General features: G+C 43.2%; 1 protein-coding gene across 2 annotated transcripts; it reads left to right on the forward strand.

The window, feature by feature from the left end:
• The first annotated feature begins 93862 nt into the window (after positions 1–93862).
• On the forward strand, positions 93863–459099 carry LTBP1 (latent transforming growth factor beta binding protein 1). Of its 2 annotated transcripts, XM_044292462.1 has the most exons (34): positions 93863–94426; positions 121129–121199; positions 163016–163307; positions 235531–235709; positions 287315–287482; positions 325491–325709; positions 335739–336007; positions 349904–350006; positions 354782–354853; positions 364953–365075; positions 370440–370607; positions 378001–378192; positions 379546–379568; positions 380168–380240; positions 383500–383598; positions 385270–385395; positions 386218–386343; positions 390556–390678; positions 392621–392740; positions 394448–394573; positions 397464–397586; positions 401295–401417; positions 409063–409188; positions 410680–410805; positions 425253–425375; positions 430053–430196; positions 440599–440763; positions 440968–441054; positions 441254–441382; positions 444440–444580; positions 447752–447922; positions 451143–451259; positions 456893–457045; positions 458094–459099. In XM_044292462.1, exons 1-34 carry the CDS (start codon positions 94059–94061, stop codon positions 458264–458266), a joined length of 4941 nt encoding a protein of 1646 aa, XP_044148397.1. In that variant the 5' UTR covers positions 93863–94058; the 3' UTR covers positions 458267–459099. The 2 variants fall into 2 exon arrangements, with proteins under 2 accessions (XP_044148397.1, XP_044148399.1); XM_044292464.1 differs by lacking the exon at positions 287315–287482 and having other exon boundaries at positions 93865–94426.
• Positions 459100–492806: the final 33707 nt, after the last annotated feature.

Here is a 492806-nt window from a genome sequence, read left to right on the forward strand (position 1 = left end):
GCTGGCAATATCCGGAGTGCTTGCAGCAGCAGAACACAGGTCCAGAGAACTAGTAGCTAAAGGAGTGAAGATACTCAAGGCAGAGCTACAACTGAAAGGAGAAATATAATCCACGCCCTGCAATAGGAGGAGGGGTGATTTAAAGGCAGAGAAATCAAACGCAGGAGAGACAGCTGAGAGTAAGACCTCATCACAGGGGCGGAGAAATAGAACAGTGAGAAAACCTCCAACCCTAAGTGACATCATCACAGGGGTGGAGACACAGAGCTTTGAGAACGTCTCAAAGCTCTGGTAGTGACAGTTTCTCTATGACTTAGTTGTGGCAGAAACCAACCGCTACGCCACACAGTATATAATCGCCAGTCCGGAAAGCTTCTTTGCCCAGCCTTTCAGGTGAAAACCAGTCACAGTTTCCTAATTTAAAATATTTTTGGGCCTTATCCTCAGCATGGGTCTAACTATTTTATTTTTTTATTGCGGTCCTATTGGTCTAAAGACCCAATACATTACATGCCCATGTTCTCTGCTGCTATGTCCAGGGCACGTTTTGAGGGCATCATGCGCTTTATGCATTTTATTGTGGCCCTCTTTCGGCACTTACATCTAGTCGGAATTCAATGCTGTGGCACCGCGCGACCTAGTCGCTGGGGCTTCCCCCAACGGCTCGTTAATACCCGACTTGCACGGGAGGAGAGGGCTGCCTTGTGTGACCAAGAACTGCTCGCGGTGAAGTGGAGGATCAAGAGGGACGTTTACCTTCTGTCCACCATTCACGCAGACACGACAGTACAAATTGAAAGGGCAACTGGAGTCATTGAGAAACCCATCTGTGTCCACAACTATAACCTTCACATGGGAGGGGTGGACTTCAATGACCAGATGTTGGCTCCCTATTTAGTGTCCCGCCGCACCAGACGCTGGTATAGGAAGGTGTCTGTTTATTTAATTCAATTGGCTGTCTATAATAGTTTTGTTCTCTACAGTAAGGCTGGGAGAATGGGATCCTTCCTAAAATTCCAGGAAGAGATCATTTCGGAACTCCTGTATCCAGGAGGGTCCGTGCCCGAAGTTACTGATGTAGTTAGCCGGCTACATGACAGACACTTCCCGAGTGTCTATCCTGGTACCCCAACTCACCGCTCCCCAAGAAAAAGATGTGTCTGTAGCAGGGCTGGAATGAGGCGTGACACCACCGTTTTTTGTCTTGACTGTTCTGACCAGCCTGCCCTATGCATAGGGGAGTGTTTCCGCAAGTAACACACACACAGGTACACTATTAGTGTAGGGATCACGTGACACAGGACAGGCACACAGGGGTCTTAGGGCCCTTTCACACAGAGCTGCTACAAACCTCTCCTTTCACCTGGGACAAAGTGCATAATGTACTTCGCCACATCTCTAGGCGATTTGCGCTTAGCACATTGTCCCATGGGGAAATAGAGGTTTGTCCTCTAAAGGTAAAAAAAAACGGTTGTGTGCATGCGCCCTAACTCTGTGTGCATGCGCCCTCAAGGGACGTAACGGCATGACGTAGGACGTGCCGTGCTCCTGCTCCCTCCCCCCCCCGCCTCATGGGTCGCAGTGGTGCAGCGGTGCACGTCCATGTGTGCGAGCGCTGCGGACGCTGAGTGCCTGAGCTCCTGAGTGCCTGAGTGCCGGTACCTGCTGCCTGCTGCCTGCTGCCTGTTATTAGTGGCTTGATGGCCTGTTGTAAGTCCGCGGTGAGCTGAGATTTCCGTGTCTCTTCTGATGACCGTTGGTGTGCTCTGGAGCTGCGGCTGCTACAGGGGGGTGTGACTGCCCTCTCTGATCAGGGCGATTCGGGTATAGCAGCGTTCCATCAAAGGAAGAAAACGGAGTCGGATGTGAGAAGTGGCAAGTCCTCCTATCACCTTACTGCATCCTAGATCTGGACTCCTTGTAAGGAAAGAAGGTACCGGAGTTTTTTTCCTCTCTCCATGTCCTGCGTCAGTTGATGTGTTGATGCACTGACTACTTGTGGATGAACCGGTCACAGAGGGGACGCACTGCTATTTTTGGGGATCGATTTACTTTGTGCGAGATGGTGCGAGCTGGTGCGTTGATATACTGAATATCCGAACTGGTCAGAGAGGATATGTACTGTTACCTTAAGGGTAAAAAGGAGGTCTGAGACCTGCAAGTGTGAGACTTTACCTGGGAGGAGTTGTCTCCGCTCTCAAACCCATTCTCCCTGGTGTTATCGGATTGGATGGAATATACGTTTCTGCAGGTGCTTGAGATGTACATTTGATTGGATGAAGGGGATCGTTCTTCTGCTGGACATAAATTACTTTTGTATCCCCCTCTGTGGATAAATCCTAAAAACTGCTGACCCCTTTAGTAATTGATAGCTAAATTATTAGCCAATTGCTGTGTACTGACCTGTTTTTGTTCCCTTTTTTTCTCTCCCTCTCCCCCCCCCCCCCCCCGTTTCATTCCCCTCCCTGCAACCGTTGTAACCGCTTGTCTACATTTTTGGCTTTTGGCTTTTGGGGGTTTCGGGGGCCTAAAACATGCCGCCAAAGGGGATAAATCGACGATCCGCTGGCACGGCTGGTTCCTCCTCGCCAGGGGGTGGGAAGGGGAGTACCACCACAACCAGTTTGGAGAAATATCTTAGATCCCCCCCCAGAACTAAGAGTTCCCTGCGTGGGAACAGGGAAATACAAAAGGATAGTAGTGAAGCGGCCCCCTTGGAGGAATATGGGAGGATGGGGACGGGTCAAGGAGAGGGGATGGAGGAGAGAATCAACCGGGTAGACGATAGGCTGATGGAAATCCTGGGCGCAGTGCAAAAAACTAATCACAGCCTGGAGGATCTGACAGCCAAAATTGCTTCGGTACAGGTTGATCTCTCCTTCATAAAGGAGGATATGAATAAAGTGAGGGAGAAGGTGAAGGAGTTACAGATAGCATCTGGAAGTATGAAAATTGTGGAAGGAATGGAAGAGGGAAAGAAGACTCTTTTAGAGAGAGTTACAATAATGGAAGATCTGTCCAGGAGATCAAATATTAGAATGGTCGGATTTCCTGAGGGAGCGGAAGGTGAGGATACAGCAGGGTTTATACAACTGTGGCTGCAGGATAGCTTTAAAGATAAGGGCCTAACCAACATGTTTTCAGTGGAAAGAGCTTATAGAATACCAGGGAGAACCCCAATAAAAGGGGCTCCCCCGAGGGCTATACTAGTTAAAATACAAAATGCTAAAGACAGGGACACTTTAATGAGAACGAAAAGAACGTTGCAGACATTTGAGTTCAATGGAAATAATATAGCGATTTATCCGGATTACTCAAGAGCCACCCAGACTAAAAGGCGTGAGTTTAAAGAAGTGAAGAAGAGACTAGCTGACGCCCAGATACAATATTCTCTGCTGTATCCTACTAAGTTACGTATAATACTAAGTTACGTATAATACATTGTAAACAGGTTAGGTTTTTTGGCTCTCCACAGGAGGTGGTGGAGTGGCTTGACGCTAAGGGAATAGGAACATGAAGGCGCCAGGCCGACGCATGGGGGGGGGGGGGGGTTGGGGGGCGGGAAGGGGTCGTGTGTAAGAGGTGGGGGAAATTTTCGATTTCTGCCGACCAGTTGGAGGGGGGGGGAGAGGGAGGGATGAGTGGGAGGATTAGGGTGGGAATGGTTGTCTTGGGAGACCTAATAGGGTCTAAGGTGAAGAAAAAAATCAATGACCAATCCAGATGAGTAGTATGAACAGTATTATAACATGGAATGTAAGGGGCCTAGGAGATAGGGTTAAAAGGGTAATGGTCTTTGACACTGTCTCTAAACATCTCCCTGCGATTGTAGGATTAATGGAGACACATAGTATAAAGGATAAAATAAACCAGCTACAGAAGAAGTGGGCCCGGTATCAATACCACTCATGTTTCTCTACGTACTCATCTGGAGTTAGTGTATACGTTCACTATAAAGTAGATTACCGCCCAATTGACGACGAAATAGATGACAGGGGTAGATATGTATTCCTTCACTGTCAATGGAATGGCACTGTATGTATTCTGGCTTTAGTGTACATACCCCCCCCATTCTCCCTAACGGTCATTCATAGATTATTGTAGTATGTAGATTCAAGAGGTAAATGCCCCATAGTAATTATGGGAGACCTAAATAATGTTATGAATGACGAGTTAGATAGATATTCTGTGACCCCAAAGGTTAAACAGACGACAGGGCGACAATCAGCGCTGTGGAAAATATCGCAGGAACTATGCTTAATAGACGTGTGGAGTAGGGATGAGCGAACTCGAACTGTATAGTTCGGGTTCGTACCGAATTTTGGGGTGTCCGTGACACGGATCCGAACCCGGACATTTTCGTAAAAGTCCGGGTTCGGGTTCGGTGTTCGTCGCTTTCTTCGCGCTTTTGTGACGCTTTCTTGGCGCTTTTTGAAAGGCTGCAAAGCAGCCAATCAACAAGCGTCATACTACTTGCCCCAAGAGGCCATCACAGCCATGCCTACTATTGGCATGGCTGTGATTGGCCAGAGCACCATGTGACCCAGCCTCTATTTAAGCTGGAGTCACATAGCGCCGCCCGTCACTCTGCTCTGATTAGCGTAGGGAGAGGTTGCGGCTGCGACAGTAGGGCGAGATTAGGCAGATTAACTCCTCCAAAGGACTTGATTAACTGATCGATCTGCAGCTGTGGATCATTGAGCTGCTGATCCTCAATTGCTCACTGTTTTTAGGCTGCCCAGACCGTTTGTCAGTCACATTTTTCTGGGGTGATCGGCGGCCATTTTGTGTCTTGTGGTGCGCCAGCACAAGCTGCGACCAAGTGCATTTAACCCTCAATGGTGTGGTTGTTTTTTGGCTAAAGCCTACATCAGGGTGAAGCTGTCACACCAAGTGCATTTAACCAGCAATAGTCTGTTTATTTTTTGGCCATATACTACATCAGGGGCAAGCTGCGCCTGTCACCAAGTGCATTTAACCCTCAATGGTGCGTTTGTTTTTTGGCTAAAGCCTACATCAGGGTGAAGCTGTCACACCAAGTGCATTTAACCAGCAATAGTCTGTTTATTTTTTGGCCATATACTACATCAGGGGCAAGCTGCGCCCGTCACCAAGTGCATTTAACCCTCAGTAGTGTGGTTGGTCAAGCTATCACACCAAGTGCATTTAACCAGCAATAGTCTGTTCATTTTTTGGCCATATACTAAATCAGGGGCAAGCTGCGCCCGTCACCAAGTGCATTTAACCAGCAATAGTCTGTTCATTTTTTGGCCATATACTACATCAGGGGCAAGCTGCGCCCGTCACCAAGTGCATTTAACCCTCAGTAGTGTGGTTGGTCAAGCTATCACACCAAGTGCATTTAACCCTCAGTAGTGTGGTTGGTCAAGCTATCACACCAAGTGCATTTAACCAGCAATAGTCTGTTCATTTTTTGGCCATATACTAAATCAGGGGGCAAGCTGCGCCCGTCACCAAGTGCATTTAACCAGCAATAGTCTGTTCATTTTTTGGCCATATACTACATCAGGGGCAAGCTGCGCCCGTCACCAAGTGCATTTAACCCTCAGTAGTGTGGTTGGTCAAGCTATCACACCAAGTGCATTTAACCAGCAATAGTCTGTTCATTTTTTGGCCATATACTAAATCAGGGGCAAGCTGCGCCCGTCACCAAGTGCATTTAACCAGCAATAGTCTGTTTATTTTTTGGCCATATACTACATCAGGGGCAAGCTGCGCCCGTCACCAAGTGCATTTAACCCTCAGTAGTGTGGTTGGTCAAGCTATCACACCAAGTGCATTTAACCAGCAATAGTCTGTTCATTTTTTGGCCATATACTAAATCAGGGGCAAGCTGCGCCCGTCACCAAGTGCATTTAACCCTCAGTAGTGTGGTTGGTCAAGCTATCACACCAAGTGCATTTAACCCTCAGTAGTGTGGTTGGTCAAGCTATCACACCAAGTGCATTTAACCAGCAATAGTCTGTTCATTTTTTGGCCATATACTAAATCAGGGGCAAGCTGCGCCCGTCACCAAGTGCATTTAACCAGCAATAGTCTGTTCATTTTTTGGCCATATACTACATCAGGGGCAAGCTGCGCCCGTCACCAAGTGCATTTAACCCTCAGTAGTGTGGTTGGTCAAGCTATCACACCAAGTGCATTTAACCAGCAATAGTCTGTTCATTTTTTGGCCATATACTAAATCAGGGGCAAGCTGCGCCCGTCACCAAGTGCATTTAACCAGCAATAGTCTGTTCATTTTTTGGCCATATACTACATCAGGGGCAAGCTGCGCCCGTCACCAAGTGCATTTAACCCTCAGTAGTGTGGTTGGTCAAGCTGTGACACCAAGTGCATTTAACCAGCAATAGTCTGTTCATTTTTTGGCCATATACTACATCAGGGGCAAGCTGCGCCCGTCACCAAGTGCATTTAACCAGCAATAGTGTGGTTATTTTTTGGCCATATCCCAGTCTAATTCTGTCACTAAATCCATACCGGTCACCCAGCGCCTAAATACTAGGCCTCAAATTTATATCCCGCTAAATCTCTCGTTACCGCTGTCCTGTTGTAGCTGGGAAAGTTATTTAGTGTCCGTCAAAGCACATTTTTTGTTCTGGGTTGAAGTACAATTCCCAATTTAGCAATTTCATAATTTAGTGGTTTCTGCTATATCAGAGCTATTTGAAATCTATCCCTAAAAGGGTATATAATATTCAAGGTGCACATTGGGTCATTCAGAATAACTTCACACACACCCGCTACTGTGTATTTCCAAGTCTAATTCTGGCACTAAACTCATACCTGTCACCCAGCGCCTAAATACTAGGCCTCAAATTTATATCCCGCTAAATCTGTCCTTAGTGCTGTAGCTGGGCGAGTTATTTAGTGTCCGTTCAAGCACATTTCTTGTTCTGGGTTGAAATACAATTCCCAATTTAGCAATTTCATAATTTAGTGGTTTCTGCTATATCAGAGCTATTTGAAATCTATCCCTAAAAGGGTATATAATATTCAAGGTGCACATTGGGTCATTCAGAATAACTTCACACACACCCGCTACTGTGTATTTCCAAGTCTAATTCTGGCACTAAACCCATACCTGTCACCCAGCGCCTAAATACTAGGCCTCAAATTTATATCCCGCTAAATCTGTCCTTAGTGCTGTAGCTGGGCGAGTTATTTAGTGTCCGTTCAAGCACATTTCTTGTTCTGGGTTGAAATACAATTCCCAATTTAGCAATTTCATAATTTAGTGGTTTCTGCTATATCAGAGCTATTTGAAATCTATCCCTAAAAGGGTATATAATATTCAAGGTGCACATAGGGTCATTCAGAATAACTTCACACACACGCTTCTGTGCATTTCCAAGTCTAATTCTGTCACTAAATCCATACCGGTCACCCAGCGCCTAAATACTAGGCCTCAAATTTATATCCAGCTAAATCTGTCCCTAGTGCTGTAGCTGGGCGAGTTATTTAGTGTCCGTTCAAGCACATTTCTTGTTCTGGGTTGAAATACAATTCCCAATTTAGCAATTTCATAATTTAGTGGTTTCTGCTATATCAGAGCTATTTGAAATCTATCCCTAAAAGGGTATATAATATTCAAGGTGCACATAGGGTCATTCAGAATAACTTCACACACCCGCTACTGTGCATTTCCAAATCTAATTCTGTCACTAAACCCATACCTGTCACCCAGCGCCTAAATACTAGGCCTCAAATTTATATCCCGCTAAATCTCTCGTTACCGCTGTCCTGTTGTGGCTGGGAAAGTTATTTAGTGTCCGTCAAAGCACATTTTTTGTTCTGGGTTGAAATACAATTCCCAATTTAGCAATTTCATAATTTAGTCGTTTCTGCTATATCAGAGCTATTTGAAATCTATCCCTAAAAGGGTAGATCATATTGAAGGTGCACATAGGGTCATTCAGAATAACTTCACACACACGCTTCTGTGCATTTCCAAGTCTAATTCTGTCACTAAATCCATACCGGTCACCCAGCGCCTAAATACTAGGCCTCAAATTTATATCCCGCTGAATTTGAATACAATACATTGGGCCAAATAATATATTTGTTGTTGTGGTGAACCATAACAATGAGAAAAACATCTAGTAAGGGACGCGGACGTGGACATGGTCGTGGTGGTGTTAGTGGACCCTCTGGTGCTGGGAGAGGACGTGGCCGTTCTGCCACATCCACACGTCCTAGTGTACCAACTACCTCAGGTCCCAGTAGCCGCCAGAATTTACAGCGATATATGGTGGGGCCCAATGCCGTTCTAAGGATGGTAAGGCCTGAGCAGGTACAGGCATTAGTCAATTGGGTGGCCGACAGTGGATCCAGCACGTTCACATTATCTCCCACCCAGTCTTCTGCAGAAAGCGCACAGATGGCGCCTGAAAACCAACCCCATCAGTCTGTCACATCACCCCCATGCATACCAGGGAAACTGTCTCAGCCTCAAGTTATGCAGCAGTCTCTTATGCTGTTTGAAGACTCCGCTGGCAGGGTTTCCCAAGGGCATCCACCTAGCCCTTCCCCAGCGGTGAAAGACATAGAATGCACTGACGCACAACCACTTATGTTTCCTGATGATGAGGACATGGGAATACCACCTCAGCATGTCTCTGATGATGACGAAACACAGGTGCCAACTGCTGCGTCTTTCTGCAGTGTGCAGACTGAACAGGAGGTCAGGGATCAAGACTGGGTGGAAGACGATGCAGGGGACGATGAGGTCCTAGACCCCACATGGAATGAAGGTCGTGCCACTGACTTTCACAGTTCGGAGGAAGAGGCAGTGGTGAGACCGAGCCAACAGCGTAGCAAAAGAGGGAGCAGTGGGCAAAAGCAGAACACCCGCCGCCAAGAGACTCCGCCTGCTACTGACCGCCGCCATCTGGGACCGAGCACCCCAAAGGCAGCTTCAAGGAGTTCCCTGGCATGGCACTTCTTCAAACAATGTGCTGACGACAAGACCCGAGTGGTTTGCACGCTGTGCCATCAGAGCCTGAAGCGAGGCATTAACGTTCTGAACCTGAGCACAACCTGCATGACCAGGCACCTGCATGCAAAGCATGAACTGCAGTGGAGTAAACACCTTAAAACCAAGGAAGTCACTCAGGCTCCCCCTGCTACCTCTTCTGCTGCTGCCGCCTCGGCCTATTCTGCTGCTGCCGCCTCGGCCTCTTCCTCCGCCTCTGGAGGAACGTTGGCACCTGCCGCCCAGCAAACAGGGGATGTACCACCAACACCACCACCACCACCTCCGTCACCAAGCGTCTCAACCATGTCACACGCCAGCGTTCAGCTCTCCATCTCACAAACATTTGATAGAAAGCGTAAATTCCCACCTAGCCACCCTCGATCCCTGGCCCTGAATGCCAGCATTTCTAAACTACTGGCCTATGAAATGCTGTCATTTAGGCTGGTGGACACAGACAGCTTCAAACAGCTCATGTCGCTTGCTGTCCCACAGTATGTTGTTCCCAGCCGGCACTACTTCTCCAAGAGAGCCGTGCCTTCCCTGCACAACCAAGTATCCGATAAAATCAAGTGTGCACTGCGCAACGCCATCTGTGGCAAGGTCCACCTAACCACAGATACGTGGACCAGTAAGCACGGCCAGGGACGCTATATCTCCCTAACTGCACACTGGGTAAATGTAGTGGCAGCTGGGCCCCAGGCGGAGAGCTGTTTGGCGCACGTCCTTCCGCCGCCAAGGATCGCAGGGCAACATTCTTTGCCTCCTGTTGCCACCTCCTCCTTCTCGGCTTCCTCCTCCTCTTCTTCCACCTGCTCATCCAGTCAGCCACACACCTTCACCACCAACTTCAGCACAGCCCGGGGTAAACGTCAGCAGGCCATTCTGAAACTCATATGTTTGGGGGACAGGCCCCACACCGCACAGGAGTTGTGGCGGGGTATAGAACAACAGACCGACGAGTGGTTGCTGCCGGTGAGCCTCAAGCCCGGCCTGGTGGTGTGTGATAATGGGCGAAATCTCGTTGCAGCTCTGGGACTAGCCAATTTGACGCACATCCCTTGCTTGGCGCATGTGCTGAATTTGGTGGTGCAGAAGTTCATTCACAACTACCCCGACATGTCAGAGCTGCTGCATAAAGTGCGGGCCGTCTGTTCGCGCTTCCGGCGTTCACATCCTGCTGCTGCTCGCCTGTCTGCGCTACAGCGTAACTTCGGCCTTCCCGCTCACCGCCTCATATGCGACGTGCCCACCAGGTGGAACTCCACCTTGCACATGCTGGACAGACTGTGCGAGCAGCAGCAGGCCATAGTGGAGTTTCAGCTGCAGCACGCACGGGTCAGTCGCACTACAGAACAGCACCACTTCACCACCAATGACTGGGCCTCCATGCGAGACCTGTGTGCCCTGTTGCGCTGTTTCGAGTACTCCACCAACATGGCCAGTGGCGATGACACCGTTATCAGCGTTACAATACCACTTCTATGTCTCCTTGAGAAAACACTTAGGGCGATGATGGAAGAGGAGGTGGCCCAGGAGGAGGAGGAGGAGGAGGAGGAAGAGGGGTCATTTTTAGCACTTTCAGGCCAGTCTCTTCGAAGTGACTCAGAGGGAGGTTTTTGGCAACAGCAGAGGCCAGGTACAAATGTGGCCAGCCAGGGCCCACTACTGGAGGACGAGGAGGACGAGGATGAGGAGGAGGTGGAGGAGGATGAGGATGAAGCATGGTCACAGCGGGGTGGCACCCAACGCAGCTCGGGTCCATCACTGGTGCGTGGCTGGGGGGAAAGGCAGGACGATGACGATACGCCTCCCACAGAGGACAGCTTGTCCTTATCCCTGGGCAGCCTGGCACACATGAGCGACTACATGCTGCAGTGCCTGCGCAACGACAGCAGAGTTGCCCACATTTTAACCTGTGCGGACTACTGGGTTGCCACCCTGCTGGATCCACGCTACAAAGACAATGTGCCCACCTTACTTCCTGCACTGGAGCGTGATAGGAAGATGCGCGAGTACAAGCGCACGTTGGTAGACGCGCTACTGAGAGCATTCCCAAATGTCACAGGGGAACAAGTGGAAGCCCAAGGCCAAGGCAGAGGAGGAGCAAGAGGTCGCCAAGGCAGCTGTGTCACGGCCAGCTCCTCTGAGGGCAGGGTTAGCATGGCAGAGATGTGGAAAACTTTTGTCAACACGCCACAGCTAACTGCACCACCACCTGATACGCAACGTGTTAGCAGGAGGCAACATTTCACTAACATGGTGGAACAGTACGTGTGCACACCCCTCCACGTACTGACTGATGGTTCGGCCCCATTCAACTTCTGGGTCTCTAAATTGTCCACGTGGCCAGAGCTAGCCTTTTATGCCTTGGAGGTGCTGGCCTGCCCGGCAGCCAGCGTTTTGTCTGAACGTGTATTCAGCACGGCAGGGGGCGTCATTACAGACAAACGCAGCCGCCTGTCTACAGCCAATGTGGACAAGCTGACGTTCATAAAAATGAACCAGGCATGGATCCCACAGGACCTGTCCGTCCCTTGTCCAGATTAGACATTAACTACCTCCCCATAACCATATATTATTGGACTCCAGGGCACTTCCTCATTCAATCCTATTTTTATTTTCATTTTACCATTATATTGCGATGCTACCCAAAGTTGAATGAACCTCTCCTCTGCCTGTGTGCTAGGCCTAAATATATGCCAATGGACTGTTGCAGTGGTGGCTGACATGAAGCCTGATTCTCTGCTATGACATGCAGACTAATTCTCTGCTGACATGAAGCCAGATTGTCTGTTACGGGACCTCTCTCCTCTGCCTGGGTGCTGGGCCTAAATTTATGACAATGGACTGTTGCAGTGGTGGCTGACGTGAAGCCTCATTCTCTGCTATGACATGCAGACTGATTCTCTGCTGACATGAAGCCAGATTGTCTGTTACGGGACCTCTCTCCTCTGCCTGTGTGCTAGGCCTAAATATATGCCAATGGACTGTTGCAGTGGTGGCTGACGTGAAGCCTGATTCTCTGCTATGACATGCAGACTGATTCTCTGCTGTCATGAAGCCAGATTGTCTGTTACGGGACCTCTCTGCTCTGCCTGTGTGCTAGGCCTAAATATATGCCAATGGACTGTTGCAGTGGTGGGTGACGTGAAGCCTGATTCTCTGCTATGATATGAAGACTGATTCTCTGCTGACATGAAGCCAGATTGTCTGTTACGGGACCTTTCTCCTCTGCCTGGGTTCTGGGCCTAAATTTATGAAAATTGACTCTTACAGTGGTGGGTGACGTGAAGCCTGATTCTCTGCTATGATATGAAGACTGATTCTCTGCTGACATGAAGCCAGATTGTCTGTTACGGGACCTTTCTCCTCTGCCTGGGTTCTGGGCCTAAATTTATGAAAATTGACTCTTACAGTGGTGGGTGACGTGAAGCCTGATTCTCTGCTATGATATGAAGACTGATTCTCTGCTGACATGAAGCCAGATTCTCTGTTACGGGACCTCTCTCCTCTGCCTGGGTGCTGGGCCTAAATTTATGACAATGGACTGTTGCAGTGGTGGCTGACGTGAAGCCTGATTCTCTGCTATGACATGCAGACTGATTCTCTGCTGACATGAAGCCAGATCCTCTGTTACGGGACCTCTCTCCTCTGCCTGTGTGTGTGCTGGGCCTAAATATATGCCAATGGACTGTTGCAGTGGTGGCTGACGTGAAGCCTCATTCTCTGCTATGACATGCAGACTAATTCTCTGCTGACATGAAGACAGATTCTCTGTTACGGGACCTCCCTCCTCTGCCTGGGTGCTGGGCCTAAATATATGCCAATGGACTGTTGCAGTGGTGGCTGACGTGAAGCCTCATTCTCTGCTATGACATGCAGACTAATTCTCTGCTGACATGAAGACAGATTCTCTGTTACGGGACCTCCCTCCTCTGCCTGGGTGCTGGGCCTAAATTTATGCCAATGGACTGTTGCAGTGGTGGCTGACGTGAAGCCTGATTCTCTGCTATGACATGCAGACTGATTCTCTGCTGACATGAAGCCAGATCGTCTGTTACGGGACCTCTCTGCTCTGCCTGTGTGCTAGGCCTAAATATATGCCAATGGACTGTTGCAGTGGTGGGTGACGTGAAGCCTCATTCTCTGCTATGACATGCAGACTGATTCTCTGCTGTCATGAAGCCAGATTGTCTGTTACGGGACCTCTCTGCTCTGCCTGTGTGCTAGGCCTAAATATATGCCAATGGACTGTTGCAGTGGTGGCTGACGTGAAGCCTCATTCTCTGCTATGACATGCAGACTGATTCTCTGCTGACATGAAGCCAGATTGTCTGTTACGGGACCTCTCTCCTCTGCCTGTGTGCTAGGCCTAAATATATGCCAATGGACTGTTGCAGTGGTGGCTGACGTGAAGCCTCATTCTCTGCTATGACATGCAGACTAATTCTCTGCTGACATGAAGCCAGATTGTCTGTTACGGGACCTCTCTCCTCTGCCTGGGTGCTGGGCCTAAATTTATGACAATGGACTGTTGCAGTGGTGGCTGACGTGAAGCCTGATTCTCTGCTATGACATGCAGACTGATTCTCTGCTGACATGAAGCCAGATCCTCTGTTACGGGACCTCTCTCCTCTGCCTGTGTGTGTGCTGGGCCTAAATATATGCCAATGGACTGTTGCAGTGGTGGCTGACGTGAAGCCTCATTCTCTGCTATGACATGCAGACTGATTCTCTGCTGACATGAAGCCAGATTCTCTGTTACGGGACCTCTCTCCTCTGCCTGTGTGTGTGCTGGGCCTAAATATATGCCAATGGACTGTTGCAGTGGTGGCTGACGTGAAGCCTCATTCTCTGCTATGACATGCAGACTAATTCTCTGCTGACATGAAGACAGATTCTCTGTTACGGGACCTCTCTCCTCTGCCTGGGTGCCGGGGCCTAAATATCTGAGAATGGACTGTTCCAGTGGTGGGTGACGGGAAGCCAGATTCTCTGCTATGGAACCTCTCTCCAATTGATTTTGGTTAATTTTTATTTATTTAATTTTTATTTTAATTCATTTCCCTATCCACATTTGTTTGCAGGGGATTTACCTACATGTTGCTGCCTTTTGCAGCCCTCTAGCTCTTTCCTGGGCTGTTTTACAGCCTTTTTAGTGCCGAAAAGTTCGGGTCCCCATTGACTTCAATGGGGTTCGGGTTCGGGACGAAGTTCGGATCGGGTTCGGATCCCGAACCCGAACATTTCCGGGATGTTCGGCCGAACTTCTCGAACCCGAACATCCAGGTGTTCGCTCAACTCTAGTGTGGAGACATCTTTATGATGATAAGCCAGGGTTCTCCTGTTTTAGCCGGGGAAATAAAATAATGTCCAGGATAGATTTGGCACTGGTTAGCTCAGAATTAGTACATAAAATTTCCAGTATGAAGTATGAAGTGAATAGTATCTCGGACCATTCCCCTGTTTGTCTGCGGTTTAAAACAAATTTAAAACCAATAACTCGCGAGTTTCGGCTGAATCCTCACTGGCTGAATTTAATTAAGGAGGAAGATGATATCGGAGTGAATATAGATGAATTTTGGAAACATAATTTAGGGTCCACAGGCTCAGGGTACGTCTGGGATGCCTTTAAGGCATTTCTACGAGGTATCTTGATAAGTAAAATTAAGAGCCTGAAAAGGGGTTTTGCGGAACAGGAGAGAAATCTGACAGATAGGATAAAAGAAATAGAAGGGGAACTTATGACCAAGAAAAACCCTGAATTTATAAGTCAACTGGATCAGTCTAAAAGTACATTGAGGAATTACCTGAATGATAAGGCACAACAAAAGGTTTTTTTTGAGGGGGAACGATATTTCAGAGAATCTGGAAAATCTGGAAAATTGCTCTCTACACTTGTGCGGAATCAGAGGGGCGGTAATAGGATTGACGGTGTTGAGGGGAGAGATGGGGGGATGGTATCCAGCCAAGGAGAGATAGAGCGTGAATTTATGGAATATTATGGGAGCCTCTACTCCTCGGAGGGGGGGGGGGGGGCCTGAAGAAATTAGAATATTTATGGAGGGAGTCCCCATCCCCAGACTCTCGGAGGAGGAAAGGGATTGGCTGAATGGCCCTATTGAAGTTGAGGAATTACGAGATACACTGAAAACTATTCGGGGGAATACTAGCCCTGGGTTGGATGGCCTACCGTTTGAGATATATAGAAGGTATGGAGAGGCCATTCTTCCAGTGTTGGTACAGGTTCTGAATGAATCATTGGATGGTGGTGAACTCCCGCCCTCTCTCTCCGAGGCGGTAATAAGTTTGATACTCAAAAAAGGGAAGGACGGGAGAAAGGTGGAGTCGTATCGCCCCATCTCTCTCCTCAACACCGACTTTAAAATATGCACTAAGTTGTTGGCAAATCGTTTAAGAAAAACTATTGGGAAATTAATACATCCGGATCAGACTGGGTTTGTGCCGAAACGTCAGGCGCAGACGAATATTAGACGGACTTTGTTGAATATGCAGATGGCTGGGGAGGGTGCCCACTCCATCCTGTCGCTGGACGCCGAAAAGGCGTTTGACAGGGTGGAGTGGGCATACCTCTGGAAGATTATGCATGAGTTCAATCTGGGGGAGAAATTTATTAAATGGGTACAGCTTTTATATAATAACTCGAAAGTGAGGGTCAGGGTTAATGGAGTAATAACAGAGGCAATACCTTTGCAGAGGGGAACCCGTCAGGGGTGTCCCCTCTCACCATTATTGTTTGCTATATTTGTTGAGCCATTGGCTTGTAAGATCCGAGCAGACGGAAAGATAAGGGGATTTGGGGGAGATGGTGCATTGGACAAGATATGCCTATATGCTGATGATGTTTTGTTTTTTGTGGATGGAGGAATACCAATGGTACAGCACCTGATGGAGGTAGTTAACCAATTTGGCCGTGTTTCTGGTTTTAAGGTGAACTGGACGAAGTCGGTGCTGCTCCCAATTGGCCATGAAATTGGACCGGAGGAAATTAACATTAAGGTTTTAAAACCTACGGAATCGTTTGAATATCTGGGAATAAAAGTCAGCTCCAGGATACAGGAATATTTAGAACTTAATATTGACCCTCTATTAAAAAGGGTTAGGGAAAAAACTAGGGTTTGGCAAAAGCTGTTGATCCGACAAACGGACCGAATAGCAATAATAAAGATGGTTCTACTGCCACAGATTCTGTATGTTGTTTCCTCCTGCCCAATTTGGATAGGGGACCACTTCTTTAATGCGCTAGAAGGAGCAATAAATGATCTTATTTGGGGGAGGAAAAGGGTCAGGCTGAAACAAAAATATCTATGGCTAGGTGAGGAAGATGGAGGTTTGTCCGTCCCATGTTTTAGGGGGTACTATTTTGCAGCCCAGCTCCAGTGGTTAATGATGGAGGATGATAGACTGCGTCGTTTTTTGGAAGGGGAGTTGGGAGCTCTCCAATATAATATTATCAGCACATTGGAAGCAGGAATGATAAAAATTAGAGGGAGGTATTGCCCAATTAGTAAGATGGTACATCTAGTTTGGGTTAATATTAAAAAATTATTAGGAATAAAGTATACACTAAAGGTTTCACCTATTTGGGGAAATATAAATCTAAAATAATTTTTGAAGCTTGAGGATTATTTGTTTTGGGATAAAAAGGGTATTAGATTTGTGCCCCAGATAGTAGAGGAAGGAAGGTTGAAGACACCAGAGGAAATGGGTTTAAGTATAGATAAAGATTACCTCACATGGTTTAGATATAGTAGATTGAAACACGCTTTTGATAAAACGAAGAATAAAGAATATTTTACTACAAAGCACTCAGAATTTGTTAATTTCTGTGTTCAGGAAATAGGGAGTAAAGTTTCAATTTCACAGATTTATAAAAGGATAAAGAAGGGTTTGGGAGGGGTGATTAGGTTTAACAGTGAAAAGAAATGGGCACAGGAGGTGGCACCTTTAACTTTGGATTGGAGAAACATATATAAAAATGTTAAAAGGAGTACAATTTCCAGCAGCTTCCGATTGACGCAGTTCTTTATCCTTCATCGGACCTATGTTACCCCAAGGGTCATGAGCAAGATGTATAAAGCAAGAGAAGCAAAATGTTGGAAATGCGGAGAGGAGAGGGCCGACTTTGTCCATCTGATCTGGTTATGCCCGATTGTACAAGGGTACTGGTCTCATGTTTTCCAGCACCTTGAGGTAGAGACAAAGAAACCGGCCCCTTTTGAGATCAGTATAGCAGTCCTGGGAGATACTGGAAGAATTGGAGTAGATAGAAAAAGTGAAGGAAAATGGGAAAAAGGATTGATGCTGGCACGGGTTGTTCTGGCCAGAGGATGGGGAGCGGCTAGCCCACCAAACGTGGTAGACTGGAAAAATCTATGTGAAAGGGTGACAAGATATGAGAAAGCCAGGCAGGTGAAGCCAATGAATAAATAAATTCGGAGTAAAAAAAGGGGGGAACTACAAGATTTCGAAATGAGGTTACTGAAAGAAAAGGCCATTGGGACACTCCCAAGACAACCAAATAGGGTGGAGGGGAGGGAGGAGGTGAAGGGGGGTTGGGATGGGAGGGGGGGGGGGAAACTTATCCGTGTTAAAAATGAAGGAGATAAACTGTTATGACATGACTTTCTATAATGGTGTATATTTGTGTTGCTATGATACTCTTCTGTAATTTATTATGGTATATATATGTATTTTTGTAATGACCAGCTTTCACATATGTCATGTTTTATTGAGAAGAAGAAAAATGATAAATAAATATAAATTTAAAAAAAAGGTAAAAAAAAATAATAATAAATTACAGGTAAGCAAAAAAGTTAATGTTCTGTTTCAAATGTTATATAAAGTTTATAAAAGTTGATGTTAATACATTTATTGCATTGCTGCCTGTTTTTTTTTAGCTTCTAGGTGGACCAAGCGATCAACCAGCTGCAGCACTGATGTGCATTCTGACAGAAGCATTGCGCTGCTGTCAGATTACACAAAGTCGATGTATGCGGCGCTGCAAGACGAGATTTCTCCTCTGCAGTAAAAAAGATACGTTTGCCGAGGCTTATGAGCTGAGGGGCGGTGTTCATATGCTTTGGCAAACATTTTTTATAAAAAATAAATAAAAATTCTGGCAATTATTTATTCATCCACATCGATTGATGTGAATGGATAAATTGGGTTTGCCAGGGCATACGAGCTGAGTGGGTTTGGATGTTGGGCGGAGCTCCTATGTCCTGAAAGACGCCTTTCCCCTCTTTTTTTTTTGCACATTTTTTTGCAGAGATTTTTTCATCCACATTGATCGATGTGAATGAAGAAATCTGTGCCGTTCATTTTTCTTTCAGCCCAGAGGCTGAACGGAAAAAAAAATCTCACTACCCATATGCTCAATATAAGGAGAATAGCATAAACTCCTAATGCTGGCCATACATGTAATGATTGTGGAGACCCTCAAATGCCAGGGCAGTACAAACACCCCACAAATGACCCCATTTTGGAAAGAAGACAGCCCAAGGTATTCGCTGAGGGCCATATTGAGTCCATGAATGATTGAACTTTTTGTCCTAAGTTAGCGGAAAGGGAGACTTTGTGATAGAAAACAAAAAAAATCTATTTTCGCTAACTTGTGCCAAAAAAAAAAAATCTTCTTACCAAAATGTGGTCACATGTGGGGTATTTATACTGCCCTGGCATTTTAGGGGCCCTAAAGCATGAGAAGAAGTCTGGAATCCAAATGTCTAAAAATACCCTCCTAAAAGGTACTCATTGGAATTTGGGCCCCTTTGCGCACCTAGGCTGCAAAAAAGTGTCACACATGTGGTATCGCCGTACTCAGGAGAAGTAGGGAAATATGTTTTGGGGTGTCTTTTCACACATACCCATCCTGTGTGTGAGAAATATCTCTGTAAATGACAACTTTTTAATATTTTTTATACAAAGTTGTCAATTTACTGAGATATTTCTCTCACCCAGCATGGGTATATGTAACAATACACCCCAAAACACATTGCCCTACTTCTCTTGAGTACAGCGATACCACATGTGTGACACTTTTTTGCAGCCTAGGTGCGTAAAGGGGCCGGAAGTCCAACGAGTACCTTTAGGCTTTACAGGGTTGCTCACAATTTAGCCCCGCCCAAAATGCCAGAACAGTAAACACACCCCACAAATGACCCCATTTCTGAAAGTAGACACCACAAGGTATTCACTGAGGGGCATAGTGAGTCCGTGGGAGATTTTATTATTTTTTGCCAGAAGTTAGCAGAAATGGAAACTTTATTTCTATTTTTTTTCCTCAGAAAGTGTCATTTTCGCTAACTTGTGAAAAAAAATTAAATCATACATAAACTCACCATGCCCCTCGCGAATACTTTGGGGTGTCTTCTTTCTAAAATTGGGTCATTTGGGGGGTATTTATTCTATCCTGGCATTCTAGCACCTCAAGAAACATGACAGGTGCTCAGAAAGTCAGAGCTGCTTAAAAATGCGGAAATTCACATTTTTGTACCATAGTTTGTAAACGCTATAACTTTTGCGCAAACCAATAAATATACACTTATTTGATTTTTTTTTTATCAAAGACATGTAGCACAATAAATTCTGACACAAACTTGTATAGAAATGTAATTATATTTGAACAATTTAACCAGAGAAAGTTAAAAATACACTTTTTTTGGAGAAAATTGCAGCAATCAAATACCACCAAAAGAAAGCTGTAGTTGTGAGAAGAAAAGGAGGTAAAATTCATTTGGGTGCCAAGTTGCATGACCGAGCAATAAACCGTTGTGAAGTGCCGATTTGTAAAAAAGGGCCTGGGCACTAGGGGGGTATAAACCTGTGGTCCTTAAGTGGTTAAGTAGCAGCAGCAGTATAAAGATGAACTGAACAATTTTGCAGTAAATCCACTTATCACTTATTAGGAGTAATATCAGCATTTCTGTGCATCAGTGCCTCGCTCTCTTAGACTTTTATGGACAGCAGGTGTAACCTGATCTATTAGTGAAGCTGCAAATCCACCTGTATTCCTCCAGATGGAATTTAGCTGTGAATTTAGAGTGGGTGAATGAGAAGAGTAGTCTGATATGTGGTGAAGATATACTACATAGGTATTTAGCTTCAATTGTAGCATCAATTTATGTTTGAAACAACAGTGCCCATTTAATGCAGGCCATTTAAAGGGTTGTCTGGGTTCAGACATATCTCTGTTTTCACCCAGGTAGGCCCCCTGATATGAGTATAGGAGGATTTCATGCTCCAATGATCTCCCTTGCCCTGCACTCGCACAGGGGAAGGGCTTTTTTGTTTATATTTCTACACTGCTAGATGGAGGCTTCCGCCTAGCAGTGCTCCTGGTGATGTCACCAGCTTTGATGGGCAGGCTTTAGCGCTGCCCTAGCCCTTTGACAGCCCTTTTAAAGTTTTTGTGCCACTACATTCCAAGTCCCATTAACAGTTTTATTTTTCTGACAGCAGAACTTTGTGAGGGTTTTTTTTTTTTTGCGGGCCAATTTGTAGTTTTTATTGGTACCATGTTTGATTATTCTGGTATTGTTTTATAATTTTTTGCTGTGTTTTCTGTAACCTATAAATGTATTATGTTTAAAGTATAAAGTAGTGTCATTACAGATGCAGCATATCTAGGGTTGCCACCTTTCCCAACAAAAAATACAGAACCACAAAAAGGTGCATGTGATTTCAGAGATGTAGCTTAAGGGTATATTCACATCACCGTTTAGCTTTCTGTTCTTCTGATCTGTTAGAAGAAGAGAGAGGAAAAAAAACAGTGTCCTATGTGGGGATTCGCTCTGGTAGACAGGACAAGCGGGTGCAGTATAAAGGCAAAGACACATTTGTAACTCAAAAACGGCAGTGTTTATTCACACTAGTTGCAGGTTCACAGTATGACAGTCCATTTTCAGTATTGGTGTTAGTTCACACCCAAAACAGTTAATTAAAAAAAAAAAATTCACCTTTGATCCTGGGTGTTTAATCCACACCCAGCTGAATGCTCAGCCTCAGAAAGTCCACCTGCAGGCTTTAGGCGGCCTTCTTGCCCGACACACTGTCTTCAGCTTTCACCCCACACACATGCCTCAGATCTCAGCAGAGTTTCACACAGCTCCAGTTTCAGAGAGGAATAAACCATCCACCTGACACTGCTGGCTGTTTTTTATAGGCCTGTCAAAACCCAGCCTGGACCGTGGGGAGTAGTCACCCACCCAGCACTTTGACTACTCCCAGTAAGAGCCGTCCTGGAACAGCTATTTACAACCATACTAGATAGCAAGGTGTCACATAGCAACTGCTGCTGACACATGAACACTGGCTCTTACTCCACCGCCTCCACCGCCTAACCCTGAGGGGGTTAACACACGCCAGACAGTGCACTTGGGACAGGGCATCCGCGTTACTCTGCAAGCGGCCTGCCCTATGTTCTACGGAGAACTTAAAGTTCTGTAAGGACAGGAGCCACCTGGTGACTCGGGCATTTCTCTCTTTGGCCTGGCTCATACACTTCTGAGGGGAGTGGTCAGCCATCAGGCGGAACTTTCTCCCCAACAAATAGTAGCGGAGAGACTTGAGTGCCCACTTGATAGCCAGGCACTCTCTCTCCACTATACTGTACCTGGTTTCAGCTGGGGTAAGCTTGCAGCTTAGGAAGACAATGGGATGCTCCTCCCCGTTAACTTCCTGAGACAGTACAGCACCGAGGCCTACTTCGGAGGTGTCCGTCTGTACTATAAATTCCTGCTTGAAGTCAGGCGTCACCAAAACCGGGCACCCACACAGGGCTGACTTCAAAGCGGATAACGCCTCTTCTGCCTGATCATCCCAGCGGACCATCACCGACCTGCATCCCTGTCAATGGCACGGCCACTGCAGCAAAGTGGGGAACAAACCTCATATAATAGCCCACCATTCCCAGGAATTACTTTACTTGCCTAGTGGTGAAAGGTCGGGGCCAAATTCGAATCTCCTCTAATTTGTTCACTTGAGGTTTGATAACTCTGCGCTCAATGACATACCTCAGGTACTTAGTCTCCTCTAACCCTATTGCACATTTTTGGGGGGGTTAGCGGTTAGCCCAGCCTTCCTAAGGGAGTCCACTACAGCCTGTACTTTGAGTAGGTGACTTTCCCAGTCGGTACTGTGGATGACGATATTGTCCAGGTACGCCGAAGTGTACCAACGATGTGGACAAAGTACAATATCCATTAGCCTTTGAAAGGTGGCAGGGGTGCCCTGCAAACCAAAGGTTAACACCTTGTACTGATATAGCCCCTTCGGTGTGATGAAGGCAGTTTTCTCTTTAGAAGCCTCTGTTAAGGGCACCTGCCAATACCGTTTCGTGAGGTCCAAAACTGAACAATATCGGGCTTGTCCTAACCTTTCAATTAGCTCGTCGACTCAGGTATATGCATCAAACTTAGAAATCTCGTTCAATTTTCTAAAGTCGTTACAAAACCATAACGTTCCGTCCGGTTTGAGTTTCAATACTATAGGGCTGGCCTACTCACTTTTAGACTCCTCTATGACGTGTAGTTGCAGCATTAGTTGCACTTCCTCCGAGATGGCTTGTCGCCGAGCCTCGGGTACCCGGTATGGTTTTAACCGGCCTTCGTCTGAGGCTCAGTGACAATGTCATGCCGAATTGTGGAAGTGCGTCCAGGGAGGTCCGAGAACACATCCGTGTTCCGGCTAATAAACTCCCTGGCCTCCTGAGCCTGTTTAGAGGAGAGGCGGTCAGCAATTCTTACTGTGGCAGCCGCTTTCCTTGCTTCAGACAGAGGGGCCAAAACCGCTTCACCTAGAAAACCTGGCAGCATTCTTGTGTTTTATTTGTAAAAACATTTCTTCCTGTCATTTATAAAATAAAAAGCAGCGAAAAATGAGAAGCAAATAACTATAAAGCCAGGACAAATACCCTACACCTATTTCAGTGCTGTCCCCTGTTCCATGCAGCCCTATGCAGAAGCCCAGCTTACCCTAGTTTGCAAAACAATAATTTCTTGTCCACAGTAAGTGAGAAAGAATCTTTTCTGACTATTAGAAATATGAAAAGAAATGTATTAGATTCCTCTGCAGTGATAATTGTTATCGCTATTACTGTAGCGTGTATCAGGTATCTTTAAAGAAGATTTCTGTATATTGAATGGACAGAATAGGGGCAGAGTAAAATGTAAACTCTATTGAGGTTTGTGTGTCTGGGATGCAATTGGTAGGTGTGACTTATATGACGCTGGTAAACATAGGGCTGTCACGATATCAAAATTTCAATACCATAAAAAAGTATTGCGATATCCGATACTATGCAAAAAGAAAAATAAAACACCAAAAAGCCGCATGCATTTTGCATTTTATGGAAAGTCTGGCCCATAATAGAACAGCCCTATCCTATTTTTGGGGACAAAATGACAAAAAAAAATGGTGAATGACATGTTTTTATTTTTATTTTCAGTTATGGCGTTCACAGCATAGAAGATATATTTTAATATTTTAATAGTTCAGACTTTTTCGGCCATGGAAATTGGTAATAGGTTTATTTTTGTTTTGTTTATACTGTATATTTTATATTATATATTGTATTTTTTATTTAATAACTATTAGCCACCTACCCCTTGGCAAGGGAGATTGCCGCAAGGGGGTGCTCCAGAGAACAGTTGCGGGCCTGTTTGGTGTGGTCCACTTTGTCCCTTTTGCCACTTCACTGCCTCTTCCAGCCTGTTGCGGTGCTGCGGATCCCTCCCCCTCTGTACTGCTGTCCTCACTCGGCTTGTAACCTTCCCAGGTTGGGTCAGTGATTTCATCGTCCACCTCCTCCTCTTCCACTTCCTCAATCTGGTCATCCTCCTGACTTGTTGACCTAAGAAGAACCTCACTTATTGACAACCGTGTCTTATCCTCATCATCAACCTCTTGAGACACTAATTGCCGTTGACTTATTGGCAACTGTGTCTCATCATCATCCACTTGGTGAAACACTAATTGCCGTTCCCCACCATCATCTTCTTCTGACTGTGGATGATCTAGAGTTTGGGAATCAGGGCACAAGATCTCCTCATGTCCCTCTTCAAGCGAGCTTGGCGAGAGGCCCAAATCAAGGAATGGCGCTGAAAAGAGCTCCTCGGAATATCCGAGTGTGGGATCACTTGTTTGCCAAGACTCTCCATCCATGGTAGGAGGAAGGAGGATCAGGGTGAAGATTCTGTTGACCAGACTCTTGGCTACTGAGACTGGACCTTGTGGAAAACAGACAGGGTGGTGTTTAACTGACTGGAAGCATTATCTGCTGCAATCCAACCAACCACCTGGTTGCACTGGTGTGACTTTGAGAGTGGTGTCCTGTGCCGCCCTGCAAACTGGGCTCTGCGTGCACCATCAGCAGCACGGCCACTTCCCCGTCCCTTACTGCTCGCTTTAAGCATATTATGTGGTATATATGCTTGCAAGTATGTCACACGTACAGTAGCGCAGGTTTTGTAAGTGCATGCACAAATAAATAACACTGAATGTCACAGATATTTAGGATGCGCAAATGTTATACAGGAGATGTAGCGCAGGTAATGTTGCTGTCACCAGCGGCTAAGAAAAAATTACACTGAATGTCACAGATATTTAGGATGTGTAAAAGTTTACAGGAAATGTAGCACACGTAATGTCGCTGTCAGCAGCGGCCAAACAATTGCGCTGAATGTCACAGATATTTAGCACCCGATGACGCGTTTCGGCCAGCCAATCACTGTAATGCCAGTAACCAACATGGCTACAGCATTACAATGAGTACCAGTACTTCCCCGCACGTTTATTGGCTTTATTGGCGGGAGAACATTTTTTTAGGACTTTTCTCTCCACTATTTTCTACAAATTCTGTGATGGAAGCCCCAAACGTATCCTTCGAAGCAGAGGTGAACATGCTCTATATACAAAGAATTACATTATATGGAACATTCTGCAATGCAGCTGCATACAGTTTTCCAAGATGTGGTTTCTTATAAAATCTATTTGACATTTTGGTTACATTTTGATTAAACATGTTTTATTCCATTAGCTATGTCATTGTTCCCTTGGATGGGGAAGAAACATTTTAATAGGAAAAATAAAATTGAAATTGAGTATTTAGACCGTGCAATAAATTTCAGTGGACCAAGCGCTATTTGGCAGTTCGAGTCATTTTAAATGTTTTGTTAATGTCTTATTAATGTTTAGAGAACTGAGGTAAAGCTCTGCATTTGCAGTAGGTGGTTAAAGACCCTTTGACAAAGATCTCTTGAACTGTTCTCCTGTATATCCAGATGTCAAGATGAAAACTTTTTAACTGGATTTTACCGAACTGCAGCAGTTTTTTCCAAAAATTAAAATAAATGAAATTAAAAGAGGTAGGAAAATACAACCTAGCCCAGATAATTAGTCCCATTAGACAGGTATATACAGTATATGGCTCTGTGCCCAGATAAGTAGTACCGTATGGTACACGGTCAACACCACACAATGCCTTGATGAACAGTTTCATACAGTGTCCAGAGAAATAATGGTATCTATCAAATGCCTTTTACCCATATAGAAGACATGATAACTTGAAGGTCCTGGGTCCAAATGCAAGGGACTTTGAGGTCCCTCAAGCCCCAGGGTCTGGGTGCAACTGGCTGATCTACCCAGTTGGGCTCTGTCCATGTTGTTTTGTAGGAATCAAGGAGATAGTATTGGCATAAAACATTGACATAAGGTTGACGATGTGACTAACTGACAAACAAATGTAATTAGATTTATCTTCCTAGAGCACCAATATGAAAAATATAATGCCATTTTAGTATTTCCGGCTACTAATGACAATCATTATGAAGGCTCCATCAGCATCAGAGTATAAGAAGTGTTCTCATAAAAAAAATGAAATCCAGCACCATGTAGATCTTTTCGGTCCAGTCTTTATTTCACCAAAGTCCAGTCTTATTTCTCCCACTCACACACGATTTACGTGTTTCGAACACTTCTGTTCTTAATCATAATCAAATGTGTCTGACTCGCCCTAGACTTAAATAGGTTCCACCCCTCTCCGACCCAGAGGGAGGGGGAGCGGACCTGATCATTGGAGTAACAAACTAAAATTTCTGTATGTGTTGAATTATGGAATTCTTTTGCAGGACATGCCACCTTGCATGTTTTGCAAGGATGACCACCACATTTTGCAAATCCTGTATATTTTAACCAGGTTGTTGAAGTCTGATTTTTAGTCGATGTGTACATGGATGGTGATAATGTCGTACCCAAAGTATTAGATCTTCTGGACACAATCCGACTTGTATAAGATGGGAAGGCACTTATTAATAACCTTTTGTACTGCAGAAAATGAGCGACTATATGTCAGTACAAGAGTGGGTTTCAACTCCCATCTTGCTTTGTGGTAAGTGTATTACATTTTTTATATGTTTTTTCGTTTGTGTCTTTGTTAGTATTTTTATTTTTATTCTTATTACTGCTTGAATTGTGGTTGAAGATCTGATCTCTATTTATTTCTGGCAATATTAAAACCTCAGGAAAGCATCCAATGAGGGTATCCCCTCATCTCCAGATGTCTCCAAATTATTTCAGATTCTCTGCTGCAATTTCTGCGAGCACATATAAATTCCCCCACTGGTATTCCTTTAATTGTGTGGGTAGGATGATGGCTTATAGCCTTGAGAATCGTATTGCCAGATATTTCTTTGCGACCGGTTTCTGAATTTATGATATGGTCCGGCTCCCCTATCAACTTTAGATATAGAAAGTTGATGGTATGTACATTTTGTGCATGAACAAATCTCAAATTATATGCACATGATTTGAAAATGACTAATAATAAATATTATCCCATAAATTTCCGTACACCCAGTATGGATGTATTTCAAGGTCATTGAAAAATAATTATTGTTAATACACAATTCTGAACATACAATGAAGGGACATAATTTAAACAAAAACAACAGGTTGCATTAAAAGAATTAGAAAATAAAACAGATCTCATATTCAAGATGGCTGACAAAGGGGGCTTGGTGGTGGTACTAGACAAGGCTTCTTAACATCAACAGATGTTAGAGGTCCTGTCGGATGACACCACGTACCAGATTTTAAAACTTAATCCCCTCCCCAAATACAGAAAAAATTAGTTTTCATTTTGGACAAAGGGAAAGAGAGGGGGTTTATCAACCATTTTGATGTTGACTCACCAGTTACGCCAATCATACACGCTCTTCCGAAAGTACATAAAGACATTAGCCCTCCGCGATTACGGCCCATAGTAACGGGTATTGGATCCCTAACGGAAAGAATGAGTGAATGGTTGGATTCAGTGTTATAGCCACTTGTTAAAATAATTCCTGGGTATATCAAGGACACCACGGATGTACTCAAAAACATGTGTGATTTAAAATGGCAAAAGGAATACAAATGGTTAACATTAGATGTGGTTTCGCTGTATCCACTGTATGCCCTTTTAGCACTTGAATGCCATCTACATAAGTACAGTAAACATCCTAATATGTTTATAGGTTATATTTTGGAAGTGACATCATATTTATTAACGCACAATTATTTTTTATTCGATGGTGTGTTTTATGTCCAAATTGCAGGAGTATCGATGGGAGCCAAATTTTCCCCTTCTTTAGCCGACCTCACTATGGCCTACTAGGAAGAAAGATACATATTTTCTGTAGGCAATCCTTTCTCAGAGTTTTTTGTCTGGTATGGCAGATACATCGATGACCTGCTCCTCACTTGGAGGGGAGATGTGTCTGCCATACCAGACTTCATAACATATGTCAACGCATATAATTTGAGATTCGTTCATGCACAAGATGTACATACCATCAACTTTCTAGATCTAAAGTTGATAGGGGACCCGGACCATATAATAAATCCAGAAACCTATAGCAAAGAAATATCTGGCAATACAATTCTCAAGGCTATAAGCCATCATCCTACCCACACAATTAAAGGAATACTAGTGGATGAATTTATACGTGCTTGCAGAAATTGCAGCACAGATTCTGCATTTTTCAGAGAATCTGAAATAATTTGGAGACATCTGGAGATGAGGGGATACCCTCATTGGATGCTTTCCTGAGGTTTTAATATTGCCAGAAATAAATTGCGATCAGATCTTCTGAATAAAACGTTCAACCACAATACAAACAGTAATAAGAATAACAATAAAAATACTAATACTAACAAAGACACAAACGAAAAAATATATAAAAAATGTAATACACTTACCACAAAGCAAGATGGGGAGTTCAAACCCACATATAGTCGTACATTTTACAAAAGGTTATTAATAAGTGCCTTCCCATCTTAAACGAAGATGATATATATTTCAGGAAGTATTGTAAAATGGGTGTCGGATTGTGTCCAGAAGATCTAATACTTTGGGTAGGACATTATCACCATCCATGTACATATCGACTAAAAATCAGACTTCAACAACCTGGTTAAAATATACAGGATTTGCAAAATGTGGTGGTCATCCTTGCAAAACATGCAAGTGTCACGCTGGCTAGGATACAAGATACAATATACAATAAACACACAGAAAACCACAAAAAAACACAAAACAAGCGTCTAGGCCAGAAGCTGGGGATAAAGGTCACCTCCTGACAAATCCCTACCAGCTCTCCCTGGACTTCTGTGCCCACGTTCAGACCCCAAAGGTGGGAATCAGCGTGCCCCCGTGCCTAAGGCTGAAGATTCCCTAAAGTCCCTAAGATGGTGGAAAGGGGGAAAAAGGCAGCCTGCTTCCTCAGGACCTGGAGGAGGCAGGTGTCTCTCTAACAGCCTAGACAGAACACAAAAAATAAACCAAAGCCAACTTATCTTGTAGCTTAGCAGAAACAGCAACTCCTCCTTTCCTCAGAGCAAGCTAGAAGCTATAACCCGCACAGGACACTGGGAAGGGGCATATTTAATCTCATACAAACGACCCCACCCAGTGCACCCGAAGGGAGGCGGATACAGCTCAACTCCAAACCCAAAACAAAAAACGACACACGTGCTGCTAACCTTGCAGACCTCCGCACATAACATGAGCAGGGCATGACAGCAAGGTGCAAAGAATTCCATAATTCAACACATACAGAAATTTTCCCTATAAAAATGTATATCAATTGTAATACTACGGGAGTGATCTATGTCATCAAATGTACTTTTTGCGATCTTATGTACATAGGCAGCACCAGTAGGAAATATAAGGATAGATTACAGGAACACATGAATTATATTTCTAATCCCACAGCCACTGCAGCCAATCACTTCATAAATGTGCATAACGGCAGTCTTAATGGTTTTTGTACTTTTGCAATTGAAAGAGTAACAGTTCCGTTCAGAGGAGGTGATATTAAACAAAAGATCCTTCTACGTGAAGCCTTTGGGATCTTCAGATTGAACACTCAACATCCATATGGTCTGAACATGAAAAAGGAACTAATGTATTTATATTAAACTTATATAATAGATAATAGAAGTCATTTGTTTTTATACTTGTTTTTACAACTATTTTATTATGATATGTATTCGGGGTTTTCATGCACTATATCCTATTTATGGAATGGATTTGGTCTTTGAGAATTTTTTTTTTTAAATATATTTCTTGGACCTTGTAAATACCTTGCGTTTATGGATAATATGCGGTTGGCCTGCAAATCTTACTGCAGTGGTATCGGGAACCGAATATAGCCGTGAATGTGCTCATTTGCAGACGTATACCGCATACAGCTAATGTCATAAGTGCAGATACCCATCTATTTATGTTTTCAATTTATTATTGGTTTTATGTATCACGGGTGTATACGTGTCTGAACAGGTGTTTGTCACGCCAATGATCAGGTCTGCCCCCTCCCTCTGGGTCGGAGAGAGGGGTGCAACCTATTTAAGTCTAGGGCGAGACAGACACATTTGATTATGATTAAGAACAGAAGTGTTCGAAACGCGTAAATCATGTGTAAGTGGGAGAAGGTGCCACTGGATGTGTTCATGTTACTTTAGTGAAATAAAGATTGGACCGAAAAGATCTACATGGTGCTGGATTTCAGTTTTTTTTATGAGAATACATAAGGACTTACTTGGGTCATTCCGTGCACCTATTACAGGACAACTACGGGTGAGCTGGATATATTTATTTTTCTATAAGAAGAAGTGAGAAATAAAGACTGAGTAGTGCTTGCTTTCTGCTTTGCACAGACACTACTAAGTCAGCTTGACGAGCATGACTGACACCGCCCTATGGCTCTTTGGACTGTCAGTAAGATAGTGAGGTTGCGGACAGCTTGAGTCTTAAAGTTAGGGTATTCTGCAAAGTTTGCTTGGTATTGCCACAACTTTGAGGTTCCAAAATGTTTATGTCATTGCATAGCAGCCATAGACTAAGATAAAATATCTTTGCAAATTGTATTGAGAAGTAATTTGACTGCAGGCAAGGCATGGATATAAAGTTCCATGATCAATTTTTTTTTTATAAAATGTTATTTTTGCCTGCTGAAATGTATACCCCATTGGGTCTAGGAACTTGCTTAAAGGAATTGTCTTGACATTTATATTGATGACCTTTCATCAACATAGGTCATCAATATCAGATCCGAGGGGGGTCCAACACCGGCACCCCTGCCGATTCGCTCTTTGAAGAGGAGGTGGCGCTGCTTCTTCTTTATTACACTATGCATCGTCTCCCTTGCAGTGGTAGTGTAGTGCATCTCCAAGTACTTGCTCCATTCAAGTGAATGGAGAGAGTATCCAAAAAAAAGGAGTGAAACCTAGATCGCACATCCACATGCTATGCTTTGATCTAATAACTGCTTCTCAGCATAATTAACATTGCTTATCAGCGTAATAACTAGTATACAGCCCCCTATGTTGCATGCTATACATGAGGCATTAGTATACATTTTGATCAAAAAGCATAAGCCCACTCACCACGCCAAGGTTGTCTCTTCAAGTAGGAACCTATTTTAAATTTGGCATGGCACTGCGTGGTGACCACAGACGCCGCAGCACCGCACCAGCAGACGGCAGTCAAACAACACCCCTGCTGCAGGGGTCCGACGCCCTGCACCCCGCCAATCAGCTGTTTGAAGCCCCCCGTCTCCAAAGTTTCGGTGGTACAGTGTAATGATAAGTACTCTCTCCATTCATGCTGTGGTGCTGTGTTGGTGGGTTAGTGGTGTCCAGTGCCTGGGCATTGTCAGGCAGCAGAAGTGCTGTTTGACTGCTGTGTCCTGCTGCCTGCTGGTGCGGTGCTGCAGCATCGGTGGTTGCCATGCAGTGCCGTGCAAAATTTATAGTAGGTTCCCACTTAAGGAGACAACCTTGGCGTGGTGAGTGGGCTAATGCTTTTTGATCAGATATTGATGATCTATCGTGACAATAGGTCATCAATATAAATGGCAGGACAACTTCATTAACACTTTAAGGACCAGAATATGTTTTATCTTAAAGGGGTTCAGTAAATGGCATTTATCATGTAGATTAAGTTAATACAAGTCACTTAATGTAAAGGTAAAAGAGGAGAGAATATTTAAAAGAAGAAAAACTGCTACAAGAGGACATAGTTTTTTAAGTAGAGGGGCAAAGGTTTAAAAGTAATATCAGGAAGTATTAATTTACTGAGAGAGTAGTGGATGCATGGAATAGCCTTCCTGCAGAAGTGGTAGCTGCAAACACAGTGGAGGAGTTTAAGCATGCATGGGATAGGCATAAGGCCATCCTTCATATAAGATAGGGCCAGGGGCTATCCATAGTATTTAGTATATTGGGCAGACTAGATGGGCCAAATGGTTCTTATCTGCCGACACATTCTATGTTTCTATGTTTCTATATATGTTTGTGATTGTCCATATTGCTTCCTTGATTCACTTTTCCATCACATAATACCTTGCTTGTATCCAACCACCAGAGAGCCCAGCGCCTTTTATTATAGTGTGTAAGCACGACCACTGCTGCTGGATTGCAGGGTGGTCATAACCCCAATAAACAAGCAGTGTATAATGTGGGGGAAAAAGGAATCAAGCCGGCAAAGGAGGCAATATCGACAATCATAATACATTAGTAAGTGCCTGTATTAAACTATTGACTTCTTAAACAGCTGATCTGCAGGGGTCCCAGGTGTCGGACCCCCACCGATCACATACTGATGACCTATCCAAATGATAGGTCATCAGTTATAAAATTCTGGAAAAACATTTTAATTAATGCTGGGAGCATCAGGTACTTATGCACCTGGCCAATGGCCGCAGGTGCCCTCCTGAACTCAACTGTATTACCTTCCTCAGGAAAGTGATACAGTTGAAAATTATGGTGAGGACGGCAGTAATTAATGCTGCACTGTGGTATTTGGTCCTGTTAAAGCAGTATTTTGTGCTGCATTATGACACACTACTTGTGTTTCCCTGTCTTCTGTCAACTTGGACCCACCTACAATATCAGGGCAACATCTAAAAGATCATCAAGGGAAATGGGAAGTGTCACAGAAAACATCTGATCTGAATACTTATATCCATGCTAAATTTTAGTTTCCCATTTTTTATAAATTTTCTAAAGTTTCTACAATTCTGTTGTCATTTTCTCTTTATGGGGTATTGAGTGCAGAATGGTTGGGGAAGACTTTTTTTTTTTTTAGCACAGGGCAACATAACAAAATGGGAAAAAAAGACTTTCTGAATGCAGATGAATATTCTACAGCATGTATTCTTATGACTCAATGCTGTGTTATTACTCTATTATTCTTACTAGAAATTAATGAATAAATGTACAACCAGGTTTTACCAGATTGGGGAGGGAGAGGTGTCGCTGGCAGGATTGACTGGACATTGCCAGACTATACAGGGTCACAATCCTAACTGATAACACTCAGTTGTACATGTATTCATGAATTTAGCAGGAATAATATAGGGGTGGCACATGACAGAGTTATAAGAAAAGATGCTTGAGAGTTGTTATTGCATGGTAGTGGTTAAACAGAAAATGTATGGGTCAGGTCGGATGCCTACTGTACAGCAAAGGAGACTAGAGTAATTTGGAATGGGCCTTTTTTGGACTGGGACCCTGACAGCATTCTCATCTTTACTTCCATGATAACAGCCCACAGAGCTTGATAATTAATCATCATAGTGGCACTCTAGCTACTGGACTTATATATATATATATATATATATATATATATATTTCAACTCATGAGTCTTAATTAAAAACTAATATTATTCTTATTTTACCAATAAAGCTCCTTACCTTGTGACCAGAGCCACACATTGCACGCATTAGCTTTTTTTTTCATCAGTAGACATCTTGAGAAATTTGACTTCTCTCCAGTCCAGTGGAATCCATTAAACTTCTGTTCTGGTATACCAGAGAATAGGTACAGTGGAGGAGGTTTGCCGTCTCCGCACTTGTCCTATAGGTGTACCTATGTAATTTGTGGATGAGTCATGACAATTTATAAGCACCAGTGGGATAATGAACTCCACACATTGTTTTCTAGGAGATGATCTACAGTTATGGAGCACAAAATAAGGAATAAAGGAAAACAAATCCATTGAAGCAGTGACATCTGGATGACATACTTGTTCAGTTTCTAATTTGCCTTCATGTAGTTGCTTATCTAATAGGAAACAATTACTTTCAAAACTGAGAACTTGATTTTAAACATGTCATGAGCATCTTCTTTGCATCAAGTGAACAAGCACATATTATAACAATGTTTTAAATATAAAAAACAATAACGTCATACTTGATTAATCCTTATCAGCCTATGTAATTTAACCGCTTTCCATCATTGCACTGCCATTTCACATCCTAATGGACATACCACTCTCCATAAGGATATGAAAAGGCAGTGTAGCTGTCCCGCAGGATAGCAGTGCCATGGTTTCCCCTCTCTCACCCCACTAACTACTCACTGCAAGTACTTACATGGCAGTGGGTAGTGAGTCAGGTAGAAGTGATTGATGTTCTTAAACCCATAAAACCCGTGGTTAATAGCTAATGGGGCATCCACTGGGGGTTTGATAGTTGTACTGTCACTCCTATAGCCCCATTAGAATGTGAGAGCTGAGTGCTTAGGCCCCATTCACAAGACTGTATTTTTCTCCACATCCGATGCACATTTTTTGTGGATTGGATGTGGACCAATTCATTTCAATGGGAACTCAAAAAAATGCTTAAAAATATATTAACAATAATAAACATAAAAATACAATTCTCGCCATTAAAATGCTGCATGTGAAAAAAAAGAAAAAAGTAAACAAATTTGTTATTGCCATCTCCGTAACAACCCTAACTGTAAAATTGCAAACATACAATGCAATACCACTCTGCAAACATTTTATATCTGCATTATACATATAGTGACATGCAAAACTTTGGGCACCCCGTGGCAAAATTACTGTTACTGTGAACAGCTAAGCAAGTTGAAGATGAAATGATCTCCAAAAGGCACATTCCCTTTGTATTTTAAGCTAAAAAAAAAATATTTTTATCTTTAACTTTTTCAAAAATACAAAAAAGGAAAAGGACCTGAAGCAAAACATTAGACATCAGGCATGGTATCTAGTAGCACCCCCTTAGGGCTCTTTCACACTTGCGTTGTTCTTTTCCGGCATAGAGTTCCGTCGTCGGGGCTCTATGCTGGAAAAATCCTGATCAGGATTATCCCAATGCATTCTGAATGGAGAGAAATCCGTTCAGGATGCATCAGGATGTCTTCAGTTCAGGACTGGAACGTTTTTTGGCTAGAGAAAATACTGCAGCATGCTGTGCTTTTTGCTCCGGCCAAAAATCCTGAACACTTGCCGCATGGCCGGATCCGGAATTAATGCCCATTGAAAGGCATTAATCCGGATCCGACCTTAAAGGGCTTCTGTCACCCCATTAAACCGTTTTTTTTTTTTCTCTACTAATAATCCCTACACTGCGATCTCATCATACATAAGCTAATTAATGATTTTCGTTCAGTAGAATTTGTTAAAAATCGATTTTTGAAATATGTAAATTACCTTGCTACCAGCAAGTAGGGCGGCTACTTGCTGGTAGCAGCCGCATCCTCCGATGGTAATGACGCCCCCTCTGCTTGTTGATTGACAGGGCCAGCGGACGGGATCTTTCTCTGCTGGCCCTGCCTGTTTTGATTCAATATCAGTATGCAGCCGTACCTCTCTTCAATCTGCGCAGGCGCTCTGAGAGGCGGCCACTCGCTCGGCCGCTCCATCCTCAATGCGCCTGCGCCGATGACGTCACATCTACACCCGGCGCAGGCGCATTGAGGAGCGAGCGGCCGCGGCGCAGGCGCCAGATATTGAATCAAAACAGGCAGGGCCAGCAGAGAAAGATCCCGTCCGCTGGCCCTGTCAATCAACAAGCAGAGGGGGCGTTATTACCATCGGAGGATGCGGCTGCTACCAGCAAGTAGCCGCCCTACTTGCTGGTAGCAAGGTAATTTACATATTTAAAAAATCGATTTTTAACAAATTCTACTGAACGAAAATCATTAATTAGCTTATGTATGATGAGATCGCAGTGTAGGGATTATTAGTAAAGAAAAAAAAAAAATGGTTTAATGGGGTGACAGAAGCCCTTTAAGCTAAACGTCGTTTCAGCGCATTACCGGATCCGACGTTTAGCTTTTTCTGAATGGTTACCATGGCTGCCAGGACGCTAAAGTCCTGTTTGCCATGGTAAAGTGTAGTGGGGAGCGGGGGAGCAGTATACTTACCGTCCGTGCGGCTCCCGGAGTGCTTCAAAATGACATCAGGGCGCCCCATGCGCATGGATGACGTGATCGCATGGATCACGTCATCCATGCGCATGGGGCGCTCTGATGTCATTCTAGAGCGCCCCGGGAGCCGCACGGATGGTAAGTATACTGCTCCCCCGCTCCCCACTACTACTATGGCAACCAGGACTTTAATAGCGTCCTGGCTGCCATAGTAACACTGAACGCATTTTGAAGACGGATCAGTCTTCAAATGCTTTCAGTTTACTTGCGGTGTTACGGATCCGGCGGGCACTTCCGGCAAACGGAGTACACGACGGATCCGGACAACGCAAATGTGAAAGAGCCCTTAGACAAGTATCAGAGCCAAGAGTCTTTCAATTCTTGTTTGAGGGATTTTCATCTATTCTTCCTTGCAAAAGTCTTCAATTCTGGGCCGTCTTGCATGCACTTCTTTTGAGGTCTATCCATAGATCTTCAATGATGTTCAGATCATGGGACTGTGAGGGCCATGATAAAACCTTCAGTTTGCACCTTTTGAGGTAGTCTATTTTGGATTTTAAGGCTTGCTTCGCATCATTATACATATGCAGAAGCCATCCTGTTTTAAACTTCAGCTTTTTTTTTTTACAGTTGGTGTTATGTTTGCTTCCAGAATTTGCTGGAATTTCATTGAATCTATTGTTCCTCCTACCTGTGAAATGTTTCCCGTGGCACTGGCTGCAACACAACCCCAAAGCATGATTGATCCATCCCCATGCTTAATGGTTGGAGAGGTGTTCTTTTCATGAAATTCTGTGCCCTTTTTCTCTACAAACATACATTTGCTCACTGTGGCCAAAGAGTTCTCTTTTAACCTCAACAGTCCACAGTTTACAAAGTGCATCAGGCTTGTTTCGATGTTCTTTTACAAACTTCTGATGCTGAATTTTGTGGTGAGGTTGGAAGAGAGGTTTTCTTCTGATGACTCTTCCATGAAAGCCATATTTGTGCAGTTATCGCTGAACAGTAGAACAATGTACCACAACTCCAGTCTAAATCTTCCTAAAGTTCTTTTGCAATCAAGTGAGGGTTTAGATATGACTTTCTAGCAATCTACAAGCAGCTGTCTCTGGAATCTATCTAGTCTTCCAGACCTTCTCTTGACCTCTGCTGATCCTGTAAATGGGGTTTTCCGGGTTCAGAGCTGAACAGAGACATATCCCCGTTTTCAGCCAGGCAGTCCCTCGGACATGAGCATCGCAGCATTTCATGCAACAGACCGGGATCCTAGGGGCAATGTGTGAGTGTGGTGGCCTGATGGGTGAGGCAGTTGGTTCTCACATTTCTGCAGTTCCCTGGGCCGGCGTGCAGTGATAGGAAGGAAGGCACCGGATTCCTTCGGGGCACAATTTGGTGTTGAGGGATCTCCTGCCAGATGTTGGTTGAAGTGCCCTTGATGGTATAGGGTTTAAGATGCAGGGAAGGCAGGGTCCCTGATGTTGTGATGCCAAGTCCCTTGGGTGCAAATTAGGTGGTGAAATAAAGAGGAGTTTGTTTGAATAAAGAACATTCACCGATAATCATTTGTCTTGAGGTAGATGTGCAGATTATTGCAATGCAAAGCGGTAGTCGTAATCCATTCAGAGGACATCACAAGTTAGTTGTATCTGTAATCCTAATAACAGGCTCTTGGTGAGGTATTGACTTTGGTCACACTTAGGCTATTGCAACTTCTGGCTGATCGTATATCTTCCAGGTGTGGAGTATACATCAATAAACGTCTCTGTTTCACACATCCGGTACATATATCTTGCCTTCCTGGCTTACTTACAATTTCCAATAACACATCCACAATGTTCATAGAGGAATGCAACTCCAAATACAGCTTGTACTTCACTGCAGAATGTGAACAGGCACCCGTAGGCTAACTCCTGTCTCATCCGAATGTCTCACATTGGGTGCTAATGGAGTCTATAGGCTGAAGTAACACTCTCATCTCCACTCGTCTCTCTTTATACTCTCTTAACACTCTGGGTTTTTGTTATTGCTCTCTTGAGTTCTCTTGGGTTCAGCAGGTCCAGCCCTAGCTTTGGTTAGTCGACTCTTTTTATCTGACTCTACAGTCTGGCTGAGGTGTCTGACTTTTGTGTCTGACTCTGGAGTTAGCTTTCATTGGCTTCAGAGTAAACATATGCTGACCTGACTGCACTGCACTTCTCTCAGCTGCTGCACTTCACCGACTCACTCCTCTCACTTCCTCCAACTCATCTTCTTACTGCTTACTGCCTTGCACCTCCTATATACAGTGCTGCCCATAATTTATCATACCCCTGGAACATTTTGACTTAAAGTTACATTTATTCAACCAGCAAGTCATTTTTTGACGGGAAATGACATAGGTGTCTCCCAAAAGATAATAATACTATGTACAAAAGGCAATATTGTGGGGGAAAAAATTCTCAGCATTTATTTACATTTGAGCAAAAAATACAAGATGTTCCGCACTGTGGAAAATCTCAGAGGACATGGTCGGAAGCCAAAAGTGACACCTGTGCTGGCCAGGAGGATAGTTAGGTGAAAAAGAATCCAAGGATCACCATCAATGCCATCCTGGTGAATCTGGGCTCTGCTGGTGGCAATGTCTCAAGGCAGACAATCCAACGGACACTGCACAAGGCAGACCAAGAAGCACGCCACTTCTCCAAATAAGGCGCACAAAAGCTCACTTGGCCTTTGCAAAAGCTCATCTGGACAAAGAAGAAGACTTCTGGTCTTCTGTGTTATGGTCAGATAAAAAAATGAAAAAAAAATGTATTGTTTGGTCACAATGATGTTTCCTTCATTTGGCGTAAAAAAGGAGAAGCCTTCAACCCAAAGAACACCATCCCCACTGTCAAACATGGTGTTGGGAACCTAATGCTTTGGGGGTGTTTTTCAGCCAATGGATGTCACCGCCAGATCTCTGAGAAATTCTGATAGACGTTCTTCAGTACCTCCTTTCGCTTTGACATCTCTCCTCCCTCTCCCAGCTGTCATCTATTAGCAGTGATTGCCTCCCTATATATCTCCTCCCATACTGCCTCACTTTGCGGTTTATATTACTTCCTGGATTGTGTTCTCTGCTTGAAGTTGCTACAGCTGGTTCTTCAGATAAGTCTATTTCTGTATTTGTTGTTTTCCTGTTGGCTTGATTCTAGGTGACCCTGACTCCCTCCGTATTAAGTGCAGGGAGCCGGTGGTCGTGTCCCCTCACTGTTCTAGGTTTTTCAGGTGTCACTCAGTCTAGGTACGTGGACATGCAACTTTCTATCACTGAGATCTTTGCATGGGCTGAGAAGACAGGGAGAGCTTCAGGGATTTAATAGGGCTCACCCTTTTGTTCCTTAGTTTTGGCTCAAGCCAGTCGGATCCATATTTGTACTTCTTGTTTTCTGCTACACCATCCGTGACAATGGACCAGGGAACCTAATCACAGTAAACGACACCATGAAAAGAGAGCAATACATGAGGATTCTCAACGACAACATCAGGCAGTCTGCAGAGAAACTTGGCCTTGGGCACCAGTGGACATTTCAGCATGACAATGACTCAAAACACACAGCAAAAATGGTGAAGAAATGTTTAGCAGACAACATTAAGATTTTGGAGTGGCCTAGCCAGAGTCCAGACTTGAATCCAATTTAGAATCTGTGGAGGGAGCTAAAGATCAGGGTGATGGCAAGAAGACCCTCCAACCTGAAAAATTTGGCGCTCATTGCTAAAGATGAATGGGCAAAAATACCTGTGGAGACATGCAAAAAGCTGGTCTGCAATTATAGGAAGCGTTTGATTGCTGTAATAGCGAATAAAGGCTTTTCTATTGATTATTGAGAAGGGTATGAATAATTTTGGACTGGACACTTTTTGCTCAAATGTAAATAAAAGCTGAGAAATGTTTTTTCCCCACAATAATGCCTCTTGTACATTGTCTTATTATCTTTTGGAAGACACCTATGTCATTCCCCATCCAAAAAATTACTTGCTGGTTGAATAAAAGTAACTTTAAATCAAAATTTGCCTGGGGTATGAATAATTATGGGCAGCACTGTATATGTACATATTTATAGTGCCAGCACCACCTAGGGGTGACTGGGTGTATAAACATGCAAGGTGTAAACAGCCTGTTAGAAGGAATTACAACAATATGCATACATCTTATAAAATGACATTCTGAAAATAGCCTTATATATATTATAGGGCCTTACTACTATTATGGAGTGAGACACTGCATTTTTGCCATCTTCCACCCAGAAACAGGTAATAAAAGTGAATCAGTAAGTTATGTGTACTCCAAAATGGCACCATTAAAAACTACAACTTGGCCCACAAAAAAACAAGTCCTTATATGGATACATAGATGGAAAAATAAAAAAGTTATAGCTCTTGGAATGTGACAATGAAAAAAAAATCCAAAAAATTCACATCATTAAGATCCAAAACAGACTGGCCACTAAAGGGTTAGAGATGGCATCCGGTCAGGATGACAGAGTGGCAGAGCCTGTGAACTGACACAACTCTAAACACAGAATTTTAACCCCTCAGATATAGTGATCAATTGCACCCACAGTATCGGAGAAGTTATTTGCTGGGAGCAGGGTGCTCCCTGTGACTGAACAGCCTCTCCATGACTAGATCTCAGGAGTCGTTTAATGGCTATGGCAAACTTGGGCCTTCTGAAGAGTCTGAGGCCTTGGGACATTAGGCATAGCTGCACACAACCCGTGAGCAGGGATAGTGCTGTTTTAAGAAGAAAGCAGCCATGTTTTTCTAATCCTGAACAGCTCCATTAATGGGAACACTGATTTTCTCATATAATTCAATGAAAAGCCATTACAGTCTATGGTATAAGTGATCTAATGATCACATTTTGAAGCCCCATGGGGGACTGAAAATAAACAAAAATCAGTAAAGCTAATTTCAACCCCTTACTGCCAAGGCAAGTTTTAGCTTCTATATTATTTAATATTTTATTACAATTTTTAGACCTTTGTGACTTTTGTACACTATAACAACCCGCCTTACAATAAGACATATGAAGATTTTTCTTTGAAGGATAAGCGATTTACAGCAATTTTACATACATTGAGCCTGTAAGAGCCATACCCTTTCACAGAACAACAAAAATAACGGAAGTATGGGATCCGGCACCTAACTTAAACAACCGGCTTTGTCCCGTCTTTTTGACCGAACTGAGCCTCCAGTGCAGAAGTGAATCTGCCCTTAGTGAACATACTTGCCTTATAAGATCGAGTGTTTGCTGTCACCCAATGGCATCTCCCCTTGCTTTGTGAACAGTCACTGCTGTGTCAACCTCAGTGCCATCATAAATGAGGTATTTATTTGTCACAGTAGTGTTAATAGCAGGCCAAATGATCACACTGTGTCAAATCACTGGCCCCACAGGAGTAGTTTACGTGCTGTACTTATTGAAATACCAATATTGAATTCTTCTTGTGATAAGTGATTACAATGCTGTGAAATGTCACGATGAATAATCTGAGAGAAAAACATCTGTTCCCATTACATTTGCCAAACTACATACAGCACATACAGTATGTCTGTTAGGGATTGTTCACACCTGCGTTGATTTTTACATTATTCTGTTCTTTCAGAGGAACAGAAAAATGGGAAAATGTATCAATTTCAATAGCAATTTTGTTAAAAGGGTTGCTTTTCAGTCAGTTTCTGCTCAATTTGGTTTCTGGTATTTTTGGCAGAAGAAAAATTATCTGCAGGAATTTTATTTCTGCCAAAAATTATGGATACATGATGAAATTGGGCTTCCCATTTTTATATTTTTTATATTATAGTCAATAAACAAATAGAAACGGGAGGTGTTTATCTTTATCCTTTGTTCAATTCATTTAGTGGATCTGTTTTTCTGTTGTATACGTGTCTCAATCATGTTTTATTATTATTATTTATTATTAAAGCACCATTCATTCCATAGCGCTGTACATTTGATAAGGGGTGCACATACATAATATAGACAATTGCACTAATCATAAACAAGACAAGTTACAAACTGGTACAGAAAGAGAGAGGGCCCTGCACGTGAGGGCTTACAATCTACATGGTATGGGAGGAGGATACAGTAGGTGCGGGTTAAGTTGGTCATGGCGGTATAGAGGCAGCAGGGTCACTAGTTATAGGCTTGTCTGAAGAGGTGGGTTTTCAGGTTTCTTTTGAAAGATTCCACTGTAGGTGAGAGTCTGATATGTTGGGGCAGCGATTTCCAGAGTGTGGGGGATGCACGGGAGAAATCTTGGAGTCGATTGTGGGAAGAGGCAATAAGAGGAGAGGAGAGAAGGAGGTCTTGTGAGGATCAGAGAGTGCGTGTGGGGGTGTATTGGGAAAGTAGCTCAGAGATGTAGGGAGGGGACAGGTTATGGACGGCCTTGTATGTATTTGTTAGTAGTTTGAAGTAAATTCGTTGGGCAATGGGGAGCCAGTGAAGGGATTGGCAGAGGGGAGAGGCAAAGGAGTAATAGGGTGAGAGGTGAATTAGTCGGGCAGCAGAGGATAGATTGGAGGGGTGCGAGAGTGCTAGATGGAAGGCCACAGAGGAGAATGTTGCAGTAGTCTAGGCGGGAGATAATGAGGGCATGTACAAGCATTTTCGCAGATTCAAAGTTAAGGAAAGCACAGATGTGGGAGATATTTTTAAGTTGGAGGCGGCAGGTGGTGGAAAGGGCTTGGATGTGCAGTCGGAAGGAAAGGGCAGAATTCAAGGTCACTCCAAGGCAGCGGGCTTTGTTGCCTGGGGAGAGTGTGCAGCCATTGATTATGATAGATAGGTCTGTTGGGGGGGTTGAACAAGATGAGGGAAAGATTATGAATTCTGCCTTATCCATGTTAAGTTTTAGAAAGTGAGAGGCAAAGAAGGATGATATAGAAGATATACATTGTGGGATACTTGATAGCAAGGTGGTGATGTCTGGACCAGAGAGGTAGATTTGTGTGTCGTCAGCGTAGGAGTGATACTGAAAGCCATGGGACTCTATGAGCTGTCCCAGGCCAAAAGTGTAGATAGAGAAGAGCAGGGGTCCTAGGACAGAGCCTTGTGCGACACAAATAGAGAGGGAATGAGACGAGGAGGTGGTGCGAGAGTGGGAGACGCTAAACGTCCGGTCTGTGAGGTATGATGTGATCCAGGAGAGGGCCAGGTCAGTGATGCCAAGAGATGAGAGAGTCTGCAACAGAAGGGAGTGGTCCACAGTGTCAAAGGCAGAGGACAGGTCAAGGAGAAGGAGGACAGAGTATTGTTTCTTGGTTTTGGCTGTCAGTAGGTCATTGGTGACTTTGGTAAGGGCAGTCTCGGTCGAGTGGTGGGATCGGAAGCCAGATTGTAGGCGGTCAAAGAGGGAGCAGGAGGAGAGGTTGGAGGACAGTTCTGAATGGACATGTTGTTCAAGTAGCTTTGAGGCATATTGAAGAAGTGATATGGGGCGATAACTGGACAAGGAAGATGGGTCAAGTGAAGGCTTTTTGAGGATGGGTGTAATGGTAGCATGTTTAAAAGCAGAGGGGAAGACACCAGAGTTTAGTGATAGGTTGAAGAGATGAGTTAGGGCTAGGATAAACACTGTGGTGAGGTTAGGGATGAGGTGGGATGGGATTGGGTCAAGTACACAGGTGGTCAGATGAGATTTGGAGAGTAGAGTGGAGAGTTTTTCTTCTGTAATGGCGGAGAAGAGGGTTTGGGGAGAAGAGGACTGAGCGACAGAGTGTAGAGGGTCTGTGGGGACTGTGTAGTAAAGCTTTCTCTGATGTTGACTATATTTTGTTTGAAATATTTGGCAAAGTCCTCAGCTGAGAAGAGAGGAGAGAGTGGGGGCGCTGGAGGACGGAGAAGGGAGTTAAAAGTGCTAAAAAGTTGTTTAGGGCTGTGACAGGGAAGATATGAGAAGTAGGCCTGTTTTGCATCAGCGAATGAGGATTTGAATATGAGAAGGGATTGCTTGCATGCGGTGAAATGATCTTTAGAATGGGATTTCTTCCATCGCTGCTCAGCAGACCTGGAAGCTTGTCTGAGTTTTTTGGTCAGGTTGGTGTGCCAGGGTTGTCTGTTAATCTTTCGGGTTTTGTTGTGTGTGAGGGGGCAACAGTGTCCAGAGTTGTACTTATTGTGGTGTTATATAGGGTGGTAGCAGCGTCTTGGAGGGAACAGATGGTAGAGAGTGGGAGAAGAGAGTCAGAAAGCAAGCAAAAGTCAAGATGTTTGAGGTTCCTGCGGGGGTGTGCTAGTGTGTGGACCGGGGGAGCTGCAGAAGAGACCAGTGAAAGGAAGGTGAGTAGGTTGTGGTCGGATAGGGGGAGAGGCGAATTAGAAAGGTTAGATAGGGAGCAGAGGCGGGTAAAGATAAGATCCAGAGTGTGACCATCTCTGTGGGTGGGAGCTGAAGACCACTGTGATAGGCCGAAGAAGGAAGAGAGTGATAGGAGTTTAGAGGCGGCCGAGTGACACTTGTCAATAGGGATGTCACCCATGATGATAGTGGGGATGTCAGCAGAAAGAAAGTGTTGTCGCCAGGTGTTAAAGTGGTCAAGAAGGATGGTGGCTGGGCTTGGAGGGTGGTAAATGATGGCTACTTGAAGGTTGGAGGGAGAGTAGATGCGAACAGAGTGTACTTCAAATGAGGTGAGCGTAATGAAGGGTGGCAGTGGAGTTGGGCTGTAGGAGCAGGTATCTGATAGGAGAAGACCAACTCCTCCACCATGTTTGCAGCCGGGGTGGGGGGGGGGGGGTGAGTGAATTGAAATCCACTATAAGAGAGTGCAGCATGGGAGGAGGTGTCAGAGGGTGTCAGCCATGTTTCTGTGAGATCCAGAAAGGAAAGGTTTTGAGAGATGAAAAGTTCATGAATGTACGACAGTTTGTTACATACAGAGCGCGCGTTCCATAATGCTCCTGCAAGAGGAACCAAAGGAGCAGGGGTCAGAGGAATGGTTATTAGGTTTAAGGGGTTGCAGAAATTTATAGAAGGAAATTTGTAGTGGGACATGGAGGTGATAGTGGGGATTTGCTGAGGGGGTCGTGGATTTGGAGAGATATCACCAGCAGTAAGGAATAGCAGAGAAAATGTTAATAGATGAGAATAAGAGAGGGCATGATGTGTGTTTGGGAAGGAAGTGTTTTATGTTGGCAAACAGGTTTGTGCAAGCGGTCAGATGAGAAGGTAAGATGTAGGAAGAGATGAATAGTTCCTTGCTATGTGAATGGATGTGGGGGTATTTCAGGAGGTTGTGGAGAAGTGGGAAGAGTAAGAGGAAAAATGTAAACATTGTTAGCATTGACTATGTCTGTAGTTACCTGTGGTCCCCTTCTGGTCAAATTCTAGTATAATTCAGTCTTTACACTTAAGAGTTGCACTTGAGAGATGTTGCATTTGGAAAGACCAAGGTTTGCAACATACCCATGATTTCTATATTCCAGATGTATGCCACAAGCCTCTCTTTTTGGTCAGTTGCATTGCTCCAGACAAAAAAAAAATGACCAGGAGCCATTGGCTCCTAAACTAAAAAATTTAGGAGCCAAATTACATTTTTTTGTCGCCAAATTTAAAATGCATATAATAAAAAAAAAAAGGACTTTGAGAAGATGAGACGCAGGTCACAGTAGTGAGCCAGCACTACATATAGGAGAAAACAGCACCACATACCTCTCACATCCAGGGACATCTTCTGGGGGACAAGGTGACTAAAAATGGTGAATTGCGTGGTTTAGAGTTTTTTTTTCTGTTACGGCCTTCACCGAGCACAAATGTTTTTTAATATTTGAATAGCTCACACTTTTTGGGACGTGGCGATATGTAATATGTTTATTCTTTATTGTTTGTAAATTTTATATGTAAAACTGGGAAGGGGGCCATTTAAACTTTTAGTATTTTGGTGTTTTTTTTGTTTTTTGTTTTACTTTTTACTTAATAACCATTTCTTCCCTCAGGGACTAGAACCTGGATCTTTTCATCCCTTGTGCTATTCACCCTGATAGAGATCTATCAGGGTGAATAGGATCTCACACATCTCCCTGCTGCCCTGTGCTTTGTGCACACAGCAGCAGGGCACTGAACATGGCAGCCAGGGCTTCAGTAGCGTCCTGGCTGCCATGGTAACGATCTGAGCCCCAGCAGTGTAATCTGCCACTGCCACCAATGGAGGGGATGGGACCCTGTGGCCACCATATAACAATGAGGGGGGGGGACTTGTGGCCAGTGATAATGGGGGGGATGAGGCTTTGGGGGGGCGCACTGCACCACCAATGAATGTAATTAAAGAGGACCTTTCGTGGGTCCAAAGAATATGAACTTAGTAGCAGGCTGCATAGAGTGGTGCCCAGGGATCTAAGTGCACTTACTATTATTTCTGGGCGCCGCTCCGTTCACCCGCTGTGGCCCCTGGTATTTTCAACATTGAGAGCAAGGAGGAGGAGATGCCAGTGTCTCTCCTTCTCCCTGACAGCAGCACTGTCCAATCAGAGCGCACAGCTCAGAGTCACGAAGAAAAAAATAAACTCCCTCACTCTGAGCTCTGATTGGACAGCGCTGCTGTCATGGAGACGGAGAGACACTGGCGTCTCCTCCTACTTGCTCTGAATGTTGAAAATACCGGGGGCCACAGCGGGTGAACGGAGCGGCGCCCAGGAATAATAGTAAGTGCACTTAGATCCCTGGGTGCCGCTCTATGCAGCCTACTACTAAGTTCATATTCTTTGGACCCATGAAAGGTCCGCTTTAACTCCTTTATACAATTGTCTGCAGCGGTATCACAGACCCGGCACCCGGCCTCAATAACAGGGCATGCGATCTGTGGCAATTAACCCCTCAGATGTGGCACCTGAGGGGTTAATTGCCGCTCATCGCATGCCCTGTTATTGGGGCCGGGTGCCGGGTCTGTGATACCGCTGCCTATACTTATGTTTTACATCCATTGGTGGCGCAGTGGCGACAGTCTTGTCGCCATCTGCAAATTTTAAGGTGCATTGGCGACCGTTTTGGTCGCCATCTGGAGCCCTGAGTTGGCTGGTTTGCATATGAATATTTTAAGGGTACCGATAATTTTCACAGGCTTCTGGCGAGTCATAATGACATTTCAGAAGTTTTACCTGGAGTGGTCCTGGTGCTGAGAGAGTCACCGTTTTCTTACACGAAATAGCAGAGCGTTTTTTTCATATCTCCTCAAGGTGCCAAGCGTCCAGTGAATGGATTCATGGAAATCGCACGGCTGTTCTATGAATCTGTACACCACGCACTGGACTGTCTGAGGAGAGTCAAGCAAAAATAATCAGAATCGGAGTGGCACAGCGCTCAGTTGAGTGCTTCTGCACCTTTATTTAACTTTAAGGACCAGTCAAATTTAAATTTTTGCGTTTTTCCTCCTCGCCTTTCAAGACTCTTTTACTTTTAAGTTCACACTGCTTTACGAGGGCTTAGTTTTTTAAATGGCACCATTAAATTTAATATATCTTGTACTGATAAATATGGGGGAAAATTCTTAGTCAAGTAAAATAAGATATATATTAGTAATAGAAGATATATACAAGGGGGTATCAAATAAATCACCTAGCAAAAAAACTAGAGAGGAGTGACATTTGATTCAGCAGCTTCGCTGAAGTTCACCAAGTAAAGGAATCACAGTACTCGGATTTGTAATGCAGATAAGAGAAGACATTTAATTGCATCCAATTGTTATCATTGTTGGTGGCCAACGTTTCGGTCCATCCCGGATCTTGTTCACGGCCTATGAAATATACAGTGGATACAGTAATGAGTCCAATTTGGACGTCATATATTACATAAACATAAAGACAAATTGAAAGCAAAATTTGAAAAGATGGACATAAAGGTAAGTACAAGATGGAAAGTCTTACAGGGTGAGGGCATTCTGTTGTCCTTTGCTTGGAGCCATCTAAAAAGGGGGGTCATCATATTAAAGTTGTATATAGGTAAATACAGTAGCATAGTTGGTATCTCCAATTCATCAATAGTGGTCACATAGGTAATACACTTATATCTGTATCACAACATAGATTTAATTAACAAGGATTAAAGGGGTTGGTCACTATATAAGTACTTTCCACTATATAGTGGGAGGTAGGGTAAAAAAACGAGTTCCCTAATATACTTTATTAAAAAAATTCTGAATGGTAATGTTTTTATAATGAGCCTCGTCCCCTCAGCCCCGCTCTGTGTGCAGCCAATTCGTCCATGGCTGCACGCGACATGGAGGAGCTTTAGAGAAAGCTCGTCCATGGCTTTATTCTAACTGCAAATGCGCTGCTTTTCCTAATAAGAGAAGCGCATGCCCAGTCTGCCCCTGCCACTGGCACTCTCCCCGCTCTGACTCTGTCTCTACAACTGGCTTATTCCTGTCAGAGTTCGGAGCGGGAAGAAAAGTAAGAGCGCGTCTGATCCACGACTTATGTAGTGGCCAACCCCTTTAAGCATATAGGAAAAACAAAGTCAAAGTATATGAGCTGAGCTCAGCACTAGGAGTACACCTCATGTCATAAGATATAGTATTGGGTAATGTAGTGAGAATAGGACCACAGATCAAATACGGAGTGCACAGTTCTAAGGGTAATATTATGAGAGAGCAGCCTCGCTGTACATACCGTTTGCAGGCAGAAGTATGGAGCTGGATGGCGTCTAGCTGGATGAAGTGCGCATGCCCCACTATTTGTATACTGAGAGCAGCGGCAGTGGCCCCATGACAGAGTGGGGAGAGGGCAGCAGCAGTGACAGTAACAGTGACAATAGTCTATGTGAGGAATATGGAATAATATTTACTGTCAGCCATGTCCTCATACCCATTATTTGCTGAAAGATGCAGAGGAAATCAAGCTCCACAGGGGGGCCCTGCTTCAAAGCCGAAGCCAGTTAGTAGAAAACTCCTAGCAGGCCACCTTTTGTTACATTTAACACCTCCAGTCAGACAGCCCGGATCCTGCAGGAAAACCCCCCAGCAGGAGGTATCAGCCCTTGCCAGGATCAATGCTACCTCCCAGTCATGTTGGCACCTACATTTCATAGGGAATTATGAATCGCCCGGCCATCGCAGGTGCAAACTGGATACATATTTGTGTCCCAGGGGCCACGATGAACGTGTCCATGGTCTTGGTTTAATGATGGGTTTAATGGTGGGATGCCAAGGAATGGAGATATACATATCTCCCCACAGAAACCAACTAACGGTACCATGTTAGTTGTAGCTGGAACCCAGGCGGATCCGTTGGTCCCAGAACCATCTGCCTGTGACCTTCTGGACTGGAGCTATGAACCCTAAAGAGTTTTGTGGGTCATTTGCAGCCAGTCCAGCAGAGGGGGGGGTGGACCCCTCCCAAAGTCCAGGAGGGGAGGGGCCGGCAACAGGTTAAATGGCTTGTGCCAGCAAGCGGGGGTGTCTTTATCTGAAGAAGGGTAACATCGTGTAATGTGTTTAGGGGGACCCAGGAACTAGCTGAGATCACTGCCCTTCATGTGACTACAGCAAAGAACACACCACAACCGAAAGGAACTTTCATCTTACCCGGTAACTGACTTTTTCTCTGCTTAACCCTGTTGTACCCATATAACCTGTATCTGTAACCTCAGACCACTGTATATATTCTCTGTGTATAGTGTTATATCTAGTTTTTCCTTTAAGGCCATTGAATATATAATTTAATCCTGTGCTATCTTGTATCTCGATCACGAATCCCCAGGTCCGTGTTTTGGCCTAGTTATAAGCTACCGCGGGTTGGTTTCTCACCCTATATAATCCCGTTAGCGGACCAGACTTATATCAAACGAGAAGCTGGTGGCAGATACCAGGGCTGAGACAGCGCTGTTTTAACTGGGGCAGTGAAAAGGCTCTCTCAGCTTGTTGCCTCTCTGTGCCCGCGTGGACAGGAGGTATGTATGCAAACTGTAAGAAGCTGACCTTATCTGCTCCTCTGGAGGGCGTAACATCATGTTTTTGGTAACCCGTGACCATACCGTGTCTCGTAAGCTCGACGAGGCACGAGGTCTGGTATTCCTCACATATTGGTGGCAGCAAAGTGGGATCGAGATACTAGTGTGTGTGAATGTGAGACCCATAGTCCCAGACACTAAAGACGACTAGCAGTAGCTTTTGCCGCTGGAGTCTTAAGATCAGCTCAACACTAGACAGTCTGAGTACAAATACAATAAGGTGTGTGTACATCAGGCTGCAGTCTGTGTCAGTGACCATCCGTGGCCAGTTACACATGGAGCAAAGCTAAGGAGATGACCGATGCTTTGAATGGTGGTGGGGAGGACGCAGTCCAGATAATGGGCCCAGAGGAGGTAGAAGGCGAGGGGGAGAACAGCCAAAACTCCCCACGAAGCCAGTTGCCGGAGGTGAGGTCCGCGGTGGGCCTCACTCCTCCTGCCCATTCCCCCAGCCAAGCTGGCTCAGTTGCTCTCCTACAAGCTGCCATTGACCGTCTCCAGGCCAGAGACCAGGCAGACTCTGAGCTTCTCCTGGCGGCTGCAGAGCGTCGCGAGCGAGCAGAGGCTGCAGAACGACAAGAGCAAGCACAGGCCGAGCATGAGCACCAGCTACAAATGCTCCAGCTGAAGCTCCAATTCCAGCAGCCCTCCCCAGCCCGATGTGAGTCTCCAGAGGTCCAGATTCCCAAACTGAGGGCGGAGAACTTTCCCCTACTGGACAAGGATGGGGAACTGAACACCTTTTTGTTGGCATTTGAGACGGCCTGCCATCAGTACCAGCTGCCAGAGGACCAGTGGGTCAGATTCCTCACGCTTGTTGCCTCTCTGTGCCCGCGTGGACAGGAGGTGTGTGTGTAAACCGTACCAAGCTGACCTTACCTGCTCCTGTAACGTCACGTTTTTGGTAACCTGTGACGATACAGTGTCTTGTGAGCTCGACGTAGGCGACGTCAAGGAGGCACGAGGTCTGGTATTCGTCACAGTCTCCCTATGACAGAGTGGGGAGGGGGGCAGCAGCAGTGGCACAAAGCACAAGATGGTGGCAGATCGCAGTAGTGGCAGAACCCAACAACAGCAGTGAGATAGCAAGAGCTAGTAGTATGCATATCCTTGTAAAACTGTAACATGTATATATCAGTAGGTCAAGAAGCCCCTTTGTAGGAATGATAGTAGAGGCAGCAGGCGAGTGGCAGCATCAGAATGGTGGCAGTAGCACATGGCCAGAAGTAATGGCCATTTTGCACAATATTCAAGTGTGCCAGCACACTACAGTATGATCAGTCGTAGCAGGCACCGATGTCCGGAAGTCCTGGTTGATCCATGCCGGATTCATCTTTATGAGGGTTAATCTATCACCATTTTGGGAGGAAAGGTGAGTTCTCTTAGAGGGAACTATGACCCCTGCCACACTGAACACCCGCTCTGTCACACTACTGGTGTCATGCCCTGCTCTGACTATGTGTGGAGGTCGGCCAGATTAGCAGCACGTGTTTAGTTTTTTGTTTTGTTTTAGAGTCATACTAGACCCACCTCCCTTCAGGTGCACTGGGTGGGGTCATTGGTTTAAATTATACTCAATCCCAGTGTTCCGTGTGGGTTATAGAAATCAGTCTGGCCTTGGAAGCAAGGAAGGAAGGATTGTCTGTTCTGGCTCAGATAAGATAAGTTTGGTTTCTGTTTTTTTGTGGTTTGCTGTCTAGGCTGTTTGTGTGACGTCTGTCCCCTCCAGGTTCTGAGGGAGCAGGCTGCCCCTATTCCCCTTTCACCATCTCAGGGATTCTAGGGTATTTTCAGCCCAGGCACGAGGACACATTATTCCCATCTTTAGGGTCTGAATGTGGGCTTAGCAGTATAGGGAGAGCTGTTAGGGATTTGCTAGGAGGTGACCTTATCCCCAGCTTCTCGCCTAGAAACTTGTTTGTTGGTTTATCTGTGTATCTGAGATCCTGTCCGCCGTGACAACTGGCTGGGCAGGAAAGTATGCCCATGGCAAACTCAGCCAGTTGCGTCCACACTTCAAGTTCGCATGCCCAGTAGTGCGTGGGATCTTGGATCATGAGTGACAGGGTGCAGTCTAAGTATGCCACCACCTGCTGGTTGAGGTTCTGCTGCATGTACCACTGCTGCTGCTGGGTGGTTTCTTTAGAAGGTGGCTAAAGAAAACTGCTCACCAGAGACTCCAGACTGTAGTTGCTGCTTATGGAGATGGTGCTGCTCCTGCCCCTTCCTCCCACCAGTCATGGTAGTAAAGCATAGGCACAGAGGTTCCCCCCGGTCAGTTGTTCCTGAGGATGGGCGATGACGCTCGTAGGCAGTGACCCACCATCTACACAGCATGTCTCTATAGTAGACCAATTTTACATCCCTCTCAGAAGGTCTAAAAAAACACTCCCATCATTGATCATTAGTGAGGGTCTCACAATGTGGATAGCCAGAAGTCATCCATCTGCCGATTCCTGACAATGCGGCTATCATTACACAAACAAGAAAGCACGCATCTAGCCATTTGCAAAAGGGACTCAGAGTGCCTACCTGCCTCCATCTCCACTGCATACTGCCATGGTCTGTCGAGGTCATCTGCTTTGACAGCCTTCAGCTCCTCATGGTCCTCCTGCTCCTCTCCTGTCGCTTGGGCAGATAAATCACCTATAAAATTCCTGGGTGTTTATGTCCTCCTCCTTGTCCTCGTCCTCCTTAGCCTCTTCATCCTCCTCAGGGCTCAGATGGCCATGAGATGTTGGCTTCACTTCTTCTGTCCCCTCGCCATTCATATTTCTCAGCATCCCCTTCAGGGATATGAGGGAGTGGCATGACATCATTCATCCCATAGTTCTGCCAAGTGACAAATATAGTTAGATTCTGCCTTAGAGCCTTCCGAACCCTCTGTATTTCATGGGTACTAATTATCCTTTTATAATCAGATCTGGTTCCCTCTAAAGAGAAGCAATATCTAGGAAGCAACTTCCCAACCCTTATCTTGTACCCCCCTTTCAATTTTTTGGAGGGGTATTACCAGCTTTGCCCATCACTTGGATGAGGGAGATATGCCCCTTGTGCTTTATATAGGGATTATGCCCTACTTCTTATTGTGGAGTGCACACCTAATGCAGATAAAATTATTGACATTAATCATTCTCATAAAAACAAGCTGACATTTACACTGTGGGGTGGTATAAAATTGTGGCTGTGACATGTGCGTTCGAATGTGCAACTAATGCGACAGAATGTGGTCTACTCACCATGCTATGATGTCAGCGCGAGGTGAAGAGGAAATTTGATGACTTTGACGCGTGCGTGCAGCGATCATTTGCAGCACTATTCACTTGTCCCTTGGACTATCTTTAGAGGACAAAGCCATACCCACTGAGGGGAGGATGATGTCCTATATAGGGTGCCTTGTTATATTGTATCTACTTGTGTACTTGATTTTGGAGTGTCTTCCACAGTGGAACAGATGTGAACAGGAAGTAGGAGTCTCTAACCAGGCAGGAAGGGTATAAAGGAAGCGCGGCTTATTCAAGCCAGTTGTGCTTCCACATTGTATGCAGCACCTGTATCTTGTGTGCCATTGTTCACCGAAGTGACATATTTGTTTTACATTTTTGCCTTTTGGTCCCCTGATGAACTGGCTCTTGGTCAAGGAAATGTGTCGGGAGTGTAGGGAGCAGTTGAGGGTTTAGCCACCAAGAGATGGGGTTGCCCCTTTTGGGGTGGATGCTCTCCCTGCACACAGGGATAGTGCAAGGGGTGCCTTAGGGAGACTCTTGGTTTTCCAAGTCAGTGGAATTGATACCTGTTTTCCACCATTTTGTTGCATCATGTGAATCCACTGGGCAACCTCCACCATGTCTATAAGTAAAATTGACCATGTATACATTGGCCCTGACTACCATGAGTCAAATATCTCCTTTGTTCCTACCTAAGAATATCATTATATTATCATTTACGTGTATTTTGTTTTGGGGCATTCACTATGTGCTAGAAATAACATGGCAATCTAAAGCTACGGCCACTCAGAGTTTTTTGGATGAGGTTTTGAGGCAGACGTGCCAGTAGGATTTTTTTGCCAAAGTCAGAAGTGGTTTGAAAGGAATCGGAAATATAAAGGAAATATTTATACTTATCCTTCCTGGTGGATCCACTTCTGGATTTGGCTGAAAATCCCGCAGGCAGATCTGCCTTATCCAAAAAACTCCATGTGAACCTACCCTTATTCTGCAGGTCAGTATAAATACAGCAATGCCAGATTTATATAGTTTTTATTTAGTTTTACTACTTTTACACTGTAAAAAAATCTAAACCTTTTGAAAACAAAAAAAAAATTTGCACTGACATATTCTACACTTATTTATTATATACTATCAACTGTTTTCGTCTAGAGCAGGGATCAGCAACCTTCGGCACTCCAGCTGCTGTAAAACTACAACTCCCAGCATGCAAATGCTCAGCTGTTCTTCTAACTTCCACAAAAAGTGAATTAAGTATTCTGGGAGTCATAGTTTCTGAAGAGCTGGTCTAGAGAGCTGTGTGAGGGCTTTTTATTGGTACTATTTTCGGGTACAGATGACTGATCACTTTTTATTAAAAAAAATTGGGAGCAGCAAAATGACCAAAAAATGGTGATCCACTCTTTATTTTCTATTACGTAAAAAATGTACTTGATATTCAAACTACAGACCATAGAACAATACGGGCTTAACGAATCTCTGGAAAGCAATTGCTGCTAACAATATCAAATCCGGTCTGAACATTACCATCTAATAGCAGTCCCCTATGTCCTCCGAGGGAACATAAACCACTGCCCATCTAAAATGAGCCATTCATCCATCCTCACAGGACCACCCCTCCCAATTCATCCTTTCCAAAAATCAATATATGACCACCCTGTTGCCACTAACAACCCTACACCAATCATTTATAAACAACCCCTTCCATCTCATCATCCCCTTCATATACTCTCTCACAATAACATCACCACCTCATCAGCCCTCTCCATTCCTACAGCTACATGGTCCATCAATTACTGTCCCCCACCACCCCCATTCCCCCTTCAGTCATGTTTATCTAGTATCTATTACATTCACCAATCTTCCTCCCCTAATCATTCACCCCCCATCCCCCTCCACATGCTACTTTCATCCCATTTCAACTCCCTATCCATTACCATACATTCACTATGTTCACTATCTCCAAGCCATCATCCATCTACATCAAATTAGTCTTCCTTTCCCTCACTCATCCCTCATCTCTCCCATTAGCATCCATGTCTGCTATTTTCATATCCCACATCCATTATGATTAACCTATCCACATATTATTCTAGATAAATACAGTCCCCATCCTTCCCTAACATCTATCATCAGCCACTCTCCACACCAGTTACATTCCTCCTCTCCCCTCCAGCATACTACCCTATACCTCTAGCCAACTTTGGGTGCCAGCGCTCGGACTTTGTGCTGTACCCTGACATTCTCCCTGTCAGCGCTGTATCCTCATTTCACTTCAGCATAGCGCTCGATACCCCCTAACCAGCGCAGTGTGTTTAGGCACCCCGGCACTGCGCATCTTCTTCTCTCCCCCCAGCACTAAATACATACAGTGCCGATCCGGCACACGACCCCTGCCTGTCAGCGCTGTGTGTGTTCTTCACCCTGCACACACACTATTATAAAAGCGACCATCATAATATTACAATGACATAATACACGAAACCTACAGTGTTACAAAATTCCTATACATAAATAAAACATGATTACATAAATTACATAAATAACAATTAATTCCTCAATAATGTGAAATGTATGAAGATATATATCAATATAAAAATATATAAATATATAAAAATATATCAATAAATAAAATGTATATGCAAAGTGAATGAAACAAAGAAGAGCATGCACTAAAGAAAAAATAAACCAATAATGCTTAAAAACTGCAAAGTGCAAAAGTGCAAGAAGAGTGCCCAGTGCAAAAAAGTGCTATATGAGTGCAACAAGAAATTGACACAATTAGAGACCAAACACTAATTAGGCATAATTAATACCATAATATATGAATCAAATACATCACATGATATACAAATATATACAATATCCCATACAGAAACCAATACTTTAAAAACAGGAAAAAAGTAAGGGGAGGGGCCAGATCAAAGTATAAAAACCCAATTTGTCAAAGTGTCCTTCAAATGTAAACATCATCAACCAATTAAGACACTTGTAATGGTCATGATCACTCGGCAGATAGAATTTCAAAAGGCTGACAATAGGATCAAAAAGGAGGGAAAAGAAACAGATAGGTAAGTATATGACAACCACCAGTACAATTGAGATGAATGGAACAAACCAACTGTTAAAAAGGTTAAAGTCCATTTACATTAAAAATTAATTAAAAACTTACCAAGTGATCATCAAGATCCAGGTCAGGGGAGCACCGAGGAGCCTACAAAAAGGGAACAAAACTATTATAATCATTCAAACCAAGTCTTCAGAACGTAAATACACCGTGTTTCACCTGGATTTTCGGGTTCGACGGGTTCGGCCGAACTTTGGAAAAAAGTTCGAGTTCGGGACCCGAACTTGACCCCGAACCCCATTGAAGTCAATGGGACCCGAACTTTTGAGCACTAAAATGGCTATAAAAATGTAATGGAAAGCGCTTGAGGGCTGCAAATGGCGTCAAAATATAGTTAAGAGCATGGCAAGTGCTCTGCAAACAAATGTGGATAGGGAAATGACTTAAAATAACATAAAATAGGAAAAAGCTATTGAGGCGGAAATGTGGGACAAAGTATTGAAGCTTAAAAGTGGTACAACTTGTTTAAGTTTAAGCATTGAATCAAAGGAGGTGGCGCGCATCAATTAAAGAAGCATTTCAGAAATGTTATTCCCTGTCACCTATGCAGAGCAGGGGTTTATTCACATCTAAGATTGTATAATGTCAACCCAAGAATGTAACAGAAAAATTACAGAAATTAATTAACCGGTCTACTTGGTAGAACAGGGGTCTATGACAGAAAACAATTGTTTATTGTTACCCGAAAATGTAAAAGAAAAATTATTGAAATTTATTAAGCTGTCAACAAGGTAGAGGAGGGGTATATTACACCCAAAAACTGGTGAATTTGACCCTAAAATGTAACTGACAAATGTAAATTATTTTTTTTACTGGTCTAATAGGTATATCAGTGGTACATCACACCAAAGAATTGCTGATTTTCACCAGAAACTGCCATTTATTTTTTATTTTATTTTTTACCGGTCTACTAGGTATAGCAGTGGTACTTCACACCCAAAAATTGTTGAATTTCAACTGAAAATGTAACTGACAATTTTTTTTTTTTACCGGCCTACTAGGTATAACAGTGGTGCTATACACCCAAAAAATGCTAATTTTCACCCGAAAATGTAAATGACAATTGTGGTTGGGCATCGGTGCACTCTATCTCTTCCACTTCCGGGGCAGGGCTAGGTGGATGGCCCTCGGAAACCCTGCTAACAGAGTCATCAAAAAGCAGAAGAGACTGCTGCATGACTTGGGGCTCAGACTGTTTGGCCGATTTGCAAGGGGGTGAGGTGAAAGACTGATGGACATCGGCTGCAGGTGCCAACTGTGGTCTTTCAGCAGGAGACTTGGTGGGAGACAATGTGAAGGAACTGGATCCACTGTCAGCAACCCAATCTACTATCGCCTTTACTAGTTCAGGCCTCACCATTCGTAGAGCCGCATTAGGCCTGACCAAATACTGCTGCAGGTTCTGTCACCTACTCGCACCTGAGGAAGGAGTTTCACTTGTGTGTGTAGCTGGCACAGATCAACCACGTCCTCTCCCTGCAACAGGAGCTCCACCAGCAGCACCACGACCTGGGCCACGTCCCTTATTTCACGCTCTCCTCATATTTTTTCGAATTTAGGATCTTGCCCTAAATGGGTGTTTAATTAATAGTAGAACGACAGTATGTAAAGGGTGTATCTCACACGACCTGAACCAGACTAGGCCTCAATTAAACATTTCTTTGCCCAAAATGGCTGTATTTCAAAGGCCTGAATCAACTCCATGTATGTAAAGGGTGTATCTCACACGGCCTGACCCACTGTAGGCCTCAAATAAAGATTTATTTGCCCAAAATAGCTGTATTTTAAATGTAAATAGCATATATGAAAAGAGTGACTTTTTAAAATTACCTTTATTTAATATTTAAGCGGGGGCTTTGTGTATATAATTAATTGTTCTTTTGGTTTAAGAGAGTAATGGTGACATTCATCCATTAGGATTACCAGTCACTCTCCACCGTATCATCGTTTAGTATCTTCCTGTCTTGGGATTTCTAGGGACCGGGTAGCATTAGGTTTGGGGACAGGGAACTTCCACCATCAGGCGGTCGCCCTGGGCTTAGCAGTCCTCTAGGGCCTCTAGGGTAAGTTTTTTCCTTCAAACCCTGTAATCCTTTTCGGGTTAGAACTTACTTCCCTTTTGTAAGGAAATTATGTCTGTATCCACACATACATGTATATATATATTCAGCCTTATATGCTTGTATTAATGTATACAGAGTTCCTCTTTAAAGGAAATATTTTATATTCTTATAACAACAAGTCTAGTAACACAAGCTAGCAGGAAGTGGCTGTCTGAAGCTCAAAACCGCATGGCTAGAAAGAGATATGCATGCTTTGCAAAAGAATGCCACATTTATGATGAAGGTATCTGGAGAGAGAATTGCTGAATGCATGACATCATAGCTGCAGAAACATATACTGTATATGCATATATACATATATACCTTTTTACACTTATATCTAATATGTGCATTAGACATATATTTTACATTTGCTATAATACTGGTTATATAAGCATCTTGTATATTGACGTTCATCTTTGGTTTAGATAAGTGAAGGATGTTTTATCAGATAAATGTTGGTACGAAATAAACCAAGATAATTCCGCGAAATATTTGAACAAAGCGAAGGGCGACAAAGATGGTGATAAGATATCTAAATTCTAAGAATAATAAGTGCGTCACATATGTACCTTGTTTCTAAGAAATTACCATGACTTTTTTTACTATGTTTGAATAAAGATGTCCTTGGAAATTCGCTACCTGATTGGATGTAACGTAGGGCAGGTCTATATTAATTTGCGGTTTGAAGCTATAAATTGTCTACGATGTCTAAATAAAGCAGCAACCATTTTATACCTATCAACGTGTATTGGTCTTCAGTGGTTGTCCGGCCGGTGATTCACCCACAGACAAACCAGGGGCCCTTTCAATTGGTAGCAGAGGATGGTTCACTGACTATCCAGGTGAGTAATAATTTCTGCCACTATTTATGTTGGTTGGAATGTTTCTCTCCTGGATACGGTGGATATCTGATGTATACTGGATGGCAGGTTAGTTGATGGCAGGTTAGTTTAGTGTTCATATGACTGTGGGACAGACACGAGGCAGCACTCAGTGTTCTGCGTATCCTGATAGGAGCGGCGTCTCCTATAGGCACAGTGGTTGGCAGGGGATGTTGTTCCAGGAACATACATCATATTGATGGCAGGGAATTTTCCGAATGTAGAACTAGTCTCTTCGGACGTTGGCAGGGATTTTTCAAGTGGGAATTAGTCTCACTTGACGGTTTATTGAGTTACAGGATAACTCCGGATATATGTGAATGAGTTAAAGGATAACTCTGGATTTATGTGAAACAAGGAAACAAGGTACCAGGAATATATGTAAAGGAATACATATGATACAAAGGAAACAGTGAGGGAAACGCATACATCTCAATGCAGATGTTGGTTTCTAACTCACTAGGATTGTCTGTGGAGTGAATTGTTTAAAGAACATAACTGTACGGTTATAACTTGGAAGGTGACATTGATTACTGCAGTGTATTAAATCCATAAATGGTGTTGCCCATATTAGATATTTTACACGTGTTATAAGAATATTGTACTGGTGGAAAATCTGATTGTGCTGGCTTAATTGATCCTCAACATAACAGTACTAACACAATTACTTGCTGCTATTTCTACGCTGCTATTTCCACCTCACTGTTTGCTGCTCAAATATATATATATATAGTTTATTGTCGATTGCATTAAACATTATGGGTAACAGCGTGGGAAAGGATCTGGATGGTGAGCCAGAGACCAGACCCACACCGTTACATTTTGTATCAGGCACCTGTGGGATTAGTGTAACTGATCCATTTTGGGTAAATATCTGTGACCGCAGTCAGCAACTGTGTATTACGCAGATCAGCGATGTAGGTCCTCGCAATGAAGGGGACTGGGAGGAGGTTAAAAAAATGGTGGGACTTCACCCGAAATATAACTATCCAGCCGGTGCCTGGGATGAAAATTATATGAAAACATGTTTTAAGAAATGGGAGAAAGCATTAAAAGAGTATAGAAAGAGATTTCCACCAACCCATCACATATACTTAAAACAGGATAAGGGGACAGTGAGTAAAGAGGAAGAAGTTCCATGGTCAGAAATTCTGCCCTCCTTACCAGATAAACCACCGGCATATGATGTGACGGTATTAGAACCAGAAAAGGCAACACTCCCAGCTGTCTCTACGGAGGACATGCTACAAGACCCTTATGATAAGGTCCCCTGTCCAAAACAAGCAACCGCACCAGAATTATTATTATTTTCTGGTGAGAACCAAAAGAGAACCGGACTGTACCCGGATTTGGGGGATAGAGATTCCCTTGTGAATACTGCAGTTATAGTGGCAGCAGCACTTAGGGAACAAAAAAATGTGACTCCACAAGTCAAACAGGCTCAGGAAAGGAGAAAGGAATATAGAAAAAGTATGAACATTTATGTACAGGAGCTGACCCAACTGAGGGATAAACTAAGGACAGACATAGCCTACATTAAACAACTTCCCCTTCAGAATGTCTTTCCCGTTATATATGATCACGAGAACCCCGATAATACTGACCTCCCTAGTGAGGAACAGATGGATGAATTGAAGGGCATTCTGGGAGGAGAATGTGGGAAAACCAGAGCTGTAACTTACAAAAAGGACCAGCTGCTGACCGAGATAGAAAAACTAAGACAAGAGTACAGGAGGGTGAGGAAGGACTGGGAAACCAGAGCTCAGGAAGAATACAGTAGGAGAACTGAAACACAGATAGGGGCAGACAGTTTAGAACATGGTAGGCCCCTGGCAACCTCCACCCCTAGAGTACCTGGAATAATGCAACCCCTGACAGACATATTTTCCAAACTCGCTCTAACACCTGAGGAAGGGGATAATAGAGGCACAAAACTACAGCTCCCCATGATCACTGTAGGTGACACTGAAGTCCATATCCCTCTTCCTTTAGGATTAATGAAAGAACTGAAGGATATGTGTCCCAATCCAAAAAAGGACCCTAGAGCAGCAGCAATGTTTCTGCAGAAGTATACTGCAGGGAGCCAATTAACAATGGAGGATATTCAGATAATACTCTCAGCCATAGACCCAGACACTGGCTCCCAAATCAATACAGAGGTGGTCTGAGCATGAACACCCGTCCCCACGGGGGAACAATCACTATTAGGGGTGCCCAGAACGAGTCCCGTCCTTCATTATGCATTTTGTTCCAACTGATTGGCAAGTTTTACCACAAGTAATACTGCAAATTGATGGTATTACAGTTAATTTATTGCTTGACACCGGAGCAACGACTTCAAGCGTAAACAAAATAGACTTCATTAACGACAAATGCACCGAAGGAAGTTCTATGGGTATCAATGGGACGACAGTGATACATAAGGTGACAGCACCGCTCCCGGTTTGTACTCTTACGGGAGAACTAGTGACGCACATGTCTTTTGCAGTCCTGCTAGAATGCCCTGTTTGCCTATTAGGAAGGGATCTAATGGCAGCATTACAGATTTCATTAGTTTTTGACAAAAAGGGAAGACTGACAGCAACCTCAATGAAATGTGACCTGACAAACCCAAAAAGACGTGACATGAATGGGTTCTTTTTAAGCATACCAATGTCCCTGGAAAATCATCCAATTTGGGCAAAATGTAAAGACTCAGTAGGAACGATTAACTGTGAGCCCTACCGGCCCTGTTTGAAGGAGGGGGTTATGCCAACCTTTCAGAAACAATACCCATTGAGTGAGGAAAAGTTAGAGGGTATAAGGCCGCAAATTGAGAAATACTTGCAGATGGGAATTCTTAGGAAAATTGTCAGTCCCTGGAATACACCGATAAATCCCGTAAAAAAAAATAATGGCACATGGAGATTTGTACAGGATCTAAGGAAGGTAAATAAGGCAATTATCCCACTTCCCCCCTTGGTGGCAGACCTTACAGCTGTGTTTGGGGCCATTCCTGCGGGATCCAAATACTACACTGTAGTTGACCTCAGTAATGCGTTCTTTTCCATACCAGTGGCTTGGGATGCACAAAATCTTTTTGCTTTTCAGTGGGCTGATGATGGTCAGGTGACTTGGACCCGTCTCCCACAAGGTTTTGGGGATAGTCCACCAGCCTTTTCTATTGTATTAAAGGCTACATTGGAAGATTGGGAACCAAAGAGGGGATCCACCTTAATACAGTACACAGATGACCTTTTACTCTCCAATTCGGAGTTAGAAGCCTGCGAAATAGATTCACGGAGTTTATTAGACCACTTGGCAAGCAAAGGACACCTGGCCTCGAAGAAGAAAATCCAATATGCAAGTACCCAGGTAGAGTATCTGGGGTGCATAATAGAGGCAGGAGAGAGAAAGATCTCACCCGCTAGAGTCAAGGCAGTGACCTCCCTAAGCAGGCCAGGGGACAAAGCTACAATGCTGTCCTTTCTAGGGTCAATAGTGTATTGTAGGCAGTGGATTCCTGATTGCTCCCATTGGGATTCAATCCTAAGGAAAACTACACTCACAGAAGCACCAAAGGTAGTGGAGTGGACAGAGGACAGAGTAGAAGCCTTTGAGAGATTGATTCGGTCCCTGACCCAAGCCCCAGCCTTGTCCCTGGCAGATTATGGAAAGCCATTCCAATTATACTGTGTAGTATCGGGAGAAACCTATGCAGCGGTTTTGACACAGACACATGGGGGAAGAAACAGGCCAGTTTCATACCTATCGAGAAAATTACCTCCTGTAGTTCTTGGAATGCCTCACTGTCTCCAAGCATTAGCAGCCGCGGCCATGTCAGTAAAAGATGTTACTAAGATAGTCCATGGAAATGTAATGGAACTTTTCACCACTCATACAGTTTTGTCCCTCCTTCAAAACATGACCACACAACACATGACAGCTCAGAGACTGTCCGGATATGAGACCATATTACTCAGTACGGCAAACCTGGTGATAAAGACATGTCCAGACACCTCACCAGTGATAAGATTTTTGCATACACTTTTGAGACTTAAGTGTGAAGGTTCTGACGAACAAGTAGACCCAACACCTGAACACAGATGTGATGAAGTGATCTTGTCATGCACAACACCTAGGAAAGATTTAAAGGACACGCCACAGACTGACAGTATAGATGTTTTTGTGGATGGATCATGCACAAGACCAGATGACAGGACATATCAAACAGGTTACGCAGTGGTCATGCTCCCAAATCAAGTGATAGAAGCTGAACCAATTGTCACAACTTCGGCACAACAAGCTGAGCTGGTAGCGCTCACAAGAGCCTGTGAAATATTCGCAGGACACAAAGTGAATATTTATACTGACAGTAGCTATGCATTTGGAACAGTGCATGATTATGCATTAATATGGAAAAATAGGGGATATATCTCAGCAGATGGGAAGCAGATAGCGAATCAAAAATACATAGATCACCTGCTACGTGCAATTCAACTGCCAGAAGCTATAAGTGTGATAAAAGTGAAAGGACACTCTGCAAAAGGAGATTATCAAGCTATGGGAAACAATTTAGCAGACAGAGCAGCGAAAATGGCAGCCAAGAGAGACACAAGAAGGGAAAGTAAGTTATTATTCATGACAGATTTTGAAAGTGAAAACTGGGTGTCAGTAGTATATCAACTACAGAAGCAGTCTACCAGTGAGGATATCAAGTACTGGAAATCTCAGGGACTGCAGACACAGGTACAGGTATATGGACAAAAGATCGGATATTGGGGGTTCCCACTGCATCAGCACCGCTCCTAATATCCTATCTTCATGGTCCTGGACATTTGGGAAAACAATACATATCAGAACATTACAAGTCACTGTTCTGTACACACCAATTGCAGAGATTGATAGACGATCTGGTCGACTCATGCATGACTTGTGCACAGAATAATGTTCAAGGAAAAGCACACGGAAGACATGGGAATCTACCACCCCCTACAGGCCCTCTGCAAGATTTGCAGATGGATTACACACACATGCCAAAGCAACCCGGGAATATAAGATATCTCCTTGTAATAGTCTGTAGGTTCTCCGGATGGTGTGTAGCCGTACCTACTTCAGGAGAAACAGCTGGTGTGACAGCTAGGGCATTGATAAATCAATGGATTTCAGTGTATGGACTCCCTCGGGTAATTCATTCAGATCAGGGACCTGCTTTCCAGTCCAAACTAATACAAGAACTGACGAAGAGTCTGGGTTTCCAGTGGAAGCTCAATATAGTCTATCACCCACAAAGTGCAGGAGTCGTGGAAAGAATGAACCGAACCATTAAGGATAGGTTAAAAAAGGCTACTTCGGGAACATTGAAGGATTGGCTGAAATTTCTACCCGCCATTCTCTACCAAATAAGAACGACACCAAATAAACAGACAGGGTTGTCACCTTATGAAGTGTTATTCGGTAGACCCCCTAATACCCGTGAGGAACCAGATATTGACAGTAACGTTTTTGCCTTGCAGGAGCAGTACGTGAAACATTTGGTAGGTATACTCTCGGAAAATCATGATAAGGTTGCTGTCACCTTTCCTCCTCTTTCCACAGACCCAACTCATCCATTCTTGCCCGGAGACAAGGTTCTGGTGAAACAACTGGCTGTCCGCCACAAGACTGGTCCAATATATCAAGGTCCATTTGAGGTTCTGAGAGTTGCTCGAACGGCTGTCCTTACCGACCAGAGTCCACAGTGGATACACGCCAGCCGGCTCAAGAAGACACCGGAAGGAGTCCTGAAGGAATTCCCCGGACAAGCATGAGTCTTTTGGACAAGATGCCTTCAAAGGAAATGACTTTGATCATACCCCCAAGCCTGCAAAGTAGATATGAGCAATGGCTAAGAGGCTATCCTAAACCACTTTGTCCAGAGGATCCAAAGACTATGCAGGACTTGTATGAGGAAGAATTCATGTTCAGGGAATATACCAATGAACTAGAGACTGAGGACTTGAAAGATCAAAACTTTCCTGAACCATTTAGTAAGCAGATGATTCAGAGAATGAAAATGGTGTGTGGTATAAGGAGTGATCATATGGAATGGGAATTCCATATGATCAAAGAGGGGATTGTAAGGAAATTATGTCTGTATCCACACATACATGTATATATATATTCAGCCTTATATGCTTGTATTAATGTATACAGAGTTCCTCTTTAAAGGAAATATTTTATATTCTTATAACAACAAGTCTAGTAACACAAGCTAGCAGGAAGTGGCTGTCTGAAGCTCAAAACCGCATGGCTAGAAAGAGATATGCATGCTTTGCAAAAGAATGCCACATTTATGATGAAGGTATCTGGAGAGAGAATTGCTGAATGCATGACATCATAGCTGCAGAAACATATATATGCATATATACATATATACCTTTTTACACTTATATCTAATATGTGCATTAGACATATATTTTACATTTGCTATAATACTGGTTATATAAGCATCTTGTATATTGACGTTCATCTTTGGTTTAGATAAGTGAAGGATGTTTTATCAGATAAATGTTGGTACGAAATAAACCAAGATAATTCCGCGAAATATTTGAACAAAGCGAAGGGCGACAAAGATGGTGATAAGATATCTAAATTCTAAGAATAATAAGTGCGTCACATATGTACCTTGTTTCTAAGAAATTACCATGACTTTTTTTTACTATGTTTGAATAAAGATGTCCTTGGAAATTCGCTACCTGATTGGATGTAACGTAGGGCAGGTCTATATTAATTTGCGGTTTGAAGCTATAAATTGTCTACGATGTCTAAATAAAGCAGCAACCATTTTATACCTATCAACGTGTATTGGTCTTCAGTGGTTGTCCGGCCGGTGATTCACCCACAGACAAACCAGGGGCCCTTTCACCTTTACCTGTATCCGAGTGTCTACCCCATCACCATGTTTGTTTTTCTTTTTGGGGGTCACTACTCCCCCACTGATTAATTTTGGTAAATGTAGTACACCACTGTTGGTATATACATACCTATACCCGCTTAAATATTAAATAAAGGTAATTTTAAAAAGTCACTCTTTTCATATATGCTTTTCACTTCTAAAACGATTGTGACAAAGTATCTTCTAAGAAAACTTTAATGTTGATAGTAATTCTGTATTTCAAATGCCTGAATCAAACCCCTGTATGTAAAGGGTGTATCTCACACGGCCTGAACCAGACTAGGCCTCAATTAAAGATTTATTTGCCCAAAATGGCTGATGTCAAATGCCTGAATCAAACCCCTGTATGTAAAGGGTGTATCTCACACGGCCTGACCCACTGTAGGCCTCAATTAAAGATTTCTTTGCCCAAAATGGCTGTACTTCAATTGCCTGAATCAAACCCCTGTATGTAAAGGTTGTATCTCACACGGCCTGACCCACTGTAGGCCTGAATTAAATATTGGTGCACCAAATGGCAAATCTCTGAATCTAACCCAATATGTCACAATGACATATGCAGCAAAATCTGCCAAAGAAACTTTTTTTGCCCAAACGGTTGTTTGTTTAATAACTAAATATGGCGGCAGTAGATAACCCAGGAATTTCAAACATGCTTATACTGCAAGGCTTGAAATATTGTGCATTTTGACCCAAAAAGGGTGTTTTATTAATGAAAGAATATAAGCCCTGTATATACAGGGTGTATCTCACACGGCCTGGCCCACAGTAGGCCTGAATTAAAGATTGGTGCACCAAATGGCGGTATTTCAAATCTCTGAATCTAACCCAAATGTATTAAGGGTGTATCTCACAATGACATCTGCATCAAAGGCTGCCAACAATTTTTTTTTTTGCCCAAACGAGTGCTTGTTTAACAACTGAATTTGACAGCAGGATATAAGCCTGTAATTTCACACGTGCCGATGCTGTAAGGCGCCTGAAAATAGTGGTTTTTGGCAAACAAGTGTGTTTTTAAAACCACAGAAAACGATAGGTGTATTTCTACCTTAAATTGTACACTGACTAATGCAGATGTTGTATAGTGCCAAAAAAGTGTTTTTTTGGTAACAGAATATGAAAGCTGTATATATTAAACTTGAATTTAACACTTGCAGATCAGGAAAATAGTGTTTTTTGGCTAAAAAGTGTGTTTTTAAAACCCCTGAAAATTATGGCTGTACTTCTCGCTTAAATTGCACACTGACTAATATAGATATTGTATATTGCCCAAACAATTGGGATTTTTAATGTCCCAAAAGCTCAGATGCAGTGCTGGTGCACTGAGCTTGCATAAAATTGCTGCCGCCCACCTAACTGACTTATAAAAGTTATTTTTTTCGGTCACTGGGCTCAGGGCAGGATAAACAAAATGGTGCCCGCCCTGCACCCACAAAACACAATGTATGTAGATCGCTGAGTTAGATTCAGATTTTGAGCAAAGAGTCTCTCCTATTCTCTCCCTGAAATCACCAGCAGCATCCTCTCCCTACACTAAGCACAGCAGAGTGACGTGCAGCGCTACGTGACTCCAGCTTATATAGAGGCTGGGTCACATGCTACACTGGCCAATAACAGCCATGCATTAGTATGCATGGCTGTGATGGCTTCTAAGGTCAGACAGTTTACCACTTGTTGATTGGCTGCTCTGCAGCCTTTCAAAATACGCCAAGAAAGCGCCGAACACGGAACCCAAACCCAAACTTTTACTGAAATGTTCAGGTTCGGGGTCCAAAAATCCTAAAGTTCAGTACGAACCCGAACTTTACAGTTTGGGTTCGCTCAACCCTACTTATCACCCATGATTTTATGATTATCATTGATATTACCATGGTATACATTTAATTCTATCACGCTCCATTCTATTTACTACCGAACATTAACTCATCTCTATTAATACGACTATGGCTATTTTCACACTCACGTTTGGTGCGGATCCGTCATGGATCTGCACAAACGTATCCGTTCAGATAATATAACCGTCTTCATCCCTTCTGAACGGATCTGTTTATATTATCTTTAACATAGCCAAGACGGATCCGTCTTGAACACCATTGAAAGTCAATAGGGGACGGATCCGTTTTCTATTGTGCCAGATTGTGACAGTTTGGCTCAGTTTTGTCAGACGGACACCAAAACTCTGCAAGCAGCGTTTTGGTGTCTGCCTCCAAAGCGGAATGGAGACTGAACGGAGGCAAGCTGATGCATTCTGAGGGGATCCTTATCCATTCAGAATGCATTAGGGCAAAACTGATCCGTTTTTAACCGCTTTTGATAGCGCTGAACGGATCTCACAAACTGAAACCAAAATGCCAGTATGAAAGTAGCCTATATATGTGAGTGTATGTATAATCAATGACCACCATTCTGAACAAACCAGACGACAACATTAATATTTTACAAACATGATTTTCCTTTATTGATTTTTTATTGATATACCGCTTGACACCACCAAATGTTTTATCCAATCATATCATAATATTTTAGGCATTATATTACCAAATATGAATTTTATCGCAATTAATATATATGTATATACATATAAGGTCATTTCTATATTTTCATGTACCGGTATATATATCTTTTCTATTCTTTTATATACCGTATTTTCCGGCATATAAGACGACTGGGCGCGTAAGACGACCACCAACTTTTCCATTTAAAATATAGGGTTTGGGCTATACTCACCGTATAAGACTACCCCTGCCTGCCCAGCCCTCTCTGTCTCCAAGAAGATCTTCTCCAGTCCATGGCAGCCAGGGCTTCAGTAGCGTCCTGGCTGCCATGGTAACCTATCTTTTTCTTTTCACATTCCCAGTTTTACACATAGGAACTACTAGAGGAAGGGAAAAGTTGGTGGGTCTATTGCCATGGGGGATCTGTGGATGGCACTGTTATAGAGGAGATCTGTGGATGGCACTGTTATTGGGGGGGGGGATCTGTGGATGGCACTGTTATGGGGAGGGGGATCAGTGGATGGCACTGCTATGGGGGGGGGATCTATGGATGGCACTATATAGCATCTTATGCTATATGTGTCATCCACAGATCCACCCAATTACCGTGTCATCCACAGATCCCCCTCCCCATAACAGTGCCATCCACAGATCCCCCTCCCCGCCGCTCACAGGGGTATACATTTATTAACTGTAATCTGTATCCTGCAGTCACTTTAACTTTAAATCAGAGCTCATCTCTTTACTACCGTACCTTACACTCAGCTCCGGTAACAGGCAGTGCGGGCGGCAGCGCTCACTCACTGACGTCACGAGTCTGCGCTGCCTAGTGGGAGGAGCAGGCGCGTGACGTCAGTGAGTGAGCACCGCCCGCCCTGCCTGTTACCGGAATTTAGTGTAAGATAGTAAAGAGATGAGCGCTGATTTAAATTTAAAGTTACTGCAGGATACGGATTCCAGTTTATAAATGTATACTCCTGTGAGCTTGTAACCCCCAGGCAAGCGTCCCCGTCACCATGGGAACACCTGGGGGTTAGAATATACCATCGGATCTTATAGCCGGCGTATAAGACGACCCCCGACTTTTGAAAATAATTAGAAAGTTGTCTTATATGCTGGAAAATACAGTACTATATATTGTATTCTGTCCCTGGCCTGCCATATATATTCCCAGTATTTAATCCACCCATGCACTTTATTTTATGCTTTTTTTTTATGGAACTTGACTATTTTTTAAACTTGAAAAAAGAGTGTCTTCAACTCCGAAATTCGTTGTCACCTCTATATACAAACAATAAAGGATTTATTCATAACCTCCTAAAGTCGTGTCTTTGCGCCAAGAAGAACCGGAAAACAGTGGACCATAACCACTTCACACATAATCATCAGCAGATGGGCGAGGAGAGCAGGAGATTATGAATGACCATGAATCTTCTCAGGTAGATTTGACTCTTTTCCAGGCCTGGGCTGCAATAATTATGATGCTGGTTCTCGGCAACCACTTACTTTTAGCTGATGTGTGACACACCGCTGACATCAGCATTTCTGTCACTACTTTATACTGCCTTCAGTACGGTCAGCATAAAGTTGATGACAGGTTCCGTTTAAGGGGGCTCTGTCACCTGTTTCAAGTATACCATGCTAGATATATGGGGATGTAGGGCTCCAAACGCTGATCACAAACATACCTTTATTTCTCTTATTTCAGGTCCAATTATACTTTAAAATCCACTTTAAAAAATATGCTAATGAGCAAACGGAGCACTCGGAGGCGTGCTTATTGCTTCTGAGCACCGCATCTCCAACGCCCTCCTGCCTCTTAGTACCACCCTGCATATTTTTTAAAGTGGATTTTACAGTGTGATCGGACCTGAAATAAGGGAAATAAAGGTACGTTTGTGATCAGCGTTTGGAGCCCTACCTCACTATATATCTAGCATGGTATACTTGAAACAGGTGACAGAGCCTCTTTAAGTGCAATAGAAGTGAGGTTGCACTGTGAAGTGCTCTCTGCATTGAGATGATTTACAGCCCTCCCTTTCATATGAATGGCAGTTGTATCACACAACCAGGAGACTACTACAGCTGTCACTCAGAGCAGAGGGGAGGGGCTGTGAAACAGCTCAATGCAGAGAGCAGTTCACAGTAAAGCTTTGCCTCTAGTTCACTTAAAGGAGAATTCCGTTTGTAACTCATTACATATAAATGTAGTACAGTGAAGCTTCATCCATCCCTATGGGACAGCCACAGGTAGCTGAGTACAAGGTTTTGGCTATTTCTTGCTGCTTCACAGAGATAAATGGAGTACTTATGCTTGACTAGCTGCTCCATTCACTTGGGGGGCCCCTTTCTTATGAGAGGCTGAGGTCTAGCAGTTGAAGCCCTCCAATCTAATAGTTATCCCCTATTCTGTGAATAGGGGATACCTTGTGTATTATAAATAAGTTAAAAATAGACTTAACTTAGGTGCAAAAAGAGAGTTGACAAAAGACGAACTATGACAAAACTATGACAAAAGATATATACAAAAATATAGCAGTCAACAAGAGTCGTCAACAAATGGGCCAGCTCCATCAACCAGTGCCCAACATGGCCGATGCCCATATGATACAAAGAGAGGTGATGGTAGCAAGACATCTTACCCTGATGATATCTTCAATGGTGCAGATTGTGGTGCAAAGGCTATTTGCACCACAATCTGCGACTTTTTCTTGTTTACAAAAGGTTAAAAAAAGTGGGTGTGGAGTGGGCGGGGAAGGGCCTTCAGGTCCATTTCATTCATCATTTTCTACTCCTGTTTTAGGCATACAAAATGGTCTAAATATAAGCCAGCAAGAAAGCTGGCTTACATTTAGACTGCCGCTGGATGCGCTAAAGTTATGTAGAGGCCTGCGCCTCTTCATAACTTTGGCAGATCCCCCGCCAGCTATAGGGGTTATTAACAACTGTGTCTAAAATGCGGCCTTAATAAATGACCCCCTAAGTTTTCTACTCCCCTGTCCCCTCCTAGCCCCACCTAAAGGTCAGTACGCCTCATACTGCAGAAATGCTGCCAGGTATTAGACATCTCTAACCATTTTCATGAAGTTAAAGGGGAAGAACCAATTAAAAACCCTTGCTTTATACCTTGTTACAACCTGAATACCCTTTTTAGGAGCAGATTCTGGCAGAATAAAATGTCATATTCTCACAGCTCTGGATAATAAAAGCTCCACAAAAGGTATATTTGTATTGCTCTTCCCAGGTCCCAACTTCTAACATATCCCCTTTAAAGGGAATATGTCGCCATGATCTTGGAGTTTTATCTGCTGTAATAAATGGTTAGTATTAAGATGTCCAGTTTGCTATTTTTTTGCCTACTGTCCTCCCATGCTCCTGCTGTCAGCACTAAAATACTTTGTTGGGACAGCTGTGTCTGGGAATAGGAGTCCTCTCCATGATGTTAGCATGGCATAGCAGTCCAGACTATATATTTCAGTGCAGCTTTGTGTGCTGTCAGACCTGGAATGAGGGCCAGTAGGAAAATAAGAAATGCTCAGAATTAGAAATACAAGGTTGCTCTCTTTCAAAAACAGCGCCACATATGTCCATAGGTTGTGGGCGGTATTACTCAGGCCCATTCACTTAAACAGAGGTGAGATGTAATACCAGACTTCACAACTGTATCTCAAATTTTGGAAGAAAGCGGTCATGTTTTTCAAGCGTAACATTGTAATACCAGTCACAACCCATTGATGGGCACGCAGCTGTTTGTAGATCCCTTTTTCTAATCCTAGACAGCCTTTTATAATTTACTAATCAAATCCAAGCAGTTCATAAAGAAATCTTGTCTGGATTTTAGTGTGTCTAATACAAGTCCTGAAGAGAAACATGAAAGACTGATATCAAATTACAGCAACGGCTTGAAAGTATTAGGCCTCTTGCAGACGAGCGTGTCCGGATTAGGTCCGGATGCATTGGGTCTGCGATCAGGGAAAATAGTGCGAGTGCGTACGCAATTTCAGTCAGTTTTGGCTGCGATTGCCTTGCTCAGTTTTGCATGTGCGTGAGAAAAAACTGATTGTGGTACCCAGACCCGAACCCGGACTTCTTCACTGAAGTTTGGCTTTGGGTTAGGTGTTCTGTAGATTTTATTATTTTCCCTTATAATGGTTATTGGGAAAATAATAGCATTCTTAATACAGAATGCTTACTAAAATGTGGCTTTAGGGGTTAAAAAATAAAAATTAACCCACCTCATCCACTTGTTCGCACAGCTGGCATCTTCATCTTTCTTCTTCTTTCAGGACCTGCCAAAGGACCTTTGATGATGTAATCGCGCTCACCACGTGGTGACATCAGCGCAGGTTCTGCTGAATGAAGATAGAAAGAAGAAGAAAGACGACCAAGCGGATAAGGTGAGTTAATTTTTTATTTATTTTTTAACCCCTCAAGTCACATTTTAGTAAGCATTCTGTATTAAGAATGCTATTATTTTCCCATATAACCATGTTATGGAATTCTCGCCTGTGTGAAAGGGGCCTTATTGCTGCTAAAGGTGATGCTTTAAATCAGGGATGCTGAACTCTCGGCCCTCCAGCTGTTCCAAAACTACAACTCCCAGTATGCCCTAATAGCTGTAGGGTGCTCAGGCATGCTAGGAGATGTAGTTTTGCAACAGCTGGAGGGCCACAGGTTGGGCATCCCTGCTTTCCATGATGAGCATGCCAACATGCTATGGGGGCATCATTTTATAGGGCCGGACACAGGGAGCACAAGCGAATACATTACTTTTAATGTATTACGTTACTATGTAGTGGAGGCTTGTGAGGGTGTTTTCACACCATTTTAAAAAGAAAAAAATATCTGTGTTTTCTGCTGACTTTTTTTTTTATAAAAAAAACTCTGCGGCCAAATGCTATGTTGACCAACTTACACAGGGTTTATTTACTACTGCAAATTATTTATATTGTTTATAGACTAGTCATTAGTACTAGGTGGGATAAAGATACATTTCAATGGCAGTCAGTAATAGTAATAGCAACAAAGGCAGGTGGACTGTTGTAAAAAAGAAATATCCTCTGACAAGAGAGAATGTAACACATGGCATGCACCCAGAACTGCAGTTGTTACAAATATGAAATTATTTTTATTACATCTACATTCTACTGACGCAGCTGACCTGACTATTTGTAGATGTCCATATCTACTATCCAGACTCTCATCACTACTAGAATATAAACAGTTCTGTTTGCATTGAAGGATAGCAAAAGACCAACCTCCAATGACTCATAATGCAAAATGCATGTAACAACAATAATAATAATAATATTTATATAGCGCCACATTCTGCAGCGCTTTACAATTCAGAAGTTACATGTACAAATCAAAATAGACATCACAAGCTACTGTACAATCGAAACACTAAGGGCCGTTTCACACGAGCGAGTATTCCGCGCGGGTGCGATGCGTGAGTTGAACGCATTGCATCCGCACTGAATCCTGACCCACTAATTTCTATGGGGCTGTTCACATGAGCGGTGATTTTCAGGCATCACTTATGCGTTGCGTGAAAATCGCAGCATGCTCCTCTTTGTGCGTTGCGGTGCGATAATCCACGCAACGCAGGCCCCATAGAAGTGAATGGGGTTGCGTGAAAATCGCAAGCATCCGCAAGCAAGTGCGGATGCGGTGCGATTTTCACGCATGGGTTCTAGGTGACAGTCTATTCACTGTATTATTTTCCCTTATAACATGGTTATAAGGGAAAATAATAGCATTCTGACTACAGAATGCTTAGTATAATAGTGCTGGAGGGGTTAAAAAAATAAAAAAAGTTAACTCACCTTATCCTCTTGTTCGCGTAGTTCGTTCCCGGTCTGTTCTTTGCTAGCTGTGGGCTTGGGCTAAAGGACTTGTGGTGATGTCAGGTCACATGCTCCATCACCATGGTGATGGACCATGTGATTGGAGCATGTGATCTGACGTCACCACAGGTCATTCAGCCCAAGCCCACAGCTAGCAAAGAACAGACCGGGAACGAACTACGCAAACAAGAGGATAAGGTGAGTTAACTTTTTTATTTTTTTAACCCTTCCAGCACTATTATACTAAGCATTCTGTAGTCAGAATGCTATTATTTTCCCTTAAAACCATGTTATAAGGGAAAATAATACAATCTTCAGAACATCAATCCCAAGCCCGAACTTCTGTGAAGAAGTTCGGGTTTGGGTACCAAACATGCGCGATTTTTCTCACGCGAGTGCAAAACGCATGACAATGTTTTGCACTCGCGCGGAAAAATCGCGCATTTTCCCGCAACGCACCCGCCTCTTATCCGGGCAAAAAACATGACGCCCGTGTGAAAGAGGCCTAAGGCCCCTTTCACATGGGCGAGAATTCCATCCGGGTGCAATGCGCGAGGTGAACGCATTGCACCCGCACTGAATCCCATTCACTTCAATCGGGCTGTTCAGATGAGTGGTGATTTTCACGCATCACTTGTGCGTTGTGTGAAAATCGCAGCATGTTCCATATTCTGCGTTTTTCACGCAACGCAGGCCCCATAGAAATGAATGGGTCTGCGTGTAAATCGCAAGCATCCGCAAGCAAGTGCGGATGCGGTGCGATTATCACGCATGGTTGCTCGGAGATGATCGTGATGAGCAACCCCGGACCCCATTAAAGTAAATTCACTATATTATTTTCCCTTATAACATGGTTATAAGGGAAATGAATAGCATTCTTAATACAGAATGCTTACTAAGATGTCGATTGAGGGGTTAAAATTTTCACCTCATCCACTTGATCGCACAGCCGGCATCATCTTCTTTCAGGACCTGCAAAAGGACCTTTGATGACGTACAGTCAGGTCCAAAAATATTGGGACACGGACACAATTCTAACATTTTTGGCTGTATACACCACCACAAATCAGGTGAAAGTTGTAGGAATTACAACAGTTTGCATATGTGCCTCCCACTTGTTAAGGGACCAAAAGTAATGAGACAATTGGCTTCTCAGCTGTTCCATGGCCAGGTGTGTGTTATTCCCTCATTATCCCAATTACAATGAGCAGATAAAAGGTCCAGAGTTCAAGTTAAGTGTGCTATTTGCATTTGGAATCTGTTGCTGTCAACTCTCAAGATGAGATCCAAAGAGCTGTCACTATCAGTGAAGCAAGCCATCATTAGGCTGAAAAAACAAAACAAACCCATCAGAGCGATAGCAAAAACATTAGGCATGGCCAAAACAACTGTTTGGAACATTCTTAAAAAGAAGGAACGCACCGGTGAGCTCAGCAACACCAAAAGACCCCGAAGACCACGGAAAACAACTGTGGTGGATGACCGAATAATTTTTTCCCTGGTGAAGAAAACACCCTTAACAACAGTTGGCCAGATCAAGAACACTCTCCAGGAGGTAGGTGTATGTGTTTGAAAGTCAACCATCAAGAGAATACTTCACCAGAGTGAATACAGAGGGTTCACCACAAGATGTAAACCATTGTTGAGCATCAAAAACAGGAAGGCCAGATTAGAGTTTGCCAAACGACATCTAAAAAATCCTTCACAGTTCTGGAACAACATCCTATGGACAGATGAGACCAAGATCAACTTGTACCAGAGTGATGGGAAGAGAAGAGTATGGAGAAGGAAAGGAACTGCTCATGATCCTAAGCATACCACCTCATCAGTGAAGCATGGTGGTGGTAGTGTCATGGCGTGGGCATGTATGGCTCTCCAATGGAACTGGTTCTCTTGTATTTATTGATGATGTGACTGCTGACAAAAGCAGCAGGATGAATTCCGAAGTGATTCGGGCAATATTATCTGCTCATATTCAGCCAAATGCTTCAGAACTCATTGGACGGTGCTTCACAGTGCAGATGGACAATGACCCAAAGCATACTGCAAAAGCAACCAAAGAGTTTAAGGGAAAGAAGTGAAATGTTATGCAATGGCCAAGTCAATCGCCTGACCTGAATCCAATTGAGCATGCATTTCACTTGCTGAAGATAAAAAAGAAGGGAAAATGTCCCAAGAACAAGCAGGAACTGAAGACAGTAGAGGCCTGGCAGAGCATCACCAGGGATGAAACCCAGCGTCTGGTGATGTCTATGCGTTCCAGACTTCAGGCTGTAATTGACTGCAAAGGATTTGCAACCAAGTATTAAAAAGTAAAAGAGTGATTTATGATTATTTTTCAGTTCCATTACTTTTGGTCCCTTAACAAGTGCGAGGTGCAGTACGCAGACCTGCAGGGTATTGCGATGTGAGGTCACGGTTAATAGGCATACGAGGGTTGCTGTGGGTTACTCACAGTTTGTAGGGGGACTCTGGGCAGGCGTACAGCAGTGATGGAGAGGCTGGCACAGGGGTCCTCTGGGGCACTGTCTGTATGTAGCGACCAGGCCTGATGTTGGGTATGGTGCCCTGGATGTTGCAGGTGTTTAATGTGCCTGGGGCAAGGTCCCTTTAAGATTCGTGACGCCAGTGCCTGTAATGGTGGCACACTGATTGATAGTGGTAATAATTGAGGAACACTTTGCTGTTGTGAACCAAAACTTCCTTTACTGGAAACAGTTAACTTTGTATAGTCTTTTGTAAATTTCCATATCATAGCAGCAGATATAAGCAGGCTTTCACAACAATGGCAGGTACAATGTTTTTTGCAAGACACTCAGAGGGTAAAAACAACACTTACAGACCAGGCTGCACTTTTCCTCAGAAATCCTGTGCACTATTCCTCAGAACTCCTGGCTGTCTTAATCCCAAGGCCCGTATGCCCTAATGCTGGCTTTATCCTTGATAGAAAACTTCCTCAGGTATGTATATCCTTGCTTTGGGTGAACCCTTCTGCCCTTCAGCTCCTTTGTCTAGCTGGAATACTGCCTCTGCTCTGCTTATGGGAACTTGGTTTCTCTCAGGAGGCAAACCCCTCTCCTGGTGTAAATCTTCTGAGCTAACTATGGCTCAGGAACCTCAGGCTGGCTAGTCTGCACTTACTAGTCTCCTGGACTACACTACTCTTTCCTGTCTGGGCCTAACTATATATATTAGGGGTTCCCCAGCTCCCTCTACTGCCTAGGAGGAGGAACTACACCCTAACAGGCCTGATACACAAATACACAGGGAAATGCACATAAATAACATATCAATTACAACGATCATATTAACCCTTGTGTAGTGCCCACATTTACCTAGTGGGACACTACAGAGGCACATATGCAAACTGTTGTAATTCCTACACCGTTCACCTGATTTGGATGTAAATACCCTCAAATTAAAGCTGACAGTCTGCAGTTAAAGCACATCTTGTTCATTTCATTTCAAATCCATTGTGGTGGTGTATAGAGCCCAAAATGTTAGAATTGTGTCGATGTCCCAATATTTATGGACCTGACTAACTGCGCTTACCACATCAGCGCAGGTGCTGCTAAATGAAGATGCGCGATCAAATGGATGAGGTTATTTAATTTTTTATTTTTTTTAACCCCTCAATCAACATTTTAGTAAGCATTCTGTATTAAGAATGCTATTATTTTTCTTTATAACCACGTTACAAGGGAAAATAATAAAATCTACAGAACACCTAACCCAAATCCGAACTTCAGTGAAGAAGTCCGGGTTCGGGTCTGGGTACCACAGTCAGTTTTATATCATGTGCGTGCAAAACGTAATGCACGTGTGACGCATCTGGAGCAAATCCGGGACGCTCATGTGAAAGAGGCTTAAGAGTGAAGGTCCAGTTTGCAAGAGCTTACAATGTATGTACTGAATAAACACAGTAACACCTATAATGGTGGCCATACTTTTTTCTGCCAAAGGCCGCCACTAAGAGGAGCTTGATGCAGAGAGAGTTTTAAAGCTTCCATTAAATAGCCTCTGACAGCATGATCAACACTATTAAACCAGATTTGCCTATATTGCCCTGTCTAATGGTGCCTGAGTGGTGGCTCACTTATTTATTGATGGCCCTGCGTTATTTGGGTGTAAAACCAATCCTAGTGGAAGGCATCGTTTATCTAAAATACTCTGACACCAATGACTGTTTTGAACCATAAATAATACTGGACCACCAATGACTTTGTGAGCCACAGCGCAGGGGCCATTAGGCATGGCTGTTTAGCCCTGTCAATCAAAGGGGTGGGGGAAGTGCACACAGCACTAAGGAGTATAGCAGTAGTGATGCTGCAAGAGCTACGGCAGGCCCTCGGTGCCCGAAATAGGTATTTTCCATAAATATAAAAACTAATACAGGTCCTTCTAAAAAAATTTGCATATTGTGATAAAGTTCATTATTTTCTGTAATGTACTGATAAACATTAGACTTTCATATATTTTCGATTCATTACACACCAACTGAAGTAGTTCAAGCCTTTTAATGTTTTAATATTGATGATTTTGGCATACAGCTCATGAAAACCCCAAATTCCTATCTAAAAAAATTAGCATATCATGAAAAGGTTCTCGAAACGAGCTATTAACCTAATCATCTGAATCAACTAATTAACTCTAAACACCTGCAAAAGATTCCTGAGACTCTTAAAAACTCCCAGCCTGGTTCATTACTCAAAACCGCAATCATGAGTAAGACTGCCGACCTGACTGCTGTCCAGAAGGCCATCATTGACACCCTCAAGCAAGAGGGTAAGACACAGAAAGAAATTTCTGAACAAATAGGCTGTTCCCAGAGTGCTGTATCAGGGCACCTCAGTGGGAAGTCTGTGGGAAGAAATAAAAGTGTGGCAGAAAACGCTGCACAACGAGAAGAGGTGACCGGACCCTGAGGAAGATTGTGGAGAAGGACCAATTCCAGACCTTGGGGGACCTGCGGAAGCAGTGGACTGAGTCTGGAGTAGAAACATCCAGAGCCACCGTGTACAGGCGTGTGCAGGAAATGGGCTACAGGTGCCGCATTCCCCAGGTCAAGCCACTTTTGAACCAGAAACAGCGGCAGAAGCGCCTGACCTGGACTACAGAGAAGCAGCACTGGACTGTTGCATGTCATTCGGAAATCAAGGTGCCAGAGTCTGAGGAAGACTGGGGAGAGGGAAATGCCAAAATGCCTGAAGTCCAGTGTCAAGTACCCACAGTCAGTGATGGTCTGGGGTGCCATGTCAGCTGCTGGTGTTGGTCCACTGTGTTTTATCAAGGGCAGGGTCAATGCAGCTAGCTATCAGGAGATTTTGGAGCACTTCATGCTTCCATCTGCTGAAAAGCTTTATGGAGATGAAGATTTCATTTTTCAGCACGACCTGGCACCTGCTCACAGTGCCAAAACCACTGGTAAATGGTTTACTGACCATGGTATTACTGTGCTCAATTGGCCTGCCAACTCTCCTGACCTGAACCCCATAGAGAATCTGTGGGATATTGGGAAGAGAAAGTTGAGAGATGCAAGACCCAACACTCTGGATGAGCTTAAGGCCGCTATCGAAGCATCCTGGACCTCCATAACACCTCAGCAGTGCCACAGGCTGATTGCCTCCATGCCACGCCGCATTGAAGCAGTCATTTCTGCAAAAGGATTCCCAACCAAGTATTGAGTGCATAACTGAACATAATTATTTGAAGGTTGACTTTTTTTGTATTAAAAACACTTTTCTTTTATTGGTCGGATGAAATGTGCAATTTTTTTTAGATAGGAATTTTGGGTTTTCATGAGCTGTATGCCAAAATCATCAATATTAAAACAATAAAAGGCAAGAACTACTTCAGTTGTGTGTAATGAATCTAAAATATATGAAAGTCTAATGTTTATCAGTACATTACAGAAAATAATGAACTTTATCACAATATGCTAATTTTTTTAGAAGGACCTGTATATCTCAGCTGATGCTATAGCCAAAACACAGATAGCAATTTTCTCAGCATGATCAACCCTGTCGGCAATATGCCTGGTTTACTACGGCTGATGCAGACAGAGGCTCTTTAGGTTCAGTGGTAACTGTATAAATTCCTCTATACTGAACTCCATCTAGTAATGGCTGAAGGCAACCAGTTGTATCATGTATACGGCATACATATTAGGACATCCTTAGACATCATCCACAACTCCCTCCTCCGTCAACCCAAACTCCTTCCTACCTCAGACGTCAGCCAAAACTCCCTCCTCCATCATCCAAAACTCCCTCCTCTTTCAGACATCAGACAAAAATCCCTCCCCCCTAACTCAAAACTTAGGGGGGAGGGATTTTTGGCTGACGTCTGAAGGAGGAGGGAGTTTTGGATGAGGGAGGAGGACGTTTTGGCTGACGTCTGAGGTAGGAGGGAGTTTGGGCTGACGGAGAAGGGAGTTTAGCCTGACAGAGGAGGGAGTTTGGTCTGAGGGAGGAGGACTGATGGAGTTTTGCCTGACGGAGGAGGGAGTTGTGGATGATGTCTGAGGATGTCCTAATATGTATTCCGTACATGTACAATATGAAAAGATCAGAGGCATTAGAGCTGTATGGAGCATTTAGCCAGTTGTTTGGTGTATATATTCTGGCGCTCTATGAAATCTGTGTATGGCTCTGGCCACATCTTGTTCACTTTTCTTTAGAAATAGGAGATTCTTTAGAATTGAATTTTTAGTTGAGCAATGTCAGTGAATTACGGATGACACGCGGATGGTAAAAAAGGACGCACAGACCAACCAGAGATCCTTCACGGAGATCTTCATGGATAAAACAGCTACGCTTTTTTCACGGATGTGTCACTGACACGGAAATGTGACGAGGCCTTAATGTGGCAGCAAAAACCATCATCTGCCAGCAACACATAGCCCCACATAAACAGGAGATGTGCTGGCAACAAATGAGAACTCTATGGGGATTACTGATCGTTAGTCCCCATACTAAAGATAATTGCTGCATGTAAATGCAGATAACAAGCACCGATCACCGTAATGTTATCGCCAATTGCTGCCTGTGATCGTGCTGAATATCTGCCTGTATAAAATACAGTGCACACAATGGTATAGTATGGCATATATAGCATTATTATGGTTATTTACAACACAACAAACAAATCAGGAAGGCTGTGCAGGAGCCCTTACCTCATGTATATGGCCGGGAGGAAATAATACATCAATGCATTGCCAGTCTGCTTGTGTAAAAAAAAAAAATGAAAAAGAAAAGGGACACAAAACTGGTTAGACCCTGATATTCACGGTGGCTTTCTGTCATAGTTAATACAAACCTTTTGTTATATGATATTGCAGGATAATTGAGTAAAAGTCCCAAATTTTAGCTACAGCTACAGACAGATGAATGTCTACATACCATAAAACCTAAATAGCCTAAACAAGTCTACGTTAGGAAAAACAGAACACATTTGGTATCTATTAAAATAAAAGTGTCAAAATTCTCAGCAGTATATAGTGCGAAGGCGCTTATAGAAAATGTGTGAAAAAGAATGTTAATGGATGCCTGCCCCATGTATTGGAGGTCCAGATGATAATGTGCAAGGAGAAAATGTTATTCACAGCTTAGGGTACTTTTACACTTGCGTTTTTCTTTTCCGGCATAGAGTTCCGTTACAGGGGCTCTATACCGGAAAAGAACTGATCAGTTTTATCCCCATGCATTCTGAATGGAAAGTAATCCGTTCAGTTTGCATCAGGATGTCTTCAGTTCAGTCGTTTTGCTACGGTTTTCTCTCCGGCGAAAAAAACTGAAGACATGCCTGAACGCCGGATCCGGCATTTTTCCCCATAGGAATGTATTAGCGCCGGATCCGGCATTCAGAATACCAGAATGTATCAGTCGTTCCGCCATGCACATGCGCAGATCGGTAAAAATGTGAAAAAATGTACAAGACGGATCCGTCGGTCCGCATGACAAGCGGAGAGACGGATCCGTCCTTGCAATGCATTTGTGAGACGGATCCGCATCCGGATCCGTCTCACAAATGCTTTCAGTCAGTGGCAGATCGGCGGATCCGGCGGCCAGTTCCAACGACGGAACTGCCCGCCGGATCACACTGCCGCAAGTGTGAAAGTAGCCTTAGTGAATCAGCAGTAAATCATATACAAAACAGTAAAAAATAAATAAAATACTCCATATAGGCCAGGCCTAACTGTACAGCAAGAACTCATCACAAAAAAATATCAAGAGCTAAGACCCCCAACAATCACCAGAACGAGGAGATATTGCGCTCTCTCTCTCTCTCTCCCATAGACTTGCAATGAGCCCATCCCCTGTAGTAAGGAGAGCGATGTGTGAGCACTTCTCTCTCCTTGTTCTAGCACTCAGCCCCTACCGATCAAAACTTTTTATGTGTCTCAATGACATATCAAATGTTTTTTGAAAACTCTGTGACCCATTAAACTGTATATGTCATAATTTACCTATATAATATACACAGGTTATAACATACAGTATTCAAAATGACCCAAAGGGGAAATACCTCACTCTCCATCTTAGCTATTGCAAAGCTGTAACCTGAAGCTCCTGAGTTCAATACTAATTCTATATTAATACCGCCCCCGTACATACCATGTGCCATTTATAAAACAGTAATAACAGTGTCTTAGTATGTGGCAGGGATAAGCCGCTGTATTCCCTTCCCATAGGTAAACGGGTTATGGCTGTTATCTTTGAGCCCTATTTATATAGACTCCTGATCTCTGATGCCAGATGGTGAAAATCAAATAGTTGTTATCCTGTCCTTTTCGGGGTATAATAACCTAAAGGAGTTATCTAAAGTCTAAAATTCCCCCCTTCCCCCAATGCCCAAGCCCCTTGTATACATTATCAAGGGGTGTGGAAATCGTATCGGCCAACGCCCGGGACATGCAGTTCCAGGTGCAGGGCAGGTAGTTTGCTCAGTAGCTTAGCCCTGCTGCGGGCACGGGGCAAGTAGCAGGGCTGAGATGGCTTTATTTACCGGAGCAGTGGACGCAGTGGATCGGCGACGAGCTGGGGGCATGGAGCGGCAGTGACCGAGCAGTGGGCATAGAGCAGTGAGGCAGCCGCGGTGATAGAGCAGGGGGGTTTTGGTGTAGTGACAGTGTGGGGGAAGAAGAAATGACAGAGCTGGAGGGGTGTAGCACTTAAAGGTTCTGTCACGTCTCCGGCTCGGGGGAGGAGCAGTGACAGAGCCGTTACAGAGCCAGGGGCATTGATAGAACTCTCAACTCTGCCAGCATCCCTCAGAGGACCCCCTTTCTGCAGGTGTTGTCAAACTGGCAAGGTGAGGGGGGTCCATTCCATGCATCATTAGCAGCCAGGCTCGGACTGGCCCACAGGGGTACAGGGGAATCCCCCGGTGGGCCCCTGAGCAAGGTGGGCCCCTAGTCTCCCACCCCCTGCACAAGTGGCACTTACTGCACTACAGATATATATATATATATATATATATATATATGCTATGTACAGCACCTCAACCAGCCTATGTTCATATAAAAAAACTTGTTAGATTATTTATTGTATTTGAATGTGCCCGTACGGTGGGCCCAGGGCCGTTTGAAGGAATTTGGGGGCCCCAAGCAAAATAGACATGGAGCCCCCCCCCCTCCACGCCCTCCCCACCTTACGCACGCAAAGCCTACAGGAACCACAGTATAGCCATACAGTTTAAGATCACCCACACTTTATACAAATAAAAAAGGAGGTTTACAGTGCAAATACTGCTGTTGCATTTAATGTGCATGAAATTTGAACATTTTCAACAAATGAACATTTGCAAAAAACACCACTGTACCATACAATCCAATATACATTAAAAAAGTGCACAATAACTAAATCCAACATACTTAAAACACACACATTAACATTTTTCAGTTCTTACAAACATGTGCAAATGATCTAAAACTGCTGTTTGCGAACCTTGTTTTCTGCAAAGGCAATCACAATGTCCTCCATGTCCAAAGACTGGCGAACATCACGCTCAATTGATGTAAGTGCCAGTCCTGTGAGCCTTTCTTGGCCCATGGTGGACCTCATGTAATTTTTTATCAGCTTCAAAGCTGAAAAGCTCCTCTCACCAGAGGCCACTGACACAGGGAGAGTCAGGAGTAGACGCAAAGCAATGCTTAAATTACTGTACAAATCCAGTAGCTTCTCACTGCATATGTAATTAAGCATGTCAAATGGGGAAGTGGCTACATGGTCTGGAAATGTGTAGAGAGATGAATTGATCTCAAGTGCCAAGTCATCAGCATCAATGTCATGGAGGGTTTGTCCTTCTTACCCCCCCTCCCTGTGTCCTTCTTATTCCCCTCCCCGTGTGCTTCTTACTCCCCCCTCCCTTCTTATTCCACTACCCCATGTCCTTCTTAGTCCCCCATCCCCCTCCCTGTGTCCTTTTCTACCTCCTCTACCTCCTGGCTGTCACTCAGTCCGGCCGGGAACCGCGTGGTACAGGTCAGGAGATTCAGTTTCCTGTTCCCGGCCGTGGCCGGACTAAAAGGAAGTGAGCACTCACTCAGTGTACACTTCCTGTCAGTCCGGCCGGGAACAGGAAACTGATTTCCCTGTTCCTGTACCGCGCGGTACCCGGCCGGACTGAGTGACAGCCAGGAGGTAGAGGAGGAGAGCTCGGCCACGCGACAGAGCAGCAGTCAGCAGAGGAGGAACTCGGGAGGTAACCAGGAGTGCTGCAGCCGTCTGAGGCTCTCTATAGAGCGCTCAGTCGGCTGCAGCCTTAAAGGAAGCAAAACAAGCACCGGCTCTGCTTGGGGCCCCGGGCCAGCTCGGGGCCCCAAGCAATTACTTGTTTTGCCTGTCTGTTAGCGACGGGCCTGGGTGGGCCCCCAAAATACATTTTACTGGTGGGCCCTAGGTACCCCAGTCCAACACTGTTAGCAGCTAATTTGCCTAAACCACTTAGAGATACGGGTAGTAATGTGCACTAAACTAATTGCTGTGATCACATTAAGGCCTCGTTCACACCGGGCAGTGCGTTCCGGCCTGATACTGCACTGCATTGCAGCCGGCTAATTATATTGTGGAGCAGGAGGGGGCATAGTGGTCTGTTGAAGTGATTGGCACCATAATCATGCCCAGCAGCATTGTGACCGGACCTCAGGCATAATTGTGCCTTGTGATCCTGTGCATCCGATCGCCTGCGGCTGTGGCTACGGTGCCATTAACTTCAATGGATCATCATGCCCCCTCCTGCCTCACAACATATTGAGCCGGCCGCGATGTAGTGCATTCTGGACAGAATCATCTGGTGTGAACAAGAACTAAATTTAGAGTCATTTCACACCACAAAGACTGGAACGCAAGCCAGCCACCTCCCTGCATAAGGAAGCGTGGCGGTGCATTGAAATAGGTTTTTGATTTAAAATAATTTTTTGTATCAGGACAAGTAGATTGTCATGAGAGACAAGTAGATCGAGCCCCCGCTTTAGTCCTTCGACAAGTAGTTTAAAAAAAAAAAAAATCCACCCCCCTGATTATACTTACCTGCTCCCCAGCAGCCGCGTCACTCTAGGTCCCTGCACGGCCACCGCTGCATCTCCTAGCTCCTAGGGAGGCTCGTTCCCGTCACAGCTTGCAATTTGCTGCTCCCCCCCATTGACAGATGTTTTGATCCGCGCGACGGGGAGATGCAGCCGCGGCTGTGCAGGGAACCAGAGCGATGCGGGTCCTTGGGTGCAGGTATGTATAATGTATACGAGGGGCCCGGGCATGAAGGGGGGGGGGACTTTTAGACTTTGAATAACCCCTTTAAGATGGGCATACACATTAGATAGCAGTCGGCCAAATGCTCATATATTCTGGATGGGGAGAGGGAAGAAAGCCACTGCTAGATCCTTCTGGCAGCAGCTTATCGCCCAGAGAACAAAAGGATTATGCAGTTGGATTTTTGGCTTTATCTGATCTTCGTATCTTTTGAAAATCTGCCATAGTGCTCATGCACACAAACGTATTTTTTTTCCGCTTCCGTTCTTTTTGCGGACCGTATGTGGAACCATTCACTTCAATGGGTCCACTAAAACAACAGAAGGTACTCCGTGTACATTCCGTTTCTGTATTTCCGTTCTGCAAAAAAGTAGTGCATGTCCTATTATTGTCCGCAAATCACAGTCCGAGGCCCCATTTAAGTCAATGGGTCTCCAAAAAATACGGAACACATCCGTAAGTCATCCATATTTTGTGGATCCATACTGTAGAAATGCTATGCTCAGCCCATATTGCTCATGCGTTGATATGGTGATTGATAAGTTTTACTTTACTGTTTCCGTTCCGCAAAAAACACATCGCATACGGAAACCATACGGATATGTTTTGTGGAATAACGGAACGGAAGAGGACTTAAATCAGAGAAAATAAAACCTCAGATACGGAACAACGGATCCGTGAAAAACAAACCGCAAAACAACAACGGTCGTGTGCATGAGCCCATAGAAGGAGAGTTGGGATTCCTCCATAAACATTAGATTGTCAGCGGGTTCAACTGACATTTATCTAATGCGTATACGGTATATTCACACATAGAATTTTTTTCCATCTGAATGGGGCTTGCAGGATTCCATGTGTGGTAATCTTGTGGATCACAGTTAAAAGAGTTAATGTACTGCTAAAAGAATTAATATCTACCATTTGATTGTGATTCAAAGAGCTGAAAGTGAGAAAACAGCTTAGTTAGTGTGCCCCACTCAGCAGGGGGACAGCTGGGCCTGTTCTGCACCTGCCCTGCCAACCGTAGACCATCAAGGGCACCCCAACTATCACCAGGTGGGAGTTCCCACAGACCTAGGGTGTGCCCTGAAGGAAGAAAGGATGCACCTTCCATTCACTGCATGGCCCCAGTGTCATAACTACCACTCCTATCCACCTCACGCTTATCCCCCTGCAGGTTGCTGCAGATGCACATGCTGTAGGTACAACCCTATTAAAAGCTGTGCCAAGATTCTGACAGCGAATTCAGCCATGTGAATGAGCCCATAGGGCCTCTTTCACACGAGCGTGTCCGGATAAGGTCCAGATGCATTGCCGCAAACCCGCGCGAGTAGGTACGCAATTACAGTCAGTTTTGACTGCGATTGCGTTCCATTGCTCAGTTTTTAAATGCAATGCGTTTTGCACACACGTGATAAAAAACTGAATGTGGTACCCAGATTTGAACTTCTGGTTTGGGTTCAAGGTTGTGTAGATTGTATTATTTCCCCTTATAACATGGTTATAAGGGAAAATAATAGCATTCTGAATACAGAATGCATAGTACAATAGGGCTGGAGGGGTTAAAAATTTATAAAAAAAAATAATTAAATAAATAAATAAAATGTAACTCACTTTAATTGTTTGCGCAGCCGGCATCTCTTCTGTCTTCATTTGTGAGGAATAGGACCTTTGACGTCACTGCGTTCATCACATAGTCCATCACATGATCCATCACCATGGTGATGGACCATGTGATGAGCGTAGTGATGTCATCAAAGGTCCTATTCCTCACAGATGAAGACAGAACAGATGGATTAAGGTGGATTAAGGTGAGTTAAATTATTTTTTTAACCCCTCCAGCCCTATTTTACTTATTCAGAATGCTATTATTTTCCCTTATAACCATGTTATAAGGGAAAATAATTATGATCGGGTCCCCATCCCGATCGTCTCCTAGCAACCGTGCGTGAAAATTGCACCGCATCCGCACTTGCTTCTATGGGGCCTGTGTTGCGTGAAAAACGCACAATATAGAGCATGCTGCAATTTTCACGCAAAGCACAAGTGATGGGTGAAAATCATCGCTCATGTGAACAGCCCCAAAGAAATGAATGGGTCCAGATTCAGTGCGGGTGCAATGCGTTCAAAAAACTCGCCTGTGGAAAACTCGCCTGTGTGAAAGGGGCCTAAGGCTTTTACAGCATTTTATTAGCGGTGCTTTTTCCTAAATGACTGTGAACACCATTTTTTTCCTATACAGAAGGAAGAAAGGCCAGAAGCTTTGGCATGCTGCACTTTTCAAAGAGACCCCAAAAAACACACCTAATTTACAAAAACACCAGCAACAAAAAATGCTTGTGTGTCCTGAATTTTGTATTTTGCACAGACTTTTAGATGATATCTGAAGCTCCAAAAAATGCAGGTTAAAAAAAAAAAGGCCACTACAAAAGTTCAGAAAAATTCACTACAAATGCAAAAGGGCACAAAAAAACGCCATTATAGAAAAAGTAACCTATGTGTGGACTCACTCTTACATGTCTGGAACTTTTTTAAGTGGCGGGAGGTGGATGGAAAAAAATCTGCCACGGTGTCATAAAACATCACTGATCCTGAATGAGATGCTGTGACACAAGAATGATCCTCCACCTGAAAGTGAATCTGAAGGAGACAGACAGTTCCTAAATGTCCTAGTACCCTGAGGACATAGGGATTGTTCTGCCGTACTGGAGATTAGGTCACTGGTGAAAGCATTGTGTAATCTCGCACTGCGCGGTATGTGGTGAAAGGCATGTGCACAGTGGGAATGTCTCCTAGGAAATCCACTGTGCAAACAAGCCTGGAGCACAATGAAGGGTCTTATAAACCATAGTGTTAAAGTACACCAAGACAGGCAGCCTGTGAGGAATCTTCAGGACAGCGTACTACACCCAGGAATATACACCATGAATAGCTCTAGATGCCTACTGCATACCATTCTAAACCAGGGCTAATGAAAACATACTAAAAATGCACCGCTCACACATCAGATGTCACTTTTATTTTGTGCACTTATATAGCGCTACTATATTCCCCAGCGCTTTACAGACATTATTATCACTCACTGTCCCAAAGGGGCTCACAATCTAAGTTCCCTATCAGTATGGCTTATAAGGGAAAATAATAATGATCGGGTCTCCTTCCCGATTGTCTCCTAGTAACCGTGCATGAAAATCGCACCGCATCTGCACTTGCTTGCGGATGTTTGCGATTTTCACGCAGCCCCATTCACTTCTATGGGGCCTGTGTTGCGTGGAAAACGCACAATATAGAACATGCTGCGATTTTCACGCAACGCACAAGTGATGCGTGAAAATCACCGCTCATCTGCACAGCCCCATTGAAGTGAATGGGTCCGGATTCAGTGCGGGTGCAATGCGTTCACCTCACGCATTGCACCCGTGCGGAAATCTTGCCCGTGTGAAAGAGGCCTTAGGGGGCATGTTTCCCAAGCATGCGGCTCTGAACCCTCCAGCACGGCACAAAGCCTCAGATCCCAAAAACAAAGACATCTCTGCTGAGCCCAGCTGCCTATTTAAGGACAGCCAGGTGCTGCCAAAACCCGGATTTAAAACCTGGCACTTAAAATCTGGTCCGGTATTGGACCTCACCTGGTTTGAAACCAGCCCACCCGCACATGCTGGGAGGAAAATACCTGCCTTGCCAGACACAACCCCTCACTGTGTCACAGCAGTTACCCATAGTCTGCCATTCACTTGAAGTTGGCTACAGAGAGGATATAGTGGATAGAATCTGTGGTGGCGGTCAGGTTTGCAAAGTAAGGGCGAGTTCACATCACCGTTATTTTTCCGTTCTTCTGTATCCTGTAAAAAAAATAAAAAATTATACCTGTACATCAGTTAGGCTACTTTCACACTGGCGTTTTGAATTCTGTTTGTGAGATCCGTTTCAGGGATGTCACAAACGGTTCAAAACGGATCAGTTCAGCCCCAATGCATTCTGAATGATATCAGTATTCTGAGGAGGTAGAGGTGTGGCAGCGGAGGCGTATCGCTGGGCACTGTCAGGGAGCTAGACATTAACATATGCTGCAAAATTCACTTTTCTTCTGAATGAGTCTGGCCTGAGAGGTGCTGGATTATAAAATACTCTGGATTATTGGATCTATGCCTTCCACAGGGCGCTGTGTACAAAATGTACGTGAAGCATTACCGATTATCTGCCAACAACAAAATGGCGCCCCAGTCGCTCCAATATAAACATTCCAGTGCTCAGTGTCTTAAGGGGCACTTATAGATAGTGTCAGCCTTTAAGTGATCGGTAAGGATGTGATTCCAAGACAACATCGGGCTAAATATATCACGCATGTGGTCTACTACAGCGTCTAGAGGAAGAATGGCCGAGCGTGTACCGCACAGTCCAGACAGAAAGACGAGAGTGTCCTCTCAGGTGACAGCTTCTGTCTACAGATCTCAGATGACGCTGTTTACAGTGCTCTAGGGGATGCAGAGACCCCTGACAGCTCGACCCCCACACACATGCATGCTCAGGTGGTGGAGGCTTATTTTCCAGAGAACAACAGGACAGGGCACTTTGCACCCAACATGCCTAAGCAGAGGTGCAGATAGCGGAGCGGTCAGGAGGGGGGTTACTTTACAGTTGGGCCCACTTACATTGTGGCCCCCGCAAGCACCACTCTCCACTGTATCGGCTTCCATAGGCTCCCCGCCCTTCTTCATGCAGGCCCATGTACAGGACTTGCCACCACTACATTCGCACACATTGGGACACCCATTCCTCTGATGGGCGAGGGTCCCAGCAGCTGCCCCCCTAGCGGCCTTATACAAATCTCCTATCCTGTGGATAGGTGATAAAGGTTGTCTGTGGGATAATCCCTTTAGGGTTCGGCTACATGGCGATTTTGCCAGCTGTCGGATGACCAAAGCCCACAGTGTAGAGGGGCTTCCATTGGAATGAATGGGGTTGCAGCATGACTCGCATGTTTGCTGCAATCCCGACACATGAATAGTAAAAAAATTCTAATTGCTGTAATTTTTCGTGATTTGGATGTCATGTTCATAGCCAAAGTGCAAGTCACGCTCCGACCCCGTTCATTCCCATGGCAGCCGTGCTACACTACGATACCCGGACACAAAGCAACTGCCCAAAACCGCCGTGTAGCCATACTTATATCAATAGATTAGCTACTTCCTGTCACTAAATGGGCATTTGTTTTTTAATTTTACACTTATTACAAAATGTAAAAACCCTTCAATCCTATTTCAGATTGTCAGGTTTTTCTTAAAGTGACCCTGCACCTCACAATAGATCCCAAGAAGGAGCACACAAAGGCGATTGTCTGTAGACTTTGCTTTATTCTTATGTAGAATGGCGACATCTGTTCCCTTTGTCCTGTAAAAGTTCTGATCATCAGTTTTTTTTTGCTTGTTTTTGGATAAAAATTCCTGGGTTTCATCTTATGATTCCTCCTTGACTGAGTGCAGACTGCCAAGAAAGTTTTACTGCCCCCATTTACTACATCATAGGTCGATGGAAGTGATCGACCACTGAGGTTACAAAACTAACTTTAAAAGACTATGGCCCTGATTTATCAAAACTGGTGTAAAGGAGAACTGGCTTAGTTGTTCATAGCAACCAATCAGATTCCACCTTTAATTTTCAAAAGGAGCTCTGAACAATGAAAGGTGGAATCTGATTGGTTGCTATGGGCAACTTAGCCAGTTCTACTTTACACCAGTTTTGATAAACCTTCCCTGATTTGTCCCTGAAATTAGAAAAAACCCACCAGTAATATAAGACTCTAAGACCCCTCTGTAAGGTTCCTAATATTTTTGCCACAAATGCTGGGTATCAATCCCCATTAGAGTGTCATATTTTTCCCCAGCTTTTCCCAGACAGTTCAGACATACAGTAAGAGGTTGTACGGTACTAAAGTACCTACATATGGCGGTCATTGCCTATTATACTACGGTTTTGATCTTCCTCATATGGACACACCACATGCAATGTTATGGGCCCCCCAGAGCGTTTAGCTTGGTGGACACATGGGGCAATGGCACCATTATTTTAGTTAGATAGAGTATATATGGTTTTGTCTCCCCTCCCCCTTCTTTTTCTGTTTCTCCCCCCTTTCCCGCCCTTTTATTTCAGATTTTACTTCAATATGAAATATGGTCCAGTTCCAGCTGGTTTGGACAAGATCTTCAAGGCGACTGTAGCTCCACAGCGGATTGGCTGATGCTGTTGCTGTGGGAGAATACTGGGTCCTGATTTGTTGTCCTGCTTTCGGCGGGAAGGATTTCTCCTTCAAATTGAGATATTTGGCGGTGCTTCTGGGACAGTTTGAAGAGGACCGGATCGTCGCCCTCCCTCCCTAATTAATTATTCTTATCTGTCGCTTTGCTTTATTAGAGGGGCTGTATCACTCAGTGTTTCTGAGTGGATTCCGGTATTTAAATAATGGTTTGATGGTTCGTTAAATTATTATGATGGTGGTTTTTAATTATTTAATACATTATTTATTATGGTGTTATCATGCACCATACAGACTTTGCCATGAAGCCTTAGGCTTCATGCGGGTCCCTGCATTGCCTTTTTTCTTTAGCTTTAGGTTTTTCCAACCAATTTTTTCAAAAGGCCTAAGATGCTATAACATAACAAATGGACTAATTTTTACCTTGTCAAAGAGCTGCTGCTCCTGTGAGGATGCTTTCCTGGCCCCCCACTGGGCTCTTTCTACCAGATTCTGGCGATAATGTGGCGGGCACCGCAAGTCACGTGCCATATCGACATCTCATATTGTACCCAAAAACTAAGAATGGCAGGGGACCAAGGAAGGGTCAGCATGGGACCGCCAAGAGATGGGCAGGGTGATCATTACTCCTTTAGTAATTTTATAGCATTGTAAGGGCGCATTCACACAGGAGATTTGTTGCCTTTTCCTTCTTATGCGGATTTGCTATGGTTTTATGGGGGAAATCCGCTGTGGAGATCTGCAGCATGAATTGCGGTGGATTTAAGACACGCAGGGTGGTTTTTGCAATGTGTGGATGTGTACAACGCTGTGGAACTGCTGCAAGAAAATGTAAGATGGGAAATCCGCGGTGAATCTGCTCTTTGGCGAATCTCCATCAATGTCAACATCTGGTTTGACATCATCGCAGCCAATCACTGGTCGCGGCTTGTGTCATGTGACCACCTGTCATGATGTAAGGGGAGCCGGAACCCGCTGTGGTGATGTCAAACCAGATGGCGGCACTCACTGGAGCTAAGCCGTGAACGGGCCTGCGGCACCTCAAGTGAAAAAACGCGTGGCTTGGATTTTGTCAATATCCGCCATGTGAATGGTCGCTTAGGGCACGTTTACACAGGTTTTTAGTGGTGCTTTTGTGCCGTTTTATGTTTTTGTTGGCTATTTTGTACCTGCAGTTTTTCCCTGTATTTTTGTGGTAAAAACACCGGCTCCAGTTATCATCTGAAAGCTAAAGCTTAAAAAAATGCCAGAAAAAATACAATTGACCCAGTTTAGAAAGAAACGCTGCTGAAATCCCCTATAAAAACTGCTTAAGGTCAGGCCCATGGGAGTTGTAACCCAGCTTTCCCAGGGACAGATGAACCTGGTGTCCACTTGACAATAGTCCCAGCAGTGCGGAATGTATTTCTCCAGATGATTTGCTGCCATGAAGCCTCCCTGAGCCCCAGTAACCGCACACTGGCTGCCGCACTCATGTAGACGGCCCCCTCACCCCTCCTCCTCCGTCCCCTGGCCCCGGAGCAGATAGACCCTTTATCCTTCCCCTCTTTCCCTCCACTTCCAGTCTCCACACAAGTGCGCTGCTCCGGCTGAACTTTTCCTGGGACAAGAGGAGTTTCTTTTCTTGGCTTTAGAGCAGCAGCAGCGGAGGAGGAGGAGGAGGAGACGGCTCGGAGAAGAGGACACAGCCAGGAAGGCACAGTACACATAGTGCAGCCGGCTCACCTAGTCCCGAGGACCCCCGGCAGCATACATGGCTGATTCCAACAGGTGGGGAGTTGTGCTGTGCGCCCTGCTCCTGGCATCTGCGGTGCTGGCCAATATAGAGCGAGTGCGGAGGATCACCTATGTGGTGCACCCCGGAGCCCCGGGCATCTACCACCAGCAACCTGTGGCTATGAGCCGGAGCAGCGTCGTGCTGAGCAGCAGCAGTACCCAGGAGGGGAGCCGCAGGATGAGCAGAGCCGGCTCCAGCCCAGCAGTGGTGCACAGACCGCAGCCGCTCACTGGAGAGAAGGCGGCGGCCCCGGCTGTCAGCGGCCAGCGCTCGTTGTCCCGGAGCGGAGGGCAGCAGGACGCCCCGAGGAGCGGCGGACTACAGCACAAGCTGCACATGCAGGGGTGAGACACTGCTACTACTACCTATAGTTACTGTGGGCACTGGGCACTACTGGTACCCACTGAGCAGGGGTGAGACACCGCTACTACTACCTATAGTTACTGTGGGCACTGGGCACTACTGGTACCTACTGAGCAGGGGTGAGACACTGCTACTACTACCTATAGTTACTGTGGGCACTGGGCACTACTGGTACCCACTGAGCAGGGGTGAGACACTGCTACTACTACCTATAGTTACTGTGGGCACTGGGCACTACTGGTACCTACTGAGCAGGGGTGAGACACTGCTACTACTACCTATAGTTACTGTGGGCACTACTGGACCTGGTACCCACTGAGCAGGGGTGAGACACTGCTACTACTACCTATATTTACTGTGGGCACTGGGCACTACTGGTACCTACTGATCAGGGGTGAGATACTACTACCTATAGTTACTGTGGGCACTGGGCACTACTGGTACCCACTGAGCAGGGGTGAGACACCGCTACTACTACCTATAGTTACTGTGGGCACTACTGGTACCCACTGAGCAGGGGTGAGACACTGCTACTACTACCTATAGTTACTGTGGGCACTACTGGTACCTACTGAGCAGGGGTGAGACACTGCTACTACTACCTATAGTTACTGTGGGCACTACTGGTACCTACTGAGCAGGGGTGAGACTCTGCTACTACTACCTATAGTTACTGTGGGCACTACTGGTACCTACTGAGCTGGGTGAGACACTGCTACTACTACCTATAGTTACTCTGGGCACTGCTAGTACCTACTGAGCAGAGGTGAGACACTGCTACTAATACCTATAGTTACTGTGGGCACTACTGGTACCTACTGAGCAGGGGTGAGACTCTGCTACTACTACCTATAGTTACTGTGGGCACTACTGGTACCCACTGAGCAGGGGTGAGACACTGCTACTACTACCTATAGTTACTGTGGGCACTACTGGTACCCACTGAGCAGGGGTGAGACACTGCTACTACTACCTATAGTTACTGTGGGCACTACTGGTACCTACTGAGCAGGGGTGAGACACTGCTACTACTACCTATAGTTACTGTGGGCACTACTGGTACCCACTGAGCAGGGGTGAGACACTGCTACTACTACCTATAGTTACTGTGGGCACTACTGGTACCCACTGAGCAGGGGTGAGACACTGCTACTACTACCTATAGTTACTGTGGGCACTACTGGTACCTACTGAGCAGGGATGAGACACTGCTACTAATACCTATAGTTACTGTGGGCACTACTGGTACCTACTGAGCTGGGTGAGACACTGCTACTAATACCTATCGTTACTGTGGGCACTACTGGTACCTACTGAGCAGGGGTGAGACACTCCTACTAATACTGAGCAGGTGTGAGACACTGCTACTAATACCTATAGTTACTGTGGGCACTGGGCACTACTGGTACCTACTGAGCAGGGGTGAGACACTACTACTACTACTACCTATAGTTACTGTGGGCACTACTGGTACCTACTGAGCAGGGGTGACACACTGCTACTAATACCTATAGTTACTGTGGGCACTACTGGTACCTACTGAGCAGGGGTGACACACTGCTACTAATACCTATAGTTACTGTGGGCACTACTGGTACCTACTGAGCTGGGGTGAGACACTGCTACTAATACCTAGAGTTACTGTGGGCACTGGGCACTACTGGTACCTACTGAGCTGGGTGAGACACTGCTACTACTACCTATAGTTACTGTGGGCACTACTGGTACCTACTGAGCAGGTGTGAGACACTGCTACTACTACCTATAGTTACTATGGGCACTACTGGTACCTACTGAGCAGGGGTGAGACACTGCTACTACTACCTATAGTTACTGTGGGCACTACTGGTACCTACTGAGCAGGGGTGAGACACCGCTACTACCTATAGTTACTCTGGGCACTGGGCACTAGTGGTACCTACTGAGCAGGGGTGAGACACTGCTACTACTACCTATAGTTACTGTGGGTACTGGGCACTACTGGTACCCACTGAGCTGGGTGAGACACTGCTACTACTACCTATAGTTACTGTGGGCAATGGGCACTACTGGTACCCACTGAGCTGGGTGAGACACTGCTACTACTACCTATAGTTACTCTGGGCACTACTGGTACCTACTGAGCTGGGTGAGACACTGCTGCTACTACTACCTATAGTTACTCTGGGCACTGGGCACTACTAGTACCTACTGAGCAGAGGTGAGACACTGCTACTACTACCTATAGTTACTGTGGGCACTACTGGTACCTACTGAGCAGGGGTGAGACTCTGCTACTACTACCTATAGTTACTGTGGGCACTACTGGTACCTACTGAGCTGGGTGAGACACTGCTACTACTACCTATAGTTACTCTGGGCACTGGGCACTACTAGTACCTACTGAGCAGAGGTGAGACACTGCTACTAATACCTATAGTTACTGTGGGCACTACTGGTACCCACTGAGCAGGGGTGAGACTCTGCTACTACTACCTATAGTTACTGTGGGCACTACTGGTACCCACTGAGCAGGGGTGAGACACTGCTACTACTACCTATAGTTACTGTGGGCACTACTGGTACCCACTGAGCAGGGGTGAGACACTGCTACTACTACCTATAGTTACTGTGGGCACTACTGGTACCTACTGAGCAGGGGTGAGACACTGCTACTACTACCTATAGCTACTTTGGGCACTACTGGTACCTACTGAGCAGGGGTGAGACACTGCTACTAATACTGAGCAGATGTGAGACACTGCTACTACTGCCTATAGTTACTGTGGGCCCTGGGCACTACTGGTACTTACTGAGCAGGGATGAGACACTGCTACTAATACCTATAGTTACTGTGGGCACTACTGGTACCTACCTACTGAGCTGGGTGAGACACTGCTACTAATACCTATAGTTACTGTAGGCACTGGGCACTACTGGTACCTACTGAGCAGGGGTGAGACACTGCTATTACTACCTATAGTTACTGTGGGCACTACTGGTATCTACTGAGCTGGGTGAGACACTGCTACTAATACCTATAGTTACTGTGGGCACTACTGGTACCTACTGAGCAGGGGTGAGACACTGCTACTACTACCTATAGTTACTGTGGGCACTACTGGTACCTACTGAGCAGGGGTGAGACACTGCTACTAATACTGAGCAGGTGTGAGACACTGCTACTAATACCTATAGTTACTGTGGGCACTGGGCACTACTGGTACACACTGAGCAGGGGTGAGACACTGCTACTTCTACCTATAGTTTCTGTGGGCACTACTGGTACCTACTGAGCTGGGTGAGACACTGCTACTACTACCTATAGTTACTGTGGGCACTACTGGTACCTACTGAGCAGGGGCGAGACACTGCTACTACTACCTATAGTTACTATGGGCACTACTGGTACCTGCTGAGCAGGGGTGAGACACTGCTATTACTACTACCACCTTCCTATAGTTACTATGGGCACTACTGGTACCTACTGAGCAGGGGTGAGATACTGCTATTACTGCCTATAGTTACTATGGGCACTACTGGTACCTGCTGAGCAGGGGTGAGACACTGCTATTACTACTACCACCTTCCTATAGTTACTATGGGCACTACTGGTACCTACTGAGCAGGGGTGAGATACTGCTATTACTGCCTATAGTTACTATGGGCACTACTGGTATGTACTAAGCAGGGGTAAGATACTACTGCTACTACTACCACCTCCTATAGTTACTATGGGCATTACTAGTACCTACTGAGCAGGGGTGAGACACTACTACTGATACCACTACTACCACTGCCACCAATATCTGCTAGTTACTGTGGGTGCTACTGGTACCTACTGAGCAGAAGTGAGATGCTACTACTACCTATAGTTACTGTGGGCATTCCGGACTGGGCAGGGGTGAGATACTACTACCTATAGTTACTATGGGCACTTCTGGTACCTACTGAGCAGGGGTGAGGCACTACTATTACTGCTACTACCACCAATATCTGCTAGTTACTGTGGGCATTACTGGTACCTACTGAGTAGGAGTGAGACACTACTACTGCTACCTATAGTTACTGTGGTCACTACTGTTACCTACTGAGCAGGGGTAAGATACTACTATTACTACCGATAGTTACTATGGGCACTATTGGTACCTACTGACAAGGAGTGAGGTACTGCTTTTACTACCTATAGTTATTATGGGGACTACTGGTACCTACTGAGCAGGGGTGAGACACTACTACCTCTACTACTACCACCACCAATAGTTACTATGGGCACTACTGGTACCTACTGAGCAGAAGTGAGATACTACTACTGCTACTACCATCTTTAGTTAATATGGGCACTACTGGTACCTACTGAGAAGGGGTGAGTCACTACTACTGCTACTACCACCAATAGTTACTATGGTTACTACTGGTACCTACCAAGCAGGGGTGAGACACTACTACTTCTGCTACTACCTATATCTGCTAGTTACTTTAGTACATACTGAGTAGGGGTGAGACACTACTACTATTACCACTACTATAGGACTCTGATAGTAGATATGGGCACTATGGGACATGACTACACTGCGGGGCAGGGGACATGACTACATTGTGTGATAGGGCGCGAGACACTACTGTGCGAAACACGAGTAATCTATGTGGGAGAGGGTGAAACCTTTTTTGGGGCAGAGTGTGACTCTCTAGTACTGCCTGTAGAGCAGAGGGTTTGCCAATCTCAGGGCAGTAATCACAAGAGACATGCTTAGACTTCTTGGTTATATGGGGGGTATATATCAAATTGGTACGCCAGAACTGGTGCAGAAAAGTCGCAGATTATGCCACAAGTTTCGTTTTCTGCCATTTCACACCCCTACCCACTTTTTAAAAGTGCCATGGTGTAGTGGGCACGGTTCACTGAAGCGAGGGGGGCCTTTTTTATAGAAATCTGGAGTTACATCTTTAGATAAAAGGCTGATGTTTATTATGAGGGTCATTTTTAAAGTCAGTTTTTAATTATTGCCTTCTTTCCACCAAATGTCCCATAGTGTGTCATAACATTTTTAACGCTTGCTACTCCTCTTTGTTTATGCCATCCCTACTGTAACTTAGTAACTTTTTTTACAACTTTTTACAAAATTCACAGTGATAAAACTGATGTGAAACTCATTAACATACCCAGCCATGCCCACTTCCCCACCCACTTTTCAAAAGTGGATGGGGTGGCATAAAACTGCAAAAGTTAACAAATTTTCGCTCAAAACTGCACTTGTGCCAAAACTTGTGATTTTCTGTGCCAGAAAACTGAGTTAAAACTTCCATACATTGCCTCCACAGTGTAAGGGTTTTCTGAGATTTTACTACTGATGACCTATTCTTAGGATAGGTCATCAGTATCTGATCGGTGGGGGTCCGACACCCGGGACCCTCCGATCAGCTGTTTAGGAAGGCACCAGTGCTCCTGTGAGGGGCCTTCTCTGTGCTCACCAAGCCCCGCGCCATACATTGTATAACGGCTGTGCTTGGTATCGCGCTCAGCACCATTTCATGGTCCTGGGTGTTGGACTCTCACCGATCAGATACTGATGGCCTAGGTCATCAGTATAAAAATCGTGAAAAACCCCTTTAAGGGCGTCCATGCACAAGAGGGTTCTTGCTCTTGCTTAGTCCCTCATCGTTACATATGAAAAGTCACCCCAACATTTCCTTCTAGTGTCGTACTGGTGACTGTGTATGCATACAAGATTGTTTCTAACACTGTCTAGGTTGTATGGTCGTGATGACGGGGTTCATGCTGTTTAAGGCCTCGTGCACATGCCCATATATTTGGTCCACAACCGAGCCGCAAAAAAAAGCAGACAGCACCCAAGACCATCCATGTGCGGTCTGCATCCGTTTGTCCGCATATACTTCCTGTAAAAAAAAAGATAGGACATGTCCTATTCTTGTCCATTTTGGAGACATTTTTACAAAAGTGCAGGATGTACACCTCCAGTATCTGGTTTTACGGATCCGCAGTTTACGGCCTTACAGATGATCCATGTATGTAAACTAGGTTTTCCAAAATCCCCGAAGCCAACGCGAGCCATTTCTTACAGCTCAACAAACTGGTGGAGAAAAGTTGCTATAGTTGGTACAGGTGCTGCTTTGGGCAAAATTTGAAACTTTGTGGCTTTTTCTGACACACTCGCCACTTATTCAAAATGTTTCCACCTCCACCTGGAGAACATTACACCAGAAAGTTACTCCAGCTTCTTCTCTCCTGGAGCACAGGCAGCAGAAGATGCGACAGATATATTGAGGATTGCGTTTCTTAATAAGGGCTCCTTCACACTTGCGGCAGGACGGATCCGGCAGGCTGGTCTCCCTGTCGGATCCGTCCTTCCGCTGTTTCGCCGAGCCGCTGGACCGCCGCTCCGTCCCCATTGACTATAATGGGGACGGGGGCTGAGCTCCGGCGCAGCACGGCGGTGCACGGTGAAAGCCGCCGGAATAAAAAGTCCTGCATGTCCGACTTTTTAGTCCGGCGTCTTTCGCCGTGCTGTGCCGGAGCTCAGCCCCCGTCCCCATTGTAGTCAATGGGGACGGAGCGGCGGTCCAGCGATACAGAGGAAGGACGGATCCGACAGGGAGACCAGCCTGCCGGATCCGTCCTGCCGCAAGTGTGAAGGAGCCCTTAGTCAGATCTTCCTTTTACTTAGACCAGCATGTGAAACGTCGGTCCTACCTGATGTGTACACATGGGGGGGATATCACATCCTGCACTTCAGAATTCTGGCTTCAAAAAGTCGCAAAATAGGACGTTGTGGTTTTTTAGGCTTACTTGTGCATGAAGTTTTGACATTTTACATTTGTATATCACTCATTCAAGTTTTGGAAAGAAGGTGGGAAGTGGACATGGTCAGACTGTTGTACTATACCTAGTGTCAACCTTCACAGCGAAAAGCAGTCCAAAATCTGCAAAGATGACAGTGGAAGTGTAGGCTGTTTATGTCTGAGGCATATGGCAGAACCGCCTGCAGGAGGTTGTAGTAAGGCACGCAGATTCCATGTAATTTCTAATAATGGATTGCCGAGTGCTGCTTTATGGTTCTCCATGCCGCTCTGTATCGGCGTAAGTTGCTGGACTTAGTAATTGACCCCCAGTATGTTGAAGCGTTTGGCATTTTTCTTCTGGTGCTTTAACACCTCCTTCTCTATAGGGGATACGCCGTCAATATCTGATCGGTGGGGGTCCCACACCCTTCACACCCGCCAGCTGTTTTGCTGTAGCTCCGGTGCTGGAACTACAAAGCACTATCCACTGTGTAGTGGACGGATCATCTCATCTCCATAGAGAGATGAGTGCTGCATGTAAATGCTGCCCTCACCTCCTCTAAAGAGCAGGCAGGGGGACTGTAGACTATTGAAATCCCTGAACGTACAGAAAATTCAGTCACTACTAATTGTTTAAGTTAACAATTTAATTTTTTCATTAACCACTATGCCTTGTGAGCGAGTGATAAGTACTAACAGACAGGTTGGACGGGTGGAATTTAAAGGGGTTATTCAACCCCTATAAAGCCCCCCAAAATGCCCCTCATACTGGTTATACTTACCTCGCTCTCCAGCACTTGCATCGCTTCTAATGCCTGCACGGCCGTGATGGGGGGCACCCAATAGCAGGCCATAACAGGAACGAGCCTCCCTAGCATCATGGGTGACTCTAGAGATGCAGCGGCGGCTGTGAAGGCATCTGAAGGTTTGCGGATGCAGGAGAGCGGCGTAAGTATAACCAGTATGAGGGGCCCAGGCATTATAGGGGTTGGATAACCCCGTTAATCATGAGGGGAATTTTCAGTCCGTTTTGAAGGAGTCTGTGTTGTCGTCATTTGTACCAACCATATCAGGTGTCACACAAGATTTGCTGAATTTGGTAAAGTCACAGTGATAAATCTGGAGTGAAACTTATTAACGTAGCTAATAACGCTGACTTCAACGCTCACTTTTCAAAACTGGAGTAATTGGGGTAAACATGTTGCAACATTTTTATGCAAATAAGCTCAAAACGTTGCAAGTCCCTATTTTGGGACTTTTTGAAGCCAGAATTGTACAGTGCAGGGCTTGATGGCTTCCCCCAGTGTTTTACCATATCTGCTGAATTTCCACTTTGGTTGGAGGGTAAGCTCTTCAGGGCAGAGGCTGATTGTATAAGAACTTGTTTTCAGTATCTGGAATCTGGAGTCAGTGATACAGACATTGCGGAAGGTCTGAGAGGTAAGATATCGATCTTTCATTTTCTGTATCAGGCTTAAACCGATCCTCATCTGCGCTAGACAGAGAGCTGTCTGCGTGTCTGAGACATCTGGTATCACTTCTAGCATCTTGTAATCCTGGACGGCTAGCTCAACCTCAGGCGGTTTCCCTACAGTCTTTGGGGCTTGATGCGGTTTCTTATGTATTAACCTCTTAAATATTGGAGAATTGAACTCCTTTTCGAGCTGATGCGCATGACACGGCCTCTGAAGGGCACTGTATGTACAGAGATATTCTCCCCTGTGAGGTCATGCTTCTAAGCTAGTATATCTTTTTATATACAGCATCCAACTGAACGTGAGATTTCTAACAAAATCCAACTGAAGTAGCCTCTGTAAGACTGTATGAAATCTGCTGGTGAACCTCTATGGCAGCTCTGGTATATACAAACCAGAGCCCTTACCAGATTTGCTGATCAGTTCTACTAATGTCAAATACTTACCATTAAAAACTGTGTAAGGTGAATGCCCGCCCTTAAACACCATTTTGTTTTTCTTAGGCCTCATGCACACAACCGTATTTTTTCCCCACATCGGATCTGTGTGCTGTCCACATGGCAGTCCATGTTGCAGACAAGACTAGGCATTTTGAAAATAGTGCCCACCAAAATTGTGGGATACATACGTCCGGCATCCTTATTTTGTGGATCTGCGGTTTGTGCATCGCAGAATACATACGGTCGTGTGCATAAGGCCTTAATCTAAATGGATCCAACATTTGCCCTCTGTTTTACTGCGCGATCCCGGGCGGAAGTTTCCGCCCGGCAGTGTGTTATTAAAAACAAAAGAGACCTTGCCCAGCGGGATTTAGCGCAGGGCAAGGGAGTGCATCGGAGCATCAGATGCCCCGATGCCAACATCTGGGGGGCTGCCGGGGTGAAAAGAAGGGTATGTCCGGGTTCAGCTCTGAACCCGAACAACCTCTTTAAATTTAGACCATTTTCTATGCCAAAAACAGGCGTAGAAAATGATAAATAAGAAGAGCCTGCTGGCACTTCCCTGACCACTGATCCCCAGAGTCTTCTCCTCATTTGGAATCCACTCATGGCTTTTGCTTCAAAAACAGCATAACGACCCGGAAACCCAGGCTTACTTTTAGAATATCATTACTTTAATAAAAACGTGTCTGCTAATTGTCCCCATAAAACCATCTAATTATCCAGTTGAATCCAGGATCAAAGTGAGAACGCTGTGATGTATTGGGGGTAAACCTCAGACCCTCTTTGAAGGGGGTAGTTGAAGGTATTGTGGAATGCTTATCAAATGCTAGAACAATATATGGTGACAATCGGCTGGACATGGTGTGAGACCCACTGCCTGCCCCCCTGTTGCTGCGAGCAGTGATTTATGAACCTATCCTTTGCCAGAAGACTGCAGGTGTTAACCTTGTCCAGTAGTAACAGTGTATATTTACTAGTAAAGCTGCTCAATTACATGTATTTTCCCTTCAAACAGCTGCGTGTTAAACCTAATAGAAGTGTTGTGGCTTGAGAAAAGTCCCAGTAACAGGACTGAAACGTTGCATGGGTATAAGGGACACTATTTTTTTACTTTGCTTGGGAGTGCCGTGGAATTATGTATGTGCACCCCTTATCATATGTACAGCGCTATGGAATGAATGGCGCTTTAATAATAAATAATAATAATAATTCCTTTGGCTATTTATTGGAGGTTTGATCATGTCCGCAGCTGCTAGCACACCATTTTTTACTTTTTATGTAGCAGTACCTCTTTCATTTTTCATTTATTTTATTTTTTTTAAGTATGTAATAGAAATGAAGACAGAAGCACTTCTAGCGCTTCTTCACCAAGACGTGCTGTAGATCAGTGCAGGTACCACATTTGGGGTCAGATCGTTTGTCAGCCGTTGTATCAGGAACTGATCAAAAAGGTTAGCTGGATTTCTGTCCTCCTGATGAATAAGGGTTCCAGAAGAGGGACCACCACCTATTAGACAATTATAGCATATCCTGTGAAGAATGTGCGATTGGTCTCTGAAGAGGAGAGCTCTCTCCATAAGTAATATGGGCTATAGGGTTAGAAAAAAAAAGATCTTCACCTCCAAAGTTGTCTTGTCTCCCTCAGGTTTTTTTTAGGGTATTTTGTATTATTATTTGTATTCTTGTTATAAATTTAACGGGATTATCCCATTACGAAGACATCTCTCGTAAGGGGTCTGGCCACTAGGGTGCCATAGATCACAAGAACGCCCTATGTTGAAGCGCTTGGTTATCTACGGCAGTCCAGTAGAGTTAAATGGTGCCATGGACAAGCACACCTATCCCATTCAAACAGAGAGCAAGGCCCCTGATGTCATGATTGCCATGACCCCAGCGGTTGGACATCTGCCAATTGGATACCTATCTTCTATCATATGGACATGGGATAGAGGCAACCCCTTTAAGCAAATTTACAATGCATCATTGTATCCAGTTTCCAGGCGGTTCTCCAAATTCCAGTTTTCTTTTTACCTGAGCAGGTATGTGATTTGGGGTACTTCACGTGCCTACCATGTTAATCCAACCTCACATTTCAAGATTACTTTCTGAGGGTTGTTAGCTTAGGCAAGGTGTTTACTCTCTGTAAAGAGATCATCCCTGTATGGAGTCTTGCTGGAAGTGCTCCATGGTGCTCCACAGTATGGAGACTTATTGGCAATGCTCTATGGCAGTGATGGCTAACCTCCGGCACTCCAGCTGTGGCGAAACTACGACTCCCAGCATGCTCCACTCATTTCTATGAAGTTCTGACAACTTGCGAGTCGTAGTTTTACACGGCTGGAGTGCTGGAGGTTACCATCACAGCTCTATGAGAAACAATATGCAAAGAGGTATCTCCTAAGGAAACAGAACCATCTTGCTAGCACCGCCTTGTGGAAGTGGCTCCGTGCGGTCAAAACCAGAAGTTTTAGAAAGCTTTGGGATATGATAAGAGAAAACAGCCAAGCCAAATATCCACTCGTAGACAGCTGTTTCAAGGTACTTGCCCCTCATCAGTACGGAGTAGGATCCTGGCTGACTGGGTGCAATACCCTTGATGCAGTAGTACTGGGTCTTTTAGGATCAGGTGAATTCCTCACAATAGATTCTTAAAATTTGCAAGCTTATGACTATACAGGCAAATAGGATGTTCTCACAGAACTGGTAAAGCCTTAGGGTACTTTCACATTAGCGACAGGGGAGTCCGGCAGACTGTTTCGGTGGGTGAACAGCCTGTCTGATCCGTCCTGCCGCTAGTTCACGTGTGCCCCTGGACTGCCGCTCCATCCCCATTGACTATAATGGGGGCGAGGGCGGCGTTCCGGCGGCAGCACGGCGAGAGGCAGCTGGACAAAAAGTACGACGTGCGGTACCTTTAGTCCGGCTGCCTCTCGCCGTGCGGTGCTGTGCTGCTGCCGGAACTCCGCCCCCATTATAGTCAATGGGGACGGAGCGTCAGTCCGGGGGCACACGTGAACTAGCGGCAGGACGGATCCGACAGGCTGTTCACCCACCTGAACAGCCTGCCAGACTCCCCTGCCGCTAGTGTGAAACTAGCCTTAGGCCCCTTTTACATGAGCGAGTTTTCCACGTAGGTGTAATGTGTGACATGAACGCATAGCACCCTCACTAAATCCTGACTCATTCATTTGTTTTTCTTGCATCATTTCTGCGTTGCGTGAGAATCGCAGCACGTTCTATATTCTGCGTTTTTCACGCAGTCCTGGCCCCACAGAAGTGAATGGTGCTTCAGTGAAAAACGCATTGCATTTTCACTGATGGTTGCTAGGATATGTTGTGTGATTGAACACAGAGGCATCCAATGAATCTATGGGCGGGGAACGCGCGACAATACGCCCCAAAGAAGCTCCTGTACTTCTTGGGGCGTAGGGCGTTTTACAGCCCGTTCGTACGCGCTGTAAAAGACTCAGGTGAGAACCATGCCCATAGGTAAGCATTGGTTTTTGCCTGTTGAGCGTTTTACAGCGCGTAGGGACGCTCTGTAAAACGCTCAGGTGTGAACCCAGCCTAACACTGTTTCTTGGTTGTGTGCTGGCAGCTCAGTGTTAGGGACAGTGGACCTCATAACAGCTAATCTAGTGCAGGACAAGTGATTGCAGATAGTTCAGCAAGGTCTCCCTACAATGGCACCATAAAATATAGCCTCTGGGAATGGAGAGGTCTTATCCTAGCTAGAAGTTTCCAAAAAGCAGTGTTGAAATCTGAATTTAAAGGCTATGTACACCTTCGGAGGCAATTTTTTTTAGGATTGCATTTTTTTGCTCATTTTGGGCTAAAATTAATTTTTTCAATTGGTCTTTATTAAAATTATTGAACCGTTGTATCACAAAGGGGTAACTGTTTACCCAGCTGTGTAAATTGTACTTTTACTTTCACTTTATGATGGTGCTGGTCATCTGATAACCCTTATCTCTAATTTACTAGGAAGTCATAAACTTTTAAGCCACATTGTTATCAGTAAGATAAGAACTGAGCTATAATAAGTGTTTATAAGGTCAGAGAGCAGAGATAGTGTCTGTCAGATTAGCTGGCAGAAAATTCAGATCCCTCTATTATAGCTTCTCAGCCCTGTACAGAAAAAAAGGTCTCCATATTTGTAATAAAGACCAATTAAAAAAATGATTTTAAGCTCAAATGGAGTACAATGCTATAATAAAAAATTGCCCCAAAGGTGTACATAGCCATTAAAGAGACCAGCCCTGTATGGAGACTCACTTAAAGTGCTCCACTCTTTCCTTTGGGGATACCTTCTTGCATATGGGATATTAGAACTAAAGCCAGCCATCTACTTACTGTACATCAACAATATCTCTTAAAGGGGTATCCCATTTAAAAAAAAAGTACTTGTTTAAATCATACACTTTTCAAACATATATGCAGTTAAAATTTTGCACACATACCGTCCTTGTATCAGGTAGTTGACATCTATATGCACAGTAGAATGGTATAGACCTGTGTAATGTATCCATGGCCTAACTTAAACATTGCATATAGTCAGTCATATCATTGCATCGTCATGACATATATGTGCTAGGCACACAGGACACATCCATAACTAGATAGGACTTGTGGTGGAATAATTATTTTTATTGTGGTTATTACAGTAACTACATCATTGTGTGTATTCAATGTAGAGATGCTGCAAGTAGTAATACAGTATATACTGTATATGTTCTGTTAAAAACCAGGGCAGTTAAAGGGGTTCTCCAGGAATTAAGAAAATGAAAATACCTAAATATTACTTTATTATAAATATATTCCCAAATACCTTTTATTAGTTATAATGGCTCATTAAGTCTAGGGTGCAATCATTAGGAGAAATAAAATGGCCGCTGTCCTATACATACCCACAAAACCTGTCCTAATCACACAGGACAAGTTACTTCAGAGCAATTAGCTAAAGAGCTGCCTCATCCTCCTCTCTGTTCTACTTGCCAGGGATTATCATAATGAAAGCAGGTTAATATGATCTATGTGTGATGAATGTCTGTAGGAACAGAGTTCATGAGGAGACATGAAGTACAGAGAGGACAGACTGTGGTAATATGGGGCTGTGGTAATGGAGACTGCATACAAGTGCTGCATCTCACAGCCACATCCCCTCCTCATCTCTGTACTTTATGTCTCCCATGAACTCTATTCCTACAGAGATTAAGCTGAAGATCATATTAAGGCTACTTTCACACTTGCGTTCAGAGCGGATCCGTCTGGTGTCTGCACAGACGGATCCGCTCCTATAAAGCAGACGATGGGATCTGTTCAGAACGGATCCGTCTGCATTATAGTTTAGAAAAAATTGTAAGTGTGAAAGTTGCTCAGACGGATCCGTCCAGACTTTACATTGAAAGTCAATGGGGGACGGATCCGTTTGAAATTGAGCCATATTGTGTCAACTTCAAACGGATCCGTCCCCATTGACTTACATTCTAAGTCTGGACGGATCCGTTTGCCTCTGCACGGCCAGGCGGACACCCGAACGCTGCAAGCAGCGTTCGGGTGTCCGCCTGCTGAGCGGAGAGGAGGACAAACGGTGCCAGACTGATGCATTCTGAGCGGATCCGCATCCACTCAGAATGCATTGGGGCAGTACGGATGCGTTCGGGCCGCTTGTGAGAGCCTTCAAACGGAACTCGCAAGAGGAGCCCCGAACGCTAGTGTGAAAGTAGCCTTTGCAAGCGGATCAGAGAGGAGGAGTAGGATGAGCCAGCTTTTTAGCTAAGTGTTCTGTAACTTGTGCTGCTGTGTGATTAGGGCAGGTTGTGTGTGCACTAATAGGACAGCGGCCATTTTACTTCTGCTAATAATTGCTTAAGAGACTAATCGAGCCATAATAACTAGTGAAAGGTATTTTGGAATATATTTATAATAAAGTAATATTTTCATTTTCTTAATTCCTGGAGAACCCCGTTAACTGAAAGCCAGATCACATGACACACGTGGGGGTTACGTGACTGACATCATGTTTAGTCCTATTCAGCTTTACTATGTTTGCTTTTTACAAGACTAAAATGAGCCATACACTTTCCTCAGAGAGAGGCTACTGCATGGATATAATAAAGGTCTACAAGCAAAATTTTAAGCAAAATTTTAAATATTTTTCAGCATCCTATTCTCTAAATAAAGAGAGATACTGTATTTTTTGCTTTATAAGACGCACTGGCCGTGCGTCTTATAAAGTGAATACTAGTGAGCGCTTCCATTATGGAAGTGCTCACTAGTATACATTAGGTGCCGGAAGTGGGGAAGAAGCGCAGCAAGCGCTTCCGGCTCTCACCCAGCTTGGTCTTCTTTGATAGAGCCGGTGCTGCACTGTCCAGACCCCGTACAGCATCAGGACGTAGTGCGCGCATTATGGCTTGACACTGCACGCTGTCAGGTGACAGTGCAGCGCGGGCCGAAGAAGACAGGGGAGTGATTTTATTCTGATCTGGCGTCCGATCGGGGTTAATAATAAAGGGCTGATGCGGGCAGCACGGTGGCTCAGTGGTTAGCACTGGTGCCTTGCAGCGCTGGGTTCCTAGGTTTGAATCCGACCAAGGGCAACATCTGCATGGAGTTATGTTCAATTATGTTCTAAGGCCATATTAAAACAAATTGTGGCTGACGCACTGTTATGGGGGATCTGTGGATGACACTGTTATGGGGGATCTGTGGATGGCGCTATTATAGGGGGTGTGAGGAATATGGATGAATATTTACTGTCAGCCATGTCCTCACACCCCCATTTGCTGACAGATAGCAGAGGTAGTGAACTCCACAGGAGGGCCCTGCTTCAAAGCCCCCAGTCCTGTCATTTGATTCACCTCTTGGCATGTTCATCAGTGTACATGCAAAATAAGTTCCCACCCCCAAGCCATCTGGGGGGTGGGAGTGTCAGCTGGCAAGGAAAAAAAATCACCAGGGGTCCAGGCTTCAAGGAGGCCCCAGGTGGAGAAGGTCACACCTCTTGCAGCAGCTAGGAGCCAGGCCAAGGTAACAGGCAGGATCTCTCAGTATGGGGTCCCAACCCTTCCTCAGTTCAATCAGATTAGCAGACATATTGGGACCGGCGAGTTATAAGGGATTTTGAATTGTCCATCCATCCCAGGCATAATTCGGTTATATTTTTGCGATCCTGGGGCAAAGCAAAACATCCACGTAATCCTGGCTTTAGACTAGGGTGCCCGGGAGTGGAGATATCCATATCTCCCCACAGAAACTAAATAACGGTACCAGGTTTGGACTTAACTTGTAGCCGGAACCCAGGCAGGTCCGTTGGTCCCAGAACCATCTCCCTGTGACCCTCTGGTCTGGCGCTATGAACCGTAAAGGGTTTTGTGGGTCATTTGCTGCCAGCCCAGAAGAGGGGGATGGACCCCTCCCTGAGGTTAGAGGGGAGAGGCCGGCTACAGGTTAAAAGGCTTGTTCCAGCAAGTGGGCGGGCCTTCCTTTGAAGAAGGGTCTCATCGTGTGATGTGTTTAGAGGGACCCAGGAACTAGCTGAGATTACGGCCCTTCATGTGGACTCCAGCAAAGAACATCTAACCAAAACGGACTTTTACACTGCTTAACCCTGTTGTACCCATATAATCTGTAACCTCCGACCACTGTATATATTCTCTGTGTGTATTGTGTTAAATCTAGTGTGCCCTTACGGCGATTAAATATATTATTTAATCTTGTGCTATCTTGTATCTTGATCACGAATCCCTACGTCCATGTTTTGACCTAGTTATAAGCTACCGTGGGTTGGTTTCTCATGTTTTTGGTAACCAGGGACAATACCGTGTCTCGTGAGCTTGACGTAGTTGACGTCAAGCGGGCACGAGGTGTGGTATTCGTCACAGTGGGGATCTGTGAATGACGCTGTTATGAAGGATCTGTGGATGGCGCTGTTATGGGGGATCTGTGGATGGCGCTGTTATGGGGAGGGGGATCTGTGGATGGAATGTTATGGAGGGGATCTGTGGAGTGCACTGTTATGGGGAGGGGGATCTTTGGATGACACTGTTATGGGGAGGGGGATCTTTGGATGACACTGTTATGGGGAGGGGGATCTTTGGATGACACTGTTATGGGGAGGGGGATCTTTGGATGACACTGTTATGGGGAGGGGGACCTGTGGATGACACTGTTTTGGAGGGATCTGTGGATGACCATGCTATGGGGGGGATCTATGGATGACACTACATAGCATCTTATGCTATATGTGTCATCCACATATCCCCCCCCCCCCATAACAGCGCCATCCACAGATCCCATAACAGCGCCAATATGTGTTATGTTTTTGCTTTGAGGAGTAATAGGAGATTGTTCGATTCCCACTGTGGCTTTAAGCAGTAAAATGTAAAAGTCTAAGGGTCCATTCACACAACCATAAGTGTTTTGCGGATCTGCAAATTGCGGATCTGCAAAACACTGACACCGGCCATGTGCACATGGCCAGCACTATAATAGAAAATGCCTATTCTTGTCCGCTATTGCGGACAAGAATAGGACATGTTCTATTTTTTTTGGAGAGCCGCGGACCGGAAGTTCGGGGCCGCGCAATGGAAGTGCGGATGCGGACAGCACACTTTTCTGGCCCCATTGAAAATAAATGGGTCTGCACCTGTTCCGCATAATTGAGGAACGGTATCGGACCATTCATACGGACGTCTGAATGGAGCCTTATAGTAAGTAAAATGACCCAGAGATGTATTCACAATTCTGCAGGCCTTGGACCTGAGATCTAGCAGTCCTTGTTGGCTCAGTGTCTGGTGATTTGCCTTGTGGAAAGATTGTCCCACTGCATTATAGCGGTTTAGCTAAGGCGCTGTTCACACTAACTTGTGGGGGGAAGCCTTGCGCTTCGGAATTCAGGCTTCAGAAAGTTGCAGAATAGGACTTTGTGACTTTTGGGGCTTTTTTGCACAACATTTTAAGATTTTGACACTACTCACTCCAGTTTTGAAAAGTCAGTGGGAAAGTAGACGTGGTTAGCCTTTCAAACTGATTAAAGCCAGATTAGCAGTTTAAACTTTTATTAAAAGTCTCAAAAATTGCCTCAAAAAAATCGATGGGGTAGTAACATCTCAAGACAAATGTGCTACACTTAAAGATGTGCCAAACTTCTCAAGCATTGTGCTACATTTGATACATTTGGCCGAAATTATGGCAACACAGACTTCTGCAAAACTGACTTAAAAAATTCCCTTCATGATGAATTCCCCCCTTTTTCTTTGCATTCTTCTGTTCTATCTGTTGCCAGATGTTACCTAAAAGCCAACAGGGAAGTATAAAACATACTGCAAACACTTATATATATTTTTTCGTTCGTGGTGTTTTTTTTCTGCACCTTTGCATCTTTCAGGTCTGCTTTGTTTTATTACAGTACGCAGCATATTTTAGTTGTGACCTTTTTTTTTTTTCTTCAGTTTCCTATAGTTTTCTGTATAGAAGTAGAAAAACTAATGAAAAGAATGGTTGAAAAATGTATAAAAAGTGTATATAAAAAAGAAAAAAAAGACCACCCAAAAATGATTTGAAAAAAACCATGAAATTCATGGCTTTTTTCCCCCAGTTCATGTGTGACGGAAGCCTTGAAAATGAATCATTGAATGAACCACTCTCAGTGGTCCAATGTTGATACTGGGAGCGGTTACATAATGGTTTCCACATTCCTGCTGCGGATCTTCACACATTTGGTGCTCAGGAATGAGGTCTGTTATGGAGGAAGTTTAAAGCACTAAATGATTGCAGTTTTTTTTGGGGGGGGGGGTTGATAATGTCATCCAAGCAGACATGGGCATAGAGTGTTTCCTTATGTGAGGACCTCTGCTGATGGTACATGATGGATGGAGATGACAGCCACAGTATTGCAAGATACAGCTACGTGCCGCTATTTTTCTCCAGTTATAAAATATGCAGAGGAGATTTATAGAGAACAGCCCTTTCTGCGCCAGTCTTGATAGCCCCAGCACTGCCGATGAGTTCGCCTAATTTAAGACAAGGGGCAAGCCTCATCATAAATGAAGCGCATCTTCCAGCAGTCCGTGCGCCTACACAGAAATTGCTGGCTTCATTTGTGCCTGAAAACTGATGTAAATGAATATAAATGTATCTCCCACCGTTACCACGCACCCTTTTGGAAAAATGGCGATGGTGGCGTAAAAAGAGGCGCTTTCGACTTTTTTCCCCCCAAAAAAGTTACAAACGCACAGCTTGAGAACCCCCCCAAAAAAGTGACATGTATTTAACCCCATAATAATCAGGTTTACTGTAAATGATTTCAGCACGTTCGTTGTGCCCCATTTGTGATTTTAGATACAGTGAAATCTCTCCAAACCCCTCTCCATCATGTACGGACCAACTGCTCATTCCCTTTTGAGAGGACCAGTCTATTGAAGATCATTTTTAATGTAATTTAGGCCTCACTCACACGTCCATAACAAGCCGGTCAGTGTTTCATCTATAAAGTAAATATGTCCATTTTTTGCCTCGATCTGTATTAATAAACACAATAATATCAATGGCTATGTGTGCTGTGCGTGATTCACTGATGTGTGCGAGATGTCTGCGGGAAGCACACTGTATTTGAGAGTGTGATTTCCTGGGCTCCTATAACAGGACCTCATGAGTCGATTTATAATTCTGTGTGTTCCTGTCTGACATTGGCTGTAATGAATTGTACTGACGGCATTATGTCAGTACAATACATTACAGCTGATGCGGGGCCAGCTAGCAGACGGATCTCCACCGGATCCCATTAGGCCTCCTGCACACAAATGTGTGCGCCTCGTGGCCGTGCTGCGGCCCGCAAATTGCGAGCCGTAGTGCACAAACACCGACTGTGGGGCATTCACTTTAATGGGTCCGCTATCCGCATGTTCCGTAAAAAGATAGGACACGTTCTATCTTTATGCGGAATGGAAGTACAGGACGATACCCCACGGAAGCACTCTGTAGTGCTTCCGTAGGGTTACGTTACGTGCTTCCTTTCCACACCATTCTGCATCTCCGGATTTGTGGACCCATTCAAGTTAATGGGTCGCATCCATGATGCGGAATGCACACGGAATGGTGCCCGTTTATTGCGGATTTGCATATGTGGTCTGCAATACGGCAACGGGACTCCTACGGTTGTGTGCATTAGGCCTTATAGTAAATGGAGCTGGCGGGCACATGGTAACATCTGGCTATGCCAGAACCAGAGCGCTTCGGCAGGCTGTTGTCTGCCAGAAGAGCCTGGCGGAGAGCTGTAACGCATATGTAAAGGAAGCCTTACGAAAAAGCCATTTCCCTGGACATCCCTATTGATCTCTTAAAAATAGAGGAATTCTGTGATAATGTGAAGCAGTTGGAGGGAGGTTGGAGTTCAGGGCAGGCACTGGGTCAGGGGCTTGGGTAATATTTTAACAAATCAGTTATCCAAAAATTCCTCTGTATTGATTTCCTCTTTCCCATTATATACTCTATACCAATTTTGACCTCTTTTTTTAGAATTTACTGTTTATCTGAAAGCTACTTTTAATAAATTACAAATGCAGCAATCTTTAACTTGACACTTAGCACAATAAAGCCATCAAATGTCAGGTTAAAGTTTGCTGCAATTTTTTATTTAATGTGTTACGAGTGTCAAGTTAACAGTCCTGAAATCTTGTATATACTGCATTTACCATACGTGTATAAGTCCTCATGCGCACGACTTTATCTGCAAATCATACCGGCCGTCTGCACCCAGCATTTTCACCTTTCTCATGTCCCGCCCTAGGTTAGAAATGCCTATTCCTGTCACGTTCAATGTTATTTGTGGGGAGGTGGAACAGACACACGGATGTGGACTTCTCACGGTCTGAGGTCTGCATCTTTTGTGGCCCCATTGAAATTAACGGGTCTGAACCTCAAAAGGTGCGGATTGGATACCGACCAAAAATATGGTTGGCGTGCATGGTGCCTAACTCAGACATCTTCTAACTAAGTAGTCAGAGAGATTCTAAACATTTTTCATAAAGTAAGCTGATACACTCCTCCTGTACGTGTTCTCCAGGTTTGTATATTATTTGATGAAATTCTAAGTCTGTGGACACTGATCCAAGTCTGCAAAGGGGTACTGAGGGGCACATTTATTCAGACTGGCGTTTTAGACGCTGGTCTTAATAAAGCCCTACAGCTGGTGGTGGATCCGCCGGAGTTATGAAGAGATGCCGGCCTCTACATAACATCTGCAGATCCACCGCCGCTCCTAGCTGTTTTAGACCATTTTCTACACCTAAGGCTACTTTCACACTAGCGTTCGGGTGTCCGCTTGTGAGCTCCGTTTGAAGGGGCTCAGGAGCGGACCCGAACGCAGCCGTCCAGCCCTGATGCATTCTGAGTGGACGCGGATCCGCTCAGAATGCATCAGTCTGGTAGCGTTTGGCCTCCGCTCCGCTCAGCAGGCGGACACCTGAACGCTGCTTGCAGCGTTCGGGTGTCCGCCTGGCCGTGCGGAGGCAAGCGGATCCGTCCAGACTTACAATGTAAGTCAATGGGGACGGATCCGTTTGAAGATGACACACTGTGGCTCAATCTTCAAACTGATCCGTCCCCCATTGACTTTCAATGTAAAGTCTGGACGGATCCGTTCAGGCTACTTTCACACTTAGAATTTTTTTTACAATATAATGCAGACGGATCCGTTCTGAACGGAGCCACCGTCTGCATTATATGAGCGGATCCGTCTCAGACGGATCCGCTCTGAACGCAAGTGTGAAAGTAGCCTAAAACAGGAGTAGAAAATGGTAAATGAGATGAGCCTGCCGGCCCGTCCCCTCCCACATCAGGTCTAAAATTGTGGGCAGGGAAGGGGATGTCGCAGATTGTGGCGCAACTAATTGACCAAATTAAATAGCTAAAGATTGACCCATCAGAGCAGTCCTCTGACAGGATTCAGTGTAAAGAGAAAGCAAATGGACGGCTGTACAGGGAAAGATGCTGAAAATGTTTAATAAACACCAGTTAAAAAAAAATTTATTATTAGCCTAAAATGAGTACAGTGCGATAATAGAAAAAATGTCCCCAAAGTGTCAACAGCCTTCGGTGGAGGTGAAGTTCTCTTGTCTTGAGCAAAGGAAGAAATACATGTCTACAAAATAGAAACTGAAAAAAAAGACATGTCAGTATTATATGTGATGACGAGGTAACTATAATAGTTCATGGCCACATTTCTTTTTCCGAAGAACATGGATAAGCCGAGGCACGGACTGTGCAGACGTCTGCTCGTTGCCTTGTCACATCGGTCATTATCCCGTCTTGCGGCAGATTGTTCAGAACCATCTGAAACCGAACAGATCGAAATGTTAAACCACATTTGCAGGCATCGGATTGCTGCTTCAGCCTGGTATGTGTGGATTAATAGCGTCAGCCTAATAATAAAGCCAGTGATATAGGGTTACCTGACCCCTTATTTCTCCCGTCGGTGCAGCTGCAGCGTGTCGGTCTGTCTCCTGGAATGCACCTATAATAGCACATAGCATTGCCTCAGATACTTAATGAACCTGGGGGGAACGTGTTTACACAGGGATTGGCACCGTTTTGGCAAGCTCTCCAGCGAATGTAGATATTAGCACGTTCCAAATCTGTATGTGCTGAAAAGTGGCCAGAAGGAATTGCTTAAAAATGTCCTGTATAGGTTCATGTTGCAAGTCTTAGTTTGTCACATACAGAAATAAAACGGCCTAAGAATAATACCGGAGACGGGGCTGCCGCGCCCGACGCAGGCTTGTAATTGTGAAATCAGGGGTGTGAGGTCCTTGTTTTCCTAGAGCGCCTTCACACACTGCGGATTATGTTGCAGACATTTCCTCGACCGAAAATCAGTTCCATTCATTTGAATGGGGCGACAGGCACGTGGATTTCTGCAAGGTGAATGGAACTGATCACAGGTTGAGAACACGTGCATGCGTGGCTGACCGGCCAGGCAGCGGTGAGAGCGGAGAAGGCCACTGCCGGACACGGTTCTGAGAACAAAGGAATAGACGTGTTGAGATACAAAATGTCTAATCCTTTTTTTCCTCTTAGATCTGTGATCTGCATAATGGGGCGCACACAAATCTCGTAGGGCCCCTTACTATGTCCCCCCAGTTGTGTGACAAATTACAATTTTTATGAGGAGGACATTTTTACTTGACAAAGATTCATTCTGCCCAGAGGGCTTTGTTGTTAGATAGAAGGCGGCTGCTGACAGCTGATTGGTTTTGCAGCCCGCCAAAACTGACCATTCACCGACTACTGTGGAGGGGGACGCGGCACCACCTTCACTACAGTGCCAGTCACTTGTAACAGATGGGCAGTAGGCACTAGTGGATGTTGGGCAGGGTGCCTGCCTGGGGTTGCACAGCAAGCAGTTATAGCCAAGTGAGAAAGTATAGAGAAGTCAGACGCACTATATTGAATTGTGCCACAGTCCAATATATTGTGCATGAGACCGTACTTTATCACTTGGCTATAACTGCCCACTGTGCATTCACCCTAGCCAGTGCCACCCAGGGGCTTATTAACCCTAGCCAGTGCCCCCCACGAGCTTATAACCCTAGCCAGTGCCACCCAGGGGCTTATTAACCTTAGCCAGTGCCACCCAGGAGCTTATTAACCCTAGTCAGTGCCACCTAGGGGCTTATTAGCCCTAGCCAGTGCCATCCAGGGGCTTATTAAACCTAGCCAGTGCCACCCAGGGGCCTAATAAACCTAGCCAGTGCCACCCAGGAGCTCATTAAACCTAGCCAGTGCCACCCAGGCACACCCAGAACACACCTATCCTCAGGATAGGTCATCAGTATCAGATCGGCGGGGGTCTGACACCTGGCATCCCCGCCGATCAGCTGTATAAGAACACAGCGAGTGCAGTGTGCACGTGCCGTCTGCCTTCTCTCTTCCTGCTTGCCATAGACATAGAAGCATCATCAATATTAAAAGCCTGGAGAACCCCTTTAACCCTAGCCAGTGCCCCCTAGGGCCATTAGACCACTTGAGGAGAGCATTCAATGAGGGCTGCAGGGGAAATGTGTGACGTGCAGCTTCTTCCATAGAAAGGGTTGTCCAGTTTAGGCAATATCTTTATGTAAACCAATCTTTATAGGTTCTTTCTATACATTGTGTGCTTTTTGTAAATCACTAACCCCATTCTTTCGGCATAGTGTCAGTTTGGCCCAGAGTAATCAGCAATGAAGGACAGGTCTCTTAGCTCCTTCAGAGGCAGGTCTTTTCCTGTACACGGGCTACTCCAGAGGTCTTTGGCTGTAGCTCTATGATTTAGGCTGGGGTAATACTGCAGCCAGTGTGACATTGCATGCTTTTCTTCATTTATTTCCAAGCACGTTAGCAGCTCGCAGTGCAATTCAGCCATAAGCTAAGAATGCCACGTGGTGTCGCTGTTTCTACATAAAGTCACATATGACAAACCAAGTTCCTTGCAGTTCTCCAGGAAAAAGTGTGCCACTCTCTAGTGACAGATTTTTCATATGGTCACACCGCAGTTTTGTGGTAGATCCTCTGCTGCATGTACCATGAGCAGTAGGTGACTAGACTGGCCCGTTCAACACACCATGACCCCTACAGTTCTTTGTAGATGTGCTACTACAGCATATGTGTCTTATGTCTGTACACACTGAGAGAGTCTGCATCCAAAGTGTAAATCCTATATCAGCCACCATCATCACCATTATTAAAGGGGTTAAAATCAGACATCATATAGTACATGACAATCTCTAACAAAGCTAGAACCAGCCTTGTACCTCACATGGATCCAGAGATCTCCACATTCATTGCTTTGATAGATTTATATCAAGCTGACAGCTGAGGAGTGTCTTTTCTGCTGGAGCTCAGAGGGCGTGTCCATGCTCTCCCTATCACAGCTCAGGAGGCAGATGATGAAACTGAGCATGTGCGTCCTCCTCATTGAGCTGGACAGAGAAATAAGAAAAACAGATGGCGCTATGCAGATACATTTTATTGAATAACTCACTGGCTATACAAAATGTTTAATTACATCCAGGTGCTGGTTTGAAAACTGTAGAATATTTTTAGTGAGACAACCCCTTTTAAGTTTTTGATGGTTATATGTTTATTTTATAGCAGAATACAAAATATATCAGAGTGTGCAGTATCATAATTAGTGATCAGGGTATATGATCTCTCCCTATATATATATATATATATATATATATATATATATATATATATATATATATATATATATCTAGAGAGAGAGGTTTTTGCTGTCTCTATAGTAAGTCTGTGTGTTCAGGGTTCTGCGCGTAAATCCAGACAGGATCCGCTGACATTTTGCCGTATTTTCTACCCCCTTCACATGTTGTAGGAGAAATCTGGGCAGAATAATGAACCTGCTTCATTATTGCAACATATTCCGCACAGAAAAACTGTGATTTAGGTCCTTTAAATTAAAAGTCCATTTGTAGATCTACTGGCAAACCCCAATTAGAGATCTGACATTTCAGTCTTGATTTTCTGCCGAGGATTTTATGTAAATTACACTGCAGATTTGCCTACGGCAAGTACCTGCTGTGTGAACATGGTCTTATAAACATTATTTGATGTTTGTCACCAGGAAATTCACTGGTAAGCCAGGCCTCATGCCCTGTAGAGCTAGTCCATCTGAATATAATGATAGCTTTTACTTAGTGATCTTTTAATCCGTATGCAAATGAGCAGTGAAGTGCACTGAAGGCAGGCCCAAGCTGTTGTGCGCACCTTTGCCCCTCCTGTTTTTGCTGCCAGCTCCTCCCTCTTCCTGTTTGAGAGTGCCATGTTCCTGCATAGTCCTTGCTTGGTCTATCAAAAGGAGGGGCTGACAGAAGAAGCAGAAAGAGTAAATACAGATGGTAAAGCTGTAAATCCCAATTAGCAGGCTCAGTGAGGTGGTGTATGTAGGTTCCAGCTCAACTATATAGGAATGGTGATCTTACTTGTACTTGGTTCCTGATCTTCCTCTGGTTAGTCAGCCTTTCAATAATAGTTTGGATCTTCTGTAAGTTCTATTCTGCAATTCAGCAATATTCAGTGCTTTAGTAATTCAGCAAACCAAGGATGGTCTCCCTCATGGCAGGCAAACTCTCTGCTCCATTCTTTGAAAAGGTTGCACAAGATACAGCAATTATGCTCTTGATCCCCGGAAGGGTCCCTGGAAGGGGTATTACAGTAAAGGATCAATAAGTCCTAGTCTTGGGCTACAAAGTTTGAAGTAGCTTCACTCCCTGGAGTAGGCCCAGGAGGACAGAGCCAAGTCTGGCTCCTCTCCACTCCTAATCTCTCTAACGTCCTGTGTCTGACCTATATAAATGGTGTTAAAGTGACATAGAGGTGGATATGTGTAGTGCATTGAACCAGCCTGACATGGTAATTTAACAGCATTGACAAAGGAAAATATAATAAATAGTGCAAAATTACATAGGATGACACAAACTATTTTGCAGTGTTCCCATCCACCTGGAGTGGAACACTACACTAGCTAGGCTTGTGAGGAGACATGGAGCACATCCATCAGCTCCTGCTTCATAGAACCTTAGGACTAGAATAGTCAATGGGGACGGAGCGGCGGTCCGGCGGCACGGCGAAATAGCCGCAGGACGGATCCGACATGGTGAACAGCCTGTCGGATCCGTCCTGCCGCAACTGTGAAAGTAGCCTTAGGGACAGCGTGATGATAATGTCTGTAAAGCGCTGCGGAATATGTCAGCGCCATATAAGTGAGTAAAATAAATGAAACCAGCACAAATGCCTTCAGCTGCCAAGTGCACATGCAATAGGCCAGCCAGTGTCATAGGTACAAATCTGCTGACAGATGCCCTTTAAAAGTAATCTAGACACATGGGGGAAGATACATTGTAAATCTTGCCTCACAGATATTCATGTTGGATGCAACCATTTACACACTTATTGACTGTATTTTGGTGCCTGTGTTTCTTGCAGAGTTAACATCTGTGGCGGAAAGTGCTGTCATGGCTGGAGCAAGTCTGCTGGATCTGAACGATGCACAAAACGTACGTATTAAAACCCAGAAGACAGACATTCTTTTGTGTATCATTAGTAAAAACTGGTAGAAGATGGATAGTATGCAGCTATTGGGGTTATCCAAAGCAAAACTTTTTTAACAGACCTCTTCTACATTGGGGTTCATACAAACCTGGTCCGCGGATGCCTCTGCAGGTCCCAGGTATCTTGGGATTAACATCTTGTTGATGGGTGCCATGTGACCACCCCAGCCAATCTGACTGCAGTGAACACTTTAGGGGCATTTTTAATTGTTGCATTTTACTTATTTTGGCCTAAAAATATATATTTTTAATTAGTCTTTATTAAACAAATGTCAGCCGTTTTTTGTCATACAGGGTTAAAGGGAACCTGTCACCCAAAAATCGTCTATCAAGCTGTTTACAGTACCTTATAGTGCTGTGTCCTCGTTTCTCGATGCACTTTTTCTTCGTTTTGCCGCATGTCTGCTCATTCAGAAATCGTAGTTATATTCAGCTGCTGCCCCGTGCTGCAAGTCAGGCTTGAAGTCACGGGGGCAGCGGCCTCGGCGTCTTCCATGGCCCTCTCCCCGCCCCCTGCCTCTGTGACTGACACCCGAACATCCGAATCCGGGACCGCGCTCAACGGCCGCATGCGCAGTAAAGGGCGGCAGGAGCGCGGTCCCGGCTGCCGCGCGTACTACGGGCCGTCTTACTTTCGCCGCACTGCGCATGCGCCCGACATCCTGTATCAAACGCGCCCGCGCCCGGCATCTGGGCGCGGGCGCGTTTGATACAGGATGTCGGGCGCATGCGCAGTGCGGCGAAAGTAAGACGGCGCGTAGTACGCGCGGCAGCCGAGACCGCGCTCCTGCCGCCCTTTACTGCGCATGCGGCCGTTGAGCGCGGTCCCGGATTCGGATGTTCGGGTGTCAGTCACAGAGGCAGGGGGCGGGGAGAGGGCCATGGAAGACGCCGAGGCCGCTGCCCCCGTGACTTCAAGCCTGACTTGCAGCACGGGGCAGCAGCTGAATATAACTACGATTTCTGAATGAGCAGACATGCGGCAAAACGAAGAAAAAGTGCATCGAGAAACGAGGACACAGCACTATAAGGTACTGTAAACAGCTTGATAGACGATTTTTGGGTGACAGGTTCCCTTTAAGTTTCAGTCTATTTGCAGAGCCTCTTCCTTTCAGTCTCGCACTGAACCCCTCATGTTCCTGACAGCTCAGACTGATAAGAATATGGCCTGAATGAGTGTTTATGAGCTGTCAGGTGTTCAGAGTAGCAACATGAGGGATCCAGTGTGAATCTAAAAGGAAGATACCTGGGAGTCCCAGGCTATGAGCTGTGCGCTACGATTGGCCAGCGCTGCAGCAAGGGACAGCCCTAATACAAAAACTCCGCCCAGTACAACAGAGGGAGCTGCAGACACCGGAGCCTATACCGGGCGAACGGAGCGGCGCCCAGACATACTAGTAAGTGCAGGCGCTCTGCCCACTGATATAGTTAGTTTTTAGTTTTTAAACTAGTGAAAGGTCCTCTTTAACCCTATATGACAAAAACTGCTGAAAATATTTAATGTAGACTTGTTGAAAAAATAATGATTTTTAACCCAAAACAAGTAATTCTATCATAAAAATTGCCCCAAAGGTGTTTATAGCCTTTTCATGTAGCAGAGGCTTCTATAATGTGAATACTTCAGTATTTAACCGTAATAAGGTTGTTGAAGGTCTCCAGAAAAGCAATAAGATTTGGGCTGAAATGTCGCTGCTTGTGTTCGTGTGCATTAAATTGGGGTCTTAGTATGGAAGTGGTGGGCTGCAAATTCTTCCTACGCATGCTTATGTGAAGCATGGTGTCATTTCTTTTTTGTAGCCCATCGTATTAGATATACCAGTTGATATCGTGTCTCTTGTCTTGGTAATTTGGACTTTTACCTAGTGCTAATCATTGTGACTCATGACAAATGCAGAGTTACTGAAGGTCTTAAAGGGGTTATCCAGTGTAACAAAAGGAGCTGTCAACAGGTTGTATGTGGTATTGCAGCTCAGCCTAAAACACTTCAGCCATGAGTTCCGCTTCTGTCTCGGACACAGTGATAGCCGATAGATTGGTACAGCAGGAAGAGGCCTTCTCAAGAGAATGTCACACCAGTCCTACTCCCAAGATTATAATGTGAGGTGGCATAATGTACTTGGACCCCTCTAGGCTTGGCTTTACATTGATTTTATAGAGGAGCCAATGGTACAGCTATTTCTCCAAAGTGTCCCAGGAACTGTTTTTTTAACAGGACAACACCAGGCTGCATGTTTCTACTGTGAGCAGCCTACGTGGCCTAAAGTTCTACCTTGGCCTGCAGCATCTCCACACGTGTCTCCCATTGAGCATATCTCTGACAGCATTGGTCAGCAATTGCACTGGGAGCTGCCAGCAAGTGATCTTGATGATCTGCGTGCCCAAATGCATTCAACATGAGCATTTATTAAAGGAGTTGGCTACTTTGCATTATTTTTAGTTTACTAAGTGTATTTCTGTCCCTGCAGCTGTTGTCTACATTAACGCTCATTCATATTCTTGTTCTTGTGAATTTCTTTTTTTTTTTTTGGGACTTGCTGTAAATAGGGCCCGTGGATTGTTTTTGCAGCTCTGGATCCTTGATATGACATTACTCAAAATTGCTCCATAGGCTCTCCCGTCATGCCAGCATTGTGCCCTTCTGTTCTGTCTTCTACTGGGCAGATTCCACAGCAAGTGTTCGGCGTCTGCACAGTAGAATCAATTCCTGCTTCCAGTGTCCCGCCCTCGAAGCATAGCTGGCTAGAGAAACAATTACGTGCACTTACAAAGCCTGCTTCAGTGGCTGCTTGTATTTTCAGCCCAAGGCTGGGACACTAAGGCAGGAACTGATGCTATTGCACAGACGCCGAACGCTTGTTATGGAGTCTGCGCAGTAGAAGACAGGAGCGTGAAATGCCAGCAGAATGGGGGAGCCTATGGAGTCATTTTGAGTGATGTCATATATTTTCTTAAATATGCAGCCAAGAAAATGTTGTCATTACTGCAACAGCGTGGCAAAGGGTGAAATTGGGAAGAACACATGCACATTCTTATCACTTTGTGACAAGAATTATATTTCTAAATAAAGGTACCTTTTAGGGCTGCAGTAAACAATTATTTTAGTAAACGAGTATTCTATTGATTATTTTTTAAGATCAATCGAGTATTCTAATAAAAAAAAAAATGAATTAATAGACTGTTTTCCTTTATGAAAACAAATCGGATCTTCTACCATCAGTCCCCAACACCCTTCATTCCCCCCTGTGCGATCAGCCCAAGTGCATCAGCTCCCCCCCCAGTGCCATCAGCTCCACTATCCCCCAGTGCCATCAGCTCCGTTGCCCCAGTGCCTTCTGCTCTCCCCCACCCCAGTGCCTTCAGCTCCACTCCCCCAGAGCCCTCAGCTCTCCCCTGCTCCATACAGGCAAACCTTGCGCCTTCCACTGTATTTTTATTCACACTGTTTACCAATCGCCACAAATAATATGTTCACTATATTGTACGGGTTATTACCACAGATACCCAATATAATATGAAATATCACGGAACAGTATCTGGTGTACCGATAATAAAAAACTGTACAATATTGTGGACATATTTAAGATAAACAAATTTCATATTTTGAAATTCATTCACGCTTCATTTACTGGTAAAAGGTGAATTCCCTTGCATAACGGAGTAAGGATCCGTTATGCAGCCCATAGACTTCTATTATGACGGAATGAATAACGGAATGTCTCTAGAGGCATTCCATTATGCATTCTGTCATAGAATTGCGTTATGATCCGTGATAACAGAATTTATAACGCAATTCACCTTTTAGGCTTCGTTCACATCACCGTTCTGGCTTTCCGTTCTCCTTCTCCGTCTAGGAGCAGGAGAACGGAAAGGACGGAAAAGGCACATAACTGACGCCAAACTGAGTCAAACGGAGCCCTTAGGACCCCATAGATTATAATGGGGTCCGTTATGTTTCCGCTCAGAAGATGATTTTTAAGCGGAGACAAAAGTCCTGCTCCTAGACGGAGATAACATCTTTGGTTGGGTCAGCTTCTTTAAGAATAAAAGTAACTTGTTGGTGCAGTATTTCATTTTCTTTTTTTTTGCATGGAGGTACAGTGTCCTGTAGATGGCAGCATTGTTAATCAGTACACATCCAATCCTCAGCTCCATTACTGTACACATAGAAGACTATGTGCAATGTGTCATAAAGACTATGCCTCATACATGGCTCGATTAATAACTGCTTGTAGCTAGTTTGTGTCTCCGGCTCCAAGTCATCATTGAGGAGCACTTGAGCAGGGATTATAGCTATCTAATCTTAGACCAGCGACCACGGGATAGTGTGGAAACTGTTGCATGAGATGAAAAGTCAGATTTATTGTGCTGCTTAAGAAGATTGCTAAATTCACCTTTCTGACACTACAACGGACGAGAGAACTTTTCTTTATAATGAATTCAATGCAAAGAATATTGTAATTACTAAATGCCATTTAGTGCATCCCTCTAATTTCTATACAGATGTGTCCTTACTAACCTCTAAAAAGCAAAAGAGGGACTGCAGCACTCCGTAATCTTCAATTCAGAAACGGGATTTATTCACCAAACCGACATGCAACGTTTTGACCGTGTTGTTGGTCTTTATCAAGCATCCAGTTGCTTGATAAAGACCAACACGGTCGAAACGTCTCATGCCGGTTTGGTAAATAAATCACATTTATAAATTGAAAATTACGGAGTGCTGCAGTCCCTCTTTTACTTTTTGGCTAACTGGGGGTACTACAGGCCGGTACCCAAGACTGCGAGCACCGTAAACGCTGCTACAAACACCACTTTTCACTTCCTTCCTAACCTCTGCTCTTGGCTCAGTGGCATGAAGAGTGGCACGAAGAGTGGCATGAGGTGACTGCTTTGAAAAAAAAAAAAAAACTTTTGCGCTACTCTCAGTATCCAACATAGTAATGCAAACATTTTTATTATTTTTTTAAACTGTCATTTCACATCATTTATCTCTAGATATCTCGAGCCAAAGGGAAAAGTGAGGAAGGACACATCTACTGTGTTCATTCTGTATGCAGTCCATACCCAGATTGTTTGACGCCTCTTCTGGCCTCTCCTGGCTACTAATTTTGTAACACAATCCTGTAGTGTCTCACAAGGCTTGGATAAAGTGATGTTATAATGTCTTAATACACAGGTTTCAAATCGTTAAAGGGGGTTTCCAGCTTATTAAGCCATATTCCTAAATCATAAAATGGGCCATCAAACAACTTTCTAATGTACTTACTGAGATGATGCAGCTTGTATTCCCAGTCCTCACAGTGGGTCACGTGACGCTCCTGTAAAATTCAGACATCCATGGACATCACATCCATTATCTAGAGTAGGACACTTAGGCTCCTTTCACACGGGCGAGAATGCCACTCGGGTGCAATGCCTGAGGTAAACGCATTGCACCCGCACTGAATCCGGACCCGTTCACTTCAATGGGGCTGTGCAGATGAGCGGAGATTTTCACGCATCACTTGTGCGTTGGGTGAAAATCGCAGCATGCTCTATATTGTGCGTTTTTCAAGCAACGCCGACCCCATAGAAATGAATGGGTCTGCGTGAAAATCGCAAGCATCCGCAAGCAAGTGCGGATGCGGTGCAATCTTCACGCATGGTTGCTAGGTGACGATTGGAATGGGGACCCGATCATTATTATTTTCCCTTATAACATGGTTATAAGGGAAAATAGTAGCATTCTTTATACAGAATGCTAAGTAAAATAGGGATGGAGGGGTTAAAAAATAAAAAAATAAAATTAAACTCACCTCATCCACTTGTTCGCGCAGCCCGGCTTCTCTTCTTTCTTCTTTGATGACCTGGGAGGAAAAGGACCTTCAGTGACGTCATCAAAGGTCCTTGTGCCAGGTCCTGAAGAAAGAAGAGGAGATCCGCTACGCGACCAAGTGGATGGGGTGAGTTAAATTGGTTTATTATTTTTATCCCCTCAATGGACATTTTACTAAGCATTCTGTATTACGAATGCTATTATTTTCCCTTATAACCATGTTATAAGGGAAAATAATAAAATCTACATAACACATAACCCAAGCATGCCGATTTTTCTCACGTGCGTGCAAAACGCATTAAAACGCTTTGCGCTCGCTGGGAAAAATCACGCATTTTCCCACAACGCACCCGCATCTTTTCCCGCACGTCTCCCACAACGCCCGTGTGAACCCAGCCTTACAGAACTTCCTATTTGTGTCTGGCTGTAGACGTGACTGTGATGCTGCTGATCTGACTGCTATGATCTCTGCTGTGATGATGAAATGAACAATGGTGATGTATGGGGTGAGTGAATAGACATAAGTAGTAGACTGGGTTCTAGGGAGCAGAATGGTAGAAACGCACTTTGTGTCCCCACTAGCGGGGTCATGTTTGCACAATCGGCTCTAATAGCCATTGCAGGAATGTACCAGATGTCTGGATGTGGACCAGTGCAGAATTCCAGGAATATCTCCGCTGAGGTGTATTTAGGAAAACAAACTCTCCTTGGCCTAAGTACAGTAGTGATATGGAGCAGTCCTCCGGGGTTATTGAAGCGGAGGAGGCTTTGCTCTGATGCGGTGTCTAGTTTCCTTTCTAACGGTAACATTTATGTGTATTGGGATTTGTTGAAATGGATGTGAACATTTGTACCTGTAAATGGGGATGTATTTGTGGCAAATGTAAGTAATATATTGATTGCTTCTTTTATCATTAGGATATGCCATCACTTTATGATTGGTGGGGGTCTGACATTAAAGGGGTCACAGTGTTGGTTTAGCTGGTTTTCCCTGCACAGAGTTGCCCTGACCACCCACCGTGCAGGGAACCACAGTGTGGCCTGATTCAAGTGAGTCCGACATGGGGCTTCCCGCATTTCCCTGCACAGCTGTTGGTGAGGAGCGCTGCTGTGCAGGTGCACAGAAGGAACTGCTGCACCACACCAGTGCTGTGACACCTTTACTCCAAGATCCTGTTGGACCCAAACCCCCACTGATATGCCATCACTTTGTGTTATACTGACGAATTCTCCTCAGAATCGGGCATCGGTATCTTATCGTGGGGGTCTGACTCCTGGCACAAAGTGCTTTGAAGAGGCCGAAGGGCTTTGGTGATCTTTGCAGCCTCTTCCTATGCCAGTGACGTCACGTTCATCGGTCACATGGCCTACGTGCAGCTCAGTCCCATTCAGGCGAAGGGGCTAAGCTGCGATACCCAGTGCAGCCGCTATCCAATGGACGCACTGTGCTTGGTGAACTGCGAGAAGGCCGCAGTGCTCATTGGAGTGCTGCAGCTTCTTCAAACATCTGATAGGCGGGGGTGCCGGAAATTTGTCCCTTCCAATTACATACTGATGACTTATCCTGAGCATAGGTCGTCAGTATAAAAGACTCGGCAAAGCCCTTCCAATGTTCTCCTGAATATATTTTCATATCGGATTCAGGTACAAATATTAATGTCATTTTTATAGATCGCTGTGCACAAACATATTATGTAAGAGAAATATCCCTTTATGGTGTATCAAAGTGAGGGCTCATGCACACTGCCGTAGCCATTTTTGCGGTCTGCAAATTGCTGATCTGACCGTGTGCGTTCCACTTTCCATATTTGCAGAACGGAACATCTCGCCATCTCTAGACCAGTCCTTTTCTTGTCTGTAAAACGAACAAGTATAGGACATGTTCTATTTTTTGACAGGTCTGAGGGTTGGACATAAAGATGCGGACAGCACACGGTGTGCTGTATGCATCTTTCGCTGCCCCATTCAAGTGAATCCGCATCCGACCCGTAAAAAATGCAGATCAAATGCAGACAAGAAAAACAGTCTTGTATGAGCCCTAAATGTGCAGATTTTCAGGAGCACAAATGCCTTAATTCCCTTTCACATGAGCGAGTTTTCCGTGCAGGTGCAATGCGTGATGCAAAAAGCATTGCGCCCGCACGGAATCCAGACCCATTCATTTAAATGGGGCTGCGCGTTGGTTTTCATGCATCACTTGTGCGTTGCGTGAAAATGGCAGCATGTTCTATATTCTGCGATTTTCATGCAACGCTGGCCCCATAGAAGTGAATGGAGCTGCGTGAAAATCACGGATGGTTGCTAAGAGATGTTTGTATACATTCAGTTTTTTATCACGTGCATTAAAAACGCATCAAAACGCATTGCCCCTGCGCAATAACAACTGAACACGATCGCAAGCAAAATTTAATGACTTTGCCTGCGCATTTTTCACTGAACGCATTCGGACACGCTCATCTGCAAGGGGCCTTAGTAACACCTTACCATAACCCGTAAACTTTATGTGTAGGGCGAAGTCACCTCACAACTTTGTATGATTTTAAAAGGCGTATGTAGCGTAGCAGTATATGGCATTGTAAATGTGGCCCTCAGTTGTCAGAAGCCACCAATAACCTAATATGTGTGGGGCAGAGCTGAAGGCTCATGTTGGGAGAGAGAAGTATGAGGCATGTTGGAGTTCAGCATTTCCAGTTCCTTGATTCTTAGTGGTGACTTGCCAGTTTATCCTCTGAAATAAACTTGAACCCTCTGCTCGAGTCAGGAGAGATGGCCGTCATCCAAATTGGCATATATCGATGAAATGATCCTTCCTCAAGAGACCTCTGAAGAGTTGATCTAGACCTTCAACACGGATTTTGCTCTACCATTTGCTTACATGGGAAGCAGAGCTTGCAATATTACACAACCATCAGCTCTGGCCTCATGTAGGAGGACATCCCACCAGCTTTAGGGTACAGCTACACGATGACATTTGTCGCAGCCATGTTGAGCAACATTTTTTTTTTATGATAGTCAAACAAAAACCCATCCAAGTTGGCTTTTTGTGCGACACCATTGACTATCATTACAAAAATGTTGTGCGACAAGTGTTGTACCAATTTTGTGATGCAACAAATGTCGTTGTGGAGCCGTACCCTTAGGGCTGTTTCACACGAGCGGATGCCGTTCGTGACATCCGCTCCGTGAATGACAGCCAAGACCCGATGCAGACAGGAGAAGCACAGAGCAGTAACATGACTGATAATGCTCGGTGCCTCTCTGTGATCTCTTTACTATGAAATCACGGTGACAACTTTATCTCACTGTGATTTCGTAGTAAAGAGGTCACAGAAAGGCACGAAGCATTATCAGTCATGTTAATGCTCCGTGCTTCTGCTGTCCGCATCGGGTCTTGGCTATCATTAACGCAGCGGATGTCACGCATGGCATCCACTCGTGTGAAACAGCCCTTAAAGTGAACAGTTGGAATAGACATGAATACTTGAATGGGGTCCGCGATCTGCATCTGACGGTGCATACTGCAAAAAAGTAGTGCATGCACTACTTATTCGCGGTGCGGAGGCACGGACAGGAAACCCACGGAAGCACTCCGTGGTGCTTCCGTGGGGTGCCATACCTCTGTTCTGAACCTTCTGGATTGGGAACCCATGAGCAGTGTGCATGAATCCTTTCTTTTTAGAAACCATCTGATGGCTCTATTATTTGAAAATTTTCTATTTTTACCCTTTTAGCTTCTCTTCAATACTTCCAGAACTGGGCAATCATATTTTGCCAGTGTTTTTAAGATGTTGGACGTTGAACTTGCTCTTTAGTATAGTGAAGTATGTGATTTTACGACAGTACATTGGTCGCAGAAACGCTGTTTTATTTACACGGAGTTGATATGTGCTCCCTACTTTAAGGCCCCATGCACACTACCATATGTATTTTGCGGTCTGCAAATTGCTGTCCGCAAAATACGGATGCAGTCCACGTTGTATCCGCATTTTTTGCAGACTCATTGACATCAGTGGGTCTGTGGTCCTCATTTTGTGGCCAAGTATAGGGCAGGTTCTATCTTTTTTGCAGAACATATACAGGTCCTTCTAAAAAAATTAGCATATTGTGATAAAGTTCATTATTTTCTGTAATGTACTGATAAACATTAGACTTTCATATATTTTAGATTCATTACACACCAACTGAAGTAGTTCAAGCCTTTTATTGTTTTAATATTGATGATTTTGGCATACAGCTCATGAAAACCCAAATTTCCTATCTCAAAAAATTAGCATATTTCATCCGACCAATAAAATAAATGTGTTTTTAATACAAAAAAAGTCAACCTTCAAATAATTATGTTCAGTTATGCACTCAATACTTGGTCGGGAATCCTTTTGCAGAAATGACTGCTTCAATGCGGAGTGGCATGGAGGCAATCAGCCTGTGGCACTGCTGAGGTGTTATGGAGGCCCAGGATACTTCAATAGCAGCCTTAAGCTCATCCAGAGTGTTGGGTCTTGCATCTCTCAACTTTCTCTTTCCAATATCCCACAGATTCTCTATGGGGTTCAGGTCAGGAGAGTTGGCAGGCCAATTGAGCACAGTAATACCATGGTCAGTAAACCATTTACCAGTGGTTTTGGCACTGTGAGCAGGTGCCAGGTTGTGCTGAAAAATGAAATCTTCATCTCCATAAAGCTTTTCAGCAGATGGAAGCATGAAGTGCTCCAAAATCTCCTGATAGCTAGCTGCATTGACTCTGCCCTTGATAAAACACAGTGGACCAACACCAGCAGCTGACATGGCACCCCAGACCATCACTGAGTGTGGGTACTTGACACTGGACTTCAGGCATTTTGGCATTTCCCTCTCCCCAGTCTTCCTCCAGACTCTGGCACCTTGATTTCCGAATGACATGCAACAGTCCAGTGCTGCTTCTCTGTAGCCCAGGTCAGGCGCTTCTGCCGCTGTTTCTGGTTCAAAAGTGGCTTGACCTGGGGAATGCGGCACCTGTAGCCCATTTCCTGAATACACACCTGTACACGGTGGCTCGGGATGTTTCTACTCCAGACTCAGTCCACTGCTTCCGCAGGTCCCCCAAGGTCTGGAATCAGTCGTTCTCCACAATCTTCCTCAGGGTCCGGTCACCTCTTCTCGTTGTGCAGCGTTTTCTGCCACACTTTTTCCTTCCCACAGACTTCCCACTGAGGTGCCTTGATACAGCACTCTGGGAACAGCCTATTCGTTCAGAAATTTCTTTCTGTGTCTTACCCTCTTGCTTGAGGGTGTCAATGATGGCCTTCTGGACAGCAGTCAGGTCGGCAGTCTTACCCATGATTGCGGTTTTGAGTAATGAACCAGGCTGGGAGTTTTTAAAAGCCTCAGGAATCTTTTGCAGGTGTTTAGAGTTAATTAGTTGATTCAGATGATTAGGTTAATAGCTCGTTTAGAGAACCTTTTCATGATATGCTAATTTTTTTAGATAGGAATTTTGGGTTTTCATGAGCTGTATGCCAAAATCATCAATATTAAAACAATAAAAGGCTTGAACTACTTCAGTTGGTGTGTAATGAATCTAAAATATATGAAAGTCTAATGTTTATCAGTTACTTACAGAAAATAATGAATTTTATCACAATATGCTAATTTTTTTAGAAGGACCTGTATATGGATGCTGAAACACACGGATGATCTGTGTACTTTCCGTATCCATGCAGACAGCACACAGACCATTTTACAGATCTGCATGAGGCCTAATGAGTTTCCTACTCACTGAAAGCATATAGATGAGGGGATCCCCTGGAAGGCAGTTCTCTATTAGCCTTGCAGCCTTTCTGTTCTCGTCAGTTTGATTTTATTTTTTTTCCTGCGGGCATATCTTTTCCTTAAAAGTCCATATTTTACACGCTGCTAATTCTGCGTAGCATCACTTTTTATCTTCTCATTTTCTTTTTCCCTCTTCTGTTTATACAGCACAACCATTAATCACTTAGATGTCTGTAAGAATACAGAATTTTTAGAACTAGGTCACAGGTTCTGCAATATGTGGGTAGTTACAAAAAAAAAAAAAAATGTTTCCTTTGCTAAAGCCAGAGATAAAACTCTGTAGAAATGCCAAATCTCTTCTGTTATCTGAACATGCAAAAAAAAAAAAAAGCTCTTTCATTTTCCAGAAAAAAGACACATTGATGCGTTTTATCTGTGCCGGGCCACTGATAGATCTTACTCTTTCTGTACTTGCTCCCTCTACTGGAGATCCCATAGTATTACAACCAAAGACAGATTTCCTATTGTGTTTTCATTGTACATTGCTTTAAGGGCTATACTGCGACTTTTTGTACCGCCCCCCCCGTTGATAACCATCGCTCTCCAGTTAACCATTTAATGACCAGGGCTGGAAAGGCCTTGATGAGCAGACACTTTTTCATGATTCAGCTCATGTGTTGGTTTCAGTCCTAACGTTTTTATTTGTTGGCAGTGATGCTCAGTTTGCAGTGTTCGCCAGCAAACACATGCAGGCTGCCATCTTTAGTAAGGTAGACTCACCCGTCCGGCGATGCACAGGTAAGGCCCCCGGTGGCTGTTCTCGGAACTGCCTCCTCCCGGTGACTGCATTTGATTTCAGACCGGCTCCCGGCACAGGCACAGGTAAGGGCTTACCTGTGCATCACCGGACGGCTGAGTCTACCTTACTAAAGATAGCAGCCTGCATGTGTTCGCTGGCAAACACTGCGAACTGACCATCACTGTTTGTTGGACTGTCAAAATAATTTTTGCTGTGTTTTTAGATGATTCCTAGGGCTTTTTTTTTTCCAGAGAGTTTGTATTTGGCAAAACTATGCATAAAAAAATAATATATTTATACTATAGACTTTTTGAAATATGCAAACCGACACCAAAATAAATTATTAAAATGGGTTACCTATTTTGTGTTTTGATATATAATATGTACAGTCAGGTCCATAAATGTTAGGACATTGACACAATTCTAACATTTATGGCTCTATACACCACCACAATGGATTTGAAATGAAACAAACAAGATGTGCTTTAACTGCAGACTGTCAGCTTTAATTTGAGGGTATTTACATCCAAATCAGGTGAACGGTGTAGGAATTACAACAGTTTACATATGTGCCTCCCACTTGTTAAGGGACCAAAAGTAATGGGACAGAATAATACTCATAAATCAAACTTTCACTTTTTAATACTTGGTTGCAAATCCTTTGCAGTCAATTACAGCCTGAAGTCTGGAACGCATAGACATTACTAGACGCTGGGTTTCATCCCTGGTGATGCTCTGCCAGGCCTCTACTGCAACTGTCTTCAGTTCCTGCTTGTTCTTGGGGCATTTTCCCTTCAGTTTTGTCTTCAGCAAGTGAAATGCATGCTCAATCGGATTCAGGTCAGGTGATTGACTTGGCCATTGCATAACATTCCACTTCTTTCCCTTAAAAAACTCTTTGGTTGCTTTTGCAGTATGCTTTGGGTCATTGTCCATCTGCACTGTGAAGCACCGTCCAATGAGTTCTGAAGCATTTGGCTGAATATGAGCAGATAATATTGCCCAAAACACTTTAGAATTTATCCTGCTGCTTTTGTCAGCAGTCACATCATCAATAAATACAAGAGAACCAGTTCCACGGGCAGCCATACATGCCCACACCATGACACTACCACCACCATGCTTCAGTGATGAGGTGGTATGCTTAGGATCATGAGCAGTTCCTTTCCTTCTCCATACTCTTCTCTTCCCATCACTCTGGTACAAGTTGATCTTGGTCTCATCTGTCCATAGGATGTTGTTCCAGAACTGTGAAGGCTTTTTTAGATGTCGTTTGGCAAACGCTAATCTGGCCTTCCTGTTTTTGAGGCTCACCAATGGTGTAGATCTTGTGGTGAACCCTCTGTATTCACTCTGGTGAAGTCTTCTCTTGATTGTTGACTTTGACACACATACACCTACCTCCTGGAGAGTGTTCTTGATCTGGTCAACTGTTGTGAAGGGTGTTTTCGTCACCAGAGATTGATTTGGTCATCCACCACAGTTGTTTTCCGTGGTCTTCCTGGTCTTTTGGTGTTGCTGAGCTCACCGGTGCGTTCCTTCTTTTTAAGAATGTTCCAAACACTTGTTTTGGCCACGCCTAATGTTTTTGGTATCTCTCTGATGGGTTTGTTTAGTTTTTTTCAGCCTAATGATGGCTTGCTTCACTGATAGTGACAGCTCTTTGGATCTCATCTTGAGAGTTGACAGCAACAGATTCCAAATGCAAATAGCACACTTGAAATGAACTCTGGACCTTTTATCTGCTCATTGTAATTGGGATAATGAGGGAATAACACACACCTGGCTATGGAACAGCTGAGAAGCCAATTGTCCCATTATTTTTGGTTCCTTAACAAGTGGGAGCATATTTAAAAGAAGAAAAACTACCACAAGAGGACACAGTTTTAAATTAGAGGGGCAAAGGTTTAAAAGTAATATAAGGAAGTATTACTTTACTGAGAGAGTAGTGGATGCATGGAATAGCCTTCCTGCAGAAGTGGTAGCGGCAAATACAGTGGAGGAGTTTAAGCATGCATGGGATAGGCATAAGGCCATCCTTCATATAAGATAGGGCCAGGGACTATTCATAGGATTCAGATATATTGGGCAGACTAGATGGGCCAAATGGTTCTTATCTGCCGACACATTCTATGTTTCTATGTTTCTATGTTTCTATGGGAGGCACATATGAAAACTGTTGTAATTCCTGCACCGTTCACCTGATTTGGATGTAAATACCCTCAAATTAAAGCTGACAGTCTGCAGTTAAAGAACATCTTGTTCGTTTCATTTCAAATCCATTGATATTTATGGACCTGACTGTATAGTTTTGTGTGAGAGGGGCGATTATGCGATAGTTTGGGTTGGTATGAGCGTTTTCTTTTCTCTTTCGTTTGTAAATTTATATATTTTTGGCATATAGTATGTCCCCCAAGAAGTAATTAAAATATCTATGAGAGACACCAGCACCTTTTTTTTCACTGTAACTGGAGCATCCAAAGGAGCCCAAGTAAAGCCTCATTCACACGTCCATGCTCAAATCTGTGAGCAGATGGTCAGTGAAGCATTTGTAAAGCTGTCCTTGAACGATCCGTGTTGGGTCCGTGTGTCCGTTTTTTGCTGTCTGTGTTGCATCCGTGTTTCACTGACACTGAACAGCTGAAAAATAATTTTCAAAGAATCTCTTCTTAATGATCCGTGAAACACGGATGTAACACGGATGGCATCCTTGGTTTTCATGAACCCATAGATTATAATGGGCGTGATGGATCCATGAACACGGACAAAATAGAGCATGCATCCGTGCTATAAACACAAATCCACGGAGCGTGCTAAAACACCGATGCGGATGCGGACAGCACATTCCGGCCCCATTGAAAATGAATGGATCTGCACCCATTCCGCAAAATTGCGGAACAGATATGGACCCATTTTGCGGATGTGTGAATGGACCCTTAATGATGAGCTGTGTCTGCAATTGTAACACAGCCCCATACACTAAGGCTACTTTCACACTAGCGTTCGGGTTTCCGTTCGTGAGCTCCGTTTGAAGGAGCTCACGAGCGGACCCGAACGCAGCCGTCCAGCCCTGATGCAGTCTGAATGGAGGCGGATCCGCTCAGACTGCATCAGTCTGGCGGCGTTCAGCCTCCGCTCCGCTCGCCTCCGCACGGACAGGCGGACAGCTGAACGCTGCTTGCAGCGTTCGGGTGTCCGCCTGGCCGTTCGGAGGCGTGCGGATCCGTCCAGACTTTCAATGTAAGTCAATGGGGACGGATCCGTTTGAAGATGCCACAATGTGGCTCAATCTTCAAGCGGATCCGTCCCCCATTGACTTTACATTGAAAGTCTGGACGGATCCGTCCCAGGCTATTTTCACACTTAGCTTTTTTTTGCTAATATAATGCAGACGGATCCGTTCTGAACGGAGCCTCCGTCTGCATTATTATGAGCGGATCCGTTCAGAACGGATCCGCCCGAACGCTAGTGTGAAAGTAGCCTTAGATGGGATTCATCTACTTTACCAGACACTGCTCATGGACAGAGGCAGCCCACAGCTTCTGGAAAAAGTAGGTTTCTTTCACTAATCCTGGACAATCCCTTTCTTTATATATTTTTTTTACAATTTGCTTGTCCTGTATTATTTCGGTCTATGGAAGAAAGAACAGAGGTGGAAACGCACAGATCTCTGCTCTGTTTAGTTGCTGTACATTGTAAACCTGAGCAAACAGCTTGGAGTCCTTTGTAAATAGTAGGTCAATCACGGTTGATAACATGTATGTTCTAGGGATTTCCTATTTGCTCAGCTGAGGACAGCTTGTGTGGAGGAGGTTGCTCTTGTGTTTTTGTAAATTTTATACACTGTCAAACTGCAATTTTAGACTTCACTCTAAGGCCCCTTTCACACGAGCAAGTTTTCCGCCCGGGTGCAATGCGTGACGTAAACGCATAGCACCCTCATTGAATCCTGACCCATTAATTTCAATGTGTCTGTGTACATGAGCGTTGTTTTTCACGCATTACTTCTGCGTTGTGTGAAAATCGCAGCATGTTCTATATTCTGCGTTTGTCACGCAGCCCTGGCCCCATAGAAGTGAATGGGGCTGCGTGAAAAACGCATTGCATCCACAAGCAAGTGCGGGTGCGATGTGTTTTTCACTGATGGTTGCTAGGAGATGTTGTTTGTAAACCTTCAGTTTTTTATCACGCGCGGGAAAAACGCATTTCACCCGCGTGGAAAAAACTGAACAACTGAACGCAATCGCATACAAAACTGACTGAACTTGCTTGCGAAATGGTGTGCGTTTCACTGAACGCATCCAGACCTAATTCGTCACGCTCGTGTGAAAGGGGCCTAAGGCTGAGTTCACACGAGCGTGACAGATTTGGTCCGGATGCGTTCAGGGTGCGTTCAGTTAAACTCGCACCATTTTGCAAGCAAGTTCAGTCAGTTTTGGCTGCAATTGCGTTTAGTTGTTCAGTTTTTTCTGCGCGGGTGCAATGCGTTTTGATGCGTTTGATAAAAAACTGAAGGTTTACAAACAACATCTCCTAGCAACCATCAGTGAAAAACGCATTGCATCCGCACTTGCTTGCAGATGCAATGCGTTATTAACGCAGCCCCATTCACTTCTATGGAGCCAGGGCTGCGTGAAAAACGCAGAATATAGAACATGCTGCGATTTTAAAGCATTGCAGAAGTGATGCATGAAAAAAAATGCTCATGTGAACAGCCCCATTGAAATGAATGGGTCAGGATTCAGTGCAGGTGCAATGCGTTCACCTACTGCATTGCACCCGCGCGGAAATCTCGCCCGTGTGAACTCAGCCTAAGGCTACTTTCACACTTGCGTTTGGTGCGGATCCGTTCAGATAATGCAACCATCTGCATCCGTTCAGTCCGTCTTGAACACCATTGAAAATCCATGGGAGGCAGATCAGTTTTCTATTGTGCCAGATTGTGTCATAGAAAACAGATCCGTCCCCATTTACTTACATTATGTGCCAGGACGGATCCGTTTGGCTCAGTTTCGTCAGACGGACACCAAAGCGCTGCAAGCAGCGTTTTGGTGTCCGCCTCCAGAGCGGAATGGAGACGGAACGGAGGCAAACTGATGTATTCTGAGCGGATCCTTATCCATTCAGAATGCATTGGGGCAAAACTGATCCGTTTAACACCGATTGTGAGAGCCCTTAACGGATCTCAGAAACGGAAACCAAAACGCCAGTGTGAAAGTAGACTGATATGACAAATGAATACATGGACTAGTGGTGGCCCAGGGACTATGTGTGATGCTTGGATGTGTAGTGTACAGAATAAAGCACTGCACATAGGACACCCCTGTATACAGTATATAAGGAGAACATTCTGTGCACTATGTGTAATAATATATCTCACCTTCAGATAAATGCATTGATGACAAAATTCTGGTCTTGTATTTTGGGGCATCATCAGCTCTAGAAATAAACACATTAATGACATATGGATAGGGTCTGTAATAATTAGAGTTGAGCGAAGCGAACTTCGGATCAACATCCGAAATCGTTTCGTTCAAAACTTCGGAATAAAACTGTACGGAGATCCGTCACCATACAGTATTAGAATGTATGGGCTCCGATGAGCTGAAGTAAGTTATTTATAGTGTGACTTCGTTGAATAACTTCGGTAGTTGACTTGGAACCGAACTCTGCTTTGTTTCCGATTTAAAAATCAATTACCGAAGTTATTCAACGAAGTCACCCGCGACTTTGCGAATGATTTACTTCGGGTCATCGGAGCCCATACATTCTAATACTGTATGGAGACGGATCTCCGTACAGTATTATTCCAAAGTTTTAAACAAAGCGACTTCTGATGGAGCTTCCGAAGCTAGCGTCGCTCAACTCTAGTAATAATAATTTGATTGTTAGCAGACTCAGGACTCACGCACAAGACCGTTGCCTATTTTGCAGTCAGCAAATTGCAAATCTGCAAAACACGGATACCGGCCGCATACATTCCGCATTTTGTGGAAAGAAATGGTGGGCCCCTAATAGAACAGTCCTATCCTTGTCCGTAATGTGGACAATAATAGGACATGTTCTATTTCCTTTGCAGAACAGCCACGTGGACATACGGAAACGGAATGCACACTGAGTATTTTCAGTTTTTTATGCAGACCTATAGAAGTGAATGGATCCTCATACGGGCTTAAGACAAACAGCATGGAAAGGGGAAAAATAATTGTTCTTGTGCATGAGCCCTTAACCAAGAACTGTGGCCCCATGAAGTCATACGTTGCCAGGTTCCCACCATGACATTTGATCCTAGTACACATTTCGTCTCTAAGGACCAGTTCACATCACTGATTCTGGGGTATAAAATCGGTGCAGAATCCACATGGCTTTTTTCAGTGCATATTTTCGTGCTTTTTTTTACGCGTCTTTTTTTTTTAACCAGTGGGTTCAATACAAAGCTGCATTTTCAGCTTGAGGTTTTTGAAGCAGATGTGTGCCAAAAAAGCACTGAAAATGCCCAAAAATCGCATGGACTTGCATGTAGCTGCTTTTTTCTGCTTCCCATTCATTTCAAGGGGAGATTCAGCGCTGATTCTACCCCAAGATAAGGCATGTCAAATGCAAATGGTGAAAGTGAGCAGAAAGTGAGTGGAGAGCGAGTTACCATCTGACTACTGTAGTCTAGTCTGGTTGTAGATACAGATACATCATACATGTATATATATAATCATGTCTAGAAGTGTTAATGTCACTCACTTTAATTGTAAACCAATACTATGTAGGATCCGGGTTATTGGGTCAAATTCCTTTGTGTCAGCCTAATTCCCTTGCCCAATATGTCTGCAGAACACAGTGAATATTTGCTGAGCATTAAAGGGCCATTTGCTTGTGTTGCCTTTGTTCTCGGACATGTTTCCACCATTAGTTAACCTTTGTCCCTTGGGTCAGTTGTATATGTCAAGTTACTTATTGTAGTTCAATGACAAAAAGAAAGGGTCATTCGTTTAATATGGTGGACACTAAGGCCTCTTTCACACGAGCGTAACGGATTAGGTCCGGATGCGTTCAGTGAAACTCGCACCATTTTACAAACAAGTTCAGTCGGTTTTGTCTGCGATTGCGTTCAGTTGTTCAGTTTTTTCCAAGCGGATGCAATGCGTTTTTCACTGAAGCCCCATTCCCTTCTATGGGGCCAGTGCTGCGTGAAAAACGCAGAATATACAACATGCGATGTGCGTTTTTCACACAACATACAAGTGCATATACAACGCTCATGTACACAAACACATTTGAAACGAATGGGTCCGGATTCAGTGCGGGTGCTATGCGTTCACGTCACGCACTGCACCCGCGCGGAAAACTCGCCCGTGTGAAAGGGGCCTGATACTTCCAGGTATTTATGTCCAGGGCTGTACTGACTGTTCTGTTTTATGTGTATATCTGAGTCCTTGGTGTGGCTCTGCATTATGGTCCTCCAAAATAAGAATAGTTCATTCTGCTGATGCCATTAACCCCTTCAGGACCAGACCTTTTTTTTTCTCTTTTTTTTACTGCTGTAAAACTGATCTGTTCCCTTCATTTTCCAGGTCTGCGCAATTACGGTGATACCACATTTATATGTTTGTTCTTTTGTTTTAAAGGGAACCTGTCACCGGGATTTTGTGCAAAGAGCTGAGGACATGGGTTGCTAGATGGCCGCTAGCACATCTGCAATATCCAGTCCCCATAGCTCTGTGTGCTTCTATTGTGTAAATAAACCGATTTGATACATATGCAAATTAACCTGAGATGAGTCCTGTCCCTGACTCATCTCACATACAGGACTCATCTCAGGTTAATTTGCATATGTATCAAATCGGTTTATTTACACAATAAAAGCACACCGAGCTATGGGGACTGGGTATTGCGGATGTGCTACCGGCCATCTAGCAACCCATGTCCTCAGCTCTATACACAAAATCCCTGTGACAGGTTCCCTTTAAAGGGGTTGTGCTGCCTGTTTATATTGATGACCTATGATAGGTCACCAATATCTGATTGGCGGGGGTCCACACCCAGCACCCCTGGCGATCAGCTATTTGAAGAGGAGGTGGCGCTCCATGCGAGCTCTGCTTCCTCTCCATTACACTATGCGTCATTTCCCCTGTAGCGGTGACGTAGTGTAATTATAAGCACTCTCTCCATTTAAGTGAATACTGCACTTCTGAGATGACGGGCAGTGTAATGAAGAGGATGCAACGCTCACATGGAGATATTCCTTCTCTTCAGATAGCTGATGGGTGAGGATGCTGATCAGATCGGACCCGCTGATCAGATATTGATGAGCTATCCTGTGGACAGGTCATCAATAGAAACAAAAAAAAACTTTGGAAAAAACTTTTTTTTTCTTTTCGTCGTCATGTTTTGATCCCTCCCCCTTAACTTTTTATTTTTACGTCAATGGAGCTGTGTGAGGGTTTATTTTTTGCGGGACGATCTCAAATTTTTATTGATACAATTTTGTATGTATATTGCAATATTTTTTGGGGCAGGTCAAGTGACCAAAAATTGTGAATTTGTGATTTTGATGTTTTTTTTTCCGTTCCACTATTCGACGTATCAGATCATACTTCCCATGTCAGACTGTCAGACCTCAGATCAGGCCCCTATATCGGATCAGACCCCCATGTCCGACCTCAGAATCCTATAAGAAATAAAATAAACCATTTCACTTACCTCTCCTGCTCCGCCACTACTCTCCAGGTCCAGCATTCTCTCCTGCATTTGCGCTCCCTGATCTTCTCTGGGCCCATGCTGCACTGTGACCTGACTGCGTGCAGCTTCTGGTCATAGTGCGCGCACTGACGCTGTGCGCAGTTAGGACAGTGCAGAACCGTGCCCTGAGAAGATCAGAGAGAGGTGAGAATAGGCAGCGTGTCACTCCCCTCAACTCCTGCATACTAGTGAGCACTTCCATAATGAAAGTGCCCACTAGTATTCGCTTTATAAGACGCGCTGCTGTTTCCCCCTAACTTTTTTTGGGGAAAAGTGTGTCTTATAAAGCAGAAGCCCCTGAGGGGGGCTTGCAGAAATCCATGTGCCTGCCACACCATTCAGATGAGTGGAACTGATTTTCAGTAGCGGAAATTTCTGCAACAAGATCTGCAGCGTGTGAGTGCACCCCGATTCTCTGGCCATCAGGAGCAATGTAACCACAGCTGGTGACATGTTCCCTTTAATGGTGTTTTTGTCCACTTTTGAAATTTCTGTGGCATTTTGGTTCATTTTTGCAGTAAAAATACCAGTTCCAGATGTACGGTGAACATCTATAGGAAATATGAAACGCACGACACTAATTATTTTTTCTTTTGGTACTGACATTTTTATTATTGTCATTTGATTTTTTTTTTTTCTGGGTCGCGGGTGTTTTTTTTTTATGCAATATGTTGAAACTTTTGATATTTTTTGGGGGGCTTTTTCATATTTTCTTTTCTATATGGGGAAAAAACGGTAGCAAAAAATATGGTTCACATGTTGTACAGAACAAAATGCAGGTAAAAAAGGTGTAAAAACTGTGAGCTGCTTGTACGGTATTTTTTGGGTGAGCAAAAACGCCAGAACAAATCTGTGAGTGAGTTCTTGTAGTATTATCTTTATGTTCTTTACAAGACAGAAATGGTCTGGATGTTCGCGAGCCTTCTCCATCCAGGTCCTCGCCTAGGGATTGGCTTTACTGTATCTTATAGAACAGGACATAATGAGAGCCGTCTATACAATAATTCCTGCACATCATATTATGCTGCATTCTTTGTAGATAAGCCATTCTGAGAAAATTTATTAACAACAGGACGTCTCTTGCCAAGTTCAGCTAAATTAGAATTACGTGACTCCGATTCTTAGAAAGTCTCCTGAGTAAAAGGTTGAAGTCTGCGCGTTTTACATTTTGCAATCATTATTATTTTGCCCTGGGATTTAGGTTGCAGCCAAGGCGAGGTTGAATTCCCCATTACATCTTAGCTAGACTTTGACTTAGCAAGTTGCCAAAATGATGCATTTGTATATATTAGATATGCAAGTATTTCAAGACTCTAACTTCGACATGTGTAAGCAGACTATAAATGAATGCATGTAGGAATAATGTTCAAAATTTAAAATGCATGTTGAAACTTTTCACTTCTGACTAGATATTTACATCTGGGCCCCAGAGGCTGTACTTGATGTTTACTGGGGCACAGGGGCAGGGTGGTCTTCTACATACAGTCTGCGTGTTGTCCCTGTGATCTCATGGGTTTCCTCAAAAATCCAGAATCATAAAGATCAATAGCCAAATTGATCTTTGTGTAAATGCCTGAGGCACATGTCCCCAGAATAAATATATATGGGGAAAAAAGTGCTGAGAACTTTGGGATTTGACTTTGAGGGTTTATTCACAGGCAACAGATTGTTGCAGAAATTCCTGCGACTCCTCATGTATCTGATTGGATCTTACAGAAATCCATGTGATTGCCTCTGGAACAGTCCCATTCATATAAACGGAGCTGATTTTTGCAGAAATATCTGTAAGAAATCTGCCGCATGCTAATATAACAGCTTAAAGGGAACCTGCCACCGGGATTTTGTGTATAGACCTGAGGACTGCTACTACCATCTTTAGTTATTATTTTCTTCTTTCCGCCAAATGTCCCATAGTGTGTCATAACATTTTAAAGGGACCCTGTCACCGGGATTTTGTGTATAGAGCTGAGGACATGGGTTGCTAGATGGCCGCTAGCACATCCTCAATACCCAGTCCCCATAGCTCTGTGTGCTTTTATTGTGAAGGAGCCCAGCACCTCCCCGCATCCTCAGAATCTCCTCCTTGCTCCCCAACGTCAGAAAGATAGAGCGCCTAAATCTTGCGATGTGTGAGCTAGCGCATGCGCAGTTCGTCCCCTGAGGCTGATACCAGCACAGGGCAGGAACACTATGATGACACTGCGCATGCGCTAGCTCGCACATTGCAGGTTAATTTGCATATGTATCAAATCGTGTGTTTTTTTTTACACAATAAAAGCACACAGAGCTATGGGGACTGGGTATTGCGGATGTGCTAGCGGCCATCTAGCAACCCATGTCCTCAGCTCTATACCCAAAATCCTGGTGACAGGTTCCCTTTAATATTAGACAACGGTAATCAAAGGTCTTATTCCCATGTCATTTGCTAACCTCCAACATAAACACTGAGATCCCTTTAAAGCTGGTTGTCTTGAATGTGTATGTCGTTTCAGGTAACTTTTTAGAGTAAGCCATTGTGTCTATACATTAGAAATAACAATATTTTTGGCATTATATGACATATCCAGTTTTCCTGTCTCTGATTGTCAGGTGTCAGGTCTTTATCTAGACACATACGCAGAAGCATCATGAAAGACATGATACTGAGAAGTGTAGCTGTGAATCCAGCACTGGTGTCACTAAAATGCTTAGGCTAATTTCACTTCTGTGGCACAGCTCTCTGGTAGGCTGTTCCAGCAGAGAAGGCCAGGAATCAGCCTGACAGAAACCGCTGCGTGCAGTAGTTTTTGCCTACCCGAATCCTGGCATATTTGCTGGGGATCTCCACCGGCACCATCCTTACACCTGATGTAAATTTACATTGTGTGGTCGGGAAGGGGTTGCCAGCCTTTGGCTTAGCTAGATTTGGTTACACACATTGGCCCTTTAAGAGCTGGAGGGAGTAAGCACCATATGAAGAAAGGAGGAGAGGCATTGCCGGCAAGCAAGCCATAGCAGACCATTATCAAGAATGAGTGTTCGCTCGAACAGTTGTTGCCAATAAATGTATGAAAGGTCCCCTGATAAGCTTGCTGTATACTGTAAGAAGTGAGATTTGTGTTTTTCCTGTAGATTCAGTTTCTTATTTTCTAGTTTACAGAAAGGCAGACTGGTGCCCAAGGAATGTCCTGAGCTCCCTCTGATGCTGTCTGGTTAAGTTTATGGGGTGTGAGATATATATATATATATATATATATATATATATATATATATATATATATATATATATATATATGTGTGTTTATCTTGTCTGTTTCTAAAAAAGGGCCCACAACTTCCTAACGGCTGAAGGCTATACATGCTCATGGCCTCTGTGGTTACCTTTACACCAGATATTACAACCCCTCAGGAAAGAATGTGAAGCACTCCCCACTTCAGTGAACAGCCGACTTTTATACTTCCTACTCCAGAATAAAAAGAGATTCATTTCCCTTTGAGGAACAAACAGAAAAGCCATTGAGATGATGCAGAGACATGGAATCCATCCAAGACGTCAAGTAATGTTTATGACTTATCTTCCAAGAAAGAAAAGATCCTGGATTTGATTTCACGGTGGGAAGTCTCTGCGGAATAAAACCACAGGACACGTGCTACTGTAATGTCAGCTCCCTTGATGATTATAATGGGTTTTGCTGGTGGCTTAAAGAATCATTGAAAACCACATGGTTCATCCAGATAAAATGTTTGGAAGAAATAGCCAGTTGTGTAAAAACAACAACCAATTATTATGCTGTACAGCCTGTTAGATATGGGTTTTAGACTGAAATGATATTGGACATAATATTAGCTATGTCGTAGCAATAGTATAATATACAAAAACAAGCTCCAATGACAGCAGTAATATATATATCGGAGCAGTCTTACAGCATCACGAGAGGATGAGTGATGGGTGATGGGTGGCCGGGGCAGGGGCACAGCAGCGAATAGATATGGGGGAGCAAGACATAAAGAAAGAAAGCCAATGGAGACAGCAGCCCTGGATAAATGATAAAGTATGACTATAATCAGTCACATCACTTAAAGGGTAACACATCGCTTACGGTGAATTGGATCTGATGAAGGGAGCATTCCACCCTAGAAATGCGTCGTCCCAATAAACTGGTTGGTGAGAACTTATCTACAGTGTAAATTCATCGGCAGCGCGATCCAACTGCACCGGCTCACTTTGCTTCCAATTTTGTTCATCGCTCACTCGGCAGTCTCTTCTGATCTGAGGACCCCGGGATATGCAGCAGCCATTTCAACACTACATGCCCATCGATAGAGTTGTGCCTATCTGCACAACCACCTCAGATGAGCACTTAGTTGTCTACTTGACACCTTGCTCTCCTAACGTACTGCACCAGGGCTGCCATGTTTTGTTTCTCAAGTCAAGGCGTGCAGTTCATTCCAGTCAAGGGACGGATCTCATTCCGTGATAGAAAGTCAAGAGACGCAGTTCATTCCGTGATAGAAAGTCAAGGGACGCAGTTCATTCCGTGATAGAAAGTCAAGGGACGCAGTTCATTCCGTGATAGAAAGTCAAGGGACGCAGTTCATTCCGTGATAGAAAGTCAAGGGACGCATTTCATTCCGTGATAGAAAGTCAAGGGACGCAGTTCATTCCGTGATAGAAAGTCAAGGGATGCGGTTCATTCCGTGATAGAACGTCAATAGATGCAGTTCATTCTGTGATAGAAATTCAATGGATGCAGTTCATTCCGTGATAGAAAGTCAATAGATGCAGTTCATTCTGTGATAGAAAGTCAAGGGACGCATTTCATTCCGTGATAGAAAGTCAAGGGACGCGGTTCATTCCGTGATAGAACGTCAATAGATGCAGTTCATTCTGTGATAGAAATTCAATGGATGCAGTTCATTCCGTGATAGAAAGTCAATAGCTGCAGTTCATTCTGTGATAGAAAGTCAATGGATGCATTTCATTCCGTGATAGAACGTCAAGGGACGCAGTTCATTCCATGATAGAAAGTCAAGGGACGCATTTTATTCTGTGATAGAAATTCAAGGGACGCAGTTAATTCCGTGATAGAAAGTCAAGGAACGCAGTTCATTCCATGATAGAAATTCAAGGGACGCAGTTCATTCCGTGATAGAAAGTCAATGGATGCAATTCATTCTGTGATAGAAAGTCAATGTATGCAGTTCATTCCATGATAGAAAGTCAATGGATGCAATTCATTCTATGATAGAAATTCAAGGGACGCAGTTCATTCCATGATAGAAAGTCAAGGGACGCAGTTCATTCCATGATAGAAAGTCAAGGGACGCATTTCATTCTGTGATAGAAATTCAAAGGACGCAGTTCATTCCGTGATAGAAAGTCAACGGACGCAGTTCATTCCATGATAGAAAGTCCAGGGACGCAGTTCATTCTATGATAGAAAGTCAAGGGACGCAGTTCATTCTATGATAGAAAGTCAAGGGACGCAGTTCATTCTATGATAGAAATTCAAGGGACGCAGTTCATTCCGTGATAGAAAGTCCAGGGACGCAGTTCATTCCATGATAGAAAGTCCAGGGACGCAGTTCATTCTATGATAGAAAGTCAAGGGAAGCAGTTCATTCTATGATAGAAATTCAAGGGACGCAGTTCATTCTATGATAGAAATTCAAGGGACGCAGTTCATTCCGTGATAGAAAGTCAAGGGACGCAGTTCATTCCATCATAGAAAGTCAAGGGATGCAGTTCATTCCTTGAAAGAAAGATGGAAATTTCAGAACAATAGAAGCCCCTGTGTAGCCAGGGCCGTTGTACAAGTTGTATTTTTTTGCTATCAACAACAATATCAATAGGAATATAAAAGCAAAACTAAAAAGGGAAATGAACCTTGGTAAGTAGTAAAGCAGAACGATGAAAAGAGAGGCCAATATATCGGCACACAGCAGACTGTGAGGTGCTGAGGCCATTACTTTTTAGTCTGGCAGACAGAGCAATGTCAGGAGCCAAGTGGAAGTCACTGGACCCATCTTATTATCTATGGTGTGAGATTTATTTCAAGGGGTTGGGGGGGGGGGGGCTTTTTTTTGTCTGTTTAACATTCCCTTTTTACCCTGTGATCCATCCGACAGAAAGGTCAGAGCAGTGATTATTTCCCCAGATGCCTGTGAAGGTTTTGTTCCTGCTGTCACCAAGTGTATGGGGAGCACTAATATTTGTTTTTGAGAAGTAAGCAAGACGCCTTGAAGACAAGAACACATCTGCCTGTTAGGGGAATGGATGGCTGCAAAGTTCATATCGTTCCTACATAGGATTATTTATTGTATGAATGTCTGCCTTCTGAACCTTTCACTGCTGAATTTCCCTGGTCATATGATGGACTCTTCTCGGGCCAAAGGGAACATATACTTTTCTTTTTGACTAGAGGTTTTGTTGTTCGTATGTTTATGCATACATACAAATATCATATACTTACATCAATGATTCTTCCTTTACTGCCTTTTCTAATTACATTTTATTCAGTGATTTATTAGGCTACTTTCACACTCGTGTTTGGTGCGGATCCGTCATGCATCTGCACAGACGGATCCGTTCAGATAATACAACCGTCTGCATCCCTTCAGAACGGATCCGTTTATATTATCTTTAAAATAGCCAAGACGGATCAATTGTGTCATGGAAAATGGATCCGTCCCCATTGACTTACATTGTGTGTCAGAACGGATTCGTTTGGCTCAGTTTCGTCAGACGGACACCAAAACCCTGCAGGTGTCCGCCTCCAAAGCGGAATGGAGACGGAACGGAGGAAAACTGATGCATTCTGAGTGGATCCTTTTCCATTCAGAATGCATTAGGGCAAAACTGATGCGTTTTGGACCGCTTGTGAGAGCCCTGAACGGATCTCACAAACGGAAAGCCAAATCGCGAGTGTGAAAGTAGCCTTAGGCTACATGCACACGACCGTGCCGTTTTTTTGCGGTCCGCAAACCGCGGATCTGCAAAAAACGGAAGCTGCCCGTGTGCCTTCTGCAATTGGGGGAACAGAATGGGCCCATTGTAGACATGCCTATTCTTGTCCGCAAAACGGACAAGAATAGGACATGCTATATTTTTTTTTGTGGGGCCACAGAACGGTGCAACGGATGCGGACAGCCGCGCCCCAACTGTTGCTTCCTAGTGCCGCCCAGCTCATTATTATTTACTGCGCTGGGCGGCTTTTACAGTCCCCGATCTAGGGCTGCAGTAAACAAATATTTTTGTAATCGAGTATTCTATCGATTTATATTTCTCGATTCATCGAGTAATCTAATAAGAAAAAGCTACTTAAAATAACGTACGTAATTAGGCATGTATAAAGTTATTGGTTTGAAGGGGTTAATGGAAACACCTTGGCATTAGGTATGTATAAAGTTATTGGTTTGGAGGGGTTAATGGAAGCACCTTGGCATGTATAAAGTTATTGGTTTGGAGGGGTTAATGGAAGCACCTTGGCATTAGGCATGTATAAAGTTATTGGTTTGAAGGGGTTAATAACTTTATACATGCCTAATGCCAAGGTGCTTCCATTAACCCCTCCAAACCCAATGGGCATGTATAAAGTTATTGGTTTGAAGAGGTTAATGAAAGCACCTTGGAGGTGCCTTCATTAACCCCTCTCTAAACCAATAACTTTATACATGCCAAGGTGGTGCCTGCAGCCTCCATTAACCACTCTCTCTCCATCTGCCTGCCCCCAGCCTCTGATCTGCCTGCCCCCTCTGGTAACGCAAACCGCCCCCCCCTCCCTCCCCAGTATTAATCATTGGTGGCAGTGGCCACAGGGTCCCCCTCCTCCCCCCCATCATTGGTGGCATTTTAAAGCTCCGATCGGTTACCATGGCAGCCAGGAGTCACGCTACTGAAGTCCTGGCTGCCATGGTATGTTAGTGAGCAGAGAGCAGCGCATTATACTCACGTGCGCTGTGGCCGCCGGTCGCTCCTTCTCATAGGTCTGTGCGGCGCATTGCTAATGCTGTAAGCATTAGCAATCCGCCGCACAGACAGAAGAAGGAGCGACCAGCGGCCACAGCGCACGTGAGTATAATGTGCTGCTCTCTGCTCACTAACATACCATGGCAGCCAGGACTTCAGTAGCGTGACTCCTGGCTGCCATGGTAACCGATCGGAGCCCCAGCATTACACTGCTGGGGCTCCGATCGGAACTGCAAACTGCCACCAATGATGGGGGGAGGAGGGGGACCCTGTGGGATATGGCCGGCACATTCATTGGTGGCGCAGTGGCCACAGTCCCTCCCCTCCTCCTCCTACTCTGTCCTCATTGGTGTTCAGCGGCAGCCGCGCACAGTGGGGAGGGAGAGACTCCCTCCTCCCTCCGCTGTGCCGGCCGGCTCAGTCCTGCCTCTCTGGCCTCCGGAGGACACGGAAGCAGTGAGTGAGACGCTTAATTTCACTCCCGCTCCGTGATCATGTGATGTAAACGATTACTCGATGCAGGGAAACTGCATCGATGAATTTTTTGACTCTATTTAATCGAGTTATTCGAATAATCGTTTCAGCCCTACCCCGATCCTTCCGAGCCGGCGCAGGCGCAGCAGGAGACGCTGGCATTGAATAAGGGACGCAGGCGCACTGCGAGTGAGGGTGCCGGGCAAGTTATCCGGCGCACGAGCAGAAGGTACAAATGAGTTCAAGGCCAGCGTTTCCTGCTGCGCCTGCGCCGGCTCGGGAGGATCGGGGACTGTAAAAGCCGCCCAGCGCAGTGAATAATAATGAGCTGGGTGGCGCTAGGAAGCGACAGTTGGGGCGCGGCTGGGCACAAAGGTATGAGTAAAAACGCCCCTTGGGCATGAAGAAATGTGAAGAAAACGCCCCGTGGGCATAAAGGAAGGTGATTGACAGATGATTATAAAGTTGTTTTTACATGGTTTAAAATGCGGACAGGGGGTACTCTTATGTGATTGGAATACACTTTAATAGACCTATGACTGCATAGGAATAACTAAATATGTTTATCGGGCCTGTCAGTGTCCCTTTAAACAAATGCCTCAGACTGATGCCGCTCCCCATAGAGTTCCATCGTAGTATACTTTTTTTTTTACCAGACTGTGAAGGATATAATAACGTGGTGTGCTGTGTTTTTGTATCAAATTTTCCTTAACTTGTGCGTCAAACGGAGGCATAAAACGTGATGTGTAGTCTTTCTGCCCAGTTGACAGTTTAGTTTAAATTCTGTCATCTGACAGTGACACAGTAACATAGGGGGAAAATAGACTGGTGTCACCTGCACTGCCTTGAGGATGCACCTAATAAATTGGGCATATACTCCAGCTGTCTGTGGGCCTAAACGGAAATCTATGCCAGCTAGGAGCTGGCAGAGATTTTAGTCTTCTTTTATGCCAGTCCCCTCGTCACAGTCCTGAGGATAAATAGATGATGGGAGAGATCTCTGTACTGACCCCTGATATATTTATACATAGTTATTAGATCTCCCCTCAGTCGTCTTTTTCTAAAGTGAATAACCCTAATGTTGATAATCTTTCAGGGTACTGTAGTTGCCCCATTCCAGTTATTACTTTAGTTGCCCTCCTCTGGACCCTCTCCAGCTCTGCTATGTCTGTGTCACGGACGGTGTACAGGAAACAAGACAATGCAACATGCATATATGACTCACTGGATCCAAAGCTAAGGAACCAAAAGGGAGACCCCTGCACAAAACCTGGCACTTTCCCTGGCTGCTCAGCCTATGCAAAAATCCCAAAGGTGGATGGTTGCATATCCACGTACCTCGACTATATAACACCTGAACACCCTACAATAGTGAGGGGACACGACCACTGGCTCCCTACACCAGACACGGAGGGAGTCAGGGTCACCTGGGATCCAGCAAACAGAAAATAACAGATAAATGTACAGCACTTAACTTAGTAGCAGACTGGGAAATAGGATCAGCATGCGCACACACACTCCAGGAAGAAGTATAAGCCGCCCAGTAATGCATTATGGGGAGGAATTTAAAGGGAAGCAATCAGTCCAACTACATGACAGCTGAGAGAGGCTAACGAGATGAGGAACTGAACACCAGAACAAAGAAAACTCAAGGAGGAGGTTCTGAAAGGCTTCTGTCAGAGCTTCTCAGCTGTCTGGTTGTGACAGTCTGCCTTGTTCAGTGGAGCCCAGAACTGTACACAGTACTCCATTTGTGGTCTGACTAGTGATTTGTAAAGTAGTAAGACTATGTTCTCATCATGGGCATCTATGCCCCTTTTGATGCAACTCATTATCTTATTGGCCTTGGCACCAGCTGCCTGACATTGGTTTCTGCAGCTTAGTTTGCTGTTCACTAAAATTCCTAGGTCCTTTTCCATGTCAGTATTACCCAGTGTTTTACCATTTAGTATGTACTGGTGTCACGTACATGTCCTTTCCCATGTTTATGACATATATATTCTTTTTCCATGTCAGGCCACAGTCTGTGGAGAACATGGTTGTTCAGTCTAAAACTGAGGTGCTCAGTCACTGAGGTGCTGATTTCTTTATTGTACATGTAACTTTATGAATTTAGAATTTGGCAAACAGAAAATAAGAGCAAGAGCATTTAAAAGGGTGATTCAAGACTACCATATCTTCTGGAGTTCATCTCTTGGTGCCCCCACGATCAGCTGAATGGAAGATCAGCAAGTACCATTCCTGCTCATTTCTTGGTAAGGCCAGCTTCACACATATTGTACTGGCTGTGCCTGATATTGCTGCTCAGTCCCTTTCAATTTAAAGGGACTGAGCTGCTTTTCTTGGCAATACGAGTACAGAGCTGTGTCTGGTAAACATAGGAAATGTGGTGCTCACTGGAACACATTAGCTGATCAGTAGGAGTGCCAGGAGTTGGACCTCACCAGTCTAATGCCAATCTTAATGCCCTGTCCTGAGGATAATACAACAAATTCCCAGCGGACGCTCGTTCTATTCAATTCATATGCTTTTTATAATTCTAATAGGTATATCCAACAAAAGAAAAGGACGCGTTTCAGCCCGTCCAGCCTTCGTCAGCTTCGCCAACCTTCTTTTGTTGGATATACCTATTGGAATAATAAAAAGCATATGAATTGAAAAGAACGAGCGTTCTCACCGAGTCTAATGCTGGGAATTTGTTGTATTGTTCTCTGGAGCTCTCTCCTTCCCGCGCCGGCACGCACCCCAGAGTCGAGTGCCGACCATCTTCCTACTTCACTGTCCTAAGGATAGACCTTCACCATAGTAGACCCTTAAAACCCCTTTGAGACTGTGTTTACTCTTCCACTTTTCTCTTACTGTTAGGGGTTCCTGTATTTTTGATGGGAAAATAACAGTCTGATTAAAACGACTACATTGCATGATAAATGTTAGAAAGGGTCCTATCACGCCTTGAACAGCTGTTTGTTACTGCTATAGGGTTTGTATGTGCATGCTTGACTGTTGCTCCTTTAAAACTTCTCCTTGTGCAGTGATGGTGGAGTTGACAGATGGTGGATTTTATTAGTGGGACATCTACTATTCTAGCATCACTTATGGTATGCAATAGATAGGTAAAAAAAAAAAAATCCCGGAATACCTTTAACCATGGGGAAAAGAGGGCATCATTACATGCAGAAGACATATCTAAGGACACAATTAAACAGGACACATTTCTGTCCGGTTTAGTGGACAATTAAAGGGATTGTCTGTCCATAAGAATGTGTCACCTACCCACAGGGTTTAACTGCTGGGACCCTACTGATCAAAAGTACAGGGTGGAGTGAAAGGAGATACAGATGCAGCAGAGTTACAGGGTGGAGTGAAAGGAGATACAGATGCAGCAGAGTTACAGGGTGGAGTGAAAGGAGGTACAGATGCAGCAGAGTTACAGGGTGGAGTGAAAGGAGATACAGATGTAGCACAGTTACAGGGTGGAGTGAAAGGAGATACAGATGCAGCAGAGTTACAGGGTGGAGTGAAAGGAGATACAGATGTAGCAGAGTTACAGGGTGGAGTGAAAGGAGATACAGATGCAGCAGAGTTACAGGGTGGAGTGAAAGGAGGTACAGATGCAGCAGAGTTACAGGGTGGAGTGAAAGGAGATACAGATGTAGCACAGTTACAGGGTGGAGTGAAAGGAGATACAGATGCAGCAGAGTTACAGGGTGGAGTGAAAGGAGATACAGATGTAGCAGAGTTACAGGGTGGAGTGAAAGGATAAACAGATGTAGAACAGTTATAGGGTGGAGTGAAAGGAGATACAGATGCAGCAGAGTTACAGGGTTGAGTGAAAGGAGGTACAGATGCAGCAAAGTTTACACACACTTGGTGAGTTATCCCATCTAGTTAACGCATTATGACCGTGACTGTAAACTCTGCATTGCCTCTCTGTTCATTTTCTATTGCACTACCAGAACTGGCTGATTACTAGGAGCTTTTCCAGGCTCACAATATTGATGACCTATCCTTAGGACCAGTCATTAATATCCAATCATTGGTGGTCTGACAGTCTGCACGCCCACTGATCAGCTGTTCCCTGTAGCCTGTGAATAGTGAGGGAACCACAGCTCTATTCAAAGCGTAGTGGTCATGCCATGTAACTGCAGCTCAGTTTCCATTGAACTGAATGGTAGCTGAGCTGCAGTAACCCGGCACGACCACTACACTTTGAACAAAGCTTCCTGTTCTATTCACAGTGATAGTTACAGCGCTGTAGTAAGGTTGGGGATGTCTGACCCTCACCGATTGGCTAGTAATGACTTATCCTGAGAATAGGTAATCAATATTAGCAGTCTGGAAAACCCCTTTAATGCACTAATAGCACCAATGCATGACCATGGATACTTATCACCTATCCTGTGTACGGTACAGGTAATATGTTCTACTACGAGGTCCAACCCCTATGACATTCTTTAAATATACTGTCAAGAACCCATAAATTGTGGATCTATGAAGATATGCTGCCAGGTGCAGAAAATGTTTGTCTTTTTTGTCTTCTGAAAATTGAGGAAACTCAATTTCTTTATACATGGAAAAATGTTTGAAATGTGATGTTGTACTTGGATGAAACTTTTTTATCTATTAATAACAAAAAGCGCTCCAAAAACAAGAACAGAGAGGTTTGACTGAGCAACTCCACCCTGGAACTAGCCCAAGAACACAAAAGGAGATGCATAGCTTTCAAACCCAGTTGTTTCGACTAAAGCCTGGTTGCCGCATGATGACCCATAGAGGAGCCTGAAGAAAATTACTTTCAGGGGTCAGGCCTTGGTGGGTTGATAGGAAATATCAACACTTGCTGTATGGTGGAGATACGCGAGACTGAGAGCTGCCATGGGTGATTTATAAGAATGTGATTATAGAAAGCATGCATGTACAAGAGGTGGAAAACCTTCCACCATCATTGGATCTGCTTCAGCAGTACTCTCCCCATCATAGAGATATGAATGGCAAGAGGGCTACATTACCATATTATTTTTTTTATCATTTTATTAGACCTCACATCAGTGGACATTTTCCTTTTAGATATATAAAATATCAATTTTCTGCACTGTAAATATTCAATATACAAGACTCCACAGATGTTTGGTTCTTGAATCTTCAGGAAACGTTCAGTATGTACACACACCACTTCACAAGGAATCTATGAACCTGTTTGTGCCATCCTGATGTTAGTGGTAATATCTCTCCTGCAGTACCAGCTCCTAGAGATATTGCCAGTATAATCAAGGGATCCTATATTGAGCCTCTGTAAAGTTTCAGCAAGCTTTTTACCCAACCCATGGATTGCCAATAAAACCTGAAGGTCTCAACCTTTTTGGGGATTTGCAACTGTAGCTTGAGGCTATGCTGGTGACATCTGTGATGTAAGCCTTGTGCTCGGACTGGAAAGTTTTTGAGGTTTTGAAACAGATGATTTTGGAATTCTCCTTGCATATTGAATGACATCCCCCTAGAGTGAAGGGACTTTATCTAACACCAGTCTTGATCTAATTTGCATACGCCAAATTTATTGTGGTCTCATGCCCCCATTTATTGGGGTCAATTTTGTCTTTCGTCCGGTCTGTTTGCCAGGTGTAACGTGCACCAAAAAAATGGCATAACTAATCTTACATTCGTTAGGCTGCACAGGTCCTGCCCTGGTCTGGTAAATACTGTCCATGTGTTAGCCACATCTCCTGGGCCAACTGCAGCAACTTTGACCCAAACTGACTGCTTCATCGTGTTTTATAATGCAGGCAGTTCTTATCAGATTCCGAGTCTAATGTGCTGTGTACTCACATGATGATGTGAATATAATACAATAGACCCATGATCCGATAAAACACTATGAAGCAGTCTGGGAGACGCGATCGACACATGGACTGTTATTAAACTCTTATGCTTCCTCCTGGGCAGTGATTGTCAGCTCGCAGTGTTCGCCAGTGAACATATGCGGGCTGCTATCTTTAGTATGGTAGACTCAGCCGTCCGGTGATGCACAGGTAAGCCCTTAGTTGTGCCTGTGCCGGGAGCCGGTCTGAAATCAAATGCAGTCACCAGGAGCAGGCAGTTCCGAGAACAGCCACCGGGGGCCTTCATCGGGCTGTTCTCGGAACTGCCTGCTCCCGGTGACTGCATTTGATTTCCGCATCTTTTGCGGCCCCAGTGAAGTGAATGGGTCCGCACCCGAGCCGCAAGCAATGCTCCTCGGATGCAGAACCAAACCACGTTCGTGTGCATATAGGCTAAAGCTGTACTTTAATTTAGCAGTTGCCCCCCCATTATGTTTATTCCTTGCACTCCAGACCAACTTAGTTTATCATGAAAAGAAAAGTGAAAAGAGAGAGTAATATAAATAAAATGATCCATCTCCTGGCTTCCTATATGGTTCATACAGCCCACCATATATTGAGTTTAGCGTACATTTGGAATTGATTAGTCTTTTTATATTTTAACAGCTAATGACTTCTACATGCCATAAACTTTTAAGTGACAGCTTTGTAGAATGATATAATAATAATTTATGCCCTGTGGTTTAGACCACACACTACATCTTGCAGGAAATGATGGTTTTACTTCACTGAATATTGTACCCAAGTGTGAGAAGAGATTTCACACCAGCAATGAGTCGAGTTTTTCTCATGATGTTGTCTCACGTTGCTCCATATTATTCTTTCAAATCACTTCAGAGGAAGGTGCCTGCATGGTTATGTGGCTAACTCAATAGCTCTTCAGTGTAGTGGAACATTGTAATTCTGGGAAGCAGTACAACAACAGGACACCTGCCATGTAGAGAGACTCGTGTTTTTATACCATACTCACATTGGCTCTCAGATAGAAGTTAGGATTGCAAAATCTGTGTTTTTCTGTCTACTACTATGTAAAAGAGTCCTGAGATGAACCTGTCGGTGACGTGCAAAGTGGTGAATGTTGCTGATCGCTGCACTTTTTAGGTCAACTACTCTAAGTAAAATTTAAGCTTTTGGAGGCTTTAGTGGGTTTCTGTGATTGTTTTTATTCCTTATTTGCAGCATCCTTGATGGTGTGGATTTGAAGCATACCTGTCTTTTTTTTTCATAAATCAGTTGTTTATGTGAACAGATGAAATTATACAGTGGCATGTAAAAGTCTGGGAACCCCTGATCAAAATTACTGTTTCTGTGAACAGGTAAGCAAGTTGAAGATGAAATGATCTCCAAAAGGCATATAGCTAAAGATGAAACACACTTTTCAACATTTTAAGCACTATTGGTGTATTATTTTGGTTGTGTACAATTTTAGAGTGAAAAAGGGAAATCAGTACCTTTTTAAAAGTATAGGAACCTAAGGAGATTTGAGCGCTCGGATAACTTTGACCGAGGTCTCAGACCTTAAATAGCCTGTTAGGGTTAAGGTTTGTTCACAATCTTCATTAGGAAAGGCCAGGTGATGTGAATTTCAAAGTTTTATAAATATCCAGACTCCTCTAACCTTGTTCCAAAAAACAGCAGCCAAGGGTTATTCATCTAGCAGCTGCCGAACACTCTGAAAATGAAAATGGTTGAGGCCCACAAAGCAGGAGAAGGCTATAAGAAGATAGCAAAGCGTTTTCTGGTTGCCATTTCCTCAGTTTGAAATTTAATTAAGAAATGGCTGTTAACAGGAACAATGGAGGTCAATAGAAGGTCTGGAAGACCAAGATAAATTTCAGACACAGCTGCTCGTGGATTGCTAGAAAGGCAAATCAGAACACCTGATTGACGGCAAAAGACCTTCAGGAAGATTTAGCAGACTGGAGTTGTGGTACATTTTTCTTCTGTTCAGCAATACCTGCTTAAATATGGCTTCCGTGGAAGAGTCATCAGAAGAAAACCTCTCCTACGTCCTCACCACAAAATTCTGAATCAGAAGTTGGTAAAGCAACATCTAAACAAGCCTGATGCATTTAGTAAACTGTGGACCGACGAGGTTAAGAGAACTCTTTGGCCACAAAGAACAAAATGATGTTTGTAGAAAAAAAAGGGCACAGAATTTCATGAAAAGAACACATCTCCAACCATTGAGAACAGGGGTGGATCAATCATGGTTTGGGGTTGTGTTGCAGCCAATGGCACTGGGAACATTTCACAGGTAGGGACAAGAATGGATTCAATGAAATTCCAGCAAAGTCTGGAAGCAAACATAAAACCAATTGTAAAAAAAGCCGGTTGGAAAAAGGATGGCTTCTACAAATGGATAATGATCTTAATTACACCTAAGAAACCCTAGACCTACCTCAAAAGGCACAATGTGCAGATTTTACCATGGCCCTCACAGTCCTCTGATCTGAACATCATTGAAAATCTGTGGATTTACCTAAAAAGAGCAGTGCACGCAAGACGGCCTGGGAATCTCACAGAATTGGAAGACTTTTGCAAGGAAGAATGGATGAAAATCCTTCAAACAAGAGTTGAAAGACTTTTGGCTGGCTACAAAAAGCATTCACAAGCTGTGATACTTGCCAAAGGGGTGTTACTAGCTATTAAAGGGTTTCTATCACCAGAAATACTGTTATGTAGCTGACTGACATAGAGATGCGCTAATGTTAGCACTACATAACAGTATGTTTCTAACGTTAGTCCCTGCAGCCGTTTTTGTTAAAAAAGCACTTTTATTATATGTTAATGAGCCTCTAGGTGCTATGTGGGCGTAAAATCAGCACCTAGAGGCTCCGTCCACTCACCCTGTATTCCGCCCAGGTCCAGTGTTGTGCCCGCCCCACTCCTCTTGATTGATGCCACTGTTCCCTGCATCGTTGGCGAAATCCCGCGCCTGCGCCGTTCACATCTGTCTTCGGCGCAGGCGCAGTGAGTGAATGATGCGATCCTGGTGCCGGCTTCCTCAGTGCGCCTGCGTCAACTACGTCACAGTGAGGAAGCCGGCATCAGGAGAGCGGCCTTCACTCACTGCGCTTGCGCCGAAGACCGAAGTGAACAGTGCAGGCGCGGGATTTCGCCAACGATGCTGGGAACAGTGGCATCAATCAAGAGGAGAGGGGCGGGCACAACACTGGACCTGGGCGGGATAAATCGTGAGTGGACGGAGCCTCTAGGTGCTGATTATACGCCCACATAGCACCTAGAGGCTACATAACAGTATTTCTGGTGATAGAAACCCTTTACCATGCTGGATGCCCAATGTTTTGCTTAGGCCCTTTTCCTTTTTTGTTACTTTGAAAATGTAAAAGATGAAAATGAAAGCATGTTTTTCTTTAAAATACAAAAGGAATGTTTCATGTTCATGCCTTTTGGAGATCATTTCATCTTTACCTTCACAGTAACAGTAATTTCAGCTAGGGGTCCCTAAACTTTTGCATGCCACTGTTCATCTTATTGAGTGACACGATGGAAGTACAAGGGAAGACAAGAACCTAAAATAGTCAGGTCAGACACAGTGGCATAGCATTGGTGACCTGCCCTAAAGGTTTATCATCAATATCAGATTGGTGGGGGTCCAACTCCCGCCACCCCTGCCGATCAGCTGTTTGAAGGGATCATGGCACTCATGCCAGTGCTGCTTCCTCTTCGCAATTCCTCTTCTGTGCTGTCTCCTTTGTTGCCGCAGTGCAGGGTAATTGCAACTGCTCGTTTCATTTCTCCACTGTAAAGGAGAACGCGCGCAGATAATTTTTAAGATGAACGTGCGCTCGTATGAGTGCCGTGACCCCTTGAAACAGCTGATCGGGGTGCCAGGAGTCTGACTCTCTCCGATCTGATATTGATGACCTATCTTGAGGACAGGTTATCAGTGCTACGCTACTGCACAACCCCTTTTAACACCACATAAAGTTTTAAAATGGCTGAATGTTACAAGGCTGTATCAAAACAACGCCCATCAGTCAGATTCTGAGTTTTGCAGCTATTGACAGAAGGTGCACCTCACCGACTTCTTGCTTTGCCCATCCCCTGCTTAATACTGAGACCCCAAACCCCAAATTTAGCAAGACCAAGTTCAGAAAATTCCCAGTAATGCGTTATCCTCTACACACACAAGCAACAAAGCATCTGTGGTTATATGTCTTTGTAGTTTTCAAGGCACAAGGTGGTCCTCCATAGTAGACAATCATGTTTGGTGGATGCACGCATTACTTGGTATGCCTGCAGGCCCCATGTGAAGGCCTTCTGACTTTTCTCTTATGGAACAGTCGACTTATTACAGATGTGTACAAATGCATTGTATAGTGGCCATGGACTGCTCGGAGTCCTTACTGTACTGATTTTACACACATGGAGGCGTTTTCTTTTTAATTTATATTGTAGTTTATATCACGGTGCATTAGCAATAATGAACCCCATTCTCCAGTCTAAATGTTTTTTTACCACGGTTGTTCATTTTCATTTTGTGCCGTTGTGATGTAGCATGAGATCCCATGTCTGCAAGGCACGGTTGTGCACATAGACTGTGGCGTCATCCTCCCATACTTCAGTATTTTCATTGTTTGTTGTCTTTATGGCTATTGCACAGGTTGAAAGGAGAATGCTACTTATGTCTGTCCACACTTCTGGAAAACACATTCTGATCTTTGACCCTTTGCATATTGTAGACATACTGGGAGAGATTTATCAAAAATGTCGTAAAAAAATGTCCTACATATAGCGGTAGGAGACACACAGACAAAAATTAAGGTAGTAACTGCTCCAAATCATAATACAGATAGCCCCCAATTTACAAAGCACCATCAGCAAGATCAAAGTAAATCTGCTAAGTAAATATTACCTTGCTGCTTTACAAATACATATTTCTTTTTTTATAGGTAAGTAGGGGAGATTTATCAAAACTGGTGTAAAAGAAAACTGGCTTAGTTCCCCATAGAAACCAATCAGATTCCACCTTTTATTTTTCAGAGCTTCTTTGGAAAATAACAGGTGGGATCTGATTGGTTGCTAGGGGCAAATAAGCCAGTTTTCTGTTGCACCAGTTTTGATAAATCTCCCCTACTTACCGATAAAAAAAGAAATATGTATTTGTAAAGCAGCAAGGTAATATTTACTTAGCAGATTTACTTTGATCTTGCTGATGGTGCTTTGTAAATTGGGGGCTATCTGTATTATGATTTGGAGCAGTTACTACCTTAATTTGTGTCTGTGTGTCTCCTACCGCTCTATGTAGGACTAATAGCAATTATGTCAGTTCTTTACTACTAATTTTAAAAGGACTGTCATCAGTTTTGACATTGCAAAACTGCTTACAGCAGTACCTACAGGCTGGCAGAATAGTGGAACTTTTTTTGAATATGTGTGAATATGAACTTTTATTCTGCCATGTTGTGCTCCTTGAGTGCAACGGAGGAGGAGCTTTATTGGGAGTCACTCTCTGCTTTCTGAGTTGCGCTGCATTACAGCTCCTCCCCTGACAGCTGTATCATCCAAACAGGAGACCACTACAAATGTCACTCAGAGCAGATGGGAGGGACTGTGAAGCAGTTCAGTGCACTTAAAGGGGTTGTCCATGTTTTTTATACTGGTGACCTATCCTCAGGATAGATCCAATCAAAGTACAGTCGGCACTCCGTATTCTCGGTGGCGTGGTGCACGTGTCCCGGGTCGGCCTCCCATATACGTTTATGCAAGATAAGACTGGCACTCACTGGATGCAATATCTTTTCTTTATTGGTCACATAAAAAACAGTTGTGACGCGTTTCGGCTCCTGAGGTGACCCTTTCTAAAAAAAAAAAACAGAGAAAGGCTCACCTCACGAGGCGAAACGCGTCACAACAGTTTTTTATCTATCCTCTGGATAGGTCATCAATATCGGATTGACAGGGGGTTGACTCCCAGCACCCTTGCCAATTAGCCAGTTGAAGAGAAAGTGAATAGGATAGAGCAGAGTAGTAATTGCATGAGCTCACCACTGCAGTTGCCCCGACGAGCAGGTAAGCGGTAAAGAGAAGGCAGCGCTTCAGTCTCTTCAAACAGCTGAGCTCCTCGTCGATCTGATATTGATGACCTATCACACTAATCCTGATAATAAATGCTAGGTAGGTATGTTTGTACTGGATAGTCAAAACTGCTGACAGATTGCCTTTATAGGGAGTCTGTCAGCAGTTTTGTTTCTTTTTTTTTTTTTTTTTTTTAAGCTGTAATACTCTTTAAATATATTGCACAGTACATGTCCTGTCATAAAGAATTAGATGTTCCACTTTTAAATAATCTGTTCATCTTTGCGGTTTTCAGTCTCATGATTGTGCACTTTTCTTCTACAGCAAATTGTACTCCGCCATGTCAAAATGGTGGAATGTGCCTTCGTCCACATCTTTGTGTGTGCAAACCTGGAACTAAAGGAAAAGTTTGTGAAGAGAAGGTGACCCAAGACAAATCTTCTACAAGTACAGAGACTCAGGGTGCAGGAGCTCCAGCCCCTCCACTGCGGCCCATTCCTCAACAGGCAGCTCCGCAGTCAACACCAAAGAAGGTACAAGCCTCTCCTGAAGCTACTCAAGGACAAGTGACACTAGCACTGAAGCAGAAGCCACAGATGATCGTGTCTCAGCCTCAGTAAGTTTATAGTTGAGTTTTTCTTTTGCACATATAAGGCTACTTTCACACTAGCGTTTTTTGCGGATGCGTCATGGATCTGCAAAAACACTTCCGTTACAATAATACAACCTCATGCACCCTTTATGAACGGATCCGGTTGTATTATGTCTTATATAGCCAAGACGGATGTGTCAGAGAAAACTGATCCATCCCCATTGACTTACATTGTGTGTTAGGACGGATCCGTCTCGCTCTGCATCCCAGGACAGACAGAAAAATGCTGCAGGTAGCATCTTGGTGTCCGCCTCCAGAGCGTAATGGTGACTGAACGGAGGCAAACTGATGCCTTCTGAGCAGATCCTTTTTTATTAAGAATGCATTAGGGCAAAATTGATCCAGAAAGCCAAAACGCTAGTGTGAAAGTAGCCTAAAAGTCGGAAGCTTCAGGCCAAGTCATGTAAATGCGATGGTCACAACAACCTATGATAAGAACAGGCGTCACTGAGGAGCTTGAGGAGCTCAAACCTAAAACTGCCAAAACTAAAGAGGTGACAAAACCATTGACTAATTATAATAATTGATCTTCCTCAGTAGACACGGGGGCCAGAGGGCTACAGTGAAGTTTGATTGCATGTGAACTGGGGTATGACTGCAACAAACCTTCAATATATCCATATGAGAAGTAAATTATGGGCAACCTTGTAACTATCAGAATATTTATACTGCTCTGATTAACAGTCTATATTATTTATGTAAACAAATTAGGATCTATAATAGAGGAGATTCCAATTTGTTCTCATAAACAACAAGCTCACCAGAGCGATCTGGGTTGAATTGAAGACAAAAAGAACCCAGTTGCAAATAAAATATATATATTTATTAATAATAATTCAGTGCAAAATAATCAATATAATATAAAAATGGGTTACAATCCAATAATATTCAATTATAAAATTGGTAGCAATAAAAAACAACCCTAATGATATGCAACTAAGAAACACCAAATAACCTAAAGAATATGCCTCTAATCAATAATATAATGAGATATCTTACTAATGGCCCAAGGAGACCATTCCTTAACTGAACACTTGATTTCTGCCAGCCACAGATGTATCAGATCTTCATCATATTTCCTTACATAGATGTATAAATATAGATTCAACCATATATGACTAGAACTGAAATCATATATTTGGAGATGATACAACGATATATACATAAAATGTATCTATTTATCTCCCTAGATCAAAATGGCACCATTGAGGCTGCAGGTACAATGATCCCAAATTAATCTAGAGCCTAAACACAGGATATAATTGATGTAATATATAGATATAATTAATTAATTTCCTAAAATCCAGAAGGAAATTTTATACCATACCCAGAATCTGCCTCGAAGAAATCAGGGTCAAGGTTCAGGAATGTAGTATGGTCAGGTCCTATTCCCTCCTCTCTTAGTCTCCTGACTGTGGTGGTTATTCCTTGGATGATCTTATGACGTGACGACCCCCCCCCCCCCCCCCCAATCAGCTTATGCTGCCTTTTTATCCCCCTTGGTCAGGTTAATCAATAATTAGTGACATCAGTTGTGACCCCCTCCCACCTATTTCACAATTCATATCTTACTTTACTCTACCACTAGATGGCACTGGAGGTCTATGAGTAAATTTTGGAATTAATTAGTATTTTTACTGCTCATCTAATTTACCAGTCAGGACTTTGACTGGTCCAAAGGGATACAATAGAATGTTGTCTCTTACCAAACAATTATATGTACACTTATGTTAACTTCACTCTAGTCACACAATTCGAAGTCCTACTCTATTCATTGCATTGTCCATGTCTGCTTGGGAATAAACATACCGTAAGTGTTGCTCAGTCATTGTCCTTTACGACAAGTCTGCTTAATGTGTTAAACCATTGTTCACACCATTAGAGGAGATTTTTTAAAACCATTCACTCATCAGTCTTCCTCACACTAAGACCACATAAACCGATAACCATATTAACCTTACTTTATGCTAAAACATAAGTAAACTCGATGATAATTTTTATGATTACATTTCCATCTTATTTCTATAACCTAAGCATCTACAAGATAACATCTGACATTGTAATGCATATGATTCTTTCTCTATGCATTTAAAGGAAAAAATGACCTTTGGACATTTCCTTGCTTTTAAGTCTATGTATAGTTTTCTGTGGAGCCTGCAAACACCATTTTCTTACTCCTTTGTTTTGACCGAGGCTTGGATAATACCTTTTAATCTCCCTTCTCTTAAGGCCTCATGCACACGGCCGTTGTTTGGGTCCGCATCCGAGCTGCCGTTTTTGCAGCTCAGATGCGGACCCATTCACTTTAATGGGGCCGCAAAAGATGCGGACAGCACTCCGTGTGCTGTCCGCATTCGTTGCACCGTTCTGTGGCCCTGCCAAAAAACTATAGCATTTCCTATTCTTGTCCGTTTTGCGGACAAGAATAGGCAGTTATATCAATGGCTGTCCGTGTCGAACGCCATCCGTGCTTTGTGGATCCGCAATTTGCTGACCACAAACGGTCGTGTGCATGAGGCCTTACAGAGATACCTAACTAGAATTAAGTATTCAGTTCAAGAGACTTGAATTTACCTTCTATCCTCTTTTGAAAACCTGGACACAATGGCTGACATTCAGCACGGATACCAGAATATCAAAACATAACAGGTTTTGGCCTCCTGCACACGACCGTTTTTTTCCACATTTACTGGCCGTTTTTTGCGTTCCGTATATATGTTCTTTATACGGAACCATTCATTTCAATGGTTCTGCAAAAAAAAGGAATGTACTCCGTATGCATTCCGTTTCCGTATTTCCGTTTTTCCGTTCCGTTTTAAGATAGAACATGTCCTATTATTGCCCGCAAATCACGTTCCGTGGCTCCATTCAAGTCATTGGGTCCGCAAAAAAATGGAACACATACGGAAATGCATCCGTATGTCTTCCGTTTCCGTTTCTGTTTTATTCGGAACCATCTATTGAAAATGTTATGCCCAGCCTAATTTTATCTATGTAATTACTGTATATGCTATACGGAAAAACGGAACGGAAACAGAAAACGGAACAATGGATCTGTGAAAAACGGACTGCAAAACACTGAAAAAGCCATACGGTCGTGTGCAGGAGGCATATATATATACATACATATATACACAGATGAAAAACGGACAGCACTCCAGGTAAAAGTAGTGGTGTTTATTCACCCATGTGGATGGCAACGTTTCAGCTCATACAAGTCGTTGCCATCCACATGGGTGAATAAACACCACTACTTTTTACCTGGAGTGCTGTCCGTTTTTCATCTGTATTATATGGGGTAAGCAGCTACATCCCTGGACATAGCACCCACATAGCCTTTTCCGGTGCCGGCATTTGTTTCCTTTTTAATATATATATATATATATATATATATATATATTAGGGCTGCACGATATGGGAATTTTGTGCGATTGCGAGTAGGGCCCTAAAAATTGCGATAACGATATGCGATGCGATATTTTAAAGGAATTGTGCTAGAGGTCTATTTGCTTGGATTTTCCCATATGAGCCGCTGACGTGGCTGGGTATGACATAGTTATGGGGGATCTGTGGATGACTCTGAGTTGTGGGGGATCTGTGGATGACGCTGTGTTGTGGGGGATCTGTGGAGGACGCTGTGTTGTGGGGGATCTGTGGAGGACGCTGTGTTGTGGGGGATCTGTGGAGGACGCTGTGTTGTGGGGGATCTGTGGAGGACGCTGTTATATGGGGGATCTGTGGAGGACACTGTTATATGGGGGATCTGAGGAGGACGCTGTTATATGGGGGATATGTGGAGGACGCTGTTATATGGGGGATCTGTGGAGGACGCTGTTATATGGGGGATCTGTGGAGGACGCTGTTATATGGGGGATCTGTGGAGGACGCTGTTATATGGGGGATCTGTGGAGGATGCTGTTATATGGGGGATCAGTGGAGGATGCTGTTATATGGGGGATCTGTGGAGGACGCTGTTATATGGGGGATCTGTGGAGGACGCTGTTATATGGGGGATCTGTGGAGGACGCTGTTATATGGGGGATCTGTGGAGGACGCTGTTATATGGGGGATCTGTGGAGGACGCTGTTATATGGGGGATCTGTGGAGGATGCTGTTATATGGGGGATCTGTGGAGGACGCTGTTATATGGGGGATCTGTGGAGGGTGCTGTTATATGGAGGATCTGTGGAGGACGCTGTGTTGTGGGGGATCTGTGGAGGGTGCTGTTATATGGGGGGTCTGTGGATGACGCTGTTATATGGGGGATCAGTGGAGGACGCTGTTATATGGGGGATCAGTGGAGGACGCTGTTATATGGGGGATCAGTGGAGGACGCTGTTATATGGGGGATCAGTGGAGGACGCTGTTATATGGGGGATCAGTGGAGGACGCTGTTATATGGGGGATCAGTGGAGGACGCTGTTATATGGGGGATCAGTGGAGGACGCTGTTATATGGGGGATCAGTGGAGGACGCTGTTATATGGGGGATCAGTGGAGGACGCTGTTATATGGGGGATCAGTGGAGGACGCTGTTATATGGGGGATCAGTGGAGGACGCTGTTATATGGGGGATCAGTGGAGGACGCTGTTATATGGGGGATCAGTGGAGGACGCTGTTATATGGGGGATCAGTGGAGGACGCTGTTATATGGGGGATCAGTGGAGGACGCTGTTATATGGGGGATCAGTGGAGGACGCTGTTATATGGGGGATCAGTGGAGGACGCTGTTATATGGGGGATCAGTGGAGGACGCTGTTATATGGGGGATCAGTGGAGGACGCTGTTATATGGGGGATCAGTGGAGGACGCTGTTATATGGGGGATCAGTGGAGGACGCTGTTATATGGGGGATCAGTGGAGGACGCTGTTATATGGGGGATCAGTGGAGGACGCTGTTATATGGGGGATCAGTGGAGGACGCTGTTATATGGGGGATCAGTGGAGGACGCTGTTATATGGGGGATCAGTGGAAGACGCTGTTATATGGGGGATCAGTGGAAGACGCTGTTATATGGGGGATCTGTGGAGGACGCTGTTATATGGGGGATCTGTGGAGGACGCTGTTATATGGGGGATCTGTGGAGGACGCTGTTATATGGGGGATCAGTGGAGGACGCTGTTATATGGGGGATCAGTGGAGGACGCTGTTATATGGGGGATCTGTGGAGGACGCTGTTATATGGGGGATCTGTGGAGGACGCTGTTGTATGGGGGATCTGTGGAGGGCGCTGTTGTATGGGGGATCTGTGGAGGGCGCTGTTGTATGGGGGATCTGTGGAGGGCGCTGTTGTATGGGGGATCTGTGGAGGGCGCTGTTGTATGGGGGATCTGTGGAGGGCGCTGTTATATGGGGGATCTGTGGAGGGCGCTGTTATGGGGGACCTGTGGATGGCACTGTTATAGGGGATGTGTGGAGGACACATAGGGCCATGAGGGGGGCCAGCTTAAGACATATAGCATCTTATGCTGGTCCCCCTCATGTGTCCTAAACTGGGCACATAACTGCCTTTTGCATGTAAAGTGTTTTACTAGTGTGTGTATGGGTGAAACAATCTCTCTCCTAACAGGTCCGGCCTCTGTACTCACTATGAATGCAATGCACTGCAGCGAGCTGGCCTGCCGGCGCGTAACTGACGTCACTTAGTAACGCTCCTGCTTCCTGAAGTGGGAGGAGCGTTACTAAGTGACGTCAGTCACGCGCCGGCCAGCCAGCTCGCTGCCGCACATTGCATTCATAGTGAGTACAGAGGCCGGTGTTCCGAGCGCCCGTAATTTTTGCCTACCCCAACTCTGCTGAGGCTCCCGGCGCATGCGCGATGGGCCATAAATCTAACCTGCACTGGCCGTGAAATTTTGGTACCCAACTCGCGCGTGCGCACTGGTCCATAATTTTTGCCTACACTCTCTGCTTAGGCTCCCGGCTCCCGGCGCATGCGCGTGGGCCATAAATCTAACCTACCGCCCCGTGAAATGTTGGTACCATAGTTAGTTTTGCGCAGGCGCTAACACACCTTTTCAGCCACTGAGGTGGCGAGCTCGGCGACACACCTCCTTCTGAGCCTTCCGATGCCTCTACGTCACTACCGGAAGTGACGAGGGTACCAACTTTTTACAGGTACCAACTTTTCACGGAACACCGGACCTGTTAGGAGAGAGATTGTTTCACCCACACACACACTAGTAAAACACTTTACATGCAAAAGGCAGTTATGTGCGCAGGGCCCCTTTATATATAATCGCGGCATTTTCGGGTCGGCCAAATCGCCATATCGCATTTGCTGATTATCGCGATTCGATTGTTTTTTCGATTTATCGTGCAGCCCTAAAAAAAAATATATATATATATATATATATATATATATATATATATATATATATATATATATATATATATTGTAAGGGACCGCCTCTTATTCGGGGGTCATTCTCAAAATGATCTTCATAACCACTGGGTTTCAGGTCCAAACAGTGCAATTTATTTTACACTCTTCATACACAACATGGCATAAAACAAAAGCCTGCCCATCTGGGCTCTACCTAAACATAATATACATCTTATCCCTAACTCGGCTATATGATAGCGTTCCCACATGGAACCAGGTGCGGCTTACCCCAGACATACAGTCCACCAGCCCTCAGGCTGTAACAAATGCAGTACCTTTGGAGGGGGTTGTGGTCTAGCAGTCCTTCTGACTCTGACCTTTTAATGCTTGTTCCCGGGTGTCGCTGAGTCCCCCAAAGTCCAGGCTATTGCATAGCCTCGTGGCCCCTCAGCCTTGCCTAGCTGAGACCACACTGACAGAGCCTCACCAGGCCTCTGTCTGCACACTCTCCAGAGTGAGACACACCCAGGATCCAGTAGCAGGATTAAATAGGATCCCTGGACATGAGCATGCCCTAAGTCCTGGACTGGAACCTGGGGAAACAACACCTCAATGTTCACATTGCCACAATATATATATATATATATATATATATATATATATATATATATATATATATGTATATATCTATACAGTACAGACCAAAAGTTTGGACACACCTTCTCATTCAAAGAGTTTTCTTTATTTTCATGACTATGAAAATAGTAGATTCACACTGAAGGCATCAAAACTATGAATTAACACATGTGGAATTATATACATAACAAAAAAGTGTGAAACAACTGAAAATGTCATATTCTAGGTTCTTCAAAGTAGCCACCTTTTGCTTTGATTACTGCTTTGCACACTCTTGGCATTCTCTTGATGAGCTTTAAGAGGTAGTCAGCTGAAATGGTTTTCACTTCACAGGTGTGCCCTGTCAGGTTTAATAAGTGGGATTTCTTGCCTTATAAATGGGGTTCGGACCATCAGTTGCGTTGTGGATGTCCTACTGAATAGACTGTTAGAATTTGTATTATGGCAAGAAAAAAGCAGCTAAGTAAAGAAAAATGAGTGGCCATCATTACTTTAAGAAATGAAGGTCAGTCAGTCCGAAAAATTGGGAAAACTTTGAAAGTGTCCCCAAGTGCAGTCACAAAAACCATCAAGCGCTACAAAGAAACTGGCTCACATGCGGACCGTCCCAGGAAAGGAAGACCAAGAGTCACCTCTGCTGCGGAGGATAAGTTCATCCGAGTCTCCAGCCTCAGAAATCGCAGGTTAACAGCAGCTCAGATTAGAGACCAGGTCAATGCCACACAGAGTTCTAGCAGCAGACACATCTCTAGAACAACTGTTAAGAGGAGACTGTGTGAATCAGGCCCTCATGGTAGAATATCTGCTAGGAAACCACTGCTAAGGACAGGCAACAAGCAGAAGAGACTTGTTTGGGCTAAAGAACACAAGGAATGGACATTAGACCAGTGGAAATCTGAGCTTTGGTCTGATGAGTCCAAATTTGAGATCTTTGGTTCCAACCACCGTGTCTTTGTGTGACGCAGAAAAGGTGGAACGGATGGACTCTACATGCCTGGTTCCCACCGTGAAGCATGGAGGAGGAGGTGTGATGGTGTGGTGGTGCTTTGCTGGTGACACTGTTGGGGATTTACTCAAAATTGAAGGCATACTGAACCAGCATGGCTACCACAGCATCTTTCAGCGGCATGCTATTCCATCCGTTTGCGTTTAGTTGGATCATTTATTTTTCAACAGGACAATGACCCCAAACACACCTCCAGGCTGTGTAAGGGCTATTTGACCATGAAGGAGAGTGATGGGGTGCTGCGCCAGATGCCCTGGCCTCCACAGTCACCGGACCTGAACCCAATCGAGATGGTTTGGGGTGAGCTGGACCACAGAGTGAAGGCAAAAGGGCCAACAAGTGCTAAGCATCTCTGGGAACTCCTTTGAGACTGTTGGAGAATGTGCAAAGCAGTAATCAAAGCAAAAGGTGGCTACTTTGAAGCACCTAGAATATGACATATTTTCAGTTTCACACTTTTTTGTTATGTATATAATTCCACATGTGTTAATTCATAGTTTTGATGCCTTCAGTGTGAATCTACAATTTTCATAGTCGTGAAAATAAAGAAAACTCTTTGAATGAGAAGGTGTGTCCAAACTTTTGGTCTGTACTGTGTGTGTGTGTGTGTGTGTGTGTATATATATATATATATATATATATATATATATATGATGGATTCTATTATATTATTTATATATTTATGTATTATATTCTAATATTCAAAAGTTCTGACATAACCATCTCGAACCATCAGATTAGGTCAAACCCTTTGCAGTTTTTGCAAACCATGAGGTTGTTATAGGCAAAAAAGACAGTTTTTCCTTCAGACATTTCCATAAGTCTTCCCTGCTGAGTTTTAGGTATTCTGCAGTATATCGTATTTAGGATTGAGCGAATCGAAAGTATCCGAAGTGGACCTCGAACCGAATTTCAGAGAAAATTTGATTCGCCGTGAAGTCAAATTTCCTTGTGCTTCATGGTAAGGAATCTATTGTTTCTGAAATGGTGTAAAAAAAACAAAAAATTACAAAAACATATGTACTCACCTCATCTGTTTGAGGTCACTGCGGCCATCTTAATTGATAATCCCACGCATAATCTTGTGCGTGCTGACGTATAACATCACCACACACCGCCCAATATTTTGTGCGAGATCTTTAAACAAGATGGCCACGGTGGCCCCTTCGCATTCAAATGGATTAGGTGAGTATTCTTTTTTTTTCCCCACTGGCTAACCCCTAAAAAGCCCTCATTTTTAATATCAGATTCTGCGATCAGTGATGCACGCAGCATCTGAGGGGTTCAATGACAGGGGACGGTGCAATGCGCCATCAATTCGTCACAAAGTGAATTTCTTTGTGAAATTCGGCAAGCAGCTGAATCGAATTTTTACAAACCTTTGCTCAACACTAATCTTATTGTCCAGTGCTTTTTAAAGAGGACCTGTCACCTCTCCTGACATGTCTGTTCTAGTAAATAATTGTATTCCACATGAGATGACATTTATTCTTCTGACTCAATGTTGTGCCGTTTTTTTTCCTCTTATTTCTGTTAGAAGTTTATGAATAAAGGTACATATGGGAGTTACCAGTTGGGGGAGTGTCCCTGCAGAGTCAAGCATTGTCCAATCAGTGCTGCCAGTGCAGGGTCACACCCCCAACTGGTAACACCTTTCTGTACCTTTACTTATAAACTTCGAGCAGTAATAAGAGAAGAGTGGCGTAATATAGTCATAAGAAATGATTCTCCAGAATTGTAATTACATGGGGAACACAAGTAGCGGGAGAGGTGACAGGTCCTCCTGATGATTTGGCATGTCTATTTTTGTAAATCCCTGTATTCCCTGTATGAAATAACAATTCTAGAACATCTTTTCTTATAACTGCCATTTCCTTTGTTATTCCTCTCAGAAGTTTATGACTAAATTTACTGCTGGGTTTTACCAGTTGGGGCACAGCCTGACATTATCCTGTCAGTGCTGACAATGCCAGATTGTGTAGTGATACACCCCTTTAACGTAGGAGATGGTAGCACCTAGTTGTCAATTTATTCATCCATTTGTAGAAGGATTAACAGAGGAATAGCATTACATAGAGTTAGGCCTCTTGCACACGACCGTATGGCTTTGGCCTCTTTCACACGACCGTTTTATTTTTCCATTTACAGGCCGTTTTTTGTTTTTCGTATACGGTCCGCATTCATTTCAATGGTTCCGCAATAAAAACGGAATGTACTCTGTATGCATTCTGTTTCCGTTTTTCCGTTCCGTTGAAAGATAGAACATGCCCAATTATTGCCCGCAAATCATGTTCCGTAGCTCCATTCAAGTCAATGGGTCCGCAAAAAAAAGGAACACATAAGGAAATGCATCCATGTGTCTTCCGTATCCGTTCCGTTTTTGCGGAACCATCTATTGAAAATGTTCTGCCCAGCCCAATTATATCGATGTAATTACTGTATACTGTATATGCCATACGGAAAAACGGAACAGAAACGGACGCAACGGTAACAAAAAATGGAACAACGTATCCGTGAAAAACGAACCGCAAAACACTGAAAAAGCCATACGGTCGTGTTAAAGAGGCCTTTTTCAGTGTTTTAAACGGATCCGTTTCAGTTTTTTGTTTCAGTAGTGTTTCCGTTCCGCTTCCGTTCTGTTTTGCTGTTCCGCTTTTCCATTTGTTTTTCATGGATCGCAAACAGAAACGGAAGCATGGCATATACATTATACAGTAATTACATAGAAAAATTGGGCTGGGCTCAACATTTTCAATAGATGGTTCCGCAAAAACAGAATGGATACGGAAGACATAGGCCTCTTGCACATGACCGTATGGCTTTTTTAGTATTTTACGGTACGCAAAAAACGGATCTGCAAAAAATATGGATGACGTCCGTGTGCATTCAGTTTTTTGCGGAACGGAACAGCTGGCCCCTGATAGAACAGTCCTATCGTTGTCCATTATGCGGACAATAATAGGACATGTTCTATCTCTTAACGGAACGGAAATACGGAAACGGAAGGCATACGGAGTACCTTTTAAATTTTTTTTGAGGATCTATTGAAATGAATGCTTCCACATACGGTCCGTATACGGAACGCACAAAAGGGAACGTAAACGGAAAAAAAGTTTTCTTGTGGAAGAGGCCAGACGGATGCATTCCATATCCGTTCTGTTTGTTTTTTCTGGCCCCATTGAATGGAGCCAAGGAACGTGATTTGCGTGCAATAATAGGACATGTTCTATCTTTGAACGAAACGGAAAATCAGAAATACGGAAACGGAATGCATACAGAGTCTAATACAGGCTTATTTAACACTGGTATTATGGGAAGGACGTAAGGAGAGCAGATAGGTCTCTGATGTTTGGAAGACTAGGGGAGATGTACCAGAGTTCACCCTATGATAAACTGTCAACTTTCCACTGACTAGTAATTCATGTGACCTAATAAACTGCGGTAAATCTCTGTGGAGCTACAGTGTCAAGGCAGGTTTACACTGTCCGAAAAAATTGAGCAGTGCAATCATGGATTAAATCAATTCAGAAGACTGCAAGTAAAAATTTATCAAAATGACATATGGCATTGAAAAATCTGGCGCAATTTGCTAGGCTCATTAGGACATTTTCTTCTTACACCAAAATGGTGTAAAAAGCATACACACAGGCACATACCATGTACCCCACCGTTTTATAGCTAAAGGGTATCAGTCTATGGCTTCATGCACACGACCGTTGTTCTGGTCCGTATCCGAGCCGCAGTTTTTGCGGCTCGGGTACGGACCCATTCACTTCAAAGAGGCCGCAAAAGGGTTTGGACAGCACTCCATGTGTTGTCCGCATCCGTTGCTCTGTTACGTAGCCCCGCAAAAAATAAATAAATGTCCTATTCTTGTCCGTTTTGCAGACAAGAATAGGCATTTCTACAATGGGCCGCCTGTTTCGCAAATTGCGGAAGGCACAAAACGGAAAGGTCGTGTGCATGAGGCCTATATCAGGTCAGATGGTGACGCTGGTGTTACAACGCCAGTTTAGTGTAAAGTCCACTGGTAGAAGCCAATACATTTCGCGCATTTCCAGGCAGTGCGTGCACCAGAGTTTCAAATCTGCACCAGCTAGGACCTGGGGTAGATCAGAACTATCACGTACGCCAGTTTCTAACATAAATAATAGTAAAGCCGTTGGACCATGGGAGCCCCTTCTGCTAAGCCCCGCCCACTTATTTTGTCGAGAGAAATGAGCAGTCGCAAATTATTGCAGAAATATTACATGCACCATAATTTGCGACTTTTTTACACCTCATTAGTGGTGTGCACACTTTGGTAAATGCCCCCCTTGCTTTCAATAACTATGAACTGGGACTAAGTACTTGTGGCTGGGAGATTTTTGAAAGAGGAAATCTATCATGTGTCATGATTTTAATTTGAATCATAATTTCATTTATTTCGGATGGCGTCGTGGTCCTGCTGTAGGTGCCCTAATGGCTCCGCTTATTGTTGGTAAATAGTTTTTATATAGTATATTTGGTGTCATATGGCAAACAACAAGCCAGCTGATGATCTCAACACAAAGCGAAGTGTTAAATACCGTAGTAATGTTATTTTTCAAGAAATGAACTGCAAAGTAAAGGCTGATTACAGTTTGACAAATTTCTAAGCGACCACAAAAACAATAAAAAATTACTGCTTATATTATGTTATTGGGCAGTAGGTGGCAAACTTTAGTTTCCCTGTGCGTTATTGTAGTAGTGAGCACAGACACGTGCCGCATGGTAGACATCCAGAACCTAAGTGTGCAGTGTAGTAGTGACTGATGTGTGTATGTCTGTCTGTCTTGTGTATCTGTCTGCCTAATTGAAATGTTTTACAATGTATTTTATTTCACTGGTTCACTATTCAGGTTACACATTTATTTAACCCCTAGGATATTGGAGCTTTTTTTGTTTTTGCATTTTCATTCTTCTTCCCTATCTTCTTTGAGCCATAACGTTTTTATTTTTCTGTTCACTTAGCTGTATGAGGGCTTATTTTACTTTCTAATGCCACCATTTAATATGGCATACAATGTAGTGGGGGAAAAAAAAATCTAAATGGGGTGGAATTGGGTAAAAAACACAATTAAAGCCTGACCTTCAGCATGCTGCCTGGACGACCTGTAATAATGACCACTATAGTTCCCCCACTAGTATGTACCCTGCATTGAGGAGAGCCCGGGTGGCCTACGGGCATCGCCCCACCGGGAAAATTCTCTGTAGAGTCTATGGCCAGTCCGCCCCTGACCGGCCCTTTGCATTCCACACCTTTCTACTAGAACTGACTATTCTTGTCTGTAAAACGGACAAGAATAGAACATGTTCTATGAGTGGTGGGACGGACAAACGGATGTGGACAGCACGCAGATGACATCTGTATCCTTTTTTTCTTTGTGTATTCATAGAAGTGAATTGGTCCATCATGTATGGTCCACAAAAAGTGTAAGGCTAAGTTAACATCTCGGGTAAGCTGATACAGCAGAGAACAGTGTCCCACAGTTTACTGGGTCTGGCGTTGAAGGATACTGCAGTTCACCGAGGGAGCCCATAGACTATAATGGCATCTGGATGCTTTCCAGCATGAGTGCCCGGTTTCCTGCATTCTCTGCTGGAACAGCCCACCAGATCAGAGCTGTGGACTAGCCTAACCTAAGTGAGATGAATTGCTATGTGATTGCTTTCATTCTCCAGCTGATAGTGGAGCTGCCGGTGGAGCAAGTGATTACTTCATGGTCTTATTCATTGCCTCCTTTCCACACAATGAAAAGCCCCTCTGACTGGTCTAGTGCAAACCTCAATACCAAATACCATAGAGCAAGCAACTAGAAAAACAAAGTTGGATGTGAGATGTCCAGAAGTGAGCTATGACCACCACAGGTGCTGAGGTAGCAGTCGTACCTGGGCCCTGGTTCTTGAGAGTAATCTAAAGGCCCATCTGCCACACAATAGGTGAGGAGCCCTGTTACATATTCTGCATGGAGACCCAGGAGCTTGAAGTCACGCCTGTACTGACTGCTGGTGTTATCTAGGATCCTATTTCTTACAAAGAAGGACCCGCATGGGTCTTTGTATTCCATATTTACAGTGTTGTGCACTTATATTAGTCTGTTATATAGCTGTATGCTGTAGACTGTGTGGTGATTTCACAGTTGATGTTACGGCAAAAACCCTCTTAGACTGCGGAAGAGATAAAAAGGTCATACACACAACCAGGATGCTCTCATCATATATTAGGGTTAGAGTACCGCAGTCCCATGTGGACATCAGAAAGTAAGGTGTATTTTACTGCTCATAAGGTTCAAGGGAAAAAATTATCTTTAATAGTTTACAGCCTGATTGTATAAGGATTAGGAAGGTGGCACACTTACCTCATTTATTTATAAGAGGGCTCAATGTGCATCATTGCATAGCAGTATGAGATATTCATCCATACGTGACCTCAAACATTCTTCAGGTCCATAGATCCGGCATTCCTCTCATTAATGTATTCAGGTTGCACCAGCAGGTATATTGTAGAGAAACCACAGCATCGTTCAGTAGTTTCCACCCAGCATCCAAAGAATATGTGCTCTGGGTGTTGAGGAGCCGGCTCATTTTGTGGACATTAGTCTTCACAGAAAAAAACTCGGATAAAGGCGTTATCCTAGGAAAAGTCCACGTCGCTCTACTGCTCCATACTGCTATGGGTGTCTTGGGATTGTTGGGGCCCCCCAGCAATCTGACATATATCAGTTAATCTGATATACCGTAGGTGATAAATATTTTTAATTGGATGACCCCTTTAAGGGCACTAATGAGGAGTCCTGATCTGTAATTCAGACTGCGTCAGTCATGTTTATATGGCTATCATCAATATGGGCCTCGGACGGTGAGGATAGGCTGCAGTGCAACCCCATTTTCCTGGACAATTTTCAGAGTACTCCACCTGAAGGCTGCATGGAGGATACGAGTGCAATATTATATATATGAGACACATTCCCTAATAGTGCAATATTTCATTTCTCCTGCAGATTAGCAGTTTCTACATGCTTGGATCATAACTGCACGGAATCACACATGCAGTTTCTTGAACCAAAGTCATGAATGGATTCAAAAGGAAAAAGAAAAGCCTGATAGTTTTCTTTCTGCGTCTGATTTTGTCTCCCAAAAATTTAAAAATGCATGTCTGATTCCAGCCATAGGGAAGCGTCTGTCAGCAGGGCCTGTTATAACAATAATTTTTACTCCATAGGGAGTTTTAGCATTGCATTATCCTCAAATAAGACTCTGCAGATCTGTTCGGTTTGGTTTTGTAAATGCCTTGATGAGTCTTGGGCATCTTTTTACACTGGCGTTTTGGTTTCTGTTTGTGAGATCGGTTTCAGGGCTCTCACAGGCGGTCCAAAACGGATCAGTTTTGCCCTAATGCATTGACTCATTGACTTTTAATGGTGTTCAAGACGGATCAGTTTTGGCAATGTTAAAGATAATACAAACAGATCAGTTCTTAAAGGATGCATGCGGTTGTATTATCGGTGCAGATCCGTCTTTGCAGATCCATGACGGATCCACACCAAACACGAGTGTGCAAGTAGCCTAAGTCGTCTACATCTTCAAAAGTACAAAATAATTATATATTTTGCTACTAATAGGCCTCAATATGTATATATTGCTAAAATGCACAGACACTAGTGCCCTCCTGTCTATAATGCATACTAACCAACCTTTAAGTTGGTAAATTTGGGGCATCTAGACCCTCCCCTGTGAATGCCCATCTCCAACCAGGAACACCTACCTTTGGGTGATGTTATTGATCGCCCAGTCCATTTTTGCTCAGGACAGCCCGCATTTGCTGGAACTGTCTCTGAAAATCATGGACAGTTTTGGCAAATTTGGGACAGTTGGCAACTGTGATAATGACTGGGCATCATAACTGGGGCATACTGTAGTTCATAGATGGTCACTTCCATACATGTATGAGACACAGGCTGATCCCGGGTGTAACAGGACCTGAGCTTCCAGGCCACATTTCTTTTCGGTTAATTATTAAAAATGATCTCTTCATGCTTTCTGCTTTATGTGTTGGGACTTGATTGCTGTACATGAGAAATGGCTCTTTATGTAAAGTATACAAAGAAAAGTGGCTCCAGCAGTGACAAATGGTGTCGGGATGCATTTCTCATGTGAAGAAGTCAATAAACTAAGACGACTGGTTCCTTTAAATGTCACGCTTTACTGGCACAATGATGGGTAGCGTGTCTTATGTTCTATGTTTGGGTTAATTATTTTGAAAGGGAAACTTTACACTTGTGGAAATTTCCCAGTTAGGAGCTTGTCTAAGGGCTACCCTCCTTGACCAGCACGCTCCTGATGATAAAAATTCGGCCTGCTGTTGCTTGCCACCATGAGATGTCTGCTACAGGTAGCCCTCAAAATATCTGCAATGTTCTTTTGGGTTGCTTAAAGAGAACGCATGAGCCTTACTGACGTGTCTGTTTTAGTAAATACTTGTATGACTCATTAAAAAACTATTCTGGAGCATCCTGAGAACGCTTTTATTCTTGCTGTTAATATGAAAAACATCAGAATACAGGTGGATAAAGAGCCCTCCCTACACCTAACAAGTTTATATATTTAAAGGGGAGCCATATGTATTCAGCTTGAACTTTTATATTCAGCAAAGATGTACTCAGCGAGAACTTTTATATTGTACAAAAATTTAATTAGATGTATTCAACGTGAACTTTTATATTTTACAAAAACTGGATGTATTCAGCGTGAACTGCTATATCGATACTAATATATTCAGCAAGAACCTGATATATTCAGCAAGAACCTGATGTACCCAGACGATTAGCAGTTTATTATCAACAGGACTTTCTGATTTATAATAATATATTTATAATTTTTTGTTTTTAATCTTATATTTTTTATCTTTTTATCTTTTACGCATTTAGCAATTACTTCATGTACCCAGCTGAAGTTGCTATTTTGCATATGCAATGCTAATGCATTCTGCCCGCACCCCTTTTTCGTGAGTACTGAGCATCATTAACAGTTATACTCTCACAGAACAATTACAGGTCACGGATAGAGATAAAGACATTTACACTATATTTTTGAATTTTTCCTCTCCCTAGGAAGGAACAAGGGGCCGTCATTGATGGTCGGTATGTGTCACCGAGGTTCCTGGCCTCGGTGAGGTAAGAGCTGTTTTTTCTCAAGTGTCATTATTGCAGATTGCAGTCTGACACTTCAGCTGTTTAGTATGGCTGTAAAGCTGATTCGGGCCGGCTTTTATTGGGAGTAGTCAAAAGTGCTGGGTGGGTGGCTACTCCCCACGTTCCAGGCCGGGTCTTGGCAGGCTTATAAAGCAGTCAGCACTATCAGGTGGGGTGGATCCAGCTCCATCTGACAGTGAAGCTGTGGAGTCCTCTGTGCTGAAGGCTGAAGACTGCAAACAGGCGTGCAGGCTGCCTGGAAGCCTGCCAGTGAACTTTTCTGTGGCTAAGCATTCAGCCAGGTGTGAACTGACACCTAGGATTCCAGGTGAACATTGTTTTGTTTTGCTGTGTATGAACAAGCACCAAGACTGTTATGTTTTGCTGAGTGTGAATAAAACACTGAAGTTTGATTTACAACCTGGTTCCTTGCCTCTATACTGCGTCCGCTAACCTGTCTACCAGAGCAAATTCCCACACTATATATTTTTAATATATTTTTTAATGTTCAAATAGTACGGTTATTTTATCTGAATAAATTAATATTTTCCTACTTGATAAAACACCAGATATGAGTGCCTTCCTTTTTATATAATTTATACTTGTTCTTTTCATTGGCGTGGGTGTCACCATTGGATAGTGCACCTGGTCCCTTGGTTATCTGTTGGTGGAGCGACCTACAATATATATTCACCGAATGAAGAGGCAGCACTTCCAGTTTTTGGTGATAGGGTGACGACCCCAAACTTTATTCCCAGCAACGTTTCACCCTTCTCAATGAGGCCTTTGTCAAGCTACAACAGTACTATACTGTGGGGTATATATACCCACAATTCATTACTCTTTTGTAAAACCTTCATAAAAACTTTATGACATCAATCAATAGTGTAGATCAGTGATGGCGAACCTACGGCACGGGTGCCAGAGGCGGCACTCAGAGCCCTCTCTGTGGGCACCCGCACCCTGGAGAAAGTCTATGGTGTACCAATATGCCTTAGAATTTGCCTGCTATTCAATAGTGCAGGACATGCTATGAACAGCACAGGAAGCACATTGAATGTAGGCAGGTTATTATAGCTAAATGATAAAGTACATGGAAGATATATGATATTGGTGTTCAGGTTAAATTGCCCTGTTGGCACTTTGCGATAAATAAGTGGGTTTTGGGTTGCAGTTTGGGCACTCGGTCTCTAAGAGGTTCACCATCACTGGTGTAGATCATACATTCTAAACATTATTCAAATTATACAGAGCGATCCAATATACTGTGTCATTATCCCTTGTATCAAACATCCAATCAAACAAGTGTAGACATAAAAGTGCTCTATACACTAAGGGTTAAAATTACCAATTCATAATGCAGCTGCATCTTATTAAACTTTAAAAACTCATAGATCTAACCGTCATGGATCAGCCAAGTGCGCCCGCGTCAGCGTCTCCCCATCGGCCAAGCGCATGCGCGGCGCCATGCATCCCTCGTCCACCTCCCCACGCAGCCGCGTCAACACGCACGCACCCTGGAACGCAACGCCGCCCAGTGGAGCGCATCGTGAGCGCAGCGGCGGGGGGAGGGAAGGAGAAGACACATGACCGGACCGCACCACCGTGGCATCAAGGGGGCGTGTCAGTGGCCATGGTAACCCAGTGTAATACAATACAAAACAAAAGAGGGGACATCAAGGCAGTCACACATCGCACAACAGACAAACCAACCTGTATCCAGATTTGTTAGTGTACACAGGAGAGCGACCCCCAAAACATCAGTATAAAACCGAAATAGTGTCGCCCCCTAGGTCACTATCCACATCCAGGACAAAGACATCTGTGCAGTTACAATGGGAGGGACCCATCCCATCTCCATGCACTTAAAACTTGGTATACGTGGAGGTGCCATCTGGCATATAGGTACCAGGTATAGAGAGAAAGAAAAAGGCGAGGGTTATTCCAATCTAGTGGAAAACTCCAAGAGACAGGATATAACTAGAGGCGCCAGTGGATGGAGAACAAGAAAAGGTAAAAAGGCAGAGGCAGGAGAAACAAAGAATGTAAAAGGGGAGGCAGCTGGAAGGGGTGTTCACACTGAAAGAATTCGGTGTGTGGGAAAGGATATAAGAAAGTGACTTAATAAGTCATAAAGCTTACACCCCTATGAGAAGCGCAAAAAAAAAACCAGGGTATATTGGAGATAAATTTTGGTATGCAATTAAGGTGTGGTAGGTCATATACCCAGATGAGGGTAACCAGGAGAAAAAGGTAAAATCAGTAGACAGTAGACACACCACTATAGCGTACTGTAGTCAACAATAAGTGAAAGTATTCACATATAATCACATATAGGGTATTCACATAATCTCACCTTGTTTCAGCTTTTTCCCCTCACCCATGACAGCACCCTGTGCGACTCAGGACCTCCCATCAGGACAGGAAACCTGAGAAGATAAAAATGACACACCTCCACCCAACACCAGTTCAGGTTTCCTGTCCTCCGGATGGGAGAGCCTGAGAAGCAGCACTGCTGATGCTGAAGACGTACCTCCAAGACACCGGAGCTGGGGAAGGTCTGTGGCTGTATGCCGTAGGAAGGCCTATCCCTGGGGAGCGGTAGTTCTGTGGCCGTGCCGGAAGCCGCTCCCCATAAGTCTGCCAGCGCCTGCCCTCTCTCCGGCCCTGCGGGGAGCCGCTGTGGCCGTGTTCAGGCAGCTCCCCATGCTCTTCCTCGCTCTCCCCAGTTCCAAGATGGCGCCCGCGCGTCCGTGCGCTTATGCGCATGCGCGGGGCCATCTCCCGAAGATGACGTTGGCGGGGGGGGGGGCGGGCGAGCTTCAGCCCTGCAGGACCCGGAAGTAGAGGCCGGAGCGCGTCTTTTAAAATACAAACACGGCGGCAGGTTCAGGCAGCCAGCTGGGGCACAATTTGGATGTGCCGTGTAGCGATCCTGGTTGCATCATGTCGGAGCCTACAGAAGGACGCGCTGAACCCCAGGAACCCTTGAGGCCTCCAAGTCCGGTATTGGTCTGAGGATGGGGAAAAAGGAAAAAGCTTCAATGGGTGAGAACGTTCCTTTTTATTTCTAATGTGGTGTTTCATATGATTGTCTCCTTTTAGATCCCTAAGCCACCTAAAAAATCGTCTTCCAAGACAAAGCACAGGGAATGTGCGGAATGTAAAACGTCCCTATCTGCATCTTATCAGAAGGCGTTATGCTCAGCGTGTATAGATAAACTGGTAGCAGAGCAATCCCAGACCCTCACTAAGTCCATGAAGTCTATTATCAAGGCATCCTTTAAAGCATTCAGTAAAAGCCGCGCCAGATCCCCAGATAGACCAGGGAGGGATACAGAGTTTGACAGTACTGAGTTGGACTCATCCGACGATGGCGGAGAATCCAGACAACTATTTGCTAGTAATTCGGACTCTTCGGATGAAGATTATTCAGGGAGATCGTTCTTTTCCCCTGAGGATACGCAGCCGTTACTAAAAGCGGTCAGAGCAACCAGGCAGTTGGAAGACGTTAAGAAGACCAGATCAGTTGCGGACCAGGCCTTTCAGGCATTAGGCCCTAAAAAACATAGGGTCTTCCCTATTCATGAAAACATACAAGCGATCATTAATAGGGAATGGAAAAATCCTGATAGAAAATTTTTCTTACCCTCCTCGGTGAAAAGGAAATATCCTTATGAAGAAAAAGTTTCCTCCAGCTGGGATAGGGCCCCTACGGTAGATGCTCCAGTCGCTAAGATAGCTCTTAGCGACTGGAGCATCTACCCTACGGTAGATGCTCCAGTCGCTAAGAGATCTGCCCTCCCCTTTGATGATCTGGGTTGCCTTTCGGACCCGTTAGATAAGAAAGCAGATATTTACCTAAAACGGTCGTGGGAAACTTCCGCTACTTGTCTTAGACCCGCAGTTGCAGCCACTTGGGTATCCCGGTCCTTAAGATTGTGGATTGAACAGCTAGAGGCACATCTTAAAGAGAAGAAGCCTAGGGAGGAAATCTTAGCTTCTCTTCCCACCTTTGCTAAAGCGGCGGATTTTCTAACGGATGCTTCTACGGATGTTATGCGCTTTGCCGCCAAATCCTCAGCTATGACGAATGCGGCAAGAAGAGCTATTTGGCTTAGATCATGGAAGGGTGACCAGGGGTCTAAGGCCAGACTCTGTGCCCTTCCGTGTGAGGGCGATAGATTATTTGGGTCCTCCCTGGATGACATCTTGGAGAAGGCATCCGACAAGAAAAAAGGTTTTCCGGTCCCTCAGAAGACTCCCTTTTTTTCGTAAACCCCAGCAGGGCTTTAGAAAACAGAGGGGTAAGCCATACGATAGGAAGGAAAGGGATAGATTTCCAAGAAAAACTAGCGGCTTCCTTTTTAAAACCCAGGATAGCAAACCAAAGGACAAGCAATGACGCCAGACTCCAGGTTGGGGGAAGACTCTCTGCCTTTCTCCCGGCTTGGGCGAACGTCACCCAGAACAAGTGGGTTTTGGGGGGATAGCGGAGGGATTCAGGTTGGAGTTCCGCTCTTATGCCCAAGTCTTTTTCACCCATACTCCAACTCCAAAGGATCCTCTAAAGTCCACAGTTCTGGAGAGAGAGGTTCAGTTATTGTTGGACAAAGGGGTTGTTTGCCAAGTCCCAAAGAAGGAGGAGGGCAGGGGGTTCTACTCCCCACTCTTTTTAATAAAGAAACCCAACGGTTCTTTTCGGATGATTCTGAACCTAAAACGGCTAAACAAATTCCTGAGATACAAGAAGTTCCGGATGGAAACTATAAAGTCGACTTTAGACCTGTTATACCAAGGTTGCTGGATGGCAAGTATAGACTTAGAGGATGCCTATTATCACATCCCAATTCACTCTTCCTCCCAAAAGTATTTAAGGACGGCTGTTCAAGTAAAGGGCCAACTTCTACACCTGCAATACAGGGCACTTCAGTTTGGGGTCTCTCAAGCCCCGAGAATTTTCACCAAGGTCGTGGCGCAGATGGTGGCATTCCTTCGATCGTCTGGGATAGTAGTAGTACCTTATCTGGACGATTTTTTGTTCGTGGCCCAAACAAGGGAGCAGTTACAAACAGAGCTCGTCCTGGTGTGCTCTCTGTTGAAGGATCTGGGGTGGAAGATGAATCAGGAGAAGTCTTGTCTAACCCCTTCTCAAATTTGCACCTTTTTAGGAATGCAGCTAGATTCCACAGCTCAGAAGACATTCCTCCCTCAGAAGAAAGTGTCCTCAACAATAGAGCATGTGTGGTTCCTTTTCCGGTCCTTCCGATGTTCCATAAGAGAGGCGATGGCAGTACTGGGGCACCTGACGGCTACAATTCTAGCCGTACCATTCGCACAGATCCACACAAGACCGTTACAGTCGGACATCTTGAAGAATTGGAATGGTCTTCCACAAACACCACAGAAGGTACTCCCTTCTGTGGTGGACGTCCGAGAAGAACCTCTCGGTAGGAATGCCTTGGTCCTTCATGGAACCCATGCTGATAACAACGGAAGCCAGTCCGTGGGGTTGGGGAGCTCATTCAGGGGGAAAATACTGGCAGGGAAGATGGGATTTAAGAACCCGGGACTGCACGTCAAATTACAAGGAGCTCAAGGCAGTAGAAAGTGTACTAAAGGTGGCAGTTCCAGATGTCTCCAACAGGAAGTTAGTCTTTTACTCAGACAATTCAACGACAGTGGCCTATGTAAATCATCAGGGCGGAACAAAAGTACCATCCCTAATCTTCCTCTGCCAGGAAATTTTCAAAATAGCGGAAGACAGAAACCTGGCCTTATCCGCAATACATTTGAAAGGGGAAGGGAATACGGTGGCCGACTTTCTAAGCCGAGTAGAGCTCAGTCAGGCAGAGTGGAGTCTGAACGAGGAGATTTTTTCCCAGATTGTAACAAAGTTTGGGACCCCATCTATAGACCTCTTTGCCACCCGGAAAAACAGGAAGACAAAGAGATTCTTCTCCCTAAATTATATAGAGAATCCTACAGCGGTAGACAGTCTGGCTGAGGATTGGAGCCAGGAACTCGGCTATGCCTTCCCACCTATTTCCCTAATTCCGCAGGTTCTGAAGAAAGTGTGGAGGGAGGGAGCCACCATAATCATGGTAGCCCCCAAGTGGCCCAAGAGAGTCTGGTACTCCACCCTCTTAAGTCTAGCCAGAAGCCCTCCCTGGGTGATCCCTCCAAGGGAGGATCTACTCTCCCAGGGGCCCGTATGGCATCCCAATCCGGGGATTCTTCAATTGGCAGTATGGAGATTGACAGGGACATCTGGTTGAAGAGAGGGCTTTCTAGCAAAGTTGTTTCCACCCTTCTAGGTAGTAAAAAAAAAAAAACTTCAACAGCTAGGAAGTATAATAGGGTTTGGAATGTATTTTCTTCCTTTCTAGGTTCTAGCCCTGATCCATTTAGTCCTCCAGAAATCCCTAAGATTTTAGACTTTTTACAAGCGGGCTTAGACAAAGGGCTCAAGGCCTCCACCTTAAAAGTCCAGGTGTCGGCCTTGAGCTACTTTTTTTACTTCCAATTAGCAATCCACCCGTGGGTCAAGCGTTTCCTTTCTGCCGCTGTCAGAATCTGTCTTTCTGTTAGACCTCTTTCCCCTCCTTGGGACCTGAACAGGGTCTTGACGGCCCTAACCGATAGACCCTTTCAGCCCTTATTAGAGGTCCCTATTGACATCTTATCCATTAAAATGGCTTTCCTCCTGGCTATTACCTCTGCTAGGAGGATCTCGGAGATCCAGGCCTTCTCGGCATATCCGCCCTATACGATCATCCAGGATAACCAAATAGTTATCAGGCCCCTGCCTTCTTTCCTTCCCAAGGTTGTCTCCGATTTTCATAGGAGCCAAAACATTGTGTTGCCTTCCTTTTTTCCTAACCCCTCCAATATCTTGGAGGAAAAGTTTCATTGCCTGGACGTTAAGAGATGCTTGTTAGTCTACTTAGATGTTACGGCTCCTTGGAGAAAGGACGAGAACCTCCTGGTCCAGTTTTTAGGAGGAAATAAGGGGAAAAAAGCATCCCGCTGGGTTATTGCTAGATGGGTGAAGAAGGCCATAGCTAGAGCTTATATTTCCCTGGGTCTCCCCCCTCCTTCAGGTTTTGGGGCCCATTCTACTAGGGCAGTGTCTACCTCGTGGGCTGAGAGAGCTGATGTATCTTTAGCCCAGATTTGCAGGGCGGCTACCTGGAGCACCCCGCATACCTTTCTTAAACATTACAGATTGCAGCTCCATTCTGATGCCTTTTTTGGGGAAAAAGTCCTTCAGGCTGTTGCCCCCCCCCCAGGTTCTACTTACAGTTTATCTCGCACAGGGTGCCATCATGGGTGAGGGGAAAACAACATTGCTTACCGGTAATCGTTTTTCTCGATACCCATGACGGCACCCGATATTTCCCTCCCCAGGTAGATATATATATATATATATATATATATATATATAGCATTTTGCCAGGTCTATATGAAGTAATAATAGATATAAGCAAAAAAAAAAAAAGGGGGTCTTTAACTGTTCCGGAGAACAATTTATTTCTTCCACTGGTGTTGGGTGGAGGTGTGTCCTTTTTATCTTCTCAGGTTTCCTGTCCTGATGGGAGGTCCTGAGTCGCACAGGGTGCCGTCATGGGTATCGAGAAAAACGATTACCGGTAAGCAATGTTGTTTTCTCCCTGTTACCTCCCCTTTTAAGTGGGGGAATATGGTCTATCACCCTAAACTTGAGATCCTTTTCCTTGTGCCCAGCTTCCACAAAATGTTAAGGCACCGGGAGGTCCCTCCGTTTCTGGCGGATGGAATATCTGTGATAGTTCATTCTCGTCTTCACGTCACAAGTAGTCTCCCCAACCATATATATATATATATATATATATATATATATATATATATATATATATATATATATATATATATATAAAAAACTCTTTAGAGACAGGCTTGGAATGGACGTAATCAATGTCAATTTATTCATACAGTTCCAGTATTAGAGGAATGGCACCCTCACCAATCCGCTGTTTAAAGAGACTGCAGCGCTCCGGTGAGCTCTCTAGCCTCCTCACAGCTTACCAAGCAGAGTGCCCTACATTGTATAGTGCCTGTGCTTTTTATTGCAGCTCAGACCCATACACTTGAATAGGACTTAGCTGTGCCTAGGCCACGTGACCAATGTATGGTAACATCACTAGCCTACAAAAAGAACATGGTCTCGTCAAACAGCTGATTGGCAGGGGTGCCGGGAATTGGAACTCCAAAAATCATATATTGATGACCTATCCTGAGGATAGGCTATGAATATACAAATCCTTGACAGCACCTATTAAATAATGTTATCATTTTATAGTTCAGGTCACTTTGATTCCAGTTAAGTGTACTTGTCTTTTTTTTCATTTATTTTCCCCCCCACATAATTACTTTTTATTTTACTCCCACTTGAACTTCTGAGAGCTTGATCACTGATAATGCAGTGCAATAGTTTTGTATTGCAGTTTATGTCAGTCAGTGTTACACAGACAGGCTTTCTATAGCTCGGCCCAATAGAGAATCATTATTTCTGAGCAGCAGAATGATGATTTTGTGTCTCCATCAGTGATGCTCCTACCCAGTAAACAAGCATTTGCTCATTCACGGAGTGATCAGGGGCACCTTTACAGAGGACAATTATTGGGAGCGAGTGTTCCTATGAATGCTCCTTTGCATAGTTTCCCCAGTCATGGGCCTTTGTAAGGGGAATTATTACAGCAGAATGGGCACGCAAAAATAAAAAATATAAATCTTTATTGATATATCTTATTTAAAAAGCGGAGGAGGGAATATACTCAACAATTCATTGTATACTATTGGTTAGTACCAGACTAAAGAATACAAATGGAGCCTCAATCAGAGTGCTCCTTTAGTGAAAGTCAACACCCCCCTTGCCTGAGGGCTAATATAGTCTGCACGATCCGTTATCTGCCACAGCATAAACTGGCGGCCGCTTCAACACTGTAACCTGCCCTTTTGTAATCAGTCAGGGATCTTATAATAAAGCTGCCGCTAACTTCTCATGTACATAACTAGATTCCTGGACTATGCTGGCTGCTTTTTGGTATTGGCTCGATGCGTTTCCTGTTAATAAACTTCATCAGGAGCCATGGATCCAGGCAGCATAGTAGCATACAGAGATTTCAGAGCAACAATGCGTTGACTGCCAGTATCTCGAGGCAGCGCTCTGGCACTAGTGCGGCCGCGGCAATCGCGGGTATTTTAACCTATACTCCCTCCCACAGGTAATTATATTAGCACCCAACCAGTGTCACATGATCTGAGCTGACACTCCTCCATGCTAAACTGGCTTAAACAAGTAATATGTAGAGGATACGGTCTGCACTGCTGTAGATGTGGGATTTAATTTGGTGCTGCCCTGATCGAATGTGAGTAGTGGTGGTGCTCAGCATCAAAAAAGGAGAGAAAAGAAAAAAGAATGCGGCACTCAACAAAAAAAACTCTTTGCAGCTTTATTCACATCAAAAGGTCAGCATCATGCAGGCAAAGCACAGCTAGAAGGCAACACCAAGTGAATGGCATGGCAATGGGGAGCCTATGTACCCCCATGTACGCAAATCTCTACTTGGATGGCTGGGAATGTGATGTGGTGTTTGGAGAAGATATGACCGAATTTGCATTATCCATTGTACTATGGTTGAGGTACATTGATGATGTACTAATCCTGTGGAAAGGGGATAAAAACTGTTGGTTTGTCTGGCACCTCAATGATAATGATTGGGGCCTCTATTTTACATCTGTGATCAATGAACACACCATCACGTTCCTTGACCTTACTGTGTACAAAGAATCTTGTGGGCGCATTGGTACTCGGCTTTTTTGCAAAGATACAGCAACCAATAGCCTGCTTGAGTGGCATAGCTGTCATCCGTTAGCCCTAAAACGAGGTATTCCCAATGGGGAATATTTGCGTCTGCGACGTAATTGTGCCAATATGCAGGATTTTCGTATAGCTGCGAATGATCTTAGACAGCGTTTTTTGAATTGTGGTTATCCCCTTTCTGTATTAAATCAGGCATACCAACATGCTGTGGGCTGTGACAGAGAATCCCTTCTGATTCCTCGTAATAAGTCTTTAGAATTAGAACAAATTCGGACTATTGGAGAATTTGATGATGCTCACAATCAAGTGAGGGAGATCCTATCTCGTTATTGGGGTATCTTACAGTCGGACACTGATGTTGGACACCTAGTGGGAGATGCCCCTTCAATTACGTATCGACGAGGTAGGAACATTAAGGATCGACTGATCCATAGCTTTTATGAACCACCCTTCCAAACATCAGATTGGTTAAGAGGCTCACTTCGAGGTACTTATCAATGCAGTAGCTGAATCGCATGTGTTACAATCTAAAAAGGTAGCACCTTCCAGTGTACACGTACTGGTTCAATCTATGATATCAGGACCTTCATCAACTGTAGAACTACAGGTTTGGTCTACTTGGTTACCTGTAGATGCAGTGTACAGTATGTGGGAAAGACTCAGAGGGAATTTAGGAGAAGGACAGGGGAGCACCTCAATGACATCCGGAACAAAGCAAATTTATCCGGACAGCGGTTTTTTGAATTGTGGTTATCCCCTTTCTGTATTAAATCAGGCATACCAACATGCTGTGGGCTGTGACAGAGAATCCCTTCTGATTCCTTGTAATAAGTCTTTAGAATTAGAACAAATTCGGACTATTGGAGAATTTGATGATGCTCACAATCAAGTGAGGGAGATCCTATCTCGTTATTGGGGTATCTTACAGTCGGACACTGATGTTGGACACCTAGTGATGCCCCTTCAATTACGTATCGACGAGGTAGGAACATTAAGGATCGACTGATCCATAGCTTTTATGAACCACCCTTCCAAAAATCAGATTGGTTAAGAGGCTCACTTCGAGGTACTTATCAATGCAGTAGCTGAATTGCATGTATTACAATCTAAAAAGGTAGCACCTTCTAGTGTACACGTACTGGTTCAATCTATGATATCAGGACCTTCATCAACTGTAGAATTACAGGTTTGGTCTACTTGGTTACCTGTAGATGCGGTGTACAGTATGTGGGAAAGACTTGGAGGGAATTTAGGAGAAGGACAGGGGAGCACTTTAATGACGTCCGGAATGAAGCAGATATGTCACAAAGGGGTGTACTTGGTTACCTGTAGATGCGGTGTACAGTATGTGGGAAAGACTCGGAGGGAATTTAGGAGATGGACAGGGGAGCACCTCAATGACCTCCGGAACAAAGCAAATTCGTCTCTAGCCGGTCAGGTTGAATGCCACAAAGTGGACTTGAGGGCAATTAAGTTTCAGGGCATTAAGGTGGTTAGACCATCCCCTAGAGGAGGCGATTTTGATCAAAGTCTCCTCAGAAAAGAAGACCAATGGATTTTTCGGTTAAAAACAGTGCGTCCCAATGGTCTAAATGAGCATATGTCCTTTGCATGTTTTCTGTAAATAGGGTAATGCCATCTGAATTTAGATTTTATAGGGGGGGGGGTCTCCATTAAGATTAATGGATTTAGAGTATGAGTGATTGTACCCACTGTTTCAGCTGTTGTGTAACTTGTTGTGTTATAATTTTTACAGTGTGTTGCATCTTTCATGTCCTATTGATTCTCTGCTGATGATGAGCTCTATGTACATGAGATATATATATATATCACCTTCTCCTTAGGTGCTTGTAAATTTGAGCCATCTTGATCATGATGAATTAGGACATCAATATATGGACACACTATGTGACATCATTTAGGTTAGACTCTTGTACTTATTTGACAGCACCTGTCATGAATGGAAAATATGTTGAACATAACGTCATGTCTACATTACATGTGTATGATGTAACTTCTATGTGCCACTATCAACTATATACATATTTTTGAGCATCAATTGTTTACATCCTCATTATTCTGTCCCTTTAGTTACATTCCTTCATGCCAGTTTCTATAATTCGCCTCTTTGATCCCTAATTAATCTAGGGGATTCGCCCTGTTATGTCCCCCTTGTTTTAGCCAGTTTAGCATGGAGGAGCGTCAGCTCAGATCATGTGACGTTGGTTGGGTGTTGACATACTTACCCGTGGGACAGAGTACAGGTTTAAATACCCGTGATAACCGCAGCTGCCTTACGGCCACACTAGTGCCAGAGCGCTGCCTCGAGATACTGTCAGGTAGCGCGATGTTGCTCTGAAATCTCTGTATGCTACTATGCTGCCTGGATGCATGGCTCTGATGAAGTTTATTAACAGGAAACACATTGAGCCAATACCAAAAAGCAGCCAGCATAGTCCAGGAATCTAGTTAAGTACATGAGAAGTTAGCGGCAGCTTTATTATTGGCCTCATTATTCTGTCCCTTTAGTTACATTCCTTCATGCCAATTTCTATAATTCGCCTCTTTGATCCCTAATTAATCTTGGGGAATCGTCCCCCATTATGTCCCCCTTGTTTTAGCCAGTTTAGCATGTAGGAGAGTCAGCTCAGATCGTGTGACGCTGGTTGAGTGTTGACATATTTACCCGTGGGAGGGTGTATAGGTTTAAATACCCGCTATAGCCGCAGCTGCCTTACGGCTGCACTAGTGCCGGAGCGCTGCCTCGAGATACTGGCAGACAGCGCAATGTTGCTCTGAAATCTCTGTATGCTACTATGCTGCCTGGAGGCATGGCTCCTGAAGGAAACGCGTCAAGCCAATACCAAAAAGCAGTCAGCATAGTCCAGGAATCTAGTTATGTACATGAGCAGTTAGCGGCAACCTTTTTATAGTGTTGAAGCGGCCGCCAGTTTATGCTGTGGCAGATAACGGATGGTGCAGACTATATTAGCCCTCAGGCAAGGGGGGTGTTGACTTTTTTGACTAAAGGAGCGGTCTTATTGAGGCTCCATTTGTATTCTTTAGTCTGGCACTAACCAATAGTATACAATGAATTGTTGAGTATTTTCCCTCATCCCCTTTTTAAATAAGATATACCAATAAAGATTTCTAGTTTTTAGTTTAGCGTCCCATTCTGCTGTAATAATTCAAATTTATAGGTGACGCAAACTTGGTTTGGCAATAGTAGCCTTTTGTGAGCCTGTGAAAGGGGACCTTAAGGATCAGTATAAAATAAGTAACACAATATATGTACAAAGTTACAGAGCTCTTTATTTAGATTGTATCTACTGTTAAAATGATATTCAAATTTGAGCATATCATCTAGGCATTGTATTCCAGTACCTAAACCAGATTATAAAATGTAATCTCCTTTATAGTATGTTGTATTACTTTAGAACATCTGCATACAAAATCATGGAAAAAAGAAAGAAATATAATATTAATGGATTTGAAGGGCCATAATTTCCTTACTTTGTATATTGGTGTCCCATTTATGGTTTCATTTATCTGCCTCACCTCTTTGCTTTCCTCAGAGGGAGCCTTGCGTGCATAGTGTCACGACCTATCGTTGTGCCTGTGGTCAGAAGGTCGCAGCGGGTGGCTACTCATTCGGTTTCAAGAGATCACTCCATAACCTAGTGGTGGGAATGGATTCCGGTCCAGCTTTTCCTGCTTAGGTTTGCGATCCTTTTTTGTCCCTGTTAGGAATCTAGCTGTTCTCTGTCAGCCACTCCCAGCTACTAATATGTTCTCCCTTTCTGCTTCCCTTGTTTGCCAGATTTAGACCTTCCTTTCAGGTTATCTATATTGGCCTCAGGTGGTGTAGCTGTGGAGCCTGCTGGAGCTGTTGGAACCAGTTCAGTTGGATCTCCGGTTCTCTCCAGCTTATTTCCTACAATTTGTTGTCTCCCTTCTGGGATTATATGTTGTGTTTGTATTCTTTGTCCTTTCCCTGTTGTTACCCTAGGTGTTAATGGTGTAGACTAGTGCTCCCACCGCCCTACTCACTACCTAGGGCTTCTTTCAGGGTAAGCCAGGGACGAGGCACGTGATCGGCGTAAGGGGTAAGCAACCCGTCTCAGGGTAACCAGGTGCCAGTGTTAGGGGAGTTAGGGGTCACCACTCCTCCCTCTCCCTTGTGTTAGGGCACCTGGTCTCCCTTCCCTCTGCGCCGCACGTTTGTTATCTGCCATACCAGACGTGATACATAGTGAACATACAAGTAAGGCCGAATGCACATGGCCGTGGAACACGGACGTGAGCGGTCCGTGGAAACCCGGCCTGGCATCCTGCTGACAGCAGGAGCGCATGGCGTCATTGGTTGCTATGACGCCGTGCGCTTCATGCCACCGCTGCACTATAGTAATACACTAGTATAGATCATACGAGGGAATTACTGTAGTGCAGCGCTGTGCACTTCATGCCGCCACTGCACTACAGTAATACACTCGTATAGATCATACGAGTGTATTACTATAGTGCAGCGGCGACATGAAGCTCACGGCGTTATAGCAACCAATGACGCCGTGCACTCCTGCTGTTAGCAGGATGCCAGGCCGGGATACCACAGACCGCTCATGTCCGTGTTCCACGGCCGTGTGCATTCGGCCTAAGTAATATGCCAAAGCAGAATGAAAGCGTTTTTCTTTACAATCACGATAATGGCTGAAGTACATGTAAGAATTGTAGAAATGAAGAAAATACAACGATTTGGAAGGAGAGTGTGTTGCGAGCGAAACTTTAATTTCTCCGTACCCTACTGTACAAGAAATAGAGACGTGAGCAGAGCTGTCCTCAGGCTGCTGGCTCGCAGATGCTATTGATTCCTTAGGCAGTCCCAAGTTTTATGGGCTTGAAAGAGAAAATCTTGAACAGTAAAGGCACCACCTGTTAAATGGACGACGGCCATCAATTAATTTCTGTCAGCGGTGTCAGTGCTGGTGTATGATACATGTTGGCCAAGGTCACAAGTCTTTCCCATTGTCAGATGCTTGTATAATACCAATACCATAATTACCAATACTCTTGTTAAAGGCTCAGCTGTCAATTTACTCAATGGAAACTCATATTTTAAAGCTCTTCTGTGTCACTGAGTTGTGGACAGTTCGAAAACCTCATAATTACCATACACATATAGCTTGCACATTTTCCCAGTGTGTCCTGGTCCAAATAGGAACTGTCTACTGATCTCTCTGAAGTTAGTTCTATTCATTTCTCCACAATCACCAGTAAAGATGGGACATTGGGAGTGATAACAGTTTGTAATTATTTTTTATTAGTGAAATATCTAAAAAGATTCCTCAAAAAACAAATGGGAAGCGGTTATAGGAAACATCTCGATGGAGTAGAGCATGGGTGTCAAACATGCGGCCCGCAATGAATATCTTTGCGGCCCGGCAGTCTAGTATCTCTGAACAGGATCGCGCTGCTATCGGCGCGCTCATGTTCTCTCAGCAGCACAGGGAGAAGGGAGCTGTCCTCCCTCCCCCTGTGCTGCTGCCACCAATGAGAAGAGAGGGGGGGGGGAGGGGCGGGCGCACTGCGCCACCAATGAGGAGAGAGGGTCGGAGGAGGGGCAGGCGCACTGAGCCACCAATGATAGGACTATTCCCATTTCCCACACAGAGCGGCGCCCAGCGATGTCTCAGCACTCACCATTAGTCCTGGGCACCGCTCCGTTCGCCCGCAGTGCCCCATTACTGTCTCTGCTCCACATGCTGCTGATTACTATCTGAGCGATGGGAGGAGACATCAGCTTCACTAGTGGGCGTTCCTTCTCCCTGCGCTGCGATTTGACAGCGCTACAGCCAGGAAGAAGGAACGCCCACTAGTGAAGCTGATGTCTCCTCCCATCGCTCCGATAGTAATCAGCAGCATGTGGAGCAGGAGAGGAGACAGTAATGGAACACTGCAGGTGAATGGAGCGGCGCCCAGGACTAATGGTGAGTGCTGAGACATCGCTGGGCGCCGCTCTGTGTGGCCTGATAGTGAAAGTCAGTCTTTAACACAATACAGGAGGCGGGTGCCGGCAGCAGAATCGCATTGCCGGCACCCTGCCGCTGACAGGGAGCTGCGATCAGAGGCAGTTAACCCCTTAGGTGCCACACCTGAGGGGTTAACTGCTGATCTGCCAGTACCAGCCTCCTGTATAAAGGGGTAATTTATCATTGGTGGTGCAGTGTGCCCCCCCCCTCAACCCCCCATCCTATTAAAATCATTGGTGGCACAGTGCGCCAGCCCCTCTCAACCCCCCCAGTATTAAAATCATTGGTGGCAGTGGCCACAGGGACCTCTCCCCTCCCCCTCATTGGTGGTGCAGTGGCAGCTTCTGATCGGAGCCCCAGCTGTGTAAGCCTGGGGCTCCGATCAGTTACCATGGCAGCCCGGACGCTACAGAAGCCCTGGTTGCCATGGTAACATCCCTGATGCTGTGTGCACAAGGCACAGAGCAGCAGGGACAGTGTGAAGTCCTATTCACCCTGATAGAGCTGAATAGGACAAGGGATGAAAGATCCCAGGTTCTCGCCCCTAAGGCTACTTTCACACTTGCGTTCAGAGCGGATCCGTCTGAGACGGATCCGCTCATATAATGCAGACGGTGGATCCGTTCAGAACAGATCCGTCTGCATTATATTGTAAAAAAAAAATATTTATTTTTTTGATGCGGCCCACATAAACTTAAATTTTGGTTTTTTGGCCCATGTTAGCCTTTGAGTTTGACATGCTTGGAGTAGAGGAAGCCTGTATTATCTAACGTTCCTTCAGCTATCTACTAGTAAAGCATAATGTGTGTCCCATATTAGATTCCTCTATTTCTTCATTAGTGTGGGGTTCAATCAGAGACAGACTGCCTGAGAAGTGGAGCTGAATCGGCTGACCTCATACATATGTACTAGACTTGTTTGACCCTTGGTCAGTTTTGGGATAATGTTCTTGTATATATTTATTCAGTCTTTTACATCCAAGGGTCCTCTTCTCCTTTGGTGTACATTTTTGGTTATGTGGTGGACATCCTGGTGAATGAATATTGCTATAGGGTACATTTTGTTTCAAGCTGAAACATATAGCTGCACACTGGCTTAGTAATGTTATATTTGCTTTCTGGGGTTTTCTGGACAGAATCAACAATATTATCTGCCTGGAACAAGGTGTATAGAAAGCATAAAGTGCTGTTAAAGTTTGAGAAAATTGGGGGCAGTTGAGCGTTTTTCATCGGGGCACTGCCACATTCTTTCATACGTAATCCTTGGTTGAAATTAATGTCTGTGTAGGATTCAGCCTCTTCTTTGTGTGTATTTTACCCATTATGTGATTATATATTCTGTTTGAGGCTCTTGATGTGATATGAGATTTACCCGTTATACTGTGATTGTATGTATAATGCTGTGACTTTACCATGCTGTTTCATTATCTGTATGTGAATGGTGGACCGGGGTTAGGGTGGGGTATTTTTTTATTTTTATTTTTTTTATATTTGTAAACTATAAAAACTTCAAAAAAATTGTATTGTATTATCTGAGAAAGCCATAGGTAGAGGCTGGGGAAGCAGGGAAAACATACCTTTTGTGGAGCTTTATTATTAGTTCTATGAATATGAACTTTTACTCTGCCAGGTTCTACTCCTGGAAGTTAACTGTAGGAGAACTGAAAGGAGTGCTCTATTAAGCTGCTTCAGCTGTTAGATTCAACCAGGCAACCTCTACAGATGTGACTCAGAGCAGAAGGGAGGGTCATGGCAGAGAGCACTTCAGAGTAAAGCTCCGCTTTCAGTATGCTTGCAAAGAACTGCCCAGCAGACTAAAAGCTTATATTCACACTACTCCTGATAATAAAAGCTCTACAAAAGGTATGTTTGTTCTGTTTTCCCCAGCCCCTACCTAGCGCCGTAAGCAGTTTTGCATAGTCAAAACTGCTGACAGACTGCCTTTAAAACGTAAAAATGCGCACACGTTTGCTATCTCCACAATCATAACCCATTAACACGTTATTTAAAGCATGTGTTGAATAGCATAAAAAAACCCAGCAAAATTGCTTTTTTTTCCTACCCCCTGCTATCCCAATAATTAGGCTGATAGTTAATCAACAAATTATGTGTTCCCCAAAATGGCTCTTGGAATGCAACTGTAATAAACGTAACTGTCCAGGCTCCAGCGGTGCAATCCTCAGACTTGGCACGACCACGCCGAGAGAGGTGCGCTGCTGAGCCACGCCTCCTGGTGATGCATCCGTAGTAACAGGATGCAATGTTCTGTTTTTTTGGGCTGATTATTTCAGCTGCTCAACTACTGTGTACTAGTGTTTCTGACTAATGGAGTACCAAGTCATGGACCTGTCAGGTTCTGATCCAGGGGCTTGGCACTCTATTTAAATCCGTTTGCTGGCCATACACCATTGCCAGTCATAGTCTTGTTTGGCTTGCTAGCTGGGGCTGGGTACCTTGTTCCCCGCTCCTGCATTTGTGTACTGATTCTTCTGTGCTTCTGACCCATAGAAAGATAGAAACATAGAATGTGTTGGCATATAATAACCATTTGGCCCATCTAGTCTGCCCAATATTCTAAATACTATGGCTAGCCCCTGGCCCTATCTTATATGAAGGATGGCCTTATGCCTATCCCATGCATGCTTAAACTCCTCCACTTCTGCAGGAAGGCTATTCCACGCATCCACTACTCTCTCAGTAAAGTAATACTTCCTGATATTACTTTTAAATCTTTTCCCCTCTAATTTAAAACTATGTCCTCTTGTAGCAGTTTTTCTTCTTTTAAATATTCTCTCCTCTTTTACCTTGTTGATTCCCTTTATGTATTTAAAAGTTTCTATCATATCCCCTCTGTCTCATCTTTCTTCCAAGCTATACATGTTAAGGTCCTTTAATCTTTCCTGGTAAGTTTTATCCTGCAATCCATGTACCAGTTTAGTAGCTCTTCTCTGAACTCTCTCCAAAGTATCAATATCCTTCTGGAGATATGGTCTCCAGTACTGAGCACAATACTCCAAATGAGGTCTCACTAGTGCTCTGTAGAGCGGCATGAGTACCTCCCTCTTTCTACTGGTAATTCCTCTCCCTATACACCCAAACATTCTGCTAGCATTTCCTGCTGCTCTATGACAATGTCTGCCTACCTTTAAGTCTTCTGAAATAATGATCCCTAAATCCCTTTCCTCAGATACTGAGGTTAGGACTGTATCACCGATTTTATATTCTGCTCTTGGGTTTTTACGTCCCAGGTACATTATCTTGCACTTATCAACATTAAATTTTAGTTGCCAGATTTTTGACCATTCCTCTAGATTTCCTAAGTCCTTTTCCATTTGGTGTATCCCTCTAGTAACATCAACCCTGTTACAAATCTTTGTGTCATCAGCAAAAAGACACACCTTACCATTGAGGCCTTCTGCAATTTCGCTGATAAAGATATTAAACAATATGAGTCCCAGAACAGATCCCTGAGGTACCCCACTGGTAACAAGACCTTGGTCTGAATATACTCCATTGACTACAACCCTCTGTTGCCTGTCCCTCAGCCACTGCCTAATCCATTCAACAATATGGGAGTCCAAGCCCAAAGACTGCACTTTATTGATAAGCCTTCTATGTGGGACAGTATGAAAAGCCTTACTAAAGTCTAGATAAGCGATGTCTACTGCACCTCCTCCATGTATTATTTTAGTCACCCAATCAAAAAAATTAGATTAGTTTGACATGATCTCCCTGAAGTAAACCCATGCTGTTTTTCATCTTTCAATCCATGGGATTTTAGATGTTCCACAATCCTCTCCTCAAGTATGGTTTCCATTAATTTCCCCACTATTGATGTCAGGCTTACTGGCCCGACATCAATAGTTGACTACACTGTAATAGGCATCCCCTCTTTCTGACTGCATAAATGACATATACAAAATGAACACAACACAGCAAGTACAAAAACTCGAGGAGAGTTTCACGTGTTTGGTACTGTGCAGCCCGTCTGTTTCTGATCTTGGCTTGTCTCTCTGTCTCTCGTTTGGTACTGCGTAGTGCATCTGGTTGTTATCCATTGCCATATGACTCTGCTTTTGTGTTTGGTGTCTGTTGGTGTTTGTCTGTTTCTGCACTTATTTAGAGTAGGGAACCAGTTGTGGTTCAGCCAAGTAGGGCTTATACTTCAAGTAGGTCGGGAAAGCAGGCTGGGTTCTAGGTTAGGGCTCTCTATCCTTGTCTGTCCCTACCTACAGGCATTACAGCAACAATGATAAAACTGACAAAATGCCTCAAATAGTCAAACCCTAAAAGAGTTAAAATTATACCAAAAGTCCTGTGAGTTCTTTTTAAGAACTATTAAAACATATGTCCCATCATTTTAGCCTATTATATTCTGTGCTCCATTTGTAGGAGAAGTGAATGCTGCGCTGTTAACCAATGCAGTATTTGGAAATCTCATTCTTTCTTAGTAAATCTGGGTCGTCCAGATTTCATTGAAGCAGTTGAGGTAAGGAACTTCAGGCTTACAGTAAATAGTTGGAATTTAAAAGCTGTCTGCTTAAGTCAGGCTGAGCTTATTTAGTCTAGACAGTTTCTTTCCATGCCAAGAATCGCTAGGTTCAGGCCGCCTGTCAGGGCTGTTTGATAAAGGCAGGCAGAAATGTTTTACTTTAGACGTAGCCGCACTTCTGGAATCCTGGCACGGCTTCACAACTGAGCTGTAGATATCTCAAAGAACATGCATGGAACAGTTCAGGCTTCTCAAACTTTGGGAGGTTGTTGCCATATGGAATCCGATTTGAGCCAATGACAACATGACTGATACGATAGCTCAGTGTAATGTACTGCATTTCCATAGTATGAGATATAAAAGTGGACAGATTGTTAAACGTAAAACATTCAGCTTCCAGTATATACAATATACTTGATTTACTCCTAGGAAATGACGGGGATACAGACTTTGGGGAATTACATATGTGATGCTGAGAACCCCAACAGCAATTATTGACCACTATTCCCAACATGTACCAACTGCAAGCCAGGCATTAAGCTCCAGGCAGCAGTTGACTGTAAATGTCTGACATGCCTTCACCGCTCTTTCTGTTGCTTTCAGTGGTGTTGTCACTGCTCTTGTTTACTTGATCTATGTGTCTGCTTGTTAGGCCTCCTACGTTGATATTCCTTGTTCTTACACAAATCTTTCCTGTGTCAACTCAAAGTCCTCTTATAATCTAATGAATATCTGTCTGGCCTCCAACCTTAGCTCACTTTTTCATGTTTCCTTGTCTTTCTCCTAGAGTTTTTGTACTTGCTGTGTTGTGTTCATTTTGTATATGTCATTTATGCAGTCAGAAAGAGGGGATGCCTATTACAGTGTAGTCAACTGGAAAATACCTTTTTCTAGGGTGGAGGAGTATAACAATGCTTGCCGCCTTCTAGGACTCTTTGACAGTTTTAGTGGCGCTGTCTTTGTTTTAGAAGAAAAGAAACAAATGTATAAGTTACTTTACTGTTGCTAGACACTCTGACAGTTTCTGTATACTGGTATCTGAATTTAAAGGGGTTGTCTAACCTGGAACATTGGGGGAATACCACTAGGATATGCCACCAATGTCAGATGGGTACATGCCCCAGAAGCACCTATCTCTGGAATGGAGCACCCAAAGTTCAGGATAGAGCACCGCGCATGCGCAGACGTCCTCCATTAATTTCTATGGGAGCGGTCAAAATAGCCAAGTGTCGCTATTATAACAGCCAGGGGTTGCTGCTACCAGTGGGAGCTTAGTACTGAGGAGGAGGGGAGGGGCTGTGGCCACTGCGCCACTAATGAATATAATTAACACCTTAATTCAAGTGTAGGCAGTGGGTGCACCTGAGGGGTTAATTGCGGTCATAGAGGGTATGTGATACCGCCGCCAGCATCCGCTGCCTACACTTTAATTAATGGGTTAATTATATTTATTGCTGGTGCAGTGCTCCCCCCCCCAACCCCAGTATTATAAAAGTATAATCATTGGTGGCGCAGTACACCCCCCCAACCCCTCCCAGTATTATAACTATTATAATCATTGGTGGTGCAGCGGCCACAGGGTCCCCTCCCCCTCTTCATTGGTGGTGCAGTTGCAGCTTCTGACCGGTGCCCCAGCAGTTTAATCGCAGGGCTCCCATCGGTTATCATGGCAGCCAGGACGTGTCACGGCCATGGTCATGGTCGTGACTCCTGAACCGCATACTGTTGCCTGCGGTTTGGTTTGGTTGTTCAACCACAGGTGAGGGCCGCTAGTGTGTTGCCTCACTTGTGGTTGCCGCGGGCAATAAGTAGTTTGGTATTGTCGCAGTATAGCAGCCTGAGCTGGTGCTAGGCAGCTTGCGGCAATGTTCATGCGGTTACACCTAGCAACCTCTCTGTTAGGTGTGTGTGTATGTTATGCACTTTGTATGTCTGGTGTGCACGAGGTCTTATATTAGGTGTGCATTGTGACTCTTCCCTTCACTGTGGCTGCCCGTGTCAACATTTGGTTTGGTTGTGTACATGTGGTGGCAGTGTCTCGGCCTTCTGGCTGACTCCCAGGACATGGCACTCCCCACTGGCAATTCCATCTGCCAGTGGGGGCCACCCTTGTGGTCATACTGTCACGGCTGAGGATGGGGAAAACCCTCAGCCGTGCGATGACAGAAGATGGTAGTCATGACTCGGCCAGGAAGACAGAATTACCAGGAGGATGTCTCCAGCAAAGCATGGCTGAAGAACCCCTCAGCTTCTGATCTCCAAAGAGGCTTTATAGCCCAAAGTGGCCACACCCACACAGACACACACAGGAGAGGGAATTAACCCTTCCAACACAAACCAGGGAGTGAAACCACTTAAAGGGGAAGTGTCCAAATGCACATCACACTGCAGCTGTTACCGCAGGCAACGACATGGGTGGCAACCATGTCCTGGGAGTCAGCCAGAAGGCCGAGACACTGCCATCACATGTACACAACCAAACCAAACATTGCCACGGGCAGCCACAGTGAAGGGAAGAGTCACAGTGCACACCTAACATAAGACCTCGTGCACACCAGACATACAAAGTGCATAACATACACACACACCTAACAGAGAGGTTGCTAGGTGTAACTGCATGAACATTGCCGCAAGCTGCCTAGCACCAGCTCAGGCTGCTCTACTGCGACAATACCAAACTACTTGTTGCCCGCGGCAACCACAAGTGAGGCAACACACTAGCGGGCCTCACCTGTGGTTGAACAACCAAACCAAACCGCAGGCAACAGCATGCGGTTCAGGAGTCACGACCATGACCATGGCCGTGACAGAACGCTACTGAAGCCCCTGCTGCTGTGTGTACTATGCACAGGGCAGCAGGGAGAGTGTGAAGTCCTATTTATCCTAATAGATCTCTATTAGGGTGAATAGGACCAGGGTTCTAGCCCCTAAGGGGGCTATTAGTTAGTAAGTAAAAACAAAAACACCAAAATACAAAAAGTTTAAAACACCCCATTTCCCAATTTTACATATAAAATATATAAACAATAAAAAATAAACATATTGCATAACGCCACGCCTGAAAAAGTGTGAACTAATAAAATCTTAAAAAATCTCTCCTATGCGGTGAACGCCGTAACATAATAAAACCCCCAAAAAACAGTGATTCACCATTTTCACCTTGTCTCCCCCCAAAATAGGATAGGACTGTTCTACTATGGGCCGAACTTTAAAATAGCGGAATGCACTCAGCTTTTCTGGTGTTTTATGTTTTTTTGCATGGTTTTGAATGGTATAGAGTATCGCAAAACTTTTTTATGGTATCAAAATCAAATCAAAATTTTGGTATCGTGACAACCCTAGTCAGAACACCTCCATGCTTATTAGGTCAGCTAGTCCAGCTAAAATTGGTGGGTTTGGTGAACATTCATCTATTGCGTATGACCATCTTTTGCAGATTTTGCTTTGGGGTCGTTTAGATTTAGTTTATACCTCTCCTGTTTCTACTGTAGCCCTGAGTTGAGCCTTGAATACTGGGTTACCAAGCTTGATCAGGAGATTTGCAATATGGAACGTGTGGAGCAAAACCTGACTTCATTATGATATTAGCTCTTAGGGCTACGTTATGTCTGTTGACATGCTTGTCTTACACACACACACACACACACACACACACACACATATATATTAGTATATATATATATATATATATATACTGTATAAAATGGTGCTTAATTGTGGACATATGGTTTAGCTTTTAATGTGGAAAAAGTGAAATAAATGTTAAAATGTTGAGTTGTTTTTTCTTTTTTATGTATACTTTAGAGAAAGTTACTCAACCTGTCCTTGTACTAGAAAAATCTCTGTTGCCCCATTGTGTTTGGCTTCAGTGCAGACTTACCTCTAGGGAGGTGTAACACCATGATTTGTCTTTTTTATAGCATTCATTAGTTTGCTTGTATATTCTCTCCATGGCAGAACATTTCTAAAGGATGACGACACCCGTTCAATGAGTTCCAGAATGAATTCATCCGGAGTGGTGATTTATTTGGTGTCTTGGAATAGATGCATTCATAGAGTTTCTCATTGGCTACACAAGAGACAACATGCATGCAAGTGTTCTGACTGTCTAGAATCAATATAATTACCACCACATAAAGAAAGGGTTAAAGTAAATCTGTCCACATCCAAGTCATTAAAAGCCGAGATTCACATCTCAAGAGAAGGATCACTGTAATGATCATTGCATGATGGAATAGACAGGGAGGAGGGTAACCGTGTCCCACCGAGGGTGTCTTCAATTTTGACGGGTTCATCTAGTCATGATTAAGTTTTGTGTTATTTTTCTTGTCTTCGGTTTGGAAACAGAAACTATTGAAAACGTGTTTGTGTTTTAAGACCAACAGAGTATCATATGGGGGCTGAATGATTGGATTATGAGGTAACTGAATCCTGATGGAGATTTAAAATGTTTACAATACAGAATAAAGTAAGTGAAGAAACTCTTGAAATATTGAGCATTCCATCTTTTATTTTAGCCATTAGATCATACTTTTTGACAGTACAAGAATTACTTTTATTTTGTTATCCAGCCTTCTGATAACTTTGCTAGGAAACCTATGAGCTCTAGATACTGATAAAGGATTCATTCCTTCTAGTTGTTCTGTCTTCTTACCTTCTCTTTTTTAATGATGTTAGATTTTAAAGGATTGTCAAATGATGACATCACCGTTATTAATGGGAGCCAGCTGATACCAGCTTCTCTAACCTCCAGTGATCAGCTGCTATCTGGTTATACATTTCTCCTGTAGCACAATCCCTGTCTGTCTATGTAATGCAAGGGCATGCCAGGTCCCCTGAAACAGGAGCTCTATGTTCTGGCAAATCAAAGAAAGTCCCAAGCAATACCCCCCTTCTATGACATAAATGTGGACATGGCTTGTCTTCATGAGACAAACCCTTCAAAGGGGTTGTTCAGGAGTGATGAGGATAGGCAATCACCATCTGATTGGTGTGGGTCTGACACCCTGCACCCCTGCTGATCAGCTGTTCTGCAGTAGCTCTGGTGTCAGACTGGTGTCCACTTTAGTAGTAGAGCGCTGCAGTAATCAGCTCTGTCCACTGCGCAACAAAGAGTTCTGTACTTTCGGCACCGGAGTTACCGCAGAACAGCTGATTGGCGGAGGTGCGGGGTGTCAGACCCACAGGAACACGATCATCAGAGAGGCTATCACTTTTAAAATCCTGAATAGCTCTTTAAGGGGGTCTTATAGAAATTTTCATTGATGCCTATCTATAGAATGTGTGATCCTTGAATGTTCGACCCCAGACCCTCACTGATCAGCAGAATAAATGTCCAACCACCCAGACCCTCAGTGATCAGCAGAATGAATGTACGACCCCCCCAGGCCCTCACTGATCAGCAGAATGAATGTCCGACCACACAGACCCTCCGTGATCAGCAGAATGAATGTCTGACCCCCCTCTTCCCCCAGACCCTCAGTGATCAGCAGAATGAATGTCCAACCCCCAGACCCTCTCTGATCAGTAGCATGAATGTCCAACCACCCAAACCATCACGGATCAGCAGAATGAATGTTTAACCACCCAGATTATCACAGATTGGCCTACCCCCCAGACTCTCAGTGAATAGCAGCATGAATGTCTGACCACCCAGACCATCACTGATCAGTAGAATGAATGTCTGCTAACCCTCCCGACCCTCAATGATGAGCAGAATGAAGGGGTTTACAAACTGCAGCTGTGCTACTGTGTCTAGTACTACAGCTCAGTATCATTTATGTAATGTACTTAATTCTGGTTACTGGTGGTTTCAGAAGTTGGTACATTAGGAAAAGTTCCACATCAGCGAATGTGGTCCAGAAAAACAGTTTGTGTCATGTCATTGCCACTGCTTGGCTGACCTGAACTAATTTCATCATACTGATCTACAGTATGATGCTGTGAGTTCTAGACCATCCATAGATTTACTGTCCTGTACTCACTGAATCGTTTGAATAAAAGACAGTAGACCACAGTCAGGCTAGATCTCACAGCATTATAAATCTCTATGAATCAGTGACTCCGGGTCAGCTGAGCTGTGTTTGTTCCGGGTCACACAAACATTTTTCCTGGGCCACACTCGCCTGTGTGAAATTAAGCTTACCGATCACACGTTGTAAAGTGTCATCAATGGAAATTTCTAGAAGACACCTTTAAATTGAATGATATGTTAGACTAAGGACTCGTACTGTATATGGCTGTATGGTGGCTCCTTACAAGCTCCGAGTTGTAGGGAGCTGTAATATGGCACTCACATAATGTCTGGTTGTAGCATCTTAAAGGAAACCTGTCATCAACTTTAAGCTGCCCATACTAATTGCATCATAAAGTAGAGACACATGTGAGTTAATTTCAGCGTTCTGTCATTTATAAGTTAAAAGTAAGTGGTTGCCGAGAACCAACATCACAATCATTGCAGACTGGGCCTGGAAAAGAGTCACAGCCACCGCTGAGAAGAGTCATGGTTATTTGTGAATTCCTTCTCTCTCTGCCCACCTGCTGATGACTCAGCAGAAGAGGATATTCTGTGGCGCAAAAAAACATCCAATTCCAGAAATGTATTTAGCAGGTGGTACAACGCATTTCAGGGACAACAGTCCCCTTTATCAGGTACAGACTGCTTACATACAACATTACAACTGTTACACACATATACACTGAACAAAAATATAAACGCAACACTTTCGGTTTTGCTCCCATTTTGCATGAACTGAACTCAAAGATCTGAAACATTTTCTACATACACAAAAGACCTATTGCTCTCAAATATTGTTCACAAATCTGTCTAAATCTGTGTTAGTGACTACTTCTCCTTTGCTGAGATAATCCATCCCACCTGACAGGTGTGGCATATCAAGGTGCTGAGCATGAATATTGCACAGGTGTTCCTTAGACTGCCCACAAGAAAAGGCCACTCAATGTGCACAAATGTGCAGCTTGATCACACAGCACAATGCCACAGATGTCGCAACGTTTGAGGGAACGTGCAATTGGCATGCTGACTGCAGGAATGTCTACCAGAGCTGTTGCCCGTGCAATGAATGTTCATTTCTCTACCATAAGCCGTCTCCAAAGGAGTTTTAGAGAATTTGGCAGTATCCAATCGGCCTCATAACCGCAGACCACGTGTAACTACACCAGTCCAGGACCTCCACATCCTGCATGATCGTCTGAGACCAGCAACCCGGACAGCTGCAGCAACAATCGGTTTGCATAACCAAAGACTTTCTGCACAAACTGTCAGAAACCAACTCAGGGAAGCTCATCTGCATGCTCGTCGTCCTCATCGGGGTCTGGACCTGACTGCAGTTCGTCGTCATAATGCTCACATTCGATGGCGTCTGCTATGTTGGAGAGGCGTTCTGTTCACGGATGAGTCCAGGTTTTCACTGTTCAGGGCAGATGGCAGACAGCGTGTCTGGCGTTGTTTTGGTTAGCAGTTTGATGACGTCAACGTTGTGGATCGAGTGGCCATTGGTGGCGGTGGGGTTATGGTATGGGCAGGCGTATGTTATGGACAAGGAATACAGGTGCATTTTATTGATGGCATTTTGAATGCACAGAGATACCGTGACGAGATCCTGAGGCCCCTTGTTGTGCCATTCATTCACAACCATCGTCTCATGTTGCAGCATGATAACGCACGGCCCCATATTGCAAGGATCTGTACACAATTCCTGGAAGCTGAAAACATCCCAGTTCTTGCATGGCCAGCATAGTCACCAGACATGACACCCATTGAGCATGTTTGGGATACTCTGGATCGGCGTATACGACAGTGGGTTCCAGTTCCTGCCAATATTCTGCAATTTCGCACAGCTATTGAAGAGGAGTGAACCAACATTCCACAGGCCACAATCAACAACCTAATCAACTCTATGCGACAGAGATGTGTTGCACTGCTAGAGGCAAATGGTGGCCACACCAGATACTAGGGTTGTTTCGGGTATCGATCTTTCGATACCCAATCGAAACTTTTATGCCAGTATCAATTCGGTATCAGGATGTTCATTTTTTCTATACTAGACCCTCCTCTTATGGCCCTCGGAGCGTGCGCAGACAGTAGAGGAGGAGGGAGGGAGTCCCTTCCTCCTATGATGCGGCCGTGCTGAGCCCAATGAAGTGAGCGGGCTCTGAAGCTGCCCGCACCACTGCCACATATTAATGTGCCACTATTAATTAAAGCCAGAGGCGGGATGGGGGAGGGAATACACTGCTGTGCCGTCTGAGCTAGTGAGCTCGCCGAACGGCAGAGGCAGCAGCCTCTTCCTCCTGAGTGTCCTCCCTAGAGTCAAGCAGCCAGCATAGCAGGTGCCTAGCCACTGTGCCATTAATGATAATTAATCTTTAATACAAATACAGGAGGTGGGTGCAGGCGGTACCCATCTCCTGTATCTGTATTAAAGGTTAATTATCATTGGTGGCACAGTGCGCCCTCCCTCCCCCAGTATTAAAGTCATTGGTGGCGAAGTTCGCCCACCCCCCAGTATTAAAGTCATTAGAGGCGCGGTGCGCCCCCCCAACCCCCCTAGTATTAAAATCATTGGTGGCAGTGGCCACAGGGTCCGCTCTTCATTGGTGGCAGTGGCAGCTTGTGATCGGAGCCCCACCAGTGTAATCCTGGTGCTCGATTGGTTACAATGGCAGCCAGGATGCTTCTGAAGCCCTGGCTGCCATGGTAAGCTCCCTGCTGCTGTGTGCATTATGCACAGGGCAGGAGGGACAGTGTAAAGTCCTAAACCCTAATAGAGATCTATTAGGGTGAATAGGACAAGGGATTAAAAGATCTAGCCCCTAAGGGCTATAGTCATTAAATAAAAAATAAACTTTTTGGTGTTTTATTTTTTTCGAATGGTATCGAGTATCGCAATACCTTTTTATGGTATCGAAACCAAATCAAAATTTTGGTATTGAAACAACCCTACCAGATACTGACTGGTTTTCTGCCCCCCCCCCCTTCCCCCCCAGTAAGGCAAAACTGTGCACATTTCAGAGTCGGCTTTTATTGTGGGCAGTCTAAGGCACACCTGTGCAATATTCATGCTGTCTAATCAGCACCTTGATATGCCACACCTGTGAGGTGGGGTGGATTACCTTGGCAAGGGAGAAGTGCTCACTAACACAGATTTAGGCAGATTTGTGAACAATATTTGAGAGTAATGGGTCTTTTGTGTATGTAGAAAATGTTTCAGATCTTTTAGTTCAGCTCATGTAAAATGGAAGCAAAACTGAAAGTGTTGAGTTTATATTTTTGTTCAGTGTAAAAAAAACGCCAAAAACACTAAAATGGAGGTCAAGGGGTGGGAATGGGCGGTACCAGACCTGTTCTAATGTCACTGGCATGGAAACAACTTATAGTTTTAATTAAAATAATAATATGTCTACATATTTTAAAGGTTAGGGCTAATACTTATTTAGCTTTACTAATACTTTGAAATATGTAGACATATTATTATTTTAATTAAAACTATAAGTTGTTTCCATGCCAGTGACATTAGAGCAGGTCTAGTACTGCCCATCCCCACCCCTTGACCTCCATTTTAGTGTTTTTTAGGGTGTATATATATGTGTGTAACAGTTGTAATGTTGTATGTAAGCAGTCTGTACATGATGAAGGGGACCGTTGTCCCTGAAACGTGTTGTACCACCTGCTAAATACATTTCTGGAATTTTAACCAAACCATTAGTTGTTTTTTTGCGCTGCGGGATATCCTTTTCTGCTGATCTATTTGCCTTCTGAGGGACCCTAGGCATCCCCGACTAGAAGTGCCTGCATCCTTGGCTGCCTACCATCCACTGCAAGGAGAATTCAACACCTCTCGATGAGTCTACACTAGAGTTGTACCTACGTATAGCACAACCCCACAAGGTGAGCCTCTTTTTTGGAGGCAATTTTTATTATAATTGTACGGTATTACCCTATGCCCGCACAACCAATTGACCTGCTGATGACTGACAGGCTTCAACCTAGTTCCCTTTTTCTCTAGGAGAGAACTGTCAATCATCAGTAGGTGAGCAGGGAGAGCAGGAGATTAGGAATAGCCATGACTCTTCTAGGGTAGATTTGACTCTTTTCCAGGCCTGGGCTGCAATGATATGATGCCGGTTCGAAGCAACCACTTACTCTTAGCTCATCAGTGACACACCTCTGAAATCAGCATTTCTGTCACTAATTTATGCTGCCCTCAGTGAGGTTAGCATAAAGTTGATGACAGGTTCCCTTTAAGCAGCAATAACTGAAAGCAAATTACTTCTTTGATTTGATATCAGACTTTTATTTGCTGGTATCACTGTGATATTGACCCCCCCCCCCCCCTATAGATTCTTTATAGACCTCTACTCTATGAAAAGAACATTTCATAGGGGAAAGTATTTTTACTTTGTTACAGGGTCATTTCTTAGATATTCTTTCTTTTTGGAACTGAAACACTTGGAATCTTCTATGGAAATGACTCAATAGTGCAGGGACAGAAAGGGCAGAAAGTCACAAGCCATCCATAATCCTGCCGGTCCGTGCTCAAAACTTCATAGAAAGTGAGGCCCTGGACAGAACTGGGATTCATGGGAGAGCAGCAAGGATATCCAAGAGTAACTCATTGCTCATTAGAAAAATAAAAGCCCTGGATTATTTCCAAGTCATTTTGGATAATTTCGTATGAACTGATGAATCAGAAGTGGAACTTGTTAGAGAACACAGGTCTCATTATGTCTGACATGAGGCAGTACATTATTCATACATCATACCAACAGTCAGGTCTGGTGCACATGATGTGGAGAAGCATTGGTGCCATGGGAATAATTAACCGTGCGCTTACCAGAAAACGGACATTCTTGTGTCTGTAAAGGACCGCTGATATGTGCTGCAATACTAAGATCAAAACACAAAAGCAAGTCTAAACATAAATATGGGTAAGCAGGAAAAAACGTTGTGCGATCAGGACATGATCAGAAAAGGGTTTTAGTTTTTAGATCATGGGTGCGCGACCCGTGGCCCTATGTGATTCTGTGCCAACCATCAGGAAACAGACATGATTGTCTCTATATTTGAGAAAAGACAACAGAGGGGCTTTGTTACATGCCATCAGCATCCTCTCTTCCCTATGCTCATCATAAATATCAGTGCCGGCGAAGATACAGGTAGTGGCAGACGCTGTTATGAGGACCCTCTGTTCTTTACAGTGCTCTATAGGAACTTTGTATGGCTGGTAGGGTTATGAGGGGCACACGTGATGGCGAAGAATTTAAAGAAAACCTGTCAGTCTTTAGAGCCGCCTGTGTTAAAAAATGATTGTATTCCTCATAACAGTTGTAGAGCATCTTTTCTTACAATTCTGCATTGTGCAGTTCCTCTGTTAATCCTACTAAATATTATGAATAAATGGACAACTGAGTGTTATTTCACTTATCCAAGGGGTGTGTCCCTATGTAGTCTGATACTGTCAGCACAATGTCAGAGTCTATAGGGAAAGACCCCCAATTGGTAACACCCAGTGGGCAGTTTATTCATACATTTATTGTTGGAATACACTATGAAAAGATACCCCTGAACTGTTATCTCACGGGGAAGTATTTACTAAAACTGGAATGTCAGTAGAGACGACTGGTCCTCCTTAACCCCTCCCCCAACAGTCACAGTAAAATTGATAAAACCCTCCCTAAAATGTCACTTTTTAGTCTGAAGTAAATAAAATTGGCACACCACTCTGGTGTCTGAAGTGCATTTCAACCCCTTAGTGCAGGCATGTCCAAAGTGCGGCCCTCCAGCTGTTGCAAAACTACAACTCCCAGCATGCCAGGATAGCTTACAGCTATTAGGGCATGCTGGGAGTTGTAGTTTTGCAACAGCTGGAGGGCCGCACTTTGGACATGCCTGCCTTAGTGACATAACTAATTCTAACCTTAAAGGGAACCTGTCACCGGGATTTTGTGTATAGAGCTGAGGACATGGGCTGCTAGATGGCCGCTAGCACATCCGTAATACCCAGTCCCCATAGCCTGACATGCAGTAATTTTAGTCCGGCGGCCTTTCGCCGTGCTGCGCCGGAGCTCCGCTCCCTTCCCCATTATAGGCAATGGGGACGGAGCAGCGGTCCAGCGGCACGGCGAAATAGCCGCAGGACGGATCCGACATGGTGAACAGCATGTCGGATCCGTCCTCCCGCAAGTGTGAAAGTAGCCTTATACTACTTGCATAAGAAAAATGCTTACAAAATAACCTTTTTTTTTGTGTTGCTGTCCAGAACCGAGAGCATTTATATTTTTGGGAAGACATAAGGCTACTTTCACACTCGAGTTTTGGCTTTCCGTTTGTGATATCCGTTCAGGCCTCTCACAATGGATCAGTTTGCATTCTAAGGCTAGTTTCACACTTGCGGCAGGAAGGATCCGGCAGGCTGGTCTCCCTGTCGGATCCGTCCTTCCGCTGTTTTGCCGTATCGTCGGACCGCCTCTCCGTCCCCATTGACTATAATGGGGACGGGGGTGGCGCTCCGGCGCAGTACGCCAGTTCGCGGTCAGAGACCGCTGGACTAAAAAGTCAGACATGCAGGACTTTTAGTCCGGTGGCCTTTCGCCGTGCACTGCCGTACTGCGCCGGAGCGCCGCCCCCGTCCCCATTATAGTCAATGGGGACAGAGCGGCGGTCCGGCGATACGGCGAAACAGCGGAAGGACGGATCCGACAGGGAGACCAGCCGCAAGTGTGAAACTAGCCTAATGTATTCTGAATGGAAAAGGATCCGCTCAGAATGCACCAGTTCAGTCTCCATTCTGCTCTGGAGGCGGACACCAAAATGCTGCCTGCAACATTTTGCTGTCCGCCTGACGAAGCGGAGCCAAACGTTTTCTCTGACACAATCTTGCACAATAAAAAATTGATCCGTCCCCCATCGTCTTTCAATGGTGTTCTGTCCACTACAGGGAGTGCAGAATTATTAGGCAAGTTGTATTTTTGAGGATTAATTTTATTATTGAACAACAACCATGTTCTCAATGAACCCAAAAAACTCATTAATAAATAAAAAACAAATATATACCCATTTCAATTATTTATTTTTACCAGTGAAACCAATATAACATCTCAACATTCACAAATATACATTTCTGACATTCAAAAACAAAACAAAAACAAATCAGTGACCAATATAGCCACCTTTCTTTGCAAGGACACTCAAAAGCCTGCCATCCATGGATTCTGTCAGTGTTTTGATCTGTTCACCATCAACATTGCGTGCAGCAGCAACCACAGCCTCCCAGACACTGTTCAGAGAGGTGTACTGTTTTCCCTCCTTGTAAATCTCACATTTGATGATGGACCACAGGTTCTCAATGGGGTTCAGATCAGGTGAACAAGGAGGCCATGTCATTAGATTTTCTTCTTTTATACCCTTTCTTGCCAGCCACGCTGTGGAGTACTTGGACGCGTGTGATGGAGCATTGTCCTGCATGAAAATCATGTTTTTCTTACCTTGCAGACTTCTTCCTGTACCACTGCTTGAAGAAGGTGTCTTCCAGAAACTGGCAGTAGGACTGGGAGTTGAGCTTGACTCCATCCTCAACCCAAAAAGGCCCCACAAGCTCATCTTTGATGATACCAGCCCAAACCAGTACTCCACCTCCACCTTGCTGGCGTCTGAGTCGGACTGGAGCTCTCTGCCCTTTACCAATCCAGCCATCTGGCCCATCAAGACTCACTCTCATTTCATCAGTCCATAAAACCTTAGAAAAATCAGTCTTGAGATATTTCTTGGCCCAGTCTTGACGTTTCAGCTTGTGTGTCTTGTTCAGTGGTGGTCGTCTTTCAGCCTTTCTTACCTTGGCCATGTCTCTGAGTATTGCACACCTTGTGCTTTTGGGCATTCCAGTGATGTTGCAGCTCTGAAATATGGCCAAACTGGTGGCAAGTGGCATCTTGGCAGCTGCACGCTTGACTTTTCTCAGTTCATGGGCAGTTATTTTGCGCCTTGGTTTTTCCACACGCTTCTTGCGACCCTGTTGACTATTTTGAATGAAACGCTTGATTGTTCGATGATCACGCTTCAGAAGCTTTGCAATTTTAAGAGTGCTGCATCCCTCTGCAAGATATCTCACTATTTTTGACTTTTCTGAGCCTGTCAAGTCCTTCTTTTGACCCATTTTGCCAAAGGAAAGGAAGTTGCCTAATAATTATGCACAGCTGATATAGGGTGTTGATGTCATTAGACCACACCCCTTCTCATTACAGAGATGCACATCACCTAATATGCTTAATTGGTAGTAGGCTTTCGAGCCTATACAGCTTGGAGTAAGACAACATGCATAAAGAGGATGATGTGGTCAAAATACTCATTTGCCTAATAATTCTGCACGTAGTGTATAGCTTACAGGAGTTGTGAAATGTACTGAAAGCAAGGAGAGAGGTTGGAAATGTTAAAAATTTAAACACAAAACATACTACAAACCGGATTCCAAAAAAGTTGGGACACTATACAAATCGTGAATAAAAACTGAATGCAATGATGTGGAGGTGCCAACTTCTAATATTTTATTCAGAATAGAACATAAATCACGGAACAAAAGTTTAAACTGAGAAAATGTACCATTTTAAGGGAAAAATATGTTGAATCAGAATTTCATGGTGTCAACAAATCCCCAAAAAGTTGGGACAAGGCCATTTTCACCGCTGTGTGGCATCTCCCCTTCTTCTTACAACACTCAACAGACGTCTGGGGATCGAGGAGACCAGTTTCTCAAGTTTAGAAATAGGAATGCTCTCCCATTCTTGTCTAATACAGGCCTCTAACTGTTCCATCGTCTTGGGCCTTCTTGGTTGCACCTTCCTCTTTATGATGCGCCAAATGTTCTCTATAGGTGAAAGATCTGGACTGCAGACTGGCCATTTCAGTACCCGGATCCTTCTCCTACGCAGCCATGATGTTGTGATTGATGCAGAATGTGGTCTGGCATTATCTTCCCTGAAAGAGATGACGTCTGGATGGGAGCAGATGTTGTTCTAGAACCTGAATATATTTTTCGGCATTGATGGTGCCTTTCCAGACATGCAAGCTGCCCATGCCACACGCACTCATGCCACCCCATACCATCAGAGATGCAGGCTTCTGAACTGAGCGCTGATAACAACTTGGGTTGTCCTTGTCCTCTTTGGTCCGGATGACATGGCGTCCCAGATTTCCAAAAAGAATTGCGAATCATGACTCGTCTGACCACAGAACAGTCTTCCATTTTGCCACACTGCATGTTAAATGACCCCTGGCCCAGTGAAAACGCCTGAGCTTGTGGATCTTGCTTAGAAATGGCTTCTTCTTTGCGCTGTAGAGTTTCAGCTGGCAACGGCGGATGGCGCGGTGGATTGTGTTCACTGACAATGGTTTCTGGAAGTATTCCTGAGCCCATTCTGTGATTTCCTTTACAGTAGCACTGTTTGTGGTGCAGTGTCGTTTAAGGGCCCGGAGATCACGGGCATCCAGTATGGTTTTACGGCCTTGACCCTTACGCACAGAGATTGTTCCAGATTCTCTGAATCTTCGGATGATGTTATGCACAGTTGATGATGATAGATGCAAAGTCTTTTCAATTTTTCGCTGGGTAACACCTTTCTCATATTGCTCCACTATCTTTCTGCGCAACATTGTGAGAACTGGTGATCCTCTACCCATCTTGGCTTCTGAGAGACACTGCCACTCTGAGAAGCTCTTTTTATACCCAATCATGTTGCCAATTGACCTAATTATTGTTAATTGGTCTTCCAGCTCTTCGTTATGCTCAAATTTACTTTTTCCAGCCTCTTATTGCTACTTGTCCCAACTTTTTGGGGATTTGTTGACACCGTAAAAATTTGAATCAACTTATTTTTCCTTTAAAATGAAACATTTACTCAGATTAAATGTTTGGTCTGTCATTTACGTTCTATTACAAATAACATGTTGACATTTGCCATCTCCACATCATTGCATTCAGTTTTTATTCACAATTTGTTTAGTGTCCCAACTTTTTTGGAATCCGGTTTGTAGAAAATTGAAATACATGTAACTGCATATATTAGGTTTCTTTTACATAAAGCCAGAAAAAACCCTTGTCTGGTTACATTATAGAATTTACCTGCTGCTTGGTAGCCAGTCTGGAACACGTTAAGCTATATTTTACTTTGCTTTTCCATCTTAAATGTTAACATTTTTACATAAACCTTTGTTTGCTGACTGAAAGTGAAGGTTGCTTGTGGATGGGATACAGAAAAGTATTTTTGTATATAAAGACTAAAGAATTGTAACTTTTGGCTGCGACGGTGACATTGTTTTCCTTTTCTCTTCAGTATTGTTACCCTGAGCAGGTCTCCTGATCATAAATTCGCTATCACTCAATGTTGAAAGCATGATGAATGGTCTGATCACCATCTTTTCTTAGTGGCCCCGTGCTGTTTATGCACCAGAGATGTCCCAGGTCTTTTATTGTAATCCACCAATTTCATTCTCTGAAAATGATTAATGATGCTCTGGATGCTCTCTGCTGAAATGTGTCTCATCACTGACCGGTTAGAATAAGGAAAGAAGGAAAAAAAAACAATTTTCTATGCAAGCCATTGGGTTTAGAATCCCTCAATTGCTTTGCTGTCCCATATTTAAAGGGGATTTATCACAAGGGCCATGTAATTGGAGTTTTTTCTCCAGCTTTATACGTTTATTGCATCCACCATAGCTACTTTTTACCAGTTCTGTAAACCTTATCACCATTTCTTTCCTACCCCTTTGCGTTTCATCTACCAGTTTAACTTGTCCTTCTAACTTAGGGTGGATTTAGACGAACCGATAATCTGGCCATCTGAATGTGCCACTGATCACCCGATGAGCAAGCAAAATGCTCATTCATAGGGTGATCTTGATGTTCCTACAGGCACCACCAATCATCGTTTCTGGGCAGCAGATTGTACTGTCTAAACAGGGATCTGCTGCCCATAAACAACAATTCTGTATGAGGTTGAGGGATTGCTGTATGCCATCAGCGCTAGTGAGACCACATCTGGAATACTGTATCCAGTATTCCACGGGTCCAAAAGTGGGCTACAAAAATGTTGGTGGTTCTGAAGCTTGAACTATATCAGGAAAGACTTAAAGAACTTACTGGGTCATTTACTAGCAGATATAAGCCATTTATGTGGCGTATACCTGCGCAGATTCTGTGGCACGCCAGGTTGCTGCAGAATCTGCAACTTCTTCCCCGCTCATGCCAGCTCTAAAAAAAAGGGGAAGGGAGCGGGCGGGCCCGCCTCATTCATCATTTTCTACCCTTGTTTTAGAATTTTTTTTAAATGACGGTAAAACACATCAATCTTACTGTACCACTAATGTGAAGTAGAATGTGTCACAAAAAACTGTCTCCGAATGGCTTGGATAAGTAAAAGCATTCTAAAGTTATTGCCAGATGCAGTGACACATGTCAGATTTGTAAAGGTGAAGGTGTAAACTGTCTGGGTCCTGAAGGGGTTAAATATGTCTATAGATGTTCTTCAGTTTTTATACCCACACCACCTCCTGGAGTTAACTGGAGACATTTGTGTGACTAACCATGGCTACTTTTTAAAACTAGAGTGAGTTGTTTCAAAGTTTAGAATTTTTGTGTACGTGGGCCCAAAACTCTCCTTTGCAACTTTTTTGAAAACAGAATTCCAGAGTGCAAGGATTAATACATTTCCCCTATGTCTGTTAGAAGACTTGACTCTGCAGTCACTGGCAACAGAACTGATGTCATTTAAGTCATGTTTCTTGGCATGTTCTTGGCATGTTAAAGCAAATATCAATGTTGTATGAGGGTAAAAAAAAAAGTCTAAAACTAAAACAGTTTGTTGCCCATTGCAACGAATGAGAGCTCAGCTTTCATTACTTAAACTATTATGAAAGTTGCACTCTGGTTACAACAAAGGCAAATTAATCTGCCCCTTAGAACTCTGCTCCAGGGACAATGTTTCGGTGGTCCCTCTGAGTCTGTGGGGGGATGCCTTAATAGTGGTATAGAAAAGTTGCAAATTATGGTGCATGCCATATTTGTGACTTTCCAAGTCTCAACTTTTGAAAAGTTGCAAGAAAAAAGGCGGGGCTTATAGCGGCCCGGGTACCAGTAACTGGCATGTTATAACTCAAGTCTGCACCAACTCTTAGGTGTTTCTAGCACATGGAGGCCAGAGATGTGCATAATTTATTAAGGGGAAGCTGCCTCTCAAAGAGGTTATCTCATGACAAATGTAAAAATTTAAAATCAGACATTGTATAGTACTTGCCAATCTCTTTCTAACAAAGCTAGGACCAGCCCTGTACCTCACATGGGTCCAGAGATCTCCCCATTCATTTCTCTGCTAGATTTATATCAAGCTGACAGAGAAAGGGGAGTGTCTTTTCTGCTGCACCAAAGGGGGCGTGTCTATGCTCACCCTATCACAACTCAGGAGGCAGTTAAAGGGCTTCTGTCACCCCACTAAAGTGTTTTTTTTTTTTTGGGCTAGTCAAATTAGTTATATTGCGATATATGACAATATAATTGTGTTACTTACTTTGATCCAGCAGTTTCTGCAAAAAACGAAGTTTTAATATATGTAAATTCGGTCTCTACCAGCAAGTAGGGTGGCTACTTGCTGGTAGCTGCTGCAGAAATCCGCCCCCTCGTCGTGTTGATTGACAGGGCCAGCCGGGATCTCCTCCTCCGGCCAGCCCTGTCGGCATTTCAAAAATCGCGCGCCTGTGTGGATTCGGCGCAGGCGCTCTGAGATGAGGAGGCTCGTCTCCTCAGAACTCCCTCAGTGCGCCTGCGCCGATGACATCACCGAAATAGAAGACGTCATCGGCGCAGGCGCACTGAGGGAGTGCTGAGGAGACGAGCCTCCTCATCTCAGAGCGCCTGCGCCGAATCCACACAGGCGCGCGATTTTTGAAATACTGACAGGGCTGGCCGGAGGAGGAGATCCCGGCTGGCCCTGTCAATCAACACGACGAGGGGGCGGATTTCTGCAGCAGCTACCAGCAAGTAGACGCCCTACTTGCTGGTAGAGACCGAATTTACATATTATAAAACTTCGTTTTTTGCAGAAACTGCTGGATCAAAGTAAGTAACACAATTATATTGTCATATATCGCAATATAACTAATTTGACTAGCCCAAAAAAAAAAAAACACTTTAGTGGGGTGACAGAAGCCCTTTAAAGGATGGAACTGAGCATGTGCGGCCATCTTAATAAGCAAGACAAAGAAATAAGGAGAAAAAAAACAGCAGGTGGCGCTATACAAGTATATTTTATTGAATAAGTCAGTGCCTGCGCTAAAATTATAATTTTAATTTAACTTAATTTAATTTAACTTAAAAAAAGAATTCAGATCTAGGTGCTGGTTTAAAAGCTGTAGAATATTTCTGTGTGTTTAATCAATTAGGCACATCTTACTCCAGTGCAGGTAGATGAAGACTGGAGTATGGGAATGCCAGTCTTGATAAATCTCCCACTTTGTTTACATTCTAGGAGCGATGATGGCTGTGATGCCAACAACGACCAGCGGGTCAGCACCACTGGCACAGGAGTGATGGGGAATTTAACTCCTTCCCAACTGTATGTAAATAAATATCCGGCAGCTTGCAGAGAGTCAGCTTCCATAACTGTTCTATGTTTATGGTCTCCTCTCCACGACGATCGTGCGGTTCTTTTTTTGGGGGAAGTTGCCTAAGAAGGCAGATAAGGCTGTATCTAACAGCCATTGGTCTGGTGTGCTGACATTGGGGCCTCACTGGTCCTAATGTGCCTTTCCGTACCACACCATATAAATTAACTGGTCAATGGCACGTCCCTGGGCATGCAGCCCAATATTATGCATGGTGAGTTTGATGGCGCTTCGGCCTCCTGCACGCGATACCGTCAGCAGGTTCCCATACTGTGCTATTAAATGTGGATTCAATGCGTTAACATTTGGGTGGTTGCTAGTAGGGGTGCACCGAAATTCCGGCGGCCGAAAATATCGGCCGAAAATGGGCCTAATCCATTTCGGCCGATATTGGTACATATCGGCAGAAAATATGGTTGGTTATATACATTCGGGCGGCCGGCCTGCGGCGCCCCTCATGCTGTGCCTCCTAAACGCTTGCCGCTCTAAAGAATCTCCGGCTCAGTGCTGCGCAGCCTGCTGTGTCTGCTCTGTGCTACTGCTGTTGTTAGTGTAGCGTGGCCGAGCTCTGTTCGTTCCGCGGTACAGGAGCTTTTGTTTCCTGTACCCGGCCGGACTGACAGGAAGTGCTCACTTAGTGTGCACTTCCTTTCAGTCCGGTCGGGTACAAGAAACAAATGCTCCTGTACCGCGGACCGAACAGAGCTCGGCCACGCTACACAGGCTACACTAGAGGTGACAAGGGAGGGGGAGGGGGTGTGTAAAATGAGAGTGACAAGGGGGTGTGTAAAATGAGAGTGACAAGGGGGGGGGGGTGTAAAATGAGAGTGACAAGGGGGGGTGTGTAAAATGAGAGTGACCAGGGAGGGGGGGTAGAATGAGAGTGACAAGGGAGGGGGGGAGTAGAATGAGAGTGACAAGGGAGGGGGTAGAATGAGAGTGACAAGGGAGGGGGTAGAATGAGAGTGACAAGGGAGGGGGTAGAATGAGAGTGACGAGTGGGGGTAAAATGAGAGTGACAAGGGAGGGGGGGTAGAATAAGAGTGACAAGGGAGGGGGGGAAATGAGAGTGACAAGGGAGGGGGGGGGAAGAGAGTGACAAAGGAGGGAGGGGGAGAGTGACGAGGGAGGGGGAGAGTGACAAGGGAGGGAGGGGGGGGGGAGAGTGACATTTTTTTTAAAATAACCACTTTGGGTGGCATTGTGTGTATAACATCTATGTATCTGTTTAACTTTATATTTTAATTCACTTTCCTTTTTTTTACTTAAAAAAAGTATTTTAAAAGTATTTGGGCAAAAAGGCAGTTTCGGTTTCGGTTTTCGGTCAAGGGCATCCTGAATTTTCGGTTTCGGTTTCGGGCCAGAATTTTCATTTCGGTGCACCCCTAGTTTCTAGAGAACCTTGTGGTCTCAGTAATGATATTGCAGAGATTCCCTTGTTGAGGGAAGGTAGTGGAATGAGAGGAGACGCGATGGAAGGTCTAGTGTGTTACCCTTCTGGTATATAAGATTCAAGAGTACCGTAATTGTTTTGAAGCCTAAATACTGTACAGTAGGTGAACACTGAAATGTTTTATACCAGTAGGCATAATCTGTCATCCATAACTGACATTCACTTTATGTTATATTGTCGACTATTATTTTTGCCTTTCTTCATAAGGATTTGTGCCCCTACAAGTTTTATATATGGTTAAATGCATGACCAGTGAAACTCAGAATATAGGATAATCCTGCACTCATCAGTAGCTGTTTCATTGTAAGACTGAACGATCATTTTAAAAAGTGGTGTCCCTTTTTTCTAAAAAAAAAACTTAAAAAAAGTTCTTGTAATGAATTCTTGTATAGAGGAACATCGTTTGTAAAGCTGGAATTTTTGTTATAAAAACAGATGTCCATCTGCAAGAGTATTTTAATAATTTATTGCTTTCTTGACCCAGTTTAAAATGCCTACAAGCAGGACTGGAACTGGAGACTGGAAAATAAATAAAAAGTGCAGCACGCAAAGTGACATTACTTAGCTTAGGAGATATTGTAGTTTTAAAATTAACTTTTTCATTAAAGTGGTTATGCACTGCTTTTATATTGATGCTCTATCCTCAGGATAGGCAATCAATATCTGATTGGAGGGAGTCCAAAACCTGAACCCATGCCGATCCGCTGAAGTGAATGGTAGCAGTGATGCAGTAACCAGCTCCTCCCACTGCACAAAGGACGGAGCTGTGTATTTCCTGCGCCTAAATCCAGTGTTGGGGCTATTCCTGAGCAGCTGATCAGCGATTGTAATGTTTATTGGCCCTCACCAATTAGATATTGATGGCCTATCCTTCAGTATAAAAGGAGTGGACAACTCCTTTAACATTAATATATTTGCAGACCTAATCTGCATCAGTCACTAGACAGTAATCTTTATTTTTATTTTAGGGCATTTATGGAATTGAAAATAGTGGGTTCACTTACAGCACAGTGGAAGATCACATGAGGGCTCCTGTCCAGCTGCTCTGACTTCTTCAGTTTTAATGCAGTCTGAATAGCCAGATTCCTTAAATGAGCAAATAGGAGGCACTGTGAATGCTAATAGTTTTTTTTTTTTGCATGTGAATTTTCATCCTTTTAATCTTCTATCGACTGCTTACACACACATACATGCTAGCCTAGATTTACTAATGGTAAAACATTTATCACAAGGGCTCAGACCAGATGACAAGTGTGGTGCAGGGATAGACAATTTCCTCTGATTCTATACCAACTATTTGTTGGCTTATTTTGAAACCAATTTTTACGCCAGAATTGCCCAACCCCTTTAACATTTCAAAAAAAGTGTAGAAATCATAGATGCCCCAATTTGCTCTACATTTTGCCACTTTTTTAGGCAGGTTTTTGGCACAGTCAGATTAGTAAATCAGAACTCAGAACATCTCCAGAGAGTCTTGTATATGCCCTTGCATACAAATCCAGTCCTAATCCTTCTTTCCATTCGATCATATTGGCATCACTCTAGATCGTAGAGATGTGGGGTTTCACACTCCTCAACATTGAAATTGTAACACCAAGAAGGAGAAGCTGTAAGCAGGGGCATAGCTATAGGGAAGCAAGGGAAGCAATTGCATTGGGACCTGACACTCACAACGGCCCCCCTCAGGAGGAGGACTAAAAAAAATTATGGTCAGGGCCCCCTCAACAGTATTATACATTACATACATATATTATGACATTACATACAGTGACACTGTAGGAAACGGAAGCTGAAATGGAGCTCTGTCCTCTTTAGTAGTGAATTTCACTTTTGTATCAGACTTAGTGATAGCCAGAGATTGCAGTAGAGACCCTGTAGACAACCCCATGAAGAGGCCTTCACAGGGGAACATCACACTGTCATCACACTTAATATGTCTATTAATCCTGACATTTTCATAATTTCATGACTTTTCCTTCCTGGTGTTGAGATTTCAGTGTTGAGGAGTCCATGTGCAGGCTCCTCTTTTTGGATCTTCACACTGAAGAACTACTTAAAGGGAACCTGTCACATGTAAGCATGTGATGAACAGGATGAGCCGAGCCGATATATAGTTTTGTGGGAAAAGATTCAGTAAAACTCTGCTCTATCTAATCTTAGGGATCCAGTGGGCTGTCCTACTCTGTCAGTGCTCCAGACTAAAAAAAATAAACAGGAGCCATTGGCTCCTAAACTGAAAAATGTAGGAGCCAAATTACATTTTTAGTCGCCAAATTGAAAATATATATACAGTGAGGAACAGAAGTATTTGAACACCCTGTGATTTTGCAAGTTCTCCCACTTACAAATCATGGAGGGATCTAAAATTCACATTGTTGGTGCATTACCACTCTGAGAGACAGCATAAAAAATTTAAATAGGAAATCACATTGTATGATTTTTAAAGAATTTATTTGTCTTGCACTGCTGAACATAAGTATTTGAACACCAATAACACCAACAGGTCTTTGAGAAACAGCAAGAATTCTGGCTCTCAAAGACCTGTTACTGTGCCTTTAAAATGTCCACCTCTACTCCACTCATTAATCTAACTTAGTAGCACCTGTCTGAGCTCTTTAAAGACACCTGTCCACCCCACAGTCAGTCAGGCGCCAACTACTACCATGGGCAAGACCAAAGAGCTGTCAGAAGCCACCAGAGACAAAATTTTGGACCTCCACAATGCTGGAAAGCGCTACGGGCAATTGCCAAGCAGCTTGGTGAAAATAGATCAACTGTTGGAGCAATTGTTAGAAAATGGAAGAGGCTAAAGACGACTGTCAGTCTCCCTCGGACTGGGGCTTCATGCAAGATCTCACCTCGTGGGGTATCACTGATGATAAGAAAGGTGAGGAATCAGCCCAGAACTACAAGGAAGGAGCTGATCAATGACATGTAGAGCTGGGACCACAGTTTCAAAGGTCACTGTCGGTAGAACACTAGCCGTCATGGTTGCAAATCATGCATTGCACGGATGGTTTCCCTGCTCAAGTCATAACATGTCCAGGCCCGTCTGAAGTTTGCCAAGGACCATCTGGATGATCCAGAGGAGGCATGGGAGAAAGTCATGTCGTCAGATGAGACCAAAGTAGAACTTTTTGGTCTAAACTTCACTCGTCGTGTTTGGAGGAAATAGAAGGATGAGTTGCATCCCAAGAACACCATCCCTACTGTGAAGCATGGGGGTGGTAATATCATGCTTTGGGGATGCTTTTCTGTGAAGGGGACATGACGACTGCACTGTAATAAGGAGAGGATGAATGGGGCAATTTATTGTGAGATTGTGAGCAACAACCTCCTTAGTTAGAGCATTGAAGATGGGTCGTGGCTGGGTCTTCATGAACATAACAATGACCTGAAGCAGCCAGCCAGGATAACCAAGGAGTGGCTCTGTAAGAAGCATATCAAGGTTCTGGAGTGGTCTAGCCAGTCTCCAGACCTAAATCCAATAGAACATCTTTGGAGGGAGCTAAAACTCGGTGTTGCTCAGCGACAGCCCTGAAACCTGACAGATCTAGAGGAGATCTGTGTGGAGGAGTGGGCCAAAATCGCTGTTGCAGTATGTGCAAACCTGGTCAAGAACTACAGGAAATGTTTGACCTCTGTAATTGCAAACAAAGGCTTCTGTACCAAATATTAATACTGATTTTCTCAGGTGTTCAAATACTTATCATGTTATATAGAGAGAATCTAAGTCGCACATCCTCATTCCTATACTACTGACATGACAACCCTTAACAATTTGCAGCATTTATTTTGATAAAACATGGCTATACAGCACTAGTATCAATCATTTGCTGTGCACTATTAAGGGGCATTGGTATACAGTTTGATCAAAGAGCATAGGCCCATTTACCGCGACAAGGTTGCCTTATCAAAAGTAATGCTGCAAATTGTTAACGGTTGTCATGTCAGTAGTATAGGAATGAGGATGTGCGACTTAGATTCTCTCTATATAACATGATTTATATATGTTGTATCTTCTTTCTCCCCCCTCTGAATCAGCACTCCTCCCCATTTGGCACCAGTGCTTTTAATTAACAGTAGTCTGCAAAGGGTCATATAATTCCTACCCCATCTCAGTTGGAGTTCCTGAGAAGCTGTGAACAGGTGATCCATTTGCACCAGTTCACATGCGGCGCTGGACGGTGGCCGTCGCTGCTTCTGTGCCGTGCTGGTGGAGTGATGGGATCCGAGGCCTAGGTGGCTCTGCCTCACGGTGGGGCCGCGGTGTGGCTGCCAGATCCCGTTGCCTGCTGGAGCAGTGTGGAGGCGCGGTGGTCGCCGCACAGCGCCGCGCTATGGATAGAGTAGGTCCCCACTTAACAAGAGGCAACTTTGTCGCGGTAAGTGGGCCTATGCTCTTTGATCAAACTATATACTAATGCCTCTTTATAGTGCACAGCAAATGATTGATACTAGTGCTGTATAGCAATGTTTTATCAATGAAATGCTGCAAATTGTTAACGGTTGTCATGTCAGTAGTATAGGAATGAGGATGTGCGACTTAGATTCTCTCTATATAACATGTTCAAATACTTATGTTCAGCAGTGCAAGACAAATACATTCTTTAAAAATCATACAATGTGATTTCCTTTTTTTATTTTTTATTTTATTCTATCTCTTAGAGTGGGAATAAACCTACATGTGACATTCAAACCCCTCCATGACTTCTAAGTGGGAGAACTTGCAAAATCGCAGGGTGTTCAAATACTTCTGGTACTCACTGTAAATATAATAAAAATAAAAACAAGACTTGGAGAAGATGAGACGGAGGTCACAGTAATGAGCCAGCACTACATATAGAAGAATACAGTATCACATACCTCTTACATCCAGTGACATCTCCAGTCAAGTAGACCTTCTCTTTCCTCTTCTCCTCCATTTGACCCAGACCTCCATGACAAAGTCAGCTGCATCTCGTCTCTACAGAGTTTGTTACAGACACATTAGATTTTTCAATTTTTCCATCAACCCCCCATCCTGGTGTCCAAACAATGTCATCCTGCTGCCATTCCCAATATTGTGCCTGTTATGCTCCCTAATACCCAGGCATTATACTGCTGAAAAAATAGTGACCCCCACTAGAAATAATGTCTCTATAGTGTCTACAGCAATTATAAATGCTTATACTCACCTGTGTCCTTTTGCTGGCGCTCACTAGCTGCTGGTACGGCCCAGGATTGTGCGACGCAGACGCGCACACCTCACTGCTGTGCGTCCCGGCACAGGCGGGCCATGGGCATGATGATGTCATCACGCCCGCCTGAGCTGAGATTTCACTACCAAATCCCAGCGCAGGTGGGCGTGATGACATCATCACGCCCGCCTGTGCCGGGACGTACGGCAATGAGGTGTGTAGCCTGTAGCGTAGGTGATCGGCGGCGGGGCAAGGAATTATTGGCTCCCATGCCCCGCCGCAATAGTCAGCTACAGCACAGCAGCCCTGTCGCAAATGGCGACAAGGCTAAAAAGTATTTTTGCCATCTGCAAATTTTAAGGCGCATTGGCGACCATTTTGGTCGCCATCTAGAGCGCTGTCAGTGATACTAGTTTGCCCTGTATGAGCTAGTCACTTAGTAGGACTGCCCACCGGATTCCTTAGGTTAAAAAGAGCTTTATTGAGTCTTTTTCCACAAAACTATATCAATCTGCTCAGCGCCTCCTGCACTTTAGCATACCACCTGCAGTTTACACTCCATATACAATGTGAAAGCTTGCCCCATTAAAGTGTTTTTTTTTTTTTTTTTTTTTGTCCCTGACATATGCACTCACCATGTTATCAATGTGGGGGGGGGGGGGGGGGGGCAACATTCAGAAGCTGAAAAATAAAGGCTGCAGCCACTGGGTGCCAACAATCAAATAGTGAAAGGGTATCCTAATGAGCAGAAAAAACATTCACTCTCATTTCGCAGTGTGTAGGCCTTTGAGATCTATAAAAAAAAATATTAGTATTTAAATGCAGTTAAAAAGTAAAGCAAATAGATGAATGTTGTAAAGTAAGGTACTCCAAATGTGGGAGATATTGTAAGTGCTTATGCTTGTAGGATGTTTAAGGTCTACTGTAGTCCTCCTGATAATAAATAGCATTTTTGAAAACTCCAAACATTTTCACGCAAATACTAAAATTGTGACCAAATGTGTGACCAATGATTCTTTTTTACAAAACCGTTTTGGGTCGATGAAATATGCATTTTACTACCCTCTAAATCTCCATGAAATAAGAGGATTTTTTTTACCAGATGTGTTAATCCTTTTCATTGGTTTGAGCCTGCAACGTATTATAGTAATGTACCCTTCCCTGAGAAATTCACTGCTGGGAATTAAAATGAGACTGCGTTTATGCCTCTTCAGCTGATCATAAGTCATTTGCAAAATTGAGAAAAGCACAACTAAAGGCCATAGCCACTGATTGCCTTGGGTGGTCCCATCTTTACTGTATAGCCACGCTCCGAGTAGGGCAGGGCGTGATCTAGCATCCCCTGACTAAAGCTGGCTATACCTCTCTGTGACTTGGCATACGTCAGGCTTCCTGTTGTAGAAGTGATGTAATGTAACTTCATATTTTAGGCTTTGCCCACACTTTCTTTATTCCATTCATACAGGAGCCATGACAAAGCTAATCTATTTTGGAATGGATCCTGATGGATCACATTGAATGGGTCAGTCAGGGTTTTTTGCTTAATAATACAGTGACCATGTGACACTACTCTGGGTGTCAGCGCAATGAAAACTAAACATAAAACACAAACGGTCATTTTTGGTCAGTTTATTATAAAAATACTGTTGCACGTGCTATAGTATTTGTTATAGGTGGTCACCAGGTATTTATTACATACAGTAGGTTGACTGTTTGGTCAGGACAGGAAGTGGCAGCCATAGTCAACTATTTTTGAGCGTATTGTAAGCAGTATTTGGTTATTGAGTCACTCATCTGCATGAAAATACACTTGGTTCACAAGTCTCCTGTATGTCATTTCTATACTCATAGTCCTTAATCCTTACATGACTACTTAAAAAGGAACTGGAGGTACAATTTAATGCAAACTTTGTTCTTTGGAAATTTCAATACAAAGGGTACAGTAGGGTTAAGGGCCAACTTAGCTTTGGGCAGAGTGGCCTACGTTTAAGGGGAATTTATACAGGGATATTCTCTGACAGATTATTGGGAATGAACGTCCCTGCAATTATTGGGAACGAACAACAGGATCACGCAATGAACGAACGGCACCTTTACAACGGAAGATTGCTGGGAACAAACATTCCTGCAAACGCTCATTCCCAACAATCTGCCCATGTAAAGGTTCTGCTTATACATTGGGTGATCCTGTTGTTCGTTATTTGTGAGCAGCAGATCGTGCTGCCTAAACAGCAATCTGCTGCCCAGAAACAATGGAGCTGTATGAGGAGGATTGATCACAATAGCGACCGCTGGTCCTCATACTATGGAGGTGATCACTGCATGTAAATACAGCTTCACTGAACGAGCAGCCGAATGCTGGGAATATGCTGCTGCTCAGTGCGTGTAAATACTAATACTGTCTAATAGTAATACAGTGTAAACTAAGGCAGTATGAAACTGTGCCAGATTTATTTCATTGGTCGCTACTTGGCACACCTATAGAGAATCTAGTCTAACTTGACACCAAGTATTTGTTGGCTTTCTGTAGTTTAAATAGTTATAATATTAGGTGCACTACTGTAATGGATGCAAACAGTAGCATCTGACTAACCCTCACAATGATGTTAAAAAGGACACACCTGAGCCCGCACACCATGCCAAGGTTTCTCAAGTGGCACAGGACCTAACGCTAAACCTACCTGTACCGTATGGGTAGCACCAGGAGCCAGTGGGCAAATTATAGCCGCGTAAGGTCCGATTCACAGCACAGCTCCCAGTTCCCTCCAGTGTGACTAACCACACATACAACAGGATGAGGGAGGAGGCTTAGAGTCCCACCCATGGCTGGCTGATATGTTGCAGGCCTCACAGGAGCATAAGATTAGGTGCACTACTGTGGTGGATGCAAACAGTAACATCTGACTAACCCTCACACTGATGTTAAAAATGAGACATTAGCCAGTATATCCTTATTTTAAGGACACACCTGAGCCCCCACACCACTGCAAGGTTTCTCAAGTGGTACTTTCTGTAGTTTACTAAAAAAAAAAATCTAACAATTTGGTGTATGCTCCACATTTAAGCCATGCCCCGCTAACCTATGAAACTACAACAATTTTTTGTTAAGCAATGCTCCTTGTTGACCAAATTAGAAAAAAGTTAAAGCTTAGGTTAAATATGTGCTACGAAGCATTACACCAGTTTCATAGGCACAAATTGCACCAGAATTTAGGCACATTTTGATTTAGTAAATCTCCCCCAATGAGTCTGCTACCCCATAAGTAGAAATTACCACTCTTTATCAGCCCTTCTCCTCCTCGATGCAGGAGGCAATGGGGGTGACTGCAGAGCCCCGGCATTGTCACCCACAGCCTAATGCATCACATACTGTAAGTAAGTAGGAATTCTCTTTTTGGGGTTCTTTGACTCCTCGTGGCATGGAATAGCTGTAATGTACTTTCTGCGGTAAGTGCAAATAATTTTTTTTCTTTTTTAAATGTGTTTCTTAAGATGTAGGGTGTAGGTTGTCTAAATCAGTAGGACCGATAGCAGTTGCTGATGGGTTACAGAGAACAAGAATGCTCGTAGTCTGCCATTGACTTCTTGGGAGTAGGGCGTTAATCTCACATGTGATAAGCACTACCTTGCTGCTACCATTTAGTTAACGATTGCGCTGACAGGAGGATTAGGTCAGAGGAGATTGCTCAGCTCGCTGTTTATGCAGCTCCGGCTCCAGCTTTCCATCCGCTAATTAACAACCCAGGAGCCTATTTTGTGTTGACATCTGCATATATATATCACTTTCATAGCTAACAGTCTTCCCACTGACTGCTTATAGTTGAAAACTAACTTCATTAGGGGATCTCTGAAGGTTGCTTTTTATATGGATTTTACAGGCGTTTCACACTGTACACTTGGAACAATTACTGGTAGGCCTTAGGTTTAGGTCATATTTCTAGGAATTCTCTAATAGTTTCCTGTTGTATTCTCTGGACCAACCTACGTTTATAACGGTAAACAGTTCACATGGGAAGTGAAATGACATAAGTGTAGGATTGACCCCTTCATGACTGGGCTAGTTTGGGTACTGTAAGGTTATTACAGTGAGTTTTACATATATTTTTTTTTATGACAGGCCATTTTTATACAATCATTCTTTTTGTAGTCAACTATTTTTATTTGTGTTCCTTCATTATCCCTCGCCTGACCTGACATGGGTTGTCCAGTCTTTGGGACTTTTTTTTAATGGTCCCCAGCAGAGTGTTGTACCTATTGAAAAGCTCATACTCACCTGCTCCCCTCCGCACTTTTCCAGCTTTCTGGCTCTGTTCAGTAATATTCTTAGTCTAAAGTTCTAAACGCAGAATAGTCTGCCATTAGCTGACAAAAACATTCACCCGATGAATCACTGTTTTCCTTGAAACTATCCTTTTTCCTTGAAACTATCCTTATCCAAGTACGATCAACTATCATCGTACTTGGCTGGAATCATGCTGTTTGGAAGAAGCCATCACACAGCCATTGGGTTAAAGAGTATATAGCACTCATGTCAGATAAGGAAGTGATAACTTAATACAGGGATGCTCAACCTGCAGCCCTCCAGCTGTTGTAAACAGGGCCGTCTTTAATATTGATTGGACCCTGGGCAAAAATTTACTTGGGCCCCCTGGATCCCGCCTTCCCACACCTTAGCATGCAATCACGCCCTCCACCACAACACACACACAAAAAATCCACACATCTGGTAGAGTACAGTGAATGACTGTAAATAATTCCAGTTCTGAAGACTCCAGCACTTTTCCAGCTTTCTGGCTCTGTTCAGTAATATTCTGGTCCCCGGCATGTAAACTTCCGGACAGACTGGATCACGATTAATGCTGCAGCCAACTGCCAACCTTAGTGTTGACCAGTCCCCGAGCGGCATGTCACAGGTGGGTCTCATTCTGCTAGGGAACACACCTCTACTGAGGTCAGTCGTTGACTGCAGGAGAGAACGTGTTTGATCCAGTCTCTCCAAAAGTTTACAGGCCAGGAAGCTGGAACAGAGTAGTGGGAAGCAGGTGAGTAGGAGTTTTTCAATAGATACAACACACTGCTGGTGACAACTAAAAAATCCCCAAGGCTGGGCAACCCCTTTTACAGTACTCATACACTTTAGTCTGAAGTTGATTAAAAAGGATAGTTTCAAGGAAAACAGTGATTCATCGGGTGAATGTTTTTGTCAGCTAATGGCAGACTATTCTGCGTTTAGAACTTTAGACTAAGGCTCTTCCTTTGATAGAACATTCTCATGAAGATCATTCTTCCATCAACCACTTTCATCGGACGCGTATGGCCACTAAATGATTGTAACATCCCATATGGACTAAAATGTCTATGGCTCAAATGTCTGCATCTGCAAAATGATTGATCAACTATCATCGTACTTGGCTGGAATCATGCTGTTTGGAAGAAGCCATCACACAGCCATTGGGTTAAAGAGTATATAGCACTCATGTCAGATAAGGAAGTGATAACTTAATACAGGGATGCTCAACCTGCGGCCCTCCAGCTGTTGTAAACAGGGCTGTCTTTAATATTGATTGGACCCTGGGCAAAAATTTACTTGGGCCCCCTAGATCCCGCCTTCCCACACCTTAGCAGGCAATCACACCCTCCACCACAACACACACACAAAAAATCCACACATCTGGTAGAGTCCAGTGAATGACTGTAAATAATTCCAGTTCTGAAGACTCCAGCGGCTCAGGATCAGTGCTCTGGGCAGCTGGGCTCAGGCTGGAAGTGGGCACCGCTCTGCAGGAAGGAGACCAGGGCTCGGCTCACCCTAGCGTTACAGTGCACCCCAGCACCCCACAGTATGCAGTATAGCACCCTATAGTATACAGCACCACACAGTATGCAGTATAGCACCCTATAGTATACAGCAACCCACAGTATGCAGTATAGCACCCTATAGTATACAGCACCACACAGTATGCAGTTTAGCACCCCACAGTATATAGTAGAGCAGTATAGCAGCCCACAGTATACAGCACCTCACGGTATACAACACCTCACTGTATACAGCACCCCAAACTATACACGATACAGCCCCCCACACTATACAGTACAGCAGTATAGCACTCCCCCCCCACTATACAGGCCCCCACACAGTATACAGCCCCCACACAGTATACAGCCCCCACACAGTATACAGCCCCCACACAGTATACAGCCCACCACACAGTATACAGCCCCCCACACAGTATACAGGCCACCCCCCCCCCCCACAGTATACAGCCCACCACACAATATACAGCCCATTACACAATATATAGCCCACCACACAATATACAGCACACCACACAGTATACAGCCCACCACACAGTATACAGCACCCCACTATACAGTAGTTTACAGTATATTAACATAACAGCCCCTGTCACCTTTTTCTGATGTAATCTTTACACAAAAAAGCTCCACAGTTAACTTCTGCAACACTCCACAGGACCTGTGATGACCTCATAGCCATGTGACCAGTAATTGCTAGGTTACTGGTCACATGGTAATGATGTCATTAAGGTCCTAGATCAAAACTCATTAAGGTCCTTGAATTAAGATCATTAACACAGTACGATCATGATGCCTGTGTAGCCGACAGCCTGACACCCGGGGCAGTAGCTAGCAGGGCTCAAGAGGCAGCTGCCTTGGGCCCCCCAGGAGCAACTGGGCCCAGGGCAGCTGCCCCTTTTGCCCCTTGGTAAAGACGGCCCTGGTTGTAAAACTACAACTCCCACCATGCCCTTCTGTAGGCTGTCTGGGAATGATGGAAGTTGTAGTTTTACAACAGCTGGTGGGCCGCATGTTGAGCATACCTGCCTTAATAGGATGGTGGAAGGACCCTAAATGATACATTTCTGTATGTGTGCAGCCAGCATTAAGAGGAGATCTTTACATGATGATTTTATAAATATAAATTATAATAAAACATTTTTATTATTGTGATGAACAGTTTTTATATACACATAGGTGCACATTTATTAAGACCAGCCTTTTACACCCCGGTCTTAATAAAGCCGGCGCCGGCCTCTCCATAACTTCGCATGCAGCACCAGTTCTAAATGTAAGACAGCTTTCTTTCTGTCTTAAATTTCAAACTGTTTCTATGCCTGAGACAGGCGTAGAAAATGGTAAATGAGAAGGGCCTGCTGGCCCGTCCTCTTTCCCTCCCACACCCGCTTATTTAGACCTGGCTTGAGCGGTGAGAAGTCGCAGATTGCGGTACAACTAGCTATTGTGCCGCAATCTGCGCCTGAAATACGTCTAATTTAGGCATATTTAAGAATGATAAATGACCGCCATCATATAAAAACACGTTATAGTCTTTTGAACCGCCCCCCCCCCTTTGTTGTTGACTGTGTAGACTCCGATTCAGCATGAAATATACTCCTCACTCGCATATAATGGGGATTAGGTAGTGATTGCGACACTAGGAATAAATTAATTTCTGCTGTTGTGTGAATGATTTCTGTGAAAGTATATGCATGCCGTCATACTGCAGCCGAATGGAAAAGATGATTTATCCACAGTTCTCAGAGGAAGGCAAAGTAACTGGACCCAACATGCAGAACAAGAAAGTAGAAATCAAAAGTTAAAATTGATAATTGTGCACATTAATCCAACATTTTACAGTAGTTTTGATATGCAATCTTAAAGAGGTTGTCCCATGAAGAATATTGTTTATAGATAAATCCAGTTCCATTTATTGTTTATAGTTAAATCCAGCTCTGTTCATTTAAAACATGCTTATATTCCCAGATATTCCATAATGTTTGAATAGTGCCACTTGCTGTTTCTATCGAACAGCTTTTCTGTGTCCTCCTCTGTAAATATGCTGATGTGGACACACATGCTCAGTGAGGTGTGTGGTCAGCTGGCTGCTTCTGAAGCAACTGTATGGGATATTGCAAACCCCATTTAGATGATAGGAACCATAGCTACAGATTCTGCAATATAACCTTAAGGCTGGGTTCACACTTGAGGTATTTGGTCAGTTATTTCCATCAGTTATTGTGAGCCAAAACCAGTAGTGAAGCCTACTCCGAGATCAAGTGTAATGATTTGACCCGCACCTGGTGTTAGCTCACAATAATTGATCGAAATAACTGAACTGTGAAATAGACTTTTAGGCCCTGTCCAGACAACGACAAAAGGATATAGCACATCCCCACAGTTCTTACAGCGGTAACTCTACCCTTATCAAAATGTATGTCTGTCCAGTAAGAAGGTTCTTGTGTACCTCTGGAAATCATTTCCTTGGAATAAAATGTCATTGAGTAATCTTTGTTTTCTTGAACAGGATGGTACCACCACAGACATTAACCATGAACCTCCAGCATGGGCAGACACAGCAGTTCATGATTAAACCAAAGTACTTCTCTAACTCCAAGAAAGTCCTCCTTGGTGAACAGTCCACAGAAGGATTACTACCTCTAAGAGCAAATGGCCTGGACCATCTGACGTCACAATTACATCATTGTAAGTTTTGTTCTGTAATCGTTTTCTAGTTTCTGCAAATGATGTCTTAACTCTGCAGGGGACCTAGATAATTTGGCACAGTGGGGTGAAAACCTGCAGGTGCACATAGATAAGATTACATTTTACATTTACAGGTAGCCTCAGAAAGTGCTCATCCTTTGTATTTGATCATTGTAGACTACAGTAAATTGCAATACACAATGTCAGTCTGCTGCATATAGAGCTGAGAGACTATTGGCTTACATTCAAGTGACGATGACAGTATTTCAACATTCTATGGGGGAATTCGGCCATAGACCAGCGGTTACCTGGCCTATGACATCCGCTGCACTGCCAGAAGATGCTTCTAATGTATGACGAGGTGCCTTGTCAATTATTAGGCATATTCTCCAGGAGTCTGTGTGCCTAGACTGAAATCTACAGCAGGTCCAAGCTGCCTTATATTTCATTGGTTATTTACACCAGGAAACTGGTGTAAAAGAAGACACATTTGCTGGGTCTGCTGGCCATGCCTACATCCTCACTAAGCCGTCTTCTTAGGAAAGTGCAGATGGTAGCATATTAACGCCACCTGCACTTACATATGGGCGCAATGTCATTTACAAAGATGCGGACAAGAGGTTTGCAACTTTTTACGCCAGAAAACCAACATAGAGGGAAGGATAAATGTCCCTTTTATGTTCCTTTTGTTTATAGACCAATATAGTCCTCAGATCTCTTAGGCTACTTTTACACTTGCGGTAGCATTTTCCGTCAGGCTGTTCCCCCGGGAAAAAACGTCAGCATGCTGTAGTTTTATTTTGGCCACCTCTCAGCATGTTTCCCGTGCTGCGGCCGGACCTCCGGCCTGCCTCCATTATAGTGAATGGATTGGGGCCGGAGTGAACTTGTGGTAGCACGGATCTGGTAGGCTGTTCTACGGCCGAAACAGCCTGCTGTAAAAAAGCTACCGCAAGTGTGAAAGTTGCCTAAGACACCCTAAAAACGTGTTTTTATATTATAGACTCATCAGCTGTTAACTTTTTAATATGCTTTAAGTTAACTTTGCGTTGTATTTTTGACCATATGTCACACATGCGGTGAACACCGCCACCTGCCTTCTAGCACTGAGGTCCTGGGTTTGGATCTGACCAGGAGAATCATCTCCATGGAATTTGCGTGTATTCCCTTTGGCTCAGCTGGATCCTTCCCACGGCCCAAAAAAGATACTGAGAGGTTAATTTTCTTCTTATGAAATTGGCCCTAGATTGTGGGTGTATGAGATGGGGAATGAAAAAGTGAGGACTGGGACTAATGTAAGCGATCACAATCTTTGTGCAGTAAAGCAAATAAATGTCTCTGTACCTTGCAGTCAATTAAAACTAGTTTTATCAGTGGTCCTCTGTGAAAAGGTTAATGTGGCGAAATACTGTAACGAATTTCATCACCAGAACAGACGAAAAAAATAACTCTTCTGTGTATAACTAGTCTCATGCGTTACTTGTATGGAAAAAAAGGATGATTGACAGAGAAACCAATTATGACAAATTTGGATGTGACAGACAAAATGACATTAAAGGGTTTGTCCGGGACTATATATTTTTTTTATAATCATCCCCCCCTCCCAGAAAAGAGCTATACTCAGCTGCTCCCCGCCATTCTGTTCAGGCCCCATGGCTCCCAGGCTGCCTGAGTGGCATCTGTCTCCCATAGGCACCAATGTTAAGAAATAATAGTTTACTGTGCATTTACCGGTCACCTCTGCATGGAGTAGCACGGCCAGGTGCACTCTTCCATGCATATAACAAAATGGAAACTCTGCCCCTGAACAGAGGGTGTAATGGGGGCCTATGGGTCATTTTACGGAGGGTCGGAGAGGTTTCCCTATGCATGCCATACAGTAGGTAAATGGACATAAAATGCACAATATGAAAGCACCTAATAATGCCATTTTTATCCTCTGTGTGGTCGCCAATTGTCCTCCATCTGAGTCCTAGTAAGAGTCACTGGCGTTATGGGTTGGAGGATGAGTGAGCTACCTAGCCTTTCTAGCAGGATAAAATTCAATATAGTTTTAATATACATTCATAAGGTGACTGTCAATCCCCTTCTAAGCTCCTTCCACCAGGTTCAGAACTTAAACAGATGTAGATCAGAGATTGGCAAGTGTGTTTTTTTTGTTGCTATTTTTAATATAAACTTTTTGCCTTTTATATTTTATCCCAAGGACCTGAAGGTCAGATTGGCAAATCTTTTGACAAATAAGGAGGAAGGCTTTTCTGATCAGCCTAATAGCCAGATAGTTGATCTGTACTGTGATTTACATTATGTTGTCTATGGAGGGGCATATGGCAGCGTCAAGCCTGTAAAAAGCCTGTGGTGTGGCAGCTTACGGTCATCTCTGAATTGCATGCTGGATGGCGTGATGAATTGTGGTTTATGTGTGGCATTACGCAGCGTCTGTTGACGTCAGCTTCAACAGCGTTTCCTTTGGCTCAGCGAGAGTCTAGATTGAGTTGATTTTCTGGGTTTATGGAGAAGTGGCAGTGTCTGCATGCTGTATTGTAGATATTTCAGTGACTCAGTGGTCACAATTCATCAGGCTTGTTTACAGCAAAAATACCTCCCATTCACACTTTCCATCCATTCCTTAAAAGTCAAAAGAATGAATATATATCTTGTGGGTAAATTCAATGATAACACTGAGTCACATCGCTTTGTAGGAGTATGGAAACCACCTAAATTATAATAACAGTTTCTTCATGCTAAAAAGATATGTTCCAAGTCACAACAATGTCTGAGCCTTACAAAGTGACCAGATATAAAGGAGGAAAGTCTGCGGTGAGGGTGGTGGTGGTGGTGGTGACATTTATAGACAGGGGCATTGAAGGATATCTTGGTGCCAATAGATTTTGAAGATGCTATGAATGGCTCTAATAGTGCCATCTTGATTTATTTATATTTTGGATGCAAGGAACGTGATGATTCAAAATGCATATATTAAATTTTGAGGTAAACTGGTAAAATAATTTGTTGAATCCCAATCAAAATACTGTTACAAGGTAATGATAATCCTATCTTTTAAAGGTGGCGTCTTAGGGCACGGTCAGGTTTCTTGATGCAGTTTTGGAAGCCAAAACCAGGAGTAAATTCAAAATGCAGAAGTTGTATCTGTCCTTTATACTTTCTCTCCTTTTCTGATCTACTCCTTATTCTGGCTTCCAAAACTGCATGCAGAAACCCTAGGACAGACATGGATGGCACATAACTAACATATACAGTATTATCAGTATCTGATCAACTCCTGTGACCCCACCATTTGGTGCTAGAAATTGCTTTGCCACTTCATCTCAAGTGGGTTCTTCACAGCTGTTGACTATAATGGGCTAACCATGCAGAGTTCGGAATAAAGCCAAGCAGAGCAGTCAGGAGACAAAGTGGCAAGGCACTCCAGAGAGCTGTTCGACTTGTGCCAATCGGACACAGTGGTTTACCATTCATGTATTAAGATACACAGAAGAAAGCTGATACACCCAAAAACTAAGGAACAGGACAGCAATTGTATGATACAAAGATAACAAATTTTATTGAACAAATTGTTTTTAAATGAAATCGCATATATATATTAACAGCATTACATTCACAGGAATAATGCCCACAGGATGATGCATATAAATAACAATTACTCTCATAGGCAAAGGATGTCAGTAAACCTCAGCCATAAATAAAGTGCACAGTGCCACAAGATGAATCAATACATATAGGAGACAATGAAGTAAAATATACAGACCAAAGCAGTCCTGAATCCTGACACGTGTTTCGCAGTCGCTTTCTCAAAAGGAACAAAGTACCACGTGGGTTTATTGGGATACTGCGGTATTAACTTAGCTTTTTACATAGGGAAAATGATCCGCCCCTTGTTTGAAAGGTCCAGAGAACACCTTAACTCTTTAAAAACCGGGAAGGGCTGCACAAGACTCATTGAACACGTTCGCGATTCTAATCCGCGCTGCCTTACCTTTGCCGGAATAGAGTTGGTGCCGAACATGCCTCAGGGCGGCGACAGGCACCGCTCACTCTTACAGAGGGAAGCCAGGTGGATAATAAAAGTTGGCCCGCTAGGTCCCCTGGGACTCAACGATAGGAACGATTTAAGTGTGTTCATTTAGAATTGATCAATTCCAGCGCTCATGTATTTATTTGTTTTATGTTGTTTGTACTTGTGATGTTTGGTGGGAAGTCGTCTAGGTTACTACAGTAACCAGACGCAATGATGATAAAAGCTGCGCGTAGCATCGCGATGAAGTCAGTGGCCAAACGAAGTGCAATCTAGTGCGAAACGGCCGTCGCCGCTTATCCTTGCTGTGAACATTGCAACCATATGCTCCTGCCCTGATATTTTAATAAGACGAATACAGGACTTTTTATACCAGCATTGGTGAGTGCCGCCCTTTCTCTACTCTCCACGTTTTACTATTATTGGCACTTATTCCGGGCTGAGCACCATGTGCACGTGCTGGGAAAAGGGACAGGGGTTAGAGGACCCAGTGCATCAATATATGACACATGGCAGTGCCACCTGCTTTTGTTTTTTTTACACTACTACGGTAGATATATAAGTAGTGTTATAATTTTGTTGGCTTTTCAGAATTATCTTAGCTGACAAAAAAATTGGATATGTCATGTTACTGTTTAGACTGTTTATTATTAATTCAGTCTGATAAAATGTAATATACAGTACTGTACTTATACTGATTATAAACATCTTCCCTGGAACTTCAGAAGCATCGCTGGCCGTCATTCATCATTTTACGACTAGTAACTTCTCTTTACACAACGTAGAATCACTTTGGCTATGTATTCTGCCTGCAGAATGTGACGTGTCTGTCCTGGAATGATAATGGCAATATTGTTTATCACTTTCCTGCTGCTTTTGGTCTTCTGCACCTTTCCTTAGGCTTATTGGACTTATTGGAGATCATGTATGACCAGATGATTTACAGCTCCGAAATAGCTGTGTAAAATTACAGCAGTTTTCCGTGTTAGTTTTGTCGAAAATACCTTTTATCTTGCTACCGGATCCCATGGCAATAGAGATCTATATTGGCATCTGTTATTATGTGGAAATGGTGATCATCCTTTCTTAATTGTTTTAGGGATGTTCTACACCAGGCATTGCCTTTGTGGTACATCATCCTCACCATTTATTAATAAATCTCTTCACAGTATCTATTGCCATTTTCACATATGTTATGCTCTTGTCTTGGGGTTCTCTGAGAACAAGAACTCACATCTCACCAACACTCCAGTTCCAGTGCCAAGCTCCCTTCTCCTGCACTTCCAATCCTTGCTGGACCAGAAGTGTGATGTGCAGTCACTACAGGTAGCTTGGCGCAGGAACCGGAGTGCCAGTGACAGGTGAGTCTTTTTTTTCCTTAACCCCTGCACCCACATGAAAATGGATTCCTGGTCTTGGAGAACCCATTTAAATACTTAAGTTTTCTTAAATTTCTTGTTGCCTCCTTGCAATCTCCAGTCAGGGTTTTTTCAAACCCATTTCTTATAATAAAACAGGGCCAATTTCATAGTAAGCCAAATTACCCACCTTCCTGGACGAGGGAAGTAAACAGAACAACCAGCCAAAACCCATACAGTTGCAAGGAAAACATGCAAGATGTTGACCTGGTAAGATTGGTACCTCAATACTGAAAGGCGACTTTACGAACTACTGAACCACAGTGACACACTGAGAGTAATTTCACAGTTGGTCTTTATAACAGATAGTTCTTTAAGCTACAGTGTGAACCATCCTAAGGGTCCTTTCACACGTCCGTTTTTTCTTTCCTGATCTGTTCCGTTTTTTGCGGAACAGATCAGGACCAGTTCTGGACCCATCCATTTTCAATGGGTCCTGGAAAAAATCGGACAACACAATGTGTGCTGTCCGTTTCTGTTCCGCATGTCTGATTAAATATAAAACTTGTCCTATTCTTTTCCGCAAAAATCGGATCCTGGTACAATACAAAGTCAATGGTTCCGCAAAAAACACTGTTCAGAGAGGTGTACTGTTTTCCCTCCTTGTAAATCTCACATTTGATGATGGACCACAGGTTCTCAATGGGGTTCAGATCAGGTGAACAAGGAGGCCATGTCATTAGATTTTCTTCTTTTATACCCTTTCTTGCCAGCCACGCTGTGGAGTACTTGGACGCGTGTGATGGAGCATTGTCCTGCATGAAAATCATGTTTTTCTTACCTTGCAGACTTCTTCCTGTACCACTGCTTGAAGAGGGTGTCTTCCAGAAACTGGCAGTAGGACTGGGAGTTGAGCTTGACTCCATCCTCAACCCAAAAAGGCCCCACAAGCTCATCTTTGATGATACCAGCCCAAACCAGTACTCCACCTCCACCTTGCTGGCGTCTGAGTCGGACTGGAGCTCTCTGCCCTTTACCAATCCAGCCACGGGCCCATCCATCTGGCCCATCAAGACTCACTCTCATTTCATCAGTCCATAAAACCTTAGAAAAATCAGTCTTGAAATATTTCTTGGCCCAGTCTTGACGTTTCAGCTTGTGTGTCTTGTTTAGTGGTGGTCGTCTTTCAGCCTTTCTTACCATGGCCATGTCTCTGAGTATTGCACACCTTGTGCTTTTGGGCACTCCAGTGATGTTGCAGCTCTGAAATATGGCCAAACTGGTGGCAAGTGGCATCTTGGCAGCTGCACGCTTGACTTTTCTCAGTTCATGGGCAGTTATTTTGCGCCTTGGTTTTTCCACACGCTTCTTGCGACCCTGTTGACTATTTTGAATGAAACGCTTGATTGTTCGATGATCACGCTTCAGAAGCTTTGCAATTTTAAGAGTGCTGCATCCCTCTGCAAGATATCTCACTATTTTTGCCTTTTCTGAGCCTGTCAAGTCCTTCTTTTGACCCATTTTGCCAAAGGAAAGGAAGTTGCCTAATAATTATGCACACCTGATATAGGGTGTTGATGTCATTAGACCACACCCCTTCTCATTACAGAGATGCACATCACCTAATATGCTTAATTGGTAGTAGGCTTTTGAGCCTATACAGCTTGGAGTAAGACAACATGCATAAAGAGGATGATGTGGTCAAAATACTCATTTGCCTAATAATTCTGCACTCCCTGTATATAATTGTGGGCAGCATTCAGTGAAACCCAGACATGTCTCTCAGGTTTAGCTTATAAAGATAATAGACTGATACAGTCACCCACTCTATTTGGACATTTAACAAGGACGTGCAACAAGCATAAAACTTTGCCTTTAAAGAGTTCTATGAATTATTTTAAAACTTCCCCAAAGCTCCTATATGTGTTAAAATAATAAAAGGACATATGCCCCCACTTAATCTTCCACCTTTTCCAGTGAAGCTGCTCTGGTCTATACCTCCGGTATGTGTTTCCAGGCTGCAACAGTGACGTAGCCGTATACAGCGCTGGGAACTTGGGGGGATTAAGTGGTGATTATATGTTCTTTTATTATTTTAACACATGGAAAGTACTTCGATTGTAGAGTGATTTGTGTTAAGATTGCTTATTTGACTAAAAAATGTTAAACATACAAAAAAGGCTGATTACCCCTTTAAAGGTCAGCAGTGAGGTGCAGAAAATGGGAGAGCCCCATTGATGGGTGCCCTGTGAATGACTAAAAAAGGCCCTGTCGGATTTTCTTGAGGGAAAATCAATTTTTTTGTAAAGCAGCTTGTAAATTTGAAAAATTTCACAAATGTCCTGAGTCATTTCGGTTGGCAACATCTTTCATAAACAAGAGTGCATCTGTTTCTCTCATCTCCACATGAGTCTGTCTAGTGTCTGTCTCTCCGAAAGATCTACTTCGAGACCTTTTTTTGACCCCCTTTTCATTGAAGCTTAGAATTAGATCTGAATTAGACAAAATAAAAAGTTCAGTAGCTTTTATTGGCCCTTTTTATGGTTGTATGCACATTTTTATTTAACAGGTTGCTTAAAATACTTATGTATTTTGCTACTCTGCAATTAAGGGAACGCTGCAGCAATCTTCAGCCACTGCAACAAAGTTGAAACAAATAGCAGAAAAGGCTTCCTCCATTTATTTAGTATATTGGTAGAAATTGATCTGTGCTGTGGCAGTGGAGCTGCCAGAGTGGCATATTGGGGTCAATAAAATGATGCATCTCACTCAGAGAAAGCTGGATGAGAGCAAGAAAGTCTGGGAAAACAGGGTTTTCAATCTGTGCAAATATAGACTGTTAATGGGGTGTAATTAGCCAAGGAGCTCAGGGAAATTTGGGCTGCACTTTTTCAGCAGGGCTCCCAGTTTGGGGAAAAATCAGGCTCCGCCAAGGCCTGTGGGAGCCAGGACCCTCTGATCACATCAATGGTGTTTTGAAGAACTGGGTGGTAGACCCAATTCCTGCTAGTGAGGAAAACTATGATGGCCGAGGATTTATTTTGTTACGCTGTGTTTGAAAATACACTGACTGCTATAACTGGTTGTGGACAGTTTGCACCCAGATCTATGGTGATGGAGTGTCTTCTTGAAGTGTTCCAACCGTTTACGCTGAGAAGACGGTGATCCCAAAGAGCAGTGCATTTTCTCAGATTTTTGATTACTATCCCGGTTACAATAAGCTCCTGCTTGGATGCTGCAGATGTCATTCAGAGCAAAGAGAGGGTCTGTGAAGCAACTTAGTTGTGCATTGTCCATTGTGCAGTGGACAGAGGTGGTTGCTACAAGACATAGCTCCATCCAACCCCTTTAAAGATGGACTCCAGTGCTTTTATATTGATAGCCTATCCTCAAAATAAGTCACCAATATCTGATAGGCGGGGGTTTGAGACCCCACACCACTGTCAATCAGCTGTTCTGTAGTAGCTTCAGCTCTACAGACATCCATTTATTGTGTTATAGACAGAGCTGATTCATCAAATGGATTGAAATTGAAAATCTTCCCCCCAAATTTTTTTTACAAATTATGCCTCCATTTTGCATTTATTCTTGTGAAACACCTAAAGTATTAGCAAACTTTCTAAATACCATTTTAAATACTTTGACAGATGCAGTTTTAAAGTAATTTATGGGGGCTGTAATATATAGGCATCTAAAAGCCACTTCAGATCTGAATTGGTCCGTAAAGAAATAGGATTTGGAAATTAGATGTGGAAAATGTTAAAATTTTGCCTATTTTTTTTAGACAAAGCATCAGTTTTTTTTCTCCCAGGCTGTGAGCTGTGCGCTGCGATTGGCCAGAGCTGCAGCCTAGGAGAAGGAGACGCCCACAGGACAAGGGAAGACCCGCCTACTATAACTTACTGAGCGAAGATACCGGAGGACATAACGGGAGAACGGAGCGGCGCCCAGGGATAATAGTAAGTGCAGTGAGATCCCTGGGCGCCGCTGTATATGTCATGATATTTAGTTCACAATGTTTTTCTAGGTAAAAGGTCCTCTTTAAAATATGTATCAAAATGTCATGCACACCCCAAAATGGTATCAATAAAATTAACAGATCACCGCCACCCCCACAAAAAAAAAATAGTTGTGTGGGTCACAAAAACTATTTAATCATACTGACCCATAGAATTAAGATATCAGGGCAGTTTTAATGCATAGGGAATGCCATAAAAATTAAACTGATAAAACTTGGAATTATGTTTTTTTTCCTCCAGTCTCACTCTATTTGAAATTCTTCTTCACTGTCTCCCTACATTATATGCAATCAGAAAGTATAACTTTTCCCACTGAAAAAAACAACCCTCACAAGGCTTCATGCATGGAAAAATAAAATAGTTATGGCTCCTGGAAGCCAGAGAGTAAAAAACTAAAATGGGAAAATCTCCCTGTTCTTAAGGGGTTAAGGCCAAAATAGGATTCATCCTTAAGGGCTCTTTTCCATGCCAATGTGAAGCGTCTAGTGAATGCACAGCATCCAGACTGAATTGTGGCCTATTCATTTCAGTGAGTCTGTGTACACGAGCAACATTTTCCACGCATTATCTCTGTGGGGCTTGCGTAAAAAAACCAAAGGCATCCGGATGCTTTGCTTTTTTCATTGATGGTTGAGATGTAGATTGGTATTGTTTAGCTTTTTCACACTCGTGAAAAACGAATGCCATCTGGATACTTAAGTTGGAAAAACCACACACATCGAACGCATTCGCAGACAAAACTGTAAAACCATTTGTATTGCTTGTGTTAAAGAGCCTTAAGGGGTTAAAGCTTCTCAGTGCCTTTGGTACTTTTGTGGAGCCTCTTCTTTTGAAAGCTCACCCTGTGCCGTAGGCCTTCCTTCTTCCTAATTCACTAGCAGGTGGTTGTTTTATATGTCTGCCATGTTACCGATATAGGAGACGTGAACTCGGTCCCAGTCATTCTGTCTACAAACCTACTACCTAAAGTGTCTTGAAAACGTACTTTATTTATTCATTGCACACTTTCTAGATGACATATTTTGCAAACCATGTATCATTTTATTTTCCCTTCACACATACTTGCTACTTTGTGTTGATCTATCACATAAAATCCCAATAAAATACATTTAAGTTTGTGGATGTAACGTCAAAAAATGTGGAAAAGTTAAAGGGATATGAATACTTTTTCAAGGCACTGTGCATTACACTAATATTGTCTCTCCTCTCACACAGCAGATAGACATAGACTTCTTCCTTGAATCCATGTGATGCTGCTGTGATCTTATCACGTCTGATATGGCAAGTAACAGACGTGTGGCACAGAGGGGAGGGAAGAGGAATACCCTTCCACTAGGGAGAGGGGAGGAGTGGTGACCCCTAACTCACCTAACACTGGCACCTGGCTGCCCTGACATCCCTAGACGGGCTACTAACCTGTATGCCGATCACGTGCCTTGTCCCTGGCTCACCCTTAAAAAAGCTAGGTAGTGAGTAGGGCGGTGGGAGCACTAGTCCTCACCACTGACACCTAGGGTAACAACAGGGAAAGGACAAACAACACAAACACAAACAATCCCAGAAGGGAGACAACCAGGAGAGCACTGACAGCACCAGTTCCAACAGCTCGACAGCAACTCCAACTCGCCCAGAGGTCAGAATATAAGATCTGCAAAGATGGTTTATATCTGGCAACAAGGGAATATATAGTAGCTGGGAGTGGCTGACAGAGAACAGCTGAAAGGAAAAGCTACATATTCCTAAATGGGACAAAAAAGATCACAAACCTAAGCAGGAAAACCTGGACAGGAAACCATTCCCACCACTAGGTCATGGAGTGAACTGTTGAAACCGAGCGAGTAGCCACCCGCTGCAACCTTCTGACCACAGGCACAACAGGGTCAGCGATAGGTTGTGACACCCTCGTGACAGATGTCAGGATTTTTTTTTACCTAGAAAGTTACTTCCATAGTCATACAAACAGTTTGAAATTCTCCACTTGGGTACATTTATACCTGTATCTCCATCATTCTTTATCTGTTTGGCCTTCTATCTTTTTCATCTAGACTATCTGTCATCTGATTTGATTTCATGCCACTTGACTCCTAAGATACTGACTGTGCACCTTTTAGGCCTCCACAGGTCATCCTAGAAGGTTTCTTTAATCACAAATATCTGGGTTTCAGTCATATTTCAATTGCCTGTAACTGCAGAATTATACATGTTTGCTTCACGATGTGAAATGTAAAATAGGTTTACAGCATATACAGTCAGGTCCATAAATATTGGGACATGGACACAATTGTAACATTTTTGGCTCTATACACCACCACAATAGATTTGAAATGAAACAAACAAGATGTGCTTTAACTGCAGACTGTCAGCTTTAATTTGAGGGTATTTAAATCCAAATCAGGTGAACGGTGCAGGAATTACAACAGTTTGCATATGTGCCTCCCACTTGTTAAGGGACCAGAAGTAATGGAACAATTGGCTTCTCAGCTGTTCCATGGCCAGTGTGTGTTATTCCCTCATTATCCCAATTACAATGAGCAGATAGAAGATCCAGAGTTCATTTCAAGTGTGCTATTTGCATTTGGACTCTGTTGCTGTCAACTCTCAAGATGAGATCCAAAGAGCTGTCACTATCAGTGAAGCAAGCCATCATTAGGCTGAAAAAATCGCTCCTCCACACACTATGCATGTAATAGCAACAGTCTCCTCCGCTGGCGAGCAGGTGATTGTCGGGAAGGAACGCTTCGCACCTGACTATCAATTACCTGATCGTGTAATGTAATATACACCTAACAGATCTGTATTGATGCTTGTGGTAATTTGAGTGTCCCTGTAGCCGTGCCTGTTATCATGACATCGCTGCTCCAGCTGATCATAGCATTATATTAGGTGATGGCCAGCTGTCCAGCATATTTTGGAAGATGCTTCCAAAGTAAAGCTTTACACAAAATAATAAAAAAAATGCTGGTTTTGCTTCAGTAGTGTGTTTTATACTATGAACTTTTTTCTTTTATTTGAGCCTTTATATCTTCAGTGGTTTATGTAGTCAAGGGGTTAAAGTAGGATTGAATTAAGATATACTGTAGATGTTGAATCACAGCCAATGCAAACCTCATTTCCGCTCTCTTATATATTATAAATTCTACGAAATAGCTGTCTGGAGATTATAACTCAGTCTAATGTCCAAATTTTACTTTATTGCTCTTTATCATTTCCATCAGACAGCTAGTGCCATTTTCATGTCAAACTCATCACTTGCTCCAGCATATGTAAATTGTAATGGCCCGGCGTGTTAATTTGCATTTTTGTCGGGCTCCAGAATTTTATTTCATCCTAGCCTGGAAACGTGTTTATATGGATCCCTGTGGAATTGTAAAAAAAAAATGAAAAAAACTTCCAATGTGAATTAAATTACATTAACTGAACAATACGTTTCCACTTATAGGCTGGCTGATGCCTTTTGCACACCATGCTCCTAGAAGGTGCCCAGGATCATGTGCTGGTCACTGGTGTGACATCATGAACAAACAAATAATGAACCTGTAGTTCCAAGGTATATCATCTTTTAAAGGGTTTCTGTCACCAGATTTAACCCTTTAACCCATGTTTCCTGCTCCTAGAGGCTCAGTTCTCCCACCTTTGTCGCCTCCCTCCAAGTCCTGATTGACAGGGCCATGCAGTGCTCGCATCCTGTCTAAATTATTTGAAAGAGAACACTATTTTGGCATGCGATAGGTGCATGCCGGCCTATGAATATATTCAGCATATGGGTCAGGAGCATTCCCAGCTCACTTGCCAAACATAGCCTTATTTGAATGCCATTCCCATATTTGCTCATGATTTACTGTAGATTTATATGAACCATAAAGCTATGGTAATCAGCATAAAATACATAGATTCCAAATCTGTCATTTTTATTTCATTACACGCATTCCCCCGCTGTGCTGCATGCTGATGCATAGCGAGGATGCTTAACCTTCCAGGAGATAATAAGGAGGACTCATGCTCAGCATGCAGCGAATGGCTAGTTTGTAGGCACACACTGGGAGAATGCAAGTGAGGAGGAACAACAAATCACAGACTCTGAATCAACATATTTTAATGGGGTTCTCCGGGAATATTCCGTTTTTAGAAAAGGCTAACAGACACTTCTGAAGCCAGTCATTGGCCGCCTCAGAGCATTTGACCATGCCAATCCTGCCCATGATATCAACACTGCAGGGATTGGAACATGGGCACAGACGAGGCAGCGTGGAGAATGGGAGCGGCAGTGAGCAGCCAAGTATGAATCTTCTGTTTAGTGAAGCGGGCACTGGCTAAAAACCGGAGAACGCTCTTTAAGTTTTTCACCGATGACTGTAGTTGGGGGTGGGCGGATGGGGGTTGTTTAGAGGTCAAAGAGTCTCTTGAAAAATCTTCTATAACATTGCAATACCTAGTTTACTGTACATTTGCTTAGAAAAGAAGGAAGTAGGGAAATGCTTTCCTATTTTCATCTCCATCTATCTGATTTTGACGGACGAGGTTACATAGGTAATCCAGTGGCTAAACTTTTTTGTTGAGCCTGAATTAAGTGATCTACCAGGGTATAGAGGATAGGCATATGGTGTATATTGTTTAGCTTATTTCTTCTTTACATGCCACATTTCTCTAAGGTATTTGGGCTCATGCACACAAACATATTTTTTTTTCTGTATCCGCTCCGTCTGTCGGCATGGCCGTTATGCAAAAAAAATAAAAAAAATAGAACATGTCCTATTATTGTCCACATTACGGACAAAGATAGGACTGTTCTATTAGGGGCCAGCTGTTCTGTTCCGCAAAATACAGCATGCTATGGCCAGTGTCCCTGTTTTGCAGTCTGAAATTTGCTGACCTTAAAGGATTTCTACCACCACATTTTGACCTAATTAGCTGTCTGACACTAGCGATCTGCTAGTGTCTGCTGTACCTAACCATGCTATTGTAATACCTTTCTCTGCAGTGGTTACCCTAAAAAACAAACTTTTATTGCTATGCAAATGAGCCTCTAGGTGCTATGGGGGCGTCTTTTCAGCACCTAGAGGCTCCGTCTACTCACCGTGTCTGCCGCCCAGCTCGTCCCTAAAGCCCACCCATCTCCTCTAGATTGACAGCCTCCATCGCGGCCGAATTCTCGAGCCTGCGCCGTTTGTGTCTGTATTCGGCGCAGGTGCAGTGACTGTCGGACCGCTCCCTGCGCCGGCATCTCCACTGCACCTGCTCCGATGATGTCAGAGTGCTCCCAGGAACAGACGACGCCTGGCCTCAAACAGTGGAGATGCGCAGTGAAGATGCCGGTGCAGGGAGCGGTCTGGCATTCACTGCGCCTGAGCCGAATACAGACGCACGCGGCGCAGGCGCAAGAATTCGGCCGCAATGGATGCGATGGAGGCTGTCAATCTAGAGGAGATGGGTGGGCTGGAAGGACGAGCTGGGCGGCAGACATGGTGAGTAGACTGAGCCTCTAGGTGCTGAAAAAACACCCCCATAGCACCTAGAGATTCATTTGCATAGGAATAATTTTTAGGGTAACCGCTGCAGAGAAAAGTATTACAAATGCATGGTTAAGTACAGCAGACACTAGCATGATTATGGGACGGCCATCTTGCCTCAGCTGTTCTTAGCAGCAATTGGAAAGCATTAGGAAAATTGCTTCATGGCAACCCTATGGTCCATACACTACGTGCAGAATTATTAGGCAAATGAGTTTTTTGACCACATCATCCTCTTTATGCATGTTGTCTTACTCCAAGCTGTATAGGCTCGAAAGCCTACTACCAATTAAGCATATTAGGTGATGTGCATCTCTGTAATGAGAAGGGGTGTGGTCTAATGACATCAACACCCTATATCAGGTGTGCATAATTATTAGGCAACTTCCTTTCCTTTGGCAAAATGGGTCAAAAGAAGGACTTGACAGGCTCAGAAAAGGCAAAAATAGTGAGATATCTTGCAGAGGGATGCAGCACTCTTAAAATTGCAAAGCTTCTGAAGCGTGATCATCGAACAATCAAGCGTTTCATTCAAAATAGTCAACAGGGTCGCAAGAAGCGTGTGGAAAAACCAAGGCGCAAAATAACTGCCCATGAACTGAGAAAAGTCAAGCGTGCAGCTGCCAAGATGCCACTTGGCACCAGTTTGGCCATATTTCAGAGCTGCAACATCACTGGATTGCCCAAAAGCACAAGGTGTGCAATACTCAGAGACATGGCCAAGGTAAGAAAGGCTGAAAGACGACCACCACTGAACAAGACACACAAGCTGAAACGTCAAGACTGGGCCAAGAAATATCTCAAGAATATCATGGACTGATGAAATGAGAGTGAGTCTTGATGGGCCAGATGGCTGGATTGGTAAAGGGCAGAGAGCTCCAGTCCGACTCAGACGCCAGCAAGGTGGAGGTGGAGTACTGGTTTGGGCTGGTATCATCAAAGATGAGCTTGTGGGGCCTTTTTGGGTTGAGGATAGAGTCAAGCTCAACTCCCAGTCCTACTGCCAGTTTCTGGAAGACACCCTCTTCAAGCAGTGGTACAGGAAGAAGTCTGCAAGGTAAGAAAAACATGATTTTCATGCAGGACAATGCTCCATCACACGCGTCCAAGTACTCCACAACGTGGCTGGCAAGAAAGGGTATAAAAGAAGAAAATCTAATGACATGGCCTCCTTGTTCACCTTATCTGAACCCCATTGAGAACCTGTCGTCCATCATCAAATGTGAGATTTACAAGGAGGGAAAACAGTACACCTCTCTGAACAGTGTCTGGGAGGCTGTGGTTGCTGCTGCACGCAATGTTGATGGTGAACAGATCAAAACACTGACAGAATCCATGGATGGCAGGCTTTTGAGTGTCCTTGCAAAGAAAGGTGGCTATATTGGTCACTAATTTGTTTTTGTTTTGTTTTTGAATGTCAGAAATGTATATTTGTGAATGTTGAGATGTTATATTGGTTTCACTGGTAAAAATAAATAATTGAAATGGGTATATATTTGTTTTTTTGTTAAGTTGCCTAATAATTATGTACAGTAATAGTCACCTGCACACACAGATATCCCCCTAAAATAGCTAAAACTAAAAACAAACTAAAAACTACTTCTAAAAATATTCAGCTTTGATATTAATGAGTTTTTTGGGTTCATTGAGAACATGGTTGTTGTTCAATAATAAAATTAATCCTCAAAAATACAACTTGCCTAATAATTCTGCACTCCCTGTAGACTGGAGGGGATCTCCTGGACTTCTATTGGAGAGTTTTCTAGGCATGGTCTGTGACCTGTGCAGAGGTCATTGTACAAGAAAAGAATAGATAAGCTTTGACAATCACATATTGTGAATGGTGGATCCTGCCTTATCTGTAGAGGTGATATTGCAGGCAGGATTAGATTGACAGATAAGCAGATAATTGCAGTAAAGCGATCTGTACAGGCCAAGAAGTGGCTGCTATTATTAAAATTAGTGGTCAGTGTGAATAAATGTGTTTTCCCAGAGAATTCACTCAGTGAACAGCCACTCAGACTTGAGAAAGCTCGTTGGAAGAACAAGTGAAATGTTTTCAAGAAATCTACAGTACGTCCAGTTGATTTGATTTATTCTTTACAGATATACCATGACCTGGATGAATGAGAACCTTCACAGACTGATATAAGGCTAGTAAGGCTAGTTTCACACTAGCGGCATGGAACTCCAGGAGGCTGTTCCGGGGGGTGAACAGCCTGTCGGATCCATGCTGCCGCTAGTGCACGTGTGATTGTTATCTTATTTGCAGCTGCCAACCCCTTTAAAGGGGTTATCTCATCTTAGACAATGGGGGCATATCGCTAGGATATGCCCCCATTGTCTGATAGGTGCAGGTCCTACCTCTGGGACCCGCACCTACAAGCAGAACGGAGCAGAGAAACTTGAGGAGGGCGCACTGTGCATGCGCAGCCACCGTCCATTCATTTCTATGGAGCTGCCGGCCCCATAGAAATGAATGTGAGCGGTGGCCGCGCATGCGCGGTGCGCTCCCATTTACTTCAATGGGAGAGGCGGGGAGCTGCTCCTGGTGGTGGACGGAGTCGGGGGTCCTCCAGCCACAGCTCTCCCCGGCTCCATTCTCCTAGCGATATGCCCCCATTGTCTAAGATGGGATAACCCCTTTAACTTAAATGTTTTCATGCTGTGGAAAATGAGTCTCTCTTAGACCTACCACCCACCGCTCTTATTCAATGGTTATCTCAAAGCTGTAGGAAGAAACAGATTGGCCAGAACATTCCAGTTGGTTGCTTATTAACTAATGGAAAACATAAGACTGTGGCCACGTCATCTGTTATCTGGCAGTCGGCAGTGCTTTCAAGAACATTGTACCCATATTCTCCTTCCATGATTTATTGCCTGCAGTTTTACAAAGTATCCCTCACTGATGACTTGTTGAAAAGGCAGTTTATTAGTGAGATAAGCCCTTCATCACCATATCCTTGTGGTCTATTATTTTCTCTGGTACGTGACAAGACATTCAGATGAATAAGTAGACAATTCCTTGAGGATGTAGGATATAGGAATCAATTTTTGGAGATGATGTTATTGCAAACAGGGAGCAAAGGCTTCAAAAGTTACAGATTTAGAGAACTTTAGATAAACTATTTGATGACATTAGATTTTTTTGTGAATACAATTCTCCTCAGGTATATTCCACAGAAAAAGTGAACAGCTAAAATATACCTCCAGTGTGGGCCCTGACTGCACCTCCCACCAGAAGATTACATGCAACACTTAACCTTTAGTCCATAAGAGCTACTTTTATAGGGTATATATGACTGTACAAGAACATTGTACTCGACCTTAAAGGGTCACTATACCCAGAATCCAAACCAAGAAAAAGAACAACCAACAAAATGTAACATATTATGTGTCTTTATTATTTGCTCTTATTTCATCAGATATCACAATTGCAGATCATGAAAAATACTTTAGAAAAGCAGTGCATTGTTCTCTCAGCCTGCAGCCACGTCTACTTCCCCGACCCCCCCCCTCTCCCCCTCTGATGCTAGTGCACGTGAGCCATGAAGTTTAAGCAGGGAGGACTCGGATTAGTCTGGATAAATTTTGTATACACAGTGAGCGTGGTCATTTTGTTGGAAGGAATCTCCTATTTAATAATACTATATACAGTGGGATGCGAAAGTTTGGGCAACCTTGTTAATCGTCATGATTTTCCTGTATAAATCGTTGGTTGTTACGCTAAAAAATGTCAGTTAAATATATCATATAGGAGACGCACACAGTGATATTTGAGAAGTGAAATGAAGTTTATTGGATTTACAGAAAGTGTGCTATATTATTTAAACAAAATTAGGCAGGTGCATAAATTTGGGCACTGTTGTCATTTTATTGATTCCAAAACCTTTAGAACTAATTATTGGAACTCAAATTGGCTTGGTAAGCTCAGTGACCCCTGACCTACATACACAGGTGAATCCAATTATGAGAAAGAGTATTTAAGGGGGTCAATTGTAAGTTTCCCTCCTTTTTTAATTTTCTCTGAAGAGTAGCAACATGGGGGTCTCAAAACAACTCTCAAATGACCTGAAAACAAAGATTGTTCACCATCATGGTTTAGGGGAAGGATACAGAAAGCTGTCTCAGAGATTTCAGCGGTCGGTTTCCACAGTTAGGAACATATTGAGGAAATGGAAGACCACAGGCTCAGTTCAAGTTAAGGCTTGAAGTGGCAGACCTAGAAAAATCTCGATAGACAGAAGCGACGAATGGTGAGAATAGTCAGAGTCAACCCACAGACCAGTACCAAAGACCTACAACATCATCTTGCTGCAATTGGAGTCACTGTGCATCGTTCAACCATTCGGCGCACTTTACACAAGGAGATGCTGTATGCGAGAGTGATGCAGAGGAAGCCTTTTCTCCGCCCACAGCACAAAAAGTGCCGCTTGAGGTGGGCTAAAACACATTTGGACAAGCCAGCTTCATTTTGGAATAAGGTGCTGTGGACTGATGAAACTAAAATTGAGTTATTTGGCCATAACAAGGGGCATTATGCATGGAGGAAAAAGAACACAGCATTCCAAGTAAAATACCTGCTACCTACAGTAAAATATGATGGTGGTTCCATCATGCTGTGGGGCTGTGTGGCCAGTGCTGGGACTGGGAATCTTGTCAAAGTTGAGGGACGCATGGATTCCACTCAGTATCAGCAGATTCTGGAGACCAATGTCCAGGAGTCGGTGACAAAGCTGAAGCTGCGCCGGGGCTGGATCTTTCAACAAGACAACGACCCTAAACACTGCTCAAAATCCACTAAGGCATTTATGCAGAGGAACAAGAACAACGTTCTGGAATCGCCATCTCAGTCCTCAGACCTGAATAAAATTGAAAGGCTGTGGTGTGACTTAAAGAGAGCTGTCCATGCTCGGAAGCCATCAAACCTGAATGAACTGAATGAACTAAAGATGTTTTGTAAAGAGGAATGGTCCAAAATACCTTCAACCAGAATCCAAACTCTCATTGGAACCTACAGGACGCGTTTAGAGGCTGTAATTTCTGCAAAAGGAGGATCTACTAAATATTGATTTCATTTCTTTTTTGTGGTGCCCAAATTTATGCACCTGCCTAATTTTGTTTAAACAATTATAGCACACTTTCTGTAAATGCAATAAACTTAATTTCACTTCTCAAATATCACTGTGTGTGTCTCCTATATGATATATTTAACTGAAATTTTTTATCGTAACAACCAACGATTTATACAGGAAAATCATGACGATTAACAAGGTTGCCCCAAGGTTGCCCAAATACATATATATGAGAAAGTGAAGAAAATGGTCTGGAAAACCCAGTATCTGTTGCCCAGCAGATTGCATTGTCTGTTTGCTGGATGAGACAGACTTGGAAAGCAGGAAAGTGTTAATCTATGTCAAGCATAGCTGCCTTAGACCTTTTTGTAAAGTCCGTCATGGGCCTAGTTTGTATGGAGCGAATGGTAGAATGGCAGTGGGACTCTTCATTTCATCCCAGGTTTTTTCCCTAGCTCACAGCTGTGGGTTATGTGGCTCGTTAGGAGACTGATATATTGTCCTTCACAGAATCAGAGGTGCATTACCCAAGGACCGATGCTGTACCAACCAAGATAACTGTGTGCCACCTCGTTCTGTGGAACCATAATGTGGGTCTGGCAGCCAGGCCCTTGTTTAGAGAGGGATTGTTATTTATTAGTTGAGTTAAAGGGATTATCCAACCCCTATAATGAGCTCCCTAATGCCCGGGTCTCTTTCACGGCCGCCACTGCATCTCCCTGTTGCATGGATCAAAACATTTAATGACAATGGGGGGTGCCAATAGTGGGTCACGACAAGGACGAGCCTCCCTAGCATCACCCATGGTGCTAGTTTAGGGTCCTGGAAAAGCTGAGTGACAACACAGGATTGGTGACAACAGATTAAGTTTCTCTGGTACCATATGATAGATTTACACAGCATATCAGGGCATGTGTATTTTATATAACAGTATGCCCCCATTACCACCCCACAGAGATTGTTACCCAGCTTTCCCAGACCAGCCTGTTTATGAATTGGTAAATCTCCAGTATTGTGTAATACCTAGCTGGATTTGTTAGCTAGAGGCCTGGAGTAGCAGAGTAAGAATATTCGTGACAAATTATCTATTCTGCAGCATAGCTAGATCTGTCATTCAGGATTCCAGGAGAACTTGGTAACAAATTAGTGATGATAATACCGGTAAAGCACTGTGGAATATGTTAGCACTATTAGGTTTGTTGCGGGTATCGAAATTTCGATACCCAATCGATACTTTTGTCCCGGTATCGATACGATACTGGGATTCCCATATTTTTCGATACTGGGCTGCGCTGCTGCGCAGTCCAGTATCTCTGAACATGGGCGCGCTGCTGTCAGCGTGCTCATGTTCCCTCAGCAGCACAGGGGAGAAGGAAGCAGTGTCTCCCTCCCCCTGTGCCGCTGCCACCAATGGGGAGAGAGGGGTGGAGGAGGGGCGGGCGCACTGCGCCAATGATACAACTTTTCCTACACAGAGCGGCGCCCAGCGATGTCCCTGCACTTACCATTATTCCCGGGCGCCGCTCCGTTCGCCTGCTGTGCCCGCATTACTGTCTCCTCTCCTGCTCCGTATGATAATTACTATCAGAGTGATGGGGAGGAGACAGCTGCTTCTCTAGTGGGCATTCCTTCTCCCTGCGCTGCAATTGGACAGCGCTACAGCCAGGGAGAAGAAACACCCACTAGAGAAGCTGATGTCTCCTCCCCATCGCTCCGATAGTAATTAGCATATGGAGCAGGAGAGGTGACAGTAATGGGGCACAGCGAGCGAACGGAGTGGCCCCCAGGAATAATGGTAAGTGCAGTGACATCGCTGGGCACCGCTGTGTGTAGCCTAATACTGAAAGTCTGGACCCAGGAAAAGTAGTCTTTAACACATAATACAGGAGGCGGGTGCTGGTAGCAGAATCGCATTGCCGGCACCCTGCCCCTGACAAGGAGCTGCGAGCAGCGGCAGTTAACCCCTCCCCCCATCAAAATCATTGGTGGCACAGTTCGCCGGCCCCTCTCAACCCCCCCAGTATTAAAATCATTGGTGGCAGTGGCCAGGGGGTCCACTCCCCTCCCCCTCATTGGTGGCAGTGGCAGCTTCTGATCGGAGCCCCAGCAGTGTAATCCTGGGGCTCCGATCGGTTACCATGGCAGCCAGGACGCTACTGAAGCCCTGGCTGCCATGGTAACATCCCTAATGCTGTGTGCACAGAGCACAGGGCAGCAGGGAGAGTGTGAAGTCCTATTCACCCTTATTAAGATCTATCAGGGTGAATAGGACAAGGGATGAAAAAAATCCCAGGTTCTAGCCCCTAAGGGGGAAATAGTTATTAAATAAAAAGTGTAAAAAATAAAAATAAAATATTAAGTATAAATCACCCCCTTTCCCAATTTCACATATAAAATGTATAAATAATAAATAAACATATTACATATCACCATGTCAGAAAAGTCCAAACTATTAAAAAAATTTAAAAATCTATGCGGTGAACGGCGAAACAGAAAAAATTAATAAAAACTGCGCGATTCGCCTTTTTTTAAAATGCGGAATGCACGTGGCTTTTTTGGTTTATTTTTTTCACGTGGTATCGAATGGTATAGAGTATCGCAATACTTTTTCATGGTATCGAAACCGAATCAAAAATTTTGTATCGCAACAACTCTAAGCACTATATAAGTGAGTAATAAATTATATGGACCTATATTATGGGCTGCTAAATAAGGCCACCCAAAAATTTCATTCTCCTGACTCGCAAATACTATACCATAGTCGGGCAGTTTACTTTTCAGAGTCCCAACCATGTGGAACTCTAATATGCTGCAGAATACTAGATCTACCGAGATAAATCCCCCTCCTTGCTCCTAAATAGTGTCATATCTACGCAGATTTACCTTTCGGGGTCCTCGGAAAGCTGTGTTACTTGCACTATGTAAGGGTACAATTATATGGACAGTATGTACATTTCCAAAATCCAGGACTCCACTCTCCAACACTGATGAATGTCATATTTGGCTAGACAGACAGTGAGAAATTCATCCTGACTATTTAGGCAAATTTGACATTCAGACACCTGGGAACGCTGTGTAGCACTTTCTGTAGTGTCAGTGGTCTGTTACTACAAAATTTAGCAATAACACATACAGGGTAGGTTGGGTAAGAAGGGGCTAAAGTTTTTCAGCTTCTCCCTCTTTCACACTGCTCTGAGCCATAGTGGAAGTGAATGCAGTGTTAAGCCCCTGTGAGCTCATGCTAATGCACAGAGCCAGTCTCCAGCCAAAGATGGAAAGGTGGTGAGAAAGCACACACTTCACCCACTGCAGGAATTTTGTTTAACTGCTTTCTGCAGATGTCCATGAAGAAAGGACTACAGATAAACTTGAGTTCTTTTTCTTGTTATACAGGGTTTAGTGAGCCTTCAAACCGCATACAGTATTATGCTTAAATCACCATTTTACAGTTCAAATGTAAATAAGTTCGTATATTAAACATTGAATTTGCATTTTGCTCAGTTCTGGATCTACAGTCCAGAGCTGCATTCAAGATTCTGCCATTTGGGAGGGACTTTTACTAAAGTGTAGTCGAGCACAGTTTAGGTGAGTTAGTTCATTGAACATACAATCATTTCACATAAAGGCCACAGCAACACCCGGCAAAGTTATGAGATAGTTGCCCAATTTTGCCAAACCTGGAGGGTTCAGCCGACAATAATCTAATGTGTATGGAAACTTTAATGTCCAGTTCTAACAGCTACATAAAGTCTGACATTTCATATATTATTATACACTACAGTTGCACCGGGTATCGAACCCTCGATATCCCAATTGATACTTTTACACCCAAATCGATCCAATACCGGGATTTACTATTTTACGATACTACTACTGCACAGCCTAGTATCTGTTAGAGTATATGAAGTGCGCCACTCTCAGCGTGCACCATGTTCTCCTGAGGCAGCACAGTGGAGAAGGAGGGAGTCCCTCCCTCCCGACTGTGAAGCGGCTGCCGCTGGCCGCCAGTGTACAGATAGTACTGAGGAAGAGGGACTGTGGCCACTGCACCACCAATGAATATATTTACCCATTAATACAAATCTAAGCAGTCGGTGCCGGCCGTATCGCACAGCCGGCACCCGGCTTCGATGACAGGGCACACAATCCCTTGAACCCTATCAATTAACCCCTTAGGTGCGGCACCTGAGGGGTTAATTGAGGGGGTTCGGCAGATCAGCGCAACCTGTCATTGAGGCCGGATGCCGGCTGTGTGATACGACCGGCACCCACAGACTACAGTTTAAAATCCTATTCACACTACAGCAGGGACAGTGTAAAATCCTATTCACCCTACTAGAGCTCTAAAAAACAAAACAAAAAAAAAAAAACACCGAAATATTAAGTTTAAATCGCCCCCTTTCCAAAATTTACAGATAAAATATATCAACAATAAAAAAATAAACATATTCCGAAAAAGTCCAAACTATTTAAATATTTAAAAATATCTCCTATGCGGTGAATTCCGTAACAAACAAAATAACAAAACATGCAATTCCCCCCAAAAACAGGATAGGACTGTTCTATTATTGTCCTTGAGATGGTGGACCTGGTGGAACGCTATGAGGCTACCAGGAATCTGGAGGGGGAGGTCAAACCCCGGAAATCTCCACCCCAGGCCCAGTGATTTCCCTACGAACCCAGCTCCGATAGTCTGGCCATGTAAGGGCTGACTGTCCCCATCAGCGTGAGCCCGTGGACATTAACTATGGCTACTGCCTCTCATTATATGCCAGGAAGCTGTGTGCCTCCGGTACCCCAGAGACTATAGACAACAACCACTTGTGCCAGGTGGAAGTAGGAAACACTCTGGCGGTGGCGTTGCTGGACCGTTTGACCGAATAGCTATGGATCTCATAGGCCCAGTACCGAAGTCCGCCAGAGGCCATGAACACATCTTAGTCATCCTAAAAACGGACAGTCTGGTAGAAAGGTTTAACCAAACATAAAAAAATATGTTGAAAAAGGTAGTATCTAAAGATGAGAAGGACTGTTACCTACTTCTGCCCTATCTTATGTTCCCAGTGCCAGAGGTACCCCAGGCCTCTACTAGGTTCTCACCCTTTGAACTGCTATATGGCAGACACCCTCAACAACCCACTCCACATAAAAGTAATATTGAGTACGTTACACAAATGCAGGATCGGATAGACACAGTGTTGCCTGTTGTTAGGGAGCATATGGAGGCATCTTAGCAAGCCCAGAGTCGGGTCTATAATCGGCATGCTCGGGTCCGGATCTTTAACTCAGGTGACCGGGTTTTGGTTATGGTGCCGACCGTGGACAGTTAATTCCTGGCTAGGTGGTCTACGAGGTACTCGAGAAAATTGGAGATGTAAACTAGAAGGTACACCAGCCAGGGCAGCGAAAGCCAGAGCAGGTTTACCATGTGAATTTACTCAAACCATGGAAAGATAGGGAAACCTGTACTCAAGACAGCCCGTGGATGGGTTTTCTAGGAGAAGAGGTTCCGACCCCTCTGTCTGATGCAAGAGAAGCGCTGGCACAGTAAAAATTGCCTCTCCTCTAAACAGACTCAGGAGGCCAGGGAGTTCGTTAGTCGGAACACGGATGTGTTCTCGGACCTCCCTGGATGCACTTCCATAATCCAGCATGACATTGTCACTGAGCCTCAGGCCAAAGTCCGGTTAAAACCATACCAGGTACCCGAAGCTCTGCGATAAGCCATTGAAGAGTCAAAAAGTGAGTGGGCCAGTCATTTATACCCAAGCCGGATGGGATGTTGAGGTTTTGTAACAACTTTCGTAAACTTAGCGATATTTCTAAGTTTGACGCGTATCCCATGCCCCGAGTGGATGAGCTAGTCGAGAAGTTAGGACAAGCACGGTACTTTTCTGTTTTGGACCTCACAAAAGTGTACTGGCAGGTGCCCTTAACGGAGGCTGCCAAAGAGAAAACTGCCTTTGTCACACCTGAGGGGCTGTATCACGATAAGGTGTTACCCTTTGGTCTGCATGGCGCCCCTGCCACTTTTCAGCGACTCATGGACATTGTGCTTCGTCCACATCGTCGGTATGCTTCGGCTTATTGTCATCCACAGTACCGACTGAGAAAGTCACCTACCCAAAGTGCAGGCTGTAGTGGACTCTCTTCGGAAGGCTGGGCTAACCGCTAACCCGAAAAAAATGTGCGATAGGGTTAGAGGAAACTAAATACCTAGGATATGTTATTGGGCGCGGACTCATCAAACCCCAAGTAAACAAAAGCGAGTCGATAAGAAATTAGCCCCGATCTGTCACCAGTAGGCAAATAAAGTAATTCCTGGGAATTGTGAGTTATTACGTGAGGTTTGTTCCGCACTTTGCTACGGTGGCCGTACCATTGACAGAGCTCTTGAAGAGACACAAGTCAGTGATGGTTCGCTGGGATGATTGGGCGGAAGAGGCTTTCTCCGCTTTAAAGTTGGTCCGGTGTGGGTCCCTGGTTTTGGTGATGCCCGACTTCAAAAGGGAGTTTATAGTACAGACCAATGCCTCCAAAGTAGGCCTCAGTGCTGTACTGTCTCAGGAAGTCAACGGGGAGGAGCATCCTGTTGTCTTCCTCAGCTGTAAGCCCACCCAGCCGAGACCAGATATAGTATAATGGAGAGAGAGTGCCTGGCCATTGACAAAGCGGCTTTTAATTAAAGCCTTTAAGATACACTCTGGTGCTCCAAATCAAAGTACCCACCAGGGGTTAATATCCACGCGTGGCTGATAGACTAGACGCTGACACATAGATGGTCAGTGCAATCTCTACTTTATTACAGAAAAGTAAGCGGTATATAGATCTTCAGAAAAGGGCAGTACTTTCTGAGGCCCAGGCATTATTTCATTGGCTCAAAAGGAAGAAGAGATAACACTCTAGCATCTGCGCACTGTGCACTACTTTGGAATGTGAACTAATGTAAACATCTGGTTATCGCCGCCATGTTGTAATGGCGTCTATTCTAACAATAATACTGCACACGTCATATATGACACTTTAAAGAGGTGTTCTTCTATAGGCAGTGAGTAATCTGTGTGTATCATATTCATCCAGCCAAGGGATTGGCTTAGCATCCTTTCACAGTGCACACATCTTCTTCAAAGCATCTGTGGGGAGATAGAAGACAAACCCTGCGCACAGTTCTCTGCCCCCCCACCCCCTTCTTCTCCTCATAGCATTGCATAGACAGAGCTCAACTAACAGCAGAAAGGGGAGGGGGGAGGCTCCTGAGATAAGAAGAAGTTTATAACAATTTAAGATTAACCAGTTACATTCCTAGAGATACAAAAAATATAGAATAAAATTTACACATCTCTAACAGTCTCCCCTTGAATTTTAATTCTCTCCCTAAACCTAAACATCTGTCCCAATGCTCCGCCTCCTCTTCACCAGCTTCCACGACAAGCCATTACTAGTGAACAGCCTCCCATGACACTGGATTTGAGCACGGGGAAGTCAGATGATCTTTCCCTAATTTGCGTTGACATCATATGGGTGAGACTGGAGGTCATCAGTGCTTCTGATTTGTCTGGATCGAAGTTTTCATACAATTTTTCCATATTCTTTTGAGTCATGATCAACAGTCACACAAGGGAAAACCAGTCTCAACACTTCCTTGAAATGAATCCAATTATGCTTTTCTTTGAGCTTCACTGTGCTTGTGGTCAACAACACTCGGAATGGACCATCAAACCAGGGTTTTAGGACTTTTCTAACGTGTTTTTTACTACCACCCAATCTCCAGACACAAGTGGGTGGGTTCCTGGTACTTAATCAAAACCTGGAAGTGAAGCAAAAACTTCGAAAATGTACTTTAGTCAAATGCTTGTACAAAACTGATCACATAATCTGTCAGACAACCATGTTGCATCTGGAGCTGCTGTGGGAAATAAAATCCTATCCTAGGGGCTGACCAAAAAAGGACCTTATAGGGACAAAGGCCTGTCTCATGGTTAGGCATATACTTTACTAAAAGAGGGCAACCAGCAGGCACTCTGTTAAGGCTTTTTGAATCTTTAACTATAGTATCCCGTTCAGTTCCTTTTCCCTACTCTACTGCTACTTTGTGGATGGTACGAAGCATGTAAGGCCTGTCCTACACCCAAAACCTTCATCATCTCCTGCATCACTTCACCTGTGAAGTGAACACCTGTGTCACTTTCAATTATCTAAGGTACCCCATACCTACACACAACTTTGGCCATAATCTTCTTTACTTCTTTGGGTATGGTTTTGGCCATCCTGAACACAAGTCATCACATAGCAATACATACTCATACATGCCCACCTTGGGTACTTGAAGGTAGTCTGCAAACGTTGAAACGGATACAAAAAGCAAGACGTGTTTTTTGGGTACCTTAACCACCTTGCCCAAGTTGTTCTGGGCACAAATCATTTATCCTTTAGTATATCTGACTGTTACAGTGCTGAACCCTGGGGCGTACCATATGCTCTGTACTAAATCACACATAGCAGTTTTTGTCTGGTGCATCACTCCATGGGTTGCTTGTGCCATCGTGGAGTAGAGGGACCTGGGAAGGCAAAGTTTCCCTTGGAACTGTTTTAGGCCCTTCTTTTTTGTAGTCCCCCCTTTTCCATCCACCAGTCCCTTTCCTCCTTCCCCATCTGGTTCTGTAAGGTCTTAAGAACTTTCGGGAGACAGGAGGAGTTATTTCAGGGACCTGAACTGTGGCCACTTAAGGCAGAGTCTGCTTAGGTAATTTGGCAGCCATTTTTGCCGCCTGATCTGCTGTGGCTTTCCCCTTTGCCTCTTCTGCATCTGTTTACAGTGGCCTTCCGTTGTTATCACCACCCCTCAAGTTAGTGACGAGTGCTTCCATCAGAGACCTCACTGCTTCCCCATTTTCGATGCTTTTACCTGAAGCGATCAAGGAGTCTCTGGCTTTCCATATGGGCCCATAATCATGGGCTATCCCAAAAGCACACCTGCAATAAGTGTAAATGTTGGCTTTTTTTTCCATCTGCATATCTGCAAGCCATCTTTTAGAGTCTTTTAGCTCAACTTCTTGAGCAGACATGTGTGGTAGTTCATGTTTAATCACCACTGCCCAACCTGTGTATAGTACCTGCCATCCTGGCCATACCTCGATCCATCCACAAAGAGCACATGATCTAGATTACCTAATGGCTGATTTACCAAATCCCACTACCTCTTGTGACATCATCTGGAAACAGTCAGGACCCTCTTCCTTTGAATCTGGAAGAAAAGTTTAAAGTGCCGTGCCCTAACTCTTCCCTCCCCCTTGGTCCAGAGGCAACAGGGTGGCTGGGTCCAAAGTATTACACCTTTGGAGAGCAACATTGTCAGGCAACAAAATGGAACACTGCAATCCTCAAATAATGGGCAACAAAACAATCATTTGGATTGTACGTTCATGAGGATAGATGTAATATCACCGTCATTTTGTGGTTCTGAACTATCTCAGAGCTTTTATCAAGCATAGCTAGTACAACTACTACAGCTCTGATGCAGAAAGGGGCACCTCTAGCCACGGGATCAAGTCTGACTAAATAATATGCTACGGGGCGTTACCACTGACCAGCAAACTGGCAAGCACATCTTGGTTAGGGGCAAATCTAATACGGATGGTTTCTGTTGAAAGGGGAGTGTACTACTTTCCCATCCATTTCTACCCAAAGACTGGTGTCCTTGGAGAGTAAATCAGGGGAGGCCATGTTTGCTGTGCACAACTGTCTTGGCTGCTTCAGTATCAATCAAAAAACGGGACTACCTCTTTATCACCCAGAGTGAGGGATATCATTGGGCCAGACTGAATCTGCTAAAAATGTTTAAAAGTAGAGCCGATACTGGATTTCCTGTTTCCTAATCTTGATCTAACGTCCCCCCCTCACCCGTCTTTGTGTTCTACTTATGACAAAAACATGGGTGTCTGTGGGGACGGACAGTGATCCAGGCATGGTCAACACAGAATATAATCCTCTCGTGTGGTGTGGACAAGGAGTACCACACACAGCACAACACTCTCTCTTCTGGGATCTGTGTCCCACAGACTCTGAAGGCCCGTCTCCCAGGACCATTATAGGGTGGCAGACTTACTTTTTCCTCACTTCAATGAGGCGTTTGACATCAGGGCTGAAGAAATGCCAAAGGAACTCTACCTATGGTTGGCACCACTGAACCACCAATGCTGCTTGATGTTACTCTGCATTTTGGCTTACAGAAGTATCCACCTTTTCCTAATGCAGAATAAATAGACTGGAAAACAGGACTTCTCATCTTCCATGGGAGTGTCTAATAATTAGGGGATGGGCACAAGGGCTGTCGTTGTCCACCCCTATCCTCCTCCCTCCGCTCTGAGTCATATTAGTCCACCCCTTTCAGTCGGACGCTGTGGTCCTCCTTCTGTCCATCAGTAGTGTCCCAGCTGTCCATGAGAACAGAGCTCTGATGTTAAGCACAACACACAACATGTAACACGTAACTTCAAACATTGAAACAAACAGATCTGACAATACAGACATGAACACACAAAGGGCCCATAAGAAACTTTTCATTGACTTCAATAAAAAAAAAAAATGTACAGCTCAATCAACACTGTTGGCACCAATAAAAACCAAAAATCTTCCAAGAAAAATAAAATAAAATTCTCAATGCGCATATTATATGAAAACAAATATCGTACTCCATACACATTCACATTTTCATGTATTCCTTTTCACAAACAGCTCATAACCACGTCCCTTATACATAAAATATGAATTGCATACACAGCTCTGCTAAAAACATCCATCAGTCTTCACACATATTCGACTCAACTACAACTCAAAGCCACACCCATTCACATTCCACTGAATCATTTATGTCTTCCAACCCAGCCACACAGTTTTCTTTGTTTCATCCAAAAACTTGCAGCACAGACAAACACAGCTTTCCTGGAAACAGATACCCACATCACACCCAGAATTGCTGATTGTCTATGTTGCTGTCGTGCTGTGTTTTCCAATGTCCATGGTCTTCACTCTGTGATTAATCAAATCTTAGAACAAGACAATATACATGTTATAATCATACAGTCATTTTGTTAAAAGTTGGATTCCCACATTACACTGCTTGGGAAAGAAGAAAGAAAATTATTAAACAATTCTTCGTCTTGTACAATGTTATTACACATATAACATCACTTATTCTGCATGATTCCCTCCCCCTTCTTCTTTGCCTGCTTCTTTTATCTTAGGAATGTTTCTCTGTTAAGGCAGGGAAAGTGAATCAGCCTATCACAGGATGTTCAACCGTCTTAAATATTCCTCAAACTTTTACAGATACTGCATTAGACAATACTGGGTCTACTCACACACTGGAAAGTAGAACTAAGAGATACTTCACCAGAGATATCTTTCTAACACCTTCATGTTCTGTGGCTCACACTAGGTACAATACTTATCCATTAACTGACCATCTCTCACTGCTCTAATCTCGAATGCTAGTGCTAGGATCTTCCCTATTTAAACACATATCATTAGGGTAACAAAACTTAACCAGTTTATTTCTGAACATTTAACGCAAGCGCCTTTCTGATTGCAGACACTGGGGCACTTTCTTGCTAGTGCCATCAATTAACATCCTGACACTGCTCTGTTTTCTCACTCATTAGAATTCAATTCTCCATTAATATCACATCCTATAATCTCTCTCTTCCCTCGCTACTAGCTAGGGGCTGTATTTTCTCCTTCATAATACTGGGACTGGCCCATTTCAACAGCAGTATTTCAGACTGACGCACACAAAACAGAGGAGTAAAGAGGCACCTTTAACCCTTTCTTCCACAGCCAAAGGATTCACCCTCCCCTCTGGTTGGCTCAAATCTAGTCAACTGGGAGTCCCCGCACGTCTTTCCCTCTCCGGGGGTCAGGTGACTCCGCACGTGTCTTCCTGGGGTCAGGTGGAGAATATCTCCGCAGTCTTCCCCCTTGGGAGTCAAGCGGCTCCACGTGTCTTCCTGAGGTCAGGTCAGGTGGAGAATATCTCCGCAGTCTTCCCCCTTGAGGGTCAGGCGGACCAACGTGTCTTCCTGCCAGGTTAGCCGGAGTTTACTTTGTCCCACACCTCGGTGCTACAGCGCCCCCTTCCAAACCAGGAGGTTACTGTCCTCTCCCTTTGTCTGTGGTCTTACTGTCCATGCTCAATTCACTCCTTGGACCATACTGACACACATAAACACATATACACACCAGAGTGATCTATCAATTCAGATTATGGTTCTATGGACCCCAGGCTTTCAGCATATTAGCCGACTACTATACTTACATGGGTACCACCTCACAGCAGACTAAGCCAACATGAAGTGATGAACTAAATGGCAGAAAGGCGGGTAAGAGTTTTCTTACCGTTCTATTAAAGCAGGCCATCTCCTCTCTGCCGTTCGTCAAGTCCTGGGGCCTCTTGTGTGTCGGCTGTTGATGCTCCCTTCGCCTTGGGGCCCCACGTTGGGTGCCAATTGACAAAGCGGCTTTTAATTAAAGCCTTTAAGATACACTCTGGTTCTCCAAATCAAGGTACCCCCCAGGGGTTAATATACACGCATGGCTGGGAGACTAGACGCTGGCACATAGATGGTCAATGCAATCTCTACTTTATTACAGAAAGTAAGCGGTATATAGATCTTCAGAAAAGGGCAGTACTTTCTGAGGCCCAGGCATTATTTCATTGGCTCAAAAGGAAGAAGAGATAAGAGAAGAAGAGATAACACTCTAGCATCTGCGCACTGTGCACTACTTTGGAATGTGAACTAATGTAAACATCTGGTTATCGCCGCCATGTTGTAATGGCGTCTATCCTAACAATAATACTGCACACGTCATATATGACACTTTAAAGAGGTGTTCTTCTATAGGCAGTGAGTAATCTGTGTGTATCATATTCATCCAGCCAAGGGATTGGCTTAGCATCCTTTCACAGTGCACACATCTTCTTCAAAGCATCTGTGGGGAGATAGAAGACAAACACTGAGCACAGTTCTCTGCCCCCCCCCTTCCTTCTTCTCCTCATAGCATTGCATAGACAGAGCTCGACTAACAGCAGAAAGGGGAGGGGGAGGCTCCTGAGATAAGAAGTTTGTAGCAACTTAAGATTAACCAGTTACATTCCTAGAGATGCAAAAAATATAGATTAAAATTCACACATCTCTAACACCATCAAGTGGGCACTCGAGTCTCCGTCTCGTGACTGACCACTCCCCTATCAAATAGATGAGCCAGGCCAAGGACAGAAATGCCTACGTCACCTGATGGTTTCTGTCATTACAAAACTTAAAATTTTCAGTGGAACACAGGGCAGGCCGGTTACAGGGAAACGCGGATGCCCTGTCCCGGGTACACTGTCTGATGTGTGTTCACCCCCTCAGGGTTGAACAAAGGGGGGGTGGGGGGTGTATGTGACACAGCGAGAGGTTTTGTCTGGGAAGGCATGTATTTCCCTCCCAACATGTGCGGCTGGGCAGGTTTCCAGTCAGGTGAGGTCAAATGCCGGACATGAGTTTAAGTGCCGGTCCGGGTTTTAGCAGCAACTGGCTGTCCTTAAATAGGCAGCTGGGCTCAGCAGCTGAGTCTCTGTGATGGGATCTGAGGTTTTGTGCCGGACTGGAGGACTGAGACTCATGTGCAGGGGGAACGGGCCCCCTAAAGCCTGCTGTGGACTATTGGAGGCAGAACTGCCAACAAGGTGACTTTTGCAATATGAACTTTCCATTGTGTGTGAATTAACACCAAAGACTGCAGTGACGTGTTTTTTTACGCAACTGCCGCAAGTGTGAATAAACACTGAAGTTTGAGTTAAGAACTTGTATTTTGCCTCTGCACTGCGTCCGCTTACCCTATCTACCAGAGCAAAACCCCACAATAGATATTTGAGGTCCTTTATACAGTATGTCTCAATTGTGGCATATAATTACAAGATCCTCCATCCCATCTTAAAGTGAACCAGCTAATATTGACCTTTGGGAGACTTGTCAGTAGACGGGTAATGCTATGAATGACTTTTACTAATTTCCATCTATTCCTGTGTATGCATTTATTTTTCCTTTACCCTTTGACTGTTTCATCTGTCGAACCGTCATTCCTGTTCTTCATTAATATTCTTTTGCCGAAAAAAACAAAGCTACATTTTAAGAAGTAGTTCTGAAGTGTCCTTCATGCAGTACTTACTCTTGAAATATAGACCTACCCCATTTGTCTTTGGTGCATAGCGCAGACAGCTATCTTTACTGTTTTCACATTTATGACTTTGTGTCTCTCTAGAAGGAATATCAATCATGTGTCTGTCCAACAGGATCTCTGCAGATAAAACATGTAATAGGTTGCCTTCCCATTTCCCTAATTCATACAGTGACTCATCAAGATATTCCACATTACTCTTGTTGAATCATTCAATATGTTATGTAAAACCAACATCCAAGTGGGCATTTGCAGCTCTGTATTGCTAGTGTCAGTGGATAGCCTATAAAAGGAAGACAAATGTAACTTGGCTCCTGACGGTCAAATTAGTGCTTGATAGTATGTATTTTAACCAGTGATAAACTACTCCTCCTGAGGACGCAGCACGGCGAAACGTACGTCGGGGAGATCCAGCGCCTATTTTTGACCCTCATAGGTAGGTTTATATTCTGTCAATGGCCAGCTGTTTGATAACAGTTAATTTACTCAGCAGCATGTGTTTTTCGGTTCAGGAATGGTAATAGTCTCCATATACTTTCACATGGGTGTTTGCATTTAGAATGACAAAGCTAATGCACCCCAGCCTCATAGTTTAAAAGAGCTCACCTTCCCGCTGAGACATACCATTGATGGTCCTCTCCATGTTTATAGTCCTATATAAGTAATAGGTGCTTTAGTTATTAGATTCCTTTATTACAAAGGCTCATTATTAAGTGATATAATTCTATGGTATAATCATGTTTACAATTACGATTGTTCAATAAAGATCATGTATAATTTTTTTTAAAATTCAATGGGTTTATGTGTACTCATTTAGTGAAGTTTATTATTGATATTTTTGAGTATCCCGGTAACAGTGTAGTTACTTATTCTGACCGATTAGGTATTGTTACAGTTGACCTAACAATATGTTACTGACCGGCACACCAATGTAGACTCTCTGCCAAATTTCTTTCTACAGCTCAGAACAAACATAGAGCCTTAGGCCCCCTGCATCCCGGTGCATTGCGGCAAACCTGCACGAGTAGGTATGCAATTGCATTTAAAAAATTATATATTTTTTTACCCCCTCCAGCCCTATTTTACTAAGCATTCTGTATTTAGAATGCTATTACTTTCCCTTATAACCATGTTATAAGGGGAAATAATATTGATCGGGTCCCCATCCCGATCGTCACCTAGCAACCGTGCGTGAAAATCGCATCGCATCCGCACTTGCTTGCGGATGCTTGCGATTTTCACACGACCTCATTAATTTCTATGGGGCCTGCGTTACATCAAAAGCGCGCAAAGAGAAGCATGCTGAGATTTTCACGCAACGCAAAAGTGATGCGTGAAAATCACCACTCGTGTGCACAGCCCCATAGAATTGAATGGGTCAGGATTCAATGCGGGTGCAATGCATTCAACTTGCGAATTGCACCCGCGCTGAATACTCGCCCTTGTGAAAGGGGCCTTTTTCAAGCGTGTGATAAAAAACTGAAGGTTTACAAACAATATGGCCTCTTTCACACGCGTGTCGCGTGTAAGGGCCGGACAAGATGCGGGTGCGTTGCAGGAAAATGCGCAATTTTTCTGCGCGAGTGCAAAGCGTTTTAACGGCATGTTTGGTACCCAGACCCGAACCCGGACTTCTTCACAGAAGTTCGTATTTGGGTTAGGTGTTGTGTAGATTTTATTATTTTCCCTTATAACATGGTTATAAGGGAAAATAATAGCATTCTTAATACAGAATGCTAAGTAAATTAGGGATGGAGGGGTTAAAAAAATAATAAAAAAATTAAACTCACCTCATCCACTTGTTTGCGCAGCCCGGCTTGTCTTCTTTCTTCTTTTTTGAGGACCTAGGAGGAAAAGGACCTTTGGTGACATCACTGCGCTCATCACATGGTCCATCATCAATTTTTTGCGGACCCATTGAAATGAATGGATCCGCATCCTATCCGCAAAAAACAAACAAAAACGGAACAGACACGGAAACAAATATCGTTTGTGTGCATGTACCCTGACTGTAACTTTCATCTTTATGTTATCCTGAATTTTCAGAGAAGCACCCTGATCAATTTCTAAGGGGCCATGCACGCATCCATATTTTTTGTGGATATGTTTGGTTATTTCACAAATTATAGAGCATGTCCTGTTTTTGCCTGTATTGCAGAAGTGAATAGTTCTTTATATCGATATGATTGAGAATGCAGAATGCACACAGTAGGTCCGTGTTTTGTGGATCCCTTTTTTGCAGACCAAAATACACGGTTGCGTGCATGAATCCCTGTCCTGAGAAGTCTATGATCACTTTGGTTAATGGTGTTTTGGCCATACTACTGCTGTCTGCAGAGGATACTATAGCTACAATCTCATTCCTGTGTGACTATGATAAACATGATGGTCCTGATTTATCATGTCTTCACTCCAGAATTCTGGCATCAAAAAGGTCACACATTAGGGCTTGTGCAACTTTTTGCACTCACTTGCGCAAAAAATTTGCGACTTTTTCAGTTTTGCACCAATCACTCCAGTTTTGTTGGGTGGAAAAGTGGGCATGGTTAGCCATGTTAATGAGTTTCACGCCAGATTTATCATTGACACTTTTACAAAATCTCACTCCAGTAGGAGGGTGGAGTAGGAAAACTGGAGTAGCTGTTCTAGACAAAACTGTTAGGTTTAAGGATAAGAGACATTTTTCAAACAACATGTGAAATTTGATAAATGGGTCATAAAGTACTTCAATACAGACAGGCAAAACTGACTTCAAATAGTACTCTTAATTACTCTTCAGATAACCCCCCCCCCCCCCCCCCCATGGCTATTATACCTTGTAATATACAGTTGACACCAGAAGTTTACATATACTATATAAAAAGACACATATGCATGTTTTTCTCAATATCTGACATGGAATCTGAATAAACCTTTCCTGTTTTTGGTCAATTAGGATTACCATAATTATTATTTGCCATATGCCAGAATAATGAGAGAGAGAATGTATTAAGGCATTTATTACTTTCTACAATGTCAAAAGTTTACATACAATAAGTTAACTATGCCTTTAAACAATTCTGGACTGCCTATATGATGATGTCATGTGTTTGGAAGCTTCTGTTAGGTTTGTTGGCAACATCTGAGGTAATTAGAAACACATTTGTGGATGTATTTAAATGCACACCTGAAACATACTGCTTCCTTCTGTAGCATCTTGGGAAAGTCTAAAGAAATCAGCCAAGATCTCAGGAAGAGAATTGTGGACTTGCACAAGTCTGGCTCAACCTTGGGTGCAATTTCAAGATACCTGAAGGTGCCTCGTTCATCTGTGCAAACAATTATACGCAAGTACAAACAAGATGGGAATGTCCAGCCATCATACCGCTCAGGAAGGAGACTGGTTCTGTGTCCCAGAGATAAACGTGCTTTGGTCAAACATGTGCATATCAACCCAAGACCAAAAGCAAAAGACCTTGTGTCAATATCCACAGTGAAACGAGTACTGCATCAACATGGGCTGGAAGGCCACTCTGTCAGGAAGAAGCCACAAACATAAAAAACATAAAAAAAGCCAGATTAATGTTTGCAAATGTACACAGGAACAAAGACCTACATTTTTGGAGACATGTCCTGTGGTCTGATGAAACTAAAATATAATTTTTTAACCATAATGACCATCGTTACGTTTTGAGGGAAAAGGGAGAATCTTGTAAGCCTAAGAACACCATCCCAATTGTGAACCACGGGGATGGCAGCATCATGTTGTGGGGTTGTTTTGCTTCAGGAGGGACTGGTGCACTTCACAAAATATTTGGCATCATGATGAGGAAAGAAGATTATGTGGAAATACTGAAGCAAAATCTCAAGACATCAGCCAGGAAGTGAAAGCTTGGGTGGAAATGGGTCTTCCAAATGGACAATGACCTGATAGCCAAACTGGCTACAAAGTGGCTTAAGGATAACAAAGTCAGTGTTTTGGAGTGGCCATCACAAAGCCATGATCTCAATCTAATAGAAAATTTATGGGCAAAGCTGAAAAAGCAGGTGTAAGCAAGGCGACCAACAAACATGGCTAAGTTACACCAGTTTTGTCAGGAGGAATGGGCTCAAATTCTGACCAACTATTGTGAGAAACTTGTGGAAGGATATCAAAAACATTTGACCCAAGCCATACAGCTTAATGGGTTTCTGTCACCAGGATTAACCCTATTAAACTGGCTGACATTAGTGATGTGCTAATGTCAGCAGACCCTAACTAGCCTATTCTTATGCTTATGGATGCGCCCCTTACTGCACAATTTTAACTTTTATTATATGATAATTAGTCTCTAAGAGCAGGGGGGGGGCATTCCAACTGCTCCTAGAGGCTCTGTTTACCCACCTTTTTCAACGCTCTTGTTATATATACCTGTTTATATATATAAATATATAAAAATAGGAAAAACGGGCAGCACTCCATTTAGTAAAATGAAAAAGAAATGTATTCACCCATAAGGCAATGCAATTAATTTGATTTGTAGGGGATATAGTGGTCATAAATATAATTATTATTGGTAGAACATTTTTTGTATCAAATATTTATTCTTCTAATGCCCCCTTGATCATTGGTGGTATCAGTGGGAATAAAGCGCTGGCCAATTAGGCAAATACTTACCACATAGGAGGATCCAGCGACGTCACAGCTCTCTCCTCACTCTTCTCTGCGCGGCGAGCATACTTCACTCACTGTGCCTGCGCCGAATACGAATAGGGACAGAACAGGCGCGAGATTTCGCTGGCAGGAGGAGACCAACGCAGGCCTGGCCCTGTCAATCAGGTGAACAAGGGCGTTGAAAGAGGTAGGCGAACAGAGCCTCTAGGTGCAACCCCCAACCCCCCCTCCCCCCGCTCCTAGATGCTAATTATCCTATAATAAAAGTTAAAATCGTGCAGTAAGGAGCGCAACCATAAGCATAAGAATAGGCTAGTTAGGGTCTGCTGACATTAGCACATCGCTAATGACAGCCAGTTTAATAGGGTAATCCTGGTGACAGAAACCCTTTAAGGGCAATGGTCCCAAATATTAATTACATGTATGTAAACTTTTGACTTTGCAGAAAAATGCATGAAAACATTTTCTCTCTCTCTCTCTCTCTCTCTCATTATTTTGCCATTTGGCAAATAATAATAATTATGATAATCCTAATTGACCAAAAACAGGAAAGGTTCATTCTGATTTCATGTCAGATATTGAGAAAAACATGCATATGTGTCTTTTTATATAATGTATGTAAACTTCTGGTTTCCACTGTATATTGTCCAGGAAATATCAGTAGACAGTAAACACATCTTTACTTATACACTGAGATCCTTACTACAGTCTATGAGGAATTAATCCTTGCCCACCATTAGAAATGGGACACATGGTTTGCTGTATTCTGTAAACTTTCTCATGAAACCTAAACTTTCCGTGAGACTCTTTAACGTCACAGTACAATATGCTTTACTTCATTGCTTTGATATAATCTAAACATGACTTTAATGCATTCAGTGAAAGCAGATTATGCCAGGAACACTCCATAGAAACATATATGTAAGACTGTACTGGAGCCAGACAGTATATTACCGGAATAACAAATGATGAGCACGCCTCATTTATCAGAAGAATTATATTCAAGTGACTCTTGGGTTTGGCAGTTTTTTTTTCTTTTTGTAAAATCGGTTTGACTAAAAATGGACTATTTAGCTGCATCGGTGAAAAATTGGAAAGGGATCTAAAGGCTAAACCACTGACCGTGGTCATAGACTAGGGGTGCACAATCCTTTTTAGCCATGACTGTATATTATATTGCTAAACCATTTTAGTGCATATTGGTAGCACAGCAAGGTTATTTACTGGGTGAAAATGGCATCTTAGTCATCATTGCATGCTGTTTAGAGGGTGCAGAGAACTCATGATATAGTAACAAGCCATTCATTTGGGTCCAGTGGAGGAGAAGAGTGTTATCAAAATCACCTCGCACAACCAAAAGCTTTTTCTCAATTCTTGAATCTGAGGAGGAATGTTCAAGCCGAGTTTCTCCTTTGTCTCCAAGCCAATAGCACAAGGGCCTTGCAGTTCTGACACTTTTGGCAGAGGGAGGACTCCAGTACACAAACCAGGGATGGCTCCCATTACCAATATTGCTCATAAAAGGCTTTGTTTGAGCTCTGTCTTCAGCTCTCGTCTATTCGCCCATACACCTATAGAGTTACATATACTGTCTCTCTACCGGTGTGTCTTGTGTGGTAGACAATTTCTTGCCATACATCTGTGGACAAATTAGAAATAATCACTGAGAGCATATCCTGACCCATACACAGAATCTAGATCCCAACCATCATGTGCACATAAATAGTTTTTCCATGTATACGGTACTTCAGAGTGAAGTTACTGCAGTACATGAACTTATGCATGAAATAATGCCCTTTTTTTGTACCTCACGTTAATGTTATGAGGCAGCATAGCAACATTTCTGCAAACAGCCCAGATCTTCATTATAGAAATATCATAACTCTGGTCGATTTGGCATTCTGTGCAGTAGGGTGTGATATTCCCATTAGTGCCTGAACAGCACTTTCCTCATCTAGTTGCTCCAGGATCGGTAGAAGTGGAAGTATACACAGGAAAAACCGACTACTTCATAATGAGTCAGGTAGTTAACACTTCCATCACTACACAGACACAGGGCGTAATATCGTAGGTCAAGTGGTGCATCTATGAATAGCCATAGACATTGAGTGTCTATGGTCCTCACAATACAAGACATGAGTAAGCTTAGATTTAATTGCTGACATGCCATTATTTTAAATCATATCTGGATCTTGTCACCGCCAGAGAGGAGTGGACAGCCAGAAGGCTTACTGAGCGAGTCACTGTTGGCATGGGAAAAAACTTGGATGTGTGATTGGTGAGAACTGGCCACCTTCAATTACTGCATTCCTCCCAATAGTTTGATGCAGAATTTTCCAAATGAAAATGTGAAGAAAAACAGATTAAAAGAATAGGAACAAAGCGAGCTACAAATGCTGGCCTACTTTTTAACTATTATCCTTATGTGCTCCTCTAATATTGGTAACAGTTATGCCCTAAAAATCTAGCTGCTAGACGAAAGGGCAACACTGAAAGTCATCCATGAATTTCTTCACAGTGAAAATGCAAATCTAAGAAACTTTGTAATGACTCTTATTAGAGAAAAATGCCTCTTTCTCCACTTATGAGTTACAGATGTAGGAGATATTAATTTGAGTTTATCATGTCTCAGCATAATGTCCTGACACAAAAGCCATTTAAAATGTTCTTGCCATTTTTTTAAAGAGTAGCTAAACCTTTATATAAACTTTTAATATGTTTCCCTAATGCTCTAATAAAACTATCTCTAACATTCTTTATTGATGAATTTTATATTTTTACTACACTTTTTCCAACCTAAAGCACCCCCCTAAAGCGGTTTACGGAGTATATTTTATCAATGGGGCCGCAGCAGCGCTGTTAGTACGGGCATGAGCGCATATTGCTGCTCCTGCCCATGCTCCCTGGAGGATTACTAACTCCTGGAATAGCACATGGGTACCCTGTAACCCTGTGCTATGCCAGGATTAGCTGAGTGGAGCAGGCTTCTGCCTGCTCTGCTAAGCTAAGAGAGCTGCCATGCAGATTTCTTAGCTTAGTAGAGCAGGCAGAAGCAGGAGCCCGCTCCGCTCAGCTAATCCTGGCATAGTATATGGGTACAGGGTACCCATGTGCTATGCTGAAAGTTAGTAATCCTCCGGGGAGCACAGGCAGGAGCAGCAATGTGCACTCCTGCCCATATTCAGTTCTGCTGCTGCCCATTGATAAAATGCACCCTGTACTCCGTACACCACTGAGCTGTCAGTGGTGTATGGAGAACTGAGTTTTAAGCGCACCGTAAATGGGGAGCTTTAGGTAGGAAAAAGTGTAGTATAAATAGAAAATTAATTAATAAAGTATATTGGAGATAGTTTTATTAGGGCATTAGGGACAACATATTAAAAGTTTATATAAAGGTTTATTTACTCTTTAACGGGTTAACATCTGTACTTGCTCTGCTTCCCTTGCCTCCCAAACTGATCATTCACCCACAATTCACTGCTAAAATCTATCTTGAGAGAATAGTGGATTACCACTTCACTGAGAGATCAGGTTATATGCTGCACATAAGTCTATGGAGAAGCAGTAAACTGGTAGAGGAAGATAGCAGTACAGGAACACAGATACTGCTGAAGGCTCTAGTAAGTTTTACGTGACCCCAGTGGTGGATTCACAGCTACACTTCTCAGGAAAATGCTGTATAATGTCCTCCATGCTGCTGCAGCTTCTGACAGTGTGCTACATAGAGATGAAGGCTCAGAATCTCCTCTCCTCTCCGTGTGCAGTGTATGGGAGACATTATGACAGCTTGTCTCAACCCACTAGCTAAGGGAGAACTGACAATTGGAAATAAAGCCTGCAGGGGGAACAACTCGTGAAAAATGCAGGATACAGTAATAGCCAGAATTATTGTTGTTACACCTAACAGCTTTTTCTGAAAAACCTCCTGCAATGACAGATGCACTAATATTATACCATGCATAATGTTAAATCCAGAGTGGTATTAAGCTAGTGTTAAATGGAATGGATGTGAGACACACATAATACGTGCTGCATTAGGTTGTGGCTTTTCCACATCAAGGGCCCAGGGAAAGATCTGTGATACCTTATATTGGAAACTAGCTTAGACCTTTAGGGTCCATTCACATGTCCGTAGTGTATTGCGGATCCGCAATACACCCGGTCGGCACCCCCATAGAATTGCCTATTCTTGTCCGCAATTGTGGACAAGAATAGGACATGTTCTATTTTTTTCTGGAGTCGTGGACCGGAAGATCGGGGGCACGCTCTGGAAATGCGGATGCGGACAGCACACTGTGTTCTGTCCGCATCCATTCCTACCCCATAAAGAATGAATGGGTCCGCAACTGTTCCGCAATTTGCAAACGGACCCTAAGGGCTCATGCACATGAACGTATTTTTTAAGTTTCTGTTTTTTTTACAGGTCTGTATGCGGAACCATTTACTTCAATGGGGCTTGAAAAAACTGAATTTATGCACTCCGTCTCTGTAAGTCCGTTCCACAAATAAAATAGAAAATTTCCTATTCTTGTCCGTTTTTTTGTGGACAAGGACAGACATTGTTACAATGAAATAAAACGGATGCAACAGGGACGTCACACCGTGTAAAGTAGGACATGAGGTGCCAACTGACCCACATGTGCTGCCATATGAGAGGGTCAGGAACTCATGGGTGTAGCCCATGATGTTTAAATTGTACCCCACTCGAGAATGGTGTAATGACTCACCCGGACATATCCATTTTATCTTGAACAGCAGTTTACTGAGATTGAGGCATGAAGCATACAGATATAGTCTCTTAGAGAGCGCCCAAACAGTTTGGTTACACATAATATTGTGGCTTTGAGGTGATGCACGTAACGCTTTGTGATCAATGGTATCAGAAGATACTTTATGTGTGGTTTGTAACATATAGCCACAGGTGTCTGCGAACAATTACAAGGCAGGCTCTACACTCCACAGGGCTTTGCCACTGGTTGCAGGAAAGTGTCTGTGCTCCATAGGCGGTTGCCACTGATAGCGGGGCACCTTTATAGTCCACACCAGGAAATTCAAAGTTAAACCAGACAAAATGCATTATAGGGCTACTGTAATATAATGATACCTTTTGTCTTCTGTATTCTGGGAAAAAAAGTATTTTAACTACATATGCAAATGACCACTTAAGTGCACTGTTGGCAGTCCCAAGCCACTGTGTGCACCCTTGCTCCTGCTGTTTCCACAGTCAGCCCCACTCTGTCCTTGATTGACAGGACCAGGTTCCCACATAGTCATCTCACTTGGTCCTGTCAATCAAGAAGGAGAGGGAGGGACTGGAGGAGCAAGGGTGCACAGAGTGGTTTGGGCCTGTCTTGAGTGCACTTAACTGCTCATCTGCATATGGATCACAAGTACTTTTTTTCAAGAATGAAGCCATGGATCACTAAGTGAAAGGAATCATTACATTCAGCTGAGCTAGCCCTACAAGGCATTATACCTGGTTTAACAGCAAATGTTGTTATTCACTTTAAAGGGATTCTGTCACCAGGTTTCACCCCTGTCAGCTAAACATATGCTGATGTTCAGGGCCTCATCAGGATTCCTAATGTGGGCTTCTAAATGTGATCCGTAGCCTTATTTTGCTAAAAAAACTGGTTTTACTAACCTGCCAAGGGGATGTCAAGGGATTCAAGGTGCCGTTCGTGCCCAGCGCCGCCTTTCCAGACTTCTGCACCGCCTCTTAATCCTAATCCTCTGTGCTGCCTCTCGCTCTCTCTCCCCCCTCCCCCCTCCTCCTGCTGTAAGATCTCGCGTGTGCGCACAGGACTCTGCCTGATGCGCCCGTGCGGACTTCTCGATTTGGCTTCTTAAAGCGAAGTGCGCATGCGCCGGCACTTCGCTCAACCCAGGTATGACCTGCACTCTGGCGCCAGCCTCTCAGAGCCCTGTGCGCACACGCAAGATCTTACAGCAGGAGGAGGGGGGAGGGAGGGAGAGCGAGAGGCGGCACAGAGGATTAGGAGGCGGTGCAGAAGTCTGGAAAGGCGGCGCTGGGCACGAACGGCACCTTGAATCCCTTGACATCCCCTTGGCAGGTTAGTAAAACCAGTTTTTTAGCAAAATAAGGCTATGGATCACATTTAGAAGCGCACATTAGGAATCCTGATGAGGCCCTGAACATCAGCATATGTTTAGCTGACAGGGGTGAAACCTGGTGACAAAATCCCTTTAATAGGCGTTTGCCATTAGCTAAAGGACAGTCTGCTTGCTCAACCCACAGTGCATCCCATGGTACACATTACTAGGACCACTATTCTCAGTCCTTTGTTAGACAAATATTGGGAGATTGCAGGTCCTAATGGGCTGGCTGGGTCACAGCCCAAAGTATCAGTTTTGGACCTACCACATTGCAATTTCCAGACCAGAAGTGTACTTGTGGCCACCAGTTACTTCAATGAAAGTTCTAGTTCAAGGATACTGACTGCTAAAGGGGGTGGTTATGTGATCTGACTTCCCTCATCCAGGGACCCCCCATGAGTCATTATATTCTCGCCTAGAAGAAATGCTTCTCCAGGGGAATGCCTCCATAATACAGCAGGTGGTGTAGTTTGCCATGATTTTATTTTATTGTATCCATGCATATGTATTCCAGTTGCATGTGTAAGGTTCCTTGTTCTGTGCGGAGTGAGATTCTCTACACAGGATATCCACTCCAGTGGTCACCCACAAAATATTTGGTTTTGGATTCCCTAACTGTTTGGCACTCAAGGGAGGAAATGAGTAAATGTCAAGTCACTTTTTCCTTTCCTAAACATCTCATCACTTCCTCCCACCCACTTTTGTGCTCCTTAACCTGTGGTAAGATCAGGCAATGCTTGTGTAGAAAAGGCTGAGCTCCTTCTTTCCACGGATGGAAAAGGTATCACCAATAGTCATTCATTTAGTTTCATATTTAGCATTCTCCCCCTCAAGGTGAGGCACTGTGCCAGACTACTCCTGAAGAGCTCTCAGTCTAGGAAACGTCTTGCTGAGAAGGATATGTACTATTATAACAGGGATGGGCTGGCTGGACATCGTGTCAGATACAGGTCAGCAATATCTGGAATGCAGGGTTTGCCCATCCCTGACCTACACCAGTAAGACAATATAATTGTTCAGTCATCTCACCATAGATCTTTAAGCCTATTTCTTTTTAAGCGTGACATCTGCAATCTATAGGACTACATTGGCATAAAATGCTGGTTTCATGAGATTTCCATGTGACTACAAAATATCAGGAAAAAATGTATAACAAATATCTGCGTGTAGCCCAAACTGAATAATTCACAATTGTGCTTATATGCAGTGTGTACAATACATACAGCTCCCATCTGTCAAACCTGAAGTGACAGTGTTAGTACAAAAAGCTTATGGTACGAAGGTAGGGCTAAATAGGAAAATCTAAATTTGTATCCTTTTTTTTGTGTGATTCGTAAGCGAGAACCATGTACACCTCAAACATGTCATAAACCTTTGTTCAAGGCCATATGTGACGTAACCATGATAGTATTAAGCATGACATGATGACGTGGTCACATTTACTGTGTCCAGTATGTTCACCCCAGGCTTAAAGGGGTCCCGTTAAGACAACAGGGTAGGGGTTAAGTATCTAATTGGCAGGGATCTGACTGTTGGAGACCTCACAAGGAGCCTGCGCTCCCCATTGGAATATAACCACTCCATTCAACTCTCTGGAACTGCTGGAGAGTCGAGCACTTGTGCTCGGTTATCTTCAGTAGTCGCATAGAGCTGAAATGAGCGGTAGCGTGAACGGCCACAGCTCCATTCAAACTGGGAAACATAGACCCCCAATCCCATGATAGGTGGAGACCCCAGCTGTTGGACCTCTGTGAATAGGGGATAAGTTGTCTTAATGGGACAGCCCCTTTAAATATAGAGGACTGCAACTGATGACAGTGTTGTGCTTGTTTGACCAGCCTGTGGAGTCCCTGGAGTACATTTACTAAGCTAACTCACAATTCCATCTGCGTAATATGTGTAAAAAAAAAAACTAAAAAAACTGACATACTTGGCTTGTATGACACTTATTATGTGCTTTTGACAGTTTTTCCACCTAAATGGACAGTGGGGTGTGGCATAAAGAAAGGGGCAAGTGGCTTAACAGGGGGATGTGTGGCTTACAATGTGATTTAGTTGCTAAAAATTGATCTAAAGTAAGTCGGCCAAGAAGTGGTATAGTTAGACAAAGTTTCTAAGATAAGCCAGATCTATCATATAGCATGAGCCACTGTGACAAATGGTGTATCACAGACATATTAAATATTTTTTTGTATGCATTATTAAAGAGGACTTTGATTTTTCATCCAAGGTATGTTCACACTGCTCTCCCCATCACCTCTATTATATATACACTATGTAATACTGATAAATGTCCTCAGTGAGGAGGCGTTTGAATAGGGTTTTAGCCGGCTACTTTCACACTTGCGTTCGGAGCGGATCCGCCTGGTGTCTGCACAGACGGATCCGCTCCTATAATGCCAACGATGGTATCCGTTCAGAATGGATCCGTCTGCATTATATTTCAGAAAAAAAATAGTCTGGACGTATCCGTTTGGCTCCGCACGGCCAGGCGGACACCCGAACGCTGCAAGCTGCTTTCGGGTGTCCGCCTGCTGAGCGGAACGGAGGCCAAACGGTGCCATACTGATGCATTCTGAGCGGATCCGCATCCACTCAGAATGCATTGGGGCTGTACGGATCCGTTCGGGGCCGCTTGTGAGAGCCTTCAAACGGAACTCACAAGCGGAACTCTGAACGCAAGTGTGAAAGTAGCCTAAGCATTTGCACTGCTGCTCCACTCATTGTTTATGGGAATGATAAAAAAACTGCCAAGTACTGTCTTCGGCTGTCTTCATCAGTCCCATAGACCAGTGTTCCCCAACTCTAGTCCTCAGGGCCCACTTGTCGGTCATGATTTGAAAAATATCACACCGAACAGTGATGTTTCTAGGACTGGTGAAAATTGTGAAAATGCGGTAGAAAATGGTAAAATGGTGTCAGCCCCCGCCCCCCCAAAGCAATATTTTTTTTGCCATATATGGCTATGTCGTACTACTGCCATAGGGGGGCATCCGTTAGCTCAGCAGACCCCCCCCCCCAAAGCTTAGAGGCCCAGCACCCCCTTTCCCCCTTGCTGGCAGCAGCTCACCTAGGTCAGGTGCACCCTACTTTTGCTGGCTGGCTGACTGAGACACCAAATGCTGTTTCTTCTGGTGACTGCTTCTTCGTGTGGTCATCGTGTTCTGACCTGTGCGGACGAGTCACAGGGGACGTCCATCAAGCTCCGCCCTGCCACCGCAGCACTGCTGACGTCCCTTCACGTCCTTCACTGAGCCTGCCGACCGGGGCTAAGGGGGGCTAAGCAGACAGATCACCGCCGATGGGGGGGGGGTTTGGGGGTGCTAGCAGACAGATCACCAACGGGGGGGGGATGCCAGCAGTCAGATCGCTTACCGGGCAGTGGCAGATCCAGAGCCTGGTCTCGGGAGGGGCACTTCCAGATTATTTTCTGTCCAACGCCACAAAACAATGGTGCTTACAGAACAGACTACACAGTGTAGAGGTATACTGTATATTGTGTGGCACAGTGTATGCTATATGTGTATAACATAAATATATTTCACATGAAAACTTACAATTACTTGGCCTGGCCCTTGGGGTGCCCAGACACCACTTCAACACTTTGGCTGGGGGATTCGGTGGAGCTGATGTTGTGTTTTATCCTAATGAGAATGATTAAATAATAAGGATTTGGAGAAGGAGTAGTGGGGTCGCAGTGCAGGGAGAGGCTGGTGATGCTACTAGGGGGCTCATACCATGGGGGAGTAATAAAGCCCACCATAATGCCCCCCCCCAGTAGAAATAATTCTCCTTATAATGTGACAGTGCAAAAAATACCCCCTTGTAATGCCCCCAGTTGAGCTAATGTCCCCATAGTGCCCCCATAATGTGCCAGTATAAAATACCCCTAAATAGTGGCCCCAGTAAATGCCCCCATAGTGCTCCTCTCCCTCCTTCCTTCTAGTACCCCCCATAATGTACCAGTATAAAATGCCCCCTATATATTGCCCCAGTAGATGCCCTCAGTGTCCCCATAATTTGCAAGTATAAAATACCCCTTCTTAGTGCCCCCCGTAGATGACCACATAGTACTCCTCTCCCCCCTTCCCCATAGTACCCACCATAATGTGTCCCAGTATAAAATCCTACTGTTCAAAGCCCCCCATATAAAATACCCCTTCTTTGTGGCCTCAGTAGATGCCCCTATAGTGCCCACCACTAATGTGCCTGTAATAAGTGCCCACCAATAATGTGCCAGTAATAAGTGCCCCCAATAATGTGCCAGTAATAAATGCCCCCATAGATTCCCCCCTATAATGTGCCAGTAAAATGTGCCCCTGTAGATGCCCCCCAATCAATTGCCAGTAACAAGAGCACCCCCCATCATGTGCCAGTAACAAGAGCACCCCCCATCATGTGCCTGTAACAAGAGCACCCCCCATCATGTGCCAGTAACAAGAGCACCCCCCATCATGTGCCAGTAATAAGAGCACACCCCCCATCATGTGGCAGTAATAAGAGCCTCAGCCCCCCCATCATGTGCCAGTAACAAGAGTCCCCCCAAACATGTGCCAGTAACAAGAGCTACCCCCCATCATGTGCCAGTAATAAGAGCTTCAGCCCCCCATCATGTGCCAGTAACAAGAGCCCCCCAAGCATGTGCCAGTAACAAGAGCTACCCCCCATAATGTGCCAGTAATAAGAGCCTCAGCCCCCCATCATGTGCCAGTAACAAGAGCCCCCATCATGTGCCAGTAACAAGAGCTCCCCCATCATGTGCCAGTAACAAGAGCCCCCACCCCCATGTGCCAGTAAAAGTATTGTATATAAAAAAAAAAAAAAACACTTATACTTACCTCCATGTCAGCGATGCGATGTAGGCATCTTCCAGCCTGTGTCCCGCGCTGTACAGCTCAGGTGGCGCGATGGCGTCATTGCGCCGCCTTCACCGGCAGCCTATCAGAGGAACAGGGAAGGGACACTCCTCTCCCTCCCCTGCCCCGCCGCAGCATCCATCTGTATCACTGTTCTGAGGACGGCGATACAGATGACTATGGAGATTAGTGCTTCCACAATGGAAGCGCTCATCTCCCTGTGCCCTGCCGCCACCGCCATCAGACTGGTGTCACCTGCACCTGCCGCACCCCCCAATGCCACAGAATGAATACCTGAGGTAAATCATGATGCATTGACACTAATTTTATCAACTGCTCAATACTAAGGAAATCCTGAAAACCTGACCGGCTAGAAGGCTATCTTCCACTTGGGACCGCTTTCTGTTAGCCAGATAAAATGCTGCAGCAGTTCACACTCTAGAACTACAGCACACTGCGGTTTTTGTCCGGCCGCCTCTAGGCATATTTGCCGTGCTGCGGCTTGACCTCCGGCCTGCCCCCATTATAGTGAATGGGGGCAGTGAGTGGTCCGGCGGCTTGATGGACTTGCGGTAGCACGGATCCGGCAGGCTGTTCTCCCGCCGGAACATCTTGCAGGAAAATAGCCTTAGTAAATGATCCCCAGTGTCTCAATACAGACAATCCATTTGAGGTAAAAATTGGATAGGTCCTTAGTGGGCTAAAGGGGACATATTGTCAGATTAGACCCAAGAGCTATCATCAACACCGTTCCTGCAAATGAATGAGCTGTGGTAGTTTCTTTCTAACGCCAAAGACGTTCGGGCGCTTGAGTGCTGTGGTCCTTTCTTCAGGAGAATGCTGGTGTCAGCTTGTCAGAAATGACGGCACTGAAAGTTCCCCTTTAATTATGGAAAGTCCATTTGGGGAAACGTTAGACTTCATTTACATCAATATATAAACCAGGTAGAGCACTTTCCATCCCTCCACACACAGTGATCTCTTTTTTGTAGCAATCACCGTTTCAACTTTGATGTGAATGTTCTTAAGATGAAGTCAGAATGACAAGAAAAATAAATCAGGAAAGGTCTAATAAGCTATTAGCGGTTGTCGTTTGGTTCTGCCCCGAATAGGTATAATGAATTACAGCCATATAATTCCTAAATCCGAAAGAGGAACTTTTGCCAAGAGGTAGTGAGAAAAAAAAATTGGACCCAGTCAGCTGCGTCACAAGCAAGATTTGATCACTCCCGTCTAGGGTGCCAGGAGATTTGAGACAGATGTTCTCAGACACGCCGCATGCCTAAAACATTTCCAGGGGACGGGCTCCAGTGAGAGAGAGGGAAGGAGAGTGACTTAATAACGGCAGAAACAGCTGGAGTATGCAGGAAGACACAGGGCTCTGTTCTCCCCTAGGTGTTCAGCCATCCTCTTTGCATTACATCTGCTTGTCAGAGCTGGCTGTTTAAGCTGTCATGCAGCATGCTCCACTTTTAATTTTTTTATTTTTTTTTGCACTTTCTCTCTCCCTGTGAATAAAGTGCAGCATTGTGATTACTAATCCCACTCTGGTGACTTGACTGTAAATGTGGTCTTGGAGTCGATCCCGGAGTTCTGTCTGTTAATCTCCCCACTCCTATTTCAGAGACATCACTGGATGCTGAGCGGAGACCCCTGACGAGCTGCCTTACTTCTCCCTCATATTGGTCTTTTTAATACTTTTTTTTCCCCCCCATACTTGGAGAGGAAATCAATGGATACCAAGCTGATCTGTCTATTTTTCCTTTTCTCTGTGCCTCCACTGGCAGTGGGAAACCAAACAGGGCGCATCAAGGTGGTCTTCACACCCAGCATTTGCAAAGTGACCTGTACCAAGGGCCGCTGTCACAACAACTGCGAGAAGGGAAATACAACTACGCTTATTAGTGAAAACGGCCACGCTGCTGACACACTGACTTCCAGTAACTTCAGAGTAGGTGAGTACTGTCACAGATGTCACTAGATATGTATGATTTCTGCTATGTTTTACAGCACACAGTCAGAGCGATTATAACTAGATGGACCTTTCTGGTCATTTGGGCAGAATGCTATTTACTAAGAAACTACTCGTGCACAGATACCTAGAAGAACTGTAGCGGTTACCTGTGCACCCGTCTATTTTCTGCCTGTTGGGGCAACTGTATGGGCAATGAATGTCGAATTGAGGGGGCCAATGAGAGGGTTAAGTGCCTTACCTGATACAGCCTACTACATACAGCAGAAGAATAATATGTAGAGGATGTTTAGCAATGATGTATGTCCTGTGTGCTGTCCATGCGGTAGTGACCCCCTTAATACACGTGTTTCCAGCCCCGACCAGCATCACTTACTGTACATATACTTAATGCAATAGGACGGGTCTTATTTGCTCTTTTTATTTCCTAAATCCTTCATATTGTTGGTTCATTCTCTATGTATCCTGTCTAGGTTTTCTTCATTCATTTTTCTTCAATGAGTCAGCGCTCCTGTAATAAACCACTGTGCTCTTCTTCGTCCCAGCTAACATTTACAGTACTCTCACTAGACGTCCTAAACACATTTCCCTCATATCCAGGCCCTGCCTGGGTTCGGTGTAGCAGACGTGTGCTATGAAAGTACAGTAGATGCTTCTCAATGTCAGTATATCGGTGCACAAGCCGTACAGCCTCACTGGTAATGGAGACAGAATGATAGACACAATAGATTTGGTTGGAAGTGTTGTGACACTGTTGGTCTACCATAGGAAGGTGCCACAAAAAGCAAATATGATGCTGGAAAAGTGCTCCATTTCTGTCAGCACCGGATGATAACTAGAAATACGATGCATAGATGGATATTGTAGCAAGTCTATTGATTTGTGTCCTTCATGGTGTACTGTATATAGCTATGTGTCTTTTAGTGGTATTCAGTCATTTGAATGGAACCATGCACACCCTATGGTACACGCATCAGCAATACCTCAATGCCAGCAGGTGCACAGCTATGAGGCTGGTTGTTGCAAGGTTTCTATTCATTTATTTTTATAGTGTTCACATTGCTTGTCTGATTCACTCAACGTCCACTGTGATTCAGCACATATTTCTGCCCATAGTTGGTTAGCTCGGCTCATAATGTCAGTAGCAGGTGGAGAAACAGATGGATCAAAGCAACGAGTCTAAGGCTACTTTCACATCTGCGTTTTCCCTTTCCGCTATTGAGATCTGTCATAGGGTCTCAGTAGCGGAGGAAAACACTTGAGTTTTTTCCCCCGTTCATTGTCGATGGGGACAAAACTGAACTGATGGGAACGGAGTGAACCATAATGCATTCCATTTCATTGCGTTCCCATGACGCGCACAAAAGTGCAGCAAGCATAGTTTTTGAGTGCGTCCCAGGATGCGGAGCAAGGCGGATCCATCATGACCCACAATGGAAGTTAATGGAGATGGATCTGTTGTCTCGGACACAATAGAACTGACTTTTAATGGTGTTCGTGACGGATCCATCATGGCTATAGAAGGCATAATACAACTGGTTCAGTTCATAATGGATGCAGACGGTTGTGTTAACATGACAGAAGCGTTTTTACTGATCCATGACGGATCCAGCAAAAAAGCTGGTGTGAAAGTAGCCTAGGAACAAGGGTAGTAACTGAATGTGACGCAGGATTAGGGCGTGCCTACCAGAGGAAATCTTCTTGGGGCCCAAACCCCATATCAACAATAAGTCTAACAGATTTAGTTTGACAGAAATAGACCCTCCATTGATCTGATATGGATGACTTATCCTAAGGATTGCACGTTAATAACGAAGTCCTGGAAAAAAACTTTAATTTCACTAACTTTCACTAACTTCTATTATTTAAATGTATCATTTTTTCTGTGTCCTCCCATAATTATTTCCGTAGCAGCTTCCTCCCCCCTTTTAAGGAACGTATAACTTCATTGATCCTGTTCTTCCTGGTTAAAGGGGTTGTGCCAAGATTTAAACATCCCACCGGATGGGCGATAAGTGCCTGATCGATCTTTTACCCCCTCCCCCATAGGGGTCGTTATGTATGCTGCCGCTTCATTCATTCTCTTGAGCTGAGTTTAAATATTGACCCAACCACGTTAAAGCAAATGAATCCCTCATCACGATCTTGGACTATTATCTGCAGTAATGCATCAGTAGTGCTGCAGATAAGTCCATTGTCAGGACCGCCGTGCATGCACACAGGAGTCCTCGCCATTATGTTAGTACAGCAGTCCTGACTTTGTATCTCAGTTCACATTTGAAAAGAAAAATAGCAATCTGGACTTTTCATGTGCAGTACTACTCCTGTATGACCGGAGTGCTGAATTCCTTTAGGGGTGGTTTGTGCACACAGCCCTTTTTGGAACGTTTTTGTGCTTCATTTTTCTGATGTTTTTGACTTTTTTTTTTATGTTGATGTTTGTTGAAAGCCAGTACTGAAATATAAAAAGCACAGCAAGCAATGCTTTTGGTGTTTTTTTTTTTTTTAAATGCAGCATGCGCTAGGTATGGTGATTTTTCAGGTATTTTCCCATAGGCCTCTCTGTTGATGCTTGTGGATGAGCCTCTGTGTAAACAGTAAACTGGACATGGGCTTTGGATGAGCCCCTTTTATGCTAATGGTGTTGGGGGGGGGGGGCTGTAGAGGTCAGACTTTCCACTGATATATTGATAGCCTATGCTAAGGATAAGTCATCCAAGTTAAAGTCCTGATGAATACCTTGAAAAAAAATACACCAGCAGTTAAAAAAAAACACAAAGAAATTTAAAATCCAGGACTATAGCTCCATGACAGCCAGGACTGAAAATGTGGATGCTGGGTATACATACATGTCTTAGTTAGCGATGTCTATTTTCACAAGAGCCATATTCTTTGTTGCTAGCAGTGTCTTGAGCAAGTCTTGACCATTGCTTATAAAATTGACCTACTGAAAATGATATGAGATTGTTATACTAGAGTTTCCCTATAAAAAGGACCTGTGAACTGGTCTGATTCCTGAACTGTCTACAGACAATCCCATAGCATATTTTCATTCCACCATTCTTCTATTGTGCCACCTGGAAATTGACAATTGGGTGATACCATTATCTGTTTGTCTGATCATAAATCAGCTTAGAAGGTTGTTCGGGAGAAGTCAGGGAAGGACTGGAGACCGAGCCGTCAGACAAGCTCTCTGATGGATTTCAGCATTCTGTAGTTTGGTATGCAGTGTGATACATACAAGCTGCAGAAGCCAAATGATGGATCATTTAAAAAATTTTGAAAAATTAATTTCATCCGAAAATACATGCATTTAAGGCTAAGTTCACATATGCTCTGCAATTCCAGGATTCTGTTTCAGCATAGGAACAGAATACCAAAAACTCTGGATCATGCATCTGACCGATACCACTGACTATAATGGGGTATGTCGGACTTCCGGCATGAATGATAGCATTCTACCAGATAAAATACTGCTGTATGCAGCAGTATTTTGGAGAAAATGTGAACCAAAAAATAACTTTCACATGTCTAAAGCCTTTAAACATTTTAGAATAAACCAGCCATCAAGGATTTATATTATTCAGAAAATGGAAAAATACATTTCTTATCTCCCCCATCATGTTTACATTCTAGTCTTTGGTTCATGTCGGCAATGCTGTTTCATTGCTTTTTAAAAAATGCAGAGGATTTGACTAACAGGGAAGGAATTTACCTGTCGTAACTTGTAGGTGCTGGAAGTGAACCAGCTGCTCTCACCTCTGGCCGTGTTCTCCTGTATAGCGCCAGGTCTGGAGAAAATGTAGCATGCACTTTGGATTCTAATGAGGGTAACCTCACTTCATGCCGCGGTTGAGTATGCTGTTTGTACTGTGATGAAGCATTGGAAATACGTACAATATCAGTGGCATTTTCTTGGCCGCTAATTAGAACTACAAGGCCCGCATGAGTCATGCTGTAAACCCTTCTATATATTCTGTATATTACCACTATAAAGGGCTACAATGTGTAAAACAGCTGTTGTGCACAAGGCCATTCTAAAGACGTACTGGTGGGGTCGTAGCTCCTTTATCTTCTGCTGGCATGCCACCGAACGCTTGTGCTGCTGATTTACAAGTTGTATTATTGTATATTGTGGAATAAGACGCTGATCACATTCATGTAAACTGGTGCAAAGTGTTCATAACTACTGAGCAGCATATCTAGTTTAAATAAACAAAAAGTAGGATATCAAAAATAATAGAGGTGTCCTAACTAAATACAGTCATCATAGCAAAAAACACAAGAGAAAAAAGGACCCTTAAAAATCACAAGTTTATTTCTATTCATTTAAAATTAGACCCTCAGATAAAGGTTCCCAATGGTTAGGAAACCCTAATGGTAAAGTAGGTACATAGTCACAGGTAATAATCGATATCTCAAGATATATACAGCATAACGGTACCCAGGGTATTGAGGGGTGGTGTAAATAAAGGAGGGGGGCTTGGGGGGAGAACCTTCCCTGTAGAAACCCTGGTCTACCCTCAGCCCGGAGATGGCCCCTAGTGGTGGGGTCTCCCCGTCCTTGTACCTGTCCTCATAAACCCTGGGAGACCCTAAATGGTTAGACCTTGTATTGACATCATTTCCCCCGGATTGGTTCATCAGGGGGAGGTATAGGTTAGATAAGGCCCAAAAAGAATGTATGAATAAACCAGATGTATGCTGATACTTATATTGAGGCTGGTTACACACATATCAAAGTACCAAAATAAATGGATACATCACATGTAGTTCCCAGTGGAAGTGGAAGATGCTACCTAAAAAATAAAGGTGTCAACCCACCAGATGATATACTGACAGGAAGATCGTTGATATATATGGAGAAGATGGTACTTACATGTGGAATGTTCCTGTGCAACTTATCGCCTAATGAGTGCTTGACGATGCAGAGAATTAGGGGTGGAAAAGCTGGATTTAAATAACGCTGCGGTGCGCGTGTTGCCACCGCCGGTAAAGGTTCTTTTTGTGTGCGAAACGCACGCCGCGCCGTGCTCACTTCCGGGTAGGTGGAACGCATGCGTCACATCCAGTTTAGCGCATCGCATGGTTGCTAGCCTAATCCCGGTGACAGGATAGGGAGAGGGCACTTGGAACCGCATTGTTCAAGGGTAGGTTGACCCAATATGCAGTAATATGCCTAGGACAGAGAAAGCTACCAGCATTAGGGTGTACCGCAAGTAATAACATGTGTTGATAAAAAAAGTCCCTACTCTGGTCAGTGTCCAAAATCGTTTATAGTGCAGACATATTAAAGTATATCTAGTTTACCATAATAGTCAAAAGATTAACACTATTTGCGTGATCACCCTCAGACCTCAGATTTGCTATAAACCATCGGTGTATCAATTTATAAGATCAAAGATACGTAGAGGACGGCGCTGTGTGCGTTCCATGCGCCGGAAGGACCTCTACCACCGGTGGTAACACGCGCACCACAGCAGTATTTAAATCCAGCTTTTCAACCCCTATCTCTCTGCATCATCAAGCACTCATTAGGCGATAGGTTGCACAGGGACATTCCACATGTAAGTACCATCTTCTCCATATATACCAACGTTCTTTCTGTCAGTATATTATCTGATGAGTTGACACCTTTATTTTTTAGTTGGAATCTTCCGCTTCCTCTGGGAACTACATGTGATGTACATATCCATTTCTTTTGGTCCTTTGATATGTGCGTTACCAGCCTCATTATAATTATCAGCATACATCTGGTGTTTATTCATACATTCTTTTTGGGCCTTATCAAACCTATACCTCCCCCTGATTAACCCATCCAGGGGAAACGCGTTATGGTGATGTCAATACATGGTCTAACCATTTAGGGTCTCCCAGGGTTTATGAGGACAAGTACGAGGACGGGGAGACCCCACCACTAGGATCTGTCTCCGGGAAGAGGGTAGACCAGGGTTTCTACAGGAAAGTTCTCCCCCTTCCCCCTCCTCCCTCCTTTAATTACACCGCCCCTGAATTCCCTGGGTCCTGTCATGCTGTATATATCTTGAGATATCGATTATTACTTGTGAGTATGTCCCTACTTAGGGGGCATCCGACGCTTGACACCCCCGCTGATCAGCAGTTTACTTGTGCTGCAGTGCCAGAACTACACAGCTCCATCCACTGTGTAGTGGACAGAGCATAACTGCTGCACTGCTTCCATTGAAGTGAAGGAGAGGAGCACCCCAGTTACCAGCTTTGTCTACTACATAATGAATGGAGCTACTCTGAAACAGCTGATCAGTAGGGATGATCTAATATTGATGACCTATTGTAAAGATAGACCATTGGTATCAAAATCCTGGAAATCTCCTTTATGGCCACTTTATACAAGCTGACAAGGCAATTATCGGGAATGAGCTTTGTTCTTGATAGTCTTCCCATGTAAAAGAGCCTTTAGGTTACCGCAAACATGTAACCAGCTATTTTCGTTACTTGACGGATATGGAACACTGCTGTATTAAAAACTGATTTAAACTGTGTTAGTAAGTTTTACCACAGTTTTTGATGTGACTGTCATTTTTAACATGCAGCATGTAAAATAAATGTCTTTCACCAGTAAAAACTACATCTGCATCGCCATGCATTTTTGATACAATTTCCCCCGCACCTCAACTGCAACATCTGAATATATTCTTCCACCTATGAGCATGTTCACTGTGTGAAACACATTCCATGTAGGGAAACATCCCAGTGGGCTACTTCTCAGGGGGCCACCAGAGCCCTTGTCACAGCCCCCGACAAAGTATATAATGATCTGATACTCTCAGCATTAATTAATGCAAGGAGCTTCAGGTATTCCTAATGGGTGATACAGACGGTGATACAGTTGAATACTGTGTTGAGTGCAGCAATATTTTGTGCTGCACTTTGGTATTTGGTTCTGCTAGGGTGGTATTTTGGTGGTGCACTACAGTATTGCAGAGCCCGCCTTCTTCTTTTATCTATGCCTATTTGTGTTGTCTCTACCTTGGGGCGTGTTGCCCCATTTTCTGTCACCCATCTACAACATGGGACCACTTGAAGTTTCTAGTCCGCCCCTGGTGTAGGAGCATGAGTTCCTGGACTTGACACTGCATTACAGTGGAGGTCAGGCAGATTCACATGGTATTGTAGATCATAATGCTGTGCAGTTCTGTCACATGAGAAGTGTCCAGTCTGGGAAATCATGCTCCCACATTGAGCCTCTTTTCTGCAGTGGACACGCTCCTCTGAAACTGATCTAAAAGACTTTTGGTGAGACAAAGTTTATATACAAAGTTCATAACTAGTAGGCAAGATTGTTCCGATGTTTGATCAGAACGATTTTAGTCAGCCTTGTGGAGATCATTCAGTTTTACTCCAATTGATTAGATTGAGGGGTTAGTAATTACTTCCACCAGCACTTCTGGCCCTTGGTGCCAGGGAGTCAAACATTGCTGCCAATGTGGCCATACCCCCAAGACTTGCAAGAAGCTCTGGTAAGTTATGTCTGTTATTCTCGTGCTCTGCTTAATCTCAGGTTCTTTAATGGAACACACAGTTTCATATGGTATGAAAAGATGAATAGGAAAGGTATTCCCTATCTTTCATAGGGGTAATATGTCTTATCTTGTCACTTCCAGGAATTGTATCATGAGATCATTCCCACCGTACTCACACTGTGTGGTGAGGTTACGAAATCCAGTGAAAGGATGTGCTCTTCATGGTTACCACTCGCAGGTCTGTACCTCCAGGCCATGACTAGCATGTATGAGGCAGAGATAATTTACATAACTTAACTGCAGTTGTAGGGAGAGATTTTTAAGGGTTTATCTCAGAGACAACTCCTGTCATACCATAGGGTGGCAGTTATCTTGCTTCCATACACAATAGATTGTGACAATTATCTAATTCTCAGCTCATCATGATTTTTCCTTTGATTACATGTAGAGTAGTAAAATGAATGTTGCCAATCGCTCCTCTTTGTTAGTAGATTAGCAGAGCTAGCCACAACACGGTAGAATGACAAATACTTTGCATATTACTGTATTTAGACGTGAGTCATTACAGCACTGAGAATTGTCCTTAGGGTAGGTTCACACAGAGGATTTTGTTCACCCCTAAATCCTCTGCGTTTTCCATAGCAGAAACTGCTGCGCTGTGCTGCGGTTTCTGTTGTGGGTTTTCATGTGGACCCGCTCATCGAATGGATCTAAACCACGAGCAGCTTTGCAAGGGGTCCTCGCGGTAACTGCACTAAGGATGGACCCGTACATTTGGTTCCAAATCGGCTGCAATGTGTGAACTGGGCTTAATGTTGAGAGAAGGGAAAAGAGCAGACAGATTCTGCAGCAGCAGCAGCTTGATGAAGGAATTACACGCACTATACAGAAGCCAAATGGTAGAAACTTTTTGAATGAAAACTGTAAAGGACCATTCCTTCCCGCTAAGTGCCTACTCATCAATGGAATAAAGAGCTGTATTTACATTCAGCAATCACCTTCACTGTATGGAGACAAACGATAGCTACTGCCATCGCTCGTCCTCATACAGATTCATTGGGAGTCATTTACGAACATTTTCGTGCCAGGGTTTGGCAAAAAACAGTTGCAAAACCCCTCTGCTACAATGTTTTATTGCAAGGAATTTACCATCTTTAACACCTGGAAGATGGGCTGGAGTAGTTTTTACTCCAGGTGTATGGACTGCCCAGAGAGGAAACATAGACCGGCATAAAAAGCTGGTTTCTGTAAATGACCCCCATTGTTTTCTGGGCAGCAGATCGCTGTTTACTTAACATGATCCTATGATTTAGTATGCTGTACAAATTATGAATTCACCTGATGAATGAGCATGTTGATCAGCGGCACTATTTGAAATGTTGGTAGTAACGTTCATTCCTGATAATCGGTCTAAGAATTGTGCTCTTAAAGGGGCTATCTCCTAATGTAAAAAACAGTCTCTTTCTATCAAACTTAGAACCAGCCCTGTACCTTACATGCATCAGGGAGATCTCCAATTCTATGCTTCAATTACTTTGCTAGATTTAATTCAAGTTGGCGTCTTCTTTCTTATTTTTTGTGGGACAACCCCTTTAGAGGAAATACTTCACAAACATTTTTATCTGCCAGTTTAAAACCAGATAGTAACATATATCCTTTTTTTGTAATGCGTTTTATTTTCTGGTTACAGATTTATTTATTCTATTTCCTGAGTATGATTATGGAGTCTGAAGAAAATTGAGAATTAACGTGCTTAATTAAGAAACTTGATACCTTTATTAATAAATGGGTATGAGCAAGAGTGGTCGAGATACTCAGATGCACTGATATAAAAAAGCCCTCCAGCCTCCCAGCATACCAGCTGTACTTTCTACAGGGCCCCCCTCTGTCTGAGTTCATCATACATACGAACAAGAGGTACATATCTGTATACACAGCACCATCAAGTATGCTAAGGCGCTAAGTACCATCTCAATCTTCTAAGCACTATCTTTTAAAAAAATGTGCTTTCTTTATTCCCTACGTTGACTATACTGTCATCATCTCCTGATGAGCTGCTGTATGCAGCCGAAACGCGTTGGGGTTGTGTCTTCATATCATTTATATTAGACTTATTCTTTTTTTTTTTTTTTTTCACTGGATTAATATTTCCCAATCCAGCTTTGCTAAGTAGGGCATCACTAGGGCCACATCTAGGCTTAGGTACGTGGGCAGGGTGTCTCCACCATCAGGGGACATCCCTATGCTTCAGGACATAGTTCCATAGGGTCGTCTAGGGAGAGTATTTTTCCCACAGACTCACCCACTACTATCCCCGTTCCTATAGTGATTCATTATTGCACCACCTATCTATAATAGGAGTTTTTTTTTTTTTTTTTTATATCAGAGCATCTGAGTATATCGACCACTCTTGCTCATACCCATTTATTAATAAAGGTATCAAGTTTCTTAATTAAGCACGTTAATTCTCAATTTTCTTCGGACTTATTTCCTACGTGCAACCTATCGATAGATATCCTGCCAAGTGTCTTTAAATGATTATGGAGTCTGCCAACTTGCCTGAGCTTAAAGGATAACTGTCACATTTAGACCCTAATTTCAATTTTCATATCTGTATTTACTAATAACAGGATATTCCAGAATCAGTTACTATTAGACTGACTTACCCCATATTTAATAAGATTCAGCCCTTAGCAACCAGTCTGCATAAAACTGCAATTTCACTATTCAGTTAAGATGGCCGCCACTGCCCTCACCCTGAGGCTAATCCCGCCTGCCCTTACTAGCCAGTAACAATAGCCCCCCAAAAGTGTCAGTAACCAGAGCCCTCCCCCCCCTAAAGGGTTAATCTCCTGCAGCACAAAGGGGTCCTCTTACCACATGTTGCTTTCATTTATACACTGGTCTGCGCTGGTTCAACTCTGCATTGTCCAGCTCTGCTGAGTGAGGGAGCGTCTGCCAAGCGCAGGGACAGGGAGAAGTGCACACAGCCCAGGCACTGTTATCAGCTGCTGGGCAGGACCTGGCTTTAATAATTTACTTACAATCCCTGGCTGTCAGGAATGTGACCTTGCACGCTGCGTGCTTCTGCGTCCTCCGTCCTTCAACAGATAGACGGACCATGCCTAGCAACCCTATTTTAAGCACAGGTAAAAGTAGGCAGTACAGGGAACAAAACTGTGGAATTAAGGGGTAATTGAATACACCGTGAAAAGTTGAAATAGGGCCACCAAGGAGATATTAATCACCACAATCCAATACTCCCCCCCCCCCCAAAAAAAAAACACAGTTATATCTTAACAACATTTAGAAATCATTAAGAAAATTGCTCTACGGAAACCTCATCGGCCATAGACACAATTGTCTGGAGGGGACCTCATTGATTTCTATGGGAGACTTTTCTAGGAATACTCTGACCTGTGCAGAGGTCATTGTAAAAGGAATGAATTGATGAGCTTTAGCGATCATCTATTGTGAATGGTGAATCCTGTCTTATCTATACACAGAGGTGGTATCATTACAGGTAGGATTAGAATGACAGATAAGCAGGTCACGGTACAGACTGGTGCCTATTATTAGGCTTAGTGGCCAGTGTGAAAACTGCAGAATTTAGACATGGAACATTAAAAAATACTGTATTGTTCAGACTATAAGATGCATTCAGGATTCAGGAGGAAAATAAGAAATAAAATATTTTTGATCAGACCACTGATCGGACCCCCAATCTTCATCCGACCCCCAAACCAGACTCTCATTCTTCATTAGACCTCAGATCATACCCCCACATTAGACCCCCCCAACCTCCATCAGCCTCAGATCAGTCCCCCAAGCTTCATTAGCCGCAGATCAGACCCCCCAACCTCCATCAGATCAGACTTCCATCAGCCTCAGCTCAGACTCCAATTAGTCTCAGTTCAGACCCCATTAGCCTTTCAGACCCCCATCAGACCTCAGATCGGACCTCTCCATCAGCCTCACATCGGACCTCTCCATTAGCCTAATATTGGACTTCTCCATCAGCCTCAGATCGGACCTCTCTATCAGTCTCAAATCAGACCCCTCCATCCGACTCTGATTGGACCCCTCCATCAGCCTCAGATTCGACCCAGATCAGACATTAAAATAAATAATTAAAATAAACTTACCTCTACTGCTCCAGACAGTGCTGCCACTCTGCAGATCCACTCACCTTCCGTAGTTTTATTCCGACCCTCATTGTACTATGATCTGACGTCGCACAGTGTCAGGTCATAGTGCGCACCTACGTTTAATACGTCTGGGTGCTGCATGCAGTCAGAACAGAGTCCAGATCCGGACCCGGAAGAAGACCAGGGAGGATGAGTAGAGCCACCAATGTTTCCCTCACTGCTCCCCATGCTTCCCGCATGCTGATGACCACTTCCATAATGGAAGTCTCTAGTATTCAGACTGTGAGATGCACTGTCACTTTTCCCTCACTTTTTAAGGAAAAAAGGTGAGTCTTATAGTCCCAAATACCAATATGGTAATATCATTAAAAATTATTTATAAATATATTAGACATAAAAATGGGATTTAAACAATTAAAAGAATTTAACTTTGCATTTAGAAATCAAAGTGCCAGGGTGTCTATAGCGTTAGTTTTGACTTGGGTTTTACATACTCCTTGACTTACAGGTTCCAGCTGCTTGACTGTTACTGCTCGGTCATAAACAAGCAATCCGACAAGAGCTGACTAATTTACACAGAATCTTGTGGTGGAACGATATCACTTTTGGTCACAAAATTAGTTGACTCTTGAAATCAGATCAGAGAGACTCTGAATTAATTTTGTGCACTAAAGGAGATCAAAAGAAAAGAAAAAAAAATGCCAATCAACAGCTGGCTATTCATTTTTGGCTTTCCCTAAATCAGCTGGCCACTGGCATGAACTATATAATGGGTCACTAACCTTTCACCAAACGTTTGATATATCAGAGACATGGTAAAAGTTGTGATCATTGTGGATCTGAGTGCTGAGCTCTCTTCTCCCTGCACGAGAGGTGCTCCATAGAAGTCTATTGGCCTGTGTCAATTTCGTCCTCAGCAGTGAGACGAGAGTGCGATATGCGTGCACTTCTCTCCCCTTATTTTGGGGATCAATGGACGTTTCAGCACTCACACCCCCACCGTTGACAACTTTTTATATGTCTCTATGACATATCAAAAGTTTTGTGAAAAGTTACTGACCCTTTAAATGGCTTCTGAAATCAGGAACATTGTTATTAAACTGGCTGACTTTACACATGTGCTGAAGTCAGCTGAAGCCAACAATCTTTGTTCCTTCTTTCCGCGTGCCTCCGTTTTTGTGAAAAATGAACTTTTATTTTATGCAAATGACCCTTTAGGATCAATAAGGGTGTTGCCATTACTCCTAGCGACTCTGTTCTCCCTCCTCTGGCCACGTCCGCATCATGTTGATTGAGTTATCACATCACCCTGCCTGGCCCTGTCAATCAACATGATGAGGGCGTGGCGAGCGGAGGGAGAATGGAGCCTCTAGGAGTAGGGGCAGCATCCCCATTGCACCTAGAGTGTCATTTGCATAAAAAAAGTTTATTTTTCACAAAAACAGAGGCACATATAAAGAAGGAAAAAAGACTGTTGGCTTCAGCTGACATTAGCACATGTGTAAAGTCAGACAGTTTAATAAAGAGGTTCCTGATGACAGAAGCCCTTTAAGGTCAATTGATTCTCCATGTAGATTTTACAGCATGTTTTTATTAATCCTTGGCAAATCTGCTAGTGTTACATGGATTTTGCCTTAAATATGACCTAGAAAGATCAACAGTGAAAATCTGCATCAAGAATTGACATGCTGTGGATTCTTAGATCCTCACTGTAGGTCAGCTTACATGCGAAAATGCCCACAATGTATGAGATTTGTAAGGTCTCGTCTCTTTAGCTGGTACTGTATTTACACAGTAAATCTACATGCAATAAGCATCATGTGTAGGTGGCCTAAGGACAAAAATATAGTATAAAAAATATATATGCCTTGTTAATTTATAGTTACAAGGTGAAATAAAACTAGCAATATTGAAGAAAACTAACTTCTGAGATAATTCAGGAACTGTGCTTGTCTGATAAAGATATACGCTTCTTGGAACAACTTTCACTCACAGCTTTTCAGTCCTTATTTGGAAAAATGGTCTGAGGACCATACCTTATGTAAGTCTGATTTCCTTTCTGACAAGCGTTATGCTAAACATGCTGCCAAATCATGCTACTGTATTTAAAGAAATTGGCAGAGATATGAAGCATGTGGCTATAGCGGAGACGATTTCTCCAGAGGTTGTGAATTACTTTTAATCCCTGTAGGTAATTGAGCCCCTCTGATCTAACAATGCAGAAAAAATGTGTGTGTGTATATATATATATATATTTATTGAAAACAGTGTGCGTAATTGTTTTTCCACACACAGCAGAGCAATCGTTCACAATGCGGCGACATGCTATATACATTTAGCATTTTTAGTCAGTTTACCATGGATTTCAGTCAGTTCACCATGGATTTTACCCCTCTATGCTGAAATCCATAGTCATTTTGAAAGCCATTTTTGCAAGAAAGCCATTAGAAGTGTCTTTTGCAGTTTGCCACAAGCCATGTAGAGGACACAGCAAACGCGTGAAAGAAGGTGTTTTGGTCATATGAGACCAAAGTTGAACTTTTTGCCTAAACACAAAATGCTATATGTGGCAGGAAGCTAACACTGCACGTCAGCCTGAACCCAGTGTCCCAACCTTGAAACATGGTGGTGGCAGCATCATGCTGTGGAGATGCTTTTTTTCAGCAGGGACAGGGAAGCTGGTCAGAGTTGATAGAAAGATGGATGAAGCTAAATACAGGAAAAATTGTGAATCTGTGGCAAGACTTGAAAATTGCTGTTCACAGATGCTCTCCATGCAATCTGACTAAGCTTGTGCTATTTTGCAAAGAATGGCCCAAAAAATTCAGCCTGTAGATGTGCAAAGTTGGTAGAAATATACACCAAAATACCTGTAATTGCAGTGAAAGGTGGTCCTACAAAGTATTGACTCAAGGGAACTGAATACAAATGCATGCCACACTTTCCAGATTTGTATTAATTAAAATTTTTGAAAAACATTTATATTTTCTTTTCACTTCACACATACTTGCTACTTTGTGTTGATCTATCACCTAAATTCCCAATAAAATACCATTTCTCAGGATGGTATCAATGAAAAATACGCCCATTAAAATTAATTTTTAATGGCTGTTTTTTTCCACTGTGGTGTTGTGAATGTTGCCTAACACTAACTTGGCATGATAGGGAGCAGTAACCATAAGGGTAACATCTCTGACAATTAGTTTACTGCTCTTATTAAGAGAAACAAAATAAGAGTATTGCAGGTTTGATACCTTTTAATGGCTAACAAAAATAGGAGTAATGATGTTACATAGCGAGCTTTTGAATCATCATCAGTCCCTTCATCAGGCATACTACAAGAATATATGAAGAAACAGCAATATACACTCACCTAAAGAATTATTAGGAACACCTGTTCTATTTCTCATTAATGCGATTATCTAGTCAACCAATCACATGGCAGTTGCTTCAATGCATGTACGGTTGTGGTCCTGGTCAAGACAATCTCCTGAACTCCAAACTGAATGTCAGAATGGAAAAGAAAGGTGGGCTACAACAGCAGAAGACCCCACCGGGTACCACTCATCTCCACTACAAATAGGAAAAAGAGGCTACAATTTGCACAAGCTCACCAAAATTGGACTGTTGAAGACTGGAAAAATGTTGCCTGGTCTGATGAGTCTCGATTTCTGTTGAGACATTCAAATGGTAGAGTCCGAATTTGGAGTAAACAGAATGAGAACATGTATCCATCATGCCTTGTTACCACTGTGCAGGCTGGTGGTGGTGGTGTAATGGTGTGGGGGATGTTTTCTGGGCACACTTTAGGCCCCTTAGTGCCAATTGGCCATCGTTTAAATGCCACGGGCTACCTGAGCATTGTTTCTGACCATGTCCATCCTTTCATGACCACCATGTACCCATCCTCTGATGGCTACTTCCAGCAGGATAATGCACCATGTCACAAAGCTCGAATCATTTCAAATTGGTTTCTTGAACATGACAATGAGTTCACTGTACTAAAATGGCCCCCACAGTCACCAGATCTCAACCCAATAGAGCATCTTTGGGATGTGGTGGAACGGGAGCTTCGTGCCGTAGATGTGCATCCCTCAAATCTCCATCAACTGCAAGATGCTATCCTATCAATATGGGCCAACATTTCTAAAGAATGCTATCAGCACCTTGTTGAATCAATGCCACATAGAATTAAGGCAGTTCTGAAGGCAAAAGGGGGTCCAACACCGTATTAGTATGGTGTTCCTAATAATTCTTTAGGTGAGTGTATATACAATAAGAACAGAGACATGGGAGAATGAATGGACATTTGAAAAATAACAGAACGACATATCAAAGATCTTGAAAATGAGTCCTTAATTATCTTGCAGATAAGCGGTGTGAAAGTTTTATGGTCTTTAAACTGATGTTATCTCAGAGACCTGGTGTCTACAGAAGACTCTTTAGATCTTGTAGTGTGTCATAAATCCCGGGGACAAATTCAGTCCAGTATTCAAAGTGTCAAGCAGTGTTATAAATTTGTATTCCCAAATTCTTCTAGCTCTTTGGGACTTGAAGTTACCTTTTAATATAAGATTTTTGTATGTGTTCTGCATTGTGTCCTGGGCTACAGAAATGCTTAGCCACAGGAAAGTGTAGCTTCTTCTCTTTAATTGTGTGGCAGTGGGACCTCATCCTTGCATTGAGTTTCTGTCCTGTTTCTCAAACATAGAGGCCTCCAACAGGACATTTAGTACAGAGAATCAGATAGACAACATTAGATGTAGAACATGTGAATGTCCCAGGGAGTTATAGTCCTACTGTGTGTTGGGGATCCAGATCTTATCTGTTGTCATTATATGGGAACAGGTTTTGCATCTTCTTATATTACAGAGATGGGTTCCTTTTCCTGTGGTACATGTCCTTGAACTTGATCTGATCAGAATATTCCTTAGATTTGGAGGTTGTCGGTAAGCTAGTAAGGGGGGATCTGGGAGGATTATTTATAGTCGTTCATCCTTACGTAGGACATGATGTAATTTTTTTGCATAACCAGAACTACGCACTGGTTCTGTTTCTTTTCATTGTATTGGAGAAGTTGACTTCTGGGGATCTTGGTGGCTCTTGTGATCTGATCTTCAATTGAAGCAGGATGATAGCCCTAGTGTAAAAATGTCCTTTTTAGATATTTTAAATGCTCATCCCTGTCTGATGGGCTGGAACAGATTTGGTTATATCTGATGGCTTGACTATAGATGATGGACTTTTTAATATGTTTGGGGTGAAAGCTGTCCCATTTGAGGTATGTAGGTCGATCAATAGGTTTTCGATACAGGGATTTCTAACACAGGTTTTCGATACAGGGAAGTCTCTGACAATTTCATGATACAAAGAAATAGCTTATTGCTATTGTTAGTTACAGGTTTTTTTATGTTATAAAGTGAATGTATTTGGTAGAAGCAGGAACAATATGAAACAAAATGCACATTTTACTTGTGGTGCATATAAACCTTATTCTTGGAACCTAATACTCGCACCATTGCTGGTTTCCGTTACTTATGGAGTGTTTTACCACAATATATGTTTTGTTTGTCTTCATTTACTAGAGTATTATAGTTCATTTCTTCAACTGTATGCATTTTTGAATACTTAGTGTTGCTGGTTCAAAGCCCAGACCCATAAAGGGAAAGCTGACTTGAAGCTTGATCTAAAACATACATCCAATGTTTATAGCAAGTGAACCTTTGTCATGGGTATTCCTTTCATTATGAATTAGTATCATGCTTTATGCTAGTTGGTTATTTATAGGATAAGGTTGGTCCAGGTTCTTTTTGAAATGTGTCTAAAAAAAGACTGCTATGGTACAGGTAGGTCCTTTATTCTGAAGCTCTTGTTTGAGTTGAACGTTCTTGGCTGGCTCCCATACAGATGTCTCGGTTTCAGATGGCTGCCATCAAATTAACTTTGCTGATTAATTTATGGCATGAAAACTGTGCCAAGGGAAACCTTGAAAGATAAACCGTTTATAATGCTGGTTTTCTAGTAGGTGCTTTGTAAAACTGGAGAACTGAAATCTTAGAATTCCCCGACGATAGACCAAAGATGGTATCTTGGAAGTCTTAAATTAGTGACTCATGTCAATCTTTCAAAAATAATTATATAGAGAGAAAATATGATGCCTTTTTTAGTGTAATCATACATGACATGTTAATATATACATACAGGTAATAAAGGGGTTAACTAAGTTAACTGGATCCCCGCGCTGATAAAGACACTTCCTTCTATTGATATATAAAGATACAGTTTGTGTATAGTTAATAAAGAAATCAATAAATTGAACTGTTTGCATTTCATTAATTATGCACCTCTGGGAAAAATTCATGAGAAGCCACTACAAAGATCTCTTAAAATCCTTATAATTTAGAAAACTGACAACTGGAAATATGGTGGCAATAAACAAATAGAGGCAGGCAAATAGTTAATCCCACTGAATCATTCAGGAGTTGTCATGGGAACGGGATGATTATTTAACCAGGAGGACTAAGATACTTACCTATCCCTGACGAAGAAACATGTATGTTCCAAAACGCCTTGGAAGGTTGTTTTTCCCTTGGAAACATTTGTACTTGCAAGTGTGACGTCACACGGGAACGCTCCCGGACAAAATTCGGTCTGCTTCCCCGCGCGTACGCCAGCTGTCATTTGGAGCGGCGCGCTATCACGATCGGCGTAACTGTCACATACGTGACACGGAGGGAGGAACAGAGGGAGGCCCTGCCCTAGTGAGAGGGAAGGTGGTGACCCCTGACTCACCTTGCGTCTGGCACCTGGCTGCCCTGTCGTCCCTAGACGGGTTCCTCACCCGTACGCCGATCACGTGCCTAAAACCCTGGCTTTCCCTAGGATGAGCCCTAGATAGTGAACAGGGCGGTGGGAACACTAGTCCGCACCACTAGCTCTAGAGGAAAACACCAAGGGGAGGACAGACAATACAAACTAAACATATAATCCCAGGTGGGCAACAACAGGAGACAACAAAAGCCCACCAGGGATCCGGAGGGTAGCACTCTGGAACAACAACCAGGATTCACAGCTCCAGTGGGTCAGTATAGATGTCCAGGCAGGAAGCTCTATAACTGGCAACAAGAGAAGTGTGAGAGGAGAATATAAGGAGTTTGGGAGTGGCAGACAAGAAACAGCTGAGGAGGAGAAGCTACGGATCCCTGAGTGAGACAAAAAGGATAGCAAGGCAAACACAGAAAACAAACACTAAGAAACACCGTGATCTTTAGGCATAGAGCGCGCAGCCACCCGCTGCGACTTCCTGACCCCGGGTATAACGGAGTCAGACGTGGCTCTTGACACCCTCGTGACAGTACCCCCCCTTTCACGAGGGGCCTCCGGACACTCAGGACCAGGTCTCTCCGGATGAGAGACATGGAAAGCCTGAATCAACCTGTTGGCGTTTACCTCTGACGCTGGAACCCACATTCTTTCCTCGGGACCGTAACCCCTCCAATGCACCAGATACTGAAGAGAGCGGCGGACCCGACGAGAATCAACAATTCTGGATATTTGAAACTCCAGATTACCATCCACAACAACAGGAGGAGGTGGCAGCGGTGATGGTTCTAGAGGTGGAACATACTTCTTGAGCAACGACTTATGGAAGACGTTATGGATCTTAAAAGTCTGAGGTAGCTCCAGGCGAAAAGCCACAGGGTTAATGACGGCTACAATTTTATAAGGACCAATGAACCTAGGACCCAGTTTCCAAGAGGGAACCTTCAACTTAATATTCCTAGTAGACAACCACACATAGTCATTCACTCCTAGGTCCGGACCTGGCGACCGTTTCTTATCGGCCATGCATTTGTATTTACCACTCATATTTTTCAAGTTAGCTTGCACCTTCTGCCATACCGATGAAAGAGATGAAAAAAAACGTTCCTCTTCGGGAACCCCAGAAGACCCCCCCTCTTTGAAAGTACAAAATTGGGGATGAAAACCGTATGCACCAAGAAATGGTGACTTGCCAGTGGATTCCTGACGGCGATTATTTATGGCAAACTCGGCTAACGGTAAATATGATGACCACACCTCTTGGTTTTCAGACGCAAAACACCTTAAATATGTTTCTAGGTTTTGGTTGGTACGCTCAGTCTGTCCATTCGACTGAGGATGGAAAGCTGAGGAAAAGGATAAGTGTACCCCTAAACGGGTACAAAAAGCTTTCCAAAACTTAGAAATAAACTGGGTTCCCCGATCCGAAACCACATCGGAAGGGACCCCGTGAAGCTTCACGATTTCACTGATAAACACCTGAGCAAGAGTCTTAGCATTAGGAAGTGCGGGTAGCGCAATAAAGTGTACCATTTTGCTAAACCTGTCTACTACTACCAAGATAACTGTTTTACCCGCAGACAAAGGTAAGTCAGTGATGAAATCCATTGATAGATGTGTCCATGGTCTATTGGGGATGAAAAGTGGCAATAAAGACCCTGCTGGACGTGTATGAGAGACTTTCGCGCGTGCACAAGTAGAACAAGTAGACACGAAATCTATTACATCCTGACGCAACCTTGGCCACCAAAAACGACGAGACAATAGCTCCAAGGTTGCTTTACTACCTGGGTGCCCAGCAAGTGCCGAATTATGATGTTCCTTCAATAACTCAAGACGCAGGTTTAACGGTACAAACAATTTCTCTGAGGGGCAAGAGGCCGGGGCGTCCCCCTGGGCCTCTAACACCTTTCCCTCTAGAACAGAGTGTACAGCCGAGACAACCACTCCTCTTTGTAAAATAGGTACCGGATCACTAACATTACCCCCTCCAGGGAAACTACGAGACAATGCGTCTGCCTTGGTATTTTTTGCCCCAGGACGATAGGTGATTACAAAGTTAAATCTGGTAAAGAATAGCGACCACCTAGCTTGTCTAGGGGTGAGACGCTTAGCCGATTCTAGGTACAGAAGGTTTTTGTGATCCGTAATTACCGTGACGGGGTGGATTGCTCCCTCTAAGAAGTGACGCCACTCTTCAAACGCCAGTTTAATCGCCAACAGTTCCCTATTTCCAATATCATAGTTCTTTTCTGCTGCAGATAATTTTTTGGAAAAGAAAGCGCAAGGACGCCATTTGCCAGGAGACGGACCCTGAGACAATACAGCCCCCACTCCCACCTCCGACGCATCAACTTCAACAATAAAAGGCTGGGAGACATCAGGTTGAATTAGAACAGGTGCCGAGGTAAATCTCTCTTTTAGAGAGGAAAATGCAATTTTAGCGGCGTCAGACCATTTAGAAAAATCAGTCCCCTTCCTAGTCATGTCAGTAAGGGGTTTAACGATCACTGAATAATTTTTAATAAACTTTCTGTAGAAATTTGCGAAACCCAAAAACCGTTGTAGAGCTTTAAGGTTCTCAGGAAGATCCCAATCTAAAATTGCCTGGACCTTCCCAGGATCCATACGGAAACCTGAAGCAGATAATAGATATCCCAGGAATTGTATTTCCTGAACGGCGAAGACACATTTTTCAATTTTCGCATATAATTTATTCGTCCGTAGGACCTGCAGTACTTGCCTGACATGTACTTCATGTGTTTTCAGATCAGCCGAATAAATTAAGATATCATCTAGGTATATGACTACAAACCTGCCGATGAGATGACTAAAAATATCATTAACGAAATGTTGGAAGACAGCAGGGGCATTGGTCAGACCGAAAGGCATGACTAAATTTTCGTAATGCCCCTCAGGGGTGTTAAAAGCTGTCTTCCACTCATCCCCTTCCTTGATACGAATCAGATTGTAGGCCCCCCTAAGATCAAGTTTGGAGAACCACCTAGCACCCGCAATCTGATTAAAAAGGTCAGGAATGAGAGGAAGAGGGTATGGGTCTCGGACGGTTATCCGGTTTAGCTCACGGAAATCTAGGCAAGGACGCAGGCCCCCATCTTTCTTTTTAACAAAGAAAAACCCTGCAGCCACGGGTGAAGAAGAGGGTCTGATGTGTCCCTTGGCCAGACTCTCGGAGATATAATCTTTCATGGCTTGTCTCTCGGGACCCGAAAGATTATACAACCTGGACTTGGGTAATTTTGCACCGGGAATCAGGTTAACCGGGCAATCATAAGGACGATGAGGTGGTAGCTTCTGACAACCCTTTTCAGAAAAAACGTCCTCAAAGTCCGAAATAAATGTAGGTAGGGAAGCTATGGAGGCGATTAAGCAATTGTTATTTAAGCAATTCTCTCTGCAATGCTCACTCCACTCCAATATCTCCCTGGCCTGCCAATCCACCACTGGATTGTGCGCTACCAACCAGGGAAGACCCAATACCACAGGAGAGGGAAGGCCCTCCAGAACGTAACATGAAAGACGCTCCTTATGGTGGTCCCCTACCCGAAGATGTAAGTTATGGACAACGTGAGTGAGGTTTCTCTGAGACAGAGGAGCAGAGTCAATAGCGAATATGGGAATGGGTCTCTGCAGCGTACAGAGAGACAAACCCATAGTGCGGGCAAAATGGGCATCTATCAAATTTACCCCTGCACCACTGTCTAGAAAAAAAGAAATAGACTCCGTCTTAACACCAAAAACAATAACCGCTGGCAACACAAATTGAGATGTTCGTATGGAGGAAACGTATACCCCCCGGCTGACATCCTCCGCACAGCCTGGGGTTAGTAGTTCCGACGGTCTTTTGTTTTTGGGAAAGGAGGGACAGACATTAATGAAATGACCCTTCCCCCCACAGAAAAAACAAGCCCCCCACCTACGGCGAACCTCAGGAGGACGGACCTGACGAGAAGTTCCTCCTAGCTGCATAGGCTCATCCAAGTCCGTACAGACTAACTGCTGCTTGGGAGGGGTTACCGATTGCTCAGGAATTTTCGATCTCTCCCTAAGACGTCTATCTATCCTGATAGAGAGGGACATAACAGCATCAAGGGAAAGGGGGGTCTCATACAGCGCCAGCGCATCCTTAACCCTTTCAGATAACCCAGAGCAGAACTGACTCCTGAGAGCCGGGTCGTTCCACTGAGTATCCGTAGCCCACCTGCGGAACTCTGAGCAATATTCCTCTGCTGGCCGATCTCCTTGTAGGAGTCTCCGTAACTTCGACTCAGCCAGGGCGACACGGTCAGGGTCATCATATATGAGACCCAAAGCCCCAAAAAATCCCTCCACTGACCGGAGAGCCTGGGAACCAGGGGGTAACGAGAACGCCCAGGATTGCGGGTCCCCCTGAAGCAGGGAAATAACAATCCCCACCCGCTGTTCTTCATTACCTGAGGAGTAAGGGCGCAGCTTAAAATATAATTTGCAGGCCTCACGGAACAACACAAATTTGTCCCTTCCCCCAGAGAATCTGTCAGGAAGAACAACCTTGGGTTCTGTAACAACCTGGTTACCCATAGCAACCGCTGGGCTTACGGTCTGCTGCATTTGCTGCTGCTGTTGGAGGACAGACGCCTTCAATCCTGCCACCTCCAAAGACAGGCCTTGAAGCTGTTTTGCCAAAGCAGCAATAGGATCCATATTGGATTCTAAGTAGAGAAAAAAAAATTAAATAATATTTTTTTTTTTTTTTTTTTTTTCTCAAAAAATAAGGGCCAGTTATAATATCACGATCGGCGTAACTGTCACATACGTGACACGGAGGGAGGAACAGAGGGAGGCCCTGCCCTAGTGAGAGGGAAGGTGGTGACCCCTGACTCACCTTGCGTCTGGCACCTGGCTGCCCTGTCGTCCCTAGACGGGTTCCTCACCCGTACGCCGATCACGTGCCTAAAACCCTGGCTTTCCCTAGGATGAGCCCTAGATAGTGAACAGGGCGGTGGGAACACTAGTCCGCACCACTAGCTCTAGAGGAAAACACCAAGGGGAGGACAGACAATACAAACTAAACATATAATCCCAGGTGGGCAACAACAGGAGACAACAAAAGCCCACCAGGGATCCGGAGGGTAGCACTCTGGAACAACAACCAGGATTCACAGCTCCAGTGGGTCAGTATAGATGTCCAGGCAGGAAGCTCTATAACTGGCAACAAGAGAAGTGTGAGAGGAGAATATAAGGAGTTTGGGAGTGGCAGACAAGAAACAGCTGAGGAGGAGAAGCTACGGATCCCTGAGTGAGACAAAAAGGATAGCAAGGCAAACACAGAAAACAAACACTAAGAAACACCGTGATCTTTAGGCATAGAGCACGCAGCCACCCGCTGCGACTTCCTGACCCCGGGTATAACGGAGTCAGACGTGGCTCTTGACACCCTCGTGACACGCGCGCAGCAGAGGGGAAGCAAGTAAATTCAGATTTCTAACATCTACACTCAGGAAGATAAAAGATTATTACCTGCATTATACCACCAACTACCTCTGGAACATCACTGATAGGTGAGAACTTATATATACTAACTTGGACTATATGTATCAATAAAAGTAAGCATCTTTATTAACTATACACGAACAGTGTCTTTATATATCATAGAAAGAAGTGTCTTTATCAGCGAGGGGATCCAGTTAACTTAGTTAACCCCTTATTACCCTATGTATGTATCTACCAGCAGCGATTCCCCGGATTGACATCGGAGAAGTTAGACACATAGAAAAAAGCGGCAGCGCAGGTGTTTATTCATTATTGTTAATATATACTCTGACGTAAATACATTTGTGAGTTTGAACTTGGGTAACTAATATCACGTCTGGATTTAAAGCTGGAAAGGAAAAGCACATGCCATCTTGTGATGCCTCTCATGGTCACCTACTACCACCTACTAAATGGTCATATTTGATTAAACTTTTTCGAAGATAGATTGATCCTTGTTTGGAATATGTCCACAAAATTAGGGATTTACAATAGGACATGTCAATAATTCAATATACAGGCGGTACATGAGTTAGAAAATGACTGTGAAACTTTGTTTGGTACATTTGGTGCAATCTAAGCCAGCATGAACTCTTAAAATTAAATAACATTAATGTCTATGTAAATGTGTCAGTCTGGTTCTCTGTCACGGCTGAGGATGGGGGAAACCCTCAGCCGTGCGATGGTGGAAGATGGTCGCTGCTCGACCAGGACAACAGGATTAGGGAGCAGGTCACCTCCTATCGCGTCCCTAACCTGACCCAAACTCCTAGCTGCATGGACCGACCTTTAAGGTAGGAGGACCCATGCTCAGGAACCTCGGAGCCCTAACTCACCCTCCGACCGGTCCCTGGACTAGGAGTCAGGGTAAGACAACCTGTTCCTTCTGGATACGGAGGAACAGGAGTCTCACTGGCCAAGCTGCAAGGAAGGGAGAACAAGTACAACCTATGGCAATGGCAGGCACTTGCCACAAACATAAGACTCATCTGCCACAGACACAAAGCCTGGAACCCATATGGAAGTACTGACCACAGACAACAGGACTCAGCACACAACACACGGGAACCCAGGACCATAGGTGCAATAAACAAGCATAAAACCAAACACATCTTCTAGACACCAAACGACATTATATTTGCTATGACCAGAAGGACGGCCCCCACTGGCAGTTGGTAAGTAACCAGGAGGATGTCTCCAGCCAGCATGGCTGAAGCACCCTCCCTGGCTACTGCCTACAACTGAGGCTTTATAGGGCCAAGAGGCCACACCCAATGGTCAGACACACCCCGTGACTCACACACACAGAAAGGGAGTTAACCCTTCCAATACCACAGAAGGGAAAACACAACTTAAAGGGGAAGTGTCCAAAACCAGCACACACTGTGGCTGTGGCCGCCGGCAACGACATGGGTGGCACTCATGTCCTGGGAGTCAGCCCGAAGGCCGGGACACTGCCACCACATGTACACAACGACCAAACGTAGCCACGGGCAACCACAGTGAGGGGAAGATGTGAGTGCACACCACACATAACACAGAGTGCACACAGACATACCAAAGTGCATACAAAACGCGCACACAACTCCAAGGGAACCGCTAACAACATTATGCCTCCAGCTGCAGTTGACACTACAACCCAAACCGCGGGCAACTGTATGCGGCTCCCAAGGAGTCACGGCCATAAACATGGTCGTGACATTCTCATTCCCTTTTCTAAATTCTCATCCCCACTCATCCCTTGGTTGAACTTGTCTGTTTTTAACCATACTATAACTAGTAGCAGGCCCAGTAATGAATTTCCTACCCTGTAACCTATTTGCGTAGGAGTCCAGCTTGAGTGTTCATTCATATGACTGATTATTTTTTAATGATTATTTATCAAAGGGGTTGTCCTACCACATATATTGATGACCTATCGTCAGGATAGGTCATCAATATCTGATCGACGGGGGTCCGACACCACTGCTGATCAGCTGTTTAAAGAGGACCTTAGTCGTCTCAGAAGTGCAGTGTAATGACAAGTACGTGTATTCACTCCATTCACTTGAATGGAGTGAGTACTTATCATTACACTATTCCGCCTATCCACAGGAGATAACACATTGTGCGAGAGCCGCTTTATGGTCATTACACTGAGTACTGCGTCCTATTCAAACAGCTGGTCGGTGGGGGTGCTGAGATATTGATGACCTATCCTGACCATAGGTCTTCAGTGTATATTGCTGCACACCCCCTTTAATGTCGGTTTATGGTTGTCCAACCCACTAAGGTCCTCCACTATCCCGAGAATGAGAATGAGTCCCCTCTAGAGTTCCAGTGCATGTCGGCTCACTGCTCCATTCACATCTGTGAGGCTGACAAAGGTCTGTTTGTCATGTCCATAAAAATGAATGAACTGGTAGATCTGACCGCAGGGATTCCTATGTTCCTGTGGATAGTTGATAAATCTGTATTGTGTTTTAACACCATTAAAAGGAATGTGTGATCAGAAAATATCAGTTTTTTGGTTACTTTTTAATGATAAACATATTTTTTATCTGTGCTAAGATCTGAAATGCAGTTTTCACTCTGGCTGCTGAGCCTCTTAACAGGCAGACAATTCCTATTCCATAGAGATCACTTCTCAGCAGTCCTCTCATTAATTTTACAGACAAGGTTAAAATGACAGGTAAATGTACAGTACACCTATATATAGATAACACATTCACATTATGTGATTGACTGAAAATATTTGCCATAGAAATCAAAGAGTCATCTAGAGACCATAGGTTCCTACGGTCAGTGTGGCTGCTGTAAAGCACATGTGTGAGAACAATAGCTCAGGCAAGATGGCTGTGCCCATAATAATATACATAAAATGGAATAAGAACTCTACAATCAAAAATCTAATAAAAAGAAAAAAGAGAAAAAAGAATGAGTATTAGTATCTTGTTTTTTTTAGTAAAAAATTATAGGTGGTCATCAATATCTGATTGGCTGTTAGAAGAGGAGATGGCGCTCCATATGACACTGCACTTCATCTCAGAAGTGCAGTGTAAAGACAAGTACTTGCTCCATTCACTATGAGACGACTCATAGTGTAATGAGCAGGGTGCGACGCTCACAAAGAGCGCCTCCTCCTCTTCATACAGCTGATAGGCGGGGCTGCCGGGTGTCGGACCCCCTCTGATCGGATATTGATGATCTATCCTGACAATAGGTCATCAATATACACTACTCACAAAAAATTGGGGATACTTGGCTTTCATGTGAAATTTATGGAAAACGTAAAAAGTTCACGCTACAGTGATATTATATCATGAAAGTAGGGCATTTAAATAGACGTATGCAATGGTGATTTCATCTCAAACAATTTATTGAACCGAAAGCCGACAACAGTGGTGGGTATACATCGCAAAAAATGTCAATGTCTCTAAAACTTGTCATGCGGCCTTGACTATCAACTACAGCTTGACAACGACGTCTCATGCTTTTCACAAGTCGACTTATTGTCTCCTGAGGCATGGCAACCCACTGTTCTTGAAGATCAGCCATCAGGTTATTGAGGTTCTGGGGTACAGAGTCATGACACTCTACACCTTAACTCAGCTGATCCCATAGGTTTTCAGTGGGATTCAGATCTCAAAAAAGTGCAGGCCGCTCCATTTGAGGTACCTCAGTCTCCATAGCCTTTTCCTAATGATGTGACCTTGATGAGCTGGCGCATTGTCGCCCATGAAGATGAAATTAGGTATGTGTTGTTCATGCAGAGGCACAGTGACTAGATTAATGTTGTTATTCAAGTAGTATGGGCTTGTCACTGTACCATTTACAAAGTGTAGGGCAGTTCTGTATTGACTTGATATACCTGCCCACACTGTAACACTACCACCACCAAAGGCCCGTCTGGTGACAATAATGACTGATGCATAGTGCTCTCCTTGATGTCTCCAACATCGTTGGTGGCCATCATTTCTGCCTAGCGTGAATCGACTTTCATCAGTAAATAGAACTGAGGTCCACTGGTCCCTCGTCCAGAGTAGAAGCTCCCTGGCCCATGCACAATGATGACGCTTGTGCCTGATGGTGTGGTCAGGCATCCTTGCAGGTCGTCTAGCACTTAGACCATGCTGATGTAAATTATTTCGAATGGTCTGACATGACATTTGGATGCCTTTCGCCTCTCTTAAAGGGGTTCTGCAATTTGTTTAAACTGATGATCTATCCTCTGGATAGATCATCAGCATCTAATCGGCGGGGGTCTGACACCCGGGACCCCCGCCGATCAGCTGTTTAAGAAGGCAGCGGCGCTCCAGCAGCGCCACGGCCTTCTAACTGTTTACCGCAGGCCCAGTGATGTCACGACTAGTATCACTGGCCTGGGCGCAGCTAAGCTCTGTTCACTTAAATGAAGCTTAGCCCTGCCCAGGCCAGTTGATACTAGTCGTGACCTCACTGGGCCTGCGGTAAACATTGAGAAGGCCATGGCGCTCCTGGAGCACTGCTGCCTTCTCAAACAACTGATCAGCAGGGGTCCTGGGGGTCGGACCCCTGCCGATCAGATGCTGATGATAATCAATTTAAACAAACTGCAGAACCTCTTTACATGTGCCTGGAGTTGTGTGGCATTCATCATCCGGTTCCGCAGGGCATTGTTCACAATGAAGCGGTCATCAGTGTGGGATGTGACCAAAGGACGTCCATTTCTATGCCTTTCTGTGACTCTTCCAGACTCTCTGTATCTCTGTTGTAACCTGTTGATGACATTCTAAGCTCAGTGGCCACTTCTGTCTGAGAACATCCTGCTTCAAGCCTAGCAATGGCAGGGTACTGATGATAAATTGTCAGGTGTTGTCTTGTTCTCATGATGTCAAAATGTGAGCGGTATGATGAGGAGGACTGTTTAAATACCAATTCTAATTAAACCAAGAATTTTGCAAGTTGTGCAAAAAGCAATGAAACATTGAACAGTTGGACATTTGCATTTAGAAGTTTATAGAAGGTGACATTAAAGGGGTTGTCTCACGTCAGCATTTATTATATAGAGAAAGTTAATACAAGGCCCTTACTAATGTATTGGTATTATCCATATTGCTTAGTTTGCTAGCTGGATTCATTTTTCCATCACATTATATGCTGCTCGTTTCCAGTGTTACGTCCACCCTACAATCCATCAGCAGTGGCCGTGCTTGCACACTACAGGAAAAAGCACCAGCCTATGTGCGGTCCCATGGTCCTGGCCACCAGAGAAGCTTGCACTTTTTCCTATAGCGTGCAAAAACGGGTCCCTGATAGATAATGTATAATGTGATGGAAAAATGAATCCAACCAGCAAAGGAAGCAATCTGGATAATAACAATACATTAGTAAGTACCTTGTATTAACATTCTCTACATGATAAATGCCTCTTGCTGACGTGAAACAACCCTTTAAGTTCACCTTTAAAGGTTAACGTGCATTTTAGGTTCATTTTTGTGAGTATTGTATATGGCAGGGCAACCCCTTTAAATTATTGTACTATTTTGCTTCTGCAGAGTGTATGAGATGGAGAGAGCCTAGTATGCTACTCTAGTTTTCTGGGCTATATATGCATTGTCTGGAAGTTTCTCATTACACAGAGTGTCTAGTATGCCTAGTAAATGTGTAAATGTTTCTTGGAAAGATATTCAAATTAATTTCCCTAAGTCTGATGTAATATGTGCTAATTTTCACATATTTTTCCCAGAAATCAGAGGAGAGTTGACTGGCTTACGATACTGCTCATGCATACTCGGCACTCTCCATAAGGAGAAATAGTACCTCAACCAAGGCCTCTCAGGCAGCCAAGCAAATTTTGTTTGCTCATCTCTGTAAAAAGATAGTTGCCAAGGAAGAACTATGTTCCTAGTAGGAGATGCTCCATTAGCTCAGTTAGACACTCAGTTTTGGAAAGGAGACTCGCGTGTCTTTTTTTTCCCAGAGAAGCATTATATGGGGATGCAATCATAGCAATAGATAAAAAAAAGCTTGTTATAAAAAGCACTGACTGAACAGTTTGAAGCTACCACTATAGGAAAATCTTATTATGAAAAAGCACTGATTGAACAGTTTGAAGATACCAAAATCGTATTGGATAACAAAATATGCGAAAATTGATCTATGAAGGACTCATCTCAGGTTAATTTGCATATGTATCAAATCCATTTTTTTACACAATAAAAGCACACAGAGCTATGGGGACTGGATATTGCGGATGTGCTAGCGGCCATCTAGACACCCATGTCCTCAGCTCTATACACAAAATCCCAGTGACAGGTTCCCTTTAAGCACGGCAATAGATAAAAAATCTTATTATTAAAAAGCACTGATTGAAAAGTTTGAGGCTACCACTAGCGGGAAATCTTATTATGAAAAATCACTGATTGAACATTTTGAGACAACCATCAAAAACTTAGTTGATACACAACTCTCTCATTCGCCTGAAACAAATCACAAAAAAGTTGGGTTCATTAGAATCCTAACTTTTTGGGAAACTTGGGACAAATTCCGAGCCAGTAGAATCGATTTGCTCATCCTTTTCCTGGACATGTATTCATGGGAGGGGCACGCCCACATGAGAAAAGTCTGAAACTGGGTTCAGGTTGTACACAGAATAGATGATGATTGCCATCTGAAACGTAAAGTCTTTTTCTGGAGGACTACTTTTAATAAGAACACCCTTTTATACTGTTTTAATTTCTTTATCTTTACTTTACCTTTGCCAAGTACTGATAATGGCTATGAAAAATGTGTGTTTACTGAGAAAGCTTGGTAGAGACACCATGTGCGGTACATGTACATGTCTGTTTGTAACAGCTTATTTGTCTTGTGTTTGTTCTATTTTCTTATTTCATTTCACCTTGTCGGGTGACTCCCAAACTTTCCACTGTACTCATTTAGACTTAGGAGGAAATAAGCAGAAGCTAATGTCAGAATGTATGAATTCCATGGCAGCCTTGACATTTAAGGCCCTAACAGTATGATATGTGTTTTAGTCATGCTTCCATGCACACATTGCTTGGAATAAGAGGATACAGCATACATTATTACTGAGCATATGTATTCGGGAATAACTTCAGACGCTGAGTATAATGTTTTATGATGTGTGGGTATCATTCCACCATGTACAAGAGTTCTAACGATTCGCTTTCTCTTTTGTCACATATGACTAATAATTCATACGCTTGAGAGATGAGTGGAGTCTTGTGAGTGAATGAGCATGACATTCCTCTGGTTCATTCAGTCGTCATTTCAAAAGACATTACGGGTTAGTGACTTTGAAGAACAAATGTTAGAAAGTTATGCAGTTGTGGTTGAACGCAGAGTTTCCGGCTATGATGAGTATAATGTTTCACCTGTCTTAAACACAATCTTTAATTACTGTAACAAATAGAGTTGGACCAGTTTCAATTATCCTGATTTCCTCAAATTTTGCATATTTATCACAAAAATATTGAAATGTTCAAATAGAATTGAATAAAGTAAAATATAGTTAAATGCTCGTTTCATGTATTGTTGGAGTGACATTCTCCAGGATTTTGTAGAAATAGAAAACGTTAACTTGGCATACACAGTTACAGCAAACTTCAAAGCCATTGGAAAAGTTAACTTTTGCTGTAACTTTGTATTTAATGTGTTAACTGTCTAGTTAACACTTGCAACATCTGTATATTTCCCATATGAGAAACTAATTGCCCACTAAACCTTCTACCGTTTAGTGCTACTCTTAGCAGCAACATTTCCAACTAAACACTTGATAACTAGAGATCAGTCTTTCACAATATTCTTGAGGAATGTTGGGTTACTCTTTTTTTCAGAATACCTATAATTCACGCTGGATGGCTTTTGAGAATTAGCTGCCCATTTAAGGTTCTGACACAGCATCACAGTGAAGTCAAGTCAGGACATTGTCTAGGCTATTCCAAATTCTTGATATTGTTTCTTTGGAGTGATTCAGAAATGAAATTGCTTCTGTGCTTTTGATTATTCTTAAATGCTAGGTAGGGGAGAATAGGAGCTTTTGTGGAGCGCTACCTCCTGGGTACTTGCAAGAGCAGAACCTAGTAGAAGAAAACATCATACAAATCACGATAATAAAACTCCACAAAAGGTATGCTATGCTCTCCCTAACCCTTACTTAGTGCTGTCAACAGACTACCTTTAAGCCTTAGGGTGACGCTAGAGAGGTTCGTCCCCATTGCGGCCTGCTATTGGCTCAGATTAAACCGCCTATTGAAGTCCATAGGAGACTGTTGATGGAGTTTTGAATGTGGATTCAGCACCAAAAACGTCAGTTTTCTGCCGCTGAATTAGTGACAGATTTTACATGTATTTCATGTGAATACACCCTAACACTGGTGTGTGAACTATGCCTAGAAGCAGGGGCGTAGCTATAGGGGGTGCAGGGGTGGCAGTTGCTACTGGGCCCAGGAGCCTAAGGGGGTCCAAAGACCCTTGTGCTGTAAGACACCAGTATTATGGAAAGTACATGCTGGTCAAGTTACACCTGTGGCTGGAGGGAAGGGGTTAGGTCAAGAAGTTGGCATGGGGGGGGGGGACATTCAGTTTTTGCCTCAGGCATCAGGAAGTCTATGTGCTCCTCTGCCCCTGGCCACTGAGAGAAAGGGGCCCAAGCTGAGCTCTTGCACCAGGGCCCATGAGCCTTTAGCTATGCCCCTGCCTAGAAGGTCTCTAATTTAATATTGCTTGCCCACTAGTTTGTTTTATTTTACAAGTTGTAGAATGTTTTTATGTTGTTCTATAGTTTACATCCAGTTATTATTCTATAGCTTGCTAACTGACAAAGCCACCTTGCCACATGCAATGTCTGGCAACACTGAAATTGCAAAAAAACTAACCCTGTCTTAGCTATTATAGACCACAATCCAAGACGTGTTGGAATGTGAGTTGCCTGTGGCCTGGTTTCCGATTAGCTGTTTTGTTTTGTGTTTTTTTTACAGCCAAATTGCACCTCTAAAATAGTAGTACAACAACAAATAGCAGACAAGTCGCGCAAATGTTTTGGTTGACTTTTTTGAGACTTGCACCCACACAACACGTCTCCATGTAGCCCTAGCCTTAGGGGAGGCAGTGAATTTGATTTTCCTTTGCATGCCCTGCACTAATACTGTAGGAGATTCTGTATCTTAGGTAATTGTTTAAAGCCAAGGCCTGCCATTTACATGTTTACTATGTCTTATTTCTGCTTAAACGTACCCCTCTTTGCAGGTTCACATCTACACCCCCCTTTTGTCAGACCTGTCCTCTGCTCGCCAGGTATTGTTCTGCTTCATTTTCCTTTAACTCTGTGGTGTTTTCATTTCCTCTGTTGTCAGTCTGCAGTATAACATTTGCTAAACCAATATTCTACATTTTATGCATGCCACCGCTTAGACTGTGTTGCTTCTTACATAAATTCAAGAATAGCTTTTCCATCGTTTTCTTAGACACAAGTTCTTATTGGAGAGCGCTTTTTACAGATTCACTTTAAAAACCTGCTGGCTTAAACTGAAAACTGCCTTTTTAATCAAAAGTTACAGAAGCTTTTTCACTTAAACATAGTTTACAGGGAACCAAACCAGGCAAGCGCACAGGGTAAACTCCCCATGCTCCAATGAACAATGACACGTCTTTGTAACACCACTGATTGTAGTCGATCTATACACAAGCAAATAAATGTATGATATGTGGAGGTCACTCTAATGTCCAACTTCATAGCAAAATATTGTCTCCTTGACTCTAGTTCTCCAGACAGCGTGGACTTAATGGAGCAGTGCGCAGCTCCCTCTGTAAAAAGTGTTTTTCGGGACTAATAACGATTACCTATAGACCATCAATATTAGATTGGCACTTTCTTCTGCCCTGAGATTGGGGAACACTGGTACACAAATGCCAAGAATCTCTTGGAACTACTGTAGAAACAAAGTGGGAACAAAATGGCTGAAGGGAAAATCCACAAGAACAAAAGAATGTGAAGTGTAAATAGAGATAGGTAGTTTGAATGAGGGACCTGGGTTGATAGTAAGGGCGGTGTCACACACAGGCTTTTGGGACAGTTTGTAATGCAGTTTTTTAAACCAAAGCCAGAACTGGATCCATCAGAAAGGAGAAGTATTTTACAGGTGAAACTCAAAAAATTAGAATATCCTGCAAAGTTCATTTATTTCAGTAATGCAACTTAAAAGGTGAAACTAATATAAGAGATATTATTATTATTATTTATTATTTAAGCACCATTCATTCCATAGCGCTGTACATATGATAAGCGGTGCACATACATAACAGACAATTGCACTAATCATAAACAAGAAGAGTTACAAACTGGTACAGAAGGAGAGAGGGCCCTGCCCGTGAGGGCTTACAATCTACATAGATAGACTCTATACATGCAAAGCGAGATATTTCCAGCCTTTATTTGTTAGGCTACTTTCACACTAGCGTTCGGGGCTCCGTTTGAAGGCTCTCACAAGCGGCCCTGAACGGATCCGTACTGCCCTAATGCATTCTGAGTGGATGCGGATCCGCTCAGAATGCATCAGTCTGGCACCGTTTGTCCTCCGCTCCGCTTGCAGCATTCAGGTGTCCGCCTGGTCGTGCGAAGGGAAACGGATCCGTCCAGACTTACAATGTAAGTCAATGGGGACGGATCTGTTCGACGTTGACACAATATGGCTAAATTTCAAACGAATCCGTCCCCCATTGACTTTCAATGTAAAGTCTGGACGGATCCGTCTGAGCAACTTTCACACTTAGAATTTTTTCTAAATTATAATGCAGACGGATCCGTTCTGAACGGATCCCATCGTCTGCATTATAGGAGCGGATCCGTCTGTGCAGACACCAGACGGATCCGCTCTGAACGCAAGTGTTAAAGTAGCCTTAGAATTTGGATGATTATGGCTTACAGCTTATGAAACCCCAAAGTCACAATTTTGAGGTCCCCTTTGCTCAGGGGACATGGATTAATTAGCTGACTAGAGTGTGACACTTTGAGCCTAGAATATTGACCCTTTTCACAAAATTCTAATTTTAAGCTGCATTCATGCAATTCCTTTTAATTTGCATTACTGAAATAAATGGACTTTTGCACGATATTCAAATTTTTTGAGTTTCACCTGTATATTTCTCATTCTCTTCCAACCCCCTTCACTTTAAGGCTCAAAAAGGCTGCCACAAAAATCTGTATATGACATCAGCCTTAAGTCACACGACTAGTATATTATATCAGTATTTGTCAGCCAAAACCGGGAGTTGGTCCAAAACACAGAAGATGTACAAATGTTTCCATTGCATATTTTCTTTATAGGTTCCATCTCAGGTTTTGGCTTACAGATACTGATACTGCAGTTTTTGAAGCCAAAGTCAGGAGTTCATTCAGTATGAGAAGGCTGAGCCTCCTTTATCTGCCCGAGTTCTGTATACTGATTAGCCGCATTCAGTGGGACTGATCAGTGTGTGGCCACCCGGCACAAAATTTGCGCAAAATAGTGCAGGATACTTCATAATTATTTTTTTTTTAAGTATAATGAAAATTAAAGCATCCGTGTCTACCTCACATTAAAAAAAGCTGATCTGAGGCATATATACACACATTGGCATTGTTTCCGCTATGGGCAACATTTGTTGTAGAAATTTCTGCATTTGTCCGTATCATCAATATGGAGCTTGCAGAAATCCGTGTGCTCGCCACCAAAACAACCCCAGATAAATAGAAATGATTTTCACTTCACGTGATACATGGGTGTGACCGGTCTAGGCGGTCTATACAAAAACACCTGATCTATTTAAAAAATGTATATTCCCCAGTAATAGTTCATTATCAACACATGAAAACTTCCACTAATAAGGTCTGTTTCAAGAGCTGTTACATGAAGCCCTCAGTTACCCCTCCTATCTCCCCATAATTCCACTACTATTTTCCCCAAACTAATATCTAAACAGGTGGCCTTATGTGCCTCAAGCTTAGCACATGGATTCATTCAAGAACACAAGACAGAACTTATAAGGGAGTTTGATGAAAATAACCACAATGCTTGTATTTATACCAAAAAGGTGTAACAAAAGACATACAGTAATACAATGCAAAACAGTTTCTAAAAATAAAAGAAAGTAAACCAGAACCTTAACATTCATGTAGATGGGCATATGATCTGGGGCTGGGGCCGGCCGATACTGGGACATATTTTCACTTCCACTGAACCCCCAAGAAATGACCCCAAGCCCTATATCCATCTGACTCATCCTCTGTCACTGTTGGGGTCTGGGTCTAGCTTATTGGATTCTTGACTTTTATTTATGATGCCAGCCCTGTGGTATCTTGTTGCTGAGGTGTGACTAGCCAGAAGGCAACTTGAAAAGCCCTAGTTACTGGTGCTGGCGGCCTTAAAACGAATTGTATTGGGATTGAAGAGGAAATGACCAGAATGTTTTGGTCCTAAATGTTGAGACACTCTTCAGCCATTTTGCGCACATGCTGTTTTTTTTTTATTTCTTAGACTACTAAAATCATTTTAGCATTTTTTTCTCTGTGACTTATAGGGCTGTTTCAATATCTTTTGTTATAGAAATGTTTCTTTCTCTTTTGGGGTAATTTGTACATTAGCCCCTGGAAGAGCTGATCAGGGTCTCCTAAGACCCTGCAGCTCTGCTATCATGGGAGAGAGCGGGCAATCACATGGGTCTGGTCTGATAGAGGCACCGATATTCCACTGCCTCTATTCTCTGCTCAGCACCCACAGAGCACTAGGAATGCTGGACGAGTGCTTATAAACTGATTGTCTCGTCTCCTTTGGAGCCAACCTGGAGAAATAATTCCTGGATCTTTAAACCTGTGACTTAAATTTACAATGGTGTGCCGGGTTAAAGCCCAACATCATGTGCCATTAAGTTGCCAGTGTGTTGCTGTCTTTTTTGTGTGACTGGTTAGGATAGGATTTATTTAATTGGTTGCTTTGGAGAACTGCTCCGCTTGCTGTCTGCACTAGTTATTGCACATAAGACCCTGATTATTTTCATTTTTCATCCATACAATAAAATAATCACCCAGTAGTCACCAAAACACCAGCTTTATTTCCTCTTTCTTTGATTTCCCTCACGTAACAATGTGAATCAGAGATCTGCTAGTTCAGCTAGTTCTTCTGTCTGTACCTGGGCAGATGGAAAACATAGATGAACTACACATCTTCTGTGCCAAACTCCCAATTTTTTTAATGCAGTTTTTGAAGCTAAAACTTGGAGTTTCTAAAATAAGAGGGTGAGATATTATCAGTCCTCTAGGCCACTTTCACATTATGTGTTCAGGCTGGGTAACTCATCCATATAATGGCCACATATCCTGGACTCTGCTCCTCTGACCTTAACTCACAGCATCATAGAGATTTATAATTCTGTTGGTTCCCGCCTGATTGCAGGTCTGTGGTTCAGTACAGTAGACCTGCAGTCAGGCAAGAACTGACAGCATCATAAATCATTATGATACTGTGGGATCAGGTCATAGGAGTGTTCTGGCCAGGAAATGGAGTGTGTTTCTTGGACCATACACGCTTGTGTGAGAGGGGACTTATACCTTCTCTCCTCTTATGATCCACACCTGGTTTTGGCGTCACAGACTACATCAGAAAACCTGATATTATATCCATATTATCCTGGAAAGAAAGGTTTAGTTGCAATATTGAAAGCAACAGAAACCTTCTTACAACAAGTGGAGGGAGATGTGGAAAAAAACTGTGCAGAGGACTGTGCCAATGCATTGCCCCGGACCTCTGCTCCAATTTCATTTGCACCAGATGCAGTAGAATACATCCCTTCTTGTTTTGACTAATATTATTAGCTGTTTTCTAGTATAGTATTTCTGCTTTGTATCATTTTGTAACATTTATATTGCATCTAAATTAGGAATATAAAGTGTGCTTTGAATAGTTAGAATGATTAAATGTAATATTTATAATGTACATTCTCAAAATGTGATAATATTGCGTTTATTTTTTAGTGATTTGTCATCTTCCTTGTATGAATGGAGGCCAATGTACGGCTCGAGACAAATGTCAGTGCCCACCCAATTTTACTGGCAAGCTCTGCCATATACCTGTGCAGAATGGAAATGGGCAAAAACAGTACCAGCAGAATTCAATAAAATCATCAGGGTCTCATGTAATCCATTCTACCCACACTTTACCACTCACCCTAACAGGACAACAAGGAATTAAAGGTAAGTGAGGCTTCTGCTTATTAGAAAGTGGCAGGATATGTGCACATGCAATGTACAAACTGTAAGGGTTGCTGTAACAACCCATCTAAAAAACTGCACCTAAATCCACAGTAAAATTGACATGGTTTACATACCAATTTTGCTGTTCATTTTGGGGTGGAACTATTCTTTGGCTAATAATCCTAATTTAGTAGGTGCCCTTTTTTCTGGCTAGGGGGAGATTTTGAGCAGGGTACCCCCTCTATGATATCCGTATCCCATAATTGGGCATGTGGATGGGGGTTTGCATTTGTGAGGAAAGCTTTTTAAAGGGGCCCCTCACACAGATTGTACATACCTTGCTTCCCGGCACACACATCTCTTTTGATGCAAAAATGGCCCCCGCAGCATCCTCCCGACGGGGGTGACGCTAGGGAGACTTGTTTCCGTTGTGGCCTGCCATTGGCTGACACCCCTCCCCTCCTTTCAACGCCGGATGTTTTCATCCGTGCAAAGAGGAGATGCTGCGGCGGCCGTGCCGGCATCAGAAGCGACACAGGTGTCGGGGAGCAAGGTAAGTACAATATGTGTGGGGGGCCTGGGCTTATGGGGGGCATTATAGGTCTTGGATAACCCTTTTAAATACCGTCAGTTTTATGAAGGCTTCAGGAAATGCATTTTATGCCACTGTTTGTTTTGCCCCGGAACACACATCTTTGGTAGAATCACTTCTTGTTTATTTGGGCATAATGCATTTTGGTCTGCCCATAGCTGTTTTCAACTGCATGATGCATTTTAGTTGCCCGCAGCCTATTTTAACTGCATGATGCAGTTAATAGCGGCTGCTAGCGGGCCAAAACGCGTCCTGTTAAACTTGCTATATGCCTATGTAACGGTCAGCAGAGGAAGAGACCGTAGAGCAGGACTCAAGTACAGTGCAGCAGACAAGGAGGCTGAAGTAGAAACCGGCTTTATTAAAGGAGAACTCTAACTGCCGGAGAAGCAGATTTACAATATGAACAGCTTGAGAATTCACAACAAAGATAATGGAAATTTGCATAAAGAACACAAATGAATCACAAACACAAGTACAGACAATAGCAGGCTACTCTCTTCTAGGTAGTCCTATCTGTCCCCGCTACCCGGGGTGCACCTCTACGGTGCACTAAACTAAATCCTATTCCACTATGCCCTAGCTCCGGTTAGCATCAGTGCACTCACAGTTCGGTGTCCGGCACATGCAGGCAGATACAGTCTGGGTCCCGATCTGGTTGGCTCAGCTCTGGCCTCTCTTTGTAGTCTCTGTAACTCTGGTTAGAGATAATCAGCAGCTCTGGACGTGTAATCAGGCAGGGCCTGGAATTCACTCACAGTTCCTCTTGTAAGTGCCTCACACTACAGCAGTCTCTCTTCTACACCAGGACACATCAGGTCAGTCAGAGAGCAAACACACTCTAATGTCCCAGATACCATGTCACAGCAGGTTGGCAGGGAGAAATCACTCTAATCTTCCCTGTGGATCTCCCTCTCAGTGCACAGCGTCCTTCTTCCTGTGTACTCAGACACCTGCACCCCAGGCTCTCTGCTCAGCCCGGGAAAAACACTTAACTCCTTGTCCTCTGGAAACAACTCCTCTCACTGTCCTACTCAGCCACAGTGGCCTCTGGTGGCTGGAGGGAAACATGACAGTCTGCTATATATATATGTGTTGGAAATGTTGCTGGATGATCAGGGCTGCCTCTTACATGCCTCCCCACTTAAAGGTGGCCGTCCTCGGCCTTGCTATATAGTCCATAGAAATAATGGTTAATGTAACTTTTTATACAGCAGTACAACATTGTCCACAATACATACAGGTGGACCAAATGAACTCATCAGCAGCGTACCTGTTTGGTGGAACCCCTGCAGTAAGCCTACTGGATCTCCGGAGGTCCTGGCTATCTGTTACGACCTGACTCTCTCCACTAGGAACTGCCAGTCTGGATTCATCCACCACAATAGGAGGTTCGGGTGTGTCCGAGGGACCCTCTCCATTACGGGCCGGCAATGGTTCTGTGACAGTGCCTTCATCACCTGTAACCTTGGAGGCTCCTTCAGTGTTGGGAGCAGTCCACCAGTCTTCACCATAATCTCCATCAGAGATAACAAGTTCTGAGTATGGGGCAGGAGGAGGTGTCCTCTGAACAGGTGCGGGATCTTTGGACCGGCATGGCCGTAACATATTCCTATGTAGAGTCCGTGAAGCAAATTCCTCATTCTCAACCTGCACTTCGTAGACCGGACCATTAGGGTACACTCTCTTGATCACTTTATACGGCTGTACTTCCCAACGCTCACTCAACTTGCCTCTGGGACGTTTCTCTCGTACCAGTACCCGATCCCCAGGCTGCAATGGAACCTCCTGAACTGGAGGACGGTCTGTATGAGCTCTCTCCTGTAACCGCTGACCTGCCAACTGGCGAATGGTCTGGAGACGCCGACGGTGTTCTTTCACCCATGAGGTGGTTGATCGCTCTATTAGGTCTTCTGGCTGTTCTAGGTTTAATTCCACGATCTCTCGACCAGCCCTACCGAACAGTAACATGTATGGGGTGTAACCGGTGGTGGTGTGGACACGATTATTGTAAGCCCAGACTAATTCTGGCAGGTAGTCAGGCCAGTGTGCCCTCTTGTCTTCCTCTAGTGTCCTCAGCATTTGCAGCAATGTGCGGTTAAAGCGCTCACAGGCTCCGTTTCCTTGGGGATGATAAGGAGTTGTCCTGGATTTTTCAATGCCGTACAGTCGATGTAGCTCTTCCATCACTTTTCCTTGAAAGCACGCCCCTTGATCTGAATGGATCCGCTTTGGACACCCATAGACCCGAATGAAGTCTTGACAAATGGCTCGTGCCGCGGACTCGGCCGTCTGGTCCCGAGTTGGGGTGACTACTGCAAACTTGGAGAAGTGGTCGATCATGACCAGGCAATACTGTGGACCTCTTGACGATTGTCCCACAAGAAGATAGTCTATCATCAACACTTCCAGCGGTTCTGTGGTCTGGATGGACTGTAGGGGTGCTCTCTGTTCTGTACTCTTCGTGAGTTCACACACTCGACACTGTCGGCAAACTTCTTCAACTGTGGCCTCCAGTCGCGGACAATACACATAACGCTGCAGCCACTGGTATGTCTTGACTGGCCCGAAGTGAGCTCCAAACTCATGAGCCTCTTTGGCTATCTCCCGTGCCATTCTTCTGGGTATCACTACCTGCCACCTCGCCTCTAGGTCAGCAGGCTGTTGCCACTTGCGGAACAAAACAGCTCCATGCACTTCCAGTCTGTCCCATTGATGTAGAACGGACTTCATCTCGGCATCCAGATCAGTCCTTTCTTCTTTGTTGGGTTTCCTGCACTGGGTTACCCAGCTTTTCATTTGCTGCAGTCCAATGTCTTCATCTTGCAATCTGCCCCATTCTTCATTAGTTCTCCCCAATGCTTTGGGTAGCTTATGGGCCTCCCCACTTGTCTGGGCCGCGACTGTTGGGGGAGCGAACTTGCGGAAGTCAGGAGTTTCATCTTCTTCCTTTTGTTCATCCATATCCCCTACTGGAGTTTCAAAAGTAACCCTTGAGAGACCATCAGCATTAGTGTTCTCTGTAGCGGAGCGGTAGCGAATTGAGAAGTCATACTTTGCGAGGCGAGCCGCCCAGCGTTGCTCCAGGGCTCCCAACTTGGCAGTACCCAGATGGGCCAGGGGATTGTTATCCGTCCGTACGAAGATCTTCGCTCCTGTCAGATATCCTGCAAATTTCTCCGTCATAGCCCACACCAGGGCAAGGAGTTCCAGCCGGAAGGAACTGTAGTTATGGGGGTTTCGCTCCGTATCTCGCAAGGATCTACTGGCATAAGCGATCACTCTCTCATGTCCATCTTGTACCTGCGACAGGACTGCCCCAAGTCCGTAGAGGCTGCCATCAGTAGCTAAGATGAATGGTTTATCAAAATCGGCATAAGCCAAGATGGGGGCCGATGTCAGGGCTTCTTTCAGGGCCTGGAAGGCCTCTTCCTGTTTCTGTCCCCAGGGGATACTTTGGCCCTTGGGTTGCCCAGCTGTTCCTCTCAACAACTCATTCAGAGGGCCCGCTATTTTTGCGTAGTCTTTGATGAACCGCCGGTAGTACCCAGTCAGTCCCAGGAAGGCCTTCAACTCACGCAGTGTTCTCGGCACTATCCATTGTCGTATTGCAGCCACTTTGTCTTGGGACGGTAGCACTCCGTCTTGGGACACCCTATGGCCCAGGTACTCGATCTCCCTCTTGAAGAGATGACACTTCTTTGGCTTTACCTTCAGGCCATGGGATCGCAGTCGCTCGAGTACCTGCCCTAGCCGATTCAAGTGTTCTTGAAAAGTAGCAGAGTATACGATGATATCGTCTAGGTATATCAGAGTGGCTTCAAAATTCAGGTCTCCCAGGCATCTCTCCATCAGCCGCTGGAAGGTTCCAGGGGCATTAGTCAGTCCGAATGGCATCCTGTTGAATTCAAATAACCCCATGGGGAGTATGAATGCTGTCTTTGCCTTGTCCTGCTCAGCCACTGGTACTTGCCAGTACCCACTTGCTAGATCCAGGGTGGAGAAGTATTTGGCTCGTCCTAGAGCCGTCAGAGACTCCTCGATGCGTGGCAGAGGATATGAGTCTCGCGCAGTGCAAGCATTCAACCGCCGGTAATCCACACAAAATCGAATAGTGCCGTCCTTCTTCTTGACAAGCACCACTGGGGCTGCCCAAGGGCTCTGGCTTCCCCGCACCACTCCGGAATCTATCATCTGTTTCAATAGAGTCTTCACTTCCTGGTACAACTTGGGCGGAATCTGTCGATATCTCTCCCGAATTGGTGGAGTGTCCCCCGTCGGTATATCATGTGTGATAGCATTCGTGCAGCCAAAGTCATCGGCGTGGCGGGCAAACGCAGCCTGATTCTCCCACAGCATGGTTTCAACTGCTCGCTGTTGGTCTAAACTGAGAGCCTTAACATCTATCTCCATTTGATCCAAGATGGTTCCCCCATTCCATTCTGGGGTCGGCGCCTCTTCTGCACTGGCAGTAACTGCCAGGGTCCAACCAGCATCCCCTACCGGAGCTAGAGTCACTTCTCTCTGACTCAGGATTTCTCCCTGATGTAGGTACACACGAGCCAGTTCCACCCCTGGCATCAAGGGAACTTCTAGATATCCCACATTCACAGCTCTTATGGGTACTCGTCCATTCTGGACCACTCCCAGTGTCCGGGCCACCAGGACGTCCTGACCCAGCTCTCCTAAGCCTGTTGGTTCAACGAACACCTCCATGCCTTCAAGATTACGGAAAGTTCCCACGGGTAACGTCAGCACGGTCTCCCGACCAGGGGGAAGGGTGAAGGTAGCCTTTCCTGGCGCTCGGATCGTTCCCACCGCCTGGTGTGCTGGTACACTTTTCTGTGTTCCACAAAAACAGATTAGCCGTTGAAATGCTTTCTGGGTAGGTTTGTGCGGGGTGGCTTGTTTCCAGTAACCCGGCCCCCGTTTGGTGAACATGATCTGATCCAATTCTCGCAGGATATTCATGCCCATTATCACCGGCACATCTTCTTTGAACGTTTCGGGGACCAACAAGATACCTTTCCGCCCCACTTCCTGTCCACATAGCCGTACATTCATCCACACGACCCCTGTGACAGGAATCTGTTGTTGGTTAGCCGCTGTAACCCGGACCAGTGTCTCTCGTTCTGGCTTGGCCAGCGCTTGAAAGTAACGGTAGAAGAATGACTCGGGCATAGTTGTTACTTGAGACCCAGTATCCACTAAGCAGTCGACAGGAACACCTTCGAACTCAGCTCGTATAGTGGGGCACCCTGCGACCAGGTGTTCGGAGCTTTGCTGGGTAACTTGGCTCTCCACCTCCCCTGCAGTACGCCCCACTACTGCAGGGGTCGGTAGTTTAACGGCGGCTCTTGGCGTCCAGCTGGATTATTCCGACACTCTCTGGCGAAATGTCCTAGATCTCCACACCGCCAACACTGTGCCCCTTGACGGCCCACTTTTTGCCTGCGAGTGGGAGGTGCCCTCAGAGCTTGGCTGGATGGCCCCACTGAAGGGTAATGAGGGGCTTGATGGTATGGTAAACTAGCATAAGGGCATTCGGGTGTAGGAACCCACGGAATCGCCTGATAGGTTTGTTGTCGGGCTGGATAGGCAGCCTCAGTAGTATGGCGCGACTCTATCCGTTTCTCCAGGTGTGTCAACTTTTCGTGCATGGCACTCAGGGAGCTCTGCAAGTCTTGTACCACTCTGACCAGGGCTTCCTCATTTCTTGTAACCCCGGGGGGTGTAACGGTCTGGGTCCGTATTACTCCAGAAGCATAGCCGTCTTCTTTGTTTCGCGTCACGGCCTCTGCCAAAATTTGTCGAAAGGTTAGGGTAGGGTCTACTCTGACTCGTTCCCGCAGAGCCTGTTTCAGGGGATTGCTGTAGAGCCCCAGAATAAATTGTTCCCGCAGTATCCGGTCTATGGGTCCCATGCCAGTAACCCCATCTGCCTCTTTTTTTTGTACCTCGGCCAACACTTCCTGTAGGGCTGTAGCGTACTGAGAGACACCTTCGTCTTCCCGTTGAATCCGGTAAAAAAACTTCGCCCGGAGGTGCCCTGCACTGGCTGTTTCCCCATATATTTCTTCCAGGAATCTCACCATCTCTTGCAATGTATTGCGCGTGGCTTCTGGTTGTAGGAGAACATTTCTTCGGGCCTCACCCTCGAGAGCGGCCAAAGCAATTTCTACTTGTAGTTCTGGGCTGACATTGTAAATCCTAACAGCACTCTGTAACCTTGTCACCCAGTCTGACAGTGTCATGTTCTGGCCATCAAATTTGGGTAGCAAGTTGAACAACGTGCCAATAGGAAGGGCCCTTGCAAGGGTTCCACCATTGCCTGAGGTACTCACATTAACATCATGCACATTGCCTTCAGCCGCCTCCATCTCTGTGACTGTACCCTGCTCGCAGCGCCACTTGTAACGGTCAGCAGAGGAAGAGACCGTAGAGCAGGACTCAAGTACAGTGCAGCAGACAAGGAGGCTGAAGTAGAAACCGGCTTTATTAAAGGAGAACTCTAACTGCCGGAAAAGCAGATTTACAATATGAACAGCTTGAGAATTCACAACAAAGATAATGGAAATTTGCATAAAGAACACAAATGAATCACAAACACAAGTACAGACAATAGCAGGCTACTCTCTTCTAGGTAGTCCTATCTGTCCCCGCTACCCGGGGTGCACCTCTACGGTGCACTAAACTAAATCCTATTCCACTATGCCCTAGCTCCGGTTAGCATCAGTGCACTCACAGTTCGGTGTCCGGCACATGCAGGCAGATACAGTCTGGGTCCCGATCTGGTTGGCTCAGCTCTGGCCTCTCTTTGTAGTCTCTGTAACTCTGGTTAGAGATAATCAGCAGCTCTGGACGTGTAATCAGGCAGGGCCTGGAATTCACTCACAGTTCCTCTTGTAAGTGCCTCACACTACAGCAGTCTCTCTTCTACACCAGGACACATCAGGTCAGTCAGAGAGCAAACACACTCTAATGTCCCAGATACCATGTCACAGCAGGTTGGCAGGGAGAAATCACTCTAATCTTCCCTGTGGATCTCCCTCTCAGTGCACAGCGTCCTTCTTCCTGTGTACTCAGACACCTGCACCCCAGGCTCTCTGCTCAGCCCGGGAAAAACACTTAACTCCTTGTCCTCTGGAAACAACTCCTCTCACTGTCCTACTCAGCCACAGTGGCCTCTGGTGGCTGGAGGGAAACATGACAGTCTGCTATATATATATATGTGTTGGAAATGTTGCTGGATGATCAGGGCTGCCTCTTACACCTACATAAACAAGAAGTGATTAAACTGAAGATGTGATTGCCAGGACCCACTGTATATATTGATTGTTGTCTCTCCACATGCACCATGCGGGGAGCAGAGTGCCCAACACCACCATACATCAAGTGTTTCGGTCCACATCTGATCCGCATTTTTCGCTGATTGGATGCAGACCCATTCATTTCAATCTGTATGTCCGTTCTGCGCCCCTTCAAAAAGATAAAACATGTCCTATTTTTTCCGTTTTGTTGATAAGGATAGGACATTTCTGCAGGAGTAAAAAAAATTGCTTGCATGCACACAGCTGGCATCCGTGTTTTACGGATTAGCGATTTGTGGACTGCATAACGGATCCGGACATGTGCATGAAGTCTTTAAGGGGTTGTCCGGGTTTAGAGCTGAACCCAAGCATACCCAGAGTTTCACCCAGGCAGAGCCCCCCTCACAAGAGCTCCGATGCTCTCCTTTGCTCGGCGATGAATCGTGCAGGGCAAAGACATTTTCAGGAGTTCCGGTGATGAACCGGGCTCTTGTTAGGGCTGCCAGGCGGAGGCTTCCACTCAGCAGTGAGCCCGGTGACGTCACTGTCAATGATAGGCAGGCTTTAGCGCTGCCCTAGCCTGGAAAACGGCTAGGGCAGCGCTAAAGCCTGCCGATCAGAGCCAGTGACGTCACCGAATACACTGCTTCCGCCCAGCAGTGTATTATTGTAAATAAAAAAGCCCTTGCCCTGTGCGATCCAGCGTAGGGCAAGGGAGTGCATTGGAGCATGACATGCTCCGATGCTAACATCAGGGGGGCTGCCTGGGTGAAAATATTGGTGTGTCCAGGTTCAGATCTAAACCCGGACAACCCCTTTAAGTCTGTGGGACAAAACAAAAATTGATAAAGCTGTAAACATGCTACTGTTTTAACAAAATGCATCATACCATAAAATGTGCTTTCCAGCCATATAATGTAGTGTAAACAGGATAAAAAAATAAATCCCATTCACTACTATTTGGCCACTGTGCAAACGTTAGCAGTACAGCACTTCTCACCAGCTACAGCGGAACCTGTTTAAAGAGGGCCTGTCACCAAAAATGCTATGCAATCAGCATGTTATAGAGCAGGAGAAGCTGAGCAGTCAGATATATATTTTGTGGGAAAAGATTTGGTAAAACTTGAAATTTTTACATTTACATCTGAAGCCCTGTGAAGTGCTATTGGTACAGGAGGGAGGTGTTATCAGTGACTGGCAGTGGTCTCTGTATGTACACTTATACACACAATGCTATCAATCACTGGTGACACCCCCTCCCTCCTGTACCGATAGCTGTTCTCAGAAGGTAGAAAAAACTGAGATATAAATGTAGAAAATTACAGGTTTTACTGAACCTTTCTTTTCCCACACAACGGTATATCAGTCTTCTCAGCATCTCCTGCTCTACAACATGGCGCTGTCAGATTGTATTGTATTTTTTGGTGACAGCTCCCCTTTAAATAGAATTCCCCTGGAGGGTAGCGTAGTAGAGCGCCAATAAAAATTTCTAATGATGCGTCTAGCACTGCGCTATCTCAACATAAAACAGAATTTTACTATAGGATGGGGATGGTAAAATACTAGTAACTTTAACGCTTTTCAGGCTACAGTAGCCTTTTTTCAAGGCAAACTGACATATAATTACGCTGTACACATCATTTGAACTACTATATATGGCCACTGTGGTGCAACAAAACACACGGATAATGGTAAGCATGAACTTAAAGAGACCTGTTACCAAAAATACTATGCAATCTGAAAGCAGCATGTTATAGAGCAGGAGGAGCTGAGCAGATTGATAGAGTCAGTAAAACTTGTACCGATAAATATTCACAGGAAATAAATAAAAAAGTAAAGATATAAATGTATCAATTACAGGTTCTGCTGAATCTTTTTCCGCAAATTAATGTGCTCAGCTCCTCCTGCTGTATAACAGGGCGCTGTCAGATTGCATTGCATTTTTTGGTGACCGGTCCACTTTAATACTGCCACCAGTAGTATGCTAATAGTACAATTAGGAGCCAAGTCTAATTATTCAGATATTTATTGGTATAGTTACAACCACTTCATTGTTTAATCTGTATAATATTTTCCAGTTAGTATTACAGTAATCATGGTGTATTATTCTTCGTCCTTTTGTTCTAGTTAACTATCCTCCAAACATGGTTAATATCCACGTGAAGCACCCACCAGAGGCTTCTGTTCAGTTCCACCAAGTGTCCCGAGTTGAGAGCTCTTCTTCTACTCAGAAAAAAGACAGCCAAATAGGACAGCCACATGTGTCTTACCATGGTGTCCAGAAGCATCTGTTGCCTCATGCTGTATACCCACATCAGCAGACCGTATCCAATGTGTATCCAGTTTCAGCAAAAACCCAACTTGGTCGATGCTTCCAAGAAACCACTAATACTCAGGTAACCTTTATTAGATGACATCAGTTTGTTTCTGCCATGCATACTGTATGTACAGTAGTGTGTTTTCCATAATGGGTCTTTCATTCTGAACTTCTTTCTGCTACTGCTTCTCTTTCATGCTTTCTCGCTAACTCTGTAAATCTCTCTCAGATATTTATCGTCAGTGACGCTTTATTCAATTATTAGCGTATTTTTGGAACTCTCGAGTCCCTAAGGGTTTCTTAGTACAAATTGATGTGTCAATGTTTCTTAAACATAGTTGATGCCACGAGGCATGCCTGTTAATGACAGAAGCACAGTTACTATTAAGGAGGGTGAGATGCCATGGAAACAACAAGGGTTTTTGTCGCATAATTTTCTAATTTTGTTGCATATTTTGAAATAATCTATGAGGGTTTTCTAAATAGGTCCGAGGTTCCAGCTGGCTGGGGGTCGCTCTTTTCAGGGCAGGTGCTCCGACTACAGCCAATTTGAGGTGCTCCCCCTTGCCAAACTAGGGCTTAATAGGGAAAGCACAAGTAGGCTAGCATACCAATAGCACTGCCTTTGTTATGATGAACCGCCACTAAAACTATATTGACCCTGACCAGCTGATGTTATCTGTATTGAGACCTGACACTTAACCCTTCATGATCTGCCAGCATAAAATATGACTCTATTTGAAGATTTTAAGTGTTATAGTAAAAGTTAAGTTTTACAACACTTTAGAAGGATGTCCCAGTTGTTGCCTACAAAAAAATTTATATTAATCTTTTTTTCATGATAATTTCGTTTCCTTGTAATAGTGCCCCTCTTTAGCCACACACTGGAAAACTGCCCCCTTTAGCCGCAGCAGTATTTGGCCGGATGATTTTCGGCATATTTGCCAGGTTGCGGCTGGATCTGCACCGGTCCCCATTATAGTTAAAGGGGCCAGATGACATTCATGTAGCATCCAGCAATGTCAGACCCAGCAGGGAACAGCCTGCCTGATCTACCGAATGCTAGTGTGAAACTAGCCTGAAGAAAGTGATCCGGCATTTTGATAATGGGATTTGTCACAGATTCCCTTTAACATTTTCTAACATTTGCAGCTGTTTTTATTATTTTCCAACAAGATGAATGACCCCTTTAAGGGCCATGCAATTGTCTAGACATCCACTCTTCCTCTATTTAGGGGATAGTAAGTCAATCTAATCCATCAAAGACAGAAAACATTCATGCCTATAGGTTATGTGAGAATAGCTCGCTCAAATACAATATAAATAAATGTTGCAGAATGGACATACAGATGCGGACAGCACATGGATGGCATCTTTATCTTGCGGATGGTTCTGGATGGTTTTGTGATTATTGTAATTTATTTGTAGCCATACAAAACCTCCCATACATAGAGATATACCTGTAGATTCCAGTACATTGTATATGTGAATACATAATACATGAGAAAAATACTACTGAGGTTTTTAACCATAGAAAATCTTCCATTTGCTGTTATTGAGCCCTATGGCTCACTGGTTAGTCTTTGCCTTCAGTGCAGAGCGTTGTGGGTTCAATACCCAGCAGAGACAACTTTAATAAATGCTTAATACACAGGGGTGTCTCCAACAGGGAAAAATAAAGCTTTAATTTAAAAAATATATATGATTAAACCATTGGTGGCAAATAACACCACTGTGTTAAGCCACACCCATTTAATCTCTGTAAATTTGGGCGGTATTTTTTGTTGGGAAAGGTGGCAACCCTATCTATTGTAGAGCAGTGGAGTGCGCAGCAAGTCTCTGCCCCCTCACCCCATCTAGGCAGCTCTGCAAGTGGTAATAACCAGTCCTCCTCACATTCTAGGACAGGTTGCTGGCGGCCGCTTTAAATCATTCTCAGAAAACCCATTTAATCTCATATGTAAATCTAAAACCATTGGGATTGCAGTTCACATTGTCAAAATAATCCTCAAACTCCAGCAGAGTACCATTCCAAATAACACAAATGTAGTCAAACGTCAGGTTAGATGTCTCCTGTATTTTGCTGTACTTGCTTGTAAGGCATCGTTCTGATTTTCTGTGACATGTATTAAGCCATTGGGACAGCAGAAGGGAGGAGGCAGTTACAGTGGTGCCTGGCACATGAAGAGACTGAGGTCACTCCAGTACAATGTTCTAAGTCGTTTAGCCAAGTTTTATGTTGAAGAAACTGTGATAAATCTCTCAAGAGAACAACATAATTGTGTGTTTCATGGAGCACTGCTTGATCGCTGTGTGGGCTAAATTAAAATTTCCAAAGAAATATTTGCATTTTCAACAGGTTTTATTTATTTATAAGTGATGCAGGGAGTGGGGCTAGTAATAACTTTTATTGATCCAACAAATGGCATGTTTCAGGGTAAATACCTTCTTCAGGTTCACCTTTAGATTCTTTGATAAGTCTCCCCCATGGCCTGCTTTAAATGTATAGGGGGAGATTTATCAATCTGTGCCCAAAAAAAAAGCAAAATGTGCCTAAATTACATGTAAACTAAATTGTGCCATATTTATCACATACCTCTGTTAGTATTCACTCGGAAAAGAAGGATTCATGACAAAATATATATCTGCTGAGAAAAGTGAGCGTGGCTAATAAAGTGGAGTTATAAATTTATTAAAGAAAAGGTTCAAATATAGCATACCCCAAACAAGTGTAAACTCATGAAATGTTGCTCTTATAAGATAAATTGTGACTTTTTTGTTGAAAGTCCTCTTCTTTGTCTAATCGATCTTGATAGTTTGTCCAGTTCTTTTTGTGAGATGCACGTCGTAATGTAAGGAAAGAATACGAGCAGGTCAGAAATTTCTTTGTGACCGAGGAAAATCCTTTACTGAAGTTTTTACTGGAATTGAAATATCTGGCATCACTCACAAATGAACCCTCAAATTCTAAACTTCCACACTGTCAGAAAAATGTAAACCTAAATCAGGTGTGGAACATGTTTCACACATTCCCTGTTACCATAATATGCAGGCATCAGTCCATAAAGTGAAAAATACCCACCCAGCACACAGTAACGCAGACTGGAAAGACTTAAAGACTTATGGTTTGGCTTCATATAGTTTAAAGATAAATATGCTGTCAAGGACCAGCATGGATCCATTTACTGTACTAATGCTCTATCCCCTAAAGATCTTGGATAAGATCAATACCATGAAATATCATAGGATTAAAGATGTATCAAATACCAATACACGGTAAATGCAGATATAGTTACTCTAATGTAAGAAATATGGTTAGGTTTTAGTTGCGCTGAGAGGAATTCTACTATGAGCCAATACAAATCTTGATCTTTGACAGCTGCCTTCAGAAAATCTAAATGATTTAAAAGTCTATCCTCAGACTAAAGGGAATGTGATCTTTCTATGCCATGACGGGCACATTCTCACCTTTTATCTTGATCTTACTACAGTTGCGCTGGCTAGATAATGCATTAGTAACTATTCAAGTCTGATACAGTCCTTAAAAAACTTAAAAATCAGGAAGTAATATTGAACCTCAATATACTGTATATGTTAAAGCATGCCTACATCCAACTCACTCCCCTCTCCATAGACTATCAACGCTTTGTCACCAACACAACAACCAAAAAGAGGCGCTGAACTAAATCATTAAAAAATCCAAAAATACAGCTTTATTGAAAATTACATTAAAACCCATATTCAAACATTGTTGCCTGTTGCATGTAAAGCGCTGACAGAGGGAGCGGACTCCTTTTGTCTCCCATCGGCACCCTGCAAATGCGATGGTGGGGTGCCGATGTGTGTGAAGGCTGGCTGGGGTCTGATGTAGGCCCAAACCAGCCTTGAGTAATTTTCAGCAGGCTGAACCTCTCTGGTCCAGCCTGCTGCTCAATGTTAGTAAAGCACTCACATTAAAATGCAATGCACTATAGGGATAATGCATTGCATTTTAAAATCATAATGTTGTCTGTTATAGTCCCCTTGTGGGACTATATGGTGGTAAAAAAAAGGAAATAAAACACATTTATTAAATTAAACAATTCCAGTAAAAATAAAATATGCTTTTTTTCCATTAAAAATACGCTTCTCAATGGAAAAACGTAAAAAATAATATATAAATCGGCCCCATTTAATTGGTATCACCACGTCCATAACAACTCACACTACCTAAGTATCATGTCAATTATCCCCTACGGTGAACGCCGTAAAAAATTTAAATAAATGACAGAATTTCTAATTTATACTTAGTTGCCACTGAAAAAAATTAATAACAAGCGATCAAAAAGCGTAATTTACTCCAGAATGATACCAATGAAAACTACAAGTTGTCCTGCAAAAATCAAGCCCTCACACAACTCCATAGAAATAAAAATAAAAAAGTTATGGGTCTTGGGAAGCAGCAATGCAAAAAGATGTCATTCCTTTTGAAAAAGGTGTTTTATTGAACAAAAATAGTAAAACTGAAAAAAAAAAAATACATGTATTTGGTATCGCTGTAATCGTACTCACCCAGGGAATAAAGATATTATGTTATTTATACCGAAAAGTGAACGCTGTAAAATTTATAACATAAAAACTCAGTGGCAGTATCGCAGTTTTTCCCATCTCCCTCCCAGAAAGAGTTAATAAAATTTAACCAGAAGGTTATGTGTACCCCGAAATGTGGTGCCATAAAACAACTTGTCCTGCAAAAAACAAGCCCTCATAAAGCTATATAGACGGAAAAATAAAAAAGTTATTGCTCTTGGAATCCGACAATGAAAAAAGGAAGAAAAAACGCTTGGTCAGTAAGGCCCAAAACAGGCTGGGGTATTTTTTGATTATTATTTTTATTGCTTTGTACTCATTTTGAGCTAAAAATATTTTTTTTATTAGTTTTAATAAAGAATTCTGATCATCTTTCTTTGAACAACTTTGAGATTCCTTAGTAGCAGGATCTGTATTTTTACTGTTTCCCATCAGGCAGCTCAACTGGCGGCTCCTTATTTCTGACCTCCTAAAAACTAATTATAGCTTAATTCTTATCTTACTGATAAGAATGTGGCTTAAATAAGTGTTTATGACCTTTTAGTAATTTAGAGATAAGGGTTATTAGATTACCGGCACAAAGTGAAAGCACTATTCACACAACTTGACAAACGTTTACCTCTGTGTGACAGAACGGCTGAATATTTTTAATAAAGACCAATTGAAAAAATTATTGGTAAAAAGCAATCATAAAGAAATTGCCCCCTGAAGGTGTACATTGCCTTTACGGCCCTTTTACACATGCCAATGCCCGGGCAATAATCTAACAGACTGAACATTCCCAAATATTGTCTGACAGTAATAAGAGGTGATTGCTGCATGTACAGGCAGCATTCCTCTCCTCTGAAGACAAATGATTGCTACAGTGATCGCTCCTCCCCATACAGATTCACTGTTTGCTGGCAGCACAGCCTGTTTACAAAGGACGATGAGCCAGCAAATTTATACAGGGCAATTATCAGAAACGAGCGCTCATAGGAACATTCCTTCCAGATAATTGCCCTTATCCTCATGTAAAAGAGCCTTTTGTGTAAGTATGGATTCTGGACATCAACCCAATGTCAACTTCACAAGCTTCTCCTAGTTTTTTTTTTCTAGTTTTTTCATTACCACCAGAGTGTTAATATAAATGAAGTCACTGCCTATAAAAATGTAAAAACTAAAAATATTTTATACATCATACTAAAATTGTGAGTACCAACCCAGTAATATCAAGCAAAAAAAAGCAGGAAAGAAGGGTTATGTATCCCTCATCCAAGGGTGTTGGTCAAAATGGTGAAAATGCCGACTTGCAGAAGTATGTGTTGTCAAGAACAAACACCTACGTATGGCACTATCTCCCCGCACCCTGTGTAACCATGCAGGGAGATAGTGCCGCAACCAGTGTAACCATATATCATTGGTATTTCTCATACAACAGGGTAAAAAAGGGGAGCGAAGGTGAATAGTCAGCTTGATCCCGCCTGTGGTTATGCAATGCTGACAGTTACCTTTAGCCACACTGTATTGTACTGCCACTAAGTAGCAACCTGCCTACAAACTATTGACATGGAAAACACAGTAAAGCAGTGTACACTTGTATTTGTGACAATTTGTTTCACTGAGACACAGTAGTAACCTGCATACCGACCGTAAGCGGAAAGGGCATGTAATAGACCTGTATTTGTTACAGCAGTACGAAGAAAAAAAATGTACTGGCACACAAGTAACCCACAACATAAATCTATAATATTTACCAGACCAGGACCACAGTATTTAGAAGTAGGGTTTTTTGTTTTCAGTATTTAATTGTGGTTTTTATTTGGATGATCATCTCAAACAGTGATTTGGTCTTTTTAGTTAATTAGTATGATAGATTTATGCTGTGGGTTATTTGTGTGCCAGTACATTTTTACCATTGGTATGTATTTAGTTTTTCAGAGACTGGATACTCTGTAGAACTGTGCATTTGTTTCCAACCAGTGAGCCACCCTTGTCTGGTATTTTGCCAGTTTTTATTTGTTACAGCAAAATCAGCTATCGCAAAGTCATATGTTATATTCCAGCTATTTAGCAGCAATAGCGCATAGTGAAACATCGTTAATTGCTGATGTGTATACAGCATTCTGCTGCCTATAATTGCTAGCCTGACTATAGGTGGCCTGAGGACACACATAACAGTCAGTATTCTATGCTTAGGTTCATGCGCTATGCATTTCTACATCCTGAAATTGGTGTTTCAGCATGTGCTTAAAGGGAGTCTGTCACCAGATTGTGACCTTATAGACCGCTTACATAGCGCTCTAGCATAGCAGTCTATGATTCTAATGGTACCTTTGATGTGTGCTTCTGAAGTTCCCCCAAGGCAAAAACGGACTTTTATTCAAGGGATCGCAAGTGCCCAGGGCGGGGTTCACCTTGTTGGAGCCCAGGCTGTTCTGCCTCTTTTCGCCATATCCCCGCCCCAGCCTCTTCCTCTGCCCGCCCCGCTCTTCCTTTGCGTCCTCTTTCTCTGCAGCCGGATCCCGCGCCTGCGCTATCCATTGCTTGACCGGGGCATGCGCACTGCGATGCCCATTGTGGGCACGGCATCGCAGTAGCTACTACGCATGCGCCGGCCAACGGCGAGAAACAGCGGTGAGGAGGCGGACCAGATACACCCACAATGGGCATCGCAGTGCGCATGCCCCGGCCAAGCAATGGATAGCGCAGGCGCGGGATTCGGCTGCAGAGAAGGAGGACGCAAAGGAAGAGCGGGGCGGGCAGAGGAAGAGGCTGGGGCGGGGATATGGCGAAAAGAGGCAGAACAGCCTGGGCTCCAACAAGGTGAACCCCGCCCTGGGCACTTGCGATCCCTTGAATAAAAGTCCGTTTTTGCCTTGGGGGAACTTCAGAAGCACACATCAAAGGTACCATTAGAATCATAGACTGCTATGCTAGAGCGCTATGTAAGCGGTCTATAAGGTCACAATCTGGTGACAGACTCCCTTTAAATTGTGGATTAACAACAAGCACATAACTGCTGGCCACATCTAATAGCATGTTGCAGCGCATACAGCACTAGTATGGACATTTCAATTGCAGACTGCACGACCCTAAGGCCTCAGTGAACATATATGATCTGCTTTATTGGTTAAGTCTATTATGCAGTTTGACATTTTACATTTGGGTTCACATGATACAATTTGGGTCACTAACATTCACCACATGCAGTAGCTTGACCGACACCTAATTTTCAATACTCCTCCATAGTACCATGTATTGGCACTTTTTATGTTCCACCAGAATACCATGCAATATTTTACCCCCTTGTTCAGGGTCACACACTGACCCAGAAACCCCAGACCAGGGGAGAGGTCTATATCCCATCCCATCACTGGTATACCAGTGCAAGCACCAGTTCACTCACTAGAATTGATCCATCTCTTCACTTGGTATCATCCCTGCCTTTTGCCATCCCAACTCTTGCACTTTGTCCATCCTAGCTGTTCCATTGTGCCCACATTACTTTGCAGCATGCTGATTAATTACATCCCTAGTTTTCTTTAGAGTTCCTCATAACTACAAGAAGTTGCTGACATATCCCTGTTTGTCCCCTTTGAAGGACCACCTCATTTCCTTGTTGTATTGATAGATGTTTATGCCTCTTTTCCTGATCCATCACATCCTTGGGCATGGCATACCGAGGGAGGAGTGTTACTCTATACAAATTGTGCTTTTCTGCCTCAGATTGGTCGATACGTAGAATGGGCTCTGGATTGAGGTGGGACCCCCTGTTAAATTGGCCCGGTTCCATTGGCTGCTTTGCGGCCATACTAGTGCCGGATGCACCACCACACACAATCAGGTTAAGAAATTGGCATTGGGGGGGGGGGGGGGGGGCGCTGTTTCAGTTTTCGCCTCAGGCAGCAGAAAGGCTAGGTGCACCCCTGACACTACCTTACTGTGTTTTCACTGTCAGTAGTTAGTAGGCAGGTTGTTACTTAGTGGCAGTACAATACATTGTGACTAAGAGTAACGTCACGGCTTCCTGCATGCTACCACTGCCAGCACTGCATAACCACAGGTGGTCTCAGGTTGGCTAGTCACCTCTGCTCCCTTTATTTTCCCCTTTGTATGAGAAATACCAATGACATATAGTTAAACAGGGTGCGGGGAGGTGCCATATGCAGGGGTTTGTATGTGACAACACACTCCTCCATGACAGCATTTTCACCATTTCTATCCATATCCTTGGGTGGAGTATACATAATCCTCCTTTCCTGCCTTTTATTGCTTGATCTTATTAGCTTGGTACCCATGATTTTAGTATCGTGCATCAATGAAACACTTTTTGTTTTAGCGTTTCTACAGGCAGTGACTTCATTAATTTAGAAACGAATACACTGTATCTTCATCAGTAATATTGGTTGATATAAGTGACCACAAAAATCAGGCCACCACCTGGTTCATGGTGATGTCATGAGCTGCCCAATACATCCAAGAGGCACCATAACTGTCTAACTTTACAACTAGAGAAAATGGTTAAGGAATTTACAATCTCCAGACAGAAGGAAGTTTAAAAGGGGTTTCCGGCTGCCCGAAACAGCTGATATTGATGACCCATCTTGAGGATAGGTCATGAATGTCTAAGTCCCGGAAAACCACTTTAGTATGTTTCATAGCATCTGCTAATGAGAAAAACATAATAGCTTGTAAAATGACTATATAATTATGTGCTCATTGACCTCGGAAGCAGTCTATTGAACTGGAGGCACAACTCTTATTTTTGTAAAGCTATTAAGATTTCTTTTTAATTAAGCATTACATGTTAAGTCAGAGATGAAGGAGATGGTAATCTGGTAGAGATCATGCTGGTAATGAAAGCTGGCTTTGTTTTGGATTCCTGACCCACCTCAGATGTGCATCACCAGGTGTGTAATGATAAAAGGGTGAAAGAACCTTCAAGACATTGACTCATATTCCCAAACATTGGATATAGATTTCACAATATTACTTCAAAGCCATCTCCTGAAAAAGTTTAGAAATTGACTTCTTATTGAATAAACCCACACTGAGCAAACATTCTCTAAGATTTTTTAAACCTATTTCATTATGGATTTAAAGGGGTTGTCTCACTTCAGCAAAAGTAATTTATCATGTAGACAAAATTAATACAAGGCACTTTTTAATGTATTGTGATTCTCCATATTTCTTCCTTCATTTTTCCATCACATTATACACTGCTCGTTTCCATAGTTATGCCCACCCTGCAATCCAGCAGCGGAGGTCGTGCTTGCACAGTATACAAAAAAGTGCTGGACTATACACACTCCCATGGCCTGGCCACCAGCGAGGCAAATGCCCTTTCCTATAGTGTGCAAGCGCGACCACCATTGCTGGATTACAGGCTGGTCATAACCATGGAAAGAAGCAGTGTATAATGTGATGGAAAAATGAAGAGAGAGAGTTCTTAAAGCACACTGCTGGATTATGAAGTTTACGTTCCTCTCTATTTTCTTCTTGCTCTGGATACTATAATCGATGCAGGAAAAGACGAGGGAGCAGAACACAACTAGTGGTGTAGGCTTGAGTTACTTACTCCAGACACCAAGCATAAAATGTTTGCCTTCTCTGCCCTAGACCTCCAGGTATGCTGATACTGCCCACTTCACTGACCTAGACCACCAGACATATTGAGCATTTCAATAGCCCAGACCACCATAGATGTTGCTCTTGATCCCTTTAATGCATTAGACCAAGATGAAGTATATTACAAATAACAAAATGTGAACCTACACCTAGAGACGTGTCTGTATTACATCTTGCTGATTCTTATCTACTAATAATAATAATAGAATAATGTAAAAAATTAAAATCGGACATCATATAGTACATGACAATCTTTCTAATAAAGCTAAAACCAGCCCTGTACCTCACATGGGTCCAGATCGGCCAATTCATTGCTGCAATGGCTCTTCTTGATTTATTTTAAGCTGGCAGCATGGGAGATGGGGGGTGGGGGGTGCACATTTTCATGGTTTGTGTCCTTTCTGCTGTAGCTGGTGGCAGTTAAAGGATGGAACTGAGCATTTACTTCCATCTAAGTGAGCAGGGCAGCGAAATTAGAAAAAGAGCAAACAGCAGGTGGTGCTATACAGATATATTTCAGTGAATAACTCAATGGCTATACTACATTTTTTAATTATATGCAATTACAAAAGTATTCCAATCCAGGTGTTCATTTGAAAAATGTAGAATATATTTGATGGGACAACCCCTTTAATGGTTCTCTCAGTGGTTCAGCAAGACCACATGCATGGTGGACTTTAGTTATTGCCGTTCTCCTGGCTGGCTAGTCTTCCAGGTAGTTGCTCTTCACACTACTAAGCTGTAAAACATTATAAGGAATGTCATGCTGTGGAACCAAGATGTGGATTCGGTATTGATTTTGGAGCCTTTCTCCAAAATTGTACAATATGTGATTTATTTCCTGTTTACAGTCTGCTTGGCACAGTGATGCCCAGCTGCACAAGCTCATTGTTAGGTTACCGCAGGCCCCCTTGCACCAGAAAAATGAATTCTTTGGAATGTACTCTGAGGTACACAAAATGGAATGAGGAAAGTAATTAAAAGGTCTCCTGTGGATCAGACGGCTGCTGGGATCTGCACAGAAGTTGATTACTTTCTGTAATGCTTATTCCATGCACAGTGCACAAGATACATGAACACAAAGCATTGGCATAACTCGATTTTCTTGGAGAAATACTCTGAAGGTTGAGGGCTTTTTATGAATATGTGTGAAAAAAATTATGATTAAACCCATCTTGATTGGTATAGACCAGGGCACCTGAGGGATTAATTTCCGCGGTTCGGCGGATCGCATGCCCTGTTATTGAGGCTGGGTTAATGTGTTAATTACATTCATTGGTGGTGCAGTGGCCACAGCCGCTCCCCTTCTCCTCCCTGCTATCTCCCCATTGGTGGCAGCAGCAGTTGCGTCACAGTGGAGAGGGAGGGAGGGACTCCTGTGCTAGTGAAGAGAACATGGTAGGCACTGAGAGTGGCGCGTGCCATGTTTTCTATTAGGCTGCGCAGCTGCATCCTACCTCCACCGCTAGAGCCGCACTTGAAGCGGCAAAGAGCCGCGGGTTGACCACCCCTGGTATAGACTATGCTAGTATTCCTGCTTTTGATCCGGTCGTACATGACCTTTATTGGCTATGGTACTTTTTTTATGTTTGCTTTCTCTTTCTGTACCTTCAGACTTGGTGATAGCTCCATATTATTGATATTTTAAATATTATTTTAAATAATGTGATTATTAGAAATTCTGGTATATAATTTTATTGCTAAACGAGCAGAGCAGAAATAAAGTAGGCTTGTATTCCATGAATGGAGTGAGCCAGAACTTTTTAATTTCCCCATATCAAACCAGGACATATCATCTCCGTGGTGCCCTGCTCTGTTACATGGGGTGGGGGGAGGAATTTCAAGTTGTTGTTTTTTGTTTTTGAATTTTTTCTGTTTTAGTATTCTTTATGAAAAACATACTGCAGTTAATATTATGCTCATTCCATTCACCCTTCTGAATAATGAGAGGTAAATAATAATTAGGCTAGTTTTACACTAGCGCTAAACTATTCCTGGAGTTCATCGGATCTGCAGCACCACCAGTTTTTGTTTGGCCTAATCCGAGCACTAATGCCAGAAACAGGCCGGACCCTGCTTGGTCCCTTCATAGTCAATGGGGTGGGGAAAGGTAGTATCCAGCTATACCAGTTTAGCGCTAGTGTGAAACTAGCCTTAGCCAGTAGAGACAGATTTAATTGATACAGTAGAACAGGTCCAAAGACGGGCAACAAGAGTGAAAGGTCATAGTGTAAGTTATCATGAGAGGCACCTAATAAGGGCACATGTCACATTGAACATATAGTCCCATCTGCAGGCAGCATGTTATAGGGTGGTGGATCTGATTAGATGGGTATGTAGTTTTGTGGTGGGAAAAGTGTAGATGTTATTGAACTAAAACGCTACTTATTTTGGGATTAGGAGTTTTGTGGGTAGGTCCTACTCAGCTACAGTATCTTTATGTACACTGATTCAGGGAATGGAGTGCCCACTGGACACCTAAGCATTGAAAGATCACTAAATGGTCATTTATTGATCTAAAACAAAGAGTTTTAAATCAATAAATAACAAGTTATACAAAGTCTCACCCCTGATAAAGATGAGCCAAATCAGGGCCAATCACGTTTGCTCTACTGCTCCAAATTAATAGTAACCCAAGGGTTTTACTTGCACGGAAGAAAATAACTGTGACACACACACTGGGGTCAAAGCAAATTCTTGTTTATTAGCCTCCTCACAAAATCTACGGTATATAGCAATATACTCAGCTTCCATATCAGACAACATGTGTAACATGATAGGTTCCCTTTAAAGAGCTTTATTTCCATAGCCTTAAATGTGTCGGCCCATCTCACACATTGGTGGCATATGGCTAGGGTATGCTACTAATGTCCACCTCTGGGACCCGCACCTATGTCTAGAACAAGTGAAGGAGAGCAGACACCGCGTGCATGGCCGCCCTTCATTCATTTCTATGGGAGTGAGCTATTTTCAGCAGTACGATAGAAATGAATGGAGGAGGGGCGTGCATGCGATGGTCCGCCCTCCTTCACTTTCCGAGCTCCGTTCTAAGGATGCATGCAGGTCCCAAAGGTGGGACCGTCACCTATCAGACATTGTTGGTATATCTTAGCGATATGCCACCAATGTGTGAGATGAGTCAACCCCTTTAAGGAAAGAGGGGAATGAAAGGGCATGATCAAAATATATTAATGGGATATTCCCACCTTAGACGTTTATGGCATATCCACAAGATGTCTGATAAATGTGGGTCTCGCTTCTAGGACTTGCATCTGTCTCCAGAACAGGAGTACACTTGGAGAATGAATGGATACGTGGGCATGCATGTGTTCAACTCTCTCTATTCACTTCTGTGGGGGTTTTGGATTTTGTGGAGTAAGGGGCAAAATCTGAAGTTAGTTGGGAGAAGGTCAGAAACAATGCCAAAAAGTATTATTTTATTGAAAGAGTTGCATATACCACAGCAGACCACTAGATCAAAGTTCTAGTTAACAGGATTATAAAATCAATAGTAAATGACGTTAAGCTTGCCTGGAACAAGCATATTCTGTATCTACATTTTTCATCAGTCTTTAGTTGAGGTTGAGAGAAATTTTAAAGCACGTAGGTATTTACAGTGTACAGCGAGGAAGCATATTATCAGGGTTTGTAGTGGCATGACAGTATGTTGCAGTTTGGACTGCTTTATGCTGTGTCTATGAAGTTAGTAGTAAAGCATTTTCTGTTGGGCTTAATATCCTGTATGTTATGGTAAGTCATCCCTTATGACCTTATGGCTTCTAATTTTATTTTGCAGTGTGGAAAGCCACTCCCAGGACTTTCAAAACAAGAAGATTGCTGTGGAACAGTGGGCACCTCTTGGGGCTTAGGCAAATGTATGAAATGCCCAAAGAAAGCTAGTAAGTATAAAGCAGAATTGTTGGCTAATTAAAACACCATTAAAAGGGGTTTTCTGAGATGTTAATGATGATGACCTAGGTCATCAGTATGTGATTGGTGGGGGACCGACTTCCGGCACCCCCCGCTGTTCGAGAAGGCAGCAGTGCTTGCAGTGGCACCGCAGCCTTCTCGCTCCTGTCCCTAGGCCTTGTGAGGACATGTTCATCTTTCACTTGGCCTAGGAACAGATCAGCCCCAAAGCTGTACATAACCATTAAGCCATGACTAAGGGCTAGTGTGGCCTGAAACGCATCAGCTTTCGTGAATGTGCATTTTAATCTGGTGGAATAAAGTCCCTGTAATATGGGTCCATGCAGTCCTGAATGAATTATATGCATTTTTTCCACTTTTTATATACAGTTCCTTCTATATACATATGGAAAGGTGTCTGATTCCTTTAAAAATACTGCAGTTCCCGTGCTTAGGTCTTTTTGCCCTCTCATTGATTAACAAGATTAACTTTCTTTGCCCTGAAATGTTCCTGAATCATGAAAGTGAGATGAAGGCGATGTTGACTGATGAACGCTGATTCATTTCATACTAGTAAGAGCCCCGAGGATCGACTCACCAAGACTGTTTTTACTTTGGGCAAGAGAAATGAATCACATTCAGGACTAACAATTTGACAGTAAAGTGTAACTTTCCCCGCTCACAGTGAATCACGTCCAGTGTGTGTGTCTGGGACGCACCTTCACAGCTCGCTCTTCAAGTTCAGATTTCCAGTGCAAGTTGAGAGAAAATAATGCAATCATGTATCCCAGCACATCATTTGTTATTTTTGCACATTCCCTGCAGGTTCCCATTTTGTAAGATTCCAGGCAGGACACAGCTAGTGCTTAGCAATAATCTGCCAGCAGTACAAGTCTCCACGGGGTACATGCCTTTTAGAATCAGAGGGCTTGGCATCAGAGCATGTTAAAGCGTTTCTGAAAGTCTTGAAGTTTACTGGAAAATCTATTCAGCTTTGTTAATCATAAAAAATGAAAGTTACTGTAGAAACCTGCCAGACTGTGCAGGGAATGGGGCTGTCTGTTCAGTGGTGCAAAAAAGGGAATCAGCAGAAAGCTTTTTTTGAGCAGCATATAGAAAACGATTCTTACTCCTACGTGTTTCACTGGTGACATTCATGGTGATATTCGACGTTCAAGGCAGACATAAGACACAAACATGAGAGATTGATTTTCTATAATTATTGTGACACAGTAAAGGGAGTTGTATGGGGAGGCAGGTGGTTTCCTCCCAGTTTGTGCTGCTGGACTGATCAAACACTGGACTGGACTCATGTGCCACTCCGGGTTTTGACAACACCTAGCTGCCTTTAAAAGACAGCTGGGTTCAGCAGAAAGGATCTCTGTATTGGGATCTGAGGCTTGTGCTGGGCTTGGAGGTCTGAGACCAGTGTGAGGGGAAGCAGGCCGCCTAAAGTCTGTTCATGGACTCTTTGAGGCAGAACTGGGTGTAAACTAACACCAAAACCTTTGTGTTGTGACTTTTTGTGTTGAATGTGACTATTTGTTTATGAACTTGCCAAGTGTGTGAATAAACACCGAACTGTTTGATTTAAGAACTGGTTGGTGCCTCTATACCGCGTCTGCTTATGTTGTCTACCAGAGCGAATCCCCACATTACCGTATGTAAAAAAAAAAAAAACTGTTTGTCCTACATGTAATACCAATGCTGCATTGCAGCTAAGGCCCAGGGATGAAACGGGGTAAAAGGAACATGAAAAACAACTGTGTGCACAATATTGATTGCCACTTCCAACCTGTGAAGATGTATGAATATCTCCTAGCCTTAGTGTTAAGCTTCATATACATTGTAGAGCTACGTGCATGTTGTCGATACAATGGCACATAGTCACTACGGACCCATATTGTGGAGCAGTAGGCACACCATGTCACTTCATATGGTAATCTATAACAGACGTGTTCCTCCCTAGAAGTATTGTTTAAATGGGAGAATGTCTCGACAACCTGGCATCCGTTTTTTTTCTGTTGGATTCTGCTCAGATCTGAGCACAGTCTATGGCCATTTCAAAATGGAACAACAGTATATATACTCAATCCGCTGCTCCATTCATTTGGGGGAGCTGAACCCCCATTCTCATGGTCAGTGGGCGTCCCAGCAATTACACCCCTACTAATCAGATACTTATCCTCTATCCTCTAGTTTCTATTGTGGGAAACCCATTTAAAGGAGTTTTCCAAAACGTTTTTACTGATGCCCTAACTTCTGGATAGTTCATCAGTAGCAATCTGACATCCAGGACCCCCAATGATCAGCTGTTTGAGAAGGTTCCTGTTAACACCGCCGTCTACTCATAGATTGCCAAGCACAGCATTATACATTGTATAGCAGCTGTACTGGGCCGAGCTGCTCCTAGGCCATGTGACCATTGAAAGTGATGTCTCTGGCCTAGGAAAAGCTACAAGAAAGATGTGGCGCTCACAGGCGCTACAGCGTTCTCAAACAGCTGATAGGTGGAGGTCTCGGGTGTTGGATCCCCAACGATCAGATGACCTACGTAGCCTGTGGATAGGTCTTCAGTAAAAAAACAAAGTCTCAGAAAAGTCCTTGAAGGTCAGTATACTGTGCGGATTAGATTATTAGGGTACAACCACAAGGAACATAAATCCAGCAGATTTGTCTGGGAATCCATGGTAAAATCCACAACAAATCTACAACAAAATACTCATGAGTTACATTTGCATCTGTCACAGATTTGTATGCATTGCAAAGGATAAAATCCATGGTGGAAATCCAAAGCATAAGGCTACATGCCCACGACCGTATGTGTTTTGCGGTCTGCTTCTATTGGTTCCTTTAGCCGACATACATACACACATACAGTCAGGTCCATAAATATTGGGACATCAACACAATTGTAACATTTTTGGCTCTATACACCACCACAATGGATTTGAAATGAAATGAACAAGATGTGCTTTAACTGCAGACTGTCGGCTTTAATTTGAGGTTATTTACATCCAAATCAGGTGAACGGTGTAGGAATTACAACAGTTTGCATATGTGCCTCCCACTTGTTAAGGGACCAAAAGTAATGGGACAATTGGCTTCTCAGCTGTTCCATGGCCAGGTGTGTGTTATTCCCTCATTATCCCAATTACAATGAGCAGATAAAAGGTCCAGAGTTCATTTCAAGTGTGCTATTTGCATTTGGAATCTGTTGCTGTTAACTCTCAAGATGAGATCCAAAGATCTGTCACTATCAGTGAAGCAAGCCATCATTAGGCTGAAAAAACAAAACAAACCCATCAGAGACATAGCAAAAACTTTAGGCGTGATCAAAACAACTTTTTGGAACATTCTTAAAAAGAAGGTACGCATCAGTGAGCTCAGCAACACCAAAAGACCTGGAAGGACACGGAAAACAGAGTTGTTGGTGGATGACCGAAGAATTCTTTCCCTGGTGAAGAAAACACCCTTCACAACAGTTGGCCAGATAAAGAACACTCTCCAGGAGGTAGGTGTATGTGTGTCAAAGTCAACAATCAAGAGAATACTTCACCAGAGTAAATAGAGAGGGTTAACCACAAGATGTAAACCATTGATGAGCCTCAAAAACAGGAAGGCAGGATTAGAATTTGCCAAACGACATCTAAAAAAGCCTTCACAGTTCTGGAACAACATCCTATGGACAGATGAGACCAATATCAATTTGTACCAGAGTGATGGGAAGAGAAGAGTATGTAGAAGGAAAGGAACTGCTCATGATCCTAAGCATACCACCTCATCAGTGGTGATGAATGGGCATGTATGGCTACCAATGGAATTGGTTCTCTTGTATTTATTGATGATGTGACTGCTGACAAAAGCAGCAGGATGAATTCTGAAGTGTTCCGGGCAATATTATCTGCTCATATTCAGCCAAATGCTTCAGAACTCATTGGACGGCGCTTCACAGTGCAGATGGACAATGACCCAAAGCATACTGCAAAAGCAACCAAAGAGTTTTTTAAGGGAAATAAGTGGAATGTTATGCAATGGCCAAGTCAATCACCTGACCTTAATCCGATTGAGCATGCATTTCACTTGCTGAAGACAAAACTGAAGGGAAAATGCCCCAAGAACAAGCAGGAACTGAAGACAGCTGCAGTAGAGGCCTGGCAGAGCATCACCAGGGGTGAAATCCAGCGTCTGGTGATGTCTATGCGTTCCAGACTTCAGGCTGTAATTGACTGCAAAGGATTTGCAACCAAGTATTAAAAAGTGAAAGTTTGATTTATGATTATTATTCTGTCCCATTACTTTTGGTTCCTTAACAAGTGGGAGACACATATGCAAACTGTTGTAATTCCTACACCGTTCACCTGATTTGGATGTAAATACCCTCAAATTAAAGCTGACAATCTGCAGTTAAACATCTTGCTCGTTTTATTTCAAATCCATTGTGGTGGTGTATAGAGCCAAAAATGTTAGAATTGTTTTGATGTCCCAATATTTATGGACCTGACTGTATACTCAACTTTATATATTAGATGGTCACTATACTCTCACACAACTTTTTATAATTTAATAGTGCAGATGACTATAAGAAACTTTGTAATATATCTTATCAGAGAAAATGCCATGTTCTAGAGGTACCAGCTGTTTTCCTCCTTCCCCTCATATTTTTGCTTGCAGAATCCATTTTCCAGTTATCTACAATGCATCACATTATCAAAAAAAAGTCATGTATTGGTGGTCTTATTAAAGCTGTTATTTTTCTTTGCAGCTCACTCTTCAAATCCCCAGTACATGGAGTGTCCTCAAGGTTACAAGCGTATAAATGCTACATTCTGCCAGGGTAAGTCATGAAAACGAATCCAGTATTAGAATAAGTGTTATAGGAAATGAGTGTCTTGTTTCTTGAAAAAAAAAAATGAAAATGTTCAAAAATATAAAAAAAAAAACTCACCTACTACTCACCTTTTCAACCCATCCAGGTTCAGTGCAGATTCTTTGGTGCTCAGCCATCAGTTTTTTTTTTTTTGTTTTTTTTTTTTTGTTTTTTTTTACAGTCAGTGGCCTCAGCGGTCACATGTCATACTTACTGGCATCATGGCTGAGTGGTGGCCCCAGTAGTAGGGCAGTTGACCCCTGAGGCCACTGATTGGCTGCAGTGTTTACGTGCTGCCAGCTTTTAAACAAATGATGCACAATCGATGAAAACTTGGAACACCTTACCTAAAAGCAATTCATACTAAAAATAGTCCATAACAAATTCCCTCCAGTTTCTGTAGATTGGCTCACCCCTCCACATGACTGACTTCTAACCCACCTTCATATGACAAACCTCTCACCCTCCTCTTCAACGCCTCCAATTCAGACACTCTGCTTCTCTCTGCTGGATCCCCAGTTGGGTCAAACATCTTATGCTGCTTCTACATGTAGCAGTTGACAACTTTTCAGGTCCCTTGTACTTTAGTGGTGTGTGTGGAGATAAAAGAACACCTGGATGGGTTCCGCTAAAAACATGCGGTTGCCCTCTATTTTATTACACTTACAGAATCCATACGTTGCAAGCAGGCATATCATATAAAAGCACTCACAGCGCAGGACCAGTTTCGCTTTCTGGCTTTGTCAGGGGAGAGTACAAAGCCTAATTTGGAAATGGCCAAATGGTCATACCTTCTTTCTTTCCTATCGTGGATAGAAATAGTGGGGGGTGAGCAACAAGTGTTGAGCTCTCCTGTCCCAGGTTAGTGTACTGTGTTAACATAAAGCACAGCAAGGAGCTCCATTTACATTTGTGCCATGGGACCCACATAGCTTTATGTATATTCATGAGCGTTAGATAAAATAAAAAGTGCGTTAGTGACCTCATAAAAACCAATACTAATATAGTTATGTGACGGAATAAATACAGGTAGGGGGGTCATTCACAAAATGTGTTGCCAGTTTTTTGGCATGCAGAAGCAATTTTTTGCACAAATGACATTTTGTGAAAAATGCGTGACTTTTTGAGTTTCTGTGCTGATGTCGCCACTATGTTAAAAGTGGGAGGAGCTTAGTGGACACAAAATTATTATAACTTACACCAGAAATTGGTGTAAATTATAACTAAAATTTTCACCAGCTTCTAGCTAGTATCTAGCTGGAGTAGATTTAATTTTCTGGCATATAGACGGCAGAAGATTTGACAGATTTACTAAGCGACGTGTGCCTCTTAATAAATTGGCCGCCTCTCACTTCGGTGGTCCTTTTTTTTTTAACTAAGACTGGAGTGTGAAATGGAAATCTTTATTAAGAGTACTTTCACACTAGCGTTTTTCTTTTCCGGTGTTAAGTTCCATCACAGGAGCTCAATAGCGGGGAAAAAATTGATCAGTTTTATCCTAATGCATCCTGAATGGAGAGCAATCCGTTTAGAATGCATCAGTTCAGTCCCTCTTACGTTTTTTGGCCGTAGAAAATACCGCAGCATGCTGCAGTTTTCTCTCCGACCAAAAATACTGAACACTTGCCGGAATGCTGGATCCGGCATGTGCAGACCTTAAAAAATGCACAAAAAAAACACCGGATCCGTTTTTCTGGATGACACCGGAGAGCCGGATCTGGTATTTCAATGCATTTGTCAGACGGCTCTGCATCTGTCTGACAAATGCCATCTGTTTGCGTCAGGATTCCGGAATCGGTTTGCGACGGAACTGCCTGCTGGAATCCTCTGCCGCAAGTGTGAAAGTACCCTAAGTGATATCCCCCCCCCCCCCCCCTCAGTATATAATTTCCTCATCTCAGAATAAAATTGCATTTCCCTTTTTCATATTAGCCTCTCTGATCTAGCTATGTACTTTTTCCAGAGGATTGCTAAGGTTTCAGTCTGTCTCTTCTCAAGATAAGAAACAAGACTTTATGACCTGAGATGGAAATGTATGTTGCCTTTGAGAAATGCTTCTAATATCTCCTGATTCTATGAACTTTCAGTGATACAGCGGTGTTCAGTTTTAACATGTTTTCTGTGCCCATGTAAATATTGAATGCAGTTACTCATTGCACACTCATGACTTCATGCTATTACTTGCATATTATGCTTATATTTTATTAATTACCATTTGCATATTAGCAATTAACAAATGGTAGTTTTGTAACAAATAGAACATTTTTTTATGAAGCGCTCATTTAAGCTAAATTCTTACCAAACTGATAAGAACATGGCTTACATGAGGGTTTATGAGCTATGGAAAGTTGGGGCTCATTCAGACGGCCATATGAACGGGTCCGCACCTGTTCTACAAATTTGCGGAATGGCTGTGGACTCACAGGGGACTTCGATGGGGCCGCAAAAGATGTGGACAGCACACCATGTACTGTCCGCATCCATAGTTTTGTTCTGCAGCCCCTTAAAAACGATAGAGCATGTCCCATTCTCGCGGACGAGAATAGGTATTTCTGTCACAGTGTCGGCCATGTCCGGTGCGCAAATTGCCGAACGCACACAAGCCGGTATCCGTGTTTTGCGGATCCGCAATATAGGTAATGGGCACAGTTCAAACTGGCAGAGCAGCTCTGCAGGAGCGAACTTGAACAACTGGAAAAATTATTTTTAGCCCAAGATATTCAATAATAATAAGAAGAAATTCTATAATAATACTAAAAGGTTTCCACAGCCTTTAACCCTTCCTCCCCGGGCCAGTTTTCGCCCTCCTGACCAGGCCATTTTTGCAAATCTGACATGTCACTTAATGTGGTAATAACTTTGGAACACTTTTACTTATTCAGGCCATTCTGAGATTGTTTTCTCGTGACACATTGTACTTCACAACAGTGGTAAATTTGAGTCAATATATTATTCCTTTATTTATTAAAAATCCCAAATATTTTGAAAAAAATCTACATTTTCTAAATTTGAATTTCTCTACTTTTAAGACAGATAGTAATGCCTCATAAAATACATTGAACAAAAATATAAACGCAACACTTTCGGTTTTGCTCCCATTTTGCATGAGCTGAACTCAGAGATCTGAAACATTTTCTACATACACAAAAGACTCTCAAATATTCTTCACAAATCTGTCTAAATCTGTGTTAGTGAGCACTTCTCCTTTGCCAAGGTAATCCATCCCACCTGACAGGTGCGGCATATCAATGTGCTGATTAGACAGCATGAATATTGTACAGGTGTGCCTTAGACTTCCCACAATAAAAGACCATTCTGAAATGTGGCATCCCAAACATGCTCAATAGGTGACATGTCCGTTGAGTATGCTGGCCATGCAAGAACTGGGATGTTTTCAGCTTCCAGGAATTGTGTACAGATCCTTGCAATATGGGGCCATGCATTAGGAGAAGTGCTCACTAACACAGATTTAGACAGATTTGTGAAGAATATTTGAGAGTCTTTTGTGTATGTAGAAAATGTTTCAGATCTTTGAGTTCAGCTCATGCAAAATGGGAGCAAAACCGAAAGTGTTGCGTTTATATTTTTGCCCATATGTCTACCTTATGTTGGCATCATTTTGCAAATGTTATTTTATTTTTTGGACGTTAGAAGGCTTAGAAGTTTAGAAGCCATTTTTCAAATTTTCAAACAAATTTCCAAAACCATTTTTTTTTTAAACCAATTCAGATATAAAGTGATTTTGAGGGACTTACATGATGGAAACCACCCATAAATTACCCCATTTTAGAAACTACACCCCTCAAGCTATTTTAAACTGATGTTACAAACCTTGTTAACCCTGTAGTTGTTTTGCAAGAATTAAAGAAGAATGGAGGTGAAATTACAAAATTTCATTTTTTTATGCAGATTTTTAATGTTAATCAATTTTTTTATTGCAACACAGCAAGGCTTAACAGCAAACTAAATTTCAATATGCATTACTCTGATTCTGCAGTTTACAGAAATACCCCATATGTGGTGGTAAACTGCTCTATGGGCACGTGGCAGGGGTCAGAAGGAAAGGAGCGCCATATGGATTTTGGAGCTGGAATGATTTTTAGGCACTGTTTTGTATTTGAAGAAACCCTGACGTACCCCTACAAAAAGTGAAATTTTTCATTTTCACAAGTGGTAACAGGAGAAAAAGCACCCCATAATTTGTTACCCATTTTCTCCTGAATACGGCAACACCCCATATGTGGTGGTAAAGTGCTGGGGGGGCACACCGCAGAACTCAGAAAGGAAGGAGCGCCACATGGCTTTTGCAGCGCAGATTTTGATGGATTTGTTTATGGACATCATTGGTTTTTATTTTTTGAGTGTCTTATGTGGGGGCTCATTTTTTGTTGAATGAGGTGACATTTTTATTGGTACCATTTTAGGGTACATAAGACTTTTTGGATCGCTTAGTATTACACTTTTTGTGAGGCAAGGTGAAAAAAAAAGGCTGTTTTGGCATCGTTTTTATAATATATTTTTTTTTACAGCATTCACCTGAGGGGGCATCTCATGTGATATTTTTATAGAGCAGGCTGTTACAGACGTGAGGATACCCAATGTGTCTATTATTTTTGTTTTTGTTAAGTTTTACACAGTAAATACATTTTTGAAGAGAATTAAATCTTGTTTTTGTGTTGCCATAATTTTTTTTATTTTTTGGATTATTGTCTTAGCTAGGGTCTCATTTTTTGTGGGATGAGACGTCGATTTGATTGGTACCATTTTAGGGTACAAAAGCATTTTTGATCGCTTGGTACTACACTTTTTGTGAGGGAAGGCGACCCAAAAATTGTTGTTTTTTTGTGTTTTTTTGTGTTTTTTTACTGCTCTCACCTGACAGGGTGGTTCATGTTATATTTTTATGGACGTGGCGATACCCAATATGTATACTTTTCTTTTTTATATTCTTTTTTCCCCCATTTTTTTTTTTTATTAATTATGGGAAAAGAACACTTTTTTTTTTTTACTTTAAACTTATTTTTTTATTATGCAAAACTTTTGGGGGTCTGATCCCCTGTACAATGCATTACAATACATCTGTATTGTAATGCATTGGCTGTAAGTGTATTACCAGTGTAATACACTTACAGCCTTCCTGCCTATGAGATCCAGGGGGCGGGATCTCACAGGCTAACAGGGAAGGCAGCAGGCTGCTGTCCCAGCCACCGGGTCAGCAGCGCGGGGACCCGATGGGGACAGGGAGGGAGCTCCCTCCGCACATGCTGCAGTCAGTGCTGACCGCGGCATAGTGAGGGTTAATGCACTGGCAGCTGATTGGGGGGGCGCAGCTCCTGCACCGGCCCAATCAGCGTGCCATAGTACTATGGCGCTGGTCAGGAAGTCACTTCCCTCAGCTCCGTACTATTACGGCGCTGATCGGGAAGGGGCTAAAGGGGTTGACTCACTTCAGTAAATAGCATTTATTATGTAGAGAAAGTTAATAGAAGGCACTTACTAATGTATTGTGATTGTCCATATTGCATCCTTTGTTAGCTGGTTTATACACTGCTTGTTTCCAGGGGTTACGACCACCCTGCAGTCCAGCAGTGGTGCTCGTGCTTGTGCACTATAGGAAAAAGCACTAGTCTGTCTGCTCCCACGCTCCCAGCCACCAGAGAAGCCGGTCCTTTTTCTTATACTGTGCAAGCACGACCACCACTGATGGATTGTAGGGTGGTCGTAACCATGGAAACAGGCAGTGTATAATGTGATGTAAAAAGTGAATGAACCCAGTAAAGGAAGCAATATGGATAATATCAATTTGTTAGTAAGTGCCTTGTATTAACTTTCTCTACATGATAAATGCCACTTGCTGAAGTGAGACAACCCCTTTAAGCTTAACTTTGCTCATATAGTATTTTGTTAACTTAAAATACACGTAATATGTCTACAAATGATAACTATACACCCCCCTGCCTTATGAATTATTACCGATGGATAGATGCCAGGGTGTCTAATCTGGCACTGAACTGCAATGTAATGTGTCATTTTACAAAACCAGAAGCCAAACAATGAGCAGAACAAGCAATTAGAAAATTAATCTGCTTAAACCCCTCCCGGCAAGTCGGGTTTTTAAAGATGGTGACCACTCAGGAGCTGAGCAGATAATATAGCTTCGGGTGTCTGCTGCTTTACACAGAAGACCCACCACCAGCTCCAGCTCGCTTGTAACTTTTTTGTACCAGACGTGCACGGTTCTAGTCGAATTCCTGACTTTTGTAATCCACAAAGTAAAAACCAGGGGGTCATTTGTAAAACTGGTGTAAAGTAGAACTGGCTTAGTTGCCCATTGCAATCAGATTCCGCCTTTCATTTTCCAAAGGAGCTGTCAAAAATGAAAGGTGGAATCTGGTTGCTTACTAAGCCAATTTAACTTTACACCAGTTTGATAAATGACCCCACAGGTTTTTTACTTTGTGGATTACAGCCAGCCACCAGTGTCTGTAAACGGAAACAATTCTGATCAACATTTAGCCCCTCAGATGGTGTGATTAGTTGAGACTATGATATGTGAGGGGTTGCTCCTTGTGACAGAACGCAGGACTCAATAGAAAGACAACAATTTTTCTACAGTGGTAGATTGCAAGTTTGCATGATTGCATGTCCAAGTAAAAAAAAAAAAAAAAAGATTTTAAAATTCAAAATCATGCCTCTTTCTCAATTTTGCATTAAAAATAAAGAAACAATAAAAAAAAAAAAATAATGGTATTGTCGAGTGAAAATGCCCAAACTATTAAAATATCAGTATTTATCCCATGTGGTGAACGCCATAACAAAAGAAAATCAAAATTACTAAATTGCCATTTTTGGTCCTCTTGCTTCCCAAAATAATTGAATAAAGAGCAATCAAAAAGTAATACATACTGCAAGATTGTTTCAATAAAATCTACACTTCATAAATATAAGCCCTTACAGAGCTCTGTAGACAGAAATATAAAAAAGTATGAGTATTATAATATGGTGACAAATAGAGATGGCCAGTTCGCAGTGTTCGCCCGCGAACACATGCGATCTGCCATCTTACCTGACAAGTCCAGCGAGGCACAGGTAAGTCCTTACCTGTGCCTCTGTGCGAGCTGGTCTGAAATGAAATGCGGTCTCCGGGAGCAGGCAGTTCCGAGAACTCGCGCAGACCGGCTTGCGCACAGGCACAGGTAAGGACTTACCTGTGCCTCGCCGGACTTGTCAGTTAAGATGGCAGATCGCATGTGTTCGGGGGCGAACACTGCGAACTGGCCATCACTGGTGATAAATACATAAAAGTATTAAGGTATTAAACATAACACGAATTATATTAATTCAGTATTGCTGTAATTGTACTGACTTGAAGAATAAAGGTAATGTGTCATTTCTAACGCACAGTGAATCCTGTAAAAACTAAACCTGTAAAACAATGCCACAGTTGTTTTTCCACTTCCATCCTACTAGTATTTTTTTCCAGCTTGCCAACTACATCAAATGGAATATTAAATAGGACCATTAGAAAGTACAAATTCTCTTGCCATTATGCCCTCATAGAGTTATGTGAATGGAAAACTAAAAAGGTTGTGGGTTTTGGAAAGCAGTGAATAAATGATTTAAATTTTTTACTCACAACGTGAAGGGCTTAAACTTTAAATTTATTCCAGTGTATTTTTCTTAGGGTACTTTCACATTAGCGGCATGGGACTCCGGCACGCTGTTCCGGCAGTTGAATCAGTCCTGCCGCTAGTTCACGTGTGCCCCCGGACTGCTGCTCTGTCCCCATTGACTATAATGGGGTCGGGTGCAGAGTTACGGCGGTGGCACGGCAGCGCGCGGCGGGAGGCAACCAGACTAAAAGTACTGCATGCAGTACTTTTAGTCAGGCTGCCTCTCGCTGTGGGCTGCCGTAACTCTGCCCCCATTATAGTCAATGGGGACGGAGCGGCAGTCTGAGGGCACACGTGAACTAGCGACAGGACAGATCCGACAGGTTGTTCACCCGCCGGAACAGTCTGCCGGAGTCCCCTGCCGCTAGTGTGAAACTAGCCTTAGTGTTGTATTTTGGCTTTTTGGTTTCTATTCTCGTCTATAAGCATTTGATAATCTTTCGGGGGGGGGGGGGGGGGGGCCATCTTTCCTTTGGGAGAAATCAGTTTGATCGGCATCAGGAGACCTATAGGCCATACATGCTACTCTGGAAAGAAAGGGATTCAAATGAGCTCCTAACAAGCTGTGCCACTAATACCACCAGATGTAAGGCAGCTATCTTATAAGTCATTGTTCGACCCTTTAAATAGGCTTTGAGACATGACTTCGATATTAAATAAGCCAGCACCTCATCAGCAAACAGCTGTTTCAGAGTGACTGCCCCTCATCAGTGCAGAGCAGAGAGAACTGACTTAACTGGTTGAGAGGCCTAAGCCAGGATTTGGGGGGTACTATCTCTCCTTGAGGAGAGAGTGCCTTAAATGATGTGAGGAGACTTATAGGCCACACATGCTACTCTGGAATTCTGGGAAGAAAGGGATGCAAATGAGCTCTTAACATTCTCTGCCACAAATGCCACCAGATGTAAGGCAGTTATACTATAAGTCATTGTTTGACCCTTCAAATACAATTTGAGACATGGCTTGGATATTAAATAAGTCAGCACCCAATCTGCAGACAGCTGTTTCAGGGTGATTGCCCCTCATCAGTGCAGAGCAGAGAGTACTGGCTTAACTGGGCGAAAGGCCTTTCTGGATTTGGGGGGAACTACTCTCCTTGGGGAGAGAACACCTTAATCAGCTTGATCAAAGTCATATCTCAAGGCCTATTTAAAGGGTTGAACCTTGATTTATAGGATAGCTGCTTACACCTGGTGCCATTAGAGACCTAGCTTGTTAAGAGCTCATTTGCATCCCCTTCATTTGATAATCAAAACTATTTGCTCATTTCCCTACATAGTGTACATTCCGTGGGCCGGTAGCGTAGCAAACAATCAAGCTGCTTGACAGAAGCACATTTTTAGATAGTTTAACATAATCTATGGAATTAGCATCTGAATGGTGCTATTACATGTGTGTGATTGAGCCGTGGTAACTGCACTGCTAATTGCAAGGGTGTACTTGTAATTGCTTTGGATTCCAGTTGCAGAGTCAAGGTACAACCCAACAATTAGCGCCAACCACCGTGTGGAACCAACACCTCAAGCCACTTATATGATAGCACCTTAAGAGCCACGCAACAATCACATATGTGGTAATTTCAGTTTCAAGCCTTAGTGGGAACCCTTCAGCCTTGGGGTGGTAATTAGGATCATTTATATGAAATGATAGATCATTAGACACTGTAGTGGGAACTTATCCTTCCCCTCACTTCAGTTTTCTGACGTAAAATTTGACGCAAACCTCATATTCGCAACTTTTCAAATGCCAATGCGCCTAAATTTAGGGGTAAGTGATGTTTCTACACCACCCTTGCCACTTTCCAAAAAAGGGAGTGTGGCGAGGGAGAGAAGGTGCGGAGGACCAACAGGCTTAGCACGCTTATCTTTTTTTCACGCCAGTTTTCTGGCGTGTGTGAAGACAGAAATCTACAACAGCTAGGAGGCTGCGGTGGATTTTAGTCTGGCGCATGGCCTGCTGGGGTAAGTGCCAAATCTATGAGGAGGCCTGCACCTCGGCATAAAGTAGGTGCATCCCCCTGCTGTGCAGGAGAAATCTCCCCCTGTGTACTTGTTTAGTGCATTTCTGATCCAAAAACTAGCTGTAAAAGTTTGTTTTCCTTAGTCTCTGCCCAATTGTCTTCATTTTTAACATTTCTTAATGATTCCAAACACTTTAATTTTCTTGTTCCAACTAGTAGCTAGGCATTATTGAAGAATATACAACGTCCATGTTATCAGTGTTAACCTCACAGTACAAATGTATTTGGCAGCACCTGGTGCCATGCCTCTGTATACTGAAACAAGTTTCAATCTGTTAAGGGTGAAAGTTTCTTTTCATATTTTTTTCCAATATTGTTTTTACAGATTTGTTTCATGAATATTTCTTCTTGTGTATTTTTTTTCCTTTTTCAGATATTAATGAATGCTACATGCAAGGTGTATGTCCTAATGGTGAATGTTTAAATACAGTCGGCAGCTTTAAATGTACTTGTAAACAGGGGTTTGTTCCAGATTCTACTTATTCCTCTTGTGTGGGTAAGTAAGCCTAATAAGCACAACTCCACCCCAACAGTGAAAATTAGAAACGCGTGGGAGCCTTTAGTACTTACAGGAGCCTATACAATAAGGTTCCCTCCGTTGCTGCCCTTGTTATCTTTGTGATTTTGTTTCCAGCTAGAGTTATATTTACCTTATTGGCAGCAGAATTAGTTTTGAGACATGCAAATTGTTTACCTTGCTAAATGTTAGATCCAAAATTTATACAGTATAGAGATATCATAATTATTACTTAATTATTAGCCTCTAGAAAATAGATAAATAATCTAATTTTGAATTATTATTAATTTCTATATTTGACACCATGATGATACTTTTTTATTTGCCCTAATTAAGTTACATGAATGTCATGTAGTAGTTTCCCCAGCTTAGAGAAGCTCCTTGTCTCGAGGAGCTTTCCTCCTCAGTAATAGCTGTTCTGTGCTGCTGGGCCCATAGTGATCTTTTCAGAAAGGATTATCATGTTGCGAACAACCCCTTTAAAGGGATTTGCCCATCTTAGACATTTCTGGCATATCTATAGGAAATTCCATAAGTGATAGATGTGGTTTCATGCTTTGCTGTTTTTGGAACTCATAGAAGTGAATGGACAGTGACACTTATGCATAGCTATCATTCAGTTCAAAATAGCATGGAACGGATTGGGAAATCCTGTGGATATACCAGAAATATCTGATTGGAAAACCCTTTTAAGTACAATGTTTCCGTTCCAAGTGATCTGTCCCTGTGCTTTTAGAAATTACATGGAGGGTGGTCAATAGTAAATTTCTTCCTCTAAAAGTGTTATCCTACTTTAAACATTAAAAGACCTCTTCAGAGTGGCCAGACCCATGGTGGGGTTAACAATCCCCTTCAGAGTGGCCAGACCCATGGTGGGGTTAACAATCCCCTTCAGAGTGGCCAGACCCATGGTGGGGTTAACAATCCCCTTCAGAGTGGCCAGACCCATGGTGGCGTTAACAATCCCCTTCACAGTGGCTTGACCCATATTTGGGTTAACAATCTCCTTTAGAGTGGCCTGACCCATGGTGGGGACCATACTTACCTAGTCACTGCCGCAGGTTCCAGCTCCATCACTCCACAGGTTCAGGGTCTCTGGGAATCAACTTCTTGTTGACAGGGTCACACCTGATCGCTGCCATGACAGCCAGAATGAAGCAGTAAACTGGAAACATTTGAAAGTAAAATATAATACAAAATTATTCCTGTATTGTTTCTTGCTTGAACAAAAACTTTATTTATAACTGGTTTTGACTCAGTCCCACTCTTTGTTTAGACCTTTGTAAAAACATGACATATAGTACACTACATTATACTTTCACTTACACAGTTCTACATCATAGCTATCTACTGACTTTTTCAGGTTCAGGTATTATGTGCATCTCATAAATAACACATTGCTAGACTTAATAGTGCTTGTAGTCATTCTTACCCATCATTGCTGTGTGCACTGGCTTGGGAGTTGCTAATTAATTTCTGCATAATTCCGGAGATGCAGTAACAAAGTGACATTGTACTGGGATCATCCCTATAGAAAGTGACATTGTACTGGGATCATCCCTATAGAAAGTGACATTGTACTGGGATCATCCCTATAGAAAGTGACATTGTACTGGGATAGTGTACTGGGACCATCCCTATAGAAATGTTGACTTGCTTCACGTAGTTCAATATTGGTGATACACCGAAGCCTGCTAAACTAAGGATGTTTTCCAGGAAGAGTGGAATGCACATGATTAATAGTGTAAGGAGCTGTTATTTAGGTGGGTTATGTCACCAACACATACCAGCATGCCTGGGACATCTGTTACACCAAATTAAATCTTTCACTGAAACTAGTCAGAAGTCACATAATTAGTGGTTTGAACTGTGGACAACACTCCACTCGAGGGCACGAATAACTTTTACCGCTGTGTTCAGCTGTTTGGTTGCTTTTGTTTATTGCAATAAATTCCATACACTGTACTGTACAGTGCTAAGAAAGTAAAGGAATCAAGTGAAATATATGCTGGAGATCTAGGTTTTAAATTACATCTATAAAAACAGAAATGTATGAAATAATGGTATTTTTTATATTGTGTTTGTTTAAATTATTGTTTCAAGAAAAACATAAACAGGAAAAAATGCTGGGTAACACACAACCAAATGCAATAGAAATAGAAAAGTTCAAAAATTTAGAGCAGTGAAGGCAACACTACATCATCCAGATTACCTGGAGGTTGAAAGAGTGAACCTGAGTTCAGAGGCCATGTAGGCACTTCAAAACAAGAAACCGTCAAACCAATGTAAAGGAATCGTTAAAGAATATGAAACACAGAAGAGATAAATAATAAGGCTATAACGAATAATACAAGGGAACAAAAGCAAGTGACATATAGGGAAAGAATCAGGAATGGGGGGAGGGGGAGGTTGAACCTGGGTAGGTACTGTATAGGTGCAGTGCATCAGTAGAGAGGGGATATAACATGTCAGTAAATACAAGTTTAGAATAAAAAAGAAAGTCCAGGGCATCAATCAAATTAGCATCTTGACCAGACATTTTACAATAACAATATTTGACCCCTTAGTTGTGCCATTAGGAGTTCTATACAATACATACTGTACATTTAATTTTAGGTTTATAGCTGTAATGCGGCGGGCAAAGGACTTATAATTCTGCGACATAAAGCCCCAGGGAATCGTCATAGTCTAGCAATTTCTGTAAATATATGGTCCAGGGTTGCCAATCAGAATTTTCTTTTTTTCTGGCTAACGTATCTGAAAATCACAGACAACCAACATTTTTTAGGGACAAATTGGAAAACCATAATGGATGATAAAGATTCTAAGCAATACACGTCTGTAGCTCAATACCAGGCTCAGTGCTAGTACCTGTCTAGAAATTTCTGGATGGCTAGCAACCCTGATAGGGTTGCAGGGTTAGATCTAGTCAAGCAATATTGAATATCAATCTAGTCCAGCAGGATTGCATTACAGGACAAAACCAGAATATGTGGGTCAAGGAGACCACTTGTCCATAATTTCATCAACATCAACTCAGTGCCCCAGCGTAAAGTCTTTGTAGACACACTACAGTTAAATGCCGAGCATTATTTTATGAATATTTCCCTTTATTGTAGTAGAGGCCAAATTATTAAAAGTATCAAGTAAAATTTGAGAACGGTCATCCAGTCAGTTGCTTTGATAGTTAAATTTGAACTTTGGGGCATATACTGTAACAGTGGGAGATGGAACAGTCCAGTAGTGTGTTATACAGAATATACACTGTAGTATGGATATCAAACAGTATTGAGGTGACCTGATTATTCAGACTTTGTACACATGATGAATAGCGAATACACTGGACAAAGTTCTCCAGGTGTAGCTACGTAGCTTCAGAGATGTCAGTTACGGAGAATTTCTGCTTCGTAATGGAACAATCTAAGATATTAAAGTCAAAAAGTATGAAAAGCATCATACAAGGCCCAAGTAGTTTTGAGTCCTGGTTCCTAGGTTACCAAGGAAGGGAATTAAGATGGATAGTCTGAGCATAGGGTATATGTTCAAGACCAATGCCTCCAGAAGGTCAAAGAGAATCTCATGGCTTGGAGAACTAGTGGAAAGTAGTGCCAGGGAGTGAGCTACTGGGGTAGACAAGGCAAAGCAGAGCAGAATTCAGTCTTGACCCAATGGGGACAGGAGTCCCACAATGTGTATGCCTTTAGCTGAAGCATATTTTGTAGGTGCTCTAAACCCATATGTTTATTTAGTCTTTTTTATTTCCCTAAGAAGTTGGACCAGTGGGATGCCTTTTACAGTGTAATCAGGCCAGACAGGCTTCAGCTACACGTTTGTTTCATGAAGTGAGACTGGCACTTTGCCTTTGCCCTTTCTCCTGTAGCCCAATGCCAAGCTGATCACTCACTGACCATGAGCAAAATTATGTGCTGCAGACTCCCGTCGCTTTCCTGGACAAACATTTAAATAGTTTTCTGAGAAATGAAATGATCTGGCAGAAAAGAAGGAAGGTAAAATATTACCACTGAACAAGCAGCGGGTATCATGCCAATAAACAAGTAGGGAGAACTATGTCATTTATTTTCCTATCTGCAAATAAATGATTATGGCATTGAAGACATTTTCGTATACTGAAAACTGGCCTCAGTCCACAAGTAAAAGACTTGGACAGACTAGCGTCAAAACAAGTTAATTTGGACTTCTTGCAAATTTAGAACAGTCATATTTATAATTTGTTTACTTGGGTAAGAGCCATGGTATGCTCCAATCTGGAAATAAATGATAATTATGGGACAGCTTTACTTATGTAACCTCTGGAAACTACAATCAAAAGTAATAAATTCATAACTTGTTAAAGGGATTGTCTCAACTGGACAGCCCAAGCCCATATGCCCAGTTAGGGTGTACACATGTCCGATGTAGAAGAGGGTCTTTATTTTGTGACCCGCCTTTGTTATCAAGAGTGAAGCGCTGCTGCAAGGAGTGACAGAAGGATTCTTCATTTCACTTAGTCCTCATGACAGAACAGCCTGCCGAAAGATTTTAGGCTAGCTTGAAACTAGCGTACCGGTACCAGCACATGGGTCAGAAGATACGCACACATTTCTGTGCAGGTTTTCATGCATTTCTGCACCAAAAGCACAAAAAAAATGCAGTTTCAGACAGCGATTTATAGTGTGGATATGGTGTGATTTTTGCCTCAGATCTCACCCTTCATTAGAAAAGGGTGAAATTCGCAGCTAAAACCGCAAACATACTTCACATGCTCCGGATTTCTAAAACGCCACAACAGCTCAACTTCTACATGGAAAACATCCGCAAAGTGTACGTGAGATTTGTTTAATCTCATTCACTTTACTAGTACTGTATTACCCTGCGGTTTTACCACATAGGGATCTGCATGGAAAAACCATGCGTATTCCACTACGTGTGCAGGTAGCCTTAGACACTGTTCTTCTCCTTATGCCTCCACTTGACTGGCTTACTTTGCACCAGAATTTGGTGGCACATGTCAGTAATAAATCTGACACATATTACAAGTCCTCTTAGTCATTCCTCCTTTTCTAAACACTTTTGAAAAGTGTCTACCTAGGCACAAAACTGTCTAAAGGGTAATAAATCTGACATCCAGTATGTACTCCAGTTATTTTTTGGGTTCAAATTGCACCAGAATTTGGGCACATTATTGTCTGGTATTTGAGGCTTTAAAATCAACTAATAGTACTACTGAACTGTAAACTAGGATCTGTTTTAAGTACTGAGATAATTACTTTTTGGCTTGAGTTTAGAAAGTTCATGTTTTTATGTTATTTTTGAGTGATAATAAAAACACTCTTCTTTCCACAGCTGAAAATCTTTTAATGTCTGAGGAGAAAGGTCCATGTTACCGTCTGGTCAGTACTGGGAGGCACTGCATGCATCCACTCTCAGTTCAGCTCACTAGACAGCTCTGCTGCTGCAGTGTAGGCAAAGCTTGGGGACCCAACTGCGAAAAGTGCCCTGTACTTGGAACACGTGAGTATAATTCAATATGGTAACTTTAGAGATCACACCATGAATCCATATGGCTCATTAGTATTTTCTATAATAGTGGTCTCCAACTTGTAGCTCTCCAGCTATTGCAGATGTCAGGGCATGCTGGGAGTTGTAGTCTCACCTCAGTTGAAGTTCCAGAGGTTGGAGACCCTTCCTGTATTAGGATATAATATTGCGCAATGACTTCATCAGTAATTTTTCACCTGTGTTTCTCTTCAGTTATAGCCCTGGTATCCCCCCCCCCCAGCACACTGGGCCACATTTTCTAAAGACTAGCTTTTCAATACGTCAGTCTTAAAAATAAGTCAATTAGAGAAAGATGCTCAAAATGTTTCAAGAGGTGCAGGCCCCTTAAAGGGGTTGTCTGGGCTTTTACTATTGATGACCTATCCTCAGGATAGGTAATCAATATCAGATCGGCGGGGGTCGGTCACTCGGCACCCCCGCTGATCAGCTGTATGAGGAGACAGTGTGTGCAGTGCACATGTGCCGTCTCCCTTCTCTCTTCCTGTCCACTAGTGCTGTCTATGGCAAAGACCATAGACTGCAGCAGCTGACAGGAAGAGAGAAGGGTGACGGCACCTAGTACAGCTGATCGGCGGGGGTGTTGGGTGTCAACCCCCACCAATCTGATATTGATGACCTATCCTGATCATAGGTCATCAATAGTAAAAGCCCGGACAACCCATTCAATTATAAATTTGTTGCATCTTGCATTTCCTGTGCGCCAAAAACTGCATAGATTTTAGTTGGTTGGCTGCTGAGGCAGCCATGAGAATTTATTTTCTGTGCCCTAGCTTTGCTGCTTGCAGAATGAGTTGTCCTGATGAGGCCTCATGCATACGACCGTATCCGTATTTCTGTCCACAACATATGGACACCTTTCGTGCTCATTCTGTATTTTTCTCACTCCCATCAATAGAAATAACTACTGCCGTCCATAATGTGGACCACACAAGGATATGGTCTATAATTTGCCGAACGGCCACGCGGATCTGCAAAAATAAGGATGTGGGCATGGCCCCGTAGAATTGAGTGGATCCATGTGCTATCCACAAAAAATACGGAAAGTACATGGGTGAAAAATACGGCTGTCTGCATGAGGCCTGAGTTCCTTAGCAACAGATTACAAGCCACCATTTGGTAGGTTACCATACATACTGACGAGGCAGCCAAGAAAGAAAAAAGTTATGTTTCCCTATGGGTGGTGTAGTATATCATGTGCACTGCTCCCGAGTGTTCTCCTTGGTTGTAGAACTGTCAGCTCCTATACAGTATAAACTCCCAAGAAATACAATTCACAGCCGTGTCATACATGGTTAGCATTATGTGTCGGCTACTGTAGACCTATAGACTTGTATTATGCATTCATATTTTCCGGTTAAAGTTAACTTATAATAAAGACAGTCAGTATGAATAAGCAATGTCGGCCATTATGATTTCCGCTTCTACAGTTACTGCTGGATACGTTGCAGTAAGATGGGTCGGATTTCATTTTCTGCGATTTGAATAAAAGTTTAATTGTCTGAAAGGTCAAAATGTAAAGTACTCAATTACTAAAAGGCAATTATGGTGTCAGGATTTCAAGTGTACAGTACAGCAGTAAATCAAATGTGATCGCAATGTAGAATAGTATACTTCAAGCAGTATTTTAAAGGGCACTTGTAGAATCAGTAAATGTGTGGATGTCATGTAGGATTATATATTTCATAGTGTGTCGTTCTGCAGGATAGTTATGTCGGGTGCATTATCTGGAAACACTGTTATCCACTGTTGGTTGTACTGCACAAACCTATTAGAGTGATATACATTATATATACGTACTATATTAAAGGAGTTTTCCCGTTAACAGCACTTATCACCCATCTGCAGGCCGGCCCACCAGTGTACACACGAATGGAGGTCCCAGAGTGCCCATGAGAATGGAGCAGGGGTGCAGATGTATGACGAAACCCCATGCACTTTTGTGGGACTTCTGCATGTAGCACAAGTGTTGTACTCAGCAGTCCCATAGAGCTTATTGTAGCAGTGGTCACGAATGCCCACTGTTCTATTCCCATGCGAGACATTCCAGGACCTCCATTCCCAGGGCCCAGGCCCCCTCATGATCAGAAGCGTATACTGTGGATAGGGGATGAAATTTATGCTGTATGTTTCCACCACCTATTTCACCCTTTGCAAGGCACTTGGTGAATCTGCAGCAAAATCTGCAACAATTTGCGGATTCACTGTGGATTCTGCTTTTTATGTCCCACGTGGACGTATATCTAGTGGATAAGAATAACAGGGATTATTTACAAAGACCGGCTTTTTAGGCTGGTCCCCGTGCGGTGCCAGAAGATTCACCCAGTTTCTGACTAGGCATGCGTCTGTACAAAAAAAATATTGTCGCACAGGCTTTCTAAAAAGTTGCAAAAAGGGGTCTTGCGACTATTTTTATGCCAATATCTGGTGTACAATTGTTCATAAATGGCCTCCAATGCTGTTCTCCCACTTTTTAGGTTAGTTGCCAAAAAGTTCTTAATCAGACTTCCTGATAAGTTTGGGTTTTTTGTGCGCTAAAAAAATTATCTACTATTGTGAGAAGAGTCTACTCGCCATCTTAATGTGACTTAAATTAAAAAGGTTGTCCAGGATTAGAAAAACATGGCAGCTTTTGTCAAAGAACCACACCTGTTCTTGGACTGTGTCTAATGTAGCTCAGCTCCACTGAATGTAATAATGCTGAGTTGTAATATCACACACAACTTGTGCAGAGGTGGAGCGCTGCTTTTTGGAAGAAAACGTTTTTCTAATCCTGACAACCCCTTTAGTTAAGGTGCATTTACACCTGCCGAGGAGAAGCAGATTGTCAGGAAAGAAGTGCTCCATCCCGACATTCAGCCGCTGCTCATTAAGAGGAGATAAAGTGTTGCATTTATATGCGGCGATGACCTCCACAATATGAGGACGAGTGGTTTAGACAGCATGATCTGCTGCACAGGAACGATCATTTAGGTGCCTGCAGAAACTACAGTTTCACCCGATGAACAAGCGTTTCACTCATTTATCAGATCAGTTGCTGAACCTTGATGCAGGCAGATTCGCAGGAATGTTTGTTCCTGATAATCTGCCCGATTATTGCACCGTATGAGTTCACCTTTACTGTATATTGGGGCAGATTGTTAGACAGTGCAAACTTAGAGAGGCAGTCAGTCTAAAGATGCCCCCATATTTATCCCAGTGGCTGATGCTGGATGATAAATGTGGTACACCATTAGGGTCCATTCACACATCTGTGTGTGTTTTGCGGATCCGCAAAACACGGACTCTGGCAATGTGCGTTCCGCATTTTGCGGACCGCACATCACCGGCACTTAATAGAAAATACCTCATTTTGTCCGCATTTCCAGATCCAGGCAGCACGTTGTGCGGCCCCAAAGAAATTAGTGGGTCCGCAATTCCATTCCGCAAAATGCGGAACAGAATTGCGGACGTGTGAATGAAGCCTTAGACTGCCTGATCCAACTTTATACCACCTTATAAAGTTGGCTTCTTTTGCGACAGAATTTAGCTCCAGGATTTTAACAGACAATGATACCTTTTATGCCTCTCCCGTTTCCTATGAAAACTCTTTTTTCCTGTGAAGCCACACTCAGTCTTGCAGGCACCTTCCACTTCAGGCTGCAAATCGATCGTAAATCACACCCCAAAGGCAGTCCACACACCCATCATTACGATGCTGCCAACACCAGTCATTTCTACACTTGGGTGAGAAGAGCAATTGGTTCCCATTCAAAATATGAACACTGATTTATTGTTTCAAGCATATTTTATACCTGCATCCTTTGGTCAGAACTTCCTAATAAATTATTAGGCAAAAGTGGGTTATTATTACTGGAGAATAGGTTATGGGTGGTGGAAGAATCTGGAATATTAAATAGCTGATTGTCCTGTAACTCCCCCACTATAGTATAGTAGGAGTTCATTTTTGACAAACAAAGGTGGATTTGCTGTTTTTTTGAGGCAAGATAAGCAAGGCCTGGAAGTCACATCTCACACTTTGTGCTGTCAAAAGACAAACCCCTACAGCTCTGATTCCTGCTATAAAAATCTAAATGTGCTTACTCTCATTGTAGCATTAACCTTATGAATGCCAAATACGGTACATACAGTCATGTCAACTTTTCATTACAGACTTCATAGGGACTTGGAGGTCCACATGCTGCCTTTAGGTCTCTAGTTGCACAGTTCGGACTTATATAGCTGCTATATACCACCCCACTAGCCCTACCTTGTGGAAGTGGCTTCCCATGAGTCAAAATCTGAATTTTTAACAAGACTTGGATTATGAGAAGGGAAAATAACAATCAAGGTATCCATCTGTAGACATCAGTATGGAGTAGGATTTTGGTTGGCTGGGTGTGATGCCTTGGATGCAGCTTAAGCAAGGTACTGGCTCTCTTTAAATAGACTAGCCCTGTATGGAGGCTTACTGTAAGTGCTCCATAGTATGGAGACTTATTGGCAAAGCTCCATGGGAAAACAATATGTAAAGAGGTTTCTCCCAAGAAAAAGAACCATCTCACTTGTGCCACCTTGTGCAAGTGGCTCCCTATGAGTCAAAGTCTGACTTTTCAAAAAGCCTTGGAATAGAGCAAGGGAAAATGCCAAGTCAGATAGCCATCCATAACTGAATACATGTGATGCATGATGTGCCACTGGATTTGTACTTGGATCTCTGCAGACATGCTCTTCTACAGGATGAGACTAGACAGCTAATATAAATTCCCAACTCTCTGCTCGTGGTAAGACTTCAGTGGTTTTCTCCAAATATTTGGCTTTATTATAAACAATTGTCTAAGGGTCGTCTGTTAGATCCTTTAGGTTTTTCGAGCTGTTGGAAACACATGATCTCAGAGCTTCTGTTTTCCATAAAATAATACTGACAGTTGTAAGCTTCTAAGCATCTTTCGACAGATGAATCCTAGCAGCTTCCTTTGTAGAGTGACGTGTTTAGAAGTGTTGTTTTTGTGTATGTGTTTTTAGCGTATGTGAAGATTGAGATGTGTTTATCTCAGCTATACATTTAACTTCCAAATGTTTGGTGGAATCATGGCGCCCGGTGAGTAACTCTATGTGATATTTATGCTTGCATAGCTTGCGCTTAATGAAGCAAATGAAAAAAGATCTACTTGGTACTTTCTAGTTGTGTTGGTGCTTGTGGAAGATGTTGGATATAGTTTGAGAATGTTCTTTATAAATGGGTTCTACAGGTTTATACATGCTGCCCAGTTGGGTTCAATTCATTGTGGATCCATGAGACAAATATTGACGGTGATTTCTAGTGTTAAGCAAAGTTTTGAAAAATTCGATACGGCTGCTTCGCCAAGTTTTACAAAGAAGTTCACTTTGTGACAATTTACTTTGTCAGAAAGCGCGTTTCTTTGTACGTACTGGGTGCACTGAACCCCACAGATGCCACGTTTCAGGGGTTAATCTGGTAAAAAAATAAAATAAATACAGGCCGCCATGACCATCTTGATTAGAGACACCACGTGAAATCTTGCTCAGTGTGTGATACGTCACAGCGCACGTGATTTTATGCGGGATCTTCAGTCAAGATGGCCACGGCGGGCTCTTCTCGCAAAAGATTCCAGTGACCCACAGCAGTTCATGAAAACTTGCATGTAACCTTATCTTGCTTTATAGCATGTACAGTATTTACTTTCTCTGGGCAGTGTATAATCCCCTTCTGAGAATTTCTTTTTAAGGGTTATAGTTTCATCTCACTATCCCTGACGAATTGATTTGTAAATTAGCCAAAGGGTGTATTGCATGTGTTTGGCCTGTAGGAAAGTGTAGGATGTGTTCTAGATTTATGTAGAATGAAAAGTTATGTAAATGTTGAATATTTATTGTACTTAAGTTCTAAACCATTTTCTAGAGCTTTACTTCACGACTTGTGAATAAAACCTGGTTTGCATCCACACAATCATTACGTTTTACTCACACTTTTGTGAATGTTCTATTCTTTAGTTTTTATTTTTCTTTACAAAAAATGGGTGGATGCGTTTTCCAGTTAACTTTTTTTAAGGCTACTTTCACACGTTTTGTGCGGATTTGTCATGGACGGATCCGTTCAGATAATACAACCGTCTTCATCCGTTCTGAACGGATCAGTTTGTATCATCTTTAACATAGCCAAGACGGATCCATCTTGAACACCATTGAAAGTCAATGGGGGAAGGATACGTTTTCTATTGTGACAAATTGTGTCAGTGAAAATGTTTGTGTGTCAGGACGGATCCATTTGGCTCAGTTTCATCAGACTGACTACAAAACGCTGCAAGCAGCGTTTTGGTGTCTGTCTCCAAAGCAGAATGGAGACAGAACTGATGCATTCTGAGCGGATCCTCCACCATTCAGAGTGCATTAGAATGCAAACTAATCCGTTTTGGACTGCTTGTGAGAGCCCTGAACGGATCTTAGAAACGGAATGCCGAAACGTGAGTGTGAAAGTAGCCTAAGTCACTCTATGTATTCTACTTCCTGCCCTTGCTTTTAAATGTCTCCTTTGTTTAGACTTTTAGCACAGCAAACAGCCCAAAAATATTAATATTATGTTATCTACATTATTAATATTGACTTAAAAGAATTGTGATGGAGGTGTCTCTTTAAATAAAGGACAAATATACCATAAATTTGCAAACCTAAAGTGCGCCCCTATTGTTCTGTACTGTAGAATCCTGGCTTCTATAATATGATAGCAGGGTGTAACTATAATTACTAGGGACCCATAGCAAAATAAGATGCCCTCCCCACACTGAGTGTAAGAAAAATAGAACAGCAGCATATCATGGCGGATGTAGTCCGGCAGTTAACGTGGCGTCCCACGTGACAAGTTTGTGTGCCGGAGTTCAAATTTTTCAGCGCGCTGTTGCCGGCTTGTAGGTACTTGGTCGCAATGTTTACATTAGCTGTCAAAGCTTCTCAGGATAACACAATTGGCCAATATAGGACTAAGTGCCCGACGCTGGTGGCCAGGCTTACCGAAACAGCCAAGTGGGCCGGCGCTCTGCTGTTTCTGTAACTCTCATTGTAGTGAATTGGAGCTGCACAAACAGTGTAGCAGAACAAGCTACACTGCTTATGTAACTCCCAGAGGTAAAGAAGCTCGGCTACCTGGGACCGATGCTTAGTCCCATCTTGCCATGGAAAGGAGTTGGGATATACCCTTTATATAACATATAGTAGTTGGAATGGTAATACAGTGCTATGAAGTTTTTAGTTTGGACTGTAGGCAAGCAGGGCTGAGGGAATAGTATTTGTTCTACATAAGAATCAAAATAATAGTTTATAAGTTTTGCCTTTTTTTCTCTTTTCTTTAAAGCGGCGTTCAAGCAAATCTGTCCTGGTGGTATGGGCTACACAGTTCCAGTGATCCGAGGTCCACATCCTCCTAGAACTTATACTGTGCAGCCTCCAATTAGAACTACATTGCAGCCAGTCATAACGAGGGAAGAACCTGTAGAAGCGCTCTCCGTTTCACATGGAAATGATGCAGACTTGAATGGAAGAGAAGGTATGTCGACAGTTCTAGGAATACACAGTTATATTTATTATAGTTGTGAACCTCATACAGGTGAAACTTGAAAAATGTGAATATTGTGCAAAAGTTTATATTTCAGTAATACAACTTAAAAGAAGTGCATTAATGCAACTTAAAATTAGAATGTTGTGAAAAGGTTCAATATTGTAGGCTCAAAGTGTCACCCTCTAGTCAGCTAATTAATCAATACCCCCTGAGCAAAGGGGACCTGAGATTGTGACTATGTGGTTTCATAAGCTGTAAGCCATAATTATCCAAATTGTAACAAATAAAAGCTTGAAATATCTCACTTTGCATGTAATGAGTCTATCTCATATGTAAGGCTACTTTCACACTAGCGTTCGGGGCTCCGCTTGTGAGTTCCGTTTGAAGGCTCTCACAAGCGTCTCCGAACGGATCCGTCCAGCCCTAATGCATTCTGAGTGGATGCGGATCCGCTCAGAATGCATCAGTCTGGCACCATCTGTCCTCCGCTCCACTCAGCAGGCGGACACCCGAACTCTGCTTGCAGCGTTCGGGCGTCCGCCTGGCCGTGCAGAGGCAAACGGATCCATCCAGAGTTACAATGGAAGTCAATGGTGGCGGATCCATTCAAAGGTGACACAATATGGTGCATTTTTCAAACAGATCCGCCCCCCCATTGACTTTCAATGTAAAGTCTGGACGGATCCGTCTGAATACAAATTGTACTTAGACTAAGTGAAATATAATGCAAACGGTTCTGTCTGAACGGATACCATCGTTTGCATTATAGGAGCGGATCCGTCTGTACAAATACCAGACGGATCCGCTCCGAACGCAAGTGTGAAAGTAGCCTTAGTTTCACCTTTAAGTTGCATTACTGAAATAAATGAACTTTTGCAGGATATTCAAATTTTTCGAGTTTCACCTGTATATTTCTGAACTCATATATTTGTGAACCTTATATATTTCTGCAACAAATCTGTCACATCTGTGTGAATAGAGCAAAGTAGCAAAGTATTTACCAACTCTTAGAAGCTAGGCCAAATCATGAAGTCAGAAGAATGTCTTCTACTGTTTGTGATCCATGTGATCCCTGTTTGAATGAAGGAAATCAGTTCTCCTCTGTGCAATTTCTTAGCTGAATTTTTCAGACCTTGCTGTAAGTTCCTTGAGTTAGTAAAATGTTTAAACCAAGTCTGTCAGAAGGCAACATTCTTAGATTTGTGCTCCTCAGAGGACACTTTCTTCCCGTGTCTTTATAAAATATGTAGCACATAATGTCTGTTGCTGGTTGCGTGAATCCTCCATCATTGCGGTTAATAGAAAATGTGTAATATGCCTTTCTTTTTCTAATATTTTTAGATGCTGCCACAGCTACAGACCAGGTAAAGAACATGCTTCATCTCACATTGCTATACTATATTATCTGTATGTTCATTTTTTGTTGCATAAAAAATGGGCCAGCACCATTCTAGAGATCCACTGTGTCCATTCTGAAGGTTAGCGCTCACAAGTTTCATTAAACCATTAGAAGCATTGTTTGCTCATCTCAGACTATGCTCACAATACTTATATTATTACATGCCAGAAGTTGATTATCATGTTTTTTGTTTCCATGCTACACACATCGCAGTGCCTGGTCACTTGGCCAAAACCTCTCTTCATTGAGTATCCAGCAGTAGTTATGGCTCAGTATGTTGCTCCCATAATGTTATCCAAATCATAACTGATGACAATTAGAGCGTATAAAATATCTGTAGAAGCTCCCACAGTCTGGTGATTTAGTGCCTTGGTTTAGGCAGCTGAACCTGTAAGGCATCACATGTAATGTATTCAGCAACATATAAGTCCTCCCCTTCAAGCATTTTTTTTAAATACTTAAAGACAAAATCTTTTGCACTTACAGTTGGTACTAACACGTTTCAGTACGGTATGTCTTGTCTTTTGTGGTTTTATATTTGTGTCTTCATTTGTACTTATGTAGGACCATGATGATCGAGGACAGCTTCAAGTTTCACCTGGAATTTCCACAATAAAATTAGATCCTCAGTATCCAGGTAAAAATAGTTTCTGTTCTAGAAAACTAATATGGAAAATTCTTATGGCCGTCACTGCAACGACCAGTGCTAAATTAGAGGCTGTACCAAGTGGCACCAAGTTCGGTCACAAATTATAAACAAACTTTTATATGTCTTATAGGACAAACTGTGTGTACAGTAAATGTCATTGTTTAATTTAAAGGGATACAGTAAAATGTGTTCCACTCTGCATAATTAACCCAAATCTCCCCTGCCCCCCAGCACTGTTATATATTATGATTTTAGAAATTAAGATGAAAGGTGTTATAGCCCAGATAATTGTGACCGTACAATTATCATGATTATGATCAGGGGCGTAGCTAAAGGGGAAGCAGAGGAAGCGGCTGCTTTGGGGCCCTGACCCAGAAGGGGCCCATCCAGGAGGAGGAGGACTAAAAGATTTTGTCACTATCCCCTCAACAGTATTACACAATGAAATGATATACAGTGACAGTATAGACGGTGTAGAATACGGATGGAACAGCTGCCGGGCCTGGTCTGAGAGAGTGATCTTTACTAGCCACAGGAATGGGGGCAGCATAAAAGAAAGGGGTTGCGAAAAAGTTACTAAAATTTCCTGTGGGGCCCAGTCATTTCTAGCTACACCACTGATTATGATCCAACACTCTCAGGCTGTAGCAGAGGTCACTGAATGTTAAAGGTTCCCGAGAAACAGCATCACTCTTGTCCTGGAGCTGTAACTGGAGCTCCGGCTTATTTTTTTGACCATCTGACAGCTGACTTTATTACATTTAGCCAGAACGTTTGATGGGTGCATGAAGGGCATAGTAGTGGAGAACAATGAAGTTCAAGTAGAAGCTAGGGAAGAAATGAAGACCAAGAGAAAGGGGTCAAGCTCATAAAATATTACTGCTCCGATATTGTATGTGGTAATGACCATAAAAAACCTTTTCATTCAACATCAAATACGGAGGGACATTTACTATTGTGGTGTAAAAAAGTTTCACGTTATTGCACATGCCATATGTGTACCATAATTTGCATCTTTTTAGGCTTCTCGTCACTTTTCTGAAGTGGCAAGAAAAAGTAGTGGGTCTTAGTGGGAGGGGCTTCACACAGCCCACAGGATTTAGTACAACTTATGCCAGAAACTGGCTTAAGCTATAGCTCATGTCTGCTGAAGCCCGTGGCTGATGTAGGCCTTAGTATCTGGCGCACGGCAGGGCAAAGATGTTCTTAATTTACCTCTTAATAAATTAGGAACATCTCATGCCAGCGCAAATCAAGACTGGCATGAGGGTTCACTAGTCTTGATAAATCTCCCCCACAGTGTTTCAAGGATGGCATATCCCAGGACAGCCTTTATTTTCTACAGTCATACCTGCATTATAATTAGAAATTTCTAACTTGATCACATTTATAATCTCCAGAACCCTCACCTTGTAATTGAGAAGAAGAAAATGGTTGGCACTACAATGCAACAATGTCGTTCTGGTGCTCAGTGGTAGGGTGTTATTCCCAAAAACATATCAGAATACATCACGGCACTCAGTAAATAATTGTAATGCAAAATTTAGTTTTGATTGATCCATCTAATAGCATTAATTTTGACATGGCCAATGTTTCAGGCCTACCAGGACTTTGTTCACGGCCAGTAAGTCAGGAGAGGCAAGGAGAGTGGATGGTAGCATTCCATCCACTCTCTACCATCCACTGTCCGTGTATCTCCTGACTTACTGGCTGTGAACAAAGTCCTGGTAGGACCGAAATGTTGACCATGTCAAATTAGCGCTATTGGGTGGATCAATAAAAACTAAGTGGCACATTTATTAAGACCAGCGTTTTAGGCGCTGGCGGTGGATCTGCCGAAGTTATGAAAAGGCACGACCTCTCCATAACTTTGGCGCATCTAGCGCCAGTTCTAAATGTAAGACAGCTAGGAAGCTGTCTTACATTTAGACCATTATCTATGCCTAGAACAGGTGTGGAAAATGATACATGAGACGGCCTTGCTGGCCCGTCCCTTTCCCTGCCCACGCCGTGCCCAAAGTTTTAGACTGGGCGTGAGCGGGGCGAAGTTGCAGATAGCGGCGCAACTAACTTCTGTGCCGCAATCTTCACCTGAAATAGCCTAATTTAGGCATATTTCAGATTAATAAATGCCATCCTTGCATTACAATTATTTACTGAGTGTCGTGATGTATTCTGATTAGAGTTGTTGCGATACCAAATTTTTGATTCGATTTCGATACCATAAAAAAGTATGATTCACCAATGATTCTAATGGGGGGGCGCACTGCGCCATCAATTATAACCTTTAATACAGGAGGCGGGTACTGGCACCAAATCAGCGGCAGTTAACCCCTCAGGTGCTGCACCTGAGGGGTTAACTGCCGCTGATCGCAAATCCTGTCAGAGGCTGGGTGGTGGCTATGTGATTTGCTGCCGGCACCCGCCTTCTGTATTAAAAGTTAAAGACTATCTTTCGTGGGTTCAGACTTTAAGTATTAGGCTACATAGAGCGGCGCCCAGGGATCTCCCTGCACCTACTATTATTCCTGGGCACTGCTCCGTTCGCCCACTGTGCCCCAGTTACAGCCTTCTGCTCCGTATGCTAATTACTACTATAAGAGCAGTGGGGAGGAGACATCCGCTTCTCTCCTGGGCGTTCCTTCTCCCTGCGCTGTAATGGACAGCGCTACAGCCAGGGAGAAGGAACGCCCACTAGAGAAGCTGATATCTCCTTCCCATAGCTCCGATAGTAGTAATTAGCATACGAAGCAGGAGACTGTAACTTGGGCACAGCGGGCGAACGGAGTGGCGCCCAGGAATAATAGTAGGTGCAGGGAGATCCCTGGGCGCGCTCTATGTAGCCTAATACTTAAAGTCTGAACCATTAAAGGTCCTACTATCATTGAGTGCGCAGTGCGCCCGCCCCTCTCTCTTTATTGGCAGCGCAGCACGGGGGGGGGGGGGAGAGAGACTGCTTCCTTCTCCACTGTGCTGCTGAGGGAATATGAGCGCGCGCCGACAGCAGCGCGCTCATGTTCTGTGATACTAGACTGTGCAGCAGCGCAGGCTAGTATAGAAAAAATGGAAATCCTGGTATCGTATGGATACCGGGACAAAAGTATCGATTGGGTATCGAAATTTTGATACCCGCAACAACTCTAATTCTGATATCCTCACCTTGTAATCTCATGTATGATGCAAACTTTGAAAAAAAAAAAAAAGGAGTATTAATCAGCTGCAAAATTTTGTGTTTTTGGCTTTATAGTAGTCGTTGAAAAATCATCTCCACCCGTGCCAGTAGAGATAGCCCCTGATGTTTCCAAGTCAAGTGAAAGCCAAGTTATAGCTCCAACTCAAGTTACAGGTATATTCTGAATTTTACATTCACTTATACTGTGAATAGAAAGTCATCTATCTTATGTCTGTAAGAAATGTGCTATACATACAGGCGGGAATTTATCATGAGGGGAATGCCACATTTATCAAATTTCACATATTGTTTGAATAATTTGTTTAATCCTTAATCAATTCTGTCTAGAAAAGCTACTCTAGTTTTCTTACTCCACCCTCCCACTGGAGTGATATTGCAAGTTTTTTGTTATTTTCAAAAAAAGTATTAATGAGAAATCTGGTGTGAAACTCATTAAAGGGATTCTGTCACCTCCCCTCAGCCAAAAAACGATTTAAAAGCAGCCATGCAGCACAGCTTACCTGGATTAAGCTGTGCTGTTTAATCTTGAAATCCGTCCAGCAGTTACTTTAAAAAACGACTTTGATCAATAAGGAAATGCGTCCTGAAGGTGCCCAGAGGGGCGTTTTTTTCTTCCTAGTGAGCCCAGTACCGCCCCTCTTTCAGTGCCCAGCCCGCCTTCCTTGTATTTTCTAACTGCCGCCCCCAGCCTGCCACAGCCTCTCCTGCCTCTCCTCCCCCTCCCTCACGCCGAACGAAGTCTCGCACAGGCGCAGTACCCACTGAGGGCTGCGCCTGTGCGATCATCAGGAGACTGAGGGCGGCAGCTTCATCTTCGTCACTGGGCATGCGCAGAGCCCAGTGACGTCCGATGCTTGCTCTTCCCTGCTGACTGAGGGAAGAGCGAGCATCGGACGTCACTGGGCTCGGCGCATGCCCAGTGACGAGGATGAAGCTGCTGCCCTCAGTCTCCTGCTGATCGCACAGGCGCAGCCCTCAGTGGGTACTGCGCCTGTGCGAGACTTCGTTCGGCGTGAGGGAGGGGGAGGAGAGGCAGGAGAGGCTGTGGCAGGCTGGGGGCGGCAGTTAGAAAATACAAGGAAGGCGGGCTGGGCACTGAAAGAGGGGCGGTACTGGGCTCACTAGGAAGAAAAAAACGCCCCTCTGGGCACCTTCAGGACGCATTTCCTTATTGATCAAAGTCGTTTTTTAAAGTAACTGCTGGACGGATTTCAAGATTAAACAGCACAGCTTAATCCAGGTAAGCTGTGCTGCATGGCTGCTTTTAAATCGTTTTTTGGCTGAGGGGAGGTGACAGAATCCCTTTAACATAGCTAAGTACGCCCACTTTTCCACCCTCATTTCAAAACTGGAGTGAGTGGTGTAAAAACGCAAAAAGTTTCAAAAGTTTTGCGCCAATGATTGTAAAAACTCAAAAGTGAAGGCATACATATTCCACCATAGGTCAAGCTGATTTTAAGACTCATGATATTACATGTTCAACAAGTCAGATTTTACACCATTTGTTGTAGTCTGTTGGTGACTTTCTGGGACACAAAATTATGTTCCCGACACTAGCCGACACCTATCAAACCCAAATAATATTTTTTGTCGATGTCAGATTCAGTTGTTGGAAAGTTTTTCATGAAAACCTACAGTCTGGCTCAAGTAGGCATGTACCAACTGTTATCAACATTTGTAGCTTCTTCATGTAACTCAACAAAGCAAAGATTGATCTGTGACTTGTCCTGTTTTTCAGTGTGGTTTCCAAAAAGTTCCTGGTGAAAAAAAGGACAATAACTATGATTATTATTGTGTAAACTGATTTCTGCTGTATTTCATTAGAAGTCAATGAATGTATAGTGGACCCGAACATCTGTGGAGAAGGTTTCTGTGTCAACTTGCCAGTTGGATACCTGTGTGTCTGCCATGAAGGCTACAAGAGGAATGAAAATCAGACTAAATGTATTGGTAAGGTCCTCTTCTAAAATTTAAAAGTATGTCCATTAGTCAGTAGACCTCTGATTATTACTCAGTACATGAAAATGAAGCAAAAAGATGAATGTACTGTTTCTTTCATCAAAGCAGCCCTCCAGTTCTCAATAAAAATGTCACTATACAAGCAAAACGTTAAGTTAGCATACATGTCCTCTCCTTAGCAGTGCTGCTTGTCCTGTTCTTAGCCCCCTTTTCATGTATGTAGAATGTTCCTCAGGTCTTCAGACTAGTGCTCTTTGCTCTGGGGTGGACCGGCACTGTGTCCATCATCTGTCTTCCCCTGTAGGTCCCTTGCCCCAAGAGTAGGGGAACCACAGTGACCAGAGTGTAAAAGTAGGTATTTTAAAGGAAGTAAAAAGTTTAAAAAGCATGCTTGGCTGACAGCTATCTAAAGCTTATGAATAGCATTCATAAGCTTTAGATAGCTGTCGCCCAAAAAGCGATTATTCTCTACCTTCCCATACACCTACATGCTCAGCTGAGAGTGTACGGTAAGTGTATTCTATTCCTCTCTACCATATACATGCATGCTTCTTTCAGTTGAGCGTGTATGTGCTCTGGATGGGGAGAAGGAAATAAACCACTGCCAGGACACCTCTTAAGAAGAAATGGATCACACATGTTAAAACTCAGTGGCCCCATCCTTCATTTTCCCCAACAGCAGATATCGGGACACCCCTATACACATTAGATTGTCTGCATGTCCTACTGAAAGGGTTCAGCTAACATTAGTCTGATATATATGGCCAACATTATGAATTGGATGCACCATTTAGTGTTTTAATGTTTTCATAGATATAAATGAGTGTGCCGAAGATCGCAGCCTCTGCTCAAATGGCCGTTGTGAGAATACAGACGGACGTTATCTATGTATTTGCTCAGCAGGATATATGGCTAATGAACAGGGAACAGACTGTGTGGGTATGTAGCACTACTCTGATTAATTTTAACATGGAGCAGGTTTGCCAACTGTCTATAAATTTCCTGTCTTCGTAAAAATACGGAAATTTTTCATGTGTTCGTAAACAAATTAAAAGTGTTATACAGACGTGGACAAAATTGTTGGTACCCTTTGGTCAATGAAAGAAAAAGTCACAATGGTCACAGAAATAACTTTAATCTGACAAAAGTAATAATAAATTAAAATTCTATAAATGTTAACCAATGAAAGTCAGACATTGTTTTTCAACCATGCTTCAACAGAATTATGTAAAAAAATAAACTCATGAAACAGGCATGGACAAAAATGATGGTACCCCTAGAAAACACAGAACATAATGTGACCAAAGGGACATGTTAATTCAAGGTGTGTCCACTAATTAGCATCACAGGTGTCTACAACCTTGTAATCAGCCATTGGGCCTATATATATGGCTCCAGGTAATCACTGTGTTGTTTGGTGATATGGTGTGTACCACACTCGACATGGACCAGAGGAAGCAAAGGAAAGAGCTGTCTCAAGAGATCAGAAAGAAAATTATAGACAAGCATGTTAAAGGTAAAGGCTATAAGACCATCTCCAAGCAACTAGATGTTCCTGTGAGTACAGTTGCACATATTATTCATAAGTTTAAGATCCATGGGACTGTAGCCAACCTCCCTGGACGTGGCCGCAGGAGGAAAATTGATGACAAATCTAAGAGACGGATAATCCGAATGGTAACAAAAGAGCCTAGAAAGACTTCTAAAGAGATTCAAGGTGAACTTCATGCTCAAGGAACATCAGTGTCAGATCGCACCATCCGTCGTTGTTTGAGCCAAAGTGGACTACATGGGAGACGACCAAGGAGGACACCATTGTTGAAAACGAATCATAAAAAAGCAAGACTGGAATATGCCAAACTACATGTTGACAAGCCACAAAGCTTCTGGGAGAATGTCCTGTGGACAGATGAGACAAAAATCGAAGTTTTTGCCAAGGCACATCAGCTGTATGTTCACAGACGAAAAAATGAAGCATATCAAGAAAAGAACACTGTCCCTACTGTGAAACATGGAGGAGGCTCTGTTATGTTCTGGGGCTGCTTTGCTGCGTCTGGCACAGGGTGTCTTGAATCTGTGCAGGGTACAATGAAATCTCAAGACTATCAAGGAATTCTAGAGAGAAATGTACTAGCCAGTGTCAGAAAGCTTGGTCTCAGTCGCAGGTCATGGGTCTTGCAACAGGACAATGACCCAAAACACACCGCTAAAAACACCCAAGAATGGCTAAGAGGAAAAAATTGGACTATTCTAAAGTGGCCTTCTATGAGCCCTGACCTCAATCCTATTGAGCATCTTTGGAAGGAGCTGAAACATGCAGTCTGGAAAAGGCACCCTTCAAACCGGACACAACTGGAGCAGTTTGCTCATGAGGAGTGGGCCAAAATACCTGCTGAGAGGTGCAGATGTCTCATTGACAGTTACAGGAAGCGTTTGATTGCAGTGATTGCCTCAAAAGGTTGCGCAACAAAATATTAAGTTAGGGGTACCATCATTTTTGTCCATGCCTGTTTCATGAGTTTATTTTTTTACATAATTCTGTTGAAGCATGGTTGAAAAACAATGTCTGACTTTCATTGGTTAACATTTATAGAATTTTAATTTATTATTACTTTTGTCAGATTAAAGTTATTTCTGTGACCATTGTGACTTTTTCTTTCATTGACCAAAGGGTACCAACAATTTTGTCCACGTCTGTATTTTAATCTGGAGCAGTTTGTACAGATTATTAGGATTGTAATAGTCTTTTCTTTGTGCTCATATTTGTATTCCAGGCTATAGACATGTATCACTTACTAACTTTATGGCTTAATATGGTTTTTCCAATTTATAAAAAATATGAGCTTGGTAATTTTTCCTGAAAAATATAAATAATCATGTTGGCAACCCTGAGGTGGACTTGCCACCAGACTGGCCTGAGTGAGTGCATCTTTTAACAATCATAAAACGGTTTCATTAATTAACCTTTAAGTGCACCCAGTGAACAGACATCAAAAATATCCTTCAGCCTAGGATGCCATGGGATTTTATTGGTTCAATTGTAGACCCTCCATCAGTCTCCTACTGTTCCTCAGCATTACAAACAATTTAGGTCATACTGATGATGAACTCACACCACAATGTTTTCTGTACCAAATTCAAGGCTTAGACTCTTAAACATAGAGTTTTGATGGGTACTTTTAGCACCTACTATGCCAATTAAAATATGCAGTGTCGCAGATGTCTTTGACACAGTCAACATCCTTCTTGAATGTAATAAAGTTGTGCTTTTCACATGTTTACCGTTAATTTACAGAATTTTGCCATATTTTTTACATGCAACTTCCAACTTTTACAAATAGTGTAAAAAGTGCACCACGATCACAGTATGGCAAAGACATTACATAACGTCTTGTTGCAATCATTATAAAACTAGAGACAGGCATTTATAGCAAAAAATAATCTTTATTTTTTTCAATTTAAGGACAATTATCAATTTTTCACGATTATTTTTTTTTTTTGTGGCAATACCTTCTTTCTTTATTTGTTCATGTAGCCATATCAGGTTCTTTTTTTACGGACATATTGTATGTTTTAGTTACACCATTTTGGAATATATAGATTAACCGTTATTTTTTTTTATTTTTTTTTGAGGGGGGGAAGCATTCCCATCATCGTTCATTGTGCTTCAAATTTACGATGTTCATGGTGTTGCCTAACTAGCCTGTCCTTCTATGGCTCAATACGATCATTGCAATACCAAATATGAATATATTTATTTGTGTTTTGCACAATAATAGCACCTATCAAGCAAAAACAATAACTTTTTATGTTGCCACATTCCAAGAGCCAGAACTTAATTATTTTTCCACCATAGCCGTATATGGGCTCGGTTTTTGCGGGACAAGATGTAGTTTTCATTGGTACAATTGTGGTTTACATGGGACATTAATATAAATTTTATTTTGTGAGAGACAGGAAGAAAACAATTCTTTTTTTTTTTTTTCTTTTTGTTACTTTGTTCACTGGACGGTTTGAATAATGTTCATTTTATTGTACGGGTGGTGGAGAACACGGTGATACCATAGGTGCGCTTGTGTGGTTTTCTTTTTACCACTTTTTCAAAATAGAACAACTTTTTAGGGATTTTTTTTTATTAACTCATTAAAAAAAACAGGGTTTGAGAGTCTTATTATAGCCCTAACTGGGTGTTACTAAGGAGAGTCTGTCTTCAGTGTTGTACTGATCAATGAAGACGCCTGTGTGTAACAAGTCAGATAGACTGTGTGATATTTAGGGCACATGTACATAATCAAGGACTAGAGTAGTGACAAAAGGCAGACTGGAAGCCACTATATGTTACATACAGGTGTCTTCAGAACTCCGTAGAATGCTAAAGACTGAACATCTTTCACTAATAAATTATATTACAAAAATGTTTAACATCCCTGTCCCTACACAATGTTAAAAATATACTGAAACAATGGTTAAATTTTTACCTTTATTAAATTATTAGTTATTTTATTATTATTATTTTTTTGTCCCACTTGGAAAAAAGGCATTTATAATGCATTATTATACAGTACCTTGTATACTAACTAATCATGGCCTATCACTGTAACAGTGACAGGCTATCTATTAGGCTGTGTCTGTGGCACGGTCTAATAGGCATACAGTCTCGGCAGGCCAGTGGGCCCCTGGCTGCAATGGTAGTGAATCAGTGCCCCATGATTGCTTACATGGGAAGCCAATAGTGACAGGGAGCTGCTTAATTAACTGCCTATATGCCATAATTGATATTGACCATGGCATCTAAGGAATCACATGTTCTGGATCAGAATTATCTCCTTTCCATCCATTACAGTGAGAGCCCAACTACAGTGCTGATCTCCCATGGTGATATTTACATTGCTCAGTAAGTGACACTTTTTACATTGGCTCAGCGCCAGCACCCTGTGACAGGGTTAGTGGTGCAGGGAATTACCATGTTCTGATACAGTGCTCCAACATCTTCAGGCTCTAAAAGGACACACTATTCAAATGATTTGCCCATCCCTGGTATGAACTAAAAATGCATGTGTGTAAACAGTGTGTAAACAGTTTAGATTTGTACTTTGTGTAATATCTGTTTTGATATCTATGCATTATTTTATTTTTTACGTTTTGCTTTAGATGTGAATGAGTGCTTGAGGCCAGATACATGTCCAGATGGGCTTTGTATCAACACTGTTGGATCATTCCGTTGTCATTACTGTGACTCTGGTTTCCGCATGAACAGAAGAGAACAGTGTGAAGGTAAGTAACATAGTTGCATTTTTGTACTGTTGAAATAAGACATATGTCCATCACATTCAAGCAAGGTATGTTGAGGGTGTGGGTGAGGGGGGGTAGTTTAGGGTTGCATGTGTCTACCGATGCAATATTGACATTGTCAGTATTTCAGTGCTGAATTGTAAGCTGTCTCTGTTAGCACTTTGATAATGAATGGGGGATGCAGGCAGGACCCTCAGCATTCTAACAGGGTTGAGGGATACACCTATGTGTTTAACCTTTATTCTGTTTCTTCCTTCGGAAAGGAGGCAGAAACTCTATCAGTGTGCCATAGGCTCCGCTGCTGTTAGTGGAAGGGTTTTCTCTGACTAAAAACCTCAATCCTATTCTTCACATGCAAAATGTACTGGAATTTATAGATATACCTCTCTAAAGCCACCTGTTGTTCCTACTGTGACCAGATGCCATGGTAGACTTTTCCACAGATGCACAGTTCTTATGGTAAAGGAGCCTTGTCGCCTCTCGAAACTGATTTATTTTTTTCCAGATGGAGGCAGTCCTCTCTTGTTTTTTTGAGGGGACTTTACATAAAGCCACTTTTCACCATATTTTTTGTACTGGCCATTTATATACTTATACAAGTTAAGCATGTCCCCTCTTAGACACCTCTTCTTAAAGGGATTGTGCCAAGTTTATAAGTTATCCCCTATCCCTAGTTGATCGCTGGCGGTTCCACCACTGGGACTCCCATCAATCCCAAGAACGGTGGTCAGGATTGACTTGCTGCTCCATCAGAACAGGAGAATGGGACAGATCTAGATGAGCTGGTGGCATGGGCATAAAAACGGCAGATTAATTTTAATGTTGATAAATGTTAAGTAATGCACCTAGGCCTTAGAAATCATATGGCAGCATACACATTGAATGGAATTAAATTGGGGACAACATAACAAGAAAAGGACTTGGACAAAAAAGTCTAAACTGCAGTACTCAATGTCAAGATTTTTGGTGTATAAAAATTGAGACAAAAAGTCTGTGATCCCTCGTAAGACCACATCTGGAAATTGAGATTCAGTTTTTAGCATTGTATAAATTATATAATGCAGGGAAGCTGAAGAGGGGTCAAAGACAGGCAACTAGATTATTAAATGTCATGGCATGTGATCCCATTTAAAAGTATAAATTTTTGTGTGGTCAGTACAAAGAACCGGATGAACACCATATTAGACATCAGTACAGGAAAGGGTTCTTTACAGTTAGAGTAGTCATACTATGGAATTTCCAACCCCAAGAGGTACTAATGGCAGCTAGTATGTCATCATTTAGAACAGAGCCTTGGATCAACAAAAGAAAGCCAGTGCTTTAATCAGGTGAGCCACAGCTATGTGTCTATGCAGGCAGTTTGATAGGGAGGTCGCTGGTGACAGATCCCCTTTAATTGTCATACAATCCCCTATTAGGCTTCATTCACATCAGTGTTCGGCCTTTCTGTTCCGTTTAGGAGCAGGAGAACGGAAAAGACAGAGAAGGCACATAACTGAGCCCTTAGGACCCATAGACTATAATGTCCTGCATCCACAACTTTTGTCTCCGCTCCAAAATCATCTTCTGAGTGGAAACATAACGGACCCCATTATAGTCTATGGGGTCCTTAGGCTCCGTTTGGCTCAGTTATGTGCCTTCACCGTTCTTTTAGTTCTCCTGCTCCTAAACGGAGCAGGAGAACGGAAAGGCTGAACGGTGATGTGAACGAAGGCTTATTGCCGTGACTTATATATTTGGCAGGAAAATCTCTAAAGCCTTGGGAGATTGGAGACAGATTGTGGCTGTAAGTTTGGTTTAACTCTGTATTTCCCTTTTTATTGAAGCTTTTCCCAGCAGCGTTCTTTCAGAAGTAATACAGCATGTTACACAATAAGGAGTTCCATTTTTTTGAAGTTATAATATATATATTTTTAAATTTCAGATATTGATGAATGCTTGGTCCCAACCACATGTCCATATGACAGATGTGTCAATAACCCTGGCTCGTTTGCATGTGTGCCTTGCCCTGATGGGTTCAGAGGATCTAATGGACAGTGTTATGGTAAGTTTAAATTATAATCAAGGGGTTTATAGAGATGTCAGTAAAAATGAAGAGCGTTGTAGAATCGTAGAGCTTATGGATGTCGTTTGCAGAACATCATGCAGTCAGTGTAGAGCCTGCATTAATGCTTCGGTGTGGAATTTATAAGAAGTAGTGGGAGCAATCACTGACAACTGCATAACTGCATATGCCTCATAGTTCAGGATTTTAAGGATTCTAGGGCATTATAGGTTTTTTTTGTTTGTTTTTTTACAGCATGTTTATTACAATCATTGGTTTGAAAGAAACTAACCTATGTAAAAAAAAGATTTTTTAACCACTTCTTGGCCAGGTTAACCCTTCTTTCTGATTACACACTTTTCAGGGTATCATTTTAAAGGACAGCAAAAACTAGGGTCAGATACCCGTGGCAAAATACTGGGTCATTTTCTTGAATTGACCAAGGCGTTTTGCTAAAATTGGTATTGGATAGCTCCAGTAATGCACAATACACAATTCATGAGGTCCCTGCTCTCTCCGTGCTGATTGACAGCCTTTTTCTGGTTGCAGTCAGTGGGGAGGGAGATCAGGGACCTCGTGCATATAGCGCACACTATATTGTGTGGACTCCAGCACTGGAGCTAATCAATACAGATTTTAACAAAACTGCTAGGTCAGTTCAAATTAAAGGCCCCTTTACATAGGCCATCTGTGCAGGCGTGTATTTCGAACATTCCTGATAATTTTCTGTTCAGTTAGCAGAGGTGAGAGACACATTTACATACATAAGTTACCTCTGCTGTATGAGGAAAAGAGATTGATTGTTCCCATTCAGATTATTTTGGGGCGGCAGATCCCAGTTTATACGGCACAAGTCTTAGACGCACCATAGATGGCGGAGGATTCCCTGAAGTTTTGAAGAGGCGCAGGCGCATCAAGCGCCAGTTCTAAATGTAAGGCAGTTTCCTAGCTGTCTTACATTTAGACTTTTTCCTACGCCTAAAACAGGCATAGAAAATGGTAAATGAGACGGGCCTGCTGAGACCGTCCCCGCCGACGCCACACCCACAATTTTAGACCTGGTGTGAGTGGGGGGGAAGACACAAATAGTGGTGCAACTAACCGTTGCACTGCCATCTGTTCCTGAAATACGCCTAATTTAGGTGTACTTCAGTATAATAAATGACCCCCTAAGCTCCATACATAGCTGTGAATGTAAGAATCACAATCCTAGGAGCCCAAAGCACCCACATGGCTGCCAAGCCTCCTTCTCTCCTCTGCAGCTGCTTTTGTAGAAAGTATTCTGTTGAACAGATTTGCCCATTTGCCTTAGAATCTGAGCTGTACCCTTTATTTGATACCCGCAAGGCGAGGGGATTCTGATATTTACATCTGAGATAATCATTAAAACATTTCAATGTGCAATAAACACCCCGCATTTCATTTTTCACGTGTTTTCCTGTTATTGAACAGATATGTGATCTGTGTTATTAAATATTGTCTTGTGCTATAGTAAAGCCAGAAAATACAACCACTGTAGGCTTTCCTTGATGAGCACTTTATAAAAATATGAAAATTGCAAGCAGATTTTGTTTCCAATGTAGCCTGTAAATAAATTTGCTGGCACTGTGCCTGACTGACTAATGAAAGTGACATTCCTACATGTCTGCACATTTGTACCTTATGTTTTTGTTTTTTACTGACCTTCATTTTTCCTTTAACTTGTAGACGTTGATGAGTGCCAAGAAGACACATCGTTGTGTGCCAATGGTGACTGCTCCAATCTGGAGGGATCATACATGTGCACATGTCGACCAGGATTTGAGTCAACCTCTGACAGCAAACAGTGCATTGGTAATTAGATGTTCCACTTCAGCATTCCATTTGTATGTATTTTTGGAAGAAGGGTAAGGTCTGGATTTGGTAAGAATGTAGAAGAAGGCTAGTGACTAACAGATCCATCTGGTTCCATTTGTGAATGGCAGACTTTACCAACTGATGTCAAACCAGATTTGTTTTGTACTGGTGAGATTGGATCATAGTTTCCCTCAAGGCAGTTCTAGAAACAGATTTGGTCATGAGCAGATGGGCGTTCTGGAATGTTTTGACTGTAGTAATTGTGAAACCCTTATTGTTGTTACACACTTAACAAAAACAAGTAGAGATCAAGAATAAATGTTCAAGCCTGATGGAACAGATTTTCATCATCGATTATCACTTGAATTGAGTTGGGATGCACAGAGGGAAAACAATGGATGATCTGTTAGGTGCCAAAAGGCTGCAAAGTTGTAATTTCATGTTAAGACGCTTGTAGAGTCATTTATATTGTAGATTACATATTTCAAGAGTGACCCACATAATGTACAATCTGACCAAAACAGTGATTTTACACCCAAATTGTATAATCTACAACAAAAACAACACAAGGAGTGTTCACAAAAAATACAACTTTGCATCTTTTCATGACCTAATGAACGCCCCCAACAGATCATCCATTGTTTTACCTTTCTGGACTCCACAATTGATATGTTGCACAGAGCAGGGCAGTTATCCCACTAGGAAAGGATATGGAACAGCTGAGGTCTTTCCCGCATACTACATTGGTGTTGTGCCTGTTACAGCACACCGCCATCCTGTGAGCCTCTCTCCTTAGGAATGGAAAGGAAGCTTTACCCTGTTTTATAATGTACCGCTCCATTGGAGCAACACATCTCCGTTTTGTTGATTGATTCTTACTTTGGCCACGCATTCTTTGTTGAATCAGCCAAATTGTTGGTCTAGTCGTATTTATTCATGGGTATATATACAAACACAGACAATGAACATTAAATGGTTTATCCCATGATTAATGTAAAGAATTAAAATCAGGCTTCTTATAGTAAATGACAATCCCTTTCTAACAAATCCTGTACCTCCCATGGATCCAGAGCTCTCCTCATTCACTGCTTCAGTTGCTCTGCTACATTTATGTAAAGCTGGTAGCTCAGGGTGTGTGTCCTTTCTGCTCTCTCTCTCAATCACAGCTCAGTGAGCGTGCGCTTTCTCAGAGGGCTTGTCCTTTCTGCTGCAGCTTTCTCCCTGTAACTGTCACAGCTTCAGTATGGCTGGTATGATTTGACGGATGAAACTGAGCATGTGTCCCCCCCACCTCAGTGATGTTACTGAGGTGGGTGGAGAAATAGGCAAAAGAACAAACAGCAGGTGGTGCTATACTGATAAAATGTATTGAATAACTCAGCAGCTATACAAAATTTTTAAAGGGAGTCTGTCACCAGATTGTGACCTTATAGACCGCTTACATAGTGCTCTAGCATAGCAGTCTATGATTCTAATGGTACCTTTGATGTTTGCTTGTGAAGTTCCCCCAAGGCAAAAACGGACTTTTATTCAAGGGCTCGCAAGTGCCCAGGGAGGGGTTCACCTCGTTGGAGCCCAGGCTGTTCTGCCTCTTTTCGTCATATTCCCGCCCCAGCCTCTTCCTCTGCCCGCCCCCTTTTCCTTTGCGTCCTCCTTCTCTGCAGCGAGATCCCGCGCCTGCACTATCCATTGCTTGGCCGGGGCATGCGCACTGCGATGCCCATTCTGGGCACGGCATCGCAGTAGCTACTACGCATGCGCCGGCCAACGGCGAGAAACAGCGGCGGGGAGGCGGTTCAGAGACACCCACAATGGGTATCGCAGTGCGCATGCCCCGGCCAAGCAATGGATAGCGCAGGCGCGGGATCTCGCTGCAGAGAAGGAGGACGCAAAGGAAGAGCGGGGCGGGCAGAGGAAGAGGCTGGGGCGGGGATATGGCGAAAATAGGCAGAACAGCCTGGGCTCCAACGAGGTGAACCCCTCCCTGGGCACTTGCGAGCCCTTGAATAAAAGTCAGTTTTTGCCTTGGGGGAACTTCACAAGCAAACATCAAAGGTACCATTAGAATCATAGACTGCTATGCTAGAGCACTATGTAAGCTGTCTATAAGGTCACAATCTGGTGACAGACTCCCTTTAATTACATGCCATTACAAAAGTATTCGGATCTAGGTGCTGGTTTAAAAATATAGATTTTTATTTTTTTGTGGGACAACCCCTTTAATTCTGAAAATGAGTGTAGTTTACATTGTTGCTTCACATCTCTTTAAATTAGATACCCTGAAAGCCTATCAATAAAGCCTAAGATCTGTACTGAGAGGCTATTAGGCTAGGGCAGGGATGTCCAACCTGAGGCTCTCCAGCTGTTGCAAAACTACAACTTCCAACTCCCATGCCCAAACTGCCAACAGCTATCAGCTTACAGCAGAGCATTGTGGGAGTTGTAGTTTTACAACAGCTGGAGAGCCACAGGTTGGCCATGCCTGGGCTGGGGTTTCACAGTGACATGTGTCGCAGGAAAGTTGGATTGTTGTGTGGCTGTCGCAGCGTATTGGAGTGCTACATCATTGACTATCATTAAGAAATGTTGTATGACATACGTCACAGTGTAGTCCTACCCTTTTTTCACGACACATGTTGAGGTGTAGCCCTAGCCTTAGAGAGCATTTTCGGTTGAGTGGCCAAAAGTAATCACATAACTAGCTTCATGTCCCCTTTCTTGTAAAGAAGTTATGGAGGCCATCTAGTGATCATGGGGCCACTACTGTTCACTAGATGCAGTTCAACAAACTTTTTAAAGGATTTACCTAATGTGTTCTCTGAGTTTGTAGATAATAAAACTATTTGATTATTTAAATAATTATTCCTTTATCATTTATTTTTTATAGACATTGATGAATGTCAGCTGGGTAACTTATGTCTAAATGGCAAGTGCCAAAACACTGAAGGTTCCTTTTTGTGCTCCTGCAACCAAGGATATCAGTTGAGCCCAGCTAGGGACAGATGTGATGGTATGTATTCTGGTGTTCTGCTTGTTCTGTATAATATAACATTTTATAAATGTAATACTATTTTAGATTTTAAAGTCCTTGGGACCCGCACATTGGTCTCTTATTGGTTGCCATGGAGAACTGATCAAAGCTCTTGTATTGTTTGCCAATTTTTTTACAAAATGAATTTACTAGTCTCTGTAGCAACCAATATATTGCATTTTAGTCATATATACATGATCTGTGTATTTATAAGATCAGAACACACTCCTGTTATCTCTATGATGGTATTCTGAGGGCATTAAGAAAATAAACTTTAAAAGGATGATGTTTTTGTTTTCATGAATATTTAATATTACAGGCTATAGCTACTAGAGAGGGGTTGTTGATCCAGGGAGTTATTCTGATTGACTGATTGGAGTCGGGAAGGAATTTTTTATTCCCCTAAAGTGGGGAAAATTGGCTTCTACCTCACAGTTTTTTTTTTTGTTGCCCTCCTCTGGATCAACTTGCAGGATGACAGGCCGAACTGGATAGACAAATGTATTTTTTCGGCCTTATGACTTATACACATTTTCCAACAAGGAGACCGACTAGCTCCCCTTTAGATAGACCACCATGCTGCTGTGGGGGAGACCGACTGTCTCCCCTTTGGCTAAACAGCCCTGTTGCTGGGGGACAGGACTGACTGTCCCTACCCCCTGTGCTGTGAGTGCAGAGACCACAGTCCCATCTGCACGGTTGTGGGGCTTACTGTCTCCCCCTGGTGCGTTAAACTGCCGCTGGGGGATGGAGACTGGGCTCCCAATTCCCTGTAAATCACACGGCTGATGGGGAATGGAGACTGTGCTCCCAATTCCCTGTAAAACATACTGCCGCTGGGGAGCAGGACTGACTGTCCCTACTCCCTGAAACTCCGGCTGCCGTTGGGGATCTGGGCCAACTGCCCCGCGTCCCTGTAGGGCCGGTGGAGAGATCTTGGTCCCATCTCCACCTGCGATATGGGGTTCCCCCCAGGACCAGTCTATGAGGTCCCCTACCTCTGTAGCTGGTACTGAAGCAGGGGATACTTTAGTTGGGTCTTCCCAGCTGTAGGGTTGTAGGTCTGGGACTGCCACCCAGCTCTCTGGCAGTGTATATTGGGGCCGAATTGAGCTGAAGAAGTATTGGTAATCCAGCTCCAGCTCCCACTCCTTTGTCACTAGAGATGCCAGGTCTTGTCTCACCTCTCTCGCTGTAGCCCAATCATGCATAGCCTCCCTGTAGTCATAGATATCCCAGAACCGGGACTCTCCAGCATCTGCGAAGGCCTCAAACAACAGGCCAGGGCCATCATAATCTTCACCCTCGGGTATGTCGTGCTCAGCCATCCAGGGGGGGGTGCTGAATCACATACCACCAGAGTGCCTGGTAGGTGTCGTCTAACCAAAGCTCCTTCCATACCAGACTCTCGAGTTCTCCCACCCACTCATCCAGGGGCTTCTGTCCCAGAAGGGGCATTTGCAGGGCCACTCGCATCCGCAACTGCTGCTCCTCACTGGGGAGACACTCGCTCCGCCGACGCTGTACATCTTCCAGGGCCTCGTGCCAGACGCCTTTCCAGACTGCATCCCTCCAGTCCTGGTCATCCTCCTCCTCGTAGTGGAACGCTGTTTGAAGACTAGCCGATTCCATCCTGCTGCAGCAAGGGGCGCTGTACGGATACTAGCGTTGCCCTCAATTTTGTAAATCCACGAACGGTGTCTCCGAGCTGCTCCTCCTCTCACTAGGACGCCATCCCACTGCTGCCACCAATGTAACGGATCTCCTGGCACCCCGACCGGGTACCTCCGTTGATAGGTGCTCCTAGTGCTTCCCGAGGACTCCAAGCACTCCACTTGACACTGTAAGCACTGCAGACCCCACGAACCGCCGAAGCTTGGTTGAGGTCTCGCTGTCTCCTACCCACCCTAGACCTAGGACAAAGCTCCAGGCTCCAGTGGGTGAACCTCTCCTAAATCCAGAGAGCAGGAACAGCTCTTACAAGAGCTAGTAGTTATAGCCAGGGGAGTATACAGCGTTTAACAATCCCCATACACATGAGACCAGGCTCCATGTTAAATGTAAAACAGGAACTCTTTATTGAACACGCAAGCATTGACTTATACACATTTTCCAACAAGGTTACCACCCCCGTGGACCTGGTTGGGAACTGAGGACATGACCTAGCAGCCAATCCTTTACAGCTTTACAGTTTAAACACTCCCATACAAAATCCTCCCCTCTGCCTGTGATACAATTACCTTACACAATGGGTTGATGTAATTATCACAGGCAGGAGAATACATAGTTTTAAACAATGTCTTCTGTCCTGGAGACAACCGAGGAGTAATTAAATTATCTCTCAGGACAAAGGAAAATCGCCAATACACACGTGGGGACAATAGGACAGACATCACTATTCAAATATACAATGTCCCAACCATTACAGTAAATATAGACATTTAACATATCCCCAGATGGCTTGGATCTGAGCGCTCAATATCCAAACAGCGCTCAGATGCTACAAACACAGTCAAATCACCATGGGGTTTAAGTTTAGCATGGGCTGATGAGAGGGCCCATAATCCTGGGGCAAGAGGCTGGCAACCAGGCTTCTCCAGCACCTGTTAATTCACTGGCTTCCTGTTAATTCACTGGCCTCCTGTTAATTCACTGGCCGTTAATGTAGTATGAACTACCCCTTATTGTTCTAAGGAGAGTTGAAACAGAGAGGATAGCGAGCAAAACCTATTATATCTTTCAGTTGAACTGACCCTGTTCACAGAAAGAGAAATAAAAAAGCCTCTCTGATTCATTTTTATAAAATTTCCCAGTCTCACTGCATTTTTCAGGAGACTCTTTATGTTCCCTTAGTCTAAAACAAACCCAAGCAGTCAAACCTTTAGACTTTTGGACTCGGTTTGCCTTATTAAAATGAATGAATCTACTGAGGGATACATCTGTGTACAGTTTAGGGTAGCCAGATATTTCCCCTTAGTGGAGTGGTTAGCAGAGGGCTAAAACATTATGTGAACAGTCCCTAAATTAATATCTATTCATGGTAACGTAAAGTTTTTGAAGCCAAAACCAGATGTGGATTAAAAAAAATAAGTGAGGTAGTATATGTCCTTACTACTTACTGTCCATTTATGATCCACACCTGATGCATAAGAAAGCCTGAATATGGAAACCCAGCCTTAAAGGGGTTGTAAATCACTTTTTACAGACCCCCTAGCATTGCCAGACCTTCAGTGGTAGTCCTACTTACCTGAGCCCTGCCTCTGGGTTCTGACTCCATCGCTGCCCCACCGGCGCCGCAAGTCCTGGGTCTCCCAGTGTAAACATTCGATTTGACGCTGGTCATGCATGTGACGGCTGCAGCCAATGACTGGCCGCAGCAGTAATGTTTGACCCATGCATCATGTCACTGGGTCACATGATGCATGGGGGACACGTCACTGCCGTGCCCAGTCATTGTCCACATCGGTCATTGGATGTCATTGGATGTTGAGGTAGGGAGGGCTGGGACCTGCAGATCCAGATCCCAGCGGCAGGGATCAGGTAAGTATGATTACCACCGCATGTCTGGCCATGGCAGGATGGTCCCCCTTTAACATTATACTGCTTATGCTTAGCAAAAGGTAAATATACTTTGTATCATTAGAAAATATTATTTTAATAACTACAGTTTTTTCTCCTTTTCTTCAGATATTGATGAATGTGAAGATAGAAGCCTATGTGGTCATGGTCAGTGCAGGAATACCAGAGGATCTTTCAAATGTATATGTAATGATGGCTACAAGCTATCTGCTGCTGGAGACCAATGTGAAGGTATGAGTCAGACATGTGCCTCTCCAAGTATCTTGTGTGCTACCCATCCCAGTCAAAGCCTCGCAGATGTAGTCTCAGTCAATGTAAGGCTTCATGCACACGACCATATGTATTTTTTGGTCTGCAAACTAGATCCACAAAATATGAATAGCAGCTGTTTGCATGGCGCATTTTTCACAGGCTTAGGCCTCTTTCACACTTGCGTTGTCCGGATCCGGCGTGTACTCCACTTGCCGGAATTACACGCCGTATCCGAAAAAACGCAAGTGAACTGAAAGCATTTAAAGACGGATCCGTCTTCAAAATGCGTTCAGTGTTACTATGGCAGCCAGGACGCTATTGATCACGTCATCCATGCGCCTGGGGCGCCCTGACGTCACTCTGGAGTGCCCCGGGAGCCGCACGGACGGTAAGTATACTGCTCCCCCACTCCCCACTACACTTTACCATGGCTGCCAGGACTTTAGCGTCCCGGCAGCCATGGTAACCATTCAGAAAAAGCTAAACGTCGGATCCGGCAATGCGCCGAAACGACGTTTAGCTTAAGGCCGAATCCGGATCAATGCCTTTCAATGGGCATTCATTCCGGATCCGGCCTTGCGGCAAGTGTTCAGGATTTTTGGCCGGAGCAAAAAGCGCAGCATGCTGCGGTATTTTCTCAGGCCAAAAAACGTTCCGGTCTGGAACTGAAGACATCCTGATGCATCCTGAACGGATTTCTCTCCATTCAGAATGCATTAGGATAAAACTGATCAGGATTCTTCTGGCATAGAGCCCCGACGACGGAACTCTATGCCGGAAGAAAAGAACACAAGTGTGAAAGAGCCCTTAGTAGTAGAAATGCCTTTTCTTGTCCACAAAATGGACAAGAATTTGACATGTTCTATAATTTGGGGGACAGACACATCGATTCGGACAGCGTGGATGACATCCATGTGCTGTCTGCATTTTTTATGGTCTCATAGAAATTAATGGGTCATCGCCCAAACTGCAAAAAAAGTGGCTCGGACACGGACCTAAAATATGGTTAAAAGCAGAAAAGCAATACAACAGCACTCTGCAAACACAAATAATAAAGTAAATACTGCACAAAAGTGCCATACTCACTATAAAAAATGTACAATTGCTAATGTTATGTTATAAATGTTAGCTTGTTGGCACAATAATTTTGTACAAAATTATTTGTGCCTGTCCGCCGGCAGCAAGGCAATATTTTTAGGACATGAACCTACATAAATGCTACCTCCACTGGTGCCATATTGGCCTCCATTAAATTCAGGGAACACAGGTTCCACATGCATGCTGAGCCCACTCTGTATTTTACCTCTCCTGGTGCCAAATGACCTTCAATAAATGCATGGAGAACAGGTGTGTGTGTGTGGGGATATTTTTGCAACTTTTCAAGTGGGAAAAGGGTGTATTTTTTAACTTGGAGATTGTATTAATTTATTTAATAAAACTTATTTTTTTAAACTTTTTTTAAACCCCACAGATGATCCTTTCAACTCTTTGATAATACACTGGTACTGCTTATGCAGTACAATATATTATACTTTCAGTGCTATACTGACAGAGACCAACAGTCTGTGCCAGATAGACACAGCCTGCTAGAAATACACTGCAGGAAAGGCCTAGGGTCTTCATTAGGCCCCAGGCTGCCATGCAGATCTCATTTGCACCACCACACAATCTCATCTGCAGGGTGTTGATGGGAGACAAAGGAAGATCCCTCCCTCTAAAACACTTACATGCCGCGATTGCTATTGACTGTGGAATCTAAGGGGTAAAACTACTCAAATCAGCCCTTCTGCTGATTTGGCCATTTAGAGCCATAAAATGCAGCCTATCAGCAGTTATTAAGGGGTTAAAAATCATTTTGTATAGTACAGTTCAGTGAACCATATATATACTAGTTTTCTGAAATATCCCACTTTCATTGGGAACGCTTTGAAAATCTTAAAACATATGGTAGGTTTACATTAACAAATGAATGAAAAGAAACACAAAAGGCCGCAATGTCTCCCAACAATTAGTTTACATTACACAGAGTTTCACCATTGTACATATGATGTCTAATGAAAACAGACAGAAAGCGTATTATAAACAGCTGCTTGGGGGGCATTGATGGTACGCTCCTACTCATTTCCCATGTGTTTTCTGCAATGACAGATGAATTATGTAGAGCAAACATCATAACAGAATCCTTTTAAGAGGCACTCTCTAAAATCTCAATGCTGATTGAATCCAGTGTGCCGTCTGCTGTCTAATTGCTTTCTAATGGCCATTTTGTGGATTTGAGGGCAACATTGCAAGTAACTGAGAACTGTTCTACATAGAATATAAACAGCTTAGAAATTACACACGGATGACAATCAAAGGCATTCCGCAACTTTTGCGGACTCATAGAAATTAATGGCTCCGTGCATTGTCCGCAAAAATTGCGGAACGGACGCAGAAGAAAAATACGGTTGTGTGAATGCTCCCTAAATCCGTGATTCCATCAGACATTATATATTTTATATGTATTTTTCTTACCAAAGGCTAAAATCAGCATTACTACTGTTGTACCATATTTCTACACACTCACTATAAGGAGCCTGATCACGTCTTCCACGCAGGATGGGCAAATAAATTTCCTGCAGCGAATTGAGTTACTGAACATACCGTAGATCATATAAATGATCCAGCATAAATGCATGTGACTTTTTTTTGCACCACCTTTACTGAAAAATATAGGCTGCAATAGTTTTCCTTACATATAACGTGCAGGAATTTAAAGTAATTTGCACCAGATTTATGAAATTGGTGCATAATATTTTTGGCATGTTAACCATGCTCTTATGCTAACATGCATTGTGATATTTTTTTACACAAAATAGGAAATTTGAACATTATGTTCTAGCTGTTGCATTGATACCTGCCATATCATTGTGATGAAGAGGCTTCTTATGTATGGTGCTTTTGGTACACTCATAGACAAAATAAAATGCACCAAGAAGTTGTTGGAATGGACTGAAACGTTCTACGTTTGAATGTAATGATGATATATGTAAGTGATTATGATATTAGAGCAAAAGGACAAGTTCAAAAGGATAACTGTCCGATTGAAAGAAGGCTCTAGTATCCTGGTGGCTTCCTCTAGCTTGGATACAAGATCAGAACAATACACATAAAAAAAGTATGGGTCCGCGCTAAATGTCTCTTAGGTAGAGGATTGTTCACAAGCAGTTACTTCTCCAGAGGCCGTTCCTTTTTAGTCCCTGGCTTCCGACCTCTTCAGTCACTGAACCAACTGGTAACATAAACCTATTTTTTGTCCCTTCAAAAAAGGAAACAGATAAAATGCAGACGCCCCAGACTAAGCTGGTAGCAAAACCCGGGTTGGGCTGAGATACTAATTGTATACGCGATGTTACAAGTAATGATCTTGTAAGTACAATATAATACAGAGAAGTTTTATACTTGCGGGTCTCCACAATATCTGTTTCCTTTTTTGAAGAGCCCCAAAAAAAAAAGGTTTCTGTTGTCGGTTGGTTCAGTGACTGAAGAGGTCGGAAGCCAGGGACTAAAAAGGAACGGCCTCTGGAGAAGTAACTGCTTGTGAATAATGCTCTACCTAAGAAACATTTAGTGCAGAACCATACTTTTTTATGTGTATTGTTCAGATTTTATAGGACCGGACCTACTCCCGGTATTTGGGACTGCAGCTTTAAAAAGATAAATGTTCAGAAATGGCACACAAAACCCTTTTCTTTTTGGATACAAGATCAGATATGGTAGGGCATGGAGGCATACAGGTTCCTTGTGGTATCTTTCAGCACATTTGCCCACAGATTTTGCAGCTGGTCCTGTAGAGACTGCATACTTCTGGAATATGCAGTTCAGTTCTGGTCACCAGTCCATATAAAGGACGCTCTGCAGCTGGAAAAAGTACAGAGCAGAGCGACTAAACTGATAAGGGGCATGGAGGGTCTTAGTTATGAAGAAAGATTAAAAGAATTTAATTGATTTAGTCTTGAGAAGAGACGTCTAAGGGGGGACATGATTAACCTATACAAATATATAAATGGTCCATACAAAAAAAATACAGTGAAAAACTGTTCCATGTCGGGGACACTGCCGTCGACTGAAGAAGAAAAAGTTCAGTCTCCGGAAGCATAAAAACTTCTTTACTGTAAGAACTGTGAATCTGTGGAATAGACTTCCTCAGGACGTGGTCACAGCAGGAACAGTGGACAGTTTTAAAAAGGCTTTAGATGGATTCTTAAAAGTAAATAACATTAATGCTTATGAAAACGTGTAGAAACCTGAGTCTCACTTCCCTTAGTTGAACTTGATAGATTTATGTCTTTTTTTTCAACCGTATTAACTATGTAACTTTTAGGTTGCCAAAGCTAGTGTCCCTTGCTGTGTGTAGCCGAGCATTATTGTGCTGAATAGTGGCATTTGAAAGCCCTGCCATTAGAGGCAACACATGTGGCCACAGGATTTCCTGTACATATCGCTGTTAGTGTTCCTCAAATCACTACTAGCGGTGATTGACTGTCATATGTGATGGCTGCCCAGATCATCACACCAGCAGTTTGGGGGAGTGTGTCGCTCCACAGAAAAGGCATGATTGAAGCGTTTACCATAAGGCTTCCATACTCGGACAGTCATTGGATCCCAAACAGAGCCTGGATTCATGACTAAAGATGATATGGCACCAGTCTATAGCAGTCTAAGTTTCTCAATTTTGAGACCACTGCAAACGAAGGCGATGGTTGCTGGCTGTCAATGGCTACCGTGTCAATGGCAGAACATGTAATGGGAGCCATGACACAAGATTTGCTACTGCTGATCACCTGGAAATGGTCTGGGCAGAGATGGGTGTATACTGAAGGTGCTATCTGTGTCTGGATGGTGGACAACAAAACTGTGGAAGCTGCATGTGCTTGTAAGCAGAACAAACAGTCCTCTGTACTGGTGGTCTGGTGGAGCCTGTTTGCTGTGTGTGCCCTCACATAACCACTGCTCCCAACACCTACTAACAGCAATGTGAAAATGGCCTAGATGGTGAGCAGTTCATCAAAACAACCATCCTGCTTCTCTCAGCCCAATGATGCACCCCCTCTCAAAATCTGTCAATGGGGCAAAATGTCTTTCAGTGCATTGCAGAGGCATGTCTAGTAGTCAGCTATCTCTCGCCAAGAAGTACATTACTCAAAAGTAACCCCTGAAAGCCTTTTAATAGTGCAAAGCACTTTTACGTCTTCTTGTGACAAGAACCAAAGTTTAACCTGTAGATATAAAAGGAAAGGTCCCCGTTGCTCCTAGAGGCCCATTTGCATCATTTTCTTCAGCAATGCGGGCACATATGAACACTGGACCAACACAGATGCCTTCAGCTGCCAAGTGCACATGCAACAGGTCAACCAGTTTCATAGGTTCAAATTTGTTGACAGATGCCCTTTAAATAGAAGTAGTAGATACTATAGTTGTATATAGAAGTAAAAGAAGGCGGCACTCACCACTGTAGCATATACCTTGCTTTATTCTTCTACATATTAAAACATCGGGGCTGAAGCAACATGCACAGTTTCACAGCAAGTTTGCGCTTCCTCTGGCCACTGACCCGTCGCCGCTTCACTTGCTGTGAAACTGTGCATGTTGCTTCAGCCCCGATGTTTTAATATGTGGAAGAATAAAGGAGCGTATATTCTACAGTGGTGAGTGCCGCCTTTTTTTTTACTTCTATATAGAACTATTGTTAGCACTTTGGACATTGGCTGAGCACCAGGTATACTATTTGAATATAGACAGAGCGTTAGAGGGGATCGATACGTAACGGATAGACACACGGCAGCGCCACCCATCTCTACACTCTACTTGTTTTGTAGTAGATACTATGTCAGCAGTTGAAAAGGGGTAAGATGCTTATCTAATAGTAAATTACATTGATAGTTATAATTAACCTAACTAATGTGGTATTATATATCTGAGGCCTCTTTCACACTTGCGTTGTCCGGATCCGGCGTGTACTCCACTTGCCGGAATTACACGCCGGATCCGGAAAAACATAAGTGAACTGAAAGCATTTGAAGATGGATCCGTCTTCAAAATGCGTTCAGTGTTACTATGGCGCCCAGGACGCTATTAAAGTCCTGGTTGCCATAGTAGTAGTGGGGAGCGGGGGAGCGGTATACTTACAGTCCGTGCGGCTCCCGGGGCGCTCCAGAATGACGTCAGAGCGCCCCGTGCGCATGGATGACGTGCCATGCGATCACGTCATCCATGCGCGTGGGGCGCCCTGACGTCACTCTGAAGCGCCCCGGGAGCCGCACGGATGGCAAGTATACTGCTCCCCCGCTCCCCGCTACACTTTACCATGGCTGCCAGGACTTTAGCGTCCCGGCAGCCATGGTAACCATTCAGAAAAAGCTAAACGTCGGATCCGGCAATGCGCCGAAACGGCGTTTAGCTTAAGGCCGGATCCGGATCAATGCCTTTCAATGGGCATTCATTCCGGATCCGGCCTTGCGGCAAGTGTTCAGGATTTTTGGCCGCAGCAAAAAGCGCAGCATGCTGCGGTATTTTCTCCGGCCAAAAAACGTTCCGGTCCGGAACTGAAGACATCCTGATGCATCCTGAAGGACGGACTGTCCATTCAGAATGCATTAGGATAAAACTGATCAGGATTCTTCCGGCATAGAGCCCCGAAGACGGAACTCTATGCTGGATCCGGACAACGCAAGTGTGAAAGAGCCCTGAGAAAGGTTGAGCTTGATGGACCCATGTGGTTTTTTTCAACCTTCGTAACTATATGTAACTATTTCTTCCCCAACACCTTTTAATAATAATAAATAAAACAGAAAAAAGCAGAGAAAATAAAATAAATGAATAAACAGCCCAGAGTTTACCGGTTCTCTGGATTTTATGTGAACGCTATGCAATTCTGCGCAGGTGATTCTTTGTTATTACTATGAGAAAGTGCCGTCTGCCCACCAGAATATTTTGAAATAAAAAATAAATATGTGCCATTCCAAAGCTTAACATTTTATCTGGACATTAATGCCAGTGGACATCAAAACACGAAAAAAGTTATGGGAATAAATTGTATGCAATGTTGACAGTGTATGAGAGGTGACTTATATCTTCATATACTTGTTTTGAACTAAATGAGTATTAAATATTTGAGAAGTCAAAATGAGGAAGTTATTGCCTTTTATATAGTGAAAGTTTTCCTATAAATTAAACACTAGACCAGTGATTCAACGTTTCACTCTTCTAATTGCAATTTTTCTGTAGCTGATCAAGAAGGTATAAATATCCAACCTATCCTGCCTGTATTGATGGAGAATGTGTTTTCCATTTCAGAAATTATAATTACATTTACATGGCAGCTCCTACCAGGGACTGTTCACATATTTTAAGTCTGGAGTTCTGTCTAGAGCCAAGCTAAACTGTGCATCATGAATACTCAGAAGAATACTAGAAATAGTCATACAGAATTGCACAATTTACTAAAGTCAACGTTTCTGCGTTCTGTTCATTGAGATTCAAGAAAGTAATTCTATTCCATCAAGCTAGAGAGTAATGTGGTTTCAAAATAATGGGCCACCCGATCATGAAATAATTGATCTGTTTGCCAAAATTTTGATTGCAGACATAGATGAATGCCAGGAGCTGGATGAAGCGTGCCAGGGAGGAGGAAGCTGTAGCAATACGGATGGGTCTTATACATGCGCTTGTCCAGATGGCTTCTTGCTCATAGATGGAAGAAGGTGTCAAGGTATAGTAAAGCTATGGAAAACACAAATCTTGCAGCTTTGCGCAGAGGAATTAAATTAATATTAGGATAAGTTTACATTGCGCAAGCCAAGCTGAAAAAGACATAACACAGCAATATTTCTGAAAGTACAACGGACAATTAAATAACCTTCCAAGAGTCAAATTGACTGATATTTGAAAGAATATTGCCTAGAAATGAAATGGATCTTTATAATCCCATAATATTTATATAATATTGAACATATCAGACATTTTTACAGGGTATGTTTGCTTTTTGAGACATTTTTGTATTTCTCCACTACATCTAAAATAAAAAATAAAATAGACTGAGCACTGTTGCTAATAGTCTTTAATAATAATAATAATAAAAAAAATCTACCGTTTTGGGTGTATAGCTTTTATGTTGAAGCATATGTCTCCATGGTTACACATTGCAAAAAAGCCTTGTCTATTCCTATTTTATGTACATTATATTCCTTTCCATTTGTTTACTATTATATGCTAACATACTGAATGTATTAAAGCAAGAGGGAGGGGACAGATGGAGAGGAGTATGACTGTAGAATCAGACTACACAATGTTTGTTTGTAGTCTGTTACCATGGAGACACAGTAGTTTGTATTAAAAAAGGCTGCCACCAATGTTAAGTGGCCTGCTCTACAAAATGTTGCTTACCTTTACATACTGTAGAGATGTGTTTCACATGCTGCTGAAGATAGACATTCGGTATGAGTGTGGGATTTATTTCATGGAGTATGTACAATTTTCCGCACTCACTTATGGGCATGCCCAATTCTAAGCAGCAAATCAAACCATTTTTGATACGTGTTTAAAAGCAATATACCAAATGACCACCAACAATCTTAGCCTCCTTCATGCATTTTTCACCCTTAATGCCTTGGTCTTAAATTTGGTAACCCAGTTGTTGCACCAGTTTTTGAGTTTGTTTTCATCAGCAAAACAGCGTACAGATAGCTTTGCTGTTATGTGAAACATTTTAAAGCAGTTGTCTTGTCTAATGTATACTTCAGTTTAATGCCTCTTCTAAGAACTTCAAGCTCAAATCCAGTATTGCCATTCTCATATTTACACAAGAATTACCTTTTCTTATAAATCGCTTATTCTACTTACAAAGACATTATAATAAATCTTCCAATTAGAAGCTTAAAGGGGTTTTCTGATACTGATAGGATATTGTTGCGTATGTATGTATTATATTATGGTTTTCTTGAAACTTAACTTTTAATTCGGATTCAGTGCTGTTAACTGTACCAGTTTAATCCCTATCATTATCATACTCATAGAGGTCATAGAATTTACGGCACAAGTAATTGTTCTTGCCTGTGGCATTAGGAAAATGGCTTATGGAGTCAAAAGGTCCTTTTTGAACGCTGATTTATCAAGGTCATGAAGTCATTGGTGTTTACTAGGTTTTATGGCTTGTCCTTCATACAGGGTTATGAACTTAATATTAATGTTTGACCCTTTGCAGATATCAATGAGTGTGAAAATCCAACACTTTGCTCTCCAAATGGAAAATGCTTCAACAATGCTGGTTCATTCCACTGTATCTGTGACCAAGGGTTTACTACCACTGCTGATGGGAGATCGTGTGAAGGTATTTTAAATTCAAAATGAAGTTTCTAGTTTTTCATTGTCATTGATCCAATATGTTTAATTAATAACAGAATATGCTATATAATAAGCTTAGTGGGTTTCAAGGAATCGCCACAATACTGCCGCTATCCAGCATGTTTAAAGGGGTTGTTTCAGTAAGAAAACCTTTTAAAATGCCTCACTGGGCATATGGGACCGATGAAGGGGTTTAGGGCTTGGGACACCATGTCTCAGCATGGAAAGAGCAGCTTTTGCTGTGGATGATTTGGCCTGTCTATGACATAGTTGGCATGTAAAATATATGACAAGCCATATCATCCCTGGCGATAGTGTATGACATGTTTAAGTGGACGTGTCCACAGTAATCGGCTAATCACGAAAAATATTTTCTTGATGAGATAACCCATTTGAAAGGAATGTGTTATCATAAAAAATCTATTTCTTATATCAGGTTTTTATGCTAAACTTATTTGTTTTGTTTTTAATTTTTGGTGATTTTGATTTGTTTTTACTTTTAACCATGTTCCTAAGAAATCCTAAAATCCTGTCGTTTTTGCACTGGACACTAGGCCAAAAATACATTTACATTTAACTTTGTGGGTGTAATGTCAACAAATGTGGAAAAATTCAAGGGGTATGAATACGTTTTCAAGGCACTGTGCCTATATTAGCTCTTTCGTCACCAGGATGTGAAGACATTTTGCATCTAGGGCATTTTTCACAGTTTTGACATGTACAAATAAAACCTAAATTATGAAATAAATAAAAAAAATCATACTAACCCCCATATCCATATATTTTTTTTAAGTAGACACTGGCGCATTGTTAAAATGCCACTAAGCACTTTATAAATGTAGCCTTCATGCAATTGTATATCAAAATGTCATTTTTCATAAAAATTGCATAAAAGTTTATATTAGTGGGTAAAAGTGTGTTTTTAAGCAGAAAGTTATATGCACCACACCTCCCAAAAATAAAAGCTTAAAGGGTTTCTACCACCAGATTTGGTCCTATTTCGCTGACTGACACTAGCGATGTGCTAGTGTCAGCAGTCCATAACAGTGTTCTTACTTATCATCTGTCTGCTGCCGTTCACCTTAAAACGTACTTTTATAGATATGCTAATGAGCCCCTAGGTGCTATGTGGGCGTCATTAGCACCTAGGGGGCTCCGTTCACTAACCATTTCAGCCGCCCATCGCGTCCCTCCAGCCCGCCCCGCTCTTGTTGATTGACTTGAAACTTCTCAGTATCTCGTACCAATTCCCGCACCTGCACCGTGCGCTTCTGTATTCTCTCGGCGCCGGCTTCCTCACTGCGCCAACTACGTTACAGTGAAGAAGCCGGCACCAGGAGCGCGGCATTCACTCACTGCGCCTGCGCCGAATACAGAAGCGCACGGCGCAGGCGCGGGAATTGGTACGAGATACTAAGAAGTTTCAAGTCAATCAACAGCAGCGGGGCGGGCTGGAGGGACGCAATGGGCGGCTGAAATGGTTAGTGAACAGAGCCCTCTAGGTGCTAATGACGCCCACATAGCACCTAGGGGCTCATTAGCATATCTATAAAAGTACGTTTTTAAGGTGAACGGCAGCAGACAGATGATAAGTAAGAACACTGTTATGGACTGCTGACACTAGCACATCGCTAGTGTCAGTCAGCTAAATAGCACCAAATCTGGTGGTAGAAACCCTTTAAAGGGCATCTGTCAGCAGATTTGTACCTATGAAACTGACATGTTGCATGTGCTCTTGGCAGCTGAAGGTACACTATCTGTGCTGGTCCCATCGTCATATGTGCCCACATTACTGAATAAATGAAGTTTTAATATGTAAAAATCAACCTCTAAGAGCATCGGGGGCATTGCAGTTACTCCTAGAGGCTCAGCTCTCTCTGAAACTGCCGCATTCTCTTTACTTTGATTGACAGGGCCAGGCGGTGACAACATAATGTACAGAATTCATACTTACAACTTAGGCCTAAAGTTATATTTGCATATGTTCCTAAAATCACCATAGGGGTTAAGCACACAAACTTTTTTTTTTCCCAAGTCCATTAAGTTTTTTTGCCGCCCGTATGTGGAACCATTCACTTCAATGGGGTCGCAAAAAATGGAAATTACTCCATGTGCATTCCATGTCTGTATGGTCGTTCCGCAAACAAATAGAACATGTCCTATTATTGGCCGCATTATAGACAAGGATAGGACTGTTCTATTTGGGGCCGGCACCTCTGTTACTCAAAAAGCGGAATGCACATAGCTGGTATCTGTGCAATTTGGGGACCGCAAAACACATAAGGTCGTGGGAATGTACCCTAATTGGAAAAATCCAAAATCAGGTTTTAAGCTGAAAATGTATACAAAACAAAAAATCTATAAAACACAGAGCTGACTCCTTGAGAAATAAGTGCCGCCCAAACCCATATATTTCCTGACAGCAGACAACTGCAGTTTTCTTGACAGACTGTTGACAAATATGTCTACCTTCCTTTGGGACAAAGAAGAATAAAAAAAAAAAGCTTCAGAACAAACATGCATCTAAAACCGACATCCAAGGATAAGTTTACACATAAAGTCGATGTAGAATTACCATATTTTCCACCCTATAAGACACAGCGGCCCATAAGACGCATCTAGTTTTTAGAGGAAGACAATAAGAAAAAATATTTTTCACTAGACCTCAGGTCAGACCACCAAACAGACCCCCAATGTGAATCAGACCTCAGCTAACAGCCCCAGTCAAACCCCCAATGTTAATAAGACCCCCAACAAGACCTCAGATCAGACCCCCAATCAGACCTCATCAGACCCCAATGAGAAGTGAACTCCGATAAGAGCCCCATGCCTCTCATCAGCCCCCATATGCCTCTCATTAGCCCCCAGCAGCCTTTCATCAACCCCCATATGCCTCTCTTCAGCCCCCAGCACCACCAATTGCCTCATATCAGCCCCCAGCAGCCCGCAATGCCTCTCATATCATCCCTATTGCCTCATATCAGCCCCCAGCAGCCCCATTGCCTCTCATATTAGCCGCAAGCAGCCCCCTCATATCAGCCCCCAGTAGCCCCCATTGCCTCTTATATTAGCCCCATTGCCTCTCATGTTAGCCCCCAGCAGCCCCCATTGCCTCAGATCAGCCCCCAGCATCCCCATATTGCCTCAGATCATCACCCAGCAGCCCCATATTGCCTCAGATCAGCCCCCAGCAGCCCCATATTGCCTCAGATCAGCCCCCAGCAGCCCCATATTGCCTCAGATCAGCCCCCAGCAGCCCCATATTGCCTCATGTTTTATAAAATAAAATAAAACATTTATCTCTCCTGCTCCGGACGCCACTGCTCCTCTGCTCCAGTGCTCTTCTTCTTCCTCCTCTGTCGGCTATGTTTTGATCTGATGTGCACAGCGTGAGGTCACAGAGCGCCCTTACGCTGTGCACAGCCGACAGCCGAGGACCAGGAAGCAGGGAGTACGGAGCCTTCACCGCTTCCCAATCATCCGGTATTAATGGGCGCCCCCACTTTTGTGGGAATAAAAATGCGTCTTATGGGGTGAAAAATATGGTAATATATTGACCTGGGCAAAGACCATATATACCACAATTATATACATTAGGGGTAAGCGAATCAAGCTTCCGATCCAAGATCTGAAGTCGATTCATTCCAGAACTTCATTTTAATGCTGTATGGAGACCTGTATGACTTTAAAAACATTTTAAAACAAGAATCCAAAGTCTGCTTTGGTACTGAGGTGCCAACTGGTAGCAAAGCCGACTTCGGATTCCTGCTTTAAAAAGTCATCAAAGCCCAATGTTATTCACCAAAGTCTCAACCGACTTCAACAAATTTTCCCTTTGTGAGGCACATACATTTTAATGCTGTACAGAGACAGGTCTCCGTACAGCATTAAAATGAAGCTTTGGAACAAATCGATTTGCTCACCTCTTCACTGTACCGCTGAAGCTGGTGATTGGCTGCGGTTGTCATGTGGTGTTGACATGATGTCACAGCTGGGTAAACAGAGCCTGGCTGGGAGAAGCGGTGCTGGATCTTGAAAGTATATGCTGCTCTATTCTTTATTGAAGGCTATTGCCCAATGTTGAATGATTTCTTACTAAAACCAGACAACCCCTTTAATGCTGCATAAGTTCGATTATTGGATACTGGCCCTTCTTTAAGCAATTACCCAGGCACTTATAAACCCAATCCCCTGATTAAATCTGGACAAATCCGTGAAAGTAATATGTTGAGAGGACAGAGTGTATTAGGGATAAAATAGGGACAGGTTCCTGCATAGGGTTACAGACCCAAGATGCCCACTGCTCCCTTATTTATGAAGAAAAATACAACTGAATTTTAGTGGGAGGGTGTCACAAACCAGCGGGAGTGAACCAACTGTGCCACGTGTACTACCTCCTCTAAGGGCATTGTCTAAGTGAACCCCTCAATCTTTATAGTACCCCTGATGGTGGGGATAGACTTTTCTGAGGGAAACACCAGGTGGCTACCTTTTGAGGAGGATTGGCACACGAGGCAGCTGGTCAAGGCGGACCAGGAGGTACCTGAGCAAGGTACCAGAGGTACAGAAGTAGTCAGCAAGCAGAGTCGTAACCAGGAGCAACAGTGCAGGACCAAAGAATGAGGCAGAGGTGAAGTCAAACAAGCAATAGGTCTGGGCAGGTGGCACAGGTACAGGTCAGGCAATCCAGTTCGGCAACAGGCGAGTCACGGCAAGCAGGCAGGGATCGAACAGGTAGTGGAGTCCAGAAACACAAGCACGAGTCAGGTACACAGGAACACAAGCAAAGATAACAGCAACCTTAGCAGGACAGAAGACCTTGACACTAAGTCATCTGGGAAGGGGGCTGAGCCACTTATATATGTGCAGGAGGGCTAGGATTGGACAGCGAGGTCACATGATCTAACCCATAAAGCACAGGAAGTGACACACGCCGGCCCTTAAGGAAGTGCTGCAGGGAACAAGCAGCAAGCATACTGTGGCCAGGGCTGAAAAGAAACTGTGGAGCGGATCCTGGAACTACAGTACCTACACGGACAGAGCCCAGGACTGCAGCGGTGAATGGGGAAGCACTGGCAGCAGATCACTGCTGAACACGGTGCCCGAGACCGCGGCGTTAAGCAGGGGAACAGCGGCGCACAGCAGCCACTGTTACAGAGGGTAATAAACTCATTCCGGTTTAAATTCTTATTTGGAGCGTTCGGTTATTTTGTTTTTAGCACTTTTGACAAAGATTTATATGGAATTGGGGGTTTATAATGAGATACATTGGTACATTTTATGATTAGTGCAATAAATGTTGTTTTAAGACTGTGTAATAAGTATTATTTGTGCAAAAAGTAATATCTTTTTTGGATTTATTTTGAGAACTTGTGTCACAGAATAACCCCTTTAAGATGTTCAGCTCTAAATTATAGCCAATAATAAGTCTGTGTCTGCAGAATGGAAGTTAGCTTTCCCTATACAAATATAGAATGTGTTAGCAAATACACATGAAGCTGGTCATAAACAAAAGGTTCATAATTTCTGGTAAAATTTTATCCAAACCACAAATGTTTGTAGTATGGAGTATAAAACAGAAACCACAAATGCTATGTACGTGGGTGTCCGCATATCCATGAAGTCTATGTGTCTATTAAAACTTTGAAAACATACTTTCTGCCCATTAGTTCTCACAAGTGTACTGAGCAGTAACATGAAATTCTCTCACAATGTAGGCCAAGTTTATTCTAAATGTTTACACCAAAGAAAGACCTACATCTTTTCCCAGAAAACTGGAATATGTAACAGAATACCAGTTTAGTAAAGCCAGGTGTTAAAATGAGAGGGGTCAATTCCAAGGGAACACCCTCGGTGTCAACCCAAAGTCAATAGGAGACAGCAGAAAAGTTTTCAAAAAAGGCAAAACTCGACTGGCTTTGTAATAGCTTTCTCACAATAGTGCCGTCCAACAACAATCAATTTTCAAACTGTAAATTGTTATGCAGGATAATAAAACTTAAGAAGTACTGGATTTTCAAGGCTTTCACTATTCAACCTTTGAATGGAGTGGAGGTCAAGCATATGCCTTTCCTCTCGAAGTAGCTGAGCGCTGTATATACAGTGAGGAACACAAGCGTTTGAACACACTGTGATATTGCAAGTTCTCCCACTTAGAAATCATGGAGAGGTTTGAAATTCACATTGTAGGTTCATTCACACTCTGAGAGACAGAATAAAAATACAAAAATCAGGAAATCACATTGTATGATTTTTAAAGAATTTATTTCTCTTGCACTGCTGAAGATAAGTATTTGAACACCTGAGAAACAGCAAGAATTCTGCCTTTCAAACACCTGTTACTGTGCCTTTAAAAATTCCACCTCTACTCTACTCATTTATCTAACTTAGTAGCACCTGTCTGAGCTCTTTAAAGACACCTGTCCACCCCACAGTCAGTCAGACGCCAACTACTACCATGGGCAAGGCCAAAGAGATGTCAAAAGACACCAGAGACAAAATTGTGCAGCTCCACAAGGCTGGAAAGGGCTACGGGGCAATTGCCAAGCAGCTTGGTGAAAATTGAAAAAACTGTTGGAGCAATTGTTAGAAAATGTAAGGGGCTAAAGACAACTGTCAGTCTCCCTCGGAATGGGGCTCCATGCAAGATCTCACCTCATGGGGTATCACTGATGATAAGAAAGGTGAGGAATCAGCCCAAAACTACAAGGGAGGAGCTGGTCAATGACATGAAGAGAGCTGGGACCACAGTTTTAAAGGTCACTGTCGGTAGAACAGTACGCCGTCATGGTTTCAAATCATGCATTGCACGGAAGGTTCCCTTGCTCAAGTCATCCCATGTCCAGTCCCGTCTGAAGTTTTCCAATGACCATCTGGATGATCCAGAGGAGGCATGGGAGAAAGTCATGTGATCAGATGAGACCAAAGTAGAACTTTTTGGTCTAAACTTCACTCGTCATGTTTGGAGGAAAAAGAAGGATGAGTTGCATCCTAAGAACACCATCCCTACTGTGAAGCATGGGTGTGGTAACATCATGCTTTGGGGGTGCTTTTCTGCGAAGGGGACAGTTGACTGCACTGTATTAAGGAGAGGATGAATGGGGCCATTTATTGTTTGATTTTGAGCAACAACCTCCTTCCCTCAGTCACAGCAATAAAGATGGATCGTGGCTGGGTCTTCCAGCATGACAACGACCCGAAGCACGCAGCCAGGATAACCAAGGAGTGGCTCTGTAAGAAGAATATCAAGGTTCTGGAGTGGCCTAGCCAGTCTCCAGACCTAAATTCAATAGAACATCTTTGGAGGGAGCTGAAACTCTGTGTTGCTCAGCGACATCCCTGAAACCTGACAGATCTGGAGGAGATCTGTGTGGAGAAGTGGACCAAAATCCCTGTTGCAGTGTGTGCAAACCTGGTCAAGAACTACAGGAAACGTACCAAATATTAACACTGATTTTCTCAGGTGTTCAAATACTTATGTTCAGCAGTGCAAGAACAATATATTCTTTAAAAATCATGCTATGTGATTTCCTGATTATAATTGTTTTTAATTCTGTCTCTCAGAGTGGGAATGCACCTACGATGTGAATTTGACACCCCTCCATGATTTCTGTGGGAGAACCTTCAAAATTGCAGGGTGTTCAAATACTTCTGTTCCTCACTGTAGCTGTATCCATCAGTAGACATTTAATGGAGCAGTAACTTGCATAGTCATCTTCCTTTCCATTCTAAGTTGTCCTCCAATCTGTCCGTAGGGCTCCCCTCTCTATTCTAAGTTTTCTTCAGTGCTGCGGATGGGCCCCCCAGTGATCAAACTATCATGTGGATAGGTGATTTATGGATTAGTATAAAAACTCAACAGTCCAAATTTCAAGGTAAAACCTTGCCACCCCCCCAAAAATAAAAAATAAGTGAGTTTAAGCGTAACCCCAGTGATGCATTTAAAAACATCCAGGCATATGCACATTAGTGTGTAATGCAGATGTCTAATCTAAATCTAATACATGTGTGCTCTATGCTATTTAACTTCATTCTGTTATAGGCTGTACAGTCTAATTATTTCTATATAGGAGAGAGTAGGAGGAGACTTGAATTACTGCAGTCCTTTACTTTCTCCCAGTTGATGTCTGTTGGAATTGATAGAGCTAAAATTAAATTGAGAACCTTTAACCAAATAGGGAATGACGACCTGTTTTTCTCAAACAGTGGATTTTTATGCCCAGGATAACAAAGGCATATCATTAACATAGCTTAAAATATTGCAGTCTCACATCAATAGCTTTCAAACATGACATTATCAATACATTATTATTCATGTACATGATGACAACAGAACATTATTATTCATATGTACGACGACATCAAAAAATGAATATGCATAAGGGAAGCTACACCTCTTGGTATAACCTTTGATTTTACTTTCTTCTTTGTTCAAATCCTCAAAAAAAAGTATATTAGTAAAAAAAAAAATCCAAAACCGATACTAACTTTTGTCACCATCACTTGCATAAATTAGGCATATTAGGTAAAAATATCAACACCCTATTTTAGAAGGATCAATTGAGTACATTAATCTATCAGTGGGACACCATTACCAGTCTGAAGAGCATCTTGCTTTTCAAATGGTCAGTATTAAGACTTGGCTACTTCTGTGAGAAGACATTTCCTATAATTGATTACCAAATATATATTTTTTTCTACCATGAACACTACACATTAGAATTCACAGCTAGTGTTAAAGACAAGATGCTTCTTTGAGGTAGAGATGTAAGATGGCAAATTAGGACAACATGGCCGACTGGCAGGTAAGACCTCATTCCCCTACAGGGGGATGAGGGTGAAGAATGGGGAAAGTGTGTTGTAAGAAGTAGGAGACAGAAATCATGACCAGCGTGAACAAAGCCTTACCGTTTGCCCACAAAAAAGTGTAAACTGTATATAATGTACCCAGGGGCGTAGCAATAGGGGGTGCAGAGGTAGCAGTCGCTACCGGGCCCAGGAGCCTGAAGGGGCCCAAAGACCCTTGTGCCACATAAAAAGACGCTGGCATTATAGAAAGTGCATGCTGGTCAAGCTTAAGTTACCCCTCTGGCTGGAGGGAAGGGGTTAGGCCAAGAATTTGGCATGTCATGGGGTGGGGGCCACAAAGCACTGAGGGTAGGGGGGGGGCCCAAGCTGAACTCTAGCACCAGGGCCAATGAGCCCATAGCTACTGAATGTACCGCATTTTTCTCCCCCAAAAGACACTCTTTTTTTCCACCAAAAGTGTGGGGGGGGGGGGAAATGGCAGTGCGTCTTATGGGGCAAATGCTGCCATTTTTACTATGCTAACAACACTGATACATTGCCGGCTGCGATGCTGCACAACGGGGCGATGTATCAGCAGGGAGGGAGGAGGGGCTGGAGGCCGGCAAATGCTGTTGGTATCGCGGAGGGGCACAGTCACTGTACTCTTACACCGGGCCCCGCCGCTCACAGCAGTCTTCATATCAAAACTGTATTCATCCTTAACCTCTTGGTAACTTTAGTTAAAGTAGCGCTATCCCATGTACTAGTACTTACTATGAAACTGGCGGAGCAGGCGTGTGACGTGAGTGAGTGACGTTACTCTGCCGGCCTGCATGCTACGGGAGTTTGATAGTAAGTACTAGTACACAGGATAGCGCTACTTTAACTAATGTTACTAAGAGGTTAAGGATGATTACAGTTTAGATATAAAGACTGCTGTGAGCGGACCCTGTATATTGGGGACACTGTAATGGGGGGGGGGGGGACTTTGGATGACACATATATAGCAGTGTCACCCACAGATCCCCCTCATAAGTGCCATCCACAGATCCCCCTCCCCATAACAGTGCCATCCACAGATCCCCCTCCCCATAACAGTGCCATCCACAGATCCCCCTCCCCATAACAGTGCCATCCACAGATCCCCCATAACAGTGCCATCCACAGATCCCCCATAACAGTGCCATCCACAGATCCCCATAACAGTGCCATCCACAGATCCCCCATAACAGTGCCATCCACAGATCCCCCATAACAGTGCCATCCACAGATCCCCCATAACAGTGCCATCCAAGGATCCCCCCATAACAGTGCCATCCACAGATCCCCCCCTTAACAGTGTCATCAAAAGATCCCCATAACAGTGCCATCCACAGATCCCCATAACAGTGTTATCCACAGATCCCCTCCATAACAGTGCCATCCACAGATCCCCATTACAGTGTCATCCGCAGATCTCCTCCATAATAGTGTCATCCACAGACCACTATTAGTTCAAAACCCACCAAAAGCACACCTTTTGGTTCAAAATATTTTTTTTCATATTTTCCACCTCAAAAACCTAGTTTCGTCTTTTGGGCAGGTGCGTCTTATATGGCGAAAAATACTGTATCTTAAATTACTGTCTGCCGTTAGTGGCCTTTTAGTTTTTTTTTTTTTCTTTGTTTTTTTTTTAAAGAAAATCCTGGCTCTATTTGTGAGCTACTTTAAGCCAAGTTGACGAGAGATCTTCTGCTGAATATTTATCTATCCTGACTGGTATTTTGAGAACTGCTGTAAAGTGGTTTTGACTTTGGATTCACTAGAGAGCTGTTGGAAAAGAAATACTTAGACTTAATGTTGATCTTGTTTCCATCTGTTAGATAGTTTTCTGCTTTTAAAAGACCCTTACCACAGGCCTGCTATCTGAATTAAACAATACATCTCATGCTCGTAGTCTCCTGTCTTAAGTCTCAGAATACATCTGTGCAGGAAAAGAAAAATAAAGCTCATTTTGAGGAAGAGTAGAGCATTAGGGAAGCAAAGTTCAATTACTGTTGGGACTGCATGGAAGACATTTAACTTTTTAACAGCTACTGTAGTGGTACAGCTGCCAACTTTTACAGATGATTTGGTAGGAGCCTTTGAATTAGTATGAACTTACATTGGGTCATACTAGATAGAGGTGCATATAACGGAGAAATGTTTGGAAGTGTTCCACTAAGAAATGAAGTTTAAGTGTCCCCTGATGGTCTTTTTTGACTTCTGGGGGACACACTGGGTAAATAAAATAAAAAAGTCAGAAATGAAAATGTTCACATGCAGAAGATATTAAGTTGTTTTCAGTGTGTTAGTCTCTCCTCAGGATATTTTAATGCAGCAATTTGTCTTGAGTTTTAACTTTTTAGATTCTTTATATTCATAAATCAGCACTATATTATTGTTGTACCTTTCTGAGGCGTCATCTGTACCATTTACCACTCAATAAAATAACCTAGCGCAGACGAAAAAGAAATATATGTTCTTGATCCATATGGAGTTCTAATCAAAGCATGCCTAGAAATCTTAATACAGATTATTAATCATTTTATCGGCTGAAAGGTTCCACATTTCATGTGCTTGTGGTTTTATTTATCTCAGTATTGGTATTTATGTGTGATTTATCTAAATTTGAAAAAATGTCAAAATAATATTGTATTAAACCTACTATGCAGACAAGTTATTGTATTTAAATACTGTCTGTAGCTGAAAATATGTGTTAGAAGTATTGTCTTTTTTACCAATTCCGTCATTGCATGTGGCTTGTTTATATTTTATAGCATAAGATTAGCAGCTTTTCTGTTGTTCGGTAACAATGCATGATAGAAGGACAAAAATTATTTTTTCAAGAGTGTCTGTAGTTAACCTCAATGACTTACTGAAAGACGTTGCCTTCTCAGGGCCCCCCTCTATGAGCTAAAGCAGAAGGCCACTAAGTTAGGCTCTGTTCACACTAATTTTTTCGTTTCCATCATGGGTAAAATTTGTTGAGATCAACTTATATAATGGATCTAGCAAAGCTGTACTGGCTCTGTTATAAACATAACTACTTTTATTACCATGAACATATTATAGTAAAAAGATTTTGCCAACTTTTTAACTTACGGTATTCCTTATCCACAGGTTAGGCCGTTAGGTGATAAGTATATGATCATTGTGGATCCGACTACTAGAAACCCTACCGATCCCTATTCCCCCTTGAAAGGAATGGTCATGCTTTGCACTGCCACTCCATTTATTCTCGGAGTGTGATCTACTGCTTAATTCATACTGCAGTGGTTGATCAAAGCAGAGTATCTTAATTAAAACAATTTGTGAAATTTCAAAATGAATGAGTTTCTTGGATAACCAATGACAGCCAATACTCAAACAAAATATCTTTAATTGAAAGAAAGATCATTCATGGACAGAGATCTTTAATTGAAAGAACATTCCCAGAAAGATCTTTCATGCATCTTCTGGTTTCTTTGAACACATATGACCAGTTTGCACAACTGTAATGTCCAATTTGGACTAGGGTTGTTGCGGGTATCGAAATTTCGATTCCCAATCGATACTTTTGTCCCGGTATCGATACGATACCGGGATTTCCATTTTTTCGATACTGGGCTGCGCTTCTGTGCAGTCTAGTATCTCTGAACATGAGCGCGCTGCTGTCGGCGCGCTCATGTTCTCTCAGCAGCACGGGGAGAAGGAAGCTGTCCTCCCTCCCCCCTGTGCTGCTGCTGCTGCCGCTGCCACCAATGAACGGGGAGAGGGGCGGAGGAGGGGCGGGCGCACTGCGCCACCAATTATACGACTTTTCCTACACAGAGCGGCGCCCAGCGATGTCCCAGCACTTACTATTAGTCCTGGGCGCGCGCTCCGTTCGCCTGCTGTGCCCCATTACTGTCTCCTCTCCTACTCCATATGCTCATTACTATCGGAGCGATGGGGAGGAGACATCAGCTTCACTAGTGGGCGTTCCTTCTCCCTGGCTGTAGCGATGTCCAATCGCAGCGCAGGAAGAAGCACTAGTGAAGCTGATGTCTCCTCCCCATCGCTCCGATAGTAATCAGCATGTGGAGCAGGAGAGGAGACAGTAATGGGGCACTGCGGGTGAACGGAGCGGCACCCAGGACTAATAGTAAGTGCTGGGACATCGCTGGGCGCCGCTCTGTGTAGCCTAATACTTAAAGTCTGGAGTCTGGACCCAGGAAAAGTAGTCTAACACATAATACAGGAGGCGGGTGCCGGCAGCAGAATCGCATTGCCGGCACCCTGCCTCTGACAGGGAGCTGTGCGGCACCTGAGGGGTTAACTGCCGCTGATCTGCCAGTACCCGCCTCCTGTAATTATCATTGGTGGCACAGTGCGCCCCCCCCCCCTCAACCCCCATCCCATTAAAATCATGCACCGGCCCCTCTCAACCCCCCAGTATTAAAATCATTGGTGGCAGTGGCCACAGGGTCCTCTCCCCTCCCCCTCATTGGTGGTGCAGTGGCAGCTTCTGATCGGAGCCCCAGCAGTGTAAGCCTGGGGCTCTGATCGGTTACCATGGCAGCCAGGACGCTACTGAAGCCCTGGCTGCCATGGTAACATCCCTGATGCTGTGTGCACAGAGCACAGAGCAGCAGGGACAGTGTGAAGTCCTATTCACCCTGATTTCTATCAGGGTGAATAGGACAAGGGATGAAAAAAATCCCAGGTTCTAGCCCCTAAGGGGGGAAATAGTTATTAAATAAAAAGTGTAAAAATAAATAAAGTAAAAAAAAATAAAAAATATGAAGTATAAATCACCCCCTTTTCCCAATTTCACATATAAAATGTATAAATAATAAACATATTACATATTGCCACGTCAGAAAAGTCCAAACTATTAAAATATTTAAAAAAAATCTATGCGGTGAACGCCGGAGCAGAAAAAATAAATAAAAACTGCGCGATTCGCCATTTTTTAAAATGCGTAATGCACGTGGCTTTTTTGGTTTATTTTTTTCGCGTGGTATCGAATGGTATAGAGTATCGTAATACTTTTTCATGGTATCGAAACCGAATAAAAAATTTGGTATTTCAACAACTCCAATTTGGACTAATATGTTTACGGCTGTGTCAGTCACCAGATGACTTTTTAACCTTTGGTTGGTGTGGGACCACCTTTATTTTGTGCTTAGCACAGGACAGTCAGAACACTCTACGCTACGCACACTTGCTTATATACCTTAAACTAAAGCTGGCCGTACACCTCAGACAATGATTGACTGCATAGGATCGTTTCCACAAGCTATCCCACTAGCTACTTGCCAAAATAAATTAGCCAACCAGTGAGTCAGTTTTTAAGACGGACTCCCTGGTCCTTGAGCATGATGGTAAATGATCAGCCAAACTTGGCCTATAAACGTGCAATTTTAGCCGACAACTGCTGAAATTTTCCAGTGTTGCCGATTACATTTTTGACAGAGGAGATCATCCAATGTAGCTTGTCAGCTATTCCAGCCAACTTTTGTCTTGTGTATGGCCAGTGTAACACTTTTGATGCCAAAGAGGAAAAGAGACATATAGCAATATCTAAACATTGTTTGAGATGGTACAATGCATGTCTAGTTTTTGCTGTGTGCATGTTTGACTTGCCCTGTGTCTCATTTGCAGATGTTGATGAATGTACTAATAGCACTCTGTGCAGCCAAGGGTTTTGTGAGAATACCAATGGTTCATATCGCTGCCTCTGTTATCAGGGGTACCAGGATTCACTGGATGGACAAGGCTGTGTGGGTAAGTTAATGCATTTGTCTAACACCTCTGTGGATTTTTTAAGTTGATGCATCCATATGTCATATATATATACAGGGGTCAAGTCCTGGGAAAAAAAGTGTGGGAACTCACCCAAGATCCACTGCAACCCCCCCCCCCCCTCCAAAAAATAAAAAAGCACAGAAAATCTAGCATGCTGTAATTTGTGTCGCTGCGGACTAAAAAATAAATTAAAAAAATAGCACTTTTAGAAAAGTTTGTCCTGGGATTCGATCTCATGACCTCTACACAGCAGAAGCAAGGCATATGCCCTCACAGCTATGAAAGCTGTCTAGCTTGCTTCTTAAAAAAAAATATATATAAGACTTCTACTGTAGGTAACTTTGCCCACTGTGTATGGATGTAGCAGAGCTGGGTGTGTTGGGGCAGCTGTCATGTGTATGGTTGTACACTAGGTATCAGTACACAAGGTATCAGTAGAAGTATCAGAAAAAGAAAAAAAAAACACTTTTAGTTTGTCCTGGGATTCGAACTCATGACCTCTACACATTACAGGCAAGGCATTTACCCTCACAGCCATAAAAGCTGTTGAGGTAGTTGCTTAAAAAAAAAAACTAAGACTTCTACTTATACCTAGTGTACTGATACCTAGTGTACAACCATACACATGACAGCTGCCCCAACACACCCAGCCCTGCTACATCCATACACAGTGGGCAGCTGTCATGTGTATGGTTGTACACTTGGTATCAGTAAACTAGGTATCAGTAGAAGTCTTATAAAAAAAAAAAAATACTTTTAGAAAAGTTTGTCCTGGGATTCGAACTCATGACCTCTACACATTACAGGCAAGGCATTTACCCTCACAGCCATAAAAGCTGTTGAGGTAGTTGCTTAAAAAAAAAAAAACTAAGACTTCTACTTATACCTAGTGTACTGATACCTAGTGTACAACCATACACATGACAGCTGCCCCAACACACCCAGCCCTGCTACATCCATACACAGTGGGCAGCTGTCATGTGTATGGTTGTACACTTGGTATCAGTAAACTAGGTATCAGTAGAAGTCTTATAAAAAAAAAAATATACTTTTAGAAAAGTTTGTCCTGGGATTCGAACTCATGACCTCTACACATTACAGGCAAGGCATTTACCCTCACAGCCATAAAAGCTGTTGAGGTAGTTGCTTAAAAAAAAAAAAACTAAGACTTCTACTTATACCTAGTGTACTGATACCTAGTGTACAACCATACACATGACAGATGATGTCATTAGGGGGCGGGGCGCCATGAGAGGAGTCGCAGGCAGCGGCACCGCACAGACAGCTTCCTCTCAACTGAAGCCGCCCCTCCTCCCTTAACCTGCCCTGCACAGTGCACTCCGTCTCCCCCTGTGAATCTGATTCAGCCGTGTTCTCCTGGCTTGAGGCTGAAAGGGAACGGCGTTCCTGCCATGAAAAAAGTGCAGGAACGCCGTTCCCATGCGTTCCCCCTCCACTCGACCCCTGTATATATATATATATAGTTACAGCACTATACCCAACATTGTCTTCCCAGTCCTAAGTAAGAGTTCAAGATTAAAGAAATTGGTCAGTTTTGTAAAATATAGAACATAAATGATAAAATTCCCAATGGTATACATCTATATTACATGCACTTGATATAACATGTAACTACGCCATCCATAGTACTATGCTTATCACACAGGGACAGATTATGTAAGCCTTTAGACAAGCTAAGCCTTAGGTGTACATAGCAAGGGAGCCAGTAATCCCGTAATGTAGTGTATACGAACGAGATGCTCCAGAAATAATTTTTTTCACATTTCTCCAGAATGGCGTGGAATTGGAACACGCATTCATCTGATTAGTGGCATAACTTTTAAGTTTATAAACTGTGCCCTACAATGTAATAGAATCTGCCAACTGTATCAAAACAAAGCTATGTGGTTGACCTTTTGGAAACTGTCAGACATTACATTCATGGTGCATTAGGATGTATTAGTTGTTGCCATGGAAAGCCCTAATCGGGGAAGCATGAAATAAAAAAACTTTCTGTGAGCTGGATCCTTCTTTGTTCTCATAGAAAAAGAGCTATTCACCCTCCCTCTCCATAGTAAGGACATAAGGAGACAGGTATTTGTATGGGTGTAAGCATTTACTTTTGTACTGGATTTAGACTTATAGACTTCGAGAGTAACAGTAAGTAGAGAAGGAAAATATTGTAAAAAATAATGATAAAGCCAAGTAAAAACAGGAAATTCTCTTTCCTATATTGGGTCACCATGCCATCTTCAATAATGTGATTCCTGAGTGGGTTTTTTTCCGCTGGGTAACCTCTGCTGTATATGAGAAACTGATGACTGAGTAAACAAGAATATCTGCTTTCTCTTGGTATTGGACCATTAGACTGTATGTATTCTGGGCCTTAATGACCGAAGCAAAATTAGCAGCTATGCTATGTAACACATTATTTGTGGAAATTTTATGTATCCCTTTATGTATGTTTTTTTGTTTCAGTAGATATATTTCTTTTATTTAGTGGTATATATTATAGGTATCCATGTTTAAATCATACAAAAAGAAAAAAAATTGGGAAACAAATTGCAGTTTTCTCTAATTTAACCTGTAACAATTTTAAAATACCTGTAGGGTTTTTACTTCTAAATACCTCTAGATTTATTACTGTGTTTCTCCTGATTACATGGATATCAAATATGATTATGTATATTATTTTTAGTGCATCTTAGGCTACTTTCACACTTGCAGCAGGACGGATCCGACAGGCTGTTCACCATGTCGGATATGTCCTTCCGCTATTTCACCGTACTGCTGGACCGCCGCTCCGTCCCCATTGACTATAATGGGGACGGGGGCGGAGCTCCGGCGCAGCACGGCGGTGCATGGCGAAACCCGCCGGACTAAAAAGTCGGACATGCAGGACTTTTTAGTCCGGCGGCTTTCGCCGTGCACCGCCGTGCTGCGCCGGAGCTCCGCCCCTGTCCCCATTATAGTCAATGGGTACGGAGCGGCAGCACGGCGAAATAGCGGAAGGACGGATACGACATGGTGAACAGCCTGTCGGATCCGTCCTTCCGCAAGTGTGAAAGTAGCCTTATAAAGCAAATACTAGTGAGAGCTTTCTATTTATAAACTTACTAGGTTGCTGTGTAATATTATAGAGCACAAGGTATTCTTCAAGGATATAGTGAGGATAAAAAAAATTGCATTCACTGAAAGATACATTACTGAACATATCAGAAGACCCATGCTACTCTAACCATGGGCAGCATGAAATACCGACAGGCTCCTTCTTTCCAGTTACCAAGGTTTTACTCTCAAATGCTGCCAGGTGAAGAGAATTGCCCACTAGACGGCTGCCCTCTCCCTGCTTGGATCAGACAGATGTCTACCAATTTACCATATACAGAACTGTCCATCAAGCTGCGTCAGTTGGAAAGAAGCCAGAAGAAAGCTTCCCAGTGGACACTTTTTCTGGTACCCAGTTCTTTGCCTGGCAGCATGTAATGAAGGATCTGGTCAGTTTCCTGCTGCCCGTGGTTAGGATGATATGAATCTTCTTACAATAATACGAGACGCCCCACCCCCTTAAACTGAAAAGTGTATAAAGTATGATTTTATCATTAATTCTCTAGATCTTATATAGCTCTTTTTTTGGGTTATATGGTTTTTACATCAATAGTTTACTGTAGTATGATAGGTTTTCAAAGTACGGGTAACTACATAATCCTAGTTTTTAAGGGCCAAAGGGGCAAAAAAACTAAACACCTGTCACCTTTCTTAGGCCATGTTTTTAGCAAACCTGGCATCTTTTTGTTAAAGAGTTATTCCAGCTGTTTCAAGTTATCCCCTATACACAGGTGACCATGTTGTCAGTGTGTACAGTGCTTAGCATTATCACCTCTTTGCTGTTATTGCTTTTAAAGGGGTTGTCTCACTTCAGCGAATAGCATTTATCATGTAGATAATGTTAATAGCAGGCACTTACTAATGTATTGTGAGTGCCATAGACTTCTATTATAACGGAATACCTCTTATAGGCTTCCGTGATGCATGCCATCATAGAATTCCATTATGGTCTGTGGTAGGGGAATCCATAACGGGATTCTTAGACAACCCGAACCTTGTACGCCGAACTTGAAAACACAAGTTCGCTCATCACTAATCATAATCCCTGACAGGCAAAGCAGAAAGGAGGACGAGGCAGCTCTTTAGCTCAGTGTTGTGAAGTAGCTTGTCCTCCTGTGTGATTAGGACAGGTTCTGTGTGTACTGATAGGACGGTGGCCATTTTATTTCTCCTAAAGATTTATCTCCAGACAAAACAAGCTATTACAACTAATGAAAGGTATTTGGGAATATATTTATAATAAATTTATATTTAAGCATTTTCATTTTCTTAATTCCCGGAGAACCCCTTTTACTGAAGAGTCTGCAATCCATATATCACGATGTACATATTCATATTCAGACATTTTGCATAGCTAGCCTTTTCTCTACAACTGTAGGATCAGCAGTATGAGAAATCTCCTGTTTATTTTATTCATTTCAGCAGGATTTAATTGGGCACTAGGGGGCTTGTCTGTTCTAGCAGACTTTGCTGGCACAGGACGTATGGTTAAAGAAAGAACTGTCAGTAGCAAGGAATGTGTCCCAATAACCATTCTCCCTATTCCAGATGTAAATGAATGTGAAATGCTGAGCGGAGTATGTGGTGAGGCCCGATGTGAAAACGTGGATGGTTCATTCCTCTGCCTGTGTGCTGATGATAACCAGGAATATGACCCAATGACTGGGCAATGCAAATACCGCAACATGCCAGGTAGGATAGGTTTTTTCCATAGACTTGCTCACAGATACAATAATGTCAATTCATGCTAAAATTAAAGCATATTTCCAAAGGTTTGGAGAAATACTGGAATAAAAACTGCCTTACTTGTTAGTTAAAATAACATCTTTATTCTCAATTGAAACCCTAGTAGGAGGAGCTTCAATAATATGGCATATATTGGAGAAGGGCGTATATATTTTTTCTCACTGTAAGAAAAAAAACTCAGTGTGCCAACTTGTATAATCTGCGTCACCCATATTGCATGGTTACATTATGCAAAAATACAACTGTTTAGTTCAGTGGATCTCCCAGCATGCAGGGAGTTGTATTGTTGGAACTGTTGGCGAGCCACAGGATGGAGACAGGTCCAGCATTCAGACTTGGTGTATAAAATATCACTTTACTGTATATCCATTAAAATTAGAACATAACTATAGAAGCCACACTTACTTGTCTCTGCAGCACTATGCACAATTAATCGTGGCATGGGGTGCTAGAAACACATGTGACTTCTATATAGATGTTCTACCTTTAACGGTTTTACGTTTTTTACTAAAACAAACCTGTCAGGAGTGTCACTAAGTGCTGTAAATGTACGTCGCTCGAAGCTTGTACTTAATGACCAGTGCCATGCATTTATGCCTGAGGGGCACAGCAGTTGTACCTACTCTTTCATCTGGAGTGAAGTGGCTCTGATTGACAACCGCCATCCTAGAACAATGTCAGATGTGACTGGAGAGAACTTAGAAAATGGCCTTTTAACTCTTTTTAGTAGCTGTTCATCCACCCATACTGATCATCTGTGTTATCCCATTAGGGCATACCTAACATACGTGCTAACAGCTGCCTGTGCATTTTACATTAATCAACAGTAATGAATTGGAATAAGTAGGTAACCCATTGTATTAAAAAACCCAAAAACAAGACTTACCACAGCAACCTTTGGGGAAACAAAGGACACTAGGAATTAAAAAAATAAGGTAGTTTATATTCACCTCTCTGATCCGCTGCAGTGGTGCTCAGGTCTCCACTGTGCTCCACTTCCTGATATGGCCGGTAATGCTCCTCATCCAATCCTTGGCTGAGGTGGGTTTTCAGTGGCATTCCCAGCCATGTCCTGCCTTTTCGAGGCAGGGGCATGAAGTGAAGCATAGCAGGATCTAGGTACCTTCAGAGCAGCAGTTTTGGAAGAACAGCGAGATTAGTAAAGGGATGGTGTATTTTTTTTAACCATTTTTGTGGCCATAGGAAGTATTTTTGCATATCTCTAACTCTGTAAGAGATCTAAAATTAAAGAGGTTTTCCAGGCTTCTGATATTGATGACCTGTCCTTAATATCCGATCGGTAAGGGTCAGATACTCTGAAACCCACCTGCCAGCTGTTTTTCTGTAGCTTCCAGTGCTGGAAATAACATTTTCAATGGAACTGGAAACACAGCTCCTTTCAAAGTGTAGTGGCCATAGTAGTAGTTGAGCAGCAGTAACCTGGTATGGCCATTACACTTTGAATGGATCTGCGCTTCCTATTCCTTTCAAAGTGTTAGCACTGGAGGATGCAAGTAACAGCTGATCGGTGGGGCTGCAGGGTGATGAACCCTCACTGATCAGATATTAATGACCTATCCTGATGATAATTGTCAATATCAGGAACCTAGAAAGCCCCTTTAAGTAGTTTTTGTGAAGAATAAAGGAAATCAAAAGCTGAAATAGAAATTGAAAATGAAAATAAAAGGTGTTTTGTTGGGGTAAATGCGTGAAAATTATAAATAACTGAGCTCAGCTGACTAGCTGCTTATATGCAAACAAGCTTACTATTCCCAATTCAGAACTACAAGCCCCTTATCTGTTTTTAAGAAGAAAAGTAGATAAATTGGTTCCATGCAGCACACAGTACCTCCTTTCTGCCTGCCAGACAGTAACAGGCACTTATTTAGCCCTGTTGGCTAATGTGTAATTTTATGGCACTTAGTCTTAGATTTTCGGAAATTCTCCCTTTGATTCTGTTGACAGCATGTATTTATTTCACAGTTCTTAATTAATAGGCTTGGATTGTTCAGATCAGCTCAAATCTGGACCATAGCTTATCTGTTAACAGAATTTCGGAACATTTCTAACTATGGATATTTGGGTATTATATGTGTCTCTCATGAGACCTGTCACAAGGGGGTTATCAGTGGGGTTTTGTGTGCGAAGACACCCATAAATCAGTGGAATGCCAGAAGATTTCTTTTAAACTGGAGGGTGTTCTTGATGGAAAGCGTACATCCCAATGCTTCATGTTATCAGATATACCTTATTTATCTTAACATCTCTGTACCAGTTTTGGTGGTTTCGCTGATAGTGTTTTTTTTTTTCATATCATTTTATAGTTTTTTTAAGCCAGAAGTAGATTTAAAAGGAAATACTGTATAAAGGAAGATCCACTTCTGACTGTCTCTAGAACTGCATTAAATATTGCAGTGGGGTTTAAAAAACACATGTGTGAAACCATCCTTCCACTTGTGGGGAGTTCAGCCCACACAACCCAGTATGCAGGTGCACATTGCTATGGCGAAATACAGATCTAAATGCAAAAAAACAAATGCAATCGCACTCTGCAACCAGCACTCTGCCCTGCCTTTATGCTGGATATTGAATAAGGCATTGGTGTACATTTTGGCCAAAGTGTAATAAGCCACTCACCACGTCAAGGTCGCCTTCATGAGTGTTCCCTAACACTAGTTCCTACCTGTTATGGGCCATGACAGTCACACAAAGTCCAGGGAGCGCATCCTTCCACTTGTGTTGGGGCTGGGGGTAGACTTCTTTACCACAGGTGTACAAAGGAAGAGACTACAGCCAAGAAACTGACAAGCAATAACTTTTTTGGTTTACTGCAAAGGTCCTTATTGTGCTTTTCCACCTTCTGTCAGGAGCTTCATGCTGCTCAAACCAGCACTAAATACAGACAGTTACAAACATACATACAGAAGTATGCTTTACACTACAGCATTTCAGTGAAGACATATTTTAAAAAGAGCTGGAAACTGGAAGAATAGTCATGGGGTGGCTTCCTGCCATGTTCTTCTTGCCTGCTCAGCTTGATTGACAGGTCTCTATTCTCTTGTTATTTGAAAATAAGGAGAGACCGGTCAATCAACCATAACTTGGTTGGGAGCTGCCACTGTGACTCTTCTCCATGTTCACGCTGTCAAAGTGCTTCAGTGATATTTCTTGTATGTAACCTTAATCTCATGCTGCCAATGGTTTATTAAGAATGTTGGCAGAGCCAGTTAAAAACTGTGGGATCTCTTCTAATCCGTCTAATGTGTATGACCAGCTTAGAACATATTTCAAAAAGTTTTCAGTGTAACTCCAAAAATTTGAATTATTTATGGCTGTGAAGCAAACTCCAACATAAAATAAATGAATACATATTTATTCATGTCATGTCACAGATTACATAGTTTTTGACCAGAAGAATAGCGACTGCATTCAGCATCATTTTTCCCATCAAACCAATAAATCCATGGAACCCAAAGGACCCCAATATTAGTCAGTGGAGTTGACCTATTTCTGCCATTGTCAGAGTCACACAGACAGAGCAGTGTTCACAATGGCACTATTCTGGCAGAGTTTAATTGCTTTTGATTAATGGCAAAATGGATTCCAAGGGACTCTGAAATGAAATGCTAATGAAATACCCGAAAAATTTGAAGAATACCACAGCACTCACTTTGCTACTTTGCTCTAGCCTGTGAGACCCAGATCAACCAGAAGAATTAGAAGAATACCACAGCACTCACTTGTCTACTTTGCTCTAGCCTGTGAGACCCAGATCAACCAGAAGAATTAGAAGAATACCACAGCACTCACTTGTCTACTTTGCTATAGTTTAGAAGATGTATTCACCAAGATGAATGCAACGTTTTGACTTCCTACAGTCTTTGCCAAGCTTGACAAAGACTGTAGGAAGTCGAAACGTTGCATTCATTTTAGTGAATAAACCTTCTCAACTATTGCAAAGAAGAGAATTGCGTTCTGCAGTTTTCTTCTAATTCTTCTGGTTAATCTGGGTCTCACAGGCTAGAGCCTTACACTGCTGGCACAGCCACTTATCTAATCCTGGAATTGTTCTATGGAACCGTCAGTGCTGCTGAGAAGGTTTATTCACCAAGATGAATGCAACGTTTTGACTTCCTACAGTCTTTGTCAAGCTTGGCTGTATGAAGTCGAAACGTTGCATTCATTTTGGTGAATAAACTTTCTCAACTATAGCAAAGAAGACAAGTGACTGCTGCAGTATTATTCTAATTCTTCTGGTTGATCTGGGGCTCACAGACTAGAGCCTTACACTGCTGGAACCGCCACTTCTCTCATCCTAGAATTGTTCCATGGAACAGTCAGTGCTGCTGCATCTCTACATTTAGAAATACCTATGTGATCATCTAATGGCAACTGCCGTCATGCATGCAGTATATGAGTTCAGCAAAGACAGAGAAGTAAAAAGGTTGGACTGCCCCCATAACTCTTGATCCTCTTCTGTATATGTACTTGAAGACACGAAGCAGTTAGATTTACAGTCAGTGTTTTCAGACAGTAACTGTTCATTCATGCTTTCTTACTTTCAGCTCAGCATCATTTATTTTGTAACCTGCTGCACATTTGAAGTATAAGGTTAGACAGTTGTTGTGTCTCCTGTCATCTTAAAAATTGGTTTACAGAGAAGAAATTATCTGCTTTCCTCATTATTGAAACTTTCCTTTAGTATTTTGAATAATTTATGAAGGATTTACAAAGGCCTCGGTACATGATTTGTAGATTGTCATGGCTGTGGCTTTAACATGACATTAATTACAATAATGGAATAAGAACATATGTTCGAATATTCCCCAGGAGGAGAACCCAGTTGCCTTTTGAACTTCTAAACTCAAAGCACGTGCCGTTTCATGCAAATGTAATTTTCTACAGATAGAATGTGGACATATAATGAAATGAGGCTGTTTCTTTTGGCAAAATTTGTCACCTCTGTCCATTGCCAGTTTATTGCACGGTCTGGTCTCTATTAGAATGTTGATCATCTTTCTTTAGGAATTTGCAGTTGATGATTTGATACGTTTTGTGCACTTTCCCAGCCAAGCAATTGAGCAATTGTGCATATAAAAAAGCAACTGATTTACTGTATTGTATGACCTGTTATATAGCCATGAAGGCTGAAAATTATAAGAAATCCAAGGTCTGAAATAAGCATGTGTCTAATGGGACTTGATAAATAGCTTAGTTACACACCACAAGGTGTAAATTGAAGCCAATGCAAAATCTGTAAGGATAGGTTTACATCCGGGGCCGAATGTTTGGTTAGGAATCTCTGTCGTAGATTCTGTCAAATTGTTGGAAAAATAATGGCGCAATCAGGATTGTTTGTCTTCTTGATTGTCCAGTAGAAGGGTCTCCTCTCCTGCACTATTTTATCTCAACAAGACCCATATGGATGTGCTACAGTCTCTCAAAAGCTAATAGAGTAGTTGTGGAACACTTTAAATGTTGTTTCTGTAGGAATCGCAGGTATTTTACTTCTCTGGTATAACAGCACCATTATAATGTCTATCTGAGATGAGCGTTATCACCCTAACCCACATATATTATAACCTGCTAGGATATTTATTTCCCTGTTTTCTCTGAATATGTTATGACACAATTATAAACTGGAGATTTTCTGCACATGTTGTTATGGCCATTAAATCAAATTGGAAGAAGTGCTGTACTTTACAACTTAGTGGTGTAAAGGTTCACCCCTGTTAGTGTGCTTGATATTCTACATCACTATATAAAGAAACAACGCTGTGATTTCTTTTATATTGGAAAATTTCCACAGTGATCAATTTACTTTGCCTGCCAGTCTTTTTTCTTTTACCATATACCATCTTGTGATATTTGATATTTATTACAAATGGGGTATTTAATTTTATCGATTAAGAATTTGTCTCAAATTTTTCCCAAAATTTGGATTTTGATGATTTGTTTCGGAGAGAGACAGATACCATCTCAATTCTACATCTACTATTAATAATGGGTATTTACTTGCCAACAGCATCTTTCCCTCACAGTAGCAGTAAACTGACAATGGATTACCTATCCATATAGGAGATCTATCGCTGTGTGCCGACTGCTAAAGAGGGACAGCATTCTGTATTTAATTTTCAGTAGTATAACACGTCCCACGTGAAAAAGAAAAATGTCTAAATTTGTTTTCATAAATACTATGTTTTAATAAAATTACCCTTTTCTGACAGACAGGTCCTTTTAAATGGGGACCTATCATCAGGTTTCCATTTTTCAGAAACGTTTGATAACTGGATACAGTGTACGCAAGTAGGATATATTGCAGAAGCCTTTACAGAGTCACTGAGATATGTCTGTAAGCAAAGATGCTTTACATCCCCCCTCGCCTCTTGATGCCAGCCTGAGTGCCTCTGAAATCCCACCCTTTCGTTGTAATACTGCCTTATACAAAACACTCCAGATGTGTACAGTAAGCTAATTAGGCCAAGGTGTATACACCTCTACCCAATGTCTATCCATAGTGAAGATCATCAATATGAAACTGGTTAGGGTCTGACACCTGGATCCACCACTGATCAAGTGATCAGCTAAAGACTGTGGTTCTGTGTGTAAGCCGCATGCAAAGCTGAAGCTCCGAAGCTCTGTACATTGTGTGAAAGCCGTTCTCAGATACTGCAGATGATGGATGCTCTTATTTAAGTGAATGTGAGGTGAGCTGCAGTACCTGAAAACAGCCACTACACAGCGTATGGAGCTGTGGTGTTCTGGCATCTGCGACTGCCACTAAGGGGGATGCTGGGTGTCAGACCCCCCACTGATCTCTGATTGATGACCTCTTCTATGGGTAGGTCATCAATTTGTTAGTCCCAGAAACCACCATTTAAGAGTCCTACAGTACTGTAGTACATTTGATATTTAAAGAGCCGATGACACAGTTCCTTTAAGAACTTAATGTAATTTTTGCTTACAATTAATCAGTTATATACTGTACAAGTGAATCTAAAATGCCCTGACAACCTTCTGACCAACCAGATGTCAGATTATCACAATTGCTGACTATGGGATGCTAAAGGTTAGTTGTAGGAAGATGAAAGGAAGAGGTTGGGATATGTCTTTAGGACTTTGTTTTGTTCTATCAATCCAGATAGCAGCTGCCAAGTGGATTCTCTTCTGCAGTATTCTCTTCACATCTTGTACCATCACTGATAAAACCGCCATAAGCTCATCCAATAATGAAAAAGTTAAGCCTGAAGAGATTTACTGGTCACATATATAGAGTTGAACTGAACAAATTGTCTGAAAGAGGCGTATTATTACAAGTCTGGTGTAATACACAGCACTAGATTGCCAACTAAAGGAGTGTTTTCTTGCTGCCATCTGTGCTTGCTGGACAGCACTGCGCACTTCTCCCTGCAGACATTTGACTGTAATAATGTTTTTGTTAAATGTGCAGAAATACAAACTTGGCCATTAATTCCTCAAAAGCTAGTCTGTTGAAGAAAAATGTTTTTCCTGCCAGTGTTATGATGAGGTTCTCTTCTTTATCAAATGTCTCTCTTTGATTAAGTCTTTAAGTAAAAGAAAAAGCAGGATGGTAAATAATGGGTAATAATGGCTACGCCCTGCCCTGGATACTTGCCATTTCTAAAAGTCTGCTGCCATCTGTGTGTTCAGCATTTGACTTGATAGACCAGGTCACTATTCTGAGTATTTTCAGGTATTTGAAGTAATTAAAGGGCATCTGTCAGCAGATTTGTACCCATGAAGGCATCTGTGTTGGTCCCATGTTCAAATGTGCCAGCCATGCTGAGAAAAATGATGTTTTAATATATGTAAATGAGCCTCTAGGAGCAACGGGGGCGTTGTCATTACTCCTAGAGGCTCAGATCTAGCTGCAACTGCTGCACCCTCTGCACTTTGATTGACAGGCGTGATCACATTTACACCGCCTGGCCCTGTCAATCAAAGAGCAGAGGGCACAGCAGTCGCAGAGAGAGAGCTGAGCCTCTAAGTGTAAGGGTAATGCCCCCCAATGTTCCTATAGACTCATTTGCATATATTAAAACATCATTTTGCTTCGCAATGCGGGCACATAAGAACATTGGACCAACACAGATGCCTTCAGCTGGCCAGCGCACATACAACATGTCAGCCAGTTCCATAGGTACAAATCTGCTAACAGATGCCCCTTAAGCAAATTTACATAAAAACCATAACATTTGCCTTATAGTAGCAAATCAGCAGCCAGAGTTTGGTAATCATGCTTCTTGACAGTTCGGTTGCCTTTTTTGCTATTCAGTTTTAATTGACATTTTTGCTAAAGTGACAACATGATGTACAGACATATTGGTTGTCACTTCTAAATTATCTTCTCAGAAACTTATGACACAACTGTCAATGTCTCATTGATTAAATGTAGTGACAAAATAATCATTTACATCCGTTTCTGGGAAGCTAAACCAATATGGCTGAATTTCCAGTTGACAGTTTTTCAAAAGGTGACCACAACTGAAGTGAATAAAACATAATTACCAAACTTTGATTTTGCCTCTAACTTCATTTTGGTGGAATTCCATTATAGTAAAGGTATTAAGGAGCCATTTCCTGTAATTGAGATGCGAGTTATGGCCAGTGGACATCATTGGGGTTACAATGATTCTGTGGTGTGCTTCAGTTTGGATCGAGTATTGTAACAAAGGACAGCATGGCAGTCAAGCGCTCCATTTATCCTTAAAAGGTTTGTCCAAAGTTGACTTTTTAAAAAAAATTGCACCCTCCCCCTGCTAAGCTTGTGATAGTAACCTTAGTGACCTGCTCCTTTCCACTTGATTCTGGTTCCATGGGTCCACTCCTGACTAATTCCAACTGCTGGATGATGTGCTGCTTGTGGACATGTCACTGCTGTGGTCAGTCATTGGATGCACCGGTGCACATGACCCCGTCCATGCAGGAGGTTTTCATGCGGGGACCAGAAGACAGGTCAGAACCCACTGAGCTAGAACCAAGCTGCAGGGATCGGGTAAGTATACTTCTCTTCACAAGTCAAACTTCCCTTTTATATAGATTTTCTGCCCAAAGCTAAGCTGAGAAAAATTTATATTACACCTTAAAATGAAGACTGGCACAGCATAACTTCTGCTCTTCCCCTCTCACAAGCCAATCCATCTTGGATCTAAACAGCTGAGTTTTGTCTTACACTCTACTCTTTGGGGATTACATCCATTACATGTTAAAGAAGGCATGGCACTCTCAGGAATGGAGGCAAAATCAAGTGTATTTTATTGTGGCCGTTTCATGTAGGTGCAGCCTATTTCAGGGATACTTTGGTCCTTCCTGGATATTAATATAAGTGCCACTGTAAAGATAAAATGAAAGAAATTAATAAAGATCAAACATGAGTGAGACTAGAAATTATAATAAATGAACGATGCCAGTGCTTACATTCATGTATATGTTTTGCAGAATATGTATTTTTTGTTTGACCTCTGTTCAGATCCATTCTAGATATAAGAATTGCTCACTCAAATTTGCTCTTAATTTAATATTTTTTTTTTCTTTCATTTTACCCTTACTGTGGCATTTGACTTAAAGGGGTATCTAAGGATTTTACCGTTGATGGTTAGGCCATCAATATCTGGCAGGGGTACAACATCATGCACCGATCAGCTGTTACAGGGTAGTTTAGGTGTAGGAACTACACAGCTTCATCCTCTATGTAGTTGACGCAACTGGTTATTGCAATGCTGCTGCTATTGAAGTGCACTACAGTAACCAGCTCTGTGCATTACATAAAGAACAAAGTTATGTACAATAATTCCAGTGCCGGAGCTACTGCACAACAGCTGATTTGTGGTGATGTGGGGTGTCAGGCCCCTGGTGATCAGATATTGATGGCCTGTCCTAAAGATAGGCTATCAGTAATAAAAATCCTGCAAGAACCTTCCCCTACAACCCTGGAGTGCAACCCATCTCTACTACATCTGTTATATGACGTGATAACATAACATGTTACACTTGCACTCTTAGTATAGTAGCTTGATATTTTTATTATTTTGTTCCTCATTTTGTTGTTTTTAAAATTGTTCTGGTTACCACTGGAAACAGACAGTGTAGCGCACATGTTAAATATCGATAGATAGATAGTCAGTTAGGTTTTCCCCAAATGGACTACTAGTAGTTTCCGAGATATTATTGTAAACTCAAGAGACCCATGCAGTGCTTTGATGACCAACATCCATCACAGTGTGAACTTTTATGCCTAATAGGTTACACCATCTTGCAATCCTGTTAACAAGACTAAGTTCATATAAAAAATATACCTGTACTGAACAAATTATTTTATTTTTTGCAGGTCATTATGACGAAGAAGTAAAGCAGTGCTACTATAATCTCAATAATGTCAATTTCTGTGAGAATGTGCTGACTGTTAATGTTAGCAAGCAAGACTGCTGCTGTACATTGGGTGCGGCCTGGGGAGATACCTGTGAGATGTTTCCATGTCCTGTTATAGGATCTGGTATGTATAGAGCTAAAGCTTTGGATATTGTTCTGTTTTAATTTTCAGAAGATTAAAAAAACACCTATATTTCGGTTGTATCATACAGTATTTATCAAACATAAAGGTGTTACGAACCTCTGTAAGCCAGCGCTTAAAAAAATACATGTATAACTATGTATACTGTATGCAAAAACATCAAAAATTTGATTTTATTTCTCATAGATGAATTTGCACTTTTGTGCCCCGAGGGAAAGGGCTACGTCCCATCCAAGGAATCCCTTTATGAGGGAAATGGCTTGACCTACCAAGGTTAGTCTTTATATGCTTTTTTCTACAAAGGTTGGATTTCTGTAAGTTTGATGTTAATCTGGGCATGGTAGAACAAACAGAATATTATAAATCGTGCTCCAGTGCCAGGCTTTACTTTGGTCTGAAACCTTAGATTTTTTTTTGTCTTGCATGTTTATAAAACTCAGCTTTATCCCATTGTATGCCCTTTTTTTTGCAGATGCTGATGAGTGCATGTTGTTTGGAAGCGAAATATGTAAAAATGGATTCTGCTTAAACACAGAGGCAAGCTTTGAGTGTTACTGCAAGCAAGGCACATATTATGATCCTGTGAAGTTACAGTGTTTTGGTAAGTGAAGTATGAGCCTTGAAAGACAGCAGTCCAGTTGTACCACTATAGCCTGACATATGCCTTTAATTTTCAGTAAAGCAGCCTTATTCTGCATGTAACACAATTTTGGACATTAGAAATATGTTAAGGTGGATTTCCACGTGGAGAGGAGCAGCCGATTATCAGGAAGGAAGCGTTCCCTCCCAACAACTGGCTGCTCATTCAGTGGGGGCTGAAAAGCTCTGCATTTACAGACAAAGATCAGTCACTATTGTGATCGCTCGTCCTCATACAGCTACATTGTTTCTGGCATCAGATTGCTGCCCAGAAACAATAATTAACTTACCTGCCCTAACGACAGTTTCATCCGATGAATGAACGTTTCTCTTGTTCATCAGTTACTCAGCTGCACCTTTAAACGGACAGACTGTTAGGAACGAGCATTCATCCCCAATTATCTGCTATCATTATCCACCATTATACTAAATGTATAATGTATTAATTTATTTATTGTAGTTTCAAAACATTTTGTTATACCAGTTGGAAAATAAAATTCTATTGTAGATGTCTCTATCATATGAGCCACAATACATTCCAGCTTTCATGGCTGTTCCTGTAACTCATTTACAGGTAAATCCTCGTTTATCAGGCAAAAGAATCACTGATGCAGACAACTAAATTATCATTTCTGGACAACAAACAGCGATCTGCTGTCCCTAAAAAAGGATTCGCTATTGCAATCGCTCATCCCCATACAGAGGAGATGATTACTGCATGTAAACGCAGCTCTCACCTTTCTGACAAGCAGGCAATTATCAGGTATGAACAGTTCATTCTCAATAATTGCCTGCTAAGTCGACTTGTGTAAAGGTGGCTTTTAGACCTCAGCGGAGAATGCTGCATGCTATCTCTGATATATGGTAAATGTCTAATGTAGGAATAGGTCAAATTATTTTTAAGGAATTATTTTTGAATTCTTGGGGTTCATGCACATGCACACGACCGCATGTGTTTACATGATATGATGATGTCATGTGTTTGGAAGCTTCTGTTAGGGTTATTGGCAACATCTGAGTTAATTAGAGACACACCTGTGGATGTATTTAAATGCCCACCTGAACACACTGCTTCTTTGTGTAGCATCATGGCAAAGTCTAAAGAAATCAGCCAAGATATCAGGAAGAGAACTGTGGACTTGCACAAGTCTGGCTCAACCTTGGGTGCAATTTCAAGATACCTGAAGGTGCCTTGTTCATCTGTATAAACAAGTATACGCAAGTACAAACAAGATGGGAATGTCCAGTCATCATACCACTCAGGAAGGAGACGGGTTCTGTGTACCAGAGATGAACGTGCTTTGGTCCGACATGTGCATATCAACCCAAGAAAAAAAGCAAAAGACCTTATGAAGATGATGGCAGAAGCTGGTAAGATTGTGTCAATATCCACAGTGAAACAAGTACTGTATCAACATGGGCTGAAAGAAGAAGACATTGCTCCAAAAGAAACATAAAAAAGCCAGATTAATGTTTGCAAATGCACACAGGAACAAAGACCTACATTTTTGGAGACATGTCCTGTGGTCTGAAGAAACTAAAATTGAACTTGTTGGCCATAATGACAATCGTTACGTTTGGAGGAAAAAGAGAGAAGCTTGGAAGCCTAAGAACACCATCTCAACTGTGAAACACGGGGGTGGCAGCATCATGTTGTGGGGTGGTTTTGCTGCAGGAGGGACTGGTGCACTTCACGAAATAGATGGCATCATGAGGAAAGAAGATTATTTGGAAATACTGAAGCAACATCTCAAGACATCAGCCAGGAAGTTAAAGCTGGGACGGAAATGTGTCTTCCAAATGGACAATGACCCGAAGAATACTGCCAAACTGGTTACAAAGTGGCTTAAGGATAACAAAGTCAGTGTTTTGGAGTGGCCATCACAAAGCCCTGCTCTGAATCCTATTGAAAATGTATGGGCAAAGCTGAAAAGGCAGGTGTGAGCAAGGCGACCAACAAACATGGCTCAGTTACACCAGTTTTGTCAGGAGGAATGGGCCCAAATTCCGACCAACTATTGTGAAGCTTGTGGAAGGATATCCAAAATGTTTGACCGAAGTCATACAGTTTAAGGGCAATGGTACCAAATATTAATGAAATGTATGTAAACTTTTGACTTTGCAGAAAGTAATAAAAATGCCTTAAAACATTCTCTCTCTCATTATTCTGGCATTTGGCAAATAATAATAATTAATTGACCAAAAACAGGAAAGGTTTATTCAGATATTCAGATTTCATGTCAGATATTGAGAAAAACATGCATATGTGTCTTTTTATATAGTATATGTAAACTTCTGCTTTCAACCGTATCATAGTTCTATGGTCTGCAGTTTTGTCTGGAGCTGTACACCAGTGCATGCTACAAATATGGCACAATTATGTTATCTGGCAAAATTAATCTAGAAAAACTGAATTTCAGTGTACCAAAAAAGAAGTTCATATTTTGTATGTGTAGCAGGTTCATCCTTAGTGTACAGTTTATTAATTTTCACAAGAATCCATAAATCTCTGACTGACCTGGAAATTTGAGGTGTTTTGCTAATAATACTGGAGTGTTGATTCTAGTAAGATTTGCAGGTCCTCTGTGGAAATCTTTCTTGTGAAGGATGATTATCCAGCTAATTTGTGTAACCTGATGCCAAACTTTCCTCATAAAATCACCTTCTTCTGTCTTCAAGTTTTATACCGCATGCAAATCTCACTGTCGCCCTCACAAAACATTCTGCTGGATAAGCGGAAAACCCAGAAAAGTATCAGAGAGAGGAAATAATGCTTAAAGCCACAACAAAGGAACACTTTGGCTTTTCTTCACTACCTAACCATATCCAGTTTCATGGATTTTCTAATTATTTACTCAGTGCTCGTGTACAGCTGCTCCTCGCAGCTGCTGATTTATGTGGGCTTACCAATAGAACGGACTGCCCTGAAAGTAGTCCCACATTACAGCTCTTGGGTATTTACAGGGATCTGCACAGTGAAACAAGTTTTAACCACTCTGTCATTTCTGTTCACCTTTAGATAATAATGAATGTGAGGATCCCAGCAGTTGCATTGATGGTGAATGTATAAACACTGATGGCTCATATAGCTGTTTTTGCACACGTCCTATGGTCCTGGACTCTTCTGGAAAAAGGTGTATAAGGCCACAGGATGCAGTGGGTAAGTAGCACTGTGAAATGTTCATGAATGATAGGAATATCTTGCTAATTAATATAATTTGATTAAAGGCAAACAAAATTATATAAGAGACAACATTAGGATTTGCCATCGTGTAGTCAACCTTTACATTCTGGAATCCCAAACTGGCATCTAAAAGTTGGTCAGGGATATGGAGAAAGAATAGAAGGAGATACTGGCGGCACTGCAAAGAATAGTTTCCGTGGATACCCGTTTAGAGAAGATTCAACTTTATTGATGCGAAACAACACGTTTCAGGGTAAGTTAGTACATCAATAAGTAAAAGGCACAAGACTGGCCGTTAAAAAAGCCTGTTTGGTAGTAACAAGAGGGAGGAATGATTGACAGGTACCTCCCACACAGTTGGAACTTGAAACATTATCATCAATAAAGCTGAATCTTCTCTAAACGGGTACCCGTGGAAACTCCTCTTTGCAGCGCTGCCTGTATCTCCTTCTTTTCTTCCTCCATATCTGTGTGCAGCTACTGGAACCTTGAGCAACGGCAGGAGGATGTGCAGCAGCGAACATTCACTAGACTGCAAGCGATCTCAGTTGTTGTGCACTCAGCACAACACCAGGTGAGAGACTGTCCTTCTCCCTTGTTATCCTACACACCCTGCTCTCCTCTTATATTTCTATTAGTATCTAAAAGTTGGTGCCAGGATAAACCAAATGGAACAGTTCCATCAAAATGTTGTCCTATACTAACAATGTATATGTGAATATTCTATGTATTTTTTTTAAACTGGTGGAAATAATTTTCAAAAGTCACTCTCATGTATTCTACTATGCTGTGTAAAATGTAAATACATGTAAATACAAATACAAGGTTTTTTAAATCCCATAGACCCATATTTTACTCACAATAGATAATAGATGTTGAAAGTCAGACATTTTACCATTTCATAAAAAATGTATTCATTTAGAACTTGAAGGCAGCAAAGCATCTAAAAAAAGTTGGAAAAGGGGAACCAAAAGGCTGGAAAAGTTAGTGGTATTAATAAAAAATAGCTGGAGGAGCAGTTTGCAAATAAGGTTCCTTTTACACCAGAAGTGCACAACCTGGGGCTCCAGAGCCAAGGTTTGCGGCCCCTGTCCTCCTGGACAGAAACACAGGTGATCGTGCGATCAGCTGTGTTTCTTCCCGTAGCGCAGAGTGATGGAGCATTACAGCTCCTGCCCCTGCACAGTAGCAGCCTAGCAGGAGCAGGACGGTCCCAGATAGTGAGAGCAGGGGAGCCAAGGAGAAGGCAGAATCAGTGTATCATCGCTTCTGCCTTCTCCTCAGATAGGTGAGCGGCGCACTATGCCGGGTGGACCCGGCTTGGGGGCAAAGGAGTGCAGAGCTTCAGGGTCAGGAGACCCTGATCAGCTCTGCCTGTGTACCGTCCCCCACAGCAGGCTGGTTTCCCCTGTAACTGGGCATCCTTTCGATGCCCCAGTTACAGTGGAAATAGTGCAAAAAAAAAGTCTGTGTCCCCAAAGGTCTTTCAGTGATCTCTTGGGGACAAAATTATGCGGAAAAAAATATTTAAAAAAAGAAGTAAAAAATAAATATTAATAAAATACAAATAAAAGTAAAAAATAAAAAGGAAAAATTAACAAAAAGTGTCATTATATTTGTAATAGAAATATATTAAAAATTTTTGTTAAAAGGATAAAAAATACTAAAATACATAAAAGAAAAAACACACACACCAACCAAAACTATAACCATTATTGCACCATTCACGTGAAACTATACATATTATATAACAAAAAGACAGACACAAAATAGGGAACTAATTATAAAAATGTATTTTGGTGTCAGATTGCATATTTAAAGAATAAAGAGCTATAGTTTAAAAAAAAATACACTTTTTAAAAATGTTTTGTACAGTTTGCCCCAAATTAAACTAAAAAATAAATTATAAGGCCATATATGTGTCAAGTGAAAAATTGTTGCAAAAATGATTTTGGTAATCACAACACAAAGTTACAACTGTTCGAACCACCACATGCTCTAAATCACAAAAAAAAGTGTCTGTTCAGGCCTGGTTATTAAAGTGTTACCCAATATGCGCTTTCCCTACTAGTAAGGGAAAATGCTTACTGGTTATTGCATGGCACCTGTAATTGACAGGAGGTGGTAATAACCAGAGAGCGTTGGAGAAGGAAATCACCAATTTATGAATAGGAGACAGGAAGGAAATGTTGCCACATTTCTGTAAAATGACTTTTAAAAAGTTCCTGCAGCATGGCCCCTGAAATGGAAGATTCATACTTACCTTCATGCTTAATGCCGCCCTGCCTCCATCTTTCGGTACCTGCACTTTTACACCTGTCAGTGCATGTTCATGGTCAGATGGACCACTCTAGTCGATGACTGGCTTCAGCAGTGACACGCTGCTTGTGGCCACATCACCGCTGAAGCAAGTGATTGGCTGGACAGGTGCATGTGACCATGGCTATGCACTGCCAAGTAAAAACCCATATATATCTCAATTGACATGGCATTTGGAAAATACAATATATCACATTAATCCAAACTTTTGAATAAATGAGGAATGCTTAAAACATTTATTACTTATTGCTTCATATATACATAAAGGTAAATCGCCCTAACTGCAAAGCCTCAGAAAGGCCCAGAAAAATGATCATTCAGTGACTGATGTGATTAATGGGGAACATGAAACCAAATGTCAAAGCTGCTTGTTAACAAAAGAGGTATCTGTGATAGCACGTGGGCACATTGAAGGGACCACAGTACTTATTAACACAGAATCAGTAGCTCGTCCATACAGACGCCTGGGAATGAGCTGCAGTCCCAAGTACAGCCACACTCATAAATACAGCGCAATGTCTTTGTAAACCAAAATGGGCTGGGAGACAATTGGGGGAACCTGTTGTACTGGTCTATTGTGGAGTACGGACCAGTCAATCCTGCTATCTCAATCATACTATCTCTGTTCCGAGATGCAAGTAGACGCTGCTGCTAACTTTAGTGTTCAGTTAATGATGAGGCCCATAATTAGGCTCTCGTCTGACATGGTTGTCCTATGACAGCTGCACTGTTGTGGTCTATACAACAGTGCCTTTGATATTGTAAGCAATTTCTTAGGCTACTTTTCTTGTAAATTATTACTGATTGTGAATGTCTTGATTATTTCAGAACCTACAGAGGAAACAGATGTATACCAAGATTTGTGCTGGGAAAACCTCAGTGAAGACTACGTTTGCAGTCGGCCTTTATTGGGGAGGCAGACTACTTATACAGAATGCTGCTGTTTATATGGAGTAGCATGGGGAATGCAGTGTGCACTCTGTCCAATGGAAGGTTCAGGTGAGGAAATAGTGTTGATAACATGTAATGTCTTCAAGGGAATCCGACACCACATACCTTGAAATTAAACCTTCCCCATGTGCAGATGTGCGCTTGTCAGCATATTTTAATTCTCTTGGTCCCATCTGCAAAAGTGTCCCCAATCTGGAGAAATAGGCATTTTAAGTTTACACTCATTAGCCCCTTGGTGCCGTTGCTTTATTGCACTGCTCATCTTGTTTCCAGATCGAGCCCCCACCACTTTGACTGACAAGGCCAGGTAGTGAAGAAATATTCATGCCTGGCCTGAGGTCTCGCTGCAGCATGCACAGATGGGGATTGTAGCACAGAAGCTTTGATTTTAAGGTATGTGGTGACAGATTCCCTTTATACTGGTGCTCACAGCCTATTTTCCCTCTCTCACATACATAGTTTACCTTTCCCGTATGTTTTTTCTGCATAGTAGGAGACTCCTATCTGTAGGAGATGCAAAAACATGAGAAGAACATACAAAGTCCATATAAAATGTTAGCCCAGTGAAATATAAAACCATGACCTTAGTTCTAAATGTGCATTAGAAACAAAAAATGTGTTTGATTTAATGTAAAGAATCAACTGTAAGTGAATGGGACATCTTTCCAATTCCAACCCAGTGCTAGTCTTGGGAACGCCACTGTACCGTAAAATGCTGAAGAAACAGAACACTCTAGACGCTTCAATTTAGTCTTCTGTCCTTTTTATTAGCATTTTCTGGTTTATGCAGCTTCTTCATTGAAAATGAGTCTTGTGTATTCTGGAAGATGGGTCTGTAATATAAAAACATTCTTAGAAACATATGGTTAACTTAAGATACAAAGAAAATTTGAAATTATTTTGAATCGTGGCCATATACAGTTATCCATTCAAAATTCTCCCCGTTGCCAGTAATATCTATTCAGTTTATTCTACAGACTACAGTTTCTGTTATATAAGGTAACATTTCACAATATCCTATTTGCCTTCCTTCGTAACAATATTATATCATCTCAAAGAATAGCCGTTACAAACCAGCAGACATATATATGAACTACAGAGGCCTTTGTTGGATAATGCTTTTTCTCTATGGCAGTACGTGGTTGCATTGGCTCTCAAATGAGCTTTTACACCTTGGAGCCATAGGATCCTACATATATATCCTGGAGTGAGTCCAGCGCTTGATAGTCATCAGTAATATTTACTGTTTCCATAATACCTAATCATAGTATCTGGTTGAAAGATTTATATCATACGTTTCAGACAAGGGCGTAATGTCTCCACAGTGGGCGATAATTTGTCTTCCTGAAATGTGTAGATAAAACCCTGAAAGTGTTTGCTTAGACACAAGCGCACAGTAGTCATTTTGAAATAGAAAACCTGAGGTTTCTAGAAACAGTCAGACCCCCGCCTAACGGGTTCATTTCCCAAGAGCCTGCTGATACAGCTCCCAGACATGAGGAAGGATGTGTGGCTGCCTGACCAAAGTTACAGCCATCTGGAACAGGCTATAAATTGTCTTTTTCAAAGATGTTGCCTTAAAATTAGTTCTGTTGTAAATTCCCATTTTGATAGTTTATGGAAGAATTGCAGGAGCTCCCTGGTTGCTTTTTCCATTTTCAATTGAAGTATTGTCTGCACTACAAAGGCATTATTTATTTCTAAAGATAATAGTTTCTGTAAGAATTAGACTTCTAAAGAAGCGTGAACAAGAACCCTTTTCAATAGAGTATCGAAAAGCCTCGGCGAAAAGCAGAAATTATTGAAATGATTCATTAAGCAAGTCATTATTTCATCATAATCTACCAATGCAGCTCTCTGTCCTGGCTCATATAGTGAGGTCAAGATTGCCCCTTCCCCCATGAAGTCCATATAATGTAAGAGAGTCTATGAGCAGGGGTTGTCTTCATAAGACATCCCATGTACTGTAAGACTTCCTAGTGGATTTTTTTTTGCCTGCGGTATTTGCCTAGGAGAGGGCCAAAAACATTTAGGTCATTAGCTGCACCAAACACATCTGGGATACATAACTTATTTTACTCTTGTGGTCTGATGGTATTCAAATGTGCCTCCACCAACATGACCAACACTAGAAGTTCCTAATCACCAAGAAAGGAAAGTATTGTCCCATCCCAGTGAAAATCTATTACTTCATGACAACATTTTGTAGGTATTGATATCTCTAAGAGCAGAACAATGTAACAATATAATAATAGTATGATGAAGAAAGAGATATTGGAATGACTAGATGCGACACTCCTAATATGAGGTCATGAATTTGTAGTAGGAGGAAGATTCTGCATAAAAGACTGTTTGTGCAGTAACATCTGTTGAGACGCCTACAATATCAACATCAGAGTTACAGTCTCTTTTGTTCGTACTGATTAATACTCGCCCTCCCACCAGATTGTCAGAAAGAACACCCATTAGCAGCCGTTTGTAGAAATTTGTGGTCCCCCAATTTTCTTTGCATAGTGTTGGTATTTGCTTTCTGCATCAAATTAAAGTCCCATGTGAATCACCACCAGTTAAAGACTTTGCAGATACTTGTGAGACAAAACCTTATTCCACAGAATGACGACGTCTCGCTTGTTTTCCCCAGAATGTACTTGTATGTTAAAACTGATAAATGTATCTTAAGTCATAAATAAACTGACATGTCATCATAAGTGCAGCAGTCTTATTTTTAATGACTCAGCTCCGCTTTTATGGCAAAGTCGCTAGAGGGGATGTCAAAATCCATTCAAACTATCAATGAGTTGATACATGAAGGGGGAATGGTCAGGACATTCTTTCTGTTCACAGACGACTTGTTTTTGGTTTCGGTTAATTTTCATATTTGGGAAAACATTAAGGTAATTAAATATGTGGAAAACATAACTCACTAGGCGCTTAACTCTAAAGCCAGTAAGCAATGTCAGGAATGGATCCCCCACCATGCAGCCACTTAACAGTAAGAAAACTGCAGCGGCTGCATGCCGCTACAGTTTCCAGCCACATCACAGCTGCCTTGGTGCTGATCCATGTGGCCCCATCCTAAATACTTTTACCTGAATTGTAACAAAGCATGGAAGGTGGTGTCATAATTCAGTTCTTATGCCCAGAATTAGTTTTGAATTCCATTATATTTTCAATTGGTATGTATGATGTGAGGGAGAACCCGTATTATATACATCATGAAAAATTGTGGTTATGCTAATCATATCATGATAATTATTTTTATGTGCAGAGGACCATGCATTTCTGTGCAACCTCAGAGAGTCGGGATTTAGGCGACCTTATGGAGAAGATGCCCTTGAATTCCGAGATTATTCAATACACCCTGATGCATACAGCCTTCAAGAACGTAAGTAATACAAAATGTATGATCCTTTGAGTTCTAATTCATCTACGTTTCTAATAACAATCTGACCTCTATTAACAGTTTGTCGTATTTATTAGTACCTGGTGTTATACATTGTTGCTTTCTTTTTGTGAGGTTGGAATTCCTATGAACGGGCTGCATTTTTCTCTGTCACTTGGAATCACAGGCAGATGAGAAGAGCTAATTCACCTCTTGCATATTAAATAGATTGTATCATAAAGATCAGCTTGATTTATGTCATCTTTGAAACAGCTCAAGAATAAAACTTGAGGTTGTAGTAGACATAGCAGATCTGAAGCTTGGAAAATTAGTCAGAAACTCTCAACAGCACTCAGTTTAGCTGCCACTTTGAAAAAGCAGAGTTGAGGTGATTAGGTAGGTAATCATGGACAGTGAAAGAATATCTAAGATAACCTATTGTAATGTAGCTGATTAGGTTGGTTACTGATTTTCTATACTTAACCATAGAATATTGGCTGTCCTTTCCTTGACAAGACAGATTGTAAACCTATAAAAGTGATCTAAAGGTGCCTATACACATAAGAGCAAGGTCAGCCCAACTCACAGATTTTGGCAGGAGCAGTTAGTGACTTGTCTTCTTTGTACGGGGATGTTACAGCTCTTTCCTGGCAGATGATGTTGAGGAAGAGAAGTAGTGGTCATGCTGAAATTTACCAAATTGTAGATTAAAAGACATGGACTGCATTGATCTACTGCTGCTAGGTAATATGAGATTCTTAGTATACATTTTGTTCAAAATATACAAGCTCATATGCCAACTTTTCAATGTCCTCATTCAAGTGGCGATGGCGACTGCTTGCCATCCAAAACAGCGCCCACAGCAGAGGCAGCAAATTGAATACAGAAACTGCTCCGTGTTTAATGAATGCCAGAGTGGCATAGGGCTGCCTTAAACTGGTGATCAGCTATAATCTCCAGACAGAAAGCTATATCTGGCTATATATTTCCGCAGCAGCAATTGAAATGTAGCATTATATGTTATCCATTCAGCTAAGGGAGGGAACCCCTTTTATGACCTCTATAAATAAAAAATACAGACTGGGTTTACCTTTATGAAACATCCTCTGTAGCCACTTCAGGACCACCAGTTGACTATAAAAGTCCAGGCATCCACACTTATCATTGGGATCCGGGTATCTACACAAGCTGCTGGGTCTTGGCAGATGCAGTATGGCTGAAGAGTTAGGCTGAACAGCCTTGTACAAACTCTCTAGAGGCAGTATTCCCCTGTAACAAGGGCTGATATATCAGCCCCAGTTAAAGGAGAAATCAGCAATAAAAAATGTAATGTTTACGTGCTCTGTTTATGACCTTATAAGGGGCACAAAGTGTAAAATAAAATAAAAATAATAATAAAACACCATCACACACACTGTCGTAGCTTCCAGCCCTGCTTCCTGGTGACCATAAACGATATATCCCCAATTTCATAATGAGCGTTATGGAAAGATAATTAAAAAAAATGTATTTTAATTGCACTTTATGCTATGCTAAATATGGAAAGCAGACTATTTTTCCTTTTCCCTGGTATAAAACATTAAAAAAAATTCTAAAATAAAAAATGACTTCAGAATATCAATAAAGCTCCATGTATCACAAAAAAAAGACGCTAAAATTTACATAACCAAACTGAAAAAGAAGTTATGGCTTTTTAAAGACGAACAGTATGTATTAAAAAAAAACTGAAAAAGTGTTATGTCATGAAGGAGGGTAAAGGGCCTGGTCTTGAACTGGTTAATAAATCCTGTGCAATTTTCTAATACAAAAGTGAAGTTTCACCAAAAGTTGAGTAATATATAAGACTTGATTTAACCCCATAAAAACCTCCATCTTTTTATGGTGGACATTTAAGGGGCATCTTCTGAAGCAACACACTTTAGCGCACCGCTTCAGAAGAAGATTGCATCAGCCCCTGCTATGTGAGTATGACATCACTGATTTAACAGTCAATTTAGTCATACATTTCTAGAAGGAATAACAAAAGAAAGGCATAAAAAAGAAAAACTGTTTTAGAATTGTAATTTGAAGAATACAAGTATTAAAAGGGGTTGGCCACTTTCTGGTTACATGTGTAGGTGACGATATAGCACTTACTAATACAGCCTGGGTTGATATTCTCTGCTGTTTGCTATATTTCATAAAGTCTGCCTCCTTCTGTATATGAAATGGCTGCTGATGGAGGGTCACTCAGCCTCTTCTATTTTAACACATTACACTTGCACCAAACTCCCAACATTGCAGGTGCAGTGTATTTGAATGGAAGTGACATCACATGGAGGTGATTTGCCTGGTCACATGACCCTCCATCATGAGCCATTTTAGGGACAGGACAACAGACTTGACCATTAAGGGATCATATCTTTTGAAATACAGAAAATGGTGCAGAATATCAACATAGCCTATATTAGTAAGTGCTCTATAATCCTCTTACAAACACATTGGTCAACAGTAACCAGAAAGTGGACAACCCCTTTAACTGACACATACCTGTCTGGTGTGGTGACAGGTCAACATTAATACTGCACACATATATGGAATGAAGGGACACAAAATGACAAGGCAGCATGGCCTAGAGTCCCATCTTCAAATTAGCATTTACCAAAATCTTCAAACCCAAATATTGAATACGGTAATACTGTATGCCTTCAGCTACTGTTGCAATCTGTCATATTACAAGCAATGTAAATCCATCTTTTATAGAGTCCCTCCATAGCCAGACATTTTTCAGATTTCAGCAGAACAGCTTTTACTTCCCGTGAGAGATGTTAATCCTTTTTTATCTTTTACAGGGAAAGAAACATTATGTAAAGCCATGTCAGCCAGTAATCAGTCTGAATTCATATGCATGGGCTTCATCCAGCATCACATGGGCTGTATGTTTTGCTGGCAGTTTAGCAAATGCGCAATCCCCAGTGCAGTGTGAGGAATTGCAGATTAATAAATCACAGCTAGAAACCTTTGCAAATGTCTCTGCAACAACACACAGCATAGAAAACTCCATGTTTAATGAGCTTTACATATAAACTTCTGGAGACCGTGGATCATATACGGTATATCTGTGAGCATACATGTTTGGTAAAAAGCTACAATATAGCTGTTGCTAGTTTGGCTGCCAACTTGATTTGTCAACCGTTGGAATTTTATTCAGGTCTGCTGTTATATCTGAAGAACCAAGCCACCATCCACTCCCCGATAGCGCTAATATTGTTCTGTATAACCACTAGCCATTACACCCCCTGTTGGATTTTTCATGTATAGAAAGGCAGCAGTATGGCACCTGCTCTGTTATTGCTACATAACTAGACACTTTTGGCACCTGAGCTTAGGATGAAGACATCTCAAGGGTCTATAATGGCCACCATCTGTGGTTATCCAGGACACTACTCACGGTTACTTCTATTCAAATTTCTTCACAAAGTGCTTTCTTGTAGACCGTGGCTTTGGTGGGAAGTCTCTCTATTATATTTTATCCATAGGGCTGCCTTTTGGACAGAATATGTATAGCATTCCTATTTTATTTTATTTTTTTGTCTAACACAGGGGAGGTCACAAAAGAGAGGAGACATACAGTATCAGTCTTGCCTTTTTTATCTGTTCCTGTCTTTAGCTCAAATAACTACATCAAAACTGCAGCACAAATGACAAATGGCATGTTTAAAGAAATATTAGCTAATTACATAGGGGCACATTTATTAAGACCGGCGTTTTAGACTCCGGTCTTAATAAGCCCTGCACTGGTGATGGATCCGCCGGAGTTATGAAGAGGTGCCGGCCTCTTCATAACTTCAGCAGATCCACAGCCTCCTCTAAATGTAAGACAGCTTCGGAGCAGTCTTACATTTAGACCATTTTCTACGCCTTAAACAGGTGTAGGAAATGGTAAATGAGATGGGCATGCCCACGCCATGCCCACTTTTTTTTAGACCTGTTAGCGGGGAGAAGTCACAGATTGCGCCGCAAAGGGCCTTATTAAATGACCCCTATAATTTCTACTTCTAAGACTGGTTATACAATCATGAGAAAGCTACACTACATGGCTACACCATGGTGAGCAAGCTATACAACAGGTAGAAAAGAATAGGTGCATTTTGGCACTTCTTTGTGCAATTTGGCCCACCTATTTTTGCTAAAATTCACTGCACCCAACTTGCCAAGGGAGCATGGTGTGGCAGGAATGAATGTAAACTAGTGGGAAAGGGGATGTGGCGTAACATACATTTTGTGGCAAAGTTGCCTAAAATTTTGGCACAAGATTGTGTCTTAGGGTAAGCCAACCAATAGTTGGTAAAAAGTAATACAAAAATGTCTAGCCTGCACCAGATATATCATCCTCAGCCACTGTAATGATGCCTTTAAAGTTAGGGCTCATGCACGTGAAAATATCACGTGCATATTTTTCAATGGGGCCACAGAAAAAAATGGAAATTACTCTGTGTGCATTGTTTCCTTATGTCCATTGCGCAAAAAAATAGAACATGTCCTAATATTGTCTGCATTACGGACAAGGATAGGACTGTTCTATTAGGGGCCAGCTGTTCTGGTTTGAAAAATACGTAATGCACACGGCCAGTATCCGTGTTTTGCGGATCCGTAATTTATGGACCACAAAATATCCAACGGTCATGTGCATGAGCCCTTAGACAGAGGAAGTGACCAATGCTTTTTCAACATTTCACTTCTAATAAGCCCTGCACACAGAGTCTAATAGGATTCCTGTTTGTGTAACAAGGATGGGCAAAATACACGACAATACAGAAGTATTGAAGTTTATTATATCATCTCATGGTAAAAAAAAAAGCAAAAAGACACAATTGTTAAGAGCAGGGTAATTTGCAACAATCAGTAGATGTTTATTCAGTTGATACTGTATGCTTAATTTTGATAAATGTGATTTAAATAGTTGTTATTGAGGAATATAAAAATTAATAAATGCAAACTTTCAACAATAATGATACTTTTTAGTTCTTATAGAGGTGTTTGGTCATGTTCACTATGGAGTTTTGCTGCCCTCTGCTGGCATGGAAGTGTTCCTTACATTAGATTAATACATTACAGCCATATATATGAGGAGGAATATACAAGCTTTTTCTAAAGAGGTCTTCCAGAAAGGCACCCTTAGATAGCAATCACATATTTTAAGTATTAGACTTAAATATTTTTTTATAAAAGTATGAATTAATCTACTCCTGGTTTTGGCATAATAAAAATGCATTAAATGAACAACACCAGTGCCTTTACAAGGCTTGAACGGGCAGAGCTCTGGGAAAAGATGAGCCTCATTGTGTAACCTTTCATAAATGTATTTGGTGTGTGTGGAAAGCTGGGTGATGTAACAACTTGCATTTTTGGTTGTCATTTTTGAAAATCCTTTTTTGCACCAATATAACTCAGAACCAGCTGAATCAAATAGTAAAAATTCACAAAAGAAAGTAAGTCAGGCACTTCTATTTATTTATTTTTTAGGGTAAAATAATTCTTATTTATTGATACGTGCAATATGAAGACATTAAATATCTCATTCATCAGCTGTACACTAGACATCTTGGTCAGATGATGTCCACGTCTTTAATTGTAATCGTTCTGTGCTTTTGTAGGTGAAGAAAGTGACAAGTATGAGGAGCTGCAGGCTGAAGAGTGTGGCATCCTGAATGGATGTGAAAATGGTAGATGTGTGCGGGTACAGGAAGGATATACTTGTGACTGCTTTGATGGATACCACCTGGACATCATGAAGATGACTTGCGTTGGTAAGAATACCATAGATTCTTTGCCAAGTTAGTATATAATAATCAGTTTCACGCTGAGCCCCCCATATGACAACTTTTAGTACTAACTGCATACTTCTGTTTAATCTCCATGTGCATGGAATTTACTAAGGGTCCAAGCAGATGGCATTGTCTTATGCAAAGATCCTGTATGGCGAAACACTGCATTCATGCAGATTACCATTATGACAATATAAAAAGGATTTCTCTGTAATACCCCTGAAATACAGCTCCGTATAAAGCAAAAGGCATATGTAGGTACAATATGGCCCCGTAGCCTGTACAACCATGTACATAGCCCAGAGGTGCAATGAATGTAAACTCTTCAAAGTCGAGATCATATAGAATTTAGTCAAAAGCGGTCAGTGTACTAAAATAAGAAGAGAACCAATACTTTAATGTTAGATCCTCAGCTCCAGGGCTCCCCACTGGTCTTTGTTTGCCGGACTGCAGCGATGATTTGCCCATCTACACATGAGACCACTGAACAAAGACTGGTGGCACTGGAGCAATAAAGGATCTATAACAGGAGTATTGGTTCTTCTGTCATTGCCTGTTTTTAGCAAACTTTTTATGATCTGAAGCAACAAAATAAGAACCAAATTTACAGATTTTTCTAGCCTTGCAGCCCCTGAGTTTGTATGTTCTCCCTGTGTTTGTGTGGGTTATTTTCCGCACTCCAAAGACATACTGATAGGGAGTTTAGATTGTGAGCCCCACTGGGGACAAGGAGTTATGACTGTGGAAGCCCTATGGGATGTCTTGGCGTTATATAAGCAAGAGAAAGAAATATGAAAGAGTTCATTTTGAGCATCTTTTGGTACCTGATTAACAGATTTTGGTAGTTTGAGAACAATAGTTTTGAACCATTTATACTATACATCCTGTTTCCATCTACACTCATGGTATTTAGTTATGTTAGGGGCATATATATGTGGTCTTAAGGCGGAATGTACTGTAGTATACAGTATCTGTGTAAAAGGCAAAGGCTGTGTGTAACTGATAGCTTTACCGGTTCTGTTCCCTGTAGATGTCAACGAGTGCAATGAGCTGAACAGCAGGATGTCTCTCTGCAAAAATGCTAAGTGCATTAACACAGAAGGTTCGTACAAGTGCGTGTGTCTACCAGGCTACAGACCATCAGATAAACCCAACTACTGCACAGCAATAAACTCAGAGAGAGATGACAGTGAACTGGAGTAGAACAAGAGCAGCTCCAATTTCTCAGCCCATATACTCTGCACTGTATAAGGAAAGGAAGCTGTATAAGTTACTTGAGATGAAAGTGGCGCCTCAAGCAATGGTTTGGTGTGGAAGCAGCATTATCTGGAAGTGGAATGCGATGTCTGACGTACTGTGCATCAACTCTACAGACCAAATGGACACATTTTCTCTAATGGAAGAAACCACCCAAGTATATATAGTCTGATTTTGCATAAATTTGTTGGTAAATAGACAAAGCGATGATGATATTTTAAGCTGTTTATTATTATTATTATATTTTGTACTATTGCTTTATTAACTTGGCATTTTATTAGAGGTGGGAGCATTTTATAACACTTATGACGATGCAGCGCGTTGGAGACTGCACCATTTCAGAACTGTTGAGAACTCTTTCTTTTAGTTTTCTTACGTTACCTTGGTGCAGACATCCTGTAGGGCAATTTTCTATGGACTCTTTCACATTGTTCTGCTATCACTTGCCTGGAAATATTTTATAAACTCCCGTCTGCCCCGTGGAGCAGGCATCTTTTTATTCTTTATTTTTTTTTAGTCTTGGCTGGAAAATCATATTGATTTTTTTTACTCTGCCTTTGTCTTTTTACTGCACTTAAACTCTTTAGGAATTTTCTTGCCAAGTTGCAAAGCTGCTGTGGAAACATTGCATCCCATAATGTACATTAAATTAGATACATACGTTTCCCTGTCCAAAATTGATTTGTAAATTGAAGATGAAAAAACAGACATCTTCTTTGAGTTTCTTAACATATTAAAGCTGTATAATAAACCTCAACAATAAAAACACTTTATTTTTATTTTTGTACTATATATACACGCTGATTTATGTTGAGAAAGATGAGAAATTGCAAATATGTTCTTAAAAAGCAGGGCTGTGTATAGGGCTCACTGACATTGACAATTTATACTTGCTTGTAATTTACCTTCGTTATATATGTAATCTTTTAGTAATGGCGTACCAGAGGAGTCAGTCCGATGAAATAAAAGTTAAAATCTAAATAAGGGGGATCAGCTACATCTACCATTATAGCTTCAATGCATCCATGGCTGGATTGAACTGGATTCAAGACAGTAGGTCTGTGCCGGTAGGTGAACGATCAGTTCTTCAGAAGGACCAAATTCTGATAGCTAGATGACTGGGTCAGAGTATCTCCAAAATGGCAGATTGGGTTTCCCCGGTGTACAGTGATTAGTACCTACTAGAAGTCCTCCAAGGAAGGACAACTGGTCAACCTATTAATGCATGTGGTGAGCAAAGGTTAGCCCGTTTAGACCAATCTCACAGAAGAATGACTATAGCACAAATTGCTGAGAAAGTTAATGCTATGATAGAAAAGTGTGGTTGCTGCATAAGAGGCTGTATATGCACAGACTGTAGAGTACCCATATTGACTCCTGGTCACTGCCGAAAGCGCGTACATTGGTCATGTGAGCATCAGAACTTGACTGTGAAACAGTGGAAAAAGATGGACTGTTGTGATGTATCATGTTTTGTATTATATCATGTGAACATCTGGGTGCATATATGTTACTTACTTTGGGAAGAAATGGCACCAGGATGCACTATGGAAGAAGGCACATGCAAAGTTTTTGGCAATGTTTTGGCAGGTAAATTTGGGTTCTAGCTTTCGCATGGCTATAATTTGATAGAATTTCACACGTGCCACCTATCTAAACATTGCTGCAGACAAAGTATGCTCATTCATGACAACAGTGTTCCCTAAGCCACTGGCAGTGGCTTTATTAGCTGTATTATGAACCTGCACAGATTAATTAGGAATAATATGAGGAACATGACAAAGATTTTAAGGTGTTGACTTCCCGATTCTTCAGATCTCAATCTGATCAAGCGCTTGTCACAGATTCATAGAGGTCCCCATGTGAAAATTACAGGAATTAAAGATCTGCTGCTAATGTCAAGGTATAGTAAGTCCATGCCCGTTTTGGAATCACAAGGGGAACCTACACAATAGGCAGATAGGTAGTATGTGTGTATATATATATATATATATATATATATATATAGCGTAAAGGCTCTTTCTGTTAATACTAGATGCTGAAATTGTGCACTGTACATTGCATCAGCCAAGCAGAATGCAGCTTTGACGTGCAATTCCTTTTGATTGGCTGCTGTTGCCGAGATAAGGATGTTTAGGTAAAGTGTTTGGCTGGTTTCAGGAAGGGAACTGGGTGCTTCAGGGCTGGGGTGGGGCAGAGATTAAGATGCTTGCCATGTGGTGCAGATGGACTAGCTGCTTAACTTCAAATTGGTGGGTACAAGCCTTTCTCTATAGCAACACAAATTCGCACTCCAGACAAGACCCCCAAAATTAAATCAGACTCCCTAAATTAATTCCAAGCCCATACCACTTAATTAATCAAATCCTTGTCCTCACCCTTAACAAAATTCAAGACTCAGACCAGAACCCTTAAATTAAATCAGAACCCAGACTAGAAACCAAAAATAATTGAGACTACAGGCCAGAACCCTAAATAAATTCAAAGTCTACACCAGACCCCTTAAATTAATTAGAGAACAGACGCCTCAAAGTAAATCTGATCCCACACCAGACCACTTATTTTATTTTTGAACAATGCTTATAAGAGTGAAAAATAATACAATTCCATCCCACCCTTCTCCCAATCTGATGGTGCCCCTGTCTGCCTCTACTTCTTGGTCCCTGGTTGAGGCAGGTCACCACTGTGCCCAGTGGTTGACTAAGTTTGGTAGAGATCGCGGAGTACCCCAAGTATTATTTTATTTTACAGCCCCTTTAAATTAATCAGACCCCTAAATTAATTCATACCCTATGCCTCTTAAATAATCTGACACCAAACCAGATTCCTTAACCAGACCCTAGTGAGGGCCCTTAAATGAATCAGACCCCAGAAAAGGCTTCTAAATTTTACAGACCCCTAGATTAATCAGAGCACAGACCAAGTCCCTAAAATAAGTAGACCCCAGACCAGAGAAAATAGAATTCTCAGATCCAAGACCAGCTTCAGGAGGGTAAGTAAACTAGCTCCATTCAACTGCTGTTTAACTCCCACTCATTATTTTCCATTCCATGATGAACACTAACAAGTTCTGGGAGCATTTTTGAGCCCTCACCAAAAGGTTGCTGAAGCAGAGGGCCTGCTGGGAATAAGACCTGTGCATATTTCTATTCACAGGAACAAAACATTGATGAGCCATAACACTGATAATGGTTATTATTTGATTACAATGCTGCCCGAACTTGGCAGCAAGTGAGAAGTCAGTTCTCAAAGTTGATGCATTAGAAGCAGGAAAAAATAAAGCAAGTGTAAGATTTAATGATGGGCGAATTTCCCGAAATTCAATTGAATCAGCACTCCAGAATTCTGCCTTTAAAAAGGTTTTATTAATATATATTTATATATATATTTTTATTGGATATATACGTTAAAATAAGGGGGAGGGTGTGCGAGCCCTACCTCAATGTAAACAAACAAACAAAAATATCAGAACTGTATGGGCTAGCCAACATATACCTCCACGGTGTCCCCTGCAGTACAGCACCGGGATTACTGGCTGCCTAAAGGAACATACCCCAGAGTGTGCGCCACTGGTTCACTCGCTACACTCAATGATATATAGAAACCAGTAAAGGCTGCTGTAGCGCAGTGTATCCATATAATGTTACTGGTCACTATCAGTTCTAACAGAATGCCAGACTGCAATAGACTGCAAGGCCAGGATCTGCTGCAGGCGGGTGACCAAAAAATAGCCTCCCCACTAATGCTGTACAGTCCCCTCAGTGCGCCTCTAACATGCAATAATCTAATTGTCTGGCATAGTTAGCGTGGCGGCTAAACTACCCTATGTCCCCATGAACCTATACCCACTATCCTGCCCTCTAATCCCTAATTTCTTCTAGGGATACCTGCACACAGACAGACTCCACATTCTTAATTACATTGGCTGTGGCCATTGTTCTGCAGCAGAGTAAATTTGGAGCCAATCAGATGCCACCCTGATGATATTGCATGATGGATAAGTATTTCTCAGTATTGAAGACATCACTAATCCCGACCAAATCAACAACACTATTTTGATGAAATGCATCCCCAAACCTGCATGGAACCTCCACCATGCTTCACTGTCGCCTGCAGACACTCATTATTGTAACACTCTCTAGCCCTTCTGAAAACAAATTGCCTTCTGTTACAGCCAGATATTAAAATGTTCATTCACCATTCCAGAGCACCTTCTGACATTTTTTTTCTACCCCAGTTCCTATGTTTTCCTGCATAATTGAGTTGCTTGGCCTTGTTTCCACATCAAAGGTATGGCTTTTTGACTGTAATTCCACCATGAAGACTTCTTCGAACAGTAGATACAGTAGATGGACCTGAGTCCCACTGGCAGTGTCGGACTGGCCCAGCAGAGGATTCTCTAGTGGGCCCTGGCTCTGATCCCATAGTTGGCCAGGAAAAAAATACTTTTGGAGCTGCCACTAGGATCTATTTTGTTAAATCAAAACCTATTAGACTTTATTCATGGTATAAGGATTGGGCCCTGAATTTCCTCTTGTGGGCCCAAGGAACCCCAGTCTGTCCCTACCCACTGGCACTGCTGGACATTTAAAAGTGAAGTAAACATGATGTTAACTTGGCCGACCAGTACATCTATGGTCCTCGATTTTGCCCGTTCCTTGTGCTGAGAAATACCAATCCATCACGCAAAACCATAGGGCATCTAACTGGCGCCAAATGTATTCTGCAGCAGGATAATGACCCCAAACATACAGAACATGTCATTAAGAACTATGGTCAGTGTAAAAAGAACAAGGAGTCATGGAAGTGATGATATCGCCCTGACATAGCACTGATTTCAACATCATCAAGTCGGTCTGGAATCACATGAAAAGACAAGGATTTGAGCAAGCCAATATTCACTGAAGATCTGTGGTTAGTTCTCCAAGATATCTGGAACAACCTCCCTGCCAAGTTTCTTCAACACCTCTGTGCGAGTGTACATAGAAGAATTGATGCTGTTTTGAAGACAAGGGTGGTCACACCAAATATTGATTTGATTAATATTTCTCAAGTTCAATCACTTTGTATGTTGTTAACTGATAAAAAATAAACTACTAACACTTTCTTACTTTGCAGCATTTTTTCCACATCTGCCTAAAAGTTTTGCACTGTGTTGTATATGCATGTTCACAGGGCATATAATGCTTTGTGTCTCTGCCTGACCTTTCTTCTATGGAATTATACCGACAGCATTATGTCAGTAATAAACAATATGCAACATTTCATAAACATAAATTTGGTGCAAAGTTTGCAATGCAGCAAAACTGACTTCAAATATTAAAGGAGTTATCCCATCCTAGCAATATGCCCCCATTGTCTGATAGGTGCGGGTCCCGCCTCTGGGACCCACACCTACAAGGAGAACGGAGTGGAGAAAAATGAGGAGGGCGCACTCTGCATGCGCAGCCGCCCTTCATTCTTTTCTATGGAGCCACCGAAAATAGACGAGCGTTGGCTCGGCTATTTCCGTTGGCCCTATAGAAATGAATAGGAGCCGTGACCGCGCATGTGCGGTGCGCTCCCATTCACTTCAATGGGAGAAGCGGGGAACTCTCCCCGTCTCCGTTCTCTTTGTAGGTGCGGGTCCCAGAGGTGGGGGTATATCCTAGCAATATGCCCCCATTGTCTAAGATGGGATAACCCCTTAAGCTTAAAAAAAAATTCCCTCCTTGATGTTTGAAGTAAAAATGAAGTGGTGGTGGACATCAATCAGTATATTCAATACTAAAATCCTGGACACAAACGCCTTTATGTGCATTTTTTCTGTTTGCATTCATGTGGAAAAAACGCAGTGTAATACAGCACCAGAAAAGTGGATGAAATTTAACATACAGTATCTCATGTACACGACGAGGGCGAGATCAGGACAAAACTGCATCATAATCTCTCTGTCCTTTGTTGTGAAATATAATACTCTAAACCATTAATTAAAAACAGAAAAAAAAATTCACTTGATGTAGTAACAGTTTTCTGCCATAAGATGTCCTGTAACACGAGAAGTGTTGAGAACCACGTTTTTTTCATTTTTTTTTAGGTGTGTATCCCCCTTAACATTAAACACAGCAGCCCAGATTTCCCGATCCTGTAGATAACATCATGTAGACCTGCACCAGATGTATCACAGGGGCTCAGGATGGATGATAAATCTAGTGCATGGATGGACATTTTCCTCTGACCATCTATTGGTTGGCTTACTTTGAGACAGAATTTCATGCCAGAATTGTGGCGAAAAATTGTTTATCTTAGGCCCCATTCCTTTCCCAAAAAGCTTGGCCCTTAGTTGTGCCAAATTATGCTTTTTTGCACCATTTTTTGTTCAGATTTGAGATGCAGACACATTAGTAAATACATATTTTTTTTGATTAATGTGCAAAGACAGGACCAGGGTAGAAAAGATTAAAATAGGTGGTTGTGGGTAATTATTTTATGTTTGGTGTAGAGTACCTGAGCACCTGATGCTCATTTGGAATGCATTCATGTCACATAGAATATCCAATGTGTGGGTTTGGGGAGGCGTTTTTTTAAACAATTTTTTTTTTCATTGCTATATTATTTTTCATTCTAAGATAAAATCAATGATAAGAGGGGTGTGTTGCCCTTCCAGACACGTCCATAAAAAAAAATCAGTCCACATTACATCTGTGCTTGGTTCGTGTGTCTTTTTTTACCCTCCCTATGTCATCCGTACTCCACGGATGCTGCTCAGCTGGAAATGTATTTCCAGAGCCTCTCCTATCAGAGGTCATTGATAAACGGACGCAGCACGGATGCTATCCGTAGACCCATAGACTTCAATGGACGTGTTTGGTCCATATAATGGACCAAAGTCGTGCATGTCTCCATGATTTTTTTCTCTGACCCACAGTCAGACACATTGATATAAGTAGGTGCCTGTGCTGTCATTTATTAATAAATAAATTAAGGGGGTCATTTAAAGGGGTTGTCTCAACACAGACAATCGGGGCATATCACTAGGATATGTCCCAATTGTCTTAGGGCTGTTTCACACGAGCGAGTCCATTGCGGGAATCGCGCTCCGTGTGTGAGTGTGATCCTCCGCTCTGGACTTGCAGGAGCGCACGGCATTATCATGATTTATAATGCTATGTGTCTCTGCATGGCCTTTTTTCCACAGAATCATAGAGACATAAACTTGTCAGTATGATTCTGTAGAAATTAGGTCAAGCAGAGGCACATAGCATTATAAATCATGATAATGCCGTGCGCTACTGCAAGTCCAGAGCAGAGGATCACACTCGCACACGGAGCGCGATTCCTGCAATGGACTCGCTTGTGTGAAACAGCCCTTACAGGTGCAGGTCCCACCTCTGGGACCTGCACCTATACCAAGAACAGAAAGTTGAAAGCCCCGAAAGTGCTAGAGGGCGTACTGTGCATGCACAGCCGCCCTCCATTTATTTTCTATGGGGCCGCTGAAAATAGTCGAGCGCTGGCCCATAGAAGTGAATGGGAGCAGTGCCCGTTATGCGCAGTGTGCTCCCATTCACTTCTAGGGGGAGTGCGCTTGGTGGTGTCCAGACCGGAGTCCTCCAGCCACCACCTTCGTGGCTCCGTTCTCGATGGGACCCGCACCTAGCGATATACCCCCATTGTCTGTCATGAGACAACCCCTTTAAGACCCCATAACTTTTTTATTTTTGTGTCAACAGTGTCAAGAGTCAGCATGTAAATAACTGCAGCTCCTTTGCAAACCTATGTTTTGCTATGGGCTACAAACAAATTCTAATCCCTTAGTCTGAGCCTGCAGTGGTATTGCCTGTGATCCCACCCTCCCCCACTAACACATATAATATTAGAATGTAGCGGTTATGACTAGTGTTGAGCGAATCAAAGTGAAAGAAATTTACTTCAATCCGAATTTCAGGAAAAGTTTGATTTGCCATGAATCCAAATTTCTTCATGCTTCGTGGCAATTAATCTTTTTTTTCCCCTAAAATGGCGGCTACACGTGTTATAAAGTTAAAGTAAAAAGCCCAGGAACTCAATATGACCCCCATAATGCCGTGCAGCCAGCCAATCAGCAGATAGACATCCCCTGTAATTGTAGAATATTGCATAGGGACAGTGCAGAGAGAGTGTAGGGAGATCGTAGGGAGAGTTTTTATACACTGTAAGGAGAGCATAGGTAAACTGCAGGGACAGTGCAGGCTCAGTGTAATCACCTTGTGCATCTTGTTCACCTGCTGTGCCATTTATATTTAATCTGTTCTGTTATTCATAGAATTACTGTGCATCAGATTCATTGTCAACAGGCATTCTCATATATATAGTAGTTCATCTGCTGTGCCATTTATACGTAATCTGTTCTCTTATACATAGACTTACTGTGCATCAGACTCGGCGTCAACAAGTGGTCTAATATATAGGTGTGTTTATCTAGTTCACCTGCTGTGCCATTCATACTTAAAGAGGTGTCCAGGCTTTTAATATTGATGACCTATCTTCTGTATGTCTATAGGACAGCATCAGTGGACAGGAAGAGAGAAGGGAGACGGCATGTGCGCATGGCACGTGCCGTCTCCTCAAACAGCTGATCGGCGGGGATTCTGTGTGTCGGACACTCGCCGATCTGATATTGATGACCTATCATGAGGATAGGTCATCAATAGAAAAATTTCAGACAACCCCTTTTATCTGTTCTATTATACATAGACTTACTGTGCATAGGTGTCACGGATGTTGTAGGGGAGAACACCAAAAGACAAAAAGAAGGAAGGGAAAAGACACTAGGCCTCACCTCTAGGGAAGGAAAAGGGTCACCACCTATAAAACCCTGCTCCTGGCCCTAACTCCTATCCGTATGGGCACCTCTCAATGGTAGAGATGCCCATACAGAGGAACCTAGAAAACCCTGGTGGCCCTCAGATGCCCTAAAGATAATGACAGGGCAGAGACAACCCACTCCTTCCCTGGTGAAGGAACCAGCGTCTCGCTGAGGCCTAGTAAACAACAAAGGTGGGGGGGGGGAATACAAAACACAACAAGCGGAACACTTAACTTCTGAGGCTGATGGATGATGGACGATGGACGATGGACGATTGACGAACAGGACTTCACCCCAAACCACACTCCAGCTCTTCCAAAAACCAAATGAAGCTATCCAGAGCAAGGAGTGATGGATAAAGTCAGACTAAATAAAGGGAGGTGAAGGTCACATGATCCACACCTGAACAGGGGGTGTGGACATACCAGCAACACACAGACAAAGTGAAACCAAAAGAGGCTGTCAGATAACTAATGTGCAGATATTCTTTCAGACCTTCTCAAACCTGTCACCGGTGTGACAATAGGACTCAGTCTCAACAGGCCTAATATATAGGCACATTTATCTAGTTCACTTGCTACGCCATTAATACTTGTTATTTTAATCTGTTTTGTAATACATAGACACATTGATTAATAGATAAGCAATTCTATTAAGCCCTAATTCAAAAATTGGGGTGATACACCTGTCTCATTCTACTGTTTGTGGTGTGACAACATTGATTATACATAAGCAATTCTATTAGGCCCTAATTCAGAAATTGGGGTGATACGCCTGTCTCATTCTACTGTTTGTGGTGTGTTCACATTGATTAATAGATAAGCAATTCTATTAGGCCCTGATTCACAAATTGGGGTGATACGCCTGTCTCATTTTACTTTTTGTGGCGTGTCCACATTGATTATTAGATAAGCAATTCTATTAGGCCCTGATTCACAAATTGGGGTGATACACCTGTCCCATTCTACTGTTTGTGGCATGTCCACATTGATATTTAAAGGGGTTATGCAGTTTTTTAAACTGATGATCTATCCTCTGGATAGATCATCAGCATCTGATCGGCGGGGGTCTGACACCCAGGACTAGTTATGGATGAACATAGGCCGGGACGGTTCGCGAACGCAATCAAATGTTTGCGAACCGCAAGTTCACGGCGGGCCCCATTCACTTTAAAGGCAGGCGAACCCGGAATACCTTCAGGTCATATTTGCAGCCACCAAATATCATTTATTTTTTTTTCAATGCAAAATATCGGTATGTATTTTCGCCTGTATTTTTGCCTCCCCACACTCCCCAATGTAATTTTCGCCTATGCTTATGCGCAAAATATGCGTGGCCTACTACAGAAACTGGGTTAGTTGGATGCGATCAGAAAAGATGGTTGACAACAATTTTTGCAACATTGAGGAAGAATTTCTGATCACTGTAAGTAATTTGACATTAAAGCAGTGTATTTGATTACATTTCACATGCATGTTATAACAATCGCTGTATATGCAGATCGAGTGTTTAAAAAAAGCGCCATTGCGAAAATCCCTAATGATGCGATTTATTTTTTCGCGGTACACACAACTTCACATTTTATAAGGTCTCATGAGATATTAGTGATTGGTGCACTAAGTATTGTTGTGAGAACTTGCCACTCCAGTACAGGCCCAAAAAATTAGCCAATATGCATTCACCTGACAGCACACAACTTTGTAGGATTCTGTGGCTGGAGGTACATTAGGTCACAGGATAAATATATAACTGTCGGCCAGTACTGGCCCCAAAAAATTAGCCAATAGACGTTCACCTGACAGCAAAGAACTTTGGATTCTGTGGCTGGAGGTTCATTAGGCGGTCACAGGATAAAAATGTAACTGTCGGCCAGAACAGGCCCAAAAATTTGCCGATAGGCGTTCACCTGAAAGCAAAGAACTTTGGATTCTGTGGCTGGAGGTACATTAGGCGGTCACAGGATAAATATGTAACTGTTGGCCAGTACAGGCCCCAAAAATTAGGCATTAAACGGACATAAAAGGCCTTTTATGCCGCTGTATTTACCTAAGACAGTGACCATGATTTGTTCTGGGTGGTGGCGGATATTTGTGGTCTGTCATGAGGAATTTCAATCAAACATGGTCGGCTCGTCACGTGTTGAATTCCTCCGAGATCCATGCCTCATAAATTTTTTGAAATGTGAGGTAGTCCACACTGTCGTGAGCTAGGCGAGTGCGCTTATCGGTCACGATCCCCCTTGCTGCGCTGAACGTCCTTTCGGACAGGACACTGGACGAAGGGTAAGCCAACAGTTCCATGTCAAATTGTGCCAGCTCTGGCTACAGGTTAAGCCTGCACACCCAGTAGTCCAGGAGTTCATCCCTTCTCAGAGCGTCCACATTGGCCGGTAATCCGATGTAGTCGGACACCTGTCGGTCTATGCGTTCCGTAAGGCTGGATCCAGAGGACGGCTGTTGAAGAATGATCTCATATCCGAAGTGACCCACACATCCTCAAACAGCCCTCTTCTTCCATGCGCTGTTGGATTGGTACCCGCAACTGTTTCTCTGTGAGTGGAAATTCCTCTGCCCGCAAAAGCAGAATGCAGCATTTCTCGAAGCAAGGCCTGGAAGTGCAGAATTCTGACAGCACTCTGTGATGGTGGTAACATTTCCACCATTTTGTATAAGTACGTTGCCACCCAGTACTGGTCCTTGCCCTTTATGCTTTTTATACGGGGGTCCCTCTTCAAACACTGGGACATGAAGGCCCCTATTTGCACTAAACTGGAAGCGGTGGAGTGGCCTGGCTTCTGCTTATCATCCAGGATAATGTCGTCCTCGTTCTCCTCCCCCCATCCACGAACAACACCAGGGATCCCAGAAATGTTTAAAGCATGCTCTTCTTGTTCCTCCTCGGCCCCGACACCATCCTCTTCTGACACCTCTTCAGACTCCTGTTGTTGTCTCAAATGGAGTAGCCCCCCCTGGGAATTCATCCAGCATTGCGACTTCCTCATCTTCCTGCTCCTCGACGGCTTGATCAATGATCAATGACACAACGCAATGCACGAAGGCGTAAGGTACGATGTCACTGATGGCGTCCTGGCTGCAACTGACCAGTTTTGTGATCTCATCAAATGGCTGCAGAAGTCTGCATGCCTTGCTCTTGAGCAGCCACTGGCGCGGTGAAAAAAAAAACAAGCTCCCCAGAACCTGTCCTGCTGCAGAGTTCATACAGGTAGTCATTAACTGCATGTTTCTGCTGGAGCAGCCTATCAAGTTTATGCAAGGTGGAGTTCCATCGCATCGGGCAGTCACAAATCAGACGTCTGACAGTGTCGCCGCTGAATGTGGCGAGAAGGCCGCGGCACTACTGCCAGCGCCGCTGCCTTCTTAAACAGCTGATCAACAGGGGTCCCAGGTAGAGATGACCTTGCGGTTCGCCCGGCGGTCGTTTCGTGGTCAATTTTGCTCGTTGGCGGTTCGCTGAATGGGTGAACATATGGAGATGTCTGCCCGCGCCATATTCTTTTACATTGTAAATAATTTTTTACCCATGACACATCCATCAAGTGGTACAGCGCAGCCAATTGAGACGTTTCAGCACATGGACATACCCCCTACTTTATAAATAAACCTGATCTCCTCCATTTTATATTCAGTCTTTTGCCAGTGTAGGGAGCGGTTGTTGTGTGGAGCAGGGACAGACTGTTAGGGACACCAAACGCTAGCTAATAGAGCCACAAAAGTCCTTTTAAGGACTGGTATAGGTGCGCTATCGATAGGTGTGACTTACTGAGGGGTGTAATATACATATAATATATTTTCTAACATAGAAAGTGTATTATAGTGCATTTGTATTGTGCAGCACTTGTGTGCGGTTCTGCTGCGATACCGCAGCTACACGGAGTGCCAAACGCTATTGGAACAAATAATTTCTACTGGTGTGATATACCAGTTGCCCCCCCAAAAACTGATTGAAGCAGGGGTGTTATATACCAATAATATACTTTCTATATAGTGCATTTAAGTAGTGCAACATTTGTGTGCGGTTTTGCTGCATTACCGCAGCTACACAGAGTGACAAATGCTATCGTAACAAATAATTTCTACTGGTGTGACATACCATTTGCCCCACAAATAAAGCGATTGAGGTAGGGGTGTGATAAACCAATAATATACTTTCTATATAGTGCAATTGTTTGCGGTTTTGCTGTGTTACCGCAGCTACACAGAGTGACAAACGCTATTGGAACAAATAATTTCTACTCGTGTGATATACCAGTTGCCCCCCCAAAAAACTGATTGAATAATATACTTTCTATATAGTGCATTTGGGTAGTGCAGCATTTGTTTGCGGTTTTGCTGCGTTACCACAGCTACACAGAGTAACAAACGCTATTGGAACAAATCATTTCTACTGGTGTGATATACCAGTTGCCCCCTAAAAAAACTGATTGAGGCAGGGGTGTGATATACCAATAATATACTTTCTATATAGTGCATTTGGGTAGTGCAGCATTTGTTTGCGGTTTTGCTGCGTTACCGCAGCTACACAGAGTAACAAATGCTATTGGAACAAATAATTTCTACTGGTGTGATATACTAGTTGCCCCCCCAAAAAATGATTGAGGCAGCGGTGTTATATACCTTCTTCCACAAATACTGCTCTTCTATAGGGACTTTTGTCACAGGGTCATTTTGAAAATGACAGGCAGAGGAAGAGGCAGGCCATTCCACAGGGGTGGTAGGGGTTGGGCAGGTGCACCAGGCCGGAGCACTAAGTGGGAAGTTGCAGAAGGTGCGTGCGATTACGTCAATGGATGCACCAGACTTGGTTGAGCGACTCACTCAGCCTACCGCTTCTGAACCCTCCTCATCCTCTTTATCTGCTCCATCTTCACTCTCTGCTGTGTGCACCCTGAAAGACACCACCACCATATCCCCTCCACTCGAGTCAGAAGAATTATTTTCCCATACATTCCAAGACCTTACCGATGCGCAGTCATTCTTGGCATTAGATCAGGAAGAGGAGGTATCAACGGTCGCCACCTAGCAGTCTGACGACAGTACCCAGATCAGTCCAAGGAGGGTGGTCCCCGCTGTTGCTGCCTACTCCGAGATCTCTAATGTCAGTGGTGGTGAAGGTGACGATGATGACGTGTCAATGGACGTCACATGGGTGCCCACAAGAGAGGAAGAGGAGGGGAGTTCAGAGGGAGAGACGGAGCAGCAGATAGGGAGGAGAAGCAGGCAGAACTTACAGTGCACAGGAAGCAAAAAGCAGACTTCTAATGTATCTGGAATGAGCCATCCACCATGCACGGTCACATCTACAGCCTGTGCTGTCAACTCATAAGTCGCGGTAAGCCCAACACTAACCTAGGGACGACCACCTTAAGAAGACACATGGTCTCCCATCACCGAGCCCAGTGGAAGCAACACCGTCAGAACCCACAAAGCCACACTCCTGGCACCCACCGTCCTGCCTCTTCTCCTTCTCCTCTCACCTATAATTTGTCCTCCACTCCACTTTCCACCGTGCCGTCATCGAGTTCATCTGGCAAAAGGCAGGCTTCCATGGCCCAAATGTTCGAACGTAAAAAGACGATGACGCCGGATAACCCTCTTGCCCAACGGCTGACCGCTGGCTTGTCGGAACTGCTAGCCCGCCAACTACTGCCATATAAACTGGTAGACTCGGAGGCCCTTAGAAAATTTGTGGCCATTGGCACACTGCAATGGAAGGTCCCCGAAAGGAAATATTTCTCCCAGAAAGGGCATCCCGGAGCTATATGGCCACATTCAGCGGCAAGTGAATGTATCTCTGGCACACAGTGTCGGTGCCAAGATACATCTGACCACAGACACGTGGTCTAGCAAACAAGGACAGGGAAGGTACATAACTTTTACTGCCCACTGGCAGGCATGCAACCCGTGGCACCCGTGTGGATTTGGTGTTACCGCCACGGATTGCGTGCAGGCCTGCCTCTTCTTCTCCTACTCCATCCTCCGTCTCCTCCTCGGCTGACTCCTCCTCTTCCACTGCTACCCCCTCTACCGCTGCTCCCCCCAAGCTCCTCAGAACCTTTTCGACATGCCAGGTGAGACGTTGCCATGCTGTGCTGTGGCTGTTGTGCCCGGAAGCCAAGAGCCACACCGGTCCTGCACTCCTTTCAGCTTTGCGGTCACAGGCCAGTCAGTGGCTAACCCCGCTCAATTTTACAGTTGGTAAAGTGGTGTGCGACAACGGTGCCAATCTGCTGAGCGCAATGAAACAGAGCAAAATGACATACGTGCCGTGCATGGCACACGTCCTGAACTTAGTCGTGCAGTGATTCGTTGCCAAATACCCCGGGGTCCAGGACGTCTTGCAGCAGGCCAGGAAACTCTCTGCCCATTTTAGAAGATCTTACACAGCCATTGCTCACCTTGCTAATGTTCAGCGGCGACACCACCTGCCCGTCAGACGTATGATTTGTGACTGCCCGACATGCTGGAACTCCACCTTGTATATGCTTGATAGGTTGCTCCATCGAAACGTGCAGTTAACGACTACCTGTACGAACTCTGCGGCAGGACAGGTTCTAGGGAGCTTGTTTTTTTTTTTCATCGCGCCAGTGGCTGCTCATGCGCGACGCATGCAGACTTCTGCGGCCATTTGATGAGATCACCAAACTAGTCAGTCGCAGCTAGGGCACCATCGGTGACATCGTAACTTATGCCTTCTTTCTGGAGCGTGCATTGTGTTGTGTCATTGATCAAGCCGTCGAGGAGCAGGAAGATGAGGAAGTCGCAATGCTGGATGAATTCCCAGGGGGGCTACTCCATCTGAGACAAGTCAACAGGAGTCTAAAGAGGAGTCACAGGAGGATGGTACCGAGTCGGAGGAGGAGCAAGAAGAACATGCTTTAAACGTTTCTGGGATCCCTGGTGTTGTCCGTGGCTGGGGGGAGGAGACCAGGACGACATTATCCTGGACGATGATCAGGAGCCAGGCCACTCAACCGCTTCTAGTTTAGAGAAAATGGGGGCCTTCATGCTCTAGTGTTTGAAGAAGGACCCCGGTATAAAAAGCATAAAGGGCAAGGACCAGTATTGGGTGGCAACGTATTTAGACCCCCGGTACAAACACAAAATGGTGGACATGTGAGTGCACTAGAATGTAATGCACACGGCCATACATTCTCTCTGTACTGTCCCTGCAGTTTATTTTCCAAGCCTTCACACTGAGATAAGGGTACTTTTACACTAGCGTTTTTTCTTTTCTGGCATAGAGGTTCATCCTAGGGGCTCTATACCAGAAAAGAAATGATCAGTTTTATCCTAATGCATTCTGAATGGAGAGCAATCCGTTCAGGATGCATCAGGATGTCTTCAGTTCAGTCTTTTTGATGTTTTAGGACGGAGAAAATACCGCAGTATGCTACAGTTTTCTCTCCGTCCCAAAAAACGGAACACTTGCCAGAATGCCGAATCCGGCATTAATTTACATTGAAATGTATTAGTGCCGGATCCGGCATTAAAAATACCGCAATGCCGGATCCGTCGTTCCGGTCTGCGCATGCGCAGACCTTTAAAAATGTGAAAAAAATTGAAACAGATCTGTTTGTCTATATGACAAATGGACAGACGGATCCGTTCTTGCAATGCATTTGTAAGACGGATCCACATCCGGATCCGTCTACAAATGCTGTCCATTTGCATGCATATTGCGTGATCCGGCAGGCAGTTCCGGCGACGGAACTGCTTGCCGGATCACTCTGCCGCAAGTGTGAAAGTACCCTTGGTCCACCAAGTGGGATCTGTAGGATTAGGAAGAGGGGCCTAGTGTACTAGATTTATCATGATTCGTGACAAATTAATTTGTAGCGAAACTAATTTCTTGAAGAACTGTGAATCTTCCGAATCAAATTTTTCAAAACTTCGCTCATCTCTAGTTATGACAACATAAAACTTTCTAATGGTTATTAGAAAACAAGGCATATCACAGGGAATGAATGTTCCTCTTTTGACCAGTAGATGGTGATGTGTTAATATAGCAGGAGGCCTGGTTTGGTTTATGTACAGCCTTCATCAACCTAACTTCATAAATGTCTTCAGTATTTGGAGACAGACAGTCACATTCTTTCTCCGCTAGAGATTTACCTGAAAAACTGTGATAAATACATATTTATCAAGTCATTGCACATAAACGGATAGCAAAAAATGTGGAGGTTTAACACAGCTGATGCGCAGACACAGATAAAGGGGGTGTCCAGTTTCACGATGAAACAGAACAACCCTCCAGATTAAGCTGCAGTCAAGAACAGCTAAGTACTTACCTGCCAAATACCACGCTATCTGCTCTGGCTCTCCTGGCTGGGCTCTATTTACCCGACTGCAGCGGTGACATCACGTTGACAACACATAACCACTGCAGCCAATCACTGGCCTCTTCGGGTGTAAAACTAAGGTACTTACCCATTCTTCGTTGCAGCTTGATCCGGAGGGTTGTCCGGTTTTATCTTCCCATCCCTTTAAATGGGTCCCAATAGCAATCAGTCAGATTCCAGATCTTTTCATAGAATCCTAGAAAAACCAAACAGCAATCTGGACAGGGGCACAATACTACAACACACAGAATGGGAATTTTAATCTATATATGTATATATACAATGCCTACTTGCGATACTTAACTCCTCTTCTTGCTGCCTCCATGAGTTTGCTTTTGGCCAGGAACTTGTAGTACATCCTTCTGTGAAGTTCACACAGATCTGAAGTTCTGCCTTGATGCCCTGTACCTCAATATGATTTCTCTCTTGTCTCCATGTGATGCTCATCATTGAGAAAACGCTCTGTATAGGCATTGCTGCATGGATTGCAGAATGTATTGATTGTAGAGATTCTTGAGGGACACCTACCACTCTCTACGCAGTATGCCTTCATTTTGCCCCTAATGTGCCACCAATCTCTCTGCCCCCAAATTCCACCACTCTGTCCTTCTCAATGGAACCGATCTTCCCCCCAAATGTGTCACCGCTCTGCTCGTCTAAATGCTACCATCCTGCCCCTCTAAATGCCACCTGACTATTGTTTCATTTCTCCGATGAACAGTATGACTAGTATGATATCCCCAGTTGAGACTGGCTGCGTGTAATAATGCAAGGTATTCAAAAAATAGCAAGTAATGGACTAGACTATAATGCACGTGTTGAGAGGCCCTCTGAACTTTCTCAAACAATCTCATAAAGCATTTATTTATAACTTAATATTTTGTGCAAATCACATACCATCATCAAAATGGCTTAAAGTGGAAAAGTCTCAGCATAGAAAGTCCCAAAAAATGCAATTGTCCAAATAGTTGCAAGAATGTCCAAAGTATATACTAAGTCACGTGAAAGGAGACTGTCTGCATGGAAGTTTAGGATCAAGCATGCCCACGCCGCCTTTTTCAAGCTTGAATAGTATCACTGTAAACTACAGATCACCGCGCAAAGAATGAGCACTCACACACCTCTTTAGGCTTAAAGTATAACTGTCGTATTTTTTGGGGGAGAGTATTGGATTGTGGTGATTAATATCACCTTGGTGGCCCTTTTTCAACTTTTCACTGTGTATTCAATTACCCCTTAATTCCACATTTTTGTTCCCTGTACTGCCTACTTTTGCCTGTGCTTAAAATAGGGTTGCTAGGCATGGTCCGTCTATCTGTTGAAGGACGGAGGACGCAGAAGCACGCTGCGTGCAAGGTCAGATTACTGACAGCCAGGGACTGTAAGTAAATGATTAAAGCCAGGTCCTCCCCAGCAGCTGATAACAGTGCCTGGGCTGTGTGCACTTCTCCCTGTCCCTGCGCTTGGCAGACGCTTCCTCACTCAGCAGAGCTGGAGAATGCAGAGTTGAAGCAGCGCAGACCAGGGAAGGGAGATCTGCCATCTGCTCAGTGTATAAATGAAAGCAACATGTGGTAAGAGGACCCCTTTGTGCTGCAGGAGATTAACCCTTTAGGGGGAGGGCTGTGGTTACTGACACTTTTGGGGGGCTATTGTTACTGGCTAGTAAGGGCAGGCGGGATTAGCCTCAGGGTGAGGGCGGTGGCGGCCATCTTAACTGAATAGTGAAATTGCAGTTTTATGCAGACTGGTTGCTAAGGGCTGAATCTTATTAAATATGGGGTAAGTCAGTCTAATAGTAACTGATTCTGGAATATCATGTTATTAGTAACTACATATATGAAAATTTAAATTAGGGTCTAAGTGTGACAGTTATCCTTTAATTATAAAATCCGTAATGGTGCTTTTATATTTTTAAGCATTAAGACATTTAGACCTTTTTCTACACTTGAAACAGGCCTAGAAAATGGTAAACGAGATGGGCCTGCCGACCCTTCCCTGCCCACAGCACGCCCACTTTTATAGACCTGGCATGAGTGGGGAAAAGTCGCAGATTGCAGCGCAACTAACCATTGCACCGCAATCTGTGCCTGAAATACACCTGTTATAGGCATATTTCAGCTTAATAAATGACCCCCAAAGTGGTGCTGTAATCGGTCACTATTAATGCTGTTGATGCAGAATCTTCATTTTTCTAGAAAATACCTTGACCCACCTATATCATATAACAGATACCACAGATCAGTGTCTCCTTCACAGATAAATGTTTAAAAAGAAAAGTCTGTTACCATGTTAGCCAGTTGAAAATGTGTTATTTCTATAAGTGAATATATAATGAGATTAATAATAAGAGTCTTACAGGTATGATATTTTTTGACGACTAACAAAAATAAGAGCAAAGATGTTACATAGCGAGCTTATAAGACAGTTCTATTGTCTCAAAGGTTATAAAAGATAATTGCTTTTACTTTTGTTCACTAATATTATACCTGCAAGGCTCATATTGTTCCCTTAATGTGAGCAATAAAACAGTTAAATTATAACTCACACTACAAAGTTCTGAACACAACATTTTGGGAACTTTATACAGGGAGATAGTGACCTTCCTCAAGCAATCCCTTGTACAACTCCTGTTCAGTCCACTTCACCACAAGTCTGAATCATCCAGGGGCTACACCACAGGCATCAATCCAGCCAACATCCCACTACACACTGGTGACTAGTACCGACCAGGTTGTAGACCCCCACAGTATCTCCTAGATGTAGCTGTAAGCTCACCAAGGATTAACTCTAACACCACATTTCCTACTTTGGTTCCAGCTGATGTCTCTTAAAGTGGCCAATACAGATTAGTCTATAGTTGATCAAAATAGATGATGTCAATCAAAATGGACGTTCATCGGTTGAAATTTAACAATGATCGTTTCAGCCAACTGATGACAGAGCATTAATGTTTGAAAAGTTGGCCTTGTTTATTATTTTCGCCCCATAGACGGATTAAAGATATTTCATTTAATGAAAGATTGTTTGTGAACGGAAGATCTTTCTTTGAAACAACATTCCCAGAAAGATCTTTTGTCCATTGCCCAGTTTTCATAGAATGTGTGTATGGGCAATTTGAACAACTGTAAATGACTTAAATGTGTATGATCGTGTCTGTGAAAGGAATGTCCACCAGATGTTTGCTTAACCGGTGTTCAACTATCAACCACCTTCTATTTATTTTGTATGGCCACCTTTACAGCAGCCCCAGCAGACTCGACAGAGCTAACCCTTCACACTGCCCACACACCGCCCTGTAGTCTGTCTCTTCTAGCAGCTAATACTATCCCAACATACCTACTCTAAAGAGGCAAAATTCCTTACGTCAGCTCACTGTCTGATTCCCACTTGGCATTCTCCAGGTGATATCATAATAGCACCTCTTGTATTATGGGTCTTACAGGAGCATGCCAGGTAACCCACTATGCAGCATCTCTACAGCCTCTCTTTCCAGACCACTGCCTTTCTTGTGGTGAACAAGCATCTGTAGCCTTCAGCCCACAACACTCCCACGATGAACAACCTGCCCTGTCCTCCTGTTTACCAATGCAAGATGGATGAACAAGCCCAGGCCCAACAGTCACACAGGCCAATGAAAGGTCTTCCAGGCACCTTAATGTGGACCATCTGCAATCAGACTCTTGGCACTAAACCACTCCCTTTTATCAGCTCCTTTTCATCTCTCCTATCCCTTCAATGTCGAGCTGTTCCTGGGCTATGCTGGCATTGGCACCTAACTTATTATCTGACAGCTAAGAAACTAGCCATTCTCACTACCAGCTACCATGACAGAACATGAAGCACCGCTGAGTACTGCAGTCCCGGTGACCCAGGATGTCAAGGTACACAGTCTAATTTAATGCAACAGACATGTACATACAATGCAAAAGTAAAAACAATGCAAAGCAAACTAAAGCAGCATCTTACAGTGAAACATATAGTCTTAATAGTTATCTTAAAGGGATTGTCTCAACTGAGACATTGTTGGCATATTGCAAGGATATGCCACCAATGTCAGATAGATGCAGGTCCTACCTCTGGGACCCACACCTATCTCCAGAACGGGACTCCCAAAGTGAGCAGAGAACAGCAATACACATGTCACCACCCTCCATTTCTATGGGATTGCCAAAAATAGCTGAGTGCTCTCTCCGCTATCCCTGGAAGACCCATAGAATTGGCAGGAGCGGTGGTTGCGCTTGCACATTCATTTCTATGGGACTTCCGGAAATAGCCAAGTGCGCTTGCTCTGCTATTTTCCCTTAGAAATTAATGAACAACACACCGCTCATGTGTGGGGCACTATCCTTTACATTTGAGGGCTCATTCTGGGGGTGGGACCCACACCTATCTGAAATTGGTGGCATAATCCAATGAAAGATGAGACAATGCCTTTAAGGAGGGAATATAATGCTTGCCACCCTTACATCCGTATATATTGGAACCTGTGTGCTGCTTTCTTAAAGAATGACATCACTTACAACCATGTAAAAAAAGCACATTGTTGTATACTGAAGGATTCAGCCATGCAGTCATCGTAATCATTTCTCCTCAGATCTGTTTGCACGGATGTCAACAAACAGTTGGAAACTCTGAAATCCAACAGGAAGCATTAGTAATTCCAAGAGCAGCCTGAAAAAAAGACAAAACAATCTTTATCTAGCCCTCCCTGCCAAGGAGGCTGTCTTCGCTTGCTACCTTAGATAACTAAAATTAGAGGAACATTAGGCCAGGATGCACTGTCAGATGTGAAGTCAGTAAGGGAGACTTCAAACAATACCGGTGCCGGAAGTCTGAGTTGCGTAGTTTGGCTTAAAATGGCTATAATGACCTGAAGATTTTATTTTCTACACTGTATGAAATACAGAGGGACTCACTTTTTCTCATTATTAGTGATTAGAATGCATCCAACATTGAAGTCCATGAAAAACATGGGTCCATGAAAACCACTGACAGAACACAGATAGCTGTGGTTTTGACTGACTATTGGTTGGAGCTGACCTGGGAAAAGTGGCACAGGGGTTTTAAAAAATGTCATCCTGTCCATAGTTCTTGTCACTACATTCACACAAATGTAAAATATTGTTACACATTACAGTAATGCTGAATTTTTCTTCATATAATAGTTTTTTTTAGTAATTTAGTTGAAATGCTATAAACTAGTCTGAACTTTTCAATTGTAGCAAGGAGTTCTAGATGTTAAGGTCCCTTTTTACACGGTCCAATTATTGGGCTAATTATCAGCAAACGCTTGTTCCAAATAATTGTCCCATGCAAAAGTTCAACTGATTAAACCCTCATTTGTCGTATGAAAGCATTGCTGATGTGGACACCTAAATCATCGCTTCTGAGATTGTGCTGTGTGAACAGGAATTGCTGCCCACAAACAATAAATCTGTATGGGGAAAAGCAATCGCAGTAATAGTGATTGCAGCCTGCGAATGCAGCTCTCACCTCCTCTGACGAACAGTCAATTTGAGTGAATGGTTCGTTCTCCATTAGAGATGAGCTAATTTATAAAAAATTCGATTTGGTTGGTTTGCAGAATTTTCCAAAAAGATTTGATTCGATCCGAATTTATTTGTGGTGAATCTCATTAAAAAACAGCTATTTTCTGGCTGCATAGAGCCTGTATAGTGGTGTAGAACATTGGCCTTGCAGTAACACGCATAGGGAGTTTGCTGTGGTAGTGAAGCAATGCTGTCAGTATGAAACGCAGATGACAGGCGTCGCTCTTTGAATCACTGCACACTTCATGGGGCTAAAACTGACCAAATAACTCAAGTGTGAACTAAGTCTTACAGGTCAATGTTAGCACCAGGTATAAAGAACTGTGCAGAGGCCCAAGATCCTACTATAGCGTGAAAGAGCGCACTCCTTTTACACCAATTCACTGATTCCACAAAGATTTCTACAGAACCTGTTCTATTGAACGCTTATACAAGTAGAGCCCCCCTGACAAAGTGGAGAGGGTGTCACCAGTAAGTTTGTGTCAACGTCACTGATTATTTTGCCCTTCCTCTGATCCGTCAGAACAATAACCCCCCAAACGAATCCTGTCTGTTGAGCATCCGCCTTCACTCGGTCAGCATTTGGTCGGTAATCCATCAGTATTGTTAAAGCCCCCAAAAAAACAGGAGTGGATCCAAAACAGAGATGACACGTGAATGAAAAATCTGCATGTCTTCTGTGTTTGTACCCACTCCTGCATTTGGCTACCAAATCATAAGCCAATTCTGCTGCAAAATAGGGACCATGTCATACAGGCCTTACAGCTGCTACATAGACAGGATCTGTTGTGTGTCAAATTTTTTCTTTCTTATGACAGATCAGAAGAAGGGTCAAATAAATGGTGATGTCATCCAGGCCAAAAAGGCAAATAGTGGCCCAGTCATGGAGTGGGGAGGGTGGGAACAGCATGATAAGTCCACAGAGTGGCCCAGTGACAGAGTGGTGAGGTAGCAGCAGCATGAGGAGACCACAGAGTGGTGAGCTGGCAGCAGCATGAGGAGACCACAGAGTGGCCCAGTGACAGAGTGGGGAGGTGGCAGCAGCATGAGGAGACCACATAGGGGTGAGGTGGCATCAGCATGAGGAGACCACAGAGTGGCCCAGTGACATACTGGTGAGCTGGCAGCAACATGGGGAGACCACAAAGTGGTGAGGTGACAGCAGCATGAGGAGACCACAAAGTGCCCCAGTAACAAAGTGGGGAGTTGGCAACAGCATGAGGAGACCACAGAGTGGCCCAGTGACATAGTGGTGAGGTGCTGGGCAATACCAGTACTAGCTGAAGATGGTGGGTGGCAGTAAGAGCACCTGGCAGCAGGTCTGTGGCATCAGGCGGGTGGCAGCATGAGAATAGTAGCTGAAGCAGGTAGCTAGAAGAAACAGGTCTCTTTTGACAAAGTTTAGGTGTGGCACCATGGATTATCTAGTCTGGTGCACCAGGCACTGGTGTGTGGAAATCCTGGTGGCTCCATGCCTCTTCATAACTTTGGCAGATCCACCACCAGATATATGGGTTATTAAGACCGACGTCTTAAAAGCGATTCTTAATAAATGACCCCCCAAGTGTTTCCTGTGCAGAAACCTGATAAGCTAATGAATAAAGTATGGATGTTAGAAATAGTGAAGAGAAGAACCGAGAAAAAATTCCAAGGACACTGAGCACTTTCATCTTTTTGAAGGGGTTGTGCAAGTTAATACATTCATTCAACATTTTCTACGCCTGTTTTAGGTATAGACAATGGTCTAAATGTAACATAGCAAGAAAGCTGTCTTACATTTAGACTGGCGCTGGAAGTTATGGAGAGGCTGGCGCCTCTTCATAATTTTGGCAGATCGACCACCAGATATAGGGGTTATTAAGACCGGTGTCTTAAATGCTGTTCGTAATAAATGACCCCACAAGTGTTTCCTCTTACTGTGCAGAAAATTGATAAGCTAATGAATAAAGTATGGATGTTAGAAATAGTGAATAGAAGAACCGAGAAAAAATTCAAAGGACACTAAACACTTTAATCTCTTTGAAGGGATTGTTATTACAAGTTAATACAATTTTTGGGGAAAGAAGGGAAACTATACAAATAATAAATAAAATTTATACTCACCATTCTGAACCCCTATCTTTCCAGCGCCACCACTCCAATCCTCCTCATCATCACTGCATCTATTACAACATGTCCCTGGCTGCAGCAATGATGTGCCCATACACTGCACATGACTGTTGCAGTCAATCACCGACCCTAGTGGTATATTGATCACTGAGTACAGTGAATGGCCGATGCAGTCATGTGTGGTATACGGACATGTCACAACTGTAGTCATATAAGGCCTGGTTCACACTGCCGGCAGGACTTCTGGCAGAAGACAGCGCGTTGGAGCTCTCTGGATCTGGCGTTGCTAGATGTTACTAGATTACCCACTGGCCCCATTATAATGGGGCCTGATGGAGATCTGGCCATTTGGCTGAACAAATACTGCCGCGTGGTAAGACCCTGAAGGGGGGAACGGAGATGTAGCACTGGAGGACGGGGTTCAGAATAATGATTATAACTAGGGATGAGTGAATCAACTTCGGATGAAACATCCGAAGTTGATACGCATAGTACATCATTTAAAAACTGTACAGAACGAGCGCTCCGTACAGTATTAGAATGTACTGGCTCCGGTGAGCCGAAGTTATTAGTTCATGAAGTGTCAGGTTTGGTTCCAAGGTACCACTTGGAACCTAACCCGAATTCGGGAAATGGTTTCTTGCAGTAGCAATTAATTGAAGTTATTATGCGAAGTCTTGCGAGACTTTGTGAACTAATAACTTCGGCTCATCAGAGCCAATACATTCTAATACTGTAAGGAGCGCTCGCTCCGTACAGTATCCAAACAAAGTATTATGCTAATCGACTTTGGGTGTTTCATCTGAAGTCGATTCGCTTATCCCTAATTATAACATTGCTTTATTATTTTAATGCCTTCTCTGCCTTTTAAAAACAATAAAATAATGGAACAACTTCTTTAAATCTATCTCCACTATCGGCCAAGTGATTTCATAATTGAATGGTTGTCTGAGCAACTGTATATTTGGCACTGTACCAAAATGTGTATAGAAATTCATCTTGCGCAGGCTGTACTTTATGCTATTGTTAGGATTCATTTACACGACCGTGGTTTGGGTCTGCATCCAAACCGCATTGTTTGCGACTCGGGTGTGGACCCATTCACTTCAATGGGGCTGCAAAACATGCGGACAGCACTTGCCCGGTCCGTTGGCCCGCAATAATTATAAGTCATGTCCTATTCTTGTTCGTTTTGCAGACAAGAATAGGCATTTCTATAAAGGGCAGTTCGTTCCAGTCCGCAAATTGCGGAAGGCACACAGGCGGCATCCGTGTTTTGCGGATGTGCAATTTGTAGACCGCAAAATACGGCACGTTCGTGTGAACAAGCCCTCAGTCTGAGTAAAAGAGGGAGATGAGTATTCCGCATTTTACTGGTAAAAACTAAACCCTGAACTAAATGATAACAGTTAAGAGGAGATGATGAAAAAATTGTAATGATCCCTGATATTGTAGCTTTCAGGTGGGGCTTAGCAAAAGAATGGGTCAATTGTTCCTGGATTCCTACTGCAAACAATGTTGTGTAGAGAATTTTTCTTTTTATTAAGGGGGGAAGGTGGGATTAAAAAAGAGCGATTTCTGGGACACACACACGTATTTAAAATTTTGATTGCAATATGAAACCAGAGAAGGACCGGGAACTTAATGTGGCCCTGGAAAAAAAAACTTAAAAGTGGCCCCATGTTGTAGGTGGGTCCAAATTGAAAGAAGGCGGGGCAACAGAATAGGCAGGGCCAGCAATAACACAGTATAGTAGAAAACACTACCTCAGCAGAACCAGATATCACAGTGCAGCACAAAATGCTGCCACATTAATTAATTAATGCTGAGAGCATCAGATCTTTATGTACCTGGATAGTGGGCAAGAGTAGGGTCTTGGGTGGCCCTCAGGGCATCAGGCCGAATGGGGATTTCCTTGTAGGGTCTATGGACAGTCTGCCCACGTATGAAACAGAACATGATCATGGAAGATGGATAAGGACCAAGCCAACATTGCCTTTCAAAGCGTTTTCAAATCACATACATTTCTGGCTTAGTCACAGGATAGGCAATAAATGTCTGATATATGAAAGTCCCACCACTGGGAATGGCAACTACGTTCAGAATCAGAACCTCCTGATGGGGACATCTGCCGGACTCCAGACTAGAAGGTAGAGTGCAAATCTCCTGGGTGCACATTGTTGTTTTTTTTTACTCACCTGCACTCATTCCTGCTTTTCTCTTTGCCATTGGACTCAACTGCAGACAATGTGCTGGTGTGGCCCCAGTGTCAGGACAATATCTGCAGTGGCACCCTGGAGAAAAGAGGGACTTAGGAAGGAAAAAATGCTGAGTCTTGGATCTATATAAATTGAGGTCTCATGGGAGGGTCTGTATAGATAGAAGTCTGGTCTGGGATCTGTTTATATGGGGGTTTAGCCTGTGGTCTATATAAATGGAGGGTATGGGGTCTGTATAAAGGGGTGGGTGGTTTGTATAAAAGAGGGATCTGGTGTCTATATCAATGCAAAGTGCGTTCTGAGGTGCTGGGTCTATATTTAGTGCAGTTGTCAGGGTGTTATTTCAAGGGTCTCTGTATATTCAGTGTGTCTGGTGTAGTAATTTGTAGTAATTTGGGGGCATATCCTTTATAAATGGCATACAACCAAAAGTGTAGTGTGCATAGGATGCCACTTTGTATGACTTTCTTCTGAATCTCCTTGATGTACCTTCTTAAAAGTGGACAAGCATGAGCTGGGACCTGCATCTATCAAGCATTTATGACAAATCATGCGAACATGGCGTAATGTCTGTAATGGGAATACACCTTTAAGCAAGCACTGTATCTGTTAGGGCACACCTAAGATCACCTATGCTAAGCTTCTGGCTGACAGTATTCATCCCCAGCAATGGCAATGCCAGTCCTGTGGTGGAAGTAACGAAGGAAGCCCTGGCCATGGTACAGGAATGGCTGAAATTGGGAAAAGCAGCTCTGGAGGGTTGGTGTTGTTCACCGCTGTTCTCTAGCAGGTAATCACAATGACACAGCTTTTGTGCCCTGTGTGATCATAATAACGGGAAAGACATTTCAGGCAATGTATATTTATGCGATTTTGCAGGAAGGGTTTAAAAAGGACCTGTCACCACAAAATGCATTGTAACCTGCAAGCAGCATATTACAGAGCAGGAGAAGCTTAGAAGATTGAGATATAGTTTTGTGGGAAAAGATTCATTTATATCTCTGCTTTAGGCCGAATGCACACGGCCGCGTTTCACAGCCGTGAGCGGTCCGTGGTAACACGGGCTGGATTCCTGCTGAGAGCAGGAGCGCACGGCGTCATTGGTTGCTATGACGCGGTGCGCTCCCTGCTGCCGCCGCCGCAGTGCAGTAGTACACTGGTATAGATCAAACCAGTGTATTACTCTCAGCAGGAATCCAGCCCGTGTTACCACGGACCGCTCACGGCCGTGAAACACGGCCGTGTGCATTCGGCCTTATTCTAACTTCAGTTGTACACGGGGAAGGTGATATTGGTAAATTATAGCATTCTCTGTGTAAGTGAATATACAAGATAGCTGTCAGTCATTGACAGATGTACATGGTGTGGTCTTAAGTATAGAAAGAGCAGAGATATAAATGTATAAATAACATGTTTTACAGAATATTTTCCCACAATTATATACAGATGAAACTCGATAAATTTGAAAAAATCTTGTAAAGTTCATTTATTTCAGTAATGCAACTTAAAAGGTGAAACTAACATAAGAGATAGACTCTATACATGCAAAGCGAGATATTTCAAGCCTTTATTTGTTATAATTTGGATGATTTTGGCTTACAGCTTATGAAACCCCAAAGTCATAATTTTGAGGTACCCTTTGCTTAGGGGACATGGATTAATTAGCTAACTAGAGTGTGACACTTTGAGCCTAGAATATTGAACCTTATCACAAAATTGCAATTTTAAGCTGCATTAATGCAATTCCTTTTAATTTGCATTAATGAAATAAATGGACTTTTGCACGATATTACATTTTTTCGCGTTTTAACCTGTATATATATATCAATCAGCTCCTCCTGCTCTATAACATGCTGCCTGCAGACTGCACTGCATTTTGTGGTGACAGGTCCTCCTTAAAGTGAACCTATCACATTGTACATTAAGTCATATCTGTGGGCAGCTTGATATAGAGTTCAATTCAAGTAATACAGAAACATTGATACAGGATAGGACAGGCTGGGATGATAGAACAATTTTGGAAAACATTCCAAGTTAAGTGTTAAGTCACTAGGCCTAATAATATAAATACAAAACATATCTGGAATCATCCAAGTGAAAAAGCCCTTCAATCATCTACTCTGGGAATTAGTATAAGTAGGCACAGTGTTTCACTTACCGCCTTTAAAACAATATGTTAAGTATCTCTAGACACACTATCCTTTTATCCTCTATCTCCTTATATGATTTTCAGTGTCTCATTCACTGTGCATATAGAACTTTGACACTGCTAGTCCTACATCAAAGAGTAAGGACTCTTTCACACGTCTGTGTCCAAGATGGTCAGTGGTTCATCTCTGAAGCTGTCCGTGAAGGATCTGTGTTTGGTCTGTGTGTCCATTTTTTGTCCTCCGTATATCATCTGTATTCCACGGTCTGTGGTAAACCACTGATGTGTGAATACACAATTTTTATTTTAATAAATGTTTTTATTGTTTCATAGACATATGAGTATACACCGATAGGCATAACAAAATTAACAATTTCCAAAGCAGAAATACCTCGGCAAGCCTTTACATCAATCGATATGTTGGAGAAATAAATATAAATACAATCTGTAGATCACAGTAACTGGAGGTAATCCTGGTCTGGAGAACAACTCCAAAAAGAGGTGGAGAAAAGAATAGAAAAAGAAACAAGGGGGGAGGGGGGGAGTCTGAGGGGATGAGGGTAAAGGGTACTATGATTCCATACTCTTACACTCTAACGTAGCAAGTATGAGGTCTCAATCTTCTTCACAGGACTACTAGATCACTCAGCGAACCCTCTAAACAGTTTCTACGGACCCCATATATCATTGAAACGTTGGGGTGACCTAGAATCCCAATGTGCAATTTGTTCCAATCTATAAATCTGGTCACTTTTCATAAACCAGTGTTGCAAAGGAGGGTGATCTGTCTTTCGCCAGTATACTGCCACTGGTAGGCGGGCCGCCGCTAACAGTATTCCACATAAAGTGAAGTTACTTTCGATCTCAAATTTGTTGACTCTCCAACCAAACCAAATAAGCACAGTTTTGGTGATGCTTTTATGGTCACTTTACACACCTTGGATAGAATTTCACAAATTCCTTGCCAATACGTTTGGATTTTAGGACATAATCACTAGATATGGGTCTGCGTCCCTAAATTATTCTCACACCTCCAACAGACGGAGCTGACCTCTGGATACATAATGTGTAATCGTTGCGGCGTATAATACCAGTGGGTGAGCACTTTGTAACTATTCTCCTGTAATTTTACACACCTAAAAACCTTCACTGGAGCTGTTAATAATTTTGGCAATTCCCTGTTATCGAATTTAATGTCTAGTTCCTCTTCCCATTTATCTATAAATTTGCACCTACTTGGATCGCTGGAGGAATTAATCAAAGAATAAAGTAGGGATATCTTCTTTTTAGGTTCCTGCCTTTGTAAGGCCATCTTCTCAAACATCGTGTGATCGGTGCCCCATATTGAAGCTCTAGTTAATTTCTTAAGTGTATGGTAACAATGTATAATTTGGAACGTAGTGCATGTGTGAATACACATTTTAAAGTCAATGGATACATAAGCGATCCATGGAGACTATGGACAGCAGATGTCTATAATTCACTGACATGTGAAAGAGGCTTAAATGGGGAAAAGAAACAGCACAGACCATCCAGCAATGATAAGGGAGTCAATAAAAATGAGATCATTGAAAAAAAAAATACATAGGATGGCAAACCTTCAAGCCCAAACCTAGGTTTCACCTATGTAACGGTGTCTTCCTGGGCATCATTGGCATTATTCAGACTTCCTGTTCTGTATATGTAACTTCGGCTATTGCATTATCCTCACTACATTATCATCATAATCATCTTGCCATATTTTAGGCCTAGTATCCAGTGTGAAAGATGCATGATTTTAGGATATTTTTTTTTTTATTATTTAGAAAGGGACATGGGAAATTTAAAAAGTTATCAAAAATGATCCCAAAAATATGTTTAAATGGATAAAAAAAAAAAATTCCAATATTGTTTTATTTTCGGATTGTGCCCACTTTAAGCCATGTCACTATGGCTATACTGTCCTCATACACGTTTTTTTTACCGGAGTCACTCGGTCTTGGTGTATTGTACTCACTTCACCCAGGAGGAGAGATGGGGGATAAACTCAAGACACCCCCAAACCCTTCCTCCTGCGCCTGGTTCTCTTCTAGGATATCAGGAAATAACGGCAGTCCTAGGTCAAATCCTTTATTCAGACAATCAGGGTAGGGTGAGGAAGAGGCCCAACGCGTTTCGGGGATATATAAATCCCCTTCATCAGGAGCATATGATGGCCATAATAAGTTTATATGCAATCAAGCTATGAGTGGCGCCCCCTGTTTTCTCTCTTGCATTGTTTACTCTAGTTTAGGTATTCCACCTTGCTAGGTTTATCTCACCGGCAGCCTTCATTTGTGTGTCTATACATAGATATTCCACTGACTAGTCAAAATAGTTATCAAAGCTATTGGTTCCACATCTTTGGCACCCTGCAAGTTAGGTACCCTGATTTTCATTGGGAGAACCAGGTGACTAACCCCCTCCTTTTTTTCCTCTTGTCCCTGATGTAGCTAAACCCCCTGTCTTCTTAAGAAAAAAGGCTGTGCAGCTGTAACCTTCTCTTTTATTGCTAGTAGATTGTGACAGGAAAGGTGAAACTACAGAATAAAACTATAGTATTTCAGAACATAGATATCCATAGTATATTGTATAGGATACAGAATAATCTGCTATACATACAGTACATGAGGTAATAATGCAATGACAATGCTATCAAATGCAACAAACATATAATAAACTGCAGTATAATGACACACATAGATAGTGCCCTTACCAACTATGCTTGAAACAGGCTGTATAACAGATGATGAGCTGAAAGTGAGAGCGTGGCTTCTAAAACAGACATAAGATGGCTGCTGCTTCTAAACAAGCACAAGACACAAAGAACCAGGAACTATCCACAATGCCCTGGGAACTTGAGGCTAAATGAAATACACTAAACTCACCGGTAAATGGTGCTGTTACCATACAATATAATGCAGATGGAATACAACACAGGTAATAGCAATGTCTAAACTGATAAACACAGAAATAACTAGATTTAGATCTGAGGACAGAAGAATGGCTTTTGTCACTTTGCTCATTACCATTTCATGGGGAGGTAATGACGTTTGCACTGATCTCAGCCTTCTGCTTGGCTAGTTATCTCATGTGAATGTTAGAAATATGCTTTTGTTTAAGAAGTCTTGATAAGAAATGCGTTAACAAGGATAGACAAAACATAGCTACAGGACACTACGGAATAGCTCATCTCTCCTGTCTGGAAGAAACAATAGAGAGGATACGCTCTGAGGTGAAACAGATCACTATTCAAAACCCTACAACACTCCGGGTGATCAGAGACGTTTAAGATACACTTCTTCAACAGAATTAAAAATTGTTGGTATTAGGGTGGTTTCACACTCAATCTGCAGTTTTTGTGACAAATTTTGTTACAGTTTTGGAGCCAAAGCCAGAAGTGGATTTAAGAGGAATTGAAAATATATGGGAAGGGTTTATGCTTCTCCTTCCTGTTAGATACACTCCTGGCTTTAGCTAAAAAAAAAATTGCATCAAAAAGTCAAACTTCAAATTATTTTTAATCAATGTAAAAGTTTATACTCTACGTTGTAAATTAAGTTGGCTTAGAGGGGATGTCCACCATCAGAGCTAATGAACGCTCTGGGGATCTTTTTGTAGGATAGCAAAGCAACCAAATGCTCAATATATGGCTTATATAAATGAGAAGTTCCATGAGCAGTAAGGTCTTCTTCACACCATGCCATTTTTGACGCTTACTGGTCAAGGCAAAAAAAGATTGGATCCTTGAAAGGAATACACCGAAAAAATCCATACGGCTCCATTTATTTGGCATATTCCAAGAGTGGAGGGGTATGTGTTGGCATTCTCAATTTTTTTTTTTTAACTATGCTAAAATGTTTCATTTACATGAAATCCTGTGGGCAACGTATGCCATCATATGTAACATACTTGGGGTTTGGTGTATAAGCTGGAAGATTTTCAAGGCATTCTGCATCTACTGAACATAAACCCAAAAAGCAATGTGAACAGTTCCAATACTTGATACTTTTCCTTTGTTTAGAATCCAGTCGTTGCTTTGCCCCTTGCTCGGTGAACTAACTCTAAGTTGAGTTACTTAAACTTTGGGGGGCCTGGGTCTTGTGGCTGTAATATAGACATTAACATGTGGTCACAGAATGAGACCTAACACTGTTCTGATTTTGATAATGAGAGAATTATTTTCTCTTAAACTTAAATGTCTGACTTCAGCAATTGGCATTTATCATGTAGACAAAGTTTATACAAGGCACTTACTAATGTATTGTGATTGTCCAAGTTGCTTTCATGGCTGGCTTGATTCATTCATTCACTATAGGAAAAAGTGTGGGCCTATGCGCTCTTCCATGGTCCCAGCAACCGGAGAGGCTGGCTCCTTTTCCTATAGTGTACAAGCATGACCACCGCTGCTGGATTGTAGGATGGTCGTAACCCCTGGAAACGAGCAATGTATAATGTGATGAATCACAAAAAAATGAATCAAGTCAGCAAAGGAGACAATATGGACAATCACAATACATTAGTAAGTGACTTGCATTAACTCTGCATACCAGAGTAACTACGATCTAGAAAAACGTATTTGTAGTCCACTGACCACAAGCCTTGTAACCCTCACATGTGATCCAGGTTAAATCATGCCTGGTTTGTCACATTTTGGTTATCTCTGAACCTAGCTTTCTTGCATTATATTACTCCATGGTTATTAGATCCCCTGATGAATCTTAAGATAACAACAGAAACATGGCATGTCAGGATCAGCTAAGGGTAAATTAGGGTTCAAAAGAGTACAAAACAATGGGGAGTCGTCCCTCCAAGGGAGAATGGTGCAGCCGCACCTCTCACCAGAGTACTGCTCAGAAGCGTAATATGTGAAAGTTAAAGGGGCAGTAACGTTCTAAAATATGTAACTTTTAATAATACAAGTAAAAAAATATATAATCCACTTACAGACATAAACAGACAAACACAAGCGGGACCCTACGTACGTGTAGACCGCTGGGAGGCGGGTCACGGTAGATGGGACCCCACGGGCAGACCCTTGTTTAAATTGTGTGGACCCCAAGGATCAGGGGGACCCACACCTGGTGGTGGAAATAAACGTGGATGTCCTGTGTCCCAGAGTGAGGGCCAGGACAATGCCTTGTGTGGGTAAGAAAACAAGGAAAGATCTTACCGGTACAGAGTTATAGGCAGCGTTTATTCACCGAGCTCAGAAGGTCACCGGAAATGATGGTCCTTTCCCAGCGCATAGAT

Source organism: Bufo gargarizans, chromosome 4 (genome assembly GCF_014858855.1).
Source record: "Bufo gargarizans isolate SCDJY-AF-19 chromosome 4, ASM1485885v1, whole genome shotgun sequence".
Taxonomy (NCBI): Eukaryota; Metazoa; Chordata; class Amphibia; order Anura; family Bufonidae; genus Bufo; species Bufo gargarizans.

What these genes read in the sequence shown, in the direction of transcription:
- LTBP1 (XM_044292462.1), top strand. Translation starts at nt 94,059, where the DNA reads ATGGCTGATTCCAACAGGTGGGGAGTTGTGCTGTGCGCCCTGCTCCTG. An exon ending in AAATCAGACTAAATGTATTG is followed by an intron (nt 385,396 to 386,217) that starts GTAAGGTCCTCT and finishes ATGTTTTCATAG; the next exon opens with ATATAAATGAGTGTGCCGAA. An exon ending in TGATGGGAGATCGTGTGAAG is followed by an intron (nt 410,806 to 425,252) that starts GTATTTTAAATT and finishes TCTCATTTGCAG; the next exon opens with ATGTTGATGAATGTACTAAT.